A 439,036-nucleotide genomic window follows, 5' to 3' on the forward strand; every position below is an offset into this window, starting at 1 on the left:
GAAAGGTATTGTCCTTAAATGACAGCAACCTGGGCCAAAGAGAGGGCTCCATAATGCAAAGTGCACTGACTGTATAATTAACACTTCAGATAAAGACATTCTTTTATGAGCATGACTAACATCAAGCTAGAGACAACCTATGACTATATTCAGTATGACCTTGGTGCCATTCAGCATCAACCATCATATTTTCACAGCAAAACATGTATATGTGTGTTTAATATGTCTGAACTATGTCTTTAATTTGAATACATTCATCTGATCAGCAACATGGTACAAAGTCACATTCTATCAACGGCACAAATACTGTCATCACAAGAGTCAAGTTTTAACTAATGTCACGAAGCGTGCTGTGTAGAAAATGAAAGTCATTTTGTTAAGTGCAAATCAATGTGTAATGAGAGAAGTCAATGGAGCTGGTTTTACATTCAAGTCACGCAATCAAACTTCTGATTTGAGCTGTGGATTTCAATTGGATTTACTAATCCTTAATGTTTGACCTTAGACCAAGTGTGCCCTCATGGAAGAAAATAATATTTATTCAAACAAATTCAGACTGCATATAGAGTGCAAGAATCCAGGATCCAGACAGATGTAGGATTAAAGCTATAAAGTTATCAACTAGAGACCATCTTGCGATGCGTGGGCTCACAGCCGCAAGGACAAATCATGCTAGGGGTGTAAAGTATGGTATGTGTGTGTAAGGGGGGGGGGGTCCTTACTTTCTACCTCCCTACTTCCTGCGCCCTTGCTGGACCAACCTTCTTTAAACTCGGCCTTCATTATGATCTCAACTATGCACGTGTTTCATGACTGTATCTTGCACGGTTGTGATGCTATCTCGATGACAAAGACATATAAACACCTGACAAAGTACTCAAAACTTCCTCTGTGGTAGCCCCTGCTACAGAAATGTTGCCATGATCACACACACACACACACACACACACACACACACACACACACACACACACACAGGCAGGCAAAGGTACACAGTGTTTGCTCCTGATGATATTGCAGTCAGCAGTGTGTGAAACTTGTGGATGTCAGGCGCCACATCATCATTTTGGGTTCCACTGTACATTGTCATTGTGGATTTTTTTTTTTACTGTGATCTGCGCAGATCTGAGCGTCATCCCTTTTTGGGCTGAAAACGGAACTCTGGATACAGTGTGCTTGTTTATATGTGACTGTAATCAGTAAATGTCATGGAAAAAATGCACTCATTAGTGATAAATAAACAACACGGCAGCAAAGAGGCCATGTTGTCATGATTGATGCAGCTCTGTTTGTCACCTTCTGCTGACCTGCATTTGAAACAGCCTTATGGGGCTAATCAGTGTAATTTTTTTTAAAATGCCGCAGATCATGAATGAACTTCTTCTCCCGGGAGAAACAAGAAGAGAATGAGCCTGAATGTAATTCTGCCTGTAGCCTCATGTGGGGCGTAGATTCCCATTTAAAACACAGATAACACAGGTAAACCCTTTTGGAGAACTAACTTAATGTGTTTTTTCTTGACATCTTTAAGCTTCCGCGCATTTAAACAAGTGATACATGAAACAGACCCAAAGCTTGACATGAATCCACTGGGATAGTGATGACGTAGACTGAAGCTGAATAACCGGAGTACACAGATGATGTGCGGAAGAGCCAGTGCGCACCTCCCCATAATCTGGTTGAGCAGCGTCGCTGTCTTTTCAGCACCACTCACTGACAACCCAACCAACCGGAGAGGCAAAACAGGCTAAACTGACTTCCCTACCTGCTGTGGATTTTTTCTCTCTCAAGATAACAAATCAGTACAACTTTTTTTGTCTTTCGCTAAAGGAAGACAAAAAAAATCAATCAAATCAAATCCTGATACCGAGTTTCCACCTGCTGAAAGTAAGAATTCAGATTTGTTGGTGTCTTTGTTTCAAACAGGAGCGACCATGTGTTTGGTGGATGTATGATTTTATGATTTTTCACTGCGGATTCACATTTGTTTTCCTCTTTATGGTTTCACTTTAATCCATGTTTGGTAGCCTATTTTTATCACACTTTGAAAGTGTAGAAAATGTCCGCAACCGCTTCAATTAACGAGCTGTTGTTGAAATAAGTTTATTTTTTTACGGGGGATTTTAAACGTTCAGTCAGTAATTTTCCTTTAATAACGTGGGATTTGCTTAGGTCTATCTAGTCGGGATGCTGACTTTAGTAGTTGGACTTTTGTACCTGGTCAGTGGACGTACCGTGAGAAGCCAGGAGGCTACAGGTAGCCGCTTTGTGTGCAACGCCATTCCCCCGGGCGCCGAGCCGGGCTGCGGCTATGGTCCTACGGGGAACCGTGTCCAGAGCAGCAGCCCCGTGGAGGACGAGCTGCGGAACACGATCATCCAGCTCCGGGAGACCATCCTACAGCAGAAGGAGACCATTGTGAGCCAGCAGGGGACCATCAAGGAGCTCAACTCCAAGCTGGCGCGCTGCGAGGCGGCAGCCGACGAGTCGCCGCAGGGCAAGTCCCGGGGTCAGGGCTCCAGACGGAAGGAGTACGGCAAGAACACCATGGGGGACCTGCCCCGGGACCCCGGCGAGACCATAGACCAACTGGGCAAGACCATGCAGAGTCTCAAGGGTCGGCTGGAGAACTTGGAGGTAAGATGGCACAAACGGTCAGAAAATCACTTTTGTTTAGTTTACCCCCGAAACCAACATCATTATTCACTTCTATTAATACCCATCAACAAAGCCAACTGCAGTATATTTTATGTCACACGCGCCTTGGAAATATCTTTCATTCCATTCGCCATATACCTTACATGGAGCATTGCACACACGTCTGATAATACTCTGCGCTGCAGGAGACCTCTCAGGGGGATCTTGAGCTCAGGGTCACGTAATAGTCACATCAATACGTTTTTAATCATTAAAATATAACTCTGATGGCGAAACTATCTGCATATAATCAATAAGAAATGAGCAACACAAAATCGTGTCAAAGGTGTGATCATGCATGTGGTGCAGGGATCATCTATGACTACAGTGTGTGTGTGTGTGTGTGTGTGTGTGTGTGTGTGTGTGTGTGTGTGTGTGTATGTGTTCGTTCCACATATTGTGTGTTAGGCTTTTTGCAGTTATGTGACTAATTATTCTAAGCAGATGATGAAATTAATTCCCACAAGTTTCACCTGCATGAAATGCTTAATGGTTTTGGTTCATATATTCTTGTTGCCCTGAGAGCTTGATCTCAACCAGCCCTTAGTTCAGCCCCAGGAGACCTCACTTCCGGTGTGTGCATTCATTCCACAAAGCTTAGAGATCACAGCTGATATTGAGGTCACCTATGTGCTTACATACAGCAGAAGGTTGGTGTAAACCATGGCTTTATCTCTTACGTCATATTACCGGTGTAGTGCATTTTTCACCATCTGACAGCTCTGTTATCATAAACAATCACAACGCTGTTCATTTAAATTCAAGGTTATTTCTATATACAGTATGCTGCATTGCCGATTCAACCATCTCTCTATCTCTCTACTGCCCCCCCCCCCCATGGTTTCTTGTTCTTGATTGGAAGCTTTAATGCCCTGATCAAATCAAGGATATACTGCAGCTGTGAGGATGCATATTATATTGCATTTTAATCCCATATCTATTGATCTGCATCTGCTTAACATAATGATTATTGCAAGACATGGTGTTTCTGATATGCATATATGGCTCACTGGAGCAGGACCTGACTCACTAATCAAAACCATCTATTTCATTCAGGACCTTACAATTGCTTGTTTCAGCCTTCAGCACCAGATTACCTGGGAATCGCTTATTTGGCCTATTCATATGGTTCCATTGTGTCATGGAAGATTAATCAAATTCTGTCCCAAAGTGTGTGAATCCCAGCCAGCAGGGCAACATCAACACAAGCTTTAGAAATGAACAGCTGAGGGCAAAAGCACCAACTATAAGCATGGGCCTTGTTGTTCCCTTGTTGATTTTCAAAAAACATCTACGATCACGACTGGTGGGAACTCTGGGTAACATTACGCGTGGCACCTACCTTTAATACCCAGCCCAGCTATGGGGGTTTGGCAGGTCACCAATCAAAGTCTGCCGCAGGGACACACTGTCTTCATTTTGATATTGCTGTATCAAAAACAATGGTGCTTAAAATATATCAGGCCTAAAAGGTAGATAAAATCAGTCATCTACTGCAAATCTAGGTCTTTATGGAGACTGAATGCTTGTTTGAGTGCACAAGATTAACTGGATTATGGTTTGTATGTGTCCCTCCCTTCTGCCTCATCTATCTATCTATCTATCTATCTATCTATCTATCTATCTATCTATCTATCTATCTATCTATCCTTCCATTCTCTGTCTGCTGCTGTTTCCTGCCATCTTTCCCACTTGGCCCCCCAGCAGCAGAGTTTGCGCCTCCCCAGCACTAATGTGTCAGCTGGAGGTGTCTCGGCCCTGACTCCCCTGCCACTAGAGCTGCGGGAGCTGCTGCGGCAGCGGCTGGGGGCGCTGGAGACCCAGCTCCTCCGGAAGGTGGCCGATCTGGAGGAAGAGAAGAGCCAGCTCTACAATGACACAGCGGCCCACCGACAACGCACAGAGAGCGCTCTCAATTCCCTCCTGGAGAGGATCACTGAGCTTGAGAAAAGTAAGTGATACAATGGGTGCTGTGAACTGCTGGCCAGATTTAATGCCAGGCTTTTTTTTTTGTCTGCCAGACGTAGCACTACTTAGTCAATGTCTGTGCAAATTTCTGATGATGCAAGTAAAAACCTCACAGCACAACTTTTTTTCTCAAAGCCATTCTCGTTGCAGCTCCTAGTCTTGAAAAATAAGGCTTGGAAAGCAACACTGAATGTTTAATTAGTTTAAGAAATATAAGAGAGATGTCCACACTCCAGGGTATCACTTTGATGGTAGTCGTCAGAATAACACAGAATATATTCTTTTGCCAAAAGGAAAATTAATTTAGAAGATTATCTCATCACTCACTCACTGGACATGTCCTGTAGGCCCATGTCCCCCGACACTCAGTTGATTCAGTCAGTGGCTGTTTGAGGATACAAGTTTTAACCAAATTGAATTGCTCACATTTACAAGGAGGAGTTTGAGGCTTTACGGTGTTGTTTTGTCAGATGGAAATGTGAGGCTTTTTATACTGATGATTGCTCTGCAAGGAGTTTGCAACATGCTCTGGTTGTCTCCCTGCTCTAGGCTTACAATAAAGAACTACCAGGATAAAGTCCAGCACCCCGTGATCTTGAGAAGTTTAAGCTTGAGCTTATAGAGGAACAGAAATGGGGAGCTTATAAGTAGTGGCAGGGGACCATTTTTTATGAAACACATTGTGGTTCTGCATGGACAAACCCCTTTTCTTATGTATTGTAAACCTTTCATTGAGTGATACAGATGGATCATATATCCAGAGAAATTGTGATTTTATGTAACAGTAGTTAAGCCTCAAATAGTCTGCTAAACCCATACAACTGTGGTTCATTCCTGCTGAAATATGCAACATGTTACCTTGGTGCAAAACCCAGTGCACATTAGTAGGCTATGTGTGTGTGGTTTTCATAAGTGTCTCCTTAAACTTTCAGTAAGGTTCTCTTTCTCTGTCCATCTGTCTGTCTTTCACACATTATCTATGCATGTTTACTCCATTTCTTGTTCATTTCTTTTATTCAATCTCTTTTGAATATTACATAAAACTCTCTGTAATGGTTCTTTACAGTAACTGACCAACCGCCGCATCATTTACAAGCTGTGATGTGAATGGCCTCAACTGACCCATTATGAGACCAAACAAAAGCACAAACATTGAAGACTGACAATAATTATAGTAGGTTTTGTATTTTTAGCCATGGCTCCAGTGATGGCAATGTCGGTGTGTCTGTCAGTCACTCAGTCCACCATTTTGGTCCAAACTGAAATAACTATACTATAATTATTGAGTGGATTGCTGTGACATTTGCCACAGATATTCAAGTTTCCTAGAGGATGAATTCTAATGACTCTTGTGATCCTCTGTCTTTTCCTGAAACACCAACATGAGGTTGACATTTTTTATTTTATATAAAAAATATCTCAAGAACTATTGAATGGATTACTGTGAAATTTGATACAGACATTCATGGTACTCAGAGGATAAATTGTCATAACTTTTATCCCTGGATCTTTCTGTTAGCACCATTCTCATTTATCCAATACTTTGGTTTATAACCAAATACCTGCAAAATATACCTGTGCCTAAGTATAGCCTCACAGAACCACTAGCGTGGCTGTACCGTAGAGTCTTAGTCTTGTTGTGTCCTGGGACTGCATTTGGCACATTTGTTTTTCCTCTTGCAGATGGCAGACCAGTTAACAGAATTTTTTACATATACCATCCCACAGCTAAAAATCACCTGTTTTCTCACTGATGTGATATTAGAAGCAGCTGGTCAACCTTTACTGTCACCCTAATCCATTTTTACTTTGCTTTATGTTTACTTTGCTAGCAGCCAACATGCTTCTTACATGTGATTCTCTTTCTAATCCTAAATTGAATCTCCTTTCCATGTCTTCATTTGTGTTACCATTCTCAGACACTTCCTGTTACACTCTTCAGCGTCATCCTCAGAAGAAGACTCTCTTGATTGGATAATACACCAAAGTTAACTTAAAACATACTGTATAACCATATGTAATCATTGTCCATCAACAGATAACAATGCCTTCAAGTCACCTGAGGATTTCAAGGTGTCTCTCCCTCTTCGCACTAACTACCTGTACGGACGCATCAAGAAGAGCCTCCCTGAGATGTACGCCTTCACTGTGTGCATGTGGCTCAAGTCCGGAGCCAGTCCCGGCATAGGAACCCCGTTTTCTTACGGAGTGCCAGGCCAGGCCAACGAGATCGTCCTCATCGAATGGGGGAACAACCCCATTGAGCTACTAGTCAATGACAAGGTAGGGTTATAATGAGAAACTGGTGAACAGTGTTCTGTTGATGGAGAGGAAGGCTACTTTGATTCTTTCACTCTGCCCTGATTTCCTGAAAAGGGTGTATGTAGAGAGATGTAGCGAGATGTATTCAGAAGCTCAGAATCATTCATCACACGTCTGGCAACACTGCTGGCTGTAACGATGGTAGTAAAAGTAGATCAGCAGTGACGCTAATCAAATGCAAAGAAGGCGTGAGCATGTTCTTGTCGGTCTGCTTCTCTGTGTTGTGAACCAAGCAGATCGCAACATGTGAGCACAATCATGATACAGCTCGGAGGAAATTCACTGACCATCAGCTCTGAATGTTTAATTTTGGACCTTATAAACATTTCATATCATTGACCCACATTCCACACATCACCAAGAATAACAGTAATTCATTAGAGAACTCGTGCTGCCATGTGTGCTCATTTGAAGGCCTTTGCTCTCTGTAGACACTATATTGTTGCTACACAGTCACATACTGTGAGATTTCAGTCAACTAACAGGATTTCAATTAACACAACAGAAAAGTGTTGAAAACATACATGAAAATTTTATGTAGTTTAGCCTTAAAAGGGAAATAATTGTTATTGTTATGTTGATGATGTAATAAAATATTTTCCTGGTGGCACATTTGCTTCTTCAGCAGTGTAATGTTAGATTTGGAGGATTTTTGTTATTATTTTGTAAAATGTTCCCGCACTGGAGAGGATTTATTTTTTTTCTCCCCCCCCCAATCCCCCCAACACTGTCTTGTTTACGTTGGACGTTATTGGCACAGGCAGGTCTCCTCACAGCTTTCCCTTCACCATGCATTATACATGTGTTCAACTCAGACAGATGAGAGAAAGTTGGTGGGAGAAAGGGATGCGCGTATGAGAGAAAAAAGAGGGTAAGGGTGTAGGAAATAGAAAATCTGCAGAGCCTTAGAGGCGACAGAGTGCTGAGGAGAGAGAGACAGGGAAAGAGTGAAAGATCACAAGATGCCAGGAAAAAGGAATTTATAATTTGTCTGAGAAAGAAAGCAACAGAGCAAAAGAGAGCGTGATGGAGGAGAATATGATAACTGTATGTGCAGCAGCACATCCATGTGTTGATAACAGGGTCCACTGGGGAACATTGTTTATGCTGTTCATTTGGCTGCATACTGAGAGGGAAGCATAAAGCTGCCTCGACAGTATTAAAAAGTGCAGCGTTGTCTGTATTTAGTATTTGTGGGAGGCTATGCAGAGAGGGAATCTTTGTTATTATACAGTAACATATTCATCAGGCAACAGGTCTCTTTATTCAGGAAGATTGTCGATATCTGGTGAATTTTTCTCTCCAGTGTTCAAATCAAGTAAAACATGCTTATGACATTTCCATTTTCTAATCAAATGCGGCTGCCAGGAGTTTAATCTGCAATAGATTCATCTGGTCTTGTACAACATTAAAACTGGGTTCTTTTGACAAGTGTGCATGTAATCCGATGCTTATCTGGAGGACAATTTTCCAAATTTTAGAAAATCTTCAAGCAATTCTGTGCAGATTATTCTGATTATTCTATTAATTATCCTAATACCATTCAAAATTCATATGGCTGACATGTTTTTCTTAGACATCATGCATGTGAGCTCATTTTCTTTCTTTCTCACACTTTTACACTTTTGAAGCTGAAGAAGAAAATGTCCTTCGAACCAGAAGTAAAATACATCATTTTTTCACAGCTGACATGTTGACATGTACAGCAGGAGAAGCATACAGTAGATGTATTGATTTCTTTGAGGTACCCATTCCAGGGCACTGGTATTGTTCATATTGGCTCAATGGAGCACAAAACAGAAGTTACACCTCTGCTTTTCCTGCTATGACAAGTCAAAACGTCTAAATAACAGTAAATTTGTGCTTTTTATGTTTTGAAATTTATAGAATTAGTAGTCATCAGTGTTGGGAACGTTACTTTAAAAAATGAATTAGTTATAGTTACTCACTACTTGTTCCAAAAAGTAACTGAGTTAGTAACTGAATTACTCTATGATAAAAGTAACTCGTTACCAGGGAAAGTAACTATTTGCGTTACTGTTAAAAAAAAAGTTGCTATATGTCAAAGAATTTGGATTTTTTTGAGCAGTTTTGTTGTTGTGAGGCAGAAAGATCTAGCTTTTGCTGCTTGGAGGACTTTGCTCCGAGTCCTTCTTTGCTAGTGGATGGCGAGCTATCATCTGTGGTGGAGGTATCGCTGTTTTTGGCCACTAGCTTTGTAGATGTGTGTGTCGTTGTGAGATGCTTCATTAAATTAGAGTTGCTTACAACAAATGTCGACAAAGTCTTCGCTCCTGGACATAATGTACACATTACATGCACGTTCTTGCCTTTGACCACAATGAATTTGAAGTAGTGCTTATATCTCCACCTTGAAAATGCCAACTTTTTATCGGATTTCTCCTGACTCGCCATCTCTGCTGCTTCTTCGAATCTCTGTTTAGCTGTTGTGTGTGTGTGTGTGTGTGTGTGTGTGTGTGTGTGTGTGTGTGTGTGGCGCGTGTGCTGGCATGTGTGTAAAAACACTGGCTCTGATTGGCTACCATGAAACATGACTCTGATTTAGCCAATCATAATCGCTTACCTCGTTATTAACCCACCTCCTCACTAGCTGTGAGCCAGGGGTGCGTTCGGATTACACAGTTTATTCAATCAATGCATAGTAACGCGTGTAGTAACGTCCAGTAACGTTAACGGCGTTGTAACGATGGGAAAAGTAATTAGTTAGATTCTTTAAAAAATAACGTCGTTACCTAACGTTATTCCAAACACTGGTAGTCATTTAAATGACGATGAGTGAGTCATGTATTTGTATGCTCTGTGAATATGATGCTTTAATATTGAGCCCTTTGTACACAAAATATCACAGCTGTCCTATTTTAAGTGCTGCAGAATATTTGAGAATTTAGAATTTATTTTTCATTTTAAAGTCCGAAATCTTTAAATAGTCAGGCAGAGGCTCAGACTATTTCTTTATGATAATACTGCCTGTGTTCCCTGTAGTCCCAGTGGCGTTAAGATGCCACCTGGCATCCTTAACCAGGTCAATTGCCTCTGTAGTTGCAAGTTATTTGAATTTTATTTTCAGTGGCTCTTCCCATCTTTTCAGGTTTATATGTATCTGCAACAAGATATGAGTGTGAAATTCTTCTGTAGGCTCAGGAGAAAAAAGGCTAATGAGTCACACAGAAGTATGCTCATAATCTCATGTGTTGAGCTGTATTCTCAGAGGACTATGATATCATTGGTTGGTAAAATAACCAGTTGTTTTTCTTTGATCTATGAACAAAGCGTAAATGCATAAGAGGACACTGTTTTGCTGTTAGCTACCCGACTGCTTTGAAGGATGTTCTATCCCTTGATGTCACCTTGGTAATCTAAATTTTATATGTCGCACCGGCTCATCTCGAGAATTCTCTGCAGAGGGCTGGCTCTTTGAAGCCCTAACCCTTCTAATTGCTGTCCTTGTTTCCAACGTGCCGCAATTAATCTCAAATATCTCTTGACTCATTTTGCCCCCTCATGCTCCCCCTCCCTGCTCTTTGCTCTTTGGCCTGCCTCCCTGCTCTCTTCTCACTCATCCTTCGTCCCAAACTCCTGACCAGGTTGCCCAGCTCCCTCTGTCAGTGAGTGACGGGCGGTGGCACCACATCTGCATCACCTGGACGACCAGAGACGGTTTTTGGGAGGCTTACCAGGATGGCGAGCGTCTAGGCACCGGGGACAACCTGGCCCCCTGGCACCCAATTAAACCTGGAGGGGTGATCATCCTGGGCCAGGAGCAGGTGAGAGCAGTAGAGAAGCTTAGGTGGTAAAGAACAGGTGTGCGTGCATGCACATGAGTGTGTGTGTGTGTGTGTGTGTGTGTGTGTGTGTGTGTGTGTGTGTGTGTGTGTGTGTGTGTGTGTGTTTGTGTGTGTGTGTGTGTGTGTGTGTGTGTGTGTGTGTGTGTGTGTGTTTCCTTGTGTTGGTAAAATCCCTGGGTGTTTTCTCCCCTGAGTTAAGTGCTGGAGGTGCAAAGCAGGGAGCAGGGGAGAGAAGGCAGGGAGGCTCTTCTCACGCTATTATGGCCCTTTCAGTATTACCTCATTCATCCATCTTAAACTGCACCTTTACGCCTTTGGGAGTTGCGTTAGTGGATTATTCTAGCATTTAGCTCCATGACAGCACCATGTGTATACTTCATAAATGTACAGCGACATGTGAATAATATCCTCAGAGAGCCATTAACTTCCTGCATTAGTGTGGAGTCTAATGAGGACTGAGATTACTGCATGTTGCACAGCATTTGAGATTGCGCAACACTTGGATATTTTTAAGTGTACACTAAAAATGTCCAGAGTTGTTTGGCAGTTTGATGAAAATCAAACAGAATTGAGTCATTCAAATTAATGTCTGTTTACATTTCCTTCGGAAGTTAACTTACAAACTTTCATCTCCTGTTTCTCCATGAAGGACGTAGTTGGAGGCCGTTTTGACGCCACCCAGGCCTTTGTGGGCGAGCTGAGCCAGTTCAACATGTGGGACCGAGTACTGCGGCCCGTGGACATCATGGGTCTGGCCAATTGCTCAGCTTACATGCCTGGCAACGTGGTTCCTTGGATTGATGCAAATGTGGAAGTGTTTGGTGGTGCGAGTAAAACTGCTCTGGAGATCTGTGAAGATCGTGCTTTTGATTCCTAAAGGATCTGATGTAAGGAAATGCAGTATCGCCTCTGGGTTCGAGATTCTGGCTGTGTGTTGCTTCAGTCAATCCCCAAAGATAGGGGTACCAATGCAACATTTTTACATATTTATACGGTATGACTGCGCAGTCTCAAAGACTCAACCTTTAAGGAACTCTGTTGATATGTCCATTTTATTTGAACCCTGAGGACATTACAGGAGACTTCAAATCAGTGTATTCATCTGAAGAAGATATGCTGTTGCATCAGTCTACTGTAATAATAGGACCCACTGTCATTCTGTGCTTTCTTTTCAGTAGATCAGCTTTTGTTTGACTCCTCTTTGAAAACAGCTCTTTTCGGTTGCATTCGTTATACTGACAATGCTGCACTGTATTTGCAGTGAATGTGATCTCAAACAGGCATTGATGTGCTGTGGAACACTATTCCCGTGTTACAGTGAAATGAGGTGGATTCAAAGTTCAAAGTGGACAAGAACAGCCTTCGCTGTTGATTAGGCTACTTTAAAACATGGCAGAATGTCTAAATATTTAGCATGAGCCCCAGCAGTGAATAGGAAGTCAGTTCAGAAGTGGCAGTGCATGTTTTCTGTCAATACACAGAATGTGTGTGGTGTGTCCAAACAAGCCAAAGCAGCGTGCTGACAGCATTACGTAAGAGTGTGTGTGTATGTTCATGTGCGTATGGCTTGTCTTGCGTGTAAAAAGACCAGAGATTATGAGGGAGGGAGGACATTTTCATTCTTGTTAAATCTATGCTTAATACCTCTCTGCCCCTTGAGCAGCTGCCATATCCCAAACAGCTTTATGGATGGGCTGGCTCTGCTCAGGTTAATAGCGATGTCGGACAGATGCCCAGGACTGGCGTATCGACAGAGCTGTGGATGCCTGCCGAGTGCCCACTGAGGGCAGGGACTGGGCTTATCCCTCAAGGACGATCCTTAATTCCTCATCTGGATAGTAATTATCTGTGTTCTGTGTGGTGGTGAGCAGCCATCGGTCCGCTGTTGTTTCTCAAAGCTAAGTGCATCATAATCGATAACATCTAGAGGTGTAGAGGGGATGTCAAATGAGAGCAGCACTCTATGAACATGAACATTATGAATGTCTTAATTTCCTCTCACTGGACAAGAAGACTAGTTTTGATCCTGGGATATGATATATTTTTTAAATAATGTGGGGAATCAATGGATTTTGGCGCCGCTTAGTGAATAAAATTGATGCTTTTTGCTGCTTGATTTATGTTAGTACTTAATGTTGTGGTGAACATTTGTTTCAATACTGTTTGTCAGTAAAATATTGATATCAAGCCTGGTGCTGGAGCCCCATAAGGAAACAATGTAAAAGGTGCAACAAAGACAAATTGGTATCAGTTTCTTTTTCTTTTTTATTTCACTGTGGAATTTCCTCACAGAGTAGACACTAGTACAAAAGCCATTAAACAGCTTATATCCATGTTAGAAAAAAATGCATTTGAATATATAATAGAAAAGATATGATGCAGTCGGCTACTAGACAGCGCAGAATGTTATAAAAGTGAGGGTGCACTTGTTGGATTTGTCACCAACACATTGTGATTGTTCCTCTTTTGAGTGTCTTTGTTAACAATGTTTCAATGTAAAATCAAGAGATGTCTGTCCTGTAGAAAGTGTATTTTATTAGCTTTTTCTGCTCATGATTTTTGTCCATTAGCAGCACATTATGTAAAACAAAATTAAAAAAAATGCTTATAGAAATGCTTTGTTTATATGGTGAATGGCCTTTTTGTGAGAACCATATGTGCTTTCGCTTGTGGACAATTCAAACTTTTTGTCAGCTTTTAAAGCACTAACAGCTCAGTAGCAGTGCAGTCGCAGACAGAAGGAAAAGATGTGAAAAAAAGAAAAAAATGTGTTTGCTATCATTGTCTGAAGGTCACCTTAATGTGCAATACCCATTTCAGTTTTGCACCTTTCTGACATGTGGTTGAATGTCTTTTTACACCTAATAAACGATAATAAAATTCCAGAGGTGTGGCAATTAAAGCAGCGACCTAATAGCCAAACAGATGTTTGAACAGTTGAAGCATGTTTGAATAAAATATCATTGCACTGCATTAGTGATGAAGTCAGAGTGGAGTGTAACCCTGCCAAAGTCATGCACCAGTCATCATTGATGTTTCTCAATAAAGTAACTTTAATGAAACTTTGATGGAGATTAACAAAGCTCACTTTTTTGACGTTTCTGGTCACACTAATTCTAACAGAGATGTGTGTGTCTGTCCGGTTGGTATAGCCATATCATTTGTAGGCCTAGCCATAATACACATGCAAGTATATGTCCTCTCATCTGGGCAATGTAATGTTGTCAGCAGTGGAGAAATCCGCTGGATTGGCAGATGTCCAGGTGAAAATGAAAAAATCTGCTCATGCGGATTAAGGGAGCTGCTACAATGTAGGACACTGTGAGACTTCTTCATTCTCCTCAATGCTTTGTGCTGATGCTACTGCCAGTGGGTTGGTGGTGACGCACCAAGGGGGGCCCTGTTTTTTTTAATAGAATAACATTCTGAGGTCTCCGATAGACAACTAACAATGTAAAATATGTGTATGTGTGTTTTTTTCCAGCATATTCTGTATTTTTAATTTTCATTGCATTGCTGCTGTAACATTCACTGCACATACCGATGTTCTTAAAGTACAAATTAATTATTAAAGAAAACATTTCAACTTGCGTTTAAATAAAAGATAGATGCATTTGTTCGTGTAAAAAGCATTGTAGATTCTTCTCAGAACTCTAAAGAACAAAGGACTGCTGCAGATAGAGTATAATGACAATAGGTAATGCAGTACGTGATTTCTCATCTCAGACGCAAGAAGAAAAAGATTTATTTTCACATTTGTTACAACTAGACAACAAGATATTACTTCAGTGAATGCTACTGCTAAGTTGGTGCAAGGCATGGAAAGGCCTGTGTTTGATGCATCCATCATATTGTTCATGCAGGAGAAGACGCCTGTGTGTCGGAGGAAGAGGAGTGTGTGAGTCTGTGAACTTGTGATACCCAAAAAAAAGTGTTCAGGTTTTTTTTGACAAACTTATTGCTGCTGTCAGATCACACCTTCTGCTTTACTGTAATTGCAGCCATTCTCACTCAGGTTTGTTGAATAGTGTGCATAAGACAAATTATCTTTCAGAAGGTGTTGTATGGAACTAATGAAACCTAACTGAGAGGGGAATTGAACTGAAAAGCATCATCTTTGTTACAGATATAATCTGTTTCTCTAAGTGGTATGATTCAGCAGGATAAAGAATAGTGTGTGTGTGTGTGTGTGTGTGTGTGTGTGTGTGTGTGTGTGTGTGTGTGTGTGTGTGTGTGTGTGTGTGTCTGTCAGAAAGCAATAACATGTGTTGGTCTATTGGGTCTGAGTAGATTTGTTCTAGTTATAGAGTTTTTCTCCCACTACGGTGGAGTTTGAAAGGGAGATTTCCAAACCGGTGAAATCTTGGAGGGTTTAGCAGCTGCTGCAGATGTAATGGTAACAGTACATCAATAAAAACAAATTACCAATTCAGTGGTGTTGCTAGCTTGTCAGTTTATTCAAGGTTGGTTTATTCATTACACAGGACTGAATAGAGTGACAGTGAATAATTATTTGGCACATTTTTATTATAGCTTCCTTTCACGTCCATACGTTCTTCTCTCAGTCCTGGAGATAATCTGGCTTTTCCAACATCGCCCAAGGTTGTGTTAAAGTGTGTGAAATCCCATAATTAAAATTATATCAGAATTTGATTGCCATTGGATGCGTGTGCTGATGTGCAGGGGATGGAGGAGATGTGTGTGGGGAAGGGGGTAGAATTAAAGTGCAATTCTGCTCCTAGCACCCTCTCTCTGGCACACAGAGTCCCCATGGAGACCCAAAGAAGGAGCGCTTTAAAAGACTGCGAGAAAAAAGAAGTTTCAGAATTGCGACTAGAGAAGTCCTTTGGCTTAGTAATTAAAGCCTGATGGAAGAAAAGACCGCGCAGAAGCCGAAGCTCTGCAAGGCATTTGTAAACTGCTGTTTTCTTGGATGTCACAGACTATTAGTGAGACCCAAAAAATCCTTTCGGCCTGTATCACTGGCTCAAACATTATGCATCAAAAATCTTATATTCTGTTCCCATCTCTGGTTGTGTCTGGCAGCCATTTTTAAATTAGACACACAAGTACACTCACTTTTCGCCTCTGTTTGTGATTCAAGACAATATGTTGTCTAAAATTGCATTGTTTATTATCATAAGTACAGCATTATTCACACATTTTAGGGGGACAGACAGCAGATTTTATTTCTCCAGGAGAGGAGGTTAAACATCTCTGCTCTACCTTTTCCACAGCATTTTACTTCTTGGTGCTCAGCAGACAGAGGAGAGCAACTTAAATGTTGTTTTGGTGGAACGAGAATAAAAAGCGGGAAGACAGGGACGACATGATCGAGGGATGAACAAATTAACCAGAACAGAAGAGGAAACAGCTGCTATTTGACAGTTTGTAATGCCACCTCTCTGAAGATCAAAGAGCCTGTGGTTACTAAATGAAGATATTCGTTCATCTTTTTTTCTGTTAAGCAATGCACAGTATCTTCAAGCATAGTAGAAAATCATAAATCTGACATTTCATGCTCAGATTACGAAGCTCCACGGATTCACTGTCACACTTAATTTCTGAGGATGATATAATGTATTCCTACAGAGACCATTTACATTTATAACAATATCTAGGGGATTTCTGCAGAAGAAACTTTAATAATAAATCTGGAAGATAGGCTGTAATATATAATTTTCTGTCTGCAAGGACGAGAGCTCAGATCTCTCCCACAATCTCTTTAAATCATGCTCTCTAGCACCTGTTTGGACTGCAAATTCAACACAGCCCTCTACTGTCAGTCCTGCAAGCAGTGAAGCTCTGCAGCTACAAATCTCTCATCACTGAAGGTGATTCATTGTTTTCTTCAAAACAGCGTTCCACTGCAACAAATAAAGATGTTTAATGGTGTCTATCTCTCTTTTTGTTGTTGTTGACTGAAACGGAAAAAAATGCACTTACACTGTGTTAATTTCATTCTCTTAAAGGAATAGTTCTAATTTGAGGAAATTTGCAAATTTGCCTTCTTGTACCATACCACTTTCATGACCGTACAGTAAACATGAAGCTACTGCCAGTTAGCATCAGGTTAGCTTAGTTTCCCCACAAAGACGGGAAACAAACATCTAGCCTGAGTCTGTCCAAAGGTGACAAAAGCTCACAATGTAACTAACAAATTATGTCTCGATACATTGTGATTTTACACGGGATAATGTGCCAGACTGTATTTAGGCTGGGCCATGGATGCATTATAAGACCGGGCTGGACACAGTAACTCCTTAGAGCCTCTGTTGGTTGCCTGGCAATCACACTGTGATGACAAAATTCTAGAAAGTGACTGTAAGAAATAAAACCACAGTGTATTGTTTTGTAATGAATGTAACTTATTGTAAGCTATCCCGACTGAATGGATGTTATAAGAAAAGACTGTCATTGGTTAATAATTAATTCTCATGGGAACTTTTGGTCTCTCTTGAATTCACATTGCCCCATTCCTTAATGCTCTGACCATCAACAGAAAAGAACAGCAGTAAGAATCCATTGTGTCTCAGTTAACGTGGTGGAAAAATGAAGAAGAAAATGTGATCAGCAGAGTTGAGCAGGTGTGAAAATAAAACTCACCTCATTTCTAGCTTAGTCACTCGTAAGAAGAAAAAAATGTGCGATAAACAAATCAGCGCTTCTTGACTGGAGATTAAACACAGAAAGTCATAATTTTATTATTTGATGTTGATTCATGGGATATACTCTCAAAGTCACCCAGTAATAAACTAGACATGTGACTCTTCATGATCCTTTTATCTTTGTGGAATCTAATCAAATGTCTGTGGCTCGCCTTCCCCCAGAGGGCCGTGGATAAGTGTATTATCTAGATCATTCCACCGCTGCTAACAAAATCACCACCAGCCAACGTTTCCTACCCAAAAGATGAACCCACCCTCCCTTCTACCAACTCACAGAACATGTGCACACACAGACACACACACACACACACACACACACACACACACACACACACACAGACACACACACACACACACACACACACACACACTTTTGCTGGTGTGATTAAGCCCCCTGCTCTCTGCTGTCATTTGCAGATCATGTGGAAAGGAATCTGGGGACATAATACCATTTATTTGTGGACATAAATCTATTCAGGCTCTATTTATAGAGCTGCTTACTATTTATGACGATGAACTTCCTGTTCCCACTGGCTGAGAGTAAGCCCATATTGCTTCGGATCAAGCAACAAACTCTAGTTTATTACTCTGACAGACAAGAGGCTACACGTTGACGAGACAGATGGGGGAACATGTTCCAGTGAATGGTCTTAAAAAAAACAAACAATAGTTTTTGCTTGATGTTTGAGGTTTTGACACTGAGGGAGGACACCAGACCAACAGAGTTACTGAGAGCATGAAAAATAAGCATCTGTGTCTGAGAGTAGTGTGAGAGGAATGGTTACGATACAATAAAAGAGCGAGGCAGCCGAGTTGCCAAGGTCAGTATCATTATGTTACCCATATGTTCCTCCTGCGGAGTCCACGTGGCTGAGAGGATGCTGGGTAGAGTTTAAAGGTCCTATGACATGCTGCTTTTTGAATGCTTTTATATAGGCCTTAGTGGTCCCCTAATACTATATCTGAAGTCCCTTTTACGAAATTCAGCCTTGGTGCAGAATTACAGAGTCAGTCCCACAATGAGCTTTACTTAGGATGTGCCATTTCTGTGTCTGTAACTTTAAATGCTATTGAGGAGGAGAGAGGGGGGGGCAAGGTGGAGGGTGGGGGTGTGGCCTTGACCAACTGCCATGCTTCGCTTGTTTGCAAGCCATGATGTCTCTTTCTCATGGGCGGGCCAAATTCTCTGGGTGGGCAAAGCAGAGAAAGGGGAGGTAACCTTTCCCCTTATGACGACATAAGGAGGAGATTCCAGATTTGCCCATCTGAGCTTACTTTTTCTCAAAGGTGGAGCAGGATACCCAGGGCTTGGTTTACATTTATCATCATTTCTAGCCACTGGGGGACCATAGGCAGGCTGGGGGAACTCATATTAATGTTGAAAAACCTCATAAAGTTAATTTTTCATGCCATGGGACCTTTAAGCAGATATGCCATGGCTTTGAGTGTCCTTAACAGAGGAAAAGTGGACAGTTTATCATATAAATGTGTATGTGTTCACGCTGTTTAAATACAGCGTACCTTGTTAGTGATTAGGTGGATTGGATTATTTTAGGATTTGTGTGACCGCTCTGTAAAATGTAAGTCTGTATTTGTTCAAATTTCACTGTGAGCCACACACAGATGTACAGCTTAAAGGAGAACTCCGGGCAATTTTTACGTTAATCTTGATCGCTATACGTATATGAGTACTGTCAATAGCCAAAAGAAATGCAGAGAGCTCCCACTTATTTAAAACGGCAGTTATCGGGGCATAACATAAAGAGTGCCTTTGTGCCTCTTAACAGACACAAAATGCAATTAAAATGTCTGTGAAACATGAACAGGGCCCTTACATGACAACAAGATGCGTTTACACAGTTCCCCACTGCCAAGACTCCTATAATCACCAATGCCAGATGGATCGCACAGAAAATGGATATATATGCTACAAATACACAGGGAACTGCTGCTTGATGATTATTACTGAAGCCTGGCTGAACACACTCACTCATCCCAGACGGCAGCTAGCAGCTAACAGGGTAGGTGAATTTAAACAATGTCTGAGTTGAAAACGCATCTTGTTGTCATGTAAGGGCCCTGTTCATGTTGCACAGACATTTTAATTGCATTTTGTGTCTGTTAAGAGGCACAAAGGCACTCTTTATGTTATGCCCCCATAACTGCTCTCGGCATTAGCTGCAGCAGCTCCATGTTGCTACCACCGATTCGGCTCGTTTTTTTTTGCTATCGACAGTACTCACATACATATAGCGATCAAGATTAATGTAAAAATTGCCCGGAGTTCTCCTTTAATGTGTTTTCTGCACACAAGCATGCAACACAAAATAAGACACATACAGCAAGTCCATGAGGCAATGCACTGAATCAAGAGTGTGTTTAGCCTTGTTCCATTTTACGCATTTCAATCCAGTGCATCATGAATAGCAGATGACAACATTAAATAATCAAGCAGTAATATATTCCGCAGGAAGGTGGTGTAATGCTATCGATATGCACAGTTGGAGGAGATTTAAAGGCAGACAGGCACGGTTTGTGCCAAGGAGACCATCGTTCACCTGAGTTACAGTGGCCATGATAGATTGCAACAAGAGTTTCGACTGACACATTGTGCCAAAGAATTTCAAGGTTGTTCGCATTAACAGCAGTAGATTTTGCATAATTGATAGCAGGCTTGTACTCGACAAGTCATTCCTCACAAAGCTATAGACAACATAAGCCATTCCTTTTCCCCACTAATGGCATCTTCCGCTCCGGATGTAATCCAGCTGATATGAATATAATATAACTTCTTAAGTTTATGAACTTTAGAAGTTTGCACAAAAAGTTGCTTTGGGATGCCGTTTGGCTCTGACATAGCTAAGATGTTAATTCTGCTTCTCATTTTGATTGTGCATCTGTTGCGTAAAAGGCCTTATTCAGCCAGGAGTTTTCCAAACTAACGTTTCTTACAAATCATCACATCTCTGTGACATCTCTCGTATACTCTTTTGGGATTGATGGACTTGAGACACATGGTATGATGGACATTGCTGGAGGACATTGCATTATCTCCACTGCCTTCCACATTTCCCTTTACACAACAAGCGTTTCAAAGCCTGTGTAAATATTTACCCACTCAAGGGTAAGTTACACGTCCATGTTTAATGAGCTATAGAAAAATGCACAGGCATGCACACAAACACACCTTTACCCTCTGAATACAAAATGCATGATTATTCTCACCCTGAATCTTGATTCTGTTTACAGGATGATGCTGCTGAACTATGAATTAGACATGATGACAAGCAGTGGTCGGAGCAGCACAGGTTGCACCTCACAAATACATTCCTACTTAAATAATGTCCTTAGGGACCATGATACAAGCAGAATGTGCCACTTATATAGTAAATAATGTACATTCAAGATATCATGTTCACATATAAATGATAAAGAAATGCTTGCTGTAGAAACTGCCTCATGTTCCAATGTAAATTATTAACACTGCCTACATGCCCTATGTAATGTACATGCAGAGAGGCAAATGCAATACATTTACTGGAAAGATGGCAATATTACACACTGCAAAGCTTTTCGTGTCTGTCATAAGGCAGAGATTCAGAGGGATAAGGAAGGTGTAATTAACCCAGAAACAAACCTTGAGTATTTAGGGAAGGCATCGTGATGACAGAGACACTAATAAGTGCATGTGCGTGTGTGTGTGTGTGTGTGTGTGTGTGTGTACGTGTGTGCGTGTGTGTGTGTGTGTGTGTGTGTATTTATGTGCAAAGAGCCGTCATACGCGCTGAGTCAAGGTCTCCGAGCGCAGAGCTTTGTAGCAAAAAACAAAGACAGCTCTTGTCTCATTCAGACAAGATTCGTGGGCGAGAAGTCTCAGTGCCGCATTACGAGCTTTTGTAGCTTTGAGATGTGACTTGGGTGTGATCAAAAATGTCTGGATTCCAAAAGGAGTTCTGCATAAACACAATTATGGGATCAATGCTTATACTAATGTCTGCTGCCACCGGTCATGGAGGAGAGTTTCAAAATAGCAACTGTTTGCAATTTTAAATGGGAATCTACGCCCCACATGAGGCTACAGGCAGAATTACATTCAGGCTCATTCTCTTCTTGTTTCTCCCGGGAGAAGAAGTTCATTCATGATCTGCGGCATTTTAAAAAATTACACTGATTAGCCCCATAAGGCTGTTTCAAATGCAGGTCAGCAGAAGGTGACAAACAGGGCTGCATCAATCATGACAACATGGCCTCTTTGCTGCCGTGTTGTTTATTTATCACTAATGAGTGCATTTTTTCCATGACATTTACTGATTACAGTCACATATAAACAAGCACACTGTATCCAGAGTTCCGTTTTCAGCTCAAAAAGGGATGACGCTCAGATCTGCGCAGATCACAGTAAAAAAAAAAATCCACAATGACAATGTACAGTGGAACCCAAAACCAACTCTCTGATGGATAAAAAAAGACCAGTTATTGTTGATACAGGGATCATTGCTGCACTGTTTCCTGTTGTAAATGTTTTATTGTGTTAGTGATGCATGGAGAGCTCATACATGGCAGGGGACACTTTTACCCGACACGGCTGATATAGTCTGATGTGGCGCCTGACATCAACTGTGTTATTAAAGTTTCACACACTGCTGACTGCAATATCATCAGGAGCAAACACTGTGTACCTTTGCCTGCCCGGGCATGTGTGTGTGTGTGTGTGTGTGTGTGTGTGTGTGTGTGTGTGTGTGTTGGGTTATACTGTTCATCAAACACTGCAGAAAAGTGAATGATTGTGATGTTTTGTGTTGTGAGATAGGGTTATTTCCTATTTTCTTTGACTGATTTACAAGGTCAACAAAGACCTGGCTCTCAGTCCTGAAAATGATTAGTTATTAAATGTCTAGCTCACCTTTAAAAGAGTATGTTATTGGACATTAGTGGAAAATAAAATGGCAAAATGTGTGACGTGTGATTTGCAATTTGTTCGCTCTTTGTAGGCATGCTGTACATCAAATCAGCTCCTTGCCTTTCCATCAATATAATGTTGAAGAATACCTGAACACATGACTCAGCAGTTTAGTGAATCAGCAGTTTCTCCTCGTAAAGATAAAAAATTCAGACCTTTGTCCTGACCACTTTAGAATAACAATGAGTTTAGAAATATGCTTCTATAACTGAGGAATAAAATGATGGACATTTTGTCTGTGTCCAGTCCCCTTTAAAAATAAAGTTTTAAATCACAGTAAAATAGTTTTGATCCTCTTTTTTCTACTCATTTAAAAATCTATTTTCATATATGAAGTTTATCTTCTTACTCAAGTACTTCCAGCCTCCTCCAGGCTCCCACATCATCTATTCAGGTTTTTATTTTAGACAGAGATTTATGTCTGCTTTGACTTGGAAAATGTTTCTGGGAGTAATTTGGTGCAGTACAACCCCAAAAGCTGCTAAAATCCCAGTTTCTGTAACCATCAGGATGAGACTGTCAAAGCTAAGTGCCTGGTGTTTACTGATGATTTGTACCATGAATACTGTTTAGTGACGACGTGTCACTAATGCCCTTGGGTATGTGTTGTTTTTCTGCTAAACACAACCTGGAATTCGCTACCCATCTTACTCCTGATGTAGTTGTTTAAAAGAACCTCATTTTCACAACGACAGATTGTTGTGTTTTTTTTTTTTAAGGTATTTGGTCAAGCTATTACTTCAAAATGTGTTGTATACTAGAATTAGATGTTTGGCTTTAGGCCTTCCGTTTGCCCAGTAGATTAAGGCTAGATTTATGATCTTGCTTGGTGAAAGTAATGAGCTCCAGTGTTGCGGCTCAGTCAGGAAATAATAGTCTTCTTGTACACTGGGCCTTGGTGTTGGTCAAAATAGATGAGTAGAATGAGGAGTTTTGTCTTTATCTTCCTTGGTTTTATTCCATCCTTGTAGTATTATAGAAACACGCATGAATGACGTCAATGAAAACAGAAATTAAGAGTTTCAGACAATGAGGGTTAAAGTAGACATATTTGCAGAGTAGTTTATAGCTGCTGTTGATTAGACTTCTTATGTTGTAAATTGTTTAAATCATGTACTATTTTCAAGGTTGAAAAGCAAATTCTCTATTGTCTACCGTACTGCTTTTGTAAAGCACTGCCAGAAATAAATATGACATGCGTGAAAAGGAGGTGGCCTTGCTGGCACAGCACAAGCAGGCTGTCTTTTGAATGCCTTGAATAGCACTAAGCTATTCCATCGCAATGGATGGGAGGCTGTCCTTGAGAGGACACACACAACAGAGAGAATGTAGGAGAGGTCACAGAGAACTTGGACAACACTGATAGAAAGTACATGCAGAGCTTCAGCCAATGTAATGTTTTACATCCTTCTAGTTCAACAGGACAGTACCGTTTTACATAAGTTGTGTTTTTCAAAGGTACAACCACAGACTATGTACTGTGCAATGCTTTTATTTTTTGCTTCAACACGTGTTTTTTTTCTTTCTCTTCTTGGCCGCAAGCTGGTGAAAATAACATCAATTTCTTCAGACAGTTTGACAGGCTTTATGATTGGCTGACTGGTCTACTCAATCACTGATCAAGTAAAAGGGGACGTGATTGGAGATCGGAGGGTAATTTAAGTCTATTTCATAGCAGAACACTCTGGTGTCTGCATTCAACTTTCCTGTAGAATTTTTCTAAATGGATTTTTTTTTGGCTGAGACCGATCAACTTTGGTTAAATTAGATATCCAATGTCCAAAAGTTTCTCTCTCAGGGAATGACTACTGACAGCTGACTCGCTGAGGCCAAGTCTAAGTTGGAAGATAAGATGCTATAGTGTGAAGTTGTTGTTTCCACTTAAAGTTGCAAAGCCGGCACATAAACTTGATTAAGAAAAAACGATTTTATGTCAAATCTTATTGATCGCATTAGAAATAAACCAGCTAATTGATGGCTCCACCCTGTGCCTATTGTAACTAAGCCTGAGCCTGACCGTGATTGCTGTAGGAAGTGTAGGGAATCTGGGCGAAAAATGTGAAAAGGTATAGAGGGAACCTTTTCATGGTGAACTTTATGTAATATATAAAGTACATTGAAAACATATTATTACCTCACATCTGTGCTTGAGAACACAAAAGTTAATGAAAGCCTGAAGTTACTTTTCAGCCCTTCAGAAATCTGAGCAACTTGTTATAATTGACCCTCGTATTGCTTTATTTAGTATTATGTTCCTCAAGTATTGATTCCTGCCTACAGGAAGATGACTCAGTGGGAGGTTGTCAGGACAGCCGTGATACAAGAGCTAACAGCAATAGAGAGGAACAATAGAATACTCCTCACATAGTGGCTTTGGAGACTAATTACATTGTATTTGTCACCTTATAGCATTTTGTTGGCTGAAACCAGTAGTATGTGTTCAGAGCCTGAGGGCACAATCTCATTTTACATTCAGCTTCTTTTGTAGCTCCCCATGGCTGCCGGGAGCTTTTCGCAGTTTTAACATCAAATGACATTTACAAAGCAAAGGCTCTGCATATTTGCTCTCCCAATACTCGTGATATTTGCCATTGCTTTGTTTAATTTGTTGGACGTCCATATACTACAGAGAGTGGTAAATCTCTGTGAGTTTGAATTGGACATTGTATTGGTATTTATCATGTCAGCTTGTCATGAAATGTAAAAAAAAAGATATGTAAAAAAGAAATACTGATCATTGAAACATGAAAACAGCAATGCTTACAATGGGTTTACATATACAAGTACACGCAAATTATGCACTTATATGTTTTTTTAGGTCTCAACTTCTCTTAGCTTGAGAGAAAAGCTGACCATGAGGGACATCTAGTGGTAAATCATGAAGCTTCCTCAATACCATTGTATGATATGACATTTCAAATAAGGTGCTCCCACTTGTTTATTTCAATGTCAGAAATGCAACGACATGTAACCAAAGCTGTATCTTATCTTTCAAATGTATAACCGCGAGGTTGTGGTATATTTTAGCAAAATGGATAAAGTCTTTATGTACTATGTAAAAATCTTGTTTGTAACACTGAAAGCAAAGTTAAAATAATGTAAGCACAAACTCCATAACGTTCAACCAGAACACAAAAAAGAAATTAATGTATAAAAATAAACCCCTTTAAAAAGAAGAAGAAAGATGGTTCATGTCAGTTACAAGAAAACGTTATCTCATATTTAACTTTAGTGCCAAAAGCACTACAGGGTGTAGCTGGTCTGGACTGATGTGTGTTTGCATTGTATGGTGGTATTGTATTAGTTGCCTCCAGGGAGCGCCCGTCTCTAGTAGTCCATTGTCTACCTTTTCTACCTGCCTACAGGAAGTGTGAAGCCAGACAGAAATACCCAGAACAATACTGGAACAAAGCCTTCAAAATAAAAGCGTAAAAAAAACATACCAAAAATATACAGGTTTTCATAGAAATAATTGGAGATAATAAAGGGTGACACTAAAAGCATTTGAAGGGTAGGGTACATCATTTTTCATTCAGCCAAAACGTTTTAAGTTTTAAACCATGCTAAGAGTGGTGGTAAAATGTTAACAGAAGTTGTAGATGTGTTCATTTAAGGCCAAAACTAAAAAAAAAAAAAAAAAAAACGCCTTAAAATAAAAAAAATTAAAAAAATTAAAAATAAAAGCTTTACTGTGTAATCTAATTAAACAGGTCAACTTTTTCAGCACAATGGTAGGCTACCTGGTGTGTAGATCGCCTTCAAAGTTTCAATAGTGAAATGTAAGTAGCATACTAAAGCCTACTAAGTTCTGTACAATTTTGTATGTGTACTTGAACATTATGCTACTTTTACACCACTACATTGCAGAGGGAAATATTGTACTTTTTACTCCACTACATTTATTTGACAACTTTAGTTACTTTTTAGATCAAAATGTTTACAAATATTATCATTAGCCTATATATGATATGATTTAACTACCCCAAACTATATATATATATATATATATATATATATATATATATATATATATATATATATATATATATATATATACACCATTTAAAACAAGTGCTTCATTTTACGTTTGATACTTTGAGTACATTTGGCTGCTAATTATTTTGTAGACTTTAAGTGACATTTTGAATGCAGGGCTTTTACTTTACGTAATTTAGTATATATATATATATATATATATATATATATATATATATATATACACACACACACACACACACACACACACACACTACTGGTCAAAAGTTTGGGGTCACTTAGAAATTTCCATTCCACTCCATTGCAGACAGGATACCAGGTGAGATCAGTTGCATTGTTTTTTTTAATTAGGACAGCAGTTTTCAGATTACATTATGTGTAATGGAGTGGAATGGAAATTTCTAAGTCACCCCAAACTTTTGACCGGTAGTGTATATATACTTATATAGTATGATATCACTACTTTTACTTAAGTTAATTACTTGAATACTTTTTCCACCACTGAAAAGGTTGCAGCATTTCGTGGTCAATGACACAATAACCAGCAAAAGATTTAATTTGAAAGTAGTCAACCGGAAAAGTGGTTTATTCTTTCATTCCGGACGGCTTGACACCTGTCCACCTTTCCTACCTACACAGGCCTCCTCTGCTCTGAACTAACCACCTACAACAAGTTTGACAGCTCAGCCTTTTTTGTGCTCACACAGTCAGAGAGCAGTAGCAACAACAGACAGCTGGACTTTTTTCCTTTTCTTCCTCTCAGTTTTGGTCATTTTTCATTGTATGTGTGCGTCTTGCGTATCCTGCTGGCTATGAGGAATGTCATGTGTCCGTAGGTTTGGTCACTTTTTCCTGTTGGACCTTTTCTTTTTGGTTTGAGTCTTTGAGATTTTTTTTTTTTTTTCTTTATCGGGCTTCGCGAGAGGATCTATAAACATGTCGAGGAGCGTGGAGGAGGTGACCAAGCTAACTGAAAGTACATACAAGGTGGGTAGCCTACTGGTGTGAAAACAACAGGTGCGAACACGACGCGAGAAAAAATAAAATAAACCCTCTATACATCCATGTGTCCACTGCTGAAACAGCTACACCCGCTGTGCTTCAACTTTCCGGTGGCGTTTACAACCTGAACGACTAACAGGTGTTTTTAATTAGCCAAGCTATAGTACATTTTTAAACTGTTCACTAATAGTAGGCTACAGGCAAAGATGGAGTGAAGGTAAACTCAACCTGGAATCATTTTACCTTTTTGTTTTGGCTAATAATATAGCCGAATATAGGCTAAGATATGATAATGCGTTATTATAAATAAATGTCAACGCTGTAAACAACTTCTTTTTAACATGTACGTTCTTGTGCTCTTAAAGGATCCCTGGGCTGAGTTAGTAGTATAACCCCTTCTTTATTTACCTCTGTATCAGTAGAGACAGACTGCAGTGTTGAAACAGTTTATCAACATATTTTACTTAGTTTGCAGAGGCTTTAACTGACTATTAGTGAGTTTGGATCACTGTTTTTAAAGAAAATAGCCCCACCCTAGGAGTGCCATTTCCTTATTAAAGTGCTGCCTTGGTTGATCAGCATCATTTGAAGTGCTCTTTGGTGTACTCTGGCATTTGTGCCATCCAGTAATTAACTTGGGTTTATTTTTTAAATATAAGTGTGTGATTTGAAACTGAATTGCTGGGTTTGGTTTTTTTTGCACCATTGGATGTGGGAAGTATCCTTTTAAAACATAATAAATTGCCAGTTGCTTTGTATGTAGTGTTTGCTATGTGATTTCATTGGGGTTAAAGGAGAAACCTAACCAATAAAAAAACAAAAAACAAAACATAATTATACATAAATGGATGTGAGCCACAAATCCCACCAGGAGTTTTAACTTTTCCCACTGTGTAGCCAGGTCTGCATACTCCACAGGTGACAACGTGAAGGTGATAAGTGCAATCACCCATAAAAAAAGAGTCTGTAAGGGAAAAAAGAGACTTAATTATTTTTCTCACAAGCATTTAGCCTTCTTGAATAGCTTTTAATCTGCTTGCCTCCTCTTGGGACAGCCCCCACAGCTCCTTCGTGTGATGAAATGCAGGAAAAAGACTCCAGGTTTAATAATTTAGCTGGCTGTGTAAGAGTATATAGCAATCTCCTCGGCAGCCATCACCTCTGGCTCGCTGCTATAACCAATAGATGTATGTTTACATGAGTGGTGCAGCAAGTTGTGTTTTCTTTGTTGCCCAAAGATTTTTTGTGTACATATTTTATGAATATGGTGTCATTTCTTATATACACTGTCATCAGATTGACAGTTTCTGCAGCTTATGTAATAGGGGTGGGAAAAATAATCGATTCTTAGATGCATCACGATTCTCTCTAGAATGATTCGATGCTCGATTCTGCTACGTTTTTTTTATGTGTTGATTTTTATTTAAAAATTACTGTCTCCAGACATATACAAATCAGAAAACAGAGTGACTTGAAAGAGGATGGGATAATGGACATGGACAACTTAGAGTTTAGGCAAGAGTGCAGAAAAAAACACACAAAAATAGCCAAAAGGAAAACATTTTTTTTTTTGTATATATATACATGATCTAATAAGACATACATAAAATAATTAGGCAAAACACATATAGGCTGTTCATCTACTTTATCACATTACATCTGACCACCTCATGTTTCACACTAAGAAGCCAGTTATCCACCTTTAAACATGACTGAGCTAGCCTAGAAATGTAGACGCACCCTAGCGGCAGCAAATGTAATTTGCAGCCAGAGTCAGTCTAGCAACTCTCCGTTGGCTTGCAAGCTGGAAAAACCAAATTCTGGTCAGGCCAATCACGTTGTGTATAGAGTCGGTGGGCGGGCTTAACATAAGGATGGCGGAGTTGCGACGGTTCTGCATGAATTCCCTGCTACTTGAAAACAAAGAAAATGGCTGCTGGCGAACAGCGGTCTTTTGAATCGGCTTTGGCCGCGACTCTGGAAGACTTGGAGTTAAGCACTGAAGTCATTCTTAAAAAAGGAAGCTGTGTTTGGAGTTTTGCCGACCGGATACGGCAAAAGTTTAATCTATCAACTAGCGTTGCACTGGTTGGCTATGAGTGCAGAGGGAATTTGAAAGACAACCGTTTATCCCGCCCCTCGGATTGAGCCCTGCCAATGGTGAGTTCCCAGACCCAACATCTGGATGTGGGTCTGGCTTGTCAGGCTGTGACTGAGCCTCTGACATGGAAGATTACTGTGAGAGAAGGTGACTTTCACAAGCATGAATGACTACAAAATAAAAACCTCAGTAGACAAAACATTTCATTAAAACTTTTGTGTGACAAATATGTCAAAATCTAAGCATTGTCTAGTTGCTTTGTCTAGGAAGTGATTAACTAACTGAGTAGCAAACTCAGATTTATATGTATATTTTAAAAAATCACGCATGGAAATATACATAAAAAAATTGTTGCATCGATAATCGGTTTAGAATCTAATCGTTGGCCTCTGAATCGGAATCGAATCGTGAGGTGCCAAGAGATTCCCACCCTTATTACGTAATGTGTCACTTATTGACAAAGGTCTGAATCAGAAGTGGGGGAGCACTGCTTGGCTCATGAAACATTGTTTGCCATGTGTATCTCAAGGTGGCTTACCAAAGTTAAATAATTTCCGGCATTCTTGTCTTGGGTGTGAAGCTAAGTCCTTATCCTGATATGACGTGGAGAAAGAATAGCGCAATAATTACAGAGAGAAGTGCTGACTCATGTTTACAGATGATAGTTCCACTCTGTGATGTTGATCAAGGCTGGTAGTTCTATATGTAAAACCTCCAAATCGGTATGTTGGGGGGAAAAAAACTTCTTTTCTTCTATTGTCTTAATTGTTTAAGTGGTTTTGTTTTACGCTCATTCTCATTCTTTTGTTTTTGCAGTATTGTCATCCATTCGTCAGTCTCTGTGTCATTTTCCATGTAACACCTTTTTGTCTTCTATGACATTGTATGTCAGAAAAATCTGCTTGCATGGCATGCATGTGAATCTTAGTCTAAATGTCATAGCTCCTGTCCGGTAACGATTAGTCAACAGGTTTAAATATTTTTTTATATATATACACCTTATTCGCATGTGATGTGACTCAGTCATGTGGACAGTCACCCACCTGATTGAGTCAGTAGTGTTTCAACAACATAACAATTGAAACCTTGAATGAAATCATGATTAACTGTCTCTTCTTCTTTTTCCAACCACCCAGAGTGTGATGGACCAGTTCAACCCAGGACTGAGGAATCTGGTCAACCTGGGCAAGAACTATGAGAAATCAGCAGCTGGTGAGCATTTTTACTACGATAATATACATTCACAGTAACTTAGAGTTTAGAAAAACATAACTTATAACTAATAGGTGGATGGGTGGCTGGGAAAGTAAAAGTTTTTTTTTTCGGGTCCAAGTATACCAGGCCAAATTTAAATACCTTTTTTTTTATAGTGAATACTTAAGCTGTTGTTCAATGGTCTTCAACATGCATTACGGAGCCAATAATTTTCCCAAACTATTGTGACAAACATTAATGATCATTCTATCATTTTCCCAGCAATGATCCTGGCGGGAAAATTATATTTTGATGCAATGTCTAAGATTGGGGAGAATGCTGCAGTGTCTCCTGTCTCCAGAGAATTAGGTAAGTTTCCATGTAGCCCTGTCCTCTGGCTCTCTACTGCTTCAACAAAGGGAAAATCAAACAGTGGAGATAGTTTCTGCTTTCCTGAAATAGTTGTTTATCTCACCTGGGTCTTAAAAGCATTTATTGTTGGTTTCCCGGGGGTGCATTTATACAGTATATATCTATAAATGTAGGACATTCTCTGGTTAATTTCTTCTAAATCAGACATCAACAGTTTTTCATTCTACGCTTTCTATAAATGCTGTTTACATTATTAATTGTAGTGTTTTCATAGCAGTGCCTCACAATTAGGGCTGGGCAATATTTCAATATTATATCGATATCGTGATATGAGACTAGATATCGTCTTAGATTTTGAAGAATTGTAATATCGTTACATGGTAAGTTTAGTCTTTTCCTGGTTTCAAAGGCTGCATTACAGTAAAGTGGTGTCATTTTCTGAATTTACCAGACTGTTCTAGCTGTTCTATTATTTGCCTTTAACCACTTAGTCATTATATCCACATTATGATGGTTATTTATCTAAAATCTAAATGTGGAAGATATTTTGTGAATACGCCAATTGTCAACCTTACAATATCGTTGCAATATCGACATTGAGGTGTTTGGTCAAAAATATCGTGATATTTGATTTTCTCCATATCGCCCAGCCCTACTCACAATCAATATAAATAAAAGACAAATTAATGAGTTAATCATTAATACACGCAAGATAAAGCAAGGTAACAAATACCAGTGGTAAGTGGTCTTAAATTCTTCCAGCTTGAGCTCATTATGCACGTAAGTCAATTAAAAAAAAAACAACATTTTCATCCAATGATGTACCTTTTTTGATGCACCTTGTCATTATCACTGAGATACAGGAACACTGTAGCTTGAACACAGCAGCAGGTATTCTTTGATTAAAGCCAGCATGATGCTTGTGATGAATGTGCGTTTGGAATGCGTAGAAAAACACTGTGGCTTGGGTTTGTTTGGTTATCTGTTGGTTTCTAACCAAGTCCCCAGGCTTCAGTTCCCACAAGCTCATTTGTAGTCCAAAAATGGCCCCCTAACTCATTGTCACTAGTGGCACACTTTGATATAACTACTGTTTGTCTCTCAACTCCCATGCTGATAAGCAGCAAAACTGCTAATTAAATTCAGCAGCACAATGGGAAGTGCCACCTGGTGTCAATACCCTGGCACACTTAAAGTGATACTCCATCCAAAAAATGTAGATGTGTAGACTTGAAGTATAATAATAATATATAATTTGCAATGGATTCTGATGGTGACAAGTTTTTATTGTGCAAAATAGTGTGATTATAAATCCACATCTCATCTCTCCATCCATAGTCGGTGATCTTCCCACATTATAGACTGATATATTTTCTTCTATACGTAAACTTAATGACGTGGCAGAAACACTTTGGTTTGTCATCTGTAGGTTATAAAATATACTCGAATGTGCAGGTGATGCACTTTCACTTTGAGTCTCTCCGTGCCATCTATTTTAGGGATGACAAAGGCTTGACACTGTCGGATTTTCAGCCCAAAATACCCAAATTACTTCAAGAAAGCACATCTGTATTTAATGCCCACATGTTTTCAAACATTGTTGTTGGTTTCTGCTGTAAGATAGATTGTTGTTAAGATTGTTTAGAGCGTTTCACAGTAAATCAGGTTCTAGCCTTGATTAAAAGGAAGTAAAGAGGAAATGAGGGGAGGAACACAAACTAACTGCTTATTATTATCATCAGTGTCCATCTAAGTAATTAATCCTTTTCTACCCAACTGTCACCGGTTTTAATATTTAAAATAAACACAACTTCCCCTTTTCTGGCAAATGAAAACTAGAAATGATAGGTCCTAGGGATGACATAGACACACCATTAGCATTACAAAACAGTTTTAGTGTAGGGTGAAATCACACTCACCTCTAACCTGTGGATACACTCCAGCACCCACTAATCCCTGTATGAGAGAGAGAGAGAGAGAGAGAGAGAGAGAGAGAGACAGACAGAGACAGATCATGACAGATTAGTCGGAGTCATAATGTACAGCAGGGGGTGATTAAATACACACTACAAACAGTCTTCTCATCTATGATGCATTGTAACTGGAGTCTGTACTACGCGCCCCTAAAACCAGCCAGGATGTCAAGACAACAATATAAATTATAAGGATGCAGAATTTCCCGCCAGAAACAAAAAGAATTAAAAAAAAAAATAAAAAAAAAAGTCTCTGCATTTTGTTTCTGAGCTTGTAGATGTAGTGAAGCTGCCCCGTCAGAAACCTGAGCTTCAGTGACGCCTCACTAACCAGAAACCAGATACCCTTTAGAGGCACTGGAGGACGGGTGCACCTCGTCCTCCCAACCTTCTTCTTTTATTTCCTTTAGTCTCCTTCCTCCTCTGCCAGAGTTCAAATGTCAACAGGTCATTCAAGCACTCAGCCATCTGACTTGTTTCAGACTATAAGCAAGAATTAAGATCTGAAGCACAAGGATGGTTGTGTATTCACTCTTTTTTATTATCTTCTAACTGCATTTGAAGTGTTACTGATGCTGGAACATAAAATATGTTGTTGGTTTCCTCAGAGAATTGTGACAAGGACCCTACAAGTGTTTCCACACAAAAACATTGCATAGCCTGTGAGGCACCATGACTGTGCATCATTTTGTTATCGGCACGTAATTGAATCCCATCCAGCCTTGTCCTTTTACAGCAGCAAGGGCTTTGCAGACGCTTCATAGACCCACACACAAACGCACAAATACACGCCGTCCTTTGATGGTCCTGGCCTGCTTAAATGGCATCAGGCCCACTTTACATAATCCAAGCATGTTTGCATAGTGTGTCAGGTGGCTCACTCCCTTGCCAGGATTATTTTGCCCACATTCAAAACAGAGGAAGAACTGTAGGCCGCTTTGCATGCTAGCAGCAAAATGTTGTTTACAAAATTATCTCATAGGGAGTTTCTTTTCTTTTTCTATGTTTTGCACACATTTAGTTCTGTTCATATCGCGTATTGAACCCTGGCTGCTGCGGTACGGACTGAGCCTTGGTACATGGGGCGCACGCTCAACCAGGTGAGCTACCAGGGCGCCCCAATGACAGTGACAGTTTCTGATTATCTTATCATAAACCAATTTGCACTTTCACCCACTGCTAACATCCTAGCAATTTTATGGCTACGTTATACGTTAGATACTTAACTTCTTTTGAAGCTTGCTTGAATTGTCAGATGCTACCTTTTGTCTTTGAGTAACAACTGTCCTCCCAGTTATGGTGAATGTAAAACTGCTCCACAAAGCACAGTGTGTGCAGCCAGGACTCTTTACAACCTGGGTAAACGGGTCTGTATTGTGTGGGTTTATCTTGGCTTGGTTTTGTTAGCTAATGGCGGTGGTTTGCTCCTGGTGTAATCCACATCATGAAACACTTTTGCCCTCAAACCTTGCTTGATCGAGAACACCTGTTGCCCGGCAACGCTTTGTACATACTGTGACAACAAAAACAAAGGAGTGTGAACTGCTAGAATAAAAGGCTGTTTAGTCCTGTGACGTTACTGTAGCTAAGACGTTTGTGTCAGTAACATGACACATTTGCATCAATGTCATTATTTGGATATAATGATGTTGATGACTCAACTTTTGTCACTGAACTGAACAACTTTTGTGTTAAACAAAGAAACCAGTCAGTCGGGTATTTGACCGTATACCACACCTGATGAAGATTACGTTCTTATTGTAAGATAAGGAACTTTAAGGTATCAACCCTCTTTTTTTCTTCTTTCTCATTTTCTATCTCAGGTATTTCTGTCTCTTGCCATACCAAGCACTCTAACAAACTCTTCACCTCTCTTTTTCACTGTACTATATACCTCATTAACACACTTTCTCCCCCCACCCCCCCTTTACTCCTGCCCTGTCAAAGGGCAGATTTACAGGAATGATCTGTTGGCCTTTATCTGCCGAGCTGTTTGAACTGTGCTGGGTGAAAAGAGCCAGTCTCGCCATAATAAGAAAAGGTGGGGCAGTTAAGGTGTAGAAAGACAGGGCAGGGGAAGGGCAGTGTTTACATGCTGATGAATGTACAGGAGTCAGGACACATTGATACATGAAACTGGCAGCCTGTTGAACATCTGTCAGGGATTTGCATAGTACATTTTTGTTGAGAAAAGGAAATTGGATTTTTGTTTTATACGGCTCTGGAGGCGCCACCTCTGATCAAATTATATCTTTCTTTTTATACCTTTTTATATTGATTTGTTAAATTAAAACAGAGCAAATTATTGGACAAGGCACAATAACTGCTGTTCCCTTTTATTGATCGTTAGAAAACCTTTCTGTGAGGTTTGTGTAGATGGCTCCTTCTCACATTTGTTGCAGTATTGGTCTACAGCATCTACAAACACGGAAACATTAAATGACTAAAGTGTTGTTTATTTACCAAGCCAACACCTCCACTCTGTGATGGCCCAGATTTTCTATTTATATTCCAATTAGCTGTATCTGTAGAGTAGGAAATGTGTCTTTAACAAATGTCTCAAGGTTATATCACTATCAACAGCCGTGTGTACAGTACAGCTGTACTTGTTGGCTACTGAAAGAAATTTTTTGGTCGTGACATTTGCTTACTGTACATGGAAAAATAAACTCCTATGGGAAAAGCTCAGTGCGGGAGAAAGTCATAACATCCGTTTCCATTCTAATGATTTGCATCCTGCTTTTGCAGTATTATATGACACATGATCCCGTGGGAGACAGTCTTTAATTTGTCATGTATTCTACATCTATTCTATACACAGACAAGATACCCTGTATATACTGTACACTATTCATACTGTAGTTTTAACTATAGTTGGAAGAGCGATGTATTACACGTCTCTCAAAGGAACCATTTTCTAATTATTCGCTGTTTTATAAGATTTAAAACAGAATAAACATCTGAAGTTGGAGCCAAAGTTCAGCTGCTGTAGTTTTTCTAATTCTCCATTATTCTCTCTTTAGCTTCTTGCAATAAAGTGACCATCCATCTGTGCTAAGTCAAGTTAGCAGAATCATTGGCCCACACACATCTTTGGAAACACACGTATTGGTCCTTCATGTCGACCAGTCTTCTGAGGGGTGTTAAAAATGTTTTTTTGTCAAAGGACTTCACCAGCCAAATACACACAGGCATGTGTACATGTACACACACACACACACACACACACACACACACACACACACACATACATACATACATACATACATACATACATACATACATACATACATACATAGGCCTTTTCAATCTGTAGCAGCACTATCCAGGCCATAGACAATATGTTAAAAACAGACACGAGTCGGCATGAAGACCATCTGGTTCAGAGTAGAGTTACTGATTAATGCTGCACAGCATTGACACATTACTTTTTTATTTACTGTTTGCTATTAATTATTAAATTAGTGGTCTTAGAAAAGTGTTTGGCTACTATAATTTTAAGTTTGTTTTTGTTACAATGAGACAGATGTCAGTAAAATAAAGAATTGGGAATCCAATTGTGATTTTTGATGATTTTTATGATCATTGGCGGTGTGTACTGTAGTCTTGAGGTCAATAAGAACATTTATTAATTTTTTTTTTTATATAATGATTTGTACTCCATAATCCTAATTTGATTGCCTTTGTGAGCAACATGCAGTAACAGACGGTTATGGTTTTTGGCTGCCTGCCATCTGAGCTCTTTATGATTAGCCGAGCAGTAGGTGGTCCAGTTTTTCTAGTCCAGGCACATCTATTTATTTTCCTTTCATCTCAGCGGAGGAAATCCTTTTAAACAATCTGGAGACGGTGACATGTGACGTTTTTTGAGGTTGCAAATGACACACATCATTTCTCAGTGATGCATTCATTCATATTCAGTATAATATATATGGTGTACTGTATGTATTGTGCTCATTGTCATTGAATTGACGTGTTGCACAATACCTTTAGATCATTTTACCTGTTAAGGAAAGCTGTTACGACCCCCCCATGTCTCATTGTTCCCTCTCTGCATTCTCCTTCTCCTAGGCTCCACATCTCCTGGTTTGGGTTTGTTTCACCTCTTCTGTTGCAGTCGTCATTTATCCACACATCTTTCACTCACCCACACACCACTGATACCATTGATTCCACACCTGTTAGGAGTATTTTGTTATTAGTTATCTTGTTTATTTAACAAACAATTAATTGGCACTTTAACCTGTCTGGTCTCCCCTCTTTGTCACATGCGTTGAGCCAGTTTGTGACAAGAGGTCAGGTGTGGAATCAACGGTATCAGTAGTGTGGGTGATGTGTGGATACATGACGACTGCAACAGAAGAGGTGAATCAAACCCAAACTAGGAGATGTGGAGCCTAGGAGAAGGAGAATGCACAGAGGGGAACAATCAACATGACTTGTATAAATAGTCTTGGTTGGGGCCTACTCAGGTGTCCACCAATTAGCTAACGAACCCTCCCGAACTGCCAGCTCAGCCAGGAAAGCCAGAGAAGCCAAGAGCAGGCAGAAAAGGGAGGGGTAGTAATAAAGCAAACAAGACCAAACAATTAGATTACTGCTGGCCTATATCACCTGTCTGTTTTTCTCTCTGTGACAGGTGTAGTGCTGATGGACATCTCTGAGGTCCACAGGAAGGTTCAGTTTGAGCTGGAAGAAAATGTGAGTGTTGGATGTGTTTTTGCACTAGCGTAATACTTCCTGAAAATCCCTGTGTAACCTAATTTCTCCCTAATTGCGCCTCACCCAAATGCACTTCATCAGAAACTCTCTGAACCTGTTGCTCAGTATATTTCCAGAAAAGCACAAGTGACGCCTTAATCCACTAAGCACCATTTAGTGGTAAACACAGTCAGCCAGTCGCATTCGCTCTCCTCCTCCCACATTTGATAGATATATACGGCCTCTCCTCCCTCCCCACCTACATCAACTAAAGTAGCACTATGGACAAGCACAATACAAAGAGGTTGGATAGGAAGGGAAACAATAGGTTTGGGTTGTAGGAGCACCTGTTGGTTGGTTTCTTTCCTTGACGAGAGCACGGGCAGGCCTCAACATGTCCCGGGGATACACCAGCTGGAGCGGTTACAATCTGGTGCATTAAGTACAGCCTAATTTAGGTTGTTAGCATGCGAACAATCGAGTGAAGATGCAAATGATTCTTTTTATTATTAATTAATCTTTTCTCTTAATCTTTTTAGTTATTTCCTGAATTAATTTATTGTTGAGTCTGTAAACTGATAGAAATGAAGGACAAACGTATTTCAAAACTGAATAAACCCCTTGAGATGCACCATCTCGTTTTCAAGGGGGTCCTTGGGCACAAATGACCATTAGAAGTTCTCAGACCCCAAAGTGTCATCTTCCAGTTGTTTATTTTGTCAAAACAAAAGTTAAAAACTCAAAGGGATTCTGTTTGTGATCATATGAGGTAGAAAAAAGCTGCAAAATGTTACACTGGAGAAGCTGGAACATACAAATGCTTTGGCATTATCATTTGATTAGCTGATGACATTTACATTAATCGAGCCCTCACTTATAACTTTTGGATCTTAACACGCTAACCCCAAGAGTTTTTCTTAAAATGTTGCACAAGATTTGTGGTTGGGAAAATAAATAATGCCAGAGTTTAAAAATAACCTAATAAAGCTAAACTTTGGGGCAGAAAAGTTCTGAGGCACTCCTCTGAGAAATTGTTGCTAACAGCATCAGTGAGTGGGTCGACTTGTTAACAGACTTCAGATGGTGAGTCACAGTATTAATTCAGGTCAGGGAAAAAAAAAAAAAAAAAAAAAAAAAAAAAACCTTTCACAGACTTCATTGAGCGTGTGTGATGAGGTCTTCGTAGTCATCTGTGTGTATTCCGCAAATGGGATCTTCCAATTTATTGGTCCGCCCCATGTGGGTATTGCCGCTGCAGCGCAACAAGGGTGTGGTGATGGCAGCACTTTGACTCATTCATAAGCGCAACCTCAGACTTGGCTCTCACCCCTGCACACACGCACAGATACACTCTAAATGATCACTTTCCATTTCTCTCTATAAGACTTACAGTATTATCCCTGTTTGCCACTGACAGCAAAACTGACAAACTGCAGCACTTCATCCTCCCATCATGTTTATAATATAATCACCAGTGTGTCTTCTTCCCCTCTCCTCGCTCTGGTCCCTCCTCCTCCTCCTCCTCACCTGAAGTTTAAGAGGTTCCACAGGGAGATAATATCTGAGCTGGAGAAAAAGACTGAAATGGATGTAAAATACATGACAGTAAGTTGTGTGTGTGTATGTCTATGTGTGTCTGTGTGTGTCTGTGTGTCTGTGTCTGTGTGTGCATGCTCCTGTGTGTTTTTGTTTTCTGTGGCACCACGCCATCCACCCTCCTCATAAGAACACTGCCAAGTATGTTTTGTTATGTTTTTGTTGCTGCTACATTTTGGGAAGCACACATGAACATGTCTGTAAGTTAAAGGCCTTAGTGTAAAACAATTAACATGATGATTGATAATTGTGATCATCAACAGGATGAGCAGGTAGATGAGTGGAAAACTCAAGGATAGATAGATGGATGGATATTTATTGTCCCATGAGGGAGATTTGTTTTCACAGTCTGACATGCACATGGCAATATACACAGACAAATACATCAACCGATAACATAAAGACACAACCACATTTACAACAGAGACACCGGATCTATTTACACTCATCTGAGCCTGGGCAGCCATTCAGTGCTGTAATTTTCAATTATTATATTTTCATTATGACTGCAGTCATGTCAATTAAGTTATGCCCTAATGGGAGTTATTGCTGCACCACACAGAAGAAAAACAAGGTTCTATTTTCCACCAGCAACACAAAGTCAAAGTGGTGCACCAACCGTGTTGTTGTTTTTTGTTTTGTTTTTTCAAATTGGAATCGGTGATGGTTAATGCTCTGACTTCGGTCTACAGTGCGTTACAGATGCAAATGTCTGCACGACTGCACAAAGGTAGCTGTAAATATGTATAATTTTACACAAACTATTTTATTCATTATTCTTCATATATAATCATATTAAAGTTATTACAGTCTAATGTTAAGTTTGTATCTTCGTCGAATGGCAGATGGAACCAACTTAACACTAAGAGAAATAACGTGTTTCAGAAGTGGTTTATTGTATAAAACCTGACAGCATACTTGATAATGTGATAAACGGTGGTATGTGCTGTGAAGACTACAAACTGAGGTGTTGACATACTGTATGTGTCCAGATTTGTAGATGTAATATGTGGGATAGATAACGTTTTGGAAACAAATCTTTACTCCACTGAATTGAAAGTGCAAATCAGTATTGAGCCAGTTATTCTACATGCATTCACATGTATCTTTCCTCTGCTCCAGGCCACATTTAAAAGGTACCAGATGGAGCACAAGATGAAGCAGGACTCTCTGGAGAGATCCCAGTCAGATCTGAAGAAGCTGAGGAGAAAGAGCCAAGGCAAGAACGCCAACAAATACGAGAACAAGGAGAGTGAGGTGAGATGGACGTAGACAGACTGACACGTGACACATCATACATGGATACTCTTTCTTTGACACACACACACACACATACACACACACACACACACACACACACACACACACACACACACACACACACACACACACACACACACACACACACACACACACTCATTTACAAACGTTGACACTTGAGACGCACCATGTCAAAGACAGTGTAACAGTAGTTAGGGACAATATGCAAAGTGTCTGTTTGTGCAGTCGTGCAGGAGAAGATCTTTTTTTTTTTGTTGACTTCTTTTGTCCACTCCATGAATACACCTGCATGCAATCCTCTTTTGCACCACCTTGCTCCACCCGCATGCTCACAGATAAAAGTAAACACACACATGCACAAACAAGCAACTACACAAGGGAGGAAATTTGACCAGTGTTGCTGGATATAAACTACTGTACAATTTTAACTATTCTCTGTATAGACTTAGATGCAAGTGCTGCACCCTCTCCACAATTAATGGCTGCCAGCCATCAGGTCATAAACAGAGTCCTGGACACCATGGAAATAAATGTGGACGTTGCCATTCATAGCAACACTTTGCTTCCATGTCAAACACAGAAGAGGAAGTATTTATCCATGTGGACCACTGAGACATGTTTGTTTAATGCAGAATTAGCAGAAGGATAGACTGAAGCAGAAGGATAGATTCAACTGAACACTTAAACAGTGTTCAGTTGAATCCCCAGTTAAGTGTATCGGGTCTCTTAGCAAAGTACTACATTGTAATGTGTCTTTGTCTCACTATTTTCTTGTCCCCCTCTCTTATGTTCAAATTTACAAAGGCACTGATACACTAAAAAAAGAAACCCTTGGTATATTTAGTCTTTTATCACTGAGGAATGTTAAGTCATTACAGCCAGTTAAAGTTGTTATTACATGTTGCCACCACACCCTGTGACAGTGACTCTGTAGAATGAAAATTGCAGAAGAGTTTAGTCTCAAATCTGTGACCCTGAGAGCACAGCAGCTTCAGATCTTACATAACCCCCCCCACCCTCGGAGTGTGTGTGTGTGTGTGTGTGTGTGTGTGTGTGTGTGTGTGTGTGTGTGTGTGTGTGTGTGTGTGTGTGTAAAGGTTTGTGTATTCTGCCAACACGGTCTAACCTATGCCTAGTCTGGCAGAGTTAAAGTGAGAGAGGTAGACAGAGACAAGGAATTACACGAGGAATTATGTGACAAATATAGTTTTATTGCAGCTTTAACCTTCTACATAGACTTTGAATTATCATTACCCCAAAGAAATAACTTGATAGGAACATTAATAGTGGCAAAAGAAATTCCTTTTCTCCAGTTATATAAACTTGAATTGCAGAGCTGTCACTTTCAGTGTAAGCATATATGAATTAGAGCTGAAGTGATCAGTCGATTAATCCATTTTTTGATGTGATGATCAGCAACTATTCAGCATCATTTTCTCAAGCATCAGTGTTCTTTAGTTTCAGTTTCTCAAATGTGAGGATGCTTTTCTTTGCCAGATCAGTACACTAATTCACTTTTGGACATTTGAATGTCACCTTGGGCTCTGTGATGTTTTGGTGGGCAACATTTCACAGTTGTTTAATATTTTATTGGCTAAACAAGATCTAGGAAATTATTCTAAAATGAAACTGAAAGGATCTAATAAAGTATATATTTACAAGCAAACTACTGTATGAACTTGATTATGAAAATATGATGAACTCTTTCCCTGTGCCGTCTTAGAAATTACAGCCGTCCTCCCTCCCCTCTCTTATATTCTTCTCTCATGTCTTTCATTCTTTTGTTTTCTCATTCCTCCACACTCTTTTCCCGCTATATCTATATCCCTCTTTCACCTTCTTTGTTTCCTCTTTCCTTCTCACCTCTCCGCTCTACCCCACCGTCACCGAGTGTTCACTCACTGCTGAGTTCACTTTTCTGATTTAAGGCCAGGTATTAGGATTTAGAAACCCAACAGACACAGAGATGGGTCAGACAGACAAATAGACAGGGTGTCAAGGTTTAGAGGGAGGAGCAGATACCAGATACCAAAGACACTTCAAAGCCAAGAAACTGAAGGTCTATAAGTAGAGATGGAAAATAAAAGAAGAGTGCTGTCACAACTGTCAAACAATTGATTAAAGGACTCTTTAAAACAAAGTGAGCGCAAGTTTTACCCTCTGTACATAAGAAAGATCTGTCTCGTGTCAAATAGGGGAAAGTGTGATTCATTTTTTGAAGAAGTTTGTAGTATGTTTTTCTCTTTGTCTCATCTCTCTGTTGCCATCCCTTGCTCTTTCTTACCAATAGTAAGACATACTGTAGGTTGTCCATAGCAACAAGCTCAGTGTGTGTGTGTGTGTGTGTGTGTGTGTGTGTGTGTGTGTGTGTGTGTGTGTGTGTGTGTGTGTGTGTGTGTGTGTGTGTGTGTGTGTGTGTGTGTGTGTGTAAATAGCATTTCAAACTCCCTCTTTTTTTCCCCTCATCCACTTGTTAGTAGAAATTATGCCGCCCACTTCCACAGTTCTGAAAGGTCTTTTTCTCTCTTTCTGTCGATCCCTTAATTCTGTTCCATTGAAATGGTCTTTATTGGCATGAAATGCAACAGTATTTGTTGCCCAAACAAAACACAAGAATAGATAAAAAAAAAAAAAAAAAAAAAAACTTTAAATACATGTGACACATTTGGGAGATAATTTAGAGGGCAGTAATGAAATTATAATTACTCCCGTAGAACATCTCGATTAGTTGAATGAATGTACATAATTAAAATATATTTCACACACCTATCCTCTCAAATGGAAAGAATTAGGTTTTTTTTACGTGTTCAAGGACATTTATGATACAATCTTATGTAAAAGCTGTATAGAAAAATTGCATTATAGAAGGAACTTCTAGTTTATTCCTTCACCTAGATGATGAAGAATGTGGGGCTGAAAACCACACTCTTCACAGACTCCACGTCCACGCAGTCGGTCAGTTTTTATCACACATACCATATATACAACGGAGTCACATATTTCCTGGATGTCAACAAAGCAAGACTATGCTTTGAATTAGTTTTGAACAACATTTAAGGTCAGTTAAAATTTTCAGTATGTGTCTGTGGTCAACTGTACGACCGTACCTCGTAAACCCAATCTGACTTTGGTGTTACACATCATATTCTATAAAGATACTTTGTAATTGTGAGTTGATTATGTTGCAGTAAAGCTTGCAGTTATAGCAGCAGGGTGAAATTATAGGATGTCAGTGTGGTCAATGGAAAAAACAAAGGCAGCAAAAGACAAATTAAGGGATAATGACTGGGTAGTGACGGGAATAAGAGTGCTATTCTATTTGTGTGTGTGTGTGTGTGTGTGTGTGTGTGTGTGTGTGTGTGTGTGTGTGTGTGTGTGTGCTATAGACATTTGCATCTGCATGTTTGTTTACATGCAGCCACAATAATACGCCTGTTATCATAACATAGGGTATTGGACGAGACTATAGGACGAGACAACTCTAAATGGACGGGTTCATGTTAGGACTTCCTGGCAATAGAGAGACGGATTCGCATTCGGTCAGGCAGACAGACGACACTGTTTTGACAAGGATGATATCACCTCTGCTGAGAGTTACTTAGCATTGAATGTACACACAACGGTGTGTAGGTCATGTTTTTCTTTATAATACCCTCTCTGACTTTTTTATAAAAGTAATTGTTTTTGAGTTTTTAGGGCATGTTTACACCCAGAGGAACAGTTATACAAACATTGTGGTTGAATGATTTAATGGAAATCAAGTATTTTAATTGTCTTCTTTATTTTTGCACTCCATATTAATTTGGTTGAACATTCTCAATCAAATTAACTAACACAAATCCATGTGCAATATGTTTCTGGGCGTAGGTTAACACAGTAGATGAGAATTTTAAAATGCACTTATTAACCCACCACAGCTTCCTGGTAAATAAATCCCTCAGCGATTTAAGGCTTTATCAGAAGAGGGTGGTTATAGGAGCTGAATAGAGAGGGTGTGTGTGCCATTGTATCAACAACTGTTAAATTGTGTGCCTATTCCAGGCACTTGGATGAGGATGACGATATGGATCTCACGTTTAGCTTTGATAAGGAATCCGGGACAAAAGATGTTAAAAGAAGTCCACTTACTCTGATTTTTGTAGGGCTGTCTGTTGTGTATTACTCTTTTTATGAAGTAGAGATTATAGTTAGTTAGTTAGTTAGTTATGTTTTATTTCTGTGTCATGCCAAACATTTTGGCCCATCCCACATGGGATTACAAGACACCGCAAATTTACTTATTTAACAAACATCTTCCTGTCGCATATACAAATCATTCGGAGAAATACATGAATACAAATATATACATATATACACATACATATATGTATATACACGTACACACATACACACATATACACACACACACCACACACAAACAAATTCGCATCTACAATTCATCTCGATAAAGAGCTTTTTTCCTCTTCTCCCAAGCTTTATCTAGATAATTGGCTAATTTATATGTTTCATATGTGAACAGCCATCTCAGTCTTATATGTGTTATGTGAGCAATTGGTAACAAATCATACAAATGTATTACATGAGTCAAAATGTAAATCCTATAAATAATTATATACTGGTAACATTAGCAAATACTCACACCAGGTCCCTGGTAATAATCCTACATTAATAATACATTACAATACATATTGATTGCTGCTTTCTTCTGAAACAACTCTTCTCAATTCAGTTCACTCATATCCACATGTACTAGAGTATTTATTCTTGTTCACAAAATGATACCAAATAAACCATGATATTAAAGATGATCTTTTATTTATTTAACCAAATCTGAACATTAAGTGATTTAGGAAAGACATTTTCACATACATGCACAAGGACACGCACTAGCCTGAAGATCCTTTAAGTAGCCTTCTGACCTTTTAATAATCTCAGGCTGTCGCTCGATGGTGTTTTTAAGCCCCCACCGTCAACTTCATGGCACCTGCGACCGTCGACTTCAAGGCACCTAACCTTAACCCTAACCCTAACCCTTGCCTAACCCTAGTGCCTTCCATGCAGCGCTGCCTGGAAGACGACGTTGGGGGCTTAAAACACCAAACCAAAAACCAAACACCCAGGCTGCCAGTGTAGATAAGACATCCGCTCCATACAACTGCCCTGTCTCCTTTTCCTCCTGTTGCTCCGTCCTTTTACTTAACACTAAATGCAACCTCATCTGTCAATACAGTAAACACTTGTCTAATAGCATATTTCCCCCTGCAAGAGAGAGATTAGGATATTCAGAAAGGAACCCTGCTCCTTTCAGATAATTTGCCCTTGTTGGGTTTGTGTATAGATCGCCAGTGAATGGGACTAGATGGCTGCAAACCGTGTGGTCTGGAAGATAAGACATGATGATCTATTTGAGATGGAAGTTTGTAAGACAGTGGATGACAAGACAAACCAATTGATTTTAATCCATTTAAATTGGCTTCTTATATTATCATTATAATATGGTATTATATGTGTGTTTGTTGTCAGTGCCTGGAAACGTTGACAAGCCGTCAGATGGACATGCAGTTGTTCATCGCAGACGGCTGTAAGGAGGCTCTGCTGGAGGAGAAGAGACGCTTCTGTTTCCTGGTGGACAAACACTGCATGTTCTCCTACCAGTTTGCTTCCTTCCATGAGAAGGTACAAGTCACTCCTGCCTCCTCATTATCTTAGAATCAAGCTTTTCCTTGACTAAACACTTTGCTAAACACTATCTTTATGTTAGACTAAATGTGGGGTTGAAATGACAAAGACAAAGCCAAATAGGTCACCAAGATTTTTAACTTTTAAGTACGGCAGATTATACCTCACAGAGAAAACCATCAACAAATAATAAAAAAACATCTGAACAATTTATTCCTAAACCCACAATCTCAGGACTCTCTATTCATTGTGTTACCATAGTGATGAAAATGTGTGCGCTGTTTCTACTGATTACTCATGTTTTCTTTTAATATCTTTTCTTATGTCCTTCCCTGCTGAACAGGCCCGAGACATGCTGGCGGCAAAGCTGAACAGCTGGCAGGACCAGTGCAACGACGCCTCCGAAATGCCCGACAGCATAACATCGATGATTGAGGGGCTGCGCACACCCATCTCCATCACACCTCTTCCCTCTCCCTCCCCGTCACGGCACAGCATGGTATGACGGGAGGGAGAAAGGGACAAATCAAGAAGTGTTCTTGTGCTACATATGTAGTACTTTATCTCTTTTATGCGGTAGAACACAATCTCAAGATAGATTATAGATAGATTATATGATTTCAGAGCACTTTGCTGGATAGATTTGCAGATTAATGAAGAGAGAAAGTGTTCTTTAAGATGTGGAGTTGAGATAAATGGCTCGTATGTTATGTAAAGACAAGTATGCTGAAATATATTTAATTATTTTTATTTTCGAATTTTGATCATGATTAACTGCATTTATTAAGCATAATGCAGCTTCACATGAATGTATCCCTTATGTTTACAATAATAAGTTCAAATGCCTCTTGTCTGGATCTGTCACTTTTACTAGATTGTAAACTCATGCATCTTGCTTTATAGGCTTTATAAGTTAATGTTTAGCTTTTGATGAGGCCACTACTGCTAACATTAAACAGTCAAATATAAATAACAGTACTGATATCACACAAACGGGGCCAAGAAATAGGAAGTGAACCATAAAGTTGCAGCATCTTTGCATAATTTAGTCATAAAATCTGGTCTGGTATTCTTTAAAGTCCTAATAATGGACAAGCTGCATCTGCCTGAAATAGTAACATAAAAACAATTGCATGTTTTGGTGTATTTATTGAATTATTTGCTTGAACATTCAAAGTCAGGTTGGAAAAAGAAAGTCAAACCTTGGTATAAGTAACTAGCTAGATCTTTTTTTACAGCAGTGACCTCAACCAAATATTCTGCATGTGTGGATCATTGGTTGGGCGATGTCCTCTGAATTGGCATATGACAATGTCCACAGTGAAACCACACGATGGACGATGATGTCGATGATATGTTCGAATTGAAAATTGATATGAATTCATTTATATTCAGGCATCTTGCTGCCAGTGCCTTATCACCATATTGGCCTATGTGTCGCAATGTTTTTTCACTAGAAATGAGTGCGTTCTATAGACAGTAAAAATCGGTGCGTTCGTAACTGTACCAGTGTATCTCTCTCTCTCTCACACACTCTCTCTGTCTTTTTCTCTCGGGTGCGTGCTGTCCAGAGGCAATATGCATAAAAATGATCCAAACTGATGATTTTCAGAAGAAAAGTCCACCTGCAATTGCTTTCGCAAAATCAATACATTTCACAGAATCTCAATTGATTTGAAGCAGAAAACACTTATTTGTGTTAGAGTAGAGTATATTTGTCTATTATAGTGACTTTGATGAAGGTCAGACCACATTGTATGGATGAATAATGCATAAATGTAGGTAATTCCAAAGTTCACTATATTTTTCTCTGCACTGTATACACATGCTAACATTATCATTAATGTTCTTGTGGCAGAACATGTCCGCTCCCCCGGCCCCACCTCTGCAGGCTCAGACCAGTCCTCTGGCTAACATGTTCACCCAGGAGAACAACACTACCAGTGTAACCAGCACTACCAACAACAGCATAGGTATTATGGCATGGAATATGGCATTGGTTTTCATTTGGCACCTCGTTCTGTGCCACTGTGGCTTTGAGCTTTTGCTTTTCAAGAGTAGACTGCAAGAACACTCTGTTCTTTCCTGAAATGTGAATGGCCTTTGTCTTGCCTAGATCAATAGCATCTGCTCCACTTGGGTTGAGTACTTTTGTTTTTGCAGTTTCGCTGCCCTTTCATCGCTACAAAAATCTATTCCAGGATGAAATGGTTCAAATAAATGTTTATTATGCATTATTTTTGGTTTATGCTCTAGAGTTAGCAATGTAGGTCTGTCTGCCGGTTGGTCCACCTCTTTGGTCCCGATTGAAATATCTCAACAACCATTGAATGGGTTGTCATGAAATCTGCTTCAGATATTCAAGAGAATATATTCAAATGACATTGGTGATCCTCTGACTTTTCCTGTGGTGCCACCATGAGGTTGATTGTCGTGTAAATTGGTACAGACATTCACAGTCCCCAGAGGATGAATTGTAATCACTTTTGTCCGCTGACATTTCAGCGAGTGCCATCATCAGGTCAAATTTTACGTTTGTCCAGTACTTTGGTTTATGACCAAATACCTGCAAAACTAATGACATTCCCATCAGCCTCTGCTGTTCTTTGTGTTAATTGCTAATTAGCAAAATGTTGCATTGGCTCATAACATTGTGAGCATGTTAGGATGTTGATGTGACTAAGCATTCTCAACTGTTAATCTTCATCCTCACCTTTCTCCCTCCCTCCCTTCCAGACCACAGGAACAGCGAGGAGAACAATCTTGCCAGGTCTGTGTCTGTCGCCACTGGCCTCAACAATATAGTGAAGAGGCCGCGAATGCGCACCATCTTCCCCCACACTGCCGGCAACAACAGCACACTGCTCAGCTTTGACGAGGGAGACATCATCGCCCTGCTCATCCCTGACGAGAGAGACGGGTGGATGTACGGCGAGCTGGAGAAAAACTCAAAGTGAGTCGAATCACACGTGTTCTATATGTTACCAAAGAGTATGATTACACAACTAATGAAAGGCATGTGCACATGCTGTTCTGTGCATAAGGACACAATTACACGTGTGATGAACTACATGTATGTGCACACATTCACAACCAATAAATATGTCGGCTACCTTATATTTTAGGGAATATTACCAAGACGTTATTCCTTTTTTTGTGTAGATTTACTATAATCCCCTACACCTCATCATGGCCTTTATTATCGATTGTTTAAAACATGCTTGTCATGTTTCTCCATCCTCCTACCAGTCAGGTAATTGACACACGTTGGACTGCCCTGTCCAAACTGGCCAGATGGTCCCTCGCCTGATTGTTACGCTGAACATGTACACATACGCACACAGCTCTAGGTTCACCAAGTGCTGCCTGATTTGGAACACTTACTGATAAGGAAATCAAAGTAAAGTATGGCCTGAGGTTTGGATGTACGATAGCGGATTGGATTGAGGCAGAGAGAGAAGTTCAGAGTACCACCTGTTCTCCCTCACAGACAGGCATTAACCAAGCCCACTCTACCCAGGTCTTTGATGTCTGACTTTTGATTTGATCTGAAGCCCTTGGAAGTGTTTTTGAATTGAAATCATTCATCCGGTTTGATCTTTACCACTATCAATGGAAATTACCTGGCAAATGTGTATATAACTGATCAAGGGCAGCAAAGGAATCATTTCAGATTAGCTTTCAAAAGTGAGGCTGCAGCAAAGTTAAACATTGGTCTCGCCGCCTCACCGCTGCAAGCGGGGCGAACTGTGCCTAAAGGTTTAAAAAGTGTACATGACCATGTTTATAAGATCACAGCGTCTGATGAAATGTCCTGCAGGAGGTTTGGCTTTGATGTATTTGGGTCTCTCGCTGGGTTTCTCCTTTTGTCTTATATCAGCCTTGATGGTGTATCCCAGCAACTCGCCTGGCAACAACTAGACTGATTCAGATACCCACACACTATTGATGTACTGTGGGATGTATGTCAGCAAGACAGTAAACGTTAAATTGCACTAGTAATAAATAATACACCACAGCAACATTAGTGACTATGTGTATTATTATTATTATTATTATTATTATTATTATTATCATGGTCACTTTCCCTACATACATTTGATCCCACTATCTTATCATCCAAACAGGCTTGTTAGAGTTTTGCTTTCCCGTCCAGAAAGAATCCGTAGGTGAAAGTGAACGTCTGGCTACGAGTACTAGTGAGTTGTCCTTGTGCAAGATGTTTTTTAACACCAAGTTGTTTCAGTAAACCTGTTCAGTGGCCAGTATGTGTTCTCAGTAGAAAACCCTTCACTAAATAAATAAAAGCTGTCCTTAATATGTGTAAGATTGAGTGAAGTGTATTTTCCAGTAGGGGTCTTTTTTTATCACAGGTAAACGAACGAAACGTTCATTCTCCAGACCAGATGTGCAAATATTAACATTTATCCACACAGAGGGCGAGGCTGACTGGCTACATACTGATTACGAACAATCTTGTACCATAACAGCACAATGACACACAGTCCTTGGTCTGAACTTGTGATGGAAACAAGCTGTGACTCGTTTTTCATAAAACACATTTTCATTCCTTTTTAAATGTGTTTTCAAGCTGAAATAAAACTTTTTTTTTTAATCAGATCAAGGTGAGACATTGTTGGAGCACCTTGATTTAATTCAATCTTTTGTGACTAACTTCATCACGTTCTTAATATGGTTTTCACCTCCATCATGAAGTTATTTTGGTGTGTGTGGGCACAAACAAATGGCTGCTTGACTTTCACCGAGGCCACCAGGAACCTCATAGGTCTCTGAAGTCTGACTGAGACACTGACTCATATATTAAACCAGCGAAAGATTCATTCATGCTCCAAACAAACAAGCTCCAAATCGAGATGATAAGACTTTGACAACAAGACCTTGATTCATTCAAGTCATTGATTTCCTTTGCTTCTTATAAAAGATGGAATATAATCAGTCCCTAACCAACAGGTTTGAGAGCAGCAGGAAGTGTTAACATCGACCAGTTTAGCCAGGTTTTTGAATAAGAATGGTTTACATACATTATTTAAATGATTTTATACAAAATGTTATCCTATTTTATTTTGTCATTTTGTTTTTATTATATAAAATAAAATGTTTTTATTAATATATTTCATCTAGTGAAAGTCTAGCTTTTATTTATCATATTTTAAATGTATTATTATTTATTAAAGCTTTTAAATCCATGTTATTGTGTTTTATTGTCATCTTTTTGTTGTTACATCTTTGTAAACTATTTTTACTAGTTCTTGAATCTAGTTTATATTTCACTCTGTTTTACTACTATTACTGTTATTATAGCTTTTACATCTAGGTTATTACATTTTTATCATTGTTATTGTCTCGTGTGTGTTGGTCTCTACTTGTTGAATTGTTTTTGTCTTTTCTGTTGATTTTACTTTCTATACGTGTTCTGTCTCGGTCATCTGGGAAGCACTTTGAACTGTACTCACCTGTATGAAAGGTGCTATACAAATAAAGTTTGATGGATTTATTGTTAGGAAGAAAAAGATCCATCAAAATAATCAATAGTGCATTTAAAAAGATCCCCTTTTGATGATCTCTGTTTAGAAATCAGAGGCATCCATTTATTAGGATGTATTTTCTGTGATGAATTCCAGCTTTTTGCTTTACCATAGTTCCATAGGCATACCTGTCTGTCCTTCTCTGTCTCCTTAGGTCAAGAGATGGAGGAAGTCATTGAGTTGAGGACAGACCTCTTTGCTAATCATTTAAAAAGGCTTTCAAATTGCTGTAAAGTGAGAGCTGAAAGGCCGGCTGGCAGCAGGATAGGCCACAGATGTAATCATCCCTAACTTGGCTTCTATCTCTTTGTCTGTGTCTTGCAGGAGGGGCTGGTTCCCTTCATCTTACTGTCGTGTACTCTCCGAGCCTCTCGTGAATAACAACACGTAAGGAGACTCCACGTTCCAGCCACACACACACACACACACACACACACACACACCACAGCAGGTTTCATGTGGCAGCCAACTGTATTGTTGGCAGTGTTTCCTCTAGTTACTCCTGTTCGAGTGATAACCTTTCTAATCCTATGGGGGACTCTCCCATTGCTCAACCTTTGATTCCTGTTGGGCTTAAGTCATATTCTGTTTTCAATCTCCTCAATCATTTAGCCATGTGAAGCCTTTCTTTGTTTAGCTTAGCATACCCAATATAGCTTTCACCTTATCCAGGTGCTATTGTGCTTGTATTAATGTTTTTATTAATGTTTTGTCTGTCCTTTGGTGTCTTGAAAGCCGGCAAAAAAATGTATACTATTATTATCATTATTATTTCTGTTTAAAATGTTTACAACACTGTGTGTTGTGTTACATGACGTAACGCAATATGAGGGAGGAAACATTAATAGAAACTAGTGATTCATAGTATATTTTGTTCATATAAATATTGTGTAACCACCAAATCTGTGTAATTGGAATGAATCTATAATTGGACTTAAGCTCAGCAAAACATCAGGAAACAGGATGTTTTGTGCTGATGAATAGATTTGAGAGAGAGAGAGAGAGAGAGAGAGAGAGAGAGAGAGAGAGATCAGAAAGTGGACTCTAGCCGTTTCTTCAAAGAGACTAATCCCTGTTGGATTAATTTATTAGATCTTAAAGTGCTGCACCTCCTACAGAGATACTGGCAGCCAACTGCTACAGGAACTGGCGCTGGGGGGACACAACAACACACAGACTCCTTCTTTCTTTTATCCTTAAGGAGTTTTTCCCAATAACCTTAATTTTAACATCATGCCTGTAAATCTAACATCAACTTTAGGATTAACCATTCTATTAGTAACCCTAAACTAAAAGATATAGCCCTCGAAGATAGAAATACAGGAGCGCACACACATGCCAAGAGACTTATGCAAATACGTTTAATTAAGTGGCCTTATTCTTCCCCTCTTCTACTGTCTTCGTCACTCCTCTCCTAACACTCCATCTTTCATCCTTTGTGCTTTACTTTTGTCTATTTGTTTCTACCCTGTCCCCTCACCTCTCACCCCATCCCTCCTCTTCCTCCTGCTCCTCTGCAGTGTGTCTGCTGCCCCGTACCGCAGTAAAAGCGTGGTCGACCTCCACCATCAGGACACGGAGACAGATGATGCGACCATGGTGCTCCCCCCAGCGGACTATTGTGACGTCCCACAGCGCAACACCATCAAGAACAACACCAGCATCGTCCCCACAAACAACCACCAGCACCCCTCCCCCACGCCCTCTGCAGTCTCCTCCTCCTCGTCTGATCACACGGTCAGTCCGTGGATTTGGATTACGTGCATTTATCTCACATCTTCCCAGTTTTAGCAAAAGTTAAAGCCATGTGTAAAATGTTCCATTAAGCTTAGTGCAGTAAAGCCCTGCCTTTTAAAAAAAATGATTGTTCTAAGAAAAGTAATAGCCCAGAACACTTTGACCTACTGTCATCTGCCAGACCTTTCTGCTGTGCTGGCACGGCCCGCCCATAGTGTCGTGATAGAACTGGCTATGTGTGGCTATATCTCACCTGATACTTACTGTATCCTCTGCTATGCAGCCTTATCTTGACTGTGTGTGTGTGTGTGTGTGTGTGTGTGTGTGTGTGTTACTTTGATACACTGTGTCAGCTGATGTACACATTAAAACGCTCACAGCTTATGTTTTATAAAGGCTACTGCCAGATTTACTCCAGGAAACCTGTCTTGTTTTCCAAAATTGCGGTCCTTTTGCTGGACTCGGTTCATCCTCACATGGTAGTAGGGGATGAAGACAGAGGCTGATTAGGGCACAGCTGTAAAGAAGATTGCCTTTGTTTTAATAATGCCCGGTGTGCTGATAATGAGTCTCCTGAAGTCTCTTTCCCAGTAGCGGCAGTGACATTAAGATAGAGACGAGAACAGAATGATGAAGCTCTCTAAATCTCAGCAGTAGATGTTTTTGAATATGTCCATTCTCACAAATGGTAACATAGAATTAGTCTTATTATATTATTATTATTATTATTATTTTTCAGCCACCTTCCCTACCAACTCGGCTACAGTCATTACTTTATGGATGTTGTCCCGTTTGCATAGTATGCAAAGCGTCAACCAAGTTGCGTTTTTTCTTTATGAAAGCTTTTATAGTTTGCCTGTTTTGGAAATATGTAAATGTGTTGTGGTTCTTCAGGGTCAAACACACCTGCCCTGTTGCCACGATCACATACACACACTCTGCGCTACATTACACGACATTGCTTTTCTAGTCTACCTGTAGACTTCTGATCAGGTATATATAATATACTTTATAAAATGTGTTTATTATTGCACCTTTCCAACATTAGTATATACATGGAGGGCCTAGACAGACAACTGACAACTGAATCCATATATATATATATATTCTGGTAGGCTGTGATGTTTGACCCAGATAGAGGTTCAATTGGGTAAGCGGCGATACTTTTCTCTTTCTTGCCTCGACAGTATTCATTAACCACTCATTTGGTCCACAGCCAATTCATCTTCGCGCTTACGCTGACAAACATTAAACAAAACATTGGCTGTGTCTGAAATCACTCCCTAATGTACTCATTTACTACCTATAAAATAGACTATTTATTATAATATATATAATTGAGATTTCTGACATTTATGATTCATTGCCATTTTGTAGCAACATTCACGTATATTTTTTCATTCAATTGAGTTCCAACCTCCTAGTGCACTAAGTAGTAAATAGGGAGTGATGTAGGACACAGCCTGCGTTTACATTTCTGATGTGTTTACAGGAAAATATATAACTGCAACAGAAAAGAAGAAACCACGTAATCTGTGTGTGTGTGTGTGTGTGTGTGTGTGTGTGTGTGTGTGTGTGTGTGTGTGTGTGTGTGTGTACGGGCTGGGCACTATGGTGGAATTCCACTCTGGGTGAACCTGATACCCAGCTCTATCTCTTTGTCACTCTATCTTCATTCTTTCAGTTTCTCAAGTAATTTGTCCGTTTATCTCTCCATCGTCAATGCATGCCTCTCCATCTTCAATGCATGCCTCTCCATCTTCAATGCATGCCTCTCCATTCCTCTATTTCCAGAGAAAATACTGTAAGGGTCAAATCCATTGAAGTGTATCTTCCATTCATCGTTAGTGACTCAGAAAACCCTGCTTTCAAAACCCAGAGATCTCATAGTAGACTTGGGTGTTGGGACCAGTTTTCCACTGTCACAGTTAGTGTAATACATGTAATCTGATTTATGTTCAGCTCAGTGTATGAGTGGGTGGCTGAGGCTGTGTGTTAGTGTGTGCACGTTTGTGCATACGCTGTTGGTTTAGTTAGGGACTTGTGGCTGCAACATTCACGAACATTATTGTCAGTATGATGAGCATGCTTCTCAGGTGATAAACTGAATTAATGTGGCCGATTGGTAAAGCACGTGCTTCCTCTGGAGACAAACGGAGATAGAGATTGACGTGAGAGATTGAGTTCTACAGAGAAAGTTGAAGATGGGTTTGACCTTCGAGCTGAGTATCAGTGAAAAGCAGAGTAAAAATAAACTTGTTAGTGTTGATACTCAAAGTTTAACCGAGCAGAACAGATAGTGGTGAAGACATTCTTGGTTCCCTGGCTGAGCTGTGAATTAGCACGTTCACCCTACAAGTGTATTTTAAACTGCAGTCATTATTCGACGAAAGTAGAGAGACACACTTTGAATTTTATTTGGAGATTAGATTAGTTGACGTGAATAAAGAAGCATGTCCTTTACCGGCCACCATTGTTGCTACGTGATTTGTAATCCAAACATCTGTAAGAGGGGGACAGATGTGAAACTCTTCATGTCATGTGGGGAATAAGTGGTCACAGTGAGAAGGACAGTGCCAAGACTGAAACACTGGACAGAGACAACAGTCACTCTATCCACTTCTGACCTCTTGTGGAATATCTGCAGTACTGCAGGTTGATAACTGGAAGACAGGGCCAGCTGCTTCAGCACTTACTCTGACAAACATTAAACAAAGCATTGGCTGTAGAAAAAAAGGGAAATCCAAGGCACTCTTCTTCAAAATTATTTAAAAAGCCTTTATTTTACTGGCTATTTCATAATAGAAAATTTAAAAGACATAGGGAGAAGCATGTCTGGGAAGCACACCCTGAAGAAGGCTGTCTGCGCCGCTACACGTGGGTTGCTTCTCCCTATGTCTTTTCAATTTTCTATTATGAAATAGCCAGTAAAATAAAGGCTTTTTAAATAATTTTGAAGAAGAGTGCCTTGGATTTCCCTTTTTTTCTACACTTAATTGAATTCCCGACCCCAAAGAGCACCTTCAAACATCTGACTGAACTTCCTGAGCACCCTGGACTTTTTTGTCTTTCAAAGCATTGTCTGTATCCGAAATCACTCCCTAATTTACTCATTTACTACCTATAAAATAGACCCTGCCCTACTCCTTGTGTCTGTGTTCAGCTTCAGTGGAACTGACTCTGGCCTGTCATAAGAAAACTTTATGAAACATACTTGAATTTCCAGAAGGTCCAGATTCCACACAGATTCCTTTCCCACGCTTTTGCTCACCCATCTATTTATCCAGTGTTCTATTCAACTTCAGTCAAACTAAATTGTGTGTGTGTGTGTGTGTGTGTGAAGCAGAAACGTATATGATTGAGGTATTCATATTGCAAATGTGTTATGGCTTTTACTGTGTTACAATGCGTGTTGGCTGTGTGACTTGGTGAATCTGTGTTTTCTCCACAGGCAATGCAGCCCAATGGCATCTCACGACCTACGCCAGCTTACCTTGCGTAAGTCACATAAGAACACAAATGAGATGATCTGCCTTTCTCTCAGACATGCACTCATCACTTATTTCTGCTGCGTCTTTACAGAGGAGGAAACCCATTCGCCACAGTCAGGCTACGTCCAACTGTCACCAACGACCGCTCCGCACCGGCCGTCTGATCAGTCCACATTTCCACACACCCTCCACTCCAACATCTTGTCAACATTTCTGTGTCATCTACCCTGTGCGTGCAGCTTTGCCCTACCTTTACTGTCCAGCAGCTTTTCCTCGTCTGGATGGAACCAGACAGAACTTGGCCATCACTGAGAAGAAAAATAAATGCCATTTGAATCTGGGATCCCCTTACTGCTGCAAACTCTCATCTGGAAGTATTTTGGGACTGTTTTATTTTACAGAACAGATGCTCATATATTTAAGATATACATATTTTCTACATTTATTTTCGTCCCTCTGTGGTGGTGATGTTTAAAGGACCACATTCTTACCTGCACTTGAGAAATGGATGACTAAAAATTGTCAGGAAAATACTGCAGTGTATGTATGCTGTTGATGTTGCGTGTTCATCGTCAAAATGACTGTTGCCATAGGACAGTAGAAGAATGTACTTAGGAGGACCTCTGCATTTCACCTTTGGGTCCTAATAAAAATGTTGCATCTCAGTGTCGATACTAAAATTATGTTGAAGGGTAAGGAGAGAAACATTCAAAACACTTTAAGACATGCATCCAAAAAAAGTACACAAGCGATCCTCATCCTTAAGTCTCTCTTGTATATACATTTGTACAACAGATGCTATAAATATTGACCTTTGCCATCTAACTAAACTTTTTGTAGAGCGAGAGTATCATGGAGACAGGACTTTTGCCTTAATGACACATGCATAACTACTGTAAAAATATTTAACTGTTGTAATCTTTACATTGTGGACAATCGCCTCATCTTAATATTGACAGTGCAGTAATTTCTGCTTTAATCATTACACATGGCATTTTAAAACTAGTGTGTGTACATTTGTTTTTGGCCCACATTACAACATTAATAGAATTTGCTGTATGAAAAATAAAGATTTATTTCTTCAATTTGCTGTTTAGTTTATCTTGCTCAAGTAATGGACACAAAGTGTCAGTGTTCTTATATATTTGTTTGTTTAAATGTATTTAATGTTCATCTGTTTATAAAAAATCAAATCAAGTAGTCAAAACCATAAGTAGCATTCATTTTTAATTACAGTAACTCGTATATAAAAAGTAAGAACCTCAATCATAAGAGCGTGCGTAGTGTGTTTTCAAAAGCAAGAAGATATTTATTTTTTTGAATCACTCCCACCCAGTTCTATCTCTTTTTCTTCTGCCATGGACAGTTATACAACATCTTGCTGCGATGGAAGACGTAGACACGAAGATACTGCAGATGCAGGGACATAGACATTCTCGGTTGATTGTCTGGTTTGGGAGGAATGGGGCAGGGTGACTTGTCACAGAGTACTAAGATAAAAATCCAGAGATTATACACATAATTGAAAGATTTCTTCAGCTTTTACTCTCAGCATGCTTTCCCAAAGTGAAACTCCGCACATTAAAGAGTCTGCGCTTTGACATAAGAGTCCTCTTGAAGTAGAAGAAGTCCGAACAGTGATTGAGGTTGTAAAGTCAAGGGCGTTTCAGATTGTATGTACCTGAGGTCTGCATTGGCCCTGGAAAAGCACAACCCAGCAGAATAATCATCAAACAAACTGTCAGTGCAAATATGGCCCCAAGAAATAATATCAACAAAAACAGACAAAATGGTGCAGGCTTTCTGCCTGAGACAAGTCCATTGTTTCAGCCGGGACAGTTCACATCCAAGGATCTTTACACGTCTTTTTCTTTGTTAAAGATGTTTCTGTTATTCCCTGTGACACACTGAGCCAAAAACTAACATTTCAAATAAAAAGTTTACATTTCCGGAAAAGGCAATTACATCAGTGATCTACATGGATGCTGTGTTGAGTACAATATTAAGAAGCACAAAAATATGTATGCAGTGTGCCAGCAAAGACAAAAAGAAAGAAAAGCATGTGTCTCAGTTAATTCTGGCTTGAAAAAACAAAGGAATCTGCTCAGATCATTAGATAACTGAGCTAAATCTACAGGTGAAATCATGACTCTCTGAATCTCTGATGATCACTCAGCATGTAGTGAAGGCACTGACGACAGCTGGACACTTGCATATGCTAGAATATATCCTCAACTAGCAGACGCAAATAGACTCCTACACGTGCCTCTAATAAAACATCATAAATTGTGGTAATATCATCTTGATCATTTGTTGTACATAACATAATGGCAACAGCAATGTGCAATATTAAGAAAAGACAACAGAATAAAAGACAAAAATGCTGGATTGTATGTGTGTGTGTGTGTGTGTGTGTGTGTGTGTGTGTGCACGTGTGCGCGCAAGGGAGCATGAGCAGGTGCATGAGCTGTGGTTTGGTCCCTCTAGCCAAAAGTGGCGCCACAGTTGGGACACCTTCTCTGACGCAGTGCGAAGCAGAAGAGGAGACCCAGGGGGAAGAAGAAGATGGCACACATGATCCCCAGACAAGTGAAGTCATCCTCCAGGACACCAACTCTGCAAAACACACACACACACACACACACACACACACACACACACACACACACACACACACACACACACACACACACACACACACACACACACAAAAAACAGCATTAGTAAGGAACACCAAGAAGAAATACTAATGCAGGATTTTATCACACAAAAAACTTTTCTCTGAATGGATAACTGAACAGGCCTACTGGGTACAGGCTCAGGGCCCCTGGATCACAACTTCTGTATGAAGTGACTGTTGTAGTTTCTTGTTGGAAAGCCAAAAAACCACAAAGAGGCACAAAACAACCACAAAGAGATGCAAACCATCACAAAAAGACACAAGTTAATGCAAAACAATGATGAATAGACACAAAACAACCAGAGAAACTAAACTAACACAAGGAGACACAAAAACAACACAAAGAGATACAAAAAACCCAACAAAGAGACAAAACAACAACAATGAGATGCAACCGCCGCAGACACATTGTTTGGAGTCGTTCTGTGTATCTTTCAGTCTGGGTATGTTGCTCCTCTGTAGGAGGGATGGAGGATCTTTTACATGTCTTTGTCCAGGGGCCTGTTGTCTGTCCATGGCTATAGTTTCATATCAGAATGTTTAGGGTTGTTTGTATGTAACTTAATGTCAGTTTATAAACGTATTCTTATTAGGTCATGTCTGCTCGAAGGATCTTGAAAAGAGAACGAGGTCCGAGCATTATCACTAGTGATTACATTTTCCTATCAACAGTTTACTGAATGCTTATCTGCAGTCTCTTTATTTTCTGAACCATGTCTGGACATTTCACTGTAAACAACCATCAAGAAGAAACTGCTTTGTAAGAGTCGGACTTAAAAGAACTGAAAGTTGAATTTGCTAATTCTTGACTTATCTTGTTTTAAATAAGCTGAGGTTGAAGTGTGCAAAAATATGCTTTTTACCATTTTCTTCTTCCCCCATAAAGCTGTATCAGATGTAAAGGTTGCTAAGCATTTGTCTTATGGTACGTCGTGCAAAAAAGTTTAAATATCTTTAGAAAAAAGAAAGTAGTTTTTGCCTTGTGTGACATGAAAAACAACAATAACAAATGATCATCATAATATCAAGCAACTTGTTTTGAAAGGGGAGTCTTAAAGCCCTTAGAGCAGCTTTAATCCAGAGTCACAATGAACAAAGTGCTAACCACAGTCTCATGACTGCACCACGCCTACCAAAGCGCCCAGTAAATCTGCTGGAGGCCCCGAGAAGGAATTAACAAATGCAATGTATCAAACTAGACCCTAAACTCATGGGAAATAAAAAACTGCTTTGGAAAGCGCTTTCTGCTAATGCTATGAAAGAGTGTCAGATATGGGTTTTTTACTTTTGGGGTGTAGATTAAATAGAAATAATCTTGATAAATAGGCCTTAATTACACCGATAATATTAGATTCTGCTGCAGTGATGACCTGGGTTCAACCTAATTAAAATGATTATAGCTTCTAAAACAAGGCATGTTTACATAAGCTGACAGTGTTTGGTCTACCATGGCACCGCACCACACTATGTGCTGCTGTGCCATGTCATAAGTATTTGCACAACATATTTTTACACTGGCGCCAGGTACTGTGGCTTTCACTGACTGAGGAAACATGATGCAAATGCTGACTTAAACTGTACTAGCCACATTTGTGAATGTTTTACATACTGCGGACATACTAGGGCTGGGTATCGGTACTCAATACCTTTAAAGGTATTGACCAAAATAACACATTATTAAGTAGTATCAAAACTTCTCTAGTCAAACAATACCTGCATTTGATCCATTTTGTACCCAGATCTAGAAAAACGCTATTTGTATGGTTTTACTAACAGCCAATCACCACAAGTGTTCTTCAATTTAATGTGACGTGTGATTGGTCCACTACCACAGAAGCTGCAACCCATACAGTCTTTGGTATGAAGTTGAGCGCAGTGTATTTGACAGAGTTGTACAGTTTTTTTTATGATTATTTTAATAATTTGAACAATTTTAAAAATGTATTTGTGTAAAATTATTTTGGATGGGGAGGATTGGTGGTGGCATTTAACGCAACTGAATGCTTCCATTCACATGAGTATCGAATGGAATAGAAAAAGACGGTATCAAATGAAGTACTGGTATTGTAAGTACTGGTATTGGTATCGGTATCGGTATCACTTTAAGGGTACTGCTATTGGTACTGGTATCATCATTTTTTAAATGATACCCAGACCTAAGACATATGCAACACACTGGTGAGTATATTTTACTTGAACTTTCAGTTCAAGTAAAACTGAACAGAAGTGCACTTGCGGGTATTCATTCACATGACAATAAACAATCCTGCTATGAAATGAAAAGCTACACAACCAGCTTCCTTACGTGCCTGGAATAGATATACAGTGTATATTTTTATTCAAACGCAACCAGTGTATGGGAGGACATCTGATTTCCATTTGCTGTTCTTGTAAACTGTGTTCTGTAGCCACCTTGACCTGGGCCTGATCCCAGTCACTTGTTTGAGGCTGAAATCATATGACTGACAGGATGTTGACTCAGGCACAGTGAAACCAATGTAAAAACATCTTTCAAAACTGAAAGTCACATCCGCTTGACATTAGGTCACACTGTAGGAACAATGAAAATACACATACAGATAGTCGCACAGACAGACACTGATGATTTTAGCCTCAAAAAGAACTGTGCTCAGAAACCTGCTAAGTCTGAGTGAGCATGGGTTATGGGTCACGGTTAACGGTCACTGTCCATTATGTTTATCTGCGTTTTAAGCCCCCAATGTCAACTTCCAGGCAGCGCTACCTGGAAGGCACTAGGATTAGGCAATGGTTATGGTTAGGGTTAGGGTTGGGTTAGGTGCCTTGAAGTCAACGGTTGCAGCGCTGCCTGGAAGGAGACGTTGGGGGCTTAAAACACCATTGAGCGTCCATTATGTACCTTAATATACACTCTAATATATATGTGTGTGTGTTCTCACCTGCAGGCAGGGCAGCCTCCCACCACCACTACAGACGGTTGTATGATTGTGTAAGTCCCCGTGTAGGGCTGCTGGGCTATGGCAGGGCCCATTTGGGCTGGTGGGTATCCTGTGATTGACAGAAAGAAACAACATACATGATATTGTGGACATTCATTGTAAAAAACTACATCATTTTTTAAATAATTAAACAAATTACCATATCATGTTTTGATTTGTGTGACTGTGTTGTGAGTGTGTTTGTGTTGAGAGTTTGGGATTCAGGGGTTTATTTCACTGACACTCTCAGGCCATACTGAATTTTTTTTTTTTTTTTTACCACCTGTGTTCATCAGCAGTGATATTTGTGTGACACAGTAGTATAATAATAATCGTCCCTTTCAGATGCAGCAACAGGCTATTTTAATCTACCCAGAAGACCAAGAATAGGAGGTTAAGCAAACAGGAAATTACAACTACAAGAAATGAGTCGCACAACCTGTGCTCCCTGCACTGTGCCAAAACGTCATTAACATATTTCATATTCTGTTGCTTCCTATAAAACACTGACAAGATTATGTGTTAAAGCTGTAAGCCATCCGACTATAAAGTGTATTGGTTATTTATCGTTTAGTGAGCACTCATAGTACACTCCCTTTAAAAGGCGCATATTTTCTAATGTATGGTCAGTATAAACACCTGACATACTGCGCACGCGCAACATTGGAGCAACTAATAAACGGAACTTATTAGGCCTACTGTTTCACGGCATTTGTAACTTAAAGTCACAGACTCGGTGGTTCGACATGATGTACCCCCTTGAGACAAAAAGACTTGTGAGCTCCCAGAGCCACAACAAAGCCAATTTCCTTTAGACGAAGACGGAAGTGGGCAGCAGTGAGACCTCACCGTGCTTTACTTTTTTGCCAAATGTGGACCATGTACGTGTGCAACGTGAACGGGGCTGTACTTGCCTTGGCCATCGGGGTACTGGTAGGGCGGCGGGGCCGGCGGGGGGATGGCCCCATAGCCCTGCTGCTGCTGCTGCTGCGGGCCGTACTCATAAGCCCCTGGGACAGCGTTGTAGGCGGGAGGTCTGTCCTGAAGAAGAGGTTTGCTGTCCACCATCTCACCCGACTCGATGCGTCCTCAAGTTGTCTCGTTCTCTGTTCTTAACTTAAATCTTCAGCAACAAAAAGGGTCAAAACTGTACTCCGGTTATTTGGCTTCTTTTTTCCGAAAATCTGTGCGACGTTGGTTGGCGACAAAAACAAAGAAAAGACGCTGCGCAAAAATGAAACTTCGTCCCTCTCCATGCGCCAACTTTGTACCTGGTGGCGCAACAACCCCAAATATTTACCAAATGTCCACTTAAAAGACAGGAATGGTCTGGTAATGGTTAACTTAACTCCATGTCCCTCCTTGCAGTTGGTCCTTTGGCACCAATACAACAGTAATCTGTCATCCCAGCGCCTTGTAACTCAGTTGAACTCAGTAATGCTTTTCCTTTCTGTCTGGATTGTCACAAGAGAAGAATCATGTGATGGGCTGCTGTAGCGCCTCTGCTCACTGAAAGGCTTCTTAAAGCTACAGTTCATGAAAATAAAAGGCTCAGTGCTGCATGCAGTGCACTGCAGAGCCAGCACACCATTACCTCCCAGTGCCCACTGGTGTTAATCATAGGCCTACACATAGTGCAGTCAGCGGAATGCCATACAGTTTATCAGGTTAAGATTTAAGAGGTTAAGGAGACGCCATGTGTGGAGGGCATCAATTGTTCACGCTGTGACTTACATAAATGTCCTCATTATGAGTGGGCTACCCTTAATGTTGCATAATATTCACATCCTCAGATTTGGTCCGAGGATCAGGTTGTTGGTTTGGAGAGGATACGAGCGAGTTAATACAACGTCAACAAGATGTTAAAAATATCCTGGACGTTTAAAAAAAAATATATATATATATATATATATTTTTTTTTTTTTTTTAAACGTATATATATATATATATATATATATATATATATATATATATATGATTTTGATATGATACTGTTTTCTCATTTCTCATTATACATTACTACTCTATATTTTTTTTTACAGATATAGTTACATTTTAGATTAATACTTTACATAAATAAACAAATGACACACTTGTACAATGCATTGCTATATTTTAAACCAGCAGTGATCTCTTGCACATGCAGCATTGTAGGGTTGGGGCCACTTGTCATATTTTAGATGTCTATGACATGTCTATGTTAGCAGTTAAACCAAAGAGACACAATGCCCTCTAAACTCATCAGTCATCATCATGATATCACATGCTGAGGTGAGGTGATGGCTGCCGACTGTTGCCCCTGTCCAAGGTGCTGAACCTGGGACCCCCGAGTGTGAAGTAGCTATCCGGGGGGACTCGTCGTTCACACTGAGAGGCAGCCTCATGGCATTTACTTTACTATTTACTTTACTTTACTTTAATTTACTAAGTAAGTAAACTCCTGCATTCAAAACCAAAAGTATTATCAGCTAAATTACCTTAAAGTATTAAATTCAGAATCAGCTTTATTGGCCACGTAAGTGTGTATACAAACAAGGAATTTGACTCCAGTGTTTGTCAATCTCAATGTACTTGCACAGAAATAGACAGCTAAAAACAAGGACAACAAAGCTGAATAAGGTAAACATGAACATTGATACTATATCAAAAGGTATCTATATAAAACTCTCAACAACACAATACAACTTTGTAGACAACAAGACAGTGGTGCAGAGTGCAAAGGGTGCTGGAATCAATATAGGATTATTGTAATTAATGTTGTGTTAATATTCATATTAGTGTGTAGTGTCCAAATATTTGGACAAATTGTATTTTGATGCTTTGGCAACATTGTTATTGACACTTTTATGCCAATAAAGCCCCTTTGGACCTAATTAAAAATTTAATTATTAATGTAACATGCTGTTATATACAGTCTGTGGTAACAGATGGTTTTATATGGTAGTAGTTGGATTTGGCAGCATATACAGTGAATATTCATATTGACAGTGATGATATTTACATGTTAAATGCAATTTATTAAAAATAAAAGTACTCATTCTGTATTAAATGTTCCCTGTCAGTGTTTTACTTTTACATGATATTTAGGGTTATTATTATTACTGCTGCATTAATGTGTACTGTATGTTGCATTTTCCTGCTGCTGATGTTTAAAGTTGTGCTAATTTTAAGTCATGTATATAGGCCTACTGTTTGGTAGTTTAAACTACAGCAATGCATTATATTCTACAAGCTCATCATATGTTTGTCCTTTGAGAACCACGTATCTCTAAAAAGTCACTTTTTCACGAGCTCAGAAAAACAGCTGTTTCAAGCTTTGTGATGATGCATTTTCCTGATCCAAGATGTTTTTTTAAATAGTTTATTTAGCTTAAGAAATTGAAGTTTTTCATTCTTCAGTTTATCAGAAAAATTCCAAATCACCAAATTTGGAGATTCGTGGTTTTCACTGGACTGTGTGTGTGTGTGTGTGTGTGTTTGTGTTTTTTTCAGGCCTGTGTGTAGTGATTTCTAACAGTGTAAATTGTAATTTCCCCACTGGGGATCAATAAACAGTATAAATAAATAAATAATAATAAATATTTACCTCTGGAGGTAGTGCAGTAGAAGTATAAAGTTGCGTAAAATAGAAATACTCAATAAAAGTAAAGTACCTGTAATTTGTAACTAGGCCTACAGTACTTGAGTAAATGTATTTAATAGCAGTCCAGTACTGCCAAACATTAGTGTTATTTAGGAAAGTTGGCAAGTTCCTGAGCACCGGTCACTCTGGCATTTTCCATTCATGTTGTGATAAAATATTCCAAACTGTAGCCAAACAAGTAAAACCAACCTTGGCTTCAATAATTCATTCGGCGCTGAATAAATTATTGAAATATGCGCGTCAATCAGCAGCCGTCGGAAAAAAAAATAACAGGGAGCTCCTCGTGTTCCACCAATAGGAGCAAGGGATACCACACTCCTGAAGAGTTTCAACCAATCAGAGCAACACTTCCTCCATTTCCTGTTGTGGGCTCGGGAGTTGGACGGAGCATTCCTCTGGTCCAGAATGGGAATTAAATACCACAGCCGGTATGTGCGTGAATGACTTTACTTTTCTTCTCCAAAGGTGTTGCTCATGACAGAGCCCCATATGTAAGTAATATATGTGTTTGAAAGTCTCGAGACTGAGGAAATGAGGAGGGTAGCTGACTGCTGCCTGTTCCATGATGTAAACAGCTTATAGCCGACTTTGCGGCATAAGAGTCCATATCAATTATCTGTGTTGTTACTCTGCATTGCATGCTCAAACTCCCTCTGTTGTTATTCAACATGTATTTCTGTATCTGTCCTAGCATGGGCCTCGGAGATGGCAGATATCGGCTGTTGCACCTGATGTCATGTCGCGTGTGTTGATTCTCCCTTGACAACCGCGGATCAGATACCAACATTCAGGTAACGTTACCCTGCTGTATGAGCCCACGGTGTTTGTGCGTACGCGTGTGCGTAAAGCTCCACTGCATGCTATAATGTACATTAAGTTTATTCCAGGAAATTGCTGATTGATTGTATAGTGGTAGTCGAGACTGAAGCGGATTAGTGTCAGTCGATAAAGATAGTGTCATGTTAGGCAGCCAGAATAAGCATAAGACTTCCGGTCAGACATTACAAATTAAAAGCCCTCTGCCACGTAAAGTTGAAGAATTCCAACAAAACAAAGCTTAGGGAACATTTTAAGATAAGTAAGTAAAAAATAAAGATTTCTGTGGCTGTGGCTCAGGTAGAGCAGGTTGTCCACTGATCCATTTTGTGTGTGTGTGTGTGTGTGTGTGTGTGTGTGTGTGTGTGTGTGTGTGTGTGTGTGTGTGTGTGCGCGCGCGCGCGTGTGTGTGTGTGTGTGTGTGTGTGTGTGTGAATTCTGGTGATATGACACATCACTTTGTTCCTCGTTTTCTAGGGGTGGGGGAAACATAGTATCGCAATCCATCTTTTATTATATACATTGCACAAAGAGAATTTAACTTTTTGGTACTAGAATAATAAAATCAATTGGTTTAATAGTCCACTAGATAGACTCATTGAAGTGAGATGAACAAACAGAGAAATTTTCTTTTAAAATGAAAACTTTATAGATAAAACAGATGTTGACAAAGTTTTCCTTTGGGGACATAATCTGAAGTTTGAAAAAAGGTAATAAATTGTAATATATTGCAGAATACATTAATATGTAAAAAATTGGTGATTCCAGCCCCTGATGTATTCCTCTTACTGCTCTAATCCTCTTTCTTATTATGGTGAGATGCAGACTACCAGAGTAAAGAAAATAACTCAATAATAAATAGTCACTATTCAAGGATGAATCTAAATGTGAACGTTGCCTTTGCTTATGGTCGAATGTCTTCAGGATATCAATAATAATAAATAATAATCAAAGTGCACAGAGTCATAAAATAAATACCAGGCAGCTTGGAAAGATGAGTGCTCTCTTGCTGTCTCTGTTCAGCGGCCATCATGCCCATCACGCTGCTGTGGGCCGTGGATGTGTATGGCAGGGTGTATGGCCTTTCCACAGCTGGCCAGTGCTGGGAGCGTGCAGATGACATGCTGCTAGAGCTGAAGCGTGTCACTGCGGGGAAGGATCGCTGCTGGGGCATTGGCTGCGACCACCATGTCTACCTCAACATGATGCCCAGTGAGACCCCCATCCGCTACCGGGAGGAGACCTATGAGAACCAGGTTGGCCCAAGCTGTATGTTGATACGCTTACAGTGTAGACGCAGAGTGTCGTAAATGCTAAAGTGCTGTTGCTCTTTGTGTGTGTTTTCAGAGGTGGAACCCAGTGGACAGCTTCACTGACACACTGCTGCCCACCGACCGCTGGCCATGGAGCGATGTGACCGGGATGAATCCTCAACCGCTCCACAGCTTTGAGCTGCCCTCCCGCAGCTGGGATTGGGAGGGAGACTGGTATGTGGATCAGAACTGTGGAGGAGAACCCAGCCAGACTGGGGTAAGAAATAACACATATAACACTCTCATAACTACTCACACATACACACAAAAGTCCTGATCTCATTTAATCTATATTCTTGTAATTTATTTTATGCCTTTTGTTGTTTATGTAGCCAACCCAATGTTTGTTTTTATAAATTCAGTGCTTACTTGTGTTAAATTTGTTGTTGTTTGTTTAGGACTCTTGTACCTGTAATTGATCATTACACATTTTTTACTTCTCTTCCGTAAGTGAGATTCCTTCTACAAGCCCCTAGGGGTTTTCTTAATCTCACTTGCACAATCTTTATTTTATATATTTTTTTATTTTATTGTGTTACTGTTGTCTTGATTTCATTGTGCAAAGTAATCAAACTCAAACACACACACAGTCCTTTTTAATGTATTTATTTGCTTCTTTCTTGCTTGCTGTCTTTCTAATTTTGTGAAATTGAAATATTAAATGTCTTATCATACTCTGTATACGCTAGTGAGGCTCTGTTTGTGTCTCTCTTCAGGGCTGGGAGTATGCAGTCGATTTCCCGGCCAACTTCTCCCCGGACAAGAAATGGAACTCTTGTGTTCGTCGCAGGCGGTGGATCCGTTACAGGAGATACACAGCACAAGGCACCTGGGCAAAGGTTTGGACGCTCTGTGTTTATACTATATATATATATATATATATATATATATATATATATATATATATATATATATATATATATATATATATATATATATATATATATATATATATCTGTAGAAAGGTTGAGTACAGGTCCGACTGAAGATTAGAGCAAAGCCACTGTCTTTCTGCAGATCCCTCTGGACAATCCCAGGAAGCCCCCGCTGCCGCTCTGTGACATAAGCTGTGGTGGTTGGGAGATGAGTGACCAGTCTGGGAGGTATCCATACCTCTGGGGCGTGTCCCAACAAGGAGAGGTTAGTCCACTGGACCAACAGTCTTCTTTCAACTTAAAGTGAAGCATTCCATGCTCCACTCACTGTGGTTTTGAGAATTTGCAAAGACAGGGTTTATTAAACAAGCAATAATCATCAAAGTTCCTGTTGATGCAGCACTGAACATGCCCCGGTGATGATTTTCTTTTACCACAAGAGGGCAGCATGACTTCATATCATTTACATTGCCAAACTTAAACCAATTAAATCTTGTATACAAATAAAATTATACATTATATAATATAGTTTGATGCTATGTTAATGATCTATAAAATGTACTGTGCTGACACTGGTATTTATTTTATATATATACATAATATCTTGTATTGTGGTTATATCATTTTAAGTCAAGCAGCATACTATACAGTATCCTACCCAATCCAATTTTTTGACTTTATCTTTACCCTGCAGGTGTGGTTCAGGGAGGGCATCCACCCTCGTGTCCCAGAGGGCTCCCGCTGGGAGGAAGTAGAAGTGCCCAAAGAGGTGGCTCAGTTATCGGCAGGCCCCGGAGATCTGCTGTGGGCTTTACTTTGGGATGGGAACCTGCTGGTCCGTACCGGCCTCACCCTGGACAGCCCGACTGGTCAGCGTTCACTGTAGTTCACATTTACATGTACCCACCACAATTATTTTCCATTATTTCTCATTTTTGTCCCTTTTTCTTTTTTTCAACAATACTTGTATAATAACTATACTACTTCTCTGTATCCATTCTTCTAAATTGTTTGTGATTTTTGTGACCGTAAGATACAGTTGATCTGGATAAGAGTCTAAATTGTCAATATCAACCAAAATCATTTTATTTGTTACAGCATCATTGTACATGAGGTACCTATTTAATATACAGTCATGTGAAAAAATTAGGACACCCATGCTAAAGTTGACTAAAAAGAGGAATAAAAAAATCATCTTTTGGAAATTGATCTTAATGCCTTAATTTAAAAAAATTAGGAAAAATCCAACCTTTAAGGACACCAATTTTGTTTGTGAATGAATAATGTATCATAAATAAATACATGTTCTTCCTTAAAATTCAGGGGGCATAAGTAAGTACACCCCTATGTTAAATTCCCATAGAGGCAGGCAGATTTTTATTTTTAAAGGCCAGTTATTTCATGGATCCAGGATACTATGCATCCTGATAAAGTTCTCTTGACCTTTGGAATTAAAATAGCCACACATCATCACATCCCCTTCACCATACCTAGAGATTGGCATGGTTTTATTTCAGTTAGCCTAATAGCTGGTTTGATTTGCATTGAGAGATGATTTTATGGAAAGTACCCCATGCCAATCTATAGGTATGGTGAAGGCTATGTGATGATGTGGGGCTATTTTAATTCCAAAGGCCAAGGGAACTTTATTAGGATGCATAGTATCCTGGATCCATGAAATAACTGGCCTTTAAAAATAAAAATCTGCCTGCCTCTATGGGAATTTAACATAGGGGTGTACTTACTTATGCCCCCTGTATTTTAAGGAAGAACATTTATTTATTTACGATACATTATTCATTCACAAACAAAATCGGTGTCCTTAAAGATTGAATTTTTCTAATTTCTTTAATTGAGGCATTAAGATCAATTTGCAAAAGATGATTTTTTTATTCCTCTTTTTAGTCAACTTTAGCATGGGTGTCCTAATCTTTTCACATGACTGTATACTGTACCTAAAAAAAGTATCTCGGACAGAGGACGCAAAGCTTTTAAGAAAAGGTGGGAATTTACTGTAATCTAGCTGCAAGTCTCACAAGATAGACCACCAGTAGTGTTGTCATGATGCGGGGACCAAAGAAAATAAGCCAGACCTATACTGCCTTACGAAGATGATCTGCGGCAATACTTTTTGACATTTTTCAAAAGTCAAATATGATTGTTTAAGTTTAATGTAATTTGAACAAAAGGTGTAATTCAAACTAGCTTTGTAGGGCAGAATATTTTACAAAACATAACATAAACTACCACAATAATGGTGACCGCTTGCTAAGATAAGGGCTTGCCTTCGTGCTGTTTCGGTAAACATGCAGAATTTTCTTCTATCAGGCACATCGTGGGTCGAGGTGGAATCACCAGGAAAGGAGATTGAAGCGCTTCATGTGGCTGTTGGAGTTAGCGTGGTCTGGGTGGTCACTAAAGACTATAAGGTGAATCATTACTCCTTGCATGCGTAAAACTGGCTGGATTCATTGTGATGGTAACATATCTGTGTTAATGCACATGCGTTTCAAGGTGTGGTTCAGGCGTGGCGTGAACTCCCACAACCCCTGTGGCTCCGGCTGGATCAGCATCGGAGGGGAGATGATGGTGGTGGATGTAGGACTCAATGACCAGGTTAAGAAGATTTCTGTTGATAATTTAATCATCACACCTTTTTGATGAGAGCCTAGGCCTTATCACAGTGTATTGATTTCCCCCTTAAAGGTATAATACAGAAGACAATAGCAAAGTCATCTGCATAATGTAAATGTGTTTATATAACAAAATTGTAGGTTCAACAATGTAGACGGGTATTTTAAGAAGAAACAATGTGTGACACCATAACATTTAAATGTATTACACACCAAAAACAACATACTAGATTTTTTGTCAGTTACACTTAATTATTATTAACAATATAGTTTCGCATTCCAGCCTTTTTGTTTCCTTTAAAGCCTACTGTAGCGTGTTTTTACTGAACTCTAGCTGCTTCCCCTCTGAGCGATTCACTTTACCCTCAACATTGGATCTGGTTTCAGGACAAGCCAGATCAGGGCCAGGGTCAGGACAGAAAGGCTTTCGGTCTTTATCTCACTGCTGAGGACTTTGCTAGCACTGCAAACCCACATCTCACACCTCCTCCCCTTCTGTCTCTCACCTCTGTTCCCCCTCCCCAGCCCTTCTACCTCTGGCCTCTAGTCCTGCCCTGCAGTTGCCCTGTAACGCGAGTACAGCCAGCCGTTCCAGCCAATGTCCCAGCAGTAGCACCTCAGGCCCAGCCTTATATATCCCCCAACGCACTAGGATTAGGTTATGGTTCGGGTTTGGGTTCGGGTTAGGGTTAAGGTTAGGGTTAGGTGCCTTGAGAAGGAGACGTTGGGGGCTTAAAACACCACCAAGCTCCTACTGGCCTGACATGTGGGAAACTCCCTAATTAGAAGCTGGCCAAGCTGTCATCATCATATCCCATATTTCATATTTCAGGGCTGCAATTACGGATATGGCTTGTGTGAGGCGTCAGTGTTACAGTATATGGCCTTATAAAGTAACAATTGCCTGTGTTCTACTAGTGCCACTGATACACTTTTTAAAGAGTGAATAAAAGGTTTATTATATTTTATTTGACAGGATTCTGTCATGTTTATCCCATTAGTTTTTATGTAGTTACTGAATTTCCTTTCTTGTGATTACTGAGTTCACCTTTGTTGTTCTACATTATTTTCTTCTCTCTTCTTCTGTCAGGTGTGGGCGGTAGGTGAGGACCGCGGCCTGTATTTCAGAATGGGTGTGACGCTGTCTGAACCAAGTGGGAATGGCTGGATTCCTGTTTCTGCCCAATGGGGCAATAGTAACGAGGTTATCCCATCCAGGTCTGTATAAATAATCGAGTTGGATCCTGTAATGAAACGGACCTGATTATATCCCTTATTTTTTTCCTGCTCTCTCCATATGTGTTGTTTAATAGGAAGAAGTGTGAGTTTGGTGGCCAGCTGACTGAGGCCTCACAAGGCTCGGTTCTGAGCTGCACGGACTCTGACTCAGAGTTAGGTCCTACTGACTCACAAAACAGCACCAAAGACAGCCCAGTCGTGGAGGCAGCAGCCCCCTCTGTAGTCCCATTAGGGGAAGCAGACATGCCCACACCTCCCCTGAAAACAGAGGACACTCTCTCAGCCTCCCAACAGGATGCCCCCAAACCATTCATCCCTGCAAGCGACAGCTTCATTAACAGCCTGGTGTCAGACCGTGACAAAACGTCCACTCCCCAACTGTCCATCGCAGAGGTACAGCAGGAAGAAGTCGAGGAGCCGTCCCCAGCCCCGATACTCCCGACCCCTGAGACCGCAGGACACGACGTCCCCTGGATGAATGTGGATCTGGAGGGAGCAGAAGCAGCTCGATGTGCACAGGCGGCGGGGCCTTTGTTGGGCGAGGGCAGTGCTGCTGCCACCTATGCCCTGGGGACTCTAGAGACCTCTCACGGTGTTGGAGAAGAGGACGGGCCAGTGTGGACCTGGATCTCTGGTGGAGGCTGCGATGTGGATGCGAGCTCACAGATCAGCTGGCTTAGTCCCACAGGTATATGGACAACCGCTATGCAGTGATTTTAAGATTGATGTATTTACTAAATGAACAATTAAATTAGCAACCTTCCAAAAAAACATACCTTAAATAAATGAAAAAAAAAGATCTGCAGGTGAGATGATGATGGCTTATGAACATTGCATGTCATGTAGTGAGAGTACACAAAATAATGTAAACACACCATGGCAACTTCAACTAAATCACAAACAATGTATATTATATCTGTTATATAGCTTTGTTTGAATGTTGCACACTGTGTGTCTGTGTGGTGTGTTTGGGCTTTTACATGTATAGAGATATACTGTACGTGTCATCTCTATGGTTGTCTGTGTGTCTGTCTAAACGTCTGACTTGTATGTCTTCCTGTCAGGTCCTCTCACCAGTTCCCTGTCACTGACTCCAGTCCAGTCTGTAGCCTGGAGCGAGCAGCAGCAGCAGCAGCAGGAACACAGAGAGGAGATCAGCAAGAAACCGCTGGAGAGAAGCAACGTAAGACTGCTTGTGTTTGACACTCCTCTTTAACTCCTCCTTTCTGCCTCGGACTGATCATATCTCCTCTCTTGTCACATTTTTTTCTGTCTATATGTGGTAATATCCTCCCGTTTCCCTTGCCAGTCGGTGTGGGTGCGTAAAGGTGCGTTGCGCTGGTGGAGAGACTGGAAGCCTCAGCGCTGGGTGGATGTGGCTGTTGCCCTCGAGCAGTCCACCAAGTCTGACGGCAGGAAGGACAGCATTTTCTTTGTCTACTACACACAGTATGATGAGAAAAAGGTTGGTTTTTGCTATGGTCGGTTAAATTCTCAACTGTCTACTGACAGCTGTCATACTAATTTTCTTGTCTCTTTGTCACAGTACCTTCATGTGTTTATAAATGAAGTGACGGCGCTGGTTCCGGTGCTCAGGGACTGCCACTATGCTTTTGCTGTGTACACTGCCCAAAGGACCAAACAGAGGTGGCCTCTGGTACTGGCAGCACAAACTGAAAAGGACATGAATGACTGGGTAACAGTTGCACAGAAAATACGTACTTTTTTTAAGCACACTGAACATGCAGCAAACACTAAAGTGAAAATGTAGATTAAAACGTTGCATGTTAGGTAGAATTTTTCATTTTTTTTACTTTACTAGTATTTACATTTACTAGATAAAGCTCATTGCTGATCATATTCCCTGTTGTTTCTGGGTCTGCGTTTAGTTGTGCCTGTTGTCTGACTGTTGCTGTAAGTGTCGAGGGCTCACAGGTCCCCCGTCCAGACAGGCCCTGTGGTCAACAACCTCAAAGGGAGACATCATGGTCCATGAGCCGTCCTTCTCCCTGGAGGCCCCCGCAAACACACTGGCCTGTGACCTCATGTGAGACTGATACCAAATAGTAGACTCTGTAGCCTGCTTCTTTTGTTTTCATCCTCTCTTTCTGGTAGACCTGGTTTCCCATCAGCTTTGTTGTGCCTACATTGTTTTAATTCTGCTACATGTCAGTTAACGTGTCACTTACATACTGCTCTGCATGGTGAGAGTGGGTGTTATATACGTGCTGCTAATGTGCCAAGTCTCTTTCATACTGTGTGTGGCAGCACTTTTTCTCTGTGTGCTAACAATAGTGTGGCTAACGCTGGGTGCTTCCGCTGTATGGTGCTGCAGGTTCTGGCGGCAGGTCCCGGGTCACCTGCGCTGTGTAGAGTCTAACAGTCTGGGGCTGGTGTGGGGCTTCGGGTGGGACGGCACCGCCTGGGTCTACAGTGGGCGCTATGGGCAACAGCCCACCCCGGGTAAACTTGCCCATATATTTCACCGCAAATTGAAATCTACACCACGAGGTTCATCTCCTTGATACTCATATGTGCAAACTATTGATGGGTCCGACTCCTTTTTAAATTCTCAGTTTGTCATGTATTTATTCCTACTGTTGAAATTATGAATCAGTTAGTCGATCAACATAAAATTAATCTGTGACGATTTTAATCATTGCTTAGTTATTCATCAAGTTAACATGGAAAATATAATTGGTACAATAATCTCTTATGAAAGTAGTCATTAGCTCCAGAGCTGTTTACTTCTAATGTTACATTTACGTCACATTTATAATTAATTATTAACATAACACATAAGAGACACTCAATCTTCTTGCTAACAGCTTGTAGTTTTGTGTGCAATTGCTTTAGCATCTGTTGCAGATGTAGAGACATGTATGCACATACACACCCGTGTAGCTATTTATTTGCTAGCAATACATTTTTGTCCATGTTTGTGTTTACTGCAGGAGATGCAGTTCAGATGCACCAGCAGACTGATGTCAGGAGTGTTCATGTATATGAGAATCAAAGATGGAACCCTATGACAGGCTATACAGACAAGTAGGAACATTTCATTTTTTTACAGTGTTCAATAAAGTCTTTGCGGTTTATCTTGATCATTAAAAGGCTTTTGACAGGACTGTCTTTGACTACTCCTAAAAACATAAACTTTTTGTATTTTTTTGGCTCCAGAGGACTTCCTACAGACCGTCCGATGTGGAGCGATGAGAGCGGACTAAAGGAGTGCACCAAAGGAAACACACACCCGCCCTCCCCTGAGTGGTCCTGGGTAGGTGCGATCTAAAATCCCTCCTGCAAACACATTTCATTTCTTGTTTCTCCACCAACAAACTGTGTTTCAGGTGTCAGAGTGGGCCGTGGACTACAATGTTCCTGGCGGGACAGACAAAGAAGGCTGGCAGTACGCGGCAGACTTCCCTGTGTATGTTACTATTATTTTTTTTTTTTTAGAATGTTCAAAAGTAAAATCAACATTGTAAGAAAGAGAGGTGTGCCATTTGTCTGACTGATCTCTCTCCTACAGGACGTTTCATGGCCACAAAACCATGAAAGACTTTGTTAGGCGCCGAAGATGGACTCGGTAATCAAACACACACTCGCTCACATTTCTGTGGTTTGTAACTCCGTTTCTTTAGCATTAAAATAATCATATATTCTACGTACAGGAAGTGTAAGGTCACATTGAGAGGTCCGTGGCAGCAAGTCCCACCCATCCGCCTGAGTGACATCTCTCTGATGCCCTGCCTGGCCCAGAGCAGCATGGAGCAGGTCCCCGTCTGGGCCCTCAGTGACAAGGGAGATGTCCTGTGTCGTCTGGGAGTCAGCCCCAAAAACCCTGCGGTGCGGAACATGCTGGAAAACTAATTCTGACATTAAACATTTACAGTTACTTTTAGATCTTAACCAAGAGAGATGTACAGTAAGTGCAGCAGGAACGATTCCTAGATGTTAGTTTCTTACGTCATGATAACAATAATTCCATTGTGATTCCTTCAAAGTGTCAGTTTGCGTTCCATCTTTTCTCTGCAAACGTTAACTGTAAACAACACTAACCTCTAACGCCAGTGTGTTTGATCTCACAGGGCAGCTCCTGGCTACACGTGGGCACAGACCAGCCCTTTAAGTCAATCTCAATCGGCGGAGCCAACCAGGTGTGGGCCATCGCCAAGGATGGAGCTGTGTTCTACAGAGGGTCTGTTTCCCCACTAAACCCTGCAGGTCAGCTGAAGATGTGAAACTCAGATCATGTTATCACATATCACATCTGCAAGACAAAAATCATAAACGCTTAAATGGAAATCTGTATTGCATCAACACACTAGTCCTATCCTGTATGCAGCATTAAAAGCCCATGAAGGTTTTATTGTTTGGGTACATGCACCAGGCAGTAAACTTCCAGCGCTCTCGCCCCTTTACAGGAGAATGCTGGTACCACATCCCGTCTCCCCCCAGGCAGACTCTCAGACAGCTGTCTGTTGGGAGGACCTCTGTCTTTTCTGTGGATGAAAACAGTGAGTAGCAGTAAACACCACATTTTTACTTTATTAGAACCAGACTCCAGTAAACCCTTTATTCTTCATATAGGTAACTTGTGGTACAGACAGGGCCTCACCCCCAGCTACCCTCAGGGCTCTGCCTGGGAGCTCATCTCTAACAACGTCACCAAGGTTTCTGTGGGACCGCTGGACCAGGTCAGTATGACAGGAAGTCAAGCAAAGAAATGAACAACTTTGTGAACACTGCATTTACCAAAGCCACTAAATCAGCCATCAGAAGGCGTCAGGACAGCGATGATGGGGGACACTTGATTTTCCCGCCACCTATCTGATAATAAACCACAAATGGCTAATGTTTGGCTCAGTGCTGTTGCTGTGCTCTCCAGGTGTGGACCATAGCAGATGGAGTTCCAGGCTTCCCTGCTGAGATTTCTGGAGCTGTCTGCCACAGGCTGGGGGTGGGACCCATGCAGCCCAAGGGCCAGTCCTGGGACTATGGTGTAGGGGTGAGTCCATGATCATTAGGTATACCGCCTCTGATTCACATTTCAATAATAAGAGGAAAGGAAAATGAAAAGAAACATACTTTACATAACATACATTTGACCTTAATATTTTTTGCTTTAATGTTAGCACCCAATGAATTGAAATAAAGCTTAAAAGATATATTTCTCATTATCAACAAATCCGATGAAAAGACCAAAACCAACAATGTCTGTCTCCTTATACTTTCTGACTTCCCTATTCTGTCTGTGGTAGCCTAATTATTCCTACTGAAGTCCTTTTTTTTAATTAAAGCTCTGTAACTTACTAAAACAGCTGGGCACTGTAGTTTTTATCATACCTTACTCAAACAGGAGTAAAGAGTGCATTTGTTTGAGACTATTTCAGCGGTGGACTAATAAACGTTTGGTGCAGATATGAAATAGCGCCAATAAAACGATTCTGACTAACCTTAGATCGCAGAGGCTCACAGAGTAGCTAACTCCAATATTACAGCTACACATTGTACTGTATTTATTTGTGTTCCTTTGAATCTCAGAAACAATGTTGAGCAAGATAGAATTTCTGGTTAGCATTAATTGTGCCAGCATCGAACAACCAAACAGCAGAAATCACGCAGCAGGTTATTTCATTTTTTCATTATTTTCTCTAATTTATTAGAATTATTGAACAGGGTTTAAAACATGTTTCCAGAATATTGTGGCCTTGTTAGTGCCCTCTAGTGCACAAGTGAAGTAACGTGCAAGTAAGTCTTTCATGTGTATTTGACTTCCAGGGAGGATGGGAGCACATCAGTGTGAGGGGAAACTCAGTAGAGGCTCCTCGTGCCCCCCATCCTGCTCCTGTCGGACCCCCACGCAGCCCGCTCCCCCCGCGGCCGCAAGTGAACGGGAACGCTGTGGGTGTGTAGCACCATCCCACCTTTTCCTCCTCCCTGTTTGTGCCTGGATCCTCATTTGTCTCCTCTGACCATTCCCACAGGCCCTTACCCCTTCATGTAAAGGGAATGCACAATCATACCACTGAGTTTTAAAGGTATATTTTGGTTGGATTTGACACTTGATCGATGGATGAATGTTACACCCTGGCTTGTTTCACCAGGCAGAAATCATGGCAGTATGCAGCGATGACAAAACAGAAAAGGGAGCACAAGAGCATTTTAATGGATCTTGACGTCTTGTGGGTTAAAAATGTAAAAGCGAGTGCATGTCTTGGCTCTTACTAGGCTTTGCCTATTGGGTGTTTTGGGATCTAGCAATAGCTTTACTTCTTACATACAATATCCTGTGAAAAACTAGAAGGGTGGGACTTTGATAAAGGGCTAAGGCTTAGGTACTAAACTAACTTGTCTTCAAACACACAATCCCACTGTAGCCTAAATTGGTTTGGTTTCTAGAATCTTCTTTTGTTTTTGCCTGTCATACATTTGCATGCGATTTCAATTATTTATTTACGTAGCGGTATTATGCATTTGTTGAATTTGGTTTCTCCATATGTTTTGGTCTATTATGTTTGCAATGGAGTGTTTTTCGCCCATATTGCTCCGACAAGCCTTCCTAATATTGAAGGCTTTTTCAAAAGAAATTTGAGATACTTGAGGAAAATATAATGCCCTTTAATTACAAGCAACTGCAGAGAAAGATATTGAAAATTCAGTCTGCATTACCAGACCTCTCTATCCTCCTGCAACAAGGGAAGTTCTTCCTGTCAGCGTTACATCGATCCACATAACTGCTATGACCATGATATGACCGTGACTGTTGAAATGCCACAGTAGGTCTGGATGTCACCATGACTCAACGTTAATCTTACAAGGGCATTGAAATGTGAAATAAAAGTCTAAAAACATTGCTTTATGTTCTAGCATCATTTCAGTCGGTCTGGAAAACAAGTTGATTGCAGTTTGTGAGCTAGAAGCACATAGTAATTCCCCTGAATTTTTATTTTGATAAATTGACTCCAAGGTTGAAAACGCCATAAAAAAGACCTATCCCTGACCTTTGGGACACGTGTGGAAAATATACAACCATTTGTTACACCTGAGCATTAGAAAGCTAAGAGCCAAGTAAATTGCATTTAGAGTACTTAACACAATAGTTACATGTTTGAAGACATATACAGGTACTGTACCTATGGATGTTTTTCACAGCAGACATTTTGACTTGTCATAGTAGGAAAAGCACAGCTGAAAATGTTAACGATGGCTCAATTCCATCAAGTGCACCTGTAAGCTATTTCAGTGAGTCAGCATGCATAATACCAGGGCCTCTCCTAAGTGGAATGCAGCCATCATTAATGATTTTGAATACACCTGTGTTTTTCCTACTATGACATGTCTGCTGTGAAAAAGGGCTAGTAAACAGCTGATTGTGACAATGATGACTACCGTATGTGCTTAGTCAAGGTTTGTGCCAGTGCAAATCAAACATCTTTAATGTTATGACCTGGCACTGTGTGTCTGTGCATGAAACAAGACTTTGTACTCACTGTGTTAACTGGGGTATTCTTTTTCTGTTGTGAATTTTACTATTCTGAAGATTTTTTTTTTTGCTGCCAACACTGATTTATTGTGTTCTATCCATCCTGAGGGCTGGAGCCTACGTCCCTCCCTCACTAGTTCTGGCTCCTTCCTCCCCAGAGTGATTACCTTCCAGCAACCACACAGAAAAATGTGACATAAGATACAGACCCTAATTAGAAGGTCATTTGCATTTATTTTCATATTAAACAGTGTAATTATAAACATTTCATTCAATTACACTAAGCATGATAAATACGAAGTAAAAATATTTTTTAAAATCTACAAGTTTAAAGGACAGAATGAATTCACATCTGCCTTTGTCTTAATTTAACCGTTTAGCCAATAACTGTGATATGTTCCTCTGATCAACTCCGCTTTAAGTTACAAAATGAAACCTCATACCTATAACTCCGTTACATCATTCCCCATTTACAGACAAAAAAAAAAAAAATGTACATTTACATACATCAGTACAGATCAACATTAAGTTACATTTCTCAAATGTGCAAGATTAGGCAAATGTATACTGTAGTCAAATAAAACAAGATTTCCTTAAATAAATGTTCAAGTTTAACTGAAGCACGGGCTGCTGGTTTTTAACAGAGGTTAACATTATCTAGGATACAGTGCCATCTGTAAGGGGCCGGGGGAGATGGACATCTACTACAGGTGAAGTACAGCTGTTCATCAGGTCATCTGTGGGGAAAAAAAAATCTAAAAAAAAAAAAAAGTGTTTAAAGAACCATACAGTAACGGTACAACCTACAGTTTCAAAGAACTGTGTTTTTATATCTGTACATGAAATCCTTGGAGGGAAAGTATATATTGATGCGCAACAGTTTGCGTTATGCTTCTATACAGTAACTGATCATGTTACGCACACATCCCCAGCCAACCCTGTACAGCCACAGAGACGATGTATGGCCACCAAATGATAAGATGCCATGATGAAATGCTCAAGAGATGCAACTGTATGAGGGGTACTGAGGAAAATGACATCTGAACTGGTTAATTAAGTTTGACACATTTCTTTTTCTTTTTTCTTTTTTAAAAGGCAGACAACTCTGTTCATGACACTGATAAAAAGCAGCAGTGTTTTTTTGTTCTAGTAGTGAGTTTTTGTGAAGCTTTAAGTCCCTGCGCATTGCTGAAGAAACACGGCCGTGTTCGCCGGGTCGTCCTATGAACTCAAATTTCAACTAATTAATGAAATTCATTGCACATTTGTTTACAAACAGCTCATTAACATGTATTCATTCTGACATTTAAAAAATAAAATGTCCCACTTTTTACACAATCTCACTAAACGTGCGATTTAAAACTTTGTAGTGATAGAAAATGGGAGTGCAGCTGTCTTTACAGCATCACAGGCACTGCGACAAGACCCCGTGACATGTAGTCAAAACCATCCGAGCAACTTCCTGCACATTTCAGAGCATAAAATTAAGCATTACAAAATGAATAACTCGTCTTTAAGTTTTTCCTCACAACTGGATCACCTCTGTAAGGATTAATATGACACTCCTTGTCTAATACCACCAACCATTCCTACTGAGATGTCTCAAAAATATGAAACTACTTACTGTAAATGTTCCTTTGAAACTTAAATAAAGGGAACAGTGTGTCACCTCTGTAGATGAGGGATTTTAGTTAAAGGAAATTTCAACCCTTCTTATTGAAATGCTGCTACAGAAGGATACCACAGTTTTTCTCCAATTAGGAGATTCTGACTAACACCCAACGAGAGATTATGAAAAAAACAAATCATTCTTCCAACAGAGGCAACCACTGAAAACATCGCACAACATGGAGCTAAATTAACAAAGTTAGAGAAAAAGCTTGGATCTTCAATCTGCTGAAATATAAGAGCTTATACTTATTTGGCTGTAGTGATATGTTTGCCAGCCCAGTGTGTTGAATTCAGAGCATAAAAGTCTGAATTATTTATTCATTTATTTTTTTTGGTGATGCAAAAGTCCTGGAAAATGAGTGCACTTTGACACACAAGAAAAAGAAGCAGCCAAACACCTGGAATACGCTTGATGAGTCTTTAAAGCAAACATTTAGAAACTCCCCCCCTCCCCTCCCCTCCCCCCAAGTGGAATTGCACTGAACTGAAAGCACACACACTGATGTAGCTGGAGAGGTGATATGGCTCAGACTGGAGCTGGGCCTCGTCTGTCTTATTTGCTGAAAGTGGTTGTTTTTCACGGCCATATCCACGTAGGTGAAGAGCAGTTCTGCCTGAGAGAAGCATCCACGGTTTGCCCCACAAACCGCGTCATTTGTCCTTATTCAGCCGTTCTCCGTTCCCAAAAAGTGCGAGTATAGGTTCATTTTTCAATAGTGTGATGATAATATATAACACTAGTCCTTTTCTCCATCTTCGCTGCTTCCTGGGGTGAACAAAAGAGGAAGTTTAAACATGTGTTTAACTGGTCGCTGAATTTTACCCAAACATAACTATTTCATATTATTATAAGGCCCAATGAGCACAGTACATGTAAACATCTGCTAACAGTAGTCAGTAACTAGGATAGTGACAATGCCATGTACATTTCTATAAATTACTTAAATACTATCTTAATACATTTGCACCATGTATTAAGACTGCAATAAACGATTTTAAAGGAATAGTTTGACATTTTGGGAAATATGCTTATTTGCTTTCTTGCTGAGAGAAAAGATCAATACCACTCATGTGTGTGTAGAGTAATTATGCAGCTACAGCCAGCAGCCGGTTAGCTTAGCTTCGCATAAAGACTCTACTAGACTCTAGACGCACATCTACTAGCTCACTAACACCTTGTAATATCATTTGTTAGATATGTGTGTGTGTGTGGGGGGGGGGGGAGAAGCGTAAAAACAACATGTTGTGGTTTTACCAGGGGTTGTTGGTCGGACTATTTCTTTACCAGGTGCAGTAACATCCTGGAGCGTTGTCTGAGACTTCAGCTTATGCTAAGATAACCTTCTGCTGGCCATAGATTCATATTTACCGTACAGAGATGAGTGGTATCGATCTTCTAACCATCGAACCACTGGCAAGAAAGCAAATAAGCCCAAAATGTGCCTGTGTTAAAAAAACATGTAGGCTTGGTGTGACTGCATGCTCAACTTGCCTCCTTGTTCGATGTCAGAGTCGGTTAGATGTGTAAGGGAAAAGTTAGCGATGCTGGCCGGTGAAATGGAGAAACGGGAGTAGTTTGAGGAGCTGGTCCAGCTGGGCTCCAGCACGCGCCCTGCTGCAGGGGGCGGAGAGGAAAAGCGAGATGCTGCAGATGAGGACATGGTCTTTGATACAGGGTCTTTATCCATCTTGGGCAGGAAGGCAGGTGCGGGGGAGAAGTCATCATCCCACTCAAAACCGCCACCTGCAGGGATTTAATACATGAGTGAGGCTTGTAATGGCAAAGACAATTTTCAGCAGCTGTATACATTTAGAGGGTTTTGGCATTACCTTCTTCGTCGGTGGAGCTTTCAGAGTTTGTGAACCGGTTCAGGTAGCTTGCAGTGGGCACTGGGCTGCTGAACTCTGGTGCCTGGTTGTGTGAGCCTGAGGAGTGGTCACCCAGTTCCTTGGTGGGGGTCTCCTACATCAGAATGAGTTGGATTTTAATTACAATGGCCACACAAAAGAGTCTTACTAGTTACACCTATACAGACTCTGGCAACGAACAACATAATAGGCAATAGTTTACCTGGTCAAACAGGTAGACAGTGACATCGTCGAAAAAAGACACGGCTCTTCTGGTGTTATCTGCATTGCACCTTGCAGGAAACGGGGAAGATGATGCTTGGATGTTCAGCGTGGTGGGTTTCAACAGGCTCTTCAGGTTCTTTGCACTACTGTCATCTGAGACAACAAGTGGCACCGTATGAACGGTATCATCCTCGCTTTCTGAACTGGAGCTGTTTAGCTGATACCCACGGATGTCATCGTCAGAGTCGTCGCTGTTCTCGTCCTCTTCGTCCTCATCTACGCCGTCCTCCTGTCCATCTGAACCCGAGCCATCCCGCCTCCCCAGGTAACGCCCCTCCATGTCCGGCTCTCTTATTTTATGACCATCACTCGCGTAGGTCCTGGTGAGTTTAGCATGACCTGAGCTCTCTGGCACTGGCTTTGATTGGGCAACAGAAGGAAGTGGAGTTGAGGTTTCTAGATCTTTTGATGGGTCTGGTTGGCCAGGAGATTTAAAGTCCTTGAACAACTCTGGTTTGTTTCCATCTTCTTTATGACTGCTGCTAGACTCTGTCGCCTCATTCTCACATTTCTCTGTGAAATCTGAATCCCCAACATGAGAAGCAGATGTTTCTCCATCTGCCTGTGCTTGTACAGCTATAGAAGATTCTTGCTGAGAAATTAAGGAATCTACATCGCTCTCTACGTTGAGCTCCAGTGCTGGGCCTCTAGCAGCCACGCTGACCACCTCAGTAGAGTTCCTCTGCCACGTGACTTCACCAGAAACTCCCGGAACCATTTCTTCAGGCTTCTTCTCAGGTTCGGATTCATTGTCTGAGAAGTAGGCAGAGTCTCTGTAATTACTGCCCATGAGTGGCTCCTCAGCAGGAGCTACATGATCTGGCTGCTGGAGCTCACTGGGATCCTCACTGTGAGCATCCAGCACACCCTCTACTTCGGAGATGATGATTTCTGGTGGAACCAGATTTGTCGCAGCTGTGAGCTCCTCTGTCTCCTCCTCTTCTTTGGCAACACTCGTGCCATTTTTTACAGGGGAATGGTCTTTAACAGTAGGCTGGGAGTTCCACTCAGGAGACTCCAGGTTCTCCGTCTCATACCCACTGTCTGATATTTTGTATGGAGGCTGGAGTTTGTGTTGGGCTATTTGAGCACTCAGCTCTTCTCCTTGTTCACCGAGTCTGTGGATGTCAAGAGAGTCTAAAGAGTCTGGTGTCTCGGCTGGATTATCTACAGTTGGTAGAGTGGTGGACATGCTGTCTTCCAGTAAACTGTCCTGGCTGATCTGGTCCAAAGATGGCCCAGAGATCAACAGAGAAGATCTGACAACAGGGAGCCCATTAGCATCCATAAAGGATTCTTCATGGTCAGACAGAGTGGTTTCCAGTTCTATATCTGCATCCTCAATTAGTTCACTCAACAGATCATTACTTGTGAGGTCTTCACTGTGTCCGTTGTCTGAGGACAATGCTTGGACTTGCAGGTTTTCAGGCATTTCACTTCCTATGGGCTGAACATTATCCTTAGAGGTTCCATGGTCATCTTCAAGGCTGGGAATTTTGGCATCTGTGCACAATGAGTCTGTAGTGGCACTTTCAGAGAATTCAGGGGTGGGGCCATCAGTTTGACTGATGATAAACTCAAACCTCTCTGAGGTAGAATCAAAACCAGAGTCTATACCTCTGTCTGAGGATTGCTGCAGACCAAGGTCTTTGGTGGAAGAACTATTTCCAACTGGCAGCTGGTTGCTTGTGTTATCTTCTGTGACCACTCTAATGAAAGGCACCAGTGTTTCGTTTTCTACCAGAGACGGGCAAAACTCCCCCAAGCTGGAACTTGGAGAGTCTAAAAGTTCCTGTCTTGATGATGTGCTACTTGCTGCAGGTTTTAAATAAGTGTCTGCTGCGTTTAAGCTGCCTAAATTCTCGAGGTTGTCCCAAGAACTCATTTTGAATCTTTCTTCTGGTTCGTGAGCTCGGCCAGGTAGAAGAAAATTCTCCTGTGGACTTGAGAAACGCGATCTGTCTTTCATCAGGCTGTGGTCTTTGAGAAACGTAAAGTTGTCAGCTAGTATTTCAGTGTTCAGAAGCCTCTTCGCATCTGTGTTCTCCCTCTCCACGTCTACAGAATCTGCCAGGTAAGGAGCTTCTGAACATTCCCCTAAAAAAGAATCCCCATAGCTTTTATCTGTATCCACCTCCTGGACTTCTAAAGGAGCACTTCCATGGAAAGGGTTGCCATAGCGCTCTGGAAGCTCCATGAAACTCCTTCTCCAGGAAGGAGAGTCCTCTTGCTGCTTGGACCCCCCCTCAGTGAAAATGTTGGTGTGGTATGGACTGTCATTTTCAAGAGACGACCAGACGTGGCTGTCTGGTAAATAAGAATCCTTGGAGTCAATACTTTGGTGGAAAAACTCAGCATCAGTGCTAGACTCATCCAGACGGACGTCTTGGAGAACAACAAAGTCTTGCTGGCCTGTACTGAAGTCCAAGTCTTGCCCTCTATTCCCATCTTCCTCAACAGTGCTCTCCCCTTGTTCTTCTAGTTGTATGTAATATTCATTACCATTAGATGGCTTTTGTGCATCAAACACTGGTACAATCCCAGGAATTCCTGAAGGAGTGTTACACCTTTCTGTACCCGCTGCTCTGGCTACAGGATCAGGGAAATGGGCCTGGATGTCTTCACTGGAAACAGGAAAGAACATGCTGTGATAGTTCAATGTTGTGTCCAGGCCTGAACGCCCATAGTTGCCATCATAGTGGTCCTGTTTGGCTGCCTCCCAAACATACTCAAAGCTGAGACCTTTGCTTGTTTCAGTGACCGTAAGAACTTCGTCAATCTCTTGTCGCAGGGCATCATCAGCAAACTGTTCCAAGATTGGAAAAGAGGAGTGGCTAACAGTGGTCTGCCGAGTGGAAGGGTTAGGCTTAAGAGCATCCCAGCGTTGCGCAAAGTCTTCTTCTATGTCCTTCTGGCCTTGCATGCGCAGGTAGATAAGCAAACGGTGCACTTCCTCTGCTGTGGCTCGCTTGTCTGGAGACAGCCAGCAGAACTGCAGGACCTCGTGCCTGCAGTTACAGGGAAAACAGTCACTTCTTTTTCAGACAAGATACATTTTAATGGCCATAATAAATAACTTGACTGACTTGAATGACTTAAACCCTGATTTAAGCAATACTACAAACTGTTTTTATTTTACAATAATATTTGTATGTAATTTGTTTTAATAGACATGTTCCAAAAACTCACCATCTGTCAGAATAAGGAAGCTCCAGCTGTGGCTTAAAGAGTTTGACTTGTTGCTCCTTGATTACATGATTGAGAACCTCCCGGTCAGAAAGATGGGGGTACGGTTGAGCAGCATTCTCAAAGAGCTCCCACAATGTGACCCCCAAGGCCCTATGGACAATTGAGGACAAAATAGCGGTTGGAATCTACTGCAGGACCAAAGTTATCTTGTGCACTTCAAATTCAGCAAAAGACCTCGACCCAAAAAACATTAAACTTCATGAGGTGAGCTGTTGTGACTACCGTTACCAACAAAAACTGTACTGTAAATATAAATAAATTACATGATTCATAAAGCAGCTATGTACGGAGCCCCCCTGGGGTCAGCTGAGAAAAAAAAACTAAACCGTGCGCACAGAATAAAAATCTGTTTCCTCGGTTTTATAAACTGTACGCACAGATTCATAATCTGTGCCCTCGGTTTTATAAACTGTTCGTACGGATTAATAATCCATGCCCTCGGTTTTATAAACGTGAGCAAAGTTAGAAAGATATTCACAGATTTGAACTTCTGGGATCAATTACTCTATAGCGAAATGTTATTAAATCACAAACGACGCATCTTTCCTAACGTAGTAAGGTTAACAACGAGCTACAAACTCATTTTCATCAAAACGAGCCGTCCTCCGACCTGAAGAAATAACATTGGTCTCTATGAGCAGCCAGCAGTGAGAAGGCAGTAAAACCAGACTAGTGCTTAGGGACCATCTACAAACTACAACAATTTATTTGTTAAAAGTAAGTGCTGTAGTACAACTAGCAGGAGACAAGTTATAATTGAGGTAAGTTTGGAGACACTACCTTATTTAATCATTAAATTAATAGATATTTTTGTGTTGGTGTTGTAGTTTGTAGATGGTCCCTAAGCACTCGTCCGGTTTTACTGCCGTCTCACTGCCGGCTGCTCATAGAGACCAATGTTATTTCTCCAGGTCGGAGGACGGCTCGTTTTGATGAAAATGAGTTTGTAGCTCGTTGTTAACCTTACTACGTTAGGAAAGATGCGTCAACTTAAAATAGGGTTAAAATATTGTCTCTCATGAGAGGAGGAAATACTTATTTAAAAATATATTTGGATTAAATTCAGGTCATTATGAGTTATGGGTTTTTAAAAACACCCTCTAGTGTCAGTGAAGAGCTGCAGTCTGGTACCTACCACACATTGCTGGGCTTGGTCTGCTCCATAGTAATCACACCCCCATGGCGCTCGCCCACCAGCTCAGGAGCCAACCAGCGAAGGGGTGCAAACACATCATCCTCTGTGATGATGTAATCCTCCTATAGTAACATTGTAAAAAAAAAAAAAAAATGTAAAAAAAGAATCAGTCACACACAGTACTTTACTACTTTTACAAACCGTTACTTTCGAGGAAACACTGCAAATAATTGGGCAACACCAAAAAGTGTTTATTAACTCTCGTTGAGGCAGTGCACTTTTGCTTTGCGTCTCCCTTTATTTACAGAAATAGATTCACTGGGTGACCTTATCCGATGAGTATATATATCAGCAGTATTTAAGAAATGCAGCAGACATAACTGCCTTGGGACATATGCAGTGTGTCCAGTTTCATGAGAAGACAATATCCTTCAATGAAACATGCAATTGATCAAAGGCAAACATCTGCACAGCCTACAATGAAAAAGATTTATTTTCTGTAAGGTCATCTGGAGCTGCCAGATAGCCAGACTTCAGTTAGGCAAAGTTAAGTTTAGCAGTTGCACAGTGGAGTAGTTCTTAAAAAAAAGGAAAGGAAAAAGTAAAAAGGAATATGTGGTTGAATTTGGTAAATTATAGACAAAACATGGCTTCAAACTTCTAAACTCGTCACCTGTGCCTTGTGAAAGAACAGAACAGTTAAAAACAGGCCACATTTTCTGATGGGTTTGACAATGGCAGAAAAACAATATAATTTAAGGTGTTATTGCAGTCTCCTTTTATTTTTTTTCCAGCTCCTATGACGTGACCCTGTCTCTGTGTAACGTAGAGTTTTTCCTGCCTGCCTCTATGACGTGTAACGTTAGACAGCCAATTTACCAGCATTATTAGATCTTGGTAGAAGCATGCTACATGCTAATTGGCTCACTGATGCTGATGAGATTTACTCCTTAGTTATTGAAATTGGGCATTAAAGGACGAGGCATTTTTTGATTTTTGACTTTAGAGGCATTTCAGTCAGTGCTTAAAAAGTATTGAATTCGGTCTCCAGCCCTAGCTGCTGGTGCCTGGCGGAGGGCACTATGGGACTGTATTAACATGCTAAATTTGGTATGCACTTCATACGTCACAATTTCTTCATGTGTCAGAGTTTATAATGCCCACAATGTGTGCAAACGTTTCTGAAATCAGATTATGAGCAGCTACTTCTTAATGCATATGCTTTCACTCAGTTTTAGTGACCACATAAAAAAACAGGCACAGTATGACTCACATGATTACCACTGGTAATCTGTATCAGATCAGCAATTTTAAATAATATCACATTATTTATTAATATCAGCCCTAAGAAGTTTTATTGGATCATGTCTATTGAGGAGTAAAACAACAACTGGTTTTAGTCAATAAACCAGTGCAATGTACAGTATCTTGTGCAACCAGTACCTGGTGTTGAAAAAATATTTAAAATGTAGGTTTCTGCTTACTTTGTATCTGTAGGGTCCAATTCCATAGTCTCCCACTTTGACTGTAAGATCTGCAGTCAGATAGCAGTTCCTCAGAGCCAAATCACTGAGAGAGCATAAAGAACAACATCAGCATGACACATCTGGATGGATTAGATACTTTAGAAATTCACAGTTAGAAAAGCATTCACTGATTATGAAGCTTGCAGGCAAGTTTGTGACCATCGCTGTAATGAAAACATTCAGCTGATGCTTGTTCTTGCCAGTAAGTTAATTTTGTTTAGCACGTGCATTGCTATTTGGGTTTATAAAGCAAAGTTAAAGCAATGTGAATAAATTCAAAATCAATCGAGATCAACAAGGAATACACCATATCCTTTTAACCTTAAAGGGGACATATCATGAAAAACTCACTTTTTCAGTGCTTGTGCACATACATGTGGGTATCTGGAGGGACTACCAATCCACAAACTATGAAGTAGGACCACCCAGTTAGTTTTTTTTGTGGGCTGCCTAGATCAGAAAACATGGGATTCAACAAGCCGTTCAGATTCGGCTCCCCTTCCTATGTCACATACAGGCTCATTAGAATATAACACCCAGCATCTGAGTATCTACACCCATAGTTTGAGAACTTCCCTTGCAAAGGTGCACCATATTTTTTCTCGCAAGACAATCAGAGCTGACTGGGTTTTTCAGGAGGGGGACTTAAAGAGACAGGCGCTAAAATGGAGCGTCTCAGACAGAGGATACATACAGGTATATATAAGACAGCCAGTATGAGAAAAGAATGTGTTTTTGAACATTAAAGCATGTAAACATGTTTTAGTAAAAACCCAAGTATGAACTTAAAAAATGAGCATATGTCTCCTTTAAAGGCTAAGATTACCTCACAAGAATCAAGGGCCAAGGACTCTGGCAAGGATCGCAAATGACTTTGGCAACTATCGAAAATTCTGTCATTTGCCTCAGCTCTTCACCTTACAACAAGACTCATACGGGGGCTATTCCTGACTCATGCATACAGCAGCTGGATATAGTTTCAAGAGGGAAACACAAACGTTTTGTGAGGCTGCCAGGAGAGGGCGTGAGAAGCTCTGAGGCTCCCTCTGCACATTAAGCAGACATATGGTAGTTAATTCACAGTAAAGAAGAGGCACACTTTGCTTTCCTTTCAGCCCTGCGGCATTTCCTGTGCACAAGTTCCAAGTCCCTTTTACCCAGAGATGTATAGTAACGAAGTAGAACTACTTCACTACTGTACTTAAGTACTAAAAGGCTGTATATGGTACTCTGGAGTATTATATTTTTTCTCCTACTTCTACTTTTACTTCAGTACATATACATATTAGTTTAATACTTTTACTCCGATACATTTTTTTATGTGCTGCATCGTTATAATTACAAAAATGTTACGAATCATTCCAAACCCACATTATCACTGCCAGAGCGGTAGATGTCTCTGTCACCAGGTTTGATGAAGCTGGCTCATCATTGAGTGAATCAAGCGATCAAGCTGTCTTCAAGTGATCGTGGCGGTGAGGGTAAGGAAGGAGACCACCCCTGGCCCTACTAACCCCCAATTTCCACCTGCGGAACGGCTGCAGATCCGCTCTGGGAACGGCGGCGGAGTCAATAGGTTTCCATTAAAGTCAATGTGTGTATTTTCACTGACTGCGGAACGGCTGCGTTCTGACTCCGTCCCAGCTCCGGCGATCGTTTGTTTGTTTGTAGTTCTGTTTATAGAAACTACATCCTGTTATATCGCGCGATCATACGTGAATTCGCGAGATCTCGTGGGTCCTCGTGACTTCAGCTGTCAGCCATGGCCGCAGCCGTTCCGCAACAAATCCGGACCTGGTGGGTATTGAAGGACGGCGGAGCACGGAGCCGACATGCAGCGGAGCCGATCCACAGCTGTTCCGCAGTTGGTGGAAATTGGGGGTTAGAGTCCATGTTTTCCTTTGTCGGAGTGAAAGACAATTCATATAGAATGAAGTGCCTACTCTGCCTCCCGAAAGATTGCGAAATAATGGCCTTCAAAAATTCAATGTCGAATTTGAAGAAACAAATCAAGGTAAGTTACAAATATAATACACAAATGGCACACCAGCTTGAGCTACCAGTAAGCGCAAGCTAACTAGCTACCCGCGGTTCATGACATGCTGCGGTGTTGTACGTTCCTGTCCTTGTACTGCTGCTACATCCAAGGATCCATCCAAGGAATTGTGAGTGTCCTTTAGCTAAACATTTGAAATAATATAAACAATATGATATTTAAACTTGACTGTTTTCTTTAATAACTGCATAACACAATACTTGTATGTTTGCTTTCAGTACTTGAGTAGTACATTTTAAAATAAACTACTTGCAATACTTAAGTACAAAAATGTTGAATACTTTAGTACTTCCACTTAAGTGTGGTGCTTAAAGAGCACTTCAACTTCTACTCAAGTCACTTTTTTGATAGAGCACTTGTACTTTTACTTAAGTCTGGGTCTCTAGTACTTTATACATGTCTGCTTTTACCTGCCTAACGACAAACACTGCTGACACCAGTGTTCTTGCGTGCACATGACCCAGCGACTGTCAGACCTACTGAAACCTCTGTAAGACAAATGGAGATTTATTTTAAACTCTCCACACCCCTGTCCCCTGCTGTTGGCCGAGAGCCCAAAATACAGTAAAGAAATGGTTCCAACATCTTAGCCCTTCAAGGCTAATACGTGGAATGACAGTGATTAGTCCTATACCATCAGACACAAGTGCAGTTTGGTGTCATTTTTGCAAGAAGTTTTCAGTTTTGTTGTTGATATTTTTTAAATACAGTGAGTTATCGAAGCATTGAATATTTAGTCTTTAAAAAATAGGAATTTACATATTGAATATCTTCTTCTCATATAATTTGGTAGGATTTTTGCATCCTGTAATTACGCATATAAAGAGTTTTACAACCCAGTGAATACTTATATCTAAATAATAGATATATTCCTATAATAGAAACAATAGATATGAATATCTAAACTCGAACAGAGCAAACAAAATTGTACTGAAAATGTACGTAGAGCAATCACTGAACCATGCCTTAAAAGAAACCTCCTTCCATTTTCTAAATGAGAATATATTCAGATGTATTGCTCTTTGCAGCACCATTCTCACCCTTGCATCGCAAAGCTGAGGTTTCAGCTTTGGATATCAGCCCACACAGCACTTGCCCCGAGGGTTTGTGTCTGTGGCGCTGCACCCTCAAACACCTCTCATTCAATTGTGCCAGCATGTAGCTGCACTGATCATTCCTGTTCATTTGTGTAACCTCTTTTTTGTGGCCTTTGAACAAAAGTGCCACAGAAATATTTTTACGATCGCAAATTACATTTTTACACATGGAAGGGAAGCTTGTAAAACTCCCTTTGAGTTGTAACAAGGATTAAAACACAAGGCCCAATATGAGGCTATCCTTTTACATGCAAAGAGCAGAATCATCATATTCCTCTGGCAGAGGACAGCTGACACTGTGGCAATGCATGGGAGTTGTGTAATTGGAACCCTCTCAGCTTATTCTGAGCATGAAAAATAGAGCTGATGAGCTCTCTGTACCCTGCTGGCTGCAAGTAGCCAGAAATTCAGTACTCGCTGAGGTAAAAATGAAATGCAGCCTCTCTGCTGTACGCACCTTTTTTGGAGAACACTGGTACTCCTGAGACTGGTTGGACGCTAAAGTAAAACTGACAGTTGACCTAAGTCTTTACAATCATATTTAATGAGGATGAGAATATTTAGGATAGCAATATTCGTGTGTTTTACTTTTATGTGTTGACAAGATGCAATATTAATGAACGTCTGTTACATTCAAGCCATTGCCAAATGAGTTGATACAAAGCTAATTAAGCCTATCAGCTCCACACAACTCTCTCTGTATTTCTCAGTATGGCCACGTTTACAAAATGGTGTAGTCCGGCGACTTTCGCGCGCAACAGCTTGAGTGATGCGTTTTACCTCACCGCTGAGAAAGAACAATAGCAATGGTCAGCTTTGGAGACGAGGAGGACATAAAAACTATAAGTTAATTACATTTTCTGAAGAGTCCATCTTGTTTTTTAATCCACCGTTTCCTCCTTGAGCTACTAGCAACTGGTGGGGGAGGGGTGGAGGTGGTGCACAACCACCGAAGGCTTGCGTCACGTGGACAGCGATGTCATTACTTAGAATTTCTCATGGGGGGGGCGCGACAGAAACTACGCATTATAGCTTTAAATATATGAAATTTCAGGCAAATATGTGCAAATTTAAATCCTTAAAAACCTAAATGACATTTGCCAGCCTATCTCCACAGCGCTGTGTCAGTGTTGGATTATGGTATGGCTACACCGCTTATCTATTCTGGGATAGGGGGAAAAACGCTCTGGCTTGTTTGTATTTCTTTGAACCAATCACAACCGTCTTGGATAGCGGAGATAGCGAAAGGTGAGGTAAATTATGTGCCGGATGTCATTCTTTATCCCAGCGCTGTACATCCGGTAAACCAGATTATAGCTCACCAAACAAGAGACATCCAAATGAATGAGAAAAAGATCAGAAAATTTAAATTATTATTTAATTATAATTATATTATATTTTATTATATAAAATAATTATTATATATTAATTAATTAAGATAACTACTAATCTAATAAATTACACTGGGGGAAAAAAAGTAAAATGTTGGCTTAGTGAAAAATGTAATTAAAATATGTAATTGCAATGTTTCTGTCACTAAGAGAGTGAGCATACCATAAACAGCAGCTGTATTCTTTGGCAGGCAAACAGAAACACAATGCTTAGCTTAGTGGGTCTAAAACCTGTGAGCTTGCTCAAGTGTTGCAATTCTGAAGTGCTACCTGTGCAGGAAGTTGTGTTTGTGAAGGTGAGTGACACCAGCAGCGATTTCACAGGCCATCCTCTGCAGCTGCAGCAACTCAGCATTTCTGAACATCCAATCCTGCTGAGACAGATAGCCCCGCAAATCCCCCTGCAAACACACAGACAAACACACAGCTGTATTAGCTCACCAAAATCAAACAAACATTAAATAAATCAAGAAGAATCTTATTTGTGTCATAGCAATAGGAGTGGGACAAGCAGCACTAGTTAAATGCATTGTGCAGAGACCACCACACAGGGGCAGTAGACTCTCCTGTTCCTGTCTCCTCAGCACTTCTCTCACTGTTGATGTGCGAAAAGGACCAACTAGGGTAACACTGTTTAATAGACCTCTATGCTATGTCACAGAGATTTATAAATAAAGAATAATAAAGAGTCCAGCTCAGGTCAGTAAAATCAACTGTGCTTGTGTACGGTTGGGAGAGAAGAACAAGGTGTCCCGTGAGGGTAGCAGGACAAGGCACTTTTGAGTTAATTATTCACACAGTCACCAGTGTGACCGAATATAAGAAAGTTAATCTGGAACAAGGAGTTTACAGACTCCTGTAACAGACTGTAATGGCTGATAAACTGTCAATACTGGGTATCGTACTCCACTACAATGTGTGCAAACAAAGACAAAGGACAGTCTGAATATACTTTGTTACAACTTAAGATAGTGGACATTTTTGACATCAGTATATTTAACTCTAACTTCCTACAAGTGAAGGCATGAGGGCCAAGTTATGTGTGCTTTTTATATCATGTTCACCACAGAGTTGGAGCAAAGGGGACTCCCGATTAGCCAGCAGAACGAAGCTCCCCTGAGGAATGAGCAACTAAGAACATACTGTACACACGCCAGATTCACAACATACAGTATACGAGGTGCTTTTGTTAAATATTGTAAATCATGTGCAGTTACGGATTGTTTGTGTGAAGAAGAATAAAGGAGTGTGTCTAGATCAGTTGTCTTACATAAACAAAATGTTTTTTTGCTTTGACCACATTACCTTTGCACACACAGGCACGCACGCAGCTCTGAGAAGCAGTCTTCGCAGAAGAGCTATATTCAATGTATGGTAAGTGATACGTTCTGCCTGTCTTTATTGTGAAGGCTCTGCAGCAGGTGATTAGGTCTGAGTTTCAGAGAAGGATCCAGTGTTGTTAATGAAACATTAAAGGCCAAAATGATTAGGCCTTGTGTCTGGCCTGTGAATAAACAAGAATGTACTAAGTTCCCAATGCACAAATTCATGTCTAGCTGAGCCATCACGTGATTAAGTTATGTAAAAAAAAAAAAAAAAGAAATCCAAGCTATTTATGTCCATGTTGCTAGTAGATAGTAGATGCAGTCTATATTCTGAAAGGTGTATTGTTTAGACACATGGTTTGTCATAGCCACCAAGGCAAAGAGTGTGACCAACAGTCTTTGGTAATTAAACTAAAGAATGAGTTACCATCAAAAGAGCACAATAGCCTTCAGAAGTCAAAAAGGACACCAACCACATAAGGGCAACTTTACCCACAATGTGAATTATAATGCTCAATATACCTGTAGGCAGAGCATGGCCAGTAACTTAACAAATGCAATGACAACAACATAAAGAGCACTACCATAACGCTACGAGGATTGTTGCTTTAACGACCGTAATATATGAAGGAGATCAACAACTTTCGAAAGCCAGGAGTCAGCTGGCTCATGTCCGAGACCCTGAACCAGAGAAGGGTCTGACTAACATCCTGGCCAAGCACCAGGCAGGAAATCCGTGCATTACAAGCTGTCACTCACACTATAGTATGTGACATTCTGTGGCCCCTGCACTAGCTGCTTGATGTATTTTGATGTGTAAAATGTTTTGAGTCAAGGTTACCCGGCACGGGTGATATTGGACGGAAAAACCACAATCAATCTCCGGGCTGTCAGAGGGAACGTCACAGTGTATAGGTTTTTTGGGATTCATCTTGTCCACTGCGCAGCTGCAGTGTCACATTTCATGTTGTGACATCTAGAGGATGATTGATGCCGCCTGAAGTAGTAATAGAGGCCACAGACATGTTGTCTTTCACTTTAAATTTAACATGAAAGCAGGTTCAATGCTGGATAAAGTCCTCAAAACTCTTTATATAGCAAGGGATAACAAGCCCAGACATCACTCAGTTGTGCTACTCTCACAAATTATCACCTTGAACAAACAGGACTTGGACTTCAAACGCTATCTGCCCTAATGACTCGCACACACTTGTGATAAGTCATTCACCTTAACTCATTTCTATCTCCTGTCAGGGGTGTTACTAGAGCTGGCTGGGAAAGAACACAATGTCAGGACACAGGCCAGCCCTGGGCAACTGACAATATTCCCGGCCCTACAACGTTATGCAATGTCTGGCAAGATGAACCGAACTGGACCCTGCTGGACATGTTACCAGGTTGGAAAAACAGGAAAGCAAGCGGGGCTGCAGTATTTGCTTCACTTACAGGAAACAGTATGGCAGTAGCTCAGTCCGTAGGGAGTTGGGTTGGGAACCGGAGGGTCGCTGGTTTAAGTCCCCCTTAGGGTAGCTGGGGAGGTGCAGTTCCCCTCCTGGGCACTGCCAGGTGCTCTTGAGCAAGGTACCAAAGATGAGAAGTGATAAACTGAGTGATTGACTGTTGACACTCAAATATGTGTTTTCATCCAACTCAATTCAACTTTTTTTATTTTGTAGAAATTCTGAATTGAATGAAACAGAATAGGGGCAATAGTCTGGAAAAACAATTTTCTACACTCTTTCATAATTATCCAAATACTAAAATTAAATTTTATACTTTTCTATACTGCATAGAAACCGCGCCATAATAGCCATTTCAATTTAATGAGACCATTATCTGAAACTTGTGTCACTGTATACTGTATGTGACTTACGATAATCACAGCCGCATGAAACTCTGCGACCACACACTACAGAACTAGGGCATTCAGACGATGCATGGCTTTCATTGGTATATTGACAATAAAGAGGTTTCTCAGCAGTTTCCACAACTGAAGTGCTCCTAAAACAATCGCCGAAAAAATACTTGCAGAAATCTCCAAATGTCAAAAGTTTCCAATACCAAATCCAGTGTTTTCCATACATTGATTTATTTGTGGCGGTACGCCACAATATCAAATATCACATATTGATTTTCTCTTTTTATTCATATTTAAAATGAAACACAAAATAAGAAACAATTTTCAAATATAATAATAATCTAATTCTACAAAAAACTACAGCCTCAAATGTTGAATCAACATCTCTCTGACTGAGTGTTAGTATTTATTACAGGTTGGAGTGCATCAAAATGCATTAAAATGTGAGTCTGTGAGTCCAAAAGCTACTGTTTTCCTAGGGTTTTCCTATTGAGATAATTCAAACATACATAGACTAAGTATATTTTAGGTAACTTTTTGACTTATTGCATTTGTCACTGGGCACCCCACAGGTTTCTTTAGGATCAGCTTAGTTTACTTTAGACTGAACTCAACAGTTTCCAGCATGCACAAACACAGCAACTGGTGGAGCCGACACCAGAGTAGCGTAAATGAAGACTGTTGCTTAACTGGGTCAAGTGGGAAAGCGAGAAGTCTCAGGCTTAGACTAGTTATGCGATCTCTGTATTTAAAAGGGGTCTAGCCCTATGAATTTGTGAGCTCAGCAGGCTTAATAATTCTCAGATTTCTCAATTAAAAAGGGATACTTTGCTGATTTTCAACCAGCTTTGTAACGTAACAATGGGGTAGTATATGCAAATGAACTATGGTAAACTTCCTTCGATCTTCCCAGCGCCCAGATCTCCGTGTTCATACCACAGCAAAGCATTTCGCTCGCTCGAGGGCTGTTGTTCAAACTACAGATTGTACTTTCTCATACAGACACAAAGAATATAGCAACATATCAAGAGACAGAGCTGCCCCTCTCTCACTCTCTCAAACTCAGACCGAACTCAGATTATACTGTATAACTAAGCAGTGCTGATCAAATATAAACAAAGATTCTGTTATTGTATTGTAAACTTCTCGCCTATAAAGTTTTCAGACACACATTTAAGTGCACTGTTTGGCAAGAATACGAGGGTTTATGGACAGAACCTGGGCACAATAGTGTTTCCTGTATTGCAAAAAGTAGGCTGAAAAAAGAGCGAGCCTTATTGACGGTTTTCTCTGCCATTTTGCACCAATTTAAAAAATGTTCTTGCCATTCTGCTGCATAGACAGCCCAGTTTTAGGTTTTATTCCAGCAGTAAAATATGTATGTAATGAAGCCTTATAAGTGGAGATTTAGCAAGCAGTAAATAAACCATCTCTTAATTCCTCGACACTACTACACAAAGACTGCATGTTTATGCTTGTAAATACCATTTAGCAGAGCATGTGGTCTCTCACTCACCATTTCACAGTACTCAAAGACAAGCAAGAAGGGAATGGCCTCAACACACTGTCCCATGCATTGAAGGATGTTTGGGTGCTGCAGGACTCTGTATAGACAAAATAACACAAAGCCTGTTGATAATGATGTTGATTAGGACTGCAATAAGCTTTGAAGTAATACTTTAAAATAATATCCGTAGATTTGAGAGGAGATGAAGTCTGATGCAATGTGTAAGAGGATGAGTAGACGGTGCTGCTAACATTACAGTGATGTCATATAGCTGCCATACACCGACACTTTTAAAAATGTAATTTAAGTAAATATTAATCAATCAAATATGTTAATTATAAATTACCTGATTAAAAATAATTGAAAACATAACAGTCTTCAGTCAAAAATCAATCGGTTTACCTGTATGGATCCCCCTGCTGCAGGAAATCATTCTGTTCCTTGGCACTTGCATTAGCTTTTAACTCTTTCACCACCACTCGGGATCCACCTGGATCTGTGTAGATTTCACTCAGAAGGACCTGTTAATACACAACAACACTTTAGGCTAAACAAGATACAGAGATACCTCTACATGTAACGTGCTGAAGTGGCTACGAGGAACTTTCAGTTTGTGCCCCTTTCGACAAAAGCGGTGATGTTTTTACCACGCCTGCTGTCGTAAACATCTTTTCTAGCACGTGCCGGCTTGTGCTGGAGTTACTCAGAGGGCCAGATGTACAAACATTTGCGAATGTAGCATTATCAGCGCCACAGCCAACACGCAGAAAGTGCACGCTGTGATACTTCAGCTTACGTCGTATTTACCAAACCTGCAGCTCATCGGGTAATCAGCGCCTTTCTCCGCCCACTATACCGTAAATTGCGCTGTAGCAAAGCATTAAGTACTTGTGCAATGATACGACTGAGTGCAGACTGCGATATTCCCACTGCTGATGCTATGACTGTTTGAAATGATCCTGATGCCAATATTTGTAATGTAGCGAGGAGTTTAACAACTGCTGGAATGGAATGTGAACGCTGTGTCGGAGATACAATGTCATCTTTTCTTCCAGTAACTGTAATATTGCATGGCTGCTTAATCTGTAACGCTTAATGATTTTGTGTTCACTCAACAGAAAAAGTGTGATCCTTGTGGCAAAAATCCTTTCAGCTCGTCTCCTTGGCCTATGTCGTCGTCTTGCTCGGATTACTGCTCCCATTTTATCAGGAGGCATATGTGAGGACACCCGCTTCAGGCTGGTTTACACCTGCTTTTAAGAGGCGGAGAATTTTCACCGCAAAATAGAGGCGCGCTGTCACGGGCGGTTTTTGTACATACCGCGGAATACATAATTAGGTGCACTTTACGCTTCCCCTCCCATCTCTTTATGGGAAACTCCCACTTTCCCCTTGACCCTCCCGTGAATGGACATGCATGACACGGAAAAGCACAATTTGCCATTTTCAGTTCCTGCGACAGGCAGTCTGCGCTTTTACCTCAGTGTGGCCTGTTTGTACATACCTCGCCATGCTTTTACCGGGGGGGTGGGGGGTAATGTTTCAGTATGCACTCATTAAAGTTAAGTTGACTGGCAAAACAGTTAAAGTCCTTCTTCCATTACACAATAATAAAAGTCATAATTTTTAAGAAGTAAAAAGTTTTGGATCAATTTTTACTTCTTCCAACCATATGTTAAATTAACAGTCAATGGAGATTTGCATATTGCAATAACATCATAATCCTACAATGAATCATTGTGAAAACAAAACTTTCTAGATGTTGTGTTGTTACTTTGGCAAGGTCATCATCAAAAAAGTGAATTAGTACATTCATGATTTTGTCCATGTTGATATTAGTTGCTTCATGTATATTTATTAAAAACTTTGCATTGTTTAGCTTCTCATATAGCTAGACGTCTGAACTCTGGGACAAGGCTGTTATGTTTAAATAACTGCCATGCTGATTCCAAACAGACAGCTTTGTCAAGGCAGTTTGGGCTTCAGATCGCTTTTACACAGTGGCCATCGTTAATGACAAATCGTGTTCCTCTATGAACGTGCACATACGTATCGTTTGTATCACAAACACGGTCGGTCAGTGAAGGCGCAGTCGCAGCGGTAGCCGTCGTTGCCGGTAACTTACTCGTATGACAGAGCGCACGGACCGAAGCTTTGTGACTAGCATCTAATGACTAGCAAGCACTTTCTTACCACTTCTGCCATACCGTATCCTCCTTGAACACACGCTGAAGAAGCAACCGGCTCCCTCAATTTGAGGCACCAAGTGCTAAACAGCTCCCCGTCTCCACCCTTTTCCTCTTGTCCTCTATTCATGCCCAGCGCCATTTGTTTTTAACTACTTTCTCAACTAAAGCTGTATCTACATGCTCCAAGTTTGATAAACTTTGCCTCCATTTTTTTTAGCCGCGTTACCACAGAGACCACACCGCACTCTCTTAGCACTCTTGGATAGAACATGTTTCAGTGGTAGGTGGAAGTTCGATGATTGGTTAAACCCAGCGCATCAAAAACAAATCCCATGTGGACTTTTTAAATTTATTTATTTTTCTAAAATAGTCATACGCCAGAAATCCGGCACCAGGCCCGAGTACTTTAAGCCCTGCGTTAGTTAGAACTGCGTTCCTCTCATATAAATCAATTGACTCGAAATTATTAAAATGAAAGTTTTAGTTTTTTTTCCCCCCTCACGGCCGCACGCCCGAGATCTGGTGCCGGAATACTTTAAGCCCTGCTTTGCAGGAAGAATCGGATCCGGGCAAAGGCATTAACAAAATCTATATAAAAATAGCGTTCTTTCCACTGTTAGTCTTGTTTGTTGTTACAGGACATTTATGATCATCAGATGGAAAATTAAACAGTTTCAGAAACATTTGAAAGTTCCTCTTAGCGACTTTAAAAGAGGCAAACAATATCAGACAAAAACGTCAGACAAGGCAACAGATTTGAAAAATGGGGGAAGAATGCAAATTCCACTGAACAGGTTAAGGATTATAAAAAATAAGTAAAAACAGGGGCAGAGAATATGTGCATAAACCTCCAGTTATAAGAGATTTAGAGAATATACCCAGCCTGTGGCACAGATGACGCAGTCAGCTACCTTCAGATCTCTCTAGTTAAAGGCTGTATAGAATAAAACAAACATGACCCTAACTTAACATTATCTATTTGTATTTGTTATTGTTTGGGACAATACAAAAGATGACCATTAAAGAAAACCAGGTTACCTGGCCAAACCAGCCATTGCCAATCTCTTGAATGTAACTCAGACTGTGACGTGCTACCTGGAAGCCTGTGGATCCCTCTGTGAAACAAACCACAAAACAATGTTAATTAAGACTGCACTAATCAACAAGTTTCATACAGAGTTTTGGAAAACGTACATTTCTTGCTTATAAATCGATATAAGAAAAAAAAAAAGGTCCATCAGATTGATTTAACTCACCAAACCGAAAACTGCAGCACAATTTTGCTGAAAGTGGGTTTTTACAGAGATATGACAAAAACAGACTTGGATAATATCAAGTAGAGCAAGTTTATTAAGAACCCAATCAGATGTGTTTTTCTCGTGGAATGACCTAATTACATATGTACTATAAAAAGGCATATGACAAGTACGGGTGGGACAAAATATCGATATATATGGCAATATATCGGTGTCCTTCGTGCAATACGATAATCGATATGCTGGCACCAGATATCGATCTTTTAATTCATAAAATAAGACGCTCTAAATAGATTCCCCTGCTTCCAGCATCGCTAATGGCTCCTCGAGGTGGCGCTCAACACATGAATGAGGGAAACTTAAACATAAGTTAACTAGCCAAAGAGGAAAAGGTTTTCAATGGGATGGCAGACAGCAGTTTGAGAAAAATAACAGATGCCCCAACCACGTTTAAGTCCAAAGTCAGGACCCATAGTTGCTCTATAGTTCTGTAATCTTAATTCACAGACAAACTTGTGCTGCAGAATTGTGCAGTTTTCTAAAGAGAGAAAACCGGCACTTAACCTTTTCAAGGTTATTTTGTAGTCATAATTAGACCGATATCGTGATGTATCATTATAGGACTGTCTAGCAATATATTGATTGATATTATCGGTATCGTGAGCCATGTATCGTATGGTACCCTCTGATTCCCACCCCTAATGACAAGGAGAGCTCACAAAATACACCAACCCTCCATATATTTTTCCTAAATATTTAGGATTTAAAAAGGTCTGTATATTTAGAATTTTAAATTTAGCATCTAAAGATAGACACTAAAAAGACAAAAAACAGAAGAAAACTCAGACAACCGAAATCCAGCCATTCAAAAACATCAATGGGTCATCTGCATGTACAATATGTGCACGTTTGAAGCAATGAATTTTGACACACGGTATACATCTTTTGTTTGTCTGTGAGTGTGCATGTGTCTGACCTGTGACGCAGACAGGAGGTTGGAGGTGTGGGGGTCCAGGCAGTGCCACAGGAGACACAGCGAGGGTATACACCTCGGCTGGGGACTGCATAGAAGGCGTGTCCTCTGCTGGTGGAGTGAAGTCAATCTCATCGTCAAAGTGGTCCTCAAACTCCTACATCAAACAAAAATCAAGAGTGGATAAAAACACACGATTAGGGGGTGTCACGATTCTCCAAATCCTCGATTCGATTACATTTTCGATTCTAAGGTCATGGTTCGATTCGATTCTCCATGTATACATTTCATTTTTTTAAAGCACAGGTTGCTATAACATTTTTAGTAAGGGTGCTCCGATTGATCGGGAACCGATCGTTATCGGCCGATAAAGGCTTTAAATAGTTTGATCGGTGGTCTCCATAAAGGCCGATCAGATGACGTACTACTCGTGAGAAAATGTTCTATACGCAGCTAAGTTACACACCAACCAGACGGCCGACCGTTGGCAGAAAAAGCAGTTGGACTGATCAGTCTCCCCGAGTTGGTCAAAAAAAGTGCCTCGGAACCAGGGTGGGAAATTAGCCTTGTATCCTTGTAACGGATTGGACAGTTTTTGTCAAAGAATGCTGTTGCTAAGTAACAATGCACAATGCTTATAGGAATCGCGTTACGTTACTGCTAATGAATCCCTAACATTTCCGGATTTTGCTGCTTCATAATAAAAACATTAAAATACCAAAATGACGGAGGACTTTTATTGTGAAGAACTTACAGGAAATGAAACCGTTCACAGCCGGGGCTTTGACCACGCATAGTCGAGTAGCTAGTTTTCAGCGCTAGTCCGGGACGCCGTGTAAATAGCTAGCAAGCTAGCTGAGCTGAAGTACAGACGAAAGGAAAATTATCTGTTAAAAAATGTGGCGACATATCCCCGGTGTTAAGAGGCCCGCCGCGGAGTCAACAGTAGCTATGGATGTACAAGCTGTTGAGGGCGAAGTAAAAAAAAAGAGAAAAAGAGAAGGTACTTTTCAAACAAGTGGCGCATTGACAAAACGTACAGCGACAGACCGTGCACAACATTTCAGACCGTCCTGCCAACCTGTTTACATTTTCACGTCAATGTAGACTGTAACGATGTTTAAGTCGCTTGAAAGCTGCTGCCGTTTTAATCCTGTTGGCTCTCTGCTGCTCAGTTCTACCCCGCGACTGACACACACACACACACACACACACACACACACACACACACACACACACACACACACACACACACACACACACACACACACACACACACACACACACACACACACACACACACACACACACACACGGTGGATGCAGGAAAAACCGGAGATGAGACGTACAGGATGACCTAAATTGAGGACAGCTACACTTAATACATCCATGAGCTACACTCGTTATTGTAAAATCAATGATAAGTTAAAGTCCAATAAGTCCTTTATCAAACCGTATGAATGTGTGTCCCAGGCCAGGATAGGAAATTAACTTACAATGTAAAGATCAACAAGCTACTGACACATAATAAATACATTATATTAATAAAATATGTATTAATAATAAAACATAATTAATAAAGCAATTCAAAATATGATAGTGCACTCTTTTATAAATGTGAATTCTGGAAAAAGTGGCTGGTAAAAAATTTAAGTGGCCCCACCCTGCTCAGAACACACTAAAGAACACACTGACAGTTGTTTTGTAATTTATTCCGAATAAGGCTTTAGCTATATGTTAAGCTCTAAGCTGTTTAAGGTGTGTTTCTAATAGAGGAAGTGGAATGTTGAACGTTTCCTGTCAATAAAAGTAAACCGTTGACAATTCACAATACATTATCTTCTGTTAATTTTAATACTTATGCATTGTTGTTAAGAATATTAAAATTAATATATGATAAATATATGACATGATAAATAGAAGGTTTCAAATAGACCCGGTGATCGGCATCGGTCAATACTGCTCACAGCAATCGGTGATCGGCCCCAAAAATCCTGATCGGAGCACCCTTAATTTTTAGACTTTATAATATCTGACCTGTGTGTGTGTGTGTGTGTGTGTGTGTGTGTGTGTATAGCTGGTCTTCTTCTGCTACTGTGTGTGTAGTAATCTAGCTCATTAGCGTCTCCACCAGAGTGGTGGTAGAATCAATCAGGAAATGGACTACCTCGAGCAGGCTACGTGTGTGTTTTTTTTCCGCTTGGCAAGCCGACCAGACGTGACATGGGGGCGCGGCAGCATCGGCGATTCCATTTTTTTATTCAAAATTCGAGATTATGACTTAATTTCGGTCACCCTTAAACACGATACTGCAGTGCATATCTTTCACGACAGACGCTAAATTCACAGACACTGTCCAATACAATCCATTTCTGCTCCATGTATTTATGAGGGAGCAGGTGGAGCTGCGTGTGTCTGGCTACCTGCCCGCCAGGACTCTCACCTTGAAGTTGATCTCCCTTTGCTTGCAGCAGGTCACACAGTTCACTAGCAACACCACCAAGGCCACAAGCGCCGTCAGTGACACTACCAGGGACAGGTAGAGAGACACAGACAACGTGTCCCCTGTGCTTCCACCTGAAGTGAGAAAAACAGACAGAAAATATGCTGATTTATTCACATTCATAATCGTGCTTCAAAATGTATTATAGAAGAGAAAAAGAATTTGGCACCTGAAAGCTTTGTTACAAATATAAACATAAGTGAGTTTGACAGCAATACTGCGCACCAGGGATGTACTGGCTGTTCTTCTAAATCCAACCACAACAAAAAGGTAGGTACATTTAAGCTCTAAAACAAAAATACACTGCACAGTGCTCTTAAAATGCTACTTCTAGAACTCTCTTTTACTAGCAACTCAATTGCAGTGTAACACTGTGCAAATGCAATACTTTTATTTGTATAAAGAGTCCAAACAGTTTTGGATTTTTATTTTTTATTTCTGTAAACATGATGTAACAACTGTGACTCTTAAGACCAGACCACCCATCCTCTACCCCTGGTCAGCCATTCAGAGAGACAGTTATGGGGGTTTCCACTTGCTGATACGCAGCTGATGGTGCAGCAGTGGTGACAGCAGGTGTTAGGCTGCACCGTTAAGGATGCTGCTGGCCCAGCAGTTCAAGTGTCAGGGCTGACAGCAGCCTTGCAACCCACCCACTCGGCTGCTGCTCTCTAACTACACTGATATGCTGCCCGACATTCACACAGCTGAGGCTTTCCATTTAGGTGCAACCAATTTCCAATTTAGTGAAACATCTTTGCTCTGGAGACTGCATTCACACATTAAATATTAGAGGCCCGATTTATTCCAGCCCCTGTAGAGTATTCTTGTAATAACCATGGATAATATGCTACTAAAAGGAAATAATAGTGAGCTGTAGTAGGCAGCGAAGCCATATTTATACCAGATTTTGATTTAAATTAAGTCAGCGATGTATCAAATAAACATCAGTTATATATTATTTATAACCAAAAGATACTACAAAGGCAGAATTGGTAAGTGTTGTCGATAGCCTTTTCCCAAAAAAAAAATATGTTCTCCTTGGATTGGAAGCTGACAAATTGGTCATGTGTGCCACCTAAATATTTAAAAGATGTGTATATTGTAATTCTGACAAGAGCTTAATCTTTTTGTGGGGGGGGGGGTGAGCTTGTCACCATGTTCTTTCACCACATGCCCACCTTGTCTTCTTACGTACCAAATGTCACTGCTCATTTGTCTGTTGTAGTCACTGCTGTATGTGAGTGAACAGTCAGAAGACGTTCAAGTCAATCCCTTCCACTTTTAACTGTTTCAGTCAGAACTGGTGTTGGATGTCGTCTGGGAGTCTCTCTGAATGCAAGTGCGCAATTTCTTCTATGTTGTATCACATTGCAATTAATGTAAACTCTAATCTAATCTCGGCCCACAACATGATATCTGGCGTGATGTGCGTGTGTGAGTGAGTGTGTACCGAGAGAATAGTAAGAATGTGTAACCCCATTCTCCCTCCTGTGTTTATTCTGTCTCCCACTGGTTGTAGCTTGTCAGGTACATCCTGTCTGCTAGAGGGAGAATCAACACCTACGGAGTCTCCTTCTGCTGAACTACAAATTCCTGACAGATAAAGCCGGGTGCTGTATCCAGACTACAAACCTACTTCTCGTTTTCTCATCAGCACATAAAGGAGAAAAACAACAGGCTTGAGTATGACTGCAACACAAAAGAGTCGGCCCTTTGGAATAATGAGAAACCAGACTAAAAGGTCAACATGTCTGGCCCACACTAATCCGCTAAATTTGAAAATATATAATATAGCCTAACAATATTTTTCTCTCCATTTTGGCCTTTTTCAATATATAAACTGTGCTTTTCCAGATGTAATCAATTTAAAAAGGTTTTCACATTATAGTGTGGATGGTGCAAGCAAAGCTTCTCCAAATGATGGCATATGTTTGCGTGGCCTGTTCCTGCAATGTTAAAAAAAAAAATAAAAAAAATCTTCAAATCTCTTTGAATAGCTTACAGTATCCCACAATACATGAGTCATCATTAATCTGTTTATATTTAGGTTGTTAGAGGATTTAGCAAGCGTAAAATTGTGGACTGATCAACATTCTTAGTGCAGCAGCACAAGCATTGGCCAACTGTTCCCCATCAAGCTGTCCTTTTGATAAACCTATTTTATATGAATGCAGATGACAAAAGACATACAACGTCGACTGAATGTCAATGAGAACGTCTAAACTGTGTGTTTTACCTTACTGTAAACATAGCGAGTAGGAAGGAAGCAGAGAAATTGGAATGTGCCTCTCACACTTGTTACCAGATGATGGCTATAATGCATAATGTTGTTTGCCAACAGAAAGAGGTGAAATATGTATATTTTACTTATTTTACACATCAGTGTGCACACAGATCTGCAAATGTGGATGCATGTTCTTTTTACATGTACACAATGCTTCTAGATGTATCCACATGGACAATGAACCAATGACAATTGCATTGTTGAGGGGGGCAGAGTGGTAATTTCAGCCAAACCCTAACACTAGGTCTTGTGCGGAAGCAAATTACTCAATCTGGCATCAAGCCCTGCCTTCCCCCAATTCATAAATAAAACATTCCCATGAAATGAACCTGAAGTAAGAACTTGTAGCTGCTGAACGGTAGCCTACCAACAGGTTCAGCAGTGATCTTACTACAAATCCAGACAGCACAGCCCATGATATTCAGAGGACAGATGAGATGAGCAGCAATCACTTTAGCTCCCTGTGGGACATTAGATATGACCCAAAGTGTCAGGCATTATTGATTGAGATTCATGTAATGCCTACAACAGCACGCCAAGAAATCACAGACAAAAATAGACAGGATTGTTCAATCTCTGGCCTCTTTACTCATGATAGATCACAACTCTATCATGCTCAGTTAAAGGTGCTGTAGGTAGGATTGGGAAGATCCAGGACTTAGCCAAAAAATTTGAACATCAACAACTTCTAAGTCCCTCCCCCCTTTCTGCTAAAGCCCAAAACGGTGTCCTAAGCCCCTCCCCCCCACAAGGGAGAATGAATACGTGTGCATGAGCAGTGATTGACACACAGTTAGACACCCCCCCTGGCCATGATTGGTGTATCTGAACAGGGAGCTGTGGATTTTTGCAAATCGCACTACAGGCTGTAGGTGGTGCCAGAGGAGCTGGATTTCTTTTAAATTACCTGCTTCATGTAGTTCTACTGGAACATAGGGTCAGTTTCAGTAAATACGACAGAAAATTAGTTTAATAAGTCTTACCTACTGCACCTTTAAAGACACCACAGGTAACTTGGCCTTTAGGATAAGTGAAAGGAGTTATACTGTAATGCAAACTGTAAATGCTTTAAATACCTGAAACACAAATAGTTTATTTCTAAAAGATGGGTGTTTCCACAGGATTACTTCCACAAATCTCTCCTCTATGCTAAAGATGACAATAGAGAGACAGTGTCTGCGGTGAAATATTGATGAGAAAAGGAATTAAAGATTTAAAGGGTCCATCGTCAGGACACAGGCCTGGTGGATTAATTTAATTCATATACTTTTATTGGTCCCCATTGGGGAAATTACAATTGTTTCACTCTGTGATGTGCTTTACAATAAGGGATAATAGAAATAAAATGAACATAAAATCAGGGATAGAATGCAAAAATTAATACTAGGGCTACCAAAGGCTATACTCACTTCCTTTGTGCCACAGTTGTAAGTGAAAGGAACAGGAGGAGAACTCTGAGCTGACGCAACCCAACCTGTTAGACTGAATCTGCTTAACATGCACCATTCAAAACCATAGACTACACAATATTTTACACTACGACAAATGGCACATCCACTGCACAAGAAAAGGAAAATATATGCATGAAGAAATCCAGAGAAATTGAAATTGTCAGGAGCAAACAAACAAACAAAAACACAATAGGTGAACAAAGGGAAAAACAATGTGGTGTCCAAGACATACCATTGGTTTGGCTTTCCCTGCTAAATCTAAAGGTAAGTGCAGTAAATGTTTTCCGGTGAAGAGAAATTATTTATAATCTTCAGTGAGAGTCACAGGCAGTAGTTCAGCACACATTAATTAATCAGATTTAGTTGGACATTTGTTAGTTGAACTGGTGAGTTACACAGCTACAGTACTATAGTTTAGGTAAACATCAAACCACCATAAACATTTAAAACAAGAAATGTTATCTACTGCATCATGCATTACCCCTCCCCCCCATAGCCTCATACTGAGACAGGGAAACCCATGTCTGGGGTCTTCCACTATGCCACGCAGAAGAGGGACTGAAAAATAGTTTTAAAAAAAAGTTATTGTTTCCAAAACTACAGGTCCATCAGATCAAACCATTATCAAACTGATACCATGCAGCCTGATCCTGTCATGAGACTATCCTGATATGAAATGCATGTTTCATAATTCTAGACTGGCAAGAATCCAACATCATGAATCCAAGAGCGAGCTAATGATAAACCAAAACCTAATAGCCCTGTTCCAGTCAGATCAAAAATATGTCACGTGCCTGTTTTTTACGGAACATTTCCTCCATCTACAATTATAGCTTACACAATGATGTCATTGGCAGGAGCATTTGTTTTGAGAGAATTCCAACTGGCTTTAGCTTAACTTCACAACAATCCTGTAAAAAACATTCAGCTGAATTGCAGGCAGCTCTTTCATACAAACACCCTCCCGTCTGTTTCAGCAGAGCAACAGGGTTCCAGGCAGTGCAGGACTCCCAGAGAGACTGCAGCAGCAGTCAGATAGAAAAAGCAGGAGCTAGGTCACAGCAGCTCTACATGGGATCAGTACTTCTCAGTTAGGCCTTATCTGAGTCATGGGTTCATATTATTACTTGGCAGGCCTCACCAAATGACTCAACTGGTTTTTGGGACCAATACAGCTGGGAGCTGCCAGGTCTTATTTCGGTTCCACTGCATATTTCAGTAGGCATCCACGCAGAGGAGGAGCTGACCCATTTTTGCAGATTTCACCCACCAATGTGCACCACAGTGGATGTCTGTACTTTCAGTTAGGTACAGGATGAGGGATGGCATTGTCTGGCTGACATGTTTGTGTTCCGCTAAGATTTGTCTGGCTGCTAGGATAGAAGCACTAAGCCTCATCAATTACATGAAAAGCCAATACTAAAGGCTGCCCTTGTAAGAATCCATATTTGCAAGATTGTGTTCCACCATATTCAATTATAAATGATCAATATTTACACTGTTAAAACAATACATTTAAAAAAACACGTTATAGACTGTTCACCTGTGTAAGTGTTGTAAATACAGCATCCTCTGCAGCCTGGGCTTGGGGGAGGGGGCGGGGGGGTAATCACTGAATCACTGAGCAATGTAGTGGAAGTTTGAATAACAGATGAGACAGACCGCTATCATCTGGCTGTTACTACAGTTATAACAAGGACACTTCCAGTAAAGCTTACCTATCTAGCTACCTTTACCCATGTCTGATGTGTGTAAACATAGCACAAGTCACTTGAAGACCGGCTTTGCAAGTGACTTTCCACTCCAGTCACTGTTCTTATGCGTGCTCTCACCCACAATTCATAACCAAACCTTGAAACAATCAAGTATTACTGTACCACATCTGTATGCACTGGAAAAGGAAGACCCAGTGGGGCAAAGAACAGGTTGCTATGTAATAAAAGCATAAAAAGCATGCTCATATTGCAACATGACTTTCCAGCATGCTGTAGTACAATACTGTAAGCAGCAAACACTGTTGCTAATCATTGACTGGTGCTGATAAGATTGGAGTGAGTTACGTTTACACATAACCAACCCTGAATACAGCATATTCACGTCTGCATCTTTTCATTTCTCACAAGGAAGCAGGTTGGCGGAGCCTCTTACCCTGATCAGCTGCAAAAAAATGAAAACACTGAAACCATTCCCTTGTATTTAAGATGTAGGACATCCACAACATTAGGGTTGCAAGTGATTATTTCTATAGTTGATACATCAAGTGATTCTTTCTGTAAGTTGAGTCATCTACTTAAATTGGTGCACCCTTTCTTGATTAATAAAAATTCTGAATTTTGTCAGGAAAACAGTTAAAATATTTTAAAAGCATTCAATTTACAATGTGGTGAAATGAAGGAAACCAAATGAATACTAATCTTTTAGAAGCTGTAACCAAATGTTTGACATTTTGTTATAAATGACCAACACATTTGTCATTCATTTTGTCGGTCGGGTCCACTATCAATTACAAAACAGTAATCTCACATAGTATTCAAAGTAAAACAGCTGAAATTGAACTGTTTTAATACAATCAATGTCCTCCTGGTTCTGTAATTCTGTACTGAACAAGAGTCTCTTAATCAACCTATCAAGTGTTTTATCACACTGGCATATGACAGTATGGCAAACTGTTTTTTTCCATATACACTTTGATGCATCCTAAAATAATCAAATGATCACACCCGTGACACAACCTGTGATGAGTAAACTAGAGTCCACATAAAAAAGGTTATTCAAGGTTTACTTCAAAACAAATGCTGGTAGGCCAACATCCAGTTTATTGACTCACAACTTTAAAATGTAAAATGTCCATGACTGGACCAACCCCACTGACAGATTAACCTCTCTGTACCTGCAGTTATAATAGTCTGTACTATATTAACTCAGACACCACTGCTACCAGGAAGCTCATTCGTTTCTGTTAAATATCAATCAGAATGAAACTAGACAAGGTTAATAAGTATTTCTGTGTTCTGGTAGAGGGAAACTCTGTCGATGGCATCCTGTTACTTTCCATTATAAGCATTAATAAAAGATTCACCAATAACAATAATAGATATCACGTTAACTGCGTTATCAAACAAACAATAGTCAGTTAGTACAAGTATCCATACACTGATAACAATTTTCACTGGTTAGCAGGAAATGCAGCCAGGCTGTTGTGTTGTTAGCTTTTAGCTAACAGCTAACGTTCCCCCAGCCAGCAAATATAAGCTAACAGAAACATCTGCTAGCTAAGCAGCTGGATAGTCAGGAGTTGTAGCTTGTGAGTGAACAAACAATCGCTTAGCTGTGTATTAGCTTACAATCAGCTGTCTCACCTGATTTGTGAGGATACTGAAGAGGGGCACCTTCAGACAGCCAAAACGCCGACAGGAAAAACCCACTGGCCAGCAACAAAACATGTCCATGGAGGCTCTTCATCCTCCTAGCTTAGCTAACAAAATGTTAGCTAACTGGAATCGTCGTCCTAAACAACAAATGACTGATTTGATGCTAAATAGCGTGTTTTAATCATTGGTATTTAGTTTAACGCCACTGTAGGCTACACAAACAAGCATATTTTCTGTCCGTTTAACGTTAGCTACTTACTGTTAGCCAGCTCACTAGCTACAGCTAGCATGTCAATGCTAACAGTTTCAGCTGACGACAGCAAACACCGCTACGAGATGTAGCTAGTGTTCCGTTGTCCATAGAGACAAAAGGAGCGATAACCTTTTACGACCGATCATATTTAGTGAATGTACCTTAATGTTATTTAAATTAACATAGCCAAAGGAAATAAATCAATAGCCCTGACTACCATGAAACATCTCCCCTCTAAAGCGCCATGTTCCTGTACAACGTCACATCACGGAATGAGGCGTAAATCCTCAAATAATTGACAAGTGATCAAGCCAATCACAACAAAGAATACCTTCGCGTTAAAAACACAGAGCCAATCAGCTTCAACATTTATTATAAATCATGGGAATCCAGTGCTTTTTTATCAAAGCTGAAGAAAGCGTTTTACATCAAGTCACTTGCCAACCATGTGAGGCACGTAATACTGATTCGAAAAGACAACCTGTCTATAATACATGTTTGTTTTTGGATTAACGGTCAGTTATAAACTGCCAAGCAGCATAAAACAAGTGGACTGATGCTGGCTTTCGATCTATTTCTTGATGGGTTTTTTTTTTCATTTTCTTTCTAGTGATTTCATATGGATATTGCTGGCCGTGAGATTTAGTGGGAAACTATATTAAATATCTACTCTTCGCAATAATAATAATAATAATAATAATAATAATAATAATAATCTAACTCTGTTTTGATCACAATAGCTACAAATATAGGAACTATGCTTTTGAACAGTCAACTTGTTATAGATCCCAGTTAAAAGCAACAAATAACTCTATATACACCTGTGTGTTTGAGTGTAAGTTTCCTCACATAATGTTGTTTTAATGACTTTCAAGCTTTCAAGTTTTTTTTTAGGTGTGATAAAACCTTAATGAAGAATATATAACCAAATGTAATTATTGTAATGCTCTGTGTATACTTCATAACAAGACAAACCCACATATTTCCCCTTTGTTATATATAGATAAGACTTACAATATGACAGTTGCATATTCATGTGTTTATACAGTGTCTTTATTACGTTTTTTTACCAGACATAAATAATACTAAAATTAAATACACATTGCTGATTGATAATTATCACATTCATCTCATGGGCTGAAAGGTTTTGCATTTCCTGAGTACACCTGCTGTATTTTTATTATTCCTTATTCATTTTAATATGAACAATAGTAACAGCATTAGTTGTTGTAGCAGTAGCATTAAAGGCAGGTGTAGTAAGATTAACATTATATGAAAAATGTGCACTTGTAAAAATACATGTATAGTTATGATTATTTAATAAATCATTATTTTAAGTCATTGTTTTTTACTGTATTTTTTTGTTATGCCTGCAAGTTTGCATAATATTGTGAGTGAGAAAATCTGCTCTGATTAACTGATGAAGGAGGAGGCTTTCTGTGGCGTGGGGGGAACTCTCCCTGGATTTGAGGACAGATACGTCAGGTTGCCTCTTGCACTCTGGATCACAAAGCTACAAGAGAGCGCTGGTGGCTTACAAGGACAAAGCAGGAGAAGCAGAGATCTGTGCATCATAGGCTCAGAGTGCAAACCTCACCCGAAGCACGGTGAGTACCAAGCTTTTTGCAAATTCACGTGCATGGCAATGCTTGTGTGATGATAGTTAGCCATTCTGTGTGTGTTTGTGCCTTAAAGCATCTCAATTATTTTCCTTTAAAAGATGGGGGGAATAAAGAAAATAGGACGTTCAACCCTCTTTTTGTTTGCTCCTTCAAGTTGCAACAACTTTCTCTCTAATTTTGGATCATCAGACAATTCTCATATAATAAAATATGTCAGTTTCTTTCTCTGAGAAAACAATACAGACTTATATATTTTGTTAATCTGCTTGCACCTCACTGTCAAAATGGCACAGCCCCACTTATAAAAGGTACAACTTAGCACCTTGTTTTTTTTTTTTTTTTTTACAGTGCTCATGTACCTGAAGACTGAATGATTATTCTAAATCTATCCACAAGTTTTATCTGACAGATCCTGTTATCTGACAGCTGAAAACACCTGCACTGGTTTAATTTACTGTCACTTTGCATTTCCTCCATGCATGTGTTTGCACCCCTCAGGAAGCTACAGAGGACCATGGCATTTGCAGGGATGCTGAGCGCCGAGGACATCAAGGCTGCGGTCCAGGCTTGTCAAAGTGAGTCAGATGGCACACACACACACACACACACACACACACACACACACACACACACACACACACACACACACACACACACACTTAACAAACATCATTAACACAACAACACTTACATTACAGTAGTAGAATATAAATCCACTCACATATTGCAGAGAGAGACAGACAGGCAATGTTAAACCCACTCCCAGTCCCAGTAGGGATACCTGTACAGTATGTGTTGTTCACAGTGGGGACAGGGAACCTGCAGGTAACCAGGCAGCCATGTGGCAGGAGAGCAGTCACCACCCAGATACCAATGTGTTTATGTTGAGCATTCACACAGAATATCCCAAATCACACAAGCTATACAGCCCTCACATCCCGAAATACTTAATCATTTATCTCTAGCAATTATGTTTGCATGACAAGGCAGACACAGCTCACCCCCTCAGATGAAAAATCAAATGTCAGTGCTTATATGTTCTTTATTTAAGAGAGCCCTCCTGTTGGCGATGTTGCAGGCAAAATAACAATCAAACTTTTTTTTTTTTTGCATTTATCAAAAAAAAAAAAAGGAGGTAGTATTTCTTTTATTTCTTTTAAAAAGTGATGGGAAACCAAAATGTTCTATGAAAGTGGGGATAGCAGACAAATCACATTAGGGTTAGGGATACACCAATAAATCAATCATTTATCATACTGTGGCTGCAAGTCTTATTCATCAGATCCTTAACTCTTCCTACAGTAGATCAGAATTTCCACTTTGAACAGCTTGATGAATAAAGGGCTTTTAACATTTAGGTTTGCCTTCGGCCCATGGGCAATATTCAGTGTGCTTTGACTGTTTCAATGGCAAATTGACATATAGTGTGCCTAGCCTATAATGGTATAAGACGCTACAGGGTGTATATTGGTAAATGTCATTGGTTGAAAAATGAAAATCATCTGAGCGAATGAGTAAATGCGACATCTCTATTCAGTCCCTCACCACTTTTGCTTTCTTTTCATTCTGTGATTGACCTCTCACTCCCACATATGTCTGTCTCTCTTGCTCTCTTCATCTTTCATTCTTTCTGCCTATGTAGCTCCAGGCACATTCAACTTCAAGTCGTTCTTTGCACAAGTGGGACTGACTGGCTTATCTGAGGCAGATGGGGAAAAAGTCTTTACAGTCCTGGACCAAGACAGGAGTGGATACATTGAGGAGGAGGAGCTCAAGTAAGGATTGTGTGTGTGGTTTAAGGGCTAGAGCAATGATAGAGATGGGCCTGTGAGTGTGTTTGTGCATGTGTGCTACATCTACATTGAAATTCTGTTGTGATAGCCCACAGGCAGAGGTCACTGTATGAATGGAGCAGCATTCTCGCTGTGAATGAATTCAGTAATACATGTGGGGAAGTGCTGGTGAGTGAGTGATGTGGAGGGGGATTGAATGCTCAGAAAAGCCTAGAGGGGAAAAGAAAATGGCATCATAAAATATACAGTCTATGATGATATAAGTCTGAACTTATCTCTGATATTTTTTGTGCACCCGTCAGACTGTTCCTTCAGAATTTCTCTCCGGGGGCAAGGGAGCTGACTGTAGCTGAGACCAAGACTCTGATGGCTGCAGGCGATAAGGATGGTGATGGCAAGATTGGGATGGAAGGTGGGTGCATGTAAAACACCTGAAAAAGCTGTACGCAGATGAGAAACAGAGCCGTCTGTGCAGGGTAGCTGTCCATTACATAGTGCTGAAATTGCAGTCCATAAAAAGCACATTCAAAAACACTATAGTAAAGTATACTCAAAATAATTTGCTGTTTGTTTAGTCATTCTAGCTTGACCATATTGTTGCATGACTTCTTGCACTGACAGTTGTGCTCAATAGGAATCTCTGTCTGAATTTCATTTTCTCCCCCACAGAGTTCTGTGATATCCTGAAATAAAGAGAACATCTTTGACCACGGCTCACCCCCTTTTATAAGATAACAGGGTTTTTCCAGATCATTTGATGCAAAGACAAAAACCTCAGATATGCTCCTGCCTGCTGCTCTCCCTGTTGATGTGATACGATAATGCATAAGATGTTTGGCAGATGGCTAAATCTGAATATTAGTTGCATTTGTTTAATCAATTAAGTACCTGGAATGGGTTAATAAATATATTTAAGATGTGATATCACTGTGTGCTGCTTATTTTTTTCCTATCTATCTCCCTAAAGTGTTGGTAATGGACAATGCATTAAATGTCTCATTTAGGCCTCAACATTTCATTAACCCTTAAACTACTGTAGTGGCATCTTCAGGGGTTAAAATGTGTTGAATTTATAGTATAAGGTCCCTGCAACACTTAAGCTGACTACATCTATAGGAAAAGTTAGAGATGACTGACAAGATAAGCATACAATTAACCACAAGAGACTTTTTACCAAATAATCCTCCAGTTCATGAATAAAAACTGAGTATCAATCGGGAAATATCCAGGATAAAGTATGGTGAGTGCCTATTGATACACAATCTCATCCCACTGACTCTGGTTTTGTGGAGGATGTCACGATAACAGAGTCACTGGCATAATTGTAATGGCAAGGAAACCCCCATAGGCCTTTTCCACAGAAGACATTTTGACTTAGCATTGTAGGAAAAGCACAGGTGTAAATAAAGTAACAAATGATGGCTGAATTCCGTTAAGCTGCTTTGGTTTTATAGGGTCTTGGTAGCCTATTGTGCATGCTGACTCACTGCCACTTTCACTGGAACACTTGAATAGAATGCAAAATGAGTCAAAATATCTGCTGTGAAAAATGCCTATTATAATTCACTACTGCAGAGTAGATTATATCCTGTGACTATGGGGACATTGAAAAGTCACTGAGTCCAATTTATTTTGCATTTTAAATTGATGGGACCACTTTTCAGATCTCTTCCTAAAAATTCCTCACATTTTCCTCATAAGAATCATTACTGCCTTCGGCTGGATGGATTTTGAATTCCTGCAGAACTATAGAAATATTTACCATAATTATTGGAAAAATACTTTATTTTATTAAAACAGAACCAAAATGACTGAGATGAGTGATCAATGTTGAAATGACCTAAAGGTTAAAAGTCTAGGGTTTACATTTCATAAAGAATGTGACGTGACAAAAACAAGACCAAAATGGGCGTTTATATTTGCATTATAAAGTTATTAATATGTGGGGTAAATGGTTTTGTGCCATGGCAGCACGTCAGAGTAAAATTAGTTGTCAACATATTGCTAAGTTGTTCACGTGTTTACGCATGCGATCGCACAGTACACAAAATATAGTCTGAATGATTGGCCCAGAAGGCTTGTCTCTGTTTGGCCGCTGGGCTCGCTTGAAACTCGACTCAGCTGAACCATATGGAAATATGCCAGGTAAAAAAAAAGCCAGGTAATGTCACAGGACAGATACATATCTATAATCTCAGGGGGTGTTGCGACTCCAACCCTTCAGATGCAAGAATCAAAAGCCTGACTCCAACAATTTATAATTAAGTCATAATAAAACTGAGAAGAATACGAACTATAAGGGAAATAACCAGACAATTACGTACATTCATGAATGGCCTTTATGCATCATTTTACTTATAACACAGAATTAACAGACACAATATATATAGTCTAACAAGCAGTAGGGAGACATGTCTCAATAATCATAGAAGATAAAAAGGAATTGTGCTTTTGAGGGCAGTAGGCTATATCTAATCTCCACGTAGCCTATATTTACAACCTTTGAGGGACCTAATACGTTTCAGAGTGCTGAATGACGTTTAAGGCCGTGAATTGAATTTCCTCTGCTCATTAAGTAACCAGTAGGCTAGTTAAAATTGGCAGTGAGCCCTTGGCTCCAAGTTTTTCTCACAAACCAAATTAGGGGATATGACCCATGGCCTAGTAGGCCTATATTCACTCTTGCTTATTCAGTACATTAATATTCTCAGATAAAAATTACAACATCAGAATCAGGGTCTTGAATGTTGGCTATAAATCACACGAGTGAAACATGTCCCGTGAAGTCAGTGAGGAGCGGGCCTGCTCATGTTTCCACATGTCTAGCTATAGGCCTCCACACACATGGTAGCATCCTCATTTGTTCACCTAAAAATAGATCAAGACTACTGGACACATTTTTTCGAAACCCATGCATCTTGGTAGGCTACCTGATACTGAGACTCAAATCTCTGTAAATGGTGTTGCTCAAGGATATATAAGAGAGAGGGAAAGTTGCTAGTGACATTCACCCACGTCCGCCTTGGTTTTCACTCGCCTCAACGCAACTCAAAGGTGAGTGGGAAGTGCGCCCCGCAAAGGCCACACTGACTGCAATTTACACTGGGAGGAAATGCACTTGAGACGAGGAGATCCTCTTGGACTATAACTGTAGACAGAAATGGATCAACATAGAATAAACTACACGGACCACAGGACAACCCAATCAGTGTGAAAAGGAGGCCCAATGTGCTCATTTGTTTTCCAAGGATAAACCCCTATGGATGATAACTGGGTTATTTTACAACTTTCAACTGGATGAGAGAAAAAGAAATTGATGTGTTTAAAACTGTGTTTACCTAGCTGCATTGTGTAGCCTATATGTGGCAGTGATTAATGTTGCCGTGATTTGGCCTCTCATTGGGAGCATCATCTATTTAGTGCCATAGCAGCGCTGGGGGTCAGGCCTGAGTGGACATCCAGAGGCAAAGCGTAGCTCTTTATCCCACTAAAACAAATAGTTGCGGTGATGCTGCAGCAACCTTTGCAAAACTAAAGCAATTCTTTAGTTTCACCGTAATGGCTGTAAACTTTTGTATGTTTCTGGTTCTTTCCAGCACAGTGAACTTTCCTTCTCATGTCAAGCTAAATAATGAATAGCCTTCTTTAATCATTTAAAGTTAATATCTGGCCACTGATGCATGGTGTTAGGCTCAGCTTGATATATGATGATTTCAAAAACAGGAAAACACTAGTTCATCATCAAACCCCCTAAATACCTCTCTAAAGTCACTGTATCTTAGGCCCTCAGAGTATAGAATCTCCCAGATACAAATATCAGTAATTATTGCTTTAAAGGATATTTGCAATGCAATTGTATGATTACTGTATGGGATTTGTGATGCTTATACTAACCATGAGCCTCGCCTATTTTTCTCCCTCAGTCTAAAAAATGTCCTGTGCTGGTGTTGTTGATGCTGCTGCACTCAAAGCCGCTCTGGACGGCTGCGCAGGTGAGCTTTAGTATCTTTAATAAGTAAATTATACAGTAAACACAAACTTCATCCTCATTTTTATTATTTACCTATTATGAATTATCACTGTCAATGCAAATTTAATTTCTTTTTTTTTTAAAAGCAAAGAACTCGGCTTACAATGTACTGAACTCTGTCATGTAAACTGTCAACCATAGTTATCATATTAAATCAACACTGAAGTCCTGTGTGCCTATGTAATGCAGCCTGTCAGGGTGCTAATGGTTTTACAATATGTGTTCCAGCTGCTGACTCTTTCGACCACAAGACGTTCTTCAAGGCATGCGGCATGTCCAGCAAGTCCGCCGAAGATGTAAAGAAGGCCTTCCTAATCATTGACCAAGACAACAGTGGCTTCATTGAGGAGGAAGAGCTGAAGTAAGACACTCAAGCAATGCACACTTAAGCTTGTTGGTACATTTTGCCTTAACATCTCAAACATGAGTATGCTTTAAATGATACTCATTCTGCACAGTGATTTACAGTCAAACAATCTATGTAGCCTGAGATGTTCACAGTTTTAACGTTGCTGTTTTGTCCACCTGTCAGACTGTTCCTGCAGAACTTCTCTGCTACTGCCAGAGCACTCACTGACAAGGAGACCAAGGCTTTCCTCGCTGCAGGTGATAGTGATGGTGATGGCAAGATCGGCATTGAAGGTATGAGTTCTTTAGCTCGTCGACACATTTTTGAATCTAGCGGAACACAGCAGAGATATACAAGATTGATTCTGATGCTTATTGGCAATGGACTCAGAATGAATCTGCATTACAATGTAATATTTAACATACATTAACATACTTTCAATATCTGCACAGACTCAAAGTCATGGTCAGAGATTGGGTCCAGTTAGTCTAGATCAGTGGTTCCCAACCGTTTTGGTGCGAGGTACCCCCACAGCATGTCAGATTAACTCACATACCACTTTATTAACTCCCAATGTATGTTTCAAATGTATATTATTATATATTATTAAAAATTCCACGTACGTGTAACTTACTTTGGCAACAAACTCCTTTCTGATAAATATAAAAGTGATAAGAAATAATTTTTTCCATACAATTTTCAATCATGTTGGTTGGTTGGTTTGGTCAGCAATCATACCACTATTAGCAAACCCCATACGCATATATTCACATATATCTAATTTCTATTTTTTTTTTTCTTTACACGGACCCCTGGTTGGGAATCACTGGTCTAGATCATACCACCATGATGACATAAGAATCTGAATACATTTTGTTCACTACTAATGGCAGTTTCATTCTACTTTCACAGAGTTTGCCCTGCTTGTAAAAGGATAAATATCCGTTGACCAAGATCCACTTCTTTTCATGGAACAGCAAACGCCTTGCAAGATTCAGTGATCATCAGCTGAAAGAATATTTTTTTATACCTTATTTACATGGAACACATATTTTACTGTGAATGTTACTCAGATGTGGGAAATGTTCTGAAGAATGACTTGTGCAAACTGTCCAACACCATCTGCACTTTTGAGGAAGAGTGAAAAACTAGGAATAAAAACTCTTTTGGTGTAACGTCATCTCCTTCAGGTCAGTCGTCTTTGTACTGGTCAACTGTGGTGTATTCCCTAGCTGCGGTTATGTCAACACAATGGGTTGAGGAAGAAATGAGTTTCCACCTGCCAGGGATTTTGAATGCTCTAAAGGTGCAATTGAACTGACCTGCACTTGTTTTGATAAATGGTAAATGAGAAGGGCAGTATAGCTGAACTGGCAAAAACATTGGGAGAAGCCCTGGGGCTTTGCTCAGATAATTCCTGCCTCCAGGGAGGTTTGCAATGGATAGCTGTCCCTCATACTGTAATTAGGTGGTCTGTTCCAAGGTCTTTTTCTCCACCAACTGCTGAGTAGTCAATTAGATGATGTGCTGTGGCAACAGGATAGCTATTGGCAGCCACTGTTGCATCAGCAGAACCTTTGAATCTGGTGCTTAGATGCAAATCTTTAGTGATCTGTGGGGGTCGTAAAATTATTCAATTCATTCAGTTTTATTGTAGTGTTTAGATATGCTACATTTGGAAAATATTCCAAACATGTATTAGCAAAGAAATACATTTAAAAAGGGAATCATATCATATCTAAGTCAAATTGCAATTCAAGGGGAAGCTATGAATGCTCAGGGAACTGCAAGTCAGCAATATGTAAACCCTCAAACCTATCAGATGACACCCTGAGCTCGTTACCATCAACCAGTAGTCAAAACAGACAGAGGCATGGTGACAGCAGTCTGTGATCTCCTCACCCTTACCCCACAGGGCAGTGCTGCCACCTACAGGTCAAAGCTATTCTCAGCATGACAGTGGAGACACATTATGTTAAAATGTCAAGATGAATCTCTTTCTCTTTGTTGCTCTGTTTGGAGGTTACAAAAAAAGATAATCGTCTGTATGAGCATTCCCTTGCGCTTTTAAACACTTTAAGCTCTTAGAACAACAGAAATGGTACCTGTACCTGAAAAGGGGTTGTGTGCAATAAGCAATTAAAGAGAAACGTCACTCAGTCCACTTACTGACTAATTTGAACAATGCTTTTTTGACTTGCCAGTAAAAATGGGACTGATTGACATTTGGAATTTACACTGTTTCTATATGTCCCATAACTATGACTGCTTTGCACTTGATTTGATTGTAAGTAGACCATTAGAAACCTGATTAAAATATTCTCCCAGATACAGACTAAATCTGACAAAACACAAATGACTGGCAGGTATGGGGGCTGACAATATCACTGTTAAACATAAAGAAGAATAGATAGACAGAATATATAGCCTACTTTATCAAGACATACATCTAAGTGCGAAATAAATAGCCTACTTTTCCCTTGTAAATTCATGAATACAATAGTCCATGCCTTCCAAATCAACAATGTTAAATGAAAATAGGGGAAAACAACCATTTAGTGACAGTTACGCCAGCCCTAATGCACGCATGCTCAGCATTACCCTTTTGAATAATGTGTGTTGCCAGCAGCACTTCCAATTCGTTCTCCTCAGCAGTACACAGGCCTATTCTTAGCATGGGGGTGCGGGTGGTGGACATTAAAGACTTCTTCAAACGCACCTTTTAAGCGTCTTCATTTGTGAAACTTAAAATAGACCACTCTCTGGCTGCAGGACGCATTTTCGCCACCCCCTTCTCGTCGGCGGTGTCAGTTATCTTATGCTTCAGATTTCGATGGAGTGAAACTATAAAAAGGTCACCGGGAACACCGGGAAGATCACTGCAGTCGACTCGAGTCTTGGCCGTATCATCTGTACCCTACACAGCAAAGAAATCAGAGAGGTAAGAACGGAGAAACAAAAAACCCGGGATGCACACAGACAAAAGCCGCAGCATCACGCTTGGCATCTTTCAGAAAACATTTTTTTTTTTTGTTTTTGTTTTTTTTTTTACTTTTATTGTGGACTTCGCACTGCAATGCAGCATCAAAAGAAATAGTTTCTCAGTTTTTTTGTTTAGCTGCATAAAGACATGGATTACTGGTCAGACCTCCCAGCATCTATAGAGTTGCACCTGTCAATCTCAGCTTCTCGAACGGGATTTGGACATGCACCATCAGTTATGCCACTCAAAAAGAAGTGGATTTAATAACTTGCTCTTGGAAATCTGAAATGTTTCTATTCTTATCTATTTCTATTCTTTCTTTCTTTTTTTTTTACAACTACATGCAAATTATGTAGTGGTGCTCTGCTGTTTTAATGAAAAAGTGATCGGTGTCTATTTGATATGATTCATCTAAAATACATATAGGCCTAGGGTAGCTATCTATAACCATAATCCATATAGTAAACAATATGATACTAGAAGGTTCTCGGATGGCCTTAGCCATAATATGCAAGTATTAGTAGGTTATCTATAATTATCGCTTGTATTTGATTCCTGCAGATCGAAATGGCCGTCGCAGGTGTACTGAAAGATGCTGAAGTCACTGCAGCCCTGGACGCGTGCAAAGGTTGACTCTTCAAGCTACACTTACAAAATCACAGTCACAGCCCTCCCTGTGTGACTTTGTGTTTGGAGCATCAATGTGCTTTTTGTCCAGCTACTACAGTTTAGTAACAAGTAACCCTGCATTCTTTTCAGACCCTGGCACATTCGACCACAAGAAATTCCTCAAGGCATGCGGTATGTCCGGCCAGTCCGCCGAAGAGATCAAGAAGGCCTTCAAAATCATTGACCAGGACAACAGTGGATTCATTGAGGAGGAGGAACTGAAGTAAGAGACACAACGGGGGACCGCCACTTCCTTTGTCCTAAACAGATATCCACACATCAGACCAGTTTTAGACATTCTTGCATCTTCTGTTCTGATATCAGCTGTAAAACAATAATGAATTGCTATGTTTATAAGGTAGCCTAAATAACAGAAGGCCTAGCTATCGTTCTTCAGGCTATGGGGACTGAAGGACTTATAAAGCCCCATGCAGGGTCAAACTATCTTCAGCCACCTTGCTTTGCATAAACTTTCTATTTCTCTATTTTCTATTTATATCTAATGTTAAGTGTGTCTTAGCCAATGGGAGCTGGTGTCCGTGAACAAACCACCGGTTGTGTCTGTCCGCAGGCTGTTCCTGCAGAACTTCAAGGCAGGTGCACGCGCACTGACCGACGCTGAGACCAAGACTTTCCTTCAGGCCGTTGACACCGACGGTGACGGCAAGATTGGCGCTGATGGTGACTCTCATTAATTTATGCAGAATGGTTACAGCATTATTTGGATGCATTTCGTAGACGCTAACTGGGTATTTTATTGTCTCCTGCAGAGTTCGCTGCCATGGTTAAGGCATAAAGTGGCAACTGACCAACAACATCTGCTCTGATGGAACAACAAAGCCCTCGTCGACCTCCCCCACGTTTTCATCTAAATATAAATAATTTTTATACATTTGCTTAAGAGACGTTTCCTCCTATGCAACACACTGTCCAAAAATGATGATTGTGAATGTCGCTCGGTTGTGTTAATGTCTTAATTATGAATTTTGCTTACTGTAAAATCTATGATGCACTTTCCAGGTAAAAACGGTAAAAAAAAAAGAGAGAGAATAAAAATGATTTTACTGCGGTATTATTGGGCTTTTATTTTCAATTCATTAACATCTTACAAACTAAACAAAAAATCTATCTATCTGTCTATCTATCTATCCATCTATCTATCTATCTATCTATCTATCTATCTATCTATCTATCTATCTATCTATCTATCTATATATATATATATATATATATATATATATATCTTTTCAAATAGCTTTTGTGGCCTGACATGCATATGCATGTCATGCATATTGATTAAAGGAAAAAAAAGCAATGGTTATTATATCCAAACAAACTATGGGTACACATAAGCCTGTAATGCGCGCATACACAACACAAATCAGCGTGTTTGTGTACAGTCCTGCAGCTCCACCGTGCAGCCACTAGATGGAGTTACGTCCATTACTATCATAGACTGTAAATGTACAATTACTACACAGTAGGAGTTGGAACATACGCACCAGATAGAGATAAGACACGCGTTCACAGCTAATTATATGGCAATACGAAACTGTTTGGACGAGCCTCCCTTTCAGTTATGGTGCCCTTGAGAAACTCATAATAGCCTACATGCAGGACGAAATAGTCCAGTTTTTTTAGTCGCTATGGTAGTGTTATCAATATGGTGCAGTGTTTTAAAACTCTAAGTAAGACACCCACCGATCACATTGTAAATCATTAAATCTTGCATTCAAAGCAACTGAATCTCCTTTCATTTGGCTTGTAAACATCTTTCACTACAAGAACAATGTTTCAAGCACTAAGTTTCTGGTGAAATACAACGAGTACATTTGTTAAGTCACCTAAATATATCATAGTGCAATTATTTCACTTAAGTTATTGTAACAATCACTTAATCCAAGACCAAACAATGTTACAGATACATGTTTCAAAATGACCCTTTGAAGTGCTAAAGATGATCCGTTTGCATCACTGTTTTCACATTACAGTAGGCAAAAATGTAACATTACCCATCACATTCAACAACAAACTATTTCCATAATTCCTATCCCATAATCAGAAGTGTGATCAATGAGGACATCTTCCCCAATCATCGATGCAACAAACTTTTACTGTATTGCAACTTTACTGTAAGGCTTTGTCTAATCAATAAATCTATATCTATCTATATATCTATCTAATCTATAAATACTGTAAAGCTTTCTCTAGTACACACTACACTATAGTCATAAAAAACTCTATTGTTTAAAAATCGGCAGATGACCTAATTCAAGTCCGACTTTTTTCTTCTTGAAACAGCGCCTAATGCTTATTCTTTTTAGTGAGAAAATAGCACTGCAAATTAATTAGTAATCTCATTATATATGTGATTCGATCTTATTTTAATTAAGAAAAACATTATTTAAACATTGATTTTGAGACGTGCAGAGATTGACATGTTGAAGTGTTGTCAGGTAATGGAGGGACGGTCTGACAGTTATTTCCGAAAAACAAACAGTAACCGAACCGACCGAGGCTAGAAAGAATGAAGAGGGAGGATCGTCCTCTCGGCAAATCTATAGCGTGAGGAGTGAAGCTCGTAAAGAACATTAGCAAATGCAGGCCCTAAATGAATAAATGATCGCTCAGTAACAGTAGCCTATAGTCTGTAAGATAGGCTATCAATATGGCGCATGACATCATTCACTGGGTTTAGGTAAAGTCGCAGCAATGCTTTTGATCCGGTGTCCTCAGTCTCTTTTTCACACAAAGTCTGGGATGATTGAGTTTCAAAGACGTCCAGCTTCAGTAGTACAACCTCCCTATCAGACATCACTTGTAGAGGTGCCCCAAATTGGCACAGGACCTGGATTAGGTTTAGGAAGGGTTGACAATGACGAAATGCCGGAGATAAAAGCTTTTATTCATGAAAGACACCAAGATGCTGCCCATGAATTAAACAAAAAGCTGCACACTGTGCGTAAAGTTCATGCCCGAAACACGTGTTCTTAGAATTAATGTGTCACCTAACAATAAAATGAAATGAATGAATGAAATGTAATTCGGCTGATTTCTAATTCATTTCGTTTTTTGTCTTCAGGCCTATAGCCTAGATAATGTTTAACTATCATCCGCACCTGCAGCAGGCCAACATTACCTGCAGTTCACGGTCGCCAGCTGACGCGTGTGAGAGAGCAGCGCTGCCAACAATCGTCCGTGCCCCACGCACTCAAGCAAGCACGCACATAAAGTATAGTGACTGACTTCTCATTTGATAAAAGTGGCCGGGGGCTTTTTTTGTATAGACTTGCTGAGGTCTCCCTATCATCAGCGGTTCCATGGTGTAATGGTTAGCACTCTGGACTCTGAATCCAGCGATCCGAGTTCAAATCTCGGTGGGACCTGTTTACATATTGACTGTTGCTGTACTGATCAGTATTTACGTTAAAAAGTGTCCACAAGCGTGACTGTTTGGCACTCTCTTCTAGAGCTGTAATCGGGCCTAAAAAGTTCGGCACGACAAGGCCCGAGCCCGAAAAGTACATTTTGATTGACAGATTTTTAAAAGCCCGAACCCGTTTACAGCCCGACTGTACAAAAGGCCGTCTATCAGCAGTGATTAGAGTGCAAGTCGGAAAATAGCGCGGACACGCGCTTTACTCCGCGAGCGGGCACACGCACCACTCGGCGGAAAAGGGAGAGAAAGAAAAAAAGAGACTGCGCCGCACGCACAGAGCTTTTTTGTCTTCCGTCAAGAATGAGTAATTTATACACGTTTTAACATAATTTATTCATGACTAACGTAGGCTATAGGCCACTTGGAAGTTGGAACAAAGAAATAAAATAAGTCCTCCAGAAGCCAGCCTCTGTTTCACCTCCATTTTCACGCTAATTGAAACGCTTCACCTGACCGCTCGTTTACTGCGCAAGCCCGAGCCCGGCCCGAGCCCGGCCTGAGCCCGTGTAACATGATAGAAATTAAGACCGAACCCGACCGAACCCGTCGGGTCCCGTCGGGTCCCGTCGGGTTCGGGCAAAGATCTTCAGCTCTACTCTCTTCCCCCACACACTGCTGCAAATGCACACCTTCAGCTAACCTTACGTCATGGAGAAAAATAACCTTTTTTTTTCTCGGTGTGCTGCTGCAGTGAACACTCTCCCAGGAATGTGCTTAATGACCCCTGAATGTGTTTGTGTGTCGGACCTGCTGGAGGCCACAAATGCCCTCGGAAAAGAGAACCTGAACTGGTCCTTTTGCAACTGGACACTGTTTGTCATTGTTTGTGTACTGAGCTGGAAGAAACAAAGTGACAAAATGGGAGAAATGATCAGTAGAAATGAAGCCAGTGCTCAGCCCTAAGTGACCTCTGACTGCTATACCTCTATTTAAATGGTGCATGTGAATACCTGGAGCATTATGCATCATCATCACCATCATTGCAGGATGGGAAACTGACAGCAGAGAGTGACCTCTGGTCCCTTAATCAGCACAGTTGACAAAGCAATTTAGCAACACTGTCCCCCCCGGTCAATATGAGAAGGTTATAAAGCACCGGAGTCCCTGACATTCAATGATGAACAGTTACGTGTGTTTGGGGTTATATTAGATTTGATTGGAAATAATCTGATACCCATCTGTTGTGAATATGCATCTAAGCAAACAGGGCAGGTAGATGTTTCATGTCCAAGGCAGATCAGGTGAAGCACCACAGAGCGCCAGTGCACCAGACACAAAGAGGTTGTGTATGGGTTGACCTCAGGTGACTCAATAATCTCACAATAATGCTACTGTCTTGGAGGAGACACATGTTCCTTCTGCAAACAAATATTACATGAAGGGTTCAATGTCAGCTGACATTTTTTATTTCCCATAACTTACCTCAAATGTAATGATAAGGGCATATTTGCAGGGGATGTGGCTCAGATGGTTCGTTTTGGGACTGCTGCCTGTAAAAGGATATCTGTCTAAAAGGGTAAGGGTGGGGGTAGGGGGGCAGAAACAGCAAGAGAGGGAGAAAAGGAAAGAGCGAGAGAGAGAGAGAGGTTGCTGTTACATTACAGCCTTCCTGCATTTACAGTACTGTATAATTCTAGAGGTGAGAGGAGGAGGGGCACAGTGATGAGAGGAGGGAGTGGTGGATTCGGAGAAGAACGCGCTTTTTAACTTAATTTGCTATTTACAAGGGCGTTACAAATGTCCACGGTCTGCTTTCTCAGCCCCTGGGCGTTATAAATAGTATAGGTTAATTAGTTAGCTGAGAAATTGGATCAGGGGCGGGCAGTTAGAATTTGATCCATAGACAGGTAACTCAAGCAATCCCTTTTGTCACTGCAATCGGACCTATATAAATCCGCCTTGACGGACAGTAGTCACCACATAGCCTTACCTCTCTGCTGGATCACCGACCAGGCGAGAACCCCCTAAACACGGTAAGTTGCTTTGTAGATTCAGAAAGGTGCCTTTTGACGGGAAGTGGCCAATATATTTAATTCTAAAAATATTTTGTAGACAGATGTTCGGGCTCTTGTGTATTTAAGGCACTTCAGAGGCTGCCTTAGTTAGATGATAGGGGAAATAATTGGGTGTGTAAAAGGGGAGACTTGTTGGTGTAAAAGTTATTTCTATCATGTTTGATGAGAGTATTTGAAAAAAGAGATTCTTTTATATTATGCCATTCATTAGAACTTTTTGAGATTTATTGCCAGTTTACTGCACTGACTTCTTAGTGTCAGTACAGTCACCTGGACACATTTTGCTCTCCCTCAGTGTCAAGTTAGAGGGTTTGCTACTGTACCTGGCTAAATGTGTTAATAATTCACCATGGTTGTTCCTCCTACAGGAATAAAATGTCTCTCTCATCTATCCTTTCCGCTGATGCCATTGACAGTGCTCTCAAGGACTGCCAAGGTATCATCTTCCACCAATATCATTATTGCTCTCTTCCTTAGATCTTTTTCTTTTATATTCTATACAGTCTTTGTACTGGAGCCAGCAGTCGCCAGACAATAGGGTTGTCTCTGTAAATGAGAGCAGTGGTGGCAGAAGTATTCAGGTCCTTTACTTAAGTAAAAGTACTAATACCACACTGAATGTAAGTAACATCAGAAAAATGTACGTAAAGTATTAAAAGTAAAAGTACTCGATGCAGAAAAATCCTCACATTTTAGAAACTGGAAATGATCAAAACAGTTCTGTCAATCAATTAAGTGATTAATCGGCTAATCAGTTCAGCTGGACTTGTATGCCTGTGTATTGTTGGGTAGTTTAATTTATAACAAAACAGTGTGCAAAAATCTTAATTTATAAAGTAGTTAATAACTAAAGCTGTCAGATTAATGTAGTGGAGTAAAAAGTACAATATTTATCTCTGAAATGTAGTGGAGTAGAAGTAGAAAGTGGCATGAAAAGAAAAGACTCAAGTAAAGTACCTCAAATTTGTACTTAAGTACAGTACTTGAGTAAATGTACTTAGTTACATTCCACCACTGTATGAGAGCCTACTGAAAGACTATTGTTGACATATAAAATATATAGGGCCAAGTTAAAAATTATTCTTATAATTAAATTAAAATGTAAAAGAAAATCCACAGAGAACATTCAAGACCAATATTTTCTGTCTCCACAATTTAAACTGACATAAATTGTTGGAAGATTTGCTGATATTGCTTATAGTTCCTCATGTCGTTCCTGACTCTGCTCTCTATATTCTCCTCCAGCACCAGACTCCTTCTGCCCCAAGAAGTTTTTCCAGTTGTGTGGCCTCAACAAGAAGAGCCCGCAGGATGTGAAGAAGGTTTTCGGGATCCTGGACAATGATGCCAGTGGTTTTGTGGAGGAGGAAGAGCTCAAGTGAGTGAGCAGCCAGTTTACTAACTACAGTTTTTTTTTTTTACACTTTTTGTGTGCTCAGGATCTAATGGACCCTCAATCGGGAGGAAAGATTAGACGTCTTCATGGAAAACAGTCACCTTTCCATTCAGTTTTTTACGATATTGTTGTTCGAGAAGGAATGTAGTAAAGGGGAGGCCAGTCTATCATTAGTTTATTCATTTATCTATTAGGTTTTCAGGGATGACATGGGACTTGGACCATTGGCGATTTTTAGGGGGGCTCAAGCCTAAATTTCATCTCAGCCCCCCTAAAAATTATAATAATTATTAAATATTCTTTTGCAAGGCACTGTATCCGCATTACATTCTCATTAGGGGCTGAGCCCCCCTAAAGGTCTGATCCTAGAATCGCTCCTGACTGGGACTGTTAACGCGGGCCATTGTAACCATTGTAAGAGACTGTCTACTAACTAAATAATCTCTGTGCAGCAATACACATCACGTGACAGATTGGATCAGTGTTAGTTTCCGATTTCTGCCTTTGTGGCTACTGCTTTTCATCTAGTTGTTAACTCTAACTTGAGGTTTGCTCTGTGTATGCCAGGTTTTTCCTCCAGAGGTTTTCCCCTGGAGCTCGCGTTCTGACAGACAAGGAGACCAAGGGCTTCATGTGTGCTTGTGATGACGACAGTGACGGCAAGATTGGAGCAGACGGTGAGCGAATCCACACCTATTTGATATACCCATTGTGCAAGACATGCATGTTTGTATGTGTGACTAGAACACCCCAATACTTAGGAAACACTTCTGCATATTTTTTAAATTTTCAATAAGAATGCAGATTGACTAAATCCACTGTATTCCTAGAGTAGTCCGCTTGTCCAGGGTACCTGAAAGAGAGACAGTTATATATGCCAGTCTAAAGTAAGACAAGCAGCAATAATAGTTACCTCCCCCAAGTCCCTATACACTTTTTCTGTCTTACAGGTACTCAAAACTGACACCTGCACAATGCTTCTATCTTTTGGATCTTTGTGACATTAGATTTGTGAATTTGTTTAATTGATGAGACAAATCGTGTCAATGAAATGCTCTCTCGCTCTAATGGTTTTGTATCTTTCTTGTTACTAAATATACTTAAATAGCCATATTTTAGAGACACATGAGGTCAATCATCATCTTACTAATGCTGTTTATTTTCTCCACAGAGTTCCAGGCCATGGTCTTGTCCTAAACAACTGGACTTCATCTCCAACTTAATCTGACCCCACCAACCTGCTCCTACTCCACTTCTTCAATCATCGTCAATCATTTTCCATCTGGTTAGATTAAACCTTTTGATTCTTTTTATTTATTTTTATTGCAAGACTTGTTCTGGTTCACAGACATTCACATCATGATTTTAGTTTTTTTTCTTCTTTTTCACAAGTTTTTAGACAGATCATAAACCTGTATTTCCCAAATAAATGTAAAATTTACCAAATTACAGAGAAAATAAAAGAATAAAATCCCAATCCTCTGGCTACGTTTCGTGATTTCTATTCAAGTGTACATCTTTGTTGATGTCTGTATGTCTTCTAGTCAGATGTGGTCTGAGATAAAACAGGGTGGCATGGCAGAAAAATATACTGTATTATATGGCATGTTGAAATGTTTCACATGAAAATACAGTCTAATTAACCCTTAGGGAAGTGGATATCCACATATGTACATACAGACGTGCCTATGCACAAAACAAACACACAAGCAAACACACAGCCACACCACGTTTTTCACAGTTCTGTGTAGTCCTTGAATCTTCACTTACCCATATCGAACACAGCGGTAAATGAGACTGAATGTCAGACAGTGTCAGGTATATGAGAATGAGTGGACCATGTCCTAAAAACACAGGGTTTCTGATTGAGGTGTATTTACAGTGCATGGTTGTCTGTGTGTGTGTGTGTGTGTGTGTGTGTGAGAGAGAGAGAGAGAGAGAAAGGTAGATTGAAAGAGCTAGCACAGGGAAAAAACAGAGGATGTGACCTTGATGACCACCTGAGTGTCACCGCGGCTGGATCAAGTGACACCTGACCTCAGCTTTGTAAATAAACCCATTTGAACTTTGGTGCGGCTCAGGCTAGATCAACAAAACACATGCACGCACACACACACACACACACACACACGCACACACACACACACACACACACACACACACACACACACACACACACACACACACACACACACACAAAAAAAACCCAATGCATTTGCAAAAATCGAATATGAGATCAGACACAGACGACCATCCATGTGTGGTGTGGTGTGTGTTTGTGTATGTGTGCGATGCACAGAAGAAGATGCAAACTCTGCAGAATGCTATAGCTGAGGATGCTAGCCTTAAATGTACTCTTTTGCCAGGTCTCCTTGATACCTAACCCTAACCCTCCTCCAAGAGACTTGAAATAGCGCACAGCTTTTTAATGCTCTGCACTTACAGGATTCATGGGATTAAACTTAAAAACTACTTCACTATTTACCCACCCACTAGCGGCACCAAAATACAGTACCACACGTTCTTCCAGTGGTTACACCTAAGTGTCATTTTAATGACCTGTATATTACAGGGAGAACCTGACTATTACAGCAGACACCTGCTACTCAGAACTATAGGGCATACCCTGCTATTAGCATGAAGTGTAGGATGTGAAGTCATTAAACTGCTGCTTGGTTTTAGATGATGTGCTGTAATAATGATAGAGGTTTTCAGAGTTTTCCTTCTTCGGCCAGGTGCATACTGCCTGTGTGTGTCTTGTCATATTATACATTTTACTGTCGCTATGAAGTGATTGACCGATTCCTTAGCAATTTAACATGTTTAAATATGTTTCATGTTTCAGGCAATATCAGTAATTTCTATATCTCAGTATAAGAAAAATCCATAAATCATTAAGTATAAAGTATTGAGTTTTTTGCAATCAAAGTGCAATGTGACTAAAGACAAAAACTTAACATTCACTGTAAAATACCTAACATAGAGTGAAACAAGCTTTTGAGATCCTGCAGGTCACAATTATGGACATGAGTATGAGCAAAGACAAAGTTAGAGAGACCCTGCAAGAGATTGCAAAGTTAAGTTTCATAATCCTCATTATGTAAGAAGTCATGAACTAAACCAAATGCATTTTATTAAAACCCCAAGATTCCTCTTGCCTGAAGTTTGCTTTAACATGTAACTGAATATTAGAGAATGTTGATTAAACACATTTACAGAAAAATGTTGTCTATCAGGACCCAAGTACTGGATACGCAGAGAGACATCGTGCTAATTAGATCACCATGCATCCATATATGCTGTTATCCGTTTCTGATTTGCATTTCTGCAGACATGGAGTGGAGGAGCGAGAATGGGAGTGGGGGGTACACAGTTCAAAGCGGGACAAGGTTGGAGAAGTCAATGGGTAACACAGGCCAGGGGACACACAGTGTTAAGGCATGACCCCTGTAGGTCAGTAGAAGGGAGTGGTAAACAGGAAGGTAATGTGAGCCAACAGGTTGACGCTGACTGCTGGATGTGCAGCTGTTGGACAGCAGTACAAGATAATGTGACAAGCAGATTACCTGGACTCAAGGGTGGAGAGAGAGAGAGAGAGAGAGAGAGAGAGAGAGAGAGAGAGAGAGAGAGCTCTGTTTCTCTCTAGGACAGTGCTGCTCTGACAGGCCAATAATGTCCAACAGTCCTGGTGGGCTGACAACGTGAAGAAAATTAAAAACAACAGCAGTTGCAGGTGAATATGGAGGAGGTCTTGATAGTATTTTACAGTTTTGTCATTAAAAGGTAGCTCTATCATCTGCCAAGAGCTAAAACAGAAATTTAGATGTAACATACTAAGCTTCTTTGCACTTCTGTTGATGGAAACAATGAGTTAACAAGCTATCATTGTGTTAAGTTTAATTTCAAGCAGTAGGGTAAATCTAAGTAATATGATAAATCATGTACCTGGGGTCATGTCATTTGAAACATATAGTTTGGGGAGGGGGAATATCACTAATTACAGGTATCTCTCAAATATACTGTATATGATATGATGTACATATACACTGTTATCCCAAATTAGTTGACTTTACTAGAAATTTGCGTGGAAACCCGTTGCCTTAAACCGTTTAAGTTTTTAGACAAGGTGAAACTTAACAAGTCAAGTTGTATTAGCACAGACTGGTAGTTTGATGCAGTAGACAAATCAAGTTCATATAAGTAGTCATCACTAAAAATCAGTAGTAAACATATGTTACATGAAATTTAATAAATATGAAACATTAGGCTCTACTTATCAAAACTATAGTAAGAATTCAAACTTATAAATATGTTTTTTTCTTTATAACAGTATAGTGTTAAGAAGGATGTATTCAATACATTAATTCCAGTAAAACAGACACGATGCATAGATTGTAATTACCGATGTGCTCTGCATGGATCTGTTTGACCATACGCTTCCTCACTGCCCAGACCCCATCAGTCGTCCCCCCCACCTTCCATAAATATGAACACTAAATCAACCATACAAAACTAAAATCAAGATAACATAAATGCACACCCAAAACATTAACAGAACATTATTAATACACACTTTAACTGGGACAGAAACCGTTCAGAACATATATACTTTTCCCATGAGCTTTTGCACCGCTTTTAGCGCGGAACAGTCAAATGACCCCGGCCCTCCAATACAGAAATTTAACATCCTTAGTTATCTTTACTTAATATGATCTGTGCACTTCATGCTTAAGATGATTATTACAAACAAATAACGTGATTTAGTAATGCCTATGGTTTTTAACAAAACTTGAAAGAACAAGTAGTGACCACTAAAAAGTTTAATTACAACTAAATCTGGATTTACAGTGTAGGTAGGGTGTTGTATTGTAAGAATAAAGGAAATTAAAGTTACAAAAGAATACAATAAAAAAGTCAACAGGGCTGAATTCAGTGGTATAGGTCATAGTAGCAGTGGTAGTAGTAATAGTAGTAGCAGCAGTGGGAGTACCCTTCAAAAATGAGGATGCAGCATTAGGTAACAAACAAAGGATTCACTATTAGAAGAAATAAAGTAAGCCAGCAAACCTAACTTTTTGATTGCAATAGTATTATGGTACATTTTGTGCGATTGCTAATACTGTACCATGCAATCCGTCTGCATTTTTAGGATGGACACATAGACTATAGCCTGCTTGTCTGCTTGTCTGCTTGGCACTTCAATAATTGATGCCCTCGCTTCATTGTCACCAAAAACTCATATCAAGAAAGGAGCATCAGGCTCACCTTACTGATTAAGTCTGTGTGAAACTTTAATGTGCATCCCATCTTCAATTGAAACCAAACAGAAGTTCTCAAGCAGACGAGGTAATGGGAAGTTGAACCATGTGGACTTCCGCTGTGCATCCCGCATCTGCTATGACAAACCCTGATCATATTTTGACTTATTCCCAGTCTTTTGGAGCCTGGAGGTATCAGACTATATTGCTACCTGATAGTCTAAACAGGGAGGAACATCGTAAAAGATTTAACTGGCGTGTTAGAATGACTGAATGGGCTTTGTGAGCTCTGTGCAGGAACTCTATCCATAATGCAGGGGATGACAGCACTGCCTCTGTTTCCCTACAAGCATTAGTCCTGAGCCACTACGTATGATGTCTGCGAGCAGCTACCCTTCATTAATGAATGATAGGCCATGCACGTATCAATGCCTCTCCTGACACACACACACACACACACACACACACACACACACACACACACACACACACACACACACACACACACACAGTATCTGTGCAAGGCAATTTCTAGAAATATATTTCCACCCTGTCTTGAGCCTATTGTTTATATATCCGCTAAAGGAGGTTTTATTTATAGGCTATACATCGAGCTGTGTCTATTCACTAGACTAATTGAAGTTTGAAACTAAAAGCCACACCCTGCTTAAACCCCTGAACAGCTGTTACATATGCTGACTCACCCTCAGACTGAGTAATGGCTGTCATGGAGAGGTAGACAGGTACTTTGCAGACTTTTGAAATGAGAAGGCACAATTAGATAAGATGGCGGGAGTCATCCTGGACAAACTTACTTTGACTATAATGGAGGCAAACGGTCTGGTTGGACAGGACAATGAAAGAATGTTTGTGTCCAGGTGGAGTTGGTCAGTAAACACCTTACAGCATCCATATATGCCACAAATGCACATACATACAGATAGTTAACTAAAAAGAACCTTCATAAACTTGGATTACACACATGGTACATTTAGAAACTCAGACAACATGACTTGTCTGCGTCTAAAAATATAGTAATCTACAAACATTACCACTGCTGTTAATGTCATGTTTTTCTTTTGCACTTAATTTTTTAATAGTACACATTACAGGTTACATGACAAATAAGTATATACCTTTAATATCCTTAAAGCTGTGCAAATAAATGTTAAAACCAAAAAGCATTGAGTTCCACCATCATCCTATCCCAGCACACCCATAGACTACATGTACAGTAATATGATAAATTTCTTCCTGTCAAACTCCTTCTATGACCTTAATGCACTTTAACGATGCATCTTAACTGTGATATTAATCTTTAAACTTAGTGAGATTCAATAACTACACTGAACCTGTGTATCACACACAATAACAAGCTGTGTTTAAAACAAAAGTTTTACCTATTGGGACTTTCTTGGCTGTAAGCTGATGCCAGGCAACCAGTCGAGACTCCAGGAGGTAACAACTCCCAGCCAAGAAATTGTCCGACACATAACCCCCTGTAAAACTACAAATTGATGCTTTTACACTACAGTTTGCGGAGCTGGTATAGGCCATTTTTTTTTACTTCTGGACAGAGCCAGGCTAGCCCTGTTTCCAGTCTTTGTGCTAAACTACGCTAATTAGCTTCTGGCTGTAGCTTCATATTTAATGGACAAATGAGAGTGGAATCACTGTTCTCATTTAACTCCCTGCCAGAGAGAGAAAAATGTCCAACTATTCCTTTAAGGCAACTCTAATCAGAGTATTTGTTGCATCAGTTAACGCACTGTTAATCTATGTCAGCACCTACAAGGCCTATGTCACTCCCCACCCTACACCCATGCTAACCTACAGCCTGACAGACTACCTTGTTCCTACATGATTTAAAGAACTACTGTGAACTGTCAGGTTTCAGCTCCCTCCGTAGTCTCAGTTTCTATCTCAGGTCTTACTCTGGCCACCAGATCCGACTATTACCTCAGCAGAGCTGCCAGGTTGAGTCAAAGATCACTTGTGATTGAATAACAGGCTAGACTGAGCTAATCGATTTTGATCGGTGAAACAGGTTGACTTCGGTAGGACTAAAGCAGTCAGATCTGAAAAGCTTTGTTTATCTATTTGGCCACAAGACATCACAGAGATGTTGATGTCAGGCGAGACACAAGAAAACAAAAATGGTAGACTATGGGAATGTATGTGTGAAATCTCTCACTTATATTCATCCTAAACTGTCTCTAAAGCTGAGGTACTTAAGGTGATTGTGTTATCACACTCATACACACAGGTGTGCCCATGCAACTCACACACAAGGTTTAAACCAAAGTCACATTTATATACATCATGTATATATAGGCTATACATACTGTTTACATAATTGACAATTTTACTACATACTTATTGATTATACCATTATTTATGGAATAATTGAAAAAGCCAACCTTGTATTTGTTTATAGTAGTAAAAATGTATTTACTTAAGTTTTTGAACTGAACCATGTGTAGTGTAGATATGAAATAGCATCATCGGCATGGAAAACAACAAGACAGTAATTTTCATTGTCATGTCTTTGTTAAATGTCAAAGAAAGTTAAGTTTAGAAGTTAAGTTCATGCCAGCAGTATGACCATCTCCTCTGTTGACTGCTGATCTCCTGCAACCAACCTCTTTGCTGCAACTCAATTTACAAAGACAGGATGTGAGAAATGATACTGTGGCGCCCTCTAGTGCACGTGGAAGGATACATGTAGAGAGAAATGTGGCGCGTGGTGAATCTGAATTATTTTAGCACTACTCTGTGAATATAAAATAACAACAATAAATGAGCAGCTCCTCTACTATCTAATCCCCAACAAATTAATTAAATGAAAACTACTTACCACCACCTTTTACTTTCCCCGGATGTGACGTCACTTTCGGCCTCTTTCCTGCGTAACTGCGAGCGTCGGTAGTACCCGCTGCTGCTGCTGCTGCCTGTCAACATCACACAACCCCAAAAGACATCTGTGTCCGGGATTTTTGTTTTTAACTGTTTGTCTCTGACAGAGCACTAACGGTCCTCCACCATGCCCATGTACCAGGTAAAGCCCATCTCTGGAAGTCACATAAAGACTGATTTACCAACGTGCATGTACAAGTTACCAAATATCCACGCGCCGCAGGGAAACAGCTGCACCGCTGAACACGCGATTCAGGTAACTGTTTACTCATTTCATTTTGACAAGCTTCGTTTTTTCCAACTGGTTAGCTTGTATTTTGCTTTCCCGCAGTAGAAGTTGTTTCGCACGAATTGATACGCGCATCTCGCGCGGTGTATTAGCATTAGCAGTCTTTTAGCCAAGTTGGCTAGCTAAGTTAGCTTGTCAGGAAAATGAGCAATCAAAGTTCTGGCTGATGCAACAATTACTACACGTCTCCACCATCAACGTTTAAAGATTATTAAGCGGCGTATTAGAGTAGCTTGTCTCCACTCTTTGTTGTATTTGCTGACACTGTCGATATTAATAAGCATCAAAGTGCACATGATGATGTCTGCACATAGGAGACCCTTGTTTCAGCGGAGTAGTGGTGGAATGTAGCTAACTACTGGAACGTTACTATAGTTTTTAGGGTGCTTTTAATGCCACTTTATACTCCCGCTCCACTTTATTTCAGAGGTATATGTTGTATTTGTTACTTAAGTATCTGGATACTTTTTCCAAAGCTGCAGTGTATAGTGTTGACTCATCTGAGGTAGACATTGTGGCAAATATTACCAGTATATAACCTACTCTGATGGTACAAGATTGAAACTGTATCTACCTGAGGTCTAGTCTTTTAAATCTCTTCATGAGATGTCTTTCTTTGATTCCTCTATGTGTGATTGTTTAGCTTGACTAGGGATATGTTATCTGTGCAAGGACAGTTAAATGTAGGGACACTAGCATACACCCAGGTTGTAAACTAACTGCTGCAGGATTGTGCTCAAATTGTTAAAAATGTGAATGCTCACACCGTCAAATTTCCATTTGTGGTTTCAAAGAGCGATTCTCTCTGTCTCCCCAGAATGGCGAGGTGGACCCAGCAGTAAAAGCTCTGGAGGCCCGGCAGGATGAGATCATGAAAAAACTGTATGACCTGAAAGCAGCTGTGGAGGGCCTGGCCAAGACGGTGACCACCCCAGATGCCGATCTGGACCTGACAGTCAGCAGCAGCCTCTCCTCCCAAAGCCCCAGCTCCACAACCTTCAAAGGCATCTCAGACCTGGACACACTACTGGGCAAGGTGAGAACACTGGGATCAATACTAGTGAGCTCTGCATCCAGGTATTAGCATAACTGGACACAGTGTTTAGTGATGCCAGAATTCATCTTAGATGAACCATGCACTGACAGTATGCCTCTGTTTCTTGCAACTGACATACTTTGGCTGCATTTTCTGTGACAGTAGTCTATAGATGTTTTCCTGATCACACCCATCATTGCTGTCATTAGAAGTTATAAATTCCACGAAGACCTGCTAAACCTGATCAAATTGGAATTTGTTTTGAAGCCTTTTAGTACATGCTGTACTGGCCTTATTTTTTAATTTGGATGCTGTACATATTTACCTTCATTGTCTTGTTCATGTCACAAGGACCTCGGCGCTCTCCGTGACATCGTCATAAACGCTAACCCGGCACAGCCACCCCTGACCCTGCTGGTGCTCCACAGCGTGCTGTGCCAGCGCTATCGGGTGCTCTCCACCGTCCATGTCCACTCCTCAGTTACCAGTGTGCCGCCACAGCTCCTGTCCTGCCTTGGCCCACGCCATGCAGACAGCTATGCCCGCCAGATGTTCCAGCTGGGCTTCACCCTCATATGGAAAGATGGTACGGATGACCAATTAATTATAGGGATGCACCGATACCGATGCCAGTATCGGGTATCGGTCTGATGCTGTGCGCATTTACTCATACTTGTAATCATAAAAATACTTTGATTCGACCACACCCAATACCACCTCATAGCAACGTGACATTAACTTCTCCGTCAAGCAGGTATAGGAGGCGGAAGAGGAGCAATGTCGGCCGTTTGCAGCAACAAGCTAAAACGAAAGCTGTTAGTTGGTAGTCTAACTGTTTATATAGTTTGCCACGAGTCTTTCAATTTGGACAAAATCTTGTGAACTTAGCTGCTGGCGTAAACAAACCATCCTCTCCGCTGGAGCTGGTAACACATGGCTACTTAATATGCTCGTGAATGACGTAATCGGACTTAGCGTTCTGCATTCTTTCTAAACTTCACTCAGTATATTGATATCAGGAATGGTATGATTTCTTTTATTGACACTAGCTCAGGGAAATGTCCAGTCCACTGAGCTTTGATTAGAAAAAAGGCATGGTACTTTGAAAACACTGCTTTGTTCTAATTGACAACACTATCAGGGCAGGCCAAAATCATCTGTGTGTCTGAAAAGACCCTCGCACTAAAGAGGTATTATTAAGTACTCTTATCGGTACTTGATATCGGCGAGTACCCAAATGTAAGTACTTGTACTTGGTCTTAAAAAAAGTGGTATCGGTGCATCCCTAGTTAATTACCAATGTTGTTAGCTTTTAACATCACATACAATCACATACAAATTTGAAAGTGTCCTTGTGTCTATAGAATGCTATTTCTAACCATTACAAGCTTTGCATTCATGTTATCAATTGTTGGCATATGTGGTAAGTGCTCATGCCCTTGTTTACCATTAAACATGTTTATGCTTTGTCCACTTCACAGTCCCCAAACTGCAGATGAAGTTCAGTGTCCAGAACATGTGTCCCATCGAGGGTGAGGCCAACGTGGCGCGCTTCCTCTTTAAGCTGCTGTCTCCCTACCCCAGTGACCCTGCTCTCGCCACACTGGTGGACAGCTGGGTGGATACAGCTTTCTTCCAGCTGGCAGAGGGCAGTGCCAAGGAGCGGGCTACTGTCCTACGAGCCCTTAACTCCGCTCTGAGCCGCAACCCCTGGCTGGCCGGGCCGGAGTTCTCCCTGGCCGACATTGCCTGCTATTGCTGCGTGCTGCAAAGTGGGTCTGCCTCCTCTACTCCCACTAATGTCCAGCGCTGGATCAAGTCCTGTGAGAACCTGGGCCACTTCAGCCCTGCCAAGCTATTTCTGCAGTGACTGGGGCTGTCCCGGGCAAAGTGAGAGAAGGGCATTAGAATATTAAAATATCCCAGCCATGTCTGGAACACCCTCTAATGCTTTCTTCCCCAATGTAATATATCACTGAACTGACAAAGACTCAGTAGAAGCAATATGGTTGACGGTGTTAAAGTAACTTAAGAGTATTTGTCTCTGCCATGCTGCTTTTGTATAACAAAGAGATTCTAAGGCTATCTTTGCCAGGGAGGAAGCATAAGAGGACTGTAAAGACAAGGGCTTGGTGATGGATTCAATCAAAGGTACTGACAGAAGAAACATGCACTGTGTACACCTTCCACCCACTTTGTGCCTAACATGATCCTGTTCTTAATGTGTGTGGTAATGTTTGGTGACAGGTATTACTAGGGGTTTTCAAAAGGAATACTTAGCACCATTTGTTTTTCTGAAACCATTAAAACTTCCACTTTGGATCAAACTTTGAACTGGGGCCTGGGTTTTGTTTTGTTCGACTGTTTGAATTTTAAACTTTTTAATTTTAAAGAGGCGCTATGCAGTTTTGGCCATTTCTTCGCTATTTGCTCGCAGGTTTCTCTATAGAGCTCCCCCTACAGCTTCGGAATAGATATTTGGCAGCTCCTACGTTTACTTGTGTCCGACTCCTCACTCGGTCAGTGTGCCGTTTCCTCTTTCTCTGTTCCTCCGACAACGCTTTCCTAGCTTTCTGTTTCTTTTTTGCCGGCTCAGCCATGACGATAGTGTGAAAAACTCCATCGCTACCTTGTTAGCCGGTTCCTGAATGGACGTATGTGTGCAGTGCCGTGAAGCAATTAGTTACATCGCGAGACCTAGACACGCGATTCTTCCTGACGCTCACCAGCCGAAAGTTGCAAGGGTGGTTTTTCCGCTCACAGGCGCTAGGGGGGAGCGAGACGACCGCCATTCAACCCGAAAAAAGTCATATAACCATTCCAATGACTCCGAAGCTGTTATTAAGCTAAAAAAAACTGCATAGTTCCCCTTTTAAATTTTCTCAAGTCACTGAATAAGTGGCATTTACTGTAGTGTACCTCTTTGTCCAACAGGTGGCAGGCTTCTTCATCTGTATATTAAAGATAATATTTATATTCATTAACTTCATTTGCCTGCTGATCCTATCCAGAGTTTCACAGAGCTGCACCTCATCCCATGATACAAGAAGTGGAAGGTAGGGAAACACTTGAAATGTGGTTCTTCCATGACAAACACAAGAAATCACATCTTAGGAAGATCTCTACTCCTCGTGGCTCCCATGTCCCTGGAGCTTTGGATGACTGCAGCCAACAAGAACATTAACACAGTAAAGGACGTAAGTGCAATATGGTTTGGAAATTATTATGGGCCAATCACTGAATCTTCAAATGAAAGTTTATTATTGATAATGTTTAACATTAAGCTTGCCGTTTTAAGCCAAACTTTCATATTGGATAAAGCAGCCAGCGGCTAATATTAGCTCAGTGCAGAGATAACGGTATCGGCATACATGTCGGCCGATAAATGACAAGAAATATTTTGAGACGATTTCATCACCACTGTAGTTTCTCAACCAGAGAGTAGTGACACATTTATTTTTCCACAGTAAAATTTTCTGCCCTGTACATTTAAGATAGGGGGACCCTATCATGCTCCACAACTCTCTGTATTTCTCAGTATAGCGGTGACAATCGCGCGCAGAAACTCGAGTGAAGATAATTACCTCTTCTGAAGAGTCCATGTTTTTTTTTTTTTAAGCCTCAGTGTCCTCATTGGCTACTAGCAACTGCGTAGAGGAGGGGTGGGGGCTGTGCTCGATCACAGAAGGCTTGTATCACGTGGACGCGCCAACAGTGTTGTCATTACTTAGAATTCCTCATGGGGGCGACAGAAACTACGCACTATAGCTTTAAAGTGCTCATATGCTCATTTTCAGGTTCATAATTGTATTTAGAGGTTATATCAGAATAGGTTTACATGGTTTAATTTTCAAAAAACATTTTTGTTGTACTGCACATTGCTGCAGCTCCTCTTTTCACCCTATGTGTTGAGCTCTCTGTTTTAGCTACAGAGTGAGGCATCACATTTCTATTCCATCTTTGTTGGGAGTCGCACATGCGCAGTAGCTAGGTAAGGACTACTAGCCAGTCAGAAGCAGAGTATGAGGGCGTGCCACACAGCAGCTAGGCGAGCATTATAACGTGTGTTACAAAGTGACGCATGTTCATCACGGAAGTAAAGGCTGGACTACAATAGATCCGCTTGGAGCAGTTTGTGAACAGTGTTTTCTGTTGGAGATGGTAAGTCCCTTTGGGGTGGACGTTGGGCTTTTTCACTTTGTAAACCTATAACGTGCACAAAAAAGATACAGTATAACACAAAGGAAAGGGAAAAAGCATAATATGAGCACTTTAAAATCTACGACTTCCTCCAATAAAAAAATGAATACCATGCTAATCTTGCCAATATAAAAAATCGGTTTACATTTTCTTTAATCTCATATTTCACGATGTAGCCGGGTTTGTAAACATGTTCTCATTAAATGTCCCTATTGTGTAATGTTAACTGATTTTCTATAATACTGGCAAAACATTTTATAACATTATGTATAACAATAGTAAGAGCTGAGTATTGAATTTGTGTTGCTCATTGACCATAATTTTATTGTGCATCCCAGGTGATGTTTCTGGTGTCCTCTGATTGGCGTTTTATTCCTGGTTAAAAGCCTATGGCCCTTATGGTGCTGTTCGCATGTAAATGTTTGTCTGTATGAATTTTGCCTGATGAAGGTCTGAGGACCGCAACGTCTCGTTAAAAAAGTGAGTTCAAGGGATGGACAGGGTGCAGGATTCTTTGGTTTTCTTTTCAAGTCAGGAGTTTTTGATCCAACGCACCCCTCTCTAAGACTTGATGGTTGTGCAAGAACTTATTTTGACATTACAATCTGAGGGATTATCAAAAATGTTTGTAATGGGTTGTATAAAGAAAATTAATACTAATATTGTACAATTTTCATTTAAAATCACAACTCTGAACTGGTTGCATGCCCTCTAACATATTGTATTTCTGCAGCAGTCCTTCAGCTACACACATTTACCTTGTCCTTTCTCTGCAACCAGTTGTTCAAGCTGCTTTTCCCCTTATCAGCTGATGTGTCGTTGAATAGAATCCCAATACCCTGTCTCTCAAGCAGAATAGACTTTGGAGCAGCGAGGGCAGTTTCAGAGCAGTTCACTGCTGGGAGGTTTTATATCTCTTCCTAAAAAATGAAGAAGACGAAAGATAACTGGAATATATACATTTAGATTCATACATGCAATGATGTTGAAAAGAAGAAAAAGCAAATCCCAGGGCGTTTGATACTCTCTCGGGATTGGCATCTTCAGAAGTGCCATGTTTTTGACAGCTCGGGTCCACACAGAGCCTGTGTTTGCATGCTCTGACAGCCTCCTTTTGGTCTCCAGACAGCAGTCTGACAAGACGGAAGCTCTTAACTGACATCTGGGCATGTGTGGCAGGGAATACACTTGGGACTCTGCAGCACTGGAACTGTTGGCGTTTGTGTGATCTGTGTCTTCCTCACTCACAAACACGGGCTTCTTTGAAACAGTAATCATATCTGTTGATCCACTAGGTCTGCATGCAAATAAGGCAGCTGATCCCAACTGGTCACTAATACAATTACTTTTGTTTTCCACCTGTTTTTTGTGAGAAAAAAAAGGCAAGACACAAAAGGCTCTTTCCTTGTCTCTTTATATGTGATATAAAACATACAGACAGGAGATGCATTCTCATTGAGCACCTGTAGAAAAAACAAACTAGCTTAACTGAAAGACAAAATCAGTTCAATTTACTCTGTGGCAACTTCAAATCACAACAATAGCACAGATAGGAAGATGCTTTTGTCAGTATATTCAGTCCTTGGATGTCATTGTCAATGATTGTCAATTAGATATTTCCATTAGGCCATTCAGGAACGGAGATATAGGCTATGCCTATTAAAACAGATAGGGGAGGAAGATTAGAAAACATCTGGGCTAAATTGTCTGAAATTAGATATTACTCTTATGTTTTTCTGTAATGATTTTAGCACAGTATGGTTTGATTCTGTATCTACTGAAAGGCTGAGAGAGTCACCGGCAATGTATTCACTGGGTGACCAAAGTACACACGTTAATGTTGTATCTCAAAAGCTGAAGGCGTTCAAAGTAGTCATCAGTCAGAAGGTTTCTCTGTGAGGTGACCAGGTTGCCTTTCTGACTGAAGAGACGCTGGACAGGGGCCGTGGATGGCAGGGTGGTGTTGTATTTTAGGAAAAGCTGCTTCATTCTGGGGAAGTCCTGAAGGCACTCCAGGCTCTTCCCCGTTCCTTCGACGTACTTGCGGATCTCGTCCATCACTCCCCGTTGCTGGATCTGAACGGTGGGCTTCACAGACCCGTAGCTGAAGAAGTCATCTTCAGATTCAATGGTCGACAGATTCCGGCTGGGGTTTGCCTCGGTTATGTTACAGGGATCAATCTGGGATGCCTCTGTAGCCAGCAGGGAGCACATCTCCTCTCTGTCAGAGGCAGCCATCCACCACAAACGGAACTGAGGAGTTGTCGCTGTTGCAATCTTCGCTTCTGTGCTGGAAAACAGCTCCTGGAACCGCACATCAATAGCCACTACAATGGCATTGATGACATCGCCGAAGTAATTTGCAGCGTCTTTCTGCTCGTTTAACTTGTTCTTCAGACTGAGTACGGTCGGGATGACCAGACCCAGGTAACATTTCTGCTCCGCTTGGAAAAGTTCAAGTGCAAAAGCGAGCGGGTGAAACACAGTCACGTATTCCTTCAGGAAGGCCATCTCCTCTTGCTGCATGCGTGAGACCTCCAGGCGGGCACACAGCTCCGTCAGCTCCCGCTCAGTGAGAGAGACGATCTTCTGCACAGCACAGTACTCCACATTCCAGCGTATGACAGCAGGCACAACAAGGGCCATCTTTCCTATCTCCTCTGCTGCATCCATACCGACCTGGAGATGGTGGCATTTGCTCCATATGGCGAACACCTTGGCCATTGTACTGTAATGTAGCTGGCACATGGGCCCCTGTGACACAGCCTGCCAAAAGTCCTCAGTGACAATCAGCTCCAGGATGTGTGATGCGCAGCGCTGCACAGTGGGCAGAAACAGGAGCATGTCCTGCTCTGGCTCCCCCTCGAGGACGGTGCTCACGTTCTCGTAGAACCCAATGTCATCGTCACTTTCCTGGCTGTCCACTGCAAACTCTTTGAACACACTGATGAAGGGGCTTCCGTTATCGGTGACTGTGGTCTGAACTTTACTTTCAATATTGTATGCCACGTGGATGTCATGTATCCGTCCAGCTATGGTGTCATGCGTGATTCTGCCCTGCAGCCGTGCGAACCCCAGCGCAGCAGATTTCCTCTCCAAAGAATGTCTATCAATCCAGTGGCAGGTCATCCCAAAGAAGCTTCTGTTGTAGGCTGTCCAGATGTCAGCCGTGGTGCACACGTACTGGATGCTGCTGAGTTTCGCCATCAGCTCTTCTCGCATCCTGGAGAAACCCTGGTCCACCTTTGTAAACAAGGTCACCCTGTCCATGGACTTTAGCCCTTCAGTTAAGCCTGAAATCAGTTTTCTGAAGCCAGGTTGCTCTAGCACATAAAATGACTGGCAATCTTCCACAATGAAGTTGAAAATCAGCTCATCGATCTTTGCTTGGGTCATGCATTTGGAGATGATTTCCGCTTTAAGCTTTTTGAGTTGGCAGTGCCTGCTCTCCTCACCGTTGTGCTCTTCTTTCTTCCTCCCCCTCTTGACATCAGGCCTGGCTTCACAGCCCAGGTGTGTTCTCTGCAAGACAAAACACCAGTAAGGGCTCATGTTAGTTGTTGGAGGTGTGCCATTTGTATGTTCTGAGTTTCCATTAGTTTATAAACTTCATATGCAATGAAAATACCACTTGTAAATTATTGCTTTTTTTTTTTAGCGAAGTTGAACATAAAGAGCCTCCAGCGCCAAGAGTTGGTAATCAACATGCAGCTAGAATGTAACGTTATTTATCACGAGAGGAGCTATTCATTCATTGACTATTTAAAACATTAACAGGACGGCTACAGGAGGTCATTACAGGGAATTTACTTTGTGTGACTTACGTCTAAATGCTTCTTTAGGTTTGATGTTGAGGTTTTCGACGTGGACAGCAGATTTACCCTCGGCAGACATAGATTACACTGGACGATGATATTTTTTCCTTGATCTGCCTTGTACGTGAAATGGTGGCGATAACGCCAAGTATGCATGGCCGATTTGGTCTCGCCGCTGCTTTCATTGTGATCAACATCAATTTCGGACATTATCTATACTGTTATCGACGTCTTGAAATATAATAAAAGTATCGTAATCCGATTTAGTAATCGTGATTACACGTAAAGTAACGATGGCGGTAGAGAAATCCTCATGAAAAGGGGCAGGCCTTTGTTCAGATGTTGCTCTGAAAACGACGAAGGAGAGGACACTGTCGTCACTGTTTACTTTAGCACATGCGCATTGAGAGTCTGCAAAATCCATTGGGAGAATAGGCACAGTGGAGTATTGCGCATGCGTCGTACAGACACGTGCGCCCACAACGTGACGTCAGGGGTCCTTTCCTTGTGATTTTTACTCACATTAATGGTCGTACTTTTCCCTTTTCGGGTCCTGCTGCTGCAAGTTGGCGCCACCATCAGGGCTGCGGAAGTAAAAATGTTACAACAATAGAGAAAACATCAAATGAACAGTAATGACATAGAATAGCCATACAAGGAAATATATGATAAGACAAGAAACAAAGAAAGAAGATAAGATACGACAAGACAAGATAAAATAACATAATACATCAAACTAAATTCGGTTGTTTCAGCAGTACAACAGAAAAAGCAGAAATAAATATGGATAGAAAGTAACAGAAATAATAAAAAGAAGTATACAAACTAAAATAGAATAAAATGATAGAAACTATACAGAGTATTTGGAGACAAAAAATATGTTAAAGTGAGTGGTGCTGATAAAGTGACAGTGGTGTGATTAATAGCAGCATAGTCAACAGGTCTAAGTAAACAGCATCAGCAGCTTAATAAATGATATGGTTAAGTAATGGTACTCAGTGTTTTTCTCTATTAATATAATAGAATATAGTGCAAGAGTCAATGTTACACACATAATATGGTATTATATGGTACGTGATGATATAAGTGGGGAAATGAGACAGTCGTGTAGTAATATAGTATAGAATAACATAATATAGGCCTATATAGTACGACAATAAAACATCATATAGTAGAAGTATAGTATGCAGCAATAGAACAGAATAACTTATTAAATGTTTAATGTAATATGTTGTATACAACAATAACATAGAATAACAATGTAACATGGTATATGGTATAGTAGCCTATATAACAATAATCGATAAGGTGTGGTATATAATAATCGGTCCAGCAGACAGACAATAGAGAGGGAAAGGTGAGTGTTTCAAGTGGACCAGACACTGGAGAAATGGCTGTGTGTTGTTGTAGTCTGTGGTTTACGCTGTTTCAAATACATTTCATAATCTACAATAGATATATATTTCAAATACATAAAAAAAGGCTAAAATTGATTTGGTTAAACATTGTTATTGGCTGGTTTTATAGGCTTATGCTTTCACCAAATCAAAACATAGCTGACAGTGCACCTTCTCAAACTGTTCAAATATTTTTGATAGCATTTAATGTTCCCCTCCACTCAAAACTGTTCCTCTGATTGCTACTTCACTTGGATGCTTGATATTCCCTGTGCAGAATGATATAAGTGCAGAGATGTACACTATACAAATATTTTCACATTCATCTGCTGAAGGAGGAACATTTCTCTGTAATCTGAGTTTACCATGTGAAAATATGAGCATGATTTAGTGACAAACATGGTCCACTTACACAAGTGTGATGTGGAAACTTGAAGCCTGCAGTGCAAACACACTGAGACCGGACTTTACAGTGAAGTAGAGGATTATATATTTTCAATCAGGGAGAAGGAGTAGATGTCATTTTAAGAATTGAATTGAACTTTGTTGTGAAAGTGAAGCTATTAGGCTATTCAAAGTATTTTTTATATGTTTTTAAAACATGTCTGGAGAAGAACTTCAACATCTTTGTGTTAAAATTCCTTGAAGTAGAAACCGCTCCACACACAACCAGACATTGTCCTAACTTCATACCTCTTTTTATTTCTGCTCAGGCTACTTTGCCATGTTTTGTTAGTTGTTGTATTTTTGTATTAGTATATGGCATTAGTGCATATCAGTTGGTTTGGTTCGTTGAAAGCTGTTCTTTCCATAAATGTGGCACATTCACAATAATTTCACAGACAAAAACATAGCCAATTCTTATTCTAAGATGAACAACAGGGTGAAATTACCCAATCCCCGGGCCAGATTTCTACAGAAACCATTGGCAGTACTATCAAGCCAGATGTGCTGTGCCGGTCGAAGCCATCCAATAAAGTGTTTCCCGGCTAGTTTGAAAACCTTCTTTCTGGCTCAGAGATGCATTATCTTTAATCTGGTGTTCACATGGGCATGAATGGCATTTTATTTGCATGTTTAATAAACAGATTTGTCGGCTGCATGATCAAAGTCGTAAGCAGAAGAGGGAAGAGTTTGTGCGAGTGTGTCTGAGAGATGGAGATTCTGCAAGTTATTCACATGTTTAATGTATTCCTCTCTTACTTGGCAATGATCACATCTATCTATCTATCTATCTATCTATCTATCTATCTATCTATCTATCTATCTATCCATCCATCCATCCATCCAATCTTGGGAAATCCTTTGAATCTGAGTGATTTACAGTGTGCTTGGTGAGAACGTGCACTCGCCATACATCAAATTGCTTTTTTTAATGGTCTGTTCCACGGGGGATTGGATGTTTGTTAGTGCACCAAAGAGAAGGACCTTTGTGTCAAAACCTCCTCATTATTTCACTCCCCCTTCCTCATTGTTGTGACAGCTGACTGTGAGTTTGGTAATATTCATAGCTTCTGTATTCAGTGAAGAGTGTCCAAATGCCTCAGCTGAGAGACAGATTGTTTTGCTAATTAATATTTTCCCAAATATTCCACATCTTTTAAATGCGTTAGTGATCCAATTGTAATGCTAAGAGTTTTTTGTCCTTCCTTTATTCAACAGCACCTCCATTGGTTAGATTTGGTGAGGGTGGGGTCTCACGTTAGAGCCATTGACGTAGCAATGGGTTTTAACCGAGGCGCAGTTTGTGTAGGAACAGAGAAAAGTGTTTTGAGGCAAAGATAAAAGGGGGAAAAAAACAGAAGACTGAAGTGGTGAGGAGGTTTGAAGTGTTCTGAATTGGTATGTTGCGGTCGTGCTGTCCTGTGCGCTTCCAACCTGTGTGGAGCCTCTGGAGTGGGCACAACTGGTGTCCTCTCATATTCACAGCTGCGTCCAGTTGGTGTTGAGCATCAGGTGAACGTTTCAGACAATAGTCCAGCTTCTTTCACTTTTTTTGGGCTTGACTTTTTTTTTAGCCGAGGAGCAGAGAGAGTGGACACACATAAACATATGACCAGGATCCGCGCCCTGACGCGCTCCGGTGAGCGCATGTTGGACCGGTGAGAGTGTGGAATAGTATGAAGCGCCATGGCTTGGTGTGACCGCAGGGTTCAAACGCTACTGGCCACTTTGGGGGCTTTCGCTGCCTTTAGCCTGATGACCATCGCCATCGGCACGGACTACTGGCTCTATTCGCGGGCATACATCTGCAACTCCACCAACGCCACCACAGACGAGACCCAGTCACAGCCCAAAACCAAGAGAGGCGATCTCACCCACTCCGGGCTGTGGAGAATATGTTGTATTGAAGGTAAGCCTGCTCCAATAGTCTCACTTTAGGTCCCTGTACACCGGCAACATATGGAGGGCTCTGCATGGTAATTTGATATAGATGCAGGATTTAATTTTCTTTTGGTAAAACAAATAGTTTGAATTTTGTCTTTTTTTCCGAGGAGTCTTTTGTTTCTCAGTGGCGCACAAAAGGACGAACTCCTTTTACGCACGCCAAATCTTTTAATCGGGAGATGAGGAAACAACAAGAAAATGGCCATAAAGTTGGAACAACTTTTAGAGGTTATAGGTCAGATGGAGAAAGCCTCGATACGCACACATACGGATTTTAATACCGCTGAAATAGCAGATAAACGAGAAACAAGCGGCCGGTGTCCCGCTAAGCGCGCAACACAAGCTGTATGCCAACAGTTACATGGCATTGTAAAAGCATAGGCCCACACAATAAATACTGCTGTGTTATAGGCCTAGTCTGCAACAGACTGCGATGCCAAACCGGCGCGTCTGAGCCCATTCACTTTTAAGCCGGTCGTTGCCAAGAAATGTGCGCACTGTTTGTCTACTTTCATTCATGTCTTCATTGTATCGATGCTGTTGCTTGGCAACATCCCTGAAATTGCTATGGAAACATGCCCGGTGATTTAAAAATAGATGACTCTGAGTTCGCGTCATGTCCAAGCAAAAAAATCATTCTGTTTTAGAACCTTTGGTAAACATCCCCTCTTCCATCCTTTTGGAGAGTGTTTTTGAATTATTTGACAGTGACGTCTTACTTTAGAGGCAGCCAAGTCTTACCCAATCGTCCTTCCGGCCACCCCTTGATTTCTCGCCTCAGCGATCAATGAGTGAGTCGATGTGACCGGATGGATTTCTTCATGCCATGACCATGACGCAGAGATTGATAGACACAGATTTAACAAATAAATGAAAGCAACGACATGAAACTCGCGTATCTTCAGAATTTGTTCAGAAAGCCTACGTTTTGAAATGTAGGCATACCAAAAACTGACTAAATGTATCTTCAAATGCACTGCTGGAATACAAAACAGTCCCACCACACATATTTAGCTTTGTGTGTGCATGCCAACAGGGCCTATGAAACTCTATCTAAACTACAGAATTAAGAAGGACTTTATGTAGGCCTATACAGGAAGGCACTTTAGAGATACAGAGAGATGTATGAGGTGTCCACACTAAACAGCACATTGTGCTCCAGCAGCAGGGTTACTCACAGCCTTATTGTAACTTCTGGAGCATTATTGCAGTAACAACACCTTCTCACAACAGTAAATTCTTTCTTTTATGCATTTTCTTTTAACAGCATGGTTTTTGGTGTGGATACAATGAGGGTTTTAATTGATGACAAGACGTTTTAAAAGGTATATAAACCTGTTTTGTTTCGTCTTGTTTTGTCAGCTGAATATTTAAAACTTAAGTGTTTGTCTACATATATATATATATATATAAAACATTTTACCTGGACACTAAATACTTTTATTGCCTTTGTAAAAATCTGTTTTGGTGTCAGATCAGGTTCTTTTGTGTATTCTGTGGATTGGCTTCATTCCCATTTTCAAGACTTAATGTCATCAGAGCCCACATATAGTGAGCTGTCATCAATGATTAAACTGTTTCTGGAAGATGGACACTTTTAGACACATGTGAAGCACACTGGTGTGTTATGACACTTGCAATTTACTGAGAGTCCTGCTTAGCTGGGTACCTGTCTGTGATGTGGAGAGATTCACAGTGTGCAATATCCTCTGAGACCCCAAGAAATTAAATGAAATTTCAAATGCCAGCCAACGATTATGTCAAGCATCATTTCCCATCAGTGCTTTGAAGTAAATAATGAACGTGGAATAATGACAGTAGAGACTCAATGGATGCTGATGAGGTTGGAACTCTGTGCAATGAGACTTCTTTTTGAATGCATCATTTGTACAAAGGCCAGCCTATTCTATCATTCTCTCCAGTGCTAATAGTTTCACCTCTGTGCCTCTGCTTAAAACTACAAGAAGCTGCTGGACAATCTGTTGTCATGGAGACTCATAAGTATAGGTGAGAAAGGGAGAAGACAAGGAAGGAAGACACAGACACCCCTCCGGTCATAATGAGAAGCACACTGGGTTATTGATGGGGACGGCTCTGTGTGTATCACAGCTACAGGGGAAAACATCCCCACGTTTAGCTGAACAGATCAGCGACAACATGTCTTTCTCTCAGCGGCAACACGTTGCTGTAACACACATAGCAGCCGTTCAGCACTATTTTCTTCTCAGAACCCTTTAATGAATGTTCTCCAGCAGGCCTGCATGACATTTAAAGGAGCAGGCAGGAATATATATCGCATGAGGGCTGCTTTAAAGTGAGGTCAGCACTACCCTCATTTGTGCATTTCTCAACAACTGTTTTGCTTTTTTCTGCTGTGTTTGTTTTCCCACATGAATGTTGTGAGGCCAGGGTAGCACTGAGTGCGCCTAATTTGCATCAGAATCGGCAATGCATCAGAGGCTGTTGCTCATGTGTGACTCGATTACATAAAACCAACTCTTGAGAATGAGAAATAATCTAATTAGCAGGTACATATTTACAGTGAACACCCCAGCTCGTGGTGAGTTAGCGTGAGTGGCGAGGCATGGAACAGTTGGGTTTGGGGGGGGGGGGGTCACTTTGCCATTCACACCATGCTCCACAAGTCTGTAATTAAAGTGCAACAACTGAGAAGCCATGCGGGGGCACTTATTAGCCAGCAGGCCCCAACTTCCACCTCGACACTCCCTCCCCCTCTCCTCCGCTTGATGTGCTCTCTGTCTCCTCATCTCTTAATAGGTTGAACTCTCGTCATATTTTTTTTTTGCTTCATTTTTTAATGAACCTCTGTCACCTCATTCAAACCCACAACCCCCCTGCCCCTTTTCATTTTGGGTGCATTCAATTTCTCTTCTCCTTTTAAATTTTCGTGCCGAAAGTTATATGAGAAGATCAATGCCACTCTCATGGCTGTTTGTTAAATATGAAGTTATCACCAGCAGCCAGTTAGCTTAGCTTAGCATTAAGATTGGACATGGAGGGAAACAGCTATCCTCCTTCTGCCCAATGGTAACAAAAATTCCATCTTTCAGTACATAACGCCATTTTTGATGCTTTCGTAGATAGATTTAGTTTAGTTTGGACAGAGCCAGGCCAGCTGTCTGCCCCTAGTTCCTATCTTTGTGCTAAGCTAAGCTAACTGGTTGCTAAACTAACAGTAGCTTCATATTCACCGTACAGACATGAGAGTATTGATCTTCTTATCTAACTCTCAGCAAGAAAGCAAAAAGGTGTTTCCCAAAATGTTGAGCTTTTCATTCAACTGAGCTTTTAATTGTCCAGAAGTAGCAGGGCTTCTGTTGTTTCAATACTAACATTTTACATTCCTCATAGCTTTCAGTTGTTTCATCCCTTTACCATCCATCCAACTAACATAAAGATTAATTTAATATCTTGGGACTGTAATGGTAAAAACATTTTTAAAAGGTAGTTTTTTAGGATGAACACCGGGATTACCACTTAATACATTAGAAAAGGACAGGGATAAAGGAAAGTATAGCAATCTGAATCCCTTTTTTAAACATGTATTACATTTTTATTTGACAGGGTTTTTGTCCTGACAATTTTATAATACTAGAATGACACTGGAAATAAGCAACTACAATAATGTATTTTAACACTCATATAGGCTGCTGTTTTCTAAAGTGGCACTGTCCTCATTGTTCTGACCGAATATTAGGTTTCAATCACTTGGGAAATATACAATATGTAAGAGAGAACCGAGGGCTGCAGTGCAATAGATCATTCAATAATATCTTTAACATCATGTTGAAAACACATTAAATATTACATTTTTATAAGTAAGTGACAAAGCATAACAGCTTTCACAACAGACTACGTGGTTAGGGTAGGGGTTGATAGATCTTCGTGGATACACATGCACAGTCAACCCCAAGCAGAGCTGTGTTTGAAGAAATTGCTGCCTGCTGACAATTTAATTAACCAACTGTCAGTCATATCAACACTGAATCACTGATGTATTCTCCAAAAATGCTTTTCTTTCATCCTCACATGGGCTGAAAGAAAAATAAAACTTTATTTGATTATACAGTTGCTTTTATACTTTGTCCTGGCATTCCTTGCTTCCAAAGTAATTGCATGTGAAGTCTGTGAGTTGTGCGTGCATGTCTGCGTTTGATATCAAGGCCCAGTAACAGTGTACAGCTTCATAAAACCTACCCATCCCACCTGCTGTAAACCTCAGAGCGCTTTTCCTCATCAGTGTCGGAGATCTAAAAAGCATCAAGGATAAGAACAAAGCAGAACATGGTGCTGCTACTCCTTTTTCCTTGTAGATCTGTTATGTGTATAACTGAAAGTGCATCACCCACTGTTGGCTACTTGTGAAATGCGATATTAAAGTCACTTCTGATTGGTTTATTCATCAATCTATTTGCAGAGCAATTGAAGTGTGTGGAAGTGGGGGCATGTGTCTCATGGAGCTCGTGGTCATGATATACTGCACTCCTGGAGACACCAGCTCCCTTATTGGCTGAGCAGCGTTAATTCAAAATAATGATGATGTGCATCATCCTGTTGCCAGTGGCACCACAGCTGCTCCCAATGCATGTACACATGTCTGTGTGCTTGTTTGTGTTGGCAGTTATGTACTGTTATGTGGTGAAGGAGGTTTGGGGTTTGGGAAGTGCCATCTCTTATGTGGCGAGTATCAAAATACAATGAAAATGTCAAAAGCATCCTTGGAGATTGTTTATGTAAATTAGCTTATTAAGGGCTAACGGGTTGCCATGGAGAACAGGAGGAAATGCTCAGCATGGGGCTTTGCAACTCCAGTCAGGTCCAGGGAACATATTATTTCCCATGTGTTTACTGTGCGAGATTCTCAATTTGTCACAACACAATCACTTTATAACATCCCCCAAATTTGTGGATAAGCACTTTTTATATAACTCAGGTGACTAGCTATATGTCTGTCTGGCAAACCTTTGTTTCTACTTGTCCACTCAGTTTCACAGCTTTTACATTGCACAACTGTCCTCCAACATTTGTAGCACAAAAAACACATTTTCCCCATTATCGCTGTCTCTACCTTCCTGATTTCTCTCTTATTGATTCCCTGCTCTCCTCCTCTGACTGAGTTTCTCTTTATGTGGCCTCTTATCTATTTTTTATCTCCATAATTCTTCTGCTCCCTGTGCTTTTGTTGTTTCATTTCCTTGTACCTTCTTCCCTCATCTCCGCTCCCTCCCTCCTCCTTCTCTCCCAGCTATATAGTCAACATTCGGCCTTTTTTTTCATTTCACAAAGCGTCCAGCTGACAGCCTGCACACACACACACACACACACACACACACACACACACACACACACACACACACACACACACACACACACACACACACACACACACACACACACACACACACACACAGGAGACAAGACAGGACAGGCGTCAGGCTGGCTGGAGTAGCTGGGTCTAGACTGGAGCAGAGCAAGGAGAATATTGTGTATAAGTCAAAATTAATAGGGTTCTGGGTTCACAAAGGTGAATTTTTTTTTAATGTTTTAAAGCAGTTTGACACAGTTTAGTAAAGGTGTCTGTATTTTCACGGTTCTTGATCTAACTACAAGAGCCAGATGTGTTTTTGCACAAGGCACAAAGTCTCACATCACTGCTTAAAATAGTCCACAGCCCTTTTATTTCTATCAGTGACTAGACACAGAAACTTGTGCTCCATTTCCACCGACTGATTTGACGCTAATTAATTTGATGTCCCTTATTAAGTAGCAGACCTAGTTAATGGAAGCAAGCGTGCCCTTAAAAGCTGTGGCATAGACGATGATGGCTGTTGACCCTTTGGCACCTGGGAAATGGAGTTGACAGGTGTCTGTCACTGGTATAGTCAGTTAATGGAAAGGTTGACATTTATCCTGTGGTAGGTCAGCTCGAATCATCTGTGCCTGAGCCTGTTGGGCCATTAGAGATGAAAAGGGATAAAAAGGCAAAGCTAAAGGGTTTGGAGGGTGGTGTCCTTTTTTTAATCCCTCCCAAAACCAAGAACACAAGAGCAAAAGTGTACTAAATTGATTAAAAGTGTGTTTATTTTCTCTAACGTAAGCTACACTTTTATTTCCAGCACAACAAAAAATGGCCCGTTTACGACTAGCACATCCACTTTGAAAATATGAACAAGTAAGCTAAGCAGCCAAACAGGGTTATGTAAGAATGAAAAAGTCATTTTTCCTTCTCATGCCTATAATAGGCTATATAATAGCGTTAAACTGCAATACAAGAGCAATTTTTTCCTTATTTAAATGCCTGGCATATGCAGCTTTAACCTCAGTCTTTCAGCACAGTGTCATATATGTAACCATCAAGTGCATATTGTAACAAAGTTCTGATTTCAAATGTTGTTTGAATATATATATATATATATATATTCAAACAACATTTGAAATCAACTCATGCAGCTAACCTTAGCTTAATTTGCAGGCTAGCTACAGCTGATAAATCTGCCAGCGTCAGTTGTCATTTTAGCATAATCGACAGTCACCGGCTAGAAATGAGAAGCCTGCTTTTGTCCACCTTCATATGAAATCAAAGTCTCATTGCTTCAATAATTACTAACATTTCAGGTGGTGAATGTTCCACTGTTATCATAAACTGCATTATGTGCTGTGTGAGAACTGAATGCTTGACAGGTGTAGCAACGGTAACTAAGGCTGGGGGGGGCTTAGTGAATGCTCACTTGCTTACCTGGGATGAAGGGAGAAATGCAAAGATACGCACATGAACACATAATGCATGGGGTAAAAAAGATGCAAATTAGGCCACAGCCCAGCCCACATTTGATTCTGGGGGTGTAGTTTGCCGAATAACTGAAGTGTGAAGGGTTTTCACAGCTCAAAAAGTGAGAGCCAAAAGGCTCGCAGCATTACCACCATTGCACTGAGCGCATCCATTAACCCCAACCCCCTTCTCTCTAGACAAGGTGTTGTTTATTATCCTTCACAATTACAGCTACAGGCTTCTCTCACTCTCTCTCTCTCTACCTCCACTCCATTCTCCAGTTCCAACTCACAACGGCATTACAGTAAAAGCTTACAGCATGTATTTTTGTTGTTTAAATAGGCTTCTTGTTCCTCCCGTCACTCAACCATTAACCTGAGCTGGATTTGGACACAAGACATCAAATCCCTCTGGGTAACGCAATCTTAAATCCCACCGCCGCAAAGCGTATGCACTGATCCCGAAACACACAAACACATACACCTTGTCACGTAGCCTTTCTTCCCCCAAAATGTGTGCGTTGTGCTGTCATCTTTAGTTTGTGTGGTTTGCGGTGGACTCAGAGAGATATGAACAAGAACAATCCTTGTCTGACCCTCAGCATACTTTTATACAGTTTAGGTCAAAGGTCAAAGTCTCATTTATGGTTGGAGGTAAAAACCAGGCAGAGGATAAAGGTAATCCTTTTGTGCACTATATGTACTGTATGGATCCAGTTTATTCCATCCAACAAAAGCTATACACTGAAAGAAAAACAATGGTTTTAGAATAAAGTGCTTATTAAAAACAAAAACTTAAACAATGTATTTTCTTAGTGTTCAAGTTCTCATATTAAACAGTATAATTAACACTTGCCTGACTGTGGTATTTATTGCTAACAGTTGCCACAAAAAAAATAAGAGTTAAAGGCTGTGTTTCCCTTTTCATGTCCCGCTGCTCTCTGTCTCTTCTTTGTCTAGAAGTTGCACTGTTGACAAAAAATAACCAGAGGTCATCCGAAAAGTGACTTCCCACTCCTTCCTCTTTTATCAGAGACAAGAGCACAGGAGTGTCTTACTCGGGTGGACACAGTTTAACAAAAAACAGGACACTGGGTTGAGAGCAACTGTGGCTCTGACTCGAGCAGCCCCACATTCTTTACTGTAATAACCAACCGAAACAAACTGGAGATTGATGGATTCACAACAAAAGTCTAACCCCCAAGCATCAAATACATCTGGTTTAGCTTCAGCTTGCCTCAAAAGGAGATTTATGCATGTGTTCTTTATCCTATTATTTGTTGGTTAAACAGTCTACAGCACCTTGTGGACTATAAGTCATCATTATTTTGGAGACTCTTTCTCTTTGTCCTGCAGGCATCAATCAAGGCAGCTGTTACAGAATCAACCATTTCCCCGACGATAATGACTACGACACAGACAGCTCTGAATACCTGCTTCGTAAGTGCTCCCCACTCGTCCTCTTTGTCTGGCCTTTATCATTCCTTTACTTGTCAGGGCATGCAGGAAGTCCACTAACCTTCAGCGTGTTATTGTTTGATTCTGAGAGCAGTCTCCAAACAGGCAATACTTTTATATATAGAGACTGATAAAATGCAGAACAAAGGTGGAGAAAGGGAGCAGAGTAATTCTGACAGCAGTAAGACAGGTTTTAAATGTGTTCAGGACTCAATTACAAGCATTTTTCTCAGACTGTGACCACAACCAAAGGTATTTGTTTTTTTATGTGTCTGTTTGGATGTCTGACTGTTCATGTACTTGTGAATGATTTTAAAGCAATATTACAAACACTGCAGTGTATACCATAAGGCACAGCCAATTGATTATCTGCATAATATGTAGAGAGGAACAAAGATGACTTATAAGACTTTGGACAAAGTCTAAGCTCAATCTATTAGTCAGACCAAAGACAAAAAGGGCGTAATAAAAGACTTAACAGTTGAATAAGCTCATCCATCCTTGGAAACTTGTAAAATGGCACAGTGATTAATTTCTGGGGAGGTGATAGTGAGTGAGAGATCCGTTACATCCTGCAGCTGATTAGCAACGTTTTGTCACAACAAGGCCACCAAAAGTGGATGTAAGAAGAGAGGGAACTGGGTAAATGAGGCCTCTACAAAATGAAAATCTAAATAATTTACAGTAAAAGACATTTTACTTTACTGTTATTAATGTGCTTATTGTTTTATTTTGCTATCTATAAATTGCTTCATAATTTGACTTGGGTGCTGTTATATGGATTGATTCATGATTTGATTCATTTGTATTCATCTTTTACTAAACGGTAACTCTTTATTGTCCAATCAAATATTGGTTAATGAACTGTGTTAAAACCATTTACAGTGACTTAATCACTTACCCGATTATACATTCATCATGTCATGTGCTTCCTCCTCCATCTCTGCAGGTATAGTCCGTGCCTCCAGTGTGTTCCCCATCCTCAGCACCATCCTGTTGATGCTCGGCGGGCTGTGTGTCGGGGTGGGCCGAGTCTACAACAAGACCAGCAACGTCCTCCTCAGCGCAGGCATACTCTTTGTAGCTGCAGGTGAGCTGGAGGATTACACTTGTCAATCATGCTCCCAGCGATCAGCAATCATGTAAGGACTGGGGCTTTATAATAAAGAAAAGCTGCTTGATGTAGCACCTGTGTGTATCACATATTGGTCATCATCAAAGGTGCAATCACACAGATGAACTCCATTCCTCACTGAAGGTCAGAATGTCCATTTATCATACACCTCACACACAAGTGATGAGGACACGTGTTATTAATGATCTCGGTAGTGATGAGAGTCCTGTAACCACTGACTGATTAACAGCTTTACACAGTGGGAGTTTGTGGGCTCCATCATTGTTACTGGTAAAGTCATGGATAATTGATCTCCCCATATTCACTTTTCCTCTCTACTTGTTTGTCTACACTATTTTATCCACTAGGCTACATTACATGCCACTATGCCTTTTTCCTGTTCTTGTTTCTGTTTCTTGTTTATCAGGTCTGAGCAACATAATTGGCATCATCGTCTACATCTCCAGCAATGCAGGAGACCCCAGTGATAAACGGGACGATGACAAGAAGTACACTTACTCCTACGGTTGGTCGTTCTACTTTGGCGCCCTCTCCTTCATAGTGGCGGAAACTGTGGCTGTCCTCGCCATCAACATCTACATTGAGAGAAACAAGGAAGTTCGTTGGAAGGCGCGACGCGAGTTCATCCGTTCGCTCTCTTCCTCTTCCCCGTACTCGAGGATACCAAGCTTCCGCTACCGCCGGCGGACATCACGCGCCAGCTCTCATTCAACAGAGGCATCGCGAGAGAACTCGCCTGTGGTCGGTCTGAAGGGGAGGCCATCTTCCAGTGGGGCCCTGGACGAGCTGTCTATGTACGCCTTGGCGAGGGACAGTGTGACGGAGACCACGTACAGCCCCGAACATGAGGCGTCTGCTGAGTTCCTCCAGGTCCATAACTGTTTCCCCAATGATTTAAAGGACGGGGTGAATCGCAGGACCACACCGGTGTGATGGGCATGTTGCTGGGCTTGAGGTTCACCTCGACGTGGAGGAATAGTAAATAATGAAAAATCTGTTGGCTAATCTGTTGGAGCCTGAGTGCTTGTGATAGCCTGCCACCTTAGATGCACAGTATTCGGAGAGACTGTCCTTTTTTAAAGGACCTGAGGAGAAAAGAGGACAGTCAGCTGGACGGAAGATGAGCCAGTTAACCGAACCTTCATTTATCTGCCTGTAGAGATCATCAAAGCAGAATAAATGTACATAATCTGTGCTGTAGCTGATTCGAAATTGGCGTTATCTTTCAACTGTCAAAATGCTTTATTGAGCAGTGTGTGGATCACAACCCTTGTCTGTGTAATGGTCACTAAACATTGTGGGTGTGAGATGTACCAATCAGCAGTATTCTACCTGTAAATTATTCAACAAGGTGCTAAATGAAATATACTCTTCAACTTGAAAGTGTTCCTTTTGTGTGTGCAGTTTCTATAAAGTGTCGACCCTTCTCCAAAGTTTGTATTGTGTCCTCATAACCAGTTTGGTCTTGCCTTATGCTCTAATCATATGTTTGATAGAGACAACTGCACAGTCCTTTAGAATAATGCATGGCCTTTTAAACAAACAAACAAATATTTTTACGGTAGTATGGTTTGGGAGTCAATGTCTTCACAAATCATTGACTTGCTGAGTTGTAATGTATTGAATGTTTAGTATTTTAGCTGATTGTACAAGTCAACCATCCAATCCTCCAAATATGAAAAGTATGAACTATGAAAGGTTTTGTCTCCCTCGCCGTCTCGTCCTTAATCTTATTCTTCTCTGACATTTGTTAGTCGAACAAAATGTCCATGTTGTCAGTAGAGCACCTATGTTCAATGGCCCCTTTTCATTCACTTCCATATCAGTCCAGGCCATCCATCCATCAACACCTCCCGATGGATGTGACATTGTGTATGTCACAAGAGAAGAGCAGCTGACAAAAAGATGTACCCTAGAACTGTGAAAACGGCACAGGTCAGGACTTCCCTTTGCTCTGAATGAAAACAGAGTGTTTAATGGATAAGGATCAGAGCCAGGCGGAGAATGCTTGTCTGTCTGTCACATTGCCTGTGAGTCCATCTGGCTGTGTTTTCCCCCCCTCCCATGTCGAACACAGGACCCAGAAAGCGCTGTCTGCTCTGCGTCTCTGAAGGATTTGGCTTCAATAACCAGACGTGTGTGTGTGTGTGTGTGTGTGTGTGTGTGTGTGTGTCAGGTGTGTGTGTGTGTGTGTGTGTGTGTGTGTGTGTGTGTGTGTGTGTGTGTGTGTGTGTGTGTGTGTGTATATATACTGTCATCCTGCACGTCCATGATTCTTTTAGTTCTCTCAGGAAATACTATGTTGTGGCAGGTTAAACACTTTTGAGGTCCTCTCCCTACTTTGTGGCAGTGCTGGGAAATGGACCAGGGATAAAGATAAACCTGGTAAAAATGATTTGAGGGAGAAAAAAACAAAAACGCCATACTGTATTTATTAAATGCTGTGACTGTGTTGTGAGCTTGAGCTTTCTCAAAGAACCAGCTGGTGTTTTTTTTATTTTATTTCAGTCTTAGGGCTATTCAGTGGGTTCTGGTTTGGCAAGTGAGCTCACCCAACCACAGAGTCGTATTTGATTGTATTTTGTGTGTTTGATATACCGTTAGAGATAACACTTCATATACCAGGCTTAGCTCATAGAATAAAAGAAAGCCATCAGTATGATCCATTCTGAGTGTACACTTTTATATTACGGTTTTGGGGTAAAATCCAAATGTATTTGTTTGTAATGTAAAACTGTATATAAAAGTACAATAAAAAAAACATTGAATGTTCAACAGAGGATTCAAAGCATTATTTGTTATTATATGGCTCAATAATAATGCCTTGATGCATAGGTCATACAATTTAATTTACCATTTCATATTCAGGTAATCACACACTGGTTTTGCTTTTATCGGTCAAAAGGGTCAATCTATTAAATATTCCTTTGTGTAAGGTAAAGTACAGTACATGGAGACTATAGTTTATATTCATGTGTATGCAGCAGCTGTACTTCACTGTATGTGCTTATATTGATTCATGGCTTACTATTATTGTGAAATAAGCACATTCAAACTCAATTCTTTTTTCAAGAAATCAACGACTAACATAAATAATTCAACCTCTGGGAACCATGAATGTCTGTAGAAAATTTTATTTGAATCCTTCCAATAGTTGTTGAGATGTTTCAGTCTGGAAGCGGTGGATCGACCGACCAACAGACTGACATTGCCATCCCTAGAGGCATGCTGCTAAGATGGTTAAAAATCCACACGGTTATTTAATTGATGCAAAAGAACAAACCTCCAACTATGTATAACAGAATACAGATACAGATGTATGGGATGTATGCAAAAATAATTACGGTCATAAGCATTCACCTCAGTGTAGCTTGATTTCCATTGAAGACCTTTGATTGCTGCGTTTCGTCTCTGAGTCCTGAATGCCTCTTCAGTTCGGCTGCATAAGACTGAATCAGTAGCCTCAGAGTCTCTACATTGTTTGGCAAAGAAATAAATCATTCCACATCGTGCTGATGGCAGCGCTCTTAGATCAAAATGTTAAAAAGCCATCAGAGAGACGCACCTGACCAAATTAGGCTTTTTTGCAATCTCTAAACACTCACCGAGCTGATTTATTCAGTGAGCAGACTGAACCTTTCTTTTCTCAATGCGGGTGAATCTCAATTTACCGATTGAAGAAAAGAGTGTGAGCAGAGAAATAGACTATTCAGCTGAGGTTAAATTTCTTAAATTTCTTTTTGCTAGGTCGAATGTTTTTACTTTTTAAGACAAAATGGAGGCTTCTTAAAGCAGCCATATTATGCTCATTTTCAGGTTCATAATTGTATTTTAAGGTTGTACCAGAATAGGTTTACATGGTTTAATTTTCAAAAAACACCATATTTTTGTTGTACTGCACCGCTCTCTCTCACTGCTGCAGATCCTCTTTTCACCTGGTCTCTGTTTTAGCTACAGAGTGAGACCTCTTTTCTTCTTCTTCTTCTGTACTATCTTTGATTGCACTTGCACGTGCGCAGTAGCTCAGATGTAGATCATGTCAGCTAGCTAGCTCCATAGACAGTAAAAGAAAGGCTGTTTCTACAACTTCGGTCAGTTACAAGGCAGGATTAGCTGGGAGACTTCTAAATGAGGGCGCACATGGAAGTAGTTCTTTTGTAGATTATGGTGAACTTGTGTGTGTTGTAGCAGTGCTTTGCTATTGAGAACGAGGTAGCATGCTAGCGTTAGCATTAGCATGCTAACGCTACGAGCTAATGGTTGCGGTTAGCCTGCTCGTTTCGGCTTGTGACGTCACAAGCCATGCCGATTTTGAACAGCTCACCCAGAGACTGAAGGCAGGACACATTCAGAAACCGTATCTCACTCTAAACAGCATGGATGGATTTTTTTCAAAGTTTGTATGTGTGTGGAAACACCAGAGACACAACATAACACCCCAAATCCCAGAAAAAGTGATTTTTTCATAATATGGGCACTTTAACAATAATGTCTTTTCACAGATCTCTTTATTTGGCCATATGCAGCAATGAACCTGCAAGGAACAGCCATATATATCACCTATATTGCAATACAAGCACTGTATCATATACTTGGAGAACTCTCTATTTTAATAACCATGACAGCGAGGTATGGTGTACCTCATATTACTGTAAAAACAAAATGAAAACTACATTACCCTGTTTGATATGTGTAATTATGCTGGTGAGAGGAGATGTTTATCTAGCTGGGGAAATTATCTTTTGATAGTGATATCTGATGTACAACGGTTACATCAGCAGCTTCTAATTTCCAGCTAATTTCATTTTTCTTCAATATGTGCTCATTAACTCACAATTCACTGTCCCACATCACCTAATCTTCATGTTGATCGATGGCCGAAGCTTTTGCCGAACAGGTCAAATGAGTGACGTCGGCGTCAGCGTGTATGATAACTGATCCCGTTGTTTTAGAGAGGAATATTAACATGACCCTCATAGAAATGGCCTCGGGACATGGGTAATCTAATTTAGCTTGAGTAATGTTGCCTGTCATTAGCAGATGAATACAGTCGGGTCCCTCTGAAGGCTGTGCAATCTATTCTGTTATGGGTAAAATTAGCCACCAGTTAAGGCGGTTTTTCATCCTGGAATAAAAATTCTGACAGGGAAGCTGGCAGCTGTAATTGAAGTTAATCACTGCGGAGTTTAGATGTGTCAATCCTGATTTCAGCAGAAGTGATTTCTGACATTGCTCTAACTGTTCAGGTACTGACAAGCTTGCCAGTGATGTTTTTCTGGTAATGTAGTCAGAGACTCTTGCCAGATGCTGTCATCTGTTGCAGTATTTCTCATCCCTGCTCGCTTCATAGGAGGTGATTCCTCCAGTAGGAGTCACTTGTATCGTTGATGAGGTGTCACCGCAGTCGTCCACATTGCTGGCTGTTGCTTGGAGACCCTGCAGCTATGAGGTGTTTGGTTTCTCCACAGTCACCAGGGGCGTGTGAGCATATGAAGCAGGTCAGAGGGTCACCCAGAAAGACAGGCTGCGCCGAAAGACACTATTATTACACACTTAGACAAGTGGTTGCTCTCACAGCCTCCTCCTCTGGGACAAATAAAGGCAGGTTTGCCACAAATACTTCCAAGGTGGAATGTGATAATGAACACAACTGTCTCTCATCTCTCCCTCTCTTTTTAAGCTAGTGAGTGAGATGATTTATCTTTGATAATCATTTTCCTGGTTCAGTTAGGTACCGATGGTGTTTACAGAAAGCACTTTTGCTCTCTCATTCATTTTCTAAAAAATGTGCAACATCAGACTTGCTGTGGTGTTTCTGTCCAGCTCTCTTTTTTATACACACAGACATGAACACATATTTAATATAATTGGGGAATGCAATATACAAACAAACACACACACACACAAACAAACGATTCTCTCGAAACACTTTCCCTTTACCTCTTGTCCTTTCAACGTTTTGCCATTTAGTGTGTTAAAAACCCAGAACTGTGTGAGCGTTGTCAGGGCTGAAAATGGGCCAGAGTCCTGTCTAAAGTGGGGCACAGCAGTTTTTAAAAAGCATGCCCATTACCCAAGTATTTCATAGGGAAAAAGGTTGATTGTGCCTTTAAGATGTATCAGGTTTTTACAGTTTTTTTTCCATCCTCAATATGATTTTAGAAAAGGCCTCCAAAAGCATTTGTTTGCCGAATCCAATTATTATCTAAATACATCGCCAACATAAAAATGAAAGTCTTTGAAGATTTGGTTTACAAAAAGGAGACATACAGCAGCATGTCACAGACACTTTTAGGATTTTCCAATTCATTAAACAAGAATATATAAAGTATAAATCGAGAACTCTCTCCACTGTGCTGCCAAGAATATTTTGACTTTATAAACGGAACTTAAAATATAAGAGATCCTATGCCGAAGCTCTTTTTTCTATCTTTCTGAATCTGGATCAGCTGCTGGCTACAGGTGGGACCCTTGTCTCAAGCCTTAACTGCTGATTGGCTGAGTAAGTAGATCAGCTCCTTTAGATGACAACTAATAAATGAAATCTCTCCCCCAGGAGTCCCCTGGCACACAGCGCCTGAGACAATTGAGCCGGATTGGACTGAATAAGAATATGAAAGACAGAGAATGTTTCAGATACATGGTAGATTGATAACATCAGTATTTGGCATGGTGATTAAATATTGAATAGCACTGTCAACACTTGCCGGAAGTTTTCATTAGATGTTGTAGTTAGAAGTGCACAACTGGAACGCTAACAATCAATAGACTGTGCCTAAACTTTAAATGAAAGTGTCTAATCCTGACCTGGACTCTTGTCAACACCAGAATGGTCGAGCAATGGGCGTTAGTAGGTGTAAACACTTCCCAGTACCTCTTCATCTCGTTGCTGAATGGCCTTAGCTCACCAAAGGCAACTTGGGAGGGAGAGGAAGCGAGGAGAGAGTTAGAAACTAGGGCACTGTTATCTGGCCCCCTTTCATTAACCACCAGGCACAAGGCAGAGAAAGAGAAAGAAAGAGCTGTGGACAGGAGAGCAGGGGGGGACATCAGAAGTGTAGTGAAGCTGTAGACAAGACGGTGGAACATCTGGAGTCAACACCGGACGTCAAGCAACCGAAGACAAACAAGACAACCTTGTCTGTCCTACGCAGTCTTTACGATCACACACACACACACACACACACACACACACACACACACACACACACACACACTCACATCTACACACACACACACACACACATACACGCTAGCATTTTACTTCATCGTGTCAAACACATCAACACGCGTGCAAACACGGGCACGTGCATGCACACAACTTTGCATACACATCGAGCAGCAACATGTTTGAGGAACAGGCGACTAAGGTCAAGATCACGTCCGTGGTGATTGTGGTGGGCATGTCGTCGATGCTGGCAGCGGTGGTGACTGACCACTGGGCCGTGCTCAGCCCCCGGGTAGAGAAGCTCAACGTTACCTGCGAGGCGGCCCACTTTGGCCTCTGGAGGCTCTGCAAGAAAAGTATCTTCATTGTGGAGGAGGACCCTCAGGGCAAAGGCTGCGGCCCCATCAGCTTACCTGGAGGTACGGAGTATTTTGTTCTTACTGTTGGTAAATGAATGTTTTTTTTGTTGTGCTAAGGGTAGGTAGGGTAGGTAGGTTCATGTCAAAGTGACAAACATTTTACAATATATTCTGACTTCGAGGTAAAATGAGATTTATATTTGTTATCAAAGTGAATTTGTTGTGTTGGTGCTGACTAACAGCTCACCTGGCTTGAAATAATCCTGGATGTATAGTCAGGGCTAGTTTTTATTTTGCTAGATTTAGAAACACAAAGAAACACTTGGTGGAAAGTGGATTGGAGCTGGATGATAAATATTGCAGTTTTGCTTTATGTATCTGTGTAAACATGCAGGTCAAAGAAGACAAAAAAACAATAGAAAAAATTGACTTAACAGCTGAATATGGTGGTTTGTCTGCTTGCTTTCATATACTCACTTGTATCACAGTTAGAATTAAGCCTCGACTTTGACATATGTGTATTTGCCATCACTTCACAATTTTCAACAGTCCCTGTATATCCAGGATCAGACAATGCAAACAGTATTTACCCCTACAAAATATATTTTGAGGAAAGTCTCAGTGGAAGTCAAGAGGGAAAAGAGAGGGTTGCAGTCTGAGGTTGAAGTGTCTGTACATAAGAGCAATTGTGCTCAGCCTTTCCTACCACCCTGTGTTTCAGTCCAAACACGTGTAGTCAAGTGCATGATGGAAGAGCATCGCTGTTGTACTTCACAGTTAACATGACAAAAACATGACTCTGTTCTGTCTGGGCTGATGGACTCTCCATGGGAGAGATGAGAAATGAAATCCATGTTACCTCACAGGAAGTGTTACAGCATACTTTCCGACTCAATATCGATGCTATTTAACTTCAACATCTCTTGTCTGGCTCCCAGTGTCACAGCAGATCTGAGATTGGCTTTGATCAAACCAGATGCAAGATTGTCTAGAGAGCAGTTCTAGGGAATGCACCTAATTCAAGCAGTATTTTCTGATGCCACTGATAAACCTTGGTTTGATCAATGTTTAAATTTACCCATTGGCAAACTCTTACCTAATGGAAGTGAACATTACAGTAAAAAAAAACCAAGTCAAAAGCATTCTTTCTAGTATTCAAAGATATGCTTCTCCAAAATAGCCTTGTAGCTTTAATTACAAGCCCTGTTTGAACAGAGCCAGCGCTGGGATAAAGAGCGTCTAGCTGGCCTATGGCTGTGTGCGCGTGCCTTGCAGCCTAACAGAGAAATTTCACTCTGACTCTATCATTGACTTAGCCTCCGACTCCAGCACCTCAGGATCAGTACAGGCCTTAATGAAGTGTGGCTTTCACTCCAGCTCACGAGTTAGAGTACACCTGAGAGACTTGGGAGGGAGGAAGGGGATTGGGAAAGAAAACAAAAGTCTCTGTGGGCAGATGGAGAGGGATGCCTCTGTTGACGGGGAAAGGGGGATCAATTTCATTTTTTACTTTTATAGTATGCGTTGAGAGTGGGGGGCTTTCAAGTGAGGGGAGGTGATACTGTACTAAGACCTGAAAGAGAGGGCAGGTAAACAGAGACAATAAATGTGACACACTGAACACCTTCTTGGTGCACAATGAAGATATATCTGTCAAGAGCAGTAGTTGGAGATTTTCCCCCCAAGGACAAGTCACCTGTGAAATGTGTGATATGTACTTAAATATGATGAACGATCCAGTTATAACCCCCACAACCTACAGCAGCATTTAAACAGTGTCAGAATATCTGTGTACAGAATCCCAACTGCTTCTGCGATACTCAACACAATCTGGAATGGATAGGAATCACAAGAGAGAAGCCATCTGACAGACTGAACTTGTCGGCGGCTCACCTGTCTTGCTTCCAGCAGCGAAGGGAGTTCAGCCCTCAGTCGGCTGCCACCTGCCAGAGTGTGCAGCAACATAATATCAGCTGTTTAAATAGAGACCCCCTTGGTTACATTCCCACAAACACAGAGGTGTTTCTAAACTAGGCTTATGTGGGAAAATGAGTCATTCTCTCATATTCCCTGAAAAGGTCTAGGGATTTGGTGCATGGCTCCACAGCTCTGCCATTTGCTCCCACGTCAGGCTCAAGAGTTTGTGTTATACAAGCCCCTCTATCCCCATTTGTGGCCCAGGTGCTGTAAGAAATGGATCTGCGAGTGTGGTGGTGTGTCCCTAATCCTAGTCCTCTGTGCTGTCTTTGTATGTAACGTGTGGATGACCTTGGGTGAGATGCTGATTGGCCAGTTTCCACCATGAGAAAGTGAGTTTCAGTGACCATCTGATTGTCCTTCTCCAGTGGCCAAGAAAAAGCGTCTACAGGTTTCTTCTCAACAGGTGCTTTTTCTACCCGCCACCCAGTTCAATCTGGTTGATGTAGTTTGACAGCAGAGATGACCACAGAGAAAAACTGAAGGCCTGGTTAGATTCACATTTTGAGTGCAATTTCACATGTACAATAGTGTTTCACAAATTCCCAGGTGTTTTAAGGGAGTCAGTGTTTACACTTAAGAAGCCAGCCAACCTCTGGCAACACCGTTACATTAACACACCTCATAACGAGGTCTGCAACGCGGAGTAGTATTGACTGTTTCCATTGATTTTATAATGCAGTATTAAACCTACAATACCATTGGGTAGTTATGAAAAAAATATTACAATAATTTTGGCTCAACATTTTGTGCAAAATACACTCAACAATTGCATAACTGGCCACTGAGTTTTGAGCCTAATGGAGTAGCTAACAACACAACACCAGCGGTACTTTATCTGCTTCTCAATCGAATGTGTGTCGTAGTGTTTAGCACATAAGCACAATGGTGTAAAAAAAATAAATACCTGAGTTATTCGTGAGTGCACCATAACAGATTACATCCTTGATGAACAGTATACCCAAGCAGGCGGTGATTGGACCTAATAACACACATTTGCATTTTCCCAAACAGGGGGGGGAGTTAGACGTCAAGAGGCGCACAAACACCTTTTCATGTAGGCACAATTACACTGCTTTTGTGAAAGGGTTGCATAACAACGGCAGCGAAGCGTTGAACCCAAATGACTTTTGAAATGAGCTTCCCACAAATGACGCATGACAGCTTGAGTGCTGTAAAAATCAAACAAACCCTTTGTGGATCGCATCATGCTGCTCGGATGGGAAATGATGCTTTTGTGTGCAAGCGTGTGTTCCTACACATATGTGCGCAAAGAAGAAGGAGAGGAGTTTATCATCAGAGATGTCTTAAAGCTTCCAAGAGGTCAACTTTTCTAGTCCTAGGGAAGAGAGAGATTGCCACCCGAGCACACCTTCAAATAAAACATCCTCCTCCTCTGCTTCTCTCAGTGACACAATGCTGGTGCCCCCAATTCATACCCTCAAAAGCACTCTTGTCACCTTGAGCCACCATTTTCACTTTCTAGAGGCCCAATAATTTCCCTGTCTAGTCTGCCAGCTTTGAGTGCAGAGCCAAAACTGCGGAGGTGTGGCAACAAGTTTCAGGTTCAAAATTTCTATCACTCCCATTTGAGATATATAAAAGGAAATACATATTCAGACATACCATCACTAACGGAATAAGATGTAGTCGTGTTGACTATGACGATGACATACAAACTTTAATGTTCTGAATTTCACAATAAAGGTCAGGCCACACACACACACACACACACACACACACACACACACACACACACACACACACACACACACACTCACTCATACATGCACAAACTTACAAGGGCCGTGAGGACTCTTCTGTGCTGCTGTGTCCCAGTTATCAGACCTCCTAGTGGAATAGCCATTCAAATACCACCACCACCCATCCTTTTCACATTGACCCAGAATTAGTCCGCCATTCTGTGTGGCTATAAAAGGACAGCCCCTCTATCCCCCCATCTCCTAAAATAACATATTCTGTAACGCTCCTGCAAAAGATATAGAAGCTATTTTCAAGACCAAATGTGAAGTGTCATAGTTAAAAACATGGAAATACCATCCTAGAAACCAACAGTAAAACGAAAAGGAAAACCACATCAATACTAAACTTAAAGAGGAATGAAAGACACAGTTGAGGTGGAAGATAGAGACAGGTTTACTGTAATAACAGGGGAAAGGAAGGCAAGGGTAAAGGAGAAGCTGCATGTCAAAGAGAGGAAGATGGTAGCAGAGTTTAGTGGAACGAGGCAAAACTAAAATGACAAGCGATGCCTCGCTCTAATCACTCTCACCCACTGGAACTAAATCTCCCCATTAGCATGACTGCAAGGTCAATGATACGCATCCAGATGTTCTCCCCCTCAGTAAATGTTCACCATCTAAAGTTGTTGGCAGTGTGTTTTACTTTCATTACAAAATGTGAGTAGTTGCACTTGTTTGTTTTTTAGCAAACAGTAACAGTAAAGTCCACCAGTATATTGTGTCATAGAACTTGGCAACAAAAGTTAAAGTTTTCCAACTTTTTGGTCTAGCATACTGAGGCAGCCAGTGACAACAAAGTAGCAAAGTGGTTAAATCATTTGGATGAATCACACTTGAGAAACTGCTCTTCCTTTCTTATATCTGTTTTAGCACCAAGATAAAGTACTGAAGTAAGAAGAGATGTGTTCTCCTGACTGCCCATTTTGAAGAAGTTTTAAGCTTTTCCTGGCATTGGGTTGATTTTCGGTTTATGAGTTTGGAACCATATTTGCCGTCTGTGTTATAAAAGCTATTTGCCATTTTGGAATGAATCAAAATTGCAAAATCACATAAACACAAATCACATATTGTAATACTAGAACAGTTTTACCAATGTAGCTGATGACATGGTTGGACAACATTTAGCAAAATCACCATCACAACACATTTAGCCCATATCATAGCAACCGTAACTAGGAATTGCAGCTCTGTCAAGCTTTGGATTTCTCGATTATTACTCAGAAATTTGAGGTAATCCACTGTTATTATTGTAAACTGCAAAAGCGCCATGCTAGAATGAAAAGCTTGACAGGAGTAGCGACAGTAATTAAGTGGGAGGTGGGGCTTAACAATAGTTAATTATTCAACTTAAAAAAATCAGTCACTATCCTAACTTTAATTTTCTTTCCTATCCTTCTTAATTCATCGGGATCACGCAGATAAAGAGGCTCAGGCTTTTGAAGCTTCCTTTGTATAAACCAAAGGGCTTTTTCTATTGTATTTATGTAGTGAAGAGATAATATTTTCATTGGAACTGGAGTAAATCTTATATCTACGCCCAAACACATATTAGATTAGATTAGTTTAGCCTCAGAGGTAAAGACAGCGAATGAGAGAAGACTAATTACAATAATATTTGCAGATCCACGCTGCTCCGATTCTCCCCAGCCTGTCCATCCCCTCACACAAACACACACACACACACACACACACACACACACACACGCACACACATGCACACACACATGCAAACACACATGCACATGCACACACTCCTCTTGATATGCCTTTACATTGGTAAATAGATAGGACTAGCCAAGACCAGTAGCAGCCTGTTGCTAGGTTACGTCTTTAATGATTTTTTCTCATCCTGGGTAACATCCTGGGTAACAGCTCCTCCTCGGTTGCCTGGTACACACAGACACCAACACACACACACACACACACACTAACACCAACACACACACACACACACACACACACACACATACACACACAAACACACAAACATACACACAAATTGTCCATCTCTGTGTAGACAGAGAGAGCACCTGTCTGCTTTATGGGTTTAATCTCAGCAAGAAAGGATGGTGAGTGGAGGAAATAGGGAACACTGACTTGGCCTTTACATCCACTCCACCCCTCCCAAATAGATAGATGGATGTGTGGGCAATGACTGCACCCAGGAATCGTTTTCCTATATGTTGAAGATTGTGGTCGAGAGTTTGGGCAACCAAAGTGCAGAAATGTGTCATTCCTGTGTAGACTGCATACACAGCCAACATGGTGAACAGTGAAGGATTTGAGTGTATGACTTTTTATTTTAGGATAACAGCAAGTCACACTAACTAACACTTCTGTGATTTGGGAGGGCGGAGTGGAACGTGCATCGGATGAAACAGCCAAAGAGCAATGTACTGCAACAGTTGTGCATGTTGATTCTTTACCGATCTAAAAAAATGAGAAAGTACAATGGCAACTACAACTGTGTGTTTCCTTAATGTGTTTTGTTTGTGTGTGTGTGTGTGTGTGTGTGTGTGTGTGTGTGTGTGTGTGTGTCTGTGTGTGTGTGTGTGTGTGTGTGTGTGTGTGTGTGTGTGTGTGTGTGTGTGTTAGCTTTTTTAATGGGATCCATTGAGAGATATCCCGTTTACATTGATTGATATTGCAGACACACAGCTACATCTCTCTCTCTCTCTCTCTCTCTCTCTCTCTCTCTCTCTCTCTCTCTCTCTCTCTCCCTCTCTATCTATCTCCCTCTCTCTCACACCCTGTTCTTTCTTTCCCTGTCTACTCTGCAGCACAAAACTGTTCCTACTTCAAACACTTTACCTCGGGGGAAGAAGCTGAAGTTTTTGAAGTGAAGACCCAGAAAGGTGGGTGCCTCCTCACTGCCACTCAGAATACATGTTACAACAAATCTGTTTTTGTTTTTTTTCCAGTCCCAACTTTTTGTGTAAATAAATGTGTACAGTAAATCAGGGAACCCAGCATGTTCTATGTGGATATATGCTCAGATATCAAATGTGTCACATATAAGACATCTATTATACACAGATACTACAACTTGGTCTCCTACACATTCCTTTAATGTGCAATAGCATTTCTGTTTTGTAGGAAATGTTAATGCAGCCTGGGTTTTTCTTTTTCAATATAATGAGGAACGTTTGAATAACATCAATATCAATATCAATATCATAACGGCAGGCAATTACAGATCATTGTCAAAGTTTTAGATAAATTGCAGTCGATGTGCCGTGCACAGTTATGTCTTGGTGAAGAGACACATAGACACCTGTTGAAAATGATGACTGTATACAGAGTTCGTATATGGTACATGGTCGTCAGGATCGCACATTAAATGTGTGGCCTAAGATACAAATTATTATGGAAATGTATTCCTTTACATTAATTCAATAGTCACTTTTTTTAAACTGTAACTACATATATAGCTATAAGAAGAGCACTGGTTGAGTGCATTTTAAATAGGTATTTAGAAAAACTTTACTTAGAGAATAAATTAATTACAAATGTAAATGTGAGAATCAAAAGCAGTTGCAAAACATTATGTAAAAGATGAAAGAATAAAATGAACAGTGTCAAAGGGGTATAGAGCTTTATTGTACCAGCAGAGAGTATTACATATAATAAAATACTAGAAATAAATGACTAAATTTGGGCATCCTGAAAATCCGATGGACGTGACACAAAAAAAAAATGGCCAAGGTTGAGCAAAAACATGCACATGTGAAATGCATGAAAAGACTCACGTGTGCACTCATACAGACCGACAGTCCTCAAACAAACAGCTGACCTTCACTGGAGAGATTAAGTGTAAGATTATTTTACACTCAGTGTTACTCCACAGTCAGGGTGCTGAAATGAAAAAGGATGCTCCAAGGATCATTTCTATCACAGTTGGAGTGCTATACAGAATGAAAGACTAGATTATCTTCATCTGAAAGCAGATAGGAGAGCAGGCAGGGAGAGAGAGAGAGAGAGAGAGAGAGAGAGAGAGAGAGAGAGAGAGAGAGAGAGATGCTCTAATCATCTTGTTATAAGCCGGCAGCATCTTATCTGACATTATTGCCAGTTTGAATAAATAACTGTTGTTTTTAAAGTGAGGCTAATTTAAAGGCTAATTGTCTGTGTCATAACTCGCCTGAGTGTAATATTGAAACAATTATTATGTAAACGAGACTGCAACCTCACCCTCTGCTCCCATACCACTCTCTCAATACGTTATCACTACCACTTTGCTGTCTCTCTTTCCTCCATCTCCTGCTCACTCTTGCCGCCTGACTCTTTTTCTTTGTGTGTCTTATCACTCCCTTTTTGTTTCCTTTTACTGTCTCAGAGTACAATATTTCAGCAGCAGCCATCACCATCTTTAGTCTGTTCCTCTTGCTCCTGGGCACCCTCTGTGTCATCTTCTCTTTCGGGAAGGGACGGGACTACCTGCTCCGGCCCGCTGGGATGTTCTTCGGCTTTGCAGGTCAGACGTGGCAAATAGTTAGAATCACAAAACTCTGTCTCTGTCTGCTACTCTTGTCTCTTGTGTTACAGCTGAAGTGAGGTGTGTCAGTGTCATCGTTGTGCACACCTTTTCTTTTGGCAATGAATATTATTTAGGCTGCTAATTAAAACGAGTTGACACAGATTTTCTAAATCATTTGGAGGTGGCAATAAGTGCTGAGAGTTGATGTAGCTTTTGTAACAGCATTTGAGTAAACAGTAATGACAACAAAATGACCATGAATGCGAGTGAAGCATCTGCTTTTATAGTCATAGCAACCAATTCTTTCTATTTTGGCATGCAGGCCTTTGCATCGTCATTTCTGTCGAGGTAATGCGCCAGTCTGTCAAGCGCATGATCGCCAGTGATGAGACTATCTGGATTGAATACTACTACTCCTGGTCCTTTACCTGCGCCTGTGCCGCCTTCACCCTGCTCATCCTCAGTGGAGTGGCCCTGCTCCTCATCTCCATGCCCCGCATGCCACGTAACCCCTGGGAGACCTGCATGGACGCTGAGCCTGACACCTTAGATTAGCCACAGGTGATGCAATGTCTGAAAGCCTGGTTAAAATGACAAACAATACAAGTGGTTTTGCATCATTTGCCCTTTAACTACATATCCTATCCCACATATTTATCATTATTGCAAGCTATTTTCAAAAGCATCAAAAGGTTTGCCCCCACCTTCCATGTCCGTTGATTTTGAGTTTATGTCAGTAAAATATTAAAATCAACTCGGAGAGACTTGTGATAGATAATTAGCCACAGCAAAAACAATGAACTTCACGTTATCGTTATCTTCACAGGTAAAACAGAAGCAAGAATTCTTCCTTGTTGGTGTTTTTAAGAGCTGAGGAATGTTCAAGTAACATCTGAGACTTAAGAGGCATCTGCCTAGCAAAACTACTTAGCCTTACTAAACTAACATTATCGTTTTTTTTTTACAAGGCCCATGTTGTGACAACATACCTCATAAATGCAGATGTTGGAGCTTTCCACAAGCACCTGAACACACCCACACACCAAGTGGGCCCTGCTTGTAACTGCATTGCCACGTGACAAAAAAGTACCATTAATGATAAACAAAACAACTGAATGTGCATCATAGAATGCCTGTTTGAAGCAAGGTATTTTATTTTTTATTTTTTGCTAATTGATTTTACTTCTCAGTGCACTACAATTAACTGCAACCAGTGGATGACTGGATGTCAAGAAAGGATCAATCTAGAGATGTATGGTCTACTTTGGAAACAATTTGTAGTAAAACATGCAAACACACCTGAATCACGCTTTAAGGTTTGACTAGACCTTGGTCAGAGACTTGTAAAGTGCCAAGTTTTACAAAACAAAGAATGCCAGTGCTAAAAAAATATGTTTAAACATATAATGTAAAATTGCTTATGGTCGTTAGTGGCTAACCTGACAACATCTGAACGGTACTGTAGTCCTACTGTGTCTGTCAATCTAATGAAAGTAAAATGACTTTCAGATGCTGTTTTATAAAAAGAACTACAGTAGGACAACAAGCAGACTAGACCAGGCAAGACTGGACTTAAATTGTACCACACTTAACCAGATAAAAATTGTGAACCATTGCACTGTTACACTTGTGTAAAGTGAAGTAGTTAGTCGTTATAATGGGCTACTGTCACCACAGCCCCTCTTTTCTCCAAGGACTTTCTACAATCTATCTAGGCCATTGATTGTCTAGAGTGAAACCACTTGCCTGATACTCCCTTGTTGACATCAGTCATTTATTTCAGGTCAATGTTCAGCCCCTCAGTCTCTGGTGACTTAAGTCCAGGACCTCTAATCCATACTATTGTCCATAGTATTTGCTGAACCTCAGGCTTATGCTTTACGTGTTAGCAAATGTACTCTGCTTTAACTGAGCATTCTTTTTTTAGAAAGACATCAGAAATATATACAGAAAAACCTATCCTGAGCAGCCATTGTCCAATCATAATAAAATCAGCAATAGCTGTCATTTTGGCCGATGGTCGCCAGCTAGAAGTGAGAAACCTGCTTTTGTCGGAAATCAAGGACTGGGCCATTGCTTAAAAAATTACAAAAATTTCGAGGCAAAAATCTGCAATTGTTTTTTTATTGTAAACTGCATATGGAAAGCTTGACACTAAGGGGGGTGTGGCTTAGCAAATTAAAACTCACTTAAAACATTGCCACATAACTGTGGGTTGTGAAGGTTGTGAAGCATACCTTCGCATAAAATATATCGTATTTAATCCAAAAAGAATATCTTTAAAATGTATTTTATTTGTTAAATTGTGTTATTTTTCTTTTGGGGTCAAACATATTTAGGATAAGTGTGACACAGATTACTTTAATTTAAGCATTGCCTATAATTGTAAAATGGTACCTTAGAGCTTGAAGCTGTTTCTGTAGACAACTACTGTATATTTTTGCTGTCGTATGAAATCCTCCTTCAGATGGACAGACTGTTTTTTAAAGTTTTAATTATTTTGATGTTCAAGTCATTCTGTAGATGACCTTTTCGATTCTACTATAGTACAATCAATACAAAACACACAAATCAGATTTCACCTGACAGAAGTATTTTTTATTTGGCTCTTTGTCCCTGGTTGGTTTCACACAAGGGTTGTATATTGTTAGCAAATCAGCCATCTAAGTCTAAAACGTTATATTGACTCACTCTGGCCCTGAAGTGTTTCAGCTGAAGAAGGTGCAGTAAAACGATAGTTCCCTTAATGACGCTGTTTCACAGAGGAACACAAGAAGAAATGATTACATTTAGCTCTGAGGTCCTTCTGTGAGGAACATTTCCATTTTTCTTACTGCAATCACAAACGCTAATTGTACAGGTTTGTATTTTAGAAAACTGAAACAATACCTGTTTTATTTTTCATTTTATTGACTTTTTTATATAAATTACATGAATCCTGCCATCACATTTAGCTGAACAGGACGCAGCTGCAATTTAAATGAAACAGCTGAAAAATGAGAGATGTTTAATACAATATATACAATAAACCTGTAGTAGTTTCAGGACTCACCCAGAGTTTAGTATTTCTTGTAAACAATACACCTCATTTGTATTTAATTTTAGATTTGTAAGTGTTCTGAATATACTGTATATCCATGATAGTCTTTTTTTTTTCTTCAAATGAGCAAAAATAAAAATGGACCCCTAAAAAGGTCAATAATGCTGTTTGATGTAGGTATGACTTCTTGTGCACAGGTTTATGGGTTTATGGTTTTCTCAACCAATATGTATTGATGCATAATCATGTAAGTTCCCCTCTGCTTCCATTACTTTGGAAATTCTTTTAATACACATAAAGCAGGGTTTCCTCCATGTGTTTTTATATGTGCACCTATATATAGAGAGAGTCAATGGATGTACATTCATTCAGGAAATAAAAATGGCATTTCAATCTTTTCTTTACAGAGAATTCAACTATTCTTGTGTCATTGCCCACACATTCACAGGTCCAGGAATCTTTTGAATTGAGAGACAAACCTATTGGAGACCTTAAACACTGCAGGTCAGGCCTTTTCAAGAGCAGATGTAATAGATGCTCAAAGGTACCTAAATAATTCATGAGCCCTTTTCCTTAGAGCAATGAGAGCAGCATGAGCAGAGCATACACTATTTACTCTCTGCTGCCTACATTGGCTTTGGAATTCCCTCTTGGTTTTGTTTTATATTGTTTGCTCAAACACAATCCCAGTATCCATACCGTACATGTGAGAAACTATGTGTTTAATATTATGCCAATTAAAATAACACACAGAAATGTGCCTTTGGATCACACATTTGTTGTGCCTTTTATTAACTTGTGCATAGTCCAAGTCTAGAGCACAATAGTTCGTATATATGGAATTTTGCAGTGGATGCATATAATGCCGGAGCCTTGCTGATGATTTTACGTTAAGGTTGACTGTATTCACTAACCTGGAGATTTAAACTTTGTCCACAGGCAAATGTGCGTCCATAAATAATGTCAACTTGCTTAGCAGACCAATAAATAGACAAATAAATAACCCATTAGAAATTAATCGAAATCTACAGTATTGTGTAGAAAACAAAACCACACAGCCCATGTGTGCAACACCCTCACACTCATCTCGTATTCACAGAAAAATATGTATAGCCTATAGGTATGTGTGCATACATACACACCAGTTTAAAACAATATTATTTATCACATTAGATTAGATAACAATTTGCATTATATATCACATCCCTGTAGGGAAAGTGAGTATAATGAGTAAAATATAAGGTTGCAAAATAAAAACAACATCATTTTCGTCTACACATGTAGATGTGAGTTATGGAAATAATAATAATAATAATAATAATAATAATAATAATAATAATACATTTATTTTTTATAGCGCTTGTCTAGACACTCAAAGACACTTTACAGTTTTGGTTACAAACAGACAAAACAAAACAGACTAAACAGACAAGGTTACATGACAGAAAAGGAAACATATGTGCATGGACAAGCACAGGCAAATCACTTTGGTTTGTCTATTTGGCCCCTATTTTTAGTATCATATACACAAATGTGCACCTATGAGTTCTGAATGCTACTAAGAAGAAGAAAATATTTTACTATGAATTAAAATCTTATCAGAAAGGCTTCTGGACATGATGTGACCACGCTAGGTGTACTCTCAGAAATGTTTTGTCTCACCGTGTCGATGAGGAAAGCGGACTAATGTATCAGTCATCCGGTCCTCTGAGTCACTGCTATGAATGTAAAGCCATTAGTCCCTTTCCTGACCTCTGACTGAGAGCTGTCAAAGTGGTTACTATTCTCTACACACAGCAGGACAGTACACATATTTTCCATTCAGCTGTGTCTCTGAGAGAGTGAATGAGCTGGCACAAAAAGGTTTAATATCACTGGGTTAAATTTCTTGCAAGTCTGGCGGACAGAGAAGAAACAGACTATGAAATTGAACTGATGTGATGGGCACGGTGTGATGACAGCAACAGAGACACGTAAACACCCTGAAAAATTACATGGACACAAGCTGGCCATGGAGACCAACAGACAGAAGTAAACATCCTCTGCCAAAGAGCTACAAGCAAAGGAAACAATGAAAGGTATAGTGTGACTCCAAGTGCAATATTTTAACAAACTAACGCACAAACTAAAATGGCCCTGAATGCTGCTGCTTTCTGTGGATCCATCCCAATATCTAATTTGCAGTACTTGTGAGAAGTCAATTGCTTACTTTTGTGTAACTTGTTGTAAGAACAGTGTGGGTAAGACAAACACTGATTTCTGTGTATACTTTCCATTATACAGCATCTTCATATTCTGCTGTTGCTGATACTATTTCACAGATAATTGTTCATAGTGTACTACTTTGTCCTGTTCTTCTACCTTTCTGGCCAAAAGGTCTTACTAAATTCAATCTAAGGAAAAAGTCACCGACACTCAAGTTAGCTGTACTTAAGTACTTCTTTCCCCCCCAACTCACATCTCTCTTTCTCCACTGTGCTCATCTAGGACTGTATTTCTCTTTCCTTCAGTCATACCTTCTTCTCTTTCCCTCAGACATTTAACCAGTTTCTATCCTTCCTCATCATCATGGCACTGTTTCTCTATCTCTCTCTGGTACTTTGCATGCCCAATTCTCTGTCTTTAACCAGATTCTTTTTTTGGCCTTTTCTTTCTTTGTCTCCCATCATTGTTGTTTTCTGTTCTTTCTATCTACTTTCTTCATCGCTTATCTTTTTGCGTCAATTTATTGCCTGGCAGCAGATTATGATCCCCCATCCTTCATTCACCCTGTTTCTTTTTTCACTCTTTAGTCAGCTTCAATCTTCTCCTCTTTTCTCCTCTAATTTTCCTCTGTTTCCTCTCCCATCTTTGACACTTTCCTCTGCAGGCAGTGACAGTGAGTTCCTCTCCCCCTTCTTTTTATCAGCTTTTTCTTTCCTTCTCCCCCCTCCCCTCCCCTCTCCCCTCCCTCCACCTCTCTATTTCTCTGATCCAGTGCTCTCTCAAGCAGGCACTCTGCTGTCTAATGACTTGGATCGGCAGTGACTGTTGAGAGGAGATAGACCTGTAATAAGGCAATCCAACCCAGCACGAGAGTGCAACGCACTACCAGTGTTTCATCTGTACCTATTCCCGCACTCCTGGCCTGGAGGCAGAGGAGCTGACATAGCATGGATGTTGAGATGAAGGGTTGAGAGTACTTGACTAAATCACATATGTTTACTGGAAAGTTAAGAGGGTTTAAGTTGGTGTAAAATATACATTACAAACACAAGAAGGTGTACATACAAATACTTCAATAGACACAAGCAAATGTATACACACACACACACACACACACACACACACACACACACACACACACAACACACACACACGCAAACACACACTTAGGTCCTGGTGCCAGAAGCAACAAGAGTATTCCAAACTCCCACTGTTTTGTTTGTGAATTTTAAATCCAACTCTGTTTTTACAATCAATAGGGAGGGGAGGTGGAATAAAAGGTTAGGCAATAATTGCCCAAAACACACAGACACACAAACGCGCAGGAAACAATTGATGAGCATGGAGGCGTTATTCAGTCCGGCCCTTGTGGAATAATAGAGCACAGCCATAATGTTGTTTTTTTTTCATTATGTAAGAGAAGAGCGGAGACAGGAAGAAAAGAAATAAATAGGACACACACTGACAAAGCCAGCAACAGGTAATTACAGAAAAAGGTGAAGAAAAAGTGTTTGTTAGGAGCAAACAGCTACCGTCATTTCTTGGTTTCCCCTTGTCTAAGTTTCTTTTTCTTTAACTTTGTTGTTGTTGTACCTGTTGTGATTTAATTTCTTCTGAAGAAAATGACGCAATATTAGGTAAGAAATGAACAATACCGGGAGCCTTATATTAGTTTGCATATAAACCTTCTGATAATAAAAAAAAAACACGTTCTGACTGAGCAAACAGGTTTAAAATGAATTACATCATCAGAGAAAAACTAAACTGCCTAGTCTCATTATGTTCATGTTTTACTGTAATCAGGAGTTTTCTATTTACTTCACACCAGTTATCTAACTTCAAATACAGGGGATGATGCATGAAGACAAAAAAGTGCATAAGAGCAAAACGTTTTCATGACAAAACTGAGAATAAGCCAGAATTAGTATGAGGACATTAAGTCACAAAGAAAAACAGAACTCTGAACTTGAGGTCTCATGCATTGTGCAATAAGAAAACATAACAGAAAAAATCCCTAGCCAGCAGCCAAGTTTCATTTTGTTTTGATAGATTATTGTAATGCTCTTTACGTTGGTCTGAATCAGACCTCCATCTCACGTCTTCAACTTGTGCAAAATGCAGCTGCTCGCTTTTTAACAAACACATCTAGACGTGCACATATCACTCCTGTTCTCTACACCCTTCATTGGCTCCCTGTGCGTTTTAGAATCGATTTTAAGATTTTATTGTTTGCTTTCAAGGCCTTAAATGGCCTGGCCCCGGAGTATTTGTCCGAAATTTTAACTTTGCGGGAGCACAACCGGTCATTGCGGTCTTCAAACCAGCGACTTTTAGAAGTGCCAAGGTCTAGATATAAACGGTGGGGTGACCAGGCTTTTGCAGTTGCTGCCCCGAGACTCTGGAACAAGTTACCCCCTGATATCCGCACTATTACAGATGTAGCTCTTTTTAGGTCCAAACTTAAAACGCATCTGTTTAGTCAGGCTTTTAATACGTAGCAGTGGTGTGACGATTTCGTTCTTCTGTTTCTCTGTAACTATTTCTGATTTTACATGTACTTTCTTTATATTGTATGATATGTGTTTTTATTTTTGGTTTCGATGTTAAGCACTTTGGATACCTGCTGGTTGCTGCAAAGTGCTATATAAATAAAGTTTGATTGATTGATTGATTGATAGTCGAGGGGAGGGGGCTCAGCTCTTCAGTGACTGTGCCATTTGAATAGGCAAAAGGAAAACAGGCTACATTCATGCCACCCTTTCAGAAAAGTGCAGTTCTTCTCTGCTCGTGTGCCTACTGAACCTTTGAATGACGCTTGCAGAACGACCATTTTCCTCACTTGCTCAGTAAAAGCTCTCATCTCCAACATGCCCGGCTTGTGACTCACTCATGGGCAACGTGGGAGGAGAGCACAAATGTACAGCCAAAAGTTTTCTCAATCCTACCGTAATTTAATTTTTTCTCATTATACAGTATATGCTTGCTTTTTATATGGATTTCATGGTCACCATGGTGACCGCAAGAGAGGGAGAGTGAAAGACGGAAGAGGCTGAGAGAGACACTGTTGTGTTGGGTGGAGAAAAGGGCACAGTGGCTTAAATGATGGCTTCTGTTTCCCTCAAGAGGTTTGAACTGTTAGAGTTGTCGGTGCCTGTGGGATTTTTTAAGTAAAAGAGTAGGAGAGATACTTCCCCACACACAGATATTTACCACAGGTTTTCCCGCAAGACTAAACTCTCTTCAGGGTCAAACACAACACAGGGGTTTTCTGTGCCTTCAGCTGATCAAAGCTGTGTGTCTGCTAGTCTCTTACATAATGCTCTGTACTGATACAGCTTGACATGCTCCCCTCACAGCCACCAGCCGTCCCACAGTCTCCTCTAGTTCTGTGACCGGGCCATGGCAACCATGACTAAAGGGCATTTCCTCCATTACATGAGGAGCTGTTTCAGGGTTGACAAAAGTTGTTAGTTGCATGATATATCCAATTAAGAAAATGTGAATGGGATTAAAGCTGGCTCACTATTCCATCATGTTGCTTTGTCCTGTGAGGTTGTCCACCCACGTGTGATCAATCACAGGCACTGTTTTTTTTTTTTTTTTACTTTGTCTTGATTTGCATTAAGTTTGTGCGTCACAGCTATGAGTAGCCTTCTGTGTGTGCCCAGCTCCTTTTCTTTTTTTCAAACATATATTTAATTCCATCTGTCTGCCTGCCTCTCTGAGGTGTTTTTTAGAGTGTCATTCTGCTTTTTCTATTCTATTTTTTTTTTAACTTTCCACAATTTGAACTCCCTCTTATCAATGAAAAGACACTGCAGGAAAACTCACTGCGGCAATAAAATTGTCTTTCAATTCACGAGTTATGACAATTAAACAAAATGCACCAAGCTGAAAAATTAAGGAGCTCTTAAAGTACATCCGACCCCTTACAGGCGGTTTGGATGGATTGAACTAAACTAACCATATCTAAAGTAAGTTAAAACTAGCTGCACCTGGACCAGCTACAACAGTTAACTGTTACGTTTGCATTGATGTAATAATATTAACAATTTATTATTATTATTATTATTATTATTATTATTATTATTATTATTATTATTATTATTATTATTATTATTATTATTATTATTATAATAATAATAATAAAGTAATACATTATCATTTATCAGTCACAGGGGCCATAATACTTACTTGTAATGGAGTATTTGTACATTATTGGTATACTTTTAAGTAAAACTGCAAGTATAAGCTACTACAATTGCAATATACTTTCACATATCAGAAATGCTTTTAATAATGTTTGAATCCTATACACATAGTAACATAACATCATTAAAATTGTAGGGCTTATAATTTGTGTATACTGTATGGACTACTCATGTTAGATCACTTGACAAACTCAAAATGATTTGGATTGGTTTTATCTGCAAATGTTGTTTAGATATTTCAAGTAACTTCACACATGGTTAAAATTATTCAGAAACAGCTGTTGCATGGCAACATTCTGCATCGGCTGTTTTTTTTCTTCTTTAGATCTCTGGGACTTTAAACTTAGGTCCAGTCAGGCCTAAAAGTGTTCATTTCACACCTGAAGCCAGTGTTGTGCAGCACACTAACTCACTCTTTACTCGGTTTGCGTGAAATGACCCAAAGTGCACCTTAAAAGATAAACTGAGACTGACAGAGACACAGGCAGACATATAAACTGTTACAGACAAACACACACACATCTGATACATTTCTTAGCTGAGTCCAACAATCATCCATTCCCACAAAATCACATTGAAGGGTTGTGTTGTGTCCTACTCTGGGAGAGGTCAAGCTGACATCCTGTGACAAATGAGACCTCTTCTATTCTTTGATGCTTTATTATTATATATGTTATCTTGTTTTTTTGAAAGGTAATTCCCAGAGACGTAAAAAAAAAAAAAAACAGTTCTGTGCCATTAAAGAGACAATATCAGAAATAACAATAAACATACTCAAATTATGAGCATGTTTATAAAGAAACAGACACATGTCACAGACAGTGACAGTCATTTGCTTGTGCATGCGTGCGTGTCTCAAAGTACGTGTTTTTTTTTACTTTAAGCGTACCTTATTTCTGGTAATGAGAAGCAGTGGTTGTCTGTGCCTGAGCCTGAACAGCTAGGGGCAAGCTGTTAACATCAGTATTACTGGAGGAACTCATCAGTTCACGGTGTGTCTTTGTTCACCCTGCATAGGTGAGAAGGAGGAAGCGTGAGGGGAAGTGTGTGTGTGTGTGTGTGTGTGTGTGTGTGTGTGTGTGTGTGTGTGTGTGTGTGTGTGTGTGTGTGTGTGTGTGTGTGTGTGTGTGTGTTTGTCAAACTTACATCAAGGTCTAGGCAGCACCTTAGAGCCCCTCAGATGAACTCATTAGCCTCCATCTGAACGATCATTAATTAATTTCCCATTTCTTTGTCTCTCACATCCTTACTTGTTTGAACCCTTCCCCCTCCTCCCTTATCATCCCTTTTCTCTTCCCCAGATCTTCCTCTTTCCTTTCTCTTTCCTTTCAGCTTCTTCCTGCTGTTCTGCCATTGTTCTTTACTGTCGCTATTCTTTAAAAAACAACAGTAATCCTCTTAATTGTCACTTTATTTTCATATTTTTGGCGACACAGCTGTTTCAATACAGTGACAGTTTACCTGCTGAGATCTGGGGAGTCTGCATCGCTAATTACATTTTAAGTAATTAAATGTGTGTGTGTGCACACAACTACAGTGTGTATGGTATGTGACATACCATACACACTGTAGTTTGACAAGTTGAACCACAAAGTCACATTGCAAAATTAAATGGACAGTTGGGGTAAAATTGAAGTAAAAGGCCAAGTCACTTTTGAGGGATATAGGCGTACATGAAAGTTCAACTCAGTTCAATTTTGAGAAGGTTAGAGCACTTCATCTTTTCATCTCATGTCTTCATATTCTTTATTGTCCTGTCCTCATATGATTTGACCTTAGTGGACACACGGCATGAAACTGACCAATGGACCTGAAGAGTCAGAGATAGGAAAACAAGATACGTGTTTATCCAACTATCAGGTGAATTTGAACGTCTAACTGAAATAACTGTGCCAAGTCAGTCATTATTTATTCAACAGAATGTGGCATGCTGCATTTTACTTTATCGCAGCAATTATTTCCGCTTCAATTGGCGGTGCAAACTTTTTCACAATAATGGGAACATTGTGTTGAATTCTTCCATTTCTATCCTGATTTTGTGTTTCTATACGTCATTACAAGATGATAATGTAGATGGAAACCCATCAATGGAGAGGAAAGGACACACAAACTGACACATACACACAGCTTAATTATATTATAAAACACATACGTATAATCTTTAAACTAACAACTTTTTAACATCTCCTAATCTGCAATGATGTATAGCAACCAGTGTCTCCATAGTGACATGGAGGCAGCACCTTGGCTGTGAGCAGGGGATGATCAGCAGCCCTAAAATGCACTGTGGCCACTGTGACAAAGCAAAAGCATTATGTCTGTGAAAAACCTGAAATTCTGGCATGCGGTTATGCGCACAAGCACATATAGTATATGCACATACACGCGAGGAGACTATCCCTAACCCACAAACATCTCAAAGCAGTCTTCTCCCTTCATCACACCCTAATAGCTGTGATATTGAGCAGTTGTCGTTTAATCTTCGAGGAGAAATGCAAGCTGAGCCCCAAGATAAAAAAAGATGTCACATCTCTCAGCAATATCTCTGCACTGGCAATAAGTTCAGATTTCATTATACATTATTCAAGAGACAATCTTCTGCTCTAAATGAAATGTGCAAGACACCTAGATGGCTCTGACCCACAAGATGGGAAATCGGGAGTCTGAAATGATAAAATGGCACATTATGGGTGCTTCTTTTATACGATTGGTACATTTCTTTCTTTGGCAATGTTGGTCCTGAAGTACCACCACTCCTTACATGTTTGGGCTTTTTAGACCAGCAATAGGGAAAGCTGAGAAGGGGATTGGATCTCAGCGTATCCATGGAAACAGTCTTCACAACGAAGTGTCAATCTCTGCACTAAAAGGTTGCATCTGCATGATTGATAAGGGTGAGTGCACATGTGGCAAAAGAAGATGAGCGTTTGTGAGCGATGTGTTGGTAAAATTTCCTCAGCTTCAATATGTAAATATCCACATTTTAACAACGGGTGGTGCCACTTGATGCTGCATCGTTCATCATGGTTCTTGTTGTTTTTCTCTTCTGTCCAGGTTTCTTCTTTCTACTGGTCTTTCCTACAGTAATCTTCCTGCATTTATGTTAAATCAACACAGCTGCCACAAAGAAAACCTTTCAACTCGGAAAAAACAGAGAATTATCCTGCTGCGTTCTTTGTACAAAAGACGCGTGTTGTACTTTTGGCTAGACATCCCTTTATATCTTTATTTATTAAAATGTATTGTAGCAGGAAGAAGGAAAAGATAAAGTGCAAAATAGCCCTTTCCAAGAGTGAGTGAGAGCTAAAGGAGATAACTAAATGTCTCATTTCAGTTTCTTGAAATCTTCAAAAGAGAAAAGCACAGTGACGTACATAAAAGTAAAGAAAGTGGCTGTTTTAAGAACCTGCTGGATTTTCCAAGACTTCCCTGAGCAACAATGTGGAAGTATGCTGTTTCCTAAATCTTGTTTCCGCTTTGTAAACACTCCCCTCTTGCAGAAGGCTGTGGTCCACCAGGACCAAAATCTCACGCCACAAGAACAGTTTATTTCGAACTGCAGTGGGCCTCATCAACAAGGCTCGGGACCAGGGTTCAAAATTAGCACTATCCACCAGCCAAATGCTGGTAAAATATGCAGGCAGATTTGCTTCACTTACCAGACAAAAAACCCCAATGGTAATCTTTTGAGTGGTTGGTCAAATTTGAACATTCACTAGCTATTTGGCTGATAGATGAAAAAGTTAATTTTGAACCCTGCTCGGGACCCTCGGAACTCATCCTCTTTCATCAGCCAAATGTAATCAAATTTTGCACTGCCTATTGCCTACTCGGACATTCATTTTTTATTGTGTATTTTTATAGGGTAATAACAATATACAGTGTAAAACAAGCTAGCCTGGTTATCTTGCTCATGTCCATATTTTTAAAGTGACAGGTTTAGGATTGTTGTTATTCTCCTGGCTGGCGCCCAACTCTTACTTAGAATATTTGGATATACCTACAGTACATGTGCACTACAACTATGCACTTCAAAATACCAATCAAGGACAAAGTCCCTTTCAGACTTCTGACAAGATCAGGCCTCAGGGAGCAAAGGATGGGTGCTACTGCAGATCGTGCTGATTTGTCCCAGCCTAGATTCAAGATTCAAAATCCTTTATTAATCCCACAATGGGGAAATTCACACCGTTGCAGCAGCAAGGGATGAGAGGAAAGTAGAGGACACATGTTAACACACAACAATAATAAAATAATTAAATAGAGTAAATATTAAAATAGTAAAATGTATTTACAGTAATTGCACAGTAAATAGTAAAAAGTAAAATGTATTTACAGTAACTGCACAGTCACATGTTTTATTGTATGTCTTATGTTTTATCAGTCCTAGTGTGTGTATTTTGTCCATGTGGTCTATTGAGAGCAGTGCTGCTAGCAGCCTAGCAATGGAGAAAGACAGCAATTTATGTGCAGACAAACTTCACCTCATAAAATCCTGCAAAGGTGTTCTGTCTTCAAAACTACTTTCAGTTGTCATCTCTCAACTCTTAAATGCCACCTCACTGGTGTGCGTTTGACAGCATTCCTTAGAATGAGTGTATTGGAAACAAGTGTACAGAGGTTCGTGGTTGTTTGTGTATATTTTGTTTATTTATAGATTATAGAATATTTATATATTTAAAACCAACCTAGAAGACAATAAAAATATAGACACAATGAACATCATACAAACAACACACTTCTATACAAATGTCCCTAAACTAAATCATACGCCAAAGAATAAAAATGTGTTTTTAAGACGAGACCCTTTGTTTTCATTCTAGACTGTGGAACAGCTAAAAAGAACTGATTAGACAATCTTAGGTTCCTGGAGGAGTGATGTAGGGTAAGGAGATCTGCAATATAAGGGGCCAATCTCGGAGAGATATGATCCCTCCTTCTGGTACCAGTCAACAATCTAGCAGCCGCATTCTGGACAAGCTGCAGGCGTGATAAAGATGATTGGCAAATCCCAGAATGAAAGATGAAACCTAGATTTCTGGCAAAAGGGCGCACACTGGAGGCTAAAGTCCCCAGATTTTTCGGAAGTTCGTCAACTGAATTTGGGGGGCCAAACAACATGACTTCTGTCTTACTCTCATTAAGTTGGAGAAAGTTGTAAGTCATCCAGCACTTAATGTCTTTCAGGCAGTGAGAAAGGGACTTTAAAGAGTTGGTATCACCTGTTTTTAGAGGCCCTAAAATCGAACCTTGAGGTACACCGCATGTAATCGCTGCCGAAGAGGAGGAAATATTTCCAAATTTTTTAAATAAGAACTGAACCACTGTAGAGCAACAGCCTGGATCCCTACCCTATGCTGAAGGCGATCCAACAAGATGGCATGATCAACAGTGTCAAATGCAGCACTAAGGTTAGCAAGAGTAAAATAGCACAATTTCCTCCGTCACCAAACAGCAACAAATCATTTAGCACTTTAAGAAGTGCTGTTTCTGTGCTATGGTGATGGTGTACTCTGAACCCAGACTGAAAATTGTCCAAGACATTATTTTCACTTAAAAATGAAGAGAGCTGAGCAAGAACAACCTTCTCCAAAATCTTTGACATAAACGATAATTTAGAAATAGGCCTAAAGCTGTTAAAGTTACAGTTACTGTTAGGGTCAAGGTTGGGGTTTTTAATTAGAGGCTGAACCATACTATGTTTAAAGCTAGATGAGACTGTGCCATTCATAAGAGAGCTATTTATTACAGACAAGAGGCTGGGACCAATAGTATAAAATACCTCTTTCAAAAGACAAGAGGGGACAATATCTGAAGATACATAGGTAGGTTTCATGTGTGATATAATATCCATCAATGCTGACAGGGCCACAGGCACAAAACAATTCAGAGAAGCAGGGCATAGGATTGATTTAGAAGGGTCATGATCAGTAGGTGAAATACAAGATCTGATAGTGTCAACCTTGTTGATAAAAAAGCAAAAACATGTTCTGTGATTTCAAACGTAGCATCAGGGAGTGCTATAGCATGATTTAGTGCAGTATTTATTGCACTAAACAAAATGTTAGGGCTATGTGCATTTTTCTCTATGACATCAGAAAAATGCTTTGCTTTAGATGCTTTGACAAGGCGTTGGTAGGATACCTGTTGATCTCTCAGTATCTCATAGGACACTTGCAGTTTATCTTATTTCCATTTCCTCTCTGCTTTTCTACACTTTTGTCTAAGGACATGAGTCTCACTGTTAAGCCAAGGTTGGGCTTTGACTTTGGGTCACTTCAGTTTAAAAGGGGCAACAATATCAAGAACATCTGTGACAGTGGTATTAAACCGAGTAACTAGCTTATCTGTAGACAGAGAGGCGGATGTTATCTCTGTAGGGCTAGCAAAAGGACAAACTATGAAAACATCAGAAAATTACCTAGCGGTGGACGGCTTCAGTGCTTGGATGTAGCGATCTGGCAAGCAAGGTTTAGGTAATGCATTAGAAAGTGATGCATTAAAAATCACAGGTTTATGGTCAGATAGACTAGCAACATCCAGCTCAATATTTAAAACAGGAAAGCCTAATGATAAAACAAGATCCAGTGTATGACCATGTTTGTGTGTGGGACCAGTTACAGTTACAATCTTATCCGAGTTGGGCACAATCAAGGATAGAAACTCCGAACATTCACTGATAAAGTCCTTATTGTACTTTGGGGGTCTATACACCAGTGCACAAATAAGTGGGCAGGACAAATCAACCTTAAATGCTTGCACCTCAAAACTAGTGTACTTATCAATGATGGCATTTATAGCGATTTTTTAAGATTGTCGCTAAACCCCCACCCCTGCCAGAGGATCTGGGAGAACTAAAAAAGTCACAATCACATGCAGCCAAATAAAAAGTCTAGATCACGTGATAGAAAGAAGTCATTTAAAATTAATGTTTTGTTTGAAAGTGATTGCACATTCAACAATGCGAATTTAGGGATTGTATCCACAGCCCGTGCTGATCCTATTCAATCATTTGAACAGCCAAGGCAACGGAGATTACCATAGTTGACTCCTCGTCTTTTGCGGCCAGAGGAGTGATGATGTCTTCGGATGTTTGTAATTCTTGTGGGAATGATAATGGAGGTGGGGGTATAAAAACTGATTGCCCTGTTGGACTGAAGACCAGTTCCCTGACTTGTGTAGGGTTTGTTCTTAAGTTAGTCATGCTCTAACATTAGACAAGCTCCATGATGATGAAGGTGACAAGGGAGAGTAGGTAGTAACTGACAAGGGGGGGCCTGGAGGGGGAGCTCTCAAGGGTAAGGTATGCTTCTACTGCTGTAGAGGAAGAGGGGTGTGATTAGGGCATGTGCTTGTGCATGTGCGCAAGATGTAAACAGTCAGTCACAGTAAACAGTCAGTCACAGGTGGGTAACAAACATTTTTTAGGGCCTTCTAAAAGTGTGTTAGCGCAGTTGGTCGGGATTTTCAGTGTTTTCTAATTTGTGCTTAGCAAGAGCAGAATAAGACGAAAAGCAGAACAACCCATGGACACATTTTCCACCCAGCAACAGAAGGATCAAAGAAGTCATAGTTCTGAGCTAAGCCAAAAAACCTTAATGTGCACATTGCATAGCCCAATTTTGAATAGCAGCAGCTGATGTTGAACTTTACTTGAATTCAATCATGTCCTACTAGAGTGGCAAGAAATTCACTGTTAATACAAATTAAGCATAAAAGACATCCACCTCCATCCCCCTAGACCCCTTCCCCCTCTATTCACCTGCATGTAATGCATTCATTACTGTGACACCCATCTAACACAAGAGTTTTCGTTCCCAGAGTGTTGGCTCCAATAAACCCCTTATTCATTTTTACTCCAGCCCAACCCCCACAAGAACAAGCTGAGAAACAAGATCCTTACTCCACAGTTGCAGCGGATGGACTGGGCTGAAAGGTTAGGAAAGTGACAGTAAAGGCCAACTTATGATGTTGAGCGGCAAGATGCGAGGAAGCCAGGTCTCTTAGCAACAGTTATGCCTCTCTGCTTACACTGTGATACCAGCTGGAAAAAAAACGTTTGGTGTTTGTGTTTGTGTGAGAAGATATATATGTGTCTTCCCAACTGTAGCAGGTGTCAGTTTGACCACAAAAAGCTTAGCATAATGTCTTGTGGCAACTCAGACCAAAAACAACGGCTTGTGTTTTCTGTGTGTGTGTGTGTGTGTGTGTGTGTGTGTGTGTGTGTGTGTGTGTGTGTGTGTGTGTGTGTGTGTGTGTGTGTGAAATGGGTAGCATATAATCTGTACATCCATTTTCTATAAGTGATCGTTAGTATTGCCAACTAAATAATCAGTTTCTTTACCATATTCACTATATACCTACACTGTATACTTTGTGCAAGCATGTGTAAAAGTCTTACCTGTGTATGTGTGTGTGTGTGTGTGTGTGTGTGTGTGTGTGTGTGTGTGTGTGTGTGTGTGTGTGTGTGTGTGTGTGAGAGAGAGAGAGCACTGCATTTTATCTGTAATAAAGTGAGGACTTACAGTCATACTGAAGTACTGATGAGCTGAAGTTTAAAGTAATGATGTTATAGTATTAATTAATACATCATCAGTTTGTTTTCAGCTGCTCAGCACAATTTTGACTTGATCCCTTAGCTACTGTACAGTATGTGCAAAAGGTTTTTCAGTAGTGTGTGTGGATGCTTTTAACAATGGTGGGAGAGTTGCTGTTTGAATCATGGCACACACATCTTGGCCTTCATATTTGTGGTTGTGTGCATGCTCAGATCTAATTCTATGACTGTGCCTCTGTACTGTCTTGTTCTGTGACACCAACATTGTAAGAAATGTGTTTAAGATACGCAACACATGCAAGTGCATTGCACCCTCTTGAGTTGAGACATAAAAACGTCCATGTCCTTCCCTTACAGCAGGGAGGGAAACGTAAATTTCATCAACTCTGAATGCTACCAGCCTCAACACTGACAGTTCACTGCTAATCGATTTATGCGAAACTAATGAGTGACAGTTTAATTCAGCTTTTCATGACAGCCTAATTGAGTTGTCATGACATGAAAAAAGATGTATATATATATATATATATATATATATATATATATATATATATATATATATATATACAATATCTTCAATATGGTGTCCCTATTCTCTTACTGGTAATTCATACCCTACACTGACCTATGTCTAGCTGCTTAAATCTTCAGGGTTTAAAATTTCATTATTAAGTCCATTTACGTGGAGCTCAAAGACTCAGCAGCTGTCCTTCTGTGTACCCTAATGAAAGTCAACATTATATGAATGCACAGCAAAAATTAAAACATAAAAAAGACACATGCTGTAGACCCTTCCTGCTGTAAAAAACACATATTAGTAACTAAACTTACTGTTGACTGTTTTGTGCACCCACTTATTGAAGAACCACAAGGCCTTTTAATGTCAACAAATGAAATATGACAGAACTAATTTCTTACAACATGAAAAGGACTTACAAATTAAACACAATTTCGGGCGGTTTCCCAGACAGTGTTTAAATTAGGCCAAGACTAGGCCTTAATCTAGAATAGTTAATCACTGCTCAATAAATGGCTTTCTGAAACACAGACTAATTAGAGATTAAGAACACCTGGACTATGAAGTTTTGTACTAAAGTAAACAAGATTAATTTAAAACCACCTGTGCCAGTCTGAATTAGCTGGACTGAGGTTGCCTATAAAACATGGAATGGACCTTGAAACACCTAAAACATAAGGAACTGGAGAAGGAAATTCAAGGAAAGCAATGGCAGCAGAAAAGAGACTGTGATCAAAAAACTTTAGTGAGCATGAGAAAAGTCTTTTAAAGACAATAGTATCAAGACACCCGGTCATTGAAGACAAACAGCACACATCTGCTGTGGAATCAAAGAAAAGGAATGCATGGAAATCCATCTGTAATGAATTTAATGCAAATGAACAAACATCCACAAGAACAATACAACAGCTTCAGGTAAGGATTGTCAATTTGTATTACCTTGATAGCTGTATTTTATTACTGTTCTGTGATATCAATGGATTGACACTACAGTATTATATTCGGTACAGGTTTTGTGGAAGAATATAAAAATCAACCTTAAAAAAAACTGCTGCAGAAGCCCGAAGAGAGAGGTTTAAGACTGGTGGAGGACCTGCAAATAAAGATACTGATCAGTTGGATGACTTACTGACAGGAATAATGGAGAACCAGCAACCTTTGGAGAACATACCAGATGATGACCATCTAGACAGTTCAGATGAGGGATCACACACACATACTACAATGGGTATATTTTGGCATTTCGTACTCTCCTTTCAAACTTTCCTTTCTTTGTTTCATTCTCTTTCATTTGATGTGGAACATTTCTCATTTAATGTGCATTATTTGATTATATATGAACTGTTCTTTCTTTCAAGGAGAAAGTCAAAGGGACATAACTGAAGCGCTGCAAGGTAATTTACCCTCCACATCCTCAGAAACTAGGGTGGCAGTGTCTGCCAGTACCGGTCATCAAAACAAAAGAGTCACAATCCACGAAAAGCTGGCCATTGAATTTCATGAACACAAGTGACACAACACAAAAATGAAGATCCTCCAAGTAGAACTGGAAATGAAGATGAAGGAGAGAGAGAGATGCAACTGTCTCAAATATCACAACAATGAATATGGAATAAAAATTGTTTATTAAATCATTTTTGATGTTTTGGGTGTTTCTTTAATATACCAGACAAATACTTTTAAAATACATTCACACAGTCATTCGCTCATTACATGTGAAAATGTATCAGATCCCAGCAGAAGTGTGACAAGGCAATGTCAAAAGTGACACAATGCAAAAGCATCTCTGTAGGCAAGTCCTTATGTGTGGTCTGTTGTAAATGGTGGTATATCTAGATTGTCATCCTCCTGTATCGGGGGATCTGGGCATCCATGCTGTTTCAGGTAGTTGTGAAGAACGGCTGTTGCAATGATAACGGTGCAGCATCTTCTTGGTTGGAATCAAAGTGTTTTCCGAAGGCACTGAAAGCGACTCTTCCAAACCCCAAACATGCGCTCTACTAGTCCCCTAGTGCGCATATGAGCCTGGTTGTAGCGCCTTTGCTCAGTAGTTGTTGGGTGCAAGTATGGTGTAAACAGAAAATTCTTCTGAGCATACCTACTGTCACCAAGCAATATTCCCTTGTGATCTCCTCTTTCAAACTGAGAACACAGAGATGAGTTAAGGAAGATCCGGGAATCATGAGTTGCACCTTTCCAACGTGCAACAATGTTTGAAAACTGTAACTGGGGAGTGCATACACCTTGGACATTTATAGAAAACCAGTTCATGCGGTTCCTGTATTCCTCAACATCTGGAGAAGAGGGACGTTTTATGGGAATATGGCTTCCATCTATGCAGCCTATGACTCCTGGGAAGTTCCCATATTCCCATATGTAAACCATATGTAAACAGAAAATTCTTCTGAGCATACCTACTGTCACCAAGCAATATTCCCTTGTGATCTCCTCTTTCAAACTGAGAACACAGAGATGAGTTAAGGAAGATCCGGGAATCATGAGTTGCACCTTTCCAACGTGCAACAATGTTTGAAAACTGTAACTGGGGAGTGCATACACCTTGGACATTTATAGAAAACCAGTTCATGCGGTTCCTGTATTCCTCAACATCTGGAGAAGAGGGACGTTTTATGGGAATATGGCTTCCATCTATGCAGCCTATGACTCCTGGGAAGTTCCCATATTCATAGAATTGTACCTTGTAGTTTGCCTGGGTTGCAGCATCAGGGAAGTTTATGTAATGTCTTCTCAATTCACAAATAGCCATGCATACTCTGTGAATGACTTTACATACTGTAGGTTCACTGACACCACATAAGTCCCCAGTTTCTCTGTGAAAGGTGCCACATGCCAAAAATCGTAAAGTTATGAGCACCTGCAGACAAACTGCTACAGGCCGTCCTCTTTGGGTAACAGATGAAAGCCTTGGTTCCAAAAGTGAAATGAGATCCACAACATTTACTTTATGCATTCGAAAACGATCTCGAAAACTAATGTCATCAAAGCATTGCAATGGGTCACTTCTGTCAGCAAGAACTTGCCTAGCTGGTGGTATTCGTTGTTCTTCATTGACATACTCCAAGTAATCCATGTGTCTTTTTTAACAAACAACTTGTAATCTGAAGTTAAACCTGCCTCCTGGGTAGTTTAATTTAAGCCTCAATTTAGTCCTGAAGTATCTCTGATCTTCCTTCAGGAAATCAGCTTAGTTTATCCAGGACTAGGCCAAGTCTAGGACTATTTTACAACATGACCAAGAAAGCAGATTTCTGTTAGTCTGCGTTAAAAGGCCTTTTCAGTCTAGGACTAGCCTTAATCTCTGTCTGGGAAACCGCCCCTTTATGTCATACAAAGTGCTTGTCTGAAATGAAGATCTCTGGTGACATCTGCTGTTTGAAAAGAATAACTTACTGCATGTAATATTTTTCTGCTTTGTTTATGATGTTGAAGAAGTAACAAAACAAAATATAAACATTTAATAATTTATGCTATGTGTGTATTACCAATACCGCAATTTATTTTCTCATTAGTTTCACTTATTAGTCACGGATTTTGAATTAAGCAGACAGGTCACAGTTTCAACATTGGCCAAGGTTGCTAGGTAAAGTTAGCTAGTCTAACATTAAAGTTACACTAAAAAGTTGTGTGCAACTACCAACATCACTCTGATGATAGACTAAAAAAAAAGAAATATGTACCTGAAGATAAAATGAAAGGAATAAAGAAAACAACATGCACTTCCTGGTAAGTGACCCAACAAATAGCTTGAACAGAGACAAGAGTAGCCTAACATGTTAGCTAGTTAGCTTGCTAACATAACCACTAACGTTAGCTATGACTGCTAGAAGAGTAAAGAACATAGTAATAGGACAAAGGGGATACATGCTGCAGTACAAAATCATAAAACAAAGTATAGCCAAAATAAAAGCAAGTTCGCTGACTAAATAGTTAAACTTGGAAGTAAATATAACATTTAGATAATGGTAAAAAAAAATAAAAATAATTAATGAATCTAAATCGCTTTTTAATGCTTTACAGATCAGTTGTAAGCCATTAATATGAACAACTTTTGGGTTGCAGCTGGTGTTTATTCTCCTCCACCAGGACACTTTCTTATCTAGTTTTTTGGTTTCCTATGGAGAGTTTGACCTCTGAGCTTTTGGAAAAGAGCTGCAAATCATTCAGTTATTGTGAACCTTTCTTAATGAGTTATTAACATTTGTAATTACCGTCAACTTTCTAACTTTTGCAACAGCCTTAGCAAGTGAGAAACTCATCACCCTTTATTATTGGCTTATTGACATATATTAATTGCAGATTTGATATTTGTCTCTCTTTGCTATTGACTTACAGTAATGAAAATAACTTTCAAATAAGCCATAGATGTGTTGGCTTATTAAAGAGTGAAAATACCTTATTTCTTTTTTTTAACTTTATGATGAATATTAATGACTCAGCAGCAGTGAAACAACCTGGCCACCCAAAAGTTGTTCTTAGTAATGGATTATAACTGATCTATAAAGCATTATCACATCATCACCATTAACAAAGCCATTAGTCACAATTTATAAGACCTTTCTAAAGGCGACTTATTAGAAAGTGGTACCAAAATATATTTAAAGACATGAGAGGGAAAAGCATATTTAGTTTTGTTTAGAATAATTAAATAGCTGTGTAAGGCTCTCTGAAAACCTATCACTTAAGCAGCAAATTTTACATCTTAGCTAAATTTCAGAACCATAGCCAGCTCCAGTTCAGAACCAAGGTCAGCTCTACAACTAGGACCCAGGTCAGAACCAGAGACTGTACAGTCTATGGTTAGAACCAAGACCTAATGAGACTACCCTCAGTATTGTATTATTACAGACCTTATGTTAATTGTTTCATACAAACCTTATGTGGTTGTCATACGCCAAATAAAGAGGTTTGTTTTAATAAAACAAAAAAAAGAAACAAACAAAATAATCACAAATCATTTAGATGTAGGCCTAATTACTGTATGAAACATAACATATACATTGCTGCACATTGTAACTTTCCCCATTTCATCAGCTTACTTTTTGTTTGTTTTTTATGAGACACAAATACAATATCCATATGGTTAAAATTCGGTAGCGTATAAAAAAAAAGATTTATTGAATGTTTGACGCAAACGCCAATATTAGGTAGCTGCTAAAAAAAAACATTCCGACTTATGAAATACACTTTTACAATGTCTTGGATTTAGTATCTACAGGCCTACAGTAGATCAGTGGTTGCTTCGTTTTTTATAGTGACGCTTTTAAAGTGAAATCCAGGTATTTCCGGTACAATGCTGTCTCTCTCTCGCTCACTTGACGCAGCTACCTCCACACGGTTGCGCATCCCTGGACGGAGCTGTCAGCAAAACTCAAAAGAAGCAAGAGACAAGCTGGTACGTTGTGGGAAACTGCTTTTGAGTAAACACGGTAAGACGAGGAGTGTTTGTGTCTGAAGATATATAGAACGACGACAGCCTCAATCTTTTTTTCCGGGGACGCGAGCGGCTACAGAAGCCAGTTAAAACGGTTGTTGTTGGAAGCGAATTGTTTTGGAGTTTGGTGTGATTTCTGAACACTTTCCACACTGCCGACGTTATCCAGTAACACAATCGATGCTGTTGGAGTCGTTTATAAAACTGGCAACTGCTGATTTTGAGTTATTATCTATCTGAGTTATTTAAGCCCTTAAAAGACCCCCTTGTAGTTGTGTAGAGACTCACGTAGGCACCGTTGCAGGAGGTGTTGCTGATGCAGGAGTGAGGTCTGGATTTAGTGAATCTGTGGAACTCAGTGACTTCGTTTCATTGGACAAATGATTTCAATTAAATAACTGACTTGCAGGATCTCCCCCAAGACTGAAGCTCGACAACCTACATCTTCCTCTGTGTTGCCATCACCATCGTGCAAGGACTATGTTGATGAAGGAGTACCGCATCTGCATGCCTCTCACAGTGGAGGAGGTAGGTGGAAGTTTTCTTTGTTTTCGTGATGTTTTGCATCCTGCTCTGTCTGCTGATTGTCTACTCTTCCAGTTCCATCACAAAATGCGTGGCTGACAGCTACAGAGTTGCCAGGTCAGCACGTTCTGTTTGATTTAACGGATTATTGCAAAGTTGTCAGTGATGCAATTATCATTTTTGCACCAAAGGACATATTGAGATACCACCGCCAGGTGGAGCTGCTGTTGTCTCTCTTTAAGCCTACTGTTTTGTGTTCAAGAGAAGTCGTGCTATTTAAGAGAGATTGTGTACAGTAGCAGCACAAGAGGGAATTGTGTTATTATTGGACGCATCGTGCATCTATTTTACTTTGAGTGTTTGGATTTTGATCGCATACGTTGTTGTTAAAAGTAATCTGTGTTGACACAAAATGTTTTCTACCTGTGTTCACATCTGTATTGTTTCTTCTCCAGACACCACTGTATTTAATAATTGCAAGGTCACATATTATGAGGACTCATGTGTTGTTACCTTTGTCCTGCTTATTTTAGGTTGCTTGTAATTTTTTTTGAATGCATGCATTCTATAGTACTCTGTCTCAGAGCTAAATGACTAAAATGCAGATTTAATGCACTTTTTTTTCATATTGATCATGTTTCATCTGTACAGAGTGAGACACATTCACACACATTATTTGTGTTTTGTGTAAGGATTAGGGAAATAAGCATTTGCAGGCTGAAGTCGCCCTCAGGTCACAGTGACACAGAAACAGCCTCACGATCAAGTAATGCTGCTGTGTTTTGACATTTTAGGATCCAAATAAGATACAATATTTCTTAAACATTCAGCGCTCAGCTCAGTTGTGACTGTATTTATTTGGTTTTTGCTTGGTCTCACACTCTTTTTTTATCTGCTCTAGTGTTACCTTTCTATATGTCATGTCTGAACCTAAACAACAGATGTTTCAGCTGAAGTGTTTTATGAGATTAATTGTCATAAAGGTTTTACACACCATTGAACCCAGTTTAAGATGTGACATGAGCTGCCACTTAAAGGGAGTCGGTGACTCTTCTAAATAAGTGTGTTACCACAGTGATTCATAGAGTCACTACCATTAAGTTGTGTCTTAGTCAGCTGTGTTTGTGAAGATACAATCCTTCACTGCAGTCGAGCTAAGCCCATTGTTGTGTTCTTAGGTTGAATGAGGATGATTTCTGTACTTTTAATCAGAGAGCTGACTTGAACACCCTCCCCTGAAGTCTATTGATCCTTATCTTGCTCTGTTTCATGTTTATAATTACCAGGATGCTGCTTTATCACATTGTGTCCTATGGCTGATTGGCTCTTCTTCTTTGCTTCGCTCCAGTGGTGATGGAAGACACTGTTGTCCTCTGTGGCCAGCTAAAGGCTATCACATCTGTTGTTGTGATGGTAATAATGGGGTCCAACTTAATCTATTGATCTGTTATTGACTTGACAAATGAACATTTGTAATCTATTAATTTTTGCAGCATGCAAGTACACATCCGTACACACAAAGACACTTACATAATAGTCATCAACAATATTGTGTGTGTGTGTGTGTGTGTGTGTGTGTGTGTGTGTGTGTGAAATGGGTAGCATATAATTTGTACATCCGTTTTCTATAAGTGATCGTTAGTATCGCCAGCTAAATAATCAGTGTTTCTTTACCATATTCACTATATACCTATACTGTATACTTTGTGCAAGCATGTGTAAAAGTCTTACCTGTGTGTGTGTGTGTGTGTGTGTGTGTGTGTGTGTGTGTGTGTGTGTGTGTGTTTAAAAGCAAAAAAAAACTCTTTACACAGTGGAAATGACAAAACTAATTGTGAGTGGATCTCTCTCCTTCTAAAACAGTTTTAAGCAGCGGGTGATGATTTTAAAATGCAAACATAGAGTATAAGGAAACACGTTTTTTGCTCTTTCCTAATTTTAACCCAGCAGCAACCAATTACATTTCAAAGTGGTCAATATCTTTCAGTAATGCTGTCATCTGGACTGGTGCAAATTACGTATTGTACTGCTATGTGTTCCTGTGATAATGGAGGCATGATAAATCATCTCACAGAGTCAGTATACCCGATTCATGGTGAGCAATGATTCATTTAATAATAATAATAATAATAATAATAATAACTTGTATTTATATAGCACTTGTCTTGATTAAGGTGACATCAGCCAGTCAGTGAAAGGTCAGTCTCTGGGGGTTTCCATATGTTTGTTTGTGTCCCTGCATATTGAGATGCCCCACAGCACGTCCAGGCCCAGACCCAAGATCTTGTTTACATCCCCAGAGTGGAGACTCTGTGCTCTGACTAACGAGAAGCCTGTTCCTGCGTTGTTCCCCGAGGAGCTCGTAGCTCAGCCAGGCTGTGACCTGGCTCACACACACCAGATGGAGAGTAGCGTGCTCACTAAGATGATATGCTAGACGTCAAAGGATGAGCCAGGGAGAGAAAGAGAGGGTATGCATGTAATGCATGTGTGTTGAGAGGGGGATTGATCGCTTTGTGTAACCGTCTGAGTCTGCCTAAGTCAGCATGATTTGGTTTTGGCCTTTTGAATTGTTTTGCGGATTGATGATTCTCTTAAACGAGACCTATTATGCTTTTCTGTATTTTCTGTCATATCTATAATGTTACAATGTCGGATGATCATGTTAAACGTGGACAAAGCTCAAATAATGAGGTAAACGTATGTTTAAAGAAATCCCTGTGAGCCAAAACCTAAGATTTCCTACTATTCTGAACACTCCGGTTTCAACAGTTTTTTCTCCTCTCGGTTCCGAATGATGTCTTACCAAGCCGGTTTTCCATATATGGTCATCTTCTCCAGGCAGGCACGCTACTGCAGTGTCTATATTACATACTCTGCCACACGTAGCTACATGCTAAGTCAGGGAAAGCTGTAATGTTGGCTACCTAATTTCTTCCAACTTTCGGGTCACATTCCTGCTGGAACATGTCCGGTTGTGTAGTATTTAGTTTAGAAGCCTTTGTTGGTGATTTTTCACAGTATAAAGTCCTGCTGTATACTCTGTTGCAGTCAGTTTCCGGCTGCAACGGACTGTATAGAGGCAGCCACGGCAGAGCACAGATGCGGAGACTTTAGAGCAGACTGGGCTTTTTCGGGAGGCAGGCTTAAAGAGATAGGTGCTACAGAGCGTCTCAGACAGAGGGTGAATACAGGTGCAGCAGCCATGGGCAGTATGACAAAAAAAAAAAAAAATTAACATAAAAGTATGTAAATATGTTCTTGTAGAAACACAAAATACAAGCACCTGTATGCACAGAGTATTCAGATATTGAGGAAGTTTAGGATATGGCATCCCCACACCCTGACAAGTATTTTGATACTCATGTGCTAGCACTTAGCTTATCATAAAGAGTAGAAACAGGAGGAAACGGTTAGCTTGCTCTGTCCAATGGTAACAAAATCTGCCTAGCAGCACCTTTAATAGCTCACTAATAAACACGCTATATCGGGACCAGTAACTTCCTGGAGTTTCCACTGGTTGCCTGGCCACTGCTCTCATCCAAAAAATAGTCTGGCACATATGTTGGTGCGAGATATAACATGTTAGTTGGGGAGCTTTAGATGTTTGGGTACAGTAGGTGGATTTTGTTAACTTGGAACAGAGCCACACTAGCTGTTTCCCTGTTTCCAGTTTCTAAGCTAAGCTAGCTAGCTGCTCCTGCTACATACTTACTATAAAGACATGAGAATTGTATCAATCTTGTAATTTAACTCTTGGTAAGAAATAAGCATATTTCCCAAGATTTCTTTAAGTCCTAGATGAACAAAATGTATCAAACCCAAACTATCTGGTTTGGTGTACTGCTACTGTTAGCCTTTTTATGCTGTAACTTAAGTATTGAGTTGAATATGTCTTTTAGGTGTTCCCCTGTGTTTTAGTTGTATTTTTTCTTCTTCTAATATGCCTCAAAGCTACTATACCGCAACTAGTTTCCCCATAGGGATAAAGTACTATACTAGATTATTGTCTGATGATATCTTCAATACCCACTACAACAAATCACAATTCATTCTGACGTTCATTTTCAGACTACACTGAGCAGAGCTTTCACTGCCTCATCAATTACCATGCGGTTTCCTTGGCAATTAATTAACCATTCACTGGTTAAAGAACAGAGTGTCTTTTCTGCACCTGAGCAGCAGTTGAATTACCATCATCGCTTGCTTGATCAGATCCTGAGTAATGAGCTTTGGAGAATGAGTTGAGGAAATAAGAACATCATCTTTGCTCTGTAAAAAAACAGGGTAAGTGTCAGCTTGCCATCGATGGATGAGCATCACAAGATGATGCTCATCCATCAATCCATTCATTGGCAATACCCACTTACCTTTTAACTTGGAACTAAAGACACAATGATACTATATTGAGAAATAGACTGCCACAGGCAGTGTTGATAACCTAAAATATTAGATTTCTGCTATGCAAACTATGCAGTCCCTCATATAGTGAATTATCCCTTTAGTTGGTGTTCTCATAAGACAAAAGCCACATCACTAAGTGCCTCTAGTACTGGGTTTTACAGGTGTTGAGCATAATACCATTAATGGGTGTGTGATCTTTTTGATCTAGTGAAGATAAAGGTCCTAGCTGATAGTAGAAATTGTCAGGGAGCCAGCAACCGTTGATCAGAGCCCTAACAATAAAACAATCTGATTTGAAGCAAATAAAAAAAAAATTAAATAAGGGACAAGGGGATCACCAATTAGATAAACCAGGTGGGGAAAGAAACAATGAAGAATACATAAATTTATGCTTAAAGTCGTTGGTGGTTATTTAAGTATTGAGTTGAATATGTCTTTTAGGTTTTCCCCTGTGTTTTAGTTGCTTCTATTTCTTCTTTTTATTGTGTGTATTTTTTTTCTTCTTCTAATATGCCTCAAAGCTACTATACCGCAACTAGTTTCCCCATAGGGATAAAGTACTATACTATATTATTGTCTGATGATATCTTCAATACCCACTACAACAAATCACAATTCATTCTGACGTTCATTTTCAGATTATACTGAGCAGAGCTTTCACTGCCTCATCAATTACCATGCGGTTTCCTCTGCAATTAATTAACCATTCACTGGTTAAAGAACGGAGTGTCTTTTCTGCACCAGAGCAGCAGTTGAATTACCATCATCGCTTGCTTGATCAGATCCTGAGTAATGAGCTTTGGAGAATGAGTTGAGGAAATAAGAACATCTCAAGTGTCGGTTTGCCATCATTGTTTAATAAAGGTAGTAAAGTAGCCCCCTAAGCCAAGGAGCTTGATTACACTTTCAGTCAGAGCTAGTGTTTAAGCTACTTATCAGATTGGCCTTAGAGCTTCATGAAAAATCCAAGGAAAAAAGACTTCTGATGCAACCTCTCCATGATGAAAAGAACATTACAGGAAAACTGTCAAATCAACAGACCCATCAGTCCATACCCAACATAGTTCATTCAATACTTTCACTTAACTGTTGTAAGCTCCATGATCATTTTTCTAACCTAACCAAACACTTGCTCAACTGATGTGCTGTGCTGATGTGGAGTACATTTTTAACTCTTGCAATTTTGCTGGGTGGATTTAAACATGAAACCAAAGAAAGAGAATGCATGACAAAAATACAATATATTGCTTTTTTGCCTTTTCTTTGTTTATTTCTGCAGTACTTTGCTTTGTTTTTCAATCACAAGTTGCAGTAGTTGCTTTCTCTGTTTGACTGTGTTCGTTGAGTTATACTGTGCATGCTGTTTACGTATATCCAGTGTTTCCCATACATTGATTTATTTGTGGCGGCAGTCTGGGGGTTCCAGGTGAACTCATGGAAGATATTATTATATGCTGCCTGTGTGGTACTGCCATGCTTCGGAGCGAGCTGTGGATCCAGGAGGCCGATGTTTTCTCCAGATTACATGCAAATCACGCTCTCCCTGCCCCCTCCCTTTAAAACCCTCAACAATAACAGAAATTAAATTTGAGACTGAAAAAAAGTTTGGACTGACAATGAAAAGAGAGTGACATGAAGAAAAAATTAGAAGATTGTCATTGAAAAAACCCATCTGAAATAAATAATAATATATATATATATCTACTGTATATTTTCTAAAAATAGCAATCACCAGAAATAGACTCTAATTCTGTGGGAAACACGTATATATTTAACAGTCGATTTGATACGTTCCACCACTGGTTGTTACTGATAGTGATCAGTCAGTTTGGTTATTTATCCACATACCATTACTTGAATTGCTCCTATTTGGCTGACATATATGGTTATCAAGCTGCCAGCTTGCTGTGGCTCATAGTGCAGCACTGAATGAGTCTGTGCTGTGCGAATAATTGAAATCCTGGTGGTATTTTCAAAGTTGCACTCACAAACTTTGTCTGAGATTATGGTTTCTCTATTAAAGCTCATTCTCTGCGCCTCTACAGTTAAGAACCATTCTTTCTGAGTCAGATTGTTGCTGTTTTCTCTGTAAGGCATTATTTTGGGATCCTGAAACATTGGCATTATAATCATCAGTGCATTCCATTGCGGTCGGCTTGGCTAATGTTTTGGGGAACAATGGGCAATTGCAGGCAATTACTACAATGTGATTCGTATCCACACTCCTAAATAATCATTTTAATGTGCTAAATAACTGTGTGTGTGCTTTTGATGAGTTGGGCGACTGGGGGCATTCAGATTATGGTGCACTAGATCAGTGAAGCAGTGGCAAATCACTACAGAGATGTTATACTTCAGAGAGAGCTGCACTACACTTACATGTTCTTGACATAAGACTTCTTGATGAGGCCTTGATGTCTGCATACTGTATGCTGTGTTTGTCTTTGTTCTGTCTGACTCATTTTAAAAAATCTGAGTCTCTATTTCATCAGTCTAAACTGAAGACTGAAAAACTGTAGCACTCAGTTTTGGGTGTTACCAGCTGCAAATATAGGGCTAATTAGTAATGGGTATTTGTATTTTGGTTGGATGGTCCCAAAGATATAACATAAATGTGTTGTTGTTGGGATCCAGTGATCTAAAAAGCATAGGATGTAGTTCCGTTGCTTGTGGTTGGAGTTTTACTGCGTAACTTATGTGTCCTTCCTCTGTCATGTTTTTCTGCATTTTCTCTGTTTTCCCAAAAAGTGTAAAGCTCATTTCCCATTAAATTTGGTATATGTCACTGCCTTCTCTGCTGTTGGCCTTGTGAGGGTGTAGACAGCCATGTCCATGAAGCATAGTGTGGCCAGCTGTTTCTTTGCACTGGCCTGCAAGGAGCGTCATAGGACGCAGTAAGCCCAGACTCACTTTCCTGCCACAGGGAAAGAAGGCTGATAGGGCCACTGACAATAGATGGTGCTGTAAGCCTCATTTTCCAGTTTCACATGTAGATAATGCAGGCAGAATAAAGTTTTTTTAGGCAATTTACTGAGAAGGCGTAGCATGGTTACAAACTGAAACAGACATCTGGCAGAAAGGGCCTGAGTGCAACATGGCAACATTAATGATCTGTTAAACATCTAGGGTCAACAGTTTTCTATTTATAGTAGAGAGCTAAGGACTAAATTAAGAGCAGTTGTGCAGGAACAGTCAGTCAGGTGACTGGAGGTTGTGGGAACCAGGTTGACTAATAAACAGGTGAGGTGGGAAAGAGAGTCCATGCCTGTACCACCATTACACAAACAAAACATGTTACCATGTGATTTAACCTAGTCAGGCATGATGCAGCCTTTAATATTGATTGGAACACAGTAGGCACTGCATTCATTAATTAAAAGGCACATGGTCGATAAAGGGCAGACACAAAGACAGAGGTGAGCTAAAAAGAAAACAAAGAGACAACTGGCTCCCAAATGACATACAGAGCACAGCAAGTTAGAAACACAGTCCAGTTATCCAGTGGAGGAATATATGTACCAAGGCACTGTGTTATTCTTTTCTTCTTTTTCTTTTTTCTTTTTAATACCTACATTTGTAGCTGCTTGACAATTTAGACCCATACAGAGAAAAAGGGAATGATAACACAAGATGATGCTCATCCATCAATCCATTCATTGGCAATACCCACTTACCTTTTAACTTGGAATTAAAGACACAATGATACTATATTGAGAAATAGACTGCCACAGGCAGTTTTGATAACCTAAAATATTAGATTTCTGCTATGCGAACTATGCAATCCCTCATATAGTGAATTATCCCTTTAGTTGGTGTTCTCATAAGACAAAAGCCACATCACTAAGTGCCCCTAGTGCTGGGGTTTTGATTCAATTCAATTCAATTCAATTTTATTAATAGTATCAATTCATAACAAGAGTTATCTCAAGACACTTTACAGATAGAGTAGGTCTAGACCACACTCTATAATTTACAAAGACCCAACAATTCCAGAAATTCCCCCAAGAAAAAGCATTCAGTGCGACAGTGGCAAGGAAAAACTCCCTTTTAGGAAGAAACCTCGGACAGACCCAGGCTCTTGGTAGGCGGTGTCTGACGGTGCCGGTTGGGGGTGTGATGAACAGTGGCAGTAATAGTCACAATAAAGATAATGGATCAGTGACTAGAAATAGTAGCTGTAGTAGTTCATGGTATAGCAGGGCACTGCAGGGCATCACAGGACGTAGCAGGACGCAGCAGGGTGTAGCAGGGTGTAGCAGGACGTAGCAGGGCACTGCAGAGCACTGCAAAGCGTAGCAGGTGTAACGGCATAGCAGGGCGCGCAGCAGGACCACGGCGACAGGCTGCAACCATGATTTAGGGGCCACCCTAATCCAAGGAAACATGCTGGGCGAAAACAGGTGTTTACAGGTGTTGAGCATAATACCATTAAGCCTGGGTGTGTGATCTTTTTGATCTAGTGAAGATAAAGGCCCTAGCTGATAGTAGAAATTGTCAAACAATCTGATTTGAGGCAAATAAAAAAATTTTAAATAAGGGACAAGAGGATCACCAATTAGATAAACCAGGTGGGAAAGAAACAATGAAGAATACATAAATTTATGCTTAAAGTCGTTGATGGAGATAAGCTGCAGTGACCAGAAAGATGGCTAATGTGCTTTCTGTGCCATCACTTGTGCCCTGTTGCTGCTGCCTCTGGCTGTGTGTTTGAAACTCCACACATTGCAACACTGAGCTTCAAATAGAGGTCCTGTGAGGTTAGAGAAAGCAGTGACATATTTTAATGGTCCCTTGCACGCATATACATACACTGCAGACAGACACATACACACACGCACTTTCTAAGAACCTGGGTACACCACTTTAATTCCAGGAACAAGCAGCCTCATAGATGAATTATTTAGTTTGCAGTATCTAGTGGAATGTGTACTAGCAGAATGCTACTAAAATAGACACAATGTGAGGATATTTTAACTGGGGTCAGCTCTGCTCGCTTTGCTTGTACCTGGACGTGCTCAGGACATTTCTTTAATTAATATTTTCTTCATAAACAAGAATGTACGGCTAACACTACACATTACTACAAACTTATACTAACACCCCTAATAACCTCACTTCACATAAAAAGACAGTAAAACCACAACAAGAATGTCCTCCAAATTAAACAACAGAATATGTTGTTAGGTAAGGGGACCTTCATCGTCATGGTGTAAGCTTGTTGTTAGCTGTGTAGTCCACCCTCTCTTAACATAGCGGTAAGTTAGCTACCTAGCTCACATTAATGTTAATGTAGAAACAAAAGCCGCGGGCAGCGCTTCGAAGTGCTGGGACAAAGCGATCGACAGCACCCAGCTAGTGCTTTTCTGACAGAACACAGGCCCTTAGGTTGCAAAGATTGTGGCAATGCATAAAGATAACCCAACATGGACTGCCAGTTTAAAAAGGGAACTGGACAGCTGTCTCCCGTATTAAAGTCAGGCATTTGTGACTTGAATGTAAACATATGTCGTTTTGGGGCACTTGCTGAAACGACTGATGCTACCATTCTTCTTGGGAGGACTTTCTTTAAAATTGACAAATCCAGCTACATTGGTCAGCTTGCTCTTTTTCTGGATTCTTACCCAGCAGTCCAAGTGAATGCTGCCGATCTTGGGAGTATTTATACTCTTTTATTGTAGATGGATGTGTGCAATGTGCATATAATCTAAATGTAACATTTTGGTGACATAGTGTGGACATTAAAGTTCCAAGACTAATTGGTCCCTAGTAAAAATATCAGTATACCTTTTTGTTCACTTTTAAGGATGTCCATTTTTGGAGGAATTAAACGTAAGCAGCTCAAACTTCCTTTTACCCAAGTACCAATGATTTGAGGCGTTCGCAAGTCTTTTGCAAATAATTTGAATGTTTGGTGACTACAACACAGTTGTGAAAAATCTATTCATGTGTTTGTGTGTGCTACAGAGCAGTCTGCACTACCACCAGTTTAATAGGAAGCTATCATCATTCACCTTATCAGAAAAGGAAACTCTTAATTGCCTGTCCCTCCCTGTATCCCACCTTCTCTGTTCCTGTCCTCCTAAACCTTATTTACTGTCAACATCCTGTCTAAACAAGGAGAAACAATGGCTACTGAGAATAGAAGGTGTGCTGACGTTGTGAATGTGTCAGTAGAGTTATGGGACAGGTGGTTGGAGAGATTCTGCATGAGAAGTGGAGCAGCTGGGCATGCCACACTATAATGTGATCACAATGTATCAGGATGCATTGTTCACTCTGATTGGTGATGGATTGTGTATATGATAATGGTAAGTGACATGAATCAATCATTAGCTTTTTTCAAAATTACACTGATTCCCCCAAGGCGTTTGCTACAGAACATCCATCTTAACAAGTAATTCAGTGTCATATTCAGCGTTCAGTCTTGTGTTACTAGGGAAACAATTGTACATGTCTTAAACTGGAATTATGCTTCTATTGAGATAGACAATTAGATATAAACATGCTTGCAAACTTAAGAAGACTGTTATCCAAAGGTTGCAAAGGTTCGGCATAGTACTACAAAAGTAATCTTCTAGCAGAGCATAGGAAAATAAATTACTCTTCAAGGCATTTTATATCCTTACCCAGTCATTTTCCGAAACCATTCTTTCTTTCATGGTTGTTTCACAAATGTAATACTGTCACCGGGGTGTAATTGATTTCCTGATTTCTTTTTTTTCCTCTACATTGTAGTTTGCTAAAGTGACACTGCTTCTTACACGCATATTATATTATACCCCCAATCCGTGCGAGAAACACACATGCGTTCATCCTGTGAATTTTCACAAATGCACACACAAATTATTGTAGCACTCTTATTCTGTTGGGGGTTGGGAACAAATGCATTTGCAGTGGCTCTATAGACACTGTCAAAGCCACAGTGTATCAAAGGGCAGCCCTGTTCTTGTGAAGACTGCAGAGTAAATACATCATATCAAGAGTTATTGAACATAACACACACCCACACAAATGTAGGTCCATACACTTATACAGTATGTGGGTGTGTATGCATGTATGCACAGATACGCCGTGTAAGGACTAAAATAACAGGTAGTCCCTGGTTGCTATAGGAACTTCAGCAGTTCACAACTATTAGTAATCTCTTTAATGATGAAGTGGCCCTCTGTGTTAAGGTGTGTGTGTGTGTGTGTGTGTGTGTGTGTGTGTGTGTGTGTGTGTGTGTGTGTGTGTGTGTGTGTGTGTGTGTGTGTGAGTGAACCCAATTGACCCACACGGCTGTTTGGTTCTCCTGAGAAACAGCAGAGGAAAAGAGTTTGCAGAAGGGCACACAATTAATGACATTAATGTCTCACATAAAGATATTTTACATCAAATATCCACCCACCTTTAATGATTTTGAATGTGTTTGAAAGACCTGAACAGCTATTGATATTGGATAGTGACTTCGTAAATAGATAGTTTAGTGCTTCAGCATGGCATTGGAACGTCATCTAACACATCAGAGGTCTGAGTGCATGTGTATTTACAGTATGTGTGTCTACCATGATTTTGTAAGTACGGGTGCGTGTGTGTGTGTGTGTGTGTGTGTGTGTGTGTGTGTGTGTGTGTGTGTGTGTGTGTGTGTGTGTGTGTGTGTGTGTGTGTGTGTGTGTGTGTCTGCGTGGTACTGCCTTTTCTGTATTTTAACACCCACCCAATGAGACAGGTACACACACCATCAAAATCCATTCCATAAAACACCATCTTTCTTTTGAGAGATTCAATAAAGCATCACATATCTTTAACACAAGGACAACATTTCCATGGTGGACCTGGGCCTGGTTTTTCTATCAAGGGTAATCACGGACATCTTCGACTTAACCCACGAGGGCAAGCATGTCCATGCTTTTGTATTTTTTACATCATTACGTCATTTTTCAAAGAACTACTTTTAGCGCTATTTTGTTATATTTTTTTCCCTATCTCTGCTGATCGAAAATGATCTTTGCCTTAGTGTTCATGTCTCACTGTATTGTTTTACTAAACAAACATAAATGGTGCCCTGGTGGTGATTATTCTAGGTGAGGTGTGTAATGCACAAGCATTCGCACACAGTTGCTTTGTATTCACACACGTGTACATACACAGTTTATGTTAGCTATTGTAGGCTCAGAGGTCATGGACATGCTCTCATAGTAAAATATCACTGTCTAAATGCCTGTAAAGATCATGTGAGTTAAGTCTGGTTGTGTGTATGTGTGTTTGAAAAGGTGCTGTAAAACCATCTGCAGCTGTTGTGACGTAAGCCTCACTACTGTACATATTTATATCCATGTTTTTCTCATTCACTTTGCAGTCGACTTTCTGCAGTTTACCTGACTTCAGTGTCATGAATATGCTCACCAGTTTCTATTATCAGGGTAAGGGAATGGGGAAAGCCGATTTCTCCAGCTAGATTCTCCCAGAAATCCAGTTTCCTGTCCTGTTGATGTCCGATTAAGTCATTTAAGGTGTGTGCGTGCCAGGCCATACTTGGCGTTTCATTCAGTCCTATATGATCCACAGTCACATTTTTAATGAAAGAGGGCTGCACGACTAGGCCTTAAATATCAGAATTATTTGTCATGTATGCTGCACAGCACTTTGGATCAAATGTATTGAATTGAGATTATTTAAACTGCACAAAAATGGCTTTCACTTCGATGTTAACGATGTTAATAGACATATGATATGAATAAAACCTGCTCTAGATAATTAAATCTTATAATCAAAATTATAATACTAACACATTAAGTGCACAGCAGTAACTGGAGTATGGTCTTACCCCATTTAAGTGAATAACTGAGTTATGACAGTTCTCCCCATATACAAGAGCGGGGAAGAATAGGAAGAGTGTCGGGAGTAACTCTCTCCGGTGCAGTCGGTGGCGTTCTGCCAATGTACAACCAGTGGCATAGGCAGAAATTGTATTTTGGGTGAGCCAGTACAAAAGTGAGTCGGCCATTTTTTCCCAAAAAAAAGACTTAGACAAACTGAAAAAAGCAACACCTTTACTTTGCAACATACTGCATTACAAAGGCAATAATAGCAAAACACTGTATATACTGTACAGCATGCTTAACAAAGTCTATAAAGGCTGTACACAACATCATAGACAAAACCTGTCTATCATATCCTATTCAGGCTAAAAATATATTTGCACTGGCAGAACCAGCAGCATCAGCTTTACTGTTAATAATTAACCATTTTACTAAACATAAACCCAAACAGCAGAGAAGGTGTTAACATACTGCATGACATAGCATACATCAGACAGAAATCGCACATGTAACATATGCCTAGTCCGCTCACGAGCAGCAAAAGCGCTACCAGCTGTTTACACAAATCAGCAGTAAAAGAAAATCAAAGAATGAAAACTTCCAGCCGAGCATTGTTTGAATTTAGAAAGATATAAAAGAGTAGCCCGCACAGCGCCAAATCTTAGACAGTGTGCAGTGACAAGTGTCAAAGAAAACAAAATTGCAGCACTCACAGATAAGTTATCTTTTTATTTAATGTGGGCAAAAAATGAACGCATTTCAGTTAGAAGCCGTCATCAGCATTTATTACTTACTTACCTGTGAGCAGCGGATTCGGACAACGCTGTTTTGTTGTATCATAGCAACGGTTTGTATCGCCACTCAAAGCGGGTCAAAAACCACTGCAGCGGAGTGGGGAGGGGTAGACATAACCTATGGAGCATGGGGTTAAGGTATATACATGCAGAAATACCCCGGTTAATAAAGGAGTTATCTAGGTCCGTTAACCGGGTTATGGGAACTCCGATTTTATTTGGGGTAAAGTGTTTACATGGCGTCTGAGAAACCGTTGTTGCTTTGACCCGAATTTACTCATTTTTTTAAACTGCATGAAAACACACTGATTGTCAGTTATCTGATTAATTTCACAACTTTTCTCTGGCCATTTATCTTAAATTGGGTAGATTAAGTGACGTATAAGTACAAAATAACATACAATTTTAGATGATTTATTTGATTTTTTTAAGTATTTAAAATAGAAATAGACAAAGAAAGTGTGATCATATTGAGCTTTTCCCCTTTTCTGAAGGAGGAAACTGCTCTGATTTATCAACCTGCCAAACAAACTGAAACTATGAGGAACCTCATAGTTCCTGTGAGGGTGTGAAATGTATTAATCTGCCAAACCAACTGTAAAACTATGAGGAACCTCATAGTTCCTATAGATGTCAAGAGTCAGATGCCAAATCATAAGGAAGAAACCAAACACAAAGCTTCATGTGTTTCATTTAACAGTAACAGATTTTTATATTTAGAGTTCAGGGATACACACAATGAGTTTTAGTGATTAATACCAAATGTAAACACAAGTTTTGATTGTTTACAAGACAACTCCACAGGACACCTTTTAAAGTGGTATTCTTAATTGAATATTCTCCTGACTTACCCTTTGGTGGACTTCCCCTTGTGATTTTGTTTGTTGCCAATAATAATTTTAGGTATGCGGAAGGTTGGGGGTAACACAGCCAACCTTGATAAGTCTTATCTTTATTGAAAACTAACTGCAGAGACCAAGAGAGCTTTGACAGCAAACTTAATCCTTTTCTGATTCTGATTCATCCATACAAACCGAACGATATGTACTTCAAAATTATACTTATTCTCTCAGGAGCAGTTTTTATCTACGCACAAAGTAAGTATGGCTATTACCTTAACTGTTAGTTTTTTTTGCATTTTAAAAAAAGAATTGGAACCAAATTACATGTTTACAACTTTTTTGGAAATCTTTTTATGAATGTATGAATGTTTTTATGAACAGTTAATGAACTGATGTATGGGTTGTTACATATTCCTAGGACGTCATGAGTTATGTCAAAGCTATGGGTGCTTTGACTCAAGTGATACTCAACTCACTGTGACACTCGATGGTGATGAAGTCTACTATGCTGACTTTAAAAAAGGGCTTCTTGTTTGGGATAGTAAAATCCCTACAACAGTCCATGTTCCCCTTGCTTACGAAATTGCATTACATTACCGAGCTGTGTGCAAAGGGGAATTGAAGAGATATAAACCAGACAAGTATGCTACAACAAAGACTAAAGGTAAGTGATTTAACATGTTGGTATGTTACTTTCACCGTCAAGTTTTGGTGAAGATACTGTATCCATTTAGCAATGTTTTATTTAGTTTTATTTAGTACAAAAGTAAAGACTATTGAAAGTGCACTGTATTGTGTCAGAGCCACCAGAAATTATCATCTACCCCAGAGATGAAGTGATAGAAGAGGAAGAGAATACCCTCATCTGCTTCATCAACCATTTCTTCCCTCCCTCCATCAACATAAAGTGGACCAAGAATGACATAGACATAACAGTGGAAGATCCTTTCGACAAATGCATAAACAATCCTGATGGAACATTTCATGTTTTCTCCTACCTAAACTTTGTCCCAAAGGAAGGAGACATCTACGGCTGCACTGTGGAACATGCGTCGCTGGAGAAGCCTCAGACCAAGTTTTGGGGTGAGGACAAAAACGCTTAATATAGTACAGTATAATATTATCCTATAATATAGTATAGTAATATAGTATGTTATAATACTCTCTTGAGTGGTTTGATGTAAGAATTAGTCAATACTGAAGTCACTTCTTAACTTCTGAATATTTTTCTCTTGTCCTCCCCAGAGGCTGACATAAATCAGACTAGTATTAGTCCAGATATCTTTTGTGGACTTGGCCTATTCCTTGGACTTCTTGGAGTTGCTGCAGGAACATTTTTTTTTGTGAAAGGAAAATTAATATCTTAGATGTTAAGACGTATACCATACACAGCGCTGTGATCACTTTGTCTCTGGTTGGTTTCCAGCCAGCGACATTTGTTTCATGTCATCCCCACTTTCTCTCTTCTTTCCTGACACCTCTCATCTACTATTGAGTAAAGGCAAAATGCCCAAATATTTAAAAAAAAAAAAGGAAACATCTGTAATTCACTGAATGATCTTTCTTTATCACTGTGTTCTCTTCTATTATGTCAGTGTGTCAAAATACATAACAGCTTTGTTTTTTTTATTTGTTGTCACTTGTTTTTTTCTACCATTTATAACTCATAATATGCATCTGATTGTCACTGAGTCATTGAGCTATTGTAAATATCTGTATATGACATGTATTAGCCTTAAATAAACACCCTATAATGAAGATTGAAAACTTCTCTTCCACCTCAACTAGCATTTGCTGTGAGGTCCCACAAGGCTTTGGGTCATATCCTGGAGTCTACAGTATATGCATTATTAACTTATCTTGGTCAAATCATTCACAAACATTTACTTTAATTGTATGTAGGTCTACAACACACTGCTTTGCTTGATAACATATAATATACAGTATGTAAGGTCACCCAAATTAAAGCTTCTAGAGAAACATAATCCACCACAGTGTTGCAGTAATTTAAGGCTGCTAAAGGTTTTTGGCATATCAGACTGCTATGATCAACAAGCAAGCATGAATGTTAGGACAATATAAATGAAGACATTTTGGTCTATTATCTTAGGCACATCTACTTTTGGAAGGCATGTCATTTCCTCTTGCTAAAGGGGCAGTTATTCCTGTTTGGTCCAATTCCTTTAAATAACCTTCACCAACAGTTTTGTTCAGCTGCCACATTTGTTAAGCCATTGCCAAGAACTTGGTTGTTTTGACACAATTGCTTTGCCACCTTAGATCACTTTCCAAAATCAAGCCCTTTCCCTCCTTCTATGATCTTGAGAAAATGATTCTTAGTTTTAATATATGTTTCTACTGCTTTGATGATTGTGGAATGTCTTGTGGTGTGTTGTGTAGTGCAGTTGAAAGATCCTTCAAACAAAGACCTACTATACTAAACCAAGAACAGCTCTTTGATAAATCACAAATCAAACATAGAATAACAATTAGTTATATTAATCAGGAATACTAATAATCAGTAAGAATCACTATCATTATTGTGATGGACAGAGGGAGTTTCACCTGAGCAACAAAAGGGCGTGTGCATTCGGGAGTGTCTGTGAACATATAAATTCTGCACATCAGAACAGTTTTGTTCCTGTAGTTTCCTACTCGCTGTAAAAACATGGACATTCATAATTATCTTTTTTTCGTGGTTTTCTCTCTTTTCAATCCAGGTGAGTTACATTACTCTTCTACTTGTAGCCTATCAGTAAAATGTCAAGTTTAAGTGATAAAATAACGATCAATTCAACATTAATGCATTTCTCTCCTTTTATTACAGTATTCACAGATGAAGATTATGCACAAGTCACAGCATGTTGTACTTTCAAAGGTCCGGGTTTTAAAGATACAGAATATATCCTAGCGGGCCTTTCTAACAAGAAATTAATACAGCAGTACAACAGCACAAGAGGCAACTGGACAGGATTCACAGCCTATTCAATTGAATTCCTAAAAAATTGGAACGCAGACCCTTTTGATGCAATGGAGAGAGCATTTGAAAAGAACATATTGTGTACTAACAACATAAAAAATATCCAACAATTGGGTAAGAGCATTAATCAAATGTACAAAATGAATTTTTGAGGTGCTGTGGAGTGGACATGCACATACACTATTTTGACTTGTTAAAGCAGGAAAAGGCACAGGAGGAATGAATTACATTAATGATGGCTTTGATACTGTGCATGCTCACCCACTGACTTACTGGGACCCTCAATGGAATGGAGCCAATGTTAAATGTTATTTACACCTGTGTTTTTGCTGGTCCACAAGTCAAAATGTCATTAAAGGGTCTATTACATGTGAGGATTTGAGTATTCACAATACAATACATTACAATACTAACTGAATATTTTGCTCATGGACCCTATTGTTCATGTTCATGTTCATTTACAACATACTCATCTGTGATACATGACCCTATTTATATCCGAGGAAAAAGATTCTATGCAGAAACAGAAAAGGTGTACTGATGTTTTTTTTGCTAGTAGAAAATATAAAACGCTGGGTGCCTGGCTAGCTCACCTGGTAGAGCGGGCGCCCATATGCAGAGGCTCAGTCCTCAACTTTAAAAAAAAAAAAATATATATATATATATAAAACATTGATTTGCTATTTTCAGGTAATTTTACCTCTGTACCCACCATCAAGCTGAATTCAGTGAAACACCCGTCAATGCTTGTGTGCAGTGCGTATAACTTTTATCCAAAACAAATCCGACTGACGTGGTTGCGCAACGGGCAGGAAGTGACCTCATCGGTCAGTTTTTCTGAAGTGATGTCTGATGGGGACTGGTACTATCAGATTCATTCCTACCTAGAGCCCATCCCGACTCCAGGAGAAAAAATTACCTGCATGGTGGAACACTTCACCCTCTCTAAACCAGCACTTCAGGTCTGGGGTCAGTATGCCACTTTGATGCAAATTGCTAACTGCACGCTAATACAATGTAAGCTGTATAAATGAAAGCGTCTATTTTTCTAACTATTTTAGACCCCTCCCTTCCTGTGCCAGAACGGATTAAAATTGCCGTGGGACTGTCTGGTCTCATACTTGGTTTTGTTATGTTGAGCTCTGGATTCATCTACTACAAGAACAAGTCTAAAGCACACATCATTCTCTGTCAAGGTGAAGACATTAAATAAAAGATTTGATATAATATTATTAGTTGTTACTTAATTATATATTTACAACAGCAATACATAATTGTTATTATGCTTTTTCTTTTTGCATTTGTAACAGGAAGAGTTTTGGTTCCGCTGGAGGACGCCCCTGAAGTTGAAGCAACTTAGCAGTCAGAGCAAACAGTAGTATTGTTGACACATTTCATCCAAGATGGTCTCAATATGAAACTTAGTGTGTGTCTCAAGTCATAGTCACTATTGGGTGATGGCTAGGGTGGTGTGTGGTGCTCTTCAGCTTGTGGATGAAAGCCACTGACTACTAAACTGCAGTTTGCAGATAAACATTGTATGTTAGCGGCAGGAAGTACTTTACTGTAATTGTTGTCATATAGTATGTGTAAAGCCTTTGGGGTTGGATGGTGTAAATTCTGCTTGCAGCCAGTGAAAGCAGCTAGAGTTAGCAATGCTTGGAGATGCTTAAATCTACTTTATTATGTGAATGATTGGGTTGTTGCAGTGGTGTAGCGGGTATACTGTACTATATAAATATATGGACCAGAATGGACATATCAAAGTGGGGCATCTGGGTGTCCTCCCCCGGGGAAAGTCAAAGACTTCATTTCCTGTATTCTGATACACTTTAATGCACCAATTTACGGTGGAAATACCTGTATTTAGCCTATCGAAAGAAAACACAGATGAGAATTCAAAATATATCAAAAATATAATGGAAAGTATGTTGTTACATAAGTGGGTATATGGAAATCCTGGAGCTTTCTTAGTGGGTATACTGCATATACATGCGTATCACGTAGACTACACCACTGGGTTGTTGATACTCAGCGAGAAAAGCTTCTGATGGGTTGGCTTTAATGACTCGTGCCTGAGCATATGTTATGAGCTCCATGTCAGATTAGTTTTGGTAGGTGTTGTTAGATTTGGCCAATGGCCTCTGTTATGAGACCATCCTATAGACAGTCAACATGGGGTAAAAACTAATTCTAAATCACACTGACATTTGCAAGAAGGCAAATTACTTTAATTCCAGCCCTATATGTAATGAAATGGTTTAGTCAATATTTCAGTTTTTCAGCTGTTTAACAAACACAAATTTTCCCATAAGCCAGACACTGTTGCAGGTTAAATATCAGAAGTTTGACCAGTCAGGTTGAATATGAGAATGGACAAGGAGCGCCACCATATTCCGTATTTAGACAGTAAAGCTTCTAGCAAAAAAGGTTGGAAAGATGACAGTACTGTAGAAGCTGGGAAGGGATATCAAGGGTAAGGGTGAAAAAGTTACAGTGATGTATAATTGAAAAACATTTCTAATTGCATGTGCTGTAGTTGGATAGTAAACTTAATGTAACAGAAATTGTAAAAGAAACCCTTTTTAACTGTACGAACACTGCAAAAATAAATCATTTGGTGAAATCTGTTTGTGTTAATCGAATTGGTGTTGAATGACAAGGATTTTTCAAGTCGGTCGAGTGGTCAGTTGGTCTACCTCTTTGGTGCTCAATGAAATATCTCCACAACTATTGGATGGTTGTGGTGCAAAGATGATGAATCACTTCCAAACAGCACTTTTGGACTGAGATGACACAATCTCAGTCCAAACACACATTCCCATTCTGATTCTTCCACACCTCACAGTTTCTCAGCTCATCCCTCACCCTGTTTTTCCCAAGAACAGAAAAACCTCGTATTTGCAAATATGTAAGGTCCACAAGCTTCTCTTTTTGCACTTGCTTCTTCTTTTATGCTGATCATCTGCCTTGCCCTTAACCATCAACAGTGGGGATCCACAGCTTCCCCAAGTTACAGTAGGCTCCACCACATCAGAGGAAATATGAGTTAGTACAAAGTAGATGGAGAGGCTAATATTGTATGCAAGACCAAACCAAGATAGCACTTGTGGTCAATGGTTTTCTTTCTCCCTTGTTTTTTGTGCTCTTTTCTCTATAAATCTCAACAGGGCTGTAAAAAATACACTGTGCTTTCTCTATGCATAATAAATGAGGTGGTTTTCCCCAAGCAACCTGAAATTCAAGTTGTACCAAAACAGAGAGGACAAAAGGCTTATGTAACGAGAGAGTTGTTTATCAACCAACTGAACAATGCCGGGGGGGAAAATCACCTGCTTCTTGTTAAAGGCTCAAGAAGAATTTACTAAAAATATTGTGTACTGCTAGTAGAGTAAATGATTCTTAAGTTGTAGTCGGCTGCACATCAGTACAGCTCCACAGTCTACAGTTGAAACGGTTTATGTATGTTATGTTGGTGACACGGATGACATAAATTAAAAATCCGCAATGCTGCTAATGTATGTCACACCTCAGTATCCACCTGTGGGCTTTGCTTCTCCTTTGTTTTCCACAGGGGGGTTGATTGATCTCTCCCTGCTCCTGCTTTTTATTGACTTTAGCCTCTTTTACACAGAGTTACCACAATACTGCTGTAAAGAAGATCCTCCATTGCGCCAGCATTCTTTTTTACACGGAACCTAACTATCTAAAATCTGTGGTTTTAGATAGCATACCGATATTCCAGAAGCAAAAAAGGAGTGACGTGTAACTTAACAGCGTTGGCGTCTGGTTGTGTGTGTGTGTGCATGTAGTCCCGCCTTGCTAGCTGTCCCTTTTACACAGACATTTCCCCACATTCCGTGTTCGTGCCTTTTAAACAGAACCGCAAGATTCCCGCCTTGAACAGGCTGTGTCAAAGGAACTTTTGAATTAAGCTTTGCAGGGAGCGTGATTAAACAGAGATTGGATGGCAAAGTGACATTTATATTTACATGTCTTCTCAATTTAATTGCTCTATTCAGTATGTGAGTTGACTCAAAACATGTTGCAGACACCCTGGACATCACATTAGTTCCAAAAATTGTGCGTGTACCTGTAATCAATCAAGATTCTACTCCATACCTGCAAATCTCCAGGTCTAAGAGCTGAACCTGGGGTGACAGCGCCCCCTCTCTGTGGAACTCACTCCCTAACCAAATCAAAAATGCACCCACACTGTCATCATTCAAAAAGGCCCTCAAAACCAACCTCTTTAAACTTACCTTCCCCAGCTAACCCCCCTCTTGCAATCTTTTTTATTGTCGTTATTAAATGTCTACGTTTTTATTTGTATTCTATATAGTCCCTGTAAAGGGCTTTGAGGACTTCAGAAATATAAATTTGGCAACATTCATTAATTTGAGTTGTGACTCACGGCACACCTCTTGATCTCTGCTTGTGTCTCTGACTCTTCTCTCTTACTAGTTCACTTTGTGTAACCTCGGTGTCTTCAGAGTTTTTGGGATGTGGGACTCTCATCCTTTTCTCAATAAATCATCCCATCTTTCAGTCCTTCTCATCAGTAAAGGCTGATTTATATTTATGCGTAAAAATCTATGCCATTGCTATGCACGTAGGTACATGAAGACACAAACCTACGGCGGAGCCTACGCCATAGCCTGACGTGCACCTCTCGAAAAATTTAACTACACGTCGCAGCGATGCACGCCGCTCGGCCGTGGCTTGGTAGCGTTGCATTTCCCCCGACTCATTTCCTGGTTCTCCTTCTCCATAAACAACATGAAATCAAGTAGAGGGTTAACTTTTCCTGCTAAAGATTTCCCACCGTGGTCAGAAAGCACAGGGGAGACACTTTGTTTCTCTCACTATGACTCTAGAGTCGGTACTCGCTCCGAAGCTAATCACCGTCACTGTCTCTCTCTACCTCGCTATACCACACACTCCCCACACACACACGTGCCGGCTCGATGCACACAGCAGCGCACAAGTATAAACACCAGGCCACTTACGTAGGCTATGGCGAAAGCTCTGCGTGGAGCCTCCGCAGAACCATAAAACAGGCTTAACACTCCCTGCGCTTTAGGATCACAGTATATTAAAGCAGCCATATTATGCTCATTTTCAGGTTCATAATTGTATTTTAAGGTTGTATCAGAATAGGTTTACATGGTTTAATTTTCAAAAAACACCATATTTTTGTTATACTGCAGTGCTCTCTCTCACTGCTGCAGATCCTCTTTTCACCTGGTCTCTGTTTTAGCTACAGAGTGAGACCTCTTTTCTTCTTCTTCTTCTGTACTATCTTTGATTGCACTGCACATGCCCAGTAGCTCAGATGTAGATCATGTCAGCTAGCTAGCTCCATAGACAGTAAAAGAAAGGCTGTTTCTACAACTTCGGTCAGTTACAAGGCAGGATTAGCTGGGAGACTTCTAAATGAGGGCGCACATGGAAGTAGTTATTTTGTAGATTATGGTGAACTTGTGTGTATTGTAGCAGTGCTTTGCTACTGAGAACGAGGTAGCATGCTAGCGTTAGCATGCTAGCGTTAGCATTAGCGTTAGCATGCTAACGCTACGAGCTAATGGTTGCGGTCAGCCTGCTTGTTTCGGCTTGTGACGTCACAAGCCTTGCCGGTTTTGAACAGCTCACCCAGAGACTGAAGGCAGGACACATTCAGAAACCGTATCTCACTCTAAACAGCATGGATGGATTTTTTTCAAAGTTTGTATGTGTGTGGAAGCACCAGAGACACAACATAACACCCCAAATCCCAGAAAAAGTGATTTTTTCATAATATGGGAACTTTAAGTGAACCTGCATCATAGGGTGTCAGCAGTTAAACACCAGACAAACACCAGATGCCAAGAAAAGGCACTTGCTTTTTCTGCTCTTTGTTGATTGAACATGTACTTTTAAGAAAAACAAGTCTTGAGCCAAACTAGTGAGCTAAATGCTATCATCAGTACAATAACATGCTTACAATGACAGTTCTAACATGCTGATGGTAAGCAGGTATGTTTACCATGTTTACCGTTTAGCATGTTAGCATTCTAACAGCCCTAAACACAGTTTTGTACAGCTGAGGCTCATGGGAATGTCATTATTTTTGCAGGTTTTTAGTCATAAACCTAAGTGCTGGACGCAATTTTACCGTATGATGGTGCTATATAAAAAGTAAATGATGACCAAAGTCATTACAATTGATCCGTATGGGGACATGAGTCTCTGTACCAAATGTCATGGCAGTCCATGCAGTAGTTAAAATATTTAACTCAAAAGCACAAATGTCTGTGTCTAATAATATGTCATTGTCTTTATATGCAGGCACAAAAAGGAAGTGAGAAAAACTAGAAAGATGGAAAGAGTTAGTAATTCAAAGCAAAGGAATGTCGGCAAAAAAAAGGAGAAAGTAACATGCATCATATAAATGGGAAGAGGAGCAGGAGTACGTAGTGGGGAGGGTAAGAGAGAGACAGCTGCCTCAATCAAGTCCTGTTATGTAACAGCCTGTTAGTTTCCTGAACATATTTCTTTTGCAGCACTGCCCTCTTATTGCTCTCTTATTCCTGCTCACCATCTTTACCTCTATTTGACACTCAACCTTAGTCCAATCGTCTCCCCACCCTTTTTTCCTCCTGCTGCTTGTATGCAAATGAACGCATAATTTCAGTAGGCCACCCAGTGTGCTGCCAGGCAGGGAGTAAAGATGATGCATAAGGGAGTGATCCGTAGTGAGTTATCTTGACGTTATGTAATGTTTGGCTCAGTGACCTCAGACACTGCAGAGATGCAGGATGAGAGCACGGGTGGGGAGGAAGCCAGCGAGAAAGGGGTAGAGAGGGAAACACGACAGGAGAGTGCTCCCTCCCACCTGCAACGATCAGTAATAATAAATTACGCCCCTCCTCACATCTTTGACATAGTTTACAGTGTGTAATGCAGTGGTTTGCTCCTGGCAAGTGGGTTTACTGTAAGAATACCTCTCTGTGAGTTTCAGGGCTGGTTATTTCCACTTTAATTAATTTTATTTGTTGCCACTAGTAAAGTGCAAGTGAATGACACCCAGTGATGCTCATTTAAGCAAAACTAATGCAATTAAATTCACCTCCATTGTAGTGAGGTGTAGGCAGAAATCCTATAACCTGGTTACATAAAACAAACATCTATATACATTTCTAATATTGTTGCTGTGCATCAAACAAGTGATAGTTAATTTTACTCCCTTCAATTGTCCCGTAAAGAAGCACAACAAATGATTAACATCCATGGGTCTATCTCGGTATATCTTGTGTAAGAGCTGTAGCATTTTTGTTCGTAATATTACAAAATACAAAATCCTGCAACCTTTGAGTGTACAGAGAGTCTAGAAAATACCCATCAGTTTAGGTTAACTAAAGGGAGCAAGCAAACACAAGGCGTACACTGGTAGAATCTGAACCTCCTGTTCCTCCTGAAGAAACACTGACACTCCCTTATCTTGCTCTCAGACCTGTCACACTTCATTGCTCTTGGCTGCTGCACTGACAGTTCTTGAGTCAAGCTATGTAATTAGGAAAGGCAATGTGTGGCACAGCATAGTGTTGAGCTACCACCAATACATGGCTTCCCCGAGCCAGCTGCCATCCTTGGCATCCTCTTACACTGCGTATGTGATCAACACTGCTATGGCATGTGAATTTATCAAACCTATTATCGGGAGTTAACACTCACCTTCATGTTCTGCTGTATCAGCGTGAATGGAGAAAATGCACTCACTCTAAACAGCATGCCCCCATTTCTGCTGAAACAGCAACGTGTGTGTGTGTGTGTGTGTGTGTGGGCTTGTTTAACTATATTCGTGGGGTCCAAAAACCGGGAGTCCAGTATACTTGTGGGGTCCCGACAGCTTTGTGGGGCCAAAATACTGGACACTCATGACACTTGTCCCTGCAGAGCGAAGAGGCATTAATTACTCGGTCTGTGGTTACATTTTAATTACACGTTAGCATTGTGCCCAGTATTGTCTTATGTGAAGTGTGTGTGTGTGTGTGTGTGTGTGTGTGTTCTTGTTTAACTACATTCGTGGGGTCCAAAAACCGGGAATACAGTATACTTGTGGGGTCCCGACAGCTTTGTGGGGCCAAAATGCTGGACCCCACAAGGGTAAAGGGCTGTTTGAGGGTTAAGACTTGGTTTTAGGATTAGGGTTAGAATTAGGTTATGGTTAGGGTGAGGGTAAGGGTTAAGGTTAGGCATTTAGTTGTGATGGTTAAGGTTAGGGTAAGGGGCTAGGGAATGCATTATGTCAATGACGGGTCCCCACAAAGATAATGAGACGCACTAGTGTGTGTTTGTGTGTGTGTGTGTGTGTGTGTGTGTGTGTGTGTGTGTGTGTGTGTGTGTGTGTGTGTGTGTGTGTGTGTGTGTGTGTGTGTCTCTCTCTCTGTGACTGATTGTCTTGATAAAGTTCAGCTGGTGATATTAGCAGTGTGTTATGCTGGAAGATTTTGAGTCTGTTTGTACATAACTCTGTTTTTAAGCTTACATGGGGATTATTATTATTTTAGGATTCATTTGCAGCTGCAGTGTTATTCACTCCACTTATTTAATGTATTTGTGGTCCACATTTAGAAATATGTTTGTCAGCATATGGTTTGATAAATTAGGATCAACCTTTGCCAATGTAAACAAATATGTCCGTTAACATTTTGGAAATTTACATTTGGCCACTGTCTGTGAGCATCTGCTGTGAGAGGCAGGCTGTTCATATGTATCTCTGTGCGCCCTCTGATGTCAGAATAATTCATCCACCATATGGGCAGATGAGATAAAACAATATGGATGGATTTCAAAAAGATATATCTTTGTGAAATACACTGCTAAGGAACACTAAGAACGCTTCACATATAAATGATCGGGCCAATAATTGTGACATTAGTGGAGGACTTCATTGATCCCCTTTGTGTGAGTACTGTGTTTGATTAAGGATGATCTGCCAATGCAGATAGACACAAATGCAGATCTCTTTCTCACCCTCTTTGTTGTTCACACACACACACACACACACACACACACACACACACACACACACACACACACACACACACAAGCTGTTTATCTCAACAGAAGCACAGTCATCACAGAAGCACAGTCATTTATCCAATAATTATTATTAAGGTTTATTTAGATAGGGACAGATACAAAAAACATAGATAAGCTTTAACAGTCATCTGATGTATGTATCATAGTGTTTTTAGCCAAAGCTAATTCACGACACTTGTCCCTACAGAGCGCAGAGGCATTAATTACTCTGTCTGTGGTTAAATTTTAATTACACGTTAGCATTGTGCCCAGTATTGTCTTATGTGACGTGTGGTGTGTGTGTGTGTGTGTGTGTGTGTGTGTGTGTGTGTGTGTGTGTGTGTGTGTGTGTGTGTGTGTGTGTATGTGTGTGTGTGTGTGTGTGTGTGTGTGTGTGTGTGTCAGAAAAGGATTTATTGCCCAGTAAGTAACACTTAAAAGGAATTTGCCTTGGTGGGTGGTGCATACATAAACATGAACATATTAAAATAAACAATACATACAAAAACAAATATGTACAATATGACTGTTTAAACAATAAGAGAAAAAAGGCTGTCGGGATTCTTATCTTACACTCACACTAACACACTCCTTGGCTAGAGCACAATTACCACAGCTCCCCACCACCTGCTGTTAAAACAGAGAAGCAGAAAGAGACACAGTTTGATCACAGTATTGGCTATATGCTTTCATCTTAGTATAGTATTTTACTTTTCATATATGCATAGTAAGCCATGCAACCAGCATGTTTCTTAAATGCACTGTAATTTGTTTTTGCATTTATTGGGAAAATCACTCTCAATTTCACTCTCAAAGAAAAAGTTTGACATTTTGGGAAATTCACTTATTTGCTTACTGGCGGAGCGTAAAGGTGGAATTATGCTTCTCCGGGCTGCACTGGGGTCCCATGAATACGTTCACATGGCGGTTTGTTTTATACTTGTACGTAGTAAGTGTTTTTGTAATCATCTTCATTTTTGACCCACATAGTGACAGACGTTAAATCAACCAAACAACTTGCGTGACAGCACAGGTGATTTTGAGATTTAGAAGGTGTGCATGTCAGCTGCTCCTCTGCGAGCCTCTGTGACCATGGTTACCCATAACACCCTTCAATGCGTAGGTTTCTTCAGGGAGGCATAATTCCAGAATCAGGTGAGAAAATGAATATGATTCTCACATTTGTCCATTGAATATATGGTTACAGCCAGCAGCTGCTTAGTTTAGCTTAGCATAAATACAGGAAACAGGGGGATACAGCTAGCCTGGCTCTGTCCAAACTAAGGTGACAAAATCTGCCTACCAGCACCTCTAAAACACACAAATTAACACGTTACATTTCCTTTGTTTAATCCATACAAAAACCAAAGTGTAAAAATGACAATCCACTATTTGAAGTGGGATATATGCAAGACTTTTTGGCTTGGAGCAGTAACAGTGAATTGTCTTTTTTGCCCTCCGGTTTTTGTAGAAGATTAGACAGATGAAGTTAAATCCTAAAAGCTATACTCGAGCCTACAATACAGCATCTTTTCTACTTGCTGTCAGCCTTTGATCCTGCCCAAGGGCCCTACTGTCTTTAGAGAGAAATAGAAAGAGATAATGAGAGATTATTCATGGCCACTTCTCCCTCCTAGCCATTAGAGCAAGATTTCCAAACAATGAAAACACCCTTTCATTCATCAGCAAGAGCAGTCAGATAGACAGCACACAGGGACTAAATACAATGGCAGGTAGAAAAAACATAACAGCTGGCTACGTTACACAATAGGTCTGAGCCCTGAATGAGCCGAGGGAAACATGAAAGATGATACTTAATGTTAATACGCAGTTCCTAGCCATCAGTGTGATCCAAGTATCAGAGGTCCCCTCATGTGGGTATTCTGCCTTGATGCTTTTTTTCATCTAGCAGGTAGATTTATGTGTGCCGTTCCTCTCATCTTTGTTTTGCCCAAACAGGAATCTCTGAAAATGTAATTATTGATCAGTATGACAACCTCCTCCTTCTTCTTCTGTTAGCTGTCTGAATGCCATGAACTCCCTCACTCTCTAACTCTCTCGCCCCAATGACCCCATTTCCACCTGGTATTAAAATCCAATCTGAGTGATCCGATCACAAGTGGACAGCTCTAAGGTTCGTTCAGACTGCAGGCAAAAGTGACCCAAATCCGATTTTTTTGCTCATATCTGATTTTTTTCATGACAGTGTAAACAGCCTAAGTCACATGGCATCCAATCTTTTCCAGTTCTGATTTGGGCCACTTTCATATGTGGTCCAAATCTGTTACAGGTTGGATATTTTAAAAATGCGACCTGAGTTTGGACAGTCAGTTCGGAATTCATGCTACTCTGACATTACTCTAGAGCGACCATCATCGCAATTCTGCGCCTAGAACAGCAAGCCCCCAGGAACAGCGCCAGGTTTTATGCAAACCTGGGCATAGCTCACTTTAAACCTACATTAATTCCTTTCTTGGCAGCACAACAAGTTGGAAACATAACATTGACATATTGTCATCCCCTTATAAAGTTGATATGGAGAACATGTTAGCAAACAGTGGCTTTTTAACACATCCAATAGAAACAGAACAACATTAGTATTCATTTAGAGTCGTTTATGTGTTCACTGTCATTCATTTTGTTTTGGTCTACGCTAACTCCTGAGGGAATCTGTCTCTTTAGCTGCTAAATGCTCCAAAATGTTCACCAGCCTGTCACCTACTTTGTCTGTCTGCTGTATGGTGCTGGGCACGTAGCATACCGTTGATTTTAAGAGTGGTTTTTTTGCTTAAAACAAGCTGCCTGCTGCCTTTGAAAAGGACTATAGTGAGACTGAACCAAAACAGTAAAGTTGAGGGCCATAAAACCAAAACATTGAGTTAACTAATGCTGAAACACTTCATAGAGCTAAAAAATACTTCAGAGTCGGGTAAAAAATTCTCCATGGGTTCTTCCCCCTTGAATATACAGGTAATCATTTGATCATTAGTAATAGTAATATTGATTAGAGCAGTTTTACGTTCCCCCATTCTGACAGATATACTGCCACTGTGCTTTGTATGTCTGTTGTGTGTTTGTCTCTGACTAACCACAGGAAAGATCCTCTCCTATGCTCGGCCTGTGACTCTGTCATTGCAGTGGAAAGATTATGCCAGACTCCCAACAGCTGTTCAGTCAGAAACATGCGGCCATCAACATTCCAGATGGGAATACTCTGTTTCAGCCCTTTGCTTTTTCTATCATGGTTGGCAGATGGAAAAAAAATGGCATTGTGATATAAAAAGTTTACACCCTGAGCATGTTGACTGCCACACATTTGCTCTGCTTTTTCCACTACACTATCCGATTTCTCCTCTCTCCATTGCTTGCTTTTTGTGGCTGGATGTAGAGTCACAAGTCAACATCCCAGGCGGTCCTTGTCCTTTTTTTCCATTAGCTTAACACAGCTATCCTTGGTTGGAGCTCTGTTTGTGTGTGTGGCGGTTGAGTCCTATATGACCCCTTGGCATTCCAGCAGAGTGGCATAAGTCACCATCAGGGCCATATCGATTTCCCCCTGCCCAGAAATAGGCCTACAAGCAGTCAGAAATCTCCGTCCTGGAGCACTCTCACTCCAACGCTTGTCGTTTTCCAAATGTATGGAAAATAGTTGCAGTGTTGACGGCCCAATCCAGCCTGTCAAGGCGACCATAGAGGACATTGTCATTGGGCCAGGTGGGTCAGTCAGTGATGAGTGAAAGATGTGGGTGTGTTTGACTGATGTGCCACAAGGGGTTCGTGGTATAGGGTCACCTCACTGCCTGTTGCTGCTGTTACTATTGTTGTACTGCTTGGTCCTGACCTGATATGAGGTCTTTGTCACTATGCTGCGGACAGCTCATAATACCTGTCAAGGGTAGATGTAGATGAGTAGTCGCGAGCAGGTGTAAACACTCAGGATGAGTCAGAGATGAAGTTGACAAGATGGGATTTTTATTGTTTACCCCAATTAAGGCCAAATGAGTCAAATCGTGAAATAAAAATTAACAAAACAATTAAAGAAAACAGAAAAATATATACTTTCAAGGAAATAACAAATTGACTTGGGAGTCAAAACAATAAGATAATATAAATATTCAACTGTTCACTAATTAGACCTTAACTTAAGTCATCACTCTGAGGATATGCAACAAACTTACGTCCTACTCCCTCAGGTGTTCCAACAGCTCTCCCGAGCAAATACTACTGCCACTCTATATAGCCTGAAGCCCCACCCCTCAAATTGGAACATACCAACACAATACAATGCAGGGGTGGCTCAGGTGAATAGACAGAAACGGCTCCATACAGCCAAAATTAATATATCTAAGAAGCTAGACATGTACAGCATATCATTTATATGATTCACATTCAAATTAGACAAAGCCACAAGACATCTTGATGGCTACAAAATGTAATACCTAAAATGCCGGTTAACTTCCTGTTACCCCGGAAGTCATAGACCCATTTAAACCCGAGGATCGGCAAACTTTCCTTTAGAACAAAGAGAGCACGTGCTGGTAAGACAAATCATGTTACCCTCTGTTAGCTTTTAATCTCAATAAACGACCCTAGTTAATAAAGGAACAAGTGTTGTGTGATTATTGTAACTGAACATGTTTGTGAAATAAACTGTAGGGTTTTAAACAATAGAAAATTATGTATTGATGGATGTTGCTATAGCATTTAAATCACTGCAGTATTAGATGTTAAATGTTAAATGTGTACACAAGAAAGCTACAGGATAACTGAGGAATTTGATAAATGACTAGGTTTACAGATTATTTGACAACAGTGTGTGGTAATTAACAGAACATATGAACACGCTAAATAAACTATACAGGCAACATTTACATTCAGTCTCTGAGAGAAAAATAGGTAGCGCATCGCTAGCGTGACGGCAGCCATGCGCCCCGTCACAATACCCCAGCTTTCTTTCCCTATGGCAACTGTCCCCAGGTGTCAGGACCATGCAGTAGCAGTAATCCTGTAATTTTCCCTTCTGGGTTTATTTTTATGGCTGCTTTAAAATTATACTGTTGAGTCCGTTGTTGGACTTTAAAGATGCAGTAGGAAAGACTTATAAAACTAACTTTCTGTCATATTTGCTGAAACTGACCCTATGTTTGGGTAGAACTACATAAATAGGTAATTAAAAAAAATAATCCAGCTCCTTTGGCACCACCTACAGCCTGTAGTGCGATTGCAAAAATCCACAGCTCCCTGTTCAGATGCACCAATCAGGGCCGGGGGGGGGGGGTGTGTCTAACTGCGTGTCAATCACTGCTCAGGCACATGCATTCATTCTCCCTTGTGGGGGGAGGAGCTTAGGAGACCGTTTGGGCTTTAGCAGAAAGGGGGGAGGGACTGAGAAGTTGTCGATGTTCAAATTTTTTGGCTAAGTCCTGGATCTTCACAATCCTACCTACAGCACCTTTAAGCTAAGAGTATATGGTTTCCATTCAAAGTAGCCTCATCACAATTGTGCTCTAGATGCATACCAACAAAGACAGTTTGTTGCTATAACAATGTTGATATGTCAGGATGACCTCCTCCTCCTTCCTTAATTGCCTCACTAGATTTAATAAAACAATCTAATAAGAAGCTTCTCTGTTTGTTTGTTTGTTTGTCTCCTGTCTGTCTTACAGTACAGGATTGGCCAGCTGTATATGATCAGCAAACACAGTCATGAACAGAGTGAACGTGGGGAGGGGGTGGAGGTTGTCCAGAACGAGCCATACGAGGACCCTGAGCACGGATCAGGCCAGTTCACCGAGAAACGAATCTACCTCAACAAGTGAGTGTCTTCCTCTTCCCATGTAACATCAATTTAATTAAATAAATGATTTACAATGTATAAATGTGTTTTATATACTACTCTATTCTCTAAAAGAAGAAACAATGTGAAACAATGTAGTAAAGTGTCCCTTTTCATCTCTCTCCAAGCCTATTTTCCTGTGCTTTGTTAATCTTGATAAGCGTGAAATTTAGTATTTCATTTTCTGCTATGTTGATTACAATTGAATTAGCTGCTGTGTGCAGTCTGAAATTGTGTCTCCGGACTCATTTGTGAATTTGCTCTGAATGTGACCCCTCATCACACACCTGCATCAATTTTTTATGTTCATTATTACAGTGAAAATAAATGTGTACATGTGTACATAATATTAAAGACACTTGGACCTTCATTGAGTGCACTGATGAGGTGACTCCAGGTGAAAGCCTGGTTTAGCAGCACGTTGATTTTCTCTTATTAAATCTAACAATTGCAATGGATTACATATAACAACAAACAGAATGGATGAGTTAGAGAGTAGCAGGCAAGGTAATGTCAGGGATATAGTAGTTCTAATATTATATACATCTGTATTATTATAGGTACACCTGTACAATCTAATGTGGCCCTATACAACAGCACTGCCATAACATTTATCTTTACGAAGCTCATAATGCAGTTTTTGGTTTGGAAATGTTTATTACTGAGATTATAGTTAGTGGTGTGTTAACCACCATCACAGTGTCAGACAGAAAACTGACAACAAACAGCACTGATGGGGCTATGCTTACATGAAAAACAGCACAAGAAAGAAAACAAGATATTAATAATGCATTCTAAAGTAGCGTTACTCAGAAGAAGAAACTATGACACAAAATAGATCTTCTATTTGATCTATTTGGTGCTAACTAATTATTGTGTTGTGTGGGTATAGAGCAATAATGTAACCTGTCCTTATGATAATAGACCCTTTTGAACTATTGCCCTGTTCGCTCCCCTCATCTATAGTTCGTTAATGCTCAACTGAATAACGGTGTACTAGGAGGATATGACTGATATAAGATGCAGTCCGCATAGATCAGAATCAAATACTGGGCCACTCATTCCCAAAAGTAAGACAATGAGACAATGATGAAAGGAAAGCCACATGGAGAATACCAAAGAGAGATCCAGAGAGGGGAAGGTGTTGTAGAAGTGAAGTGACAAGTAACTGGGCCTTTGGGAAATGTGAAGTGTCATTGACAAACTCAAAGGACAGGCACTAAACCTGTGTGTGTGTGTGTGTGTGTGTGTGTGTGTGTGTGTGTGTGTGTGTGTGTGTGTGTGTGTGTGTGTGTGTGTGTGTGTGTGTGTGTGTGTGTGGGCGGGCAGAGAGAGATGAGACCAGTATAAGTAGTGGATAATTTAAGCAGTCACTGTCTCCTGCCTCTCTCCACCCACAAACCACCTGTTACCATGTTATAGCTGCAGTCTGTGCATATATATATATATATATATGTATGTATATGTATGTGTGTGTATGTATATGTGTGTGTGTGTGTGTGTGTGTGTGTGTAGCTTTAAGTTAAGGCAGTGTGAAAACATGTAACCAGTCTTCTGTGTCTGCACCCCTGGCTGTTTGACAGTCCATTGGAGCAAGACCTGAGGAAACCTTCCATCTCCATGTCCCAGTGGCCTTCACAGACTCTCAGTATAATCTCCACATTCAATTACAGCTGCTAGACACTGAATAGGAAGGGAAGGGGGTGATAATGTGAGAGTAACAATAATCAATGGCTGGTTTAAAAGAGAATTATCCTTAAAGTGAAATTTGGGACAGCCAAATGTTGGCTTTGTTTCCAATTATGGTGCTTTTGCCATGCTAGATTGTCTGATATTGATATAGTCTGCAGAAGTTTGTGATGGGGACTCAATAATGAGACAGTCTGCACTCACTTGTTTCTCTCTTGCTAATCAGGACCCACTGTTCTATTGTTAAAAGTATCAAAGTTTAAAGAAGAAATCTGCTCTTTTCACCTGTGGTTCATGCATTTCTTAAATCTTTGGCTTGGCAATCTCCTTCCAGCTAAGCAAGGTTTGGCCCATGTTGTTCCTCTTCCTTTGTTTGCATTTTGATTGGATGTCCAATAAATTGCTTGGCTTCTTGGCTTCAACTGTCCGCATTTAGAATCAATTTGTGCTGAGTAATAGCTAGTTTTCTGTACTTTCGCCCTCCGTGTCCGTCCCAATATCTGTCACGGTGCAAGCTCTGGTAAAACTCAACTGCAGGGTGGAGCGTGTAATCAGCGTCCCGAGGGGCCATAATGGCTGCCTTGTATGGCCTCCTCTAATGGCTCCACACAGCTGGATGCTTGTCATTGCTTTTTCTAGGTGATAGGGCAAAGGAAAAGAGCTGAGCAACTTTAAGAGACTACTACTTTGAAACAAGCTATTTTTCTCATCAGTCCTCTTACTTTTTCTTTTTCCATTTTTCAGTTTACAAATCCATCCACTCTTCTTTCTCTGTGTTTCAGCAAGCTGCCCAGTTGGGCCAGAGCAGTGGTCCCTAAAATTTTCTATGTCACAGAAAAGGCTTGGAACTATTACCCGTACACTGTCACAGGTAACACTTCAATTACACACCCTTGTGCTTTTATCTACAATGTACATTTAAAAAGTATACACATTCATGAAATACCATGTGTTTACATTCACATTTGTCTCACCATTATTACCTACAGAACATTATAACAGAAATTAGCATTGGTTAAAATAACTAGTCTCTTTTAATAAAGATCTATTCCTCTGTAATAGCATGGCTTTCTGCTGATCTTACTAGAAAAACATACACACGCACATATTCCCATTTTTCTGCAACCCTCTACAAACGTGGCTCAGTTCACCTGCCGGCAGCCATTATTTAGGATCATTGGAAGGGCAAAGGGATATGGAAGCAATATTCTGTCCAACACAATCCACAATGAGCACAGGTCAGGGGGGAAGGTGGAAGTGATGGGGAGAGGACAGGCAGGTTTAACTGAAAGATGAACAGTGAAGTGTAAGGCCAAACATGAACACAAGTTTAAAACACCCTAACAATATGATTAATTCAGAGTACATCAGCAACTTGAGTATGACATGAACCAACATAAAAATAACAGTTTCTTATTCACCTTTTAGTTTACTAGTCGTGTTTTGCTCAGTGTCAGGTGTCAAGGATAGTGTGATGTGGTAAATAATATATGACGGCACCTGTTATTAGTAGCTTTTCAAAGGCATTATATGTTATGTTATTGTGGCACTCTGTATACACCTGACACTTTAAGTGGTGTTTTTATCATCTGGCAAGGCCAGAATGCAATATCTATTGATCAGGTTTGAAGGTTATACAACAAATTTGACACAAAGATGCAGTCAGTATTTGTTTATGATGTGTCAGACAGCTGTTTTGAAGTCATCCTAAATATGTTGTGTATGCAGTAGAGATTTCTGTAAAGTGTTTTATTTAAAGTGTCATCATTACAGTCTGTCAACCATCTTTGAAAGTTTACATAATAAACTTTTAGGCGAAGCAGAACTGCTTTAAATGCCACAACCATATTGACAGGTAATAAACTACCATCAGTCTGCAGATATCACATTGCCTCAAGATTATGGTGAAATTCTAATGACTGGGAGCACTGCAGCTCTCCTGTACGTACAGTATGTCCATATGACTAATAATTATTTTATTTTGACTGTCATAACTAAATTGTCTCCTCTCGTGTGCTATCACTGAAACTGAAGTGTTTTTGCTGTTCTTTTCCCATTTTGAACTAAATTGTTTCTTCTTATCTCTCTCATACTATTTCATTCCTTTTTGTCTCTTCTATCTGTCTGCCCCCATCACACACCTCCCATTTCTGTCCATTACACTGATGGCCTCTGCTGGGAATATGGTCAGAGTACACTGTGAGTACTTTCAACGTGTCTGCATTGCACCCACGCACACGCACACACAAAATCACACATACAAAAAAAAACCATTTAGATCCAAAAGCTGACATGTAAATCTTTGTGGTAGAGGTTAAATGTGGCTACACTTCCTGAATGCTGCTGGAAGAGGATGGCGAATGTGTGTGAAAATCCAGTCACCAGCAGGAATTCATGGTTTCTTGAATAATGACATACAAATGTCTTGCTGCACCATCTCATCTGTCACACTGTGCACATCTGTATGCAGCAACACACCTGTGTATTGTGATACAATGTCTTGCAATACACTAGCCCCATATCACGCAGTAGGTTTCCTTCTTTTATTTTCCTTTCGACAGTTCAGCCTTTTGACAGTTACTAGCTTGTTGGCATGTTAATGTTGCTGTGTGTTTGCATGCAATTTAATACTGTACATACTAATGCATCTCAGAAGTTCATAAACTCTGAGAATAAGTCATAGTGTTTGTGTGTGTGTGTGTGTGTGTGTGTGTGTGTGTGTGTGTGTGTGGCAAGCAATGTAACCTTCATTTTATTCTCTTCCATTGCTTCTTGGGAATCTCAAGGTCTTCCTAGTGTTAGATGTAATCCCTCCAGTGTGGTTGTTTTGTGGGTCTGCCCTGGGGTCACCTCCCAATTGGATATGCCTGGAATACCTCTGCTGGAAGGAGTCCATTATTAATTCTGATCAGCATCCTCCATCAACTTATGTTTTTATACAAAGGAGCACCAGTTCTACTCAAAGCTTCTTCTGGACATCTGAACTATCTCCGTAAGGGCAAACAAAGACACCCTGCCACGGAAACTAAATTTGTCCGCTTGTTTCTAAAATGTAATTGCTAATTGTAATTACTACTCTAGAGCTCCGGACCATAGATGAAGGTTGAAATGTAAAATCGACTTATAAGAGCGTCACCTTAAGGCCCAGATCGTTCTTCACCGAACACGTGCATACTTGCAGCACCGATCCGCCTGTCGGTATCAACTGATCAATCTAATTTTCCTTAAAAAACATTAAAAATCACCCAAAGCTCTCAACAGGTTAATTGTTGCTGAGAAAAAGCATTAATGATTTCCTTTGGGACATTAGAGGAACATTAGCCTGCCCACCTTATGTCCAAAGCAGCAAAGAAACATCAGTGAAGCGTGCATAAAATCAGCAGCAGGGTGATCTTTTCTCCTGAGACTGGACAGATAAATGGAACATCTGGATGTTTGAGGAAGGTCATGCTGATGTGAAAGTGAATGAGTAAAAACTTTTTGACTAGGGTTGGGTACCAAAACGCAGTGCCAATAGGGCACCGGTTTAAGTTATTGTAAAATACCCTTTTCCCATCTGGTGCTTGTTTTTGTTGTTTACCAGCAATTTACTGGTGAAATAAGTCATTGTTATGTTATTGTTATTACATTATTCAATCAATCATTTAATTTTGACCATATGGCCTTAGCAATAAACAAGCCGTTCTTAAATGTCGCCAACTGTTGTTTTGTGCTCCTTTTTTATATTTTATATTATATACATTATAAATATATTATATATATTTCGGTTAAGGCACCGTTTAGAAAGTATCAATTTAGCACCAGTATCGGAAAAAACCCAAACGATACCCAACCCTATTTTTGACTTAATTCAATTCAATTCAACTCAATTCAATTTTATTTATTTATGTATTCCATTTTATTTAGTGTCAAATTACAACATAAGTTATCTCAGGACACTTTACAGAGTAGGTCTAGACTACACTCTATAATTTTCAGAGAACCAACAATTCCCCCCATGAGCAAACCCTTAGTAATACAAGTGAGTCACTCACAGTATTCTGAAATCAGGCAATCGTGATTTTGATAAGAGTCTCTAACAAAACAGAGGTCCACTTGTACGTTAAGCAAGTATTTATAGTCTGTGTTAATGGTGCTTGTGTAGTTAGGCTGCCTCATGGGACTGATTATGCTTAGGAATGTTTTGTTATGATTAGCCCAAGGTGGGTGGTGATGATGCAAAGGAAAATGATTGGTTGTGGCAATGACAATGACTTTGTTATTTAAAATGGGTAGTCATGTCATAAAGTCATGTCGCACTTTCCACTGTTTACCCGCCACCAGCAGGTTGGCATTTTGGCTTTTAGTGAAATATCTTCATAACTGTTTGATGGATTACATTGACCTTTTGTACAGATATTAATGTCCACCTCAGGGTTAATTGTAAACCCTTTGGTGATAATCTGACTTTTCAACTAGCACCACCATTGGGTTCAAAATTTGTATTTGTCTAATACTTTGATTCATGAGAAAATACCTGAATACAAATCCCCATCAGCCTCAGCTGTACTTTGTGTTTCATGCTAATTAGCTAATGTTAGCTTGTGTTTAGCTATCGTGCAACACTAAAATGGCAAACATGGTAAACATAATACCTATTTAACATCACCAAGTTAGCTCTGTCAATGTGAGCATGTTAGCATTCCCACATTTAACTCATGGCACCGCTGTGCCGGAGTACAGCCTCACAGAGCCGCTCACATGGCTTTAGACGTCTTTAGACGCAGTGTGTGTTGTGCATCAGTCCATGAAAATGCTGCATACTGTATTGTGAGGCTTATACATAATATGATGAGGAAATTTATAACAAAGACTCAATGATCAAATAAAAGCTCAGTCAGTCTTTTGTGAATGACATTGTCTTCTCCAGAATCAAGATTATGTGTTCATCCTCTGCCTTTAGTCTCTCTCACACAAACACACATGCACACATACTTTTCTGGTTGTCTCCTTCTAAGAGTCACAAGGCTAGTAAGACTAGGCAGCAGTGACTTACGGCACTGTGCACAACAATTACTTTTTCACACACACACACACACACACACACACACACACACACACACACATCCTGCTGTTCTTCAGCTTATGTAACAAGTATTCCACCATTCTTTGGTTGCATAAAAATAATTGGTCTTAAGCTTTGATCCAATCAACCTGCCGTGTTGTTTAAGCTGATGAACAGCAGTCAATTTGGCCAAAGGCAATAAAGTGTGTGTGTGTGTGTGTGTGTGTGTGTGTGTGTTGTCCTCTGTGGCCAGCTAAAGGCTATCACATCTGTTGTTGTAATGGTAATAATGGGGTCCAACTTAATCTATTGATCTGTCATTTACTTGACAAATGAACATTTGTAATCTATTAATTTTTGCAGCATGCAAGTACACATCCGCACACACAAAGACACCTAGCCTACATTATATAGTCATCAACAGTATTGTTTGTATTGTTTGTTTGTTTGTGTGTGTGTGTGTGTGTGTGTGTGTGTGTGTGTGTGTGTGTGTGTGAGAAATGGTAGCATATAATCTGTACATCCGTTTTCTATAAGTGATTGTTAGTATCGCCAGCTAAATAATCAGTGTTTCTTTATTATATTCACTATATACCTATACTGTTTTGTGCAAGCATGTGTAAAAGTATTGTGTGTGTGTGTGTGTGTGTGTGTGTGTGTGTGTGTGTAGTGCTAAAGAAAGGGAGCGGTACAGTAAATCTACACTCAATGAGAGAATAATCATTATTGCTCATCTGGTTTTAGCGAGAAAACTCAGACATAGAGACACAATTAGTCTCACATCTCATCCTGTGGATCAGTTGACAGAAATGTTCTACCCGTGTGTGTGATGTGAGCTGTTCAAAACCAAGGCTATGTAATTATCATCTGACAACGTGATCACTGCTCATATCAATTTCTCACTGTCTTGTGTTTTGTATCCTCTCCAGTGCTCCTTCCTGCCCAAGTTTTCCATCCACATAGAGAGCAAATACGAGGACAACAAAGGGGACAATGATAATGTGAGTCGAGCTCAGAGTGTTGTGTGCTAGGGAACATATTGTGTGGGTAGATCTAAGTAAGAAAAATGGTTGTCAGCATGGTTTTTCAACAGATTTTGAACAGAAGTGTTTCGCATAATCTCCTTCCTTGCATTTTTGCCAGTCCCCTGTTGCACAACAGTCTGTCTATTGTATTGCCTCTTTTCTTTCTTGTGACACTGTTCTCTTTTTCACTCACACGCAGGTTATATCTTACAATGTCTTTCCATTACAACATTCATGTGACTAAAATGATCAACTTATGGCAATTAGCTGCAGTTCAGGCAGTTTCATCTGTAGCAGAACCATGAAGAACTCAGAAACAATCCACCACCTGCCCTGGTTCTGTAGCTACATCACAATCAACAGCTAAAAGTCACAGACATCATAGAATCAGTTAATCAGTTCAGTTCAATATAATGAACGTTATTGGCTTAAAGGTTTTGAAACATTATTGCCAAAGCATGTAGGTACATGATCACAAACACGTATTAATAAATTAAATAATAATAGCAGAAAAAATCTTGAGTCTTTCATCACTGTTAAAAACACTTAGCACTCCACCTCTCCTTCAGTACTACTTGGGTGGCAGTAGGGGTAAGTGTGAAAGTTACGCAATACTGCATTGATCCAGACTGGAGCTGAAAACAAAAGGCTGCAGCTCCACTTAGTGGTGGCTCGTGGGAGTTGCAAACCCAGTATGATGGTTTCACAGACGGTCATAATATCACATTTGAAACTGATCGTAACAAGTGGGGGTGTTTTTAGAAGTTCATGTTTGCTCCTTCTGCTCTCAAGTTTACACTTTCTCTCACCGCCTTCACCATTTGTACATTTGTCTTTCTTTTTTCTTCCTCCATTCTTCTGCCTCGTCTCTTTTAATAACCTTTTCATCCGTCTCACTGCCTTTCTCCTTTCCGCTACGCCAATATAAAAGTTTGACGTATGTGTAGAAAGTATGATCAACCTTCTGTGATCCAGGAGCGGTGAAATTGTTCTAAAAAGGAGTTGATAACTGGCCAACATTGCTTTATGGTTCCTGTGTGAGTCAGACACAGGAAGAAATCACTGACCACACGGAGTGAGTCACATTCATCCTCACAGTGTGTTTAGTGTATTGTCTGAGGGTAAAGCCAGTAGGAAGGACATTATCTGTGCTCTATACTTTTAAGACCAGCAGGAAATTATTTTCAAACCCCCTAACCTCTTTGAACTTCTGCTTTCCAGTGAAATATTTCATGATTTATTTTACTTCCTTTCTGTACGTAAGTGTAAAGCTGCCCCATCACTGCAAGTGACAGGGGAAATCACAGTGCACCATCCCCAACATTCGTCAACCCCTGAAGTACATTATTGATTTAGCTGTCTTCCTGTCATTTTGAACTGTTGCCTGTTCCTCAGATATTTAGCAGCGAGCCCAGAGATGAGGAAACACAGGTGTGTTTGGTGGACATTGTCTACGATGAGATCCCTGAGCGCCACTACAAGGAGTCGGAGGTGAGGGGAGTCAAGTCACTGACTAAGGATACACATGTTTCTGTTTGTATAAGTGTAGAGGAGTGAATGAATACATGCATATGGCAGAGATAGAAGGAAGTTAATGGACAGAATAGAGGAGAGAATATGAAGATGAACAGAAGAACAATGGGGGAGCAGAGAAGTTAACAAATGAGGAAGGAAGAGAAGGGATGGTATGTGAGCAGATAAACAGAACAGAGTGTTATCTTTCTCTAGCAGTGCCGGCTCATTTTTGACCACCAGCTGGCCATCTGCCTCCTCACAGTGCTGGAAATGCATGTTTATGTGAGGGGGAGGTGATGGACTATGATGATGTGATGGATTAACTGTGGCGATTTGGCATTTGTATGCGTGTGCGCGTGTGCGCGTGTGTGTGTGTGTGTGTGTGTGTGTGTGTGTGTGTGTGTGCGTGTGTGCGTGTGTGCGTGTGTGTGTGTGTGTGTGTGTGTGTGCGCCTGTCTGTCAGGGTGTGATGGTCATAAAAAGCTGAGCTATTAATAATCAAGAGGGGTCATGATGTCACTGCAGTGGTGTTTTATAATTAACACCTCCATTTACACACACACACACACACACACACACACACACATATTATATATGCACACCTCCCACCAGGCTTAATGGTATTCTGCTTTTATCCTCTTGGAGCTAAAAATAGCACCAAGATATCCTACAGTTTTTTTTTTCGATTGCTAAATGACAGTGGGCCCAACTGGACTATATGTGCAAAGCTCTGACTACAGTCTGCACAGCAGCAGTTCATGTGGACCAAACTCTAGTTCGTTTTTTAATTGCTTGAACACAGTTTTCAAAACTCTACACACTTATCCCATGACTTTAACCACAACCTGCACAACACTGTGGATGCGCACCACTTTGTTTAAATGCTAACACACTGCTGTCAAAACTTGTTACCACACATTCAAAACAGAATGGATTTCAGTCTGGTGCATTTCAAACACTGCTGATTGCAATTTCAACTGAAAGACTTGTTAGTGAACACATACTATATATATATAGGGAAAGCTCAGAAAGATTTTTTTTTTGGGAAATAAAGAAACACCAAATAACAATGAATCAGTTATACACTATACTGTTCGAGAGAAACAGTAAACAGGTAAAAGAGCAAAGATACCAACATGTCCAGGTAAGATGTCTGAGGTTACATACACAGCTATAAAACAACGTGAAAAACACTACCTTTACTGTAGTACAGTAAAACTGCAACTTACTGTTTTTCAGAAAGTAATGGAGGTGGAAGCAATGGAAACACCACATTCATTTGTATTTAGAGATGATGCAGGTGCATGGCAAGCCAGGACATCCAATGCTCTTTGTTACCTTTAGTTTTTAACTTTTTTTTCCAGTCATTACATAAACTAGGACAGGCAAAATACAGTAAAATTATATAGCTATTGAATCAAACTGCTGATTTTCATTCCTTTTTGTTTCCTTAAAAAACTGGTATGTTATAAAATAGAAAATGTTCATGTGAAGGAATTTCACTCTTTTCTTTAAAGAAACTATTGATTAGTGTGACGTCCCTTAAATTATTCAAACTGTAAAGATCAAAAGTTTGTATTTTTTGCATTGGTGTTTGATGCCAGTGTTTTTACTCTGTGTGTGTTCTGAGTGACAGTGTGTGTTATCTTAGTGAGGATTGCTCACAGTGTTTCTGTTTTGAGACGTGTGTGAAGTGTGTGAGTTGTCTTGCTTGGAATTAGTTTTGCAGGTGATGTGAACTGTTTAGCTCAGGTGACTGTTGGTAATGCAGACTGTAGTTAGAGTTTTGCACATGGGGCTCCAGGATAAGCTCTCATTAGCATTTTTCATATTTTCCTTCTTTGTCTGCTGAGAAACTTTATGACAGGATTTATGCGCAGAGAAAAGAAACAGGCCTCTTTAACCTCCACTGCCTCTAAGTGTTTTCCCAGCACGGATGGAGAGAGTTGTATATCACCCTCGCACACACTCTATCACAGTCAGACACATGAGACAAATGAGCAATACAGCAAAATGAGTCTATAGGGAGCAGTGATTAATGCACGTAAAGTTTGTGATTAGGGACTTCCACCGTGCAGCCTGGCTTGTGCTCTGCATGAAGCTTGTAATGGATGCAGGTGATCCTGTCTTATAGGCAGGGGGGAGGAAATGGAGTGTGTGTGTGTGTGTGTGTGTGTGTGTGTGCGTATACTGACATAAGTTTTTTTTTCTGAAGAAGAATTTCTTATTTTTTTAAACTGGTGTCTCGTGGCCTTGCAGGACCTGAGGTATTTTAAGTCAAAGAAGACTACTCGAGGCCTCCTGCAGGAAGGATGGATCAACAACCAAGAGCCCATCATGTGCTCCTACAAACTGGTCACAGTCAAGTTTGAAGTCTGGGGCCTGCAAACACGTGTGGAGCAGTTTGTACACAAGGTTAGGATAAAAAAAAAAAAGTTCTTCCCTCTCAGATATACCCTTTCCTTACTCAGTCAAACTTTTTGACCCTAGGTTGGTGTCAGTGCTAAAGGCGTTTTATTTCCTCTGAAAACATGCGACACACAACCAGTTGGCCATGAAGCAAAATCAGATGTTCCATTTTCGCCTTCTACAATATGTGAGCTGTTTAATATCCCACAGATAGCCTTGCACCACCTCCCTTTACAATGGCTGCACAATTTAAACTTAATATCTCCTAATTCCCAAATCCATTTTGCCTAGCCCTCTACAGCATCTGTTCCTGGGGTGAACTGTCCCTGTGCTCTCCTTGCCTGAGGCGCACACACACACACACACACACACGCACACAGGCAGGGTAATTTCTCGCGTGGTAACACCGGTAGTGACTCATATTAATCACATTCCTTCAGGGGTGAACAGAAACAACTCTTTACAGCCTCCATAGTTAACTTATTCTGATTCACATCCTCTCTCCTTGAACTCCCTCTGTCCCTCTTTACCTTTCTTCCTTTGTGATTGTGCTCCTCTTTTGCTTCCTCTTCCTCTCTTTTTTTTCAAATTCTTCTCAGGTGATTCGAGAGGTCCTGCTTTTAGGACACAGGCAGGCCTTTGCCTGGGTGGATGAGTGGATTGGTGAGTTTATTAGCAATGGCATGGATTATGAAACATGGGTTAGTTTTGTGTATAGACACTGACTCATCTCCAGATTGCAGTTTGATAATGTGGCAGAAATCAGTACACTCGCCAATGGAATAAAGTTTATTGTTTTAGCCCAATCTGTATAACTCAAATTCAAAGTATACCTCATAGAAAGTATTGTAAAACGTATGAATGATAAGAATATGTCTTTTAAGGGTCCAGTACAGACATTTTTTAGCACATTTAAGCATCTTTGACTACCCTAAAAAGCACTACCATTTATATGTTTATACAATAATCCAGCATATGAGGTGTTTTGCCTTATGATTATCAGAAACTGAGTACTGTACTGCACACAGTGCACACTGTTCACTAGTTTTTGGCTTTAAACATCTATAAAGATGACAATCTCTCAGTATGGTTAGATAACTCTACAAGCTTAGGTGCTGTTGTTTAGCATTTAATCTTACAATGACAAGGTAAAATCCAACAAAGATAATGAAATGGTGGTTCAATGCATACACATTTGTTTAATTCCAGGGTGTCGTCCTTTCAAGCAAATTTCATCTTCACATGTTACCTAAATTTGTATAATTTCATTTTTGAAGTGGTTCCTTTTGCTGTCACACTATTCATAGCTGAATATGTTGTTTTTGTATTGTTGGACTTTTTTGTACTTCATGACAGTGAAGCATCTTTGAAATGAGGCTGTCTAATTTCCGTGAGTTTTCAATTTTATGGAAAGGTTCACTGTTTTCAACTGCGTGCCCTCTTTTTATCTCCACTATTTGATTATTCATGTCACGCCTTCTCTGAGCCATTATTATTTAATTCGTTTTTTAACCACTGTGCTACAGGCAACCTATCATAAACTTTTTGATCATTGCCGTCATACAAAACTGTGTTCAGCCATGTGATGGGTGTTGGTTTTGAACCATTAAATAGGAGCCTTATTTGATCTTTATACCCACAACTGTTTAATGCTATGCAGCTCTTTGTTTGAAGAATCCCAAAGATTATGTAGTTTTTTACAGAGATGTCAGAATAAGCAATGTAAACTTTGACTGAGTGTGTAGCAGGTACAGTACTGTAAAGCTAACCATCACTGCAATGTTGTTTGTGAAATATTTTGAAATATCTTCTTAAATGTTTCTTTGATTAGAAAACTTCACTGTTTGTTTGTAAGTAACTCAAAAAGCCTCTTAAATAAGTGTAAAATAAATATCTTCAAGACCAAACAGCATGTCAATGTTTGGTTGCCAAGTTTGCATTCTTCTACTACAACCATTACTTACAGCCATTTATCAACCACTCTGATTGCTTGCTAACACGCTTGCATTACAACTGATTTTGGTTGATGGGCAGCTTACTGTTTATTGTAAATATAGTAAATCCAATCCACTGGAACAAACAGACAAACCAAACCGAAAACCTGACCTCCTTGGCGAAGGTAGTAATTATAAATACATGTACCTCTGGTTGGGAACCACTGTGACCGGTCTACGAATAGACATAAAGACATTGATGAATGTCCACACTTAGCTATGTTTTGTCACATCATAATATGGACATATTTCTATCACTGTCAATATTTCTTTTTCCTGCTTTTTCTCATTACTTTACATTTAACTGAAAATACAATAATTGGACTGTTTAAGTATAACCATGGCCAACATCCATTTAATTTCTGGAGCAATTGATTATTTCTCTTAATCATAAGACACTGGACAATTGTCCACTGCCTTCTGTAGAATATATTTATGAACCTATCACTTTTTTAAGTGTAATGCCTCCATCCCAACAGACATGACCATGGAGGAAGTCAGAGAGTACGAGCGGGCCACACAAGAGGCCACCAATCTGAAGATCGGCACCTTCCCCCCTGCCATCTCCATCTCAGAGACCCCCCTGCCATCAAGCACCCGCAGCGGCCCTAACAGCGCCCCATCCACTCCCCTCTCCACTGAAGCCCCAGAGTTCCTGTCAGTGCCAAAGGAGCGTCCCAGGAAGAAGTCGGCTCCGGAGACCTTGACCCTGCCGGATCCGGGCCGAAGGGATTCACTCTTTAAACTGCCCAGCTTTTTCTCCTGGAACTCCAGTCCGCAGCCAGAATGAGAGCGGTGCTGTGCCACTGGGGAACACCCTCGACCTGTGGATCAGTGGAGGATGCCTGCCCAGCACATCCCACAACGCCCCCTCAGCCAGCTGAAGTGAAGGAGACTTTTCACTGTCCGGTTGATCCCAGCCCCCTCAGCCGACTCGCCAGTGTTACAGCAAAAGCCAACAGCTCTCAGACTGCCTTTACAGGTACAGACAGGCAGCCTGATCTCCATAGCAAAAAGCCCTGCAAGGTGTAAAGGTATACGTAGTGCATCTAAAAGCTGCTGGAGGCTCCTCATTCTTCTCTCCTCCTCAGAACAGTCAGCACCATGCATCAAACAGTATCAAGTCCACTTACTACGATTGAGTGTAGCATACATTCCTGAAAATGTTTTATCCCACAGATTATCACCTTGCTTGTCTGTGCTGACAAGATATGTTGAGATTCAGTCACTCTTAACTTAATACTTAACATGTACAGAACGTAATTGTTTTTTCTGATTCAGAGTCTCTGGCTTTGTTCACAGGAGCTTGTGGTTTGACGTATCCGTTTATGTGGTTGGGACTTTTCAGCAGATTCTTGTTGGCCACTGTATCAGTTGAGTATTATGGTTTTCACAGTCAGGTGTAAGGGTATTGTGTATTCTTGTATATACTGTATGAATATTGTTTAACAGGTAAAATGTCAGTACTTCAAAAAGAATATTATATCCAGTGATAATGCTGCTATGAAATTGCTCATGTTTTAAAAACAGGACTATCTTCTTTAAGTGTTTATTATAGTGAGTTCTGTCAGCCAAAGCGTCTGTAAATGACTTGTGTAATTGCATGGTTTGAACTGCAGAGGCTGCTTTTAAATATTAAATGTTCTCTGTTTTCTCTGGTAACAGACTTGATGTTGTGTTTTAACATACTGGTCCTGTGGTTTGCATGTTGTTTTGCTGCTTTATTAAATGTCTTAGTCATACTGTTGATGGGTTTTGTATTCAGTGAATTAAATTAAAATCCAATTCTGTTATATCCATAAAAGTGAGTCTTTGTTAATACCATTTATTATAATGGAATTAAAGATAACCACTCAAAAGCAAATAAACACATTCCCTAAAGTGGTTTTAGAAGCTAAAAGTATTACAATTTAAGCTATGCAAAGTGCTCATGGGACACAAAATATTTTTCACACATTCACTCAAAACACACTTTCAGATGTGTGCTAAGGGCATAAGACTAGTTTGAAGGACTCAAACAGAGATATAAAATAAAACATTAAAGCAGCTATTTCTCTGACCTGAACATTGTGATGCTGTAAGTGGTTCACAATCATTCATGTATCCTCTTGTCAACGGACCAAGCAGACCACTCAGTTTTTATAAAAACTTTTATTTAAAAAAAAATAATGACCTGAAGGTGTTGGACAGACATGGAGTCACAACCACAGCCACTCAAAGAGTTTAACTTAGCAGGACAAACTAACTCTAACCCCTTAATTCACAGTGCATTCACCTTATACTCAACAGGATTCTGTTTTGCCCACCACAGATACATAATAAAATAAATATAAAACAAGTTCATGTTTTTGTCGAAACCATAGACTGTATAATATTAATGGACAAGCATCCGGTTCGGCGAAGTGCTGCAAATGCGGAAGTGCCTTAAACCTGCATTCTATCTGAATTCCAGCAGGGGGCGACACGTGCGGTTGCAAAAGTTGGTCGGTTTCTGTAGAAGTCTATGAGAAAGTGACCCACTTCTCACTTGATTTATTACCTCAGTAAACATTTTCATAATGAGTTTATGGTCTCAATCGCTAGTTTTAAGTCTTCTGCAACGCAGAAGGATGTTCATTTTTTGAATTATGGTCTCGTTGATTTTAAAATCTGCGATAAAGCAGGGGGTGTTTAAGGGCGTGGCTATGATGTGATTGCCAGTGAAAGTGTGTAACGTAACGTGGCTCCTCCCTCACTCCTCCCTCTTGTCTAAAATCGTCACATCCGCAACCAGGATGGCTGCGCCCGTAACGGCAAACTCGACGACTCATAGCGGATCTCCACAAACCAATGGGTGACGTCACACATGCTCTGTCCATTAATATTATACAGTCTATGGTCGAAACCCATACGACCACACAATCAAAGCAAATTGTGCTGAATACTCCTCTTCCAATTTATTAACTAAATGTTAACAAAATGAGAGTCAACAATGGCAAAGTTATGAATAAAAGCTTAAAATGTGCAAAGTTGAGTTTGATCAATGTTATGACATTTATTTTCTATATATACCCTTAGAAACCTCTAAAATATAAAATACATTAAAAAAATGCAATTTTGGACACAACAAGGCGTAGAGACAGCACATAAACAAATACAATGAGGTTATGTTTTCCCATCCTTATACATAAACACACAAAGAAAAACACAGAACTTCGACCCAGGTGATGTGTTAAGTGCAAGCAAAGAAGGAGGCATGGGTCTATTTCTGATGTGCGTGATTGTGCCATTGTTATTTTTTTTACCTTCACTATCTTTCCCCGAGGTCTCTGGTGAGGCCATTTGTTCTCTGCCTTTCTTTTAGGTTATGCATGGCATTGAGGAAAAATTCATACCAAAAAAAGGTGAAGCCTGTTGATAGTGCAGCCTTCACAAGGCTGGGTGAGAGGCCTTTGAAGAAGCCTCGGACGCCCTCCTCTTTGGCTATTTGAACCATGCAGTCCACCAGGCCTCTATAACTCCGCACCTGCACATGAGAAACATATTACTTACACATTAGACCCAAAATATGTGCTCCAAACATGCCCAACATGTTGCAGAGAAGTTTACCTGTCCAAAGTGAACTCTGGCTGCCTCAAAGCCTCCCACCTGCAGTCTCTTCTTGAAGAGGTCAAAGGGATATGTCATTGTTTTGCTGATTATTCCAGCTCCACTGCCAGAGACCAGGCTTCTTAGATCCCCTTGAAGGGAGACATAAAAAGGCAATAAAACGTCAAGCTGTGAATGCTTCATACTATGGGTGTTAGAAAAAAATTGATACACTTGAGTATCGCGATATTTTATTTTGCAATACTGTATCGATTTTCAAAAACACAATATCGATTTTTTTTGTTTAGTTTACGTGCAAAAATATTCATGTAAGACAGTGGTTCACATTTATGTTGTGTTTAAATCCCCTACCGCTACATGGCTATGCTGAGATGCACCACTAGTGTCCTTGCCTAACAGTGCCTGACTTTTTGCTAGAAACTAACAATGTAGCTATGGCTGAACTTTAGCGTATACAAATTTACTCACTAAGAACCTGTGAACCACAATCCCAAACTGGCAGTTTGATTTTCTGTGTACTGAACTGTTTACCTAAAGTATACTTCTTTGACTTTTATGCACATCATGTCTTTTCTTAAATATTAGCTTTTCTAAAATTATACCTAAAAAAAATCCCAATATATCGCCTTACGCACAGTATCGAAATATACTGAATCGTGACCCATGTATCGTGATACGTATCGTATGGCCAGATTCTTTTTTTTTTTTTTTTTTTTTTTTTTTAAAGATTATTTTTTGGGGCATTTTCCCTTTATTGATAGTGGATAGACTGGAAAGGGGGAGAGAGATGGGGGATGACACGCAGCAAAGGGCAGCGGGTCGGATTCGAACCCGCGCCGCTGCAGGACTCAGCCAACATGGGGCGAACGCTCTTACTGGGTGAGCTAGAGGCCGCCCCGCCAGATTCTTGCCAATACACAGCCCTACTTCATACGTGTGGTGTAATAAAAGCCATGATCTCCACTGACCCCCTGAGTTTCCAGCTTTAGCTTGTGGAGCCAACAGTTTCTTAAAGACATTGTAGAAGAAGAACTGCAGCCCAGCATAAGGAAACACTGCCATCAGTGTTGGAGACAGGCCACGGTAAAATGTTAGCACTCCCTCTGAGCGGCACATTGTAGACACAGCATGACGCAGGTTCCTGTAAACCTGAGAAGACAGATGAAGATGAAGCATAATAAAGGGTTTCTGCGGGGTTCACAAGGTAAGCAAACTTTATCCTATTTGTGTCAGTAGTCCCCAGCAGTGAATAACTGTAGTTCCTGATGATAGAATTCATTTAATTAACAGGACCTAGATAAGCTGCAGAAAATTAATGGAAGGATGATTATTTATTTAAATTCAGTTTTTGCTAAAAAATCCACACTTGCCAATTATGAGTCATTGAACTTCCTAGCAACTGGCCTTTTTTTTTTTGCAAAAGTTGAACTCATAGTGTACTGGATTTATGTCTGAACAGGGGCTTTTTCCAATAAACTCAACTCGTCAAAGGCAGCAAAAAAACTACAAGAAAAATTACGACTATGAGTTGACGTAAGAAATTCTTGACTACTATCTGAAACTTTCTACCTTGGTTTCTCCCTGAGCTGCAAAGCGTGTCCGCAATGTGTCCAGAGGCTGGCAGACCACTGTAGCAGAGCATGCAGCCAGACCACCACACATAAAGTGAACTCCTGCTGTCTGGCTGTCATACAGCGTCGACTTGTGGACCACCTCCGTCATTAACTCAAAACTGGCAAACTGCAAAGCACATGTACACAATTAAGTAAATCTTGTAAATACAGGTAATCGTGTATAAAAGATAGTTTTGAAAAGTTTACTCTACCTGGACAGCCCCGAAGCAGATGGAGAGGAGCTGTGCAGGTACGTGGCCCTTCCAGAAAGCAGAGAGTCCCTCCTCTGAATAAATGCACCAGGATGCCTGAAATAATCCCTGGTACTTCCCCTCGGGCCTACGTGAAGACAGACGCTCAATCTGCAGCTGTGGGGAAAACAAATTCAGATGAACACACAGCATTAACAACATATTTAAGTTCCATAACACAATTTATCATGATAGTTCAGCTGCTGAAATGGGACGCTAAGAGGGTAAAGAGCCAACAACTGATGATGTGCTTTAAACTTACATTATTGCTTTGTGTGGCTCCAAATACAGTATAGTATATTTTACCGCTTGAAATGTGAAAATATTGAAAAACATTACGGTGCACTGTATTTTTGCTTTGATTCAAATATCTTCAAAATCAGCATGAACGCTTAGTGAACTTTATTCTGTCAGCATCTGGATGCTGCGGTGAGTCCTGACCACTACACACAGTGACTACTTTCGTCATTACCTGAAATCTGATTTTAAGCACGTCAAAGGGGCTGATGAGGGCCCTGGTGACCATCCCAGCAGCTGACCCAGCCAGGGCTGCCTCCTCTGGTGAGAAGGCTGCACACAGAGCCCCAGGGTCATAGCCCACCATGTCTCCACAGCCTCAGATTCCTGTTAGCACTGCAGAAGAAAATTATGAATTATTTGTGTTTTGTAGGGTTCACTTAGAAAAAATGATCTAGACAATATCTAGTCAAATCCAAAATTATAGACATATCAAACTAAAGCATGGCACGGTAGAGCTAGTTTGAACGGCATCACATTTTATAAAATGCTCATACGTTTTGTATGTAACCTGCAAAGTAGCCTACATATAGTAGCAGTACAGTACACGTACGTCTAAACTATAACTTGGTTAACTTGAGTAAATGTATTTAGTTACTTTTTACGTAACTCAGATTTATACATTTTGCTGCATGAAAATCCGATGATCTGAATTGTTCAAAACGCTGTTTGTTTGAAAATGATAAAAACGCAGTATCCTGTATCTGACTTGTGTTAATGTGTGGTGTCTTGTAAGCCCAGTCAAAATGAACAACCTCATTCATTCGTATTTGTTTTCAAGAGTGCAGAAGTTTGTGGCACTTCTGCCTCGATTGACTTTCTAGAGCGCCAACCCCCAAATATTGTAAAAAAAATATATATTAATATCTAAAGAAAATCTAATTCTCAAGACTATAATATCAAATCAATTCCATCAACACGCATAAAACGCTATGAGGACCAAATAAATTACACTCACAGTCACAGCATGTAGAGGGCATGCAGTGAGACCTTGGGGCTAACGTTAGCTAAGCTAACAGCAACAGAGCAGCTGTTGCCTTTGTACAGAGGCACAGAGACACTTACGTTATAGTAACAGTCTTTCATAAATACCGGTGCAGCTACAGTATTGAACCCCGACACATACATTAATATAGGACAAGAAGAAGCTTCTACTGCAAGCCACCATAGACAGTTAAAGAAAGCAAGCCACACATTGCTAGCATTACTTCCGGGTCAGATACAAGGGAGTGGACACTTTTCAAAGCAGAAATATCGCAACAAGATCAACCACTGCCTCACTTCAACACGCCGGAAATAACTCAACGCTGATTGCCCTCATCCATAGACTGTACCATCCCATTAGCGTCAAAGCAGGTATAATAGTATTTTCGGTGAAAACATTCAAAAAAAAGTTTCAAATTAGGCAGAAGTGTAGATACGTATTGTACGAGAATAAGGACGTTAGGTCGATACAGACATAAATAGCCCTCGTTTCGTGGTTACCTGTTTTATACAGTCTGTGGTGGTTACGTTATTTTTGGCGAGAGGAAGAGATGTATCTTGCTTTGATACTTTAGCTTTGAAAGGCTGCGTCGAGTTAAGTTACGTCTGCTTACATCTACCTAAGTGGTATGTCCAGCTTAGATGTAAAGAATAGGCTCACATTTTAGGTAATTTTGTCCCTTATTCTTTTCGAAATGTAGCTAAGTAAGACAGATGGCTTTTCTGTCAACTCGATATCTGGTAAACGTTAACCCGTATCTTTCTTTTGGCGGGCGGTTGTAGCGTAAATGTAGGTAACGTTGTGTTAAGTATAAAACTTGACGCTAACGTTACTCGTCTATAACGCTAACGTTAGGTTTCTGCAATTGAGAAGAAGCACACAAGCTAGCTAATTCTATATAAGTCAACGCTAGTTATCTATTAACGTTAGTGTGTTCACAACAAGACGTAAAGTTGTGTTAACGCTTCATATTTACTCTCGTTAACCCAGCGATAAACCCAAATAACGTTACCCAAGTTGACGTTTTACGTTAGCTAACGTTAGATGTAACGTTAACGTAAAGTAGCGTAAGTTACGTAATGAGCATACCTCACAATTTAAAAGAATGTTTTGGGGTATTGGGTGGCCTTTTGGTTGACCCGCGTGTGCCCATATAATCCCTCCTATCCCTCAGTGAATGAGCTGTGGCTGCAGCCAGTTTGATGACAGTACAGGATTTTGCCGTCATTGTTGTCACACAAATTGTTCTGCGGTCTCTGTAATGTATTTTGTGCCTAAGCTTGAAGCAGAACCTCAATGTGTGTGTGAAAAGCTTGCATTTCTTTGACACCAGTTATATTTTAACCCCATCTAAAAGGCAGTAAAAAATACTGTCTGATCTTTCCAGTGTGACAGTCTTAAGGTGTAATTTGGATGCTACCATCTATCATGGAAAACACCACTGATGACTACAGGATCCAGTCATTTGACCTGGACACACAGATGTTGCTGAAAACAGCCTTGAAAGGTTAGCATGTTATTGTCCTCTTATTACTGACTTATAGGAATTTCAGCATTCCAGGTCAATGTTGCAAACGTCTTTAATACTTTTCAAAACCTTTCCTGCATTGTCATGATGTTGTTGAGATGTAAACAATAGAAGAACTCAGCAGCCACTGTGTAAATGATAAACATTTCAAACAATCTTTTTTTGTAAATACTGCTTTGTTTCTTTCAGATCCAAGTTCAGTGAACCTGGAGAAGGTATCCGATATCATCATGGATCAGTCGTTAAAGGACCAGGTGTTCAGCAAAGAAGCTGGACGCATCTGCTACACCATTGTGCAGGTCCATACTGTTTGCAGTTTGATGGACTGGTTGTCCATTTAACAGTAGTTGTTATCCACATTAGTTTCTTTGATCAAGACACTCAGCACCATTAAGACAGAGGGATTTAAGAAACCAGAGCAGGACTTAGCCACATTCTTCATCCTCTTACCTTTTTAATGCCTATTTGGTAGTTTACACTCGAGCAACAGGAGGCTCTTAAGCCAGCTTACCTACACTTCTATGTTTTCTGACTTTTTGTCCATACTCCATCGTTTTTTCTGACCTCTCTTGGTCACCGCGTGCAGGCCGAGGCCAAGCAGAACAATGGAAATGTGTTCAGGAGAAATTTGCTGAACCGGCTCCAGCAGGAGTTCAAGAACCGCGAGGAGACGAGGGGGCGCTCGTTGCAGGAGTGGGTGTGCTACGTCACGTTTATCTGTAACATCTTCGACTACCTCAAAGTAAGTTATTGTTGTTTCCCGCTAAGGTATGTCAAACTTCAATATGTTACATTGTCTTCATTATAAATACAGAGCTGCATTGTTAAACAAGTCTGGAGCATCTCAAAGCATCTGTAAAAGGGCTTGAATTTATTTTCTTTTAGCAGTCACCTTGTAATGCCTTTGATTGTATCTTGTGTTCAATGTAGTAAAACACTACATTTGCCTCTCTTGTTGCTGCAACGTCTTGAACATCTTGCTTGTAAGTGTGGTTATACAGTATAAGTGTTTAATATGTCAGTGGTGGGAAAATGAGCCTGAAAGGTGTGGCCCTAGTTCACTTTCACAGGAACTCAGGTTTCATCCTTGATAATGGCCATTGTCGTTATTCACAGGTTGACTCTTTTATGGTGACGGTCAGGTGCTATTTTTAATGAAAGTTTTTAACTAGATAGCAGCTGCTGTAAGCGCTCTCTATGTTTGTCTGACGTTTAGGTGAACAACATGCCGATGGTGGCTCTGGTGCATCCTGTGTATGACTGTCTGATCCGGCTGGCCCAACCAGATGCTCTAATGAATGAGGAGGAGGTGAGAAAGAATGTGTTGTTATTTCCTTTTTTCTATAAATTTTATTGGTTTAGATGTTTATTTGGTAAACTACTTTTTCACTGTAAGCTCTTACATTGTTTTTTTTTTTTTTAATTCTTAGTAAAAGAACAGTGCTGATATTGATAAATATCATGCATGTGCGGACATTTGTCCCAAAAGTATTTAGGAGCACTTTGGGTTTCTTAGGCCAGTGCCTTGGGTCACAGGCAATGGTAGCAATACTCCTCATTTCTTACTTTGGGAATGCACACACAGCGAGTTGCAGACCCGTGTGACCTTCAAGCAAGTCCGGCAAAATGAAAACATGTTGCGCAACTCTTTTCCAGTACACTATACTTTCTTACCTCCGTCACGGAGGTAATGTTTTCGGTTCGGTTTGTCAGTTTGTTTGTCTGTCATCACGATATCGTGATGTGAGACTAGATATCGTCTTAGATTTTTTGGATATCATAATATGCCATAAGTGTTGTTTTTCCTGGTTTTAAAGGCTGCATTACAGTAAAGTGATGTCATTTTCTGAACTTACCAGACTGTATTAACGGTTCTAGTATTTACCTTTATTCATTAAGTCATTATATCCACATTACTGATGATTGTTTATCAAAAATCTCATTGTGTAAATATTTTATGAAAGCATCAATAGTCAACACTACAATATCGTTGCAGTATCAATATCAAGGCATTTGGTCAAAAATATCGGATATTTGATTTTCTCCGTATTGCCCAGCCCTACCAAGGAAGAACCCATTACATTTTGGAGCTGAATCATGGGGCGGATACACACATTTTTTTAAACTTTTGTTAGCATTGCGAGATAGGGCGTGTGTGCTGCATTTCATGTGGTGTTGGAATGATCAGAAAAATGAGTTCCTGACTGGGAAAATTGTGAGATAGGGAATGCCTTGGCCAAGGTCTGTGCTCTTTGAGTGCCCTTCTAGTTCACAAATGTTTTTGGCTATCTAGCCTTCATCATGATGGTGTCTGAAGCTGTTTTCTTACTGTAATAAAAAAAAAATCCACTGATAAATCACCATAGATACCAAGTCTACAAAACATCATCCTTTTCTTAAAAAATACAATTTCTACGACACCATCACTCTTCGTGGATACAAAAACTTTAAGAGAAAAATGACCCTAAATGCAAAACATGTAATATTACAAACATTTCTTTTCAGAATATTCTGAGTATATCATCTTTCATCTTAATGTATTAATAGGTAAAAAGATTGAATATCCATTTTTCAAAACAATCAATATTATAAGGAACATTATTATTATTATAACATCCTTTGTTTGACAGTTTTATAAATATACGTGCACATAAGAAACCATACTTCACAAGGGCGTCTTTATGTTATACAAGTCCCTGACATCTCCTGCACCTCCCTCTGCAGGTGGACTGTTTGGTGCTGCAGTTGCATCGCATCGGAGAGCAGCTGGAGAAGGTGAACAGCCCTCGGATGGACGAGCTGTTCTTCCTGCTGCGGGACGGCTTCCTGCTACAGGAGGGCCTCACCTCCATGGCCCGTCTGCTGCTGCTGGAGATCCTGGAGTTCAGAGCTGGAGGCTGGCTGCTCAGCAGCACCGCCCACAAGTACTACTACAGTGAAATAGCTGATTAGGATTGTTGCGAGGACAAGGGTGCTGGGCAGTTGTGTTTGCAGGTGTGTTACCCAACCTTGGATACCTCTCCTCAGGCACCCACCCCCGATTATAAAAAAAACAGCAAATTCACGAAGGACAATCCTGCAGGTTTTGAGAAGATGGCGGTTCATAAACTGTAAAAAGACTTTTTGATTTTGCTGGGTTGTTCCATGCGTTTGATAATATTACTGAGACATGGTGCAGTGGATGTGGAATGTGCAATAGTTCACAAGGTGTTGAAGTTAAGTTAACAAGGTTTAGCCACATTCAGGTACACTTTGTTTGTGTTTGTTGAGGTTTGATTACAGCTAAAGAGGCTGAAGATATTTTTTATTTATTTATTTTTTTTAATTGATCTTGCAGGCATTCCTTTTTTGAGAAAACATTTTAAAGTCCAACTTATTTTTTTACCAAATCCAAAAAGGACTTGGGACAGACATTCCAGTCAGATGCAAGCTGATTTGGTCCTTGCTTTACTTTTTATTGTTGTGTGACCAACTTTAATTAAAAAATCAATATTTTAATTATTTAGTTAAATATTTTTCAGTGTAGAATTTACATTTTTACAAAAGGTTTGAAATGCAGTTCAGAGGAATTTTCTTCCCATTTGTCCTGTAGGATTCCTGTGTTACTGTTATGTTATGTTACATGTGTAAAGTGCAGTACAGTGTTTGTTTCCTAATTCAGGGACTTTTTATTTTTTTTAATTTATATGGCTCAACTTATAAATAGAAGACCAAGAGATTGGTTACAGTTCATAATTGAACTATGTTTCTACAGATAAGTCAATCAGATATCCAATACATTTCTGCAATCACAAGTTTCATTTGTTTAACAACTCGTGCCAAATTATAACAAGAACATCATCATCTAAACTACTTCTTAACAAAGCCTAAGCTCTTATCTTGTTTGTAGTTGAGGTGCTGGAGGACAGTGGTGGAAGAAGTACTAATGCCACAAAAGTAGCAATGCCACAGTAACCAATAGTATATATATTTATTTATTTATTTACATTCTAACTATTGATGCATTGATCTGTAAATAATTTACATTTAATGTTGCAGCTCGTCAAGGCAGGGCTCATTTTAATTACTTTATAACTGCAGGGTAGCTTGTGAATTTCCCCTCTTGGGATTCATTAAGTTCTATCATAATCAAACACAACTTATTTGTTGATCATATTTTGTATTATTAGTCTGAATCTGCATATTAACTTTAACTAAAGCTGTCAAATGTATGGCAGTATTTTGAGTAAATATATGCTTAGTTATTTTCCACCACTGCTGGAGGAGTAGGTATTTATCCTCTCTTCACATATCAGTTATGAGTGTAATGCTTGTAGAACAGTATTTTTCCTCTGAATTTAGCACCACCAGCACTAGCTACACTACAGTATGTAGCTGAGCATGGAGTCTTTAGTTACCTTTTAAGGCTTTACAGTCCTCAACCAAAGCTGTGCCTTGGATTCAGACAGACACAAGCAAAGGAGACATGCCTTGTTGCTAAAATGTTACATCTCTTTGAAAAGGTATTGTTTAAAAAGGTGTACCTGTAATTATATGTAAATGAGTAAAGCTTAATATAAAAATTGGTAGACAAATCAACATCTGATCAATTCAGAGAAAGAATCCTCATGTTAAAAAATTATTTGATTAAAAGCCCAGGCATGGTCAGGATTTAGGAAATTGTGTAATATTTCCCCAAATCCTTTTTTTTTTTTAATTTGTTTGAAGATTTCTATACAAGCTTTGGTATTTTTCACCACCTTCAGACTAAAAACAAACTTATGTAAAATGGGTTTAATGATGTATTACACTGATCATAAAGAGTTAAATTAGGAAGTTTGAATGCTGTAGACACTAATATTCCCTTATTGACAGGACACAGTACTGACTGCAATATCTGTTTATGTATTTTACTACATTTTTACTTTAGTCAATTCCATTTTTGTATGGTTGGGTTGTACAATTAATGAAGATGTATTTCTTCTAATAAATCTTCGAAGATTTTCCTTAATTGCGTGTTTATTAACAATACAGCTGAGCACAACTACTGTATATACACAATGCAATTTCTCAATAGAAAAAGTGACAGTGTTACCTTTATATTTCACTGATGTCCTATAGCACTTTTTACAGTGTAGTCCTCCCGCCAAAGGATTTTCACGATGTTCACTGTTTACAGAAGCGCTTCGAGCAACAAAAGGTGCAGCTGTATCTTCTGTGACCATTTGTGGCCAACACATCTGTCCAGTCTGTGAAACATTTGAATTTCAGTCCTGAGCGGTTTCTCTCTACCACCAGCGGTAGTGGGCGTAGGCTCTGTTAGCTTCGGCCATCTTGTGCAGCTCGAACTTCTTCTTGATAACGTTGCCCTCCTTCACAGATGCTGCCAGCAGTTCCTGGGAAAGTTTTTCGTACATGTGTGTGCGTCGGTGTTTGTTGTCCCTGCACTCTGTGATCATCCATTTCATGGCGAGGAAACGACGACGGTTGTCCGTCAAAGGGATGGGCACCTGAGTGAGATGAGAACCAAATCGAATATAAATTTCGAAAAAAAAAAATGTTGGGGGGGGGTTGGCACAAGATCAACAACTGTTTCTCAAGAGCTATCAATCTAACAAAAGAGCTAATCTGCCTCATCACTCACCTGGTAGTACTTTCCACCTTTCTGTATGCTGGCCAATCCAACGACAGGCTTACAGTTCTCCAGAGCCTGGTGAAAAATGGTGTAGGGGTTACACTCAATCTCCTCCTTCTTCCCTTCTGGAGCTTTATGGTATTTCTCCACCTGTTTCCTCTTTATGCTCTCCAGGGTCTGGAAGCAGAGAGAGAAATTGTGGTAATTTGTATACTATTGGACCAACAGCAAATCTTTGAGACTGAACAGTGTTTGCTTTCTTACCTGCGTCACGATCTCTCTGGCCAAAACCTTGTTTCCATCTGTCATCAACATGTTGATGAATTTACTGAAAAGCAAAGACAAAAATGATGATCTGACATGAACTCTCTGATGCACAGCTTTGACTGAACACGCAACCAGCTGCAGCGAGCTGGGATGTCTGTTGTACCTGAGGACTGGGTCGCTGAAAACAGAGCTGTTGACTCCACTGGTTGCTGCCTTGATGGGTCGGAGCGCTTTGAGCTCCCGCTGCTCTTTCTCCTCAGCACTCAGCTCCGTCTCTGGGGTGCTGTAGGCCTCCTTCCTGACCTCTGGCTCCAGATAGTAAGGGTTGTATCTGCTCCACCTCACTAGGAACACTCTGCAAACAAAGGACACACGAGAGAGCAGAGTTTATTTCTTCAAATTACTCTGAGAGTTTATGTGTGCAGTGATCATGATTTACTGGCTGTGAATTGTCAAATTTGCTGGTTTTCCTGTTATTTTGTTCAGGAGATTATTTGATTTAAAAAGAATCGTTAGTTGCAGACTTAATTGATTAAATTTTATTGTGTTATCAAATACAATTTCCAAACTTTTTTTTTTTTTTTTTTTTTTAAATTGCACGTGTGTGAAGGACTGCTGAAATGATTAGTCGATCAACATTTGCTGCTTTTCTCAGTTTTATATAATTGTAATTTAAATAACGTCGTACTATTTATTGGTCGAACACTGTTTTAATTTGTCCCCTCAGACTGTGGAAACGGAGCTTTTTTTTGCTTTTTTTAAAACGTTTTATAGATTGAACGATTAAATGAACGAAAACATAATCGACAGATCAATCGATGATGACAATAAGACATTTTGCTCTGTTCTGTTAACGTGTGATGGGAAGATGTCATTATTTTAGACACGTTATAGAGTAAATCGTTGATTTTAATGATTAAAAAAAGCTCGAAACTTAAAACGGATCAATAATGAAGATAATGGTTTATCGCAGCCTTGCTACTTTACATTCAGATTTTTAACATTAGCGCTACTCGCTGTGCAACCGAGTACTTTACATTGTTGTTTCGATACTGACTGCAGGACGAATGCACCCATAGCACATTGATATTAAATAGATAGCCAACGCCACCTGTTAACTGTTTGTGTCTTTTTATTATTATAATTACCTTGGTGTCCAAGGTTTTAATAATCCCGAGATGGAAGCAGCCATCTTGAAAATGTGGAGTCAGTTAGGACCCCAGGTTAGTACCTCGTGCACATGCCTTCGGAATAAAAGCATTAGCATTTCATTCGGCATTCGGCGGATTTTAAATAAAAAAACCGAGGCTAAACGAAAAAAAATGCAATGGTAGATGCTGTTTTGTTTTTTTCCACACAAAATAATCCGAGCAATAATTTGGGACTCTCGCGCACACGCTGGTGACGTCACGCGATGTTTTTAGTGCTATGGCGTACCAGGAAGGGGAGTCGCTTGAATCTTGGCTCAGTGAGTGATTAATCCCATTTTATGAATTAAATAATGTGTGTAATTAGCTAGATACATTGACAGGGGGCAGGGCAGTAAATCCGTTAGTACTGGAGCTGATAGCTGACATTCAGCTGCTGAAGGAAGCTAATATAGTGGGTCCTGGTTTACAGTCAACTGTCTGCATCATTAGCAGGATGGGTGGAGAGCTTTAATAATAATTAATAAACACTGTCTGGGTCACATTTACCAGTAACCGCTCTGTGTGTGCAGGGATTGTTCAGAGAAGCACTACAGATAGTTGTCCCTCAGTATAGTTGCAGCTGTTGGACAGAAAACTATTTGTCTGAATGATGAATGAGCAGCACTGCTAATGCCATGAACACTACATCAGCAATTACATAGAGGAAGAAGGACAACAATTGCTGCATTGTTATGTTGATCACAAGACTCACCGGAAGCCATATTTTCACTAGGATGTGATGTGTGCATTGATTCAGATGTACATAATGCTCCTCAAACACACCAGTTACTCAGTGTAGGGCTAAATGTCTTTCTCTAACAGATAAAGCCACCCATCCGACAAACAGACAGGAGGACTGGGAGTACATCATAGGCTTCTGTGATCAAATCAACAAGGAACTGGAAGGGTATGTCTGTGATATATTTGCAAACCATTTTTTTTGGAGTCACCAACAAGAAAAAGTTTCTCATCTGGAATTTCTTCTTGCAGTCCTCAAATAGCTGTGACTCTGCTCGTCCATAAAATCCACTCACCACAAGAATGGGAAGCTCTTCAGGCTCTGACAGTAAGAAATAATTCACTTATATATTAACAAGCACCCTTTTTTTCTCAACATGGCTTCATTTTAATGATGTTATGTACAGGTATTGGAGGCATGTATGAAGAACTGCGGGAGGAGGTTTCATAATGAAGTCGGAAAATACAGATTTTTGAATGAGCTGATTAAAGTTGTGTCTCCAAAGGTAAGCAGTCTCCAAATTGGTTTCTATGAAAAGTATGCTGACTGTAATGTCCTACCATCCAGGCTCTTTTTAATCACCTCTTGTTTCCAGTACATGGGGGACAGTGCACCTGAGAAGGTGAAGATGAAGATCATAGAGATGCTGTACAGCTGGACGGTGGCTTTTCCAAATGAAACCAAGATCGGTGAAGCCTACCAGACGCTGAGAAGACAGGGTATGTTGAGATCAGTCAGATGGCATGATTAACATAATGCATGTGAAAAAAGACATCTTATTGTCGTCACTTTCCTCACCAGGCCTCGTGACACATGACCCGGAGTTACCGCTGGACAAGACTCTGATTCCCTCTCCCCCGACACGACCGAAACATCCGGTGTTTGACAACGAGGACATGGGCAAGGTGAGAGATTGAAGGAAAACTACATCTGTTTACTTTTTATTTTAATGTTTATTTGTATAGAGACAAAGTATGTAGCATAAACCAATGCCACATACCCCAGCATTTACAGCCTAAGCTAATTTGCAATGCCCATCATTAGATGGGCCTTTAAAATACATAACAACATAGCAAAAAAATCGTAAAGACACAATACAACACACAAAACACAAACTCGTACATTAAAACGCAAAACTCAGAACTCAACAGACAAAACAATACAAGGCTCAAACTAATACAACAAAGCACTATAAAACAAGAAGCACCAGATCATTCACGACTACGTGACTGCTCCCTCTTGTGTAATGTTGTGATTCAAACAGGTTGTTTTACATGTGAAGGAACTCAGGAAAATAAGGAAAGAAAATATAGCTTCTGTCATAATAATTAATGTTTGGTTTGATTGATTAAATGGATTCCCAAGAAAGGACATCATCACTTTTTCAGACTCCTGTCTGCTTCTCCAAACTCTGTGTGTGTGTGTGTGTGTGTGTGTGTGTGTGTGTGTGTGTGTGTGTGTGTGTGTGTGTGTGTGTGTGTGTGTGTGTGTGTGTGTGTGTGTGTGTGTGTGTGTGTCTTTAGCTGCTTGCTGAGCTACTCCGGAGTAAAAATCCAGAGGACCTCCAGGAAGCCAACAGATTAATTAAAAACATGGTGAAAGAGGTAAGAGCTCTATGGACTGGTACATTTGTATCACAGTCTCACACTGCTTGCTATTATTGGGGCCACATGAAATTAAACTGTTGAACTAAAATAGTTTTGGCTTAGAGTTTCGCCTAAGGTGATACTACTATGATATTTTAATATCTTCATATATGACATGTAGCACACGCACGTTGTGTCTTGTTTTTGTCAGGATGAGGCTCGAGTGCATAAGGTTACAAAGCGTATACACACACTGGAAGAGGTGAACATCAATGTCAAGCTGCTGACGGAGATGCTGTCCCACTACAATAAAGACCGCTCCACTGACTCAGACAAGGATATCATTAAGGTGTGTGTCCGTGCACTAATATACACACTCACACAAATTAGATGGTAAACCCTAATCCTTACCTGCAAGGAAGAAACTGGAATATTTCCCTCTCATAGCGGGAAGGAATTTAACAGACTGAGGAATATTTGAAAACAACCTCTTGTACAAGCCATTTTGATTTAGTTCTAGTGTCTAATATTGACTCTCGGCTTGTCTGAAAGCAACCAATCAGCTCTAACTCAACTCTGTCATCATGAGAAAGTTAATTTGGCACACATGTCATTTCATCTTTTTTCCTTTCAATGTCATTTGCAATAATGCAATCAAAGGCAGTCAGAGTGATAAACAATTAGTACTAACTCAAGTTATTTTATATGTTTTCATTGTGATGTTTAAGTCAGTAAACTGGCTTAACAAACTAATGAAATTCCAACAACACCAGCTGGTGTCACAGCACCTCCTTTGTTTTTCCTCCCAGGAGCTCTACGAGCGGTGTGACAAGCTGAGGCGTGCGGCTTTCAAAATGGCTACTGAGACAGAAGACAATGACACCAGTTTAGGTTTGCTTGTTTGGTATTTTCTCTATCTGAAGAAGCACTGCCTTGGCATTTTGATTATTTCCTTGTGTATAATCTGTGACCCCTGGCTCCTCAGGTGATATCCTGCAGGCCAGCGATGACCTCTCCAGAGTCATTAACTCCTATAAGAAGATAGTTGAGGGGCAGCCCATCAACGGTGACAGCGAGGAGCCTCGATCTACAGCTGGTCACGGCGAGAGTGGTAAGAAACATTTCATAATTATGTTTTACATAAAACCATGTGTGTTAATGCTCCAGATATCCTGGCGTTGTGTAATAAATTCAGCGGCTGTAATCAATCTTCACTCAACAGAGACCACAGATACACTGATCGACCTCGCTGGCCTCGATGCTCCGAGCCCTCCTCAACCTGCCGCCCCTATTTTTCAGTCCTCAAATCTTGTTTCCACCAATCCTACGGCTTCCCCCATCCCTGTTCTGCCTCCTCCTCCCAAACGTCCGGCCGGCTCCCATGGCAGTCAGAGCAACAGCCCGAGTCACCCCCCCCTCGACAAGGCCTCCACTGCACTCTCTCTCCTTGACGATGAGCTGCTGTCTCTAGGTAGTATATCCTTATTGTGACTTATTGAGTTAAAGGAGCAATTCGTCATTTTGGGAAGAACGCTTGGCTCCTGGCCCTCTAACAAAATCGGCCGACCAAGCTTTCAAAGCTTTTAAAGCTTACTAAAAACATGTTATATCTCATCTAATAATTACTGCACCTGCTGCCAGCCCACAGATAGGCTGGTTTATTAAAAATAAAAAAAAACTTTTATTGTTTGGATTAAACAAGACATAATAGGTTGACATGAGATAATGACTTTTCCCCGTTTTTCAGTCTTTAGGCTAAGCTAAGCTAGAAGTTTCCTTAAAGTCACATGAATAACTGCATTAAAGATAAAGGATTTTTTTATTTCTTTTGACGATGCAAATGCATGTATCTTCTTTCAGGACTGAACGACCCCCCTATCTCTCTGAGCAGCCAATCAAAACCCAAGTTGAACGACTTGACCAATCAGTGGCCTTCCTTGCAGGTACATCTACTGTAAAATGGTTTGTGAGCAACTGACACCAAACCACAGCTTGTTAGACATGTGTAATATGTGACAGGGCTGTGCAATTAATCTAAATTTTAATCGCGATTACGATTTGAATGCTCACAAAAACAGAATAATCGAGAAAAACGATTATTTTGCACATTACGTTTTGCAAGTAAACTCTTATTTTATTATTTTGTCTTGTGTCTTGTGTCTTTTTTTTTCAAATAGGACAAGTATTAAGGGAAATTTCACAGTTCTTGGTGTTTTCACTGTTGATTTGTTTATTTTCTTAATAATTGCAACATCTTTCCAAAAGTCAATGAGTAATCATGTTAAATAATCGTGATTTAAATATTGACCAAAATAATGGTGATTATGATTTTTTTCCATAATCGAGCAGCCCTAACAGGAGATGGGTAATGATCTGATCTCCTCTGCAGGCTCCAGCTTCAGGTGTGGATATGTTTTGCAGTATAGCTTGTTCAGGTCCTGTGGTGCCTCCAGGTGAACCAGCTGCTGCCACACACAGTCTACAGAACCTGCAAGACCTGGCCATGATGGACTTTTCAGATCACAAGAGGTAAAGAGTCATCTACAATGTTTTTCTCTCCACTGGAAATTGGAAAATCAGTGCTTTCTAACAATTTGAATAATAGCGCAAACAGCAATTTCCACAGCATTGTGTTATTACGCCGTTGTTTGTGGACATTTTGACAGGTTTGTGGATTTATTTTGTGTACAAAGTTTACTTTAGTAATTTTGGTGCTCTTATTTGACCATCTAGAGGACTTTAAGGTCTCATAGCAATCTATGAAATGTGATTTTCAGTTTGTCCATCAAGATGACGGCCAAAGGAAGCAGCTTCGGGATGCCTGCAGCAGCACCTTCCCTCATACATGGGCAGGGTTCTCCTTCTTCACCTTCTTTTCTCCAGGGTACGATGCCCGGCTCTCCTGCTCTGTCCTATGCCAAGGCCCAGAGCCTGGGCTCAGCCCCGGGCAGCCCGCTGTTCCGCTCTCTATCCCCTTGTCACCCTCCCCTTCAGGGCAGCCCGGCCAGAGCCACAGACATCTCCCTCAGCAATGTGCACGTCCCTCTGGAGGCCATCAGACCGAGTAAGGACATGAAGGAAGGGATGATGGGCTCGACTGGTTAACGGACACATTATTTAAAAATATAAAGCTTGATATAAACTCTTTGAATAGCTCATGTCTGCCTGTTCCTGATTGGCTGTGCCCTGTCTGTCCTCAGGTAAAGTGCTGCCTGTGACGGCCTACGATAAGGACGGTGTTCGCATGCTCCTCAACTTTGCATCTGACTGCCCCCCCGGCAGGCCTGACGTGTTGGTGATGGTGGTGTCCATGCTCAATACAGCACCCTTGCTCGTTCACAATGTGGTACTGCAAGCGGCTGTGCCCAAGGTAGAGACATGTATTCCTCGGTTCATTCGGGTTTTATGTTCAGCTACAGCTGATATGTGGCTTCAGCAGTCTGTTTGCCAAATCTTACAGAGGTACATTCTTTTTTGTGCAACTTTTACTTTTTGTGTTACTATTCCTCTGCCACAAACACTGTCAGTGGAAACACAAAGATAGACTTGAAAGAATTTGAAATTATTCTTTAATAAAAAGGTTTAAAAATACAGTGCTGACTCCTCTTTTCGTCCTCCATCAGTCAATGAAGGTGAAGCTGCAGCCTCCATCAGGAGCAGAACTGGCACCATTTAACCCTATCCTCCCTCCAGCCTCCATTAACCAGATCATGTTGCTGGCCAACCCAACAAAGGTAGGTGACACAATAACATTTAAGGACATAAATACACAAACCACTAAGACTTTTGGAGCCACACAACTTTGATGACGATGCTGATGATGCTAAAAGTTCCTTGTGTCTTCACAGGAGAAGGTGCGTCTGCGCTACAAGCTGGCTTTCACACTAGGAGAGCGTCTGTATAATGAGGTTGGAGAGGTCAACCAGTTTCCTCCACCAGAGACATGGGGTCATCTATAGAAGTGTGCAGGCCTGCTGCCACTTAGCAGGGACAGACTGCTTCATACTCCATGAAGGGGTGTGTGCATATTTACATTTACCCCAGAGAGAAAGAAGGGGAAGGTGGGGGAATTCAGCTGCACTCTGCCTTTCAGCTTCACATTCAGTGTAGTTGTTAATTTGGCCGTTGTTGTTACAGGCAGTGAGAAGCTAACAGCAGACACAAAAGTTGCATTTACATAGTGCTTGTATACTTTTCTGCAACTATTTGGCAAGTAAGACAGCCGTGGTGTTTACAGGTCGATGGAACTAACATAATATTTTAATGGATTTTCCCCAAGATGAACATAACAGATTTGAATGTACTATAAATAACCAATGCATTAGAGCTCAGACCTGACTGATGTGATGGATTGCAGCATAACAAACTTACTTTTGTAAGAACAGAGCCAAGATACAACAGTTACAGATACAAAAACTTGTATTTATTCCTCTGGCTGAGCACTTTCTTAGCCCACAGAAAATATACTTGAATATATCCAGGAATTTGAAAATGGCATGTAGTAGATGTCTTCGGATGAGGGTAAACTGAAACATTAATTTAAGTAAAATGTACTGTACTGATTATTTCAGCCATCAAGAAGTTTGACATGGTTATTATACGAGTTAATGTAGCCCCGTTTTAGATTAGTGGACCAACAATATTTAATGTTGTGCTGTAAAGGCAACCAACTGCACTTAAGATGGTTCATTCTTTAATTACAAATATGTCAAGTCTGAGTTCAATTTTTTTTTTTTTTTTTTTTTTTTTTTTTTTATTAAATGAACGGCAATTGTCCGCATTTCATTCATGATTTTAGCAGTGGGTATCTATATTTTTGTTCTGAATTTAAAAGATGTTTACTCTTCTATCAATGTCAGTATTGAGAGTATTTATCATATTATGTCATATTTATTCATTTGTTAATAGTATTTCAGTGCATCACTGAACCTAGAAAATGTGAACTGAAAGCTCTAAATTTGTTAGCTCGAAAAAAAGTGAAATCTGTCATCAGGCAGAACACTTGTGTGTTCAGCAGTGGGAAATAATGGAACTGTGCTGTGATTAAAGTTTCATAAATCAGTCCACCCAAACCTCCCTTAAGTCCCTTCTCTGGTAGTCCTCAACTTGTCATATGGGATGTACAGAAGAAGTGTGTGTTTAATGTACATAGTGTGTAATGTACCTATTGGTTGTTGTATGACAAGTTACGTGATCAAGTGACGTGTAGATGTTGGGAGAGTGTTAGGTCTGTACATACTGTATGATGTGCCATTTGTTCACTACATCAAAAAATAAATATTTCTTTCGATGGATGTCTGATGTTCTGAGGTTATTTAACTTACTAAAAGACAGATTTTACAACAATGTACATCATGAAAAGTGTTTTATTATCAAAGAGCACATTTTGATTACCTGAACTTTATATACAATACAAAAATGCAAAAGAAGAGCTTTTCTTTTTAATGTCACCATTCATGCTTCCACAGTTCCCTCTTTGACTATAGCCATAGCCAGATTCCTGGCCAGAGCAAGTCTCAGGAGCTCCACTTTGGTCTGCTCTATGTCTTCATCCTGAAATGACAAATACACTCTTACAAGAAGTGTAGAGGATTGTATGTCTTGAACATTAAGGCAGATACTTGTATCGCAGCTGTAGAAGAAATGCGCAACAGCAGAGTTTGAGCCCGTGGGCTCTATTTTAACGATCTAAGCGCAAAGCGTGAAGCGCATGGCGCAGGTGCATTTAGGGTATGTATAAATTCACTTTTGCTAGTTTGACGGTGGAAAAAAGGGTCCGTGTGCCGGGTGCATGGTTCAAAAAGGTTGTCCTTAGTGTCTTCATTAATTCATAGGTGTGTTTTGGGCGTAACATGCAATAAACCAATCAGAGTGTCAACTTCCATTCCCTTTAAAAGCCAGGCGCATTTTTACCTTTGCGCATTGCTATTGTGATAGCGGATTTGCACCGTAATATTTTTATTTGTAATCTATTGCATGTTTGTGTGCTACTGTGCGTCCCTGTGTGTGTGTAACAAACATAGTGTGTGCGCGCTGTGCATAAACCTAGGTGCATTTTACTAATGCCCTGTTAAAATAACAATGAAATGCTGCATTATTGACTTTAGACCAGGTTTTTGTTGGTCAATGGCACGATCACTTCCCGCTGCCTCAAGACAGCAATACGCCAAGAATGCACCTGAAAACACCTCCCTGTAAGACCAGCACGCCCATGGGCTCAAAGATGGGCGCAGGTGCATTTGCTATTTAAATGACGTGGGCGCTGGACGGTCTGAAAATAGCAAAGACACGTGCGTCTGGCCGTGCGCCGCGCTGCGCCGGGTGCAAGATAGGGCCCTGTGTTTTACAAGCCAAGTAATGCATCAGGGTTTAATTGTTCTCTACAAGTGGAAAAGACTTGCCTGCTTTCACATACCTTCATTCAGACAGTAGCACCACATTTACAACACTATCCCAAATTACACGGGGGAACAGAATATTGTACCTATGCAACTAAAAGCGAGTCTCTTATGCAAACGATGAACAGCATCCGAACAACACCATCACCAGGAGGAGATGCGTACCTGCATGGTCCTGTCTGTGCCGGGAGCTGTGGTGTTCAGTGAGGAAGTGAGCTCCTCTAAACAGAACATCAGCTCATGGGTTTGGTCTGCTGAGAAGATCACCTAAAAATTCGACAAACAAAGCCACCTTTTAGTTAAAACAGTCCACAGAACAACTTCTTTGTGAGCATTGAAGTTCCTTTTTCTGTTCATTCTTTCGGTGTCCCCATATCAAACAAGTATACTTTCACGAAATTAATTTCGACACAAGAATGCAAAAGAAATGCAGTATCCAATCTAAGACGTAGTCTTGAGACTAGTAATTGGAAATGCATGATCATGATCAGACACGCTTGTTATCCAGTCATAGACATGCACTAAAGTAAAGAGACAATTCGCAGACAGCAATATGCTCAAAAAAACTGATAAATGGGTGAATCTGCTGTAAATCAGCTGTTTTATATTTTTATTTCACCTTTGTTTTTACAATGATGGCTGAATCAATTATGCAACTAAAGTGTGAGCACACTGAAAATGTGTTTTCATCAGTCTGATACCAACTATTTTAAGTTGATGTGGGCCTTTTGTCTCTCCAACACACTTCAATAAATGGCCGTCAAAAATATTGAGATAGATTTAGTATTGAGCTGTAATGATTAAGTCTATTGATCCACAAAAAAAGAAAAATTCCAATATTTTTGATATAATCAATAAATCTGTTATGTTGTTTTCCAACTTCTTACATACGAATATTTGCTGGTTTTCTTAATCTTCTACGACAGTAAACAGATGTCAGACAAAACGAGACGTCACCTGAAGCTCTCGGACATTGTAATGGACATTTCTTTGTGATGTTTTAGACCATATGATATTAGATTAAAGTGACATATCAAGTAATACAATTGATCAGTGTCAAGATGGAAGACTGGAGAGGAGGCTTTTAAAGTGCAAAACTTGTGTATTTATTAACAAAAAAAACAGACTCAAACTAAGTAGTTCGAATCACGAACGCTGTGTTTGAGCTATGTTACTGGTTACAGGTTGCACGGCGTTCGTCGTGCGACTGCTCATGACTGTTTTCCAAGATGGCGCCCGCATGTAAACATGAACGCTTCTGTCTTTATAATCTATCTTTTTAATAAACTGTCTGTACACTTAAACAGTTCTCAATGCTTCGGTTTACATGTAGGGATCCTCATTATGCTACCGTTGAAGTGTGATGCTATTTTGAGCCTTGTTAGTGGTATCAAATAGCAATTTACCATCTGCCCCGAAAGCTAGCGTTAGCAGCTAACCCCTGGTTTGCGGTAGCTTGTTAAAAGCTAGAGACGCATTCGATTAGCATGAAAACAGATCCCAGAGAACGTTCGACTCAGTACACATATGTTATTAACCCCTAGGTTCATTTTGTGCCGGAATTGTCCTTTAACTCAGCCTCCCCTAATTGGACTCTACCACCTGCACAGGTGATTATAGGGTGAGCTAACCTGAGCAAGCAACATTAACACTTAGTTTCTAAAAACATCATTACAATTAGATAAATTAGTTACTGCTGACATTACTATTTATACATATATGTGCACTCACAACAATAGGCACCCCAAATATTATAAAAATGTCATTTACTGCAGAACTATCTTACCTATTGTTCTACACCTTAGGAGTGCCCAGTCCCTCAGGACCTAATCCAGCAAACCTGCATACACTCTCCTTGATTAAACTGGTGAGCAGCTGATCTCCCCCCCCCCCCCCCCCTTTACAGGAAGAACCATAGCAAAATACTATGAACCCATAAACCAAACAGGTCAAATGATAAAGTAGCAAGTAGGGCTGGGCAATATATCTATATTATATCGATATCGTGATATGAGACTGGATATCGTCTTAGATTTTGTCCCTGGTTTTAATGGCTGGATTACAGTAAAGTGATGTAATTGATTTTAACTTACCAGACTGTTCTAGCTGTTCTATTATTTGCCTTAACCCACTTAGTTATTATATACACATTAATGATGATTATTTATCAAAAATCTCATTGTGTAAATATTTTTTTGTAAGCACCAATTGTCAACCCTACAATATCGCCACAATATCGATATCGAGGTATTTGGTCAACAATATCGTGATATTAGATTTTTTCCATATCGCCCAGCTCTAGTAGCAAGTAAACTACAACGTTACACTGAAATTAAGGATTGAGCCGACACAAAACATTGTTAATTTTGGGAACATAGGCTAGTGAAAAGGGAAAAAGGCAGCCTTTTCACAATCAATTTGTCTGAAGAAAATACAAATAAATCTTAAACAGATCAGGCAATGTAACTTAAAGATTCTTAATTTTATTGTACCTGGAGGAAACACTAATATCAATTTGGTCTTTTAATGTAGCATGGTTATGTATGTTTACTGAAGCACAAATCGTGTCCAAATCCACAGTGTAGTGCACAGTGTGCACTGTGACTGACCTCTTTCTGCTCCAGCAGCGGCAGGGCGTCGGTCAGTAGAGTCATCCAGAAGCTTCGGGGAGCGATCTTGGCCGTAATGAGGGAGAGGAGTAGCTTGGCCGCCTCACTGAAGCGATTCTCTTCGTACAGCTTGTGGAACTCACGGTACTTCACTAGGAATGAAAAGAGAGCAAAGTTTTCAGACTACAACACTGGCTCATGCCAATACTTTGAACACTACCAAGCGAATACTCACATAGATGTTATCACACAGTATAAAAGTGAAATTTGATAACTTCGTATGGAGTTACCTTTCATGTGCATGAATTGTTCACTCTTATTTACAACTAACCTGTTTTTATTAAAATGTTGTTGTTTTTTTGTCTTTGCTCATCCTTTAAAGAAAAGCCATTCTTTAAATGTGCTGTATCTTAAGAAGGTTTTTATTAATGGTTCATCTTTTTTCACTTATATTCTTCCAGTATATCACACTGTTGAATTAGGTAGTATTTATATCTCAGTGCACACATGTCTCTGTGTCTGAGTCTCATGTGACTGCCTAAAAGAGACTATAAGGAAAACTGTCCAGAAGAAAATCTGCCTTGACTGAATGTCCCCTCATTTGATGTGTGAATTTTTCTTTTGAGTCACAAGTTTAGCAGTGCTACAAATGTTGCTGTGTGTGTGTGTGTGTGTGTGTGTGTGTGTGTGTGTGTGTGTGTGTGTGTGTGTGTGTGTGTGTGTGTGTGTGTGTGTTTCGTTGGGTCCAAAAACCGGGAATACAGTATACTTGTGGGGTACAGACAGCTTTGTGGGGCCAAAATGCTGGACCCCACAACTTCAAAGGGCTGTTTAAGGGTTGACTTGGTTGTAGGATTAGGGTTAGAATTAGGTTATGGTAAGAGTTAGGGTAAGGGTTAAGGTTAGGCATTTAGTTGTGATGGTTAAGGTTAGGGTAAGGGGCTAGGGAATACATTATGTAAATAACGGGTCCCCACAAAGATAGTGAAACGCACTGTGTGTGTGTGTGTGTGTGTGTGTGTGTGTGTGTGTGTGTGTGTGTGTGTGTGTGTGTGTGTGTGTGTGTGTCTTGTTCATACCAAGGAAAGTGAGTCTGTCGCTGAGCAGCATTGCTGGACCCAAGTTGTCTATCAGGTCCAAATCAGAGAAGGTCCCTCTGGCACAGTAATCCTGTAGAAACCTGTCACAAACACAAGCTGCAATTTATCTGAGACCTAAAATCACAAACCACTTGTAATTATTCAAGCTACTTTTGTTCTGTTGTGTAAAAGGCCTCACCAGAATACAATACAGTATATCAAATGGCCAGATCTGACAAACATAAAGTGATGAGCTTTTTGTTGTCTTCAGGTGTGTTCAACTAAGAACGTAACATCTCACAAGAGAAGGATACAAGAGTGTGCCCTTGTTTAATATTACAGAATCAAGTTCAAGACCTTTATTTGTTCCAGAGGGGCAATTGGTTCTGCCGCAGTAGCAAAAAATAAATAAAAAATACATAACTACACATAATAAGAAAGACGTTTAAATAGGCCTTTTTCATTGTGGGGGTTCCAACACAGCCACAGACAGTGTTGGGAAACATCTTTAAGAATAAGTGTGCTGTTAAGGGGGAACTAACCTCTCTGAAATGAGGGTGGCAAAGGCAGCATCTTTGGCCCTGATGCTCCAGGAGAGAGCGGAGCCCAGTCTGTTGTTCCTCAGGGCCCGCATAGCCATGATCTTACAGATACTCCGCACTGGATGAGGAAAATAAATTAAAAGGTTAAGTCCCTACCGCATTGGAAAAACACATGACTATATTAATGTCTGTTTGTCTAATGGCCGAGACACACCAAGCCGATAATCAGCCGTCGGACAGTCTGGCAACGTCAGTGACTTGAGTCTGTTCGGTGTGTTCCGTGACGTCGTCAGTCGGAGGGGCCGTCGGCCTTCATTTTGGCCGATTTGACTGAATTGTTGAATCGGAAGGCGGGCAGTGCCGGCAGTCGGACTCAAATGACCCATCTGATTGGTAGAGTGCTAACCCGGAAACAAGGAGCGGGATGAGCGTGACTAGAGTCTCTCAAAATCTGACGAAAATCTGTTAAACTGACCTTTGTCGATCTGAAATGAAGACAGATTCAGCAACTGCACGGCCTATTTCTAGCTTAAAATGTTTTCAGAAACACGTTTCGGTGAACTATTTTAGTAAAATATGAGATGGTATTCTGAACAAGCCGCCATGACAGTCTGGCTTTGAATGTCCGGTGAAACCAGACCCACGTGACGCGGTCGTCCAATCAGCTGCCAGTTTTCATTTTTGGGCGACAATACAGATTAGCACCGCCTGCTGTTATGGAGACGTATTACGTCTCGTCGCTGTGTGTGTTCCGAGGCACTTTTCTGACCAACTCAGGGAGAATGATCAATCCAACTGCCTTTTCTGCCGAGGGTCGGCCGTCTGGTTGGTGTGTCACGACCTTAAGACAGGTGGATACAAGAGAAAGAATGTGCTACCTTGCTCTGACATTTGCCTCTGCTCGCAGATCCTGAGCACCTTGAGGGCTTTGCGCTCCGTGTCTAAAGGTACACGCTCAATCTGCAGCTCCAGATAGACATGGCCAAACTCTGGGCAGTTGTCAAAGTAGTCCACGGCCAACTGCCACAGACTAAACACACACAAACGAAAACATCCTATAAGATGAGGCATTTGTAGAGGCAAATTAAAATATCGTGATGTTGCTGTCTCGTGTTTAAACTGAGCTGACACCTTCTAGGGCACTGACTTAATAAACAGAGTAAATTACAGAGTAATAGAGTAATCATAAAAACATAAATAATAAAAATGTAATAATTTGCTGATCCAAAGCCACGTGTTTCAATACTTTGTGTAAATCTAAACCTTCAAATGAACACAGCAATTAAATACACTTATTAACAGGATCCCCAAACAATACGGATAATTAGCATACTTAGATAATCATACCTGTGATGAGTGAAGAGACCAGAAGCATATTCTAACAGCAGAAACTCTCTCAAGTTGGAGCCAAAGCTACACACACACACACACACACACACACACACACACACACACACACACACACACACACACACAGAGTAAATATTAGATGAATAAAGTGTGTAATCTTGTTATCTCCAGATTATAAATGTAAACGAGTCCTTACTGTAGATTGTGAGACTGGAGGAGTTTGCAATGATCCAACAGATCTGTCAAATGGGCCACAAACCACCAGTTGTTGAGAGCAATGCTGAAGAGACACACGGTAGAGAAATTAGGAAAGAGTTTATAGACTGGAGGCATAAACACGCATGTGGCTTGTATGTACTGTATATATGCATCTATAGATTAATGTTATTCTGCATGTTACCTGCAGTCCTTGATGACCTGATGGATGTCAAACTCAAAGGCAGCCAGTAAGATGCTGTCCAGGGGCTCTGGGACGCTCCTTAAGTCCAGAAACATCGTCATGCAAGACTGCAACACACAACACACACAACACACACAACACACAGAGTAAATAACAGGAACGTAGTAGCAGTGTACATGAATGCTGAGTGGTGCAGCAGCAGTTAGTGTAGTGTACCTGTGCATAGTAGTGTAACTCAGTGGGTTTAACTGTGGGATGGCAGAAGAGCAGTCTAGTGACCAGGAAGTGGTACCAGGTGCTCAGTAGCTCCTTGTGCTCCAGCAAAGTGTCTTCATCCCCAACTAGGATCTAAAATTACATGAAAAAGGGTGGGAAAAGGTGTTGGATTAATGTGACTAATGTAATGATTTAAAGTCTTAAACTAGACTTCTCAATGAATCTAAAGTATATTTTTAATTTTACGTATTCTGTACATTCTGTACAGTGGATGGACAGCAGCTAGGGCTTCTGAGGCCACTGACCTTGCAGATGATCTCCAGATGTTGGTTGCTGGCAAATGAGTTGTCCTGCAGGCAGCGGTCCACCTCCTCATGCCAGTGTCTCCACTTCACATCAAACTCTGTCAGCGTCTGGGTGCCACCAGGCTGAGGATTATCATAGAAAGTTCAAAAGGTGAAAGCCTCCATTGGTTGGTTCATGAGCGTATGAACTGTATATTCAATTTGAATTGCGCATTATGAACATAAATAGTATGTTTGTATAATATCTGAGGAGCGAGGGAGGAGTGCCAGTCAGGAACTCGTGTGTCAGGAAGGTTAAACAACTTCTGTGTAAACAACTTCTGGCTGTCAACAATATAAAATATCATGCAAATATCATATTACCAAGGCAGACTAAAGCTACAGAATGAGATAAACCACTGAAAGATGATTTTACATTGTAGAAGGGCATCTTGCTGAGAAGAGTGTCCATCAGCTTGTACATGTTCCTGGCAGCAGGCTGTAGGGTGGCCTGCTTCACCAGCATCTGTCTGGCTTCTTCAAACCTGCCCTGCAGCACATAACTCACCACCTGCACAGTCCAGACACAAAACATGCGAGAATAAAACATATAGCTTAAATAGTTTCAAAGACATAACGCGTGTGTATGTTGCACCTACCACATCCCAGTAGTCGTGGTGCTCAGCAGGACTCTCGCTTTGCAGCACTTCTCTGGCCTTCTCATCCACATCACCCTTGTGTAACCTTACCCAGTCTAGGAGGTGGAGCAACAGCGGACCCGCTGAAAACACACACACACACACACACACACACTTACTTACTTACTTTTCTTTCTTCTTTAATAATAATTATAAAATGTATTCAAAGATACAAAAGAGAGATTAACTATAAGCACAAAGTCAAACTCTAACCAGGAGCAGCATCGATGAACAGCACTTCACACAGATTCCAGATCAGTTCTATAGCCAACAGAATGGACACCTGTAACACCAAAACAGAGGCTGAGGTTGGGACCATGTCAAGTGACATGTGTCAATTATTGCATAGCTCTAGGCAATAATTCAGTTCAGGAACTAATCTAATCTGTATGTGCATTAGTCTGCTTTTCATATAAGGATGTAATGTCTCTGCATGTTGTGGCACTGATAGACATACAGTAGAAGTACATACCTGATTTCCATATTGCGTGGCCACTTCTGCAACTTTTGTAGAAACTGCAAAAAAGAGAGAAATGCAAACTTTATTATCTCAAAGTAATCACACTGAAACTAAAATATTAAAATTTCAAAATTCTGACCTGCAACTTGCTGAAGCTCCTCCATACAGGCTCTTATCACAGATCTATAGTTTTTACTAATGCTGACAAATCTAAGGAGCAAGACAAAGACAAATCATGATATGCAATAATTTCTGCAGACGCTTTATCTGCCTTTTGTCACTGAAAAAGGAATACAGTAACACATGCACAGGAAGAGCCATCAGATGGCCTTACTGGGTTTTTTTGTTCTTGCTGGGGAGGTCCTCTCTAATTGTCTGCAGGCCAACAAAGATGTGATGTGACTCATTGAAGAGTTTGCGTAAAATGGGGGAATATATGTCCTCATCTTTTCTGACCTCATGGATGAAGGAGCAGCCTGATCCTTTAGCACCTGAAGATACAGGTCAGAAGATGAGAACAGAGTGACATTATGTGAGAGAGAGATGGCAGGAGTGTGAAAACATAGAGAGGGGCTTGTGTTGATGTCTACACATACCTGGTGCCATGTAAAGGGTCTCATACGCAAGGATATCACCTGGACCCCATGCAAATCCCAAATGCTTCCCATCACTGGCTGCAGGAATATTCTGCATTTAAAGAAGAGAGACAGGTCATTAAACTGAAATCATCCACTAAAACAGGTGACGGAAAGATTGAAATTAAATATAGACTCAAATTGTCTTTTGCTTTTTTGAACATGAAGTAGCTCTTTTTCCAATGAGTCACTGCAACTTCATTGAGAATTTAATAAAGACTTGTCGAACAGTATTTATCACTTTCAAGATTTTTTTGCAGTCAAGCCAGATTTTCAACGTTTCAATATCTTAAATTGTACTTAAACTCTGCCCATAACCAAAATACTACTAACCTTAATTTAATTAGCCAGCGATTTGCTTAATACTTTAAAAAAGTTAAGAGTACTTTCTAACTAACGGTATTTGTTTATAATTGTAACGTTACCTATTACGTTCTTACTACTTTGGCACTTTTAAAATGTTTTAATACGTATGTGTTCTATTATTAAACTTGGTGTGTGTGTGTGTGTGTGTGTGTGTGTGTGTGTGTGTGTGTGTGTGTGTGTGTGTGTCTAACACACGTTATGAAACTTTCTGTGTTCACATCATAATTCAATTTAGCTAACGTTAGATTAGACAGTTAGCTTGTTAGCAATGCTATTCCGATGGAGTAAAGAGAGAAAACTAAACTACAGCAGTTACTTACGGTGATTGCCGGCTCAACGTCTAACTCCTCCATCAGGGAACAATATTATCAATGCAATAACGTATAAATGACTAACTATTCAGTTATTAAGACTCCACGCCATGAACTACAGGTGAAGTGCTGCTTACGCGCCTCAGTCGATTCGAAAGCCCTGGCGCAGGTGTGATGACGTCACGGAAGGGCTGGCCTTCCTCCTGCCTGTACTTATATCTGTTGTTTGGCTCATGATGTGGTTTTTATTTACAGATAGATAACAAAATATTACACAATTAATAAATATATTAATAACATATAATCAATACCCCTTAAGCTCTGAGGAACTGGGTTCACATACAATAGGGAACCAATGATTTCTCAAAATATGTTCTTTTTATAATCCACACACAAACACATATTTTCACTAGATTATGTAAATAATCAGTGTTTTTGATTTGATGTGTGCAAATACACAGTTTATTTATATGTAAATATTCAAATAATAATGTGTTAGTGCATCTTCATCATCAGACAGAAAAACAAGATGGCCACAGGGATTCATAAAGTTACAAAAACAAAAAGAAGACAAAAATGGGGGGGAAATGCAAACACAACATTCCCAGTATGTGTAATGTCCTGTATGATGATGATGACGACTGAACCATGCAACACTGATGAGAGGTCAGCAGGGTAATGGGGTGCGTTTTGTGGGATAACTGAACCTACAAACCCTAAAACAAAAGGAAAAACACCGCTGTGCGCGTGCATGTGATGCTGAGTGTCCCCTGTAGCCTGTAACGCGCAATGAGACGCTCCCGCCCATGACACTCATCCTCGTGATTGCCTGTAGCCATTCACAGCCCGGTGTTGTGGACGCGCAATGGCGCGTGGCCGCGCACGTTCGGTTCGAATCATTTAAACGGGCACGCGCACGTGCGCGCACCCGTATTCTTTGTGTGGCAGCATAGAGAAGCGCCAAAAGAGTGACCATGGCTGATGAAAAACCAAAGGTGAGTGTCTCCACATTGTGTCAAAATACCAGTTTATTTCACTGGATCTGTGGCAAAAGGGCTCTTAGAAAAAAATATTTCCACTTGTTCTGTTTTACCTTGATAAAGTTGAGCGCTAAAAATCAAATACTAGCTATACCCTATGGCTATACCTACTTTGAAAAGACCGGAAGGTTTGTGAACGCGCATCCATTGGCGCGCAGATCGCTTTCTGTTTGATTACACACAGCCAACCAGCTGGTGTCATCCTCAGTGCATGCCTCAATTCATCAATGTGCGAGGAAGAGAGAGAGAGAGAGAGAGAGAGAGAGAGAGAGAGAGAGAGAGAGAGAGAGAGAGAGAGAGAGAGAGAGAGAGAGAGAGAGAGTGAGAGTGAGAGTGAGAGTGTTGTTATTAGTAGCTCGTGTGAGTGTTCATTTGTGGGAGAAAGTTTGTACACAGTGGTTTACCACTAATGTGGTATGCCACCACTGAAATTCCAGTGGGCAACTTCTTATCTCGATATATCTCTATCGGGACATCAGTGGTAAAATGTAACTTCCTTTTCTCAAGTAGGCCTACTTAACTTCCATTTTATGCAAATTTTTTACTTCACTACATCTCCGAGGGAAATATTGTATTGTTTAATTCACTACATTTGTTTTATAACACTAACTACTTTGCAGATTTAGATTTTTAATACAAAATATAAATTAATACATGGTGATACTTTATGGATTTAGCTACCCAGCAGTATAATGAGCTCCACCTTTACCAACTGTAACATTAAAGTGATGGACACATTAATGCATCAGTAATAATCCAGCGATATAATGTAAACATATTTAGATGCTATAGGCTACTTTTGTACTTTAGTATTTTTACACTGTAGTATTAATACTACTCAAATAAAAAATCTGAATACCTCTTTTTCACCAATGCTGCCTGTCTGGCCAAAATACATTTTATGAAAATTAATTTACTAAAGAGGTAGGCTACTAAAGGGATGTCTGCCTTGGTAGAAAGTCTATAGCAAACTCAAATCTCTATTGTCTCACAGTACATATTCATACTGCCCTAATTAGCTTAATGGCATGTTGGAGGTAGAGTCCACCCACTCTAAAGTAAGCACCTGTTATCTGTAGCTCTTCATTTAACAAGTTCATTATGGATGCTTCATCTTTTATTATTAATCAATTACTCATCTTTAAAAGGTCAAAATTAATGACTGTTGCCCATCATGAGTTAGGATACAAGAGTCCAAACTGATGGTCCTTAAGGCGCTGACACACCAACCTGATTATCAGCCGTCGGACAGTCTGGCGACGACAGTGACTCGTGTCTGTTCCGTGCCGTCGTCAGTCAGAGGAGCCGTCGGCCTTCATTTGGGCTGATTTGACTTGTTGAATCGAAAAGCGGGCAGTCTGACTCAATGACCAATCTGATTGGTGGAGTGCTAACCCAGAAATGATTAGCGGGATGAGCGTGACTAGCGCCTCTCAAAATCTGACAAAAATCCTTTAAACTGACCTTTGTCAATCTGAAATGAAGACAGATTCAGCAACTGCATGGCCTATTTCTCGCTTAAAATGTTTTCAGAAACATGTTTCGGTGAACTATTTTCGAACGAGCCGCCATTATGGTCTGGCTTTGAAATTCGGGAGAAGCCAGACCCACGTGACGCATTCGTCCAATCAGCTGCCGGTTTTCATTTTTTGGGCGACAACACAGATTAGCGCCACCTGCTGTTATGGAGACGTATTAAGTCTCACGCATGCGCAGAACGTACGCTCAAGTCGGCGTCACTCGGTGTGTTCCGAGGCACTTTTTTGACCAACTCGGGGAGTTGGGGTCGGCCGTCGGGTTGGTGTGTCAGAGCCTTATATCCTGAAAAAACAGAGAGAAATATGCAACTCTTTACATCTGTAGAGCTGTAATCAGGAAATTGATTGTTTGTAGTTGATCAAATCTGCATGTTTTTTCTAAATCCAAGCTTGCCTAACCTTTTGTTGTTGTTGTTTGTCCAACTGATTAATCAGCTCTGGTTTCCTGCATGGCTGTGTTAACTGTTTTTTTTCTCTCTGACTTCATCCCTCAGGAAGCAGTCAAGACAGAAAGCAATGAACACATAAACTTGAAGGTAGCAGGTCAGGATGGATCTATAGTGCAGTTCAAGATCAAAAGACACACGCCGCTCATCAAACTCATGAAGGCCTACTGCGATAGACAGGTGGGCATGGCACAGTATCAGCAAACAGCAGACATAGCTGATTGATTGTGAACATTCAGGATGATGTTATAGGTTTATTTCCTAAACCAATGGTAACAAATAACACAATTGCTGCATATGCTGCCATTTGACTAGCATTTTCTATAATGTGAAGAGGTCAATGGGTGTTTTCCTGTGTATACTGCCACTTGGTAATTTTAGATTAATCTATAATTAAGTTATTTTACAGGAATGCACTGGACTTGACTTTAATTGATATGAGCACAGGAGAAGCAGTCAGCAGGTTCCATGTGAAAGCATTTATTCTCTTTTCTCTTCAGAGTAAGATGTAGTTAAGTGGTTTCATGTCTACATTTGAAAGAAAGTGTACATACAAATTAAAGTCTCACATTCTCTTGAATACAGAAATCTATAAACAACTCTGAATCACATTAGTACATCCCTACTTTAATAGATCATAATAGTGTCAGAAATAAATAGAGAGCTAAGACTACTACGAGCTCTCTCTAAGAGCTAAGAGAGCTAAGTTACTTGGAATATCAAATAAAATGGAATAAACTACTCTGTCAATGCACTCAGGAACAAAGGGAACTTCCTTAATCAAAGTGCAAACAGTGAATCAAATTTAGGACAATCAATGCACCTGGGTCAGGTGCCCAATTAGTACACCTGTGCCTCCAAGTGTGTGTGTGTGTGTGTGTGTGTGTGTGTGTGTGTGTGTGTGTGTGTGTGTGTGTGTGTGTGTGTGTGTGTGTGTGTGTGTGTGTGTGTGTGTGTGTGTGTGTGCGCCCCTGTACTCCCCAGACGTGAAAGAGCCAAAGAAGGACAGCTTTGATATTCACCCTTACCTATGTGTACATTTTAAGTTTTTTATGCTACATCTGCTCAGGTTGAAGTGTGCCGGAGCTTAGTTGGGAATTTATTAGGTCACAAATATTTTCTACCAAAAAGAATGATAAAGCTGTCATTTGTCCTGCCCTAACATGTGCAACAAAGCTAACAGGAGACTCAGGAAGATGTCAATCAATCAGTCTGTACACACCCACACAGTCCTGGGAAGAGGTCTAATCAGCCAGATTAACTCAGAAAACCTCTGTGGGTGTTCAGGGCCTTTCCCCCCCAATATGTTGGGAAAATGACACCTACAGTCCCTCTTGTAAATCCTTGACAAAACTCCTGCTGTCTCTTAATTGGCCTTTTTCACTGCATGCAGCGAACAACATGTTGACTTGTCAAAAAAAGCACAGGTTTAACTAATAACATTAACAATGGCTGCCTTCTATTTAAGTGTCCCAGTCAGCAATGTCAGTGAGCCAGTATGCACTGGGAACCTTGGAACTGGCACACCTAAATGTATTACAGCTATTGTTAAAGTTATTAATTACACTTGAGTTGCTGTGACATGTCAAAATGTCTGCCTTGTAGTCTCTTTCCAACTGTAGACAGTGTGGAGCAAGGCTTAGAAGAGATATGTTGCTAAGTTATGCGGCATTTACATCATATGGAAATTATTTTTGGAATTATGTGGTGGTTTAAAGCAACATCTTTGAAGTATGCACATGTTTAATCTTGTTTGAAGACAAAAAAAGGCTACGATAAGAGCAATTATTTTCAGCCTTTTCACACTTATCAGTCATGCTTGAAGTGACTTGAAATTTGTGCTTTGGTACAGCGTTCTAAATAGTGCAATGTTAACCCTAAGCAAACAAATATTGATGTCTTGGCCATTTATAAGTCCAATTTACCTAATGAATTACCTGGTTTTAACTAAAAATATTGATTTAGTACCTAGATTATTTTCTTGGCTTTTAGAATATCGATTTCCATTAAATGCTCTGCTTGCGCTGTATGAGACAGTAAGTAACTATCAACTACACAACCGATCCCATTTTAAAAATAATTAAATTAGGGTGTGTGGCTTATGTAATTAATTTTGTGACATTTAAAAATTAAACAACTTTTTCGTCCAAAGTATGACTGTAATTTAATGTTCTGGTATGTGTTTTACACTTGTGTATTTCTGACTGTAAAACACTTTGTAACTTTGCTTTGAAATGTGCTACACAAATAAATGTTTTTATATATTAGTAGAAAACGTATAGTGTTTACTAATGGTAGTGCTAACAGCTAACCGATCAATTGTTGAGACCCACTCAGCTATATTAAAAACAAAAGGGAAAACTCAGTGGTTTTATGCATTTACCTCATGTAGTCCATCATTGTGAGAGAGTAAACTTGCAGGGGTCCTCAAGTTCATGGAAGAAAACATTTAGAGAAAGTGCTTACTACCATCATTGGAAAATGTTGCATTCATGTATCATGTAGAAGTCACAGCAACTGAAACCATATGAGAATCTTTACTGAAGTCTTCCCCTTACGCTGCTGTTCTCTTGATCATATGATTTCTTTGTGTGAACTGTCCTCTTTCCCTCTGTTAGGCTCGAAAACGTTCAAGGAGTTGGTGAAAGGCAGCTGATTAAGGCCGTTTTATGGTTCTGCGTAGAATCGACGGCCCCGCAGACCCCCGCAGACCCCTCTGCGTCTACGCCGGACCCTACGCTGTAGCCTGATGTGCACCTCTCGAAAAATGTAACTACATGTCGTGGCCACACACGTCGCTCGGCCCATGGCTTGGTAGCGTTGCATTTCCCCCGACTCATTTCCTGGTTCTCCTTCTCCATAAACAACATGAAATCAAGGAGAGGGTTAACTTCTCCTGCTACAGATTTCGCACCGTGGTCAGAAAGCACAGGGGAGACACTTTGTTTCTCTCACTATGACTCTAGAGTCACAACTTTCTCCGAAGACAATTGCCGTCACTCTCTCACTTTCTCCCTCGCTCTATCACCCACTCTCCACACAAACACACACACACACACACACACACATGCCGGCTCGAGGCACACACCAACGCACAAGTACACAAAGAGTTTTGCGATTGACCCTCCGGAAACCACACACCCCCTAGCGTTCTGGCGGTGAAATGCACCGCGATGCAAAGAAACACGTTCAACCCCGACGCAGAACTCTGAAAGGGTCATGACGCCATACGGCGTGGAGTTTACGCACAACCATAAAACGGCCTTTAGCATTGTCTGTTTTCCAATTTATGGAAATGAATGTGGATAATGAGTCTTTGATTTACATCAAACGTGTTATGTTTGTCTTTCCAGGGACTGGCAATGCGGCAAATCAGGTTCAGATTTGATGGACAGCCAGTAAATGAGACGGACACACCATCACAGGTAAGTTTGAAGCCTTCAGACAATGAGTTTAGCTACCCAAAACAGACTAAATAGTGTGCTTAAAAATACACATTCACGGGGCACCATGTTGCCTGGAGTTTATAGCGGGCTCAAATGTACTTCATGCGCTTCATGTGTCCTCACTTGTGCTAACGGACTTGTGCCATCCTTATCAATTAAGGTATGCATAATCCTTTTTGATGCCCTTTCATTGGAGCTCCTAATGTAGCTCTTGATTTTTGGTATTCCCTTTTTTCTTTCTACAATGTGAAATACATGATGGAAGCAAAGTAATAACAGTGCACACACAACTCAAAATCTGTCCAGTGTCTGACCAAGTCTTGATACATGTAATTGTAGAACATACTGGCACTAACCGATAAAATAAAACAGACATTCCTACCACACACAGTGAGCAGTGTGTGGTAGGAATGTATGTAGGCTGAAACCAGACACATACCTGCGTTATCATAATTAAGGACAAGCTAGTCTCACATTGTCAGACCTTTCTCCACAGCGCTGCGGAGGAGGGTATGGCTAGTCCACACAGCATTCCGGGATGGGAGAAAAACATGCTCTAGTTAATTGCCATTTCTTTAAACCAATCACAATCGTCTACGGCGGTGCTAAGCCCAAGACAGAATGATGCAAAATAGCCTCGGGAAGGAACTTGTTTTGGTGGAACGTGTACGTTCAAAAGTTGTATTAGTCGTGCAACAGAAAACTCAGATTGGATGGATAGTCTAGCTAGCTGTCTGGATTTACCCTGCAGAGATCTGAGGAGCAGTTAACCATAGTAAACCGGAGTTTGGAATGCCAACACAAAGAAAGCGGAAGCTGACAGCGGCCCAAAATGAAGGACATCCGGCCGAATTTCAGGCGGCACCTGAACAATACGGGAAGTGGAATGTCGTCGATATAGACTGAGGACACACTGACATGGGGAGCATGGAGATGCCTCAGGCTGTCAGAACACAAACTATGTTTTACATGCCGTGTTGTTGAACTTGTGTTGAATATGACACTTTAAACAGATGCCAATATACTTGCTGCAATGAGTGGCTGGAGTAGACACAACTTGCATTTTATTGCAATGCTGTGCAAGCCTGACTGAGCACACTGCGGTCATCAAAGCCAAAAACAATATCAGTTTCATTTTGGCTGCAATATGTGTTATTTTGTCTATGCAAACAACACATTTGAATTTGAATAAAGCTCTCTCTCTCTCTTTACAATACATCTCTCACTTTACACTTTGCCAATTTGTCTTATAAATAAATACACAAAAAATAAATACACAAGATACAGAGCAACTGTATGAAATCTAGCAAAGAGATTGCACAGAATTTCAGGCTTATCAAAGTCATGTGCCACATGCCTATATAACTTTTTTTCTCTTCACAGTTGGAAATGGAAGATGAAGATACAATTGATGTGTTTCAACAACAGACAGGAGGCCTCATATAATCAACATGCTTCACCATTTTCCTCCTTAACATAACCAACCATCCGGGCCTGTGATTCACAGTGGCTGCTTCTTTGCAACTTTTCCTATTGTCTCAACACAATTCCATGCAGAAGAAGTTTCTCTGCTTCACACAACTGCTGTATAGTATTTGAATTATTGCTCTTGTTTCTTTTCTGTTTTTGTACATAAACCACACCCAGGTTTTGTTTGTTCATGCTGTATTGTGGCAAATGTTAAGGACTTCTTCTGCAAGGTTGCAGACATATAGGACTGTTGATAGAGTAAGAATTAATAAACCTGACTTTACTGGTCAAATGTCATTGGGCTGGGCTTGGTTAGTGTCCAGAAAATCTGTTCTTAAACTGTACTATTTTGGGACTGGCAATCACTTAGGGAACAGTATACACAGTTTGGGATTAGGGCTTTGGTTTCTGTTATCTTCAGAAAAAATATTTGGTTTTATACATTTTTATATAGTAGTGAATGTATAGAGAAATGTTTGATTAATCATTTGACTAGGCCATGCTTCACATTTTGGGAAGCCTGAAGAGATCTCTCAGTTAAATAAACATCTGTTTTAAAAAAAAAAACTTCCTTCCATTACTTTTGTCTGGCTTTTTAGTGTGATTGTTTGACCCTCTCTCCCCTCCTCAGAAATACAACCAACTCAAAATACTTGAAGCGTCCTCATGTTATATTTGACTGTTGATTTATTTTTTTTTTTTGCACTGTGCAGCTGATCAGTACCATGTGACATGAAGGCCTTGTGTTTTAGTTTGGCCTGAGAGTGGTGGATGGGAGCAGGATGTCAATAAAATGACATTATAATCCATCATCGCAAGTCCGGATAGTAATTTTGTTGCCTAATTTTTAAGAATGAAGGTTAGACCAGTGATTCTCAAAGTGGGGTATGTGGCACTCTACCAGGGGGTCTGTGAAAATGATTCAGATTCATTCATTTAAATTGTCGTGATATAGAACATTTGTATTCATTTATTTTTACAAAAAAGATTCATAGTTCAACAAATAATTTGAATATAATAGTTCATAGATTACGTTCTAATCTAACAAATGTAACTCAAACAAACAAATATGTTTAATGCATGTCTACTTAATTTCACCTGTGTTGATTTTTCGCATAACTAAGTCTATAGAAGTGTAAAAAATAGGCTATGTCAAGTTATTTCAAGGTACATACATGAGGGGTCCCCATTACATTCTCTGGTTTAAAAAAAAAAATTAAATTAACCTCTGGGTTAGACACAAGATCTTTACCAACTGCAGGTCAAAGTTCACCCACTTTTTTTTCTTGACCCTTACATCGCAGTTTATAACATTTAGCAGATTGTCATCATGATCAATGCTTAATAGAGATAGCAGAAAAAAAAGCCCAGGGATGTGGACTACACTGTCAGATCACTGACATGAAGCCGAGACCTGCCACCAACAAGAGGGCGATCGATGAGGTTCTGTCCAATAAGAGATGAGTTCTGTGATGTTCTGTCCAATCAGAGCGGGTCGAACGCTGGTGGGATGGGTCTCGTGGGCTGGCACCGCAGAACCTACGGATCTGGTCTTCGTTATGTTCAGTCAGTGTCGGGTGGAGTCTACATCCCATCGCAGCTCTGCGGGGAAGGAGGAGGACTGTTTTTTTATTAGTTTCTCATTGAGTATTTGTTATCGCCGAGGCATCGAAATACTCTATTAAAATGACGACAACAACCACCTATAAAGGAATGGAACCTGGTTCTAAAAGCAGTTCCAGGTAAAAAGAGCTGAAATCCTTTCACGGAAGAACAAAAGAAGTGTGATGCGGGCAAGCCTCTCGGCTAGCAAACGCCTCTTTTCTGCTAAAGGCAGCCTGCTACCTAACATTAGCCCGCTGCTGGCTGGCGAGGGATTTTTCTGGATTTAGCTAAACTGTCACATAGTCTTGCTAATTAAGTTAATCTTATTGACAGACTGATGCACCATATAGCCTTTAGCTAACGTTAAACCAAGTTAGTTAGGTTAGCCTGTCTGGGCTTTGTAGAATTGTGTTAATTAGCTAGGCATGCGAGTTTGAGAAAAAAAAAAAAAGAGACACACGAAGGGGTGTTTTCCATGTCCTTGTATACTGGGGGGAGAAATGGTCAAAGCTACCTAACGTTAGCCCGTCAGCTTTAACTGGCTGTTGTCGATTACAAAATAACTTTTTTGTTGGCTAAGTCCCAGCTCCTCTCCTGCGGTGATTTCTAAATGTGCTGTTCTTTGGAATTGCTAGCTAGCTAACGATCTTGTACCTAATATATTAAGTGTGGATTTTGTAGCAATGTTTCAATAGAGGAAAAAAGGTCGACTTTAGGAGCGAGAGTCCAGATACGCGATTGATTGCAGGAAGATTCCTTGGGTCTGCATATGTCGTTATCACCGATATGGCTCATTGTTGGTTAGAGCGAATGGAAGTTTCCAGAAACTCGGATAATGCCCATAACCCATTTGTAGTTTTAATAGACATGTCTACGCCGTTGTCTTCGTCTGGCGAAAAATATCCGTTAAATCTTTGTATTCATGGAAAAACACCTTAAGAGGGCCACTCATCCTCGAAGCACGCAGTCATAGCTTTCCAGTAAGTGATGCGTCTCGTCTGGATGCATCCCTGCCCCTTTGCAGTGAAAACAATGCAGAGAAAATGCCTTTAATTTACGGCTGCCTCAATAATGGGTCATTGTTTAAGGGCATATTTGGGGAAGACTAGTAACGTTACTACTGGTATTAGCCTTTGCTTAGTGAGCATGTCAAATCTCGGTGAGCTATTAAGCGTTTTGAAGTCGCATGCTGTTTTCGGATGATGCAGGGGCTTGGGTGGGGGCTTTGCGCTAGCTAAGCCTGTAAATCTTTCCTCAGCTCTTTGCTTTTGCTTCTTAAAGACCTTTTTACGAGCTGCTGGTCATTTCTGATGCTGCCCGACCAAATGGATCCGTACAGCATCCACTTTTTCAGAATTAGGCTAAAATCTTGGTAGGCCATTAAAAGCCTCCCACCCTTCCTTATCGTCATGCCATCTTTGGCTTTGGATCTCAGCTATGTCTGCCTAGTAGCTCCACCAGCTTGAAGCTGCCCTCCAGTTTCCAAACATTAATGCCATTTCATTGATATTATTTGCAGTTTCATTCTAGGGTGGGGTCTGCTGCCAGGCTGTTAAAAGCTTTCCCCGCATCGCAATCCATGTGGAAAGCATGAGCTCATCCTCTCTGGCTGGGAGGTGAAGTCTGGTTTAGGCATTATTGTCACAGCCGAGTGTGACGATTATTAGTGTGTGTATACAAGAATTGATTGAGAAAATTCACGCCAATGCTGTCCACGGTCCAGTGTGGATTTTCTTGCTTTCTTTGTAGTTTTGCTTTGAGAGCGGGGTCGTTTTTTTGGACTCCATTTGCCCGCCTGGCCCTTGGACAGCTGCTCAGTGTGTCAGCTGGTGGCTTCAGGGACTCTAAGGAGAGAAGCCTTTGCTGAAAAAAGAGGGAGGGGTCCAGCAGGGGCTCTGCAAACACACCAGTTTTTTCGTCCACCTCAACTGTCCTTCAGCACAGCAAGGAAAAAGGGTTTCCCTATTCATTATCGTGTTCCTTTTGTTCAGCTTTTGGTGGAAGGAATGTCGGTGGAAAGGGTGCAGGGTGCTTTGTTTACCATGCATTGGGATGTATGCAGGCTTTCTACAGTATATTGTTCTAGCACAGTCTATAAGGTGACCTATATCAGCTGTGGACATCAGACTTTTCACCTCTATTGTGTAATATTGACCCAATAGGGGCATCCGATTTGTTTTACTCATTTAATAATGGAATAACAATGCTATTAGGAACGGACCCCAACCCCTCGTGTGTCACTGCAAAGGAATCTGTGCTGAGGAGAGGCAGCAGCTAGCCAGCTAACTCTTATTATATGTGACTAGAGTCAGCTGCAGGGCAGAGATTGTGACTGTCTGTCTGACAGGCTGACAGCCGGGGTTTAGAGAGCGGAGACCTTGCTGGTAGTCTGTGTTTTTGTGTGTGTGGTATGTGTATAAAAGGGTTGGGGTGGAGTAGGGAGAAGGCTATACGTAGCTTGAGGCGTCCTCATGTTATATTTGACTGTTGATTTATTTATTTTTTTGCACTGTGCAGCTGATCAGTACCATGTGACATGAAGGCCCTGTCTTTTAGTTTGGCCTGAGAGTGGTGGATGGGAGCAGGATGTCAATAAAATGACATTATAATCCATCATCGCATCGTTGCTCCTCAGGGTACTACGACCGCCGGGCGGAACCTCCAGCATCTCCTTCGGCACGGACGACAACTCAACCCCCCGCAAGGACAAGATGGCCTCCAACATCTTTGCAGAACCTGAGGACCCCCATGCTCATCGGAGGAACAATCCACCCAGTAACTCAATCTAACATCTCACTAACCTATCGAAGTTCACTTTCCATGTGGCAATACCAGAGCCAAATTAATGAAAACAGGGTTTTGATTTACACGGTAACATTAACAGTGGTTTGAGTTATGCACCAGGGAGGGCGTATAAGCACTTCTGTATGGGCAAGTTCAATCTTGTAAAAGTAGACAGAACTACCAGAAGCCTTAAGTAAGCAAAATGAACCATGGACTTAATTATTCTAACTTGAGCGAGAAAAAGATACCAACTGTAGTGTTATTAAGTATTTTTCCATTTAGGTTGTCAGAAAGAACATCCCACAAGCGAAATAGCCAAAAAGCCCTGGAGTGCTAAGTTAAGGGTAATTTGAAGCGAGGCTTTGTTAGATGGGGATAAGGATCAGCCCTCAACGGAAAGAAATAGGTCAGTTAAAAAATGTGCCATGGGTGAAATGTGTGGCCTTGCATAGACATTAGGGAAGTTGTATTTTGAGTACACGAGGGAAGGCAATCAAATGCAGCAGTAGAGCATATGAGACCTGTGAATGACTTTGAGTTGTCAATGTCACTGCAAACATACAGCCACATAGGCTTGAATTAAAAATGTAATGTAGTCTGACTAGGGCTGTCCCAAACGATTATTTTTTTTAAATTTACACAAAACAAATTTCAATAAGGTTCAAATCTCTACTTATTAAAATTGTTTAACACTGCACTGTTCAAGTAAAATGAATTTGTTGTGCAACCTGAAGCCAGATGTAGGCTATCAATCCAACCACAAAATAAAGTCACTTTCAGGAGGAACACAAAAATAAAAACTTAAAGTAAATGGAGCAAGTGCAAAAAGAGTAGCCTGTATTTGCTTTTTTTAACAGTAGTAGGTATAATAATGAATAAGCTTTTGTTTAACATCCAAGCTCTTCTCCCTTTTAATCTTAAAGTAAAAAAAAAAAAAAGCAACATATGAAATCAGATGTATCAAATAAATCCAACATAAGGCAAGTTGCAGATTGTCTAATATTACAGTCTGTAATCGATTTTGGTCACTCATGATGATGGTAAACCAAAAAAATAACACTGCTGACTGACAGCGTCTGATGATGCTTAATGTTAAGTCATAGCGGGACATTGAAACGAATCAACAGACTAACGTACCGTTGGGCTACTACTGGGAACACATTCCGTGTCACTATGTCGATAATCGCACATGCTTGGGAGTAAAGCTTAGATCAGGGCCAAAAAAATCAAGCCCGACCCTACCCGAGCCCGAGCACGTCGTGTCCGAGCCCTGCCCGGCCCGACACATTAACGGAAATTATGAGCCAGAGCCCGATTTTAACCCGACAGTTTTTTAATACGTGGGCCGTTATAACTGACGTTATAAAGGACTTAGTGAGATATCTGAAACAATCTGTCCTGGTTGCGCAATTATCAAAGACAGCGCTACAGACGGGGGAGACATGATTTAGCACAGTTTACCTCACAGTCAAGTCAGTGCAGGACATACTGTATACCCAGAGCTACGGCAGAAGCTGGAGAGGCATAGCTTTCTCCCCACCCAATTAGGCTAATAAAGTAATGATTAAAAAAACACAAATGCTTGATCAAGGGCCCGAGGATAGTGAGGGGAAATATCGACCCGACCCGGCCCGGCCCGTGGGTCAAGTTCGGGCTCGGGCAGAGAATCTAAACTCTACATAGGAGGGAAAAGGACAAAAAGGTGAGCAGAACTTACGGTGTTTTGCTGCTGTTATCCTGACTCAGCGATGCTTTTTACAAAGGCTACAGACTACCACGTTGTTGTTGGCATTAAGAGTAAAATATTCTTTTCTCAACGTGTTGTTGAACTCGCGAGGAATCCATACTTTGCGCTGTTGCTGGAGGCAGCCATGTTGTTTTTAGATTTCTACGCGACGCGAGTTATTTGTGTCAACGCATTTACATAATCGACGAACCGTCCCCGCCCTAAGTCTGACATAATTCTGCCTGCTAGTATGTTTTTAACAATCCAGGTAAAACGTTAGCCAAACATAATTCACTCTTTAGTCTGCATTATCTTTATTGCTTGTAATTAGGGATGGGAATTTATACCCAGCTAGTTAGTTTTTGGGTAACGCTTAAAGATTTGATGTAGTGCGTGAAGAGGAAGATTCAATGCAGTAGGATTCAGTTTCAGCTCGTGCAGTGAAGTTACTCACATGCCAGGAATCACATGTTTTCACACTGGCCACTTTGTGGGGAACAGTTTACGTGGTGTATCAAATTTCCTGGATGTGTGGACAATGAAGAATTTACCCTAAAATCCTTACTTCAGCCTCTGACCTTTATGGGCAGCAGCTGCTGACAGTAAAAGTAATTGTCTCACTTGGGTCTAGGTCAAGTTCAGGGGAGCCTCCTAATAGTATTCCTACTTAAACGGATACAACTGGATGAGGATGTTTGTTTCTGCCTGAATGAGCCAGATGTTGTTTTTTTTTTAACAGGTTTTATAAGCATCGTGTGATCTGTCTGGCCTGGGTGTGACCTCCTAGTATAGATGAACAGGTTTGTTTGCTTTGGCATGGTGTCCTGAGTAGATCCTTTTTAACTTGACTTAAATTTTACTATCCTGCAGTACGTACCCATGCGTCACCCTTGGTATAGCCTATGTGATAATAAGACATTCTCTTGCAACATTGTGTACACTAACAGAGGTTGGAAGATAACGTTGCATTTTGCCATTTTATGAAATTACAGGATACGGAGGTGGGGAATGCTACAAAGTTCCCTCCATTCGAAGTAGAGATGTTGCATTTAAGTAGTACGCTGGCAGCCTCAGGCAATGTCCTTTTTACTCTGCATAATCTGTAGACCTCACTGAACAGTTTTATAGGGACTATTTTATTCTATTGAAAGTATTTCCAATGAAAATGTTCACAGCAACTTCTATGGATTATCCAAAGTGACTGGGACATTAGTTCTTGAAAGACATGTTTAGTTTTTCAAGTGTCCTCTTTTAATGCTTGGATCAATGAAATTTCATTAACTTTAATAGTATTGGGGCGATGGTAAATAAAGTATCTTCATGGCTACCACTAGGAGTAATTCTTATAGTTGGTTAGGGGTTTAAAAAAAAATTCTCCTAATGGGAGTTATGACTGTTGTGTCAGTTCGACTGTAGGGATGTGGATGTTTCTGCTGACACAGAAGCATATTCTTATTCAGCCAGAGACTTTGGCAGGTTGTATGTCAGGATTTTAGGGTTTTCAGATACCAGAGCTGTTGGTTTGTTCAAGTGCCCTCAGCTTCTGGCCACATGAGGAACACTGTAATCAGAGAGGAAGCCAACACTACCAGCAGCAGCATGATTGCTGTTTCTGCCTTCAAGTTTGTTGACCAGTGAGGTCAGTGTTATCATACATCTGTATCATGGACCCAGGAGAGCTATACGATTAAGTAGAAGGCTATGTGTTGTTGTGATGATAACGTAATGCATCACTGTCAAGCCCATGCATCTGGTTTAATCCTCTGTTCAGATAATTGATCAGACTCAGAAATCAGAAATGTGGAGCCAGTAATGAAGGAGCTCTTGTTGAGGGATCAAGGCTCTCAACAGTGACTAATTCACTTCACTCCATTAACAACAATGGCTGCTCCTCCTCTCCTTCAGCAGGCGTTGTTCCCCTCATGACAAAGACCCAGTCTGTCCCCTCCCTGGCCCTCTGGACTAGAGCTGGGCTATTGCCTTATGTGGCTTTAGTTCCCCACAGTGGGCCAAACACTGGGTTTTAAAGCTCTTTCTGATAAAGGAGAATACAGGCGCTACAGGGTTATGCGAGTTTTGGCATTCATGTTGTCTGCCTGGAAGTGTTCCACTGCTTTTCTGGATCTGGCGCAAGCGGCTTTGGTGATGTTTCCTGTTGGTTCTCAGTGATTTTTGTCTCATGTTATTTCAGTCAAATTCCCCCATAAAGCTGATGTTTTGTCAAATCTGAGAAGATGAATCTTTTGGTGAGCATGGTTGCCTCGTGGGCTTTGTGGCTAAATGGATTAGTCTCCATATGGTATGACTCTGCTGCTTTTAAGCCTGAGTCATGTTTTCTCATTTGTCTTTTGCGTTTCCTGTCTAGTTTCAATAAAAACCTATTGACCAAAAAGGAGAACAAATAAAATGGGCATTACAGCTTGTATATGTATGTATTGTCTTCCCCTTAAAGTGTTTTTTTTAAATCTGAAACAAAAGTCTAAGGATAGATGGTTTTGTATGCTGTACATATTGTAAAGCCCCTTGAGGCAAATTTGTGATATTAGGCTATGCAAATAAAATTGACCTTAGGCTATGCAAATAAAATTGACCTTAGGCTATGCAAATAAAATTGACCTGACTTGACAAATACACTCTGCTCTAGTCTTTAATAAGTTTGTTGCTCTATCCGTCTGTCTCTTACCCTCCCAGCTGGGGCAGCCGCAGGAACCATCTGTGGGGAGCCCTCAGCTCCACTTAGACGATGCCAGCAGCCTCTTCTCTTCCCCAAGAACCCTGAACCGGAACTGACCACCATCCACAATTCGGGGGCAGCCTTGGTCTGGAACCAGAGACGAGAGGTACTTCTCACTTAGGATGCCGTTTCTAAAACCGAGCCACAGCCAAGTTTGGGGCCCGAAAAGCACACAGTCATAGATTAAGTATAGTTGTAAACAGTTCAATGGAACATTCATTGGGGGGTGGATCACTTAATCCATCTCGTTGAAACTGACCCAGGACGTTGTTTGATAGATATTCTCCGCTGACATTTGTAATCCCTGTGGAGGTTTAATTTTTTTTATTCTGGGAATGTGTCTGTCTTCACCTACTGACATGGATAGAATATTCTAATTTAGCAATTTAACTGTGGTATAAAGAAACGGTGAAACGTGAATATCTGTTACGAGATATAATCCGCTGGGTAAATAAAAACCTGGCTTACCTACCAGAAACCTATAATATCTCAAGGGTCAGAAAGCTCAGTATTAGCAGATGCTTCTGTTTGAACGATTGCCTTCTGGATGGTGTTCTGAAAGAATTATTCTTCTGTACATTATTCTCTCTTCTGGCTAAATATCAACACTTCCTCCTACACCAAGGTCACAGAGTGTCAGAGTACAAGTAATACGATTCAGATATAGGAATACAGGAAGACATTTTTATATGGTTCAGTGAGGGTATCTGATATCCTTGTCTTGTGTTTTGATTGTAGGTTGTGAATGGCCAACAACCAGCAAATGATGGTAAGTATCCTGAATTCTTGAGCTGTTTATAAAAAGGCTTTTAAGTGTCTGTCACACGCTCACTATGTCTAAACAGCAGTGCGTGACTTGGATTACTCAGTGAATAGCTCCATGGTACACTATAACAGATCCGGTAATTCCACTTTCACTGACTCTAAATATCGTGTGCTGCTGGCATACCGTGACTTTAGGATACAGTACACATGTTCTCCCTTTCTAAGTCAACATCACACAATCTCTTTGATGTGGTTTTTCCCTGTCATGATGGCGTGATGGTCTGTAGTCAAGCAGCTGTTCTTTGATAGCAGGCTTCACTTAGTATTAAGAGCTTTTTATTAACCTCCAGGTGCATGTTTGTAAGAGAGGGGCTGGCTCCTCAGATAATGGAGGGTTTGAACACATCTATATGAGCATTTAAAAATCAAAGCTCACTTATATGTCATGCTGTTGAATGTGATTGGAATGTGTGTGCACTTTTGAAGCATGTTTATGTGTAATGTGTATTAACGTTTGAATGAAAAATATTGAGGACTTCAGTCAGTTTATTAACACAGTGTAGCTCGTCTATTTCTTAACATATAGTTCTTTTAAAACCAGCATATTTTACAGAGAAAAAGGTAGCCAGGAGTGGGAAGAAAATTGTGTCAAAGGAGTGCCATAAAAAATAATTAGAAAAACACAAATAACTAAATTATTAAAGAATAATTCTAAGCATTTTTTATTTCTATTCACATTTATTTGTTAAGTTGATAATTTATTTCTGTTTATATTTAAACATATATATTTGTTGCATATAAACTACTCTATTTTTTTTTTTTTTTCTGTATATTTTTGTAAACCGCTCATGTTTGGGGTAGAATGCATCAAATCTGCGCCTGAAACACAGGCGGAAAAGCCTTCGTAAATCTGGCCCAAAGAGTTTAAAATATGTGAGCTGAGGCTCTGGCACTAGTTTGGTAAAACTATAATTAATGCAACTGTCATAGCAGCCCTGCCACTGGATCTAATATCAAGCCCAGAATATTTGAGTGTCCATTCTGCCTAAAAGAAGATTTTAAAGTCTGCGTTACCCTTATTTGTGACATTTAAGTCAAAAGTCCCCTTGAATTTGCACATTCTACAGTAATTTAGGCACTAATTGACAACGAGCATTTGGGCTGCTTCAGCACTGATTGTATTACAGAACTGGCTTGCCTCACTTAACTCTTGCAGTGACTACATACCGTATTAAGTCAACATTTAGTTAAGACCAGAGTATGACTCGTTGACATTTGTACGAACATAAAAATTGCAGTTTTCGTTAATGTATAATTTCGGCAAAGCAAGACTGCTAACCCCATCTGCTAAAAACATCTTGGTAGCAGTAGCTACTTTTAAATTACATATTTTAAATGTATTAAATGGTAAATGAATGTATTGTATTGATTTTTCTTTTTTTTTTTTTTTTTTTAAGGTCGTTATTAACAAATGGTAGATGTAAAGCTGAAAAAGCACATTCTGTTTGTTGATGCTGTTTTCCGTTCATGTTCCCTGTAGTTTTTCCAAAGGCAGTGTGCTGTATTAAGGTCTTATCTGGTCCATGTCAAAGTTTTTAAAGTTAAGACATAATCAGTTTAAAACGCATAAAATGAAGCCATTACATTCTACCCATCTGTTCCACAGTTTACCAATTTACCCTGAAAACCCTTAGCCCCTTTTTGTCTCAACTTCGGCTTTTCTTTAATTGATGCTTTCTGCCTTTTGCAGGGCAGTACTGTTGAGAATATGTTATGCCATCTACTATAATTAGCTTCCAGAATCTGTTTTACCAGATAAACATGGTGTTTTACTGTGACATGTTGTTAGCTGATTGGCCCTACTCACATATACTGTCATCCAGAAACAGTCTGTGATGGCATTCATTAAATAACAGCCACTGTTGCACGCTTTGGATTAATGTGTTGTCTTTTTGTTGCATCTGTAGAGTGTCCTGACAATGCGGAGGTGGAGCAAGAGGAGCCAGAGCAGCACAAGGAGACCACAGAGCCCGCTGCCCCGTCGGGAGGTGCCAACGCTGCCGCCGGCGGCCGGAGAAACCCACCTGGTGGCAAGTCCAGCCTCATCCTGGGTTGAAACCACTTGCTGTTGTTTTTCATTCGAACGCTTTTTTTTTTTTTTTTTTTTTAAAGATAAATACCCCCCCACCACTCTCTTCTTCCTCCTCATCAACTTGTCACCTTCTTCCCTTCTTCACATGCACTCACGCTGTCACGTCCATGGGCCCCTGTGTCCTCTCCCTCCACCCTCAAACCTTTTGTTTTGATCCTTTTTTCTATTAAAAGAAGAAAACTGTTGACAAAAGCACTTTATGTATCGCTCTCCCCCTCTTCCATTTCAGGCCATCCTGTAGTGCATCGCGCCTGCTGGAAAAGGCATGACGTTTAGCTTGTCCTTCATTTTTCCCTGTTGTAAATGGTAAAGGAAAAAATAATAAAAAAGATTTGATGCGTGGATTTCTAAATACAATAAAGATTGATATGAATTTGCTGTGGCTGACTTTTTTCTTTTTTTACATAGCAAAAAAGATAGTATCGTAAGAATATTTGATTTAGCTAGACTGAATATTTCTGTTTAGAAGGGACGTAAATAAAATAATGTAGATAAAGGCATAAAGTATAAAAACTATTGTGCATAAACTGTGCATAAATGTCTCAACACATAGAGCTGAATGTTATTTATGTACAGTGAGGTGGAGCCTGAAGACTGCTGCCGTTGAGAGCAGAGACTGGAAATCTGCCCAGCCAAAGTAATCACGAAAGCGGCCTACAATTCTGCCAAAAGAGAAACTGCCTTTTCATGACATCATATGCTGGATATTTGGCTCTCTTTACGGTGTTTCTGATTTAAGATGGACGTTGCGTTTTGAGAATCTTAGGATGTTTAAAACAAAAGTCAGATTCAAAAGGTGAAGTGATTCATGCAAGATGTAATGTTACTCATGAAAAACAACCTTAACAGCACTCCTCAAAGATGGCTTTATTTGGAAGTGCTTGTCTAAGCATATTTGCCTTCTTGAGCAACATTAGGAAAAGGGAATATGGTACACCAATCGTTCTTTACCGTCACCTGTTGGTTTGTTTTTTCTTTCACAATTCCAATATTAACTCCTTTTAATATTCTCACATATTTATAGATCATAGTTATCTATAGATTAAACATTATTTTGAGAATTAAGTTTTAGTTACACCTTGAATCACAAACTACACAAATGGTGATGAATCATGACAATAGTCGTATATAGATACTAGTAGACGAATAAGCAACCAACCAAATCTGTTTTAATAACTTTCTATCTGATTATAATTTTCAAAATTACAATTCAGGACTTGTTCTCCTGCCCCTATTGTGAAATACAAAAGGCACATTTGAGAAATGGTCGCCTGTACCTGGTGCAAGATATGCAAATAACTCAACTTTTACAGCCAGAGAGAGCAATGCCCCTGCATCATTAGCATGACTAATAATAACAGCATGGAAGCTATAGTTGCTATATTGAATGTGTGGCAGAGGTGAGAGAGTAATGCTTATTTGGATGTTCAAGATATCAAATAAATGGATTCTCAAATAAACCCCAGGAAGTAACTATTGATCATTAGACCTCTGTTCAGTCTTTAAATTAGTGAACTGTATTCAACCAAGATGAATCTCAAGATGGAAAGATGATCGAAAGGTGAACGTGCCTATCCCTCAGTCTTTGTGAAATGCAAAAAGGATCACACAATACAAAAATAACCCCTGATTATTCATGACCCTATTATACAGTCATTTTGTCTTTACGCTGTGACTTTGGTTTGAATGGCTGTGTATTGTTGACTCTTTATAAGCCTCTTACTGCGAAGCTGAAGGATCTTTCAGCAGTGATAACACACTCTTTGGAACAGGGAATGACAGAAATGGGTTATTTGACAGGTCATGCTGACCCTCAGCATCCAAGTATTTTATTGCTCACCGTGGGCTTTACCAAAAATACTGTGCATGCTCCATATGTCTGTAGCAGTGCCTTTTCTCTCTGCCTCTTGGGCTACAACTTGAGCTCAGAGCCAAACCCTGTGGCACAGCGGTGTGTTTAAGCCCTCATCTGCCTTGAAAGGCATGCAGAGGTCACTTAAGTTCAGGAAAAGAACTTCCTGCCCTGGAGAAACGCCAGGATGTTGGAGGGCACTCAATGAAGGCTTGTTTTCAGTAAGTGCTGTACCCACAGGGAAAGGCAGGTGCCTTGTATTATGTTTTAGACACAGAGTCAGAATGGATCTCTGCTGCTTTACTCAATGTTTTTCTTATGTACATGCAAACACACGAGAAAAGAGTGAATAGTTATACCCAGCGTTCATTTTGAGTTCAAAATGTTTGGTGTACAATTGCATTTTGTTGTCTGTAGAACGAAATGCACTCTGCAAACACTGCAGTTTGCTCTTGTCGCCCTGGTCAACAGCTAATCAGTAAAACCACATAAGAAACAGATCCCCCCCCCACCCCTGATCATCCTTTTTTCCAGAGAGATAGGAGATTACCATTTTCCTCCCCCACAGCCATATGGCAAGTTATTTTACTGATGTCTGTGATGAATGTGTAGGCAACATTGCTCATTTGCAACTTCAATTTATTGACAGGGCCATTAAACCATGTGCACTCCAGATGAGGCCATGTGTGTTCCCAGGAGATCTCAGAAGAGGAAAAGGATACGAGAGAGTGGAAACATATTAAGGAAACGAGGTGAGTCATCTCTGAGTGACATGGCAAGCAATCAGGCAATCAATACTCCCATTCAGTCACACTGCACTGACTCAGCAACTAAGCAGGAGGAGATAGGAGAATTGTAGGAGGAAATAACCCTATTTATATGTTGCTCAGTACCCTAACACCAGAAGACAGCATTTCGTCTCTCCTAAAATTATAAACCCACAACCAAAATAATTTGGTATTGTTATATTAAGAAACAAAAGATTAAAGAAATGATCTTCCTGTTCCATTACTGTTCTGTCCTCTCTGTGACCACAGACAGAGCCTCCAGATTATCTTGCAGTCTCAAAAATAAAAAGCTTCCCACCCACCAGAAGCCCTAAACAGGAAGCACTGGTTAGCAAATGGACAAGGCCGTTTCCGTAGCAACAAAGGGAGCCTAAAAAGCCCTCCTTGCAGTGTCTGCTCTGGCTCACGTTGTACCTCCTTAACCGGATGAGACTGGAGGAGGGGGTTGATGGAGAGAAGAGCAGTGGGATGGACAGGGACCGTTTTTAATCTGTCCCACAGGGAGGTAGCGAGAGCAACGGGGGTGGGTGTAGTTTTTGAATTTATCTCCAACGACAGTGAAAGCCTTTATTGATGTGATTGATGTTGAGTTTACAATTCTCTCAGGACAGTGACAACTTAATGCAGTCTGTTGAGGCCATTTCAGCTCCAGCTTTATTGGTCATCATCTTATAAAACTGTAAAAACTTGTGAGCAATCAGTACATGACTGACTGTGTCCTTAATAAATAGTAGGATATTTTTTTGGTAAGATGCTGTATTTATTTTGTTTTTTTTGTCACTTTATACTCTACATGATTGATTGAGAGATGGGCTGATCATAAGCCTGACAGAATTTCAGAGTCACAGTTACACTGTATGCCACACTATGCCTTATTTTATCTCGGTACCGAGACTCGGTAAGACATGCTTTAATCCCCCCTATTTAGCATATCTATGCAATTTAATAAATATTTTTTTACAGACTGTAATGTAGTTTTAAGCAGGACATAAGGAATTGTATTAGTGTTTTAATATGCAGTATATGTCAATAATTATAACCTCTCCTATGAAAACATATTTTATATTATTACAGTTGTATTTTACTTTATTGTCATTCATTATTGTTGTTTACACAGCAGCCTATTGGTGCCTACATATGGAGTTGTTTATCATATATATGTTAATAATGACTATATTATAGTGTGTTGATCCATTTATGAAATGTGCATATAGTGCTTATACATGCTAAATGTGGGGATTAAAGTAAAGTGTTACCCAAATATCCTGTAGCCTATATAACCTGCTGTTTTAGGCATAGAACTAAATTTACACTCAGACATGTTTGTTCTTCTGCCACTAGAGGGCAGTGCAAACACTATCAAACAGACGCCTCCCACTCTCTGCTGACACTAAACTTTTGACCTACTTTCGGTGTAGAATATGTACTCCACGTTCTACAAAACATATCAACCAGTGCTAATGTATTTCCTTTCTGTCTGATGCTTTAGAGAGGTCTAATGAACAACAGTCTAATGTTCAACTTCACTTTCAGTATTGCAGTTCTTTTCCAATTGCTAACACACTAAAATGACATGCATAGCACAATTATTTAAACTGACACAGAGAGCAAAAACTCTTCTCAAGTCTCCAAAATGCACTGAACACAGTTCTCTGCATAATACACAACAATCTGACATAAAGTCACATGTTTGCCATTTCAAAACACTGCCATTCAAAATGACACTACATGACCTAATTGGCCAATATATGTGCCACCTGGCCAAACACAACCTCAATGGTTAATTGTTACCACTTCAATCAGGAAATAAGCACTATGAAAAGACCACAGGTGAGCACCTTTTTTTCTATATATTTTTTCTGCAATTTTCTTTTTCAGTTTACTGTTTTTTGTGAGCATATTTTTGTTCAGTCCAATGTAAATATATCTGCTGTGCATATGTTGCACTGACTTGTTTGGTGAAAAATAAATAAAAACAAATGTTTCAGCATGTGTGTGTATCTGCAAATATTTCTGTGCATGTGAACAATCGAAGAATTTTCTACAATTTGAACTATTTTAGTATTATGGCAAAGCATACTAAAGATGAGAGTGCTTTTCATTATGCCCAACAGTGTTTAGTTGGTTGGACAAAAAATCTGGTAATATGAATGAAGTGTGTGCCATTTGGTGCAAAAGTTTGATTTTGATAATGCTATATGTAGTTTTGGTTGCAGTGCTTCATTTTGCAGGATATATGAGGTATTTTGCAGTTTGGGTGTGTGGTTTTGTGAATTGTGTTAAGTATTTTGATAAAAACCAGCCTAGTTTGCAAAATTGTGTTTTAGCAATTGGAAAAAACTGTATTAGTACAAGCATTTTGGGGAAAAAAAGGGGTGAATCTCCCACAAATTGCAACAGAAAATCTGACATATGTTTATTACTTATGAAGGTCTCCTCTATAACATACTAAAAGTCCTAAAAAAATCCAAGTAGTGGAAAGTTTAGAAAAATATTGATATCGGTGATGCCAGTTTCTCATAGCATCCATCCATCCATCTTCTTCCGCTTATCCGGTAACGGGTCGCGGGGGTAGCAGCTCCAGCAGGGGACCCCAAACTTCCCTTTCCCGAGCCACATTAACCAGCTCCGACTGGGGGATCCCGAGGCGTTCCCAGGCCAGGTTGGAGATATAATCCCTCCACCTAGTCCTGGGTCTTCCCCAAGGCCTCCTCCCAGCTGGACGTGCCTGGAACACCTCCCTAGGGAGGCGCCCAGGGGGCATCCTTACCAGATGCCCGAACCACCTCAACTGGCTCCTTTCGACGCGAAGGAGCAGCGGCTCTACTCCGAGCTCCTCACGGATGACTGAGCTTCTCACCCTATCTCTAAGGGAGACGCCAGCCACCCTCCTGAGGAAACCCATTTCGGCCGCTTGTACCCTGGATCTTGTTCTTTCGGTCATGACCCAGCCTTCATGACCATAGGTGAGGGTAGGAACGAAAACTGACCGGTAGATTGAGAGCTTTGCCTTCTGGCTCAGCTCTCTTTTCGTCACAACGGTGCGATAAATTGAGTGTAATACCGCACCCGCTGCGCCGATTCTCCGACCAATCTCCCGCTCCATTGTCCCCTCACTCGCGAACAATACCCCAAGGTACTTGAACTCCTTCACTTGGGGTAAAGACTCATTCCCTACCTGGAGAAGGCACTCCATCGGTTTCCTGCTGAGAACCATGGCCTCAGATTTAGAGGTGCTGATCCTCATCCCAGCCGCTTCACACTCGGCTGCGAACCGATCCAGTGAGTGCTGAAGGTCACAGGCCGACGATGCCATCAGGACCACATCATCCGCAAAAAGCAGCGATGAGATCCCCAGCCCACCGAACTGCAACCCCTCTCCACCCCGACTACGCCTCGATATCCTGTCCATAAATACTACAAACAGGATTGGTGACAAAGCGCAGCCCTGGCGGAGGCCAACTCTCACCTGAAACGAGTCCGACTTACTGCCGAGAACCCGGACACAGCTCTCGCTTTGGTCGTACAGAGATTGGATGGCCCTGAGAAGGGACCCCCTCACCCCATACTCCCGCAGCACCTCCCACAGTATCTCCCGGGGGACCCGGTCATACGCCTTCTCCAGATCCACAAAGCACATGTAGACCGGTTGGGCATACTCCCAGGCTCCCTCCAGGATCCTTGCGAGAGTAAAGATCTGGTCCGTTGTTCCACGACCAGGACGGAATCCGCATTGTTCCTCTTCCACCTGAGGTTCGACTATCGACCGAACCCTCCTTTCCAGCACCTTGGAGTAGACTTTACCGGGGAGGCTGAGAAGTGTGATACCCCTGTAATTGGCACACACCCTCTGGTCCCCCTTTTTGAAAAGGGGAACCACCACCCCGGTCTGCCACTCCTTAGGCACCGTCCCCGACTTCCACGCAATGTTGAAGAGGCGTGTCAACCAAGACAACCCCTCCACACCCAGAGCTTTAAACATTTCTGGACGGATCTCATCAATCCCTGGGGCTTTGCCACTGTGGAGTTGTTTAACTACCTCAGCAACTTCCACCAGGGAAATTGACGACAATCCCCCATCATCCTCCAGCTCTGCCTCTACCATAGAGGGCGTATTAGTCGGATTTAGGAGTTCCTCAAAGTGCTCCTTCCACCGCCCTATTACTTCCTCATTTGAGGTCAACAGCGTCCCATCCTTACTGTACACAGCTTGGATGGTTCCCCGCTTCCCCCTCCTGAGGTGGCGAACGGTTTTCCAGAAGCACCAGGAAGACCCAGGACTAGGTGGAGGGATTATATCTCCAACCTGGCCTGGGAACGCCTCGGGATCCCCCAGTCGGAGCTGGTTAATGTGGCTCGGGAAAGGGAAGTTTGGGGTCCCCTGCTGGAGCTGCTACCCCCGCGACCCGTTACCGGATAAGCGGAAGAAGATGGATGGATGGATGCTATGAGAAACTGCCTCCGGAGTCCTCTGGGATAACATATCCCGGAAAGACTCCTTCTTCAGTCGGACGGCTTCCCTGACCACCGGTGTCCACCACGGTGTTCGTGGGTTACCGCCCCTTGAGGCACCTAAGACCCTAAGACCACAGCTCCCCGCCGCAGCTTCAGCAATGGAAACTTTGAACATTGTCCACTCGGGTTCAATGCCCCCAGCCTCCACAGGGATGCACGAAAAGCTCCGCCGGAGGTGTGAGTTGAAAGTCTGTCGGACAGGGGCCTCCTCCAGACGTTCCCAATTTACCCGCACTACCCGTTTGGGCTTACCAGGTCTATCCAGAGTCTTCCCACACCCTCTGACCCAACTCACCACCAGATGGTGATCAGTTGACAGCTCTGCCCCTCTCTTCACCCGAGTGTCCAAAACATACGGCTTCAGATCAGATGAAACGATTATAAAATCGATCATTGACCTTTGGCCTAGGGTGCTCTGGTACCAAGTACACTTATGAGCATCCCTATGTTCGAACATGGTGTTCGTTATAGACAATCCATGACTAGCACAGAAGTCCAACAACAAACAACCACTCTGGTTTAGATCAGGGAGGCCGTTCCTCCCAATCACGCCTCTCCATGTGTCTCCATCATTTCCCACATGTGCGTTGAACCCTCTCTTACCTCTCTTACCCCTCTCGTCCACCGGGGTAAACTCCAACGTAGCGGCGCTCAGCCGAGGGCTTGTGAGTATCCCCACACCCGCCCAGCGCCTCACACCCTGGGCAACTCCGGAGAAGAAAAGAGTCCAACCCCTATCCAGGAGTATGGTTCCAGAACCGAGACTGTGCGTAGAGGTAAGCCCCACCAGATCCAACTGGTAGCGCTCCACCTCCCGCACAAGTTCCGGCTCCTTCCCCCACAGAGAGGTGACGTTCCACGTCCCCAGAGCCAGCGTCTGCTGCCCGGGTCTGGTCCGTCGAGGCCCCTGACCTTCACTGCCACCCATGTGGCAGCGCACCCGACCCCAGCGGTTCCTCCCATAGGTGGTGGGCCCATGGGTTGGAGAGAGAGGTGCCACGTAGCTTTTTCGGGCTGTGCCCGGCCGGGCTCCGTGGCAAACCCGGCCACCAGGCGCTCGCTGACGGGCCCTCCATCTGGGCCTGGCTCCAGACGGGGGCCCCGGGCTTCCTCCGGGCAGGGTCACTCCATCTCTACCTCGTTTTTTCATAGGGTTTTTGAACCATTCTTTGTCTGGCCCCTCCCCTGAGACCACTTTGCCTTGGGAGACCCTACCAGGAGCACAAAGCTCCAGACAACACAGCCCTCAGGTTCATAGGGACACACAAACCTCTCCACCACGATAAGGTGATGGTTCCAGGAGAAGTTTCTCATAGCAGCCCATGTTAATTGGAGACACTACAGGTGAATCAGGGAAATATTTTAACTAACAGATATCACCATGAAACTTCCCCAGTTGATTACTTACAGTAAGACAATACTTTAACTTAAGTTATCTGAACTATTATGTTTAATTATGCAAATGAGGCATTGTCTAATTAAATATATGCAAACACAAATAATGGTGTTTCAGTATTGTTCAACTTGGGCCCTATTTTCCCATCCATTGGTGTCTATAGGTGACTAATGTGAACCAAAATCTTTAAAGTGCCCATATTTTGAAAAAATCACTTTTTCTGGGATTTGGGGTGTTATTTTGTGTCTCTGATGCTTCCACACGCATACAAACTTTGAAAAAAAACCATCCATGCTGTTTTGAGTGAGATACGGGTTTCTGAATGTGTCCTCCCTTCAGTCTATGGGTGAGCTGTTCAAAATCGGCACGGCTTTCTTCATAACTAGTCGAGACGAGGGGCCTAGGGGGCTAACCGTTAGCATGCTAGCGCTAGCATGCTAGCTCGTTCTCAATGGCAAAACACTGCTACAACACATACAAATTCACCCTAATCTACAAAATAAATTGTATAGAACTACCTACATGTCCCTGTTCTGCAGGTATTCCATGCAAAGTTGGAAGTGCGCCCTCGTTTAGAAGAAGTCTCCCAGCTAATCCTGCCTTGTACAGGCCGAAGTTGGAGAAACAGCTAGCTAGCTCATGTAATCCTTACCTAGCTACTGCACATTAGAGCTTAGATCGGCCCAAAAAATCAAGCCCGAACCTACCCGAGCCCGAGCACGTTGCATCCGAGCCCGGCCCAGCCCGACCCATTAACTGTAATTATGAGCCCGAGCTCGATTTAAACCTGACACTTTTTTAATACGTGGGCCGTAATAACTGACGTTCTCAACTACGTTGTTTGAACTGCAGAAATCTGTTTAGAATAATGCAACAAGGACGAAGCCTGTAAACTGCGCTGTTTGTTTAGAATGGAACGGATCGCAAATGGATCTGAATGAAGAAACGTAAAAAAAAAGAAACAATGATGAACAACATATTGTTGTCACTGCCCACGACTTGTTTAAACTGCTTCCATACCTCCGACTTTCCTCAACACTTGCTCAAAGGTAATTCTCCTGTTTTTCTTTTTTTCTTTACATCTTCAAGCTCCATGTTGCATTTAAGATACACAATACAGCACAGCAGGCCCGGTGTGATGCGTGCGAGAGGAGGACACTCCGCGCATGAAGTGCTGCATTTTGTAACTGCAGCCTAAATTTTGTACACATTTGTTACTTTTATATAGCTTATATATACATATTTATAGTATTTCTGATTATGGCATAGCTTTCTCCCCACCCAGTTAGGCTAAATAGGTAATGGATAAAAAAAAAAAAAAATGCTTGATCAAGGGTCCGGCTCGGGCCCGGCCCGGCCCGAGGATAGTGGCAGAAATAACGGCCCGAGCCCGACCCGAGGTCGTGTTGTGCTCGGGTCGGACTCGGGCTTGGGCCGAGAATCTAAACTCTATTGCACATGTGCGACTGACAACAAAGATGTTACAGAAGTTGAGAGGTCTCACTCTGTCGCTAAAACAGAGACCTGAACACAGGGTGAAAAGAGGAGCTGCAGCAATGTACAACAAAAATATGGTGTTTTTGAAAATGAAACCATGTAAACCTATTCTGATACAATCTCAAATTACAATTATGAACCTGAAAATGAGCATAATATGAGCACTTTAAAATCTTTTGAAATCTTTTGAAACAGTATTGAGTGAGAACGCTGTAACCAGCAGCCACAGACCGGGCTGCAATGTAAAATGCACACCGTCAGTTTGCGTCCACTATAAGTGTTGTTTTTGCCAGTGACATGTTCAGATTGTTATTCTAAGTGTCTGACAACATAATGGAAAGGATCCCTACATAGATAGACCTTTTCGTTAAAGAGTAAGATCCTTTTTGTTTAACATGAAACAGTCCTGAAATCACCATCACCAAACCCACCAGACTCCATGTAAATAAACACATTGCATTGCAGCCCGGTCTGTGGCTGCTGGTTACAGCGTTCTCACTCAATACTGGACCACAGATTTCAAAAGAGTTTGGTTCACATTAGTCACTTAGACACCAATGCATGGGAAAATAGGGTCCAAGTTGATAAATACTGAAACACCATTATTAATGCAAATTAGCACATATTTAATTAGACAATGCCTAATTTTGCATAAATAAACATAAAAGTTCAGAAAACTTGTAATACCAAAAAACCTTTGTCTTAATGTAAGTAATCAACTGGGGGAAGTGTCATGCTGATATCTGTTAGTTCAAATATTTTCCCGATTCACCTGTAGTGTCAACATTTTTCAATACTTGCCACCAGTTGGACTTCTTAGGACTGTTTATATGTGATAGAGGAGACTTTTATGAGACTAGATGAGTTGAAACAGTTTTTGTTGCAATTTGTGTGTGGTCATGTTGCATAATGCGACCTCTGAGAAAACACGTGAGTTTCACATGTTGTTTTTGCTTGACTTTTGGTCAAGAATCCTGAGGCGAAAGCAAAAATATTTTCTAAAACACTTCCTGTTAAGGATTTATATATTGATGTGAAACTTATCTTACAATCACTGTGAGCATGTCTGCTGTCTGGTTGAAGCTGACAACCATTTTTTGTCTCTCCTGCACAGCCCTGAGTGGCCCAGGTAAGACGGCTTACATGTGGTGAGATACTGTATACTGAGCTAGTAGAGTGGTTCCTTCCACTACACGTGAAAACATGGCATTAGTTTAGCACACCTCCAATGTCTTCTGTATATGATTTGCTCAGAATATACTGTAATTTGTAACAAAATACTTTAAGGGCTTGAATTTGTGTATTTGAAATATTTAAAATACATTATTTAATATGTCATTTTTTTTCTCAAATGAGACACATTTAAACAGTTCGTCTATTGTAGTCTTAGGCTAAATGCAAGGGAATCACATGACATGTCCTGTGTCATTGTGAACAACTGTATTTCTTTTGTGTTTCCTGGGACTGCAGTGTTAGGGGGTACATGCAGTGTCAGGGGGTACATTTTGAGGTTGTTGGTATTCGGGGAAGGGGAGGGGTCGCTTTTCATTCTCTTCTACTATTTTGTACTGCTGTGATGGTACTGTTTTGTGTTTTTTACACTCATTCAATTGGTTGCTTGTAAAGTTGGAGATCTAAGAAATGTTCTTACTCCACTGCACTTATATTTATCACTCTTGAAAAAGGCAACTGCTTCATGCCCAGTCTTATTGTCATCTGGAAGAACTAGTTTTTTGTCTTTCTCTATGTAGTGAGCAGTGAAGTGGTATGGAGAGCTTTAGGGGAAGCAGTCACTATCCAGTGCAGACCTTCCAAACCAGACCAAGAGTACCTGAGTCTGAAAAAGGGTCTTAGTGAGGAGCATGAAGTTTTGTACAAAGAAGGCAACTCAGAAAGAAACACCATTCACAAAGAATTCATGGGCAGACTTCAGCTAAATGGAGTATTCCCCAATGTGGACATTCTCATCAAAAACTTGACCTCTAATGACACAGGACCGTACTGGTGCGTGTACAAGAAGTTTGACCTGGTGTCCAGTAAAAACCTGGAAATGAAAGGCACAGGGTCTGTTCTCCTGGTGGTGACGGGTGGGCCTCAGCAGCGTATGTATACTCACAAAACAAAAACATATCACATACAGCAACAGTGACATGTAACAGTAAGCTTAGGATGTAACTAACTAATTCATTAACTGACCAATTGTATTCAGTCCAGGGATTTCACTTACTACCGTAAAGTGTCTGATGCATACTAAACTTACATTGACTTATCTAATAGAAATTGCGTTCATGCTTTATTTGCTTGATTGCAAATGAGACTGTTTTTGACTCCTTTGCCATGACTGCTTATTTTCACTGTAAAAAAAAAAAAAAAAAAAAACCTAAAAGAAAACCTAAACACACTGTCCATTTATTACGGATTCAGCATGTGTCCCACCAGACGATAATCTGTTCCTGGTAATTGTGATCTTTGCTGCGCTGCTGCTTGGCATCATCATGTGCTTCCTCATATGGATCATCCTTAAGGTACCCATGTGTTTTAGTTTGTGTGTGTGTGTGTGTGTGTGTGTGTGTGTTTTTCTGTATTTGATTGTACTTGGCTATGACTCACAAACTCTGATGGAATCTTGGGAGCGTTTTCCATGTTCCCGTTATTCTCAACAGTACTCAACTGATAAACACACATAGTCAAATCATTTGTGGAATTTATTCTTTCACTTTAAAAGCTGAGGTTTATTGTCAGAGTCACTTTTACACAAAATAATGGTGCAAAGCTGCATGCGACCAAGGTATTGCTTAGCAGAATGTTGAATCTGAATTCTGTTATTCTCTGTGTGTGTGTGTGTGTGTTTGTGTGTGTGTGTGTGTGTGTGTGTGTGTGTGTGTGTGTGTGTGTGTGTGTGTGTGTGTGTGTGTGTGTGTGTGTGTGTACACATATTTACATTATCATTTGGTCTTCAGTGTGTGGTGCTGTTGAATTGAATTAAATGAAATACTTCTTGCTATTATACAATACAGTTCAACAGTACATACATGTGTGTACCACATATAAACAGTATATATAAGTTGATATAAAGTATAATATATGATGATATAAATGAAAAAAAGGAGAATGTGTAACTTTAAAATGACTCAATAAAGAGAAGTTGCAAGAAATATACTGAAAAATAATCCTAGTACTTATTGTGTAATAGAACCTACATCTAACATGTTGAAAACAATATCTGTTGTTACCAGGTCAAAACCACCAAAAAGCGCACCAAAAAGACACAGAGGCACGTCACCACCAATGATGTTTATGAGGACATGCGTGGAACAATCAGACGCTGAAGATGTCAGCCCGCAAGCAAGCAACCTGAAACTCCACAATCTCTCTGCACCACTAAGGCGCAAGTTATGCATTGTTGAACGGAGGTTCAGTTGAAAACCCAAAAACAGCTAAAACTATATTTCTGCTTAGGAATGTAATCATGCTGAAAACTATGTTACTAATATTACTATATTCATATGCTTAGAAAAATGATGGTGTGGATTGCTTTGTGACTGCCTGCCGGAATATGAGACTGCAGCTAATGCAGAAGAAGAGTTTGTGTGTGGAGCACTGAGTTCATGCATGAGCAGACTGATCTTATGAAGTGGCGTATGTATGACACGCCAATTCGTATTCCATTTAGGCGTGTTATCAAGACGCATAATCGTTTTTTAGCGTGTTTATTAACGCAAATCGCCTGCCATTGACCTACATTACGAGTGAATTTTCGACATAGCGAGTAAGGGACGTTGGTCCACATAAGGAGGTTGGTTGGAGTGGCGGATGGGTAAAACACAGGACCTTCACCCAGGAGAGCTGGGTTTGTGTCCCGTGTGTGGTGATTTTCAGCCGTTTTAAGCCTTCCCCAATGTTTCTTTCCTAAACCCAACCGTTTATTGTTTTCCTAAGCATGTTTTTGTCGCTTTTTTGTGTTACTAAAGCCTTTCCCAATGTTCTTTTCCTAAACCCAACCTTTTCTTTTTCTTTTTTTTTACACGTGTGACATTGTTCTCGCGATAGTACGCAACGTGGCGACGCCACGTGGTGGGTATGTTTACATCTGTTGTATACAGTGTAGACATACACGTGGATAGCTGAAAATGTGTACAGATAACACGCCATTTGGCTTTAGGAAAGTGGCGTGTATGTTTACGCAAAGTCATGATGCCATGTTGGTATGAGAGAGAATAATGGGGACTTAATGTGAAACATATGCACTTGTAATTAATATTGTCCTGCTTTTGTTTGGAGAGGGGAGTCAGGCAGTCATATATGATTTAAAAGTATTATCGCTAGCTTGTGTAATTTATAGGGCTGTTGGATTGTGTAATGCATAGATACGAAACATGGTCACATGTGAAATGTCCTGCACGTGTCTTCTAACTTGTATCTGCATTAAATGGTGTTACCCTATAAGGTCATATGAAGTGGTGAACCAAACCTTGCTGCGCCTGGGGGAGTGAACCAGTCAGTATATGTAATATATAGGGGTAACTCGCTGACAAGAATAGAACTTTTGGGGCATTTTGTGCTTCGGACGCAAGGATTTCAGCATCTCAGCAGTCATTGAACTTACTCTGTTAGGGACTTAGTGTATTTTTTCATTTTCTTTCAGTTTAGCTTATTTGCTTTTTTAACTTTCTGCTTCAACTAAAATAAAAATACCTGAGCTCGTGTTGAGCTAGGGAACCAAAACCCTCGTCAATCTTTTGTGCCTTTTTGGAAGACTTTTTCTCTTTTTTCTCCACCCCTGCTGTATGGGAGGGGGACACGTGGCGTTCAGACTCCTCTTTAACCGCCCGTGGTGAGTTGCAGGCAGACCTCCTATTACCTCATCAGGGAGTGCATTTCCAGCGGAGTGGAACCTTCGGTGATTAAGGGGCGGCCTTAAACCGTGAGTACTAACAAAAATCATTTGGTTGTGATGCTCCCCTCGGGCAGTATTTTTTATACACAGGGGGTTAAATGCCCGTGAGTTGGGGACATCTAGGGTGTTAATCAAAGCCTCTTGCCTCGCCTCCGGGTTCCCTGACCCGGGCGAGGGCCCTTTATACGGGCGTGTGTGTCTCTCTGATAAACTAAAAAATAGGGAAGTATCTGAAATAACTCCTTTTAATATAGACCAAAACATCCGCTCCTCTGGCAGTGACTGGTGTTGCTGTACGGCAGAAGAGGGCATAGTAGACGCGAGGGTTATCGAGGGGAAGGTATAAAGGGAGTTGGCTTTTAAAGAAAAAGTGATACGAAGCCTCGATAACTGTCACATCGCTCATCAGCATGAGAAGCAATGTTGTCACTCAGCATGTTCTTTCTCATCTCTTCAGGCCCTATGTGTGTCTGACATATCTGACATATGCTTATTACTTATAAAAGTCTCCTCTATAACATATTAAAAGTCCTAAAAAAATCCAAGTAGTGGTATTGTGGTAAGTATTGAAAAATACTGATATCGGTGATGTCAATTTCCCATAGCAGCCCATGTTAAGTGGAGACACAACAGGTGAATCTGGAAAATATTTTAACTAACAGATATCACCATGCAACTTCCCCAGTTGATTACTTACAGTAAGACAATACTTTTTTGTATTACAAGTTATCTGAACTAGTATGTTTAATTATGCAAATGAGGCATTGTCTAATTAAATATGTACATATAACACAAATAATGGTGTTTCAGTATTGTTCAACTTGGTTCACTTGATTTTGGTTCACATTTTCCCATACATTAGGTGACTAATGTGAACCAAAATCTTTAAAATCTTTTGATTTTTTTTTAAATGCCAAAAATGTGATAATATCAGTTTGTATAGAATGCATTTTTGTATTTTCAAATTACAAATTACTTGTATTTAATTTAAAAAAAAATGTCATACTAGTATTTTATATTTTATTTTGATACATTTGATGAGCAAGTATTTGTAATTTTTAACAAGATATTTTTTGAAGTATTTGTGCCAAACATTTTTCCAGTTATATTTATCAACACACAGACAGTCTGTCTAAAGATTTAAATTTCTGTGACAGCTAGCTTAAATAAAAGTTAACTTATCTCAGGGGCGCCGCCAGGAATTTTTGGGCCCCATGACAAAAAATCAAATTGGGCCTCCTCTGCGCAGCTGCTGTTGTCACCACATCTCTAGGACCTAACTGTCCCATCAAAAACTTTACATAACTCTAATTAAAGGCTTGCAACTGTCTTGCTTCTTGTAGTTCAATACAGTTAATATTGTCTGTATCTTACATACAGGCTCAGGTAAGCCACTCACTGTTTCCAACTGTCCAGCATCCAGTACAGACAGTAGGTTGTTGTTTTTTTATTGTATTTCATAATGATCATTATGTGAGAAAATAATGGTTATTAATGTGTTTGAATTTCTGTCATTAATAAATATTTCACTTTCTTTTTTGTAATAGTAAAAAGAGCAAGAGAGACAGAGAAATCCCCACAGACTCCCTGCAATGATGCTAACTGTCATGTCATTGAACACAATGTTGCTCACCTTCTTCACTGGGACAGGAAGGGGCACAGTTAGGGGGAGACTGGGGTGCTGCTGACTCATCTGTTGTTAAGTCTGCTAAAAAGGGCAGGGACAATTATGTAATATGAATATCTTGCTAAACATTTCCCTGCACTGATTAAATGGTGATTAAATGTAGGCTAACACTAGTCTGTAGCTAGCTAGCTTATTTCACTATGGACATTAAGCCAACAGGTTAATACCACTCACAGACTATAGGCTACCCACCTTTCTTGGTGAAAAACTGGGTTACAGTTTGACACCCTTTCCTTTGTCTTTCCTCTCTCTCTTTTCTCTCTTTCCTTTTTTGAAAAGTTTTGATTTAACGTTACTTGGCAACATTGTGGTCACTGTACTTCTGGCGCATCTACTGCCCCAAAAAATTATATCCTGAGAAAAGTGGATTTTGAGAGGTATAGCTCCATAGAGTCCCAATCATTCTGCACTGGCCTGTGAGCGCCCCCTATATGGAACTCTGGTGGAACTGCAACCAGTTCAGAAGCTGGAAGTAACGAGAGAGTGGAACTTCTTCCCTTATTAGAAATTCTTTGATGGCGCCCCTGTCTTATCGAATTGGTTTTCAAGCACTCTGGTTATTATTAGATGTTTGTTCTTCCTCTGCTGACACTGCAGTTGCACAAAGCCCAAGATGACATCCTCAAATGTCTTGTTTTGACACAACTCAAAGATATTCAGTTTACTGTCGCAGAGGAGAGAAGAAACTAGAAAATATTCACATAGAAGAAGCTTTATAAATGACACAAAACAATGAATCAATTATCAAAATAGTTGGCAATTGATTTAATAGTTGACAACTACCGTAATCGGTTAATCTTTGTAGCTCCATTTTAGAGAGGGGTTAAAACAGTCAAACACACAAGTAGTGCGATCTCAGACAGAGTTATTGTTCAAGAATCTACCAATCCTACATTACAATGTATCTAAGCTGTCTGTCGGATTACGCTGTCATCTTCTCGCCCACATCAAACTCTTGATGTAGGTCACATGTCGCTGTTAGTCTAATTTGGTGGTGTGGGTGAAAACACATTTCCTACTGAAGAGTTCAGACTTCAAGTGCACCACCTTTGTGTGACAGTCACTCTCAGCATGTCTGCTGTCTGGTTAAAGCTCATAACCCTCCTTACCATCCTCTCCTGCCCAGCCCTGAGTGGCCCAGGTAAGACTGGTTACACGTATAACAGCTAAGAATGAAACAAATGTGTTTGGTAGTAATTATTGTAATGTAATTCATAAAGCTTTATCAAATGTAAAGTGAGATGAAACAAAATAACCGTTTTTTTTTTTTTTTTGTCTTTCTCTATGTAGTGAGCAGTGAAGTGGTATGGAGAGCTTTAGGGGAAGCAGTCACTATCCAGTGCAGACCTTCCAAACCAGACCAAGAGTACCTGAGTCTGAAAAAGGGTCTTAGTGAGGAGCATGAAGTTTTGTACAAAGAAGGCAACTCAGAAAGAAACACCATTCACAAAGAATTCATGGGCAGACTTCAGCTAAATGGAGTATTCCCCAATGTGGACATTCTCATCAAAAACTTGACCTCTAATGACACAGGACCGTACTGGTGCGTGTACAAGAAGTTTGACCTGGTGTCCAGTAAAAACCTGGAAATGAAAGGCACAGGGTCTGTTCTCCTGGTGGTGACGGGTGGGCCTCAGCAGCGTATGTATACTCACAAAACAAAAACATATCACATACAGCAACAGTGACATGTAACAGTAAGCTTAGGATGTAACTAACTAATTCATTAACTGACCAATTGTATTCAGTCCAGGGATTTCACTTACTACCGTAAAGTGTCTGATGCATACTAAACTTACATTGACTTATCTAATAGAAATTGCGTTCATGCTTTATTTGCTTGATTGCAAATGAGACTGTTTTTGACTCCTTTGCCATGACTGCTTATTTTCACTGTAAAAAAAAAAAAAAAAAAAAACCTAAAAGAAAACCTAAACACACTGTCCATTTATTACGGATTCAGCATGTGTCCCACCAGACGATAATCTGTTCCTGGTAATTGTGATCTTTGCTGCGCTGCTGCTTGGCATCATCATGTGCTTCCTCATATGGATCATCCTTAAGGTACCCATGTGTTTTAGTTTGTGTGTGTGTGTGTGTGTGTGTGTGTGTGTGTGTGTGTTTTTCTGTATTTGATTGTACTTGGCTATGACTCACAAACTCTGATGGAATCTTGGGAGCGTTTTCCATGTTCCCGTTATTCTCAACAGTACTCAACTGATAAACACACATAGTCAAATCATTTGTGGAATTTATTCTTTCACTTTAAAAGCTGAGGTTTATTGTCAGAGTCACTTTTACACAAAATAATGGTGCAAAGCTGCATGCGACCAAGGTATTGCTTAGCAGAATGTTGAATCTGAATTCTGTTATTCTCTGTGTGTGTGTGTGTGTGTTTGTGTGTGTGTGTGTGTGTGTGTGTGTGTGTGTGTGTGTGTGTGTGTGTGTGTGTGTGTGTGTGTGTGTGTGTGTGTGTGTGTGTACACATATTTACATTATCATTTGGTCTTCAGTGTGTGGTGCTGTTGAATTGAATTAAATGAAATACTTCTTGCTATTATACAATACAGTTCAACAGTACATACATGTGTGTACCACATATAAACAGTATATATAAGTTGATATAAAGTATAATATATGATGATATAAATGAAAAAAAGGAGAATGTGTAACTTTAAAATGACTCAATAAAGAGAAGTTGCAAGAAATATACTGAAAAATAATCCTAGTACTTATTGTGTAATAGAACCTACATCTAACATGTTGAAAACAATATCTGTTGTTACCAGGTCAAAACCACCAAAAAGCGCACCAAAAAGACACAGAGGCACGTCACCACCAATGATGTTTATGAGGACATGCGTGGAACAATCAGACGCTGAAGATGTCAGCCCGCAAGCAAGCAACCTGAAACTCCACAATCTCTCTGCACCACTAAGGCGCAAGTTATGCATTGTTGAACGGAGGTTCAGTTGAAAACCCAAAAACAGCTAAAACTATATTTCTGCTTAGGAATGTAATCATGCTGAAAACTATGTTACTAATATTACTATATTCATATGCTTAGAAAAATGATGGTGTGGATTGCTTTGTGACTGCCTGCCGGAATATGAGACTGCAGCTAATGCAGAAGAAGAGTTTGTGTGTGGAGCACTGAGTTCATGCATGAGCAGACTGATCTTATGAAGTGGCGTATGTATGACACGCCAATTCGTATTCCATTTAGGCGTGTTATCAAGACGCATAATCGTTTTTTAGCGTGTTTATTAACGCAAATCGCCTGCCATTGACCTACATTACGAGTGAATTTTCGACATAGCGAGTAAGGGACGTTGGTCCACATAAGGAGGTTGGTTGGAGTGGCGGATGGGTAAAACACAGGACCTTCACCCAGGAGAGCTGGGTTTGTGTCCCGTGTGTGGTGATTTTCAGCCGTTTTAAGCCTTCCCCAATGTTTCTTTCCTAAACCCAACCGTTTATTGTTTTCCTAAGCATGTTTTTGTCGCTTTTTTGTGTTACTAAAGCCTTTCCCAATGTTCTTTTCCTAAACCCAACCTTTTCTTTTTCTTTTTTTTTACACGTGTGACATTGTTCTCGCGATAGTACGCAACGTGGCGACGCCACGTGGTGGGTATGTTTACATCTGTTGTATACAGTGTAGACATACACGTGGATAGCTGAAAATGTGTACAGATAACACGCCATTTGGCTTTAGGAAAGTGGCGTGTATGTTTACGCAAAGTCATGATGCCATGTTGGTATGAGAGAGAATAATGGGGACTTAATGTGAAACATATGCACTTGTAATTAATATTGTCCTGCTTTTGTTTGGAGAGGGGAGTCAGGCAGTCATATATGATTTAAAAGTATTATCGCTAGCTTGTGTAATTTATAGGGCTGTTGGATTGTGTAATGCATAGATACGAAACATGGTCACATGTGAAATGTCCTGCACGTGTCTTCTAACTTGTATCTGCATTAAATGGTGTTACCCTATAAGGTCATATGAAGTGGTGAACCAAACCTTGCTGCGCCTGGGGGAGTGAACCAGTCAGTATATGTAATATATAGGGGTAACTCGCTGACAAGAATAGAACTTTTGGGGCATTTTGTGCTTCGGACGCAAGGATTTCAGCATCTCAGCAGTCATTGAACTTACTCTGTTAGGGACTTAGTGTATTTTTTCATTTTCTTTCAGTTTAGCTTATTTGCTTTTTTAACTTTCTGCTTCAACTAAAATAAAAATACCTGAGCTCGTGTTGAGCTAGGGAACCAAAACCCTCGTCAATCTTTTGTGCCTTTTTGGAAGACTTTTTCTCTTTTTTCTCCACCCCTGCTGTATGGGAGGGGGACACGTGGCGTTCAGACTCCTCTTTAACCGCCCGTGGTGAGTTGCAGGCAGACCTCCTATTACCTCATCAGGGAGTGCATTTCCAGCGGAGTGGAACCTTCGGTGATTAAGGGGCGGCCTTAAACCGTGAGTACTAACAAAAATCATTTGGTTGTGATGCTCCCCTCGGGCAGTATTTTTTATACACAGGGGGTTAAATGCCCGTGAGTTGGGGACATCTAGGGTGTTAATCAAAGCCTCTTGCCTCGCCTCCGGGTTCCCTGACCCGGGCGAGGGCCCTTTATACGGGCGTGTGTGTCTCTCTGATAAACTAAAAAATAGGGAAGTATCTGAAATAACTCCTTTTAATATAGACCAAAACATCCGCTCCTCTGGCAGTGACTGGTGTTGCTGTACGGCAGAAGAGGGCATAGTAGACGCGAGGGTTATCGAGGGGAAGGTATAAAGGGAGTTGGCTTTTAAAGAAAAAGTGATACGAAGCCTCGATAACTGTCACATCGCTCATCAGCATGAGAAGCAATGTTGTCACTCAGCATGTTCTTTCTCATCTCTTCAGGCCCTATGTGTGTCTGACATATCTGACATATGCTTATTACTTATAAAAGTCTCCTCTATAACATATTAAAAGTCCTAAAAAAATCCAAGTAGTGGTATTGTGGTAAGTATTGAAAAATACTGATATCGGTGATGTCAATTTCCCATAGCAGCCCATGTTAAGTGGAGACACAACAGGTGAATCTGGAAAATATTTTAACTAACAGATATCACCATGCAACTTCCCCAGTTGATTACTTACAGTAAGACAATACTTTTTTGTATTACAAGTTATCTGAACTAGTATGTTTAATTATGCAAATGAGGCATTGTCTAATTAAATATGTACATATAACACAAATAATGGTGTTTCAGTATTGTTCAACTTGGTTCACTTGATTTTGGTTCACATTTTCCCATACATTAGGTGACTAATGTGAACCAAAATCTTTAAAATCTTTTGATTTTTTTTTAAATGCCAAAAATGTGATAATATCAGTTTGTATAGAATGCATTTTTGTATTTTCAAATTACAAATTACTTGTATTTAATTTAAAAAAAAATGTCATACTAGTATTTTATATTTTATTTTGATACATTTGATGAGCAAGTATTTGTAATTTTTAACAAGATATTTTTTGAAGTATTTGTGCCAAACATTTTTCCAGTTATATTTATCAACACACAGACAGTCTGTCTAAAGATTTAAATTTCTGTGACAGCTAGCTTAAATAAAAGTTAACTTATCTCAGGGGCGCCGCCAGGAATTTTTGGGCCCCATGACAAAAAATCAAATTGGGCCTCCTCTGCGCAGCTGCTGTTGTCACCACATCTCTAGGACCTAACTGTCCCATCAAAAACTTTACATAACTCTAATTAAAGGCTTGCAACTGTCTTGCTTCTTGTAGTTCAATACAGTTAATATTGTCTGTATCTTACATACAGGCTCAGGTAAGCCACTCACTGTTTCCAACTGTCCAGCATCCAGTACAGACAGTAGGTTGTTGTTTTTTTATTGTATTTCATAATGATCATTATGTGAGAAAATAATGGTTATTAATGTGTTTGAATTTCTGTCATTAATAAATATTTCACTTTCTTTTTTGTAATAGTAAAAAGAGCAAGAGAGACAGAGAAATCCCCACAGACTCCCTGCAATGATGCTAACTGTCATGTCATTGAACACAATGTTGCTCACCTTCTTCACTGGGACAGGAAGGGGCACAGTTAGGGGGAGACTGGGGTGCTGCTGACTCATCTGTTGTTAAGTCTGCTAAAAAGGGCAGGGACAATTATGTAATATGAATATCTTGCTAAACATTTCCCTGCACTGATTAAATGGTGATTAAATGTAGGCTAACACTAGTCTGTAGCTAGCTAGCTTATTTCACTATGGACATTAAGCCAACAGGTTAATACCACTCACAGACTATAGGCTACCCACCTTTCTTGGTGAAAAACTGGGTTACAGTTTGACACCCTTTCCTTTGTCTTTCCTCTCTCTCTTTTCTCTCTTTCCTTTTTTGAAAAGTTTTGATTTAACGTTACTTGGCAACATTGTGGTCACTGTACTTCTGGCGCATCTACTGCCCCAAAAAATTATATCCTGAGAAAAGTGGATTTTGAGAGGTATAGCTCCATAGAGTCCCAATCATTCTGCACTGGCCTGTGAGCGCCCCCTATATGGAACTCTGGTGGAACTGCAACCAGTTCAGAAGCTGGAAGTAACGAGAGAGTGGAACTTCTTCCCTTATTAGAAATTCTTTGATGGCGCCCCTGTCTTATCGAATTGGTTTTCAAGCACTCTGGTTATTATTAAAGATATTCAGTTTACTGTCGCAGAGGAGAGAAGAAACTAGAAAATATTCACATAGAAGAAGCTTTATAAATGACACAAAACAATGAATCAATTATCAAAATAGTTGGCAATTGATTTAATAGTTGACAACTACCGTAATCGGTTAATCTTTGTAGCTCCATTTTAGAGAGGGGTTAAAACAGTCAAACACACAAGTAGTGCGATCTCAGACAGAGTTATTGTTCAAGAATCTACCAATCCTACATTACAATGTATCTAAGCTGTCTGTCGGATTACGCTGTCATCTTCTCGCCCACATCAAACTCTTGATGTAGGTCACATGTCGCTGTTAGTCTAATTTGGTGGTGTGGGTGAAAACACATTTCCTACTGAAGAGTTCAGACTTCAAGTGCACCACCTTTGTGTGACAGTCACTCTCAGCATGTCTGCTGTCTGGTTAAAGCTCATAACCCTCCTTACCATCCTCTCCTGCCCAGCCCTGAGTGGCCCAGGTAAGACTGGTTACACGTATAACAGCTAAGAATGAAACAAATGTGTTTGGTAGTAATTATTGTAATGTAATTCATAAAGCTTTATCAAATGTAAAGTGAGATGAAACAAAATAACCGTTTTTTTTTTTTTTTTGTCTTTCTCTATGTAGTGAGCAGTGAAGTGGTATGGAGAGCTTTAGGGGAAGCAGTCACTATCCAGTGCAGACCTTCCAAACCAGACCAAGAGTACCTGAGTCTGAAAAAGGGTCTTAGTGAGGAGCATGACGTTTTGTACAAAGAAGGCAACCCAGAAAAAAACACCATTTACAAAGAATTCATGGGCAGACTTCAGCTAAATGGAGTATTCCCCAATGTGGACATTCTCATCAAAAACTTGACCTCTAATGACACAGGACCGTACTGGTGCGTGTACAAGAAGTTTGACCTGGTGTCCAGTAAAAACCTGGAAATGAAAGGCACAGGGTCTGTTCTCCTGGTGGTGACGGGTGGGCCTCAGCAGCGTATGTATACTCACAAAACAAAAACATATCACATACAGCAACAGTAACATGTAACAGTAAGCTTAGGATGTAACTAACTAATTCATTAACTGACCAATTGTATTCAGTCCAGGGATTTCACTTACTACCGTAAAGTGTCTGATGCATACTAAACTTACATTGACTTATCTAATAGAAATTGCGTTCATGCTTTTTTTTGCTTGATTGCAAATGAGACTGTTTTTGACTTGAAAAAAAAACCTAAAAGAAAACCTAAACACACTGTCCATTAATTACAGATTCAGCATGTGTCCCACCAGACGATAATCTGTTCCTGGTAATTGTGATCTTTGCTGCGCTGCTGCTTGGCATCATCATGTGCTTCCTCATATGGATCATCCTTAAGGTACCCATGTGTTTTAGTTTGTGTGTGTGTGTGTGTGTGTGTGTGTGTGTGTGTGTGTGTGTGTTTTTCTGTATTTGATTGTACTTGGCTATGACTCACAAACTCTGATGGAATCTTGGGAGCGTTTTCCATGTTCCCGTTATTCTCAACAGTACTCAACTGATAAACACACATAGTCAAATCATTTGTGGAATTTATTCTTTCACTTTAAAAGCTGAGGTTTATTGTCAGAGTCACTTTTACACAAAATAATGGTGCAAAGCTGCATGCGACCAAGGTATTGCTTAGCAGAATGTTGAATCTGAATTCTGTTATTCTCTGTGTGTGTTTGTGTGTGTGTGTGTGTGTGTGTGTGTGTGTGTGTGTGTGTGTGTGTGTGTGTGTGTGTGTGTGTATACACACACATATTTACATTATCATTTGGTCTTCAGTGTGTGGTGCTGTTGAATTGAATTAAATGAAATACTTCTTGCTATTATACAATACAGTTCAACAGTACATAAATGTGTGTACCACATATAAACAGTATATATAAGTTGATATAAAGTATAATATATGATAATATAAATGGAAAAAAAGGAGAATGTGTAACTTTAAAATGACACTTTTTATAAGAAACGATCTAAACACAAAAAGCCTCAATAAAGAGAAGTTGCAAGAAATATACTGAATAATAATCCTAGTACTTATTGTGTAATAGAACCTACATCTAACATGTTGAAAACAATATCTGTTACCAGACCATAACCACCAAAAAGCGCACCAAAAAGACACAGAGGCACGTCACCACCAGTGATGTTTATGAGGACATGCGTGGAACAATCAGACGCTGAAGATGTCAGCCCGCAAGCAAGCAACCTGAAACTCCACAATCTCTCTGCACCACTAAGGCGCAAGTTATGCATGAGAAGCAATGTTGCAACTCAGCATGTTCTCTCTCATCTCTTCTGGCCCTATGTGTGTCTGGCTGAAAGACAGTTAAGACAATAAAGTCTATGCTAAAAGGTACAAACATGGGAACACCTGCACAACCCTGAAAGTATAGAGAAGTACAATGTCTTGGCAAGAAATCAGAACTGGATTGTACTGACATGAGGCCCTGATATATACAGTATTTTTTAATGTAAATAAGTCTTCTTTAATTTCAGTAATTTCTTATACAGTATTTTTGTACAAAGTGATGATTAGTTGAAAAAAAAGGCAGGGTTAACTTGCCATATAAGATAAATACTATGTATTGTGATCATATTAACTGTAATTCTGTGTCTATATGAATAAAACAATATTGGGGATTAGTATGTCTGAAGTAATTTACTTTTTGATTTCCTTTTTTCTTGTTGATTTTTTCCTTTTTTTTTACCTTTTTTCTTCATTGGTGAAATTATTTTCAGAATACCAGGATGCAGTGGTTTTGGGGCATCACCACCGAGCCATGACAAGACACAGCAAAAAAAAAATCAATAAGCTGTGTCAAAAATGAGTTCACGTTTCAGTTTTTAATATTGCGTGTTTGTATTGTTTAATTAATGATGAACAGGAAATACAAGATTACCCCCAAATTAGGTAGATACAGTAGGATGTCCTTGCAGTGGCAGTCTGATTTTATGCTTTTAACTAAAGGAGAAAAGTTAGGGAGAAATGTCTGAGTGATCTAAATATCTAAATAGTTCAAACCAGTGCGTACTAGTTGAGGAGGGCTGACTCTTTGTTTACTTTGTATGGTCATGTGGTGTCAATCAGTCACACGGTTTAGGCGCGAGCATACCAATATTCACTCAATGTTTTAACACTAGACTTACGAGTAGTAGTGAAGTTGCCTAATTCTGACCACTCAGACTTATATCTTAGTTGCAGCTTCACACTTTGGCGATTGATGAGCAGCATAGCAGCACTGGAATTATGTGGATTACTGAAAGTAAACAGGTGATAACATGAGTCCGTAAGTGGGTCTTACTGTAAACTTGCCCTAACAGTGCCTTACTGTAAAAGAGATAACATCACAACAAGGAACTTCTACTGTTTCCATTATAATTTTCTGTGGTTGAATATATCCCAAAGCTTCAGCCACCACTGTCCCACATCAAATCAGTCCATTTGTCATGTGTGGCTTTTGCGTGACACACTGTTGTTTTTATTATATCACAGGATAATTCAATGTTTCCGAAATGAAATGTTTTCATGTTTTTTTTTTTAACTTAACAAGTCAAAGTAAATGTTAACCTCACAAGAAGAAACAACCTTTTGAAAAACAGTATGATAATTTATTACCGGTGCCGAGTGCATGTTTTCACTAATGCAGTCACTGTAAATCAAGCAACAGTTTAAACTTCATAACTCAAGACAAAGTTGCATCCAAACTCAGGTCTGACTGAGAGACACTGTATGATTCAACATTAAAATGTCACACAGGAAAAAACATCTCATCTTGTGGCAGCATGAAAGACTGAAGAATGTTTACTTGTGCGGTGCATCTGTGTGGTTACAAGCTCGACTCGTGTCCTTCACCGAGCCAGCCAAAGCGTGTTAAGTGTGAAATGTGTGTTTACGCCTGTATGTGTGGTACGTTTCAAGATGTAGTGGTGCAAGTATGCAGTAATGTTTTGTGTGTATGAAGGGGGACACAACTTGCAAGAAGTCCAGCGAGAAATGGAAACTGTGCTTAGAGGTGAGTGGCTCACAAACGGAAACTAAGACCTCTCTGACAAGAAAGACAACACACATAACACATAAGCACATTTACAGCAAGACACAAGCCTCTGCACTATAAGGTCACAGTTACTTTACAGACATTTTTAACCCAGCAAATGTTCCATTTGTATCAATTCTACAAGTACAGTAAACTCCTGATTGCGCAACTGCGGTAATTTCCATAACCTACCTGTCATGTCTTGTAACATGAAACACCAAATGATAAGATACGGCAGAATCTGATATAAAAGTACATTGTAACACAGTAAGATATAATAATGCAACAGTTTTACGAAGCCAATAAGAGCTTTGATGCGTTTTTACAAAAGGATATGATATTTTTACATTGAAGCCACATAGACCGACAATCTGTTTTAACGTAACCTCTGAGAGGCCTCACTATCAGGTCTGATAATGTACACTTACAGGTGCTGTTGACCATGTTATGTAATGAAACAGCTTTGGAAATGTGGCTGCACAATCACTTTTTTTTGGCTGTTGCTAAATTTGTCAAAAGTTCTTTTCTGTAACAGAGGCAAGAGCGGAAACTGTGACTTTCCCTACAGCAGGTGCTTTTAGAGGTGTAGGTAGGTGTTGGGTAAGAAAAAGATTTAAGATAAGATAAGATAAGATATACTTTATACTTTAATTTAGATCAAAAGTGTTTTGTTTAAAACTATGATGAGTGTTTTCCATACAAGTCATATAATGTTCAAACGTATGAGAGCTATTGTTATCTCTCATGCACATAGATGTCAGTGTAACACCAAAAGCCTCAGATGTTGTAACAATAGGATGTGGTTATGGCCTTACATAAAGTGATAAGTCACAATTACAAAGTAAGCCTTTTAAAGTGTAATGTAACATGTAACATAGCTAATATTTTGATTTAATATGTATGTACAGCATGTATTATGTATAACTTTATCAATCATTGGTTGATAAGAGTATATCAATGTAATTATAACCACATAGTTATTTCTTTGTATATATTTGACATGAATAAAAGTTTTGTTGTTCTGAGGGATTGCTTTGTGGAGAAAGTTTGTATTTTCATCAGCAACTACAAGTGCAAGTTGAATAATTCTGCAGAATAAAGCAAGCACTTATTTTCCCTAAAACTCCAGTGGAGTTTTAGGATTCACCTCTAGATGCCTGACTTGCTGTTGCTGATGATGATACGCAGGGGCGTAGCACAAAATTCTGGGCCCTGTAGAAAGGCATTTTCTATGTGCCCCTCCCTGCATCCAAAGCTATTCATTCTAGCATCTTTGTGGGCCCTCCTCACATGAGGGCCCTGGGTACTTAGTCCCCTTTTTCCCCCCAGTCCGATGCCCCTGATGATATGCACGCGTCTTGTACAGGTAGCAGTTAGAGTCTCCATACAAAGTCTACATAAAAAATTAGAGGTGAATGTTAGCTGGGTTACAATCATCACGTGCATGGCTTCATTAAGTATGAGGCTAAATGTATAATGGAATGCACAATGATTTGTTTTATTGATCAACAATATCTGGCAGCTTTCCTCACATGATATTTAGGGAACACTGTGGTTGTCTGATGTTTTGATTATGCTGATACAGCACATGCTCTTCCTCCTAGAAATCTTGAATTAATCTAGGCCAAAGTGTATCTACTGAAAAATTAGACTTAATTCTCTTTGGCTTAAATGTCTGGGGGCCTCTCTGCTACAGAGATCTGACACCATGTCTTACTACATTTGTCCATCATTTGGTGTTATGATGGTGGGAGCTGTTCTATAAATTCCAATAAGCACTCAGTTGAGATCAGACAGTGATTAAAAGACACAGATCATGTTTGACTGACATTATAATTGTTTTAATGTAAATAACAATAGAACATGAAAACATTAAAACATGAACACAAAAGCATTATTAACTATGAACATTAAAGGTACACTATGTAGGAATTTCTCCCATCTAGCGGTGAAATTGTATTTTGCATTCAAACGAATAGTGCTCTCTAGCGTCTCGCTTTTTCAAATGCATGTTGCAACTACGGTAGCCGTTATGTATCAAGAAGCTATGACAACATGTCTTCCAATTTTCGCTTTTTTGACGACGAGGATTCCATCTCCTGTGGCTCAGTATGATCCTCCATTATGAACTAAAGTGCAGTGCAGGTTTTCAAATTTGCCGGGGCAGTGACAAGTGCCTCTCACTGATCTCCTTCTCGGTTTCAGCTTGTTTCAGTCACATGACGCTGGCTCTGAACGAAAACGCGTTGTGGATTAGCTAGACAGGTAGGCTAGTGCTTCATGTCCCTCTCAGCGATGATAGTTTTTCAAAATGGCGGAACAACATGGAAGCCTCCTTGGACTTGCCTGTCCAATGTAAATACAGAAAAGAAACTCTTCGCTTACGAGGATAAGTAAGATCATTGGCAGAGGTCCTTTTACACCAATGAGGACATACTTATGAATGAAGACATTGATTTTAGCTAATACAATACTTCTACACAGTGTACCTTTAACAGCAGTCAGGGGGCTGTCTCAGTTTCAGATTTTTGGTGGATTTTAAGTTTTACTCACTAACATTTAGAGCATTTAGTAATCCTGCGTTGTGAGATGGGACCCTGGAGTCATAGAGTCATGAGGCCGCTCCTTGCAGCCACCACTGTTTGATACATCGGGAACACAGAGACACTGAGCCTATGAATCAGCAGTTATGGGATATTATCCTGATCCTGCAGAAGGTTTCTGGTTGCTGCTGGCAAGCGAGGATTAATGCTGATGTTGTGATCCAGAGCATCCCACATTTAAAGCCACTGAAATGAAACTGACTAAGCTTTGGGGTAAACACATTTTAAAGGTTGCATGATGTTATTCTAATTTTCTTATTCAGGTACACATTTCTTTCAACTTTTTTTATGTGCTTTTCCAACCACTCAGTAATTATTTTAACCCTTGTATTGCTTCTACACAGTGTACCTTTAACCATGCTACTTTATGTTTTTCTGGGTCAGAATTTCAAATTCAAACTTTTTTTTTAACGCTTTGGCGTTTCGTCTCCTTCCCGATGTTTTTGTCACTTTTTTTTCAACGTTTTTGTCACTTTTCCCAACGTTTTTGTCACTTTCATCCAAGTCTTTGGTCACTTTTTCCGATGTTTTTGTCGATTTTTTAATGTGCTTTTTTTGGACTTTTGTTGTTTTTTCCCCCATGTTTTTTGAAGCTTTTTCCAACATTTTTGTCATGTTTTTCAACGTTCTTTTATCAATTTTTCTTCAAATGCTATAAAATTGAACAAAACCCAAATTCAATGAAAGTAGTGAACTAATCATTTATGTTACTTGTGAAAAAGCATTGAAAGAAACCTACATTTCTGATATAGAAACTTTTTGAAAATTGGTAAAATTTGACCCAAGGACAACAGGAGGGTTAACCCTGTTGATGGAGGCTTAGGATATAAACACTTCAACATACATTAAGTGTGATCTTCCATATGTCAGCATACTAGAGCTGTGTCAGCCTTTTAAAATCAGAAACAAGCGCTCGACACGTCTCTGGTCCATGCACAACAAGCACACTCATCTGCTTTCTGAGAACTGAGATGACTCACTTGACTTTTGTGTGGCACTTCCTTTGAAAACATTTTAAAAACTAGACTCAGTGACTTGTAACAAGAAACACGTTCTTTATCTTACAAATAGCCTACACACTTTACAATAATGTACACAAACTTTTGAGTAGTTACTAGGGAATGAATGAGGAACAAATGAGGAACTAACTGCTAGTGAACCATTAGTTAAAGGGATGGTTCGGAGTAATTTCACACATGACTTCAGCTACTCCGAACCATCCCTTTAATTTGTAACTCCTAAACTAATTTTAATGATTAGTTAATGACTAGTTCATAGAAAATCAAGCGAGGAACGAATCAGTAACGACTTGATAATTGATGAATTGTTAATAGGTACTTTCCTAATAATTTCTAATGAAGGACTATAATTATGAGTTACTAGAGAACAGACTGGGGGATCCTATATTAAAGAATCAATAAGTAATGATTAGTTCATGAATATCTGTGAATCGATCATAGGCCTACTGACCACTTTTTTTCATTAGTCATTCCTGCCATTATGTTTTTTGCTGTTTTTTCTTTTTTTTTCAGTTCCAATAAGCACTCTGTAGGCTAAGTGATGCACTCATAAAGTTAATTCTTTATGTTTTAATGAGGGAAAGCACTTGCCAATCATCTGTCAGTTAAATGCTTGCCTAATTTTAGTCTATGCCAACGGATGACACTCCAAAGAATGATGGGATGTTAGCTCCCTGAATTATCTTGAGGGACAAACCTGAACATGCTTTCAATGAACTTTATTTATTTGAGCATTAAATAATTCAGGTAGTCTTTCAGAGCTGGATGTGCACAGATATCTGCTGCTGGGTCAAAGCTGATGTTGAGCTGTTGAACACAGAGGACGAGACCATGCAGCAGCCACAAGAGGTCTCTTTTCAGCTCAGAACTGCAGCTGTTTGTAGCAGGATATGAATCCAGGTCTTATGAACATGAAGCAGGTTGCTACAGTTTGACAAGTGGAATTTAAAAAGGTTAAAGGCCGTGGGCACAGCAGAATATTTGAATAGATGTGGGCGATCTCAACACGTGTTCCCACCCAGCCACAAAGTATATATTACAAACAAATTGTCCCTGCACTCCCCCATATCAAATACACACACACACACACACACACACACACACACACACACACACACACACACACACACACACACACACACACACACACCAGCCTGCCCGCACAATACACATGTGGTAGTGTGTGGGTGATAGCATGAGCTCTTTGATAAATTAACCCATGCATACACACAAAGAGAGGGAGATTTACCTTCTATTTGTCTATTTCTAAGGATGATTATCCTGTCTTATATAATCTGTTGGATGACATTTATCATTCACAAATGTTGCGCAACAGACCAGACCTGCTGTATTTCAGGATCAGTAGGCTACTGAGCTTTCCAATTCATTAATTTGCTTCAGATAGTTCTACTAAAATCACAAGCCTGCAGCAAATATGACTTAAATGTTTTCATTCCACCCCTGAGCTTTGGCACGTGAAAGCCCCAACAGTTACATTAAACCACTCCCGCTTCTGGACTGGGCGTGTGTCAGGAGCGCAGGTGTGATTGTATCCATTCCCAACAGACAGTCTCCCCAAGTGGTTCGCTGTGGAAATTAAGAGGGGAATAAGTTCAGGAAGTTCAATAAGAAGTGAATTTACCTGCGCCAAGGTGCGTTTGGAAAGCTGACAGTCCAGGAGTGGAGTGGCAGAACTGGATAGAGAGGCACAGAGAGAGAGAGAGAGAGAGAGAGAGAGAGAGAGAGAGAGAGAGAGAGAGGAGCGCACAAAAAGAAACAACCAGGAAAAGTTACGGATGCAAACTTCCCAGTGACACACACTGAGAAACCAGAGCGATTCATCAACTGTTAAGATTTTCTAATTGAAATACCACTTAACGACTAAGAGAGGAAACATCTACAGTCATGAAGAAGTATTCATATCCAGGTAAGCGTGTTGCTCTTACATAACGCAACGTGTTTTTCTTTTGAGATATCATCAGGATGATTATAGGAAAAGGCTTGTAAAGTATTGGCGTGTGCGTGCTTGAGTGTGCCCGTGTGACAGCTAGACTGTAGGCCTATTGACGTAATTTCAGGTAAATGTTTAACAGCAATAGGTTATTCATCACTGCTCCTCAACAAATGTGAACATTTCAAACTAGTCTTCTTTTTTTATTTCCCCTTTGCAAAAAAAAAAGGACCCTGTGGTTGGGAAACATTTCTTCTCCAAAGGCCAGATGATGTCTTATTGTAGCCGTTATAGCCTACATATGGCATCATGGCAGAAAGGTGGCACCAAGAGCTTCTTCTAAAAAGTCTTCAGGCAAAATGTGAGTTTCTTTTATGCCCTGAAGAACACAACAAAGAAGTTCACTTGTGGCCTTCTTGCTGCTGGTGTTTGTTTGTTTGTAATAGAATAACACTAAAACAGAAGAAACATGGAGTGCACAGCGGTTGTGCAGGATTCATTTGCAGTTGGTGGAAGAACAAAGTAAAATATTGCAATACTGTTCACTCCAATCATGAGAGAATTAGGTTGTTAATCGTTTTGACTGGCAGTTTTATGGTGCCGTTCATTCACTCCTCCCTGCTATTAGCCTGAAGGACTTGAATTGATGCATCTGCATGAAATCTACACAAGCCTATTTATTCTGGGACTGGCTGGATCTGATTGTGGTTATTGCGAAATTGTGTGTTATTAAATGCAGAGGTTATCATAACTGGGTATTAGACAGCTTGCAGCTTTTTGAAGATGTCTGTATACTGATTCTGCAGGTGAAGTCAAATGTTGCTGCCTTGCTCAAAGACACTTCAGTAGGAAAATGTGAAGGATAGACTCACTAACCACAAGGGCTGCCCCAAACAGTCCATCACTACTGTGTACGTCCTTGTGACATCCCTCTATTTCCCTCCCCTCTTCCTTTGTCTCTCTTCTCCTCCAACTCTTCCTTTTTCTGCCCCTTTCTCTCCAGCACTTCTTACTATCATCTTACCATCATCTCCTGAGCCTCCTTGCCCTCCTCCCTCCTCTCTCTCTCTCTCTCTCTACCCTTCCTCTAAGCTCCAGCTCAGTCCAGTGTACACAACCCTATCCCGCGGAATGCCGGCTTTCCCGGCTCGTCTTCCCAGAGTCTTTGTGCGATGAAGCGTCCAACGGTTTTCCATCAGAGCCAAGTGCATGTTGGGTCATGCTGCCTCTCCTCCTCCTGTGTGTGTGTTCTCCCTCTGCTGTGCGACATGTGTGGAGCTGTCACATTCCTTGTCAGAGCTCTACTTGTGGAATTGTCTAATAACAAAGTGTGTGTAGTCTGATGTATGTGTGTGTGTTGTGAAAGGCCCTCCTCTCTAACGTGTAGGGGTGTTTAGACAAGCATCAGAGATGAAGAGGGGTGGCTTTGACCTAGTCCACACATACACAAGTATTTTTTTTCAATGTAGCTTTATCTATGCACTTTGGTCTTTAATCCACACACAAACGGGGGTTTTAGGTCACTGTAAACAGAACTTTTGGAAAACACAAGCAAGGGTGAAGGGTTATAAAACGTCATTTGTGTGTTGTCGTGTAAATTGTCATTGTTGTCAAGAAAATTAAGATTTTGGGTTTGTAACGTTAGAGTGTGCGCCGTTATCTCCTTTGTGAGGTGTCACCAATGAGGCAACATTTCTTCTTCCATTGTATGTGTATGTGGAACAGAGACAGAGTCAGAATGTGCTACGGAGGTCACTGCTAAATAATACAACACTGCCACGACACAGACCCTGCCGCCAACGCTGTCAGTCTTGGACCAGACCAGAGACAGTTTAGAACCGAGACACCCCAACGCAGAGTAGGCCTAATTTCCTGTATCTGTGTCATGTGGGTTCCGCCATTGCCACGCCTCTTAAGGAGACTAGCGACAGGTCCTGAGCGTATTGATTACAATGGGAAGGAGAAGTGAACTTGAACACAGATTATGCCAGATTAGTTTGTCCCATAGTCACCGAAGTAAATATTGGACCCATTTTCACAAGCCACATATCACTCGAACATTCTGACAGTAAAATTACATTTTTCAGATGGACAAATCAGAGAAAATGACTTTGTTCGATACCTATTTCTGTCTCAGGAACAAACACTCGTGAGATCTGGCAACACAGATAGGCTAAAGTCAACTAATGTTCGCGAACGCGACAGATAACTTATTTTCGTAATGCTTAATATGGCTTTTAGCTGTGTAAATATCTAATGTTAGCAAAAAAATGTTAATAAATTATGAAAATATAACTTTTAATCCATCCACACGACATTCACTACCCTTACAAACGAGGACATTTAGGAGACAGGAAGTCCCGTTTTATACCATATGGGCAGCGTGTGATGCACTATCTTTAGTTGTAGAGAATCTTTAACGACACCGTCGGACTTCTAGTTGGTGGGTAGTAGTTAGAGATTTTTAGAGGAACAGTCCATGTATGGATGGGTGAGTTTTGTTTTTTTATTGACTATTATTGCCACCATTCACCACTCCCCCAACTGGTGCCGTCAGACACCGCCTACCAAGAGTCTGGGTCTGTCCGAGGTTTCTTCCTAACAAAAAAAAGGGAGTTTTTCCTTGCCACTGTCGCAATAGCTACTGCTAATGCTTGCTCTTGAGGCAACCACTGTAATAGTTGGGGCTTCGTAAAGTACAGAGTTTGGTCTAGACCTACTCTATCTGTAAAGTGTCTCGAGATAACTCTTGTTATGATTTGATACTATAAATAAAATTGAATTGAATTGAATTGAATTGAACAAAGGAAAAGGACTAGGCCTGAGAAAGGAAGATTCGGCCTGTGTGTCAGCACGTGTGCGTATGTTTTGTACGCAAATACGAATGCCCTTACACATGCAAGCAGAATGATTGTGTGTCTGGCACATGTGAAGTTTTAGTTTTAAACCTTACGTATAGAAATGTGTATACATGTCATGTTTTGAGAAGGGGTTGCATATGCGTGTGTGTCTGTGTGTATGTCTCTGTGTTCACTCATACAACCCCTCGCAGCTGCTCGTGGAGCCGATCCCTGCCTTGCACACCACTCCCTCAAGTCGTCTGGATCAATGAGTAACCCGTATGAACAACAGCCCACTCCAACACACAGAGTCATTTTTTTTCCAAGTACACTCCTCCTGGTATGTGCTTTTATGTGCTGCTCAAAACACACACACATACACACCTAATTCCACTACTTGTACCTGTGTGACGAATGCCTCTCCATGCTGCATTACGGCTTTTAGCCTGTTTATACTGGAGAGTCAGTGAAGCTTTGATTCAGAGCCTGAAGCTATTGTTAGATGGTAACTTGAAAGTCAAGCTATAAACTGTGTTGAGACATATTTGCCCTGTCATCTAGCAAAGCATGCAGAGGATGGTCTAACCTTCAATTTGGCTTCCTAGAAGCCTGTGAATATGGACTAATAAGGTATTGTAACACGTGGACGTGCACATACAGCACTCTGGTTGGTATCCGGGCCATATGCAGGGTTTTAGAAATACTGAGGTCCGAAAACTAAGCTGCCTTAGGGGGTTCGGGCGAGCATGCCCATGTGTTCAAGTAAAAGGAAATTTACACTACAGTCACCATTAAAATCTAATCATCACCAAATATGGGAGCAATAGGTTGATTTTGTTGATTTTCAACAAACACAACACTCCCGTTTTCTCACTTATTTTAAGACAATCTCCCGCCGCCCTCCTGTTTTGTTGTTTCTCCTGGGAAACTCCTGTAATTTGCATGGCCCTCAAACTTAATTATAAATAATCGTCATACACAGATCCATATGTTTGGTTTGTTTGTCTGACATCACCCACTCTGTCAGATTGTCTATTAAACGCAATCTACACACACAGTCTACACACTCCATACAACTTCAACCCAGCTATTACCGCAACCTGGCAATCCACAATCCACAACCCGATTCAAGGGACGTGTGCAGCTGCTCTCTGCGCAGGCAGACGTAGCTGTTAGCTTAGCTGTTGTTAAAATGGCAGGGCAGGACAGCATATAGTAAGTATATACACCTGGAAATTTAAGTAGTCTCCATTTATATCTGCTACTCACCAGGATAGTGACCAAAATTGCATATAACAACAAGAACAACAACACCAACACACACATACACTGAGAAACAAATGCATAGGATAGACACATTTATTAATATATTACATTCATGAAATGATAAATATTAATATGAAATGATGTGTGTTTTGTATCACAGTGTTAAACTGCAGCATTTATGTGATAAATTGATGTTTTGTCATAATATAAATCTGCCCATTTTTATTGTAAACCTTATACGATTGACAGGTGTAGCAGCGATAACTACAGTGGTGTGGCTTAGTGAACTGTCGAATTGGCCATTTGTCTAACAGGTATTTCTTTAGAGATAGATAGGCTATTAATCCAAAAACTGTGTGGTTGTGTAAATAGCTTAAATGCATGTAACAAAATCATTACTTCCACTTTGTTCTACACTATACTCTATCTACACGGTGTCACTGATATACTCTGGAATGTGGACTTCCCCTGATTGCAGGAGGCCTACAGTCTATGTCTTGTCTCTGCTGTGCATGGTCCTCCCCTCTCAGCCATGTGGAGCCTGCTCTGAAGTGTCCACTCCGCTCTGTGTTTATTATCTGTAGCAAAGAATGCAGCTCTGTGATGCTGGCTGCTGTTGCTGCTGGGGGTGTCAACTGATACAACAGACTGCCTGTACAGTAGGCCTGAAGCCAGGAGAGAGCCTGTAAAAAGATAATGGCAGGCTCAGAGAGGATATGATGTGTGGTGGAACATGTGCACTTACATGGGTATTAGAATGATAAAGTGCATGGACAGGCACACATACATGTATTACATGCTTACAGGCACACATACATTTATTTCACCATTTCAAATAGATGTATTAATTAAAATACCTTAAACATATAAGTGACCTTTAATTCAAGTCATCTGATTAACTTATAGACTTGATTAGACAGACTTTACCACTAATCAAGAAGGGAAAAGTCCATAAAACGAAATGTGCAGGAGCAACCTTGTCCTGTCATGACATGAGTACATTTTTTATTGCTAACACTTTAAGTGTTAGTGATTCATATCTTTTCAGCGAGCTTACTGGAGCGGAGAATTTGCAAGATAATGCCTGTTAGCTGCATGCGAGCCTCGTTGTTGGGAGCAAACAAACTCTTTATATCACTTATAGCAAAGTAGTGTAAAAAGATAATAACTCTTTATAACATTACAACTATCTGGGAGTTGAACAAACATAATTTATATTGGCTGATTTCAACTGATGGTGGCATGCTTCATTTTCAGTTTCAGTTTGATCAACTTTATTATACATGATAGTTCAGAAACAGTATTGCAAAAGTGATTAGATCAATACAGTCAATAAACATAACATTTAGCCCTGTGCTTTAATGCACCGCCACGTAAAAACCAATAAAGCATGTGCACCATACCATGTTAAGATGGAGTGACATTTGTTTAGTCTTTCTCACATTTCTCAACGTGCATATACAGTACACACAGCTGCTCACTCACTCAGTTGTTCACATATGTATGACATATAGTTAACTACATGTTTTCCTGGGGAGTTTCAACCCATAAAGCTCTGTGAACTATTTAACTGACTCTGTGGATTTTAACAGCCTCTCAAGAAGGAAGGCCGATCCTTATCTGCCACACCAGTATTGTTTTATAGACTGCCACGGTATCCTGTCTAACCCCGGGTTAAAAACACTTTTATATAATATGATTTGGGCTTGTGTTGTGAAGAGTACACAAAGGTGACTGTGTGATTGTCAAAGCGGTGTTGGTTTTCAATAAGCGTGGTGAGTGAGGAATAGGTTTGTGTTGAAAGTGCAGAGGTAGGAAAAGGTGTTGCCAGTTCATACCTTTGGCGCCAGAACAACGGCTATTCATTTGGGAGGAGTGCAGTTCAGGGTCATGGCCAATGTCTTTTCTCGACTATGTGTGACCTCATGTGCGTATGAGTCTGTCGGTGTCTGTGTGTGTGTGTTCAGTGTGGTCCTTACTCATTAGGAATGCATCCAGGTAAAGGCCATATCTGGATATAAAAACAATCTTGAAAAATTGCTCTCTAGTCATTCTTTCTTTCTTTTTTAACTCACTCTCTTTCTCTCCACCCCTACATCTGCTCCCAGGTCTTTCATAGGCATAGTTGTAAAATGCTGTGTTTGCAGCGTACCCTTAACATGTGTAATGAGGGCCATAAAAGCACAATGGAACAGAGGGGTGATTAGAGAGACAGAGGAGGAAGGGAATTAGGTATGAATGATGTTAACGTTTTCACATATTGATTTTGACTGTGTGAGGACAGTGTTTAGTGACGGTAGTTTTATACTGTAACTGTGGACAGAATAAAAATTACAACGATTGTTATTAATTAAGTTTAAAAGAAAACACCTCTTCCATGCCATTGTTGTGGCTACACTTCAACAATTTCTACCACGCAGTTGATTAATGCGTTAATGAAAACACAACATAGCCCTATAGGGAAAGGTGCAGTAAAAGAGGACAGAGGAAAAGCGGGGGAAAGAAAGAAACAAGGTAAAGATCCTTTACCTCCTGCTCAAATAAGACACAGCATGGCCTCCTTTTGCAAACACAAAAATCTCAGGTAGTTGTGTGTGCAAAAGAGACAGAGCATGCATTATAGTGCATGTTTTGTAAATCACTCCACCCTTGTGTGTGTGTGTGTGTGTGTGTGTGTGTGTGTGTGTGTGTGTGTGTGTGTGTGTGAGAGTGTGTGTGTGATAGCTCTTGTGTTTCAAGTATGTTAAAGTGCTGCACCCTCTGCCCTCTGTTTACCTTCTCTAGTCATCTGAGACCAATAACTAATCAGTTGACATGTTTGTCCAGGCATAGCCATGCACTTGACCGGTCATGTTACACACACAGACACACAATCACATACACGGCTATACCAAGCAGTGCAATTGACATCAATCAGTTGAGGCCCATAGTAAATACACAGGCAGCAATGCATTTACTCGGGTTCACAATATCACTTGCGGCACTGCAAGGTTTTTTCCATTAGAATAAACACTGGTTTCATTCTTTTTATGTATTATGTGCACCTAATGACCTCTGTTGTACATAGCAGTGTCATAAGGCAAATATGACCTCAGAAGATTACAAATCCCCTCGAGGGGAACAATACATGGATCATAGTGTCAGGAGATTTTTTTAAGAAACCTGTTCAAGCAGTGATATGTGCTGTGTGTGTGTGTGTGTGTGTGTGTGTGTGTGTGTGTGTGTGTGTGTGATATGATGTGTGTTTTTTTGTGGCCCTAGACAAGACTGAGCAGATTAGTATAGCCACACGTACACAAACACACACACACACACACACACACACACACACACACACACACACACACACACACACACACACCTTTGTGCCAACACATACAGTTTAACTTTTCAGGTGTCACTCCTTTAGTTTGTATTAAAACTCACTGTGATTGGCTAATGCATATTTACTGGCTTTATGTTTGTCAGTACTTTGCCCTCACTTTAAACCACTCGGCGGCCAGAAGTGTTGTTACTGCTTCTATGGCACAGTACTTTGTTGCAATGGTAATTTTTGCTTGGTCTTTTGAAGCACTTTGTGTTGTAAGGGTGTGTGTGTGTGTGTGTGTGTGTGTCTGTCTGTGTGTGTGTGCGCGCGCGTGTGTATGTGTGTGCGTGTTCACCTCGCTTCTCTCAAGCTGTATTCCCAGATAAAAGAGTAAATAGGTATGGACATGCTTTTTGGCTGCAAGGCTTGAAAGACTTGGCTGGCTTTTATTTGTTCTGTCATGTTTCTATACACTTAAGCTCTAAAACACACGTATATGTATACACACACTCACATTACAGACTGACAGTGTTATCACATGGCTCATAGCAGATTCATGAGTTGCACTTAAAGCAGGAAAAAGGGGTTGACTCTTTGACTGTTGCACCTTTGACACTCTGAGCGCCCAGTTCGCGATTTAAAGTCTAAGAAATGAGTCTTTACTTCCTCTCTGAATTAACAATCAAGCCAGAAGCAGCTCTGTTACTGACATGTATATCAATTTTAGATTAATATTTACTGTAAAACTGAAATTTTTACAATATACGTAACCTGGAACATGTTTTCTGTGTCAGTGCTTTGTTGAGTTATATATATATATCAATTTAAAATAATGAGAGTTTCTGCACTTGTCAAAGTATCCAGCCTCTTCTGCCAATTGTATTTACCATCTTCCTTCTGTGCTGTTGCGTGCCAAGGAAGTACAAATGAGCTAATGCAAAAATATTTGCTTGAACAGACATTATTTTGTTGTGTTTTAATTGAATGTGTTATTCAGAGTAATCTGTCAATTCTGATGTGTAAAAGTAACATCTGTAATATAATTGGTGAAAAGTAAATGGTTATGCTTTGCACCATCTGACAAGCAAGCACTTTTGAAGAAGCAAACGGGCAGCTTCACTTAGCCTCATGTTTGTCACACTCAAGATGCAGTGTAGTAAAATTTGGACTTGCTACAGAAATTGTCTGTCTTGTGGGGCTGGTCGTGGCAGAAATATATATAAGGGCACTGATCTCTGTTTGCACATTTCATCATCTCTTACAGTAGTTTCTACACGCACACACACGCACGCACACACACACACACACACACACACACACACACACACACACACACACACACACACACACACACACACACACACACACACACACACACACACACACACACACACACACACACATTACACTAGCTTTACTCATGTCTTCCAGTCATACAGCGGTACATTCACTCCCTTTCCCCTCGGACCAGCTGCATCTTTGTTGAAACCAGTGACAACACAGGTGGAAAACCAACCACCATGTTTGCTGGCATTACTGGCAGGAAATGAATGTCATGTTACACTAATTTGCGGTAGGAAGTATTTCTAAGAACAGGATGGGACAACTGAACATACTCACCAGCCACCGGATGAACTTACCTCATTTGAACAGCACTGGCTGGGTTGATGCAGAGAGGAACAGACGACGGGGGTAGTGGAGAAAAGATAAGAACATGTGTGTGGTTGATGTAAGAGAGATGCAGCATCTTGTTGTCGTGCCATCACCTGTTCCAGGAACAGAAAACCATAAATGTGAACATCATGGTGGCACTAAAAGAGAAGTCAGCGGATCACCACAATCACTAGGGTTTATTGTGTGTGGGGCATTAATATCTGTACAACATTTTGTGGCAGAGATATTTGAAAAACTTGAATAGAAACTTGGTTTATTTACGTTATTTGATCATGTATAATGCTTGGGCACTTTTTTGTGATGATAACCTGCCAATCCCCTTACTGATATTTGACAGAATTAAATTTTATTTTACTGATGTGCAAACAGGTCACACACACAGTGAAAATACACACCTTAGAAAGGTTTTATACCTGAAAAAGAGTTGTCCCACTCTGTGCCATGCAGTTTTATTACCATGCTATACTTTATGCATTTTGTCCTACATGCAAGTTTGGTCTGAGGTATTTCCACATCATCCACACAGGGGGAAAAAAGTCTGCCTTTCCTTCAGCAACTAAATGTCAGTTTCTCAGTGGTCAAGCAATAATAGCGATCTTTCAAATACCGGCTGACTTTGTTTTTTTACATGATAACTATAGATTACTTGGCCTTAGGGAGAATGTGAAGCAACTGTTTTCCACTTGGTACTTATGCATGTTTTGCTGCATTGTTACAGTAAGTCCAGAGCAATGGCTTAAAAGCTAATTTATTGGACAGTCAAAAACCAAACTTGCCACTCAGGCTGGTCTTACTGTAATATAAGTAACAATAACAAAAAACTGTTGGCAGTGAAGCATTTATCAGGAATGATGTATCAGAGCATGTGCAGTAGTTCTTTCCTAATGCTGAGCCTCTTGTTGATGAATATGTAATGGCACATCTGTTAATGATACAGTTTCTCTTTACTCCAGGAGATGTTACTTATGTCCTTTTGTCCTTTTTGTCCCATTTACAGTGAGATCAGCCAGCGGGCGGACAAGGAGAACAGAAAGAGAGGGATCTGGCATCACCAGTCCCAGTGAGTAGACTGCACCCCTTTCACTTCCATCTACACATACATCAGTCCATTCATCATTCATCCATACATTCCGCACATGCGTACCAAGTACAGCATACATTCAGTACATCCATATATCTGAAAGACTGTCCACTGACAGATCCATGTCCATGCATCTGTCATCCATCCAGATTTGGTCATTGTCAAAGTCATACACTGTCTTAACAACCTACATTTAATCACTCACCATTCCTCCAAAGCATTGTGTAAGTCAATGTCATTGACCCTCAGCAGAGGGATGTGGTAACACTGAGAGCAGAGCAGGTTCTGTTTCCTTTCCAGATAATAGCTGATAGCAAGTAAACAACAAATCACAGACGCAGAGAGTTTTAGAGACAGACGGATGGCACAGTGTCTTACAAAGAACAAAAGTAATTTGTGTCTTGGTATGCTGATTTGTGTGTGTGTGTGTGTGTGTGTGTGTGTGTGTGTGTGTGTGTGTGTGTGTGTGTGTGTGCGCGCGTGCGCACACACACAGAAAAGTGTGCCTCTTTCTTTTCTGCAGAGAACATTTTAAATATACTGTATTCCCAGCCATCCAAAAGAAATTAGATTTTTGTTTGTGTTTCTGCCGACTAGAACAGAAGACATAGCAAGATAACTTAACTAAAAGAGCACCACTAGCTCTTCTGTCACTATTGGTATCAAGACATTTCTTTGCTACGTTTTAGTCATTAATTACTTTGGAGTTGCATGTCACACTCACACCTCCTTTTGCTAGGTTTGTAAACTGTTTGCCCATTACTTATGGTAACTTACAAGCCATCGGAGTTACATGTTTTGGCCATTTGGGGTCGCCAAAGCACACATTTTCCTTATTTCATCACCTAATGCTTCAAAATTTGGCAGCTGGCTTTACTGAAAGAACTAATAAACATATAACTAGAGACAGATACGTATATTAAAGAAAAAAAGAACCATACAAACACATTGTACACACATGCAATACCCAAGGTCACTGACTGGAGCGATGTGTGTTGCACAAATGTCAGACTGACATGTCTGAGTGTGTTTGATCTCTCTATCAGAGCTCAGACGCTCACCATGTGAGCTTTGACCCCGGGCGCAGTGTGAGTGACGTGCTAAAGGTCAGAGGTCATCTGACTTTCCCGAAGGCAGAGATTGGTCTACACCTAGCAACAGTTTAGAGCGAGGGCTTGGGTTTCACTAATCTTCATAAAACACACACTAGTCACTCTTTCTTTCTCTGTCTCAAATATTCACGCTTGCTGTCATTGCCCTCACACTGCCTCTCCTGTATTAACCCTTGAAAACATTTTTGGGAAGTGTGTTTTGACAGAGTCCCCCCTTGCTTCCACCCTGTATTGTTTTTGCATGTCAGTATTATTTCAACAGACTATCATCCTTCCACACGTTTACAAAGGCAGAGCTGTATCCGATTCATCGTGAGGAAGTCTAGACGTAGTTCCGGGAATGTCTTTCACTCCAACTTGACATGATTGCTGCTGGGATCAAATGAATCAAGGCTAGACACACACACACACACACACACACACACACACAGATGCGCACGCACGCACGCACGCATGCACGCACGCATGCACGCACGCACACACACACACACACACTCACTCGCACGCACGCACGCACGCACGCACGCACGCACGCACGCACGCATGCACGCACGCACGCACGCACTCTCACATGCACACACACACACACACACACACACACACACCCAAGGAACATTATAAGTAAGCTGACGGAAAAGGTTGCAAGTCCAGCGGGTTATTTTAGTCTGTAAGGAGCCTGTCCATGTCACATGGCGGAGCTAATGGTTTCTATTTTCAAGATACAATGCTGCTTCAGTCTTTTGCTCTCATCAGAGGAAAGGGAGGGTAAGAGAAAGAAAGAGAGAGCTGCGAATGCAACATATGATAAGCACATGGGGATGTCGTAATTCTGAATTCATTAGCAAGACACACTGAAGAAATCAAACTGGGGAGAGGGAGGGAGAACAGAGAGCCTGAAAGAAAAGAGAGAGTAAGAAGAGGAGGAAGAGGAACAGAGGGAGGGAGGGTGGGAGGGAGAGAGGGAAGAGAGAAAGGGAAGTCCAAAAAAAGAGAGAGGGAGAGAGAGAGAGGGAGAAAGAGAGAGAGAAAGGGAGAGGGAGAAAGAGAGTGGAGTTAAAGAGCAGACACTACATGTGGCTGTGGAGGGAGTGATCTGGTTATGGAGGGGGACAAATTCTCAGGTAAGACAAACTCTCCGGAAACTCTCAACCCAGATGCTTCTATTCTGAATGAAAAACAAAGTGTAGTTTAAGGTTCTTCAATCAGTGTTTTTACTGTGATGGGGTGTCTATTCTGTAGCAGCCTGCCTCTATTTTCCCCTCTATGGTATTTTCCATTCTCTCATTCTGTCCTGTTTGCTGACTGCATGTTTTCTTTGGGGTTTGGAGCTGGAGCTCTGCAGCAGTTTGTGTAGCTGTAGCAGCTTAGCGGACCTATTTTGGTGTATCTGTCTTTATCTGTTCTGTGCCTGTTGTGTTTGCACGCTTTTTTGTCTCTGTTTGTGTCCACCATCTCCACCCCTCTCTGTCCCATTGTTTCCAGTTAATTTTTTTTGTCTTTACAGGTTGTCGCTCAGTTGCCAACTTTTTTTCCATTCCCTGCCAATCTACACATTTTCACATTCACAAGACATTCATTCCAGGACAAAAACTTTCTGAGCATTCTATGGTGAAGTGACACAGAAACAGCATATATTTCTCAAACATGTTCTCTCTCTTTTTGCCCGTACATCTGCATTCTCCCATTCTTCTTTGGTGTGAAAACAGGAAAGAGCTCTGTTTGAACAGTACTACTCTTGTCCCTTGTGGCTCTGATCCCGAGTCGGCCATCAGTCAGTCCCTCCCTTAGCTAACAGGAGAAAGCCCTGCTTCAGTCCACTAGCAAAGAGTAAGCTGAACTTGCAAATGAAAATCCTTACTTTTTCCAAACTGCCCCTCTGACGTTGTTTTCACCATTGGATGCTGTAAACAATATTGAATTGATAAGACGTTGTCTGTGTGTGTGTGTGTGTGTGTGTGTGTGTGTGTGTGTGTGTGTTTGTGTGTGTGTGTGTGTGTGTGTGTGTGTGTGTCTGTTGAATTATGCTAAAGTCATTAGTGAAGCAATGCTGTCTGCTTGTTAATGGTATTTTATGAGTGTTAGTGTGTGTGTGTGTGTGTGTGTGTGTGTGTGTGTGTGTGTGTGCGCGTGAGACCCAGCATAGCTTGTAGCACCTACACGGTGTGTGAAATCTGGATGGAGGTGAGGTCATTGACAAGTGTGTGTGTGATGGAGGTATCACTCTCCCTTCTCTCTCTCTCTCTCTCTCTCTCTCTCTCTCTCTCTCTCTCTCTCTCTCGTTGTGGCCCCTTGTCTCCAGGTGCTTCCTCCAGGGAGCTGTAACGGCTTCAGCAGGACATACTTTGTGTATGTTTCTGTTTTGACAGAATGTTCACTGGAGTATTTATGTGTGTGTATGTCAGTGTGCTTTTGGGTCAGTTTGATGTTATGCGTGTGTGCACACAAATAGGAGGTATGTCGAATGGTATGTCTAAAGGCTGTGACCTCTATGTGTGAGTGTGTGTGTACAGCCTGTGACAAAGTAGAAGAATCAATTCATTGTGCTCTATTGGCTTCTACAAGCTCACGTGTAATAAAATTGTATTTCAAATATTTGAACATGTATTGGTATGGCCAAATTAATTCAATTCACTTCTTGCTAACGTTCCTCCCACTTTGCTGTTGATGCTGATATGCAAGGCTCCCTTTGTTTTCTGTGTGTTCTTCCCACATGAATCAGCAATGATGACGCTCTCAGCGGAAACTGTCCATCAGCCACACAGAGACATAGGGGCTGACGCGCCCCATTCATTCCAGTCACAGCGAGGTCATCTGATGATGTTTCATCAAAGTCTTTGTGACACAGCCACTGTCAGCTCAGACTCATGACTTAGCAGCCTTGGCTAGCTTAGCTGGCCCTCATGCAAAGGTTTTAATGAAATCAGTGAAAGATGTCAGTCATCTTGAATCTGTGCTGTTTGATATGTAATATACGCTTCCCCCACCAGGTGGAGGTGCTAAGTTGAGTAATCCAAAATACCTTCACCATAATGTCTCCCTCTCTCACTTGTGAACAGTCACACGATACAACAAGTGTTTATCACATCCTACCTGTTTTGAATAGCACCCTATAGGTTTACAGAGAAATGTAATTACCTAGAGTAAATTGTGGCCATGTTGCTTCACGATTGGTGTTGTTGGGTGAGTTGCCATGGCAACGTGCTGAGCAGAACAATGTGAGTGCAGCGGGAGCAATGAGGATAGCGTTTACAATGCTGGCTTGTTGACGTACGAAACTGTGTTATTACCCGGTGGAGAGAGCAGAGGGCGGAGGTGAGAGAGAGACAGAGCGACAGAGAGAGAGAGACAGAGAGAGAGACAGAAAGAGGCCTATTGAGAGTCATCAGTGATGGAGGACAGCTGCTCTCTCTATTTACCAAACCATCCCATGCGTGTTGGAAGACACACACATGCAAGCAGAAGCATGTGTACAGACCATAGACTGTATATAGGCGCACACACACACACACACACACACACACACACACACACACACACACACACACTTTTTGCAAAAAAAAACACTGAGCAATCAAGGGGGTATGCTGGCATGTGTGTGTGTGTGTGTCTGTGTGTCTGTGTGTGCGTGCAGTGCAGTCGTGCCATGTTTCCAACAGGTGCAGTATTTGATTAAAGTTAGCAGAGCCTGGCTGGGTGCTGCTGTTTAACATTTGGTTAAGGGCAGCTGCTGTCACTACAGCTGTGCATATACTTTAGGCGAAGCTACTTCAGCATGTGGGCTCTGGGGCCACACCATGGGTTTTCGTGTGGGTATGAGTGTGTGTGTGTGTCGGTAATGTTGTGAAATTGTCTGACCTGCAGCTATATATGTACACTGATCAGCTTCAGCTATGCAAATCTTTTGTTTGCAAACATTTTTGAACATACTGGACTGTCAGTGATCCTCACTGCAGTCCTCTCTCTTGCCGTTCATTGCCACGTTTAGCTGAGAACACAGTACTATACTGTAGTGTACTGTACTGAAAGCCAGGCACTTCTCTGGTTATGTTTACACTACCAGTGCTGCTGATTTCATTAGTCATGCTAACACTGCTCTCTGTGTCTGTGTCTCTCTGTTTCTTTCTTGCTTTCTCAAATCTTCCTGCTAGTTTCCATTTAAGCAATGGGGGTTCTCTCTCTGCCTGGGGAGAGAACTGGCACACATTTACCCTCCTCTCCTCTCAGAGTCCATCTACCCCTCCTCTCCTCCTCTCCCCTCTGATGTCCTGAGCCAGGTACAGCTGCTTATTATGGGTGTTGTCATGCAAACAGAGCAGTGGTAACTAGCCATTCACATCCAAAATATACACACATGTACAAATGAACACACGCAATCAATGCACACACTCACCAACGCTCAACACGCACAGATTTAACCTCATCCAGATGGCTCATTTGACATAGCCTGACTCATGGATGAGATGTCTACATGGAGGCCAACACAGCTTTTGTTGTTTAATGATGAACTCAGCAGGAACCTGGGGTTTCCTCTGTAGCTGATATTGGTAATTTTTGAAATAACAATTACTGTCTAAACCTGACATGACTTGAAATGAAACACGGATCATTATTCACACGCTGGGGAATGCTTTAAATTCCTGTAACACACAACTTTCAACAGATATAATGTTACTAAATTGTTTATTTTCTTCACAATAACAATCTTTACACATAGGGACTTATTATTGTGATATTATTCTTTTTTATATCATCTGCTGAAAACCTGTTTTAATAAACTTGTCATCTAAATAAGTGCTTTAATTTGGTTGATTAGTATTGACACAAGTATTGACTTGACCATCTCCCACTTAACAATACAAACTGATTTATTAAATCTGCAGAGGATGCAAGAGAGTCAGAATCTGGTATTTTAAAAAAGTTATAAGAAGTTGCATTTGAAATAGCTGTAGTCACGAATATAACAGTTCCGGTTGTATCCTTGCATCCCAGTGCCCAGTGTGGGTTTGGTTACTATTTAATCGTTTCTTGGAGCTGCATCTCAGATTCCAGAGATGGCAGGACTACCGTCCACTGGCACAGGCCGGACCGCACGGGAGAGTGCAGACTGGCGCCGAGGCATGTGGACCTGTTGGTGTCTTTGTGCATGCGCAGATCGACTGCTGACATTCATAACCTGCTGTTGCCCTGGCATTGCCCTAGCAACTGCCACGCCGGCTTGGCATCTGTTTATAGAAGTTATCCTCTTCTCCTCCCATTCTGCTCCTCTCCTTTTTCAGCTCTCAGGAGGGCAGAACCCACTTTAGAGCGGTGGTGGTCTGGGTTTCTTAAGCAGTAGGCGACAGTCTATGTCTCTTTTCATCTGTAGGCTGCAGTGCAACATAACACCAGCAGCTGCCTATTCAAATACATTACAATACACTAATGTACAGGCCCCAAGAAATTCATTATTTACGGACATTAGTTATCATCTTTTTTTTTTAAAACAATAGTTATACACCATGGCAAAACTAATTTTAGAATCAGAATCTAAAAGTCTCTGTCTCCTCATGATGAATTAACTATTGGGATAATAATGTGTATGTCTACTGTTAGGCCTACTGCATTACTTCTATATCTCACAGTTTAACATTGGTGATGACAAAGTAGAACTTTGTCTTTCAGCATCAGGACGCAGGATTAGGTTTCACAGAAACAAGAGGCAGTGTGTTGGAATTCACACCATAAGAAGCTAAAGATATCAGTACTGAAATATATGGTATCAACATGACCTTGTATAACCTTTCACAGTCATGCAAACATTTAGGCCATTACTGTAGCTACCATATCCAAGGCATTTTTTTACATAAATGGCAGAATCAAACAGCTTTTCAGAGCATTGCATGCTGCATCACTATGACTTTTTTTCTTTGATATGAATGAAGTTCTTTACAGATCAGGGTGAAAAACATCATAGTCTTCTCTCGGTGTAACAGTTGTTACAGCAGATTGAATTAGCGCTGCCTGGGCAGGCTGGGACTTGCAAAGATATGCAGTGGAAGGAAGTGTGCTTTTGTTTCTGTGTGTTTCTGTGAAAGGGTTGGATGCTGGGCTGAGTGCATGCATGTTCATATTTTTGCATGCATCTGCTGCACACAAATATGTTTGTGTGTGTACGCATGCATCTTAGTGTGAATATGAGTGTGTGCCAGGGAGTGGAGGAATCTGACACACACATGTTTTGGGCAGGACACGCTGTGTGAGTTGAGGGTGTGTCCGGAGCAGGATTCTCCCCATGTCTCCATTTTTATCTATTTCCAGATCACATTACTGTATGCCAGTTAAACTGCTACCACTAAAACTGTTGCCCATAGTGACAGGTTTTACTTATAGGAGCAACACTGACCCCTGCTGGAGAAGGTGACACAGTGTCAGCTACCTCAAGGAAACAAGTATACGATAGTGTATGTATATCTGGATGGGTCAATTGGATGAGTAGGATGACCATCCTAAGTGTCCTTAGTATTTGGCATCCCAGCCAGCTACTTGAAAAGTTTCTTACCTGACCTGGCTTTTAAAAAATTCCAGGCACAGTTTGCCAGAAATATTGAGTGACGAAAGAGAGTTTATTCTCACATATTGTGGGTTACATTCTTTGCATGGTTCAATTGCAGGGAAATGTGGTGTAAGATTAAGCTCAGATTGCAAGTTTTAGTACAGTAAAGCCTCATATTAGTTTTCAAATCTGTGTGTTAGTGTGTGTTTGTGCACTCATGCACAACTGTGTTTATGATTTGCAAACATGCCTAAATCAACAGAAAACGCAAACTTTGATTCCAATGTAAGCAAACAAATTGGCGGTAAGTTTGCCAGACATGCAAGATTTCAGTCCCAAATACTTTATGATAAATTACACATGGAACAACTATTCAGCTTTCTGTCGCTCTATAGCCTAAATAATTTATTACAACTTAATAATTTTCCATATCTCTCTACATTCTATCATATAGAAATTGTCTTCTCCTATTTGCCTCAGGTGTTGCTAACTTTCAAAACTTTCAAAGCTGCTCTTATTTTGGAAGCAGTAGATCTTTGCAGTTTGAAAAGAGAGTTATGTGCTTTGTCAGAAGAGAGTCCCAACATATACACACCCTGCTACTTCTACTGTTTACGGGCTTACTGTCCGGTCACTACTACTACTACTAATTGAATCATTTTGGCAAAGAGGCCAGCAACAGGTTCATTGCTCCTAGCATGTGGCTGGTAAAGGATGAATATGTTTTAGTTGTCCCAGGGCAACTTCTCACTGTCTGGCTAATATTTATTCTCTTTAATTATATTTATTTATTGTTTGTGTATCTGTGTCTTGTACTTTTCCTCCTATCCCTTGCTGCTGTGAAGTGGGAATTTCCCCATTGTGGGATTAATAAAGGATTTTAAATCTTGAATCTTGAATCTGTCCGACTGCTGGGTAACTACTTTTCTCAGAGAGGGAGAATGAAAGTGATGATATGGAGACAGCTGTTCTTGTGTTTTGCTCAGAATTGTTTTAGAAGTAAGAAGAGCTTGTGCATCATCATCATCATCATCATCATCATCATCATCATCATCATCATCATCATCATGCAGAAATACACATTATACAAACATACAGTACACACATACAGAATGACATCCCCCAACTGCCACATTCATCTAACTTCTTTTCCAAAGCACATGCTTACACACACACACACACACACACACACACACACACACACTGACCATCGCCCCTGTCCTCCCTTTCCCCTCCGCCCCCACACACAGACGCTCATTCACATGGTCATTAAGTCATTTGGCTACTTATTTATTGATGTCTGCCTACAGAGCAACTGAGCATGTCAGACGATCTAACCGCCTGCATGAGCCTGGCTTGACCATATTAGTCTATAGTATGATTCTGTCTTCACTCTGGATTTATTTATCTATCTTCTGTGATATTTTTACTCCATCCACTGTAAGATATGTTTAAATGGAGATTTTTTTTCAATGTGACTTTAAGCGAGTACGCTGATTCATGTGCTTTTAGGATGCTAATGTTGGCATAATCAACAGAGTAAGGATTTTAAAGAATCTCAGTTATAGCTATATAGTGTTTCATCAGTTGCCCGGAGTGTATTAGTTATAGGATGGAGCATGCAGGAAGTTTGTTTGAATGGAGCATGCATATAATTTGACCAGCCCAGTCAAAAATGAGAGCTTTCACAGAAAGGAACCAGTCTGAGAGGACGGCTGCAGAAGGGGAGGGAGACATGGAGGGAAGGAGAAAAGGGGGGAGGGAAGACAGTGAGCTAGAGAGAGAGGGAGAGAGGGAGGGTGGGGGTTGTCATCGCTCGCTCATTCCAAGCTCTGGAAGTTGAGAAGGAGTGGAAGCGAAAAATAAGTTGCTGCTTTAAGAAAGAGGGGAGAGATAGAGAGAGGGTTTGGATCAGTGAGCTGCTCAACTCCTTTTTTCTTTCCTCCCCTCCTCTCTCTTGCACAGGCTCCTAATTTGGGATTTGTTTAAAAGCGGGACTGCGCCTCAGGAAGACTTTTCCTTGCTTGGGAAAGGGAATCCTGCTCCCTCTCTCTCGCATTATATACACCCGCACATACACACTTGCTCCCCAAAAATGTCTGATTCCACTGTCAACGCTCACTTGGAAGGGATCATATCAGACTTTGAAGGTTAGTTACTGTCTCTCTTGAGCTCTGCTGCTCCACCGCTTTTCTTCTTCTAGTGAGGCACTCTTTAACCCTGCCATGAGGACATTGTAGATGGTTTCCACATGTTTGATTGGAACCGAGTGGATCTGGAAGAAACAGAGAGAGTGAAGGGTTTGTTTATGTTTGCGGAGAGCTGTGGTGTTTTGAAAGGGAAATCATGCTAAAAGTGTTGCTTTTTACTGGTCTTCATCTTTTGTTGAGATGCAGGAGTGTGTGTTTGTTGTGGATGTCGTGTATCTGAACCTGAGATGTGTCAGAGAGAAACTGTGCATTCAGAAGACACAGCAGCTGGAGACAGCAACTGACCATACGGCTGTGAGGGGAACACCTGGCACACCTCCCCCCTCTGTTCCCTCTTCTCCTTTTCATCTCTCTGCCCCTGGCCCACAGATTCCCGCTGTCATCCCTCTCCTCCCACTCTTCCTCCTCCTCCACCTCTTCATCCAACGGCTGTGCTTCCCCTTTTCCTCTCTCAGCAGCTCGTCCATCCTCAGCCCCTCTCCCCTTGGCCTGGCTGCTGGTGGATGCGAGGAGGGTGGGTGGTGGGCTGACAGGCCGACACCTCTCCCCAACCTGACTGTCTGTCTATCTGTCTCCTGTCTCTCACAAACACATAGCCATTAGGAAACGCATCCACACTTGTCCAGAGCTGCTCCTCTGTCAACACCAGTTTGCTTGTGGTATGTATTGTGAATCTCTCTCCCTGTCTTTAGGCCTTTAAACCTCTGGCTTACACAGTGCAACAGAGCAGAAAGATAAGTGGCATTCAGAAAAGAGAGGCACCAGGGGGCGAAGAAGTGTGTGATAACCATGTGGCTGGAAGTCATGCTTTCAGACATCCCTTGCTCATGTGTAACACCAACATAATAGGTGACTGTTGTGATTGTCAATGGTGTGTGTTGCCCTTGGTTGGGCTGAGTGGTTGGTAATACCTTTGTGTCACCACCATGCACCATGATGTATGGCCCTGTGTGGCTCAGGGAGGACAGCATAGCACAGATGCAGCGTGGTGTGAGTTCTATCAGCCAACAAGTCGATAACAATCAGGGTCGGAAAGTAAAGTTCTCGCCTTACAGCAACAGATTAGCTTTCTCAAGATAAGACATTTTAAAATATTTAATAAAACTACTTTTGAAAAGGCAAGAATCACACGGTGTTTTGCAGTCAAGGATGTTCCATTAAAATGTATTATTATAAGGCAATCTGTAAAAAGAAAACCTTCACTCATATTAAAATGGTTACTTTCATTATGCCACACCGGCCTTGTCACTGTGTCCATATCATAATCAAGTAAATGTCGCTCAGAGACATCCCCCAAAAAAACAGTTTGTACTTTTTTTTGTCATGTTGGCTAATCTTAAAGTGAGACTATGTAACTTTGAAAAGAAGAAATAACACAATCTTCCTCTTACGAAGGAGAAGTTGAATTCAGAAGCAATAAAACACACCCTTTCTTCATGCAGTACACTCAGGGTGTTTTGCTGCTACAGCCTTACTTGGTCTGGTATGACTAGTAGCTTATGGTGGCTAATGTTAGCAATCGTTTGACTGATGTTGTATAGTGATTCTTCTCTACTTGTACTACTGTAGCACTATGTTTTAGCATGTATGTGGCCGCAACAAATACATAGTCTGGGTAATACTATATAGGTCAGGTTACAGTTGTAGGATTTTTTAACTACTCATGTGTTCGAGGAAGATTTGGCAATAAAGCTGTGCCTATTAAGTGCAGTATATTACATGTATGTATAGTATATGACGAGGAAAGCCTGATGATTTTGTATAATTTTCTATGGCTGCATGTTGGGCTCTCTTAATTTGATATATAAGTGCATGGTGTGAATATGCTTGTTAATCATTTAACACTGTAGGGTATCAATTTGCTGACAAACCTCAATGCTCACAGATATGTCTGTCATCTGATTACATTTTGATGAGTTATTTGAATGTTGTGAAATATGTGCATGCAATAACATTCACATCATATGCTTGTTGGATTATTAGAGCTCTTGAAAAGCACCACAGAAAACGTTAATGATATACTGTAATGTGACACTTGTTCGTGCAAGCCACTGCTACTGTAATCTACCGTCGATTTGTGAATGAAAGTAGGCCGTTTTTTCCTGTAACAATGTGTCTATTTGCCATCTCAGTGTGATTCACTATGTCACGCCCTTTGCTGATGACGCCAGTGAGAGACTGAGAGAGACAGAGGACAGGATTTTCTTGCCCACGAGGCTGATGACCTCAGCTGTGACTTTAACCTCAAACATTGACACGCTGACACAGATCATTGACCAGGCCACTGGGCTTTCCGCTCAGCAGAATGAAAACACACACACACACACACACACACACACACACACACACACACACACACACACACACACACACACACACACACACACACACACACACACACACACACACAAAAATCTTGATTTGAAAAATATCATCTATTAGTGAGTGAGACATTAGGTAGTTGACAGTAATAGCCCATGAACCAGATATCTGGCTTAGGCCTACTGTATATTGATTCCTATTTTTAGCAATGGAAGCCAAACACTGCAACTGCTGCTAGTCATTTTTTCTTTCTTTTGATCTCTTTCCCTCTTTTTCTGTCTGTATCTGTAAGCTGCATGGTAAGGGCATTCACTGGTCCAGTGAGAGGAAATTCCACAGGAGTAGATTTCTGTGGTGGGTGAAAATGTCGCGGTAGGCAGTGGAGGAGTGGATCTGAGCACAGCCGGGCTCTCTCTTTACAGATCTTGCATGGCAGTCACCAACTCATTACAATAAAACAAGTTTTGACAGTCAAGGATAGGATAGGATAAAGCTTAAAATGTAATTTCCAGGTTAGGACGGTAGGTGTTAATGGATAAATAGAATAGAAAGCACTGAAGATTATCTGCTTTATGATTCCAGTTTAGAGATGCTATTGGTTTTATAAAGTGTGTATTTGTTCATGTGTATGGATTTTTCACATGTGCTTTTTAATTATCATTTACAAAAAGGCCACATGAAAAACTTAAAAAAAATTGTCATTCCAGTTTGCAACCAGGTTCCCGCCACACTACTTGCTCTTTAATCAAATACTGGACAGTTTTAGCAATCTCTTCCAAATTAGGGGGCCCACTTTGTTTAAGGACAAAAATCCTTTATGGTGCTGGTGAAAAATTTGAGGAGGGATCATGGTAGAATCTTAAAATCCTTTCGAAATGAAAACTGTTATTATGACCAACTGCCACTTAACTGTGGTTTTGGATTTTTTTTCAGGAACTCTGTTAAGTCAGTTGGTGTTCTGTAACCCATAATACACTGAAACTGTGCAATTAAGGAGCATTGGTATACATTGTTATTTTTGCCAAAGAACAGAAGTATGGGGTTAATCTGCTGTTAATCTTAACCAATAAAGTTTGAGGTCAGTCTTGTGACCAAACGCCACGAGTAGCCTCACAGATAGAGCTTGTGTGTTAGAGGGAGGAAGTGTCTCCTGACAGAGGCTGATGATAGCCATCCTCAGGAGTCTCCATACTTATCAGGATTATCAGGACGCCCACGCTCACCAGCTAGGACAGGTTTCCTGCTAATGACGCCAACAGCATCAGAGCTGCTGGGAAGCACCAAGGGTCACTCCGAGGTAGGTACACAGCAGGTCTTTGTTAGGCTTTAAAGCTACTCTTTGCTGTTTTTCTCCCTGTTGGACATGTGGAGTGAAACCTACACCGATGCCAATCCCAGGCAAGACCCCAGAGTTATCAACAGGCTCCATGCTACAGCTAAAAACAAATAGCCTGTGATGAAAGATTTTATTTTGTACATTGAGTATAAAGTGTTGTTTTTTCTGCAGGGAATGGAAAGTTAGTTTGAGAACTGTAATAGACACCTCCAGGAAAGAGAGTTGGGCTTTCAGATTATATTTAGGGGCCAAATGCTCTTATTTCAGTGGTCCAAAGCACATTTTGACATGCAGAGCCTTTTTAGGCCACAGTGGTTCTTGTTCCATTACTCACAAAATTGTCTCAGAAACCATCACATCCAGCGCTAACCTCGGTGACAAATCCATTGTGCTTCAACTGTGAGGCTTATAATGCAATAAAAAAATTACAAATAGTAACACTGTATTACATGCATGCCTGGTTTCCATGCGTGTGAAGGCAATTTGAACCTAGCTGAATGGTGGACTTCAATAACAATGAAAACTACTCCATGGAGAAAAGAAATTACATATAAATACATTAAATGGCTTATGCTAAAAAAACTACAGTAAATAGTATTAACACAGGGTTTGATTTCCTTACAGTCTTCAGCACAATATATCAAAATATCAAGTATGTGTTGTATGATGGCTGCTTGTGACAGTTTTTTTTCAGTCACAGTTTTTCAGTTAGCAGTTTGACAGAATTCCTGCTTTTACTGTAGCGACCCTCAGAGTTTCCCTCAACAAGACAAATGCAGTACTACATCTCGATGACCCGTCCAGCTCATCTACTGTCATGCTCAGAGAGGCGTAGAGAATGTCCGTGTGGTGCTTATCCAGTACATGCTACACTGGAGAACAAAGTAGCATCATCATGGGATTTTTTTGGCAGTTTAATCATGTTTCAATGTGTATTAGTTGAAAAACATCATGCTTGGCTGCAAAGTCTTCCTTATTTGGCAGTTCAGTCAGCAAGCAAGTTTACAATTTATCGCTGAGAATGGAGTCCAAGATTAATGGGGGTTTCAATGCCAGGTTAAATGAGAGGTAAAGTGAGGTAGGGAGAGCTAACAAAGAGAGACAAAGAGAGAGGACTAATGTTGACATTTGTTTCACATTGGTGCTCATTAGTATTATCTTAGCTTGGTTGGAAGGGCTGTGATCACTGCTATCGCCTCAGAGCAGCAGCAGCAGCATACAACAACTTGGAGACATTAAAAGGGTTTGATCCTTGATATCACACACACACACACACACACACACACACACACACACACACACACACGCACACACACATCTCGTTCACATAAATACACAAAGAGAGAGATATTAGAATGTGACCTCTCCATCTACCTTCATTCACACACATACACACATCCCAGGATGCAGTTAACAAAGGCAGAGTTTGGCTCCAATCAGGGCTGACCAGGCTGTGTTTGCTTTACTCTACGGCTGTGTTTAAACATACACACACATACACACACACATACAGCGAGAGAGATGGAAACATAACTGACAGGGCCTCTGTCTCCACTGTGTCTGTGAGGACTTCACTGTGTTGGGCTCTTCTGTCACCACAGAGCCGGCACACACACACACACACACACACACACACACACACACACACACACACACACAACACCACACAGTTAGCACAATCCCAGGCAAAGAGGTCATTATATCAAAATCAAGTTTAAAACACAGTTTTAAGTGGTCTGTGGCACTTCAAATATGATTTTGCATATTATATGGACTTTCACTGCTCAAGCTCTTTTAAAAGCTGAGCATCACACATTCGTGAACAGTGCAAGTAATGTTCATTAAAGGCTGGACGGAGGGATAGCTACAGTAATTATTATTATTATCTGCTCCGTTTGTGGTTCATTTCCTGTTCTTATTGGCAAGAAATTCTCACCTTTGACTAAAGATATTTCAAGAATTTTCCACTGCATCCAATGAATTTTACATATAACTTAATTGTGACTAGTGTGTCATTCTTGTGCTTATTTCTTCTACTTAAAGAAACAACCGTGTCTTCCAGGAAAAATATTAGGCCAGTTTTCTCAAATTAAATTACATTATTCCATATGAGCAACACAAAGAGCTTAGTGTCAGAGACATATACAACTAACTTTTTTTTGTTATTGCCTTCTTTCTATTTTTTTTTCTGTCAGTGGTGTAATGAAGAAGTGCCAAAATTGCCACATGCAGTTAACACACAGGAATTTACAACAACAAACATTTAAGGACACATTGGGCCTAACACACAAAGGGCAATAGTGCAATAAATGTGATTGATTATTCAGTATGCTGTTAAAGTTAATGTTTGTTCAGGTAGTGTGGGATACAGTATATCTGCAGATATAGCAGAAATGGTTGCGAGTGACTTGTTCAAGGTTGGTTGTGATTGCTGATTAGGCTGACCTGTAATTCAAACTTGTCATAAACTGCCGTTCTGTAATTGCCATAAACATACAGAATAGGTGAGAAACGTCAACAGCAAGTGAAGCTAACAAGGACTGAACCAATATTTTCTACATTTATAATCAAAGTTGTATAAAGGAAACTTGGAAAGGTTAATCTTTCTGATTCAGACACCCAGTTAAACCAGTATATCACATTTACATCCAGTGGATACTGTGAACCATCAGCTGCCTGCTTCTCCAGGCCCTCTGATAAGACACAAAAACCTGCTAATACGTATTAAGGGTCTGAAAACAGTGAGTTCCAGTAAGAGGGTCTTCTCCCATGCTGGTGCTTGGCCTGTCAGGCTTGAAGCAGGCCAGACACTTGAGCAGGTTGGGGTGTTTATCTGGGACAGAGGCCTTGTTGCTCCAGGGCTTGTAGCTGCTTCGGTCTCTGGGCCGAGCTGAAGTGAGGCTGGTGTCAACCTCACTCCATCTGTCATGGAGATTACCATGGTCAGAGAAAAAGCATTTATTAAACAGTAACAAGTCAAACAAAAGGCTGGTGGTAAAATATTGTCATATTAAATTGATATGGAGGGAGACGGCTGTTAGAGTGGGATGGATTTGATACAATGTTGGGTGTGATTCTTCAGACACTATTAAAGAAATGTTTTGGTGCTACCACTTTAAAGCAAAATAGAGGTTTTAAAAATCTGTTTTAAATTGAATCTTTTTTTTTCAGTTTTCAAGAGTAATCCTCCTCAAAGAAACAACATATCCAACGTGATATCTACTGTAAACTAACTACATACAAAGCCAAATAATATACAAAGTATGAAAAAAACATTTATTAGCCACATATTCCCATGTATTTGTTGTAGTTTAAATATTAACCAAACATATATTAATCTATCTCAATAGCATGGTACTTTTTATTAGAAAAACATAACAAAACGTCCCAATATTTTTTTATGTGGTCACTTATAGATTGGTTTGTTCTCTAGGGCATAGACTTTTAACGTTTTTTAAGTGAAGGACCCTTTAACTGAAAGAGAGACGGAGCAGGGACCACCTACATATGTATACAATTAAGTTGCATATTAAACTGGTCCTACAATAACATGTAGGGAGGCCTAAAGCCTATACACATACATGTTTAATGCATAGAATACTAAGCTATTAATAAGTGTTTACATGATTTTATGAATCATGTTTTGATGTTAAACATGTGACACAGTGAATCCTTTGGTTTAATCCTCTGGATCTCTGCGCTAGGGAATGAAATACAGGAATTAAGGCGCAGGGGTCACGTGAACAATCAGAACGTCCGCGAGGCGTGGTTAGCTCGAGACTCGTCATGTCAACAGGTGTGCCAGATGGTAAGGTAACAGGAAACTGTAATTTCGTAAAACGTTAGCCACAGGATAACAAAGACACCTTCATTTATTTCAGTGGTAGATGTGCGTTTGTACCTGATATTATTAAACCCTACTTGGTGGTAATAGACAAATATTCTTCTTCCGAGTGAATTAGCTAGCTAGAAATTACAAACGCCATGCTATCGTGCTATGTGAAGCGTGTCAAGTCTGGTAAGATTAGCATGTTACATGGAGTTTGTTTAAGGTGGTTTGACTACAGAAATCTGTACAAAAATCATATTAACTGCATTTCTTTTTACTGACTTACCCTTAACGTTACCCACCGTACATTTTTACAAAATTTGTAGTTAGCATGTTAACGTTAGTAACGAACGTTTATGTAGCTAGTTAACGGTTAGTTTGAGCCTGTCCTGTCTGTCAGTTTAAACGTATCAACTAACATGTTATTTGTGAATAGCCTGTTATTTATACATGTAGCACTGTATATTTGCTCCTACACAACAAATTAGTCAACAAACTAGTAGTTTTCTGATGTCCGTATTACCTTCGTTCTCCGATAAAATATCTGCACCAAGCTTCTGAAGAAGCCCACAAGTTCCCTGGTCTGATACTGGTGCTTGTTTGAGGTGCTGCGTCAGTGTTTTCATGGAGTATCGATGACTTTCTGTCAAAACAACGGTTCAAAGTCTGTACAATGCCACCACTGAATGAAAAACCACTTCATGAGCCATGTCATCATGAGAATTATCACTGTTTCAGGTCCCTGATTTGTTGATCATGTTATTTTGTTTTGCATAATAATCATAAGATGCTTTAATAATGAATACAGTAACCTATCATCTGTTGCTGCAACCCAAACCAGCACCAGCATCTGTACGGGCTAAGAGATCCTTGTCTTAACCACAAATGTTTTGTCTTTTCCAGCGCTGAAACGGTCGTTTGAGGTGGAGGAGACAGATTCATCCACACACCCTTCGCCTCTGTCTCGTAGAAACACCAACCCCCTCCGCTCATCCACCTCCTCCACATCTAGCCAGCGGAGCTATGACCTGAGCTCCCGCAACTCTGACTACTCCTCTTCCAGATCCTCTCCCTCCGAGTCCTCCAATCCACGTTCCCCAAAGGCCGGCATGAGCCGCATTGAGTTATCAGGGGGTCGTAACCCTGACACAGCATCATCCCGCCGCACAGAAATGTCCATTGAGGTCTCCTCTAAGCAGATTGACAACTCACCCAGTCCTGGCATCGCCCGCTTTGGCCTCAAGCGGCCTGAGGTCAGTCTGAGCAATCGGAGTACTCCCCTGGACAGCTCCTCCAACTCGACTTCCAGCTCCACAAACAGGCGGGCAGAGCTCAGCATGACACGGCCCCATGAGCCCCCCGTCCCTCCCAAAAGGATGGACGCCCCGCTGTCCTCAGCCCCAGTCTCAAGGATCCCTGAGCCCCCTCAGAGAAGAGCAGAGTCCACGTCCCCAATCATAAGCCCAGTTGAGGGGGCCTCCAGGAGGCCGGAGATGCCTGTCTTCAGACAGCCGGAAGGTTTGGTGCCAAGCAGTGCAGTGGAGAACAACAACCACCACCTTCCTCCTGCACCTAGTGCTCCCCTGCCTTCCCTGACAGAGCCAAGGGTGGAGAGGGTGCAGTCATCTGTCACAGAGCCACCCACAGCCCGGCCAACAGACAGTGAGTACCTGCTCATTTCTGTTTCCGACCGATTCATTTGAACCTCATCTTGCAACAAACTCATGCGGTTTTGTTGAGGCACTTAAAGATCCAGACAGAATTAAAACTATAGTTTAGTCATATCCACACTGAACATTCTCAAATACACGTTGAATTAGATTTTCAAACGGATCTCTGTAATTCAGTGTGACCTTTACTGACTTTACTTTGTAGTTATTCAGGATTTCAGCGCTTTTTGTTCCACCTAGGAGGCAGTTGTGAAGTAACAATACCAACCATAAAAAGCCCGAGCAGAGTCCTTGTGAGCTAGTCAGTCTAGGCCAACTGTGAATGTAGGTCAGGGAGGGTGATGATGAGAATCCCAGGGCTGCTCCCAGGACAGCACTTAAAAAGAACTCATGCAGGCAAACAACTCAAAAGCCCAGCTCACTTAAACTGGAATATGTCACTGTTACATTCAGATTGCCTGAGATAGACACCTGCAGTGTACAGTTTCTGTGCGTGTGCTGAATATGCAGTAGGTGCATTTACTTGTTTCTAAAGGGGAGATTTAATTCCATTGATGCAATTTTATCAGCTATTAAGTCCATCCAGCATGTTTTTCTAGAGTCAAGACATCTTTAGATAACCTCTGACCTAACTGCCATGACATTTAGTATGGATATTCCTATTATCAAGAAAGTAATTCCTAATATACTATAATTTTGGTTACCTCCTGTTGTTACGCCACTATCTGGGCAGTCTTGGCTCTCAAGCCACACCGTGGTGCATGACAAGGTATCTTAGAAAACTAATTGCTGAATTTCCATGAAATGTGTTCTGGATATTCCTCGTCCTCAGTGGATAAAACCTAATGTTCAAGGTTACCAAATTACCTTCCTTTTAGCGCCACCCTTAGAACAAACTGCGTGTTTAGCTGAATTACTGGCAACGTTCTACCTAAATTGTCAGTATGTTTATTTCATCAGTTCCTTTGTTACTGTGGGGTGTAACGAGTTGCAGCCTCTAGGGCCCATTAGCAGGCCTCTAAGCTTTTAGTCTTGTTTTCATTTTTAAACTGCACGTGCAAGGCTGAGAGTTACAGAGCATAGGTTATGTTACGGTTTCAACGGTATGCTTTATCATTTCATCGTGTTAATTCACAAGTAGACTTTAATAGTTTGAGCTTGGAACTGGTTCTTGTTATGGTGGGAAAATATGTCTATTTGTAGGGCTGGGTTTAAAGCAGCCATATTATGCTCATTTTCAGGTTCATAATTGTATTTTAAGGTTGTACCAGAGTAGGTTTACATGGTTTAATTTTCAAAAAACACCATATTTTTGTTGTACTGCAGTGCTCTTTCTCACTGCTGCAGATCCTCTTTTCAGCTGGTCTCTGTTTTAGCTACAGAGTGAGACCTCTTTTCTTCTTCTTCTTCTTCTGTACTATCTTTGATTACACTTGCACATGCCCAGTAGCTCAGATGTAGATCATGTCAGCTAGCTAGCTTCATAGACAGTAAAAGAAAGGCTGTTTCTACAACTTCGGTCAGTTACAAGGCAGGATTAGCTGGGAGACTTCTAAATGAGGGCGCACATGTAAGTAGTTCTTTTGTAGATTATGGTGAACTTGTGTGTGTTGTAGCAGTGCTTTGCTATTGAGAACGAGGTAGCATGCTAGCGTTAGCATGCTAGCGTTAGCATTACCGTTAGCATGCTAACGCTACGAGCTAATGGTTGTGGTTAGCCTGCTCGTTTCGGCTTGTGACGTCACAAGCCGTGCCGATTTTGAACAGCTCACCCAGAGACTGAAGGCAGGACACATTCAGAAACCGTATCTCACTCTAAACAGCATGGATGGATTTTTTTCAAAGTTTGTATGTGTGTGGAAGCACCAGAGACACAAAATAACACCCCAAATCCCAGAAAAAGTGATTTTTTTCATAATATGGGCACTCTAAAAAAAAAAAAAAATCGATTTTATATTTGAATGATCCAATATCGTTTCATGAAATCCAGAATGGATCTGTGTATCATATGAAACTAGAAGACCTGATGAATCCATTGGTACCAACTATGGGGGTTAAATAACACTCCAAAGAAGGGAAAAAACGGCATGGGCATTTTCAAAGGTGTCCCTTGACCTCTCACCTCAAAATATCCGAATGAATGAGTCACTCAATACTCACTGACTGTAGAGTCTGTAGAGCTGTTTTTCTTCTTCAAAAAACACTTTTCTTGCAGGTTGTTTGTGCTGTTTCCTTCCCTAACTCTTATCCTATTAGAATGGCTCATGTTTATACTGGTGTGTGAGTACTGTTATCTGGAGACAGCTGTGCTCATGGGTTGCTCTCACTGGTTGAGTTGTTTCCAGGCGTAGGCGGCTGGGAGGTGATACATTCCAAATCTGGAGGTCATAAAACATTCAACATAAAAATAGAAAGCCTCCAATTTCCACTTTTTATGCTGTGTTGCCTGTCTGTGTCTCTCTCTAGCCACTGTGTTTCCTTTGCAGACTGCCTAGGATTTTATTTTATATCTGCCTCTTGCTGAGAATATTTCTTTTCTGTAATTTCTTAGGTACCACAGTATTGGTTAATCATTCAGCAAATGTGCATGCTAACTATCTAAATTGTGACCTTGTGTCAGTAGAAGGGAAGTAAGCAAGGAAAAGTGAGAGGATTAAGTCTCAACGTCTGCCACATTTGGCTCAGGTTACCACCTTTCTGCTTAGCTGTGCATCTGGAGGGAGGGAGGTGCCGCTAGAAAGAAGCTGGAAGAAGCAAGGATCTGATTGGAGGTGGAGTGAGAGAGAAGAGGAACAAAAATGGAGAGAGGCATAAAGCGTGCAAGAGAGTGTGATTTCCTGTAAAGTCTGTCTGCAGGGAGAAAACAAAATGAGAGAAGCCCACTTTAACCTCCAGTCATTTTGGAGTGAAAGTAAACCGACAGACCACACTGCTTTGACCACTTGCCCAAAACGGCAATTTACTTTCCATTTCCTCAACAAGTACACGCAGTACGGATTCTGGCAAATTCTTTAAAGTAGGTTTTTTTCCTACATAAATATTTTGTATTTCTTTAGAAGGCAAAACTGAAAATGTTTTCTCTTTCTGTTTGTTTATCTTTGCTGCTTGTATCAGCACTGTATCTGGTGAGACACTGGTGGTGTGTTTTTGTGCGTCCCATTTGGCCTACTGGACTGTAGCTTGAGGGCTTTTTTATTTTTTTTATTTTTTTTTTTTAATTGGGATCTACAGTAGCTGTCTCTGGACTTCTAGTGTTTGTCTGTTTTGTGCTTACAAATGTTACATGTATATTCATCCTTACACAGTTGACAAGGTTAAGAATGTTTCGCCCAGGGGAGAGTGACGAATGAACATGCAGAGAAGCGATACGGCGGTTGTTTTCGTTGCGGCTGTTAATGAAGTACAAGGTGCTGTAATGCCATGCTCTGTTTTGGTTGATTTGGCCGGCTATAATGCACGCAATTTATTCATTCTGTACACTGCTCATCCTAGTTTCCCGTCCCATGCCTTGACTTTCGGCATTTTGTCGTTAATAAAGTGGCTGCATTGGGAAGGTGTTTCATTGATAACACATGTGAAGACAAGGTGTGTTTTTGTGTGACTGACACCACACACAGGATGTCAACATAATCCATTCCTATGCCATCCACCCACTCCCTCTTATTACTGACACTGGCCTCTGTATACAGAAGTAATTAGAATAATTTCCTCTGTTTTACTGGTCAGAAAGAAATGGTGTTAAGCTCCTCAAATATACATCCTTGGAAATTAAATTCCGCAACTTCCCATCTACAATATGACGGGCTGAGTTATTCAAGGGTATGATGGGGAAAGTTGAGCAAGGCAGCTTAATGCAATGTGCTCTATTTAGTCCTGAGTTAGCTTGTGTGGATTGAGAGTTTTTTTTAACACAGCAAGCCCGTTGTTGGGCTGTGAAGTCATGCTTTGAGAATTGGCAAGCCAAAAATGCAGATAATACTTTTATCTGCTTTAATATTTGTGTGTGTGTGTGTGTGTGTGTGTGTGTGTGATGCAGATAATACTTTTATCTGCTTTAATATTTGTGTGTGTGTGTGTGTGTGTGTGATGCAGATAATACTTTTATCTGCTTTAATATTTGAGTGTGAGACTGTAAAAAGAGTAATGTCATGAAGTCAGAACGTTAATTAACAACAATTATAATAGATTAATTGTAGATTTTGTTTAATTAGGCACAGATGCGCACACACAGAGCTCCCAGAATGCTGAGTAAACTGAGAGAGTGAACAACACAAATGTCCAGTTTCAATTCAGTGTTGAATTAGTAAATTCATCAACACCAAAACAACTTATTTTGTGACAGGAATAAGATGTTTTCTGCAGACTACCATTCTTCCTTATGTTGACCTTGCTTTCAAACAACACATGTAGCCTAGTGGAAATGGTATGAATAGATGACTGAATGTGTCAGCTTTTAGTAATTGGCTCTGGACTCCATCAATTAAAGAAGAACTTTTTTGATGATTTTGTTTTTATTAAAGCTGAGTTGGCAACCGTTTTTAATGATGACTCATTATCTTATGATCTGTTGAGTCTTGTGCTGGCCTGCTGAGTGCTATCCTAGTTTAACCACATTAAAACAGTATTCATCTTTTAACATAAAGGCCTTTTGATAGCCCTGCCTTGGACTTGGCTAGAAACAAGGACTTGTGCATGTCACAAGGGATGGATATGGTCTTGTTGGTAAATCGCGTGCGTGCGTGCATGTGTGCGGCGCATGCTGTATAAAAATAGACTCACCTGCCTTCAAGACTTTATAAATCTCACTTGTGCTCATCCAGTTTTCTTGAACTTAAAATAAAAAAAACTGACATCGGCTTGATAAATTATAGTTTAATAAACACAATTTCCAACACTACAGAAATAATACAAAACTGTAAATGCAATGTGTTTTTTTGTTTTAAAGTTTATACATTATCAGTGAAGTCCTTAGTCTCTAGAGCCTTTTATTTGTTTTATTTATCCATCAGAGCAATTTACAATGTCTTCATTTCTATCAGACACAGGATGAATCAGCAGTTACTATTAAATTATATATTCTGCAGCATGGTATTGTTGCATTAATAAAGCCTGGAGCTTTGTGACCATACCAGAGCAGTGCATTAGAATAGTGTTGCACCAATACCACTTTTTTTAAGACCCAAGTACAAGTACTTACATTTGGGTACTCGTCGAAACCGAGTACCGATATGAGTACTTACTGTAATAATACCTCTGGGGTCTGAGGGGGTTTTCAGACACACAGATGATTTTGGCCTGCTCTGATGATGTTGTCAATTTGAACAAAGCAGTGTTTTCAAAGTACCATGCCTTTTTTCTAATCAAAACTCAGTGTCCATAGGCTGGACATTTTCCCTGAGCTAGTGTCAGTAAAATAAATCATACCATTCCTGATATCAAAATACTGAGTAAAGTTTAGAAAAAATGAAGAACGCAAAGTCCGATGACGTCATTCACGAGCATATTAAGTAGCCATGTGTTACCAGCTCCAGCGGAGAGGATGGTTTGTTTACGCCATCGGCTAAATTCACAAGGTTGTGTCCAAATTTTAAGACTCGTGGCAAACCATATCAACAGTTAGACTACCAACTAACAGCTTTCGTTTTAACTTGTTTGTAAAAAACAAACAAAAAAAACTGCTATTTGCAGAGTAGCAGCCTAGTTGTTGAAACAGCGCTGTGTAGGGACCGTATGCAGACGGAACAGATTGAAATATTGCTTTTTCATGTTTATGCCTGTTAAGCTGATGAGAGACATTATGCTGACATTGCTACTCCAAATATCAGTGGTGAAGCTTATGGGCAACAGGCTGCTGATGAGTTTTTTTACAAAGTCATGCAGCTTTTGGAAGCTTTGTTTCTGTGAGGTGGTGACAGCTGGGAATCTCATACCTCGGCTTCAGTACACTGAAGATGTCAAAACCCAGTGTTAACAACTGACAATTGCTGGTCGCCAAGTGCAATCATGTATTGGGTAAGAGCCTCTGTTATTTTTACTGCCAAAAATCTGCAAACGGCTGGCATTGCTCCTTTTCCGCCGCCTACGTGCTCAAGGGACAAGTTAATGCAGTGTTTCCTCTATGCTGACCCACCATGGCAAAACCTCCGCCGCCACGGCACCAGAAACAAGGCAGACGCACAATGCTAAATCAAATGGTACCAAATTTCGGTACCTGTAAGCGCAAGCTTATCTGTCCTCTCTGCATATTGACAGGGAGCGGAACTCCAACACACACACACACACACACACACACACACACACACACACACACACAGAGGTGCGGACGGCGCAAACTTGAGCGAACTACGTTGACTCTACATTTTTTTTTTTTAAGTCACAGTGAGTCACGATAATGCCAATAAAGTAGTTTCAAGTGTGGTTAAAGTTTTTCAAAACTTCACGCAGACACCGTTCACTGCGATATCATATTAATGGCGAGCCGAAAGCAGTTGCGGTGCTGGGTGCTTTTGATGTTACACTTCCTCTGAGACAAGCAGGCACAATGGTGGTTTCTATGCCCTGGTGACTGACTGACAGGCTGAGGTTGTAAGGCAAGGCAACTTTATTTCTACAGCACCTTTCAACAACAAGGCAATTCAAAGTTTTTTACATAAAACATTAAAGAGCAATTAAAAATCATAATGAAAATAAAACAGGCTAAAAAAGAATAATATACAAATACAAGAATAAAAGTTACAGTGAGTAAGAAATGAATGTGTGGGAGTATCGGAGTAATTTTATCATTACGAGTACACGCGCACGGCATGGGACCAATACCCGATACTGGCATCGGTACTGGTGCATCCCTACATTATAATATACAATTAAAGCCCTTTTGCTCATTTCAAATACAATTTAAGGAAATAGTGCTTTAAAGCTCAATGTCCTGAAGTATTTGGGCTTTCATCACAAGCATGTCATATCAAGCCTTTTATCTCAGTTTTACATGGACACCATTTAATAAAAAGATAATATAATACACAATAAAATAAAACATATGGAGGCAAAACAAAGCATTCAACAGAGCAACCCCTGGCCATTGGTCAGTGTTACTGAGGTGCTGAACTACCTGAATCTTTGTTTCTAATCAACTTATGAGTCCTGCTGGCTTCATGCTCCTCATCATCTCTGAAAAGCACTACCATCACACCTTAGTTTAGACAATCTAGATTATTCTCATTATTTCTTGTCATTTACTTTCCCGATTTATTAGAAAATGCAAGTATAAATAAAACAAATAACACTACAAACGCAATGCAGATCGCTGAAGCAACATCACCCGCATTATTTTGTCTGTTTTCTTGTCTGTAGTTGTTTTGTAATCTGCAGCTTTGTTGGTTAAAGGAGTACTTTTCCTGGATCACAATATTCAACAGCAGTATAAGGGAAGCAAGGTCACCCCATGTGTTTCTGATGTGTAAAACATCAGCGTTACTTCCATAGCGGTTTCTGAGATGCAACAGTTGCTGTTGGTTTGCTCCCGCAGAAAACTCTCTGATCTGTCTCAGGAGGTTAGTAGTGATCTGGTAGGTATGATCTGGATCATAAGGTGTCCCCTGATGTTCAGGACCCTCATAATGCTGTGTGATATACACTTGATCTATCTGCAAAGCTTGCCCTACTATGTTCTGCTCCCTGACACGAATTATGATCCTGTCCCTGTTTCCTCCCATATGCTCTGTTGGGGGATGGACAACATAACGTGGGAGTGGCATGGCTGTTTCTTGATGGAGATTGCCAATAGTGTAGTATCTATTTCCCCAAGGCAGTCGGTCCAACAGCCTTTCAAAATTGCCATAATAATGTGAGCCATAATCTCCACTGTTAGGGTCAAAGGTCAGGGATATATTGTTGTTGTTGTTGTTGATATCAACTGTGTTGGCAAACCAGTAGAGCAGCACAAGGCTGTGTTTGGGCACAGACTGGCCATAGTTGATTTTCTTTAAATCATTGATTGAATTGAGCCTTTGTACAGCCGACACAGAAGTCAGGGCGAAGAACAGAGCTACACAGCAACTCGTGGCTCTTCCTGAAATCTTCATCATCCTGTAAAGATATTTTAAAAAGTTATTTTCCCCATTAGTCATCCATGCTAGGGCTGCACAATTAATCACAATTGTATCGAAATCGCAATATGGACCAGTGCAATATCCAAATCGCAGGGGGGCGCAATATTTGTTATTGGCAAAATATGTGTCATACCATTTTGAATTAAGTATTGTGGTGCTGCAGAGATATCCCGGCCTACAGATCGTATCCTACAGACTAAAGAAAAAAAATCTTTGTTTGGTACAGATCCTCGCAAAAATCACACTATAATAATTTTAATTTCTTTCAATTTTAATAATTTTCAATGAAAATGAGAATACAAAAACGATCATACCCTCCAATATCGTGAATCATATCGCAATCGCAATATCAGTAAAAATAATCGCAATTAGATATTTTCCTCATATCGTGCAGCCCTAATCCATGCTGTATATCTGGTAAACAATGGTAAACACACAGAATATGGTACACGCACATGTTTCAACAGTTTTATTAGTACTCTCTGAACAAGTGCCCACGGCAGCACGCAACTTCACGAGGGGGAGGGGCTGGAGGCAGCTCCTCTCTGTGCACTGTAAAAAAAATACATGTGTGTGTGTGTATATATATATACTATATTTTTACTTATTTAACTGTCTAGTGTGTAATTGTGTGTTCATACTATAAAATGATTTATTGTTTGTCTTTGTTGAATAATACAGAAGACAAAGAGCTTAAAAAAACAATTGAATATCGAATCGCAATCGCAATATTTGGGAAAAAAATCGCAATTAGATTATTTTCAAAAATCGTTCAGCCCTACTTGGCAAGCCGACCTGACGTAACATGGGGGCGTGGCAGCATCGACGTTCCATTTTTTTATTCGAAATTCAAGATTGTGACTTAATTTCAGTCAATTTCGATTTAAAATCAAAATTGTGACACCCTTACAGTCCTCATTCAATGCAAAAATATATTTGTATATTTATCTGAAGTTAATGTGAGGCTTCAGCAGCCTGAGTTAATCAAATGAAGTGAGTATCTATTAAAGTTAGTCTTTTTAGTAGGAAATTCCCTCTTTGTTTTTCAATAGACAATATATAGTGTTTCCTTGTTGGGCTATGGTAAAGGGATAGTAACACAGAGAGGAGAAAACACTCACAAAGAAGACTTGGGTTAAATGATTCAACAATTGGTGGAAAAGTGCCACGGTAAACACTAAACAAAACTACAATCAGAAAATTAAGAGAACTCACCTGCGTTAGTCTGCTGCCGTCAGGTATCTGATCTCAGTGCTTGTGTGAGAGTAGGTGGAACTCCTTTTAGGTTACCGTTTCCCTGTAAATGAAACTGACAAAAGAACAGTTGCTGGTGTTTACAGGAAGTTGCATAATACAGCTGTTTGGATCAAACCGTCTACTGTATTGAAGAAAAGTAGTACTTCCTTAACAGTGTTCTGTTTGGGTTTACCAGTCATGTGCTTGTAGAAATGCAAAAAGCTGATTATTTTTATGTACAGTTCTCAGAGGAATGAGTCTGTAAAGAGAGCAGTCATTCTGTGAGTGATGACAGTGAGTGTGTCCAATGAGGTTATACAAACTTCTGGCCCGATTTTTATCAAACTGGGTGGAAGGGTGTAGCATCGGCCAAGGAAGAACCCGTTACATTTTGGAGCAGATCTTATTACTTTTAATTATTTTTCACTTCACAAGTTATTTCTTCCATTATTCATCCATACTGTACATTCTCAATCCATACATGTATTTGTAACTAGAGATTAATTATTTTTATGATTTATGTTTTTATTTTGATATTAAGCTCATTCTAACATCTAAGTAAGTAAAGTTTATTTATACAGCACCTTTCACAGATACAAATCACAAATTCACAAAGCTTCACAATAAAATAAAATGCAATGAATAAAAGCCATAAGAATACAAAGGAAAAACATAGATACATAAAAACCCTCATCTAACTAAAAGAATCAACAGAAGTTAAACCATGTTAAGAGAGGGGCAGTGCATTCCACAGCCTGGATGCCACTGCTTGAAATGACCGATCCCCTCTGGTCTTAAAGTGAGTGTGGGGAACCACTAACAGCCTCTGACCTGATGACCTGAAGACTGGTGTATATAATATAAAAAACAGTCCATTTGGTGTCTGAAAACAGTCAGGTGGCCATTTAAACAGATTGTACTTATTATCGTTCCTTCTGCTCATTCTGTGCAGTAGGAGTTAGGACAATATTAAGAAGGAATCTACAATCCTCATTTTGTACACAAATGTTTTTGCAAGTTTATCTGAAGTTAATATGAGGCTTCTGCAGTCTGACTTAATCAAATCCAGTATCTTCCAAATTAACAGTTTATAAAGTACAAAATGCTCTCTCTGTGTTTTAATAGACAGCATTTCCTTGAGGTGTGGTGGAGGTATAGTAACACAAAGAGGAGAGAAAACACAAAGAAGACTTAAAGTTAAATGCTTCAACATTTGTGTGGAATAGTGCCATGGTAATTTCTTAAAACAAGAAATCAAATCAGAAAATAGGAACTCACCTGAGTCTGCTGCTGTTAGGTTTGTGATCTGTGTTTGTGTGAGAGCATGCACAACTCCTAAGTTACCGTTTCACTGAAAATGAAGCTGGCAAAATTAGTGTTGCTGTTGGTTTCAGGAAGTTTCATAATATAGCTGTTTGGTTTAAACTTCCTTCTGAATGCAAGAAAAGTAATGTGTAATACCCTTTCAATGTTGCCATGGTCCTTGAAAAATGCAAAAAGCTGATTATTTTTATTTACAGTTTTTAGAATAAACGTTATTTCAAATACAAATGTTATGAGCAGGCTTAGGAAGGAAACTAGCCTGTACAAGTCCAGGTTTGACAGTGAGTGCGTCGTTTGGACTGCAGAGTGAGAAACAAGGCGATTAGTAGTAGTGCCTGACTTATTATTAGCCAGTATTCACTTATCACAGATCAATTTAATTAACAGTGTTGTACAAATACTAATTTGTTCTTCAAAACTGATAACTCCAGATATCAATAGTATCAGTCTGACTGATATTGTTTAACAAACACACACCATTTCCAACACTACAGAAATAATACAAAAACATAAGTAAAATCCACTCTTAGTTGTTTTTTTGTTTTTTTTAAAGCTAATAACGTTATAAGTGAAGGCTGTCATTAATAGACCATAGACCCTTTCACTTATCCGTTTCATTTATCCATCAGTGCAATTTACATTCTCTTCATCTCTATCAGACACATAATGAATTATCAGTGTGTTATTACTATTAGATAATACATTCTGCAGCATCATAATTTTTTCGTGAATGAAGCCTGGAGATTTATGACCATGACAGAGCAGTGTCATACAATAAAAGCCATTTTGCTCACTGCCAACAGGCCTACTTTTAGTAAATGGAGCTATAAAGCTTTGAACGTCCAAAGACTCTCAGCCCTTCATATCAAATGGTTTGAGATGGGTCATTTATAGAATTCACAAGAGCATGCTATATAGGGCTGCACGATATGAGGAAAATGTGCGATATGCGATAACGTTATTGAATATTGCGATGACGATATTGAATATTGCGATAACAATATTGAATATTGCGATAACGATATTACTCGCGATAAACATATCAAAGTATACTCCGTTCTGCTGCTTTCAGTATTCTGCTAAAATACAACACATTGCTTATTGAATTTGAAACAAATGAAAGGAAATCATTTCTAGCATTCTTTTATTGAACAAATTGAACATTGAATTGAATATAAAAGGCACCACTAAAAAAGAATGAGATTACATTTAAATGTGCAATTTTCTACTGATATTTTCTTTCAACTAAAACAAAAAATCAGTTTTGTGTCTATTGCGATATGTCGCAGCCTTTCTCGATGTGTATATTGCGCCAGTTGATATTGCAATGACTATGAAAAAATCACATATTGTGCAGCCCTAATGCTATACCATATCTTAATCTTAACTAGGGATGCCACGGTACCAAAAATCTAGTAATCGGTACTGATACCACCAAAAGTACACGATACCCGATACCAAAGTCAATACCACGGTGTGTAAAAAATGTCTCATGTCACTCTTATTTTCAGTTTTTTTCTGTCACTGTTTTGAAGTGGAGGGGGCAATGAGAGCGTGATTTACATGTAATCTGGAGAAAACGCCAGTCTTCTGGACTCACAGCCCGCTGCTCTGAAGCCTGGCAACAGAGCTAATGTTAGGCTGTGACAGACAACGGCAGAGAGAAGCAGACTTTACTTTTGGTTTGCGAGCTCCAGGGGAAGTCCGGAAAGTTGTTGCTGTAGATGTAATGTTATTGTAAAGGCAGTGGCTGACTGCGGTCAAGCAGTCGTGCACGGCAACGGAGATGCTGGTGGGCGTTCTTCTTCTCCAGCAATTTGCGACAGACTAGAACACTTGTAGGCGTATACTACCCCCGTCAGGTCTGGAAGAATTGCATCCCCCGGTCCTCGTCATCCTTGAAAAGCAGCACCATCACACCTTGGTTTAAACAATATTAATTAATGTCCCTAATTTATTGCCATGTACTTTCCCAGTGTATTAAAAAATCCAAGAATACATAAACAAAATAAACCAAATACAAGAAATAATGCAGATAACCAAAGCATCATCATTCCAAACATTTTCTGGTCTGCAGTTTTCTGGTCTGCAGTTTTCTGGTCTGCAGTTTTCTGGTCTGCAGTTTTCTGGTCTGCAGTTTTCTGGTCTGCAGTTTTCTGGTCTGTAGTTGTTTTCCGGTCTGTTGTTGTTTTGAGGTGTGTGGTTGTTTTCTGTTCTGTTGTTGTGTTGGTTAAAGGAGTACCTTTCCTGGATCACAATAAACAACAGCAGTCCAAGGCAAGCAAGTTCACCCCATGTGTTTCTGATGTGTAAAACATCAGCGTTACTTCCATAGAGGCTTCTGAGATACTGCATTGGCTGTTGGTTGTCTCCCACAGAAAACTCTCTGATCTGTCTCAAGAGGTTAGTAGTGATCTGGTAGGTATGATCTGGATCATATGTCACCTGATGTTGAATATGCTGTGTGATATACACTTGATCTATCTGCAAAGCTTGCCCTACTATGTTCTGCTCCCTGACACGAATTATGATCCTGTCCCTGTTTCCTCCCACATACCCTGTTGGGGGACGGACAACATAAGGTGGAAGAGGAATGGAGGTTTCACGATTGAGATTGCCAATAGTGTAGTATCGGTATCTATTTCCTCGAGGCAGTGGGTCTAACAGCCCCTCATAGTTGCCATAATGATGTGAGCCATAATCTCCACTGTTTGGGTCAAAGGTCAGCCTTATGACATTGTTCTCGTCAATGTCAACTGTGTTGGCAAACCAGTAGAGCAGCACAAGACTGTGTTTGGGCACAGACTGGCCATAGTTGATTTTCTTCAAAGCATTGATTGAATTGAGCTTTTTCTGTACAGCCGACACAGAAGTCAGGGTGAAGAACAGAGCTACGCAGCAACTTGTGACTCTTGCAGAAATCTTCCTCATCCTGTATAAATATTAAAAAGATATTTCTGGCGTTATTCATCCATACTGTACATTCTCAATCCATACGTGTATTTGTAACTAGAGTTGCTGATTATTTTCCTGATTTGATAAATCTATCTTATATTATCTTTTATTTTGATGAATAGTTTATTTTAACTAAAGGATAGGATGTCTTAAAACAATAAGCAGGTGAACATTAAAACAGGTTTTACTTGTTGTTATCGTTCCTGGCACGGAGCAGCAAGAGTTGGGGCAGTATCAGGAAGAAATCCACAGTCCTCGTTTTGTGCAAAAATATATTCATAAGTTTATCCGAAGTTAGTATGCAGCTTCAGCAGCCTAAGTTAACCTATAATCTTCCAAAGTTGGTCTATTTAGCAAGAAATCCCTTTTTTGTGTTTCAATAGACAGCGTTTACTTGTTAAGTTGCTGTGGAGGAATAGTAACACAGAGAGGGGAGAACACTCACAAGACATGAGTTAAGTGCTTCACCAATCATGTGGAATAGTGACAACATAAACACTAAAAACAGAACTAGCAATCAGAAATGAATAGAGCTCACCTGTGTTAGATTGCTGCCGTCAGGTATCTGATCTCTGTGTTCGTGTGCAGTAGGTGTCAATCTTTTTAGGTTACTGTTTCCATGTAGATTAAACTGGCTAATCAAGTATTGCTGGTGGTTAAAATACTAGTTAAATTACGTCATTCCTCCTTATGTATGTGTGCCCACATTTCTAAATTCAAATTTTCATTGTAGTGTTGTTTCCATTGAAGGTCACTGTTTAATATTTACTCTCATCTTATGTGTACCATGACTGCCTTCTTAAATAGTAGTGTCCTACCCCAGTATCTGTGCAAGGGTGTAACCATGGTAGACATTGGGGAGGTCCAAATGAGAGTCCTCCCCCAGAGTGCATTTCCCACCGGCTGTACAGTAGCAACAAATTCAGCCAGTGCAGTGCCAGGTTCACAGTAGGGCTGTCAAAATTAGATAGCTTGAAGACAGGAAAGGGAAGAGACAGGGGGTACGAGACGCAGCAAAGCGTCAAAGTCGAACCTGGGCCGCTGCCAAGAACTCAGCCTACGTGGGGCGCACACTCTACTGGGTGAACTAGAGCTCCCCACTAGCTAGTTGCTTTTAGTCTGAGACTGTGAGATGGCCACGCCCCTTCATTTGAATATAACAAGTAGAAATAATTATAGGAAAATAAGACTGTTATTAAGGATGAATGTATGAAATGTAATTATGAAATAAAAGTCCCCTGAAATATAGATGTGTATAATAAAAGTCCCCTGAAAAAATTTAGTAAAAACAATTTATTTGTTTAACTATATTGACCATTTATATTTATTTTTTACATGTTTTTATATATTCATATTTATTGACTCAAATGATTTCAGGATGTACCATAGCCTTATTTGTTCATTCAATCATGTATTTCTTATTAAATAAAATGGCATTCCATATATCTGTTCCTTTTCTGTGATTGTATGTAAAAGGAGGAAATGTTAAAGTTGTCTTCATGATTTTATACATCTAACTTGTGCTCATCCAGTTTCCTTGATCTTAAAATAAAAACACTGTCATCAGTCTGACTGATAAATTATAGTTTAATATTCACACAATTTCCAACACTACAGAATTAATACAAAAACATCAATAAAATACACTCCTATTTTTAAAGCTAATACATTATCAGTGACGGCTGTCCGTAACAGACCACCGTTCACTTATCTGTAAGCGAAATTTACATTCTCTTCATCTCTATGAAACACAGGATGAATAGTCAGTGAGTTATTATTTGTATACATTTTGGGGCATGACATTGTTGCATGAATGAAGCCTGAACTTTATGACCATGCCAGAGCAGTGCATTATAATATACAGTAAAAGCCATTTTATTAACAAACTAAAATTTAGTAAATAAAGCTATAAAGCTCCAAATGTCCTGAAGACACTCAGCCCATCATGGCACACGGTTTGAGATGGGGGATTGACCTTTCATCAGAAGATTGTCCTACCAAGCCTATATCTCACTGATCCCTACCGTTGACAAATATTTTATAATCCTTACCGTTAACCTGATTTTGCCTTATTTGCACCTTATTGTTATCTTAGACTTTTATATGTGCACTCTTCCCACTTTGTAGTTTTATCTTTTATTAATAAAAATAAAATAAATAGATAAAATTAAACATATGGTGGCAATACAACAAAAACAACAGATCCACCTCTTGACGTTACAGGTCCCGGTCGTCCTCCTGGTTTCGTGGTCCTCATCATCGTTAATATTCACTGCAACATAACCTTGGTTTGGAACATTTCTAGGAGCATGGCTCTTCGAAGCCCGGTTATTTCTTTTGTTTTCATGTCTGTTGTGTTGGTTAGAAGAGTGCTTTTCCTGGATCACAATAAACAACAGCAGTATAAGGGAAGCAAGGTCATCCGGTGTGTTTCTGATGTGTAAAACATCAGCGTTACTTCCATAGCGGTTTCTGAGATGCAACAGTTGCTGTTGGTTTGCTCCCACAGAAAACTCTCTGATCTGTCTCAGGAGGTCAGTAGTGATCTGGTAGGTATGATCTGGATCATACGGTGTCCCCTGAGTTTCGTAAGTGTCATAATGCTGTGTGATATATACTTGATCTATCTGCAAAGCTTGCCCTACTATGTTCTGCTCCCTGACACGAATTATGATCCTGTCCCTGTTTCCTCCCATATGCTCTGTTGGGGGATGGACAACATAAGGTGGGAGTGGCACGGAGGTTTCACGATTGAGATTGCCAATAGTGTAGTATCGGTATCTATTTCCTCGAGGCAGTGGGTCCAGCAGCCCCTCATAGTTGCCATAATGATGTGAGCCATAATCTCCATCGTTTGGGTCAAAGGTCAGCAATATGACATTGTTATTGTCGATTTCAACTGTGTTGGCAAACCAGTAGAGCAGCACAAGGCTGTGTTTGGGCACAGATTGGCCATAGTTGATTTTCTTCAAAGCATTGATTGAACGGAGCGTTTGTACAGCCGACACAGAAGTCAGGGCGAAGAACAGAGCTACACAGCACCTTGTGACTCTTCCTGACATCTTCATCATCCTGTAAAGATATTTAAAAAGTTATTTTCCTCATTAGTCATCCATGCTGTACATCTCAATCCATATATATATATGTCTGTAACTAGAGATTAATTATTTTCATGATTGATGATTTGATGAATAGCTCATTCTAACAACTAACAGGGTGACAATTAAAGGTATGTCTTAAAACAATAGTCAGGTGGCCATATGAACACTGAAACAGGTTTAGGTTGTCTTTTTGTTCCTCCTGCTCATACTGAGCAGTAAGGGTAAGGCCAGTATAAGGAAAACATCTGCAGTCCTCATTCTATGCAAAAATATATTTGTATGTTTATCTGAAGTTAATGTGAGGCTTCAGCAGCCTGAGTTAATCAAATGAAGTGAGTATCTATTAAAGTTAGTCTTTTTAGTAGGAAATTCCCTCTTTGTTTTTCAATAGACAATATATAGTGTTTCCTTGTTGGGCTATGGTAAAGGGATAGTAACACAGAGAGGAGAAAACACTCACAAAGAAGACTTGGGTTAAATGATTCAACAATTGGTGGAAAAGTGCCACGGTAAACACTAAACAAAACTACAATCAGAAAATTAAGAGAACTCACCTGCGTTAGTCTGCTGCCGTCAGGTATCTGATCTCTGTGTTTGTGTGAGAGTAGGTGGAACTCCTTTTAGGTTACTGTTTCCCTGTAAATGAAACTGACAAAAGAACAGTTGCTGGTGTTTACAGGAAGTTGCATAATACAGCTGTTTGGATCAAACTGTATTGACGAAAAGTAGTACTTCCTTACAGTGTTCTGTTTGGGTTTACCAGTCGTGCTTGTAGAAATGCAAAAAGCTGATTATTTTTATGTACAGTTCTCAGAGGAATGAGTCTGTAAAGAGAGCAGTCATTCTGTGAGTAATGACAGTGAGTGTGTACAATGAGGTTATATTTTTGGCTGGGTTTGTCTTTGTTTGTGATAAACTTCTGGCCCGATTTTTACGATACTTTGTGGAAGGGTGTAGCATGGGCCAAGGAAGAACCCATTACATTTTGGAGCAGATCTTATTACTTTTAATTATTTTTCACTTTCATAATTACCATTGGATTGGGATCTGCTGATAACACCGGATATCAATAGTATGCTGAACTCTATCTGTGTCTCTCCTGTGATAGTCTGCAGAATGAGGAATAGTTAAGTTGTGTAACTATGATGTTATTAGTCCTGTTCAGCTGCTGCAACTCTACCAGCAACCAGCAGGAGATGCTGTCACACAGGTAGTTGGTCTCGCACACCTGGAAGGTATCAAACATGGAGCGTGTGAAAGGTTTAATGTATATCAGTGCTGCATCCAATGTCCATTATAGTTTACATTTAGAATCATACCAAACAGCAGATGAGCTGTTTGTGTACATACAGCATGGTTTAGTGTGGGGAGCCGTTGTGAGACTGCAGAAGCTGTTGTTTTTTTCTGTGTTTGTTTTTTGTCAAGTAGTTTCTTTTGATATCCTGTATGGAGACTTTGGTATTCCCTATGGGAAAGGAAGAAAGAGAGTCAAACACACAAAGGAAACATTTAGTTTTTCTGTGGTCACCACCCATACCTTTCACATGGGCAGCAGAATCAGAAAAGGATTTATTGCCAAGTAAGTAACACAAGGAATTTGCCTTGGTTGGACATTAATTAAACATTAATATGAAATAAACAAACAATAAATACAGAAACAAATATGTACATATCTGTTTAACATTAAGAAAAAAAGGCTGTATCGATTAGTGCAGGATGTGGAAAAATCGGTCCTGGAGAGACGGCAGATTGCAGCCAATCACCTTCTCAGTAGAGGGTATGATAGGCTGCATTCTGCCCTTGTCCTTGATGGTGGCAGCTGCGTACCAGATGGTCATGGAGCAGGCGAGGATGGACTCGATGGTGGCACTGTACAAATGAACCATCATTGTCTTTGGCAGGTTGCACTTGTTCAGCTGCCGCAGGAAGTGCATCCTCTGCTGTGCTTTTTCTGAAGATGAGGGAGCTGATGTTCAGCTCCCACTTGAGGTCCTGGGACATGATGGAGCCCAGGAAGCGGAAGGACTCCACAGTGTTGACTGTGGGGTGATGGGGATGGGTGGGGCTGCGTCGTTCCGAAAATCCACAACCATCTCCACTGTCTTCATAGTGTTTAGCTCCACGGTTGTTCTGACTGCACCAGATCAACAGGTGGTCAATCTCCAACCTGTAGGCCTGGTGTTGTCCGCGAACATCAGGAGCTTAACGGACTGGTGACTGGAGGTGCAGCTGTTGGCGTACAGGGAGGAGCAGAGAGGAAAGGACGCAGCCTTGAGGGGAACCGGTGCTGATGGTCAGAGAGTCAGAGACGTGTGTTTCCCCAGCTTCATGTACGGCTTCCTGTCAGACAGGAAGTCTGTGATCCACCTGCAGGTGGAGTCAGGAGGAGAGCTAGGATAGTATTGAAGGACACAAGAGCATCATACAAATGATGATGTTGTTATGATACTCTTATTGCTGTTTTTCTCTTTTTTTTTATAAATCGTAGTCATAGATTTGTTTTGAGAAATTGATTAAAATATTTCACGGCATTCACAGCATGCTAATTTAGCAAACTTGTGGGGCACAAGATATCTCAGTGTTCCCTTTGATACAATTATATTATACTCACAAATGTTCATACATAGCATACACTTTTTTTTTAAGATTATTTTTTTGGCGTTTTTAGGCCTTTATTTTCACAGGACAGATGAAGACATGACAGGGGAGAGAGGGGGAATGACATGCAGCAAAGGGCCGCAGGTCGGAGTCGGCCGCTGCTTCAAGGAGTAAACCTCTACATATGTGTGCCCGCTCTACCAACTGAGCTAACCCGGCCACTATAGCATACACTTTTTTTCTGTAGAGGAAAAATACCAGCCAGTGATGCAATTATGATGATGCACATAGTGAGTCATGCTACTTCTATCCATCATGTTTCTGTGTTATGAAAGACCTTGGACAGCTGCGAGGGGGTCAGCCAGGCAGCTCTATACTCCGCGTGCCAATACATGACAGCATCTTGGCTTAGAAACATCAGCCCCTGCCATTGGCTTTCTGTCACAACATCCCTCATCTCCTTAAAATTAAGAATTATTTTATCTGGGATTGCCATGTTCCCAGCAGGGCAACAACTCTGTAATAAAGGAGCATGCCAAGTTATGTCGGATCAAACAAATGATGGCTGGCTCATTCTGCATGCATGCAGGGTTCACTCATGCAGGAGTCTGCATATTTTAAGAAGAAGCTTTGAAGGGGAGGGGATGGAAACCTGTTCTTATCTTACAAATGATATTTTTTAACTTATTAATAACATCTGTAAGTCATGTGTCAGCTTACATAGCTTTAGAGTTGTCACAGACTGAGCTGCAATAAAATATGCAGGGAACTGGGGTATGTTTCGTGTCAGTGGTAACAGGGCCAACACAGAGCTACACTCTGAACTCGAGGGAGCTCAGAAAACGCTTACTTAAATGTTTGGTGTAAAAGAGAGTAAGACAAACTTGAGTTATTGGTGATCATGAAAGATGGTAAAAGAGTTTGGCTCTGGAGAGGCAGTGATGTGGGAAAGATGGAAGAGGAAAAGTTTGTATTTAGAGCTCAGTTGGCAAATTTGCTCAAAGCGGTTTAATGCGTTCATTTCTCTTTTTAAACAACAGAGCAACTATACCATGAGACTCTACCACAATCACAGATAAGGCTACTGTATTAAATGTATTAATTTTGGGTGTTTTGCATGGCAAAGAACATGTTGTATTTGTTTGCCTTTGTTTATGTGATGTAGAATGTATTTAATTTTGTCGCAGAGTTCACTACACTGGCTTGCTTTATCTATGTAAAGATACTGTACATGGTATGAGTAACACAGTGCTTGTGTAATATTCTCCTGTGGTCACGTCTGCATCATCCACAGGGCAGCTTTTTAAAGAACACAGGAAGAAAGGTCCAATTTCTTCAGTACATGAAAATGGCACTGAGGTGATTTAAAAAAAAAAAAAAAAAAAACTAACAGAGCCAAGCAAACTCACTCCAGTAGCTTCTAAACCCACTAGTAACTCCTGTCAGTTTTATCCACATTTTTGTATCTTTAGTTTAAACACTGGCTTTTTATTAGGGCGATAAAGTGGAGTTTCACAAAGAGGGGTATGAAAAGGCAAAGACCGAACAGTTTATGACTGGGTCTGTAGTATGGGGAAAATGTAACATTTTCCACATTGTAAAACTAAGTATACCCAGGGTTTATTTGAACTCCTTATTTAGTAAGGTGTGTGTGTGTGTGTGTGTGTGTGTTTTCTTGTTGAACTATATTCGTGTGGTCCAAAAACCGGGGATACTTGTGGGGTACGGTTAAGGTTAGGCATTTAGTTGTGATGTTTAGGGTAAGGGGCTAGGGAATGCATTATGTCAATGACGGGTCCCCACAAAGATAGTGCCACGCTATGTGTGTGTGTGTGTGTGTGTGTGTGTGTGTGTGTGTGTGTGTGTGTGTGTGTGTGTGTGTGTCAGTTATACTGAATGTTAGTATAGTGTAGAATTTGAAGACCCATAACGATGCTTCAGATTGGTTAGATGGACATGGTAAACATTCTGCACTGGGTGTAGCAGGCATTCAGCACTACGGTGCCGGCATGTGCTCGGAGAAAGGTTTATTTTGGCAGCAAAGTGTGTGTAAAGAAATGAAACAAATCCATCTTTCCAGCCTGTTATGCCTGCTTTTTCAGAAACATGACTCTTCATCTCGAGGAATGCAGGTGCTGCCCTGTGTGTGCATGTGTGCCTGCTTATGTGGCTGTAAGGTTGCACTCAACCCCCTGCACTGGTGTATAATTACACATCATGTGAGGTTGGAGACAGCTGTTTCCTCTCCTCTTTAATCACACAAATATATACTCCATAAGAATAGTAATCTGCCAAAGTAATTGGTTTGTTCCCAGGTTCTAAAAAAACAAGTAAATGCTGCATTTCTGACTCTCTGACTGTGGAAATCTCCAAATGTTGAGGCACTCTTGAGTTTTATTATCATGTCGCTGTCATTCTTCTCTTTGCGTTCCCCTCTAAAACATTATGAAAACTGACTTTATTTGCTGCTCTGTTTTTAAAAGATTACAAATGACTGCATCCTCAAACGCTGCTGTGTTGGCTCTCTACTTAATAATAGATTTATAGTGATGATAATGATTTTTACATCACACTAGTAATGCTTTTTGTTGATTGGAAATCTGTGAGGGTGTTATTGCAGAGTTATTTACAATTGCCAAAACATGTCAGTTTAGTTGAGAATGAACAAATGTCTCCATATCCTCTTCTCATTCTGCAGCACACAAGAATGCGTCAATTAGATGGCTGTGAAAACTGCAACCCTGATTCATAGATGACAGATATCCTAACGGTGTTACCAACAGATGTAATAACAAAGGGAATCCCAGTGTGATGTGCTGTGTCTCAGGTCTCTGTGAGAGGAATGAATGTGATGTGAATGCAGAGCCTGAGGAGTAGATGAGAGGGTCCGGTCAGATAATTAGGGTTGTAAATTATCCTGGGACTTTAGGAGAGGGACATTCAGCTGGCCCAAAGGCTTCAGCCAACCTCAGTGTAGATAGATGCCTTTCACCAAATAACCCAGCTTCTCTATGTTAAGCTAATTAACAGTGTGTCCCCCCCCCCTGCCCTTATACAATGTTTAAATTCTGCTACTTTTTCATAATAAAAGTTCACCTTTGTGTTTTATACACGTTGAAAGTTGTTTTCTTTATTTGTTGGAGGTGGGGTCATTTGAAGGAAGTGGGTGTGTCTTGTAGCCTTTTGTGCTGAGTCACATGACAGGCATGAGTAGGAGGGGCAGGCCGGGAGCTTGCAGAGCCACAGCAGAGTTTGGCCTCTCACTGGAGCGCTGCACTTTGGCAGGGGACATCTCTTACACACATAGACACAGTTCACACACGGTGAGTGTTTTGCATACTGGGAGAGTGTGCGCGGTGTGTATGAGTGTGATGTGTGCGTTTGTAAGAAAGCAGATGGAAGTAGAGGGAGTAAATTTTCCTTTGTGTTCGTTTTTTTTTTTTTTTTTCTTTTTTTGTATCTTCCTCCTCTTTCCTGTTAGAGGAGATTTGATCATCTCTTTTCACATACTATACTTGATACATATCTCTGCATGCCTTCCATACTTGACTTGGGAAACCAGCTGTTTATATGTGTCTAAGTGTTACTGTTGTTTTTAGCAGTTCAGTGTCAGGCTTAATATGCAAGACGAATGTGTTTATGTTGGCTTCAAAGAAAAATGGCTTTTGAGTACAGGTATAGGTGTAAGTTTAAGAGTTTTTCAGTTATAGTGTGTGTGTGTGTGTACTATTGTTGAAGTTTTGCATTCTCTTTCATCCCCTAATTGTTGTCTATGTCTGCTCTGTGGCAAGCTTTGTAATCAATCTGTCTTTGCATAATAAACACGTGTGTGTGTGTGTGTGTGTGTGTGTGTGTGTGTGTGTGTGTGTATATATATATATATATATATATATATATATCTCTATCTGTCTATCTGTCTGTCTGTCTGTGTATATATATATATATATATATATATCTCAGCATATCAGCATATCCTTGTTTTTTTTTATACACCGGCATCGGTCCAATAAGCAGACTGACCCAAAGTCAACAACAGATGATGATTTCCATCTAGCTACCGTTGTGTGTGTCTGGGTGGCGCTTATGTGTGTGTGTATTTTTTAGTTTTTTTTACTGTTTGTAAATCAGCTAAAGTGAAGACTAAGCAAAGGGGACTACAGCTGGAAATAAGGCTCCTTTTACTGTACAGTTAATTAAAGGGGACTGTTCACGACATTATAAACTAATAACAATGTCCGCGGTCTGGCTGTTTTTCACGGTGAAAAAATTAGACACATGAGAGCACTATGCAATACTTGCAAGGTCGAAGTAATGAGAGGAGGATGTGGTGTCAAATCCTTTAACACTGCCAATTTCATCACTCATATGATGAACCACCATCCAGAAGTTCACAAACCATATCAGGAGCAAGCTTCTAGCAGCAGCCTAAACGCAAACAGCGGCAGCTGAAGCCCACACGGTAGCAAGTGTGCGGTGGAGAGAGAGTTTATCTGTCGGTGAATAAATACTACTACTCTCAAGACCCAAGCCAAGTTCCTGTGTCTTGCATGCTAGCTGCTAGTTAAAAAAAGTGAAGGGTTTAGGTTTAGCCACACAGCTAGCAGCAACTTCAGCTCAGGCTCACTGACTTAAGGTGGGCTGGCGTTAAGGTGGACCAGCTATTCTCATTTTAGTGACAGGCCGCTCTTTCAAGTTTTGCTTTAGTGATCTGTCCCTCACCAACCCAGGGAAAATTTTAAACGGGACATTTAGTTTTATTTTCCTTAGTTATTGATTTATGATCCAAACTTTTTCACAGATGTGAGTTAAACTAGACTTTAAGTTATACTACAAAAGTAGTATAGGAGAGACTTGGTGTTCTCTTTATTTACACACACAGAGGGATGTTCTATCATGTTTCTGCCCCTACTGTGTTTAAATCCACTTCTCTCCTCTCTTCATGTTTCCTCCCTTCTGACATTGTCAACACACTGAACGTGTTCTGCTGTTTCTGACAGTGATCCATTACCAGATCACGTGCGAGCACTCGGAAGCGTGTGTTTGTGCAGCAAAGTTAAAGGTTAGCCCCACACATCATTAGGCTCCGCAGAGTGCGTAAGGGAATCGTTTTAGTTTCTTTGGAAAGTACAGTGAAGGAATCATCTTAGTGAATGGTAATTGGTGGAAAGTAGTCCTCATTACTTTCCAGTCAGAAACACTATATATCAAATGTTTACCAAAATCAAAGGATATTCTTTTTGTTCTGTATAAGCTCTCATTTGCCCTATCCACCTCAAGTTTATTTTTGCTTTTCTGCTTCTTTATTTAGTCTTTCTGTCTGTGTGTAAGTGAGAAAGTGTGTGATCTTTTGGCTAACTGGTGATGTGACAGCAGTTGTAACAAAGCTGAACCTCTGCATTGTATCATCCATGCTTTGTTGTCTAGGGTTGACCTGAGCAATACAAGGCTTTGCTCTTTGATAATATCAAACTGATGGAAAACAGCAACCACCCTTCACCTTTTTAGAGAGTCACCCGCCTCTGTTTTGCCTCACAAGCATGCACACGCATGCACACACACACACACACACACACACACACACACACACACACACACACACACACACGCACACGCACGGCTGATGAAAGGAGCACTGTTGTGGCCCCCTGTGCATTGCCATGCAAGAATAGGCAATGGCCTTTCACCAGTGTTTGATGGGACGCTGAAAAGGTCATCGTTACCTTCTGTATATTGAATGTCTTTCTGTGTGTGTGTGTGTGTGTGTGTGATTGAGTCAGCCAATAAATCAGTGCAGTAAGATTATGTTTCTGTTGTGGAATTCAGCATCATAACTTTGAAATGCAAAATATTTCATGAATGCAACCGGAGCTCTGTAATGTAAAATTGATAAGGTTTTGTTGCTCGACGTGTTGTACATTCTCAGAATAACAAGTTTTGTAGTGTGTGGATGTGCATGCATGTGCATTTTGTGTTCATTATAAGAAAGTGTTGTAAAATGTAGTGATTCTTTTTTTTCTCATTCAGTTGGCATTCAGGAAACAACAGAATCGTCACTGCCCAAATAGATCAGATGTAAATCAGGACAGACTACAATGTAGTAACAAAATAAGTGTAGGACTTAATCCGTAAGTGGAGTGGGTACAGTAATGTACACAATGCCAAAAATTATGTTTTGGAATTTTAAAATAGAGCATGTCCTCTAAAAGACAACAGGGATTTTAAAGGTTAAGTGCCGATATGAGTGATGAGGAAACCTTAATAATTGACTCCTATTTAACCTCCATTCAATGCAGTCAAATGGTAGAAAATAAGAACTGAATGAAAAGGGAATCACACTTAGTCAACTGTTCTACATGACCTAGCAAATTATTATAGTCAGTAGTAGTTAGGTCTTCTGAAGGTATTGTCTGCTACTCTTGAGCTTTGTATGTGGGTCAATCACAGTCCATAAATACTGCCCCTGAGGCCTGGAGAGGACCAGAGTGACAGGCTTTATATCTCACACACACACACACACACACACACACACACACACACACACACACCGATTGTGGAGTGGGTCACAGGGCCTAAGGATTCCAGAAACAGGATTGTTTCAAATGTTTGTTTCATGTACTGCTCTATATTGACATACAACTGCATGTGAAGATGTTGTTTTATGAGTTTGACATCTTCTGACTGTTGTCCCTGATGTGAGGTATGTGTGAGGAAAGAGGTCAGATTCCTGAGCCCCATGGTCCTATAGACCCATGCTTGCTGTCAGCCAACCATTTCACTGATACACTTTGACCCGCACACTAAGATAAAGAACTACACACTACAAACTAGCTAGCTACCACAGAGGTATCCTAATGACTTTAGCAACTCCTGTCAGTGAGCAGCTAGCAGATAATAGCTAGTTAACTTATTATTCAGCCTCTTTGCAAAGAGCTTCAATTGGCAACTTCCTGAATTCAGTTAGCTTTTGTGTAAACACACCTAGGGGTTAATGTTTAGCAGGTGCTTTGGGCTAAAATATTGTTTGGTAAGGCTCAACAATTCCGTCAGTTGCAGGAATGTAGTATTGCAGTGGAAGCTCTTTCCTTAAATGTTGATGTTGAGTTAGAAATTAAATAAATGAGCCGTGGAGTGATGTGTTAGTCCATTATCTTTAATTGCTCCTGCTTTTCATAATATATGGATTAAACCTTGCAAAATGCACTTTGTTGCTGTAAAGGAGCTTTTTCTTGTGAGCTGCTCAGTGTCAGGGGCAGTTAAAGAGCCTAGAAAGACAACAGCTCTCTTTTACACCACCGCAGTGTGGGGGCTGAACACATTCTTCTGGCAGTCTAGACAAACCTGTGGGCTTCTACTTTCATTACAGCAATTTACAAACATTTCTCAACTTTCTGTAAAGTAAAACTAGTTGCTGAAGCTACTTGCGCTGACATGAATTAAAGCTGGGCTGTGTAGACTGAAAGTACCAAGAATGTATTAAGACATTTCGTTGTGTAGCTGTGGAGAGGTGACACGTAGTAATTATACAATCCTTTACAAACATGCACACAAAATACTGTATTGTTTATACACAAGACATAATTACACGTTATTACGGATGTCCCGATCAGCTTTTTTGACCCGTCGATCTGATTTTTTTAAAAATATTGAATATCTGCCCATTCTGCCGACACCGGGTCCCGATCCGATACTTTGCTCAGGTAATAGAGCTGCACACCGTTTTTTTTGTTAACAAAAATAATAAAGTAAACAAAGTCATTAAAATATTTCTTAAGCTTAATACATTTAACTTAGTGGAGCAAATGAGTCTTTTCTCTCAACACCAAAACAGTTCTCTTTAGGATCCCAACCAAAGAATAAACAGTCTCAAGTTCAATGCTGGACAACGAAAACTAAACTGACGCCTTTTGCGATTAATAGTCAATCTTTGATAAAATTAAACTTAGTAACGCGTCTTGCGCTTAATAGTCAATCTTTGATTTTCTTCTCGTGTTTATCATCGTCTCCAGGGAATAATGGCCTGAAAGCGTGGTTTCCTGGGGGAATCACGGGAAAAAGTGTGGATAAAGGGAAAAAAAAAAAGTCAGACTAAGAAAGACTGACTTTTTTTTGTTGCCAAGGGCTGGCAAGTTAGGAGGGACTCTCTGGACGGACACTGGTGAGTGGCCACGCCCATCTTGGTTTGAAAGTGCCGGCATCCTGGCAGTCTGGTGGTGTGTCTGTGGTGCAGGGCGTGTGTGATTAGGGCAATCGGTACAAGCTGATGTAAATGATCGGAGTAAGGTAATCAGGGTAAATGCCCATCCCCAATCAGTTAAAAATGCCAAAATCGGCTCTGATACTGTGATCGGGACATCCCGACACGTTATGAATAGAAGGAAGCATACACATATCTTTCACAGACAAATGCACACCCGGTGTCCAGTGCCAGGTGACACAATGAGCGAGTTGGACCCTGCAGGGGTCAAAGGGCACATTTCTCCAGAGAGCTGAATGATGAGGACTCTGGGAACTGGGCCTTGCTGTACAAACACACTGACTTTAATAACACAATAGACCATGTTTGCACTGCCACACTCCAATTTCCCCGTTTTATTAAGGGATTCACTGTCAGAGGGTGGGAAAAAGTGTTTGGGTGTATTTACATGAATGTTTATAAACCTCCCCTGGGCCTGCCCTAAACCAATGTGGTCTGAGTTATCTACAGTAATTGATTCTGTGCTGGAGGGCTGTTGGAGTCCCAGTTGAAAGTAATTTAATGGCTACATGCACTTTAATCTTTTCTCAGTTATGCTTGTACCATTTCTTCCTCTTAGGGGAAATTAACTGTAAAAAAAAAAGCAAGCTTGAGAATCATTGGAAAGGCCTCACAGAAACCTTTTTTAATTTTATTACATTGAATAAGGTTTGCAGCAGTCCACACATTTCTGAAGAAGGATCTGGGTCACCATCAAAACAAATGTATCCATGTTACGATGAGACAAGCCTGCAAACCTATGTCCTGTCTGGGAATGTAAATAAAGAACAAGATGAGCAAATGTTTTCAAAGAGGGCCCATAAAAGATTTTAGACCAGAGCAAAGATGCAAACGACCCATTTAGTGCATTAGTCTGCTAATGTGTGTTTGACATGGAGCTCCAGACAAGTAGTGGAATGACTTGACATGAAATACCTGAGTTCAAGCCGCCTCCCCACTTTGAGAGATTACAGTATGAATAGTGGTGGACCTGTGTTACCACGAAATTCCACCAGGCGCAGATGCGGCGCGTTCCTGCTGTGCCAGGGTTTTGTTCCGCTGTCCACCACGCGGGAGCGTCTAAGTTGAGCGTTTTACCTGCCCAACCCGCAGATTCCGTTGTTTTGGTCATTTTTTCTGGATATTTGTGCTTCTACCATAAAAGTAAGTACATCGTTGGATGTTTTCTTCCATTTAGTCCAGTTATGAATGACATGGATGAAAAATTTGTTTCTGTGTGTTAGATATGCGATCGGGGGTCTATTTTGAAAATTGACATGATGCTCTAGCCTCGCGGTTCCATCAAAAATAGACCTGGCACGTATTTTGAGCGGAGAGCCGCTTCTGGAGAGCTTCTACAATGCGCTGCTTGGTGGGATCCCAAGCATTGTCTTGAGTGGCTGCAATTGCTGGTGGTGGCCGCAGCAGCGCTGGAACGCAGCGCAGACGCGCCTGGTGGAATCTAGGGGTTAAGCTTAGCCACAGAAACTTCACTTTAAAAGTGTTTGTGCTCTGAATGCCATGATTGGTACTATTACAGTAATTAAGACAAATGACAACAATGACCAAAAATGTAGACCATCCCTAATAATAGATATACAATGGTTTGACTCATCTTGTCTTTAAGTTTCTGAAAGTGTTAACAGTGCTGTACCGTTAGAAAGAAAATGATGGTATATCATGGTTAATCAAGAAAGTATAAAATAGGGGGTACTTTCTAATAACTCTATAACACAGTCCTTAAAGTATCTAAATAAAGGAAATGATTTAGAAGAATCTGAGTTTTAAGGATTCAGTGTATGAATCACACTCTTATGATATGAACTTCTCTTAGTCCAAGTCCTTTTCTTTCTCTGGATTCCTCTCTTGAGATTCAAGCCAGTTTGTACAGGGTCAAACCACTGGTTTGTCATAAAGGGACTAACCTCAGCGCCACTCTCTTCCAACCTAAACTGGGAACATGACCTCTGACCTGCTTGCCTTGCTGTCAGGATCAACACCCTGGACAGCTGAGGCATGGCTCAGTGGTTTTAACCACATCTCCACTAAACCTAGACGTCACAGTCGCAGTGTTCTTCATAGTTTTTCTTTTCTTTAAAAAAAGGCAACACACAGGGATGGGTTTAACTGGTTTCAACTGTATTTACGTCCCTGTTTGGAGGTTTGTGTGTAGTTAGGAATGACCCAAAAGTGGAATAAATCGCCAACGCTATTCTCCACACTTTCTTTTCGGTTTCCTCCCCTCCTCCTCCATTCCACACTCCTTCCTCTGTCCTCTTTTTCCTGACCTTATCTTTTTTACCTCCCCCTACTTAATAATCCTTTTCCTTTTTGCTTCTCCTATTCTCATGCTTATCCCCACACTCCTGCCTTTCTCTACCTCTTCTTGACTACATCTTTTCTTGCTGCTTTGACTTTCTTATCTTTGCTCTCATTTTTCCTCTTTTCTCCACTCCCAAATGCTTCGTGGTATAAAGTAGGAGACCCCGGCCATATTTACAAAAAGCAAAGTAATTCGATACTGCTGGAAGCAAGAAAAGATATTCTGTAGTGCCTGTAATTGAAAACAGGATCACAGCAAGCCCAATGAGTCATTCTCTGCTTTCCAATTTCTAAAATTAATTTAGCTTTCTTATTCAAACTCAAAGAAAACATTATCTATCCAATCCCATAACTGGACCCGATACAGGGGAAAACCTTTTAGAAAGTAGAGCTGAGGGATGATTAACTCTTAAATCAATGGAGTATGGCAGACATTTGCAGCCCCTGAAGATAGCCCCTGAAAACATGATTTTGAATCTTAAATATTTCTCAGCAACATAAAAGACTTAAGACTAAAAAAGCAACAATCAAAACTAAAGTTCTCTGAGCTGTTATTTATTAACAGTTTAACACTAAGAAACTTGACTGTGTGCGTGTGGTTTGATCAGAGGGTTAGGGGTACAACAAGCAAACAAGAAACATTTGAATCATAATGTGATGTCTGTTGTGGGGTTAAGTGTGATTGGTGCATCGAAATACATCTTATTTCCCTTCAGAGCCTTCTTCAAGCCAGTGAGAAGAGCACAGAGAAAATACAGACTTAAATAAATTACTATAATTGTTGTAACTTTGAAAGAAACTCCTCCCCTCCATAGTAAGAATTTGAAGAAAGTTTTTTTTAGGGCCTAAAAAGGATTTTAAACTTTTAAGCTACCTCGTTGAGTCGGAAAAGGGGAACAGTTCTACAGGGTTGCTGTGGGATGGTAGAATGATAACGTTGTGTCATTGATTGGGATGGGGTTTGATAGCATTTTATCCAATCTAAATCCTTTTAAGTCCCTTATTGATCTTTTTAGGCATTATGCTTGATGGGAAATTAAGACATTTTAGTTAAGCTGGGCTTAAAGGGTGTAGGGCTTTCACCACATATTTAGTCACTGCTCTGGGACATTCATTAACCCTGTCCTCCTGACTCCTATTTATTTTGGCTGTGAGGTGTATGTTCCTCACTGAGAAAGTCATCTCAAACACCGCAGGCATTTAAAGCATAATATTTGATAAACTGCTCAACATAATTGTTTAAAAAAAAATTGGAGCTAGATCAGTTGACCTGAGGCTGAAATAGACTAATTTAACAAAAATCATTACCTACCATGTTTACACCAAAGCCCATTTATGTACTAACATCCACCACACATACTCAGATACCTGATCCTCCTACAATATAGGTGTCTTCTTATTCCTATTTGACCTGGCATGAACTTGTATTCTTTCTAAGTCAGGCTAGTGTTTTGACTAAGGTTGGGGTAATGTCCCCATGCTGGTAAGCCACCATGCAGGGCTAGACATTTATCATGTGGAGGTCAAATGTCTTAACATTTATAGGGTCCTTGTCCAACCGGCTGTCTCCTGACATCTGTGTTTACTGGCTAAAAAACATTTTAGGCCTACAGCACTTTGGCAGGACATCGTGGAAGAGCTGAAGGTATGAATGCCTCTGTCTAATTTATGGTCAGTTAATCCAGATGTTTTGCAGTAGGCTACTTGTGAGTCCTTCACAAGTCTGGTATTATTCACACTCAAAACAACAGAATTAACCCAATACGCTTCACTTGTGGGATTTGTAGTTTACTGAAATTGACGACACAGGACTAAAACGGTTTACTACTTGTAATGAAAGTGATTGATTTCCATTGAGCAGGGTTTCTCACAGTAATGCTTCAAGCACTTTGTGTTCTTTTGTGTGCGTTTTATGTTTGCCAAGTCTTTTACAGTGTTTGACTTTACTTTGACTTGGGCAAACGGGCAGTATGCACTCATGAAGGACAGTTAACAATGCTCTGTAGAGTCTTGCTGCTTCTGTCTGGGAAACCAGTTAGTTAAGATGCACGATAAGCAGATATCTTTCGGTCTCTCTTCCATTCACTCTGTCTTTAGGTTGCTTTAGTATTTTTCCACCCACACTCGGTGAGTGGTGTGTGTTTACTATTTGTTAAACAGAACAGACAGCTTGTTAATACAATAGATGTGGTTGGTATTGTTCTAAGTACCCTGTACTCAAACTAGGAAATGAGACATTTATTTCAGGACAAGACCTCATATCAAATACAGGTACTGTATTTGTACACAAAGCCTAAAATAGAAATACAATGAGAATGGGGGCCAGGTCACAGAACCACTTAAACTTGGCTAGGACCAAAAGAACTCTCAGGGGGGCATTTCACTGGTTATTTTATCACAGATTAGGTAAATGTGGGTAAAAGCTAGGGCTCGATATCAACGATTTAACAAATCGATTCACAAGGTCCTGAATCGATTTTATTCTCAATTTTATTTTCGATTAAATATAAATTAGGTTAGGAACATTTCTACAATTGTACATGGTTCGCTCTGCCCTGCTGCATTCTTAAAAGTATCAATGTTTTACAATAAGAACTGACCCCTAAGCAGTTACATTATTGTACTTTTTATTTAACCTGAACACAATATAGTGCAGCTCTACAGACTCTACAGTCAGTGAGTATTGAGTGATATTTCATTCAGATATCTTGAGGTGACAGAGGGACCCCTTTGAAAATGATACAGACAAAGATTGATTCTTGGATTTTTTTATAAATTGATTTTGGACTGTCAAATGAAAATCGTTTTTTCAAACCCAGCTCTAGTAAAACCCATTTATTGTTTATTTTCTCCATTTTTAAAACCACACTGATCACAATAAGGTGTGGATACAGAATTTGAGAAGGATTGCATGTAGGTATAAAATAGATATAGGGCTGCAACAGAATATTTTCATTAAAAATGTAACGGATGATTATTTTTTCAACTAGACAATGAATTACTTAAAACGTCAGAAAAAAAGTGAGCAATGTTCATCACAATTTCTTAAAGCCCAGGGTGAAGTCTTCAACTGTTGTTTTGTCCAACAGTCCAAAATCCAAAGATTTCAGTTCACTATCAAAAAGAAATGCAGCAAATTCTCACAATTCACAAACATAATTATATATTTGGCATTTTTCCTTAAAAAAAAATTCATTGTTTCAGCTCTAAAAAGATGTCTCTGACATTTTGATCATTTAGTGTGTTCATAGTATCTATCATTTTAAAAGGAGGAGGTTATGTCATTAGTGTTTTGCAGGTGTAGCTGGTGTTGGATGATAGTTAAATGTGACCTCTGAGGCTGAAACTTTACCGTAAGTGTCTGTTAACCCCATTCATTTTATGTCTATTCCTTTGATGCTTTGCTGGCATCCTGCTTCAGGCGAAGCTCAGTTGTCGCAGCCATGCCTGTCAAGGCGTGCTGGCCCCTGGCCAACATCTCTGTTTACAGCACATAGCAGTCAAAGAGAGAGAAATTGACGTGAACAGTGGCAAGCGGAGATGAAAAGAAAGAGGTTGTGCGAGGTAGAGATAAAGGGGATAAAAGAGGTGACTTCAGCAGAGTTTAGAAAAGGGAGAACAAATGTTCAAGATTAAAGCCAGTGGGAGGGAAGAAGAAGGCACAGTTGTAATGTCAGAGCAAAGAAGACATGGGAGTCACACAGGAGACACTAAGAGATGGAGTAGAGAGGGAAACTGATGACAGGCGAAATAGAACAGTATCAGTGTGTGGAGAGAGGAAAGACACGAGCAGAGGTATGGGAATGTGGGATGTGCAAAGGAGAGGTGGAGGGCAGTAAGTCATAGTAAGTTGCTGACTGCTGGAACAGGATGGGGAAGTGGTGAAGGAGGCCAGGAGAGCTGCTTCCATAGGTGGGTCTCTATGACACATGTGTACACACACACACACACACACACACACACACACACACACACACACACACACACACACAGGAGCACATTATAAAGTAAGATTCAATTCTAACACGAACTAGTGTTGAGTTTCCACAGCAGTGTTATTCTTCACTGAATTTCTTCCATTAATCAATGCCGTGCCAGTTTGAAGCGTGTGGACTTTCTACTTGTCATTCTCTGTTACTTTAATTCCTCAAGTGGTACGAGTGTACTGGCTAGTTGTCTGGACTTCTTCTCCTTGTGGCAGGCCAAGTGTCGAGGAGTAACATTTGTGCTTGAGCTGGAATCCAAAAGCAGTTTAATTCTTGGCAGCTGTGTGTGTGTGTGTGTGTGTGTGTGTGTGTGTGTGTGTGTGTGTGTGTGTGTGTGTGTGTGTGTGTGTGTGTGTGTGTGTGTGTGTGTGTGTGTGTGTGTGTTTCATGTGCGTGCCTGCAGGTCAGCTATGTGATCAAAAGGCTGTATGTGTACGAGGTCATGGCATCCACTGTGTTTAAATGCACAAGCATGTACTCTCCGTTTGTGTGACCCAGGCTAGCTGGGTGAACGGATCAGGTTTCAGCCTCAGCAGTATTTCTCTTTTCCACTCTCATATTAACAGGACAGTAACTGCACTGTGGAGAGCGAGGGAAGGGAGGCCCTGTCAGGGGTAGCAGCTGCATGAACTACTGTACATACAGACAAAAACATACAGACTGTAAATTCTTTACCTACGCTGACTTAACACATTGTTAAGCAGAGCTTTACCCACTTTCTGGAATTGGAAATTGATTTATTTGAAACAGGGACAATGCACAAATAAACATTAAACTTGTTAAAACAAGAGAATATGTCTTGGGCCAGGTTATAGCAACAATTGCTAATTTCCACCTGTAGTCCCTGGGCAGGTATGACAAATTAAAAAACAATTAACAATTTTAAATATAAATTTCACAGGATTATAAATGACATGGTGTCCATAGTAATTAAAAACAGGCAGTTTAGCAAAAAACAGGGGTGCCATCACCCCACTCACTCTCTCTCCCCCCTCCCAGCACACACACTCAAACAATTCAGCAGCAGCTTAGGCACATTGGAGTACATGCAACTCTAGATACTTATTCATACAAGGATACACACACACACACACACACACACACACACACATACTCTCTCACACACACACACACACACACACACACACACATACTCTCACACACACACACACACACACACACACACACACACATAAATACAGTATCTTATAGGTGTGTGCAAACTTGTTTACTCAACAACCAACTCTTTGTTAGGCATGAGAAGGTGTGAGAATTTTTACATAAAATATGTTCCGTGGGAACGGCATTCCACTGCCTCATGGCCACACATGAGAAGGAGGAACTCCCAAATTGGGTTTTACGTTGTGGGATGCTACACTCCCCCCTTGTAACGCTTCGACTGTATATGCACTGTATATGGATTTATGTAACAAAGACACATTTGAGTGTTTTATTAAATTATCAAAACTAAGTAGATCATATTTGACAAGTATATGACAATGATGATAATGACGTGTTTTTTTGTCATGACACTTGAGGCAGTTTTTATACAAAGATTCTAAGGGTTTTATGACTGTTTTACATGCCTGAGACCAGGATGTAATGCATGCATATTGGTGACCATTATCAGACCATGAGGAACATGTTAAAAGTTGAATATTTATCTTAAAATTAGACACATATCCAAAAGCATTCCAAAGGAGGACATTAAGCTAATCATTATCAAAACAAACTGTGGGGATAACCTCCTGCCAATTGCAAAATACTTTAATGGGGTATTTTTTGTGTGTATTGTTTTTCATGGATCAACATGTCGCTGATAATTTAAGGAGTAGTTCAACATTTTTGGGAGAAACACTTATTCACTTTCTTTCCAAGAGTTAAGATGAAAAAAATCAATATTCTAATATCTCTTGGTTTGCTTAGCTTACCATAAAGCCTGGAAGATGGACGTTTCCAGTCTTTGTGATAAGCTAAGCCAATCGCTTGCTGGCTGTAGCTTCATGTTTAACAGACCGATATGAAGTGGTATTGATCCTCTCATCTGACTGTTTTTTTCGTAGGATCTCAGATTCTTGTAGTGTGACTGTTTTCCAATACCATTCTTTGCTATGTACCTCTTGTGTACATCCTCATCTTGCTTACGTGACCTGTTTTTCATATTAGCACCACTGCTAATCAGACATTAGTCACTTCTATCCACCCCCATACCCTTCATATCACACCTCATCTCATCCCTTTAACCTTCTCTCTCTATTTCTCCGTCAGGACCAGAAGTGATTCCCAGCTACAGCAGCAGTGCCATGTCTGAGGCAGTGGCGCCTGATGCTATGGTTTCCCCAGCAGTGGGTGTCCCGTACGGGGAGAAGGCCGGTGGCCCTGTGTTGGACTTCAGTTATGTGGGCATTGATGCCATTCTGGAACAGATGAGAAGGAAGGCCATGAAGCAGGGTTTTGAGCTCAACATTATGGTTGTGGGTAAGTAGCGCATGTGTACACCAGCTAAAGTTTCAGTCATATTGTCCAGATTTAGTTAAAGCTAACATGATTGTGTCTGATAGTACAATTCCCTCAGAAAGGAAGTTCTACATACTGCACACTGAAAAAGGTGGATTTTTTAATCATGAAGATTATTTTGTATTTCATTCTGAGCCTTGTCATCAAGGGCAGAATCAATTTGACATGTAGCATCAACTCGTTACCATTACACTTATATGTGACTCAAAACTTCTTTAGTCAGCTGTTGTAAAATGTGTCCCTATTCAGGTATGATATTGTTTTTTCTCTCTAATCATTGACATAAATTGGAGTCCTCAAAATAATTTTAATAAGCAGCCACACACAGTAGGACTCTTTCTCACTGAGCCCTCATCACTTTGATCAGACACATTTTAAAACAGGAGCTAATTACACACACACACACACACACACACCTCAACAGTAGACAGGCCACCATAGCACCCACACCACCTCCCTGCTGAATGTCTCCTCTGGATGATGTGATGAAGCTTGCTTAAGAAGCAGCCTCAGAGTTGAGACTGAGTTATATAAAGTTGTGGAGGCAATGGTAAGCAAAACTAAACAAACTTGGTTTCCATGTTCAAGTGAAGTTAGATACCACCACTTAAAAAAAGGGACTGCAGGAAGCAATGATTCAGGGTTCATACGTTTTGAAAAAACCTGGAAAAGTTTTGGAATTTGAAAAATGCAAATTCCAGGCCTGGAAAGGTTTTGGAAACAAAAAAAAGACCCAGAAAGTTTTGGAAAAGTCATGGATTTTTTTTTTAACACAGCATAATAATATGTGATTAATAAATGTATTTCACATCGTCCTAACCTCACCGTTCTATTCGGGGCGCGATATTACAAATCCCACTATGAACCGCATAAATTGTCATTCATTTTATTGTTAAACCTCTGAGAGTAAACTTAAACACAGATTTTTATTCTTATTATATAATGTCGGCTGACATTTTCAGGAATATATAGTCATGGAAATTTGCCAAAAAGTCATGAAAACGTCATGGAAAAGTATTGGTTAAAATGCGTATGAACCCTGATGATTGGGTTTGGATCTTTATGGTCAAGTGAGATTTGATATAGATTACTAAATGCCAAATCCCCTTTTCATTTTTGTATTGGGCAGAATTGGGTTCAATAGAAGGGAGAAGGAAAAAAGCAGTCTGTATCTGATGAGAAAGACACATGGATAAGCATGTTTGCAAAACAAATTTAAATCGTGAAAAATGTTGTCGCTACATTTATTTTATCACAGTTTTAAACAAAATCCACTCTTCTATGGTGTACCACATAAGCAGGTGTGGGACTTTGGCACCACATTACTGTTGTGATGGTTGTTAGTTGGAGAATGTTGGACCAAGACACTTTGGTTAATACAGCTGTTCATACAGCTGGCATCAATGCTGCCAAAGCTTTAGAGTTGATATGTGATTTTTCATGTAGTGATGATCAGTTCCAAAACTTCAAACTGAATATGAATTTTCTCCATTTAAAATCTGCGGCTGTTGGCTTCAGTACTGGTTGTACAGATCCATGTTTGCATGTAACGTAGGGCTGGGCGATAAATCGATTTTATCAATTAACTCGAGTGTGTAGTTAACGTCGATTTGTTTAAATGAAAATCGATTTTCTCCTTAACATCTGCCGACGCTCCCCTCTGGGCTCCCATAGCTCCGAACGGGCTCAGCCCTCGCCCTGCGCGTTTGCCATAGAGATACACAAACAACATGGCAGTAGGGCTGAACGATTAATTGCATTTGCGATAATATCGCGATATGTTAAAATGCGATTTCCTAATCGCAAAGGCTGCGATTTGGTCACATGACTCGCGAGAGCAAATCAGTCTGCACTCCACAGAGAAAGCATCAACTTAGCACGCTAACGCTACGTCGTACCTTGAGCAGATTTCTGTCATTCAAACAACTCTGAGTTGTAATTTAAAACTTTTACAGCCATTTTAATAAAATGAAGGGTTTTATTCGGGCTTGAGTCTATACATGCAGTTAATGAATACAGGCACACAGAACTCAAGGCTCGGTTAGCAACGATTAGCTCTGATTAGCGGTTAGCTCTGGTTAGCAGTTAGCTAGCTCCGTTATAAAGATATGAGTGGAGGAGCTGCCACTGAGAGGGGTAACAAGCAGACTCTGATAAATGACGTTCGGGGAGCTTTCACGGCAGCGTGGCCGCAGGGTTTCAACAGTTTTATTAGTACAGTTAATCCCACGGCAAGAACACCAGCAACTAGCTAACGCAACGATACCCTCTCTGAACAAGTGCACACGGCAGCACGTAACTTCACGAGGGGGAGGGGCTGGAGGCAGCTCCTCTCTGTGCACTGTAAAAAAAAATACACGTGTGTGTGTGTGTGTGTGTGTGTGTGTGTATGTATATATATATATATATATATATATATATATATCACTATATTTTTACTTATTTAACTGTCTAGTGTGTAATTGTGTGTTGTTCATACTATAAAATGATTTATTGTTTGTCTTTCTTGAATAATACAGAAGACAAAGAGCTTAAAAAAACAATCGAATCGCAATCGCAATATTTGGGAAAAAAATCGCAATTAGATTATTTTCAAAAATCGTTCAGCCCTACATGGCAGCGACAGGGACTAACATTAGTTCTTTTCTTAACTAGTAGTTTCATTACTTACTTATCCGTAATCTCCGCTGAAATGACCGGCAGCTCGCGGTGCTCTGTCCCCGGCTGAGAGTCACCTATTCTCGGATAACTGAACCACCAGCTACCGCTGACCTAAAGGACCACCATGCGGGGCACCAGAGGCGGTGTTGAGGAACTCTTTTGCGGCTCAACACATCTACTAAATGCCGCTGATACGACCAAGCTGTGATGGAGGTCTGTAGCGGCTTAAAAAACTAGCAATCGCCGCTCTATAGCACGGAGCTCCTCTTCGACGTTTGTTTCTACCGCTAGTTACTACGAAGGAGCTTGCTACAGACCATGGGATGTTAATGTACGTTATTCAGCAACAGGTGAAAATAGGGGCAAGGTTGCGCAATAACGTTAAAATGATTTGAACTTTTAGCGAGGAACGAGAAGTGAATTACCTGTATGTGTGAAAACAGCTTTATCTCACGCATCCGTTTGTTTGTTGTTATATAGCACCCCCCATCCATAAAAAGGGAAAACACTCAAACCAATTTATATTTCCACAAAATTGGCATGAATAATCATAATGGTATACATGCCCCATGTGTATGCGTATGTGTGAGTCAAAACAAAATAAAGTTAAAACTTGTTTTGAACAATTTCTTTGTCATCTGCAGATTGATTTTAAGTAGGGGGAGAAAAAATCTATTTAAATCTTAAATCGGATTTCTTTGGAAAAAATCGGGGATTTTATTTTTAGGTCATATCGCCCAGCCCTAATGTAACGTGTGCTGCTGACTGCCTGTAAATGCTACTGAGTTTGTGTCTCCATAAATCAGTAAAGATGTTTTTCTTGATGTTGACTTAATCTGAAGTTGAACTGTGAATGTTTGCTGCCCAGCGGGACCCTCCAAACTCCTCTCATTAACCCGTGGTGATGATAGCATGGTGTTGAGGCGTCACAGAGGGTCCCATCCATATAAAAAGACAGTTGATGATGACTCACAGATAAGGAGTCTTGCTGGTTCATCGGCTTTTACATCGGCATTTTATCAGTAAACTGCAATGTGAACTTCAAGACTCCCTGTATTATCATGTCCTTGCAAGAAAACACCAACCAATCATGTACTATATATACATGTACACTTTATATTAGAAGTGTTTGCAAATGAAATAATTAAAGGACGTATAAAAGTTTCCATATGTATATCCATTCTTTCGACTCATTTCTGACGCAGTGTGACCTAGAACTAAAAACTTAAGGTAGTATTTATTACAGGACTGTTAAACTGTATTATAACAATGTACAGAGGATACTTTATTTCTGGTTGCTCAGTGCACATTAATCAAAGCCTTCTGATTGTTTTAGGAAATAAGACTGGTTTACCTTGGATCCAATCTGTCTTATTGATGGTGTGTTTGGGTTGTAGTCATGTGTGCTGATGGCTTTGCTGGCAGTGTTTGTGCAGACACCTGCAGCTTGTCACTGCTTCAGCCCCAAAACTGACATCATGGAGTTGTCCAAACTGTCATGGAAATAATGGATCATGTTTGGGTTTTTTATGACAACACTGTTACAGTGTGTGGACTGTTAATGTAGTTACCTACAGCACAAGTAGTCAATGTGGAAAAAAGATCTTGAAATGTGTGTTCATGTCTTACTGTCTGCTTTTCTGACTGTGTTTTTGCTTACAGGACAGAGTGGCCTGGGAAAGTCTACTCTAATGAACACGCTGTTCAAGTCTAAAGTCAGCCGTAAGTCAGTGCTGGCTACAGCCCAGGAGAAGATCCCCAAAACAATCGAAATAAAGTCCATCAGTCATGGTATGGCCCTCTTGAATCCCTCAACTCTTCTGTATCTCGTCTTTTTTTCGTTTTCTTTCCATCTGTGTCTGTAGGTCTGTTAACCAAAATACACCCATCTCATTCTCAGCTACTTTGTTTTTCTTCTCTTTGTCAGCCAGTTTTACATACTGCGTGTGTAGTCACTCCAAACATTCATAGTACTTTATCTGTATTTATCTCTACTTTTCTTTCACTCTAATTCTCTTTAATTACTGTAATCATGGCTGAAATAATCGCTGAATATATCATATTCTTAGCCTCATAAAACCAGCCTCGTTTTAAATTTGCTGTTCTGAAAATGTTCTCAAATGTATGACCAATTATCCCCTCAAATCTGTTTTGTACGAATAGATATAAGGCAAGAAATAAGCGGTGCAGTTGCAGAGTCATGCTACATTTTTTACATCTGCAATGCCTTGTTTAGTAGTAGTTTATAGTGCACAGGGTGATTTTGACATAATAGTATACAGTGTGTGTTTCTTTGTGTGCAGACATCGAGGAGAAGGGAGTGAGAATGAAGCTGACAGTCATCGATACACCAGGCTTTGGAGACCAGATCAACAATGAGAACTGGTACGCTACAATTTTGTCATCATTGCATCGATGATATAACCAGTGAAATATTTAAATTGTGTCTAACCAGAAGCCCCTCTCTTTTTCTTTCTTTCCTGTTATGTCACACTATATCCTTATCTTTCTCCTCACTGTTTGTCTCACTCTCTGAGCCCCTCCCACCTTTACTCATTTACCCCTTTTTCCTTTTCTACCTCTGTGTTGCCTTCTCCTTTCCTCTTTTATCCATTCATCACTTCCCTTTCCACTCCTGTCTCGCCATTCCCTTAATCCATCCCTGCCATGGTTTAGCTGGCAGCCCATCATGAAGTTTATTAATGACCAGTATGAGGCGTACCTGCAGGAGGAGATTAACATCAACAGGAAGAAAAGGATTCCAGACTCCAGAGTCCACTGCTGCATATACTTCATTCCCCCGACCGGACACTGGTAAGGACACATTCAAACATGGTTAAATATGGACACATGAGCACAAGTTGAACCACAAGTTGAACACACACCATAGAAATATTGATTGTCCCTACTTCTTTGTCAGCACCTAACACAACAACACTAAAATGATGTCAGTGCCTCCATCACTTGTGCTTCGATTTAAAGGAACATACAATGTTGGACACTTAAGGAAAAGTCTCAACAACATAATTTGGCAAATTTGTTTGCTTTCTTGCCGTAAATTAGATGAGAAGATTGTATCATGGCAGATTTGGAATCCCACTCTGACAACAATAAAAAAGACAAAAATCTCTTACAGTGTTGTCACATTTTTAAGGCTCAGAGCTAGTGCTGACAGATAAATTGTATTTTCTTTGTCATTGTGATATGAACATGCACGGTTAACACAGCGCAAAAGCCTGAAACGCAATGAATAAGGAAAATCATTTATTTCAGGGATAGGTACCTAAACCTTGTATAAAACGGGCACCAGGCCTAAAAAATACTTTATCAATACACCTGTTCAACAAGTGTAGACATCGATATTTCAGTTTGCTCTGTCGCAGTCTGTCATCCACTGCCGTTATGTTATAACGAGCACCGCTCGCTAGCTCAGCTAATAGCGAATTATGACAAGCCAAGCTGTTGCTGCTCTGCAAACATTTAGCCTAGTTATATTAAATTCTAATCTAAAAAGACAACCAGGCAGACATAGGAAATGTATAGCTAATATGCACAATTCAATATTTGTTTATCGCAAGTCATATCGTTATGGCAATATTGAACTGTGTTATCGCGCGTTGCAGATTTTCCTCATTGTGCAGGCCTACTCCGAGCACGGTAAACAAGACAAAGGTTAGTTTGTAATATGCACACCGATGGGAAGCTGTCTTCTTTCTTTATACATTGGTATGGTCCTTCCCCTCTGGTCAGGGTTATTTCTTTCAGTTAGTCTTTTGCTTGCCTTTGTTCTCAAGACAAAGGGCTCTCCAGCCAGAGGTGAGGATCTTCTGATGACATCCAGGTGAGCAATGATGCCTAAGCATATGCAATCCGGTCAAGATTCATTCAGTCAAAGGTTACATTGTACAGTAATTAGCATAATCGGTTACAAAAATTTTTTAACCTGATTACATGCGTCTGGTCAAATGCAATTTCATATAACCCTTGTGTTGACTTCGGGTCACATTGACCCGTTTTAAATTTTTGTTTTATATCAGAAAATATGGGACGCTGAACATGTGTAGAAGAAAAATTTAAAATGTTGGAAAAAGCAAAAACAAACGGTGTCAAAAACGTCGGGGGGAAAAAAAGTGTTTTTTTCAAGGTTGAAGGGAAGACAACACAAGGGTTTAAAGGTTACATTGTCAGGGAAATACAGCATGATCAAAGGCACAACTTCCCTAAAGATTGACACCACTCATGTTTGTACAGGAAAGATGATGCAGATGGGTAACTTAGCTTAAACGTGTGCTGTGGAGTAAACCAACAAAAGTTAGATGTACATTGAGGGTTACTCACAAAACACATTGTGTGCATCTTTGAGGACAAACGAAAGTGTTGAATAACTTTCCTTCGTCATCCAACCATTTGCAAATGTTTTTTTAGATCCTGCATTGTTGACATTCATGTTAACTAGCTTACGGTCTTCCTCTTCCCTGACTTTGTGTGCGCTTTGCTGCGTTTCTTGGCCTATTAAAACCACACATAGATCAGTGGTATAGTGAAAAACCATTGGCAGGACCGTTTAATCCATGTAACGACAGTATGAAAACAAGCCTTTCCCCCTGTTCCAAGTTTTTTTACTTGGCTAATTTAGCTGGCAGCTGGCAGTAGCTTGATGTTTAGCGTACAGACATGAGAGCAGTACCCATTTTCTCATCTAACTCTTGGCAAAACGAATAAGCATATTTTCCCCCCCAAAAAATTATGTATTATTTATTATCACAGTGACCGTTAGGTGACAGTGGATCAACTAAAACTTCAATTGCCATTATTACTGGCACTAACGGTGTGTTGTTAAACATGTGCTAACAGATCATATGTAAATACACATTCAACAGAAACATTTCTTTGTTTGTTCTCAAGCTTTTCAATGTGAAGCAATGTGAAACATTTCTCTGCATCTTACCCCTCATTTTGAACACACCCACACACACGGTCACACACATTTCCGATCAACACAATGCAACATATCCATGAACACCAGTTAACCACACACACACACACACACACACACACACACACACACACACACTGCAAAGATGGGCTGCTCTTGCCTTGGCCTGAAGCAGCACAGTGTTCCAAGTTTCTTTCCCTGGATCTCTTACAGACACACACATCTGGCTCTGATCGAACTGCATAAACTGTCGTCCCACTCCACATTGTGTTGGTTCAGCCCCTCACAGTTTGGAGCTTAAGGGTTTGGCGTATACTAGCAGAAGAAATTAGGGGCAGAGTGCACACAGTCTCATGTGTCCATCAAGTGATAGATTCACCGCGCATTTTATAGCTCTTGCATTTGTGTAACTCTAGTCGAGTGCACCAGAAAATCTTGGGGAAATTTTGAAAGCAGCTGTGAATTGTGAGCCTTGTTTGAGCACACACACACACACAACAACACACAGTTGATCATAGAGCACCATTCCAAGAACTGCAATTCTATTAATTTTTGTGTCATGGCCTGTCTTTACTCAGGCAGTGGGGGGTGGAAAGTGGGTGGATGGCCCGCTGTCTGTGTCCCATCCAGCAATGTTTCATGTTAATCCTACACTGCAAATGTCACATGGGCTGGCCAGCAGCTGTTCAAGGATTGCTTTAAAAAGTCTAATAGGAGAGAGGAAGGAAGGAAGGAAGAGAGAGACAGAGAGTCTGTGTGGGAGTCTGGGAGCATGCTGTCACTTAAGCACTTTTGTCTTTTTGAGTGTGCTCTTGCATTAGTGCAGGAGACTCCTTGTTGACAATGGCCAGTCTTTGTTAAAGTGTTGTCAGCAAAGCTGAATCCACTGCCATAACAACATGCAGATGCTTTTGTCAAACTGCTGGAAAGGCCTCAAACCGACCACAGGTCTTGTCAACATTATCAAGTAGCTGTTCACACAGTGTATAGTATGATTAGGTCATGGATGCAACTGTAAATACTGTATGTTAGTAGGTACAGTAGTTCCTCCATCTGGGAGAATTGTTAGGAACATCTGCCCCCTGGTGGAGTAGTTCTGTGTTACAAATGTTTTCTTATGTTTTGTCTTACCCTCTCAGTCTGCGGCCTCTTGATGTAGAATTCATGAGACGTCTCAGTAAGGTGGTCAACATTGTCCCAGTCATTGCCAAGGCGGATACACTGACCCTGGAGGAGAGGGACTTCTTCAAAAAGAAGGTAACATTTTTCTGGTTACATGTCCTCTTTTGTTTATTTTTTAATAGATTTCTGTATTGTTGTATCTAAAATCTCTCCTTTTTATTCCATTAAATCCACACCATAATCTAGAAACGTCCTCTTTTTTGTCTCCCTCTTCATGCTTGCATTTTTCCATGTTTGTGGAGCAGTAACCAGAGATAGGATAAGTTCCTGTGGTTTTCTTATGTGGTTCTTTCTCTCTTGCACTCTCCCCTCGCTCTCTGGACAGTCACAAAACATGACTATGTTCAAGAGCATCTCTCTCTTTCTTTACCCGATACTTTCTACACTTCCTCTACACGTTTATTGAGGCTGCAGCCGTTCATTTTCTTCAAGGATCTCAGGATTACCCCCCCCTCTCATTAGCAATGAGGAGGCTAAACACCCCCTTGTTTATGTGTGCATGTTTGTGTGTGTGTACCGTGCATGTCAGACTTGGTGTTTGTTTATGCATAGGCATCCATATTGTAAGGTTTTCTGGTTTGTATACAAAAAGCAATTAACAACTAAACCCGAAGTTTTGGAGTAGATTAGAAGGCAGATTAGTGTTAATACCACCATAATCTGTACACTGTGCAGATTAAGGTGCATTTGTTTCATGTCTCTGAAGGCTGCATCAAGCACGTCTAATTACTCCTGCATTTAGAGGCCTTGGTTTGTATCCTTTCAAAACTGTAGTGGGTTAACAGTTTCTGTTTTTCTCTTAATGTTTGAAATCTCCAGATCAGGGAAGAGCTGCGAGCCAACGGGATTGACGTGTACCCTCAGAAAGAATTTGACGAGGATGCTGAGGACAGAATGATCAACGAGAAGATTAGGGTGAGGGGATCTTTTCAAAGCAATTAAAGATATACTGTATGTGGCAGGAGTTGTGACTCTATTATCCTCGTTAATGCTCAGACATGCCTTTCCACTGTAAGTACTGTCATCCTGAATCCATTCAGAGTCATTGTTAATGTACTTGACTTGAGTTATTTTTTTGACTCCATTGTCTTTTGACATTAAACCTGTGAGCAGGAGATGATCCCATTTGCTGTGGTGGGCAGCGACCAGGAGTACCAGGTCAATGGCAGGAGGCTGCTGGGGAGAAAGACCAAGTGGGGAACCATTGAAGGTACGACACTTTCAGGACAGAATCTGTTAGTATGCACATAGCCTAACCCGGAAGTGTTTTTGTTTCGAAGAAAAGACAAAAGGGAGATTGGTAAAGACCTCACTGAATCAGTCAGTCAATAAAACAATGCTCCATTCAGTCTTCAGACTGGTGTCGTGTGCCATGCAGCTGGCTTAGGCCTCCAGCAGACGCAGTCTGTCTGAAGAGGCCTGATTTGTTTGCTTGGTTCCCCCACTCCACACATTCCTTTTTGTACCACAAAGGATATACTGTGAATTCTCACGTAGTAAATGAATGTTTCTTGCTCAAATTTATGAAATCTAGTGAAAAAATTGCTGAACCTATTAGATTAATTAGTAGAGCTTTTTTGTTTAGCTTGTTTTAAGAGTTAAATGTAGTCCACTTTATCAGTTGGCCAATAGTGTACCAGTCAGTGTTGTTTTGACAACATCCACTCCAGACAGAAGGCACCATACCTCTATCAAGTGTCTTATTGCGTTTAATTTCCTGCCGAGTGTGCTGTGCAGACACAACACACACACACACACACACACACACACACACACACACACAGGGATTTATTTGAGCGTTTAGTTGTATTTCTTCAGGAGGACTCTTAAGTAGATGAAGTTAGCATCAGAGATCTGTACTGGGCCAGGGCTTGTGGGTGTTGAGACAACACACAGTATCTCTACAGGGACATCACACTGAGAGCATTGACTCCACCTAGGGGATTGTTTAGAAAACATATTTGCAACAAAGCTTAGCTCACAGCTGTTCTACTGTCTGTCTTTTGGTACTTTGTATTGTTTTAGCTCACTTTTAATTCTATCCAATAACTCGTGACTTCTCTCCCTACTGTAGTTGAGAACATAGCCCACTGCGAGTTTGCCTATTTACGGGATCTCCTCATCAGGTGAGGGATTTTTGTCTCCATATTATAATGTCTTGGTCTTAAATTCTGTCCGTTTTAATGCAGCCTTGTGTCACTGTGTCATAGTGTGTTTTGTGACTTATAAAAATGTCCCGATTTGAATAATAATGAGCATTTTAAATTGATATTCCAAAAAGTTCAATTGCCTAGTTAAAAATTCTTCACAATTGCATCTATTCCTTCATCCTCATTAATGAATCCAGAATCTGAATAATTATGTAAATATTTTTAATTACTAAATTTAACTGGACACAAGACGTCTCCTACTTCATTTAAAAGTTTGTGTGCTTTACGTTGCTCATTGGACCACAACTGCCTTCCAAAGAAGTTGTGGTCATCTTTAAAACTTAATTTTAAATGTGTGAGAACAGCAGAATTGTGTGACATCACAGAAAATTTTTTCCCTTTCAGCACATAAATGTGAAAACATTCTTAATTTTTTCAAACTGCACAAACACCATTCTGCACAGTGAAGGACAAACATCTAAGTGAAGTAACAACTAGCTAATTACATGTTTTGAGTAGAGGGGGGTTTAGATATTGTTGTAAATTGTAAAGGTTTGTCCATGTCTTCTACTGGTTTCTAATGGTGTGTATCTGTGCATTTCTTTTAGGACCCATATGCAGAACATTAAGGACATCACCAGCAGCATTCATTATGAAATGTATCGTGTTAGGCGCCTCAATGAGAATAACACAGTGGTGGCTCATGCCAACGGTATCCCAGAACACCATCTTTCCGCCCACGAGATGTAGACGCCACCTGCCCCACTGCAGTTGACCTCTACTGGGTGTAATTCTTTTGCTATGACACTCCCACCACTCCAGCCCTCCACTCCATCCATCTCACAGGTGGGATAGAAACTCAACAGCCTGCCAGAGGGACTTTATTTTCAATGACTTTCGGCGGCCTAATGGACTGTTCATGTCAGTTTATTGCCTCATTAACAAACACTATCGCTGACAAAGAGAGTGAAGAGAAGTTTGATCATCTTAACGTGCTGCAGCTTGATTTAACCTGCTTCCAGGTCTTACAGTTAACCTTTGTGGTTTTTTCTTTGAGGTGGCAGACATTAAGGTATCTATCAAACAGAACGGACTGATGCTTATTATCTTTCAGTGTCAGAATTGCCTAACATGTTAATCTTGTTCACTTTTTTTTTCAAGTTTGATGTTTTTTAGCAGTGCTTTTAACAGAAGCACAGTTTTCTGTCTTTATGCACACAGCTGTATCAACATATGTGGGAAGTGATGATATTCATTATTGCACTTGATCACTACATAGTCTGTCATTGAGAAGCATGTTGGAAGGGGGCCGGGCAGTACTTTGCCAACATGTGACACACATAAAGTCAAACCAGTCTGTCTGATGCAGCATCATTCAGTGCTCTCCCTTTAGTTAAATAAAAAAAAGCTTATGTTTGTATCTTTTTTTTGTCACTGTGTTTTGCTTTAACGGTTTGTTAAATGTTCAGGGATGTCAGGTCCTCACCTTCTTTTTAAATTCCCAGTAATAATTGCTTATTAATAGAAATATCTTAAGAGTGGTTTAAGATGATGTATTTATGCACGATATAAAATGTCATCAGTTGTGGTCCACTTATTCAGATTATTAACACACACATGCAGACACATACACAGTCTCACTCACATACTTTTCCTGCTTTCTGGCCCATCATAGTGCCTTATTTATTGGAGAATGTTGGCTAGCATTTTGGCTGAAACTGGAAAGAAATCAGGTTTGTTGGTGCCAAGTTGACTAAATTTTGACATGTATCCAGTCTTCCATTAACCAGTCCACTTCTATTTTTCATAATATACCAAGGATCTTTACCCGTTTGAACCATATATAATTCCCTAAGCTGTCACTATCATACTCTGTCCTTTATATTCTTCTGTTCTGATACATTTTTTTACTTGTATTATGGATAATAACAAATGTTCCTTTATCTTATTTTAAAGAAATAAAGATTCAAGTTGTAAATATAAACATTTCTTTGATTATTTTATTGCAATACTGAGAATTTTTCTTTAAAAACTACCGTATACACTTTTCTTCCCATCAATACATTTTACAGACCTGCAGAGGAGCTAAAGATGAACAACCAGACTGCATGAATTCATCAGCTTACATTCTCTTTCATGCAGAAGGCAGGATCCCCGTAGCATTTAATCGCAGCTTTTATGCACATTCTGGAGCATTTTAATTGCCATGTCATTAAACTTTTACTTGATTAGCCTCTGAAATCAATATGGCTGTCTGCTAGGTTAGTGCATGGCTGATTAGCACGAATAACTTGAATGCACAAATGCTGGATTTCTTCCTTTTAATAACGTTAAGAGCGATGGGAGAAGACGAGTCCTGAGCTCCAGACAAGGCCTCAGATCAGTGCGAGGATGTGCCAACGTCAGCGTCCTGAGGTACCGGAGCAGCAGAATGTAGACGGGGCTAACAAACTGATATCTGATGAAGTTGTAGTGATTTCATGTCACATTTCATTTAAAGAACTTAATGCTCAATGGAATTAATCCTACCCTAAGGGTGACTTAATAGAAATATTGATATCGTTTTTGTTAGTTCCTAGGAAAGTCAACATTTTGGATATAAGCCTACACATTTTTTTGACAAAATAGTAATGAGATGCAAAATAAAGTGATGGTTTCATTTCATCATTTTATCAATTCCCAATTTTCCCACAAAGAGCACTTTAAAATGGCGACTCGTTGCATTGGCCCTAAAAATGGCATCTGTCGTGCTCCATCTTCTGCAGTATTAAGATGGCAGCCTGCAACGCACACAGCCCCCAACCCTCCAGCAAACCCCAACCGTCAACTCAAAAGTTGAGACCCCCACATTCTCATACTCCTTTCCCCCAACTCTATCTTTCTCCATCTCCCCCGTGAACAACCGAGAGAGAAGCAGCTGCATCTCTGCTCGCACTGGCCGTGGATCGTCCTCTCCCTACATGCCACCCAGCAGTCGTCCTGTTGGCAGCCACCCAGCGCTTCACTGCCTGCCTTAATGACTTTCATTAATGAGCTGCATTCTTTTTGGATACTAATGAAGTCTGGCGACTCAGACAGAGCGAGAACCTGTGTTGTTAGCACAGAGTTTGTTTATTGTGTGTTTAAGCACATGTAGAGTTGTAGTTGTATTTCAGGTTTTAATGTTATGCAGATTGTGGTGATTTTTCTGCTTGAATGCACATTTGAGTTTTACACACTGAGTACATAAACTTCCAGATTTCACCATGCCAGTTTTTTTAATGCTTGGTGACACCTTAACAGCTTTTCCACTCTGCCGCCAAATTGCACTGCAGATTAAAGTATGTCATCCAACGTCACACAATATTGCTGGACAGACCGACCACCCGACAAGGCATTATTGGATGGGTATTCATAGATAAGGGCATGCTAATTGGGCAAACTTGGCACAGTGTGATGGATGGGACCTATCGAAGCAGAGCAAGCCCTCTGGATAGGAAGCATTTTGACAAATACTCAACCTAATGTGTGACTGCATGAATACGTATGCAAGAGGTGGTTACAGTAGTGTCCGTATATTTGGGGGAGGGGAGTGCTTGGAAGTGAATTGCCATATCTAATGCTTTTGTATGTCTACACGGATGCATGTGGTCTACGTCAGATGCATGCTTACTTGTAGCATCCCTCTATATGAAGCTGCCTTGGTGTTAGTTGACAAATGCGGTGCATTGCGCCTCATTGCTATATCTTATCGCACCCGCTCAGCTCATCTGCATAGAGTCAACATGCCACTAATTAACACCTGTTTGTAAGATGTGTATAACTATTTAGCATGCATTAAGTTATTTATTTTTTTACCCCCCTTTGATTCTTTAATTAGCTAACTTGATTGCAAAATCTGTGTGTGTGTGTGTGTGTGTGTGTGTGTGTGTGTGTGTGTGTGTGTGTGTGTGTGTGTGTGTGTGCATGTCTACCTCGCTTACTCCCCCATCTCATGGCATGAGTTGTTGTTGTTTGCCCCCATTTGTCTCCTCCTTCCCCCATCTGCTCTTTCTCTTCTCCTTTGTTGGCAGGCACCTCACCTTCTCCTCCATCCGTCCCTTCCTCCCTACCTACTTATTTCTCTCTCCAATGTCTTTCTCTTGGCTCTGTGCCATGCACTCAGACATGTAGGGGGGAGGGGCTGCCAACCATATGCAAATGATCCGACTTTATGCAAATCGACCCGGCTGTTAATTAAAAGTCAGATGCAAATTCAATTAGCGGACTGAACAGAGAGGGAGGTAGTGGGTTTGCTTGGATCAAAGTGCCGTGGGTTTGGAAGAAAAGAAATCCCAAAACATTGTGTGGGTAAGGATTGTGAAAATGAAGAAATCACGGCTGGGGGGTGTTTTCAGGGAGAGGGGTTTTAATAAAAGGGTAGATACGAGGTTTAAAGGGTCACTTTATTGTATGAATAAACTCGTCAAGCTGTATATGTGCTGCCAGTCACTGGTCGTAATATAAGAATGCAGTTATAGAGTATTCTGCTCTATATACAACACTGGCATGCTGGTTGATATACACTTTCAACACGCACAAACACGAGAGAGCAAGATCCAGACAGAGGAAGAGAGGTGAGACAGAGAGAGAAGAGCGTCGTTGGTAGCTCCTGCCTCTGGCTAATTACTGTGAGTAATTAAACTAGTCGCAAATGTATGTCAACAATGATGCTGCTGTAATGGAGATGAATGCGAGCGTACCTGTATATGTGTGTATATGCGTACTTGTAACTGCATGCTTATGTGTAGAATCATGTTTTTGTCGGTGTGGAATCCGTAGGCTTTGTGAATTTTGGTCTTTGTCTCTTCTGCTGCCCTCGGATTGGCATGTGGTGGTGGACACTTTAATCCAAAGCAGTTTTTGTTAAAAAGGGTTTTATTCATTTAAGCATACTGTAGGTGACCCAACCAAAGTTATGGGCTTATTGCAGAAGTCAGTTTGGTGTCGTGATGGCACCCCAAACATGAATGAATGAAATCTTTATTTCAAACGATAAAAAAAAAATATATATATATATATATATATATTCTGTATACATACATACATATATATATATATATATATATATATATAACAAATAACAAACAAATAATATGTATGACAAAAAAACAAAAACAATGAATCGACAACATAACACTCGACCCATTCGAAAAGCAATAGGTAGAAGCCCTAGGCTTATCAGGTCCTACCCCCAGTCTTTACCACATCTAAATCACATTCAAATAAGATAAATCAAACTGACCATTTTAAATAATAAAAAATTACTACTCCAATGTATGTCCTACTTTATCTAAATATTAAGATAAGGACGAAAAAGAAAAGAAAAAAACATGGGTTTGTTTTCTCACTACGCAGTATGTGTATTTTTTTTAGTCTAGATTTTAAACTGATACTTAACTCAAAATCTACTTTTGAGTATTAAAACAGACCCCCTGTAGACTTGAACGGTGCGTGCGTGCGTGTGTGTGTGTGTGTGTGTGTGTGTGTGTGTGTGTGTGTGTGTGTGTGTGTGCGTGCGTGCGTGCGTGCGTGCGTGCGTGCATGTGTGTCATCTGCATGCAGGACTTACAGCACACCAAAAGATCCAATCAGTGTGTTGGTGCCTGGGGAAAACCCTAAATATGCTCCTCTAGCAAGGACACGCTTGCCAGATTGATGTTTGACTTTCCTGCTCAAGGCTCCTGACAGCCTGCAAATTTCATCATAGATAGGGCGGATAAAGCAAGCCGGCTCTCTAGAAAATAGGCTTTTAAAGCCAGTTTGATGTATGCAGCCAGGTGAGACTGCAGGTGAATAGAAATGGAGGTTAAGCATAGAAATGATTCAAGGCGAAGCAGCAAACAGAAAGCCTGTTGATAAATGGAGTGAGATGAAGGAGTGTGTTTTCTATGTGCATGTTGCAAATAAGGGAGCTGTTAAAGAACACAGACGGGAAGGGAGGTAAAAAGCAGGGTGGACGAGATTCATGTCATAAGGAATTCATTTTTCCCATGGTCGCGCATCACTTTCAGAGGTGATACAGAGGAGGGAGGTGCGGATGCTTGGATGGACACATACGTATACACTATACACACACTTACAGAGACACAAATGCTTCATCTACACTGAAAAACCTCCACTCGGGTGCTTGAATTTAGAAAAAGTAGATCAGAATGAAAAAGAAGAATACAGGAAATTGTGACAGGAAGCTTGATGGCAAACTAGACTGAAAACTGAGCAGCAGGAAATAAGAGAAGCAGAGGCAAATAGACACACAGGATGAAACTGTGAGCAGAGAAGCACCCTGGTTTAATTTCCAACTATACTGACCTCAAAGCAGCACGGTAATCTAGGTGCTGCCCTGGAGTTTTAACATCAAGCCTTGATTGACAAGTTCTGTCCTGCCTATTTGTCACCCAGGTTATGGAACTGCCATCAGGCGTCTACAGAGACACTGAGGACAAATGCATCATAAACAGCACAGCACAGGTACAGTAGGTGTTTTCTCTTATTTCCCCATCGGTTGTCAGTCATAACAGCCAAGTTCACTGGCTTGATGAACCCCTTACAAAGCCTTCTCGACACCTGCCTAATTAAAACAAATCTCACTGCAGGAAGTCGCTTAAGATACTAAAGGAGATATTCCATAAGCCCAAACCTCCTTGGTCCTTATTATGTCAAATATGCAATAAGATTAACTGAAAAAGTAAACTCCTTTATTGCCATATGCACATCTGTCCTCAGGGTATTTGCTCTCTCTCCATCAACTTGTCTCTTCTCTTTGTATGAAAGGTTTTAGTGAGGGTTTAATATTGTATGAATGCTGACCACCCACTTCACACACATATGAACACACACACACACACACACACACACACGCACACACACACACACACACACACACACACACACACACACACACACACACAGTGGCTGCAGCAGTCAGTCAGATATGAACCAATAAAGCCGGCCTCTCTAAGCCTGCAGTGAGAGGCAGAGGGAGAACATCACGTTCTCCCTTTATTAGAGGAGAAATGTTGGCACCAAGTCCCTCTATAAATTCATTCTGCGCTGCTCTACTGATCCTCTGCCTTCACTTTGTCTCCACGGCACCTCAGTCTAAACTTTGTTTTTGTCTCTGTCTCCGCTCTGATATATTCAATATTGTTAGGCCTGGTGTATAACATGGAAATTTTTTTTTACTTTCCATATGCAGCTGTGAGAGTTTCCACCCACTATATAGTTACCAAAAACATTTTTGTGTCTGCTTATATTCCTCTGTGAGAGGTGGATGGAGAGCTTGCTATTGATCGATGACTGTCATGTCATGTCAGGAGTGATAAATTTAGATACCCAATGTTCTGCAGACAATACGAGGAATGTGTCAGAAACACAATGAGCACTTCAATTTGTTTAAAAATCAGCAGGGTATTATTTCTTCTTCTTATTATTATTATTAAGATAGCCAGTGACTGAATTACAATTGACCATTCTCGAGCCCCACTAATTATTGTTGATATGCCTGTGAAGTTTTTTAATGTCAACCGTGGCAGATTTACCTCTCAAAATTCGGAGTAGGTTTTGAAACACTGGATCCTGTCTGGATTTCCGACCGAGGTAGAAAAAAAACAGTCTTCTCATTCCTTGCCAACAACCATTCATTTTGACAGCTGAAATGACAATGCCATGATTTTATCAGCTGCAGCAACATTACACTGCGCACCACACCTGCATGGAAGCTTGGAGATTATGCACCATGGAGATGACAAGTCTGTCTGTAAAAGATGTTTCAACACGCTCTCCTCTCAAACTCCTCTCTTCTGTTTTTCACATTTCAAATTTTATTTCTGGCCACTGTTGTGACTCTTTGTCCTGCCATTGTTTGTGTGTTGTTTTGTTGTTTGTGTCCTCAAGGATGTTCAAGGTGTCCGTCTCTATAAAACATCCTTTATTGGGTCTTGATTGTCTTCTCTGTGGTATTACCAAAAAGTCTGTTATAATATTTTGTGTGTGTGTGGCACTTTGGCAGCCTATCCATTAACCTGGTGCTAATCTACACAGTGCAGAAACAAGTGGATTAAAGCCTGCCGGCCTCAGCAGCCAATAGCTTTTGACGGATTGTATCCTTCACTCAAACATAAACAGGTGCAAAGGCACATTCACACCAACACGCAAGTAGTCTAGTTTTGTGCTGTAACAATATTATAGAGTATACCCCCCACATGAAATTAGATTTATCTATTATGACTTGAAGCTGTGTGAGTGTGCGTGTGCATGTGGGGGGGTTGTGTATGTGGGTTGTGCATATTTACACCAATTAGTTTTTTTTCCCGTTTCCTGTCATCCAGACATCTCGTCCTTACAAACCAACCGGGCTCGCAAATCATTTATTCCTACCAGCATTACACTACTGAATAAGTTAGGAAAAATAACTCGATCCTTTCTGTGTGATAATACTGCACTTTGGTATAGTATTAAAATGTCACTGATGATGTGGCACCTTACTATTGATAGCCCACTGGTGCTAATGACACTGCACTTTACTATTTTATAATGTAGAGATATTTGGTGTTGTGTATTGTTGTTGGGCATGGGGGGGAGGGAGGGTTTACTGGTCCTGTTGATGTCTGTTGTCTACGGTCTGTTGTCTGTCTATCTATCTGATGAGCTGTATGGTGCAAGATGAATTTCCGAAAGGATCAATAAATGTCTATCTATCTATCTCAACAATGTTAGTTTTCTCCCTTATCACTTATATCACAGTTGAAACACAACATTGTTTTTCCCTTTTTTGTCCTCAACAAGGCTTTTACGGCCATGCTGATGACATAAAAGGGCAGAAGGGGGGGGAACTGTCCCTGTAATCCCTGTTAAGATCCAAATAAGACTGCTTTATTAAGGAAGTATGTGGTTTTATAATGTTGACTATTTACAGCGCTCCTGCTCAGGTTCCATTCATTACAGAGGACCCCTGGAAGGTTTCGTTTATTATGTAGGACACCAGGGATACTGTGATACAAAGAGTAAAAGCAAGAGAGCTTAGTGTCCTTTATTCGGTGGATGGAAATCTACATCCTACTCCCCGCGGCTAAAAGCATGCTGCTTAGTTAGCGAGACATTTTTATGAGCACACGACACCCACATACAGTATTTTCTCCTACTTTTAATTACATTGCTACATTGAATATTTATATATGTATTAACGTTTTTAGCGTTCAAATGGCGTGACAAAGGTCACAAGACAGAAACAGTTTATATGTTACAAAGTACAAAGGAAGCTGCATGTGTGAGTTCAGTCGACTGCCATGTATTTATTGCTAATAACAGATATAGCATCTCAATGTGTCAAAGATTCTTGTGCATTGCATGAAGCTCCAATATCCGACTCGAGTCGGGAGCTGAATAGCTTTGCATTCATAAGCTACGCTGTCAAAGAAATCACATCCAGACAGCACACAATAGGGACATGTTGCGTTGTGAATTTAAAAAAGTTCTGCAGTCAACTCTTAAAGGAAACGTTTTGGGAAATCCACTTATTCCTTTGTCGTGGGTTAGATGAGAAGATGGATACTTCTCTCATGTATGCAGTCTTGTATAAAGTACTCGAAAGCAATACTTGAGTAATATAAGTATCTTACCAGAAAATGACTTTGGTAGAAGTTAAAATCTCCTTTTAGAATATTACTTGAGTAAAAGTCTTAAAGTATCTGATATTAACAGTACTTAAGTATCCATAGCAATTTTCTGATATTAAATGTACTTAAGTATTAGAAGTAAAAGTAAAAGTTAAAAAAACTTTAATTATGAACTTTATGGCCAAAGGTGTGTAACGTTATCTTCATCACCACTGTCGTCGGGGTGGTCATCGTCTGTTACCATGGCGGCAGAGCCTGTACCAGGTGCTTCCATGACACTATCAGTCATTATGCTTCCTCCTCTTCCTATTTAGTTTTTGCCTATGTTTTTTTTTTTTTTTTTTTTTTGCCGCTTGGCCACAAACAGGCATCACGTCACCAACTGGAATAGAGTGAGCATTATCTTGGCAATTTAGGAGCAATGATTCGACAAACTTCCTTTTTTCAGTGTAATAAATTTCTTCTGATTTTATTTTGTAGTAACGAGTAACTAAGATGCTTAGGGGAAATGTAGTGGAGTAAAAGTATACATTTTATTTAGGAAATGTAGTGGAGTCAAAGTATACATTTTATTTAGGAAATGTAGTGGAGTAAAAGTAAAAGTTTCTGGAAATATAAATAACGAAGTAAAGTACAGATACGTAAAAATTCTACTTAAGTACAGTAGTGAAGTATTTGTACTTTGTTACATTACAACACTGCATGTATGTACAGTAAATATGCAGATGAAGCCAGTGGCCGGTTAGTTTAGGACAAAATAGCTACCAGCCTACCAGCAGAAACTCCAGGAAGTTACTCAGCAAGAAAGCAAATAGCAAATATAGAATTGTGAGTTTCCTTGAACACTTCCAACAAATGAAGAATTCCAAAAACAGTCCCTGCTCTCAGCTGTGTCTTCACACCATGTTAACGTAAGTTTCACATTTATTTCCATACCATACATAGTTTCACAACCTGAAACTAGTGGCTGCATTAAAAATCTATCTTAAATGTTATAATATGCTTTGCAAAAAATCGGCACCTGTAATGTTGAGTATAAATGATCTGAATGTATTTAATGGTAAAATACGGAAAACAAACCACCTCATGGTTTTTAGATCCTGCGTCATTAATCGTAGTTCTGATGTACAGATAACTAGATGGGGCACTCGGACAGCGCAGACCTCTGCCAAGGCATGCCCTATCTCACAATGTTAATGCAGTGTACATTTTCACAGTCTGGGCCTCATTTTTCCAATTATTCTGACACAACATGAATGCAGCACAAATGCTCTATCTTGCAAAACAACAATAGTGAAAATAGAGTAAATTGGAAGGAATTTGTGCTACCGCCACAGGATTCGGATCCGCTCCAAAATGCAATGGGTTTTCCTTAGCCCGTGCAACAATTCAATTTCAATTCAATTTTATTTATAGTATCAAATCATAACAAGAGTTATCTCAGGACACTTTACAGATAGAGTAGGTCTAGACCACACTCTATAATTTACAAAGACCCAACAATTCCAGTAATTCCCCTAATTTACACTGTTCAACCAAAACGTTTCATGAAGATCTGGCCACTAATTTTTCCATAATCCTGCTGACAGACAAACAAACAAACAAACAAATAAACAACTGAGCCGAAAAAATTACCTCCTTGGCGGAGGTAACAAATAAAAGTGTAGTGTAGTGCAGTGTAGTTCAGCATCTGTATAACAGGACCACATGAAAGTAGTCAGGCACTGAGAGCTTTGAAGGATGCAAATCTCTATAAAGTCGGAGAGGGGTTTCAATGCACTAATGTCTTGCTGTGGATTTATCCAGGATTTAGGTATCTTGTAAAGAATGAAAAAGGATTTTCTGGCTGAGATTAAGAGAATCAGCACAGGGGAAAGAAAAGTTATAGAGTACAAACCTGTCTTTTCTCTTCTTATTTTTTATTGCCTTCCTCTTCTTCTTTCTCCTCATCTCGAGATCTCTGCTTCTTACACCACAGAGAAAAGCTCTCACACACAAACGAATATATGTACAAAACCAAAGGAGTACACGTAAAGTAATAAAAACTTAAATCTAATTTTATCCAGGCTGATTTATGCTTCACTTCTCTCACATCTGAAGTGTGTGTGTGTCATTTAGTCTTTTAGTTAACCTACAACGACTAAATGGGAGCTGGTGGTTGAACAGCGTGTACATGTATTTATTAGGACAATGCATTGCAATGCACATTAATCAACATTTTTGGAAATGTGTCAGTGTTAGCCAGTCGACTAATTTTGCACTGTAGTCCTAGTTACCTAGGATGCATGTCTTTATGGTGGGAGGGAGCACCCGGAGGACACCCACGCAAACCCAGGGAGAACATGCAAACTCCTCACAGAAAGGCCCTGCCCGGACCGGGGATCAAACTCTGCCCGGAACGGGCTACTTGCTGTGAGGCAACAGTGCTAACCACTGAGCCACTGTGCCACCCTATGTGTCTAGGCTGTGCTGTGTGGGGAGCAGACTGAGGCTAGAGGGAGGTGTTTATCCTGTTGTGGAGCTTACAAAATTGAGGTTTTCTTTTCAGATTTAATAGCCATGTTGGCCATGCTGCATGGATACATGCATATAAGCCCTAATACGTCAAATGAATACAGGCACAGAAGACTGGAGACAGAATGACAGAAGCACAAAAAAACTTGTTTTTCTTAAGTAGCTGTGTATAATGGACAGCTGATTAATCAACCCTGTGATTACATCCCACAATCTCAAAGGAATAGTTAAAACTGCGCTACAAAAATTAGAAAATTGTCTGTTTTACTGTAAGTTATGTTATGTGCCACTAGATTGCGGCTGTGGCCAGGCCAAGTAACATAACCCATAAACATAAACCGTAAAACGAATTGTCATTTTTCACATTGTCACACTTCGTACGAATTAAACAAACAAGAGATGGTTGTAATTAGTGAGTTTTAGAGGTGCTGTTGGATGTTCCCGTTAGAAAGGGTCAGTTGTTTGCCTTGTTTCTTTGTGCTAAGCTAAGATCAGCTAACCAGCTGCTGGATGTAGCTTTATAGTTAACAGACAGATACAAGAGTGCAGTGAACTCTCTGCCACTAAGTGAATGTCTCGAAAATGTGGAACTTTTGCTTTACTCTTACTTACCGTGCTTATCTTATTGACATCTTCCTCAACAATACTGAAGTCCACTGTAACCTTTAGGGGGCAACTAATGTGTTCATTGTATTTTGCTCCATAAAGGTGTATCTCAATGCCGTTGTAGGGCAACAATGGCAACTGCTATAGGTGCCAAAGTTTACCACAGTTTGTACCATTGCATCACTAAAGCTGTTGTGTAAAAAACTTTACTGTTATAATAACACCTTGATAATTAGCAAGGCATAAAACAGGACTGGAGACACTATGGAACAACATGGACAATGTGTAGTGTACAGTATATACAGGCAGCATTAAATGATCTTTGCCCTCTGCCTCCACTGAGTCTTGGGTCAGCTTCTTGGAAAATGCCAGGGCACTAGACAAGATGAATGTTGCGTAGATGTGAACACACACACACACACACACACACACACACACACACACACACACACACACACACACACACACACAAACACATACATACAGACACATACCTCTGCACCAAGGTGTAACTCAAATTCTCCGGCTTAATTAATAGCAGCCCACTCTGGAGCTGCCATCTCGTTTAGCTAATTAGTCATGAATATGAAATGCCAGGATTTTAATTAGCTTGCCGTTGTCAAAGAGGTAGAGAGAGAGAGAGAGAGAGAGAGAAATCGGAGACCAATTTTCTCTACTCGCTTGGTCACACTTTATATTATAAAGGCTTAGTAGGAATATGATTTGATTTCTTTGCAACAATCAGTAAGTTGTAGGAGAGTACATGCAGTTCATTTTCACTCATTTACTGTGTATGTAACAACTGTATTTTAATTGTTAAATGGTTTAGTTTAACATTTAATTAGAGTAGTTGTTGTTTGTTTAGCAACTGTTTGTTTTTTGTTTAAAGTGTTCATATTATGCTCATTTTCAGGTTTATAATTGTATTTAGAGGTTGTACCAGAATAGGTTTACATGCAGCTCCTCTTTTTACCCTGTATGTTGAGCTCTCTGTTTTAGCTACAGAGTGAGGCATCACATTTCTATTCCATCTTTGTTGGGAGTCGCACATGCAGTACCTAGGTAAGGACTACTACCCAGTCAGAAGCAGAGTATGAGGGGCAGCTAGGCGAGCATTATAACGTGTGTTACAAAGTGACGCACGTTTGTCAGGGAAGTAAAGGCTGGACTACAATAAATCCGTTTGGAGCAGTTTGTGAACAGTGTTTTCTGTTGGAGATGGTAAATCCCTTTGGGGTGGACTTTGGGCTTTTTCACTTTGTAAACCTGTAACATTCACAAAAAAGTTATATAACACAATAAAGGAAAGGGAAAAAGCCAAAAAGCATAATATGAGCACTTTAATACATTTGATGAAAATGTTCTTTTTATAAATATACAGTGTATCTGTATATGTCATATAATAATATAGATCACTGGGCACCATTTGAAAGTATTAGAACAATGTGAAATACAACTTAATTTAAGTAAATGTGAACCTAAAATGTGCCTTTTTAAAATGCTGTCATCATTTGCACAACACAAATGTGCAGATAATTAAACAACAAAAACATATAAATGTCCATTTCCTCTTTCCAAATGACTAAAACAATGAAACCTGCTCTTATATGTGAATTCCTTGTCTATTTCCTCTCCTTTTCACGTTAAACATCAAATAATCACTCTTTAATTGAGGGGATGTTAAGAGCAAAGGCGCTGAGAGGTTCTGGAAAGTTTAACACACAGGTAGATGGGTCTGGGGTCTGTTCGGCAGTTGGTAATTAGATTGATTAAGGCTGAGCTGGTGCTGAAGACACGGCGACAGGGAGTGGGAAATGGAGATGGATGAGCCTGTGATGCTGCAGCTATGAGATAGGAATGGTGAATAGAGCTCATCTCGGCTAGCTGGCTGGTTGCTGTAGAGGGAAGAATAGGCCATTTGGCTGTAATCCCCTCTCCATTCCCAGTCTGTGCCTGGGCAGGATGTCACTGGACAGTGTGCTTGTGAGTTTGTTCTTTTTTTAATGGTGGATGGACTCCTCTTCTGTGTTTGCTTTGTGTTTCTGAACTCTGTCACTGTTGTGTTTTTCTCTTGATTGCAGAGGCAAGCTGGAGTTCAGCATCTGCATGCGCACACACACACACACACACACACACACACACACACACACACACACACACACACACACACACACACACACACACACACAGCTGTGATTGCGCGGTGAGGAGAACAGGTGGGCTCAGTGTGTGTCTATCACTCCCCATGGAGGTAATGTTTGATCAGGGAGAGAATGAGAGAGAGAATGAGAGAGAGCGAGAGATGAAGTATAACTCACCGTGATTACTTTCTGGCCAAACCACAGCTTCCTCAGTCAATATCAGGTTTCAGAGCTGTGACTGCTGGGTGTTTTCCAGACATTTTAAAGCTCACTGGGGAATTTGACATCCCACACGATGACATTTCACCCAGCCAACACAATCAACCATCAAACATTTGTTACCTGTGAGATGGAGCTCGGATAAAGAGTATTGAAATAAACTACATTGTGTTTAATGTGGGTTACCAGGGAAACGGCTCTATTTAGCATGCGGTCTCCATCGTGTTGCCAAACGAAATGGCAATTAACTCACTGCCCACCCAGGCCTCAGTATATTAGGGGTTAGGCAGAGCACAGAGGATCATGGCAGGACTTATTGGAGGCTGAGTGGTACAACACACACAGCACACGCTCGATAAATAGGTTGTTGATGGAGGCAGTTACGGGGGGTTCTCACACGCAATAGAAATAAGAAATGACCTTTGAAAGTAGATTATCTAAGTCAATAAATAAGCATTCTTCTATTTGCATTTGTGAACGTAGTTACATAATGTCTGCATGCTGACATATTCACAGTGACAATCTTTTGTCAAGTCTTGACATTGAGAACATTAACGGCTACAGCTTATGGGAAATAGGGTTCGTTAAAGGCTATAAACAACGTCAGATCATTTTTCCAAAAACATCCTCTTTATCTAGACATGTGTAGCGAGCCACACAACATACTATTGAGGAAGACTCTGGATCTAAATGGCATGGCAAGCCATCTAATAGTTGTTGAGGTATTTCAGTCTGGACCAAATTGGTAGGCCGACCAAGAGCTCAGCATTGTCATCTCTAGAGCCATGTCGCTAGCATGGCAAAAATTTAATTAAGTGATGGGCTGTTAAGTACATAATTACAGTGGTAAAAACAGGCCTGCTTTACCAGCTACCATCCATGCTTACAAAACCTTTGGTGTTTAAAAAGTGGAGAGAAAATAGATATGACGAGAATATGGATACAGAGGATCTGTGAGGGATTCTAGATAAGTAAAGTGAGAAGAAGTAGTGTAGAAGGAAAAAACGTGCTGTCTTGAGTGCAGATGGCGTATTTTGCTCCTGCCTCTCTAATAGAAGAGGCGTGATATCAATCTAAATCTCTCTTAGGAACTCTTATTCAATCACCTGAGAGAGCTTATTGAATACAAAGACCTCCACCTTTTATTCATCACTAGGATGGTCTGTGCAGCCCAGAACAAGTATTGTGTGTGTGTGTGTGTGTGTGTGTGTGTGTGTGTGTGTGTGTGTGTGTGTGTGTGTGTGTGTGTGTGTGCGCGCGCGCGTGCGTGTGTGCGCGTGCGTGGGCGGGAGTCTAGTATACTTGTGGGGCCAAAATGCTGGACCCCACAAGTTTAAAGGGCTGTTTGAGGGTTTTAGGATTAGGGATAGAATTAGGTTAAGGTTAGGGTGAGGGTAAGGGTTAAAGTTAGGCATTTAGTTGTGATGGTTAAGGTTAGGGTAAGGGGCTAGGGAATGCATTATATCAATGACAGGTCCCCACAAATAGTGCCTACATTTTCTTTTTGAATCCAGGGCTTAAAATTATACAAATAGTTGTGAACTATAATTGAAATTTTCCTCTCTCTTCCTACCAGTATCACCGTGATTTTAATAATTATAATGCTATAGGTGATACATTTTAGAAATTAACTTTGCTTTTTGAAGTGCTCAAAGGTTGGCTGGCAGCCATTTTGGTTATTGATCATCTGTTGCAAAGGTTATAATGTCAGGGGTCATGTCTTGGCTGGTCTGTCTGAAGCCCTGACTTCTCCAGGGACTCCCAGGGGAGTCTGGGATTGATAAGGGGGGAATGGCCTTACATTGGCTCATGTGCACCTACTGTTTACTTTTTCTGTTAAAGGAATAATTCAAGATTGTGAAATAGTAGCTTTCTTGCTGAGAATGAAATGAGAAAATTAATACCACTGTCATATTTGTCCATTAAATATAACGTTACAGCCAGGTAGCTTAGCTTAGCATTAAGACTGGAAACAGGGGGAAATACTTAGCCCAGCTCGATCCAACGTTAAAATCCACCTAACATTACCAGCGCCTGTACAGCTCTCTAATTAACATGTTCTATCTTGTTTGTTAATGTTCACCTTGCATCATATGTGCAAACTTGACTGCTAATTCACCCCAAACAGCCACTTGTACGAACGTTAGCTGTAAGCTAGCCACCAACAAACGCACCCACTGACAGTGTGTTTGTTCTCAACGTCTGACTGAACTCAAAATTCACCAGAAACTCAAGTTCTTTCTTTTATTCCCTTCCAGTTTCCTTCCATTTTCCTATCTACTATGTAGGCTTATAAAGCAGATTCATTAAGCTTTGGGATAAGCCAGAATTTTGCACCTAACTCTCGCCAGGCCAGTTTTACACCCACTCATGTCTTTCCATTGACTTAGTATGCAATCTAAAATTTGCGAGAGAAAATTCGAAGAGCTGTGTCAATTTTCTCATGTAATTCTCCAACAGAAAGGGAATAAGCGTACTTCACAAAATGTTGAACTAATCCTCACAAACATGATTGTCAAGTGAATCTTTTTATCTTCCTAAAAGTGTGTAATAGGTTAAATGTGTTTTTGTTTTGCCACACTTGTATTTAGCAGCAGACGTGTGTAGCCATTTGTGAACAGAGCATATTTATTTCTTTGACACATTTAAACTCTTCTCTAACACACACACACACACACACACACACACACACACACACACACACACACACACACACACACACACACACACACACACACCTTTATCCTTGCCACTGCAGGAGGGGATGTGATAAGAGAGCATCCTAGTAGGAGATGAAACACAAATCAATGTACTGTTGAAAACTTGTGCTCATTGTCAATTCATGTTCTTGCTAACTTAAAGGTCATGTCATCAAATAAAGCTCCCTGAAGCAGATAACAGTGAAATGAGTAAAGGCTGAAGAACAAAGAGTGAAGCCATCTCCCCTTGCCCCTCTCTTTCTTCTCCTCTGTCTCCTCCACTCTTTATCTGTTAATGAAGCACAATCCTCTCAAGCACTGGGATTTGTCAAGTTATCACAGGCTTGGTTCGTCTGCCCGGCTCAACACTCAGCTACTCTTTAATATTACAGCTTCTCTGTCTCAGTCTGTCTGCCCAGTCTGTTTTTTCCTCATTTATTCGTATATTTCTCACTCAAAATACTTCTCAGTCTATCTTTGAGTTCTCATCCTGCTCTTTTACTCTTCCTCCCATCATCCTTCTTTTTGATCACCTTCCTCTCACTCCCTTTTATTTTTCTCTCCCTCTCTCGCTGCTGCAGTTGCTACTGCTGAGAATCACCATCAGGTCAATTTAATTTCTCTGTTTACAAGCATCAGCTAGAGTCCAGTGCACATGATTATCCTCAGAATGTGTTTCTTGCAAAAATATATCCCCAGAAAAAAGAAAACACTGTATAGGATTCCACATTAAAATGATGTATAATATTTGCTTCTAATAGTATTAACTACGGCCTCGGAGATGTCTAATCATAGAAATGTGATTTTCATGGGCTGATTTCCATAAATATATAATTCACCGCCTTTGCAACTCACACCTCATGAATTTGATTGAAGCTGGAACTGTGTAACTTTCAACAGATATTAAAAGATGTGAAATTGCATAATTGTGTTGCCTGTAACAATAGTTTTGCCCACAATAACAATATTATGAGCATCGCAATCCACCTCAGGTCTCCCCTCACCCACTGCAATACGGTATGCTAATGATGCTACGCTAACAGCCACAATAAAAGTGATGATGATTACCGAGGCGATGGGGGTAGTAACAATAACAAATCCTGTGATGTATAGTGAATTATAAACATCCTCCCTGCTGTAATTTCATAGTTAATTCATATTTGTATTCAGGGTCAGGAAAATTGGCTCTCTGCACTCGCCGTTTGTATGTGTGCGTGTGTGTGTGTGTGTGTGTGTGTGTGTGTGTGTGTGTGTGTGTATGTGTGTGTGTGAATGTGTGTGTGTGTGTGTGTGTGTGTGTGTGTGAAGATGTTTGCCAGTATTTTTATATTGCTACATGCATGATTTCATCTGTTTGTTGTGTGTAAAAACACATAATCCCTGTGTGTAGCTTACTGTCTCTGTCAAATATTGAAAATGTGCCAGTAGAAGTGTGGGATCTAAAATGACTGTAATGTATGTTTGTGGCTCATTATCAGAAAGATATTGTAGATGTTGTTACTGGTCAATGTATGACTCACCTGCAGGTGGCACTGTATCTCACTGTGTGTGTGTGTGTGTGTGTGTGTGTGTGTGTGTGTGTGTGTGTGTGTGTGTGTGTGTGTGTGTGTGTGTGCGTGCGTGCGTGCGTGCGTGTGTGTCTATACATGTCTGTTTTTGTTTGTTTGTGTGTGTACACATGACACTCTGTAATACATCTGCAGTTGTGCATTTACACATTCATGCAAGTAAATGTGTGTGTGCATGTGCGTGAGTGATGATAGCATATGCTGTGATACAACTTCTCTGTGATTTGAGCCTTGACAGCTGTCTGATCATTTATGCAGCACACTGACTGTTTTGTTATGTTGAATGTTCAGAGTGTCCCGAGAGGGAAGCGCGCATGACATCCACCGAGGGCTGTCCAGTTGACTGATTTGTGTTGGGACACACACAGACTGTACACGCCATCATCTCACACACCACGCTGCAGACACACAGGGAGATGTATGTGTACACACACACACATCTTGCCTGAGGGTCTGTCACAGTCCCCCAGAGAGGCTGCTGGGTTTGGTTTTATTGCCTGTATTGATCGTGGCTCGGGCCGAGTAGAGGGATCAATATGTGGATTATACAGGGGAGTTAACTCCTCGGTGCTGCCCCAGAAACCCCTCAGTTCTCTGACACCTCTTATATTTACACTCAGCACCTGATCACCACTGTGTAACAGAGAGAAAAGAAGGACAGAGATCCACTAATAGACAGAGATAGAGACAGATGGGTGTTGTGTATAGAATTATATTTAAATGAAGGTGGGCACACTCAGCCTCTCCCCTCCTTGCCAGATGCCTACCCGGATACCCCACACTACCTGTCTATATCTACATATCTACAGTAATTGACATTTTCCATCTGGCAGGTTCTGTATCTTCCTCCCGTTATTTCTATGGCAACCAGCGGTGGGGGCCTTAGTTGAGTGAGTTAGCTGCACCCCTTGGGCCAAGACGTCTAGCCGGCTGCCTGCTGCCAAAAGCTGTCAAGAGAGCACAGGGGATTTTCTCACTGCCCACTTAATAAGGTATAGGAAAAAGTCAGACACTCTAATAATACCTATTTCTATTTAAAAGCTTGTGGAAAAAACCAGCAAGCTACTTGGTGGAAGAAATGAACATTTTAACGGTCATACCTGGATAAAAATCTTTTCTTGTCAAATACAATATTTTTTTTGCTTGTTCTTAACCCAGATTCTCCCCCATACGTTATCTTCATTACTGTCTCTCTTACATTGCATCTGTCTCCTCACTTTACCGCTCTCTCTTTTCATCTCTCTGTCACTGTCTCTCTCTTTCGCCCTCTTTCCCACCTTCATTGAACAGAGTGAAAACAGGGTTAAAGTTGACTGGGTCTGTCCCAGCAGCTTCAATTGTAGTGCAGCAATTAGGAGTTTGAGAGCTTCTCAAGGCAACAGTGGAACTAACACACACACACACACACACACACACACACACACACACACACACACACACACACACACACACACACACACACACACACACTGAGAGCCCTCAGACTCCCAATAAAGACATGAAAGGCATTTGTATTGTGAGAGAGGCGAAGGAGAGAGAGAAAGAGAAGAGAGAAGAGAGAACAGGAGAGGAAGGTGAGGTCTTGGTGAGTGGATGCATTAACAGGAAAACACTCTGGGTCCTTGATATGGAAAAATACGCCTTTGTAGGTTGCAGAGGGTGGGGGATAATGGGAGACTTAACAGCACTTGTTCCTTTTCTCATATACGCCAGGCTTGTCATGTTGTGGCCTTTTGTGGTTTAATGGCTGTCAGAGTGGATTTCACTTTTCTGTCACTCTCCCAGCACATACAATACAATATATTTATATATTATATATATTTATATTTCTGTCTCTGTGGGCCTTTTTGTGTTGAACACAGAGAAAACAGCATGCACTACCTGTACAAACAACTCCTTTGCTTTTTTCTTGTAACTCTGGTACTTTCCAGCACTCATCTGACCATACCATACAGGCTGCTGGGTTTCCTCTTGATTAAAGGGCCTGTTATGTGCTGTGTACAAAAAAAACAGCCTGCGGAAGTCTATCTCAACCTCATTTAACAGATAAACAAATCCTCAAAGTCTCAATTTTTAAGATGCCAGTACATTCATATTTTAAATGTAGCATGTTTGCGTGGTAAATATACTTTCCCCAATGTGGCATGGCCATAAGTCAGCCTAATATCTTAAGAGGCCATAAAGAGATGCATGATCTGCTGGGCTGCTGCAAGAGCAGTTCTTAAAAGGCTCTTTTAATTTAGCAGATTCTGAGCATTTAGTTTGTTCTTAAATTGATCTTTAGTGTTTTTTAACGGTGTCCCATCATGACCCACGAGTGTTTAGCTTTTCACTGCAACCAAATACTGCAGCAGCTGATTTCACTGATTAATTTCCCCCAAGGGAAATGAGCTGGCATAGCTGTAATGTAACAGTGTGAGCCAAACAGGCCATTTTATTTTTCTACTGTTTTGTTAAGTAAGGGTAATAGAGGAAAAGTGGAGAAAAGAATAGAGATAATAGCAGAAGGGAAAGGGAAAATCCATACGGAGCTGATGAAAGAATGGAAACTTTAAGATGCTTTATCTAACCTAGCCTCTAACTCTCCCACTGCTGATAATATCACAGACACAAGGACAGATTTGCTCTACAAAAGAAATCAAGATCCTTCCCTTTGACCATATGTGATTGTGTTAGCTTCTGTCACTGCGTGTTGTTTCAATCCTGCTGCTTCACCACACCGGGTGGTTTCAGGGGACGATTAGTGTATTACTAGCTGTATGATTTAGAGGCCTGCTGACCAGTTAGAAGAATAGATATCCTCAGGCTGCAGCAGATGCTACTGTACACAGAGCTGTTGCACGCCAGGTGCTGTGGTCTCTTGGTGGTTCAAGACCAATATTATCATGTTTACAGCTACTGCTATTATGCAAAGGCCTATGGCTGACCCTTAAATGGGATCAAGTACAATTTAGATTGATATATTTACTTACTGACTTATCACTGAGAATTCAAGTTATATTGTTATTAGTAGTTATTGTTATCTGATACCACACCACCCGCTGTTATTGTGAAAATGGTGCGGTCAAAACTTGAGACGTGCAGAACACACATGTGCCGCTAATGTAAAGATGTAAAGCAACCTGATTAGCTTACACCAAAATCCATGGCTTTAATAATCAAAATTGATAATTAAGCAGAACCAAAGAAAAGAGAAACTTGTTTATATGAGGAGAGGCATCTCAAGCCACAACAAATCTTAATACCAAATGCTCATTGTTGAGTCATTCATAATTGAAAAACCAAAGAAACAAATTAATTGAAGGTGTGAAATTTGGAGAGGTGAGAGGGGGCAGAACTGGAGAAGGGCACATCATGAGCTGACAGAGTGTACTGTGAACACAGAGTGTACTGTGTACTTACGAGTGCTTCCAGATTAACAGGCGTTTGTCATGAGCCTTCCCCAAACACAGAGGCAACCAGAATATTTGAGTCTTTCTTCCGTTGAACATAAAACATATTGTTCTGTCCCTCTGGGACAAACAAAACAAGCTTCTTTCCTGTTATCTTGTTTACGACATGTTGTAGGGGTATTCTGCCAATTACAGATCATAGTTTAATAAGGCTTATTGAAGTGTTTTTGTGTATATATGATTCGCACGTGTTGTTCATGAATTATGTACAATGTACCATTGGTTAATGAGTGTATGCAAGGTGTATTTAAAAGCCTGCGTGTATGTTGTGTGTGTAAGCGTGTCTGAGCTTATGTGCATGCATATGGGTAAGGAAGCCCTGAAAGGTGAAAAACAAAAATTGTAGACAATGTTGGCCAAGACCTAAGTTTAGCTCCTATGTAAGAAATGTTATCTCATATGTATGAGATGTTATCTCCTATCTACAAGATAATATCTCAAAGTTAATCTCCTTTACTTTTGGGCCTAATTAGTTATGAGGGTGAGAAAGCCTGCTGAATGAAGCGCTTAGTGCACGATACAAAGGGAATGGAAAGTTCAGCCAAATGCAGCATAGACAAAAGGTAGGGTGAAGATTGAGATGGATGGATCGGTCAAACACACAGGAACTTCACCCAGGAGCTGTTCGTGTCCTGTGTGAAACCAAACGTCAACGTTATTTGTATATGTACACAACATATAAAAAATACACCCACCAAAGGTTTGGTGGGGTTGAATTTGTGAATGCCGTAATATTGAAAAACACTATATTGATCTTGGTCTTGAACTATTGGTATTGGCTTTTTTTGGTCCAGCTTTGACTCAGACAAGGCTGCACCTACTGTTATGCAGGAATGCTGTACACAAGCATATAGACCGTTTAACAAAAGGAAGTGTTAGAAGTGACTTGAGGTATTATTAAACACATAATATTATGTATCTCCGTTTGTAATATATGAAAATTGTCCATATCAGCAAATCAGACCTTATTAAATTGTCAAATGTCTTACCCAGCCTCCCTAAAACATGCTTTATACTGTATCTATTACATCTATTTAATCTGTAGCAAACTGTATTGTCACACACCTTAACCCATTTCATTTCAAGCTTATCAGTTACGAGCCTCTTCTCTCTCTCTCTCTCTCTCTCTCTCTCTCTCTCTCTCTTCTGTATGTGCTTGCCTCACTGTCTTTCTTTCTATCTGTCTGTGTCTCTCTCTCTGGGGAGAGGGCCGAGGGCATTATGTGCAGCTATGAATGATTCATCGCCCTTTGTGGTGTATGTGCTTGGACTAGAAAACAAGGACGGACTGAGAGGGTGAGGTGGCTGGTTTGCAGGAAGGAGAGATGAGGTGACCAGAGACAGAATATAGCCAGAGGTGGAGGACAGCAGCAGGGACTATGAAAGATAAATTATGAGGTTTTGAGTAAAACAACGCAAAGAAGATTTCAAGTTGTTTTTTTTGCCAGAGTAACCTACCTGTGTGTGTGCTAAGTTCAAATGCAACACTGTACATGCAATGAGCATTATGCTATTTTATTAACATTGTGTTAATCTTGGTTTTTGCCTTGAGGACAGTCTTTACCTCCATTGACAGAAGATTTCTGAAATTAATGTTCTCATTACTACTTAAGGGTGCACAGTCCTCAGGGTGCTAATTGTAATTCATCACATCTTATTGTCCCATCAATCTAAATACATCCCAGGGTTGTTTAGTTCTTTGTCTCATCTACTTTCCCCCCCCCCCCCCCTTCATACCATTCTTACCAATAATGGAAATAATCTTCTCCAAACAATTTTCCCAGACAATCTTAATAATATACCTCATACCTCATTCCTCTCATAAATTCATAACCATGCAAGCAGAAAACACTCAACACTCACCTCAAGATGGTGAGACCCTTGAAACAACATTATCTTTCCTTATCTAATTTCCCACGACCTGTAATAGATTATCTGCCGGATGATTAAGACCTGCTGAATAATTAAGTGGACAATAATGCTAATTCATGAATAATATATCTGTTTATGATGGCGAAGCATAGATAGTGGCTGCTGCAGCGCTGACAGGAAGATTGATGCTGTGGCCTAGATAGGATCTCTCCAGTGAGGGGATGCTGTTGACTGCGACGCTGCCCATATTCATTAGGCATTGGCTTATGTGCGTAATGACATACTTATGTATAATTTACAGGCACATCCCAAGGCAGAGGTGGCATACGTGATGGAGCAGAACAAACGTTTTTTTTGGCAGGAGGCAGTTGGAGTTTTGCGTTACAATCCTACAGTATGTTCCCATAGGTTCTGACTGATTTATTCCTCACTTGGTTTATTTCTATTGCATTTTTATTTGAATCCTCTCTTTCTCTCTGAAGTATAACCAAGTGTGTGTAGTAATGTCCTGTATGTTTTCATATGTACATGTATGCCAGCAGTCTGCTAACGTGTGGACTTGAGCACTTGAGAACATTTTCTGATTCTGAAAACCTTTTCTGATTCTGATTGACAGTAATGTAAGCACAGTGCTATGTACTGTATGTATGATGATGCAGTGTAATAGCCCTGTAGACCCTGTGTAGGAATGTATGTGTATACATGTGTGTGAGGCATCACTGGACAAATTTCAAAATCAATGAAACAAATCCTCCTTTCAGCCCACCCCACCCTAATCTATTCCAACCCAGCACTGCAGAGCCTGTAGCAGCTCAGCCAGTTTGATTACATTTGCGATTAGAGCCATGGCCAAGCGATGTTGAATTATGCCTGAGCTGTTACCTTGCTGTAGCTGCTGGGGAAACGAGGCAGCTAGGCTGCATTTGCCCCACTACCGCAGACCTTGGAGGTCACTCACAGGAAGGAGACATTCATCACTCTGACACAGGATGCTGTGGGGAGAAGAGGACGGTGTGTGCGTGTGTGCGTGCGTGTGTGCGTGTACAACTATTACTATTACAGTTGTATTCCGCCCAACACTTCTGTGCTCCCAATAGTATTAAAGCACCATCTGAAGATATGCAGTGTGTACATGTCATTGTTTCCTTCTGTGCTGATGTACTCGGCTCACAGAGATGTTGTATTCTGTGTGATGCTGTTGCTAATTGAAATTGTTGGGGAAAATGTGATGGTTTTACAAACACGTGCACTTTCTTTGTGTCTGGTGAAAGACTGGTCTTCCCTTCTATCTCGCTCACTCTCCGTGCCCAGTCTCTTTATATCACTTGACGCTTTCTGTGCATATAATCATGAGTGGCAGACAAATATCGACCGTGGCCATTGTTGGCCCAAGTGTCTATATGCTCACTAGAAGAGACCTATTATGTTACAATGTATTGATATCTCTGCCCCCAAGGACTTTAATCTCATTTTAAATGAAAATAGAAACAATCATAGCTGTTGGTAGGGTGACAGCAAAGTAACCTTGGCAGATGCGGCCTTTGCTGATTTTGAAGGATGACAAACTGACAAGTTTTCATAGCATGTCACTGTGTCACATCTCCCTTATCTCTCCGTGGGAGAGATGTGCTCCATATTTGTGTGAATCTATCTGGGTCTGTGCTTTGCTGAGTATACATAAGAAGATGTAATGTTTGTCATGACAGGAAAGGGAGGGGAAAATTTTGTGACACAAAGAAACGTAAAAAACAAAAAAAGCATTACAATGGGAAACTCATGTTTTCCAAAGCTTAATTGTTTAATTGAATCATTTGAATCCATAAAGGTACATAAATATGTTGTGTACGTATGTCATAAATCTGATTAGTGCTGACTGCCGCTCTGCAAACGTCGAATTGGGGGCTAATGCCCACCCACATATCTCATGTCTGATTAGCTGCAAAGCACCATCACTTATCTCTCTTTCTATTATCGAACAATATATGAAGTGAAGTATGATGATGTATCACTCATATTTAATTGTCTTTTCTTATTTGAATCTCAAACATCAGATGACAGAGGCATTAAAATGACGCTGAAAGAGAGACATTTGATCTGTTGGTCTGAACGAGGTTTGGTGGAATCACTGCTTACCATGAATGTTTGTTTTTGTTGATTGAATATTTACATATGAAATACATTAATGGTTCTATGCCATTAGTGCATGAAAAAGATATATGTTTCAAACTTGTAATGTCTGGCCATTCAACATTGTGGATTATCACTTTCCATGTATCCTACACTTGCCTCAGCTGCTCTTCCTAAAACACCAACATCTTCTATTTTACCACTTATTCTAAGGAAATACACAGGCATTAGATCTCTCTAACAGTCGTGGTTTAATTCTTGCATATCTTACTTGGACTATAGGCCAAGGTATGGATAGAAGTAAAAAATAAAATAATGTGCAAGTTAAACCTGTTTCTCAACAAATTTGGGATAAACAGGATGGGATGCCAAGTCAAGGAAAAATACTGGCTTTTAGCACAAATACTGAAAAGATCTCTGAGAAAGTGGTCCTGTATCACATT

General features: G+C 40.4%; 28 protein-coding genes, 9 long non-coding RNA genes and 1 other non-coding gene across 66 annotated transcripts; 24 read left to right on the forward strand and 14 right to left on the reverse strand.

Moving 5' to 3' along the window:
* The first annotated feature begins 1,642 nt into the window (after positions 1–1,642).
* Positions 1,643–12,104, forward strand: nptx2a (neuronal pentraxin 2a). 3 transcript variants are annotated; one of them, XM_035996990.1, is made up of 6 exons: positions 1,646–1,887; positions 2,173–2,637; positions 4,402–4,648; positions 6,704–6,948; positions 10,593–10,772; positions 11,443–12,104. In XM_035996990.1, the coding sequence occupies exons 2-6, from the start codon at positions 2,188–2,190 to the stop codon at positions 11,668–11,670; spliced, it is 1,350 nt and encodes a 449-aa protein (XP_035852883.1). In that variant the 5' UTR covers positions 1,646–1,887; positions 2,173–2,187; the 3' UTR covers positions 11,671–12,104. The 3 variants fall into 3 exon arrangements, with proteins under 3 accessions (XP_035852884.1, XP_031168758.1, XP_035852883.1); XM_035996991.1 differs by having other exon boundaries at positions 1,643–2,637; positions 4,405–4,648; XM_031312898.2 differs by having other exon boundaries at positions 1,644–2,637.
* A 14,903-nt stretch (positions 12,105–27,007) lies between these two features.
* On the forward strand, positions 27,008–58,175 carry baiap2l1b (BAR/IMD domain containing adaptor protein 2 like 1b). 3 transcript variants are annotated; one of them, XM_031312712.2, is made up of 14 exons: positions 27,008–27,404; positions 30,657–30,732; positions 30,997–31,083; positions 37,699–37,760; positions 39,294–39,365; positions 40,479–40,613; positions 46,161–46,313; positions 46,660–46,815; positions 48,175–48,289; positions 49,053–49,269; positions 52,187–52,249; positions 53,383–53,599; positions 57,051–57,097; positions 57,182–58,175. In XM_031312712.2, the coding sequence occupies exons 1-14, from the start codon at positions 27,354–27,356 to the stop codon at positions 57,252–57,254; spliced, it is 1,524 nt and encodes a 507-aa protein (XP_031168572.1). In that variant the 5' UTR covers positions 27,008–27,353; the 3' UTR covers positions 57,255–58,175. The 3 variants fall into 3 exon arrangements, with proteins under 3 accessions (XP_031168572.1, XP_035852880.1, XP_031168573.1); XM_035996987.1 differs by lacking the exon at positions 27,008–27,404 and adding an exon at positions 27,539–27,558; XM_031312713.2 differs by lacking the exon at positions 27,008–27,404 and adding an exon at positions 27,574–27,636.
* On the reverse strand, positions 55,159–64,215 carry bri3 (brain protein I3). Of its 3 annotated transcripts, none has more exons than XR_004107328.2 (4): positions 63,642–64,215; positions 62,689–62,797; positions 59,485–59,706; positions 55,159–55,194 (listed from the first exon to the last, which is right to left on the reverse strand). XR_004107328.2 is itself a non-coding variant. In XM_031312714.2 (3 exons), exons 1-3 carry the CDS (start codon positions 63,793–63,795, stop codon positions 59,574–59,576), a joined length of 396 nt encoding a protein of 131 aa, XP_031168574.1. In that variant the 5' UTR covers positions 63,796–64,215; the 3' UTR covers positions 58,298–59,573. The 3 variants fall into 3 exon arrangements, 1 of the variants encoding a protein (XP_031168574.1); XR_004107329.2 differs by lacking the exon at positions 55,159–55,194 and adding an exon at positions 56,579–56,936; XM_031312714.2 differs by lacking the exon at positions 55,159–55,194 and having other exon boundaries at positions 58,298–59,706.
* On the forward strand, positions 60,162–60,721 carry LOC116059550. The gene is made up of 2 exons (XR_004107330.2): positions 60,162–60,276; positions 60,612–60,721. It is a non-coding gene; the product is annotated as an uncharacterized LOC116059550 (long non-coding RNA).
* A 2,362-nt stretch (positions 64,216–66,577) lies between the features above and the next one.
* Positions 66,578–80,106, forward strand: tecpr1b (tectonin beta-propeller repeat containing 1b). Of its 2 annotated transcripts, none has more exons than XM_031312709.2 (26): positions 66,578–66,798; positions 67,062–67,161; positions 68,210–68,442; positions 68,534–68,716; positions 69,216–69,338; positions 69,517–69,639; positions 70,069–70,243; positions 71,703–71,803; positions 71,889–71,990; positions 73,098–73,225; positions 73,321–73,934; positions 74,311–74,429; positions 74,556–74,711; positions 74,793–74,942; positions 75,136–75,293; positions 75,582–75,709; positions 76,201–76,294; positions 76,427–76,523; positions 76,597–76,676; positions 76,779–76,835; positions 76,921–77,095; positions 77,338–77,473; positions 77,674–77,766; positions 77,840–77,946; positions 78,138–78,257; positions 79,031–80,106. In XM_031312709.2, exons 3-26 carry the CDS (start codon positions 68,218–68,220, stop codon positions 79,163–79,165), a joined length of 3,579 nt encoding a protein of 1,192 aa, XP_031168569.1. In that variant the 5' UTR covers positions 66,578–66,798; positions 67,062–67,161; positions 68,210–68,217; the 3' UTR covers positions 79,166–80,106. The 2 variants fall into 2 exon arrangements, with proteins under 2 accessions (XP_031168569.1, XP_031168571.1); XM_031312711.2 differs by having other exon boundaries at positions 66,681–66,861.
* A 1,123-nt stretch (positions 80,107–81,229) lies between these two features.
* lmtk2 (lemur tyrosine kinase 2) lies at positions 81,230–114,245 on the reverse strand. The gene is made up of 14 exons (XM_031312708.2): positions 113,702–114,245; positions 106,545–106,678; positions 104,105–104,258; positions 102,911–102,987; positions 100,086–100,204; positions 99,693–99,780; positions 95,264–95,394; positions 90,408–90,492; positions 88,924–89,045; positions 87,729–87,878; positions 84,478–87,547; positions 84,237–84,369; positions 83,899–84,150; positions 81,230–83,172 (listed from the first exon to the last, which is right to left on the reverse strand). Exons 1-14 carry the CDS (start codon positions 113,802–113,804, stop codon positions 83,144–83,146), a joined length of 4,647 nt encoding a protein of 1,548 aa, XP_031168568.1. The 5' UTR covers positions 113,805–114,245; the 3' UTR covers positions 81,230–83,143.
* A 1,132-nt stretch (positions 114,246–115,377) lies between these two features.
* pvalb5 (parvalbumin 5) lies at positions 115,378–118,303 on the forward strand. Its single transcript, XM_031312736.2, has 5 exons — positions 115,378–115,573; positions 116,087–116,163; positions 117,231–117,363; positions 117,684–117,793; positions 118,051–118,303. Exons 2-5 carry the CDS (start codon positions 116,103–116,105, stop codon positions 118,071–118,073), a joined length of 327 nt encoding a protein of 108 aa, XP_031168596.1. The 5' UTR covers positions 115,378–115,573; positions 116,087–116,102; the 3' UTR covers positions 118,074–118,303.
* On the reverse strand, positions 116,825–118,734 carry LOC118494160. Its single transcript, XR_004896255.1, has 2 exons — positions 118,659–118,734; positions 116,825–117,821 (listed from the first exon to the last, which is right to left on the reverse strand). It is a non-coding gene; the product is annotated as an uncharacterized LOC118494160 (long non-coding RNA).
* A 1,515-nt stretch (positions 118,735–120,249) lies between these two features.
* LOC116059560 (parvalbumin beta-like) lies at positions 120,250–122,935 on the forward strand. The gene is made up of 5 exons (XM_031312735.2): positions 120,250–120,435; positions 121,305–121,373; positions 121,640–121,772; positions 121,944–122,053; positions 122,673–122,935. Exons 2-5 carry the CDS (start codon positions 121,313–121,315, stop codon positions 122,696–122,698), a joined length of 330 nt encoding a protein of 109 aa, XP_031168595.1. The 5' UTR covers positions 120,250–120,435; positions 121,305–121,312; the 3' UTR covers positions 122,699–122,935.
* Positions 122,936–124,430: 1,495 nt separating this feature from the next.
* Positions 124,431–126,481, forward strand: LOC116059559 (parvalbumin beta-like). The gene is made up of 5 exons (XM_031312734.2): positions 124,431–124,701; positions 125,305–125,371; positions 125,503–125,635; positions 125,984–126,093; positions 126,183–126,481. Exons 2-5 carry the CDS (start codon positions 125,311–125,313, stop codon positions 126,206–126,208), a joined length of 330 nt encoding a protein of 109 aa, XP_031168594.1. The 5' UTR covers positions 124,431–124,701; positions 125,305–125,310; the 3' UTR covers positions 126,209–126,481.
* A 2,245-nt stretch (positions 126,482–128,726) lies between these two features.
* Positions 128,727–128,798, forward strand: trnaq-cug. Its single transcript has one exon. It is a non-coding gene; the product is annotated as a tRNA-Gln (tRNA).
* Positions 128,799–130,540: 1,742 nt separating this feature from the next.
* pvalb8 (parvalbumin 8) lies at positions 130,541–133,739 on the forward strand. The gene is made up of 5 exons (XM_031313003.2): positions 130,541–130,824; positions 131,235–131,302; positions 132,112–132,244; positions 132,830–132,939; positions 133,434–133,739. The coding sequence occupies exons 2-5, from the start codon at positions 131,242–131,244 to the stop codon at positions 133,457–133,459; spliced, it is 330 nt and encodes a 109-aa protein (XP_031168863.1). The 5' UTR covers positions 130,541–130,824; positions 131,235–131,241; the 3' UTR covers positions 133,460–133,739.
* Positions 133,740–140,408: 6,669 nt separating this feature from the next.
* aimp2 (aminoacyl tRNA synthetase complex interacting multifunctional protein 2) lies at positions 140,409–144,095 on the forward strand. 2 transcript variants are annotated; one of them, XM_031312610.2, is made up of 4 exons: positions 140,409–140,578; positions 141,543–141,761; positions 142,113–142,347; positions 143,243–144,095. In XM_031312610.2, exons 1-4 carry the CDS (start codon positions 140,564–140,566, stop codon positions 143,629–143,631), a joined length of 858 nt encoding a protein of 285 aa, XP_031168470.1. In that variant the 5' UTR covers positions 140,409–140,563; the 3' UTR covers positions 143,632–144,095. The 2 variants fall into 2 exon arrangements, with proteins under 2 accessions (XP_031168470.1, XP_031168468.1); XM_031312608.2 differs by having other exon boundaries at positions 140,412–140,692.
* A 3,263-nt stretch (positions 144,096–147,358) lies between these two features.
* zgc:161969 (uncharacterized protein LOC569044 homolog) lies at positions 147,359–150,136 on the reverse strand. The gene is made up of 2 exons (XM_031312607.2): positions 149,786–150,136; positions 147,359–149,483 (listed from the first exon to the last, which is right to left on the reverse strand). Exons 1-2 carry the CDS (start codon positions 149,984–149,986, stop codon positions 147,771–147,773), a joined length of 1,914 nt encoding a protein of 637 aa, XP_031168467.1. The 5' UTR covers positions 149,987–150,136; the 3' UTR covers positions 147,359–147,770.
* Positions 150,137–152,743: 2,607 nt separating this feature from the next.
* Positions 152,744–165,715, forward strand: LOC116059662 (voltage-dependent calcium channel gamma-4 subunit-like). The gene is made up of 4 exons (XM_031312896.2): positions 152,744–153,526; positions 161,707–161,790; positions 162,758–162,898; positions 163,350–165,715. The coding sequence occupies exons 1-4, from the start codon at positions 153,304–153,306 to the stop codon at positions 163,874–163,876; spliced, it is 975 nt and encodes a 324-aa protein (XP_031168756.1). The 5' UTR covers positions 152,744–153,303; the 3' UTR covers positions 163,877–165,715.
* Positions 165,716–169,818: 4,103 nt separating this feature from the next.
* On the forward strand, positions 169,819–180,979 carry cacng1b (calcium channel, voltage-dependent, gamma subunit 1b). Of its 2 annotated transcripts, XM_035996996.1 has the most exons (5): positions 169,819–170,530; positions 176,991–177,065; positions 178,547–178,684; positions 179,010–179,248; positions 179,656–180,979. In XM_035996996.1, the coding sequence occupies exons 1-4, from the start codon at positions 170,290–170,292 to the stop codon at positions 179,240–179,242; spliced, it is 687 nt and encodes a 228-aa protein (XP_035852889.1). In that variant the 5' UTR covers positions 169,819–170,289; the 3' UTR covers positions 179,243–179,248; positions 179,656–180,979. The 2 variants fall into 2 exon arrangements, with proteins under 2 accessions (XP_035852889.1, XP_031168825.1); XM_031312965.2 differs by having other exon boundaries at positions 169,820–170,530; positions 179,010–180,979.
* A 12,870-nt stretch (positions 180,980–193,849) lies between these two features.
* On the reverse strand, positions 193,850–205,881 carry LOC116059404. Its single transcript, XR_004107304.2, has 3 exons — positions 205,872–205,881; positions 205,019–205,022; positions 193,850–194,105 (listed from the first exon to the last, which is right to left on the reverse strand). It is a non-coding gene; the product is annotated as an uncharacterized LOC116059404 (long non-coding RNA).
* Positions 197,907–198,712, forward strand: LOC116059403. Its single transcript, XR_004107303.2, has 3 exons — positions 197,907–198,132; positions 198,228–198,445; positions 198,576–198,712. It is a non-coding gene; the product is annotated as an uncharacterized LOC116059403 (long non-coding RNA).
* Positions 202,405–251,390, forward strand: pitpnc1a (phosphatidylinositol transfer protein cytoplasmic 1a). Of its 2 annotated transcripts, none has more exons than XM_031312440.2 (10): positions 202,405–202,664; positions 203,079–203,197; positions 235,745–235,893; positions 238,386–238,474; positions 239,795–239,802; positions 243,577–243,648; positions 245,068–245,163; positions 247,447–247,602; positions 248,196–248,259; positions 250,070–251,390. In XM_031312440.2, exons 1-10 carry the CDS (start codon positions 202,529–202,531, stop codon positions 250,378–250,380), a joined length of 1,200 nt encoding a protein of 399 aa, XP_031168300.1. In that variant the 5' UTR covers positions 202,405–202,528; the 3' UTR covers positions 250,381–251,390. The 2 variants fall into 2 exon arrangements, with proteins under 2 accessions (XP_031168300.1, XP_031168301.1); XM_031312441.2 differs by having other exon boundaries at positions 202,561–202,630.
* Positions 218,089–219,805, forward strand: LOC116059402 (H-2 class II histocompatibility antigen, A-Q alpha chain-like). Its single transcript, XM_031312445.2, has 4 exons — positions 218,089–218,290; positions 218,454–218,699; positions 218,837–219,118; positions 219,281–219,805. The coding sequence occupies exons 1-4, from the start codon at positions 218,236–218,238 to the stop codon at positions 219,400–219,402; spliced, it is 705 nt and encodes a 234-aa protein (XP_031168305.1). The 5' UTR covers positions 218,089–218,235; the 3' UTR covers positions 219,403–219,805.
* Positions 220,647–222,458, forward strand: LOC116059401 (class II histocompatibility antigen, B-L beta chain-like). 2 transcript variants are annotated; one of them, XM_031312443.1, is made up of 5 exons: positions 220,647–220,755; positions 220,863–221,129; positions 221,706–221,984; positions 222,077–222,211; positions 222,314–222,458. In XM_031312443.1, exons 1-5 carry the CDS (start codon positions 220,704–220,706, stop codon positions 222,373–222,375), a joined length of 795 nt encoding a protein of 264 aa, XP_031168303.1. In that variant the 5' UTR covers positions 220,647–220,703; the 3' UTR covers positions 222,376–222,458. The 2 variants fall into 2 exon arrangements, with proteins under 2 accessions (XP_031168303.1, XP_035852888.1); XM_035996995.1 differs by having other exon boundaries at positions 222,326–222,458.
* Positions 251,391–252,467: 1,077 nt separating the features above from the next.
* On the reverse strand, positions 252,468–256,579 carry slc25a19 (solute carrier family 25 member 19). 4 transcript variants are annotated; one of them, XM_031313017.2, is made up of 7 exons: positions 256,466–256,579; positions 255,515–255,675; positions 255,004–255,159; positions 254,748–254,918; positions 254,147–254,327; positions 253,179–253,309; positions 252,468–253,095 (listed from the first exon to the last, which is right to left on the reverse strand). In XM_031313017.2, the coding sequence occupies exons 2-7, from the start codon at positions 255,644–255,646 to the stop codon at positions 252,880–252,882; spliced, it is 987 nt and encodes a 328-aa protein (XP_031168877.1). In that variant the 5' UTR covers positions 255,647–255,675; positions 256,466–256,579; the 3' UTR covers positions 252,468–252,879. The 4 variants fall into 4 exon arrangements, with proteins under 4 accessions (XP_031168877.1, XP_031168878.1, XP_031168875.1 ...); XM_031313018.2 differs by having other exon boundaries at positions 256,432–256,565; XM_031313015.2 differs by having other exon boundaries at positions 256,405–256,565.
* Positions 256,580–256,850: 271 nt separating this feature from the next.
* mif4gdb (MIF4G domain containing b) lies at positions 256,851–262,128 on the forward strand. Of its 4 annotated transcripts, none has more exons than XM_031313023.2 (6): positions 256,851–256,950; positions 257,712–257,831; positions 258,042–258,151; positions 258,439–258,594; positions 259,069–259,161; positions 260,577–262,128. In XM_031313023.2, exons 2-6 carry the CDS (start codon positions 257,738–257,740, stop codon positions 260,802–260,804), a joined length of 681 nt encoding a protein of 226 aa, XP_031168883.1. In that variant the 5' UTR covers positions 256,851–256,950; positions 257,712–257,737; the 3' UTR covers positions 260,805–262,128. The 4 variants fall into 4 exon arrangements, with proteins under 4 accessions (XP_031168883.1, XP_031168881.1, XP_031168882.1 ...); XM_031313021.2 differs by having other exon boundaries at positions 256,880–256,991; XM_031313022.2 differs by having other exon boundaries at positions 256,881–257,064.
* A 458-nt stretch (positions 262,129–262,586) lies between these two features.
* mrps7 (mitochondrial ribosomal protein S7) lies at positions 262,587–265,040 on the reverse strand. The gene is made up of 5 exons (XM_031313020.2): positions 264,882–265,040; positions 263,897–264,088; positions 263,731–263,794; positions 263,476–263,643; positions 262,587–263,341 (listed from the first exon to the last, which is right to left on the reverse strand). The coding sequence occupies exons 1-5, from the start codon at positions 264,923–264,925 to the stop codon at positions 263,120–263,122; spliced, it is 690 nt and encodes a 229-aa protein (XP_031168880.1). The 5' UTR covers positions 264,926–265,040; the 3' UTR covers positions 262,587–263,119.
* An 18-nt stretch (positions 265,041–265,058) lies between these two features.
* Positions 265,059–272,216, forward strand: gga3b (golgi associated, gamma adaptin ear containing, ARF binding protein 3b). Its single transcript, XM_031313013.2, has 17 exons — positions 265,059–265,201; positions 265,746–265,830; positions 265,914–265,989; positions 266,069–266,167; positions 266,258–266,381; positions 266,464–266,567; positions 267,186–267,266; positions 267,460–267,597; positions 268,058–268,139; positions 268,234–268,359; positions 268,471–268,719; positions 269,109–269,191; positions 269,638–269,777; positions 270,026–270,312; positions 270,449–270,618; positions 270,872–270,982; positions 271,097–272,216. The coding sequence occupies exons 1-17, from the start codon at positions 265,162–265,164 to the stop codon at positions 271,205–271,207; spliced, it is 2,106 nt and encodes a 701-aa protein (XP_031168873.1). The 5' UTR covers positions 265,059–265,161; the 3' UTR covers positions 271,208–272,216.
* Positions 272,217–272,596: 380 nt separating this feature from the next.
* nup85 (nucleoporin 85) lies at positions 272,597–282,810 on the reverse strand. Its single transcript, XM_031313014.2, has 19 exons — positions 282,606–282,810; positions 281,881–281,971; positions 281,619–281,775; positions 281,424–281,494; positions 281,297–281,340; positions 281,038–281,107; positions 280,786–280,907; positions 280,563–280,697; positions 280,148–280,270; positions 279,843–279,974; positions 279,627–279,733; positions 279,423–279,506; positions 279,224–279,289; positions 278,755–278,906; positions 277,877–277,994; positions 277,335–277,435; positions 276,256–276,407; positions 273,812–273,913; positions 272,597–272,801 (listed from the first exon to the last, which is right to left on the reverse strand). Exons 1-19 carry the CDS (start codon positions 282,636–282,638, stop codon positions 272,703–272,705), a joined length of 1,959 nt encoding a protein of 652 aa, XP_031168874.1. The 5' UTR covers positions 282,639–282,810; the 3' UTR covers positions 272,597–272,702.
* A 580-nt stretch (positions 282,811–283,390) lies between these two features.
* On the forward strand, positions 283,391–291,091 carry LOC116059758 (small ubiquitin-related modifier 2). Its single transcript, XM_031313024.2, has 4 exons — positions 283,391–283,591; positions 285,669–285,800; positions 288,974–289,045; positions 290,450–291,091. Exons 1-4 carry the CDS (start codon positions 283,571–283,573, stop codon positions 290,510–290,512), a joined length of 288 nt encoding a protein of 95 aa, XP_031168884.1. The 5' UTR covers positions 283,391–283,570; the 3' UTR covers positions 290,513–291,091.
* Positions 291,092–292,008: 917 nt separating this feature from the next.
* LOC116059391 (jupiter microtubule associated homolog 1) lies at positions 292,009–302,678 on the forward strand. The gene is made up of 5 exons (XM_031312433.2): positions 292,009–292,278; positions 294,777–294,916; positions 299,343–299,491; positions 300,124–300,154; positions 302,118–302,678. Exons 1-5 carry the CDS (start codon positions 292,223–292,225, stop codon positions 302,264–302,266), a joined length of 525 nt encoding a protein of 174 aa, XP_031168293.1. The 5' UTR covers positions 292,009–292,222; the 3' UTR covers positions 302,267–302,678.
* Positions 299,116–299,361, reverse strand: LOC116059396. The gene is made up of 2 exons (XR_004107301.2): positions 299,268–299,361; positions 299,116–299,217 (listed from the first exon to the last, which is right to left on the reverse strand). It is a non-coding gene; the product is annotated as an uncharacterized LOC116059396 (long non-coding RNA).
* LOC116059394 lies at positions 301,470–313,080 on the reverse strand. The gene is made up of 3 exons (XR_004107299.2): positions 312,898–313,080; positions 311,881–311,884; positions 301,470–301,481 (listed from the first exon to the last, which is right to left on the reverse strand). It is a non-coding gene; the product is annotated as an uncharacterized LOC116059394 (long non-coding RNA).
* A 1,382-nt stretch (positions 313,081–314,462) lies between these two features.
* On the forward strand, positions 314,463–315,695 carry LOC116059393. The gene is made up of 2 exons (XR_004107298.2): positions 314,463–314,875; positions 315,587–315,695. It is a non-coding gene; the product is annotated as an uncharacterized LOC116059393 (long non-coding RNA).
* Positions 315,696–320,585: 4,890 nt separating this feature from the next.
* LOC116059392 lies at positions 320,586–321,832 on the forward strand. The gene is made up of 2 exons (XR_004107297.2): positions 320,586–320,998; positions 321,724–321,832. It is a non-coding gene; the product is annotated as an uncharacterized LOC116059392 (long non-coding RNA).
* A 3,884-nt stretch (positions 321,833–325,716) lies between these two features.
* LOC116059390 lies at positions 325,717–328,312 on the forward strand. The gene is made up of 4 exons (XM_031312432.2): positions 325,717–326,129; positions 326,279–326,629; positions 326,908–327,014; positions 327,755–328,312. Exons 1-4 carry the CDS (start codon positions 326,060–326,062, stop codon positions 327,845–327,847), a joined length of 621 nt encoding a protein of 206 aa, XP_031168292.1. The 5' UTR covers positions 325,717–326,059; the 3' UTR covers positions 327,848–328,312.
* Positions 328,313–334,887: 6,575 nt separating this feature from the next.
* LOC116059293 (septin-9-like) lies at positions 334,888–413,744 on the forward strand. Of its 8 annotated transcripts, XM_031312267.2 has the most exons (12): positions 334,888–335,249; positions 345,358–345,420; positions 363,686–364,444; positions 400,583–400,792; positions 405,155–405,283; positions 405,796–405,877; positions 406,169–406,306; positions 409,568–409,685; positions 410,430–410,525; positions 410,724–410,820; positions 411,685–411,736; positions 412,369–413,744. In XM_031312267.2, exons 1-12 carry the CDS (start codon positions 335,228–335,230, stop codon positions 412,508–412,510), a joined length of 1,908 nt encoding a protein of 635 aa, XP_031168127.1. In that variant the 5' UTR covers positions 334,888–335,227; the 3' UTR covers positions 412,511–413,744. The 8 variants fall into 8 exon arrangements, with proteins under 8 accessions (XP_031168127.1, XP_031168132.1, XP_031168130.1 ...); XM_031312272.2 differs by lacking the exon at positions 363,686–364,444 and having other exon boundaries at positions 334,893–335,249; positions 412,369–413,158; XM_031312270.2 differs by lacking the exons at positions 334,888–335,249; positions 345,358–345,420 and adding an exon at positions 347,535–347,674 and having other exon boundaries at positions 412,369–413,158.
* LOC118494078 lies at positions 361,490–363,448 on the reverse strand. The gene is made up of 2 exons (XR_004896144.1): positions 363,306–363,448; positions 361,490–361,875 (listed from the first exon to the last, which is right to left on the reverse strand). It is a non-coding gene; the product is annotated as an uncharacterized LOC118494078 (long non-coding RNA).
* LOC116059294 lies at positions 371,568–375,332 on the reverse strand. 4 transcript variants are annotated; one of them, XM_031312276.2, is made up of 3 exons: positions 375,075–375,230; positions 373,776–373,857; positions 371,568–372,537 (listed from the first exon to the last, which is right to left on the reverse strand). In XM_031312276.2, the coding sequence occupies exon 3, from the start codon at positions 372,534–372,536 to the stop codon at positions 371,685–371,687; it is 852 nt and encodes a 283-aa protein (XP_031168136.1). In that variant the 5' UTR covers position 372,537; positions 373,776–373,857; positions 375,075–375,230; the 3' UTR covers positions 371,568–371,684. The 4 variants fall into 4 exon arrangements, with proteins under 4 accessions (XP_031168136.1, XP_031168135.1, XP_035852393.1 ...); XM_031312275.2 differs by having other exon boundaries at positions 373,776–373,869; XM_035996500.1 differs by having other exon boundaries at positions 373,776–374,055.
* On the reverse strand, positions 377,010–378,973 carry LOC118494077. Its single transcript, XM_035996498.1, has 2 exons — positions 378,613–378,973; positions 377,010–378,051 (listed from the first exon to the last, which is right to left on the reverse strand). The coding sequence occupies exon 2, from the start codon at positions 378,048–378,050 to the stop codon at positions 377,100–377,102; it is 951 nt and encodes a 316-aa protein (XP_035852391.1). The 5' UTR covers position 378,051; positions 378,613–378,973; the 3' UTR covers positions 377,010–377,099.
* LOC118492900 lies at positions 379,638–381,880 on the reverse strand. 2 transcript variants are annotated; one of them, XM_035996499.1, is made up of 2 exons: positions 381,730–381,880; positions 379,638–381,143 (listed from the first exon to the last, which is right to left on the reverse strand). In XM_035996499.1, the coding sequence occupies exon 2, from the start codon at positions 381,140–381,142 to the stop codon at positions 380,204–380,206; it is 939 nt and encodes a 312-aa protein (XP_035852392.1). In that variant the 5' UTR covers position 381,143; positions 381,730–381,880; the 3' UTR covers positions 379,638–380,203. The 2 variants fall into 2 exon arrangements, with proteins under 2 accessions (XP_035852392.1, XP_031168134.1); XM_031312274.2 differs by having other exon boundaries at positions 379,638–381,146.
* Positions 413,745–439,036: the final 25,292 nt, after the last annotated feature.

Source organism: Sander lucioperca, chromosome 21, assembly GCF_008315115.2.
Source record: "Sander lucioperca isolate FBNREF2018 chromosome 21, SLUC_FBN_1.2, whole genome shotgun sequence".
In the NCBI taxonomy this organism is placed as follows: domain Eukaryota; kingdom Metazoa; phylum Chordata; class Actinopteri; order Perciformes; family Percidae; genus Sander; species Sander lucioperca.

Excerpts from the sequence above, each read along its gene's own strand:
- LOC116059559 (XM_031312734.2), top strand. The coding sequence starts at position 125,311 with ATGGCCGTCGCAGGTGTACTGAAAGATGCTGAAGTCACTGCAGCCCTG. Across the intron at positions 125,372-125,502 it reads AGCCCTGGACGCGTGCAAAG|ACCCTGGCACATTCGACCAC; the intron begins GTTGACTCTTCA and ends CATTCTTTTCAG. Across the intron at positions 125,636-125,983 it reads ATTGAGGAGGAGGAACTGAA|GCTGTTCCTGCAGAACTTCA; the intron begins GTAAGAGACACA and ends GTCTGTCCGCAG.
- aimp2 (XM_031312608.2), top strand. The coding sequence starts at position 140,564 with ATGCCCATGTACCAGGTAAAGCCCATCTCTGGAAGTCACATAAAGACT. Across the intron at positions 140,693-141,542 it reads CCGCTGAACACGCGATTCAG|AATGGCGAGGTGGACCCAGC; the intron begins GTAACTGTTTAC and ends CTGTCTCCCCAG. Across the intron at positions 141,762-142,112 it reads TGGACACACTACTGGGCAAG|GACCTCGGCGCTCTCCGTGA; the intron begins GTGAGAACACTG and ends TCATGTCACAAG.
- lmtk2 (XM_031312708.2), bottom strand. The coding sequence starts at position 113,804 with ATGAAGAGCCTCCATGGACATGTTTTGTTGCTGGCCAGTGGGTTTTTC. Across the intron at positions 104,259-106,544 it reads AAAGGGAGATCAACTTCAAG|GAGTTTGAGGACCACTTTGA; the intron begins GTGAGAGTCCTG and ends TGTTTGATGTAG. Across the intron at positions 90,493-95,263 it reads AAACACAACTTCCTGCACAG|TGATTTGGCTCTGAGGAACT; the intron begins GTAGCACTTCAG and ends ATGCTCTCTCAG.
- LOC116059401 (XM_031312443.1), top strand. The coding sequence starts at position 220,704 with ATGGACATTCATAATTATCTTTTTTTCGTGGTTTTCTCTCTTTTCAAT. Across the intron at positions 220,756-220,862 it reads TTTCTCTCTTTTCAATCCAG|TATTCACAGATGAAGATTAT; the intron begins GTGAGTTACATT and ends CTTTTATTACAG. Across the intron at positions 222,212-222,313 it reads ACACATCATTCTCTGTCAAG|CATTTGTAACAGGAAGAGTT; the intron begins GTGAAGACATTA and ends TTTTTCTTTTTG.
- LOC116059390 (XM_031312432.2), top strand. The coding sequence starts at position 326,060 with ATGTCTGCTGTCTGGTTAAAGCTCATAACCCTCCTTACCATCCTCTCC. Across the intron at positions 326,130-326,278 it reads CCCAGCCCTGAGTGGCCCAG|TGAGCAGTGAAGTGGTATGG; the intron begins GTAAGACTGGTT and ends TTCTCTATGTAG. Across the intron at positions 327,015-327,754 it reads TCATATGGATCATCCTTAAG|ACCATAACCACCAAAAAGCG; the intron begins GTACCCATGTGT and ends ATCTGTTACCAG.
- mif4gdb (XM_031313023.2), top strand. The coding sequence starts at position 257,738 with ATGCTACCATCTATCATGGAAAACACCACTGATGACTACAGGATCCAG. Across the intron at positions 257,832-258,041 it reads GCTGAAAACAGCCTTGAAAG|ATCCAAGTTCAGTGAACCTG; the intron begins GTTAGCATGTTA and ends TGTTTCTTTCAG. Across the intron at positions 258,595-259,068 it reads ACATCTTCGACTACCTCAAA|GTGAACAACATGCCGATGGT; the intron begins GTAAGTTATTGT and ends TCTGACGTTTAG.
- LOC116059391 (XM_031312433.2), top strand. The coding sequence starts at position 292,223 with ATGACGACAACAACCACCTATAAAGGAATGGAACCTGGTTCTAAAAGC. Across the intron at positions 292,279-294,776 it reads GGTTCTAAAAGCAGTTCCAG|GGTACTACGACCGCCGGGCG; the intron begins GTAAAAAGAGCT and ends GTTGCTCCTCAG. Across the intron at positions 300,155-302,117 it reads CCAACAACCAGCAAATGATG|AGTGTCCTGACAATGCGGAG; the intron begins GTAAGTATCCTG and ends TTGCATCTGTAG.
- LOC116059560 (XM_031312735.2), top strand. The coding sequence starts at position 121,313 with ATGTCCTGTGCTGGTGTTGTTGATGCTGCTGCACTCAAAGCCGCTCTG. Across the intron at positions 121,374-121,639 it reads CGCTCTGGACGGCTGCGCAG|CTGCTGACTCTTTCGACCAC; the intron begins GTGAGCTTTAGT and ends TATGTGTTCCAG. Across the intron at positions 122,054-122,672 it reads TGGCAAGATCGGCATTGAAG|AGTTTGCCCTGCTTGTAAAA; the intron begins GTATGAGTTCTT and ends CTACTTTCACAG.
- LOC118494077 (XM_035996498.1), bottom strand. The coding sequence starts at position 378,050 with ATGAGGAAGATTTCTGCAAGAGTCACAAGTTGCTGCGTAGCTCTGTTC.
- nptx2a (XM_031312898.2), top strand. The coding sequence starts at position 2,188 with ATGCTGACTTTAGTAGTTGGACTTTTGTACCTGGTCAGTGGACGTACC. Across the intron at positions 2,638-4,401 it reads GTCGGCTGGAGAACTTGGAG|CAGCAGAGTTTGCGCCTCCC; the intron begins GTAAGATGGCAC and ends TTGGCCCCCCAG. Across the intron at positions 10,773-11,442 it reads TCATCCTGGGCCAGGAGCAG|GACGTAGTTGGAGGCCGTTT; the intron begins GTGAGAGCAGTA and ends TTCTCCATGAAG.
- slc25a19 (XM_031313017.2), bottom strand. The coding sequence starts at position 255,646 with ATGGTGGGCTATGACCCTGGGGCTCTGTGTGCAGCCTTCTCACCAGAG. Across the intron at positions 254,919-255,003 it reads TCTGCTTCGGGGCTGTCCAG|TTTGCCAGTTTTGAGTTAAT; the intron begins GTAGAGTAAACT and ends TGTGCTTTGCAG. Across the intron at positions 253,096-253,178 it reads CCAGAGTTCACTTTGGACAG|GTGCGGAGTTATAGAGGCCT; the intron begins GTAAACTTCTCT and ends TCTCATGTGCAG.
- pvalb5 (XM_031312736.2), top strand. The coding sequence starts at position 116,103 with ATGGCATTTGCAGGGATGCTGAGCGCCGAGGACATCAAGGCTGCGGTC. Across the intron at positions 116,164-117,230 it reads TGCGGTCCAGGCTTGTCAAA|CTCCAGGCACATTCAACTTC; the intron begins GTGAGTCAGATG and ends CTGCCTATGTAG. Across the intron at positions 117,794-118,050 it reads TGGCAAGATTGGGATGGAAG|AGTTCTGTGATATCCTGAAA; the intron begins GTGGGTGCATGT and ends TCTCCCCCACAG.
- gga3b (XM_031313013.2), top strand. The coding sequence starts at position 265,162 with ATGGCGTACCAGGAAGGGGAGTCGCTTGAATCTTGGCTCA. Across the intron at positions 266,568-267,185 it reads ACAACGAGGACATGGGCAAG|CTGCTTGCTGAGCTACTCCG; the intron begins GTGAGAGATTGA and ends GTGTGTCTTTAG. Across the intron at positions 268,360-268,470 it reads AGCTGGTCACGGCGAGAGTG|AGACCACAGATACACTGATC; the intron begins GTAAGAAACATT and ends TTCACTCAACAG.
- baiap2l1b (XM_031312712.2), top strand. The coding sequence starts at position 27,354 with ATGTCGAGGAGCGTGGAGGAGGTGACCAAGCTAACTGAAAGTACATAC. Across the intron at positions 27,405-30,656 it reads TAACTGAAAGTACATACAAG|AGTGTGATGGACCAGTTCAA; the intron begins GTGGGTAGCCTA and ends CCAACCACCCAG. Across the intron at positions 40,614-46,160 it reads ACGAGAACAAGGAGAGTGAG|TGCCTGGAAACGTTGACAAG; the intron begins GTGAGATGGACG and ends GTTTGTTGTCAG.
- LOC118492900 (XM_031312274.2), bottom strand. The coding sequence starts at position 381,145 with ATGATGAAGATGTCAGGAAGAGTCACAAGGTGCTGTGTAGCTCTGTTC.
- LOC116059402 (XM_031312445.2), top strand. The coding sequence starts at position 218,236 with ATGTACTTCAAAATTATACTTATTCTCTCAGGAGCAGTTTTTATCTAC. Across the intron at positions 218,700-218,836 it reads TGCTACAACAAAGACTAAAG|AGCCACCAGAAATTATCATC; the intron begins GTAAGTGATTTA and ends GTATTGTGTCAG. Across the intron at positions 219,119-219,280 it reads GCCTCAGACCAAGTTTTGGG|AGGCTGACATAAATCAGACT; the intron begins GTGAGGACAAAA and ends TGTCCTCCCCAG.
- LOC116059294 (XM_035996501.1), bottom strand. The coding sequence starts at position 372,536 with ATGATGAAGATTTCAGGAAGAGCCACGAGTTGCTGTGTAGCTCTGTTC.
- pvalb8 (XM_031313003.2), top strand. The coding sequence starts at position 131,242 with ATGTCTCTCTCATCTATCCTTTCCGCTGATGCCATTGACAGTGCTCTC. Across the intron at positions 131,303-132,111 it reads TGCTCTCAAGGACTGCCAAG|CACCAGACTCCTTCTGCCCC; the intron begins GTATCATCTTCC and ends ATTCTCCTCCAG. Across the intron at positions 132,245-132,829 it reads GTGGAGGAGGAAGAGCTCAA|GTTTTTCCTCCAGAGGTTTT; the intron begins GTGAGTGAGCAG and ends TGTGTATGCCAG.
- mrps7 (XM_031313020.2), bottom strand. The coding sequence starts at position 264,925 with ATGGCTGCTTCCATCTCGGGATTATTAAAACCTTGGACACCAAG. Across the intron at positions 264,089-264,881 it reads TTAAAACCTTGGACACCAAG|AGTGTTCCTAGTGAGGTGGA; the intron begins GTAATTATAATA and ends CTTTGTTTGCAG. Across the intron at positions 263,342-263,475 it reads AAGGTGGAAAGTACTACCAG|GTGCCCATCCCTTTGACGGA; the intron begins GTGAGTGATGAG and ends CATCTCACTCAG.
- bri3 (XM_031312714.2), bottom strand. The coding sequence starts at position 63,795 with ATGGTGGACAGCAAACCTCTTCTTCAGGACAGACCTCCCGCCTACAAC. Across the intron at positions 62,798-63,641 it reads CCAGTACCCCGATGGCCAAG|GATACCCACCAGCCCAAATG; the intron begins GCAAGTACAGCC and ends TGTCAATCACAG. Across the intron at positions 59,707-62,688 it reads GGAGGCTGCCCTGCCTGCAG|AGTTGGTGTCCTGGAGGATG; the intron begins GTGAGAACACAC and ends TGTGTTTTGCAG.
- LOC116059758 (XM_031313024.2), top strand. The coding sequence starts at position 283,571 with ATGGCTGATGAAAAACCAAAG. Across the intron at positions 283,592-285,668 it reads TGGCTGATGAAAAACCAAAG|GAAGCAGTCAAGACAGAAAG; the intron begins GTGAGTGTCTCC and ends TTCATCCCTCAG. Across the intron at positions 285,801-288,973 it reads AGGCCTACTGCGATAGACAG|GGACTGGCAATGCGGCAAAT; the intron begins GTGGGCATGGCA and ends TTGTCTTTCCAG.
- zgc:161969 (XM_031312607.2), bottom strand. The coding sequence starts at position 149,986 with ATGTCCGAAATTGATGTTGATCACAATGAAAGCAGCGGCGAGACCAAA. Across the intron at positions 149,484-149,785 it reads ACCTAAAGAAGCATTTAGAC|AGAACACACCTGGGCTGTGA; the intron begins GTAAGTCACACA and ends TTTGTCTTGCAG.
- LOC116059293 (XM_031312267.2), top strand. The coding sequence starts at position 335,228 with ATGAAGAAGTATTCATATCCAG. Across the intron at positions 405,284-405,795 it reads AATAAAGTCCATCAGTCATG|ACATCGAGGAGAAGGGAGTG; the intron begins GTATGGCCCTCT and ends CTTTGTGTGCAG. Across the intron at positions 405,878-406,168 it reads CAGATCAACAATGAGAACTG|CTGGCAGCCCATCATGAAGT; the intron begins GTACGCTACAAT and ends GCCATGGTTTAG.
- tecpr1b (XM_031312709.2), top strand. The coding sequence starts at position 68,218 with ATGCCCATCACGCTGCTGTGGGCCGTGGATGTGTATGGCAGGGTGTAT. Across the intron at positions 71,991-73,097 it reads ATGTAGGACTCAATGACCAG|GTGTGGGCGGTAGGTGAGGA; the intron begins GTTAAGAAGATT and ends TTCTTCTGTCAG. Across the intron at positions 78,258-79,030 it reads CCTGGGACTATGGTGTAGGG|GGAGGATGGGAGCACATCAG; the intron begins GTGAGTCCATGA and ends TTTGACTTCCAG.
- cacng1b (XM_035996996.1), top strand. The coding sequence starts at position 170,290 with ATGTTTGAGGAACAGGCGACTAAGGTCAAGATCACGTCCGTGGTGATT. Across the intron at positions 170,531-176,990 it reads CCCCATCAGCTTACCTGGAG|CACAAAACTGTTCCTACTTC; the intron begins GTACGGAGTATT and ends TCTACTCTGCAG. Across the intron at positions 178,685-179,009 it reads GATGTTCTTCGGCTTTGCAG|GCCTTTGCATCGTCATTTCT; the intron begins GTCAGACGTGGC and ends TTTGGCATGCAG.
- nup85 (XM_031313014.2), bottom strand. The coding sequence starts at position 282,638 with ATGGAGGAGTTAGACGTTGAGCCGGCAATCACC. Across the intron at positions 281,108-281,296 it reads CCACGCAATATGGAAATCAG|GTGTCCATTCTGTTGGCTAT; the intron begins GTATGTACTTCT and ends TTGGTGTTACAG. Across the intron at positions 277,436-277,876 it reads GCCACCCTCATTTCAGAGAG|GTTTCTACAGGATTACTGTG; the intron begins GTTAGTTCCCCC and ends TGTTTGTGACAG.
- pitpnc1a (XM_031312440.2), top strand. The coding sequence starts at position 202,529 with ATGCTGTCTCTCTCTCGCTCACTTGACGCAGCTACCTCCACACGGTTG. Across the intron at positions 235,894-238,385 it reads AAACGAATCTACCTCAACAA|CAAGCTGCCCAGTTGGGCCA; the intron begins GTGAGTGTCTTC and ends TCTGTGTTTCAG. Across the intron at positions 247,603-248,195 it reads TGGAGCAGTTTGTACACAAG|GTGATTCGAGAGGTCCTGCT; the intron begins GTTAGGATAAAA and ends AATTCTTCTCAG.
- LOC116059662 (XM_031312896.2), top strand. The coding sequence starts at position 153,304 with ATGGCTTGGTGTGACCGCAGGGTTCAAACGCTACTGGCCACTTTGGGG. Across the intron at positions 153,527-161,706 it reads GAGAATATGTTGTATTGAAG|GCATCAATCAAGGCAGCTGT; the intron begins GTAAGCCTGCTC and ends TTTGTCCTGCAG. Across the intron at positions 162,899-163,349 it reads CATACTCTTTGTAGCTGCAG|GTCTGAGCAACATAATTGGC; the intron begins GTGAGCTGGAGG and ends CTTGTTTATCAG.